Here is a 472,891-nt window from a genome sequence, read left to right on the forward strand (position 1 = left end):
CATGTGGGAAAGTAAATACAAATTCAAATGAAAAGTACTTTCAATTAGACAAAAAAAGAAATCAAAAGTGTAAGACAATTCATTCAGAAAACAGCACTGTTTTTGCTGGGACAGAAAATAAAGAGATTAATGAAAAATTATTTTCTGCGTTCTTCGCAGTGTGCTGTAGTCATAGTCTTCAGATAAGAAGAAACTAAGAGCTCGTCTTGGTTGCAAGCACGGGAACCCAGAAAAAGTCCCAGAAAATTACTCAAAGTTTGCTGAGATCAGTAACGCGTTGACAAAATCATGCCTTTGCCATAGTACCCAGATATCAAGAGATGGAAACAACACCAAATTTGTTCCAACGGCTCTCTGCTTAAAATTTGCTCTTTATTTTCCATTTGACTTTGATTAGCTTAAAGCAGGCCTAGAGAGAGTAGGTTGTTCAGAGCCTCGTCCAGCTGCCTTTTGAATATCTCCAGAGATGGAGATGCCACAGTCTGTCTGGCAACCTGTGCCAGTGTTTGATCACTCACCTTCACGGTTAATAAATAAATAAATAAATAAGTCTTATATTAAGCTGGAATTTCCCATGCCTGCATCTGATGCCTTTGCTCTTTCACAGCGCATCTCTGATAGGAGCCTGGCTCTGTCTTCTCTGTACAACTGATCAGGTAGTTGTAGACAGCAGGAATGTCTCCCCCTGGATTTCTCTTCTCTCGACGCAGCAAACCCAGGTGCCTCAGCCTCTCCTTCCACACCCTGTGCTCCAGCCACCTTAACCAACTTGGTGGCCTCCCCAGACTGGCTCCAGTATGTCAGTTCTCCCTTGTACTGGGGAGCCCAAGACTTGGCACAGTACTCCAGGTGCCTTTTCACAAGTGCCAAACAGAGGAAGGATCATTTTCCTGGATCTGCTGGCTACACTCCTGCTCATACAGCTCAGGAGGTGGCTGGCCTTCTTGGCTCTGGGAACACACTGCTGCCTCATGCTCACTTTGTTGTCCGCCAGCACCTCTAGGTCTTTTTTTGCCAAACTGCTTCCCAGCTGGCTGGCCCCAGCTGGCCTGGACCAGTGCATGGGGTTGCTCTCACCCAGGCACATGACTCTGCAGTTCTTTCTGTTGAACTTTACGTGGTTCCTGTCAGCCCATTTATCTGCCTGTCAAGGTCTTTCTGAATAGCAGCTCTCCCTCCAGCATATCCACCACTTCCAGCAGGAACATCCTCTGGTCACTCAGTCATCTCAAAGATGATTAACAGTGGCCTCACACAATGACATTGGCTGGTTCTCTCAGCCACCTTGGATGAATCCTGTCTGGTCCCATGGTCTTATACATGTCCCTTTGGCTTATGTCGCCTTGCCGGTATCTTCCTCCACAGTGGGCAGACTTGCTAGTAGGCTGGGGGAACTGGAAGGCCAGGGGCTGGCCTTACGTGAAAATAGAGGCAAAAAAAGCATTGAGTTCTCAGCCTTCTCCATGTCCTTTGCTACTGTGCCCCCTGCCCCACTCATCTCACATGTTTCTTAGTCTCCCTTTGGCTGGTGAAGCACTTACAGAAGCCCTTCTTGTTGCCCTTCACCTCCCTTCCAAGTTTCAGCTCCAGCTGCACTTCCACTTACCGAACTGCATCCCTGTATGCTCAGGCAAAGTTTCTCTGTTCCAAATATGTCACCTGTCCCTGCTCTACCTTCAATGTGTTTTCCTTTCTTCAGTTCATTAAAGGGGCATTTGCGTGTCTAAAGACTGTGTTAGCCTTTTCTGGCACCATGCCATGCAAGTTCCACACTGTGTGTTTGTCTTCAGACCCCTAGAATGTTTCCAGAGTTAGTGTTCACCACTGTTCATCACTGTAGGCATGATCTTTTTTTTATTAAGATGAGACAATAAAAGCTTCTTGAACATGCTCTATGAACAAATATTTCAGATTTTTTTTCTGAGTAATTCAGAATTATTTATTATATTTATAGTTATTGAGAACAAGACCAGCTATATCGAAGTTTTCAGAGTTCAGGGTAGAAATACTTTCTTTGAATCAGTTGTTAAGATATCACCAGTCCACAAATATTAAAGAAATACTTAGGCTATAAATAACCCAAACAATAAAATTCATCTAATTTATAATAGAATGCACAGGATTACACTGCTTTTAGTTGAAAAGAGGTATTATGAACTTTATATATCCTAATATAGAGTGGACTTGGTGTGAATTGTTACTTACTTTATACTGCCTTTCCAGGCTGAACTAAAATTGATCCCATTATATATAAGTATATTTCTTTACATTGACCAAAGGACAACTGAGTGATGCTAGAACATCTTTATGCTGTCATGAATGTTCAAGTAAATCATGTAATGAAGACGAACTACAAGAGTTTAAGCATGTAAAGTTGATGACAAAGAAACTTACCAGGCCTGATAAAATAGAAAACCTTCCTTTGTATAATCCATATGTGGTTTGGGGTAGTAAAACTGAGGTTAACACCACTGATTAAGGGGCAGGAAGTCAGAGAAGAACAAGAGAAGAACAGAGTAGAGACTACTGAATTAAACTAAATATTTTAAAATTCTCTGGAACTCATAAAATTCATCCGTCAGTGATCAGAGAATGGTCTGACTTACTAATCTTTAGCCAAAACTTACATTACTGCTTTTTATTTTCATGCTGTATGCCTCTGCATCAGGGCAAGATCTGGTCATGTACAAAGTTTATTTCTTCTTTCTTTCCAGTGACTGTTCTCATATGAAGGAAGCCTAGATAGGCTGCTAAAATAGTGCTGCTCAGTCTAGGGCAAGCCTCTGAGGGCAAAATGGCAAATATAATGTGTATCTTTAATGGAGGGAGATGGGAGGATTAGAAATTATAGACCGGTGAGCTTTACTTCAGCTTATACTATAATAATAATTCCATAAGATATATTTTCTTAAACACCCAAGAAATTAGTGAGAGAACGAGTAACAACCAGTTTGTTGAGAAAAAACCAGACCATTTGAAACTCCTTCTCCGTTGATGGCATGCACTGAATACAGAGACTATTTCATGCTATATATTTTGACCTCACTATGTTTTTTGAACTGGTTCATGTGAGATTTTCATAAACAAAACAAGGAAGAGAGGTCTTCATGAAATTACTATTAGGCAGATGCACAAATGGTTAGGAAACCATGTTTAGCAGTTATTAATGACTCTCTGTTGGCTAGCATTATGTATTGGGGAGTGTTCTGCAGAGACCAGTCTTGTGCCCGGTTCTCATCAATGTTCTTATTAGTGACTTGAATCATTGAGTAGGTAGTCAATGATTAAATAGTGTAGTGTGCCTATTAAATTTCCAATGACATCAAGTTGTGAGGGTCTGTAAACATATATGAGGACAGACTTTAAAAGATCTTGACAAATTAGAGAAATCATTTAAATAAATTGGACGCAATTCAGTAGAGACAAATGCAGAACACTAAGCTTGGATGATCAAACATTTCAAGATAAGGCATAATATGTGAAGCAGCAATTCTGTGGAAAAGGATCTGGAACAGACTGAGTAGACTTTTTCCTTAACATTAGACATCTAATATGCAGACATCTATGTCTGAGCTCTTCACCTTAGGATCTGTTCCTAGTGACTGGGAAGAAATTGTTTTAGAAATCACCTTAAGATACATTAGAAATGCATATATTTCTGAATGATTGTCAAAAAAGCCTGGGACAGAAGCTCAGATGGAGATTTACCAGGACAAGTAGGGAGCATCAGGTGGTACTCCCCTTTATCCTCCTGCTTCTCTTCCCCTATTTTCCACCACTGTTCAAATGCGAAATTAAGAGAAGGTTCCTTTCCTGAAAATCTTACAATGCAGGAAAAGAGATTTGAACAGCAGATGTTCAAAATATCAACAGGTCAACATGAGTTGAGAATTACAGTGTTGTTGTTGCACCACTGAACTTTGGCTCCAATTCATCAAAGCACTTCAGTATTCTTTTAACAAGAGTTTATGACCAGCCATCTAGAAATCTCTATGATTATTCAGACTCTAAGAAGTCATGCAGGAGCCTACTGAATACTTCATTAGTTTTAATAAAATTCACTAGAAAAGCTTGCCCAAACATTGGCATAAGCAGCAAGAGGCCAGGTGAAAACACTGGAACCTAAAAGCTATAGCTATTTGAACATACATAACATAATCTTTACACACAATGTGTTCAGTTTTGGTTCTGTTCTATGGAACTATTTCAGCAGCTGTCCCCCAAAACCTAATGATGCCTCTATGTGGCAAATTATGATGAACAAGAGCTAATGATACCTGCATGCTAGAGACAGACTTTTCATGTGTTCATCCACAAATCCTAATAAGGTGTGTGACAATCTAGTGAAAGGTACGGATGATCTTCCTGGCTAGTGTTGTGACTTTGGGGTAACTTACATTGATTAATAGAGTACTTCAGATCTGTAAATTAACAAATCCAAAAGCATAAAGACTGTTTCTAGGAACATCAGATAAAGTACTGAAAGTCTTCAGAGCTGTAGTACATGTAACAAGGCTGATTTGAGATGATTGAAAAAATTTCAGCCCTTTTCTGCTGATGGGCTTTGTAGGAAGAATATGACAGCCACTGCTGGCTCCCAGTGGACAGATATTCCTCTAACATAATGTCAGAGGAACTTTCTGCAGCTTAGTGAAGTCTCTATAGGGTCCTAGGACTCGTAGTGCATAGTACCCAGAAGCCTTAGTGATAGTTTGTTTTTCCCAAAAGTTGAAGTCTCCATTGTTTTATCAATATTGGTAAAACATTGCAACTACAGCCAAAATCTCCACATCTTTCCAGGTTTTTTTTCACACAGTATCAGTGGAGCTAGATTGATAGAATCTGGCACTGGCTATTTGCACGTATTATTTAGTCCCAGCAATAAATTGTTTTAAAAAAGAAAATACAGACTTAACAGAAATGAACAGTGAAAACAGTCAAAATCACAGGATTTCTTTCTTTAATCTGATAGTATTTAGCTTTTGAGGACTGAGCTTGCACTAAGCAGTCATATGGACCACAAGTCCGATACCTGCTGTCACTGTCTGCGTCAATCAAGTGGCAATGTTATTTCCATCAAATTTATTAGCACTGTGTGTCCCTGGACACTGGCTCTGAGAGCTGAACTGCCAGCAGCCTAAACCAAGAGAAATTCAGTGACATTTGGATGAGAATGATTCAGCGCTTGTTTCTTGTTGAGAAAGGGGTTGGGAGCGAATATGTTTATGCATGCAAGGAGCTCTGTGCTCAAGGTCTGTAAACAATGAGAGTCCCTATTTCATAAATGTTCTGTGACACTTTTATTACGAAGTAGAAAACACAAGGATGTTCATAAAGAGACAGACATGGATGTGGGCAAATATGCCTCCCAGGGGTGTAGTAAGACCAGTAATGAGCGGAGAAGCTAGCTTCCTTATGCCTTAAGAGCACTCGTTACAGCAAAAACACGTCTCATCCAGGTGCTGTGAGCCTGGTTCCTCCTTGTTGTCCTCACAGTCCCCTACCTCTTGCCCTAACATGTTCTGGTTTCTGGTCCTCATTGTCTCAGGTGTCTTCCCCAGTTGGCCTTCTCTGTGCTCTGTACTTCCAATGCTGGTGTCTGCTGTGCCTCCTCAGCCCATGAGCCCAGTGTTGCTATTGCCCCTCTATTGATGCATATTTCTGATGGACTTGCTTTTCTCCCTGTGGTGAGTTTTCATCCACTAACTCTACATCTGTCACATTTGCTGCAGATCATGATAAAGTGATGGAAGTATGGATTTTGCTGACCTCAGCAAGGAGAGCCACCGCCATCTTGGCATCATTCTTTCCAAATGATAAAAAAATAAACTTTTTTTTATTTTAACTGCCAGTGGAAGAGTTTTCTAAAAATGTCATTTCAGGTCAAAGAAAATATTTTATTTTGATTACATCAAAATGTTTTATTCTAAGTTTGAATTTTTATACAGAAAAGTCTGAATAAAAATTCAGAATGGAGTCATTTCTTCAGAACAGAAAAAAACAAAATATTCTACCATCTGACTTCATTGCTACAAACTGGGGACTGGAATGAACACCTGAGCAGCTGCCTTAGAACTCAAATTTGAGGACACAAAAATTAATGCATCACAGCACTATGAAATACTTGAACTAATTGCATTAACCCTGACACAGAATGGTAATACACAGAAGTGGCAGCTGAAGAGAGCTGTCCGAACCATTACTTTCCAAGAAATAATTATCCTTATAGCCGAATCTGAGAACGAGACATATACCAGCTCTTTGTCTGTCCAACTAAAGTCACCACTACTTTACTTTGATATGTAAGTTCTTTGGAAGTATTTGTACTTCCAAAGGACAGTGACTGCAGAGTTTTTTGTTATTGTTTCTTGCATTGAAGACCAGTTACAAAAATCCTGTAAGCCTGATTCTTATCTAATGCGATCTGTACTGAGAAGTCTAACTGCTCAGTTTGTGTGTGCAGCTCTTATTTGCTCATGCACATCCAGTTTTATTCTGCCAGGTCTCTGTGGAACATTATTTTATGCTACTGTAGGACTCTGTATTATAGGTAAAATGTCCTCTGATTCCTCAGTGAGGATCCTCTCCTGCACCACAACCATTTATTCTAGAATAACATTCACTACTGCTTTGCACAGATGCAGCATAAATACGCCCTCAGAAAAGAACCATTACAGTTTAGGCCCTTGATCTCAGATTCTCATTATGCAGTCCACCCTCTAATTCACTTGAGGACTTCCTTGATGTTAATTTGCACAATACTTCATTTTGTTAGCTGAATACACAGTATATCTCCTGTCATTAAACAGAGGCAGATACATGAAACAAGCTTTTCTGTGGAAAGAATCTTATTTAAATAAGAATATTAACTCCGGCAAAACAAGGACTAAGTTATAATTAGGTCTGTTTCTCTCTGGCAGCAAGCAGCCTGCTGATTAAGGTGCACAAAGGCCTCACTTTTTTCTATAAATTTGGACAAGGTGATACTATTCTGCAGTGTCCAATAATCTTATATGCCTCAGACTTTGGAATATCATCCTCAGCATCAAAACTATGATTTTCCAAAAACAGAGCTGTTGATAAAGGAGCAGATGTTTATTCCAAAATTAAGTAGTCTTTACGTATGGTGTTTAACTGGAGAAGCAAAGTGGCCCTGCTGTTCATATTGTGTTGAGTGGGTTTTTCAGTAATGAAGCCCATATAAAAAAAGATGACATAAACCTTTCACAATCAACTTCCTAAGCTAGAAGCTATATATAAAATACAGACATCAAATCACTGCTCAGCTCAGAAACAGCCTAATTTTTTATCACCAGAGCTTTCAGAATGTCCCTAAGAATGTAACCTCTGTTAGGCTCCATGACCATAGTGCAATTACAGTGTTCATGGTGCCAGCATGGTATTTGATAGGTTTCTGATACTTTTGCTCTAAATCTGGAAATATCTATATAAGTCTTATATATTTTTCTCCCATGGAATAAAGAAATATTCAGATGTATTTGCATCATTTGTAAGGAAAATCAATGAAGGGAGGATTTTGCTACACCTAGCTACATCCCAGCATAGTTTAGCTTGTGGAGAATGTTTTATGATTCTTCCCCAAATGGATCCCCTTCCTTGATTCTTGTGGCTGATGAAAAATGATTGGCAATAATTATACATTAAGCTTACATAAAATCAGCTGCCACAGTTAGTGACAGTTCAAACTGTGAAATGTTTATTTGGACTTCTAATTTCACAGTGCATTGTTTTTACATGACAGATAGTGTATAGTCTGATAATGGTGTGCACTGAAAATCTCTCCTCTGTGAGCTGGGATTATCAAGCTGTGATGATGCCTGGCTATTTCACTGCCCATCTTTGGGCTGCTCACTCCATTCTGGGTTTCTTCTGAAGAAGCAGGTCTGGATGAGTTTAGTTCCAAAGCGGAGACATTTACTAAATTAAAAGATGTAGTCATTCAGATATGGAGTAGCTATTTTACCCCAAAATCCAGCCTATTCACTTATGAGAGTCACATTTCTGTGTCATTCTTTCTTTGCTCACAATGGATAGCTAAGATGAGAGGTCTGAAATCTATCAACACTTTGCACTGGATTAAATGCTGTTACAGGAAATAATAAACTGAGTTTTCTCTCAACTTGTCTTTTTCCTCCTTTGTCTCTGTTCTGTTTTTTAATCTATCTCATTAACTTAGCAATCATCATATACTTGTCTCTTTCCTGTACAAATTATGTAAGATACTGTGTTGGATGCATATGCTCTATGCTGCAAAGAGCTCTGTGACTGACTTGTGCCCTGCCTTCAGTTGAGAAAAGCAAAAGGAGATCTGCAGCACTGTCCTGCTGTACCCTCCGACAGGGAAATAAGAACGTACAACGTCTACTCTCCATGAACAGAACTGTTCTCATATGAATGATTTTGCAGGCATCTGTCGTACTAGCCTGTGGGTCAGATATGCAAGTTTTTTGTTTGTTTGTTTCATTCTGAACAAAACACAGTGGCTCTGTAGGCAGCAAGCATGTTCTTTGGCAAGATTTTAAACAGCGCAGCCAGAAGCTTGTCATTTATCTTTAATAGTACAAGGATATGACATTAATCAATTTTTAGCAAATCTCTGTTTCATGTCTGAGCATGAAAGTCTTACTCTTCCTGGTAGCTATTCTAATTGCCTTGCAGAATGCAGCAAATCTATAGCCCTAGGATCAGTAACCCTTCATCTCTCTTTCCAAAGCTTTGAATTACTCAGTGGTTGAACATACTAAATTCAAATGGCCAGATACTGTTCTCATTTACTCACCGTTTTCGGTCAGGCTTCCTAAGGAAATCAGGTTTATGTGAATATATTGTCTAACTGGTAATCACCTCCCCTCTTCCCCAGTAACTTAAATACATTTTTTGGTCATTTTAAGCCATGCTTGACAATGTCTAGATATCTCAAAGCTATTCAGTTCTTTTCAGTTTTGTGAAAGTAGGTGGCTATAATTCCTCTTTACTGCTTCTGTTTGACTATCCAGACGCAGAGAGGAAAAGGATCTAAAGCCAAACAGCAACTCAACAGCAACTCATATGAGCCAAGCATTTAACCCACACCACAGCAAGATTTGCTGATGCTTTTCTGGAAAACTAAATAGATCAACAAAGCAGGAGGGAGTGGGTGCTTCTGGAGGGCCATAGCTGAAAGGCAAAATGTTTTAGGGAAGGTTGGAGCTGAAAAATGCTAGGACACAGAGAAAACTGAGAGTGCTCTTGAGAGGGCAGGAGTAGCTTTTGAACAAGTAGAGAGAATTTAAGAACATTGCAAAAAGCCTTAAGGGTGAATACCCTTAACGTAGTGGAAGACATGGCACACATCAGGATATTGGAGCAGTAGAAGAAAAAAAGGAAGGGGGAAGAAACTAAGTCCACAGGTTTTATTGGTCCTGCTACTTAAAAAAAAAGAGAGTTCACTTTTTGTTTACCATGCTGTAAATGTTTTGAAACAACTCCAAGGAGGTACTTCATGAAATCCAGTAAAAATGATTTGTATTTTCAATTATGGGAACTTGTGTCACTTTCTACAGATGGCAATGTTTCCTAAGTTGGAAAACCACATGCATTTTTGTTTGTTCAGTCAGCCTGGAAGTGAAAGACATATCATCTTTTGTCTTCATTCAGGAGAAGTACCAAAATTAACTCCTGCAGCACTCTAAGCATATCCTTCCTAAATTAACCTATTCTGACATTCCTTTCTTCTCCTACAAATCTCTTGGTACATTTCCCTTTCTCACTGACATTAAATCACTCATTGAATTCTGGGTAGGGAACAGCTCATTCTAATTTACTTATTTTTTAAATTCTCTGCTCATTTGGAACCACAAGTGGCATAATAAATCAAACTACCTACCTATTCTTTTCCTATTACTGTTTTTTATATTCATCTTTTCCTCTTATTTTCCATAATCTGTGCATTTCCTTTGGGACAGAAATAGTCTTGTTAATTTTGCACTAGCGTCATAAACTTGATTCTGGACTTCGGAGAGCTAATCAAACAATCATAAGGATAACTTAAGAGCCTTTATGAAGAGTCCTCCATGCAGGAAGTATTTAATCATTGCAAAGACTATTCTGAATTATGTAAATAGTTGCTATATTTTGTTTTTGATTTACTATTGAAGCAAAACCCAACAGCCATTAGTTGGTGTTTTTTCAGCAAAAAGAAAACCAAAACAGAACACAGCTGAGAGTTCATTCTACCTAAAATGAAATATAACCTGCTCCTTAGATTTTTTTCATCATATTTTATTTTATTTGTCCATATTTGAAAAGAAAATACACTAAATAAATATTTCATGTATTTTAGTTTCTTTATTAATATCTATTTCTGTAAAAACATGAGTTTTTTCCTCTAAACCCTAATTTCAACCCGTAATTTTCAAATCATTTCTGTTGTCCCAGAAGTACATCTTTTGAAAGATGACATTAAGAAAAATCACCATATTTTAAGCTCATTTCTGTTTTCATTTTCTCACTCAAACTGCATTAGCTTTAGAGATACTGATGTTCTATTCTTTCTCTTCTCTTAGAGTTGGAACAATATAAATGTGGTAGTTCAGGATATTGTCACAGATGCTTCTAAGCTCATGTTGTGAGAAAAGAGATAAAAACCTCTCGCTTTTCACATGCTTAGTTTCCTAGTTGTTATAAATTGTCTCCTCCTGTTCTGTTACTTGCTACTGATGGCTGTAGTTTTGTGACATGCTGCTAACCAGCATACCTGTGTGACAAAGTTGTCTTTACTGCTAGCAATTCATTTGAATCCAGCAGTGGGAGATCCAAAAATCTATGTTGCTTCTCTGCCAGGACTGTGCATGCACCCAATCTAGCTGAAGAGGAGCCATCGTTCTTTCCCCATTTCTTAGAGTTTATAAAACAAAGAGCATATTATTTATTCTGACGCACACAGCCTAAAGGAAGCTTTCTATTTGTCACCCTCTACTTCCTCTGGTAAACTTTCAAAATTTTATGTTTTGTATAAGTTACTGCTACCTTCTTCTGGAACTTGTTTTCTAGCACTTTCCTTTTTATGTGTCCGGGTGCAGCGTGGGCTGGCTGCTCCAAAAGTACAGGTGAGCCAGGAGCCAAGGCGGCCCTGGCGCAGCCATGCCCTCACCCAGGGGCACCATACCGCAGCACCCAAACAGGGTGGGCAGAGCTGAGGGCCAGAGGGGGTGGTCCAGGTCCAGGCTCCAGCCAGGAGCAAAAGGAGAGGGGGCCAGGGACAGGTCTGGAGACAAGGCTACAGCGCATGTCCAAGGGGGCCATCAAGGAGATGAGTTACCTAAGTGTAGGGCCAAGGCCCATCCAGGAGGCAGGGCCAGAGGCTGGGCTTGAGACAGACAAACCTACAGCGTCGCTGGGGCAGGGACTGATGGCCCCGGGCTGAGCTGAGACGGGCTCCTGGGCCATGGGCAGGGGTGGGGGGGAGGCTCCGGGTGAGTCTAGGCAGGGACAGGGAGGCCTGGTAGTGACCTCGGGGCCCTGATATGTTCAAAATTCACATCTGGGGTACTTAAGCTTTTAGGAAAATCTATCAGGCAAGCTATTATCTGTTCTGCAGCAGTTACTACGTATCACTTCACTCACTTGTTCTTGTATTACCTGCTCTGCACTGACCACTAACACACTCTCAGCAGATCGCTGCAGTCACTGGTGCTGAACACGCAATGGTTCACCGCAAGCTTCATACATTGTGATAGTTTGCTTTCAGTTCATGTTCTTTGACAAATATATTTGCTTTGTCTCTGTCTACCAATAAGACCTCCTGCCCACTGCCAACTCTTTGTAGTGGCTGCTGTATACCAGTGTGCAGCATTTCCTTGTGACATTGCTACTTGAGGAATTAGCAAGGGAATGTTGGATACTCTCCGAATTGCTAAACTAACCTTCCTCACTGCAGCAACTGAAGCAAGTTACCCAATTTTCAGACCTACATCTCCCTTCAACCCCTTCCTCTTTTCTCCTTTTTGCCTTCCTCTTTTTTATGAGTGACCACAGAATTCCTTGTGCTAGCATACTTTTCCTTTTCTCCTGTGAGTTAATGTGTCATTTCCCCTTTTCCATCCTGCTCTCGCTCACTGAAACAAGAGCAACAACTTTCTCTAGATGTCTATCTCAGTAAATATTTTATCATGAGCAGAATATCACAGTATATATTGTAGAATTACAGAGTCAAGCAGGTTGGAAGGAACCTCCAGGCTCATCTCGTGCAACCTCCTGTTCAAAGCAGATCCAGGCAAAACAGTTTGCAGGAAGTCATTTAGTCCAACTTCTTCCCAAAGCAAGTTCAACTAGAGTAAGTGGCTCAGGGCCTTGTCCAGTCTGAATATCTCCAGGGATGGACATTCCACCACTTCTGTGGCAACCTATCAACTAGCTTGATCACCCACCAAGCTAGTCAGGGCGCCAGAGCACAGAGCATGGGAGGAGAGGCTGAGGCACCTGGGTTTGCTGCGTCGAGAGAAGAGAAATCCGGGGGGAGACATTCCTGCTGTCTACAACTACCTGATCAGTTGTACAGAGAAGACAGAGCCAGGCTCCTATCAGAGATGCGCTGTGAAAGAGCAAAGGCATCAGATGCAGGCATGGGAAATTCCAGCTTAATATAAGACTTATTTATTTATTTATTTATTAACCGTGAAGGTGAGTGATCAAACACTGGCACAGGTTGCCAGACAGACTGTGGCATCTCCATCTCTGGAGATATTCAAAAGGCAGCTGGACGAGGCTCTGAACAACCTACTCTCTCTAGGCCTGCTTTAAGATAATCAAAGTCAAATGGAAAATAAAGAGCAAATTTTAAGCAGAGAGCCGTTGGAACAAATTTGGTGTTGTTTCCATCTCTTGATATCTGGGTACTATGGCAAAGGCATGATTTTGTCAACGCGTTACTGATCTCAGCAAACTTTGAGTAATTTTCTGGGACTTTTTCTGGGTTCCCGTGCTTGCAACCAAGACGAGCTCTTAGTTTCTTCTTATCTGAAGACTATGACTACAGCACACTGCGAAGAACGCAGAAAATAATTTTTCATTAATCTCTTTATTTTCTGTCCCAGCAAAAACAGTGCTGTTTTCTGAATGAATTGTCTTACACTTTTGATTTCTTTTTTTGTCTAATCACTTCAAAGTATTTTTCATCTGAAAACACAGGTATTGGTAAAAAATTCATGTTACAAATGATGTATTCATGATGCAGTTCTAAATCTGTACATTTCTAGTTCCAATTATTACAACAGAATACTGCTATATTTTTAGTTTTGCTCAGTTTGACAATCTAGCTTTATTTGTAAATCTTTTTGAATTGTTATGCCTCGTTCCCTGATGAATAGTTTTCAGTTAAAAGATTTCCTTAGACTTACTTTACCTTGCCATGCCTTGGCTTTTCTTGCCTTCTCCCGATGCTTCATTCTGACTATTCACAAGTAACTCTTGTGATGTGTGTATACTGTGTTTTTCCTTAGCATGTTCTAATGTGGCTTCTAGATGATGTGTCCAAATAACCACGACAGTTATTGCAAGCTTCCCACACAGCTAGCCTCTTTTGCTGATTATATTTTGATGTCCCTGCATTCAAACAAAAAACAGGTGATCTTATAAGGCTCAAGATTGCAGAAATAAAATGAAGAAAGTAATTTTGAGAGTTTAATCACCTGGATGATGGCAGAAAAGTTTACATTTTGAAAGAAAGGAAGCTTTCAATAGTTTTATTGTGCTAGATTTCTTTTCCTCTCAGTTTGGATAAGATTAATTTTTATTTTAAACAAATGGATAAATTAAGTCCAACCAAGTTGACCTGAGGCCATAGAAGTCATCTAGTCAGAAGCCTCCTCAGCCCACCTCCAGTTTTAAGTATTTTGATCTTTAGGACCAATATAAGTCTAATTAAGAAATTCTGTTTGGCATTTCTTCCTTTTATTGTTAGATTGGAAAATGAATTATTATATTCATTACCTTTGTTACATTCTCATTTAATTCTGAAATGGCTCAGTTGCTATTCTGAGGTTCTTTTGAATGCTCTTTCTAGTACTAACTGCACAGTTAATCTTGTTTTTTTGGTGACTAGTTTGAATCCTGCAATCCAGAAGCTGATTTTAATAGCACTTCCATGAGGCTGAAAAATAGTTAACACAGAACAAAACTAAATTAGTATTATCTGCTCTTTAATATCAGTAAAATGTGAATCTGACTCCTACATTGTTCCAGCTTTGTTTCTATAATATATATTTGTATTTATATAATAAAACTTGTTTAAATATCAAATTCTGTCCACAGTTTTACAGACTGCTGAGCTACAAACTTAAGAGAAAGTAAATGATAAGCTTAGGGAGCTGGGGAGTTTGGTGCCATTTTAGCAGTCCTGAAGACTGAGATCAAATGGGATGAATATGATTTCCACTTTCTCTGATTATGCAGGAATTACTTGCTGGTGCTGCAGATACTTTTTTCTTCTCCTGAGTATCTGTATTCTTAAGGAGCTTCTAAATTCATCTCCAGATAATGGCAATGTATTCATCACACTGCATCTAAATCTGAACTTACAGCATTGCTGCACTCTCTGCTATGTCTAGTTCTCTTGGGTTATTTACAAAATAAGAGAAATCAGTTACATTTTTAGGTTAATTTCTAAATGAAAGTGATATTTCAAAACTAAAAATATATTTTAAAATTTCCAAAACAAACCATTATATTTTGAAAGTGTTTCATGAATGTATGTTATCATATTTCTAGTAGTTTTCTATAAAATTAATATATTTAACTAATTAGTAGTCCTTGCCAATATTATTGTGACTCATAACAACAATATGAGTCAGAGCCTCTCAAGCTATTTCTCACTATAAAGGGCATCCACCCAGTTTCAAGACCCACATATAAATAAGTAAAACCAGAACTGAATTAGTCTTGGACTATCTCCCACAGGTTCTCACTACATTTCTCTTTCCCTTTCCTTTCCTTTCCTTTCCTTTCCTTTCCTTTCCTTTCCTTTCCTTTCCTTTCCTTTCCTTTCCTTTCCTTTCCTTTCCTTTCCTTTCCTTTCCTTTCCTTTCCTTTCCTTTCCTTTCCTTTCCTTTCCTTTCCTTTCCTTTCCTTTCCTTTCCTTTCCTTTCCTTTCCTTTCCTTTCCTTTTCCTTTTCCTTTCCTTTCCTTTTCCTTTCCTTTCCTTTCCTTTTCCTTTTCCTTTCCTTTCCTTTTCCTTTCCTTTCCTTTTCCTTTTCCTTTCCTTTCCTTTCCTTTCCTTTCCTTTCCTTTCCTTTCCTTTCCTTTCCTTTCCTTTCCTTTCCTTTCCTTTCCTTTCCTTTCCTTTCCTTTCCTTTCCTTTCCTTTCCCCATGTTTGCTGCATGCTGTACTCTGTTCAGCAGCTCTGTACCTAATTCCTCTGGGTCAGAAAGTCATTTATGAAGGTATAGTTGAAATTGCACCATCTGCTTTGAGAGATGGCACAAAGCGCTACCTCCACAGCAGGCATCAGAATAAAATGTCATAGTTCTTTGCAGGTTCCCTGTTTCTTTTTGGGGGCAGTAGATGGTTTCATCTCTCTTTTGACTTCCATTTGATTAGCTGAATTTAGTCCCCTATCTTCTATATCTAGCCCATTGCTCCAGCAAGAAGCAGGAGAAACACTAGTAGCCCCAGTGTTCCCTGCTCCTGCTTCCCTGCTCTTCTGCCTGCCCGTTCATCTGGGGTCATCGTCCTTGGGGCAGAGTTAGGTGAGGAAGTGGGAAGAGGTGAGGAAGTCTTTTAGCCCGGGGCAACTAGGAGAAATCTATATCGAGACATTGCCCATGGGAAACTGTCACTATGAAAGAATGAGCCAGTTTCCAAACAAATCACATTTTGGGTTATTTGACAACTGTTATGCTCAGTAAAACTCTAAGTCCTTTTAATCTACTCTGCTGTTTTTAACAGAGGGCTATTCTAGATATTTCAGAAGAACAATAAGCCCTCGTACATTGGGTTTCATCATGTTATTTATTACAGAGATTTGGTTTGAGCCCTGAAGCATGGTTTAATATCTCTTCCAGAACATATTTTTAGTAATAACATTTATAACTCTGGAATTTTTGCTCTCTATGTAAGTGTACTTTTTTACCTCTCACTAATTTTTTTTCCTTCCACACCTCCTTCGGCAGTAAGTCATGCAGTCCAATTATGCATCTTGAGAAAGTGTTCACTTTTACTGGTTTTGCGTATGTTACTTCTTAATTTCATCATGTGTTTCCCTGTTTTTGTGTTGTAGTTCAAAGTGAGCAGTGATTCTCAAAAGACATTTTCTGTAGCATACATTATCTCGTACTCTTACATAAATATTTTTAAATTAATTAATATAGTCCTATAGTGCCAATTACTACTTAAATTAAATTTTTTTGAACTCTTCACCTTCCTTCTCAATTTTCTAAACCAATATGGAGGCAAAGGTTGCAAAATAACTGAGTAGGTTATTTTGTTGGAAATGTAATACTGTGAGATTTTCAAGTGTTGGAACCAAAGAAGCCAGATAAAAAGCAGAACTTTTTTAACAAACATCCAAAATCAATGGATGTTTATTTAAACATTCAGCTCAATCTAGACAATTAAATGAGTAAGCAAAGGATTTATCTTTCACTGAGTTTTACAGAAGCTGGAATGGGCCCCTAGTCAAAATTGTCTGTTATTTGTTTGCCACATCATGACCAGAAACAACCCCTGTCACAGATCACTTTTCCTTGACTTTATAAAGGGCTTACATGTTTTCATAATCAAAGGCAGAGTCCTATATGCCCTTGCCAAACAGGACACTTAAAGATTAGATCATTCCATGGACTAAAGACCCTTTTGTTCACTGTTCTGGCTGACTGATGAGCTGTTTATCTTATTTTGTATGACGACATTTAAAAATACACCTGTAGTACAATCCGTGTCCCTAAGGAGAGTTTTAAGAAGTTTGTGCGTAGAAAGTACCATATGTGCAAACCACTGTAGTGAGTTAAAAGGATTTTTATTGAAGATTCAGTTCGGTCTTTTGAACTGAGAAATATTTGTGGGTTTTGCTTTGAAACTTACAAAATTGCCTTCATTATATTTCTGCAGCTAACACAGATGTCTTTTAATATTGTGCTATTCATCTTTTATTAATTATCTACTTAGACATATGAACAGACCATTTGAAAACTATAAGCATTAGCGAGACAAACTCTTTTGTATTGGATATTTTCATAATCTTCCTCTTAACAAAAATGTCCCTCATCAAAAGAAAATATTCAGGTATTGAGACAATATCCGCTGTATTCATAAACAGCCTAGAATTGAACTTAATAACTAAGTTATTTTTCCAATGGAAATCTCTGAGCATGTATATTTGTATATATTGATGTTCCAAACTTATTTGTTTGTCATGGAGAAATTAATTAATTGCACTAACTAACAGCAAACTTTAATGAAGGATGACTTCCCCTTAGGTGAGTTCTTAGACATTGGGTTAGATATGTTATTTAAAAAGTCATTTCTCTTCATCTGGATTTGATACAACATTGTTTTTTGAGATTTGCAACACAATTCGGCAGGCCTAATAAGCATTGGAATCCATAGTGTTTTCATTCTCAGAACTGCTGAAGTCAGTTAACAATATGTGTGAAACCCCCATGAACTTTGCTGTGTTTCCATGCAGGAAACAGAGAGCATAGAATATCCACTTCAACTCCAGCCCAAAACTTATGAAAAAGATACTCATACTGCTGGAAACTTGTCCCTATAGAATAAAAAAGAGAAAAATCCCACTACTCTTAAGAATGACAGTGTTATCCATCCCTCACATTTCTGCCTTAGGAAACACTATCATATCCTGTATGGAAGAAGTCTTCTCAATGAGTGTTCTTTAGATTGTCATATGTGATGCTTTAACCTCTTCCTCCCCCAATTGCACACTGCTTTGTTTGTCTGAAATCCCGTTTGCCTGAAGCACTTTGTTTAAAGCACTTTTTGATAGGGAGGAAGAGGTTAAACCAAATTTACTCTCAAAACTGGTGAAGTAGGTGTCAAATCATGTGAGCCTGCACTAGAAAGCAAGCTGTCTATGAAAGCTGTGTTTGGTGTTGCCACAGCCATTATGATTTCAAGTCAGAGAGATTTAAGTTGATGGATATTGATTCCCATTTTTTTAGTGAAAAAGGTAAATTCAGTTAACAAATTGACTGTTTTCAGTTCTTTCTTTCTGCTTGCTCATTTAAGCCGTTGTCTTAAACCAGTGGTTCTCTTTACAAAATGGGTTCACTTCTTGTTTCTCTTCCCAGTTATGAGCTTTACCTGCAAATTAGGGGATAAGAAAAATAATAAATTAACTTTTTTTCATGGCCTCTGGGTTTCTGAGTCTTTTTTAAGATTTTTTTTTTGTAGGCACCAGAACTTATATTTAAAAAAAGTAAACTTAGAAGTTTTAAAAGTTGGGCTTCTGAGGAAAAAAAAGAAAGATGCACAGTATTTCATATGAACATGAGAAAATAAGAATGTCCATATGGAGTCAGACCAAAGGTCCATCTAGTCCAGTATCCATTCTCTAAAAGTTGTTGATAACAGCCACATGAACTAGAAGAACAAGGTATCCAGAAAGTGATACTTCTCCAGACTATCTCCTTGTCTCCATTGACCTGTAGCTCAGGTGATGTCTTTGCATTTCATAGTCTTGAGAGATTTTTAGTCCATGAATTTGGCCAACTGTTTTTTTAACCCATGTAAGCTTTTAGCATCTGAAACATCCTGTGGGAAAGAGTCTGACAGCTTACTTGTGCATTGTGTAAAGAAGTCTCTCCATCTGCTTGTTTTAAATTGCCATGTCCCAAGGCTATCTTGCAAAATCATGACACTTGGCAATGCTGTGCTTGCTAATGACGGTGGTGAATAATATGAAGTGGTGTACTGATTCAGAGTGGATGTGATATCAAAGAACGCCAGGGTTATTAAATGGCAATATTGCTTGGATCTTGGGGGGGGGGGGGGGGGTGGAAAGGGAAGAAAAGGGAGTCCCAGTGTCACCTTGCATTGCAGCCTCCACCATTGGTGGCAGTTCATGGGGAAGAGCTTTCATGGGGAAGAGCTATCAGCTTCCAAGGAAGACCAGAACAGCCTTGGGGGTTGCAGGGGTCACACAATGAGAATACTGGTAAGGAAAGAGGCAGAAAGGACTTCAGATGCCCCAAATCCCATTGAACTTATCCCAGTCCAGCAAAATATCACAGTTCAGTAGCAGCCTAATCCTAATGCAGTTCGTAAATTGATACTTTTTGTTATGAGGATAACGTGTGAATGATACAACCGATGTACCTTATCACTAGTAGGATAATTAGCAGTTAAACATGTTGCCTAAGGTTCCAAAAGTAATAGGATATTGGGAGCTGGACAAGGAATAAAGTAAGGATATTGAGCACAGGCAGAATAAAGAAGGAAAAAAGAAATAGCAATGAGCAATGACAGAAGGAGATATGTCTATCTATGATATCATATGAGATGTTTGTTCCCATGTTTCCATCCAGAAAAGTCAAAAAATCTGAGGTTGTCCTTAGTTCCTTCACTGAAAGTCAGTCTGTTTTGGAGTGTCATTTTTTAGCAGTCTACATGTGTACTTAAGCCATAGTAACCTATTGCACTCATTATAAAACAGCATATAATGAGATATTTGTTATTTGATGAACCAATAAAGAGTTGGAACAATCAAAATGTAGCTCTGATTTCTTTCACAGATGGACAGCAATTTGCTCATTAGCCTAGGCCTTAACAACCAGAAGTGTGCCAAGTTGTTCAGGAGATGTTATTTCTTGCTTGCAAATGCTCTACTTTTCACACCCGTTCACCCACCTTGATGAAGTTTCCTTATTGTACATTCACATTTACAGCTTTGCTTTTGGTGCTGCTTCAGTTTCAAACTAGGCAAACAAACTAATCCCTATCAATAAAGGTGAAGGCGAACCTCCAAAATTCTCCTGTTTGGTCATGAAAGGGGGCACTAGGCACTTCCTCACATCCTGTATTCTGCTGCCATCATGTGGCCATTTCTTTTCACTCACGTCAAGACTAAAGAATAACCTGCAGGTTTTTTCACCTCCTGTGCCTTGTCGGTACCATCCTCTGTCCCACAAATACTTGCAAAACTTTGCTCTTAGGCCGCTAGTGTTTAGATTTCAACATTTTTCGCATGAATTGATAAATAAAAGAGGTGTTCTGGCCAACATTTGTATGGTAAATACTTGAAACATTTTCTGTCAAATGGCAGAAGTTATTGGGCCAAGATGCGTATTTTTCATAGTGACTAGAAATGGTGAGTGCACATAGCATTTTAGAGTTCAGGAAGTAACATAGCTCGCACAACACTTCCCAGTAAACTGACCTAAAGGGAACTGCTCCTAGTGTTTACTTCATGGCTTGGCATGAGTCCTTGAGCTGCCTCAGGCAAAGCTTATTTCTTCCATATACTGAATTTAACTTTAATGTCCAGCCATTGAAGAGTCCCCCCAGGTTTTTTTTGCCCTGAATTCTACATTTGGAAACAGGGAAGAAAATATTCCCTCTGATGCTATTTCCTCTGGTTTTTGGCCGCAAAAACTCTTTTCTTATGTGAAAGTGAAGAACGTGTGCTCAAGGTAGCACACTTTCCTCTAGGGTAGATTATACATTTAGATATGTACATGTAGATATGTAGATCTGTAACAAGAGCCGTCTTGTTGGATTTGACAAAACTGCCTTACTTTTTTTTTTTTTTTTTTTTTTTTTGGACTCCCCTTTTTTGTAAATAGTCCTTCTATGACAAGGCTAGAACTGAAAGTATAAGAGCTTCAGCAATTGAAGCAAAGGGACAAACACTTAAGCTGCTGATAGAAAAAGTTGCCTGATAATGCCTCTCCACATACACATGCATGTACAGCACAGACAGCCTTATGTTATTTAGACAGTGCAGTCACCATCTTATTGCATCCACTTGATCTATAAAACCTTTTAAACATGTTGCTTTGTGTCTCTCTGTTGCTCACTGACCTCTGCACTCTTATTAGCTCATCCATGTACTTTGACAAACTGTATGGAGGATCATTACATGACTGAATTCCTTGAGGGTAAAGGATTTCAATGTATTAGTTCTATTTAAAGAGGGGAAAAAAGCCCCCCCACCTATCTACTCTTCTGTACTTGTCAGATTTTTGGCTTAAATACCAAAGTGCATCAACAAATTCTTCCTGAAGCAAGTTGTTTGTACTACCTAATATCACTTTTAAAGAGAAAAATGATAATGGTTTAAGTAAATGCTAAGATACATAGCACTGTTAAGAACAATAATGTATGTGCATGAAGATTAACAAAGTGCACATTAACAGAATTAATAGAACTAGTCTGCCTGGCACACTTGGGCACTTTCTTGACTTTAGTGACAAAGATTTAACTTATAAATATGTGTAATGCTGAAAAGTGTGCTGTTTTATCTGCCCAGCAGCATTGCTATTTTGATGGAGTTGAGCACTACAGCACCTACCTCATACCAGACATCATCTGGGATTTACAAATTGCCTTGTGCAGCCCAAGAGCATTAAATTCAGTACAGATCTAGAGGGGGAAAGATGCTTTTCATAATATGGTAAGCAGAACTCTATAATCCTTGCACATTTGCATTTTGTGTATTAAGATATGCTGGCTTGTTGCTCTACTCCATTTGAGAAATCTGCAGTGATAAGTGTAGTGAGTGCTGTAGGTTAAAGTTAAGGTGCTTTTTTTCCATTGTTGAATTGTTTCCATTGTTTTTTTCCTTCTGTTTGCTTATAACTGTATGAAATTCCTTAAGGAGCAGAAATTTTACACATTTTGTGTAACCTTATGTGAAAACCGATTTTAAAAGTTTAATCTCACACATACCTCTGTGTGTTTATACATGTGCTTGAGCTACATGCATGAAGTCAATCTCTTTACTGCCCTCAGAAATTGTAGCTACATGTAATTTAAGAACAGCTGAACTAAGGTTTGAGAAAATGTGATATCTTCATAGTTTCAACTTGAAAACTAATGTATAAGCCCATCATGAAGGATAAAAGTTAAGCTGATGGCATGAATTTTTAAAATGTTTATATACATGTACAGCAGGATTTTTCTCATTACACCTGAGACTGAGAATTCTGGTGCTCACTGACAAAGAAGACTTGTATATTTTTTTGCTCAGGATAAAGTAGCTGCTCTGGAAAATATTTTAATTTCTAAAAGCTTCAGAGCACAGAGTAAAAAGGAGCAAGAAAAAAAAATATGCTCCAAAGATTTGAATTATAGGCCTCCCCGATATTCAGACACCCTAACAATTGTACAAAGCAGAGGTTACCCCTTTTTTTAGTGCAATGAGGTTGAATTCCTTCTGGCACAATGGCACGGCTTTAAGAAGAGGAGAGTGGACCATTTGGCTAGCACAAGCTTCTAGAGACTGCTCTAGTTCATTATTATTACTTTTTTGTATTGTTACCTTTTGTTATTTTTGTAGCTTGTTATAGCAGAGTCTGTGCTTTGGCCAGAAGAAATCCATCCTAAACAAGTATGTTACAGCAAGTCAGCATGTCAGAGCCTTGTTATGATGCTACAAAAACTGTGGACAGCATCATGAAGAAGCAGACAATGAAGCAGTCATTTTTCCAAACACCTGTTTGGGAACAGATATCTTAAATTATTATTAGCTTTCATCCTGTTCTACTTTGTTTGCAAGTGCATAATCTGCAGTGATTAATCTCTTGACATTTGGAATCCACCAGTCAAAGAAAATGAAATCCTAGCATCCTGGAGATCACTGCAATTTGATTAATCCAGAGGGATGAGTACCAATCATCTAACTTGACATTGTACTTTACTGAAAAGAAAGCTAAGAAAGAGTAATTTTCAGTTGTGTAAATTATTTAGATTTCTATTAGGAATCAAATTGGAGGAGGATAAGAAGATGGGGAATTTTCCAGCCAGCCACTTTTTGTAATCACTGAGTCTTGATAGATCACACACAGATGCTGTAATTACCTCAACTGTGGTATATTAATTTCCTAGCAAGATATCAACACAGGCAACAAGGCATTATGATGTTTTTCTTTCTTGGTGAACACCTTAAGCTATTTCTTTCAGGATAACTCATGCCAACATAAATTTTACCTGTTATATTGATAAGCATCTAGGGAAGGCTAATGTTTGTGAAGATGAGAATCATTATTATGATGGTAGTTAAAAAGAAAAAACATGATGAGCAGTTTAAAACAAAACTGAGGAGGGAAAGTTGAAGTATTACTGTGTTTGAGTAGAAAAAAAATCCCATTACAGTAGTAAAGATACTTAAAAACTACATAGAAAAAAATCTGCTTAGCTAACTTTAAAATCCTTCTGCAAAGAGCCATTCTCTGAAGAGGAGAGGAAGGCAGTATGAGGAAGGCAGTATGCATAGTTCTCAAAAAGCAGATCTTGTCCTTTCCTCATCAGCTGAGACAGTAATTTATAGGATAGGAGACTGAGGGGAAATCCTTCAATGAAGACTGTATTTGCAGAGGAGCACATCTGAGTTTCACCCAAATTATTCACCACTGAAAGAAGTTCAAATATTAGTCCAACTAGACTGCAACATTGCTTTTCAGTCATCCGTGTTGTCTTCATTTATAGATAAGGAAAACGGAGCAGAGACATTAACTGACTTTAGCACATAAACAAGGGCTGAGCTAATTCAGAATTAAGACACATCAGTCAAAGTTTCCACAAGACGATGTCTACATGTGTCTAGGTGTCTAAACTCCCATCACAGTCAATGCATATCTAGTCCATGATCACTAGAGCTTAGAGAGCAATGCAACTGGAAGCTGCCAGGTGCCTAGCTCAGGGTGAGCTGTGCTGCTCTGTATGCCCCTTTGACTTTCATGACTAGGGGCAGAGTTCAGGTGCCTAAACACTGGTTTCCATTTTACACATTCTTGCATATCTGCCAGCCTCCAGCTGCCATTTCAGAAGAGCATAGGCTCCTATGTGTCTTTGGTCTTCTCTGTAAATTCTGTACAAATGTCTTAGATATATTATAGGATCTGAAAATAACACTGCATATATGATTCTGTAACTCAGTGTTGCCATAGGTATCCCTGGAATACAGCAGCAGTTTAGGATCCCAGCACAGCTGAAGACTCCTATATGTGGATGCCTAAATTTTGGAGACTTAATCTTGAACTGAACCTCAGCCCAGATGTATATGTAAGCCAGGAAAGGAACACATTATTATATAACATATATATTATATAATGTATATTGATATTTTTATATATAAAAAATAAATAAATATATATATAAACATATAATATAATGAGCAACACTGATTGTGGCCTTTCCAGAAAAAAAGTGGGTGAGTGGGTGGGTATAAAATCTAGACCAAAACCTAGAATTTTTAACCTTCTTATGCAAAAAATTCCCAGAATCTTTCATTCCAGAAAGCATGTCCACTTGTTTACCCCAAAACAAAATCAAATAAGCAAGTTTCCCATTTCTAAGATACCCCACCACTGACTCTCACTCTAGTATCTTCCCAAGATATGCCTAGTCCCAAAGAACTGTTTGAGCCATGACATCCCTCCAGTCACATCATGGAGAAGGAACCAGACACAGCTCTGACCACCAGCTTCATGGGAGGGAGCCAGGAAGCCCTAGGTCCCTAATCCTAAATAGTCAGATGGCAAGGTCTCACTCACTGCAATGGTTCTTCAGAGGCCTGTGTCACTAGCAGCCCACAAGGCAGACAAGTTTCTATAATCCTGTGTTTTTTTGTGGAAATTGATTGAAAGTGATTTACTTCTGCTAAATACTGACATTCATGAATGGAACTGTTTCTCCAGAGAAGTGTTTCTTCGGAAAATTTATGACCTATCTCAATTACCATCACGGCCCCCAGGGAGGAAGGGAGTATGAGAAAAGAACCAATGACACCCACACTCTTTTAACAAATGTAGAATTGAGGCTTCAAGCCACTCAGTAGTTCTGTAGCCTACTGAGAACTGAACTTTAATTTCTGAGTCCTGGTCAAATAACTGTCCTTCCTTCCTAGGTTCAGCTTGGATTTAGTGTAGTTTTCCTTGGAAATTAGATGTTTTTTTTCTTCTTCTCCATGTGTACAAGAAAAAGAGAGTAAATAAAAACATTATGACCAACTATAGATAAGTCTTAGAACTGTAAATTAAGTGAATTCAATAAGACCGTTATAACTACAACTATTCCTGTCTGCAAAGGCAAGAAAGCCAGCCTCGTGTGGCTGAAATAGTAGAGCATGTCTTCAAGCACATGTGAAACACCACTCTTTTTTGGAGTGCACTGGAAGCCTGCAAAAAAACCTTGTCCTCATTGCACTCTTTGCAGAGTTCTCAAAGTTCACATTACTGATGATGAGCCACTGCTTATGAATTAACATATTATATAAAGCATGCTCAATTATAAGGGTATATTCCCACTCCTTAACCAGCACAATGAAAATAGAACAGGAAAAAAGAACTGCATGACTGTTTTATTTACGTAAAGAAATGTCATTAAAATTCTTTTGATTTTTCTGAAGGCAAATTTTTTACATTAGTAGGAACACAGATCTGGCCTAATTTCCTAACTGCAAATTAATGAGGATTGGGGATATTTGAATTACAGTCAGTGAACTCAGACATTTAGAAACAAGAATATCTTTGGTGAAAGAGATATGTGAGGAAAAATACTGCAGTGAAGTTGGAAAAGAGAGGAACTTCTTCTGGATCCGTTTTAGGCCAATTTTCTATATATAGTGTTAAGATATTTACTTGGAGCAGCAAGTTGAAAGAGATACTGCAATAGAAACATAAATGGATGTGTTTGTCAAAGATGGATAGAATTAGATTTAAGAGTAAGAAGCTATTTTTTCTTTTTCTGCTATTTTGCCTTTATTTCTTTATGTTGTTTTCAAGCCAGGTTACATATCCGTGCCAGTCTACATTGCCACACACATTATGTCATATACTTTACTGATTTAGTAATGTACTGGAGTTATTTATGACTCCAGAAAGGCTGGGCTGCACAGAGGGAAGTGAACTAGTTGCCAGAGGCAGAGCACCATGCATGGTAAGATATGCTGGGCAGTCAAAATACCTGGATAACAGCTGTCACTAGCACAGCCTCATGCAAACCGAGGCTCCCTATCTGTTAGCATCAATGCCTAAAATTTCTCTGTGCTCTGTAGGGAGCCACTGTTGTAATGTGCTACCCAAGCACACAGTGGTATAGTGCCACTTTACTCTCTCTCCTTAGGACATGTTCTTGAACCTACTGGCATTTTTTCTCTCTTTTTTTAATTAATAGCATTCATTTTCTTCTCCTCTCCTTTAGTTTTCTTTTAAACATTTGGGAAGGGAGCGCTGAAGCACTGAAAATTTAAATCCTGAAAATATTTGAAGTTAGAAAGCTGTAACTCTTCAAGAAAACTCCCCATGTTATGGTAAAATCCACAATTCCATAAAAAAACCCTAAACCCTTGAACCAAAAAAATTAAAATAATGATTTTGATTTTCCTTTTCAGTTGCTAATTTCATTCAATTTCCACATCATGTTTACTATGTGAGTATGTATATTTCCTAGATACTTTTGTCCCTGGCATTTCTAAGAAGTCACTCACTGACAGCCTGTTTTACCGAGTTCCATATTTTACCATTACATCTGTCTTACAAAACTACTATTTCATTCTTGGAAACAGACTGCAAAGAACAAAAATTATGAAGTGAGACTTGAGGACTGCATTGGAAAGAAACAGGATGACAACAGGAAAAAAATAAAAGCAGGTAAGCTAACTTGTACATACAAGAAGTAAACATAATTGAATTTTCTCAAACTCTGTTTTTAGTTTCCTGTATTTCGCTTCACTATACCTGACTGTGCCCTGGGTAAAGTTCCGCCTGCATCTGTATTTATACGCCCAGACGAGAGATGTATACTAAGGTAGCTTCTGTGCAGGCACTATACAGGAAACAGTAAAGGTCTGAGCTGGGGTTAGGGTAAAAGTTATGGATAGAATTAATATTCCTTGTGCTCTGTGCACAGAAGTGTCTTCATGTCCTGCAAGCTCTTCAGTAGGCCTAGGGAGTTATTTTTCAGGACCATATCAGTGGGTTCAAATAAATAGTCACCTTTCTAAGTATCCTGTATGTCTCTTGCACAGATCCCAAATATTTAGAGCCAAATATAGAGAAGTACCGAAGTGTCTCCACACGCCCTGATTTGGTATGTTCTTTCCCTGGCAGTTTGGATAAAAGGCTTCCTCTGCTCCCATTTCTTGGCTACTAAGGGAAGGAATAACTTGTGTACAAGAGCTGATTATCCAGAGATGTTCTGCTTATGCATGGAAAGTCACCAAAATGAAACACAAATTCATATCAGGTAAATGGATTATTTCCCTGAGGGCTAGAAGTCAGACTCTGTTATCAAAGTTTCTGCCCAAGATCATGCAGACTGCTGACTCTATTTCTTATATTCTATTTCTTATGCTGCAAGGAGATTCCTCAAATAACTAGTTACTGAATATATGGAGGATGGTAACAAAGCTGAATGAATTCTGCTGGGAACCTAAAATCCCTACAGGCTAGAAGAGGTGAGTCACAGGCAAGACAAAAACAGACCCTCCACATAGACTTGCAGAGCAGCCCACATTGTCCATGGGTTTCCCAACCATCTTACCACAGACAGCTAGGTCAGGCAGGGGGAGGGAGGAGGAGAAGCGATGGGAGTAAAGACACAGTCTGAATTAGCAGCTGGGGGAATGGTCACTACTGCCAAGTTACCATGAGACAGTGTGCTTTATCATTCATGCAGAGATATGATGTTGCTTCAGTGCACAGCGTAGGAATGAATGTTTTCTTGAGGTCTAAGTTTCTCAGATTTCAAGATACTGGTGTGACGTTTTGTCCACCTATCCTCTGAAAAAGCATAATGCAGCAACTCAATATCGGGAGGTGGGAAGGTGTTTTTGTTGAAAGCATGCAGGGAAGCTGTCAATGTTTCTTAGTCTTTATCAGTGAACTCTCATTAATTAATTGTGGTCTTTGCTACTGATGACACCTGGCAGAAAGATTATGTGTACAAATTAAGATCAGCAGAAATGCAGACTAGCAAAGATATTTTGACCAACACATGCTCACTAATATTAGCCTACCAGCATCAAAAGAAACATGAAACCCTTGCCAAGATCATCCCTTTCCTACTATCGGTCTTCAAGCCAAACTGCTTCTTATAATTCTTTCTTCCTGTCAAGCGAGAGTGATATGCTTACCTGCTATCTTCTGTAAGAGAATGAATTTGAAAGTTTTCCCATTACTAATAGTACATAGTTCAAGTTTTAATGCAAAAAATAAATGAATTATATTAGTTTAACTTGTATGATAGAGCTTGATATCTTTGTCACTTTTAGATGCAGGAACTTATTTTTTTACCTGCACTAAATAGTGGGGAGCCAGTAAGACTTCAGGGAGAAGGGGTAAGGGGATATTAATGCAAAAATGATCTGTCCTATTCATGAAGAATTTACCATGAAGATGTAAATTTTCTCTGGAGATAACTGAACAACCAGATATGCTTTTACAGCTGAGATACCTTTTTATATCTTTCAGAAAATGTATCTTCCTCAAAAAAAAGAAACAATCATCAAATGAAAACCAAATATTGAGAGATGCGCACAGATTTTGGGACAACCTGTTGATTGTTTATAATTTAGATAACCTTACAATGGCAACAAAATATTAAATACTCTTGGAGCTGTAACAGTTCTCATCCATTGAATTATTTGTGTGCATTTGTTTATTTCCTTTTAAAAATAAACTTAATCATAGGTGTGTGGTCTCTAATTCAGAAAAGCATTCAAGGTCATGTCTATGCCCACCCCGTCTGAGGAAATTCCTTACATATAGTAAGATCCACTGTTTCAGAAAAACATGTGCTTAGGTCCCAAACCATGACCCGGGTTCTTATGCTAGGGCTTTGCACAATAACGAGAGGATGCATAAATAAAAACTAATTAGCTAAAGAGGTTTAGCTAAAAGTCTGTGATAGTTGTGAGAGCATGTGCTATGACAAAATGGAAGTGTCGCAGCCCAGCACCTACTCTCTTGTCTTACTCATCTTCAACCCTGTCCGAATTGCTGTCTGATTGCTCCCCCAGCAACCTCTCCTTCATCTTTAAAACAGAGGATCTAAAACCCTCTTTTTTTTCTCTTGCCTCCTCCCTAGGGTAGAAGGATTCAAAGAGAGGGAAGAGCTGCAGAGGCAGGGGACAGCCTGATCCAGGGAGGGCAGAGATAGGCCCATTCAAAGACCCAGCCAGCTTTGGCAGGATAAGCTGTTTTGCGCTGCTCTATGATTCGTGAGACCCAGTGTCAGACAGGGTGCAAGCAAGGGAGTCCTAGCCCCCTCCCCTCCTTACCTTTTGCTTCCCTGAGGTGGAGAAATTGTGCTAAAGAACAGTTTGAATGTTGGCCATAAAAACAAGAACGTAGAGGAAGGAAAAGATCTTTCATGGCACCTTTCACCTTTGTACCTTTGTAGTATTTGAAGTGGCAAAAAGGGTCTGAAGACTATCAAATCAAATTCATTCTTTCATTTACAAAGCCATCTATAAATCAGCAGAAGCATATTTTACATATATATATATTTTAAACATTATCTAGCTGGATGCGTTTTGATCTGCATGCCTACAATCTTGAGCTGAGTTCCAGGTTCAAAGACAGAGTGTAAAGATACTCACCCATTTAGTTATAGTCATTTATGATACATCAGTTTATTCTGTTGATGAAGCGTTGTTAATGATTTGAAAAGAACTAGCTAATGAGTTGCAAGTGTCCTAGGAAGTTGCAGTGTGTTGAGCTGCAAATACCTGTAAGTGGAGATAGTAACATGTACAAAGGGTTCTAGAGAAATTAAGATACTGGCAAGAAAAGATAAGCTTGATCCTGCGAACTGCTTCATTATGCAAGAAATCTGAGCCTGGTGCAACACGAGCTACTCCAGAGAGCTCTGCAAAATTAAAATCTGGGAGGAAAGGAGTCTGGAGACACATCTCCTCCAGCACATGCAGGCAGCTAAGCACAGAGTTTTGAGTGACTGCTACTGTCCTCACTTTCTCTAACAGTGGTATCTGAGCAAAGCACATTTGAGAACCACTGGTCTACAGCTTCACAAGAAATAAGAATGCAATTTCTACGAGCCTATGGATCTTCTCATCAACCTCTTGGCCTTAGTCTTCCCACTTCTTTGTTTCATAACAGACCTTTTCCATCTAACTCTAGTCAATACAAAATGAGGATGTTAAATGACTTTCAGCACACATATTTGAACATACTAGCCTTAAGTCAAATAATTCCTCCTGTATAAAATGGGACAGATAATAAAACATACTTTATAAAAACCAAAAAAGTGATGCTTTATCTTTAGAGATTAATCCTGCTGTTTTTAAATGGATTTACTACATCAGATCAGCCTGTACTTAGTGCTCATAGGTGTTGAGACATTTAGTGAGGTTGAAGGCAGGGTTAGAACTTGGATGATTGTTCTTTACCAGCAGCTGATTTCCCTTACCAGCTGATATTTCATATTAAATTATAGTCCCGGTGTTTCATCAAAATGAGTTGCAGTTTATATTCTGCATTTACCTCATGTCCTTTAGTCAGCTTATTGTGAAACTGCACAAAAGGAGAGTTGGGGAAGCAGCTGTGATATCTCTGCTCTTCAATACAGATGGCATATTTGCAAGCAATTACATTTCAGCTTCTCTTCTGAGTTCATATCCTCTACGCACATCAGAGATGGCAAATTAATTACTATAATGGTTCAAGTAACGTAATAGAAAACAAAGTACATCCAAATCCAGAGGTCAGTTTTGGGGATTTTCTGTTTTCCCAAAGGAAAAAAAAAAGAAGAAAGAAAAAAGAACAAACATTCAAAAGTTACTCCTATGTCTTTTTAAGAAACTTCCCCTAAATAAGCTGCCTCTCCCTTTGATTTGTTTTCATTTCTAAGAGATGGAGAGGCCGGATGTGCACCCTCGGAAGGATTCCACACACTGGATCACCAAAGCCTCACAAGAGCAAGCATCAGCTTACCCCAAATTTAGTACTTCCTCTCACAACTCACTCTGAATTTCATAAAGTCTTCCCAAAGGCTTTTGCTGCAGATTTGCTCTTTCTTACTCCCTTTCTTGTCATCATACCAGCAGGGAATTGCCATGCTGGGACATAGGGTTATATAGGAAAGGGTGGTATGCAGCAAAATGGAGGTAAATGGCAAGTCATAGCTTCTCATACTGCGCAGTTCACAGATCATGTGTCCCATCGCATAAGTCTAGTGGAAAAACCTATGTCAAAGCCACCACTTTGGAATTTACCTGAAGAAGTACATGTTTAACACTACACGAAGTAGGAAGTCATAATTCATTTCATTGAGCTACATGTTTTTATATAGCAAAATCTTAAATATTTCCTTTTTCATTTGGTCCCTTTGGACTCACAGACAGTTTTTGTCTTTGTAAGCAGTGAACAAAAACTTCAGCTACGCAACAAAATGAAGCTTTTTCTAGGAAGCTTTGTATATGCAGAGTTCAACTTCATTTATTCTCTTAATTTTTATCAGTCAATAAAAGATTCAGTTTCCATCTATCTTTTCTGATAACTAAGTAAGTTTGAACCTCAAAAACATTTGGTTTTATTGGAAAGTCTGCAGGAATCATTTTGAAGTAGGATGTTACAATTGTTTGATTTCTGTAGGCAAAAGTGGGTCAGATATTCACCTGGCATAAATTCACATTCATTTATCGACTCCTTATAAACTCAGTTATATTCCTAAAGCATAGCATTAGTGTGAACCCAATTCTTTTCTTATATACTCTGATAGAAGTCAGAAGGAAATCCCCTGACACCTCTGAAATTATACCGGTGTACAGCTAGGGCTATCAAGATTGGCCTTTAGATTTTTCTTTCTCTTCCTGTGGCAACTGATCTTTATATGGTCTACTGGGAGTTTAGGTATAGCACTGTCAACTGGAAAAAAGACCAGACTACAGACCTGTCAAGGCAGAGATTTACTTAAAAAAAATAGGTCTGAGATTTAGGCAAAAAACATAACTATGCAAATTTCCCATAGGTCAGCAGTTCCCTGAGGCAGATAGCCAATCCATCTTTGGGTGGTTGAACATTGCTAGGTGCATGATTACTGCAGGTCAGGCAACTTTAAAAGCATTGCCTTGTGGTTTATTACTTTTAATCCTTACCATAGACTGGATGCACACTGTCAATTGTCTACCTGCTGATCTATTAATCGTTGAAATTTGTTTAATATATTTCCAAGCAATCTAGTCACAAACTCAACAACTTCCAAAAGATCATCATTCAATGTCTTATTTCACATTCTAACAGACAAAAGCATTATTCATATATGTAGCTTTTCTACTAGCTTTTTCAACAGCCGAGTTTTGACATCTAAGACAGAAACTCATGGCAGTACTCTAAGGTTTGGACTACACTTTAGTCATAGTAGTCACAGCAACAGACCCATCCTTGCTAAAGAATAAAAATCACTAAAAGACTATTTTAGGTATTTTATTTTAATCATTCCTAGCTCCTCCTTAGGATTGTAGAGAAAATGTGGGAATTAAGCAATGAAAAATTTTTAAAACTTCTAAAAAGCAAGGAAACAAGGTACACAACTTCATGGGTGGGCTTTAAGTGAAAGACCTTCTGTCATTTACGCGTAACATCAGCAGGAGAGAGCAGAGTACGCAGGTCCTTTTCTCCCCAAGCTCTGCTTTCACAGGAAGAATTTGAATTACAAAAAACTGAGAAGGTGTGATTTAGTTTTCCTTTCCCATCTGAAGAACAGTGTGGGGTCAAGAGTCTTTATTTTATTTGCTTAGTGAGTGGTATAGAAAATGTGCTTTTTGAAGAACACGAGCACTTCAGAAAAACAGAAATCCGTATAAACTAAATGAACTCTCTTTTCAAAATGAATCCGTATTCAGCTTTTTCCTCCCACTTGGGTAAAAATCTGAGTAAGCCACACCAAAGGTTGGAAGCTCAAGAAACCATTATGCATTTATTTGTTATCAGCTTTATTATATCTTCTACAGAATGAGGAAGATATCTGTCTTATTTCCTATAAATATCATATAAACTTCAGACTACCTAGCTATTAACCTGCCTGAATGCACAGAGCTACATCAGAGGAAGCTGTTAGCTCAAAAACAACAGGAAACAAAGCACCTGCAACCCCCTGGTCCTTGAGAGAACAAGGGTGAGCTGCTGCTAGCCCATGAGGGGAGCTGTAGACCTATGTCACCCGGGAGCAGAGAGACCCGCATCAAGTAGGCGAGCAGCCGGCAGTTCCCATCCCTAAATTTAGGATCAAAGCAAATTTTAAAACCCTGAAGATGCTGAGGTAGGCAGAATGGAGAGCAAGTGGATTTTGAACGTGTTGGCAGAGATACTCGGAGGAAGTGAAAGGCTGCAGCAGTTTGCAGTAAGATTTGCAAAGACAGAGAAGGAGGTAACTGGGTGGAAAAAGTTTACAGCAACAGGCTGGGAAAGATTAGGGGTGCAAACTGAGTATGCAGCTAGTTGCTGCTTTAATCCCTTTGCTTTGCACACTGCACACCTCATGGGTGACATAACAAAGAATATTTTTGCTCTGCAGGAACTGTTTTTGAGCCACTTAAATCAAATACTGTTGGGTTTAATAGGTATTTCTGTCATTGTTACACAACTGTTATTGTGTTACAGTGCTGGAAGGAGAGGTAGGAAGTAGAGCAAGTAGCACACACATCCCGTCTTGGTGTGATCAGACAGTTTCACCTACAACAAAGAGACTGAGTTGTGCCTGTCACTTAAAGGGTGTTCCTGAGAGAAACAAAACATATAAAGACCAGATTATCTGCAGATGTGGCACATCCCTGTGTGATACTGCAGGCAAGGAGCTCCACTTTTGCATCTTCTGAGGCAGCTATACCCTCCTTCGGCCAAAATTATGGATGTTCAGCATTTCTGAACATCAGGCCTTTGATGAAAAAAACAGCTACAATGCAACACTATGAAAAGCATGTGTGGATCTTGGTTCCTAAAGGTTGCTTTAATCTGTCAGTGTATTAGTAGCAATCTATTAATAGCAAACATATGTTAGAGGCCCAATCCTGCTATTCATACTTGAAGGTAAACACTCAGTGATGTTAATGCAAGTGTTCAAATGTATTTTGAACCCCTTGGAGGACTGAAACTTTGTTAAACGTTGCTTCTATTTCTTCCTCTTTCACTTGCAAACCAAAGAGGTATGTTATCTATAGCCACAATGAGCTAGTTCACAAATTGTGCTTAGTATTATAGCATCATTTTAAATATGTTACACTACTTTCAGCTAAGAAAAAGTATAATAGAACACTCCAAATGCCATTCGTTTAACTATTTATACACAGAGTCCACTGGAGGAATGTGATGTATTTGTTTCACTTAACCCAGTCATGATTAAATTTCTGGCAATCTGAACAGCAGGCACACATCTATATTTCTTTTCTTTATTTCATTACTAGCTGATAATTTTATTGTATTTCATTTTGAGATTCATCTCATGAACACAGTATGTGTTTTGCATTCAGCTAGATCTTTCTTATTTTTAGATCAAGTCTGATTCAGAGTAAGCTTTACCAAAAAATCCAGCCAGTACCTTTTGTTCTCGGAACCATTTAAAACCAATTTGTGATCCTCTCCCCTCAATCTTTTCTTTCAAAGCTGATAATATTTTCTGCATGAGAAGTTGCTGACTTGAGAACAATAAAATATGCTAAAACCATATATGCATTTTTCTTTTTAATTGATTTTATTATATCTGTACGTTTTCTTATCACCTTCTTTGAAGATGGGATTCTCTCATGAAAAGCTTAGTACAAAAGAACAAATAAAGGCCCTGCTCATTCCCTCTGTGACTGCATGTAATGGAAAAGAGATCTCAGCTAGGATAGTCATGTGCTTTCTATCTTCCCTTTCTCAGGCTGTAGGTAAAAGTTGTTTTTTGCTCTCTAAGGTTTTGGGAGGGGTAAGAGTGAGAAGCATTTTTTTTTTTTTTTTGATGTAAAATCTCTGAAGGAAGCCTGTCAGCCTTCCATTTCATGCAAAACTTCCCAGTTTTATCTACATCAAAACACTCTGGAAGACTGGGTTTGGGAGCACCCTATGCTAATTCTTACCTTGACGCATAAATGCTGAGTAGCCCATCTGTAACATGGTGATGACAGCCTGGATCCCACTTTGGGGATCCTGATATCTATATCAGTAGCAGCCAGAGCAGCCAAGTACATGTTTTGTTAAGAAATTCATTTCCACAAAGACTGCCACGATGCAGTCACTGCCTGTGAACTTTGTCTCATTTTTATGCTCATCCAAACCCCCAAAAGCTCAATATCTTCTACTGCTCTAATGGAAGAAAGACAATGTACAAGTTTAGGAGATGCCACATTTATTTTTTTCTCCAATCTGCAAAGCATTCAGATAGTGATTGGGATTGGAATAGAAAGGGAACCTCAAAATTCTCCTACCTGTTGTCTCAAGCACGAAAGCGACATTACAGAAAATGTCACAGGAAAGCAAGACTGGTATGAAATATTTGAAATATCAAACAACAAACTGCTTTAAGGCTAATTAAATTCTCTTTCTATCCAGCTGTTCTCTCTGTAGTTTAGTGGGTCATTAGGATTTATTCAAATTAGAAATATTTTAATGTTTAATATTCTGGGAATAGCTGACGATGATAAAATTTCATTCAGATGACTATATTGATACAATCACTGAGGAAAGAATACCTTGATTTTCATAGTTCATAATTCTTAACTAAGATTATAATTAAGAATTTATATATTTATTTATAATTATATAGAGGTCAAATTGATCTAAAGGTGCAAAGGTAAGTAAACGCAGCAAAATTAATTTTCTAAGTGTATTATCTTTGCACTATAAAGTTATTTTATTTGTCAGTTGTTCCTAGTAATCAGAAAAATGTTAACTGTTATTTTTAAATAGTTGGCAAACAATACTGCATATACCTCCATTACTGCCCATGAAGCTGTGACAATCTGTTTTGATACACCGCAACCAGGCATATACTCAGGTTTATCCTGGGTCTAGCATTTGAGAGAGTGCACCAGAGAATTTGAAAATTTTGCATAAGGTTTTTAGATACAGAGTACAGGCTTAGAGTTAGTTCAGCCCTTCCTTACAGTGCAGATAGACTGACAGAGTCTGAATTCTTTGGCACATAAGTATGTCTTGAAGGAAAACATACTACAGAATAAGCAAAGAAGTAAGCAGTATGGACAGTGAGCAATCTGATGGTCAAATTATTTCTCTGGCTCCTTTTTATTTAGCTGTAGAGGCATAGGCTGTACATCCTGGAGGATCTGGTAGGTGACCTCAAAGAACCACTTTCCTGTGGCTTAACAACCTCTTTCCTCTCAGCTCACCTGTGGCAAGAGACCCGAAGTACATTCCTTAGAGTCTGGAAAAAAAATATAATAATTTTTTTCAAGAGGAAAATCTTTCATCTTTCATCTACACAAAAGGCCAAAAAGAAATGTATTTTGCACAGAAAGTGGTTAATCAACTGACAGTCATATCAGTTTTAATATCCAATATCCTTTTAGTGTAGGAAAAAACATAATTTTTAATGGAAAAAAGATGGTATAATGAAATTCATAGTGAAAGTTTTCACTTGCTCTATCAACTGATGCCAGTGGCACTGTACAGTAAGCACATCTGTAAGCACTTCAAGATGCATCCTGCATACTGCAATTAGTCATGTCCAAAAAGACATTTTGCCATATTTTTCATGAGGCTATTGCTGGGGAGCTATCAAGCTCAGGTGGTTTATATTGGCTAATCATACCTAACATGTCTGGGTCTGCATTGCTGTCTTCTGTAAGAGAATGAATTTGAAAGTTATCCCATTACTAATGCTACATAGTTCAAGTTTTAATGCAAAAAATAAATGAATTATATTAGTTTAACTTGTATGATAGAGCTTGATATCTTTGTCACTTTTAGATGCAGGAACTTACTTTTTTACCTGCACTAAATAGTGGGGAGCCAGTAAGACTTCAGGGAGAAGGGGTAAGGGGAGATTAATGCAAAAATGCTCTGTCCTATTCCTATTTTATATCCTATTTTTAATTCTTCACAGAGTAATGGACGTTTAAGAGAATGTTTAATCATCAAGCTGAACATCACTACATTGTTAAACAGTATTAAACCATGTAAGGTTACATGATTATGCTTTAAACTAAACCTACAGATTATGGTTTATATATGATGTAATTGTTCTCATCTGCAACAAAGGAAGCAGAAATCACATTACTGGAACTGCAACAGTGGGAATTTTCATATTTTCATAATATTCTTGCTGCTGTGGTATCAAGCCACGTCTTAGAGTTTCCACTCTGGTGTCCAGAGAATTCTGAATGAAAGAACATCTTCACTGAAAGAAAGCTCTGATACAGATTTGCACTATAGGAGTTTTCATACTAATTGTGCTTTATGGGACCTTTTAATTTTCATGTAAAAACCTCAAAGGAAGCCGTTTAAAACTAAATACCATGATTAGGGAAAAATATTAGATATAGAGGAATAAAGATGGTAAGTTGCAAAGAGAGAAATGGAAGTCTTCCCAAGAAAGGAGAGTCAGGAGTCCTCAGATCCTATGTGCAACTTTCCCTGAGAAACAGCTCAGTCTAAAGGTCCTCTGAAGTCACTGCGATATGAAGGTACTAGAATTTTGTTTTCTCAGAGCACTATAAATACTGGACTATTTAAGATATAATATCAAAGAATACAGCATGTACAGCTGGAAGGAATCACTATGCCCATGAATTTTACATCCCTCTGTTTTTGTTTATTGTTTTCCATCTGCATTTTCTGGTTTGATCTATATTTCCCATTGATATGAAAGGTATAGGGCTCAAATATCTGATATTTGGTACAAACATGTAAATTCTGACCATGAACTGTCAGCATCAACTTTTAATAAGAATCTTACTTTACATCATATCTTCAAGTATACTGTGCTAGGCCAGTAATTAGTCTTTTATACAAGACCTAATTTATGCTACTATTTTTATATAATGTATATTTTTATTTTGACTTTGAAAGATCAAATCCTGTTTGTCCTGTAAATTCTGCCTTGTGCATGCCTCGATGACTTAAAAGAACATTGTAGCTCCCAAGGAATTGAAGTAGCAGTATTTTTTCTCTGATTGCCACATATAGACAGTTTTCTTCCAAATCCCTCTAATTGAAAAAAAGAACAAGAAAAAAAGAACAAGTAATGGAAAGCATACAATACAACCCATTCACAAATCCAACACCTTAAATAGACTGTATAAGGAGGAAAAAAATAGTATGTAGAGATTTTTATTTGTGATTTACCCATACAGGGTTAACACTCTGTTCAGATGCAGAATTTAATTGAAGTCTTCCTCGTTTTTTTTTGCTCTGCTCAGTCTTCCACCTGGGTAAACTCCAACACAAGACACTTGCCTGAGGGATCCTACAGTGAGTCACTTGCTCAGATCTCCCTGCCCAGGATCCTTTTGGCTTTTAGACATCTTGCTTCAGTTCAGTTGGGACTGGCCAAGTCCATGAGAGTTCAGCAGCAGTTGGTACAAAAAGTAGTATTTAAAACAGTTACTTAAGAAACCAAGCAAACTGAACTTCCAAAGTTCTGTTACAAAGAAATTGTATAAAACAGGTAAATTCTCATCAGTCATGTTAGTTTCCACCAATTGCAATTCTAGTCCAGTATATTTTTCACACTGGTACAGATGCTGGGTATAATAGATCTTTTGCATATGTTTCAGTAACTTAATCTGTTTTCCTTTTACACTGAGTACAGTATCTGCTTGGAATGAAAAGATGATACAATTGTAGTAGCCCTGGTCTTCATAAGTTCAGCAGCTGTTTTGAAATGTATACATGCTGCTTATTTTTAAACATACAAAACAACTGGGAGGAGAGAAAAGGAAAATGCAGAATTCAAATTGATTACCAGAGTAGGTTATAAATAATATGTAAAACAATGGTATGTAAATGTACTGTGGTATCACATAGTTATAATACATTGCAACAAAAACATTTTATTTAATTACAGACCATTGAAAATCAGTCTCCAAAGCTAGGCAGAATTTTAGACAAAGCTAAACAGTTTTTGAATGTTTCATAGAAGGGGCAACTGCATTCTCATTTACTTCCTATTTTGAAGGCAAACTTAAGACTAATAAAAGACATTAGAGCAACAAAATTCTTCCATTTGTGAGCAAAGCAAACAGTCTGGGCAACAATCGTATAATCTCTTCTACGTTGCCAGGATTTGGGATCTACGTCTTAGGTTTAGGATGACTGTCCAGTTCCATAAGTAAATTACTTTGTGTCACATAATTGTACAGGATTCTGTCTGTTTATGTTTCAGGTGATGATGTCTTTGTACTGATTATTCAGCTGAAGCTGTACTGTTGAAAGTGATCTGGTGAAGTGATAAAAACTGTTGAGATATCACCAATTTGGCAACTACACTTAAATGATCTAGGCTAAACTAGTCACATATCCAAAACTCTATGGACAAATATCTCAGAAAAATATGCTGTATAGAAAAAGCTTTCTCTGAAATCATCTATGTAAAGTCAAAACTTTTAAAAGATATTTTTAACAAGCATATATGAATAAAGTAGAATAGTTTTTTTCTTGTCAAATATTACTCAATACACATGTGCTTCTTGTTTAATACAAGCATGTTATTTCTCTTCCAATTTAGGAGAAGTAATTTCAAATATGATTTATACTATTTGTACAGTTGAGTATGTCTACAAATTCATTGTTTCAGTTCTTATTTATGCAATTTTTCATTGAAACATAGTTACAGTGAACACAGAGTGGATTAGGTATTTCAGAAGATGAAATCCACATGTTGGTAAATTAGGCTACTCCATTTCCTAGTTCTTTAGGGTTAATTAGTGGTTAATTCATACAGCATAAGTAAAACTAATATTGAAGTTGACAAATTGGATCCTCAGCTACAGTGAATCAATAAATTTGAAATGTAAGCTGCACTTTATATAAATCTGTGGGCCCAGGCATTGTGCAGGGAACTTTTCATATTATTAGTGTCACTCAGTAGGATATTTTGATAGCTATCCATCTTTTTTTTTTTTTCTCACACACTCTATGGAAGGGCATGAAGACCATGCCTTGTGAATACTGATACCGAAAAGCCTGCTTTTCCAGATATGTATGGAAGAGATGAATCCTTTCTGCCAGCTGATATAAGTATGGCATTAAATGTGGTAGTCAGAACACTCCTCTACCATGCTTGAACGTGGACAGAATTTGAAAGAACCTTTAAGGTATGCTAACATAATACTATTAAAGTGGTTTGAAAGAAATGAAAGGAGATCTCTGCAAGGAGCAGATCTGCCTGCTGTGCTCCATTTTGTCCTTCTGCGTTCTAAGTTATTTCAGAATGGAGTTGGCGTTCCTCAGCTCCCGAGGCATGCCAGCTGCCATGGGAGATCGCCGAATTGACCTCTGCATTCTGGATGACTCCAACAGAATCAAGTCATTTGACATTAAAATAATGTTCAGTGACTCTGTCATTTTCAAGCAATTTCCTGAATAATTTCCAATCTATTAATATACAGGAAACTGCTGCTTAACAAAGGTTGGATTCAGTGAATCCAGGAGCACCATCTAATTATTAACTTCCCTTATTATCTAAAATGAAACCTGCTATGATACAGACTCATTTTCAATATCAGAGAGTGAAGGAGATAGAAGGGATAGTTATTTGCACATAACTGACATCTTCGTCTGAATTATTGCGGTGATCTTGTATTTTCCTCATAATCTAATCTTTTACATGGAAAAAGTAAGCTGAGCTAAATATATAATAGTACTACATCAGACCTAGGAGACTTTACTCCCAAAACACATAGAAATATGCAGGGAAATAAAAGCCAAATTGTAGCCAAAGTCTGTAGGAAACAGGATAAGGAATATTGAGTTTAACTAGGAGTTTCTTCCTTCCTTTTGCAGCTTGACATGTTAATTGATTGCTGTTGATTACAGCCCAGATTATATTTGCTTTCTTTGTCAGTCTTCTTGACCTAAATGGAAACAGAATGCTCCCTAATCTATAATTGGTACAACCTAGACATTGTGGCTGCTTCTTTCAATGCTATCCCTGTTTTTGGTTTCTTGATGTTGCCTAACGTCAATATTAAATAACAATAAGAATCATACATATAGCCAGACTCTTAAAGGTGCTGTTCAAAATTATGCCCAATGCATTTTGTACTCACCTATTACTTTTTAGATAACTAAGACAATTCCAGCTGTTAAGTGTACACTTGATCGCTTTTCCATGACATCTTAAAGTATATGTGCTAAATGATGTCTGTGCTGGGATACTTCAAGCTTGGCAAAAAGACCATTGCTTTACTGAAGTGACTGACTATATATTGTGAGCCAGTAAGAACTGGATCATTAAAGAGTTTATTTTCAGCAGCCAGAACAAGGAATGATGCTGGTGGATTGAAAGATATGACATATTGTTGTACCTTGATGAATATCGAAGTTTGTCTCTTCAAGAAAAATTGAAGGCCATGGTTGTTGTAATGTCAAAAAGTAGATAAGCCCAAGGGGAAAAAGGAAAGGGAACCATGAGATAAAAATTGAACTGCTGAAACGTGGTGAGTGAAATGTGGTGATTATGTTAGTCATTATACTGTTGTCAATTAGATTAGCAAGTAGCTCTGGCAATGGTATTGATGAAGAAGTAATGGAAAACTTATTTTAACTGCAACCAATTGGCTTACAGCAAATTAGATAATGAGAGATTTGAGTTTTCAAGCTCTGCTTGTAGTCAAAGGTGGTTTTGTTAAACTCTGAACTTTTGGATAATTATCTAAAATAAACTGTATCATTCCCTTCTCACAAGCAGTATCTCCGGAAGGCAAAGAAAAAAAAAAAAAAAAAAAAAAAAAAACACCCTCTCACTGGATTGTTCCCAAATGCTTCTTCTGGAGGAATAGAAAATGTGCATCCAAGTTCCTCTCTCCTCTCCCGCTTTGTAATAGGCAGGCTCCGAATGCTGCTTTATAGCAATTCCCAGGGTTTACGAAGGAACTTTTACAGATCAGTATCAGGCTTCTGGTCAGGAGACTGGCTTTGGCAGTTAGTGTAGAGAAAGGGAAAATGACAGAGCAGGACAATTTAAGGGCAGGTTCCTTGAGAATGGCTGGTCTGAGTCCCCATGTCAACTAACAGGGGCCCAGAATCAAGTAGCAAGAACACAACTGTGTGCAAAAAACAGGGTAAATCCCGCTGTGCGGAATGCAAATTATGGCACATCTCCTTCTTTAGCCAATGCCCATGTGCAGGCTAGGTGCAGCTTGGTTTCTGACAGGAGCTAGAAATTATGCTGGTAGAGTCTATTTTACACTGATATACACAATCTGGCAGTTGTTCAATAAGTGTTGTAAGTGGTAGGTCTGCCAGAAGGGGAAAAATATGCCAGAGACACGGAAAAGCTATTAAAACATAATTTTAAAACATAAATTTAAAACATAAGTCCTCATCTGTATTCAGGGTTGAGTCACTTTGAACAAAGGCTTGTCTTTGTGCCATGACTTCAAACACTCTTAGGGTTATTCTTAATCTGGTAGCTACATCATAGATATGAAGGTCCACTAGCTCAGTTATTTATTTAAATTAATCAATATAAGCTTGTCTGAAATTTAAATACAGATGTCCATATAGGCTTTGCATTTGCTTAACTAAGTTATCTTTTAAAGTACCATATATTAAATGGGTACATCTTTTAATACAGATAAACTTTATCTTGCAATTTAAAATAAGGCTTGGAGTAGCAGAATTTCTGCTGCACTTGTCTCACACAGAGACATGAAAGAGAACAGTAATAATAGGAGTGAGTCAAAGCAGTGGTAGCAGGTTCCAAACTGAAGCAAATGAATTTGTTCACTAAAATGATGGCTCTAATAATTACAAGATCATTGGATACAGTATTTATCACAGTGATGATGTACTGGTGACACAGTCCAGTTTTACAGAACTCTGACTCTTTTATCCATTTTTATTTTCTCTTTAGAGGGTGCCCATACTTCAGATGCTTTTCATTGTAGAGAAGTGAGTGGAGAATGCAGAAACTCTGTCGTGTTACAGTAGCCTTATTGCTTGTTTTGCAGCAGGCTTTTCTGCTCTTGCTGTAGCTAAAAGACTCTGCATAAATGTACAGCCATGCTGGAGACAGGGAATCTGGAATGGTATAACCTTTCCTACAACTTGAATCAGAAGAATTCAGTGAGGTGGTACAGAGTTTTTCATCTCATCTTTGGTGATTCGATATATTCTTTCAAAATGTACATCTTAACATTTTACTGAAAATGGAGATAGGCATAAGAGTTTGAGTAGAATATAAGTTCGTTTCAGCTGTACATAGCTTGGATTATCACCTATTTCTTCACAAAATCATAACTTGAAGCTTGTTTTGAGTTCATTAAATTCATTTTCCTATAGTGTATTGCAGTTCTTTATTTCTTGTGGAAGAAATAACAAATTCTGAAAGATTTCTCACAGCTCAGAAAGAAGGTCACTGTAGAATAAAGATATTTCATAGGCCTACCTTAGCAAGCCTTTCGGTATAGTAGAAGCTCAGCTGCAACTGAGGCCCTTACATCTACCTTACACAGAGTTTGAGAAAGGGTGCTGCTTCAGAGTAGATTTAGTTACATCTCCTAGACCAAATGTTCATCACACGCTATGCAAAGTTATCTGAGGGTCAAATCATTGGTTAAGACTTCTGTGTCTCCGTTAGGGATGGGAAAGCAGCTGAAGTGTAGTTCCCATGTAGTTTCCCAAAAATGGAATCTTGCTTGTGTGCACCAAAGCTGCTCTGTGAACTGAACTGGTGCACAATCAGTTCGGATGACTGGAGGATCTGCTTCAAAACTGCACCACTGCTGCAAAGCAAAATGTTGATGTAGATGCAGCCCGTGAGCAGTGCTCCTATGGCGGATAAAAACAGTAGGTTCTTTATTTAATCCAGTACATGACAGTATAAATATTCTGTATCTTACTGACTTTTTATAATCACTTTATCATATCTACTATTTGACTTTTAATTTTCTTCTTTTTGTGCATGTTATCATTTTTGTTTATTTTTGCAGAAAATAATACAAAAGTATACCTTATAGCACACCCTATCTTAAAGAATCCCAAAGTCCTCAATAGGCAAGGGTTAGGTGTGCTGAGACCATTACTGGTTTTGCTGGCTAGTTTTTTTTTCATTTCAGCTTATTTGTATTGCCTAGGAATGATGATTGTCTTTTTATTCTATATATTTCTGAATAACACTGAGTACACTGGCTGTCAGCACCTAGCACAGTAGTTCTATAGAATGTAAAAACTAACATCATGTTATAGAGGACAGCAGTGTTGTGATCATCTGTAGGAAAAAGATGGGATTTTTGATTAAATATAATTGAATATCTACACTTATGTCTTGGTATCTTCATTATTTGTACAAACCAAAGAGGTCTTACTAATTGTGTTTGCATTGGAAAGGCTGTTAAAGGGCGCAGTCCTCTTTTCATCTTTGAATGTCAGAGAACGGAATAACATACCATCACTTCTGTCAAGCGCAAAAGGTCCTTCTTGGGAGAACAGTAGTTGCTCTTCAGGAAAAAGTTGAACTCTGTCCTACATAGAAGGTCTTCTAGGAAACGTTATTTATATTACTGAATTCATAGGAGTTAATACTGACATATACCTGTGCTACAAGAATATTAACAAACTAACAAGAAGGCAATAAAGCATATACCATAAGACAGGATCCAGTCCAATCCAGTCCCCACTGAAAGGATTAGAAAGACCCCCACTGACTTAAAAAGGGTTCAGTCAAGCATTAGTGAAGCAGACTCTTGAAGTTCAAGTGGTTTTTTACTAGAATGAAATTTTCAAACCATTCCCAAATTAAAAAAAAAAAAAAAAAAAAAAAAAAAAAAAAAGGAACAACAGCATTTAGGTAAACAGCAGAAAACCTGCAGCAAAGGCTGGTAATCTGACTGCAGTTTGTTAATCAAATTTTATTGCAGTAGATAATACAATTGATGGTACACAGCTCACAGTATAATTGTCTCAAATTACTGATACGATTTTTGAAACAGAGCAGCAGCTATATACTTCTGCTGCTTATCTATCCAAACGCTGTTTCTAAAATACTATGCACTTCTAATAAAACATAGGACAGACTGCTCTTCTTTTGCCAGTCAAGCTGTAGGAACTCCAGAGTTGCCAAAACAGAACAGTTTATCTCTTCAGCCACTAACGATGGCATGGAATATATATTGTGAGGGGAAGACAGGCTGCCTCTACTCTTTGGTCATACTTCTGGTCTGGATTGCATGAATATTCTTCAGAGGAGGAAAAGATTTTTCTATCCATTCCCTGAAACCTGTAATCAGCTTAAAGCAGCACTAGAAACTGTGTTGAAATACACAGAGCATTAATATCAGCATCTCTTTGAAAGATTATTTTAATAGACAGCTTCTTTATTTTGTATATCTGCAGTTCTACAAAGTTATTACCTGGCAGGTAAAGCATAAAAAACTGTCTGTGCAAAACCTGATTGTAAAGTCAATGTTTAAATAACTAATTTCTTAAATTATCAAATATAATAATAATAATAATGTATACAATAACTAGCCAGCCCCTAAAGTAGGATATAAATATGACTACAATCAGCTATAAAAAAATCCTTAATTAATTTTTCTGGACAGTGGGAAGCTTTCAGCAACATGCAATTGTGTTTGTGTGACCCTAATAGGTTGCAATTACAGCTCCTGATTCTGCAACAAGCAGGGCAAAGGGAAACTGCACCACAGACAGAAGAAAAAAAAAACGTTCAATTGCTCTGGATTTATACAGAGCTAAACTCTGTAAAATGGAGAAAATTGATCTCTTGCTGATGATCATAGCAGAAATTTGCCTAAAAGCACCCCCTAGTAGTAACTCAAGTGTGTTCTGTGTGCAATCAAAAAATTGGATTACCAATTCTGTATTCAGCGAAGATTCAGCTACTTCCAGATCTTCCACATGTTCAGTTGATCGTGTAAAAAATGATAGGTGAACTCTGGATTGCTTCAGGCTGTTCCAGAAATGAAAAAATGACATAGCCTTGGCATACTTACCTGATTAAGCTTGACCTATAGTAGTTTTTGCATCATTTAACTAATACATGGCAAGCAGCCGGGTTTTTTCATGAATTGAAGACATTATTTTTTCAATAGATGGAGTACTTAGTTTGATACTTAATCATTCAAGATTTAAACCTAGCAGGCATCACTACAATTTTTCTTCAGAAAAAGTGTTATAAATAAATCTGTGTATCACCATTTGCTCAGTATTTTTGTCCTCCTTTTGCCAAATTCCATTTGTGTGTTCAGCACTGTAAACTGATTATTCCCCAAATCAAGTTAATTGACCAATTAGCTGAAAGGAAAGGTAGATTAGGCATTGTAGCATTGTGTAATTAGGTTTACTGTCAGTTAATCAACTAGTGCAGATACAGCACATCCACAAAGGAATATCAGGAAGAGAAATAAAACAGACCTGTCTCAAGTATAGTTTGTTAAATATTATTCTGCTAAAAAGGATTGTTTCATTCCTCTTTCTTTTGATTGCTATCAATATTGCTATACCAGTTTCAATAAACTGAATTTACTTGACAGTTCAGTATATGTCAAAAAATTGTCTCTTCTAAAACATTGAGCATAGACTCCTTTGCTGAGCAGCAGACCATTACTACTGATAATTTCATGTATAATAACTATATTCTATTCACACTATTAGATCTATCTAGCAGTTAACAGTCACTGTGAAAGTCAGAGTCATATAAGAATTGCCAAGAAGAGAAACTGCAAGTAGAAAAAGGGTGTATCTAAGTAGCTTTGGATTTTTTTTCCCCCCAGATAAACATTGAGAATCCTGGATGCTTACTCAAAGCCTATAAAAACCTCTGAGAGCATCATTTCTTCCTTTCATCCCTTTCCCTTCTCCACCCCCATCCCTTGCAGCTTTTAGCAACAAAAACATCAAATATACTGGCTTTCAGCCTACACTGAAAACTCAATAGTTCTAGTAGTCATATTGGAAGGGATCTGATAAACATAGGGGTCTTAGTGTCATTTGAGATTCCCCAGTTTCATTTGAATTGAATCATCGGTGGCAAGTAGAAGCCACACAAAACAATTCACAGTGCCCAAAATGGCACTGGATCCTTTCTTTAGGCAACTGAATTGCACCCCTCATGTAACTTTAGCCACCTAAAAATATGGGCAGGAATCCAGTTGGAGCTTAAGATAGGATTAAAAATTGGCATTTAGAGTCCCGGATCTACAAGAGTGCCAGCTGCCTATGCTCCCATTGTAGTCAGCAGGCTTGGCTTAGTTACCAAAATGCAGGTACCCTGCGCCATATCAGTCACTGTGAGATATAAATCCTGGCCTCCATCTGCTGATCCAAGGGGCATAGTCTCCTGTAGGTCCTGCAGCATTTATTTGCCAGCCTTGTGTGGGTATTTAGGATGCCACAAGGCATTTCACATGATACTGGGCAGGTGTCTATGGGGTGGCTGAATTGGACTCTAGCTGGCCTTTTGACACATAAATGTGGACAGATATATTTAGCTGTTTTAAACTAAGTACCACTGTTAGGGTCTGTATGAGATAACTAGAATTCTCCTAAAGTCATCAGGGAAAACAGGCCCTTCCAGAAAAGTGAATTAACATACCTGCCTGGCACACATCTTCAGGATGAGATTAATTGCTCTTTGGAGGTGTCTGCTTCTGTCTACTTACTATGGTGAGAGCTTCTGTCTACTGCCTGTGAGGGCTTAGAAGTCTATCTTATATTATTACATGGATCTTGAATAGTTTCCATGAGATGAGTTGAATCTGATTCTATCTGTTCTGTCTGAATCTGCTGACAGTCTTCATAGCTCAATCTTTCTTAAGTGTCTTCTGACAAAGATATCTCATTAGGGATGATTTTAAAGGACATTAGAGTGTCTAAAGGGGCAATGGTTAAAACTCCACATTGAAAATCCTATTTAAAACCTCATCTTAATTAAGATGAAGGTTTTAGTTTTTGAACAGGAGCCAACAGGTCTATTCCATCTGCTCAGTCTAATGCATCAGCTGGGAAAGCTTTTATTCTTAAAATGCAAAGATCCATGGCAGTCCATGAGTTTATCCTGAAAAATTCATTTCAGATCATCAGAATTATTTCCCACTTTGAAAAGGAAGATCTAGTTCTGGAGAGAGAGAATCTGACAGGCTGTATGGATGTCTCAAACAGCACTAGGGCACACCGCACTAGACTCCTCTGTGTGGGCTGCTGAGTCCTTGAGTAGCCTGTGTTTAATGCCAAGCAAACAGCATGAGATGCACACGTAAGCAGTAGCTGAGTTTGAGAGAAATTCCAAAGCCAATGGGGATCTATAGGAAACAGGTTCAGGCCCCAAAAATAAGATTCTTCCTCTCATCAACAGTCTATAGCAACTGCATGGCAGAAAGGGACAGTGTGGTCCAGACAGAGATCTTTTGATCTTTTGAATCCTCCTCTGTAAGGATGTCCTGAGCTGTTGTCTAGCTGGCAATACTCAGCTTGTCCACAACTCTAGGAAAGCATCTAAATCATTTTAAATTTTAGGTAGTCAGAGGACTAAAAGTACTAGCTTAGGTTGTAATGTTGATTTAGCAAGCCAACATTATTTATGTTTTCCCATAGATATTCAGTGTATGGACAATTTCATAAAGGTATTTAGTGGCCTAAAGGGTTTGAATTGATTTTCTTTAATTTTAGTCCCACAAAACAGCTTTAAAAAATCTCACCTCTACTCCATTCAAGATGAAGTCTTCAGACCTGCTGACTACGTTTTCTACTGATAAAGGAGCATAAGTATACTTATCACAGTGTGTTTTGTGGATAAATGCATTAAAGTTTGTGAAGTTCTGCAGTAATGTATGTCTTATAATTATCTCACAGATACTGACAATGCAAATCCATCTCCTTTAGAAACCTGGACTCTCAAAGTACCCTTGTGGCCTTTATACAGTTCAAACAGAGAAAAAAATGGAAAAGAACTGAAGCATTCAGTATGTAGATAAACTGTGGCAAAACTGTTTCTAGATTTTTTTTAGTAGCATCCACCAGTTGAAGAGTTAATACTTTTCCTGGTCAATTCAGAAATTTTCATTAACTGTCATGGTGTTGTTAAAAAGTATACTGTAAAACTGTATAAATGACTATGCTCACATAGCTCAGCCTTGTACCTATATTCTGTTAATGCAAAGCACTTGCATTAGGTATGTTGTGGGAATCAGAAGGAAATTCTAAAAGTAATGTTATGTCAGTGTCAAGGCTTCTTTCCCCAAAGGCAAGCTCCTGCCTATATTTAGTATTACCTGGAGATAACTGCAAATGTCATACACAGACCTTTTGTTTTCACTTGACCACTCCAAGCTGCATACAAGATAAATATTTAGCTAAACGCTTTTCTACTTTTATGAATCCAAACCATTCTCTGCCCAAAGCCCACCTCGTAGTCTCTGCAAATATTTCCCCGTCTGGCTGTGCAAAGAGATTACCTGACTGCAGTTTAATAACTTTTTACTCACCTCTTTCAAAAATAAAGGTCATTAGTGTGCTCTTTCTTCTTTTCCCTCCCTAGATGAAAATTATTCTGAGGACAAATTTTAAAAAAACACCTAAAGATAACATCTCAGGATTCTAATATTTAGCTAAGGCTATTAATCTCCTTTTGTCCCACCTCTCCCAGAATTTTAGATACAGAGCAGATGCTACAGAGCAACTGGTAAAATCTGTTGTAGTTCTCTTGGTCTGAGAGATGCTTCAGGACCAACCACAGGATCAGGCTGGAAGCAACATCAGAAGGTCTATAGTCCAGTCTCTGCTCAAAGCAGAGTCAGCTATGAGATCAAACGAAGTTACTCAGGGCTTTATTCAGTCTTGTCTTGGAAACCTCCTAGGATGGAGACTGCACAACCCCTCTGGGCAACCAGATCCACTGCCTGATTGTCCTCATTGGGAAAAGTGTTTCTGTATACCCAGTCTGAACTTCTCTTCTTTCAACTTCTGCCCTTGTGTCTTGTACTACCTCCATGCACTGCTGTAAAGAGCCCAGACTCATTTCCTTGCCAAGCTACCCGCAGTGCTGGGGCTGTGGTGAGCTTCCCCTGCAGCCGTCTCTGCCCCAGGCTTGACTAGCTCCACTCCCTCAGTCTCTGCTCATGGGGTGAGGCCTCCACCCCCTCCTCCCCCTTCTCCATGGTCTTCCACTGAATTCACTCCAGTTTATATTTTTCCTGTATTGGGAGGTCCAAAACCAGACATGGTACTGTAGATGCAGTCTAATGAGTGCTGAGTGATGGGGGATGATCACTTCCCCTGACCTCCTGGCTGCACTTCTGTTCATACAGCCCAGGTTACTGCTGGCCTTCTGTGCTGCTAGGGCACCCCGTGAGCACAGGCTCAGCTCCCTGTCTGCCAATACCCTTGGGGTCTTCCCAGTAGAGCTGCTCTCCCGAGTCGTGCCCAGCCTACCTTGCTGCCCGGCGCTCTACCTTCCCATGTGCAGCACCTTGCACTTGGCCTCAGTGATTTTTTCAAGATTCCTGTTGGTGCATTCCTCCAGCCTGTCTAGGTCTCCCTGGATGGAAGCTCTGCCCTTGAGCGTATGAACTGGTCCCCTCAATTTGTTGTTTTCTGCAAATTTGATGAAAGAGCACTTTGTCCCCTCCTTCAGCTAATTGACCAAGATGTTAAACAGGACAGATCTCAGGATAGATTCCTGCAGTACTGCACTTGTTACTGACCTCTAGATAAACTATTACCCGTCCACTACCCTTTCAGCCCAATCATCCAACTAGCTTTCTATCCATCTAGCTGTCCGTCCATCCAGACTTTAACATCCTATTTCAGATATAAGAGTATTGCAGGAGACAATGTTGAGCAGCTTGCTGTCGAAGTGAATGACATCCCCTTCTCTCCCCTTGTCCACAAACCCACTCATTCTATCATAGAAGACAATCAGATTTCTCAGGTATGATTTACCCTTGGTAAGCCCATGCTGACTTGTCCCAACCACTTTCTTCTCTCTCATATGCTCAGAAATGATTTCCAAGAGGACTCACTCCAAGGTCTTCCCAAGGGTGAGCAGCTAACCTGTTGTTCCCTAGATTGTTCTTTTTTTTTGGCCTGTTTTGAAAATGGGTGCAACATTTTTCTTCCTCCACTCACCAAAGACTCTTCTCTGCCTGCAGTCTCCATGACCTTTCAAACATGGTAGACAGTAGCCTTGCAGGGATATTGGCCAGCTCGCTCAGCACCCTTGGATGCAGTCCATTTGGTCCCATGGACTTGTGTGGGTTGAGTTCTCACAATAATCCCTGACTCAGTCCTCATCCACCAATGGTGGTTTTCCTCATCAAACTTCACTAAGCATGGAGGCCCAGGAGACCTAGCCAGTGAAGAATGAGACAAAGGCAGCATTGAATACATCAGCTTCATCTGTATTTGCTGTCACTAAATCACTGCCCATTCAGCAACAGGCCCACGCTTTCTTTGTTCAGTCTTTTACCTCCAACGTAGTGGTAGAAGCTCTTTTTGTTGCCTTTGATGTCCCTTGCAACTCTCAACTTGTTTGGCTTTGTCTTTCCTAACACTACCACTACACGCCAAGACAATGTTTCTAAATTCCTATTCCGTAGCCTGTCCTTACTCTCACCTCCTTTTTGCATTGAAGCTTTGTTATTAATTCCCTGCTTAGCCAAGCCATTCTCCTGATACATTCGCTTGTTCTTCTGAGTATTGAGATGGACCATTCTTGCACCTGGAGGATGCTGTCTGCAAAGACTGCTAGCTCTCCTGAGATCCTTTGCCCTCTAGAGCTGCCTCCCAAGGGAGGCCGGTTTCCTGAATAAGCTGAAATCTGTTCTCCCGAACTCTAGGGTCTGTACTCTACAACTCTCCCTCCTTGCTCTGTTCATGATCTTGACTTCCACTACTTCATGGTCACTACAGGCAAACCTGTCACTGATTGATTACCACATCCCCAACCAATTCTTCCTTATTCCTGAACAGCAGATCCAGCCATGCATCACCCTTGTTTGGCCCATTCAGTGCCTGTTTCAAGAAGCTCTCCCTGAAAACCATCCAGAAATCTTCCTGACTGCTTGTGTCTTGTTAGGTCCAAATGTCAGGAAATTAAAATTCCACATGAAAACTAGGGTCTGTGATACAGAGGTTTCCCTTAGTTGATTAAAGAAGGCTTTGTTCACTTCCTCACCCTGACTGGGTGGTCTGCAATAAATGGAGCAGTAACCATTTCCACCAGCTGAGGATCTTCTCCTCCAGACATTAGCTGACTGGCCCAACAAGCACTCAGTCCTCTGAAGTTCCAACCTCCCAAAATTCCTTTTGAAACATATCAATGCTGAAGGATTTTTAGCAGCCCCACAGATTTCAACAGGGAATTAAAGGTGCTCAGCAGCTTAAAGGCTCAAGCCCAGATAAAGAAAAAAAATAGCATTCTTACAAGAGAAGATTCTTACAAGAGATCTTTTCATATTTTTCTGTGTACATTCACCAATTAGAGAACCCTCCCCTGGGCTACCAGAAGCACTGAAAATCTTGTGAGCCTATATCCTTTCAGCAAATGAAGAAATATATAGGAGGCGTCTAGCTTGCTCCAGAAAGCCTAATCAATTTTAAAGTTAGTGACTCATGAGCCTTTGTTGAATTTAGTACAAGAACAAATAGTTGTTTCAAGCAAATAAATAGCATGATCAAAAGTACAAGCTTTAAATTTTTTCCTGGAGGGGGTCTGCATACAGATAGTGCAAAAAAAGCAAAGAAGAAAATGCATAATTGTAGCATAGTTATCCTTCTTTTTGGAATATTTAAGCACATAACCATTAGGAGAATAGTAATGTCAGAGCCTGAAGTCCACCCCATAAGTCCAGGTTTCAAAAATCTACACAAATGTTTATCTAGTCCTTGACTGGAATAGTTCAACATGTTCCACTTCACCGGAGCTACAATGAGTTACACTAGCAAAGATCTGATCCTCTCAGACCAGGTATGCCAACAGCAAGGTGGCTGAATAAAACAGTCCCCCAGTTTTCTCTTCTCCAATGAACTATTCAGTGTCCCATTATTCCACTGGTTTGAAGATTGTCGGTACACTGGGTAAACTGAAAATTACCTACATCTACCTGCCTAGTTGCAGTGTTCTTGGCATCATCAACAGAAATTTCCAGTAAGCCATTGTTTTAGGGATTTTTTTTCTTTTACATTCTTTTATTATTTATTTTATTTGTAGCAACCACCTTCACTTTACAATGTAAAGAGGATCTGGTTTTGTAGCCATTAACTATCTTTACTAGAAAATAAATCAGTTGTAATAACTGTTACCCATAGAATAAATATATAAAATCCCATTGAAAATTCCTTTCCTTAGAATAAAAAAAAGAATCTTCCCTTATGCCTTCCAGAAGTCAATAAAATATTCACTGATGTTGAAAGGCTGGGAGGGAAAATTTCATCACTTGGATGTTTGCCCTTTTTCCTTAACTTTTCCCTCACATACCATTCTTTCTTATCAAAGATAAAGGTGATTGATACTGATTTATTGATTCTTTTATGTAGGCTTTAAAAACTTGAATTCTTTGGAAATTTATAGGAAGTATATTAGATGAATTTATACTGCTTTCACTATGTGGAGGACAGTTATGAAGCATTTATGCGCATTGGTCTCAGAGGAGAGACCCCAAGAAATTTCAGAGAGGAGTCTTTAGAAGAAAGCAGTGGAGAGCAGCTGAATAGTCTTAGGCCTATTGCTAAGCTCTGATTGTAGCAAGTTGTGGCTCTAGAGAACCTTTTGACAATACAATGTAATTGAGCTATATGGCTGCCTCCAAACGCCCAACTAAACTGGTTCTGTCCACCATGAACTTGGAAGAACAGATTATCCTCTGCCACAAAAGTCAGCACTGTCCCCAGCTGAAGAGCAGCGCAGTGGCCCTTCATCTCTAATCTGACACCTAATTGGCTCAGTCTTTCCGCATAGGTAAATTTTTTGGCCTTGGATTGATGCACATCTTCCTTGACAGTGCCTGTAACTAGACACATTACTTCAGCTGAGCAGGCACTAGTAGTGCTGTGATAGTTGTGTCTCTTTATGATCTCTATCATAACGAAGATCTCAGCCTCACAATTGGATCTGTGTGGGTAGATCCTGTTATCTATATGTAGTCCCATTGGCCTAATTCATCAAATAAAGGCAATTGTAAGCAAGAAAAAGAGTATTAGTGTCTGGATCAGATTTGTATAGGCTTTTAGCGAGATAGGGCACATCCTTCCTTCCAGAAAGCATTCCTTTCCCTAACTAGATTAACCTTGAATTTATGTATTTGTTTTAAATCAACATTCTGCTTTCTCACATTGCTCCTTTAGTTTTAATTTCATGTTAGGCTTTAGTATAGACTAGTACCAAAATGATATAGAGAAATATATGTGTCAAGGGGCTTGAATGGAACACAACAGTTTTCTCTTTGAAAATATGCCCAGATTTAATTTCCAAGCCAAAAAAAACTTGAATTTTTACAGTTAGTCATCATGTTTACAAAGTAAACATCTTTACCTATTCTATTTAAAATTCTGCTCCAATGGAAAGTTTTATTTCTTCCAGTTTTATTTTCTGTCTTTCACCAAACAGCCATAAGAAATCTGATCTTGCTCCCAGGGAAGGTAGTGGAATTTTCAAATTATCTATCATGATAATTTTTTCAAACACATGCTGAGAAAATGCAATAGAGAATTAACCGTCTTGAATTTCCAGAAAAAAATATTTGTAGGAAGAGTTTTGAAAGGCAGAATATTTAACCTAACAAAGACAAACTTAATACTAGTAAAAGTGAAATCCCATAAAAAGAGTGCTTGAAATGTGTACAAGAGTTGGGAGAAGAAATCACAACATCTGAAACTAAACATTAGAAAGAGTTGAGAGGTTAAATTTAGTTAATATGATAATATCTTCTTATTATTGAAGTGTCTTAGAATCAAGCAATCTCTTAAGTACTTTTCAAAAATAGTGTGGAAACTAGGTCATTTAAGTTTTATTGAGTTATGGTCTGTATGCTGACAACACAACCATGCCCCTTTGCGATGCTCTTGCACGTGAGTTCTATTTTCAACTGGCTGTTGAAATTGTCCAATCTATACTGAATAAGACTGACTTTCTTGTTTGCTGGTTTACCTAAAACATATGCTAGAAAATGCATGTTAGGAGAAGCATTCTAAAATAATTACCTGGCTTAATATCTGGCAATTTTCTCATTTAATGGGATCTTGGTAACTTTTCAGTATTATCTGAAGGGGAAATGATTTCTAATATTATCTTACACTGAATAGACTAATATTAAGTACCTAATGTTACAATTTATTCCTCTAGTACCAGGTACTGCAGAGGGTAAAAGTATATGTTTATCCATTAAAAACACTCAAAAGCTGAAACAGTGTTCAGTTCCCAGCTGCACTGGTACTGTTATAGCCTTGCTATAGCCTCATGGTATAATCCATTCCATTCCGAAGTTGTCTTAGCTATATTTATAATTCTTTATAAATGTTCACATTACACTTCCTTTTTTTTGTGTTCTCTCTTACACTTCACCTGATTCATGTTGTTGACCTTTCCCCTCATGTTAATAGAAAAGCACAGTGGTCCCAAGTTTTATTTATTTACAAATTTATCAAATCTATTTCACTTGCAAGAGCCATCAGGAGATATTTACAACCTTATATTAAGTATGAAAAACTGTCTTAATATTCCAGGCAAAGCTTGTGTTTGCAGCTTCAGTGTTTTTATATATCTTTAAAGCTACCTCTTTTATCTGGAAGTTCTCTGTAGATATTTACAACATTCCTGTTAATGTGCCATCAGAGCATTAGTTGTATGAGCATCCAGCTCTTTCGGTCCTCTGAAGTACTTAAAGGAGTGTTCTCTTAGACCCCAGATAGCTGGCAAGTATTTCTGTTTATTACTGTTTAAATTTATTATACAAATACAATTTTGTTGTGAAGAGACACTGATCCTTTATATTTTTATTCACTAGGGAGAAATTATAAATGATATTCTTGTATTTTAATGGAGATACTTTGGTTAAGCCATTTCACATGTCAACAACTGATCCCTTTTTGATTGGAATTCTGCACATCATTGAATTCCACTTCCACTTGCTTAGTCTTCTATGAATAAACAAAAAAATGAACACTGAGACAATATTCCATGTGTGTCAGTCAACAGCAGAAATTTTAGCAAACTTGCCATCTGCCCTAGCAGGGGGCAATAACAGCCCTGTTAAAACAAGGATCAAAACTACTGAATATATCTCATCTCCAGTTGTTAGAAACTCCTCATGTGAAATAGGCAGCTCCTAAAACTAGGCTATAACTCCCATGGTGCAAGTACACACAGACAGTTTTGATGGTTTGGGGGAAAGATGTGTTATAAGAAAGGAAAATGCAAGAAATGCAAACATAGCATGCATAACAAAGAGCTTTAAATTCTGTCTTCCCACAAAGATACCCTTCAGAAGGAATATCTCTGAAGGATAATGAGGGATGAAGAAACTCCACAAACCTCAGAAATGTTTACATGTTGAAGCAGAAACAAAATTTATGAATATCACAGTTGTAAACGTACTCTTCGTTTTGATTTGGAAATGCAACAAATTCCCAGCCAGAGCCTTTTTAATAGGAAAGGGTCTTTCCATCTTTCTTAACATCAGACTGTTAGCTGTCCATGATTTGACTTCTGATCTCTTGTAATTGTTGACAAATGTTCAACTTTCCCTAACTTCTTGTATGATCTGAAAAGCAATCTTGGATTTTTCTGCTCCAATTATTTTCTCTCCTTTGCAAAAATGAAAATACGCAAAAACCAGAACTGCTTAATTTTACACTAAAGAGGTCAAGCCTGCTTCCTGGTAAAGGATACATCTCTTCATGTGTTATTGTCTGAATGATCAGGGGAAAAATGGCCCAAGATACCATTTCTTCACATGACTGAGTTTTGCCCTTCCCATAATGGTTATGGGAATCTCTTCCCTATCTGTATGGTATCATAAAACTTTCACATAGAGCAAGTTTCTTTCTAAAGAGGAGGATACTCATAAGTTCCAGAGCAGTCTTTTCATGTCTATGATGTAATATCAGTTCAGGGCATGTTTAAATTAAGAAATTTCTGAAATTGGTTTCTGTATCAATCTGATAACATTCTGTCAAATACTCAAAGAGAAGCTGTTCCCTAAAAGTCAGTCAACTGATAAGTATTTTCAGTGGTGGGACATTTGGACATTGGGATTGATGATTGAAAGACAGTCTAACCAAATAAAAAATATTTGAGTCAAAATAAGACAAGGATTTCCAATTAATTTTCCAGACACCTTTCACCCACTGTCTTGCTGAAAGAACCTGAAGAAGCACATATCCACTCTAGTTTGGCTGTTGGTAATGACAAGACACCTGAAGTCAAACTGTGAACAACTGAATAGCTGTTAAGAGAAATGGCAAAACTGTTTCCTATAAAAAGTTTTTGGCTGGAAATTATGGCCTTTTCAAATTTAATGATTGCTTTGACAAATCCTGGAACAGGGTAAGACTCTAAGGTAAACCACAGTCATTTAATGGAAATTGAGTTAAACACAGGCACATGGACTGAAGGCTCTCATTAGCCCAGCTGGGAACACAGAGGGAAATAAAATGTAGGTGCTAGCCTTTTATAAAAATGCTTTCCATCTGAGAAATTCCTGTGATATAGCCTGAATTTTAGTAGTCTGTATATCCAAGAGGGGAGGGGATGCCACAAGAAATTGCCTTTCTTTTACTTGATACATATGTTTGTAGCACACAAACCCTAACTTTTGCCTTCTGTCATTACAATATTACCCTCTCAAGTGAATTTGTCAGAAAGTCTGATGAGTAAAATAGATGTCAAAGAAAAAGAACCAATCCTTTATTATTATTATCATTATTATTAGTCATTTTTAGGATTGGAAACCTCATATATCAAACTCATCTTTGCTAAGCTGAACTTTGTGAGAAATAATGACTACTATCAACCAGAAGATTTATTACTTTAAAATCATATCGAATAAAAGGAGGAAAGTGCCAGTGTTCATACTTTATTAGAAATAAATGATGTAATGAATAGTTAGAATGGTAGCACGCTGAATGGCAACGTCAAGGTATGATGTGACTGCAGCATCAGAAGGCAGCCTATCAGAACCATTTTCAGTCTAGCTAATGCCCCTGTGAAGTACAATACCATTATGGCATGCAGACTTCAGTGGAAGCTAGCAAAGGGTGTATATATTTGCAAGTTTTCCAAACACTTGCACAACCCCTATTGAAAGTGGTGCCACAGCATTTGTATTGCTGCTGTTGTTTGTGCAGGTTACTGCAGGATGATGTTATGCTACAATCATGCCTTCAGCAGCTATATAGACATACTTTTACAGGACAAGAGGCTTTTGTTTGCTAGGCAGAAACTGCCTGCCCTGACTGTTGCATTGAACTTGATCCCTCATGACATCCAATTCTTTTTCTGCAACTCCATGCACTGACTTAAAGTTAACATTTCCAAATATGGTCTTTTTTCACAATGGCAGACAGTCTTGTTACATATGTTGTTTGTGCCATCTGGCATTTTAGCTTTATGTAAAAGAAGGAATATACGGGGCACTTCAGAACAATTATAGATGAAACCTAATGCGCAACATGTTGAGGTAGAAGTGTGCCACTTCACCATCTTACTTGCCCGATCACTTCTACAAGTAAATGTCATTCAGGAGCATAACTATCAAGAGAAAAGTTGGCCCATGCAGTTCAAGGCCCTATGCAATGAATCATATCCATGGAGGCAAGCGAATGCAATGTCACCTACTGTGAGCAGACCCTTGGGGAGAGCAGTTATTGCAGCTTCTCTTCCCCCAGAAGCACTACAAAACATAGGGCTGTCTCTACGGCTGAAGGGTAAAAGGCAAGAGGATAAAATCAAGCTCTGGTAGCACAACTCAGCTTTCAGACAAATCCCTCTGAACTTATACAAAAATGTTATCCAGGCTTATGCCCTGAAGATTGTCCCACGTTGCAACCCCTGTGCAGAACAAGATTTTTGGCAATAGATAAATGTGTGGCACAGGCCTGAGTTCTGTTTCCGAAATCTCTGTAGAGGACAACTTCAGAAAAAAGGAAGATGGAAATTCTCAAATTGGTTTTCCACTCTCAGAAAGCTTTAAAGATAAATACAGTGTTCTAGATTCATATACATTTGCATATGCATATACATTCACTTATTAAATTCAATTCTATAAAGGCACATATAATTGCAAAGACAGAGGAGCAAACAAGGGTAAAAACAGTGATCTTTCTACCTTCTTTAGAAAAAGGCTAGGGCTAGCAGGGGTTGAAGGTACTGCTTTGTAGATTTGCCCTTTCTAGCTAAGACTTTACAGAACACCCTTGCTGCTGTAGCGGTAAAGCTGGGGAGCACTGACCTCTTTTCTTGCTTTCCTGGGACAAAACAGCACTTGGAAACCCTTTGCTCCCGTTTCAGGGCACAGCATCTGGAGTATTCTTAATTCTCTCTTTTGGTCTCAGGGACAGCAGCAATGCCTGAAATCCTTGTATGTCCTCCAGAGCCTCTGGCACTTTAACATTTATTCAGACTTTGGTTGACCTCTGCTGCCTTTACGTTCCTTTAAAGTTCACTCTTGTGCAACTGTCAATACATCTATTTTGCAGCATTGAAATAAGAAGCTTTAGGGTGACTAAAATAACACCTGTGATTGTTAAGTCAAGTGTGCTTCTGATTTTAAAGATCTTGCTGTTTTCAGTTGACTTTTTGCAAGTCCATTTTCATATATATCTTTGGAAAATATGTTGTACTTTTTGAATGAGTTTATCTTCTGATTTATGAAGCAAGCTATAAGGTAGAAATAGATGTCATTTGAGGGACAAAATTTACCTCAAAAAAACCTTTTCTGGGTTGATGTTTTTTACGCTTGAATCATTTATAATTATTTAACCAGTCAGAATGATTAAAGTTGTATTCATCATAAAGCAGAAAACAGATCTTAATTAGTATAGAGTAGGGCTTTATAGATGATTGCTTTAATATTTTATTTGTAGCAAAAACAAAGCCCTCAATATATAAAATGCTTAAGTAGCTGAGTTCAAAGTAGTTAGAGCTCCCAAGGAGTTGTTCTTATTGAATGTCATGAGCCAGATAAATTATCTGTTGTAAAAATGCATTATTGTCACCTATTTTGTCACATTATATGACTTATAGTCTCATCTGAATATTACTGCAGAGGGTTTACTTACCAACTCTGTCCCCTGCTTTGGCCATTGCCAAGCTAGTATGGTAAGAGTAGTACCAGACATTTTAGGATGTCTTTTCCATTCAGGATCACAGAAAACTCTATGCTGTGTTTTACTTTCATCAGTCCCACCATAAGGAGTAAGCAGTGGGGATGCAAAGCAGACTGGCAATCTCAGGCAGTTTACAATGAAATCAGCTGCTCTAGCAAGACCCATTTTGGTCTCTTGGCTACAGCATGTGGTACAAGAAGGTTGCACAGATAGCATGAAAGAGCTGGAAAAGGGCCTATTTGCTGCAAAAAAATGCCTATTTTAGCCTCAGCTTGCTTTTTGAAAGTGAGCGTGCCATGTAAAGCTGCCACACTCCATCTCCTTGGGCACCTTCTAGACTGTATTGGGGAAGCAAAGCATCAGACACAGTCTGACCAATATACTTGCATAGACCATTTTTGCTGATTTGGAGCAGCAGGTCAGTTTGCAGGCAGCTGTTTTCTGCAACAGCAGGAGGTGGCTAGTGAGTGCCAGATGCAGTGTCTCATAGGAAATGTTGCGATAATCTAACCTGGAGGTGGTATGGTCAGAAGTCCTACTCCTAACCTGGAAGAGTCACAGTCTTCCCACTGAAATGGAAAAAATCTGTTGTTCGTAATGAGTCGTGCTACCCAGCTGTCTGAAAGCCCTGGGGGTCCAGCAGGAGTCCCAGGCAGTTCACCTCACAAACACCAGGCAGGCAGGCTTTTCCGTTCAACAAGGCACACTTCAGGAACATACCTCATTGTATCTGGCTGTGCAGAGTACCAGCATTTCAGCTATATGCCATCCACATTCATCATGTCTAAAATTGCAGTATCTCTGCTGACAGTCTCGTGCAAATATTTGTTTAGGTATATGGCTTGTCCAACTCATCTGGCTGCTCATTTTATCTGATGCCTTCTATTTCTTATCAAACTGTATCCTTTTCTGGCCTAGCAGTTTCCTTTGGCCTTTTCTCTTACCTCTTGGTGCTCAACTTCATTTTCTTCTTTTAATTTTTTGTTAATGTTCACACATTTTGCTTTTCCCTGTCGGTTGTGATGCTTCCATTCTCCTGTCTTCCTGTTTCTATGCCTGCCTCCTCACAAATCTCTTTTATCTCCTCTTCTCCTTTCTGTTTCTCTCCATTTTCCTACGGAGGATCCAACAGATTTTCTGACCCTCAGCCTTAACTTTTTGCGTCCTCCTTCCTGATCAGATTGATAGCATTATGTGGTGGTGACTGGATTAACCATTTTTTTCAGTGGCATTTCCAGGTTGAAAATTTAAATCAAAACAATTCATCCACTGTTAATCTAAATCTCTGATAGGAATTCTTTTGTATGACTTTCTAACGAAAACAGTCCTCAAATCCAACTTCTTTCGTTAAAGCCAAACACTGAATGTACAATTAATCCCCTCCTACGCATACATCCCACTTCATTAAACACCTTTTCTCTGCTTAAGGTCATCACAGTAGTTTCGTCTTCTAACTTAACAGTGCTGAGTCTGGAACTATTGCTTTTTATATTTTCTTGCTGCTCCTGGGGAGTTGTTTGGTTTGTGGGTGAGGGGAAACTAATTGAAGCAGGATATCATCTGGCATCATATGGTAGATGCACAGTCTCTCATTCAGAATCCCCGAAACAAAACAGAAATGTAAAGAGCTTATTAAGTTCATTGAAATGTTTTCCAGTTTTGAAACTCCTTTACCAAAAGCACCAGCTAGAATAATAACTTTCCAAGGAATGCTTTTTCCAGTCTCTTGAAAGAAAACAAAACAGTAACAACAATCAGGTAGATGTCAAAGTTTAATGCTTGTCCTTTCAGTTTTCTGATGCCAATGATTTAAACAGGACACTGCATTCCTGTAGTTTTAATAAGATCTCTAAAGGACTTAGCAAATAGATGGTGGGCAAAAAAGCTGCGTAATACAGCCTAAGCTCATGTGAATGACAAATCTGGGTGTCTTTGTCCTTTTGGAAACCCCCAGAGTCCTCATTTGACAGGAATGAGATTAGCTGTCATCTTTAAATCATCGAAGCCTGAGATCAAACAAGGCTCCTAATCTTAACAGTTCTTTTCTCGTGTATTTTGATGTTGTTGCCAAGGTCAGCACGGGCAGTTCTAGTGTTTTTTTTCCTAGTTACTGAGACAACAGTGAAGGAAGTTACAAAAGGATAGTAAGTGCAGGTGGGGCAGTAGAGAGAGAAATCAGATTCCTTCAAACAAAGGGATGCTGATCCTAAAATATTCTCTGTATATTGCATATGGAAAATAGATATTAAAGATCTTTTGAGTACTAAGAAACAAATTAATTCAGCCTTTATGTTGCCATCATCCTTTCTTAATATTTCCTCTGCCCTGCACTGGGTTATACCTATTTGTGTTAATCTAGGATCTCATCCCATCTTATTCTTTTTTATTATATCATGTTTTTTTAAAAGGAGCCAGCACAATCTGGGGCACTTACAATTAAATGATTATCTTTACTTTATTATCAGTGACTACTATGCACTGTAAAAATTGTTTTCTGATAGGCCACATCCATATAAATCTCTTCTGGAGAGCTCTGCTCCCCATTCTGAGCAATAGATTTCTGTGCCTCAGCCAGCATTCAGGTTGGCACACAGCAGCAGAAGGAAGAAAGATAACTTCTACAATTACACAGGGTACAATTATATCAGGGCAAAACAGCTCCTCAGGATTTAAATATTCACTGATAGCAACCAATGTTTCCCGTTTTAAAGTGTCATCTAAAAAATCAGCAGAATAAGCCAATTCCAGGTGAAACTCTATGCCAACATTAAAGACAGAGTTGAACCAGCCTGTACAAATTTAAGTGATGGCTTTGAGGGAGAGTCAATGTTTAAAATACACTGGTTAGCCCAAAAAGCCACTTTTTGAGCAAAGCCTAACTACTCCCTTGCATGTGCATATAATTCACTTTTCTCAATCTTTCCATAGAGACAAGCACTACGTTAGTAAGATAGCAGAGGTACATTTCCTGTCGCAGTGGGCAAGCCTGGCATAAATTTACCAGAATTCTTTTGTTAAATGAAGTGTGCACTGCATATTATTTAGATTCTTGTGGTTTGAATTTGTAACATCCTTTAATGGATGTGTAAGCGATTTTGCACCATCTTAGTAACAGTGGTAACAGTGACAACAACCTTGTGTAACCTTTCCATAGGCTGGACACTTACGGGTAACATCATATTCACATGAGAATTTTTATCTTCCAAGCCTAAATCCTCTTCTGTTCTGAGTCTTCTGGAATATCTGTGGCTGGTTTGAGTTAAAAACACTGTTATTAAGGTATTGGGAAATGATGAAGACATGATGTGTCTGTTCGCTTCCTTTTGAATAGAATCATAGAAATTAAATAAGGCAGTGTTTGTCATTTATTTAATTATTTTGAATGGACTGCTGACTAAAAAATATTGGGAGAAGGCTGGTGTATTTACAGTGTTGACTTCAACACATGAATCCATATTATGATCTGACACTTTCTTGCATTTATTCCTGAACAAAAGGTTATATAGCTAATTGTACATCTTTAAGTATGGCACAAATATTACCATTAATTCTAATCTGCCTTTTTAAATTCTTCACACCTTTTAAAATTTAATTTGGACTTCCCTCCCCTTACAATATTTATGTAAGTCCTGTAAAACCCTGTGGAGGAGGGCTGATAAAGTCCAAACATTTGAACCCCCCAAATTCTAACTGTAGCAGAATATAGATGGAGTGTAAACACCTCCAGAACTGGTGTTCCCTAAATCAAGATTCTGTTGTGCAGCCAGAACAGCATGGGAAAGTGTGACTGGAGTTAGACTGAATTGCCACTGTGAAGAAAAGACTGCAGCCCTCAGATCTGCATCTGACAATCAGGCCACCACAATGTAAATCACTCACAAAAAATCTCTAATCATGGAACTTTGATTTTTCTGGAAATAGACCTTTAACATTTATACCAAAGAACTAAAACTGTAATTAACAATTTTTGAAAGTAATAATAGCGCCTTGTCTTTTAAACTGATTTTTCTGTTTCCCGTCCCTCAGAAAATCAAATGTGGTGTTCAGCTCTTTATTCTTCTTGATATACTAGCTCCTGCTCCTGTCAGCTACTCCCTGCCGAGTTGTAATAGCCTGGGAACAGTCTTTACTGTCATTATTATGGAGCTGCTGAACCCCCACATGTGGGAAAACATGGATAGCAGAAAGTTCATTGAAAATCACTTTCCTGTTTGGACCAACGAAAATTTAAACAACTTGCTTGTAACTGTTCTAATTACACTGAATTTCTACCACTGTTGTTTTTCCATTGACAGTTTAAAACCATTAAAGGAATAGCCATATATTAGCATTACTGCCTTGCAATAACAAAACTGTCTCTCATTTAAAAGCTAGAAACTATTATCTTGCAAATTAAGACACAGTACTATCTAGTGATGTTAATAATGGGAGGGCCACTCATTCATTCCTCTTTTGATTTTCGCCAAAGAAAAGCTATTCACACCTTTCTCAAGCTACTAAAACAGAGGGCCTAATCCTGCTCATACTTAAAGTAGAAAAGTTCCCACAAAGATAATTGGAAATGGAAGCTAGTCTGGTCAAAAGTACTGTCAAGTACAGACATCACAACAGCACCTAACCGGTAAAATGATTAGCAAGCACATCTGCTCTGAACCATTAAAATGATGCAAGGAAATTACCTTTGAAACCACCTGCAGGACAGCAATCTCATACAATCATTACAGAGTCATTAAGAAATTTAATGCAGAAAAAATGTGGGAAACATATAATCTTTTCCTCTGTTTACTTGATCCTCTAAAGATGTGAACAGAAAAAATTCTGAACACTGTTGTGTCTGATGATTATGCCTTGTCTCAAGAGCATGCTGGCTCACATATTTCTTATGTTACAATTTAGAATACTTTCAACATTCTCAAGCTATACTGAGAAATTCTGTTTTGGACATGTAAATATGGACAAAAACTTTTACTTTACAGAATTTGGGAGAAGGTATTTTTGAATTCTGAAGGTGGTGTAGGCCTATGAAATTTAGGCATTAAAATCCTTTTATTCACCATATAAACAACCGCTTTTGGTATAAGCAATACAGACATAAAAAAAGATGTACAAAAATTGGGGTGGGGGCATACTGCATTAATATTAGGACCAAAGCAAGAACAAGAGGGAAAAAAAGAGTGGAAGGTAAAAGAGGAACTGAATGTTTTAGTTCAAAATAAGAATTATGATTTAAATGACGTAACAGAGAACAGAGAAATATTTGCTTAGAATACTTATTTTACAGGCAATACCTAGATGCCAAGGAAAAAAAGAATTTTAACTTACAGATGTGTTCATCTGGTCTGAGGCATAGAAAGTTCTAGGTGATAGACATGCTGGAGAATATATATATGGAAAGCATCAGTCGTTGACGCCTGTAAGACCTTGGTGTTGTCTCACATGACCATCTCATGACAAAACTTTGGAAATACCACTTTGGGCAAAAACACTGGGTGTAGGAAAGTTCCATGCATATGGGAAAAATCGTATCTGATGTAAAATTGTCAGTAGGTCACTGTTAAATTGGAGAGCTATATTGGGTGGGGTATTAATGACTGAAAGGACAGAACAGAAAATCTGCTTATTAATTGCAAATAGGATTAGAGGGGAAGGGGCTACAAGCACACTGGAAGGAAAAAATTAGATAGAAAAATGACCTTGGCAGATTGGAAAAAAGGTCTGAAATTAAGAGCATGCAATTCAAGAAGAACAAGTACAAAAACTACATTAAATAGAAATAGTCAGCTGCACAGTAACTTGATGGGGTCAATAGATTAAACAGTAGTTATACAGAAAAAAATCAGGGTTTTAAAATAGTTTGCTTAAAAAATACACATAATGTTGAGGTGTATAAGAGGGAGTAAACTATGTGTGCAAAAATACATAATCTGTCAAATGCATGAAGTAGTCCTTTCAATCTACCTAAATTCATGTGGATTATTTTTTCTCTACTTCAAAAAAGTTGTATCAGAGATGTAATCTCCACAAAAAAATTCCAAGTTGAAAAGAATGGTCAGAAGTTCTGAACATATGATGTATAAAGACAGAGAGGGAGACTGGTATAGAGAAAACTGAAGGGAAACATACTATTCATCTCTGAAACATAAATAATACAAAATAAACGTTGATTTAAGAAAAGTAAAATACTACTGCAATAAGCTGCTTTCCACGTCCACTGAGGACAGTACAAGAAATTGTACTTAAGCTGCAGCAAACAATGCTTAGGCTGGATATCAGGGAAACAATCTGTTAGGAGAGCTGAGTACTAGTACATGCTGCCAAAGGAAGCTGAGGAATCCCCATCATTGAAACTTTTAAAGAACTGCTTAGTCAAACATCTGTCAGGGATGGTATTGTTATAATTGACTTCTCTTTTTGTCAGCTTCATGGCTGATGTCTCAAGACCTTTCCCTACCATTCTATAGGAATCACCTGGACTTCTGTAAGAAAGCTATTTGCCCAATCCATATTAACAAAGCCAAAAAAAAGAAAAATGAAGGAGAGAAAATTGTCAGAGCTTTTTGAGACCAAAAAAAATCACATTCTTATGCCAGAGATTAATTCCCATGGACAATGTAGAAAGAGCTATACATGTTTGTAGAAGTGGAAGAGAGTGAAAAGACTTCCTGCTTTGCTCTACCTAAGCCAGACACAGTGTAGTATTTTGTGAAGGAGCACACCTTTGCCATGGTGACAAGTTCATTAGAAAAAGTGAGATATGGAAACCACTCATATTAGGTGAGCTACTCAAAGGGACATGAAACAAAACTGGAAAAAGATTAAGATAAACTGCCACCGGGAGACAGTTTACAGCATGAAGCTGAGACCAGTTCCCATTGCAGAGAAGCCAACGTAGAAACTATCATTGCCATTTGCCAGCCTATGTGAAATCAGTTAGGGAGCTTCAGTTCAGCTCTCAGAATGGAGGACTTCATATTGTCAGAAATTACTACCTACACCAGCACTGAAAAATCATCTCAGAAGACTGGTCTACACTATAGCGCTTGGGGTCACAATATCTCTGGGAAACCTAACACAGAGATAGCTCAGAAGCCAAGGGACGTAAGAGATAGTAAAATGCAATTTAGCTTCTCAGAGGTGACACATTCAGGAGAGGCACCTTCTCAAAGCCATCTAAAGGGCCTTCCTGCTGCTAACACCAGTAACAAAAGCTCCCACCAATTTGGGGGGGGGGGGGGGAGGTCACAATTTTGCCACAGCTGCTGTAGAGGAAGGAGAAATAGACTGGAAATGGACACTACTGGTCTGAAAAGCAGAGTGCCAGATAAACAAAAGAGCTTTAAAAATGCTGCTTTTAAAAAATGTCAGCGAAAGGTAAAGTTACAAACGCAATAAAATAATCAAATAGATACTTCAGCAGCAGTAATCTGGTCTTATGTCACTTAGATACACAAGCAAAAAGCCAGTCAAGTATTCTGTGAAGCCACTGAGGGATATACAGAAAGTGGGAAGTTAGTTAATGACGTTAGTATTGCTCTGAGCCTGAATAAATTCTCTGCTTTCGTCTTCATGAAAGAAGTCAAAGGTCACAATCTGATTGGGATATTTTCCCAAGTGGGAGGAAAGGGAATGGAAGCGTTGAAAGACTGCGAGTACATCAAAGCAGAAAGGCAATTAGAGCTGATAAAAGTTCACATAGAACCAGATACAGATAAATTGCTTCCCAGATTTTTTTTAACTTAACAAGAGAAAGTAGAAAGATGTAGAGATTTCCAGTTCCTAAGAAATAAGAAAGCATTATACATTTAGGATTCAAGAGCACAGAGATTCATGAATCAAATTGGGTCAGCCATGGCATTGAAGTTCATTTGCTTGTTGATTTATTTGGTTATTTATTGCCCAATAGGACATAAGAGAAAGCCAGTGTTACGTGGCTTAGTGAGGTGAGTTGTACAATGACGAAGGAGGGAAATAATAATAAGCATTGATCTGAAATTGTCATTGCAGTGTTTTCCAAAGCAGCTTGCACTTCTGCAGCATCAGATATTTGCTACTTTTAAGGCTGGTTTGCTAGTGCCTCCTAATTTCATGAAAGGGATCTGAGTTATGCACTGTAGAATTATGGCAAAAGATAGTTAATTGAAATTCTATTATGATGATTTCAAAAGTAATTTGTTTACATCATTTTTAGTTCTCTCAAGCGAATGCAATAAATAACATTCAGCTCTGTTGCCAGCCTCACTGTCTTCTTCAGCCCATTCTAGTTTAGCTCAATTAGCCCACCTTACTGAGAATATTATTCTTTTCTTAATAAGCAGAAAAAAATAACAGAGAATAGCTATGAGGGGAGTGCAAAAAGAAGCATGTGGTTTCTCAGATAGCATGTTATGGTACAACCCCATCTATTCAGTAAGCGGGGACTACGCTGACATATAAAGAAACTGTGAGAAATCTAGTATATTCTGTCTTTATGAAGGCTAGCATAGATATTGGATTGTACCCTACCCTTTTAGGGATGCGTGTGCTTTCTCTATACAGCCCACAAATGTATATTCTATTTTCAACATTATTCATAATTCTTTAGTGTTCCTGCTTCTTCATCTAGGGCAGCCTGTAATTTGCAGACAACAAATTTGCATAAACATGTTCTTTTTTGATTAATAAAGAGGCAAGATTCACTAACTGTTTAGAATCCATTTATGTCCTTGACCACAAAATCTTAGAACAGAAATAATCATATTAAAATGTACGTAACTATCTAATCTTCAGAATGTAAAAACAATACACTGGCATTTCAATCAACAGCAATAAAATAACAGAAATCTATTGTTATATTTGGCCTATAATACATAACCAGTTAGCACTGCCTATATCTAGTAGCAGAGAATGAGGTGAAAAAAAATCCACACAGTAGGTCTCTTTCTTCAAAACTGCTATGCTGAAAAGTAGTTTCAAATGAAAATGGCCAAGGGAAAAATGTAAAACAAGAAAAACTTCAATATAAAATTTCAAAACTTCAACATCTCTCTTACAAATAGCTTTGGACCTTCTTAAACATGTATGGATGGTTCCAATTAGTATTGACTGAATTCAGTCCATTCTTGTGTGTTCAGTAGTGTCGGTAAAAATTCCTATTTGAAAAAAAAAATTACTTCTGAAGCATTGTCCCTTTCAACAAAAAAATTAAAAATATTTAAATTTGTTTTAAAAATCACAAAAATACCTTCAAATACACATTTTGAAAGTGATTATAAAAATGTGATCAATACGATTATGAAAAATGTGTGTTAAATTAATAGACTGAAATACTATGTAGCTCTTTGTCGGTTATTCAGTGGAAAAAACATTCTCTGTTAAAATGTAACAATTAAAAACAAACAGTTTTATTCTGAGTACTCTGAAATGGGGAAAATCTATTTTTTTTTAAAAGACATTTCTTGTATTTTGTTTATTGGTTCTCCTTTCAGGCACTTGTATCTATTTTATTAAAAGGGTAGTTTTGAACTGAAAACAAACATATAGAATCTAATGTCTTCAGTATTTAAAGGAAACTGAAATATCCAAGATAGTGGTTAGAAATTTCATTTTGCATTGTGAATATCATGTACACTCCATACTTGAATCCATTCAGCTTTGATTACATGACTGTACCCTCCTTTCTGCTCAAGGTTTATAAATGTCAATGGTTTTCTGTAACATTTGCAGTCATCTTGGGATATGGAAAGCAGTCTTTAACTATATGTTTCTTTAAAAGTATGTTTCTTTAACATACAGTGAGAGTGTGGGTATTAAGAGAACTATCATTATTGATATGTTGCTAAACTCAGTATCTTAATAAGTGGATGATGCCTTGCATTTTAAGTCATGATGCAGGCTTCAAATGTAGGAATTAGCATTTTGCAACTTATCCTTTATCTTTTGCTTCAGTTCAAACTGTGCAGATATGTCACTATATATTGCTCTATTCTGTTGACACTACTGCTCTACAGGTCATGTTCACAAAAAGCTCTAGTTTAAGCAGTAAGTGAGCTGGATTTTCCAGTGGCCATCCTTGGTCTTTTAGCATATTTTAAATGTAAAAGGATGGTCTCCAGCATCTACAGCTATGAATTGACAACTGAGGATACTGCATTTAGTTGCTGGCCCTGCATGATGTTAGATAGGTGATTTGCATTTTCTATTTCTTAGTTCCTTCTCCTCTGTCAGATGATTTTAATGATTCTAGCTCTGCTTCCCACGAGTGTTGTGGATGAGGCTTAATTAATATCTTTAAAGTGTTTCAAGATTCTTACCTATACACTGTAAAATAAATGTGAAATACGATTAGATTTGAGAAACAATGAATATCCAAAAGGTTAATAATAACAAGACTAATAGCATGTGGAATTTTATGCCTTCTGCTGGCAGCTTACATGTCAGATAATATGGTTGTATACCCATACCTGCCTAAAGGAAGAGAGCTTTTGACTGAAGATTGTTTTGCACTCTATTTCTATGTAACATGTCTAAATGAGTTCTGATAAAAAGACTGTTCATTTCAGAGTTCTTGCTAGTCGACAGATATTTTCTTTTTAATAAGTAAGTAAATATTCATCACTGAAGTGGTGACCAAAAAAAAAAAAAAAAAAAAAAAAAAGTCCAGCTCGCTCCTACACAGGCAAATTTACCGAAAAGTGAATTTCATAGTTCTCACAAAATCTCATGTCAATTAAGGCTTTCTTACTACTTCTCAGAGAAGGGTTTTCAGTATAGCTTTCACTGCTTCCAGATTTAGAATTTAACGAACTGTGCAGTCTCATTGGGATTCTCGGTTTGAGACTCACTCACATCCATAGTGGCCAAAAATCATTGTCAGCTAATGGTCAGCTGATGGAGTATTGAAAATGTTTTGATTGCCCCAGTCCAGACCCTCACACTTCAAAGAAGTCGCTATCACATTTGTAATAAATTCTCACTTCTAATAGTCTTTCGGCAGGAATGCTAAAGTTATGAGTGGCCATAGAAATAAAACTAACATTCTCACATTTTAAATAAAGCCTTCCTGTGGGAAGCACACAGGCAGATCTGTACCGAAAAATTTCTGCCTCCACTATATCTCTTTGGTTGAAAAACAAGGCTTTCACCACCTTTAAATGGAAATGATAGTCCAAAAATTGCCAGCACTTGGTACTTGTGTTCCCCATACAGAATAGATCTCTCAGCATGGGATCTACAAAATCTGTATATACTGAGCAAGAAATTTCCTCATCTAGGCCATCCTGAATTAGGAGGGTATCTCAAGTCCAAATGCACCTTTCTGACCCCTGTCAAGGTTTATTTTTATTTACTTGGTTTCCAGCAAAAAAGGTGCCCGAACAATTCCGTTTCTTACAAAACTGAGTCACTATTTTAATGTAAAACATATAAAATACAAAGACTGTAGCAGGACTGATAATCCCTCTTTCCTCCATACTCATTCATTCTTGCTGTTTCTTTCTCTGGCATCGTGAAGTCTTTTTAACCCTACATATGCAGTACCAGAGTATTTTCAACAGAGAGGATGAGACTATTCCTTTTCCCTGCCTGTTGCGTAAATATGTATATCCGACTGGTTATCAGAGTTTCCTGGAAAACTGAGCTTGAATCTCCTCTGGCAATACCTGAGGACCCCTAAATGCCTGTACTCCATGGCCATTGATAGAAGGAGAATAACACCATACATGTGGATGTAGGAAAAACCTGATCCTCACCCTGGTTTCAGAGACCCTGACACATTAAGTGAGTTCAGAGAACACTCCCGCTTAACACACTCAAGTGTGATAGGCAGCAGAGCATCTGCTCTGTGGATATTGATGGGATTTAAACATCAAATTTGTTATGATTCAGGAGCTTCTGGACTCTTCCAGCAGCAGAACTTAAGACATTGGAAGCACTGTAAAAATTTAAATTATTTTATGTTTCTTTAGATTTTTTCAGGGTTAGGCAAGAGCTGAAACATTTCTTTTCCTCTTTTGCTTTCAGAAGAAGAAACAGTCTATGGTCTTATATGTATTTTTTGTCCCTGATATCTGTTTAGGCCTACAGTTACAAATCAGTAAATTAATACAGTGAGCTCAGCTTTTGTCACCTTTGTTTCAGTTTCATCCAGAGTTAACTACCACTGTGATTAGTTTTTGAACACACATAAGATTTTACCTAATATTTACAGTTCTTTTATTTATTATATTGCATGCATAATTACATATAATATTGAGTCATTAAATACTACATATATATATATATATATATATAATTATCCTTGCAGTTGACCCCTTTAAACTTAAAACATTCTGCCCTTGCTATGTCTAGTCATTTGCTTGTTTTTCCCCAGTATTAGGGAAAATGTGACACCATTTATTTTAGCTTGCTTTCAGGAAGAACATCATCTTGCATCAGACTTTCATCGTCTATTGATAATTTCCTTGTTTGTTTTTAATTAATATTGTCAGTCAGTCAGCATATGCCACTCCAAGTAAATGTTAAACTTCTGGCAGAAAAAAATCAGACTGGAACTTTGCATGCCACGATAAAATGGCATGCAGGTGTTGATGCTGTTCGAGAAAAGGAGCACTTGCTTGTGAAAGCAGAGCATGATGATCAAATACCCTAATTTCGCAAACCACCAGATAGTCACCAGGCTTCTAACACAGCCCTCAGAGAGCCGAAAAGAAACTCCAACACACGGATGGTTTGGCAGATGACAGCAGCCCCCACGGCTGCCCTGCTCCCGGTGAAGCTCTGCGAGCACCACTCTTCACCATCCTGCCCCGGGAGACCGGGATGCCCTGTGGTTTTCCTGCCGCTCCGTGCCTACCACCCAGCCCGTGACAAACCAGGTCACGGGGCTCAGGCTGTCACTAGTCAAGATCCGCAGATGAATCAGGAGCTGTACCCTGGCATCTCCTGAAGCAAATACTCATCTTTTTCAGAGAACGTTCTTTTTGTTAAGAATCTAATATTATTATTATCTATCATTATCATTGTCTAGTGTCATTATAGGTTATAAAGTCAACTCAATAATTATTATTAATATTACTATCTAGTATTATTACAAGTTATACAGTAAACTCAGTGGTGAGGAGTATCTATCATTGAAGCGTAAGAGCAGGACCTAGGAAATATGGATTTATTTCATAGCTAATTTAGACTGCCTCTGTGCCTTGATTTTATCACTGTACCACAGTTCTCCATTTTTCAAATGTTTCTATAAATATTTATGTATAAAATAATAAAAGGCACACTCTACCAAACACACTCACCAGAATTACAAATTGTTGAGATACTACACTGCTGTGGATAGGACATTATTACTAATAAATGTTACTATAATAATACTATAAAATAAATAATACTACAAATATTCAGCCTTACAGGTACCATAATAGAGGCCTTATCCATGTAATTGTCCCTGTCTGGGCAATGAACATGTCTCTCTGCAAAATGTGATCACTCTAAGAACCAGTTTACATCAAGTTCAATGCTCTTTTGTTATAAGTGTCACCAGTCACCACAAACAATAGTGTTTGATTGAGATTTCTTCTCTTTTGAAGGAGTCAAATTGCAGTTTTGTCTTCTATAAAATAAGACTCACTGGTATGTGATTAAGATACATTATACATAATAATTCGTTTCCTTGTTTATGTGACTATATATATGATGCACTCAACCAACATTCTGATAAACAGATTTCTTTTATGAAAAATCTGTCATTCTTTGAGGTGACAGCCTCTTACATTGTTTTCTGGCACGTGGAATCAACAAAATCTCTTGCATAAAGTTTTATAAGTTTTCCTTCCATACTGCTAATAACTAACAGGTAACACTTGCTCAGAGGGAAATCTTATTTCCATGCAAATAATCTGATAGTTCTTTTAGCTTTTCTGTGCAAGCACAGTTTATGTTAGAAAAGATACTAGAAAATGTGCCATTAAAAAAATTGAGATCTAATGATGCAAAATAAGATTACAATAGGATATTTTTGTTTCTTGTCACAACTGACTGTGACTCGGAGCAAAATCTTTTGCCATATCTTACAATTTACACATATCTCCTGATGGTACAGTAACATCTCTTCAAGGTTCCACTATCGTACAGACACCAACAATTTTTAAACCATTCTTCATTTTGTAAGTAAACCAACAGATGACCTTACAAAACCCATTTATTCTAGGAATGGAAAACTAATTTTATATTAAGGTAAAAAATAACACTATATTAAACCACAGGAAAATCCACCCAGAAAGTATACACAAAAGAACTGTATCAAACATAAGTTCTGGGAGGGTTTTCATAACCTAACTTTATCTCAGTTCAAATAAAAATGAGAAAGAGGAAGTAGATTTCAATGGATTAAAATACGTTCTTTTTCCTAATTCTAACTGACAACATTTCCCATGTCAAATAAAATACCAGAGAGTCCAGCTATCAATATTGCTATTCCTATTTATTCTTTGACTTTTTAATATACCTTGCACTTATACTGCAAACACCAGCATCACATATAGAAGTAATTAGTTATGGATGATGTATACCTGTTTTTACAACATTTTACAACATTTGTGTATTCCAAACTATGGGACAAAAACTGAAGAGGTAGAAGATGTCATGGCTCTTTCCCCAGCTGACTGTGCTTTATAAAACTGAATCCCATTTTATGTATGCAACTCCATCTTATATTTATGATGCCAGAAAAACATATGTCATGCTCATTGTTTCAAGGAGAGTATATATTAGAGTTCTGTTCTTTAAAATGGGACTCTTCCCACTGTAATACATTGTCTTGCCCTGGAAGAACTATGCAATAGAAGACTTCCAGGGACAGGAGCAGAAATTTTCCATAAACACCTGCTGAGGTGCACTACTGCACTTTCACATGGGTATAATTTTTACAAAATCATCGGTGCTAACTAGCATAAGAGTACTGAAGTCTGGATTGCTATAGTGGATTGGCAATGAAGAAAAAATGATAGAATGAGTGATAGGAAGCATCCTGTGACAAGGCAACAGTTGGAAAGGCATCTAATCAGACAGAGTCTGAAACTCAGTTTCTTTTGTTAGTCTGTAAACAGTGAAAGTCATGACTTCTCTGTAAGTCATCCGACACCTTCATTACTGCAAATGCTTATTTAAACCCCCTCACTTCAAGAGGCAAACACAGCTTTATTAGGCAGCTCATGCAAGTCTGGTTTTTTCCTCTGTATTCTTCACCAGTACTTACCAATTAACACTGTGCATCAACAACCTGACATTTGTAGCAGCTGCTGAGCTAAAAATGTATTCAGATAGTAGAACAGTATTCAAGAACTGTCATACTCCTTCTAGGAACATGACCCAATGAAGTTACTGTTGTAAAATACATATTAAACTACAGCTATATGATACCTGAAAGTGAAGTGTTTATCCGTAGACTTTCCATAGCTGCCCAGCTTAATGAGTATTAAACTCTATATTTAATTCTGTAAGTGCCTGGACCTACTTTACAGAAGTTTGTCTAAGCAAACATCTCAGGCTTGGCCCACATGCATTTCATAAAATATTTAATTTTTATTCCTCACTTCTTATGCCAAATTTGTTAACTCATCTGCAGAAACTTGGTAGCAGAGTTGTTGAATAAAAACAGACTGAGAAAGTAAGTGAAGCCAGGTTTGTAAGGAGAAGAAATATCTTTTAATAGATCAACTGTTACACTTTAAAGTTAAAATAATTCAGACATGTAAGCTCTTCTTAAAGCATGAAGCAGAAGTAGCTGAGAAACTTCTGGGAACATATAAGTACATTCTGCAAGAATACAAAATCCTTGGGTTTTGGCCACAGAGATTTTACAATTTTTGAAGACAGTTTCCACGGAGTTTTATAACAGCTGTAGTTGTGGCTTTATTTATCCAAAATTCTATAATACGTTTCCTTCTTTCCCACCACTAAACCAGATGCCAAGTGGATTTTTTTTTTCCTCTTGCTTGGTTGGCTGAAACTTTATTCCCTATCTTTCCTCTTCTAGCATGAAGGTGCAGATGAGAACATATCTGCATTACAGACAAAATTTGGGTGAAATGCGAATAAGTGTCTATAATTAGAAAGAACGTTTGATACATTCAATTATCAAAGGAAAATATCAGTGTATTTTAATATCATCATATATTTTGACCTTTTAAACCTTTTTGACCTTTTAATTGAGAATATAATACAGTTCCTTTAAATTGTATGCTATATTTTGTCAGACACAAAGAACATTTCTTTTTTTGTTACTTCCCCTTCTTTCTAGACTGAGTGAAACACAAGTAGATACACTCTCTGTAGAACTGATCTGTGTCTTCTGAGGTGTCTGCACTACGTGAAAAAACACTGACCCACAATGTGAGATTAATGGGGAGGATTCAGAGGGAGCTAAAGACGTAAACAAGGGCTTCAGAAAGTGAAAGTCAATCTACCACTGTTTTGTGAGGCAAGAGTAAATATAAGAAATACAAATATATATATAAAAATTCAAAAGCTCAACCTACCATATGCTGCTCCATTTTCTTCAGTTTCCACATTCCAGAAAAACCTGACCCTTAACATAAACCTTCTTGCACTGGAATTTTAGTAGCTGAGCTTTGCCATTTAAAGTTAGGTGTTTCTGTTAAGAATTGTCCTGGAATACATAATGTTATATGTAAAAACTGATTTTTAGTAATTTTTTCTGTACCTTGAAAGAATATGACCAGTATACTTTATGATTTCAAAGGAAGCAAGCCACCCTTGCGATTTGAGTCAGTCTCCATTAAACTTTCGTAATGTGTGCTAATGCAATGCTCCTAAGGGAATGCCCTGGTGATATTTATCTTCAGTCCACCTGCTAAGAAAACCACTGGCAAACAGGAGAGGAGGCATCTGTTTGCGTGTCTGAGTGGCATTTTTATGCTAGCAGATATTGGAGGGCTTTGAAGAGATTCAGTGGCAATTGAATTTGAGAGAAGCACCTCAGGAAAGGGCATTTGGATTTTGGGGGGGTTGCTTTTTGTATTTTAGTTTGGAGGTTTCACTTGACATTTAATGTAATAAAATCATGTGCAAAATCATGCCTGGTCTGGGAGTGCCATGATAACAAGTTGAACTCCTGCAGATCGGATCAAATAGCAAGTTAATTGTGATCTTAATAGATTTCCCAGGTGCTTGCTGCAATCAGACCTACCTTTTTAACAGTCTTCATTGCTCATTAATTACATTTCCTCTCTTGATATCTCGATTTCTTTCCTATTCCTTGAGGAGTATGGAAACCAGTACAACTAATCTCCTTTGAATTATGCATGTGAGTCATCCCAGAAGCACATGGCTGGAATCTTTCTCTAGGTCAAGAGGCCATTCTAGTTACAGAATAATTTTTCATCTTGTGGTAGGGACTTATTGTGAACTTCAGTGCAACCAGAGGCTGTATGTAACAACCAGCTCTTAGGCAGGAATTTTCATTCTAAACCAATTAACGTGTCCTAAATCCTAAAGTACTGTGAATGAGAAATAATTTGAGATAAGTGACTCACCTGATAATTCTTCTTCTTTCTACTAAATGTACTGAAAATCTCTGAGAGCTCTATCAAATGGAACTCAATTAGCATAACACCTTGACTGCTATAATTAAATAATATTTGAGGATTATTTTTTCTGTACCATATCATGTTATGACATAAGTCTTGAATTTAAAGGTGTTACTTGCTGCAATGGTACTTTTATATAGTGCGACTTCAATGGAGTTGTGATATGTAAATGAGAGTACAATTAGAAGCAGAATGTGGGTCTAAAACTGGTACTTGTCTTCCTTAGTATACTAATTCAATACAATTGTTTCGCAGTTGCTTCATGTGCAGCACCTTGTAGCAGACACTCAGAGTATCAAAATGACACATTTGGATCCATATCCACAGTATTTTTTATTGTTTTGAATGGATTTCAATTCAGATTTCTCTTTATAGGGGCCTTTCTACAGCCTACTCATAAAATCAGTGGTGTGTTCCACCTTCATATCTATTCCTGTTTTCTAAGTGCGAGTCTTTTATTGTGCAAGGCCAATAGCATAGGTGACCACGATGTATCTTCAGTTCTCTAGATCTGTAGGGCTCAGTTTCATATTCTTCATATATATATCACTAGCTGTAACCTTGCAAGAATGCTGGCCCTATGAAGTCTACAGAGAAACCAGGTCTTCCTCCCTGTCGAACCCCAATTGAAAAAAAAATCAGATAAATTGTGCATTTCTTTAAGAGGAATTTTCTAATGAGTAATGAAAGCTGAACTTCAGTGATGTACTGACCTGAGGTGAACAGGTAACAAAGTTCAAATTAACAGTGTTTGGGCTGAATTATGCTGTAGGGTTCTCATTTCACTGTCATTTCCACTGGAAATTCCAAGACTTGCCAAGAATTAGAAAAATAGCAATGTACATGTGTGTGTGAATCTACATATATATATTGTTATATACATTCAGCAAGTTGATAAACATGCAGCAAAGCACATTTTTCACAACACTTTTTTATTTACCATGCAAGCAACATTTAAAATGGTGTTCTCTGTTCCATTTTTATGACTTAAAACTGTAGGTTTGGCTTTAGCTCTGTGTAATGTTATTGTGAATCCAAGATTTCACATTCTCTGGAAATATTTTGTGACTCAAGATAGTCATTATTCTCTACGTCTCTACATTTACTGATACTATTAGAAAGCTAAAATCAATACAGTTATGATATTGACAAGCCTCTAAGTTTCTCTGCATGTGAAAATCTACACAGCAAAATAGCCAGAATGAAACCCAGTTAGAGACTGCTAAAAAGTAGACAACTATAATGAAAAGGTTTACTATATGCTGATATACAACTCTCTTCTATTGTGAGTTAGAATGTAGGGGTCAGAAAGACCCCTTGGATCTCTAACAGCTAATGCTTGCTATCACAGGAAAGCCATATCAGATTATCAAATTCATAAATGTACTAAATTTACTAAATAGTGGTTTAAAATTTGATTTGGAACATCCTTTCAGAATTTCAGTTCTCTGTTGGCTAGAAACTTCATCTAGTTTCTCACCTAAACTTATTCCTTGGTAATTTACACAAACTTGGTCTTCCACAAGCATTATCTTCATTATCTGTTTTATTTAAATAATTCCTCTTCCTTTGTGTGTTTATCCCCAATTAATTTATGAATGGAAATTATATCAACTTTAAGCTTTTCTTTTATTTTGAAGTGAAGTTTTTTTCTTTTTTTTAAGAACAGAAAAATCCAATTAACTAAGCTAGTCTTTTTTTCTTATATAATGTATCTAATGCAAGAAAACTCTATGAGCAAATACAAAAGTGGTGTTTTTGATAGGTCATTACACAATGCAGTTATAGGCATAGCTACTTATGTCTATAGGCATAAGTAAATCTTTGCAAGACCTTGATAGTTAGAAGGAATTTAACCAGCAATATGACATATCAGGAAATGTACGAAATCATTATCTTTACAATAATTATATGTACTTCCATAAAATAATTTGTTACATAAGTAAGTAATAATAGTGCCCACCATTCAAGATGTGGGCCCATAGATTGTATGACTGAAGGAGGAGTCACATTTGTTGATTTTCTGTCTATAATAATACCAATAAATAATAACAATGAAATACTAAATAATATTAATAAATATTAATAACTCTAAAACTTACTGTGCTGTTCATCAGAGGTGCTCAGATTGTGTCTTGTTCATCTGCATGACATATGACAAAACTACAAACAACCCAAACAAGCATAGAGTGTGTATGTTAAAAAATTAAAAATAGACTGTGCCTGTTGGCATCAGTGTTGAGTTCGGCCATATAGTAAGAATAAGAGCAGTCAAATAAGCAAGATAGAGTTGGAAGGGTTTTTTTCCCACCAAACACGGGAAAGACTGGAGAAAAACAACAGGAGACAAACATGAATTGCTGACTCAAGGCCTATCTTCTGAGAGGTATCTCCACTTATTATGTTCCTAGTTTTTTATTCTACAGGGGAAGGTAGAGATCATCTCCCCTGCCTTCTCTCCTCCTCAGTCCCGAATGATCAAGGGCTTAACTCAAGAAAAAGCTGTAACGATGAGGAAGACACTCCATATAACCTGGTCCCCATGCCAGCTATCAAGGTTTTAATAAGCTATTGAAAACAGTGCATAACTAGAAACAGCAGAGAAGTATCGCAAGCCTTCGGTTGTGAATGCACTGTTTACTTCCATAAGCTGCACTCGTACTGAGAAGTCATAGAAGTGCTTGATCTTTCAGCACAGTGGAAATATAATGGTATATCTGGAAAATATTCTGCTTGCAACACATTCTCCAAATATTGTCTAGACTGGAGGTGGGTGGCTTATTAATTACATGAATTGCCTTCTAACCGAATCAAGTTGTTTGAGGCACTCCATAAAACCCAGTCTGTTGGAGTTCTTTTTTTTGCTGGCGGTCAATACTAGCAAAAGGAAAACAAGATTAAAAGCATTAATTTGCCCAGGTTCCAGTGCTATGAGCTTTAATAAGTGTAAGTGGATGTTCTGTATGTGTATTCGACTAGTTCAGTTTAAAGCATTCTGCCAAATATAAACAGAACATATGTTATTTTCTGTTTACTTTTATTTGTTTTTGTTTTGTTTCCTTATGCAAAATATTAGCAAATTTGCTTGCACTTCAGCTTGTACCCAAACTGCAGAATGCAAAAGAAAAATGACAACTGGTCAAGCTGTTTATGATAACTTAATGTCTGTACGACAGTTTATTTAAAATTGTCTGAATGAAATTCTTTAAGCAATGCATATTTGAAAAACCATAATAGAAGAAATAACTCAAAAAGCAATAATAAAAATATAGATTAATTTTTGCTATTAGTTATGACATATCTGGGTAGTTACTCCAAAAGATTTTGATGCGTATTTAGAGCATCTAAGCATTAAAAAATCAGGGGTGTTTTTTCAAAATTTGAGCTAAAAAATCTCAAACGGTTTCGAGATAAAAAAGATTTTGAGTTCAGAAATGGGCCAAGCCCTAGTTTCTGAAGATGATCATGAAAAAATGCAAGCAGAAAAATCTAAATATGTCACAATTCTTAATTTAAGTATCAAATTTGATTTAAAAATTAATAAGGCTTTGATTTTTTTTTCTAGCAGCAGATTATCCCATAATGAATAGTATTCCACCAAAATATCTCTTTCTAGACATATGAAGATTCGTAGTGTGATTTTATTCAAATTACTTGCAATGAGATACTCTCTCAGATTCCTTTGCTTATGTCCAGCATAAAGAAGCCTAAAATAATAGTGGGTACACAGGGAAATCCACAGTATCTTCACTCAACAAGTGCAGAGCAAGCTAAAAAGACAGCTCTTTGTAAGCTGCAAAATATAGGTTATGTGGGCTGAATTTGGAAGAATGTCATTCCTGATCCCACCATAGCTTGCCCAAGCCATCCTCTTTGATGCGCAGCTCTTATAATTTATAATATGCTTCAAATTTTACCAGAGCCAGTGCAGAACTAAGACCTTGAAACTCTAATTAATTCCACTCTGGCCTACCATTGCTGCTGCAGAGAATAAAAGTGGGGCAGGGGAGGTTCTCCTTCATTGATTTCTTCAGTTTTTAACAGAAAAAAAAAGTAATCTGTATACATTGCAATTATACAGCATGCTGTTTTTACACTGAGGTTTATCATTCAATGAGCATAGAATCAGTATAAAACAGTATCTCACTGAAGCAAAATTTTTGATGGATTTCTTTTAGGACACTGTTAAGCAGTAACGTAATTAGAGATAGAAAATAGAACATTTATATGGATTAGGCATCCTTATTACAGAGATTAATTGCCTACTGGCCATGCATTTATTTATTAATAAGACCCTCTAAACATATTTTAAAAGAATAACCAAGAAAGAGTCCAATTGAAATGTAGTCCTGACTTCAGCAAGTGAAGTTTTGTTTGTTCCATCACCAAAAAGCAGCATAATCATCCCATGTATTATTCCAGAACCCTTCAGAATATTCTAAATGTGCTAAAGCTATTCAACTGAGCCTAGGCCAGGGAAATGATATTTTGAATTAGCCATTCTTTGGGAAAATGTATTCAAATGGAGCCTGAAAGTTACAGAACCTGAAATGCCCAATTAAATCTGGTCTTTAAAGGATCAAGCCCTGACTCTGTGAAAGAAGGGTACATTAAGCACTTATATTCTCACCTGTACTGAACAGAGAATGAATCATAAATCAAAGAGCGATGACCCAAGTAGTTCTCTCAGATGGATTTCTTTATTCTTGCGCAGCAGTAGACTAATGATCCAGAGGTAATCACTGTAGTAATCCCTTTAGCTGTGGATAAAAGGAGACCCTCAGCTCCTCATCATCACTGGCACTACACTTTAGCATCATATTTTAATATACATGGCATAAATCCACAAGTGCTTGCTTTTGTAGCTCTCTTCATTCTTCCTTTTGAAGCATTAATGTTTGTGATAGGCTAGTGTGTAACCTACACCTCTCATTACTCATACAGCAAGTAAAAGGATGTATAGCCCTTTTTTCTTAAACTCCTTGACAACCTGGTGGGGTTTTGCTGTGAACTGACCTCTGGTTTCCCTTCCTTGGGCTGACAGAAGTCAGCAACGGGCCATGGTTGCTGTTGCCATCACCTTGCTGTCCAGCACCCCACATGACAGAAAAGCACCGTAAAGGGTGGCCTGTCATCTCACTTGGTCACAGGATTAAAGAAGTGGAATTTGAAAAAAAGAGGCTATAATCGAGTAAAATGGTCCATTACACATGAAACCACGTGGTAATTTGGGCATCTGCCTGCTTAAGAAGCCAATTTCACTTTATATGCATTTTGGATTGGCCCTCCCTGCCCTCCCCCCAGCTCCTCACCCTCCCCCCAAAAGACATCATATTTCAAATGCATGGTGATTTTGCTTTGTCAACTATTTGAAACCTGCAAATGTTTGAGAAGCAACAACAAAATTATCCAAACTGAAAAATCAACCCTTTCAAGGCCTTCTCAGCTCAGGGCCTCAAAATCACTAGTCACTTCAGTAATTTTGAAGGTGAAACATCATCTGGTAAACTGTATTTTAGGAGTGTTGAGCTCTCTCTGGGGTGTGGACCCTCTGGGCATGGGGATCCAGAGCAGACTGGGAAGTGGAGCCATTTGCAAGATAAGACTTCTGGTCTCATGGACTTTTTTCTTTAGCCTGACAAAGTAAAGGCTGGAAAGGGAATGTAGTCTATACATACATCAAGGAAACTAACTCCTGAGAGGAGAAAAAGTACTCTTATGATGAAGAGCAATGCTGGAATAGCAACAAATGGTTTATAAGGCATCCGTCAAATATTTAGAGTGCCAGTTAAAAGAAGGTTCCCAATGAGCAGAGCCACTAGATTCAGAAACTGTTGTGCAACAGCAGAAGTAGGGATGTACAACCCAACTGTGTTCCTGATGGAGTTCACTAAATTTATGAATGGATTTACATGATGCAAGTCCTCTGATAGCAAGAGAGGACCCTTCCTTTGTTCTTAAAACAAGAGTCTTAAATCTAGAAGAAGCAAGAAGCCACATATAAACTAGATTTAATATTAAGGAATTTTTTGAGGAGACACTCTTCAAATACATCGCTCAGCATTTACCAGTTCTTTTTCTCTTTCTTACTGCATGGTTCTCAAGAACAGAGCTCTTATCCTCCAGCACAGCATGTTTTGTGTAACAGCGTTATAATGCAGACTGTAATACACTGGTCTGAAAGGAATCACTATCATCGGCACCAAATCTAGACTTTTACACACTCCTCTTACTGTTTAAACAGGACTGGGTCTTTCTGAATAAATGATGTAACCCTAGCTTTATTGTGAAGACTCTTCCTAGGAGGCTGACTGCCAGTATCAGAGCAGTTAGTTTTCTATTCTCACTAATAAGAGACAGAATTGTTTGCTTAATACTACGTGCAGATGTTCTGGCTGTGATTATGAAAGAAGAGACTGTCTGAAAGCCAAAAATGAAGAGCTGCTACAGTAGCAAAAACTGGTGATAAGGCTTCCGTCAAACACATTTGTGGCCACTTCCAGTAAAAGCAGTTCAATATTATATGAAATAAACAGCTAGGAGGCATCCAGACTCCGTATCAATGATTTCCTATCTATCAAAAAACTGATGTGCAAGGACTTGACACCTCATATCATTTGGCAAAAAGGCAACATTACCAGATAATTTTACAAGCAAAATTAGAAACCATTCTGTCTGCTTTGCCCTATCTAGCCAACAGCCTGGTTATTTAATACACTACTGGCAAAAATTGCTGCTCTGTACATTTCCTAAATAGAAAGGTCTTTGTTGATCCAGTGATCTAACGATAGAAGAAAGTGACGGTCTCTAGCTCTCTTCTGCTCCCCTCCACCCAAAAAAGAGGATATGTGTTGGATAAGAACAAATTTCTGACTTGACAGCTATCCAGGTCAGTTCAGAAAACTGATCTTAGGTGCCAAACTCAGGTATGTTTTAAAAAATATGATCCTATCCAAAACTATATCTAGGATTAAATAATTCACTCAATGGAGAAGGACAATTTTTTTTTACTTTTTTTCTCATTATTGAAACATTCCCTGGTCTTTCCCCAAACAGTGCTCTACTGAGAATATTATTCTCACAAAGTTAATGCTGATACTTAGAATCATTTTTTCCTATACCGTAAGGAATTATGCCATTCTTTAAGCTTAAACATTGAATAATCAGAATCATATTTTTATTTAAATATTTTGGTCAATTGAGCTAGTGAAAATATTTACGATCATAAAGGAGAGTTGGGCTTTGTTGCCTTCCTAACAAGTGGCCAGCATATAGCTGTGTATGACACCAAAGTAAAACTTTCCTGTTCGTGCTTCAGAAGTAGAAGACACATCAAATTATTCTTCAGGCTTTTTAAGAGCTGGTGTGAAAGACTAGTGCCTAGTTTCCTACTTCTAATCCAGCTTCTCAAACTGGTAAACAATTTATCTGAGAATGTTCCAAAGCGGATCTGAGCAGAGCAGAAGATGTTGTAGTTTCCTGAGCCAGCGCAGCCCCCAGAAGGCCCCATGTTCTGCATGATGTGTCCAAGGGAACGGTCAGCGTTCTGTGCAAGTCACAAGCCAGATCAAAAATCTCCAGTGGGAAACCAGCGACTCTTTGTGAGTGGGACAGGGAGCTTCTGCAGAGCTGGTTGTGCCAATTCTCTGCAGTACTCATCTCCATAAGCAAGGCTGGCAGATACTAGATTGATGCACCTTACTGATGCACCATAAATTTACTGACTGCTGTCTTTTTCCTGTTGCATCTCAAAAACATAGCTAATTCTTGTTCACTGTGCTCAGACTCCCAGCATTAATGGGAATAAGCATATTTGTGTTAGTGGAACAATCAAAAAATATATCTATTAAATAGTATCTTCATTTTAAAAAGTGGCTCGCCCTTCCATCTTTACATAAAGACAGATTATGAGCTACATTGGGCTGCTTCATGAAGCAATTACCATTGCAGTAGTGTCATCAGGACTAGGGATTCCCATGAGCACTTAAAGGCCAACCTGAAGTCAGCAGAACAGCAGATAGGAATGGATGTGCAAAGGCAGCCCAACCTCTACACTCTGTACAGTGCCAGCAAAGATGCCACGTGGGGCAGGGACACATTGCAGCCCAGAAGAATTGTGGTCAAAAAAAAAAAAAAAAAAAAAAAAAAAAAAAAAAAAGTGACATTGCAATATCTGTATTCAAGGCTCCATTTGAAGGGATTTTTACCGTAGCAACCATCCCCTCTGCCTTCTGGTTCATAGTGTCCATTGCAGTGTGGAATGGACACCACCAGCAGTGGTGTCTCTGCTTCTGCTCACCTCTCCTACATCCCAGACTGGCCGCCTGATTCACCTGAGTTCTTTCTTTTCGCTTTTATTCTCATTAGATGACAGTAGGTAAAATAAAAAAAAGAGAAAGGTAACAGAGAATATCTGTGTGGGAAAACAAGATGCTGTTGCTCTGTAAAACAGCAGATACACAAAAGATCTTGAAGCAGAATAAAAGAACAGACTTCCAGAGGTGTGGTACCTCCTCAGAAGTTCACTATCCGACACTTGCTTGTGTGCCTAACACAGTTTAAACAGCCTGTGTTCTTCCAGAGGTTAAGTAAGGCACACAAAAGGCCACAGAAAGGCCAGGCTACCAAAAAGAGAGAGCAAAAATAAAAGATTTGTCTTTGACAAACCAAGATCATGTGAATTTGTGCTATCCTGGCTGTTCCCCGCTACCTCCCTGCCTTGATAAACACAGGGTTGCTCTCACTTTCCTGCAGAAAAGAAAACTGCAAGCTCCAGCGCTCCCTCCCGTACCTTGCTCCAGCCTGGAGCAAAGTCCCTCACACCCACAGCCTGACAAAAGGAGAGATCTGGGGAGCCAGTTCCCTATAGGTTCACATACTATTTATTTGCAAGCCAAAGGGGAGGGTGTTAATGAAGGGTGAGGAAGCCTGAGGTATAAGAAGGAAGAAAGGAAGGGAGCAAACAAGGAAAAAGAAAAGAGGTAGTGGCAGTAGGCAGTAACATGGGAGGGAATTGGCAGCCTTTTCCCTCCACCTTTCCCTAGTTCCTTGAAAGAAAGTAGAGCCTTGCTGCACATATGCATCTCTTCCCAAAAGTTTGTTCTCTGAGGAGGATTCAATATTTCTGTAGATGAGGTTATACCAATGCTTAGGAGTCAAGTTATCTGTTTTTCATATTTTTAAACAAAAAACTGCTGCCTCAGATTCTCAAGCAGAATGAATACTCACAGCCACTCAAAACCATTTAAAACATCAGAGGATCTTTAAGGGTTTTATTTATTATTTGTTTTACTGGCTGTAATTTTAAAACTTTTTTCATCTTCTGTCATTCTCCTGACATTATAACCAATCCTGAGAGTTACTCTTGATTCTGTGATGACTGTAAAAACGCCATGACCAACTGAGATTTGTTTCTTTTTGTTTTTAAAGCTCTATAATAAGACTTTGCCTTTAAGAATAATATTAATTTTAAAAGTACAGCTGGTTACATTGTAGGGTGTGGGTGTGGGTGTGCGCACGCGCACAAACATGTGTACATGCATGCAAATCTTCCCTGTGGATTTCAAGATCAGAAACTATCCCTTTCTGGTGGTGGCAAAGTAATAGCATCAGGGTGATTATGTCCATTTTTTTAAGAGCTCCAAGGGGTAGATCTGAAAAGCAAACCCCAGTCAATAATGCAAAAAATAATGAGTTCTGTCCTCTGTGATCACATTGTTGTTCCTATCCCATGTCAGAAAAAAATTCTGTAGAGCTTTAGTGAGGTGCTTCTTTAGCATATACCCCAACAACCCTTCACAGTTTTATTCCTTGCTCTTAAATGGCTCTGTTGTCTCTCTGCCAACGATACTCTTCTTAGAAATCTCCTGGATATGTCTTCTTCCTAGTGGTATTCTTGACACTTTCTTTGGAGCTGCCCCTTTCATTTTCCTAATTGCTGCAATACTTTGATTCTATTATTATGAGATTTTGCAGATGGGTTGTAAGGTTGGGGGCATGTTTCAAGGCTCATTGAAGGACTGCAAATTTGCCTCATTCAGCGATCATTTAACCTTACCATAAGCACTTGCTGGTGGAGCAGCGGCAAACAGTGTTACATCTCCTATAATTCATTAGTCTTTGTGTAAGAATTGGGCCTTATATTGCCTGTGGAATGTCAGGAGTTTCTGTGATAAGTTAAAAGTTGTCCTTTGACACAAATACCAACTCCGGCTTTATTATTCTAGAGTATCTCTCTTTTAAGTGCTAGGTTTTGCTAAAATATACATAAAATTTGGCTAAACTCTCTGAGGAAAGTTTTATTATTTTAATTATTACAATGAGGGTATTATTTTTGTATTTTAGAATAGATGGTTTCCCAATAAGCATCCCTTTTCTCCTGTAATGCACTCCATCCTCCACCATAGCAGAGAACACATATTCTAAGTTCTGTAGTTTTCTATGGGGAACAAAATATTGGAGGGATTAAACATCGAACATGAAAGACCAGCTCATCCAATAGTTGCCTTATTATCAAAATGAAAAAAGTCTGTTGAAGCTATAGCATTGTACTTTAAAACAAAAGCAGATTTAGAATAAAAATTTAAATATGATGAAATTCTAGGGTCAAGAGGTCCACCGCTCCCATTCTGTTGCTTTAAAATGAGTGAATGACCCGTATGCACATTTAAACAAAAAGTTCTGTGTATGAAGACCATGCAAGTTTTGTTTCTAGGTATTTTTTTCATATTTTATTTTTTAAATATTAACTATCAGATAAAATCTAACAAAGATCAAACTATGCTGACAAAATTTTCCAGTTAAGTACTACCGCATCAGTCTATTTTCCTGTCTTAAGTATTGTCTGAAGCCACTTTTCCACTCAAATTTTCATAATAGATAGGAATTAAGAGTGGAACACCATTTGAAGACCAGTTTTTAAGGGAAGACTGTAAAATTACATGTCTAACTTTTGTGAACCATTCATTGGTTTATGCTAAAAGAAATTTTGTCAACACTAGGTGGAAATATCAATAAAAGTTATCTGATCTCTGCAAACTAGTTTTCATTTGACATGCAGATGTCAATATTGATAACATCTGCAAGTTGGAAGGACACATATTTATGAGAGCTAGTTCCCATAAATCTTAGATTTTATCATATTTGAAGCTTCCTTCTAAATAGGAACAGTGAACTTATAAGTGAAAGTCCAGTCTGTGCCTGTCAATAAATGAATTTTATCACTCACTGTGGTAGGAGTATGATTGTATCTATGATATATAAATATGCTTGAAATTCCAAATGGAATTTTCTAGGTAGGCTTGGTAAGTTTTTCTACTTCTATCAGATATTGTTTTTTTCAGGGTGGGAAGAAATCATCGGAGGGTTATGGCTGGTATCACACATGAATATGTGTTTCATAAGTAGTTCATGCAATACCATGCACCTTCCTTACTGTAATGGAACTATGAGTCCTTATAGCAATAAATATTTCTTCAGCAAGTGATCCAAGTGGTTAAACCTACAATTTTAATAAAATATAAGATTCTGATTCAAAACAGCAGTCAATCAGCTGCATATTTCCAGTTTCCTACTGATATGATGATACAAAGCGAAAGTAATAAGGATTATTTTAGGAGACTTACTTGCTTTGTCTTTTTAATGTGTATTACAAAAAACATGTATAATACACATCAGTTCAAGTATACTATTTTCCTCTGTTATTATACAGCACTTAGCTAGGGATCCCTACTGTTCCAAGTAACTATAAATTGACTCAAACCAGTAATAGTCTGCAGTGATAATAAAATGATTTATTGTCTGCATATTTTGTAAGTTACATTCATTCTGAAAAAATAGTAAAGTGTCTTCAGATCTATTTTATATATAAGGAATAGTTTCATCATCAAAGCTACAGACAATCAAATGTAGAATAAACAATGACTTTAGACATCAAACAAACCAAGGGATAGCATTCTTCCGTGTGTTGTTTGGCAGCTCCAGAGCATCCAAAACATCATTAAAAGTAAAGGATACCTTTTAACGGTTTTAGTAGAATTTCTATATTGTGATATATTAAAAATGTGAAAGAAAAAGGAAAGATTCTGTCAAAGGTCAAATATTTTGTAATGTTTTTTCATTTCCTCTCATTCTCTGGTAAGCTGCTAGAAAAGCATACCGTTTTGCTTGGGAGCAACCTTCAGAGATTGTTTTAATGTAATTTGTACAAGCTTAGCACATTCTTTTTCTCACACTTTTACACTTCTATGAAGTAATCTGGAAATGTATCCATCTGATCAAACAGGTTTATCTAAAGTAGCACTGCACCCAGAATGAGCCAATTAATTAGTAAAGATGGGCTCTCTTCAGCTGCACACTCATTTTCAAATTTATTGAAGTAAAGGATTTACAGCATATGCAACTCACAGACTTCTCATGAGTTAAACTGGCATCCATATGTACAGCTTTCAGTAGAGAACTCTAGAGTAATATTTACAATGTAAATATCAACTTTTATTACATAAGAAACAAATATATCACAACTTTCACTTCACAAACATATTTGTTCTGGTTTGATGACTAAAGTCAGCTCTTTGAAATACTATGTGGAACTCAAAAATAACTTGTTCTTGTCATAGACTTTACCAGGCATCTTTCAGAGGTTCTGAAAAGCAAAGGAGAAACATGTTTTTAGAAGAGTCATTTTCGTAAGTGGTTGCAACATGAAACGTATAAACGCAGACAAGATGTAGACAAGAACCAAGGCTTGCCAAAATCCCTCACTGCACAGGGGACTGGCAAATATGAGCGACTCCCATTGGTGGAGGTGGAGCTATTCACAGGAGCTTAATGTGTGTTACACTCAGCAGCCAGTGTTTGCAGGATCAGGAAGGACAGAAGGATTAGGCAAAACGTTACTGCACATTGGCCCATTGTGCAGAATAGCCTGCAATCAAAGCAACTCTGTCCTTGAAATGGACAGCCGAATTCAGGTTGCTCAATACACACTGCATCAACAATTTGGCATTTGTGATAAAATGACCAATAGCTAGAAATGCTGATGAAAAGATTCACTTATAGGAAAATCTGGATCATCAGTACAGTCCATCAAAAAGGAAAGGAATAAAAATATTTCCAGGAACAGACCAATGACCTACTGGGCCAGTATTCTCTCTCATTTAGTCAATGCCAGATGTTTTAGTAGGTGTAAAATCCAGAAGCAAGTATTTTTGGAATAATCTGCTTAGAAAGAACATTTCTTTCAAGAATCCCATCACTTAGAAATTGTTTTACTCCTTGAAGCGTAAGCAGTTGATGTCCTTTCTAATCTTTTGGATCTCTAGAGAAACTACCACATTTATGGTAAGAAAAAGAGCATTTTCTTTTAGTACCTGAAGGAATCAACAGTGTGGAGAAATGCATGGGGTTGCTTTTTTCCAAATATTATCTTCAAGAGTGCACTTTTTTCTTATTTTAATTCGGACACAACTGAATACCAAAACACACCTTATCATCAATTTTATAATATACTTTCAAGAATATCAGGTCTGATTCATTTCCGTATTACCCTTTGAATTTCATGCCCCTGAAAGTCCTGTGAAGTAGACGGATTGTTCTCTGAAGAAATAATAATCTTTATAATTAAAAATGAGTCAATTTGGATTTTACGCTGCAGTGAACACAATCTGAAACACCCAAGTGAGTTAGGTACATTATTAACAGTTCCATTTAATTAGGAATTTTCAGTAAGAGCAATCAGGGGATCACTTAATTATTCTTATTAAAATGATTATTATATTCAGATACAATCCCTATAGAAACACAGCACTCCATGGAACATGGCTCTTTCCATAAAGACTCTGCTTTCCTGAGAGGCCACATTTCATGTATGATTAATCTCACTGGATGGGTAAAGTTAACTAACAGCAACAGTAAAGTAAACCTGGACATACCAGTGGGTACTGGCCCAGCAGCTCATCTACAGAAATATCGTCATAGTTTTCTGAAAAGGAAGGTTCAAGAAGTTCTGCTTCATCTCGAAGTTTAGCAGGGTTTAGCTCTTCCTGGCTGTTGTGGATCAGAAACAAATTTTATTGCCCTCAGAAGACAAAGCAGATAAGCAAACAGCACCTTGTTCTAACTGTAGCAATTGTATCTTTCATTACACTTATACAGCAGTATTTTAAATCACATGAAACAGCATGTCTAACAGCTATAGAGACATTATATTTAAAGCAAAAAGCAGTGGTCTCAAAGAGTGAGTCTTCAATAGAATATACGCCCTTCAAAAATACATACTGGCATTTTTCACCTATACTGATTAGGACATATGATCTTCTTTCTGGGACTTCTAAATGTTCATTTTAACAGTAGTTAAACTAAAGGTAAATTTTGAACAAATAGTGTATTTTCATTATAAAACTATTGCTCATGTTCCATAGCTCTGTGGATTCTTCCTTAAGAGGCTTGCTATAAATAAAAGCATTTTAAGAATATGTGAGAAGCTTTTTAACATTTCCAGATGCTAAGTCTCTTCTTTATTGTTTCACTCTAATCTGATTGTGATGTCTGCTCTAGTCTGGAAGAAAATGCAGTCTGTATTTTAAAACTATGTTATAAACCGTATTATAAAGTCATTACTGTTCATTGTCTTTTGCTTGTCTTCTCTGTGTAAGTATGTGGGTATAAATCTTTTCTGTCTTAATGCCATACAAGTACGGAAAGTATACATATTTGCTTTCTTGCAATACCTTCTTTTTCCAGTTAAAACTGAGTTTAAGTATTTCTTCACGGCCATTTGCTTTCGGAAGCGGCTGTAGTTGTCAGTGAAGACAGCATCAGAGTGGCGTTTGACAGGACTGTCCTGGGAGCTAGCAATATGCAACAATTAAAAATAAATAAACTAAAATACATAATCGATTTAAAAGAAGATATTATAAAAATGAGTGAGGTAAACTTTATAATGTTGGCTAGCTAAATAAAATAAAATTTTCATTACAGCTTTCATTGCCAACTATGACTTTGGAATTTCCTTTCTTCTCTTGAAAAGAAGTCACTCTGCTGCCATGGCTTACTATGCATTTTAATAACAAGCGTCAGATCCTAAGGATCTACATTCAGTCCTTTGGACAAACCTTCCACTGACTTCCTTCTCCTGAACAATCTTGCCATGACCCATGCAAATCTTACTGAAAGAATTCCAGTGTTTGTGTCATAGGAATTCTGCATGATCAAATGGTTGAGTGTGGATTTTATGATTACTGCCTATGCATTCTCATAGCCTAGGTTACTCTTTTTAATAAATTGACTCTAATCTGATTTCTTCTATTTGTGCAAATATATTTCAGTACGATGCCAAGGTGCGCACCTAAAGATCACATTTTAAGGCCCTGGTCATTGTTCCCCGTGAACTCAGTGCAGACTGAGCCTGCCTCTGAAAAAATCAGGAGTGTAACATCAAATATTTAGCTGCAAATGTTTGTTTTAAGGAAGTATCAGAAAACAAAGCACACCTTCTGAAATTCAAACTTAGAGTCATATTTGTCCATGCATGATCTTGGGAACCTTCAGCTAGTGTGTTCTGCTTTAATGATCTACATTAATTTACAGCATATGAGAAACTGGTCCTATATGTTCTGGAACAAAGGCAGCATTGATATAAATGCTTAGAAACTGTTTACAGACAAAGGCAGCCTTCAGATAACTAAGTAAAAATAGAGGACCTAATTTTCATTCAGCTTTTGAGCATATGAAGTAGGCATTCATAAGCACTGTCATATTGGGTTAGACCAAAGTATCTTATTAGTCTGTTCCCAAGAGTGTCCAGTAGCTGCTGCTTAGGGTTATAAAAACAAGGGAAGTACACAGTGATTCTTCTCAGCATCCTGCATTCATTAGTTTATGGGCTCCCTAGTCTTGAAGTTGCATCTGGACCCTTGTCTATGAATATCTTCTTTTTGAATCTTTCTGTAACACAGATCTCCCAAAGTGCTCTGGCAATATGCTCTACAGTGGGAAAAAAATCATTCCTTTTTGTTGTCACTTTAAATCAATTGTGTGTTAATTTTATTCAGTGTTCCCCTGTTTTAATATAAGAAGTACTGAATAATCAGTCATCTTGTATTTAATTTTGCCATTCATCCACCAAGCTAGCATACAGACTATCAGAATGTACAATTTAACTAAGCTGTTACATAAAAAAGAGCAAATTGGCCAGATGATCTTTGTAATATTGCCAGTATTTATTATCAGTGCTATGTGCAGTGTCTGTTGCTCTACTCCTCACAGCTGTACAGAAATAAAGAGCAATGTATTCATTTAATAACAAATACCATTTAGCTGTTACATAGGATTTTTGGTTCCCCATTATTACATCAGTTTCTCTGTCATTATCTCTAAATTGCAAAATGAGAAATTGGGTATAAAAGGGTAAAAAATTGCCAATGAAGCCAGCTAGGAAAAGAGTCTACCTAATATAAGCGTCACCTCACCTAACTCGTTTTCTAATAAGCGAATGCAGATATCTCTTCACAGCAAGTTTAGCCAAAAGATGGCTGTAGACGCTGGTGAAAATTCCATCAGCATGCCTTGCATTTCTGAAATGGACAATAAACAAACTCTACAATGCAACCTGGGTCACACCATTTTGATAACTTTCATTTTGTCAACATGCTGCTTTCCTTAAGTTATCTTTTGAACATGAAAAATTAAGCTAATTTCATAAAACAACTTCTAGATTTTCACAATATATTTTTTAGCCCTTACAAGAAGTGAATGCACTCATCAGGCCAGAATGGAATTTGTTCTTCCTTTCCTACATCTCTAACAGTTTGAAAATGTGACTGAGCTAAGTGTTGCAAAAGCATTCTCCACTTTTGACATAATTCAAGCAAGCATCATCATTTGTATTTATTATAACAAAAAACTCACCTATCAATAATTCTGGACAGATCAAAATAGAATTTCTCATTTTCAGGTAGTGTGCTCTGCAAAATGTCTGATTCAGACTTTTGTGACCCACGGGCATGGTCGGGTTCACTGGCTCCATCAAATGGCATTCTGTTTACCAACCTATTGGAGAAGAAAACCATGGAAAATACAGTTAGCTGAGGATATGCAACATTGTCTCTTTCACTTCAACTTACATTCAGGTTTGTTTCAAAATGTACATCTACAAGCTTCTTTAGTCTGTAAGAGATGTCAAAGTAGTCTGGATAAAAATTCTACAAAAATCACTTTCAGCTTTAATCCATACTCAGTGATACAGCAGAGTAACTGACATAACAGGTCTTCTTTCTCTCTAATGAATATGTTCTAGAAATGTATTGTCACTGCAGATGATTAACTCCAACGAACAGTGCATAATTGGTGGCAATTATAGCTCAAGTGACAACTGTTAAGCTTTTCATAAGAATCATATTTTATATAAATGATGGATGAAATTGCACCTCTCCTCCCATGCAAAGCGAAAACAGTGTCTGTGAAGTACCTACCTTCCAGTTAAGACCTAAAAGGTGCACTGAAAAAAAGTATGAAATGGTTCTTAGGCCCCCTCTATAGGAAAGCAAATACACTCTCTAGAACTTCAAACAAAATAAGAAGTGCAGGCATGTATCTCTACTGATTCTTATTCTCATTTGTTTAAATTAATTTGCTAGTTGCAAGTTAATAGCTGCTCATAATTAACCTTTTAAAATGTATCACAACAACTGCTCTGTACAAATTAATTTAATACTTCACATTCTCATAAACTTGTTTCTTAATGGTGTATCTCCCGCAATACTGATGTGTAATATCAAGGACAGTATGACTGCAAAGCAGTAGCTTGGCATCAGATGTTTCCTCTAGTTGCTTTTGTATCCTGTGGAAAAGAATAGCCTCCTATCTCAATGGTAAACTGCTGCATGGGATGATGGTACGCAAAAAGCACACACTAAAACTAGGAAAGACTCTTGTCATTGTACATTTACAGGCATTACGGATGAATTAGAGCTATTAATACTAGTATTACGCATATATTCAAGGCATAAAAGATTTTGGTTGGGTGGAAAAAGGTAAAGTTATTGCAGCGTAAATTAAACCAACTCAGGTCACACCTTTTGAAAATAAACCAGTATGCTGTATTCCCCTATTATTTTTGCTCTTCATGTTCCTCCAGCCTAAATGTAGTAGAACTCTTTGTGCCATCTGATTTCATTTATGTAGACAAGTATGAAAATGTGAACAATTCAAAGTATGCAGCAGTTCCTTCACACCAAAACTACACATCAATGCATACAAATCACTTCCCCTCATGCACAATCTGGGAAATTTTAGTATGTTCAATTTTGCATATGTACGTGCATATGTGCTTTTGAAAAGGAAGACAGAGCATCCACCCAGCTGAACTGTGGAGATCAGGGCGCTTCCGCCTAAGAAAAGTGGAGATCAGGGCGCTTCCCCCTAAGAAAAGCCAAGACTGTTTTGACAGACATCCACCATGCCCTGGAGCACATTTTAACATATATCCTTTATGTCATTTGTATATGCAGTGGTCAGAGGCATCCAGCTCTCATGGGCAGCACCGCTGCTGCAGACAGGGAAGCCGCGTGTGTGTGGCTCTTCAGGCACGGCTTAGCCGGGCACCTGTCGGGTCCGGCTACGCCAACGTCCCGGAGCAGAGCTGCGGCCTCGAGGGCCTGGCGGGCCCCACCGAGCCTGTGCCAACGAGCCAATACCCGGCTAACCGACATCCCTGGGAGCGCTGGCCCTGGCCGAGAGAAAGGATCCGTTATTCGCTTGCTGGAAGACCGCAAGCAGAAAGCGCCGCTGCACGAGGCCCCGGCACCTCTGCGCAGAGCGCCGGCGCAGCGGGCCCTCCCCAGCGGAGCAGCGACGCGGCGCGGCGCGGCCCTTACCGCGGCACGGCGGGGAAGGCGGCCCCCCGCGGCGGCAGCGCCCGGGCCCGCCAGCAGAGGGCGCTCAGGAGGGCGAGGGCGAGGAGGAGCGGGGAGGTGCCGCGGTGCTCCATGGCCGCCACCTGCGGAGGGAAGAGCGCAGCCGTGAGCGCCCGCGCAGCCGTGAGCGCCCGCGCCGCGCCCTCGCGCCCCGACGGAGCCGCGCTGGGCCGAGGGGTGCGCGGAGCTGGCGCCCCGCCGCGCTGCGGGCGAGCCCCGGCTCGGTGCGGGCGGCAGCGGCGCCCGGGGCGCAGCGATCGACACCTCAATTCTTCCTGTATCGTTAAAAAGGAAGGGCTCCCCGCCGCCACCACCCCCGCCGCTCTCCTGGGCGGCCAGACCTGCCCTCGGCGATCCGACGGCTGGGCGCCTTTCCTAACGGGCCGGGGAGGAGGAGAGGGGGAGAGACCCTGCCGAGCCGCGGAGACTTGCCGCCTTTTCCCGCAGCTGCGGTGGAGGGAAAGTTACTCACGGAGCCGCGAGTCCGTCGGTGGGGCTGGCTTGGCTGCGCGGCGCTGCGCTGCTGCGGGAGAAGCCGCGGCCTGCGCCCTGTCCCGCTGCGCGGCTCTCGAGGCGGCGGCGGAGGAAGAGGACGAGGAGGAAGAGGAGAGCTCCGTCCCGCCGCACGCTCTGAGCTGCGCGCCGCGCCGCCGCGTTTTATAGCGTTTACACGTTTCTGCTTCCGAAGAAGCAATCACGTTACTGGAGAGACGTCACCCGTCCCAAGGGGATGGTCGCTTTGTTCAGGACAGTCAGAGATTTATATTTAATTCATGAGCAGCAGCGCACCCTACTTCTCCCTCTGTCCCCCTCCCCCCATTATTTGATTTATATTAATGAGTTAGTTTTGCGGGGAGCAGGGTTCCGTCGGCGGCGCGGTTCTGCCTCGCAAGGCAGAAGGGGAGCAGCGGGCTGCGGGGGGGGGGGGGGGGGCGCAGTTCTCCGCGGCCCCGTGCCGCTGCCCCCGCTGCCCCCGGCCCGCGGGCAGGGCAGCCGGCAGGGGAGGTGGCTGCGCTCCCGCGGTGCGTCGCCGCGCAGCGGCTCGCCGGTGTTTTCGGGCTCACCCGGTGCCTCTCTGGCCGCGGCTCATGGCCGTCGCAGCTCGGGGCTCCCCGCCCCGGGACGCGCCGTCGCGGGGCGCTGCCGCTCTTGCAGAGCCGCCGGGGAGCCCGGCGCGTGCACGGAGGAGTGGGTCTTAAAATCCTTCGGGGGACTAGTTTGATTTTTAGATCGTGGTGCGGTGGTTACCAGCCTTGGCTTTTTCATTTAAAATGTATGTGTTCGTGGGAAACAAAGCAGCCCCCCAGTCCAAGCTGCTGAAACACTAGGTGCTTGTAACATTCAGCTAATCCAGCTAGTGCTACAGCACTGGGGCTGCTGTTAAACTCCGTGCCGTGAAGGGCACTGAGCGTGGAGGGGCTTAGCTATTCCAAATTTGTCTCAAGCCCAGACCTTGGGGTTGGAGTCGCTGCCACAGCAAGGGAGAATCATTTACTTTCAAGCTTTCGGCTTTCGCCTTGGAGTTTTTCCTGCCTCAGAGAGATCTGTGGGCACGAAAGGAAAGAAACACGGGGAAACGAGGCGTGGGACCCGCGGACCGTGCCATCAGGGTAGAGGTGTTCCTGCAAGCACCTGCTCTGGGTCTGCCCAAACCCTGAAACACTTACCAACAGCAGCAAGAAGTAATTTCAGCTACAAAGGTCCTAATACTTTTTTTTCTGTTTTTGCTTGAGCTTTTTTGTATCACTAGTCTCTTACTTAGTAGGTAACCACTGTATCAAATCCATACAAACGATTTCACCATTTCCCCTTACTTCTAATAAGTTTCCCTGTTTCATGTTTCACTAAAGGTTAGGCAGGTTCAACGGCGAAGATTCTGTGATGCTTAATCACATTTTCTAATTCAGTTACATGAAAATTAAGTGAATTAGATTAAAAATGCCTGGAAATTTGTTTCTCGGATGACAACCGTGACTAAAACCAGAGTTCCTGCGGTAGTCTAATTTCAGGAAATTTTCCCCTTGTTACTACATAACTAGGGGTCGAAGAAGCAATTCTGCTCTGGCATGGCAAGATGAGCATCAATAGCACTGTATTCCCCTCACTTCTAGTCAGTCTTTCCTCAGAAATATGCCAGCTAGGGTTTACAGGCGTTGTGCTGCATGCTAGAGCCGGTAAAGTTACATGGACTTCACCGGTGTTTGAAAGAAAGGAGCGGAGAAATCCGGCTTGTGGGTGGCGTGTTTAAGAGCTGCACCACGATGCGTTGCTCTGGAGCTGCAAAGCCCGCAGCTGCCTTGCCTCGAGTGGCAGACAGGGCTCGCAAAGGTTTCCCACGCACCGGGGGACCAGGGCGCGCTGCGCGCCGGGGGCCGCGGAGCAGGAGCCGGAGCGGCTCCGCGCCCGGCTCCGCAGCCCGGCGGCCCCCGCCTCCGCCAGGAGATGCTGCATGTGGGGGCCGCGCTCCGGTTCGGGAAAAACCCGAGCGCAGCCTGCGACAGGGAGCAGAGAGAGAGGAGGAAAGTTCCCTTTCGGCACGTCTTGGCTAGCGGAGGCAGGGAGGAGGGCGTGCGGTCCCGAGCTGTGCCGACTCCGGCGGCTAGGAGGGAGGAGGGGATGTGCGGGCTGCTGAGAGGTCTGTCGTCAGTCGCTGTGTATGTGCTATATAGGAGGCTGCGGTGCCGTGAGAAAACGGGCTGCGCTGCCAACAGCAATTGGAGAATCACTTTTTAACTGGCACTTTTTTTACCACACCACTACCACTTATTTACGGTTCCTGGTAAATCTGATTTGCCATAGCTTTGTTTAGCCTTTTCACAGTTAGTAAACCAGATTGGACAAGGAAGTAACATGGTATTAGGGTTGGATAAGATGGCCCACCAGAACATCTCTAGAGGTGGCAGAACTCCTGGAAGAACTCTCTATGGCCCTTTTCGTGATCTGAGCAACCTTTAGTGTTTTTATCCTTACAATACCTTCTTTTTAGTTAGGAAACTGAGTCCTAGAAAGGTCAAGTGAATTCTCCTATACAGGAAATCTCTGCTTGAGCTTTGGGATGACCTTTATCTCCCAAGCACTTTTCAACTGCACTAACAACTGACTACATTTCCTTCAAGACCCCACTGCACCCACCCTCTCCTGCTCTTGAGGCAAGCCAAGATAAGCTGAACAGGAGCAGATGCTGCCTTCACCTTTCTCTCACTTCTCAAGAGAGCTTTCACTAAGGGAGGTCTTTTGGGGATAACTGAGAAGTGGTGGGGCTGGCAATCCAAATTCTACTCTTTTACAGAGTTTTTTTTTGCTGAATCCCCACAGCATTTCAACATCATTTGGAGATGTTTTGATAACAGCAAATCACTAAAAATGACAAAAAGTCTTTATAAAGAGATATCTGGAGGTAAAGCCTCTTACCATATGAGTCCTGAGCGAGCCCTCTAAGATCTGTGTAGACTGATAGTTTTAGGATTGTAACTCCCACCATCTTCTACTGACAGAAACTCTACCATTTCAAAGAAGTGTCACCTGGACAACAGTAGTGCTTGGAGCTTCTTCAGTATAGTAATTGGGCACAGGCAACTTTGGGGAAGGCAAGTATTTTGCAGTGGCTGTTACAGGAATCCTGATGCATAATACTATGCCTCCACATTTACTGACATTTTTATCTTTAGTCTACATTATCAAGCATCTTTTGGCTACTTTTCACACTTACCTTATTTTCTTTATCTTTTGACTTAATAAAAACAGAGTTATAAAATGGGCGATATTTGGGAATGATCAAAACCACACTTGACAAGACTGAGCAAACAGCAGAAGCTTGTCTGAAAGCTTATCTCACCATTTGTATGAAAATTCGTGTGATGTATATACAAATCCAGGATGATCCGAAATAGCTACATCATTCTGGGAAAAGAGATTTGTGAGTTTTCAGGTTTGTTAGCTAGATTTGATTGTTATTTTTAGCCTGTAAAACTACTGAAATTCATAGACTAAAAACTTTTAGAGATAAATCCTTAGATGAGGGAAATATGCTTAGTTCCACTATGTGGGCCATCTTATCCACATGTTTAGCATTCACCAGTTTTATCATGTAATTGAAATTTATAAAGAGAAATTACATCAACAATAACATTTACTTTGAAAAAAAGAGAAGAAAAAGAACAAAAGACAGTTGTTTAGGGCTTGCATGTAACATAAGACAAGGAAACATCTACTGACTCATGAGCTCTGTATCACGAGTCATTGGATTTGCAGAATCTCCCTTGTGCATTACAACTCATGTTCCTGTAGATGAGTTCAGAAACTCTGCCTTTGATCCCACAGCCATATTACATTGATCCATGATTTTTAGAGCTTATAGAGTAGATTGATGGAGCACTACTATTCAGCTGCTAGCAGAACAGCTTTTCTGACTTCCACAAAAGATACAACAGAAGACAGGTCAAGAAACTGTACAATAAGAATAAAAAAATACTGGTAAAACGTCATGAGCTAATCTGCCCATCTCTAATCCTTCAGAGCCATGATTAACACTCCATTTTATCCTCTCAGCACCCTGTTACCTCACTTGGTTCCACTCTCCCCCGACTCAATTCTGGTCAGAAAAATGGATGAGGTCACTTGCTGAAACTTGTCCCAGCTATCCCAGCTCTCTCTACAGCTATCTCTGAATGCTCCCCAAGAGAAATAAGGAGAAAACCATTCATTCATGCTTTCAGATACCTTTAGCTTGAGTTAGTTCTGCAGACTCAGAAACATGATAATAAATAGAATAAAACACAGACAAATATATTGTAACTGAATACTCATGACTTCCCTCCTGCAGCAGAAATGTTCAGGGGAAGAGTGTTTGTATTCTCCATTACCAGGCCACAAGGGGGTCATGGAGGTGGAACAGTGAGGGGAGCCTTCATTTCCTCTCTCTACCATCCTGAGCCCAGCTCTCAAGTCACAAGTGTGGCTCCTCAGAACAGTCACTAACTGGATTAAACTCCTGCAATAAGTAAAGCATAATAGCAAATATGCCTGCTATGTACAACACTATTGTACAAGTCTCTCTTGTTCTAGACGATGCCTTTGCCTAATGTATCTGTGTGGATTAACAATTAGGACAGTTTTCAAAACCATTGCAGCATTTAAATTATGCCCATAACTCCCAGCCACGCTTCCACTTCTTGCATTAGTATGTGTTGACATACTGTTAACACAAACTCCTCTGCCTTTACCATATTGATGATACTTGATTAAAATTTCCCAGTGGATAGCATGGTGAGCAAAAGCAGAAGAGCTGCTGACTCCAGTGGTATTCCCAAGTGTCCTTTTCCCATGCCATCTAAGAAAACTATTGCTGCTTGTAGTTTAGCTCTGTGTTTTCATATCCTCTGCTCCTTACCCCAAAGTCCAGCCTCGGCTTCTCACAAAGACCCAAAACTGTTTGGCATAGTTGTTTTGTTCTCCAGGTATTTAGGCTGATTGGCTTGAACTACTCTTCCATGTTCATCTTGTTCATGGCATGTGGCTGTCCTAGAAACCTCTGTCCAAACTCATTCTCATTTTTTGGTGAGGATGTGATGTTTTTGTCATCACTCTCTCACAATAACAGACACACATCTTCTGCACTCATTCCCTGTTAAGATCCATGACTATCCAAACTTTAATACTTCTGCTTTTCTTTCAAAGCAATTGCGCTTTGATGCTTCAGCCTAACCTGCTTCAATGACTTCATTCACCTGGAAAATAGAGTGGCAATACAAAGCTTGTCAGGAAGGCAGAGTGGTTTATGGTTTGGTCATGTTGGGTGTTCTTTGTTTTTAACAAGCTCTCTGCAATATGTCCGATTCCTATCATCATTGTTGTAATCTTGAACCATCAGCAAAGGATCAAGATGATACTTTCATTACCAGAAGTATGCGTTGCCTCCTCCTGCAGCTGCCCCAGCCCATTCCCCTTCTCTATAAATTTAAAATTACCTCCATAAAGGTCAAGAACATATGTCTTCAAGATGCTACAGCATTCAGAGTCAGCTTCCCATCCATTTGCAGCTAAATCAAAACCACACATTTTGCTTTCATAGTGTTTTGAAGTTTTCTGCATAAGTTAAGACTTGTCTATACAAAACCGGATTTTGTGTGGTAAACCTTTGAGAAATCACTTTAATTTTAGCAATGCACCAACATATGTAAGTTTAGATCCAGATATTAATAACTGCCTTTCTAATCTTCATGCCAACATTTTTCCCATGCTTTCCTGGCTGCCGCCTGTACAATATAACTTCTGGAAGTCCTTTTGCCTCTAACTGTACAAAATGGAAATCCTTCCAGAATCCCTTTAGATTACCTGCTAAAAGTAAAGCCTGCCTCAGTGGAGCAAGCCTGGGAGCAAACATGCCTGAGGCACCTTATGTCAGCCTGACTTGCTGTTGCCACTAACGTTATGGAGTGTGGCTGCAAGTTCATCAAAAGCCTAGGTAATCGGAGAAGCTAATGATGCTCCTGGCTAGAAGCACATCCCCAGATGCAGCTGAGTTGTCGAAAGTCACTTTTGCCTTCCTACCTCCTTCCTATACTGACTGGGGAAAAAAAAAAAAAAAAGGACCAGAGAATTTGGTCCATTTACACATTTGTAATTGTATGATTGAAATCTTGGATGTGATGCATACCATAACATCTGTGATGAAAGGACTGGGCAAATTATTTGATTCTGCATATATACTGTTTCCTGTGTATAGTACAAAATCCTGGTTCTAGACTGTGCAAGTGGCCAAATTCTTTTTGTATTTCCTAGTGAATATTGCTACTATTGCACTGTCTGGGAGCTTGCAAGACCAGACATGTTATCTCAGGATATAGAAAAATCTGCATCAGTCTGGCTGGAAGGCACATCTTAAAGATGCTAATTATGCTAGGATAACTTTATCGCTTGAACTGACCTAAGCATCACAAGTTCTTTGTTTACTGAGCTGAAAAAAGCAACGATTTAAAAGCTAAGGCAGAAATGAACTAAAAATGCTTCAGTCTCAAGCAATTACCACTATTGTCTTCATGGGAAAAAGAGCTGAGAGAAGTTTTCTAAAATTGTCCATGTGTATAAAGGGCATAGTGTAACGTGCTGTCTGTGAGCACTACTCTAAGCCTAATGTATATTTTTATGTCTGAGAAAATCTATATTCATATTTAGTTTCCATGAAGGAGCCACTGAGAAGAAATTATCAACCTATTAGTTTTCCTTCCTTAATAAATTATATAATTTGGATTTACTCTTTTCAATATTATTTTGAAGTCAATATTTTTTGTTGTGTTCATGGACAAGAAAGATACAGTTCCAACAAAGTTTATCAACTAGTTCAACTCCACAGGTCACTGGAACAAACAATAAACTCCTACATATTGTTTAATTGGCTTCTTGGCCAATACATCAATGGCTCATTATCCTTTTTGTCCTACTTAAACATTAAGAACGTTCTAGTGAACATAGCACCACTGTCAATGTATTCCACTTTATTAACTACACAGAAATAGAAACAATACTAATAAGATTCTAAATGATTTTGGGACGCAGTAAAGACTGCCACAAAGATAAAAGAAGATTAATAGGTACAATGATACCTTTGATAGCTATCATATGCACTGTCATCATATGTTGCATTAATGTAACATTCACAGGTGCTAAAACAACTTATGCAGTGTTTTCATTTCTATGGAACGATAATATTGAAATGTTGCTAACTGCTGGTTAACGATGAGTTGAAACTAAGCTCTCACCCCTAGCACCTTGAAATTTAAAAATCTTCATACTCAAATTGTAATAAAGCATGACTATAAATTATTGATCTAAATGGGAATTTTGCTCCTCGGAACTCTAGATCAATGACAGAGTTACATCAACAGCTGCACAGTAAAAATAACTCTATTTCCACTATAACCTTCTTCCAGCATGTGACTGGAGGTTTTTTTTTTTAATTTTATGGTAGTAGACAACTGCTTCATATGAGCTTTAAGTACAGTTCCATCTCACTAAGTCACAGACAATTTGTTGTCTTACTTGAGACATTTTCTGTTTTGATAAAGAAATATTTCAGTATAGATTCCCATCCTCTTGCAGTGTATGTCAAGAATTCCAGTGAACATCTCCATAACCATGTCTTTGTCCAGGGCAATTGCTGTTCTTTGGCAATGGTCTCCTTCATGCTGACACTGCTCACAGAAAAGACACAACTGAGATACTCTGTTATTCAAACTTGCATTTATTGATCATACCTAGAGGCCATTTTCTCTCATTCATCTAATGCCACCACCACTCTGGACATGTATATGAAAGTTAGGTTTCAAAAAAAAAAAAAAAAAGAAAAGAAAAAAAAGAAAGAAAGAAAAAGAATATCACAAGACGAGTAACCACAGACAGGTCCAGACTATTTCTGAAAATGGTCCAAATCCAGCTAGAAGGTGTGTAGAGCACTGGACAGGATGAAAGGCATGATTCTCAAAGCATCTGTATGGGGTGTGGAAAATAATTTTGCATTTATCATCTTCATAGGGATAGACTGAATTGGAGGTCTACTTTCATAAACATTGTTGCATTATATATATCCTCTCAACACTCTTCTTAATGAGAGGGAAGACTATTTATATTTCATCACAGTCTGATTTAGAGTTCCTTCTTTTTTCCAGGAAAACTTAACCAGGCTATCGATGAGACAGGTGAAGCTTCCTGGTAGGTTCTCATACAGGTATTTTTTCAAGGTCTTGAGCCTTGGTTTGAGATAGGAGTAAATCCATCTGACAGAAAACTTAGCTTGAGATTGTATATCAGTTAAACATTCAAAAAGACAAGTGCAATCACTAATGTCACTATTTTTTTCTAAAAGACATTGGGAACAATATCAGATTGAATCAAACGTTTACCCTTTCTCTCAGATCTTGGAAGAAATAGGTAGAATAGTAGAGCTATTTTTTTTCAGAGAATGGGTGGCATAAGCTGAGGTCAGATCTCAGCCCTGTCTCAGCTGCTGTTCCATGAACCACAGTGCTCCAACCCGAGCATCATGGCTCCGAAAGCCCATCCTTAGAACAACCTGCAGTCCCAACGTCTGTGGCTGAGCAAGATCAAGGATCAGCCTGTCCCAAGGGGCAACAGAGCCTGCATTTCTCAGCTTGACTGACAACTCTCTGGCAAGGAGAACCTCACTTGTTGCCAGCATGGAGCTGAAGAACTTATTAATTTTTAGCCTACTCATTTTTTGATCATAGCTATCTGCTGTGTACACTACTCGGTAAATAACTGCATGTACTCGTAAAGCGGTTTATCATTCTTCTTGCAGAGTCTGTGCACACAGTAAAAGATGCCAAAATAAAAGTGACTTAATAGTGGAAGGGTTACAAGATCACTCAGACATGCATGCCATGTACAAAACTAAGCATCTGAAAACAACCCGTAAGCAGGAATCACTAAAAGAGTTCCAGAATCCTTTCTGCCTTGTCCTCCCAGCCAGGTCAAGATGAGGCAGAACCAACATCTCCCGGAGTTTATCAGAACAGAAGGCATTTTGTCAATTTCTGATGTATTCTAGAAACAGAGTAGAGGACAGAAGCACTCTTTTTATAACTCTGTAAGGTATTGTTCTGCTGGAGACAGTTTGTCTTCAGACAGTCTGGAGTACAAGCAAGATTGCTGCAGTGCTGGCCTCAGGAGCCAGAGAGGAGACTGGCTTCTTTATGCCAGTACTGGCTTTGCTCAGTTTTGCTTTCTAATGCCAGTTTTAAAACACCCCCCAAAATGGTGCCCAGAAGTGGTCTTTAGTAGAGTGAGACCCTGGAAAACTTTTTACTCTTTCTTGCTGCCATCCTATTTCATAGAAACATCATCCAGAGAGATGAGATGAAATGATGTGATATTCTGTGAAAACCACCGCTGTCAAACAGCAGAAATGATGAAGCTCAAACAAAGGTGTGATTCAGGAGTTCCTAATCCTGCTCTCATGTCAAATAGTAGAAAGGAATGGCTAAGCACTGATTCACCATGCCCTCCATTATCAGACCCTCACATGTTTGCTTAGGGTGCTCCTTACATCCTCACTGAACATTTTACGTGCTCAAACACTGACTGGAGAGGTGAGGGGAGGGGAATAATCATCTATTTTCACAAACAGGAAACTTTCAACAAGCAAAAATTACTCGGTAGCTGTAAATTATGCTTTTAAATGAGGCACTGGAATGGTGTGGTTTATGGAATTATATTCTGATTCAGCAGATTTACTAAGCATATAAGTAATCCCATTGTAGTCCAAAATAGAGCAATAATAGATTATATTGTCAGTGGTAAGTCACAGCATTCAGAGTGTTAAGGTAAGTGTAAGCCAATCTGTTTTGCTGGATTGGGCCTGTGTATCAAGACTGTCAACTATGTGGCTAGCACACCTTGTTTGAAAATCTATCCCTAAGAAGCAGCAATATTTAATACAGTACATTTTTTACTGTTTTTTAGTTCGCTATTTTGATGTAATGGCAACTGAGCAGGTAGCCTTGAAAGTTTTTGATCTCTAATAATGCAGTTTCTGAGTACAATGTCAAACTAAACAAGATTGTGTGAAACATTTGCAGCCTGTTTTTAAATATTTTGTAATGCACAGCATTGGAAGAAGCTTTCAAACCACCTAGCTGTTTAGTGTCATACAGGCATGAAAGAAGCAGGAACACCTATTTACATCTTCTGTGATCCTAGTAAATATATTTAAATGTACTTGATGGTATCTAGGACTCTGTGTTGTGCAGTATTAACAATTTATCAGAAACTTTATCAAGCAGTATGAGACTCTTGTGGATTGACTGAAGTTACGTTAAGATTTTGAATTGCTCTTGTCCTGGTCATTCTACTTTAGAACCTTCCACACATAATTAAAAGGGGGTGGAAAGATGTCTATTGAACAGAAGGATTAAATGTTAGCTCTAGGAGAAGATAAGAGACATTTACTTTAACTTCTCATTCCATACCTTTGGTTGGTATAGTAAAAACTGCACTTTTAAATGTCGAGCCTTCTGTACTCATAGAATGTCTGTGAGAAGGCATGCGGAAATATGTACCTTGTTATGGGCTCAGGGGTTACTGAATGAGGAGAAACACTTTCAGGCATCTTTCAGGATCACTGTCAGAACATGAAGCACTAACACTTTGAAGTATTTTGCAAAATCATGGTAAATCTGCTGTACTCTTAACTTATCTCAACTAGTTGGAACCCATTTTAACCTACACTGAGCTTTCTCAGTCCCTATTTCCCTCCTCAGGATAGTTTCTCTATGTTGGTGGAAGAGATGAGACTCAGCAAGAGCTTCGGGAGGAGCCACATACACCTGCTGCATGTCTCAGGGAGCTGAGAGAGAAGGGCAGAGGAACTTTTCAGCGTGGCTTACTGTCCAGATTTGACTTTCCTTACAGACACGCTAACACATGGCTATCCTTATTGCACTGGAAGCCTTCATAATCTATGCTAATAGAATAATAAACATGGACTTAACACAAGACATTTGTAACATCTCGGGCAGACTTAATAAAATATAAAGCATCTTATACAAATAGTCAATGTTTTCACTAAATGACAAAGTTTCCTAAGACTGCTCAGTGTAGGCATTATATATGAGACTTTTTCATGTTCTTACACTTCTAGTCCACAGTAGAGCAGTTTTATTAATCACAGAATCACAGGAGGGTTGAGGTTGGAAGAGACCTCTGGAGATGATCTAATCCAAGCCCCCTGCTCCAGCAAGGTCACCTACAGCTTGTTTCCGAGGATTGTGTCCAGATGGCTTTTGCGTATCTCCAAGGAAGGAGACTCCACAACTTCTCTGGGTAACCTGTTCCAGTACTCTGTTACCCTCACAGTAAATTTTTTTCTCATGTTCAGATGGAACTTCTTGTGTTTCAGTTTATGCCCATTGCCTCTCGTCCTATCGCTGGGCACCACTGAAAAGAGCCTGGCCCCATCCTCTCTGCACCCTGCCTTCGGATACTCATATGCACTGATAAGATCCCACCTCAGCCTTCTCTTCTCCAGGCTGAACAGTCCCAGCTCTTCCAGCCTTTCCTCATATGAGAGACGCTCCAGTCCCTGCATCATCTTAGTTGCCCTCCACTGGACTCGCTCCAGGAGCTCCATGTCTCTCTTGTAATGGGGAGCCCAGAACTGATCTTAAAATTGCGGGTTGTATGAGCACCAGCGTTTCTGTATGAAGCCAAAGAATGTACATAGAGAAATACTTTGTGATCATTTAATGAGAGACTGAACCATACATGCATGTAGGTCAGCTTGAGCATTTCCTGTTCTGAGGTGCTTAACTTTAGTTTCTGAGATAGAGTTTGATCTTTACATGAATACATTTCAAAGATGATTAAATAGCATAAGAACATATTCAATGTTCAACTTCATTTTCAAAAGTGATTCAATACCTAGGAACATTTAGACACTTTAAGGCATTTTATTTAGTGGGTATATAAGCATTCAAAATATATTTTTGAGTGTGCAGGAATTTGTGTAAGAGTCAGTCTCATGTTACCCAGAATGTTCAAAAATATCTACATCATGAATTAGTGTATTTTCAATTTGTAAGAATTTTGTTGCCATTAAGTAGTGACAAAAAGATGCACATAACTTTTCAGAACACCTGCCCAAGGGATTACAGAAAAAAAAAAAAAAAAAATCAGTGCTTTGATGCTGGCAAACTAGTGCTGGAGGGCTTATCACATGCAACCCAATCAATTCCTCTAACAGATTCTCTGGATAACAAACTCATCTTTTCTGTTACTTGGCCGAACAACAAAAGAATGGGAGTGAGTGAAAACCTGTGTTTTTTTATCATCATACTTATCCACAGAGAGGGAGAGCTGGAACTTAATGCTGAACTAAGCAGAGAAGCACTAAATGAGAATCATAAAATTTTACAATCCTTCTAGAAAAGGTCTAAAAGGGATTCTTCCTTCCTTCCAAAAATAGCTTTAAAAGATCATTAGGATACACAGAATAGGAACAGAGTGTGGGCAGAGAGTGTGCCTCCTCTGTGCCTCTCCGGTGTGCTTCTACTCAAATCCTAGACAAGTCAGTCTAGAGGCCGAGGATTGGTCCTGTTTCAGTGCACACCTAACCATCAGCCCCTTCTTCATACATGTTCAAAAGAATGTAAATTACTGCCAGCTGTGATTTGCACTTCTGTCAAGTAGGAACAGGATGGTGCCATCACGTCACATGTGTAGTCATCAAAATGCTGCCATAAAATAAAGTAGATCACTATTGATGCAGGTCTGTCCTGGTCTAGATAGGAATAATTTTGCATCCCAGTGCCTTTCCGTACTGTCCATAGTCATAGAAACATCAGACAGTTATGTCCTAAATCATCAAATCCAATTTCCTGCTATCTCAGGCCCATCACTCTATACAATCCCTTTCATGATTAATCTACTCTTGTTTAAAAAATCTCTTTGCTCTAAAATAGTGCAACTGCTCTTTAACATCCTTCAGAATAAAACCACTTGATTCTGCAGCTAAATAGATAAAAATGTGTCTGTTGTGTGATGTCACCAAGAAGGCAGAAGGACAATGTGTTTACAGAAATATCTCCACTATCCACTCCACGCCCTTCAGATGCCAGCCACCGTCACACAGTAACATCGTCAGAAATCTCATGGAAGCCAAAGGTTTCCATAAAAACTAAAAGGAGAAACAAGACATGCCAGCCAGACTTCTCTGTCAAATTGCTTCCTCAGGCTGTAAATTGTTGGGGGTAGAAGCTATTCTTCCAGAACTGGCTATTCTTCCAGGCACAGCCAACTGAGCATGATGGGGCCAGAGATCCTCAATGGGACTGCTGGTGCTGCTACAACAGAGGGCAGAAAATCCAGCTGGAAATGTCTTCCCTTTCTTGTCTGGAGTGCTTCAAGAAGAGCTCTTGGCAGCAACAGTCCACCCCTGGCCTGCTGCAGTAGTTTGCTGAAAATTCACTAGCCTGGCTGGATGAAAAGTACTGAGGAAATTATAGTCAGTATTGATGTTTCAGCTAAAAAAGTGATTAGGATCTTGTCATCCTTGTCAATGTTTAAAAAGGTAAATAAATAATTCCTCACAAAGTCATACAGAAATTCCAAACGTTCAGCTCCTTTGAAAAATCATTTTTATTAAGAGGCCCAAATAAAGATAAAGGTATTTTACCTGAGTTTTTAAACTGACTAGTAAGGCTGATTTCCAGAATTCCCATCCTCTGTTCCATGAGGTTTTATCAACACTGTTTTCCTTAATCTGCTTTGGACATGGCAGAGGTAAATTTCCAATTAGTGTTTTCTTTCTTTTCTTCCAGAAGCTGTACTGCATCATAGACATCACCTAATTTTATAAAGCGCCTATAGGTCAGGGTTCTGGCATGTCTCATATCATCTCTGAGAGGATATTTCCAGTAAATGTAGTTTCCAGTTTATACTTAAGAGTGGATGTTGATATGACTCAAAAACTTCATGGTAAATTGCAAGTGAACTTTAAAAATTTGATTTGGCAAAGATAATGCATGTTCAGAGTGTGATAGTATTATAATTAGTAGCTGTCTGAAGAGGTGATCAGAAGTTTTTCAGTAAGGAAAGGTCAAGGAATATAGCAGAAACTACTTTTGTAAATCCTGTGGAACATGATTAATCTCATACAGAGGGCAGTTTAGTTATGTCTTCTGCATGAAATTGTATCAATAGTTTTTGTGCACATGGACAATAATAGAATAGTGTTTCTCTTTATGAAAAGAAGAAGGAGTTCTGTTCACTTCAGTATGAGGTGTCAGGATATCTGGAGGTTGATTAAAGCTCTACTGATAATATCCAGTGTGAATCTGGGCACACTCTTTAATCTGATTTTTTGCTGTCTCTTACTGTAAAAATGTATTATATACAAAAGTATTATAAGGCATAATTCATTGTCTGTGGTTGTTTTAAATCTTTTTGCAGAAATACATTTTTAACTACTTAGTTCTTTCTGGTATTTTAAATTGAAATAAAAGGCTGGACAGGAGCATCATAATGAGCTAGTATAATCTTCTGCATATCATATACCCAGTGATTCTTGAATCCCGTGGTTGAATTTGGAGTTTATTCAGTGCAATGTGCTTTGGTCCTAATGCAATAAAATGTGCATGTGTCTATTTAAGCATGAACCACATAGTGAGTGCCCATGTGCCTAAAGCAAGCATTTGCTCAAACACTTTGTGGATTGAAGTCAAAGTACTTGGAAACCAGTGGATTTGAAATCTGGAAACACAATTTTTTGTGAAACATTTGTAATGCTTTTAAGTGGTGGAAAATCTACTACATCACTTCATTATCTTGGTTAATTCCTTTTACTATAAGAAAACAAAGCCTGTTCCTAATACTAATAGTTTCAGTTTCTACTTCTAATTCTTGAATGGTGTTCTCCCAGAGCAAACTTCGAAGCTGAATTCATATAACATTTTCAACTTTGGTGCATCTCCCCACAGCAGCAGAGGAAGGGCCAGCTTCTCATTCACACTTTCCAACTATATCAGCTTGCATAGTAAGGATAATATCTTTCCCTTTAAAGTATCTCTTATAGAAGTCAATGCATTTATCTTTAAGGAAAAGCATGAGATAGAGATTATAACATCTAACTTTATTTCACATTCTGAAGCTTCCAGAGTGCTTGCAAAATATTCATTTCAGTCACTGTTTAAACTGTTAATTAGGTATCTGACAGCCATACTAGCTATGCACCAAACAATCTGTGCTTTTAATCTCCCTAATCTAGGAGACCTAAATTTTTTTTTATATCCAGTGCAGATTTCAGGAGGAAAAAATACAGTACATTAAACTCTCCTTTCTATATTGCTTAGTAAATATAGTATAATACAAGTAATAATATGATGTGGAAAGTTCTACTGTAATGTAATGTGCATTTATAAACGGAGAGTAAAAATTTACTCCTCTAAAATGATTTCATTGTCCAGGAACAAACACTTTTGGCCAGCTTGGTACATATGGTAGGCCAAGTTGTCTCTTCAAACAGCCCACCAAATTCAATAAGCAAAGTGAGCAGGCTTGGATTCTGTTTTCTATAGGCATTTTAGAATAAATGGCATCAAATATTCCAGAGCTAGGACACTGTGAAAGTACTTACAAATGCAATAAATTTTACCAAACTGAATAAAAATCTAAATGAAAAAATATTATTAATGAATGCAATAATGCAACTTTTTTTCTCCAGAAGGCCATTGTTGTAGGTCCGTAGCCTAGTACAGCAAAAGGCAGTTTCACACTCTTATCAGCAAGTCCTTAGTATACCAGAACCCCTAGGGTCAGCAATGAAATGCTCTGTAAACCCTGTAAATGGTTGTTCTAGCAATGACATACAGCCTTCTAAAAGGGAAAAAGCTGCACACTAAAAATAAAATAGCAGAAGCCTGTCAGTAGATAAATGCAAAATTGTTTGCCTTTACAATAAGGAGTACTTGTACTTTACAATAAGTAATGCTTGTAGCTCAATGTTTGTAGCAATATTTGCAAATGAAAAGATATCAGGCTGGAAGATTACAGTTAAGACGTCAATATTAGTGCTACACGAAGGATGCTGAACTCTGCACAGGGATGCATGCTGGCAAATCACTGAAAGCCTGGAAGGTAAGATATTAAGCATTTTGCCTGTTCTTGAAAGCTGCCAAACCGTTATCCCTGCCCGAGTACAGGGGAGGACTGAGGCTCTGAACAGAGGCAAAAGAGCAGCTCCCCTCAGGATCAGGAGTGCTGCAGCTAGTAATTGCCAGCCCTTTTAAGAATGAGAGGCTTACTTGTAAGTGAGGGATAGGACTGTTCCTCTGCTTGTGGAAATTCTTTTCCTTTCCTTTGAACACAAAACATTTAACGGGAAAATGATCCGAGAAGACTTAAATCATACCCTGTTTGTCTGCACGATTTCCAAATCCTTAACTTCTCACATCAGTGCAATTAGTCTCTACTAAGTCGGGGGTTAGCTTGACATAATGTACACGTAGAACAGTCAAGAAGATACTTTAGCCTCAACTAAATATTCCATCTTTTTCTTCATATTCCAGGTAATTGTACAATCCTCGTATTCAGCCGCAGCTGTCTAAAATATAGATTTAGTGAAACACAGGATTTCAGTGAATAACTTGCCCGGAAGCATTAAACTGTAAATTGTACTTGGTACAATTTGAAAAATACAATTTGAAGTAAGGAAATGAGTAATCCCATAGCAAAACAGGAAACAATTAAAAAATAGTTGTCATTTCTACTGCTTGTCTTGATAACCAGAACTAGAAAAATGAAACATCAGGAGTTCAGCTCCTGTACAGCCTTATTAGGTATTAAAATGGGACTACCTGCTCTGCTGGTTGCAGACTAAAAAATCTTTATAATTGTTACCATGCATTTTGTACTTTCTCCTCTTCAACATTTCTCCCATACTGTAGGGAATGTTATACAAACAGGCCTGACCTAGAGTCTTTTAAATCTTCTCCAATCAGCAAAAAAGGATGCCTGCTACCATCAATAGATCTGTGACATTAAATCTACTTCAGTGTCTGCTTCTAAGGTTCCTCAGATAGAAGCTGTTCTGTGATTATAGGAAGAATGTGGATAATGGGATGTATTCAGTGAAAATCTAACATCCTTGAGAAAATATATAAAGTCAGAACTTCTTTCATTAAAAAGGAAGCCACAAGTGAAATTTGCAGAAATGTATGTATCAATAATTCCTAACATGATCTGTTTCTTCAAGAAATGATCAGTTTCTTATGTGGCAGCATTTTCTTTCCTCTAAACTAAAAGATACAAAGGTTGTAATTAAAGATACAGTAGTATAAATACATAAGTTTATCTCAGATCAGTAAATTGAGGCTGGTGGCATGGAAGACAGGTGACTCCCTGGCCAGCAGGATATCATGCTCTAAAAATCAGTGCTAGCCGCCTCTTAGCAATGTACGTCCCCTCTGCAACATGCCACAGCAACAGGAGACTCCTCAGAGATCCTCAGCACGCACAGAAAATCGTTGGAGATGATTGAGGTTCCTCTTAAAATTCATGAGTGTGTTCCTATCAAGAAACTAGTTCAGGAGTCTGGGAATGCTTTTATGATGGTTTCATAGGCAGGAGGAGGGGTTTGCGTGGAGTGGCAGATGCGGAGGCTGTTGTTAGACCAGTGGAATTCAGGTCGACTTAAACTGTTGGTGGTACTTCCCACAAGGGTTGTGGTGGTACTTGTGGGGGTCAGGGTGATCAGCTGACTGTTCATTTCCACTGGCAAGGGAGGACTTTGCAGGAAGGGGTGGAAGGTGGACGCCCGGAAGCTTGACTTGCGGGGGAAGGAGTTGGCTTGCTCCAGGGACGCTTGCCGCTGAAAGGTGAGGCTGGCCAGGCTGAGGTTGCTCCGACGTTCACAGCTGCTGTTGCGATAAAATCCACTCCTGCTGGCAGTGTGGCCATGGGAGGGGGGTCTGGACCGGCGGCTGTAGGAGGAGGCGCTGCCCTGGGAAATGTGGGCACTAGCTCGGCGACGGGACAAGCAAGTAAACAAAGCCCAGATGATCCCTCCAGTCACCAGTCCGACCAGCATGGACACTGTGAAGGCTATTGTTATCTGCTCTGAAATACAGCAAAAATACACAGCAGAGTTATTTCATCAGCCCTAAAGGTTTTTGATGCCTGCAAATTAATTTAATATGGCAGCCTTCTTAGGAGAAGAGCAAACCTTAAGGTCTTCGTGATGTTACTGAAAGATCATATAAAACATGAACCTTACAGCATAGACACAACAACTGATTATTCTCACTGTACAGTGCTTTATTTTTGTTAATTCAAAAGCATCTAGAGAGTAGCTTGCATTTGATACCAGTGCCTGAATCAATGCAAGGAAAAAGTCTTTTGCCTCTACCAGGATCAGTCACCCACGAGCCACACAGCTGTGATATAAAACCACCAAGTATTTGCTTCTGTGGCATTATATGTGGATTTATGCATGCTTGCCATTCTGTTTATAGATGTTCATGTTCTTAATATACGTTTGCTGACTGATCTGTAACTGAGATGTAGCTTTTGCCAGTTTCTTAAGGGCTTAAGCACTGTATTTATTGTAGCGTGAGAACATGCTCCAGTCTTCTACTGCTGAGATACTGATACTTTAAACCTTCATAGTAATTAGTGTAAATTGCCATGCCATAAAAGATTTTGGTCAGAGATAGCTTTTATTTATACTAGGTTGCTCAGATATTTCTCATCCCCCATGCCCAATTTGAAGATACATTACTTTGTCATTAAGAAAAGAGTAAATTTCTAGCTCTTTTATACCTGCTTTCAAGCATTAAGTGATCTGAAAATAAAAAAAGAGCACAGCTAGGATTTTCTCCCCCACATAGTTTCACAGTGTTGAGGAAGAAGGATTTTCCCTCATATATTTCTAAGAATAGGTGAGTTATGTCAGAAAACTTGTCACTTCTACAACTGAGCCCCAGCTTTATTGCTATTCTAGGAAGTTTGGAGGTACATTTTTAAACCTGATGATTAAAGCCTGAGGTGAATTCCTTATAGATTCCCTAAAAATCCAAAAAGGGAGTGGATCCAGGACAAAAAGGGTTGCTATGTTGACTACTGGTGGAGCAAAGAGGAATGAGTGAAATAGAGCCATGGGCCAACTTGAAACATGCTTTTTCTATCTGTACTATGTCATGTTTGTGAAACTTATTTGTTAAAATGGAAATTGTATTACTGCAATAGACAAAAGTTTGTAACTCTGTTAGCGTACAGAAGTGTAGGCCAGCTAAGATCACAAACAGTAGGACCGACTTGCAGGCAGAGGCACCCCAATATACATCAACAGATGAGCTTAGTTAAAGTCAGGCCTTGATGTCTAGCAGGACTTACATTTCAGTGTAGGCAACTGCAGAATGGGGAAAGCAGTCATGTGCAACCTGACAATTGCCTTCCAAAAGAGATGATTAGTGGTATAATCACACTTTAAGAGGTAGTTATTGTTACCTTCCTTATCTATCTGGTCACTTATTTTTTTTCCTTTTAATGAAAAATTGTTATTTATCATACTTCTTAGGCTGATTCATTTTTTACCTCAACTGAAATGCTAGTTATACTATTATATTTTGAGAGTGCCAGGGAATTCCCCAAACTCAGGGATTTATGCTGCTACCCAACATCCCAGTTGCTGTTTGCTCTCTCCGCTCCAGCGGGAAGGCAGAGAAAGGGCTCTCTGCAGGGCTCAGCAGGCTCCAGCATAAGCAGAAGCCCCACAAGCTGCACAAGTGTACCTGCCTCAGGGGCTGCCATGCACCGTGCCGAGGATTTGTCCCTGCGTCCCTCTAGCCGTAATTTTCACCACCTGCACAATCAAATCAGGATTTCACACTGTTAAAAGCAGACAAGGGAATTGACAAAAGTATTGAGCGCAGCTCTTCAGTCCTTCCCGCGTGCTGTTCCCATGTGCTGCAAATACAGCACAGGCAATTAGCCTTTTTGATAACGTCTTCATTTTCTTTAACTTTTTCAATTCTTTTATTTTTCTACTTCTATTTACAAATGCAAAAATAGAGGGTCAAATTTATCCCTGGGGAAACTCAACTGGGCTTACACTGATTATTGCAGTTCCCATATAGTATCCCATAGGCTCTCATTTCATTTTGGACCTACATTTTATACTTCTGATTTTTGTTATAGTAATACCAGTAGATCCATGGGTTCCAGGCACTTTATTCTTTCTCTTCGCAGACTCTCCCTGACTTTAGTGGGAACTGTGGGGGCACACTAATAGGTTGAACTTGCTTTTTGTTGACTCCCTGCAGAGGATGAATTTCGCTGAATGTAATTCAGTTCTAAAAACTTATACTGAAGAATTGTAAATCTATGTCCATTGATTTCCTCCTTAGAACGTTCAGTGATCACAACCCTGAGGTACATTGGGGAAAATACTACAAAACAGAGAAAAAGATCAAAGACAGAGCAGAGCTTGCTGCACCTGGGATTTTGAGAGGAACAGCTGGCTTTCACACAGTTGTTTTTAACTTCCTTTTTCTGGGTAGTTTCAGGACGGAACTAGCCTTTCAGGAGAGTCAGAGCAATATTGCCAGGTAATATCTCCGAGGGAGTCATTATAATAACTTACGGTTTGCACAGAGCTGTGTATGTCATTCTGTCCTCTGCTTTTTAGAAAAAAGAAAGTTGGGGACAAGGTGGGGATGCTGTCAATAACTCCTCAAGTGCTGGTCCCCAAAATATGTTTTGAAGTGTACATTTCCCAGGATGCTTACACATTCTGCTTTATTTGGTTATGCTGCAACCAAAATGATGGGGTACCCCATCTCAGTCAATTTTATCCAATCTAACTTCTAACACTAGCTGAAGTGAAGGATAAAGGTTTATTTTGACAATGAAGACAGACAGACTTCTAGGTACAAAGCCAGAAATAAATGGTTATAAGGAAACAAAACATAAGCCTGCCGTGACATTAGCAACTGAATACCTTAGCAACATTTCCTTTCTTATCTATGATCTTTCAAATACACCCATGCAAAAAAGGTTAGATGTTCAGAATTCCCAATAACACTCATGATTTCTGGGTACTACTCACAGATCTGACTGCCAAGCTAGCACACGACTGTCAGCCCAACATCTGGCTGGGCAATCCAGACTGGGCAAGTCCTTCTGAATTCTCTCCTTTCACTCCCCTCTGATTTTTCCAGAGATGGAGAATTATTGCCTTTGCTATGCAAAGCTTTTTCTTGGTTGTTACAGTGTTCTTAGACTTTTATAACATTCCACAAATTATATACATGAAGCATTATATCCTACCAAGCCGATAGCCTCTAGCAAGCCCTTAGCATTCTATAGAATTCACTCATGCCAAATTTGGACGTGCGATTAGTAAAGATGTTATATCTGCTGATAAGGTGCTTTTTGTAGTTATGCACCTGAAACAAGTTCTTCCCAGCCAGTCTAGGGATCCAGTAGCAACACCAGTCAAACAGGGCTTACATCAATCCATAAGCCTTCTGAGAAAGGAGCTGCTTTTGTGCCCCTTCGTCACCCTGGAGTACACCTCACCAAAAATTAACAACATGGTCCCTACCTAGACTTGTCAGACCCTGAAGCAACCAAACTCCTCTCAGAATAGATGACCTTTTTATGACAGAGTATCCTGCCTTGCAGAAATACCCAGGTCAATCTCTTACTTCTTCAAGGCTTTCGTTTCTGAAATGACCTCATCAAGACAGCAAGACATCCCTTCGAATTCAAAATCACATGCTTACATTGAGGATTCATTTGAATTTCACTCTGGATTTTGTTCCATTTAAATGGAAGAGTTTTCCCAGGGAATCTCCCTTTTGTCCTCAGCTCCAGCTGGATCAGGGGCAGGACAGAATTCTGTTCCCTGAACTCAGGAAATTGTTAGGTCCTTCCTAAAGCCTTATGGTAGAATCATTGAGGTGTCAAGTTAAGCTGGGCACAACATCTTCCTTCCCTCTCACAAACATATACATTTGCAAATTTTTCGTTGGCCATGTACATGAAGCCACAGTAGTGCCTTTTGAATTCTCACAAGTAGCAGCTTCAGTGAAAGCCTCCCAGGGAAAGAAACCAGGGGCAGGGGAGGAAGGCAAAGTATTAGATGCAAAGGGAAGAGAGATGGAAAAGCATCGTTTAGTCAGTCTGTGTACATATGTCTGGAATTTGAACTCTATTTTTGCCAATAATAACTTTAATAGAAAGACAGCCTTCCAAGCATCTGTTCTTCTCATGCTATTGCTAAGCACAGGGAGGTAGAAAACACCCCAAGGTAGGATGATACCAAAATGTTTCATCCCATTGATTTGTAGTAGATCACTCTCAAATACTATAGTCTGCTTTATGTTTTGGAGTGGTTACATTTTTGTTGCTGATTTATTAAAGGAGAAATAATTAAGGAATTTTATCTTAAAGTTATCAGAAGTAGTCTAGTTGGCAACTAGTTGGTCAAGAATGTCATTGCTCTGCATTCAAACACTCTGCTTGCTTTAGAGATGTTTTGTTCATGCTATGTTACTGCAGGATTCTTTTCTTCAGCAACTGAGAGTGATGTTCCCATTTCTCTTTTCCTCCACCTACCCAAAACTAGCATGAGGCACTGAGCACCTGACATGCAAGCTTTAATCTGTGTGCACTCCACCAAGCTCATATGCAGAACATATCACATACAAGCTTCTTGATTTCAGCTGTGTTAGAAAAGTACCAGAACATACCATTCTGCAGTGTGGTGGGAAAGAGGTATTTTCATATTTTCTAGCTGAATCTTAGAATTTTTAATTTAGTTCCATTTCGATTCTTTCCTTCTCATATTTTTGTGAGTTTTCTTTCCTTTATGCCGTGGCACATGTCAGTGACTCAAAGTTATTCAAGAAAGTTAGCATTCCTCCCACTACATACATACATGTGTGCACACACGTACACTGCCTTGTCCCAAAGCCAGGAAACTTTGACAATTGATAAAGGGTTTGGTCTCAGACATGCAGAAATCCAGCTCAGCTTCCACCTCTTATTTTTTTCCCCCAATGAAAACTCAATGCGAAAAGCTGGCATAAAAACTATACAAACCAGTACTGGAATTTACACCTGAACATTGCACAGCTTAGTGTAGAGCACCAGCTAGTGTATAAAAGTATGAATTGCACTAACACACAAATGGCAAATCTAATAACCTGACTAGTAAGAAAAGTTCAGATATTGCAATACAGGAATCTCGGTGGCTTTTCAAGTGACATTCATGTCAATCATCAGTGCACTCTAATTTGTGCAAAACCAGACACGAGTAGCCAGGGTCTCTAAAAGTCTCAAAAGACTCATAACATCTTCCTACAGCTGCAGCAAATGCCCATAGCTAAGCCCAACAGGCTGCTGCTGCTGCTTCTCGCATGTCCCAGAAAACGAGAAGGAGCGTGGAAAGGAAGAGTGACTTGGGCTCCAAAGAATCCCCTTGTTGCCTAGCACAGAAAAAGAAAGACGTGATTCAAACTACTAGAGGTTTTATCCCAGTTCTGAGAACTCCAAGAAGTTTTAGTTTAAAGCTGGTGCTGGTATCAGTAGCCAACTCCTGCAGCATCTGCGCTGCTATTGTCATGCTGAGTCTGAAAAAAGCAATTTCCCTGTAGCTGACAAGGGCTGACATTACTATCTTCCTGCTCTTTGTCACTAATTGTTTTATCAAAACAACCTCTCATTAATTATTTGTAGGCAGCCCATGATTCAGTTGGGTGGGTGAATCAGTTGCTTTGTGAAATCAGCCAGCTGTGATCTTAGTCATGGCAAACGTTAAGAAAGGTCACAGGACTTTTGTGAAAAGAGTGAGTGCTAGTCTACAGCACAAGGTGATTCAGGCAATTGCTAGGTGCAGAAAACAGGCAGACAAGGATGGTGGGGTCTGCGAAACAGAACCCAAGGAAAAACCTGAAAGAAGGGCATCCTGTGGAGGACATGATAACTAGTAAACATAATAAATAAATAATGTAGTTAGGCAGTCAGGAATGTCATTGTCACATTCATGCTGCTTGCTATAGAGATTTTTTTTTTTCTGATTATGCTAGTGAATGATTCTTTTCTGCAGCAACTGAGAGTACTTTTCCCACTTCTCCTAATAAATAAATAGTTGCTGCAAATAAGACTTTTATGTCCACTGCAGATAGGCTAATAAGTACTGTTTTTAAAATACAGCAAAGGAAATTCAGATTAAAATTTTAAAAAGCATGTTTCTAACTATAATGACATGTTTCTAACTAGAATAGACTAGGTCGGTAGTGGAATCCCCATCAAAGATTTTAAGAAACAACATCAATCAAGAGTTGCTGTGATATAGTTAATCCTGTCTGGAAAAAAAGAAGGTAGAACAGATGACAGCTAGAGGTCCGTTCTGACCTTATTTTGTGCAGTTTCTAAGGCTTTCCATAATGACAAGGTAAGAAAAAAGGCTCTTAGAAGCTTCTGAAAATTTATTAAGTAAATGACAAGGAAAAAAAATTCTATAGTCTGTGCCCTTGGATTAATCCCGCATTTGAAATGCAGAGGGGACAGCTGTTCACCAGAGGGTTAACTTCATAAATGAGCCACCTTTCTAGGAACAAGATTGCCCCCTGCTGGAAAGTTATGCTGGAGCACTAAAGAATACATAAAATGCCTTCGCTGGAAAAAAATAGGTGTGCCAGAAAATCTAAAAATGAACATTTGGAAGAAGGATAACAGAGAAGTTAATAGCACCTGAAAACTCAGAAAGACTTCGAATTAGGCTGATGTAAACACTGTAGGACTATCATTTTGCAGAGGGTTTGAAATTAAGGTACACTGAGGCACAACAGAAATATTCAGAAGCTTAGTGAAGCAGATTTGTGGCTTTGTGCACATATCTGTGCTGACAGTGAAATACGAGGCCAAGTCTGTTCTTAAATTCGTATTTCTTGCCACCCACAGTAAAGTCCAGTGTGATCTCTGTTCTTTGGAGTAAATTTGCTTTAGGTTTACTAGTACCATCATTCCTTGTGATAAAAAGCCAGAAGAGTGGGACATGCCATCTCAATATCCCATAAACCATCTCAGGGTTGATAATGTTCCCTTGATATTACTGGCAGTTGATTTTTACTGGAATGATAAATGAACAGTAATTGTAATAATCAGAAGGGAACATCTAAGATAGACATGTCAGAATGTTTCATTTCATGCCTTTGGCATGACTATATTAAAAAAAGCAAAGATTCCTTTGTGAAGAGATAGAAACTTTGTCACCATCTGGTTTCATTATGATTCCCAATGCATTATAAAGACAGTAATACAATTTTGATTTTTCACATGTGCAGCAAGAAATCCTCTCTCAAAGCATGCTTATCAAACTTACAAAACCAGAGCACAGGCCTGAGCTGCGTGTCTTCTGCACAAACTTAAATCAAATACTAAATCAGAATTTGCCACAGCGCAATATGCCTCAATCTTATAGCTATTACTAAACTGATAAGACTATTCTACAGAGCCTGAGAATAACATCAGTTCCAGTATGAAAAGAGCATGAGTGACTAGAGTAGAATCTCAAGAATTAAGGAAGATTTCTATAGCAGGAAATACCAAAGTTAGTATGCTGCGTTCAAAAAAACAGAAGACATCCAGTGTTAAAGCAAGACACTAGCTTTCAGGTCGGTGGGGAGACTGTAGGGTAAGCAGAACTTTTAATTCATCCCCAGTCCTACCACAGCAACTCTGCTATCTGTGTCAGAGAGGAGCCTGACTCAGCTAGAGCTTTCAAGTGGAGTTTGTCCTTACTGGGGGCACCCACAAAAGTCCAGAAAGCTTTTACACTGAAAACCCAAGTTTTATTACAATATAAAGTAGAATATTTTACAAAAGAGAAAACTCAGAGTGACTAGGTAAGACATAACAGAAATAAAATTGGGGTTATAAATACATTTGCCCCTGCCCAGTGCGTCCCTCAAACAGTGGTTTTCAATGCAGTGCTTTTCAGAAGTGCTGCAACGTTTGCACATTTGGTTATAAGTGTCTGTTTGTCCCCTCAGAGGCAGGACCTTGTGTCTGCTACTTGCTCTTGGTTGTGCAGTCTCTCTCTCTCTCCCCCCACACCCTGCTCAGTTGCATCTCAGGAGAGAAGCAACCTCCCCATCACAGTTCCATCCCTTTTAGTCTCCTTAAAAAAAAAAAATCATATATTAATGCAGAGCAAATGAATGAAACAGATACTGTCCATCATAGTGTGTTGATCTATGCTGAAAGAAATCAGGTAGGGCCCAAAATGGTAAGGTTTCTCAAAAACTCTTTTCACTCCAAAATGTGCTGCCTTTGAGATAGTGCCACAAAATATTCTGCTGACAACTCCAACTTGTGTATTGCCAGTTCAAAAATAGTCTTCAATGAAAATATTGCTATTCTATTTATAGCCTCATTATTTTTTGAGATGGCTAAAACTAGGACTCTTTTCAGGTGAAAATGAAGAAAGTTGTACAAAATTGAAGAATGGGAGGAAAAGGAGCCATCAGTGAACTTTGTTAAATATGGTCTTCAGTATCCAATAAACTAGTATTCAAGTAGCAGAAAATGGGATCTCTATTTAAATCAGATTTTTCTACTTCTTTCACTGCAGTAGTATCTTGGCTACATCCAGTAACGTAAAAAATCCCCTGCTTCATTTGTTCTTCCTCAGGGAACAACTGTTACAGTGAGTATGTCATTTTGCAAATACAGAAGCATATTCACATGTGGTAGTATTGTATTACTCAGTTACTTACCTGCAGTTCAGAAATCTGAGCTTTCTTTCTCCCAACATCTCCTGTGTGACCATGAGTAAATCAATCAATTTCAGAGATTTCCCTTATATCAAATAGGAATAGGAATATCTATTTTGGTGTGGGCTAATTAATCGGGACCTTCAACAATCCGTGAAACCACCAGCTGAAACACACTGGTATGATTTCAAAGTGGAAGTATTACTAATCTGGATTTTCAGTCAACTCTTCACAAGCCTGGGCAGATGATCCAGGCTGGGGACTCAGTTCACAGTGACATCAGTGCTTATCCCCCACATCTGTGTGTGCACAGGGCTCTGCCAGGCAGGTGGGCTGGTCCAGGTCCTTGCTTGCCCAGGAATTCCTGTATTTCTCAACCAACAGAACCATCACTAGTCTTTTTCTTCATTTATACTCTGGCTCTATAGCTTATACATGTTCCATAGAGGCCATGTATCTATTTGGTGGGCGCATTCTTCCATTACTTTGGATAACAAAGATGGCATCAATACCAAATAATTTTTAAAACAAAGGATTTAAAAGTAAGACATATCAGTTAAATAATCAAATATCCCATAAGTGTGTGTTAAGATGGACTGTGAATTCATGTGTCTGAGACAAAGCATTTATTTTCTTGTGCAAACTGTATTACAAAGGCCATAATTTCTGGCAGAGAAGCAAGGCAGAAGCCTCTGTAGAGCAGTAGAAAGTGCCCTGACTCTTTGCCTCAGCAGGCATGTACCAGAGCCCTAAGTTTTTGCATCTTACTGAACAGACTATTCTTTTTCCTCCCAACTATTTTGCTAAACATTTCTTAGACATTATTTCATAACAAAGTTTTATATATTTATGTTGTTAATGTAGTTTTGGTTGATGTTCTTTAATGGTTGAATCTTAAGTTACAATTGTCCTCTTTTTCAATACAAGAAAATCAAAGATAATCTATCTCCTCAAGCAGAAGGGGATTTATTTATGGTTTTGCAACCAACTCGACTGCAGCCTAAGAATTTGCTTTTGCACTTTCTTTGTTTCTGAAGATTTATTAGAAGAATAAGGAGTGCTTGGTGCAAACCTAACCGCTATACAGTAGTTTTCAAAATCTGAGTAATAAGTACCTTTTATTAAGGTCTTACAGGAATTGAAGCTTCTACTTTGGAAAGAAGGGAAAAATGAAGTAGTCAGTGCTAATTGTTCTTGAGGGCTATTTTTTTCCCTCTGGCCTGAAGGATAGGGTTATGAAACGAAGCTAACCTTACAAAGACAAATGGCTCAGCCATGAGTCTTGGTTTTATTTTGTGTTCTTCGTTGATGAGTGTGGACATCCCATGCCATGCCCATGCATCAGATCAGTCTTCTGTACAATGGAGACAGCACCGCTGACAGCTGTTAATTTGACTCACCAAGATTTTTGACCCCCCTGTTAAAGGAGCTGCAATGGCAAAATGGGAAATTATGCATAAATACAAAGTATTTTCCTCCAACAGGTTTTGCAACAAGAAGAACTGAGAGAATCATCGGACTCACAATGTGTTGAGACAATCTCACATGAATCTGAATCCTGGTAGACTCTCGCAGTGGAGCATGCATCTACATGGAGTTTGTTACAAGGGGAGAGCACAGCACCAAGTTCTTTTTCTTACATCTCTGCTGCTGCCCACACATTCACATGCCAACACACTCACTGGTGTGCTGTTTAGAAGAAGAAATACAATTCATTTTCTAAAGATGAGGTTCCTGGATTCAGTGGCTAAATAAGGCATGACTCGTTTGGCAGCTAGCTCATGCGGCAACAAGCAGCACCACATCAATACAGTAGGTGTAGCTGCCAAAATGCTATTCACTGTGCTTTTTATTAATATTTAAATAATACTCTGAAGAAACTTCGCCTCTCCCTTCTACTACCTTAGATCTGTGTCCTTGCTGCTAAGGATGGTTAAGCATTTGATAAATCAATGGCTGTATGAGAAAAAAAAAAGCAGGGAAGAAGCAGTAATTAGGAAGCAACACAACACAGCCTGAGGACGACAGACCCACATTAAAAGAATAATTTATACACAAGGAAAAAATCGTGCTCTGAATAGACAGCATGTAAGAATAAGATTGGTCTTTTCTCCTCATGATGTAGTTTGTTGTTTTCATCCAGCTACAGTAATACTTTCTTTGGGCTTGCCAGAAGAAGGGCAAGGAAAAAAATTAGGACCGTCATTAATCATTATCTCTCTGACAGGCCTGTACATTAGATCTTGAATTGATTTATATGTTAGCTTCCTGAATGCAAGGACTGATTATGGATATAATCCTTTTTGATGGAACAATGGAAGTGATGGGTTTCACATATTTGCCAAATCTTTTACTTAGCTGGTAGTAAAATATACATAATCATATTCATATTGGAACAGATGTGATCAGTCTGACCCTTGAGAAGAAAGTAAATGATTTACTTGCTAAAGTTTTATATAAAATTTATATAAAACCATAATAGTCTAGTAGCTGATACAGAGTACTACCTCCAAATTTAGCCAGAAAATAACAGATTGTATAAGGCTAAGATACAGTTGTCTCTCCAGGAGAAATCCATCTGCTTTTGGGCAGCATGTGTTTAGTTTTAATATATTTGAATTTGACTCCTGTCCCTGATGAAATAGAGAGGAAGTTCCAGGTTCCTGCAGGAGTTTGGTGGGCAACCTAGTTGCTTCAGGTGTTCTTTAGCAATATTGGAAGACAATGAAGTGCACAAACATAGCAACTCCAGCAAAAAGAACTGCCACATGGATAAGAAATCTAATTGAAAAGCTGCATACAATTCATTCCTTCTCAAAAAAAGCTGAGGGAGAACAGGGACATAGTATAGTCTGAAATGGGAAGGGGGGAGGAGGGGAAGATGAGTAATGCCTTCCTTTATATCTATATCATAAGTCATAGATTTGTTTCTCTTTTGGTATAATGTTTCCACTGGCCTTCAGGGGCAGAGGGAACATGTTGCATGCTACAAAGCAATGACACTCACTGCTATTGCACTGCCACTGAAGTAATGATGTTCACACACAGATGCTGCCGTGGCTAGCACTTCATCATCACATGCTATCTTTCATCTTCTTCCAGTTAAACATGTGCCCTTGTTTCCATTTCTGTCAGTATTAGCACTATTCCTATGAAAGCAGCATCTCAGAAATTGTCCCGCTTGAGTCACTATCCCGAGGTGCTCTGCTGCTGCTTTATATTTCCCAAGAGCAGTCCATGCTATGGTCAGTGTGACTGGAAATAGGAAGATCCTCTGATGACCTTGACCTGGTAGACAATACAAGATCCTTCCACTTGGTGCAGAGCTTAACAGGGTAGAAAAATATTACTCATTCAAGTGAAATCTTCAGTTAAGCACACTGTATATCCCTGTTTGTGGTATCATGTAACCTGTCAGTGAGGAGCAGGAGGAAGGGCTTGAAGGTGCACTGAATTTAAGATTAGTGATAAAGAGGGAAACATTTAATAAGGTACTTGACAATGCCTCAGAGAGCTCATTGTCTTTCATAGCATTGTTTACATGTGTCATCTTTTATATTTGTGTTGTACTGCTCTTCAGATAAAGGTACTTGAAAAAATCAGCATATTTACAAGGAAGCATTTGCAAAAACAGAATCTGCTTGTCTGCCTGATTCCATTTCCCATCTTACCTCATGGTCTTTATCTTCACAATATTTCTATGAAGCAAAGTGCAGGGTAGTTTTCTCCATTTTTTTAAAATAGGGACCTGAAGCATGGAGAAACTGTCTTATCTTCCAAAACCCCTAGTAAAAATCTGCTCAAAAGTATGCTTATTTCCACAAATGTCTTCTGGGACAGGCATTTTGCTCCAAGTTCAAGCTGATCATGGGAAAATAAAACAGTTCTAGTTTCTCAGTGAATTTGGGAAGAATCAATATATTTTAGTCTATTTTGAAGTCTGAATACATTTTGAAATTGATAAAAATCTTGTCCGGTGTTGGCAGGTTTCTTGGAGGAGGAAAGGGAAGAGGCAGTATGTCACCATTACTTTTACTCAGTACAGCTACACAGCCACTAGAAACTACCAGATATGCTTGTGTTATTTCATAGAACTGGGGAAACCTGCAGCCCCAAACACATGGTCTGTCCATACCAGCCTGCCAAAAAAGAATATAAGCACAATCTATTTCTTTCCTCATTATACCTTATGGTATGCATGATACTATTCACACAACTGGGAATTTTCTAGTGCAGACAACTATTATTTCTTACATATTTAAGAGAAATAATGTTGCAATTAGCCCAACTGATCAATATTTGTCTGGGCTGAGAAACAGGAAAAAAGTCTCCAAACCAGTAACTTTCCATCAGGTTTCCTAGCCACTTCATGCAATGAATTCTGAGAGTTTTCTGACTAAATTAAAGGAAATGCATCTTGCCTTTCTATTTATTATTATATGTGTTAGACTACTTTTATATTGGGTTACTGAAGTTCACAGGCCACTGACAGATACCAGAACCTACCAGTGGGGGCATTTGAATTACACATTCTTCAAAACAAGCACTCTTGCTACCCTCAGTAGACATTCTTGGCTATGAAATGAATGACAATCTGCTGTTTGTTATTGGAAGTCTTAAGGGTATGTCTATGGAAAGGCAGCTTTGGAGGTGAACAGTTTTTGCTTTTCTAAGGCTCTGGCTTGAATAAGGAGACAAGTAGAAAACATTCCATTTAGTCAATAGATGGAAAGTCAGGCAAGTAATAAGGGACTAGCAGGGCTCTGGAAAATCTGTAATAACAAATCTGAAAGTCTGAGCCATTTATTTGTTTGGGAAGGATAGGTGGGAGAGCTGGACAGAAGGTTGGTTCACATATGACTTACTCTCATATTAACTCCATTATGACAGGCATGGAAGTCTGCTCATGATTTGAGCCCTTGACTCTAGCATATCACGAGCTGAAGCCCTGAGATGCGAGCCCTGAGTGATGGATCAGTATTCCTGATGAGCCAGAAGCCAGGCTCAAGCAAACAAAAGACTTGTTAAGGCAATGTGTGATAAGAATCTCTGGGAAGTTGGAGCAGCAAAGTTGTCTGTGTGGACACAGCCAGTGTCTGCCAGATGGGGCAGATACTGCAGAGTGAAGTGAAGACTGCATTTCATATATGACAGCCTGTGACATGAGGGAGGTATTAGTATAATTTCCAGATCAAAGAGCTCAGATATATTCTTTCAGATATGTTTGACTTCACTAAGCCAATATAGATCATCCCTTCCTCTGAAAAGATACGTTGGGACCATTCTACTCCATTCCCTCTTACTCACCCTCTATTGATGAATTTGGCTTGTTTTTAATTTGTTTCTTTGGGGATAATTTTATCTATTTTTACTTATTGTCTTAACTAAATGCAAAAAGGCAATGAGGTTAAAGAAATTCACAACTGACAAAGTCATTTGTCACTGGAATATAATTTTCATTCTTGTGTGCCCTGTTGTACCACGAAAGAAGAACAGCTCACTTATTCATCAGAAATATGTTGTGGTTATTATTCTGGGTCATGGCAATACTCATGTTTGCATACTGAGAGTCTCTATCCCCATATTTAGCCTCTGTCTCCTGAAGAGGACAATGTCCTACTACTTTGGATATGCACTGACAAAACTAGAGCATGACTGCATCATTTGGCTGTAAGAAAGTATTTTTGTCCCTTCCTCTCTCTGTTCTCCTGCTGGGGCTGCTTCCAACAGGAACCTATAATGTCTGCAGTTGTCTGACTCCAGCAGAGTGCTTTCAAAGGAAAGAATCTCACTTCTTCGCATCCTATCACTTACGCAGGTGTCAGTGATCTAGTCCAAAGACTACAGAAAGAGATTATATCTCCTGTGATGACATTTATTCCTTATGCCATGAGTTCCTTATGATGTGTGATAGGCTTCCAACTATTTGCACTGTAAAGATCACTGGGGTTTTCCAAAACATAGAGAAGTGACAAAAAAGAAAACAACTACAAGAAAAGTTTCCACTCAATGCAGTCAACAGACTGCCTCCAATCACCTTTCTCTGTTTTGGCTGATGTCCACTAATTAAAATACCATTGCATTCTAGGGTGGAATTGTGAAAAGAAGAGAAAAGGGAACGGAAAGGGAGGGGAGAAGAAAAATAACAATTCAGGAAATACAGCCTTGAGGGTGATACTGCACCTGAATTCCAAGATCCTGATTTTGTAGTATCTTCTTGGTTCCACTTCAGCAGTGCAGAAACACCCTAACCCTGAAGGTTATCTCTACTAGAAAAAGAATGTGCCATGATGTAAAGTATCTTATGTAAGAGCTCTTATGCCATGCCTTCACTCCTTGCTATCTGTCTGCAAAGCAATTTTATCCTCATTTTACTGAAGTCTTCTGCCCTATTAGCAATCCCCAGTCTACCACAACAAAGGCCCTTCTGGGGTCCTCTGGTTTATGCCAGGAGTCACTTCCAAACAACAAACTAGGGAAGAGAATGATCTGGTTGAAGCTACCACATCTGCTGTAAAGTGCTCCACAGGTGGCCTCAAGGTCTAGCTTTTGTATGTCCACAGCTCTAGCAGGGCAGCTGAGGCAGCTCTGGAGTCTTTATTTCATGCTAAGCATAGACTGGAGGGGTATAAAGGATATAGTGTGACCAGGTGTGGAGGGGAGAAAAAGGGAGCAAGGGCACCACCCGGAGGGTGCACGGGAAATGCATGGCATAGCAGTCAGAGTGGAAGCCCGTAAGTTTAATCTGGTCACCACACAATTCGCCAAATGCTTCTTTTTGCATTTGCAGAGAACTGGACTAGATATGCCGCTGTTGCTTCTATTCTGGCACCACTACAACCTGGGAAGGGATCCCACAATAGGGATAGAGTCCCATAGCAGCCTAGGTTGGGCTTTCCTGTCTTAGCTCTGTCACAGCTTGTGTCAGTGCTGCCCTTCACAAGTAGCATTTCAGTTCATAAAGTAAGAGAATGATGTGAAGTCCTTAACTACCATGATTGCTAGATGGGTAACATGACTGCACAACACAGTATCTGGCATTAGAATATGCTCATACCTAAAGCTCATCTCTTCCAGCAGAAAACTGACTTCTTTCAAGCAAACAAACACCTTTTAATGATGGAAAGGACCAGGGTTGAGAGAGAGACAAGGTGAAATTTGGCATTTTATTTGTAAACCATGAGGTATTTATGGCTTATAAAAGGCATGTGATAGTGCTCAAAATGCTAGTGCCAGACAATTATCCATCTTAAACTGCTGGAAGCCAGCTGATAAATGGCATTGTTTCCAGTTGTTACTGGGCAAGTAACTGACTCAAGAAAAAAAAATGCTACTTAATGTTTTTAAGTTATTAAATAGTCCTGTTACATTTTTAAAATAGATACTTGAGTAAAACTAGACTGAAGGATGGTGTAGGGATCCAAGTTTGTGTTAATATCTGCTTACACTTGTTCTCTCTGCTGCTGTCATATTGATCAAATGTACTATTTAAATGAAATTTCCTGATTTGAAAGTATATTACCATCTACACTAGAGGAATAGGATTGTCTCAAAGCCATTTATTGTATTTAATTGCGTGTGACTGAAAATGCTTTTAGGAATTACAAGAAATGCACTTCCAGTTAAAATGGAAACATCTTCGCTTCCACTGCTAACTTACAAATCAAAATGAACTCAATAAAGACTATATTAAAACAGTAAAAAATGAGATTAGTAGTTGATGGATGGGTACCAAACCCTGAATTTCTCACTAAGCTCTTAACCAGACAAAAACTCCCCTTGAAGCCACCAATAAAAAAACTAATCCAGATTCACTGTCTACAGGCCTACATGACACCAAGAGTGCTGAAGTCCAGCAGAGACAGACTTTCAGTGCTACTGTTCCTGCCTCTGTCAAAAGACCATCTTACAGATTTCCATTGCAAAATAGGGGTTAGCAGAGATTATGCCTCTTTAGAAAAGCCGGCACCTAGAACAGATGAGCTCCTGTGTCCTCACATTAGTTCAGCCAGCTTGTCTGAAACAGGCATGTGTATCTAAAAAGAAACTCTTATTACATCTTTCACAGGCAACCGCTATTATTAGCAAAACAAGAACCAGATTTCCAGGGACCACAACAAACTCTGGAGTAAGCTCCGGGGTATCGTCTTTGCTGTTCATCACACGTTACACAGAGGATACTTGCTGACAGAGGCAGGAACTCTTTCATGAAACTCACAAATTTAAGCTAGAAGAGGACGTTAACATTCCTTTTTTATTTTTTACCCAAGAACTGATGTTAGACTAGTGAAACTACTGTTTTCCTTCTATTGCTTTACTTTTGCTGCATAATGTAACATTTTAGAAGGACCGCAGAATGACAGTGAAACCTGAATTCCAGAGAAGAATTAGGAGAAGGTATAGAATCACATCATTATCTTGCAGGATCTGCAACTAAGAATAAGAGTTATTAATTCTCCAGGCCTTGTCTTTGACTCTACGCTGAGCCTGCAAAACAGTATACTAATTTAATTGTTTTGTTAAGGTCTTGGCATGAACAGAGGGAGAATTTAAACCACTTAGGCAATTCACATAGCATAACACAAATCAAGTTGTGTGTATATGTTGTTTTTATCTACACAGCTTTATTCATGTGAACTTCTAATATCATACTCTGGCCTGGAATAGCTGTGAAAAGAATTATGTAGGCTCACACATAAATAATAAAAGAGTTTAGTTTGTTCATTGTTTTAAAATTCTTAGAACCACTTTTAAGATCCTATTGTGTTATGTTACCATTGGAAACTGCTCAGTTTTAGAAAACAGGATGCCTGCATATTTTCCAGAGGGGAGAACCAGCTCTTAGACAATAGATAGTTTATAAAATTATAAGATTAAAGATCATTATGAATAGTTACTCTAACAATTTTTACAGCATTTTTTTTTCTCACAAAGTCAGCGCCTGATCAGCAAACCTTTACACACATGCTGAAATGTATACATTGGCTGTGTCCTTGGAGCCACTGAGAAGTCACACACACATGGAATAGGATCTGGATCTTCATAATGTGTTCAAACTCACAATGCTACATAGTGGCTGGCTTAGAAAAACAGTGAAACAGACTGTAAACCGTTTACTGAAAAACCAGTTTCCTAAAAAATCAGTTTCAAAATTTGCATTCTCATTTAATAAAGAACTACATTTTATTTACATCTATTATCATATATCTTTATTTCTACTTCAGTTCACGTATTTCCACAGATGTCAAAAAATACCTTTCTACTGTTATAACTGATATTTCATCACAGTGAGTTTGTGTAGATTGAAAAAAAAATAGCAGTGTCTTCTGATGCTGACTATATATATGATGGACTGTGTGATGTCCTCTCCCTAGTCTACCATATGTGATACATCTGGAGGGAAGGAAGAAGAAGAAACACTGTTAGCTCTTCTGAAATCTAGCAGAAAAATAAGAAGAACCAAAGAGGCATCTCCACTTTCCAGGACCAAGCAAGCTCTTCACAAAAACTCGAGCTGTGTGTTAGAGTGTGGGCAAATGGGAGGTGGTCGCAGCTGTGTACAGTTATCATTCATTCCCTGGCAAGCCAGGTAGGCAGTGCTGGTGGGAGGTAACACTGGCCCTTTCAGCAATATGACAGCTCATGCATATTCTGCCCTGTGCGGTCAAATACGGCTCTTGATTTCGAAAGGCAAGGTCTTGGCACACCCAGAGAAGTACCTTAGATGGAATGACAAGAGAACAACCACATCAGTGGAGCCAGCTGCACGCAATATGCTATGGAAATAAAATGACCACTTCTTAAGTAGCTCTTGGGTACTTTTTTTGACTCTTCATGAAGATGGAGCACACCTTGCCTACAGCCTGAGCAGTATGGTTAATGAATTTCTAGAGCTGCACATAATCTTGCCATTCTTCTGAATTTTCCATGACAGTGAGAGAATGATTTATCTCAGAAAAAAATCAAATCTGCATTAACAAGAGGTAGTGTCTTTTACACACGGTTTTTCAAAGTACATGTTTATGAAGGCACTCTTTCATTTTTGTCCTGAGCCAGTTTAGAATTATATGTAGTTCCACTCTACAAAAATGATAGTTATTTCTGCTTCAGAATCCACCAGACAGCCACTAGACAATAAAAGCACATACTCTGAAACACTAATAACAGTACTTTTTCCTCAGTTAATCTCTAAGTATTACTCAAAGATGTCCAGTATTATTATCCCACTTTCTAGCCCAAGACACAGAAGTGAAGTGAGTTGCTCATGGTTTCCCAGTAGAAAAATATATGTGTCAATGCAAGAAACATGTGGCTGGCTTTTGACAGACTCTTGCTGCTTATTCTAAGGAAATGAAGGAACTTCTTTAAGTCTTCTTGTATATTATTTTCCACTCTTTTCCCAGGGCACTTCTATGCAACAAAAAGTCCTATTTTGGTAGTGCATATTATTTTTTAGCTTTAGATAGTACACAGATTCTTGAAGGGGTCATTCCTCAATAATAAAATAGGCAAAAACAGAGCATATGATACACACCTAATGCTAAATATATCAAGTGACAGAGCCTTTTGGAGGGAAAGGGTGTCCACAACTGTTCCACTGAATCTTTTAGGAACAAGTCATTGAATCTAATTACTTACAGTGAATTTCAGTATTGCATATATTTCCACCTCACGCTCTATACATTTCGGTTAATGAACCACTTCCAGGTTTAGGTGAAGGAAAACAGCCTTAGTGGGTAGTGATCAAAATACACATTGAGGAAAAAGTAAGTAAAAGCTGATTGTGAGACACCACAACAAATTACTAATCATTTTACATTCTGAAAGAATATGTTTATTCCAAAGGTTGCAGCACTCAGCACCTTTATTTTTTGCTATCTCTTTTTCATCAGAAGATGAAACAAACTATGTCTGCCATGTAAGTACATCCATTAAATGACTGAGATTATGTACATGATCTGAAACATACTGAAGTCAACACCTTTTCACTAACTTCACTAACTGACTTTGTCAAACGATCAATTCTGTCCTCAGAGTTCCTGCTATTTTGATTAGTTAAAAATCATGATAAAACTTTGCCAGAGAAACATTTGGAGAATAACCTTTTCAACTTCAAGAAATACTAATCTATCCATTACTTTTTGTTTCCAATATAAGTCTTGAAAGTTTTCAGATGTAATTTTTAAGGCAGTTAATAGCGAATCTCAATATTCCCATTAACAACACTGTAGAAAAAAAAATCCTTACCCCAAAACTTTGGTGGCCATGTGATCGGAGAGTAAGTACTGTTTTTATCCATAACATCCAAATGATAAATATAAAATGGTATGTCCACAGTGGAGCAATGGGTTTCTGAATGTTTGAGATTTAGCAGCAGAAGCAACGCTTTTGTGACGCCGGGGACTGTTTTGTTTGCCTGAGAGGAAATGGATGTATCACATTTCCTGCTTGTGGACTCAAATTAGCAAGCGTTTGCCTTATCTTGGAACACCACATGGTTCCTGAGATGGAGGAATAGTTTCCTTCTCGTCATTTCCTTAGCCAGAATGAATTGACTTAGAACAATACCAAATCTCCTCCTTCTCTGAAACTTTTTGAATCCCAAAGTGTTCAGAGATAGAGAGATGAAAATTCCTTTTTCTTTCCTTTAATGAGTTTCTATGGTAAAGATCTTCCTTAAACATTCAGAAGTACATGCTTTCAGTGGGAATTTTTGATAAGGAAGAAATGCATAATCAGGCTTTTAATAAACACCATTTAATTAGTATATTAATTTAGAGTATGAGGATTGTTAAGTATTCCTTGTTGTTCCACAGCAAGTATGAGGAACTAGCTAGGCATGACCATATAACTGTTGGTGTTAATATTTTTAATGAGTGTACTTCAAATTTCCTCTGCCAGTTCTTTTCCTTTCCACACCCCATTCTAAATTATGAGTACCCTGGAACACAAACAGGCTTTGAGCTAATTGTTTGAACAGGTTTAATATAATGGATGCTAATTCCCAGTTGGAATTTGTAGGTACTGCTGTTAAATATAATAAATAGTAATAATAACACCCCTACAAAATAAAATAGATAAAATAGCCAAGATACTTCATGATATGCACCCAGAATTAATAGAAAATGTACAAGAATCAATAATATATATGATTTTTGTTTTTGTGAAAAATTCTGTAGGACCTGATTTTAAATATTTGTCTTAAATACATTGTTGATAACAGATATTCATAAACTGCAAAATTCTGGTGTGAACATGAAGCCTCTTTTCTTTGAAGAGTTCTATGAGGCTTTGTTTTTTGCCCATTATTAAGAAACAGAATCAGCTACATCTACTTTTCACCATGAATATTAGGAATCCCCAAAGTTTAGAAATATTATAACCTTAAGATTTGGAGCTGTCATAACTTTAATGTAGAGTCTAAATTTTTTCATTAGATAGATTTAAAATATGCTGATAATGGAAGACTGATGGCTTTCAAAGCCGATGCTTAAAATGACATATCCAAATACTGATTTACACACCTAAATGAAAAAGACCTGATTTTCAGACGTTTGTGAACAAGATGCAACCTGATAAAAAATGTCAGGATTATCTAATTTAGTGGGAACACAAATAAAAGAGCACATGATAAGAATATACATATGAAAGAATTCTATGATGGAAGTCAGTTTCATGGTGTAAGAGCACATGTACATGCAACAAAATGGAATTATTGCAAACTATAAAATGAGAAAATTAAGTACTTTTAGTTTAATGAATGCATCTACTGAGATGATCCCTGTTAAACAGAATTAAACACTGACCTTAATCAAGTTGAAAAATGGCTTAGATATGTACACTCATATGGATAATTTTATCTTCCGTAGTATCAAAATGTGTATGATCTTCAGTCTTCGCGTTTTGCGGGAAAGTCAACAACAGTGAGAAGAAGAATGACACTTCCTCTCTGGAGAGGTTATTCCCAGATGGGAGTTCTGTCTTTTTCATCATGAATGTCTGATATGGGAAACTGTTAGCAGCAGAGTATCAGAGAAGCTGGACCACTGAGTTACCTGGATTAAATCTTTGTATTGCTTGTCACCTAGTTTCAGCAAGTGCAGTATTATATAACTCAAGCTGTCAAATACATTTCCGATAAAACTGCGTTCAGTTCCAATGAAATGAACACAGCCTTTTACCCCTTAAAAGAAGACCTGAACTACATCCTGAAACTTTATGAAACTATCAGTTAAATGAGAAGAGATACTCTCAGTTTACAACTGTGCAAGCCTTAATCTCTGCAGAAAGAGAAGAACTCTCAGGGAAAGAAATGTGGTGGGTATCATGATGAATAAGAAAAATTGTAGACAACCAAACTGTACGTACACAAGGCAATTCTGGCAGGTGAAGAGTCACCTTAAGGGCATGTTCTGGCTTGCAGACCTTGTATGAGGAAATAAAGAGCAAAGACAGTCCAGGGAGGTTTCTGAATCCTTCAGGGATCTTCTCTCTGTAGCAGGGCTTTGTGTAAATCCTGCAGAAATGTGACCCCACGAGCAGTGCAGAAGCACGTTGGTCGCTGCTACTTCCTCAGCTGTGTACAGCTGTGGGGGAAGGACTTAGTCAGAACTATTGCCAGTCTGCTCTGGGGGCAGCAAGTGTTTACTGTGAAGTATTTATAAATCTTTTCTTTTTCTTTTCTCTCCAGTAAAGCCCTAATCAACTAGATATTTTTATTTTTTATTCAACAAAACACTTGTCATGGAGAGCTACTGTTTACTGGGTATGTAGAGATCAATTTATTTGAAACCACTTTTTTGTCCAGGACTTACAGGGTTGATGTTCAAGTATTATCAGTAAACCCTACAAATTGAATGCAGATTTTTTTTTTTTTTTACTGTCAATCAGTGCCTGACAGAAGGGTCTTACCTGTGTGACTAGAAGCAAAAAATTAACACTGTATCAGAATTTTAAATTAACTTGCTGAAAACTACTTTTCATTTTTCAGTTGCTTACTCATATTGGCACTTCTCAAGAAATCATAGGAACATATGCTGAATTCTACTGAGTAAACACACAAAATCTTTTAGTTCAAAAGTAAACACAAAAAAAGAGAAAATGAAAAAGAGTAGAATGAGCATGCAGTGAAACTTTTGTCAACATTTTCCATCTGGAGGTTATGGTTTAGGCTTGGATTTCCTTTAATTGTTTCATATTTCAGCAGCCTGATATTTGTCCTTGGTTAGTTTTACAGCTCTCCGGATGCATGAAGAAAAACTCAGGAATTTTTTTTTCTTTGAGCAGTGATGAAAAATGTTCCTGTCTCCCATCAAATTATCCATTTTAAAAGCCACTGATAATGTGAAAAAATGACAGAGAAACTACTGCCAGAGAGTACTGTCTTTAATGATTCCCTTGAATCTACATCAAGCCCAAACTTCAAATTTCTGCTGTTTACCTGCTGCAGATCCTCATCTCCACTAAAAGGGTTAAATAGCCTACTTCCAGCTGCTGGCTGTATCTGAATACACCTTTGAATATGATATACCTGTTATGAATGCAAAGAAATATGGCTGCAGTAAGTCATCGCACCAGGAAAGTCTTTGCTTTCCAGAAGCATATTAGATTCTACTGATTTTTTTTTCCAGATTTTTCAGAAGGAGAATCCTGGACAGAAAATGCATTAGAATTTCAGATACTCAATATTTTTGGAAGATATAAAATTCTAAGAACATAACGCAAAAAGAAGGTCCCTCATTGCTAAATTTCTACCATTACATGACTGAGCAGATAATGTCCCAGTGCAGAATCTGAATACACTTTGTATTTACAGGGATACATACAAAATGTTTAGGTCCAGTATTTAACTCAAAACTGTGAAACTGTAAATTTTCCCTTATATGGAAAGCTTATAGAGTCTAATGAATGGTGACTAAGAGACTTAGAAACAGGCAGAGAGATCTCTCCCCTCCTGTCAGCAAGAGGTTTTCGGATTACTCTTCCTTTTCGTGACATTTGCAATATCGAAGACTTTGTTCGTATATGAATATGTGTGAGGGAAAATGAGGGGGAGGGAATTAGAAAAGGGTATATACAGAGGTATATACATTTTATGTTAATGCATTTCAACACTGGTTGAACACCAGGCCACAGAGACTGTTGGAAAAATCTAATCTGAGCCAAGTCTGTATTATTCAAATACTTCTTAATGTTTACAGGGGCAGCAGGTCCTGCTGCAAGCAACATAGTAATTTGTAGCACCTCTGCACTGTGGTCCTGCAACCCATTAATAGTTAGGGAGTATGGTGCAGAGAGTCAGCTTTATGGAGCCTGTGTGGGCCCTTGGTAATAGCAGCCCTTGGGGACACAAGGAGGTGAAAGATGGAGAGGGTAAAGATGGTCTGACAGGAAGTCAGGAACGTGCTCTATTACCATTTCATAGCTAAGAATAACTTGCATAGCATTTCGTAGCAGCCCATGTACAGCTAGCAATCCATGCACAGCAGTCTGGACTCCATCTTGAAATCCCCAAATTCAAACCTTTATTTTATCAGGGGACTAAACTGTGAGTAACCAGCCCAGAGTAGAAGAGAGCAAGGTACTGACACTGTCGGAGGTTTCTACACTTACAAGCAATTGATTAGGTAAAATGGAGGCATAAACCTACCTGGTTTTTAAGGTGCAGCTTGCTAAATTACTGAATGAGATTATATGACCGGATTGCCCATAGTGGCAGAAAACGGGAGTCAGTGACCCAAGAAGTCCCTCTTCATTCTTTGTTCCCACAAATGCATCATGTGAACCACTTCCCATTCAGCAGATGAAGGTGAAACCCACCAATATGTTTTCCAGAGGGGGGATACTTTTGACCAACTGCCAAATTTGCCAGTCTGACACAAACTTACCATCTGTGAAAGAGATCTACCCTTGTCTCTCCACAGCTTCTTCTTGGTTTCAGCTATGGTGCTAGAGACAAAAGGAAAGGGCAATAGACCTCAGAACCTACTTAGCCAGTTCTGCACAGGGGCAAAGGTGAACCCTGAACCTCCTGAGACCTGAAGTGCTGTAGTATGACATTTGGTAGGGTCACTACTTTAGTTTGGATTACCAGCCTTCTTCTGAGACAATTCCATTTTTTTTTCCTAATTCCCATTAAAAAGGGACCAAGTAGGGGGACAAAAAGAAAGGATCACCCAAACACAGCTCTGTGTAACCCAACAGTAAAATCATAGTATTTTAACATTGTCATAGTAAGTGATAGAACTCCATAGTGGAGCTGTAAATTTTGCATCCAGCTATGAGCAGGGGGTAAAAAATCTTCCTGTGCTGTTGTATTCGCTTATACCTGCTGTTTAAATGACATTCATGCATAGACCTTAATGGACTTGACTCATAATGTGGCATTACTCAGAACAGGCAAAAATATTCATGAGTGCTACCGCTAGCATGTGGACTGGTACATCAGTGGATTTGTGTGGATGTTCAGTGCCTCTGCACACTGGTGTTTCCATTGGGTGGACAGAGACTGCTATCTGTAATTCTTATTTCACTGAGACATAAAATATCTCTTACCATTGAAATGGTCTTCCTCTCATCACACAGTTAGCAATATCTAGCTAGATATATGGCATACTGGATTCAAACTGCCCTTCTGGGACCCAGTTTTATATTTATTTTGGCAGAAACTGTTCCCTACTGCCATTTCATTATGTGTGTTAGACAAGAATATAATCAAAACACACTGTTGTTAATGAAAATACCCCCACATATAATGAGATATCTAATTCTGTGCAGCATGGACAGATAAACATTTAGAAAGTATTTCTATCTCTGGCATATCTGCAATCTCTTTCAAAAATGAGATGAGAAGGATGACAGGAACAAAATCTTTAGTAGTATGTCCATATGTTTTTAATAAGACAGTTTCCAAGCTAATACTAATATAGATTCCAATGCTAAATAAAAATTTCTCAAACGCTTTATGACAGGATTTTGCCAGTCTAATGCCATACATCAGATCTGGTCTATCAGACTTATCAAGAAAAAATAGCCTGTGGAATGATATGCCGCAACAGATGCCATTTTGGTTGGATTTAGTTGGGTTCTTCATTTTTATATACAACTCAGACAGGATTACTGCTTAATTTTCATGACTGCATTTCTTTGATAGGTGAACAAACTGAATATTCCTCTTTCATTTTACTAGGTGAATGGCTTATGACAGTAAAAATCTGCTTTCTGAGTCACACCATAGTTAAGTAAGTAATGTTAATGAAAACAGTAATAAATATTTGATTGTTAAGGCCAGCTTCATAGTTTACTGTAAAATACTGTAAAAGTTTTACTAGAAAAAGAAAGCCTTTTCTAAAATTTAGAGCAAGAGGAAATCCTATGGGGAAGGTTAAGAATGAATGTAAGATGAACAATTAAAGGAAATTGCCTTTCAGAAGTCATGAATGTTTAATCTTCTCTTCCTCTGACTGACAGGTTTTCGATCACACCATAGTCACGAAATACCCAATCATTCTTACAGATCAAACAAACCTGGAATGTAACTCATGAGAAACTTAACTGGACTTGTATTTCTCTGTTATGGCACTCCTGATTTGCCACGGAAAATTAAGACGTATACAGTTATCAGAATGTTCTAAAGTATATAAAGCCTTGACTAATCACCTGCAAAAGCACAGAGTACCACAGTACCTCATAATAACTTAAGTAAGGGTTTAAGGAATGTAAAGTCCATGGGAAATGCCCTGTATGCCAACATAGCCTGCTTGTTTTTATTACTTATTATTGTTATTGCAGTCTCCCCAAGGTATCCTATATGGGAATTACAGTTCCATTGCACTAAGTATGGTAGAAACAAATTACTCTAAGACTGGGCTGTTTGCATTTCTTCTTTGTTGTGCAAATGATTGCTTTCTGTACACTTTAGGAAAACATCATATTGAAAAAACAGTCCGAGCCCCGAGTCACCAATACTTTTTCTTTTGATGATTTTCTTTGTCCTTCTCCCGAGAGTAGTATTTGAGGTTTAAAGGCATTTCCCAGGATATGCATTTGGCAGGTCTGTCATCCTTGCTTTGTGTGTCAAGCTGCATTTCATTAGAGCTGGCCCATTACTGTCTGCTGCGAAGACAAAACGCTGACAGCAAGCTGTTTGTCTCTCTCACCTCCACCTAAGCAGGGAAGTAGCCAAGAGCAAAAGCAGATGCTTGATCAGTTTTCAGTGGGAAAAGATAAAAGTGTTCTATGAAGGGATTTGCATTTCCCCCAGCACACACAAGAGTCCCTGCATAAGTTTGCTCTGATGAAAGACCATGGTTGCTCGCATTGTTCCCCACCTACCCATTGCATGGTGGAGTCATTCCTTCCAGACATCCCTTCCTTCTTTCTTATTGCAGCAAATCTATACATCCCACAAAACACTCAAACTTTTGCCCTCATCTTCACCCAAAGAGCCATCCTCTGCACCCCTGACAATTCCCACTATTCTCTCTCATGAGCATCCACATAAACAGCTATACTTCTAGCATCTGCTGAGCTAGGCACCCTAGCAAGCTAACCAAAGAACTCCACAGAGAATGCAAATGCAATAGGTAATGATTCTTTGGAAACTGGTGAATAATTAACTTAACCATTTTCTGTTACAAGTTATTAATTTTTACTGCTCTCAGATGGCTTGCTGTTATGGAGAGTAAACCTAATAAATCTTGAGCTCTAAGGGTCAGGGATTCTGGACAAATGCATCCAAACCCATATAAGCCATTACTGATCTTGTGTTGCTAGTTTTCCTCTGTGCCCAGAGCATATGGGCCTGCAGCAGTCTGCTCTGCGGACCATTGGTGCTCCAGGTAAATCTGTACTGGGTTACACTTTTATTTCTAGAGTGCTCCACTTCAGACTTAGATGTGCTGATCAAAGTGATGGCTTGTACCATTGGTACATCACCATCCAGACCAGCACAAAGTGAACACAGAATGGGGCTGTTGTTCTGATTTGGTAGTGTTTTATACCCACTCTGAACTCCCTTTGTACTGATGAAACTGAATAAGCAGCAAAAAAAAGTCCACCTCTAGAGAACTCCTAGACAGTCTGAATAATCTCAAGAGATAATTGCTCAGGAGCTAGAAACATTTGAGCTTCAGTCCCATAAATTTGACTCTGGCAGGCATCTGCAGACAGCACTATTGAAGTCAATATGCATAGGGCTCCACATAATAATCTGAGGGATCGGTTTTATAAAAGATGCTACTGGTGATTCAAAGGAAAAACTGTAGGGATATGAATAATTTGTGGGCTATCTGGGCTTCTCTTGCAATTATACATTTTCATTTTTGGCAATCAGAGAGACATAGCTAGCATTTTGTCAAGAGAAGCACTTTTCCGAAAGCTTCCCCCAGAGTCTTCTTGTCCTGGTGGAGAGACCTATTTACTGAATAATTATTGTGATGAATTTTAACTGCATGCTGTAATGTTGATATCATAGCACAGTATTTTCCTGAAATAAATACTGCAGTGCAAAGCAGCTGTAGCTTTGAGACTGTGTAATATACCCCAAATCACAGCCAGACATAGGAGCCATCCAGAAAAAAAATATTCAGGCATTTTATGGATGAATTAGTCACAATTTGCAAGATTTCATATGTCTATGAAACAAATAAGCAGTTCTTCCCAAAGTTATAATATTGTTTTAAATAACACCATCTAAAAGAGTCTATATAAGTTGCAGTTGTTCATAGAAAACACCACGCTTCTTATTCATTATCTGCTATTTGATAAAAAAAGCAGAAGTTTGTGCTCCTGAATGAAAATAATCATGATGAAAAGCATAGATTGCCCATAGAGAATACTGAAGTTTTTCAGAGGAACTTCTCATGCTACCTGTCAACATCAGAAGGTGGAGAATAATATCTGATAAGATTCATCGCACAGAGATGACAGATTTATGCCCTTGGAAGTTTTCATGAATACCAAGATGCTATTCTTAATCTAATGAATTTAAGATATACTGAAAATGAGAGCAGGAAAAACTCTGGATAAATTCTTCCATTCACACATAGCATACAGTGGTTCAAGTATGTGCTTTGTCATTTAAAATATTGAACTTATTTACAATACTAAAATTGTTTTTCTAATTTTTTTGTATATTTTCTATTAAGATCAATATACAGTCAGAAAACAGATTATTCTGGGACTTCAGGCATAATGACAGTGACAAGGAACAAGATAGTTGATAGTAAAATGATGAGAGTTATGGAAAAAAATCCTAAATAAATGTGTTGATTACAGGTCATGCAACATCTTGGGACCAGGCATTCCTCCAGGTGGATGTTATATGATTAGAGATATAAGCTTCAGGCTAGACTCATATTTTTCTTGTATGGGAAATCCACATCTGTAAGGTCACAGAAAGTGGAGCGTTCATGGAAGGATACCCTTCCAATGGGTGACTCATTGCAAGCGATATAAAGATTGAAAGACTAAGCAATGAACGGGATACGAGATGATACGGAGGGGCTGGAGGTTAGAGAACACCTGCATCCTTTCACCTCTACTAAGAGCTGGGTTTTGAAAATACCAAAATCTTGAAGCAAGTCTCAGCTGAATCTTTTTCTAAGTCTACCTGGACTAGTAAGAGACATTTTTCTCCACTGTCCTCTTCTTCTCCCACATATCCTTTTGCCATGAGGGAGAGGGAAGGGAGCAATAGACACATTTCCTCTTTACTTTTAGAAATTGTAAAATAGGAAAGCAGAGAGAACAAATAAGTCAATCTGCCTAATCTACATTTATCTCTGGGTAAACAATTTCCCCTTCTCCAGTCTCTCTGCTGCTCCTGTACCAACTGTCTTGCTATTTAGATCAAAGGAGATGCTCTTGTAAAGCACTGCCAGTATGGGTTGTTGTGTTTCCTCAGCCAGACTGAGCAGTGGCAGTAATGTGCAGCACATAGCTCCAAAAAGGGATGCAAGAATAGCACTGTCAGAGGAGCATGCCCAGAATATGACATTGCAGGATGTAAAAGGCAGTAAGCATGAGAGGGAAAGGGAACAAAAAGGAAGGGAATTGGGGAAAGGAAAGGGAAGGAGGCAGGAGATTGGAAACCATGGGATAATGGGCAAATTTGTAGAAGATGGGAAAGTGAGGAATGAGAGAGGGTGGATGAGAGGTACCATGTTGTCAGCCTCCAATGTTCAAAAACATTAGGTCGACCTTCCAAAATAATCATTTGAATAGATAAATTTGGGGAAATTCTTTGTACTTCCCTCCTCTATGTTTACTTCTGTGCCATGTTTTCAAGCTTTTCTGTGAACCGTAAGAATTAGAAATGCATTTTCGGGACATGAAGAGTTAGCATTGATCTCCTTGATTCTGTCACTTAAGGATGAGGAGCAACTGAAGTAAAACAAAAAAGTTCAAAGATCAGATCTTCTCAGAATAGTAATAAACGAGGTTCTCCACAGAGTATTCATTGATTTCATCTTCCTCCTCCTGTCTTGGCAATATTGGGTTTGTTCCTGTTAGGTGCTCAGGTAGCACACCAAGCTTCCTGCCCCTTATTAAACATGCCAGTCTCTCTTCCTTTCCTTCTAGATCTCCTTTCATATTAGATCTTATGGGACATCTTCAAATGTCTCCAGTGTCATTTCCTGTCAACCCTCTCTTCCTGTCGTTAGTCTTTTATTTTAGTCTCCAAATCATCATTTTACTCTGACCGATGACATACTCTGTGGAAAAAGCCTGTTTATTATTTTTACACGGAGTAATTGATGTATGACTTTAGTATTGTACTTTAGGGAAAAAATTACTTAAACTTCCTTATATTTTAAGCTAAATTATGTTTCCATTTACACATGTAGTTCCAAACAAGTTGACAAACTCACTGATTATTCAAATGATACTAGAAGGATTAGTTCTTCTGCCTAGAATTACATAAAAAGAAGCTAATTCACCGAGATTTTTATAATTTTTCCTGGTACGGGATTTGTCCATGTTTGCTTGAGATTGGTCCCAATTCATTCAACTGAGTGCTGTTCAAAGGTGGACATTTGAGAAAGATGGCTTGCCCTTATAAGAATGCAAGGAAATGCAAAATGACTTCAGTTTCAATAGCTGAAAGTTTCTTGGACTGTACTTGCAGCGTATTTTTAGTCTAGCACTACAAAAAAGAACTTTTTGATACAGTCCATATGGTGGCACTATCTGACTATGTTTGCTTTGTCTACTGGTCCAAAAGCCAAGTTAAGCAAGAGCTATTCTGACATATTTGATCTGAATGCTTTAAACATTTTTCTGCTTAACTGAAGCATTATCGAATATGTTACATTAGGTGATTAAAGGCTCATCTCCACTATGCAAAGGAGCCCAGTGGAACAATGACAGGAGTAGGAACCCCAGTAACCTAATCAGAGCCAAGGACCAGCCTGCCCTTGCTGCTCCCAGGGCATCACAGGTGGGGATCAGCCCCATGGGCCAGAGGTGAAATCTCCCAGATCAGACAACAGGAGAGGCTTACCCCACATCACCTTACAGACTGAGGGGGGGTTACTGCCTGCAGGGGCATGGGACTCATGGGATGCAGGGGAAGAGCATCTTGGCATTGTGCAAGACTTATTATGGGATATCTATGGGAAGGACCAAAGGTGAGGGAAGGGAGGGATCACGGTGGTTTGGGGAGGAACAAGTGTGTGAAAATAGAGGAATGAGGGGATGAAAGACACATGCGTGACAGGGCTGGTCACTGCTCTTTTCTGGCTATGCCCTATGCCTGATCAACAGAGTCTGTCCTGACATTTTATTAAGTTCCATTTTTGACTATCCTGTGTGCATATGTCTGTATGGAGGTCTACATGGAGCAACTGGAGTTGGACCAGTGGTCACAGGGACCCATACGTTTGTGGTGCCAACACCTGGTGAGACTGGATAGTGTGCATATTGTGGGTGGGGGCATATGTCAGTGTGTAATCGCTAGCGAATATCAAGCCGGACTGGCTGGTGAGTAGGATAAGAGGCTTGGGAGTCAGGCAGTGAGGCAGCCATAGGTCTGGGCTGGATCCTGGAGAGACTGAGGGTCTGCGAGTTGGCTCTCAGTGGGACCAGGGGGTCCAGGCCTTCTTCTAGGGAGACAAGGAGATCTGGTGGTCAGCTACTTGTAAGGCTGTAGGTCTGGACCAGCTACTGGAGAGACCCTTTTGCAGGGGTGGGTGTGTGTGGCAACTGGGAGAGCAGAAGATCCAAGGACCAGCTACTGGGTAGACTGAGCGTCGAAGACCAGTTCCTGGGGGATCCACAGTGTGTGTGTCCATGAGTGTGTAGGTATGTGCAAGCGGGTCTGAATACGAGCAATTGACATGGTGCTGCGGGCCATGGGGGCTCGCATGCCCAGGTGCCAGCACTTGGGGAGACCAGGGATTCAGGGACCTGTTACTGGGAAGATTAAGTATTACTGTAAGATTAAGGCCAGCTACTGGAGGGATTCATATCATATATATGTGTGCATATATATATATATATGTATATGCATGTATTTTCCACTAACAGACTTTCATCCTGATCAGCCAGAGAAGGGAACAGGATCAGACCATTTGTGTTGTTTGTTTCTGTGTGATTGTTGGGTTTTCTGTCTGTTATCTGTGTAGCCAGCTATGTGTATAGGTATATGCATATTGTGAGTGTGCTTGTCTACTGGGACATGTTCATGTTCATACATGCTCAGCCTCGCTCCTGGCTGGAGCTGGGAATGTGGAGCTGTGGCAGCCTTGCCTCTATGGGACTACTGGATTTGGCAACTCCTAACAGAATGTATATGATTTTGAGATTTTTTAAGCACTGCTGCTTGCTTATGACCTTTAAGTAATAATGTTTAATCTTATTACAAACTATATTGGGGGAACTATATGCTTTTCATTCCTGTTCAGTATTTTGAGTTTTTAAAAATATTTTCCAATTTAGTGGAACTTGTGAAGGATAAATGAGAAAAAATGGCACAACAGTAAATTTCAAATAGTTATAATGAGTTGCTTGACAATAGTGAGGTGACTGACATCAGAAACAAATGCCACTTGTTTTAGCTCTACTCTTGCCATATGCTAGACTGAGCTCATTCTGTACATTCACAGGGTTTTAAATCCTAATTAGGAATCTTTCAGCTGTTACAGGTTTGATGACTTCACTTACAAGAACATATCATGTACCATAGCATCACATACTAGTGGTAGCAGATGACTTTTTTCTGTATGTCTACTTTTATGTAATCTCATCCCATCACTTTGATTCCTTTCAGCACAATACAAGTAAAGATAAATTTTCTTTTGTTACACTTCATGTAATTCAGTTTAACTCATGTCAGAGGAGATGCATTTTCTGGCTTCTAGTTGTATCCTCATTTACACTTTATTGTCAAAGCTTGTTTATCCAAGTTCTGTCACAGTCAAATGCAAAATATAAACTATATAAAGCCTTTATGTAGAAAAAAATCCAAAGTTCTTTACATAGTGCATGAAAGGAATATATAGACATGCACACATCTCTCAGGAGGTGTGTGGCAATTTTTTTACGTTGCACATTGATACCATGTGGCAGTTTAGGACAGGAAGGAAGTGGCAACTACTGCTTGCTGCAAAAACTGCAGAAAGAGGGATATGTTCTGTTGCTTAAACCAGTCTTAATTCACAGATCACAGCAAGAAGACTTGGAAGAGATCAAGAAACCTAAAGATATATCTTTATCCCCCCAAAGTTATCAAAAAACCCAAAAATGCCTTCTGAGAAGATGGTTACCTTATCTCTACTTTAAAATCTCCCAAGCTGGAGGTTTCACTTCCTTCTTCTGTTATGTGGTCCAAAGCTTTACTTCCTCCTAAAATTTTCTGTTCTGGTATCTAAATCACGTGCTTAGGCACCTTACTTCTTGTCTTGTGCACCACAGACCCTGAGGAGGGATGACTCCCTTCCTTTTGTAGTAGTCCTTTACGTTTTTGAAGGCTCTTACTATGTTCCATCACCTTCTATTCTCTAGATTAAACAGCCCTTTCAGTCTTTTTTTTTTTTGGATCATGCTTTTTAGAGCTCCAATCATTCGCATTGTTCTCCTCTGGATTCTCTCTATTTGGTTTAGATCTTTCTTGAAGTCTAGTGAGGGAAACTGGACCAAGCACAGAGTGGCACAATAGTGAAACAAACAAGAAACATTATTTTACCTCCTTGAAAGGCAGGATTGCTATTCTTAGGGAGATCGCCCTGAAATCTTCCATGACAAAGATCTTACATCTCAGCAAAAGCTGTAGTGTTCAATAACGCTGTCTTTTGTTATACAGAACCAAGAAATTCTGTGTACTATGTCATCAGCTTCATTTATGATGCAGGCTGTATTTCCTTGCAGTGTGTAGTACTTTCCCAGAGTACTCAGGAGTTAAGTTTGTTAGGGGATGGGTACTACCCTTCAGCACATGGCTGGATTTGTCCACCAGAGCAGTCTGTCTGGCTGTGATTTGTCCTTAGCAGAGAACTTCTTACCTGACGGCTCTTGGAAGTATGCTGCACACTAAATAATTTGCTTTGGAAATGGTAGAGGCCTCTGGGGCCTCTACCAAAAGCAGCTCTTTTTGTAGCTTCTTTTTCTCTTTTTTTCTTTTCTCTACAGTGGAAGTAATATTTTATTCTCACCCTAACCAATGCTTACATCTAGCAAAGAATCCTTATTTAGGACAGCCATTTAACTTTAAGCATGTTTAACATCATAGTGGAATCAACTGTATCAACTATCAACAATATGTTTAGAGTAAGGATGGTGTTAATTTTAAACAAATAAAAATATCTGAACATGTTTCTGACTTTTCCTTTTCAAAAATTCCCAGTCATGATGAGAGAGTATGCATGTAAAGTTAGGTGACCCCTTTTCAGAATTCCTTTATATTAGCAAATGTAATCTCATTTCCTTCTAGAAGTGCTACTGACAAACATGCTACTAACAACACACTTTTAGTTTGTGATTTTTAACAATTAAAAGCAAGATAACAAAAGAGATGATAACAAATTGTAGTGCCAGTTCCCTAGGATATTGAAGATTTTTTTTTTCTGCAAAAAATCTGGGTAAGTAAGTGTAGTGAAACTTTCAAAGGCTACAGGCTATAGTTTGGAATACATTTTTCTTACAAGGTGGCCTCCAGGTTTCTCCACAGCTGGAGCTGAGATTTTATATAGGAACAAATAGGAAGAATTAAGAGTGACATTATATTCTTGTATAACATATGATGAGGAAGAGATTTAAATAAGAAGCTAAATTTTCTTTTCTGTGTGTTAAACTCAGAGTAACTACACAGAAATCAGTAAATTTTCTGTGGGTTTCCTGGTACAACTGACAAGCAGAACACACCTCAGTCGTTTTAGCTGAACTTTTAAAGCAGTATACGGTGCTACAATTGAGAGTGAAGGAAGCTTATTCTAACAAGTGCTTTTATTTGTTAAATTGCTTCAAATGGTATTATTATATAAAGTCGAAACTTTTGTAGTGAAAAAGATGTTGTCTCTCATATTAACACTGACACTCTCAACCTAGGAAGCTAAAATAAAATACTTTCTGAAAGAGACAGCAAAATGAGGCATTTCTTCAGCGAAAAGATGTGTGTGGAAAGGGGAAACTCAAAATCATGTCAGCATCCACCTCCTTTGCCATCTTTGATGCTGCAACCAGCCTAGGGTAAAACAAAGAAGCAGGACAATCAACAGAGAGAAGAAAGTGTCAGATGAAAAAGGCTTTGTGGTGGCCCTCCTGCACAAAAAAAAAAAAAAAAAAAAGCAAATGAGGAAAATTTCAGGGCCAATATGTCTGACTGCACTCATTGTCAGGAAGAGACAATTTTTGTGGATGGCTGGAGCTGACCTAAATACATATACCCTAGAGTTTCACAAGAATCCTTGCTGTAGCTCCCAGGATGTCCGATTTTTGCACACAATATGCTGGATCCAGGAGCGTAAACTGCATTGCACTGACAGTGTATTATGTTGGGAGAGACTGCGCAGGTGACAATGTTCCTATTACAAGGGTAATGCTAACGTTAACACGACTAGTGCTAAAGGAAGGGAGGATGCTGAGTAATATCTCTGCTGCCTAACTCAGGCACTCCAGAAACACCCTCCACACACTCAGCAAACACCCTGCACTCAAGCGTTGCAGAATCACTGCGGTACTGCCAGAAACGATGAAAACTAAGAGGTACATTGGCACTGTTCCGCCCAAATTCTCCACTCCAGCCCCATACGAGCGTTTTGCTCTCGCAGGGATACCGAGCAGAGAAGCGTGTGCTCCTGAGAAGGAGGACAGCGCAGCTCTCCTATGCCTCTCTTGCACGAACCCAGCCTTACCTACAATAATATAATAGGAGAAAGGAAAAAAACCCATAGCCAGGTCTGTGCAGTGGCTTTCGCGCAGACACAGCCGCGTTTCACAGCGGCGGCACAGGAGCTGCTGCGCGGGCAGCGCGGGCAGCGCGGGCGCAGCGCCGCGGCGGGCAGGGCGGTCGCGGGGCCCCGCCGCGGTTATGTAAGCCCCCGCGGCCCGGTTTGCTCGCACTGCCGCGGCTCGGCGCGCTGCTGCGGACCCGCACCGAGGGGATGCCCTACAGCGTGCCCGGTAATGCCAGGACGGCAGCGATCATCGTTGCGGCGGAAATACCATGAGCAGCGACACCGCGACACGGCCACCCTCGGACACGGCTGGAGCACACGCCGCCGCCGCCGCACCGCGGCCAGGGCGCCCGCTCCGCCCCGGCCCGGCCCATCCCATCCCGCCCCGCCTGCCGCCGCCTCCCGGGGCCCTGCGGCGGCCGCGGGGCGGGGCGGGGGCGGGGGGAGATGTGACAGGGCGGCCGTGGCCCGCGAGGCGCCGCAAGGGCAGGGCGCAGCGCGCACGCACTCGCACCCCGCTCATACACACACACCGCTCACACACACACACACACACCGCCCTGTCCTCCCCCTCCCGCCACCCCCGCACCTGCTTCCTCATCGCGGGCCGGCGGCGGCGGCGGCTTGTTGTGCTCGGTAACCAGGGAGCCGCCGGCTTCCCCTCCCTCCCTCCCGCCGCGCCGGGCGCCCCCGGGCGCGGAGCGGCGCGGAGCAGCGCGGCGGGCGGAGGTAGGGTGCGGGCGGCAGCGGCGGGGCCGGGGGCGGCGGGGGCGGCGGAGGCAGGGGCGACTGGCGGCGGCGGCGGCGGACCGGGGGTCCCCGGCGCGCGGGCGGAGCCGCCTGGCCGCGGCGGGGCGGCGTGGCCCGGCCGCCCTCAAGCTGTGGCGAGGTCCGCCCCAAACTCGCTGCGGCGGCTGAGCAGTTTCCCCGCTCTGCTGGGTGGGCTTGAGATTTTGCCCTTCGCGAGCGCAGAGGTGGAAAACGCGCACCGGAGGCAGGGCCGGGGTTCGCCCTCTGGAGCGCGCGTGTGGCTGACGGATCTGCTCATTTTTTGTTATGCTCAGCCACACGCTGCAGACCAAAACGCGTTGAATCGCGGCCGATGTTCATACGCACCCCTCAGAAGCCAGCTCTAGGCTGAGCTGCAGGCGATGATGATGCAAAAAGGACCAGTGCATTGCAACAAAGGTGCGTTGAGTCAATACGCTCCTCGGTATGTGTGGTAGTTCCCCAAATGTAAGAGCTGCTGAAATGCTAATAGCAAGGTTGCCCCTAGGATTTTGACAACCGTGTTTTCAACCATATTCCTGTTGGGGAAAAAGTGCTTGTGAGCACTATGCCATAATCTGCTGTTATACACTGTATTTCTCAAACCAGTGAGCAACTGCTTATGTAAATCATCTAGCTGATGCTAAGGGAAACTCCAGTGCTCATCACAGTGAGGACATTTATATCTATGTGGTTTGTAGGGAAATAGTATGTGTTGTTTCTGGCTGCCTGCCAGCCCATTTCAAGTGCTGAGCCTGTTGAGAGACTCTTAACAGGCACGCACTTTCCTGCTGTAATGCTAGTGATGGTCTGCCTGCTTTCTGTGATCTCCGATAATAATTTTCACGATTCTTGTGTGTGCTTTAACACTTAAACAGACCTCAGGTTTGTACAACGAAATGCTGATGGACTCTGTTGAGATACTGCCACTGGCTAGAGAATATCAAGGTGCTATGTTATGTTAATTGGCAATCGGAAATGCCTTCTTGGTTGTTGTGCTAGGCTTCATGTGCTGAATTACATGACAAGATGGTTTACAAGGTACAGCATTAAAATTCTGTAGAGCTGCTCACTTTTTTCTGGTAGGAGTCCATGTCCGTTGTCTCATGGCATCTTTGAAACATTCTTTAACGCATGGAAGGTTCCACTGAAAAAAGGAGCTATCCAGAATATGGTGCTGCATGTAACAGTGACCCAGTCATAAGCACTCCTTGCAAACTCTGTTAGATGTGAAGATAGAAGTAATAATCTCTCCACTTCCATCAGTTTCTTTTAATTTATCTTCTTAGTTTTTTTAAATGTTGCCTTCAGACATTATATATGTCAATGGCAATTCTGTGTTGCTGAGCATAAAATACCTATTGATAGGTATTAAGTACTGATGAGCCCAAAGTCATATGTGACTTTTTTTTTTTTAACTTTAAGTAATTGCAATGAATGCCAGTAGTGATTTGGGCTGTTGCACTTAAGATACACACAAGAATCTCATCAAGACTATCCACCTTCATGCAGCATTACTTTCAGTTTATTAAAATATGAGAATCCTCAAAGGACTGTTTTGTACTTTAGGTCTTTAGTATCAGCTTCTCGTGAGCTTCACTAGATCTGTACTGAGTTACACAGCCTGGCAGCGTGTACACTGGTCAAAGAAAGTAATGTTTTGAATACTGGAGTCAGGGAGGGTGGAAGCGCACAGGGGAGGAGGAGCATCACCCTGGTAGTGTTTAAATACATTCTGGCAGAGCATAGGCGTGCCTGGCCCCGGTGAGGATCTCGCTGCATGAGGCACTGAACAAAATGTGAATCCCTGGAGGACCTCCAAGGAAAGCATACTCAAAGTGACCGTCGCAATTCTAGAGGACTTCTGCAGATCAGGCTGGAAGATGCGTGTGTGTGCATTCACAGTTCAAAGATACCACATTAATCCGTCTCAGTTACATTTTGTTAAAGGAAGTCAGTTGTGGCTGACTTTTTTCTCTAGAGTAGTGACCATAGTTACTAGGAAGATACATACATCATACATAGAATTTTTTTTTTCTGTACTTCTTTGTTACCATGGCTAGTGACAAAACTTTAGAGCTTTTGTGTCTCCTTGGAGGTCACAAAAATAACAGCAGCGGTGTACTTCTGAAGCAACCAAACTTTTACCTTGCTTTCTCTCAAAGGCACAGATTTAATGGGATGTTTCCACTATTCCATTCATACAGGGGCTATATTTGCCCCTTGCTCACAAATTCTGCTTGAGCTAAGCTTTCTTGTTTGGGAGATGTGCAGAAATACCAAGGAATTAATGCTCACTTGCTTATCTTAGGCTCATTTTGACCCACCCTTTCCTGAGATGCTTTGGTGTTTTCTGTTTTGGTTTTCTCTCATTTTTTTTGCTCCTACAGACTCATCTTCTGCAAGAACCTTGTGCTATTGGTCTTATTATGCCATAGAAACCCTAGGTGCTGTGTATGTATTAAAATGAGAGAATCAGAACTGCTCCCCTATGATTAAACAGCTTACACATTATATCCTAGCTTCGCTCTGTCCTATTTGCTTGTGTAGTGTGACCTCTGATCTTAATCTTGGCCCATCTTTGTTTGCGCAGATAGTAAGCTCTTTAAGGCAAGGATTATATCCTGTGTTTGTAAAATGTAATGAGCTACTGATCTCAGTCTTCTAGTATTTATATAAACAATAATATATTCCTGCAGAATTTCAATGGCAGGATTACTTAACCTGTAGTATACATCATGTATAACTTTTTGTATCAGAAGGGCAGTGAACTACCTTTCTTTGAATATATCTAACAATATACGTTCTGCCAAATTTCCTGAAAAATAGCAAGTCTGTCTTTTATTTTCTCCTGGAATACTTTGCAAATTTTTGTTCAAGTGGAATGACAGCTTTCAAGACAAGAGTCAGAGTTTCTTAATACAACTGGATTTTTGCCCAGCCCAAGAAAAACGTAATAGAAAGTAGAAAATAAAATATTTGTAATGGAAGACATTAATTTGTAAAATAAGTGAGAAACTTGTTGAAATATAAGCACATGGATAGGCATGTGCGTGACTGGGGTCCTACAAATCATTTAAAAATAATGGAATATAGTTATAGGTAAAACAAAGAAAATGTGTGCCACATGTGCCACAGATTTAAATGTCAGATATCCGGATTACCTTGAATCCTCCAAATTATCCAATCCAGTTGCATACCCTCAACTTTCTGCAAAATGCAGGACTTCTGTTCAGGGCCAAGCAGTGCTGAAGTATAATTATGGGAACCAAAATCATCTGGAGCTCCAGAAGGGATCCAAACTGTTTTTTCCCCCGAAAGAAAACAAATTTCAGTACATGTTACGAACCTCCAGGTCACTATAGCACATTCAGCCAGTTTGGGGTTGGATGGTCAGTTAGGACATCTTGTTTCAGTATTCCTGTTCCAATGTGTTCTTTTTCAAAGGTCATAATCTGTCTCTTCTTTCACCTTTTCTGTTCAAAAGCAATCTGTACAGTAGAGAAAAGGAAGCACAGATGTGACAGTACAGGGATTTGGGGACCATACTATCAAAAACACCTTTCAGAGCCAAAATTACATTTTTCCATGATCTATGCAGTGCAAAGTTACATCCCATTAGACCTGGGAAAGTTCCACTATGCACTGACTTGTACTGCGTAGTGCTTGAGCAAACAAGTACAGATTTGCAATTTAATCATCCATAACAACTATTAAAGTGACTCTTCTGTTGGAGTGGTTTTTGAAGAACAGGCAAGGTGTTCTGTCTTTCTCTGAAAATAGTGTAAGAGTCGGTTTGGATCATTCCATCCCACTTCTTCATCCTAGCTCCTAATTTTAATATCTCCAGTTGACATTACCCACAGCTTGATTGACTTATTCAGATATGTTTACAAATAGATTCTCAATTCATCATGCTACAATTTTTTGGTATGCTGGGTCTATTTTATAAAGTTCTTCATTTTTAACTTTGCTCTTTTTATAGATATTGTTGTTTCCATAGCTGTTGTACGTTTGTCACTGTATTCATCATAATTGTCTTCAGTGGAAACAGTAGTATAATACTCACTGAGGTACATTAATCTCAACTTGATTTTATTTTCTACCTTCTTTTTAATTATCTGCCTAAGAACCATTTGCTAGCTGTCTTTACTTCTTTAGTCTTACTCAGATGGACTTTCAGCAAGTCTCTTATCCCTATAGACACCACGTGCTATGGCAAAGCTCTTTACTTCTCATCCTTCATTTCTACCTACTTATTGTAAATATTGTTTCTGAGGTGATTGTTTTTCCAAATATGTCTGGAGCTCTTCTGTACGGTCTTTTCTGCCCTGTCTAGGGGTACAGTTACTTGACCTTGGATTTAAAGAAATTCCCAGCCTGCTTTACAGGGACTACACTGCACTCTTCATTCCAGTTGATCTCTGTAACTCATTTCCCCCCCCACTTTTTTTTTTTTTAAGGACTGTCTGTTTAGATCATCTCCTAGCCTGCTTACATGCTTTGGTTTGTTCTTCTAATAGTTTGTACTACATCAATTCCTTTATCAGAGCTATTTTTGTGGCTGGCTTTTTTCACTACTAACTAAAACCCAACTTAAAATAGCTGGGTCTGTGATTATTTGATGTAGGAATTGCAGCTATGACCTCCAGAAAATTCTGGTTCCTACCATGATGAGAATCATTTATTCTTGATTGACATGAGGGTCACTGCTGTGTCGTAGAAGCACATCATTTTAAAAAGCATTTATTTCTGTGATAGCATTTTGAAGACCTCTTACGTTTCAGAACCTGAACCTGTGGATCAAAGTATACCTTTAGCCCTACTGCAGTAAACTATGTTTGGAAATCCTGTCCGAGAAATGATTTTTGTTTTGATCAGTTCTATACCAGCATTTCTTACTTCAGGGAAGTCTGCCTCATCATTAACGTCTAATGCTGCTCCAGCAATTGACCTTATTTCTGTCTTTCCTGAGATTTTGGTCAGTTCTTGTGTTACAGTCATTTTAGTTGTTCCATCCTATTTCTTATATCTGTGTAGTATTTGATAATGACTTCTAGCTGAAGTAGTTTCTTGAGTTCATTACTGTTTTTTGTCCTTGCAAGTATCTCTCTTTAATCCCTCTCAGATTCCTACACAGATTAGACACTGTCCTTTCTCTGACTGACACCTGTCTATGTCTCACTCTCATCAATATCTTTACTTTCCTTCTTCTTGTTCACCCTTCTTTGTCTGGAGTTTCTGTATCTATTACTGCTGTACTTGGATATTATAGAAGTTTAAAACTCTGTCCTCAGGTACGAGCCTTTATTCGAGACAGCCATTCTTAGAAGAAAAGGCACACTTTCAATCAGCATCTCTCTGTAGGTGCACATTCCCAAAACTTTTTCATAGCCTGAGTCACTTAGTGATCTTTCCTATTCATTATTATTTCTTTGCTGTCCTTCTCTGAGCATTGGAAGGGCTCCACTGGAGATCATCTGTGCTTTCACATCATTAGGAATCTTCCCCAGGCTCCTATATGTGGTGGCAGTCTGTCGTAGTGGAAATCTGACATTTGTGCTGACTTGAAGTACAGTCAGAAATTTTTTTATTCGTATTTTAGTCATGTTTATTTTCAGCCATTGGTCCAAATAATCTTGTATGTTTGCTCCTGGCAGACGTCTCTCTGCTGTTTTTTTTGTTTTTTTTTGTTTTGTTTTTTTTTTAACCACTCTGGTGACAGGCCTGTCTGTTTTCCTTTATCATGTTTTATAAACTTTAAGAACTAAAAAATAAAATACGACTTTATCTTGCCAATGGTATTTTAGGCTTACCAATAAAAGAGAAATATATTGTTTGCTAATCACAGAAAATTCAGAGCATTCGCAAGCATAATAAAAAAAAAAGAGTTACACCAGGGACCTGGAAAAGTTAACAGATGATAGATATAGTGGGGTTTTTTTTTTATTTCTTCCATAGAGGAGACAGCCTACTTTTCTGGCATTTGAAGAGAGGAAAAAGTACAATCCAGAGAGTTTAGAACTGCATCTAACCATAGCAGATTGCTAGGTGTAATATTTTTATATGAGAATGGAAGTTAGTTTCCTCTTTTGGTTTAAAATCACACTACCAAGATATTGATACAAGAAAATAGAATTAGCACAACTTTATCCATTAAATGCAGCTAAATAGTAAATGAAATAAAAATGTATCTCATTTACAACCAGTACTTTTCCCTTTCACTCTTGTTTACTCATTCCCTGTATATTCAGACTAAATAGTTAAAAGTAAGGAATAATCACTTGTTGAATGCTAAAGCAGGGAATAGCTCATGTAGTCCTTCAGGTTTACTGTAGGCTAAGATTTATGAGATTTAAGACATATATTTGTCTTAAAACCTGTGCATTTTGAAAACGTATCCCTTTGAAAATATCTCTTTATGTGTCTGGTATTGAAACAAGAAAGTCACTACTTGTATTACAAATGCTTTTCTGCAGCTGCTGTGAGAATGTTGTATGTAACTGAAATGTTAATGTTTACAAATCTGAGAAATATGATCCCTCAGTATGAGAAAAAATCTTTTGTTGCAGGCATCAACTATTTATAAAGTCAGGAAAAATCCCGCCCCCCCCCATGTTACATTGAATAGCTGATGGCGCATGTGGGTTTTCTTGTTCTTTTGTGCTTTAGTTGTTGGCTGAAGACAGGTGACAAGGGTGTGTGAAGCATTATTTAATCCACTCTGCTGGTGTCCCTTGTGTCCTGAGCTGTGCTTTTCTGCCTGTGGAGGTGACTGTGCAGTTTGCACAGGAGAATCTCTCTTTCCCATCTGTTGTAACTTTGCTTCTTCTTTAAATGAGTTAGCTCCCACTGCTTGCAAAGTACCTTTGAATGAGGAACCATATTTAGAACCACAGATTCTTATTATGCAGTGTATAATTTAATATCAGCTAGATAAATTATTAATTGCTAGTCCTCCATTTATTCCTCTGCAGTGACTCAGCCTGCCATGCGAGTAGATGGAGCATATGTCCCCATTACAGTTTCCCAGACACTTTTACCTTGGAGCTGGATCAGCGTCTTCCCCAGCTCCTGGAAACTGGCTCGCTGACAAGTGGTTCGCAGCAGCAGCCCCCGGCGGGTGCTGCACCTAATGGGGGGCTGGCAGGCCCAGCCCCCACCGAGCCACGCGGAGGGGGAGGCCGCCAAGGTGCTCAGGAGCTGCGCCAGGAGGAGGGGGACGCTGTGGCCGCTGCACGCAAGCCTGGCCGGCTCTGCCAGTCCCCCAAAAGGTGCCAGGACGGGAGGGGAGGGGAGGGGAGGGCAGGGCAGGGAGGAGGCACCTGAAAGAAGAAGCAGTCACGCATGGGAGAGAGTGGGGTATAAGAGTCCAGGGTGTTCTGTGCGGTAAAAGTAGCTAGAGTGGGTATCGGTGCCGGTCTGGCAACGGCAGGCACGCGCTGCCCCTCTGCTTACGCAGGTGGATTTTACAGACCCTTCTGAATCTTGATCTGTCAAAACAACGCTTTCCTCAAGACCTGGATTAACTCGTTCGAAGTTAGCTTAGGTTTGCTGGTGTAAAACACCAGTAAGAAGGGAAGTGGGGAGTTCCTTAAGTCAGGGAGGGTTTGAAGGGCCGGAAGGGGCAATGTTAAAATGTGATTTCCTCTGACAGTGCCTATGTGTGGACACAGTTCCTTTGAGATGGTTTAATGTGCCTAAAGCAGTCCAGCCTACAGGCCTGTCTGCCTTATGTTGGAGGACTTTGTCCTCTGACAGACCTTGGGGCCTGCAAAAGAGGAAAGCGCACACAGCCAATAACCCCACTCATGCTCATGATGTTCACCGACTACATACTATGTAGATTTTGGGATGCGCACAGTGCATGTAGTATGAGTACAATTACTGGTGTCTTTACCTTCAGTATTTCTTACTGGGGAACCATGTGCATACATACACAAAATGTGTTTGTTTCTCAGAAGATAAGATGTTATTTGATAACGTTATCTGCAGAACCTAATTTGATGTGGGGTTTTTTTTGACCAGATTTATCATCAGGTAGGTTTTAGTATAGTTGCAGCAATTTTAAGCTCATGTAGCAGTTGTATTTCAGAGATCTTAATACTAAATGACCCAAAATACAACATTTGTGTGCATTATAAAAGTGAATCTAAGTACAACTTTATGTAATACTATAGTGTGTGAATTTCAGATTAAAGCACACAGTCCAGTGGAATTAGGGATTATCCTGATCAATAATTTACCTGTTCATTTTTAGCGTGATGAAATAGAATGAGAGTTGTACAGCTTTGGTATTTTACCAGGGATTTCATTTTTCCTCCTGCAAGCATAATATTATTTTCATTAATAACTATTACAGTATTACTTTTACATTATTATGTTTAACAGTATTGTTATTTCTAAAACAACATCCACAAATATTGTCATGAAACTATTGATGGCTGGCGCATTGCCAGTTGTTTTTAATGATTTGTTTTTGCATTTTCTTTCCCACTGATTGCCAAGCAAGCTTTCAGCATTAATTGTGTCTCTGGCTTGAGTGTACAGTATGTGCAAAGCATACCACTCCTTGCATGTTAAAATAGCTGTTGAGACTCAGACTTCTTAGTTCTACAGAACTGGTACAAGTTTCCTCTAAGCCATGGTACTTTTTTTTTCAGGCTGCTGAGGTTGCTTAGGAGGACAGTGCTGTTTCACAGTCCCTGTGCGTGCTTTCATTGGACTGAGGGCAGCTGTGACTCACCCAGGCATGCTGTGCTAAAGTGGAGGGTTGAATGCTGAAAGGAATTGCTCCAAGATCTTCATCTCACCCAGGCCAGTGGCTTGGAGGGAAACTTCTGTCAGTGGAAGGGTACTTGCTCCAAGGAGATCATGGCCTCGTCCCGGCTAGCGGCAAGATCTAGAGATATTGCCAATGTCATGCAACGACTTCAAGGTAAGTGACTGACTGTTTGGCTCACTCTGTCATCCATTCATAAAGGGAGGTTCCTACTTTTTACTATAATACAAAGACAGAAAAATATTTCTCAAGTTTAAAAATTGTTCAAAACTTACTGGAAAATGTTTATAGTATATTTGAAGAGCCCTTATTGTATGATTCCTTTGGTATAACGTTAATAATGATGTTTAAAAAGAGGCTATTATTATGAACATGGATCCATGGAATAGGACACTGAATTGATTATTAGACTTTGGTTCTATTTCTCCCACCTAGCTTGACTGTGCAACAGTTTTCTCACAGAGAAGAGAATAGAAATTATTCCTATCCTCTTCCCAGTCTACAGATAGATCTACTGTACTGATAAACTACTATTTGTTAGTATAGTAGTAGTTGATGTCTCCAAACGAGAACTGGACCTCATTATATTAAGCATTGAAAAATTTATTAGTCAGTGAGTTACTAGTATTCAAGTTGATAACCTTTTAAACATCATATCACAGGATGTCTTTGCAGTATTCACTGATTGGAGGTTACACATGTATTAAGCTTATTATAATAAAGCATGACTAAATAAAGTTATTGTCTTAAATTGTTAGAAGTTATAAACCTAGAAGCTGTAGCTAAAAGCTTGCATTCAGGATGTCTGTTTTTCTCAGGATGATGCTGTTGACTAGAAGGAAGTTATTGTCAGTGCTGCTAAAGGTTTCATTCCTGTTAACGTTAAAGTTTAGCTGTGAATCCCTGAGCTTGTACTTCTTTACACACCAACTTTTCATTGACTTCAACAGAAGGTTATATGCACAGAACCAATGCTAGCTTCTTCTGCGTCTTCTAAACCTTGAATCTTTATCCTCCCTTGTTTTTTCCTTCTGGTTATTGTTTTTCAGTTACGATGGAATATCTGAACTCAGCTTCCCAGCCAGTAGATGCAACTAGTGTGCATAATTTCAATGTACCCACAGCTGATAAAACAGTGCATAAATAAAGATGGAGAATCTCTCTTCTTTAGGCCTGCTACGTCACTTTTGCAACTCCAAGATGTTTCTGCTTGATGTTCTGCAGACTTTTGTACAGTTATCTTTTCCTTGCTATTTTTGTGTCTGGTAATTGATAAGCCACAATTCTGGACAGCTGTTGTTCAAAGTACATACAAACAGATGACAAAGAAATACTCCTTTGCCAGAGAAGCTGTTATTTAAACATTAGGATAATAAACTCCAGATAGACACAAACAAATAAGAGAGTGCAAGGGAGCAATGAGGCAATATTCGTCAGACAAGAGACAGGGGTCTCAGTATGCTGTATGTATCACAGTATGCTGTATGTCTAAAAGAAATCCTGCTTTTTATAAGTATTCCCCCAAAAAGGAGAGAATTGAAGCAAGGAATGAAATAGTTATGGAATTTGAGCCTATCTATCTGTGGAATATGAAGAAATGTGTGGGAGAAATCACCGGGATGCTTAATGCTTTTTAAGGTATAGTGCAAATGAAAGGATCAAGGAGTTCAGCAGTGTTCAGGGCAGGTTATTCAGACTAGTACCCTAAAGCAATGAGTGAGGGGGATGCTACAGAAGGTATTTACAGAGCATCTGGAATATCAGTAATCGGATCATTGTATCGTAACCTAAATATCTGTAAAGCTGTTACTGACAAAATGGCTGTTCTGTTTACTTGTTCCTTGTTTTTGTTCACAAAATTGTTCTTCATTTTCATATACTTTGCTCTGTTGAAGTCCGCTGCATAGTTCAGAGTTCTGTATGTTTCTTTAAATTATTTTTGCTTGATGTCCCCCCAAAACGTGAACTCTTAAGACCATTTAGGAGAGTAAAATGTATGAAACTAAAGGCAAATTTGGCACTGCTTGTTAGTTTGCAGCCATAGCTGTAGCTGGATTCTTTGCCTATCAGATGAAATCAGTTTGGCTTGGTATTGTTAGGATCTGTCTTCTGCTGCAGAAGCACTACTTCAATAAATACTTCACCTTTGCCAAGATTTATAGCACTTGAAGCCTAAGTCTCTTTTTAGGCTGAAGTTCTGCATTATGGATGAGCAGACAATCTGCATTGCGACTACTGTACCCTTTGTGAATTAAGGTTATTCTACCTTTCAGAAATTATAATGAACTGAAATACAGGCAGGTATGGACACAGGAACGTGGAGATATATATTGGCATGTTTGCATGTATCTATGCAGTGGGAGCTGGTCGCACCGCTCAAGGTGACAGTAAAATTGATAATATTCATTGCGTAACAGGAACTGACTTGGCTGGGGGATCCTTAGTCAATGTGGAATAACAGCTCTGCTCTATATCATCTGTTTTTTACCTGGCCTTAAGCTGAGGCAGGATAGTTTTCCTTGTGTGATGCAGTTGGAGAGTGTTGCAACATGGCAGTGCTGGGAATTCATTGGGGTTGAAGGAGAGAGAGACAGCATGTTGTGCTCCGTCCTCCACCCTTGTCTCATGTTCATCTGACAAGTGGCCACTAAGTGCTTGTGGTGGGAGGGTGCAGGAAAGACCAGAAAAATCTTACTACTCAGTGGAATTCTTAACTCCAATTTTGAAATCTCTGATGTACATACTGTAAACAGATGGAGTCATATCAGCTTTCCTAAAAAACATCACAGATCAACAAAGGTTTTTGTTTTTTTCTTTCTTTCTATTTCCAGCTGCTTCCCCTTGTTGGTGGTTATGGCATGTGCAGCTGAAAATGTAAATGTTATAAAGTTTTTGAATAAAGTCACATATCACTGCCTCAGAAATTCACTTGGGACAGACAATCATAAAGATGGGCAGAGTGCTGGGCTGCGAGTGTGTATGCAGGCTGTGCACCACCGACTGCGGTGCCCGCACAAGTTCCTGCTGCAACATCACTCTCTGGGCAGATGAATATAAGATCTACTCCTTTAGTCTAGGTCAGGCTGGAGGTAGGAGAGAGGTGGATGCGGAGGGTAAGATATATCATCTCTTACTTCATTATTCCTGTCATCCTAATAAAAAGTCAGACATAGGGCTATTCAATTTGGCTCAGTCTGCAGTCAAGGGAGAGAGATAGACATCTCTAGAGGGAATTTTATCCCCTCTGTCACTATGCCCAAAATGGGTATAGATTTTTGAATTTTAATTAATGAGGGCATGTTTCGAAAGAGAAATACTTGCTATTTCATTTTTATTCTGGGAGTATTATAACATATATAATAGGCAAGGATTATAGAAAAACATGGCCTTTCCACTTTAAACTGGGGGGACTCTGAGATTTTTGTTTGTTTGTTTAATAATCAGGAATGTAAACAGAAATCTGTGGAAGCCATAGTTTTCCTCCATCTCGCTGTTTTGCTAGACGCATACCCTTTCCTGTCTGTGGCTAGCATCTTTCCACTAGCTTCTGCTTACTGCATATCCTTCACTCAGCACAAGTTCGAACGGGTGCTGCCCTGCTCTGTTGCAGCTGGGTCAGGCAAGTGAGGTCTTCAGGGATGTAACAGGTGATGCGACCACTTCAGGAAGTAATATAACCTAAGACAGGTGGTTAAGAAGGGTATAATTCATCTTCTTAAGGTGCCTATTTCTCCTCACTGGCTGCAGAGAGATCTGAGAGAGTATAGAGGAGACATCTGACTTTGAATTTGTGAAGAACCCCAACTTTGAAGTTGTATGGAATACACCTCAATGGTCTTCTCTTTGTAAAATGTGTTGCTTGCTAGCAAAATTCAAGTTTTTTCTAATGTAGCTTATGTGCACTAGTTTACTCGTTCATGTCATAAAAGCACTTGCAGAATCTGAACAGAGCTGGCGCCTACCACTAGATTGAATCACGTTCTTGGGACTGTCTTTGGGTTTGCTCAGGGCCGTACGCAAAGGCAGCAATATTTAGCCTGTATGAAGTGCAAGTTTCACAGGAATTCCAGCTAGTCATATGCTGAAGATTTTGATAGTATTTTTAATAGCTGTAAAAAACAAAACAAGGGGTGCTGGAATACAAGCTAATAAGAACCTCATGTGTTTGTAATCTCTAGTGTCATGAAATTCAGTCTTTAAGTACTACACTAATGGGCAAGCTGTGCAGTCATGCTTGGAAGAATTTTTAGGAAGCAGACATGCTGTTCCGTTGAAAAAAAATGACAATGTCCCACGCTTCTTGACCTTGCTGACTTGCTCTTACTGGCTTGTAAAGTGATATCAAACAGTCATTGTATCATACTATTACCACAGGCTTCTTTTTCCTCTCACTTTCCCTCCCTCTGTTTGTTTCTTCAAATTTCTCGTTTAGTAGTCTCTGCCAGGCAGAGATTTTTCTGAGTGGTATTGTGTTCATTATTGGATGGTCCATTCAGTCAAGCAGACGTTTTTGTCCTTATCTATAGCGGATGACAACAACTCTGCCTGTGTTACAATCCTAGTACATATGCCGCTTAAGTTATACTAACATCACTGATATTGGAAGGCTGTTATCCATTTTAACACCATTCAGTAGAACCAGTTCTATGATGTACAAAGTAGAGCAATTTAAGCAATATTCTGTTACAACGGAAACAATTTACAATCTTAAAGAAAAAAAACATACAAATGATACAAAAGCTTAAAACATGTCTTCTCAATCTTCTGGGTGGTTCTGATAAATAATTCTATCTGGGTTGTACAATTTTTCTTATAAGGGTCTTAAGCTGATTTTGGCTTGGGAGAATCTTGGGCTTTTGTAAACTTCCTGTAGATAAACTTCATAGTGCAGAAAAACTTGAATGGGAAAGAAAGTAACATGGTCATTCACAAAGACCCATTACAAGGGAAAGGGGAGAGTTCTAGTCTTTCTAGTAGTCTTCACAAAGCTCCTGAAAATTTCAGTACACACAGGACAAAATAGCTCAAAGTGCAATAATTGGTTTATTTCAAGCTACATACACCTGTGTATTATCTTTAATTTTATGCCTTCCTTATATTAATGCTATTCACAGAATAGGTTGTTTTTCTTCTGGATTGTCCTTCCTTCCTTCTTTATTATTATTCTTACTGACTCTCTTTTTTCCCCTTTCTTTTACATCCTAAAATTCTTTCTTATCCATACTGTGTTATCAGTAGCCATTAATCAAACATAGGTGTGTGTTTTTTTTTTTTTTTTTTTTTTAAGGTAAGAGGCCCTTTGTTAATATATGCCCTTACCAGCCTTTCTGTTTCGTTGTTTTCTAATTCAGCTGTGCCAACAGTTGCAGTTTAACATTAAGCTAAGCTGATTTAAGAGATACCTGCTACTGAAAGCTACCTTGTTTCCCTGGGTGTCAGTTACCAACTTTATGTCCACCAGCGTGGCTTTTTCTCTTACCTTAGATCTGGACCAGCTGAAAATTGGTTTTGTGGAGGTCAGATGAGCTCTGGTGACAGGTAAACTGAAAGTGTCAGGGTCTCCCCTTCCAGTGCCATTTACCATTTTATCTGCTGTGAATCAAACCACCACCTTACATTTGTAAATCTAAGTGAGACTTAAAAGTTGTGCTTAGTCAGGAGGAGAGTGCTGTGCAGCTTGCACAGTTGAGTTTTGCTTCCTCATCACAAATATGGCCCTGGTTAAGGTGACTGTCTCTCAAGATTGCTGATATATATTGGTTCCATGTAGTCTTTCTGCTGCCTTTTCTGTGCAGACCTTTGCTCTCTGAAATGTCAGTTTGATTCTTGCAGTTTTTTTGAGATTTAGAAGATTCTTGAAATGCAGAGGATGCCAAGGTAAATTACTCTCCCTCTCAAGTGAGCAATTTGTTAGCCATTGACAGTAGGTTAAGGGAAAATAGTTATAGAAGACCAGGATATGAAGGCCCAAGGAAATCTAAATCATGACTTGAATCTGAATAGCATTACAGCCCACATGTTGCTTAGCAGGAATTAAAGCAGGATTTCAATAACTTTTTTTTTGTAGTGTGGGAGAATTAAAGTTAATAGATATTATTTCAGAACAAAATATTGAGTAGTAAGATGTATGTGGGAAAGTTAAGACAGCTTCACAGCTGGGCAGAAAATCATGAAAGGGTAAAAAAGGGTGAGAAAAGAGATCAGGTGTTTTCATTTACTAAAGCAACAACATGTGAAAGAGTTAGGCTGCAGCTAGGGAGATTCAGGTTAAATATTAGTTAACGGTAAATGAGGAGACTTGCTAAGGCTAGTTAGGAAATCACTATTGCTAGGAGTATTTAATTCTGGTTTATGTATATGGAAAATAATACTGTGAGAATTCACTTCAAGTCTCTTCTAACCCAGAAGAGTTGGAGGAAATACGCAGAGATAATCTGATGCATTGCTGGTGTAGATTAGCTCTGAGCTACCTGTAGATACTGTAGAAACATATGGGAAAGGATAACAAAGCAGTAAGTAGTAGCACAAATGACTAAAGTATGCACTGAATTCTTAATGTTGTGTTGTATTAGGGAATGTTTTATCATATAGAGTAATAAAATGTAGTGCAGTGAAAAGAACTTTTTTTTTTTTCCTTGGACTGTAATTGGCTTTCATTCTGTGCACTTCTCAAGGAGAGTTCAGTCCTGGGTCAGTCTGTGCAATGGAGCATTTCTTTTAGTGCAGCATTTTTGGATTTTAGTTCAGAGTTTTTTGCTTTGCTTACAGATTCCAAGTTAGAGATTTAAATTTCCTATTTTTTTAAACTGATATTGCCATCTCATTTGTCCTGTTCTTCTGCTTTTTCTCCCAAAGTGAATTACATGGTGCAGATCATATTTCCACCTAATTTTCTTCTTTGCTAGCACTTCTGATGATGATAGCACAGTTCCTAAGATGGGTAGACTAATTATGCTCCTCTATGTTTGGATGATGGTTATGCAGAATACAAAGCACTAGAGATCACACAGTTGGTATAAATGATAAACATATATATTTGCATTTAAGTTGCTATTTAAGAAAAATGAATGTAATTTTTCTGTTTTCATCAGGAATAAAATATATATTTAGGCTGGAAAATGACATTTAAGTGCCTTATATTGAGATTGTTTGTTTCAGTTTGATTCTGAAGGGCCATAGTTCAAAAACTGGAATTCTTATGTTCTCATATAGTACACTGAGGACAGTATTCATCAGACAAAATGTAAAAGAAATCCTCCTTGTCTCTCTCTATAGATAATGGACAAAAATGGTGTTTATGAAGCACAATTTGTCTTATCTTAGAGAAAATATTAAAAAATGTCAGAAGAATTGTAATTTATGTCAGCCCATCTCTACTGACTCCATTCCACTCAGCCTGGAGTGATGAGTTCAGATGTAGGTGTCTTCACTCCAGATGTTTAAAGTTGATTGTAATAAATCCCTGTGTGAGGTTCAAAACCTGTTTTGAATTAAAAGGTATATCTGTATGTTTTGGCATAAAATTAAGAAGCATCAGATTTTATCTTAAAATAGCATCTGCCATGTTACTAGAGTGAAAGGGCTGATATTTCAAGATGTCTGAAAATATAGACAACTATGTGTCAATTCTGAAGGTTTAGTAAAGATAAAGATTTTTTTGAGAAGGAAAATATTACAGCGATGGGTATTTTTGAGAACACTGTCTCTATTTTGATAAGGTGCTAGACAGACAGTTGATTCTTAGTAATAGTGTTGGGCTGAGGATATCAGGAACCAGAATATGTTCAAATTATTATGTTTTTTTTTTCTTTGCAGGTTATGATATTTGTCATTGTTGTGTTTTGTAGCATCTAATCATTTACTGTTTATAGTATACTGCAGACTTGAAAATTAAGCTTCATCTTCTCACAGCTGTCTTACAGTATCTTCCTACAATAGCTTTTGTACACTTTAATGTATTATTAAATCTGAATATGAAAAATTGTGATCATGATAAATAACCTTCCCTTTTGGAATGCCAGGTCTGTTATTTCTTTTTTAATACTAGAGGAACTGAAAACTACAGAAGGACATGTCTCTTGCCCTTAGTAACTAATTAATAAAGAATTAAAATAGTTTTGTAGAGGAAGTGCTTATGTTTCTACACTGATATAAAGGCTTGTGTAGTGTAAAGGAAAAATACTTAAGTGGGAAGGTTCTACTGTTTTCCTGCAATCTTGCTTTACGCTTCTGTGGAAATCAGAAGCCTCACCACCATTAATTATCCATGATGATAATATACTTCAGAGAATATACTTGAAAGTAGATAAAACACATAGAAACAAAAAATAAGCCCTAACAATTATTAACAATTTATTCCACAGATTATTTCTTGAGTGCATTTTTTGTTTTGTACTTCTGACTTCATTTGCTTAAAAATATCTTACTTCTGTCACAAAGCTTCTCCTTGTGAGTCATATCACAGAATTCTAATTTTAGACTCGCCCTGAGTTTCGATGGCAATTGTATATGTATCCAAGTGAAATGTCTATCATTGTGTGCAACAGGCTACTTGTTCTGCCTTTCATCTGAGATGAGGAGCCTTTATGAGGGAAGTGTCAACAACCTATTAAGAATCCAGTAGTTCATTTAAAAAAGAAAAGCGAACCAGAAAATATCTAGCTCTTTGGCATTCACTTATCCACAGTGAGCTAAGAAGAGATGTTCGAAATATAACTTCCTGTAAACTGTAATATAATTGATTAACTAATTACACCTGTGTAACTTTTAAATTCTGTTTGCTTTCTTTTGGGGTGTATGTTTTGTTTTTCTCATTTGCTAGTAGACTTTAGTTTGGGGCCTGTCCACATGTAATGTATTTTTCAGAATGTGTGTGAAGGAACTGGGGCTAACTTATGATAATTATTAAAGCTACCTCTACCTGTCTATTGAAACAGACTTTTAAATTCAGTAACAGAACTGTTAGGGAACTAGTAGAAAAGCACCACAATGTTTCAAGATAAGTAACCTCCAGGTAAACATGGAAGAAGAGATAACTCCAAGTTAGTGTTCTGTGAGGTTGGTTCTTTGTGCAGTTCCTGGGCTGGAGCCCAAAATCTCCCCAGAGGCCAGACCCCACATCTCAATCTCCTCTGCCGTGAAGCTCTGTCTATTTTATCTATCCATAATGCTGTCACTGCAGAAGACGAATCCTAGTTGTTAACTGATAGTATTATGAAATACTGTTTGGAGTTTCATTACATGGAACAGGAACATTAGCTTATTAATAGATGTAATTTATGTAACTTTTACTGTAATTTCACAAGATTTTATGTAATTACATTTCCATATTTGTTATGTGGTCTTTAGTACTTTTAAGAGGATTATGCTTCTGTTCATGCACATTGGTTTAAGTGTATATGGAGAATCTATGCAAGTTCTTCCTAACACTTTTAGGCTTGTGACACAAACCTGCAAAACCTATGGAGTTCCAAGTTAAAGACAGTCATTGTATTCACCCTGATAAGACGTATGTCTGGAAGCATTTAATAACATCTTGTACCTACATAGCTGTTGCTGCAGAATGAGAGTTACAATTTAGCTTGCTCAGGTGACTGACTGATTTTTTTTCTTTTTATCTGTGCCAGTGTAATTCCCAAGGAAAACTCATCATCTCCTTTCAGAGATGGCAAAGGCCTGTACAAATGTGAAACATAATTTCTATACTTTGTGCACATAACCCATAAAGCCAGCTGGTATAGTTTGACATAACTGTGTAGGTTGTCATATCTCTATTGACTTTTTTGGAGCTTATGATTGACATACCTGGAGAGGTACAGCTTTTTCAACTACTATAGTGTCAAGGACCATATCTCAGTGTTGGGTTTTTTTGTGTATGCCTTTACATTTGCCTAGTAAATATTAAAAAAAAAAAAAAAAAAAAAAAAAAAAAAAAGCTGCTCCATTCCAGACTTCGTGAATGCAGCAGCTGTTCCATAAGGGCTTTATCTTAAGCTTATTAAAACAAGGGAAAAATCTTCTTTCTGTAAGGTGACGGGAATCAACTATAACAGCAATAGTAGGTGAACAGTATTGCTGCTATCTTTGCAGTCTTAGGTGGGGGGGAAATGCCTTATATACATTCTTGAATACTGTGACCTTGTACAGGGCCAAACCAGCATACCAAAACAAAGCACTATGTTTACTTGCTGTTATTGCCTAATATATGGAAAAAATGCTCACTTAGGTTGGAGTACGTAGCCTTCAGACTTGGCTATTGGTAAGAAACTATGCTTATTTGTGGTAAACTCAATTTTTGGACTATGCTCTCATTCTCTCAAATGTATTACGGTAAAGTATTATTACAATTGAACTGATGTAAAGGCCTGTCTCTTCATTCTGCTTATTTTGCCTGGGGTTTCTATTTTATTGTCTCATTTGCCAGCATGTAGTTAGGCTTTTCCAGCTTATAATGGTGCAGCCATTTCAGATACTGAGTCAGAACTGACTGCGGATTGGCGCTTGCTTAGGAGTTAGCTGCAGATAGAGCCACACTTCCAGTTAGTATAGTTATTCAGGAGAGAACTGGCACCTCTTACGACAAGAGTGATGAGTTGCTAATCCAGTCATGTTAAGAATCCAACCATTCTCTGTTATTAGATGGGCTATGCACTTGAGTTTTGTTCTGCAGCTTGGACGCTGTTAGCCCATTCATGTGTATCTTGTGTACAGGAGAGGAGGAGTACAAGAAATACCTTTTAATGGAAGTTAGAAAGCTTGCACCCTTTTCCAAACAAGGAGAGAAGTGCTCAGGAATGGATCCTTTGCTGAGATTTGATTGGTAGCAAGGTTTTGTACTTACGGTTGAGCTGCGTTTCTGAGCTTTGCTGGCTTTTTTTGCCTGGTGGACTGCATGATCATGGACTCTCAGCTCATAGAGGGGAGGTAGTGTTTAAGAAAGCCAAAAATGGGCCTTGTGAACAGGCAAGAGAGGTTCAATCCCAAATCAGTGAAAAACTGAATGTGATCAAGCTGCTGTGCTAGCTGGAGGTCCTCTGGGCACAAAGATCTATTAGTAGATGTGAGTTACAGTAATAAAACATGGATAATCATACCCTGATTGAGACTGATTAGACAGGACATTAGGCTAATTAACCTGGATTTCTGGCTGCTTTAAATTACTGAAGTTGTGCAATGCAGCAAGAATAAGATTTGAAAAGGTATGTAGACACCTAGAGAAAGACATTGGCATAAAAAGGCATAGATATGCATTTTTTTATACCCCTTTAGCTGACTCTCTTCAATTTTTGAGACTTAAATACTTCATAATCTGATCCATAAATATACATATAAATTGGATTAATAATCTTTAACAGTATTAGCATTTAGAAATTAGCAAGAAGACCTTGCTTATTTGCAAGTTTATTTAATGCCATCAAAAGAGTTAATATTTAAAAACATGTATACTTATTTATCAGTGGTAACTGTTTGTGAGCTGAAGTTACTGGGCTATCCTTTTGTTATGAAGTGAATATCCATTATATAAAAGTGAAGCTGTGTAACAATCTTGTTTGTATTTCCAAAATACATATCTGTCCTGCCAAAGCAATAGCTGTAAAGGGAGAATGTATTACTGCTTTTTCATTCAAATCAGACCCTTTTTGAATATAAAGCTCTGAATGTTACTGTGGAGTTGCTGCTTTCTGCTTTCCAAAGAGGCAGAAGTTCACTTTGTGTTTGGGTGTGTGTTTGTGGTCCTCCAGTTGACTGTATCAGCAGCAGAAAATCTACTCTTTCTCTGTGGCAATGTATTGTAGAAGGGAGAAGAATCTTATCTGGGTAATCTTCTTTCTTGGTCTTACTTTCCAGAATCTCCTTTTATTTGGACACTTTGGTAAGCTGGTATACAGCCTAGTTGCATAATACTTTCTTTTTTTTTTTTTTTTCCCCATAATCCTGAGCCTGCCTTTTCATTTGTGTCATTGCAAAGAAAGCTGTGGGTGTGACCAACTATCAGAAGTGGCTTAATAAATAGAAGGAATCATGAATGGTTAATTTCAGTGTTTACACATAGTTTCTAAGAGACTAGTAGTTCATGCTCGCTATCTCCATGTGTTTATGTTTGAGATTTGAATTCTATTCACGTATTCCCTGGGGAAACTTGTGTCTGCACAAAAACTCATGCTTCATATTCATATTTAGCAGTGAGAAGCCTTCAAGTTTACAAAGGGAATTATATACATTTATGAATGAGATTAAATAAGATAATTATATATGTTATACTAATTTTTAAGTAGTCAAGCTATCTTTCTAAGTTTTTGTTGAATTTTGAAAGTGTTATGTACTTAAGTATACGCTGTGTCACCTGTGAGGGTGGTAAGGTTAGTTAATACCATTTTCCAGATGGAGCTGAAACAGAAGAAGGTCTCATTCTCTCACCTGCCAAGTAAGTGTGGGATGCAGCATGGCCTTTACTGCAGTTAAGGAGTAAGTTAGTTCCCAAAACTCTATCGAGTTGCTTAAGTAACAGCTTATATCTACAGATTGGGTGCACATACATCTACCAATGCCTACTAATAGCTACATCTGTTGCTTATTAATAGCTGTTTATTCAGTGAAGGCCCAAAGTAGTGGAAGAATCAACTGTGTCCACAAGAACAGAAAGTAGCTTGAAACTTGGCTTAAAATTTGCAGTTTATACATTCAACAGCATGTTTGAAGAGTCACTCTGTAGGTTTCAACAGTATATTTTTATTCAAGTTTTCTGTATTATTATATATTAGTAGCCAAGCATTTTTGAAATTGTAAAGCTACAGTGCTTTTCTTTTTAATAATTTATTCTTGGCGTAGTTAAAACAGAGAACCTCATAGTCACAAACAGCCAGCTATTTAGAACAACAGCTGTGACAATACAATGATTGTTCTCTGACTGAAATTCAAGCTACCAGTAGATTTTTACTTAAATAAGGAATCTATTCCTTGTCTCTTGCAGACTTCAGTGAGTAGTTAATTAACATAACATTAGTATATGTGGTTAAAGAGCTCAGGTTACTGGCACAGGCTTACGATGGAGTTTAAAAGTATCAACCTGAACTATGGTGATGTCTGGGATAATACAAAAGAAAGAGATAAACACATGAAAATGTGTGTAGAAAAAGAAAAGATTGGAGGGGATTGCTCAAAATTCTGGACAGCCATTTAGTTCATGTTGCCAAAGTAGAAAGTGTAAGGCAAAGGAATCGGAGCTGAATGGAAGATTAAATGCCCTTAAAGGCAATAATCCTATTTCACAGTTTTTTTTTTTTTTTTGTTTTTTTTTTTTAAATGCTTTCTTTGCATCTACCAGTAAGGTAAACCTGTATTTAAAAGTTAGATAAAAGCTATGAATAATGTTTTCAGGGAAACAGAACAAACTGATGTGTAGGAACACACATGTTAAGTGGGGGGGGGGGGGGGGGAAGAAGCAAAAACAAAAGGAACCCAAATGGCTTTCTGATAGGTGGAAATTCTGATGGGCAGGGGGAAGAGAAAAGGAGATGAGGCTGGGTATTGAGAGCAGCAATAACATTGCCTTGAAAAATGAAAGTGGAGAGATAAGCCTTTTACATCTCAAAACATAAAAAATGAGCATGGCAAGATTTGTAATCATGTTTATTGATTGTGAAATGCCTTAGTCCCAATCAATGCCTAAGAGCATGTTTACCCTACAGTTTGTTTAGTAGTTTACTGTGGAGACACTGCACAGGGTCTGCCAGAAAGAGCCATCTCTGTGTTCCTCTGAAAACCTCCTACCCCAGGGAGGAAACAGACCTAGAGGTCAGACTTTGGTCTGTCAGTAGTCTGTTTAAAAGTCCATACACTACAGAAAGAGAAGTCTCATCTGGATTAGTAATTTTAGCTCTGAATACATTTTAAATGTGCATACAGTCATTATTTGTTTGTTCCCTTTGGTATTTAACTGTTTCTTAAATGCGGGGTTATGCTTTCCTGATCCTGCAGTGTTTTCTTGCTCTTGGGAAGAGTTCTGAATTGTACAGCATGAGCAGTTTATTTTCTGGGTGATAACTTAAAATTCTAAATAATTTGAAGGCCAGAGTCCTTGTAATCAGACTAATGTCATACCAGTCAATTGTTACCTTCTGGTTTTTTTCTCCTTCTCTGGGCTCTTTTTACTAAAAGCTTTTGTTTGGATTTCTTTAGACTTCCAAAACTTTCCATTTCATTAAATCTTTTACTAAGAAATGACTTGGATGAGAGTAAGTTATGTTAGAATTATCTAGCCTTATGAATTTTTTTACCCTTTTTGCTGCAGAACCAGAAGCAGGAAGAGTGCTTGTTAATAGCTGATACCCGCTTGTGATTATGAATGTGCAAAGCTTATTGGTTCAGATATATTTTTAGGCATTGTCAGCTAGATTTGTATTCTGGCACATAAACATTTAACCTGAGATGTTGAGCTCTAAAGATACAATTCAATAGCTTGTCACTGAAAGCCATATGCTCCATACACATCACCTCTTTCGTTCCGTCTCAAACCAGTGCTGGAGGATGCTTTATCATCTGTTCTCAAAATCTCTTTTTTTTTCCCCCCTTTGACTGGACAGAATTTGTGGCTGATTGCCAGCAATGCTGGACGTAAGCTGCTTTGGCGGATTTACCTTTTAAAACTTTGCTTTATTTGGAGGAAAACTCTCATTTCCCACATGCACCCCAAAAAAAAAAAAAGTCGGAGTGAAACAAACTGAGATAAACCTAGTGATAAAATGACAAACTGACAAACTCATTATGGCAAACGAATCCCAAGCTGAAGATGTTCAGTTCACTCTGTAACCACGGAACCACAGTGAGGACTGACTTGCTTTGCTGTTCACCAATAGAGATGAAATCAGATTAAGTTATTGGCTAGGGATATCATGTATAATCTAGTGATCTAACGTCTCTAGTTTCCCCTTTCCTCCCTTCTTACCATCAAAATTAAGAGAAAGCCTTTTACTGCTGTTGAGCCCCAAATACAGATTGAAAATACAGGCAGTATATTATCAGAACACAGTAGTATAAGCCAAGGGCTGTATAGAAAGCATGCAGGGCTTTCTGCTGATGTGTATTGTCCTTGAAGAAGAATCTGAGTAGTTTGGTGAAGGCTGAGAAAGATTTTTTTTTTTTTTTTTTTTTTTTTTTGAGAAGCTGGCACAAGATCTAGTCGATGAGATTGTGATCTAACCTGAAGGAATTCATAATTGTGAAGCCAAAAGAGACTGTAATCACCTAGTCCCGATCACCTACATACTATCAGTCAGGATATGGTTCTGACGTTGTGTGTTTTGTGGGCATATAAAATGAAATGTGGGATGTGTGGAAAAGGGCACAAGGAATCTGTTTTGTTCTCCTTTTGTCAAGTAATAAGCTTTATACTGAGGTAAGTGTGTTCCCGTAGGTGGAAAAGACTGGATGCTTATGAAAGGGAAGACCTCAAACCCTCAACTGAGCAGTGAGCAGTGCATTTCACTTTTTTTTTTTTTTTTTTTTTCCTTATGCTCAGCGATAATTCAAAGTTAGGCAAATAATGCTGCCTCAAGTCATCTGGACAAAAAGTACACAAGAATGTTCTGGGAAAATGAAAAAGGAGCATGTGAGGAAATAAAAAGGGTGAAGTTGTCCAAATGAACAAGTTCCTATTACCTCTTTTGATAAGCAGCTCACATCTACAAATGACCAGTGCTACGATCAGTACATTTACAGAAATGGCAGAAGTGGCTCTGTTCAAATTTAGCACCTCTCTCAATGGATTTAGTGGGGCCCAGATGCAATGAAACCATACCAGAGGGGAAAGTGGTTGGAAGTATAACAGTGTCATACTGTGGAGTTGAGTGTTTTAGGGGCTGCATTCTTGCTCTTGGCAGGATTTTGTATGGATGGGAATCAGGAAGAGATCTCTTTACTCTTTGCTAATCAGTATTTGGGTCAGTTTGAATTTTAAAGTTGGATATGATATTCATTACTGATTTTTTTGTGAACACCAATACCATGCTCCTGTGCATTTCTTTCAACAAGTCTTGAGTTTCTAGTGGCTCCTAGTAGGTCTCTAACCTGGAATTAAAATTTTGAGTGTTACAGTCTTGATCTAACAAATTTATAAATAAACCTATGTGTACACACACACACACACACACACACACACACACACACACTAAAACAGCAACACAGATGTTTCAAGTCCAGCTGATGAAATTATTATCTAAAACAAAAATGCTAATACATCCTGAACTGTAAGTGAGAGTTAATGGAGCATGTAGTTCATTATCTAATTGGCAAAGCCTGAACAAAGCAAATGTAGTAGTGCTATGATAGGTTTAAACTAAGTACTAAAAGCAACGGAAACATCCTTTCGTTCATTTTTATGAAGTAGTTTTTCAGTTAAAAAAACAGCAACGTTGTTCATAGCAAATAAATATTATTACCATATTATTTTGAGTTAGTTTGTTTATTTTGAGTTCCTCCCCATCTTGAAGGCATTTATTTTTTTTATAGCATCCTTGCTCGGAAGGGAAACCTCCTCCTCTTCCATTTGTGGAGAAAAACAGTAAAGCCTGGCCTAGTGCTAGGTCCCATCAAAGAGGCATAGGCAGAAGGCAAGTACCTGTTGTTGCAGAAAGCTGCAGAAAAAATGAACAGATGCAACAAAGGACCCAGCAGCTCTCCCACTGAGCACAGAGCTGTGTAGTCACCAGCATTAGGAAATACTGAGGGCAGAGCTCTCCTTGCAGTCCTGCGCCTCTGCAGAGGTGCTTGGCTTATGGTGCAGGTGGTCTCCCTGGAGACTTTGCAGCTAGAGCTTCACCAGTGTGGCATCCTGTTCTGCGGATGACTCTTGCGTGGCTCATCTGTTTCTGACACAGATGGAGCTTTCTATGCTTTCCTATAATTTTAATGTAATAACTTTGTATATTTATTCATGTAATAATGAGCTTGTCTCTGTGGATTACTGAGGTGAGATTTCTTCTGGGGTGTAGTGTCCAGAGGTCTGTGGACCTTTTGATTTCTGTTCAGGAATACCACACTGATAAATAACCATGTGAAAAATTGTTGTATTTTTTCCTGCATCTCTGTCATGTAGATGTATATGGTGAAATTACTTTTTTTTTAAAAAAAAGTTTTCCTGGGAAGTGACACCACATGAAAAGCCTCTTGGATTATAAACACTTGCTGTGGAAAAGGAGCCATTCTCCTGCTTTAACAAGTAGTTACTGAGGTCATAGCTGTCCTTACCATTCTGTGTGGTACTCCACCCATGCGCTGTTTTCATGAAGAATTGAAATCATGACAAAAAAATCAGAAGGAAATTATTCTTGTGTTGAATTTGTTTTAGTTTTTTTTGTTTGTTTTCCTGAAAGGAAGTTCTTCAGATGCTGGTTATTTTTAGTGCTTATGAAACCAAGAGACAATGAACACTGGCAGGAGCCAGAAAAGCTATGAGCAAATACAGTATTTGTGAAAACTTGCATACATAGAATAACTCATCTGCGTTTGTCCTAACCACTACTATTTCTGGGTATTGGTTTCTTTTAGAGCAAAACAAGTAACCATCCTACAGATGGGGGATTGTGATGTGTCTGGGTGGTCTTTCCTTGTGAAATCACTAAATTACTGTCTTCTGTGACCTAAGGCAAATATAATTGTCCTCTCTACCTGTGATCAAAAAATGCCAAATTCTGTCCTGTTGCAGAACTCCATTTTGCATCTCAGTGGCAAAAATTAAGCCTGAAGACAATTTAATAGGGCTATTGAGGTTTTTATAGTACTTCATACAATTTGAAATTATATATTTTTATAAAAATTAATATAGGTTTCATAACCCATATTTTATAGAATATAAATTTACTGCTTTAATGGCTGTTGTATGGCACTTCTCTGAATAGCAGTAAATGTTACTAGAGCATTTTGAAGATCTTGCAGTCCTGATGGTGATGTTAGATTCTTCAGATCAATGATAGCTGGCAAAAATTAGAGAAGCTGGTGAGGTGTTGTAATTTATTTTGAGGTTTGGACAGGTCTTGAAATGCAGGAACTGGAGGAAGGGAACTGGAGGAAGTAAGTGTGTAGAAGCAACCCACAGCCATTAAGCCACTGGGTCCAGTGACTGATAAAATTGTCATGGACAGTATTTACCTTCAAACAATAGGCAGCACTGATATTAACTAAATTGCAAAGCCAGCATATACAGGCTCTGCTTTATGGAATATTTTCATTACAGATGATCTAGAAACATCTTCATCAAATTCAGCATTGTTTTTCATGCTGTGAGCTACGTGATTAGAAGCTGTAGATGAAGGCTGAAATTTTCACTCAAGGCATCTAATCTGGATTTTCAGATGAAGGCCGTATATGTGAACAACATCAGATGACTTTGTAGACTCAGGAAAAGATGCTGTATTTCTAGATTTTAATTAAACTAATGAATGGTTCAGATGCTTCATATTTGTGAGCTTCAGGGAAAGGTAACTTTGGAAGACTATTTCAAAGGTAAGTGGCTCAACTGCTTGATCTGGTGGGACAGATCAGCCATTTCAGCGAAGGAAAGCAGCATGAAAGCGGAGCAAGAGAAATAAACTATATGATAGATGAGATTGCAGTCATTGGCAGGGCAGGAACAAATGACAGTTTAGAAGATACATGGAGAGACTTGTTTTGTAAGACTAATTACTTTTGTTTGATATGGCAGAAGAAAACCAAAGAAGGAATTAGTTGGGGAAATGACATTGTCTAGGAAGTTACTGGGAAAAAAAAATTTTTTTAGTAGCTGCACACTGTCAGCACAGTAGACTGTGGAAGCAAGACAAAAAAAGGAAGGTGGGTTGGTGAAGGGACAGACAAAGCGTGGACATATATACTGGCTATATGGTAGGGAGGGAGTCTTTGGTATTTTAAGGTGGTGTGAATAAAGGGGTGACACACCAGAATGGGTGGGGGTGGGGGAGGAAAAATTGTGGCTGACTTGCTGGAGTTAAATGTCTGTTCTGAGAAACTTAGCTGTAGCTACAAAGGGCAGAAATGATGTCTTTATTGTTACCATAAATGCAACCAGAATGCTGTAGAGCTTGCTTGAAAGAAGTCTGCTTTTTCCATGGATTTTTAGGTCACTTTGGAAATGCTGAAAGTGCTGAGCCTACACTGCCTCCCCAGCTTTGAATGATAGTTACCTTTTTTTACCCCTGTGCATCTTTTGTGCTTCAGCATAGCATATTTTATTGCAGTAGATATATTCTGGACTAAGTGTCATTGCCAGAGTTCTTCAGGCTTCTTGAAATTTTCCCTGCTCAATCAGCAGTTATTTACAAGGATGACTGCCTGACCTGCATGGCCCAGCCTAATTGTCCTGCCATGGTGCACTTACTGATCTGAGCTGAAATAAAAAAAACTAGCCTCGTTTTCTACATAATCTACAGTCACTTACATTACTTTTGTCTGTAGAGTGCATGTGTGTGTTCTTCTATTGAGCTGGTTAGAAGACAAATGCATGCTGTTTATCCAGCATGATGTTTAAAGAAGAATGAGGTAATATCACCATGTTTGCATTCTTTTTTTGTTCATTTTTTTAATAAAGTGTGCATTGTTTGAAAAGATGCCTGAGATCAGACAATCTGGTCAGTGACAGATATGGCCGCTTATTGGCCGGTAGTGCACTGTGAACACAGGAGCAAGCAGCTGTGGCTCCCCCCATGGCCTGGTAGGAAACCTTCCCCTGTGGGGGACAGGTGGAGGTGGTCTCTCACCTTCCCTCCCCAGGAGGTGGCAGTGGCTCCAGCTTTATGGAGGAACGGGTGGGTGGGAGATTTGGCAGCTGCTGCCAAGAGCTGGAGGTGGGACAGCCTGCCACTACAGTCCTAAAATCCAGACCAAGCCCCTGCCACTTAGTAGTTATTAAAGCTTATAATCTGTTAAGTCTCATCCTACATATTATCCAAAGAGTGTTTATTCTAAATGGTAACACAGAAATAAAAGATCTTACTCTGAGCAATACTTTTTCCTGTGAATTAGCTATGAATGGTAGTGTTTCTGCATATCTACATTAAATTCTAAGTTTCAATAAATTGTGTATAATGCAAAACATCTGGAGAAAGTAATGTCAGTAATTCATGGTCTCAAAGCTATGCATTGCTAGTTATACAACAGTGGTCCTTGATAACATTTTCCAATATTCTGCTTTTTAGGACTTTCTACTGAAAGAATCATTTGTTTTCCCAAATTTACTTTGAAATACTGTCAACATAATGAGTGGCTTGCGTGGGGAATTTGAAGACTGGGTTATTTCCTTTAGGAAGCAAACTTTTATTAATTCATCTGAATCCTTTAATTAAAAAGTATCTACTGTTATTTACAAGTGTTAAACTGTTGACAGTATATCTTGAAGGGAGACATGCTTTCAGACAAAGCAGCATGTAATCTATTTTTCTCACATCCTTCTTCAACGCTCTGGAGGCACATTTTCCTCAGTATCCAGAAAACGGTTGCTAGACCGATCCTCTGAGATATTCCGTAGCTTCAAGTTTACCAAAGAATGGGACTTGAGGGAGCCAATGTAGAGAAGTATTTGTATAAGGAAAAACAGAATGCAAAGAACTATTTGTATCATGACAAGAGAGGATGTTTTAGCTGATACTACACCTATGTCTACGTTAAGTTTTTGATGAAAGATATTTATAACTTGATGGGGCTTGTGTCATTGAACCTGCACAAACAAACCATATACAAATATGATTATATCATAATAATCATAATTGAAACTCCTTTTAAGGGAGGCCTTCTAACAAGATTGATGGAGTGACTGTATGAATAAGTGATGACTGAGGAGATAGCAGAGAAAGACAATTAAGGTGTATGCACTTGTTTTCAATGAGAAGGATTCAGAAATAGAGTTGTGGTCAGGAATTAAAGAAGTGTGGAGGTAGCATGGAGCTGGGGAGATACTGACCAACTCCTCAGATTCAGAAGCTGCAGTCAGAAGCAGAAAGGGAGTATGTATACAAGGTAGGGCCTAAAGAAAATACAGGCTGAGCTGGAGGTATGTGTGGTGAGCTAGCGGAGAGCAGGTACCAGATCTCAGTAGGCAGGAGCAAGCAATAGAAAAAAGGAGCAGCATTTCAGCCAAGTGACAAATTGAACATCTAAGAACAGCTGCTGGGATGGATTACTCAGCTGAGGTTTGGGGAATACCTCTCTTCAGGCTCACAAGCCAGGCATTGGCTTGTAAGGCTTATCTAGGCTTTCAGTCCTCACCTAGTAGTAGAACTTGACTGCTGAAGTAGAGCCTGAGAAAGGCTGAAGAACCATTTATCTGTTTTCCCGTTTATTTTTTTTTTTTTTTGTGCAGAAAATTGCGTTTTCAAGAGATTTAGGGTGGCATTCTTTCAGTACCAGAATTCTGTCTAAGATGTATTCTTAACATTGAAATAGTCATTAAAATAACTGTCTTTCCCAAATGAACACATGCATGCCCATTAAGTTGTGCATTCATGTATGTATACATGAACACATGAATGTAAACTAAAGGATGTTACCCAACAGCACTGGCAGAGACACTGTCATATTTTATTATTCTTGTCTAAAATGTTATTTGCTGAGGGGGATGAAGAGGAACCGTGGTGAAACAATTTATTTTGTAGCACACAGCAGAAATGAGGGCTCTGTTAGTTATATTTTTAAGCTGTGAGGAAATCTCAAGGTTACTTAGCCTAGCTGCAATACTTCAGGTTTGTCATATATTTCATTCTGATTTTTTTTTTTTTTTTTTTTTAAGGCTGTGTTTTTAACTTGGGTCCCTAGAACTATATTCACACTTCTGTGCCTAAATACAAGCAGGCTTGTTTTCAGAAATGATAAAGCACCTTCAGCCCCAGCTGATTTCACTGAGATTTGTGTGCTTCTCTAATGATTAAAAATGGAAGGTATGTGCAAAATGTCACATCATATATTCCACACTGTCCATAAATACCAAGGTCTGAATATTGTCCGCCTCCCAAATTGTCTTTACGCGTATTATATTGATTCATAAGGAAGGCAGACCCTTTTTGACCTTGATAGGATGTGACAGTGTATTAGGACTCTCCTAGTTTTTACACTGAAAGCTATTAAAAATTACAGATTTGTATTCCCTATTTCTGTGCAAAAGCTTAAGTAGTTTTAATTGCCATAGCAATTGTCTATCTGTTTGTTTATTCCATTGCTAATATTTATAAGAGTACACACCTAAAAGCTGTGGATGTAGTCCAACTTTGCTAAGATTTAACACAGGATGGCTCATTTTTCACACTCAGTCATTCATGTTTCCAAGTTTAGCTGTTCAGAATTTAAAAATTTATTTTTTTTACACATTTTTAAGTTGTTAAGCTCTACTGCTTTCTGGCCCGGGCAGCTATCAGATTTCCAGAAAGTTTGAAGTATATTTTAAAAAATATCTAAACCCAAATATAGTAATCTTTCTGTTCTCCAGGCCTATTACATCTAGGAAGAGTCATGAATATTTTCAAGGGTTAGTAAAATCTCTTGTTAAGTTTTACTTCAGAGGCAGTATCTATAATGGCACAGACAAAAGTATTTCTTTTAATTTTATGTTAGGTATGTATTCTATAGGCTTTAATGTTATGTAAAATATAAATTTTCAGAAAAATAAACTATACTTTGTACAATTCCTAGTAAGCAGGTAATAGTCCATTTTTGTGTTTGCTTTCAACACTTCTCATTTTGTGCCTTTTTTCAGTGTTTCATTACTTTGCATTTTACATAATACAAAGACTTCCGTAAGGAAGAAGCTTCAGTCAGAATAAGTCAGCATTGCTCCACTTCACTTCGGTAGAGTGTTGGGGAGCTGGCCTGTATCATTATGCACATACAGCTAGTGATATCGGAGGAGCTGCTCGTGTGTTAAAGAGCAGGACAAATCCTTTGAGCAGGTACTGTGTGTTTTGTCTGTGTCCGTATGGCACCTACCAAATGTTTCTATTGCTAGCGCTTAATGTTAATATGCATGTTAAAAATAAAATATGCTTTATTAGAATTAGGAAAGGGAATTTTCTACATGCACTCTATTAAGCACACTGTATTAAAGCTACTGAAGAGCATAATACGGTAAGTTGCCTACAGAAATATCTTGTCACTTGAATCACCGTGTGTAACAAAGCCTGGCCTGGCCGACACTCTGAGCAGAGCTCAGTGGAGCACTCAGAAGTTACAGAAGTAAACACTTCCTCCCTGCCCTACGGTGTCAGATTTGTGGAGAGGAAAGCATAACGTGTTATCATCTGATTGACTACTTCTGCTTTTTGCATTTCATGTAGAGCATTCTTCCTTGCAGAGCTGACTGTGCAGAAAACGTAACTTATTGATTACGAGTTTTTATTCCCTGCAGAATGGGTCCCATGGCCTTATCACATTTGTTAAATGTGTCCAAGTCAAAAATGGTATGCCCACTTCATAGAAGCCTGTAAAGCCACAGAAGTTCCTGTATTTTGCTTTTTTGATGTATGTGAAATGTTTAAAAACACGCACTTGCATTTACACTTACTTTTCTGGGATTAGAAAAGCTAAATCTATCATATGTATTTTTGGTAGATGCTTCTTTTTTCTGAGATGAGTTTATAGTCTTAAAATCCTGAATTTAGTTATTTCTTTGTGGCTGGATTGTTTACATTTCCTAAATCAAAGGAAGTTTGCTTGTTTAAGCCAGAATTAGATTGACATAAAACCAGATTATGCACCTCAAATGTTTCCCAGTGTTTAAATAATGAAATCTGTAAAGACATAGCAGGAATACAGAGACAAAGATAGACTTTGAGGTGAGTCAGGTCTTGAAGAACATCAGATTATGCAGGAGACTGTTTTCTGTTCTCTGGTGTTCCTTATCTGGGAGGATACATGGGTGAAGATGTGAAAAAATTTAGAGTACTTGTATGAAGAATGTTTTTTATGGAAAAAAATATTTTATGCCTTCAGAAATGCCCGAGTAGTTCAATTATACCAGAAATAACTTGAGGATAAGGAGAACAGTAGCACAACATTTATTTGTCATGGATTTTGGTTAAACTAATGTAAATGCTACTTGGAGGAATCGGTGTTCTGCTCGTAGCTTCTATTATCATTCCAAAGACCTTCCATACTGTACTTTTTGCACCCTAATTTATTTGTCTAACTTAATTTTGGGGGGAGGGGAATGGATATGTCAGGTATCCAACAAGATGGTATATGCAGGCACTCAGAAGCATGATAGTGTCTTCACTGGATTGAGATGTATTCTTCTTTTCTTTACTCCCACTTTCAGATGTTTTTCAGGATTTGCCTGTATTTTGTGGCTGTTGAGCTCAAAATGTATGGGAAATTCCAAACAAGAAGACATTAGGAGTTTGTATTTTATGCAAAGCAGGTGAATGCTATAAACTTTTCATTTAACCAATGGAGAAGCCTGAACTGTGCAGATGTTAGGGATTGTATCATGCTAGAGTTTATAGTGTTTTTAGTTGTAAGCTATATAGCTGATAGTGCAGCTTCCTTTTTATTTCAATTTTTTTTTTTTTTTTTTTTTTAATCCAGTTTCAAAGCACTCACCTAGATGAGAGACAGAATCATAGCTGGGGCAAGGACTAAGTGCAAATTGGGAAATACTCAGTTTAGGGTCTTCATCTTTGTGTCATATTACTTTGGCTTGAGAATGTCTGAAATTCCTTACAGTTAACATGTGCTAAAAGGCCATTTTTAGACTGATTACAATGTTGTCAGCTCTCATAATATTTGATGGCTCTTATTGGTAAATAATAAGTTTTTTAAAAAAGTAAAAAGTAAATAAAAATATTGAAACACTAAATCACATTCTGGTCTTCATGGCTGAAGAGGTATGTATAAATTAGATGCATCAGGTGAATGAGTCTAGCAGATTTAAAAGTCAAAATTTTGGAGAGTTGGTCCTCGTGTAACTTTCTAGCATTTACGTTTGGCAATACTGAGACTGTAATTGGCTATACTGTGGACACTATAGGGAAGGACTGAAGAAACCACTCTCATTCACTTTGCAGCTCCTGTATGAGGGATAGGGTAGGAAGTCAAGGGGATAATGGCTCCTCCCCTGTGCTCCTGTTTTGCTTTGAGATTAGCACTGAAGAGTTTGTTTGCATAATTTTCAAAGATGCAAAACATCCAGTCTACAGGATTGTCTTGTGCAACAGGACTTGAACAGAGAAATGTGAGCCTTTCTGAGAAAGTTGCCTTTTGAGCTGATTCTAGGATAAGGGGATTTCTACAACACTTTGGATTCAGGGCTGTGTTGTACCTGTGTAACCTCAAGATGAGTAAATGGGGCTGACTTGATTACCATGGACTAGGGAATAAGATGTGCTTTCTGTGGTAAGTCACTCATTTTATGCTTTTCACTAGAATGATTATGTGAGTTATTTTTGTACTAATTGTGTTAATATTTTAACAGTTACCTATAAAAGTACGGGTGCAGTAGTTCTATTACGCAGTATGAAGATTAGTGAGAGTTGTCCTTCAGATGCTGAGAGCTTGTAGGGCCTACTACTTTCTCTTAAACCCGTGTCAAAAGTGATCCGCAGGACTCCTGCAGATGTTTGCTGTCATAATCGCTCATTCATGCTCTTCTGGTCAGTGTAAAATGTTTATCATTAAGCCTGGACCAGTCTAGCGTAGCAATGGAGAACTGAATTTTTCACAGTATTTCCCTATTAAGTTCTCTCCAGCTTAGGACCGAAGTTATGCCTGTTGTAGTTAATAAAATGTTTTTGGACTTGGATCAAGGTCTTTAAATCTTCAGTATCTTTCAGGAAGTATAACTGCTTTTTCAAAACAGTTACTAAATAGTAACTGTGGTATGCAGCATTCAGTTTTTGAAGGATAGCTCAAGATACTAGGTTGTAGCACGTAATCATTTCCTTCTCTGCTTTTCTAGTTTCCTAGAATTAAGTAATATCATCAGTCAAGCATCTCTGCCAAGGATATAAAAGCAGAGCGGGTTGAAAACATATTAAATACTTTGTTGTAATGCTGTGAACGTTACGTCCCATTAGGCAGCTGAGTGAAGTATTTGAGCTGTGTATGCCGTGGCAGACACGTCTGGGCTTGTTTGTTGACCAGACGGTGTTTAATTTTTCTGTTGTGTCACAGATGAGAAATAATGCTTTCCCAGACTAGCATAATAATTCAAAATTAAGAAGTGCAGTCTTTGAATGCAAAAGCTCTCATCATGAGAAAATCGTAGCCAAACTGATGCAGGAAGGGTTTGTATGAACATGTGTGAAACGCAGCACTTAACTGGTAGAAATGCATTCCAGGTCTCTCAGTCACTGGGCAGGCAAACCTCCCTGGGGAGGAGGGCCAGTGTCCCATGCCTCTGCGGGCTCTGCTGCCCAGCAGGGCCCTCTGCTCTGTCTGCGGCTGCGCTGCTGCCTCTGTGCTGGGCTCCCCAGCATGCCCTGTTCAGGACGTGGGCACAAAGTTGTGCTCCTGTAAGGATTTACTAGCGGTCACTCAAACCGCATGATCTGAGCTCTGTGCCTCGCCTGGAACATGGTTTCACCTCACGAGTGAGGAGGTCTGTCCCAACAGCCAGGAACCACAGCAGCAGTTACAAAGCAAGTGGCAAAAGGCTAGCATCTCCCAGAAATTCACCCAGTAAAATATTTCTTTGCTAACAGGATTTTTAGTGATGATAATACTACATTATATGACTTACCATAGACAAACATTTCATTTTGTGACGTCGTTTACAAATGTTTAGATATTTATTTGTTAGTTTAAAATGGCCTGGGGCTTCCTCTTCCTCTCCAGCGGACATGGACAAAGCAGAATAAGCAGCTGACTTGCTAGAGTGATGTAGACCTTGCTTTTTCTGAAACAAACCAATTGTTATCTTCAACAGAGATGATGGATAGGCCACGTAGGCATTCCTACCACAAACCGCAAAGGGACTGAACAATTTCTGTTTTCTTTTATTTGAACAAATGTTAACAGAAAAGTGCTAGCTATTTGCTCAATTCTTGTCGTGAGGAGAGTAAGAGGCACATGTAACTCCTGTGTTGCAAGGTAGCATTTAGTTTGAGTTTTATCAGTTGCTGCAGCCTAGTAGGAAATACCTGTCAGTGTTGTAAATCAGATTCACTTACTGTGCTCATGAAATAGTGCCATGGTTGCTTCTTGGTTACAGCACGTGGTTACGGAGCTGTATTTCTAAACAGGAAATGAAATTAAACTGTTGTACTGCTCTGCCTACTGCTGTTCCATCCCTCTGCACTGGCCGTGTGCACAGGGCTCCTCTAACGCATCCCGGGAAAGTCATGCAGTTAGCAGCAGTGCCCCTGGCATACATGAAGCAAGCAGCTTCCTCTGACAGCGCGCTGCTGGGGCAAGAGCATGGTCACTGCTGTGCTGCCTACTTTGCCTGTGCCAGAGCCCTGGAAATGCAGGCTGGAGCTGCTGCTTCGCCCTGGCGTTGGGGTAGCATCCCCTGCTGTGGGAACAGAAGGACCCTGACTCTTTGGAAGCAGCCGCTACTGGAAATGGTTGCTACTTCTACTTCTTATAGGGTCCAAAATTCAGATTCCAAGGGCAACTTTACTATAGTGTATCTTGACTGTTAAATACTTTGCCTTATAACTCAGACTTTTTTTTTTTGGTGTGTTTTTTAAATTTAACTTAGAACTATTACTAAGCATATGTTTGTGGAGAGTATAAATTTTGGTGAAATGTTTGTACCCATCACTGGATTCACCAGCATGGTCCTGATATTCTGATCCAGTGCACGCTCCTCACTTCTTGCTTTTCAGTATTCTGTTACCATTAGGTGAAACTAGCAAATACTCCGAGTCCTGAAAGCGCTCAGAGATTTTGTTTACTGATTAGGAAATTCAGATGCTTGGTGTCCGTGTGGGTTCTCATGATAATTTTGTTTTGCTATTTTGGAAATACAATAAAAGCATCCTAGGGTGTGTCAAAAAGGAAAAAGACCAATAGTAAAGTAAATCTTAAATGTATGGTCTGTTTTTTCCTTTCATTTAATGTAACTTTACAACTGAACTCGTGTAAATAAGCTGGGCTCACTGTGATTCACTCTATGCTCTAATTTACTCTAGTGCAACCCTGATGATGTCAGTGGAATTGCTCAGTGTGAAATCATAATCGGGCCAAGTACTTTTAGAGTTTCTAGGAGCCGCCATCAGGTATATCGTGGAACAGTGACACAGAAAACGAAGAGATACATGCTGGATATAATAAACAAAATAATACTCGCATCAAACAAGTACAATAGATCAGTCAGATCTGCAACTGATAAAAAGCAGAACAAAAGTAAGAAAAGAAACATATCCTAGGTACAGTGAAAAAAAGATACTGCTTTCTAATGAATTAGTTTGATAGAAAGTTTTACTGAAGTGTTCTCCCTAGTGTTATGTAGTATGTACAAATTTTAGCAAAGAAGTTTTGCTGCTAATTGTAGGTTACTACTTAGCATTTACTTTTAAATGAGAGGAAAATTATCAGTGATTTTTTTTAAATAAACTTATATAAAACTTAATATCAGTTCATTTGTCAGTATTTTTACCTTGTTCTTACTGATCATTTCTGGCTTTTTCTTGGATCATATATGCCCATCACAAAGCATTGTAGTTTTTGAGATTCAGTAATAGTATTTTTCATGTTAAATGAATGTAATGAGTTGCATTTTTCATTCAGTGTGTTTCAGATATGAAACATTGAGGAATTTTTCTGATTTAAAACAAAAACAACCAAACAAAAAAAACAGCAGGGTTTTGCAGGAAATATATTCAGTGTGAAACAGTGTTTGGTCATAGCATAGTTCCTGGGGAAATCTGAGATGTTTTTGTTCTTACACATTCTGTAGGATATTACTTTTTATTGTGATGGTTGTTGGGTGACTTTTTTATTTCTTTATTGTACAACTGACTCTTCTTTCTCATACTGGATACCCAAGAATATATTAAAAAGGTATACATGAAATGCCCTATGAGAAGACGCATTTTTCTGTTGTTATTTCTGTACAGAAGAACGCCTCTAATGCTACTCGCTCACTCTGGTGTGAATTGTTGATAGATTGATGTTCTCCTGACTTCCACCTCAGTATCAAGTCTATTAGATAATAGGACATCTTCATTTTCTTTATGCCTTCTGTTCACAAATGGCCCTCCAGAACAGCATCCTGTAGCCTGTACTTTTCTTGTTTTCCCACCCTCTTTGTATCCTTTTCAGGAGCTTGAGATGAAGCAGAAAGTATGAAGTGCACCTTTGCATCAAGCTGGATTCTTTTTGAGTTTTATTTGACAACACAAGGAGCTGTTTTCCAAAGTCTTACTGTAAGCTGCATAAGAACATTGCTTTGTGCAACACAATTTCTTTCTCATTAAGAAAGTGTCTAGAACATGGAAATTACTGAAGTCATTCTGAATTAAATGTATTAGGGCTATATTGCTCCTTTGCTGTGAAGGAGAAATATGTATCTGTGTCATCTCTGCCCTTTTGCTCTGAGTTTTATCCCAGGGAAATATGGCACTTAACCAGGTGCATCTTTTTTACCTCTATACTTCCTGAAGTATTTTCTGGGGAATGAGAATCCAAGCTTCACCTGCAGTCCCTTATTTCTCTACTCTGTCTTGCTTACAGGAGTGGGAATGTTACTCTGTGGAAGCTTTTTTCCCTGTTTTTGGTGATATTCCTTCTGTATAGCTATGACAATGTGAATTGACAGGCTTTGATTAAGCTATATAATTCTAAGACGCAATGTGTTATTTTTTTAACAAAAAAATAGCATGCTGTTTTCAGAGACATAACTGTTTCAAAGATACAATGCTTTCTTATTTTCTGTAGTGTGGTGTACCCATCTTTGGCAATATCAGAGTTTTGAAATGGTACGTTTGAACAAGGTAGAACACTTCTCAGAGTATGTGGTCAAATTTATACCCGACATTGTGCATCCAACACTGGGTACCCAACAATGCCATATTTAATGTGTTTGGGCACTGCTGGTGTAACAGCTGAAGTTCATATGCATCCAGGGGCATATGTGAGAACAGAATGTAGCTGACTGCGATTTGATATATTGCGAGTAGATTTTTATAGATACCAGCAACAGATGATAACTGGAGAAAATGTGTATCTAATCTGGAACAGAAAATCACTGTTTGCCAACTTAGAAAAACAAACAAACAAAAAAACCAATGAATTGACACCTAATCCAAAGCAATAACAAAACTTCTTGTGTCATAGGGAAATGTCTTTTCTTTACAAATGCGTACACTGTAAAACAATAGTATGAAAGTAGTGCAACTTTGTATTTCGTTTGGTTGCCAGTATGATGTATAATCACAGCACTGTATTCAGTGACAAATGCTTATTTCATTCAGTTGCAGAATTCACACTGATTTGTGTGGTGAAGGATTAGGGCATGAATGACTTGAGAAAATCATTCATTGCAACAGGAAAAAAGAATTCATGGATATCAGAGAGGTAGAAACCTAACAAGCCTTTTAAAAAAGGTCTCACCCAAAAACCTACATCTCGCTTCTGTCTAAAGGGGGGTTCCTGTGTATCATAACTGCTTGGTGTTAAACCTAATTTGGCCCTGGCTTTCAGGGATGAGGATTACTTGCAGGCCACTGTGGCCTTTTTCTTCAGTGTAGCATCACTCTGAAGCCTCCATCTTCTCTGCTGTGCCAACTTCTCTGCTGAAGCTGTGGTCTGCCACTGCTGGCAGAGTTGAACCCGACTTCTTGTGAGCTAGCAGAGGCCAAGGTGAGCGGCTGGCCTTCCCTCTCCCCAGGGGCACTGCTGCTGTTGCCACAGGGCAAGGCTGGGAACTGAATCGTTCTAATGCGATGGCTGAGTTTTACTTCTCGTCTTTTTAAGTGACTCAGTTACTACTAATTTCCTCTTATCTGCATGGCGATATCTGTGATTTCTCGCTACAGAAAGGACTGCTTAAGGCAGCACAATAGAAGTAGCGATAGTATGTAGTAGCAACAGTATGTTTTTGATCTGCTTTTTATTTCAAATTGCTTATTGTGGTGTTTTACAAGGGCGTGCTAAATCACGCTTAAAAATACTAATCAGTGCTGAGACAGATATGTTTTTATACAGTATTCAGATAATTTTTTAGTCCAGTTTTATACTGGAGTCATTCCACTCAGTTCAATGAAGTTACATTGAATAAACTGGCATAGCATAAGAATGAATGAAACTCACTGATGAAGATGCGTATTTGTTGATTATTGGCTTATACCTCAGGATTCTAGGTGAAATGAAGATATTCAGAGATGAGTTTTGATGTATGATTGAGTAGATCATTCTTAAGATTTATTTTCAGTTCTTTGACTTGTTTACATGAGCATTAGTAACCAGTATGGTTACATATTTGTCTTCAAAAAATGGCATTTTAGGGATTTTGTTTGTGTGGATTTTTTTTTTTTAAACCTCACACACATTATTTCATAGGATTTTCATATCACAGACAAGCAATGTTACAGAAATATTACAAGAATTCAAAGTTGCATGCTTTATCATTAGGTTTGGGGAATGCAAAGTTACACAATACAAAAAACACTTAAATGGAAAATGCTCAATCAATAATGCACCAAGAAAGGCAGGGAGCACTTGGATAAATGCTGTGTGGTTGTGTAATTAAAGACTGATAGTATCATATACATATATATATATAGAAGAAGAGAAAATGGTTTGTGCAGGCACAGATACCTGTGGTGCATATGACTTCCGAGTATTTGTCTCAGCAATATTAATGTTGTCCATTCCGGGACAGAGATGTTCCATAGTGTGAGCTTGTGTTACTTTTCACTTTTCCAGCTGCCAGTCAGATATTTTTTTGCACCTTCTGGGTAGAGGTTTTTCAGATACTTTATGCCTTTCCATTTATTTCCTCTTCAGATTCCTCTCTTTAATCTAGTTTTGTTCCTTTTATATCTGATGGAGAGAGTTAAATCTAGGTGGCAACAGTGGGAGGGGAGGGGAAGCGGGGGGAGCTGCTGAGCACACAGAAGAGCTTTTTCCTTGGCTTACTTTGACCTGAAGCACTTACGACAGTAAAGATCGATATTTCCCCCCCCACCCCGCCCCCCATATTCCCTGAGCTGAAGCATGTTCAACCGCTCTGTGTGGGATTAGTGTATATATAGTCTGATTAGTGCTGTAAATTCAAGGGGATGAAGCATGCTCAAGTGAGAATGGAGGTGAGTTGCTGGAGAGCCTAGCTGCTAAAATTCAAAAGTAAGCTATGCATTTGAAGAGGCTTGTAATTTGGACAAATTAGGATAGATTTTTACAGGGGTAGCCAGAGTTCTGCCTCCTGCCAAATGCATAGAACTCTGAAGCTTTTACTTATTCATGCATTTAAACATTGAGAAAAATGTGAAGAAGCAGCCAATCTAAAATTTAAGACTCTTGGCATTGCGAATAATGTATAGATAAATAGAAAAAAATACTTTATTTCCATTGCCTTGTTAAAGCATTGCTTGCAGTAAATCATAAACTTGTTTATATTTTTTCATTGTTTGTAGCTCTTTACTAGGTAGTTTCTTTACCAGCTATTTTATCATTCCGTTGTTGAACAATTATACAACCTTCCAGGCCTTGACAGACCTTAGTTACCATAATAAAATTGTCTATAAGTATCAAGTATTCACTGAAACAAAACCTGATAGAATTCTGCTTTGTAGCTGACCAGTTTGGCATGAAATGTTAGCAGCCTCTCTTATATTTGGCTGGCTGAACTGAATCACAGGCCAGGCTCTGATTTTTATCAATTTGGGGGCTCCCTGAATGTTTAGGCAATTAAATGTTTTCAATTGGGTATTTGGATGTTTAACTTGAAAGGCATTGTCAGTGAAGGTGATACTGGCCAAAGCTCAAAACAGTAGATCCTGTGCAGCTTTTATGTAAAGAACTCATTGATGGTGAATTGACTTTATCAAACAGGCTAATCAAAACAAGGCATTTTTTCAGTATGTCCCCCTTTCATGTAGCACTGAGAGCACAGAAACACAGTGAGAATGAGGATTATTTAAAAAAAAAAAAAAAAAAAAAAAGCTGTCTCTGCATGTAAATGTCAGATCATTTTCAGGATACTGCCTTAGTTTGACTTTTCCTTGAAATTCCCTTGCTTTCAGATATTTAGCATCTCACAGTCCTGCCTGGTGTTTGTTGGGTGGCTGCACCATAGCAGACTATATTACTTGGCTCCAAAAAGTTAGTATTCCTTTAACCTTATTACCATATCTGTGTTTGTTTTCTGTTGAATTTAAGCTGTTCTGTTGGGTTTTTTTTTCTAATCTTTTTTTAGTATTGAGTTTGTTACTCAATTTGTTACTACAAACAAATAGAAATGTTTGCCACTATTATTGGTGAATGCTCTGAATTTAGGAATAATATACTAAAAATTTCACTAAAATAAAGAAGATTGTGATTGTTGTGCAGAACCCTCATAAGACACTGATATTTAGTCCCCATTTTGTCAGGTTTCTGGTTGCCTGGAGTTTTGAATAGTAACCATGAGATTAACTGGTATCTTGCCTTTTGTCTAAGGTTTACTTACTAGTGAAGTTGATATGCAAAGCTTCCACACTTGAGAGGGAAAAGTATCATTAGTGACTGAGCATGTAACACTTTTGGGTGTGTCTTTGCTTATTCGTATCAAATCCTATACAAATACATAAGGTTTTGCAATTCATGTTCTAGACTAAAGTACATAAACACAGTTTTTCCTCTCTGGCTGTGTGCAGTAAAATTTTGCCAACAGCAACTGATATAGCTCAGTTTAGACTAACTAAATTTTAACAATTCACATCTACAGAATTTGGCTTAAAGTGTTTAGAAAAAAACCTTTTATCTGAGGTATTTGATTTTGACAGATGGACTCAAGCAGTAACTTAATTCCAGTTAATAGCATAAAAATATTAAGAAAATACTAAGTAACAATCAGTTTACATCTTTCAGCCTCTGACTTTCAAATGTAATTTTCACCACAAAGATTTCCAGACTTTGTGTTACATTGTAATACACATTTTGTCTTTTGTTTTTCTTTTGTTCAGTTGATTTTGGAGTAAACCAGAATACTTTGTGATCAGGGCCTGAAATCTTCCTCTGAAGGACTCTTGTGTTGCCATCACCAAAATGTAGGTGTACCTGTGCCACATGCTGTCCAGCACATGGAGACAGGTTCAGTTGCTCGGCTAAGAGTAATGTCACGTGCAAAAGGGCTAAGTAGCAACAGGGCAGTTTTAGATAACTTTTGAGATACGGTTTCAGCTGTTTTCCATGCTTTAACTGGCAAATTGGAGCTCCAGCTCACTCCACTTCTTCCGTACTAACATACTAAGTGCTCCTTCCCCACAGATAATTTCACCTCATCTGGAAATTTGTATTTTCATGTTAGGTGCCCAGGATAGGCATTGAAACTAAGCAATTGTTAGAAAATAGGACAGGAAGAGGTCTTCTAAGTCATCTATCACCTGCCTTTATAAGCTACCACACCAATAAAATACTGCTGGAGTCCTGGGAGATTGCTTCAGAGCTTTTTTTCTGCTTAAGGGTCAAAACCTTCTCCTGACTCCAACCTAAATATATTCGCAGTCCACCTGCACCCTTCTGCTGTTGTGCTTTTGCATGATTTTTAACTCAGAGCTCTCTCCTTCTGTGGTCTTCATTCCTGTCTCTCACGTATTTGCCCAGAGTGATTTTTTTAGGCTTTCTGAGAGTAAGCCATCTAAACTATTTTAGTTTTCTCTCATATTGGCTTTTTAACCTTTTGATCTCAGTACCAATTCTGATTGTTCACTTTTTGAACATGGCTTTCCAGAACTCTGTATAGTATTCCACATAGGTTCTTACTTGTGCCTCATATAGTAGTTTTTATTGCACTTCTCCATTTAATCTGGTTATATCTTACCCAATAGACTCATAAGATTCCCTTGGCCTTTTCCATGCCTGGGTCACAGTGACAGCTTATATAGTTCCTGTAGCAGAACTACAAAAGTGCGTCTTTCTCTAATTTGGTTTCCATATGATGAGTTTCTATGTCATAGCAGAAATTCTTGTTACTCCCTGAGTATAAAGCCTTGCACTTTGAACTGTTTAATAACAGTAGTCTAATCTTTATTCCAGTCTTTGATCAGGTCAAAATTTTTTTTTTCTGGTTCCATTGTAGTGGTGTTTCCCAAATATGAGTCATCAGTAAACTTCGTAAGCACTGTTGTGCTTTTCCTGCCAAGTCATATCTGAAAATATTGAATACTACCATTAGAAAGACTAATCTTTGAGGAATTCCAACCTTTGTTCCTAGTTAATGAAGATCCTTCATCAAAGTAGCCATTTTTGACTGCTCTCCTCTGCCTGAAGAATAACTTACTTTGTCAGTTGTTTTAGTGATAGATGGTGGGACAAATCTCTAAGTTAGGTACTGTTCAGTTTAAAACTGGAATTTGATGTGTTTTATTTAGCAGTTAAGTACCACACTTGAAATACTAGTTGTATAATTTTTTAGGTAAGCGAGGGATTGTCTGTGTTGAGAAACTTGGGGGGGGGAGCAAATGAGATGGAGGTATGAAATCATTGTGCATATGCCAAAGCATGTTCAACTCTTTTGTGAAGGCTGCTATTCAAAAATAGCAGATGGCTGTGGCTGTGATAGGAATAACCTATCACCATGTTGGGTATGTACAAGACTTCTGTTGGTAAGATTTATGCATACACAGCTCACGCCCTCTACTTCATTCTTAAAACTCTCTTCAGCACACTATAGATACCAGCCATCATTCTGTTTCCAGAGAATTGTAAATATTAATTTGTTTCAGCAGAAGATACTAGATTTCTTTTTTAATCAGGTAGGAGTATAGCCTAGGAATTAGCATTTCCCAGAGAACTGAGTTCTTATATGTGCTCATATGTATCTTTATTACATTATAATCCACACTTTGAAGACTAATTAATATCTAAGGCCCTGGTTTGAACCTGACATGAAAGATACAGGAACATATGTGTAATTTTACAAATACAGTGAGAAACTGTGATTGTTTTAGATGATATTGCAAATTTTTTTTCTAGTAAGTCAATAACCATTTGATATTATAATACTCAAGTTACTGACTTCAAAAGGACTGAATATGCAAAGAATACATAATTTGATTCTAAGTGCATTTAAAATTATCAAGCCTCCAGCATTCAAAAAAAAAAATTGCATTCCTTCCCTCAGGTAGACTTTTGTAGAGCTTCAAGTCTGCAGTATGTTGTAACTATGCTAAAATGATCTCAAGAGAAAAACTGTCCATACTTTCCACAGAATAAATAAAAAGTAAGGATCCTACTTTGTTATAAACCTTTAGTATGCCATTGTCATTTCAGTGACCCTGGGCAAGAATGTCAGATATATGGTTGCAGAATGTCTTTTCTGGACAACGAGAATTATCCACATGTGTTTTTAGTTTTCTGAACAGTTTTATGTGTACACATGCTGCACCCCTACAGCCTGTTTTAATGTCTGGAACAGCATGTGGCTAGTATGTCTCCATTAATTTAGATTTATCTCAGTAGATTGTAAACTCTTCCATGCCGGAGTCTCATTTTCTCCCCTTCTTTTAGGGTGCTCAACTCACTAGCCACAGAAGAATAGTAATCTTATTGTTGATAGTAAACATTTGCTCCATGCAATACATTTGGTATAAAGAATTGAAGTTTTTATGTCTTCTAAAATAAAAATAAAATTCAAACGTTGCACAAAGTCTGTCTAGAATATAGTGATTAGTGTTGTGAGCAGTTGTTAGTGTCACATAATATTAACAGACGTACTGGAAATCAGTGAAAACTGTTAACAGTAATTTTCCTTCTTGTCATAGTTGGCCTCAGGAAAACACCACTTTCAATTCTTTTAAGTACCATAAAGTGATTAAAAGATGGAATTAGAACCTGTATTTTGAATTTTCAAATATATGCTATCTTAAATCTCATGTCATAGATATTTCTGTACAACTTCATGTTAAATATATTCCTTGACTGTAAAATTGTTACTTGGATCCCTTACTAACAAAGATATTTGTAGACTTAGTGATACTGTTCTGGATAGATTTTTGCAGAACATGTCATGTGTGAGACTTGGCAAGATGAAAGCATAGGGGCATAAAGGAGTTTAGGATCTCAGTCTATTTACGATGAATTTTGTGTGTCCTGGGAGTACAATAGTTTCTTTTCTTTTTTTTTTTTTTTTTTTTTTTTCCTTAAGAAAACACACAGGAAAACTATCAAAGACAAACTGGCCCCACTTCTAGAATAAACTCTTCTTTCTACCATTTATGCATCTATAAATATTTAGTAAACAAGAAAATAGGACAATTTAAATAAAAAAGACAAATTTCTCTAAGACAGTATTTAAATGATATGATGTGAGTACTGCTCATCTTTAATACTTCTGTTAAAAATTAAAAATTCCTTTTAAATGATACATGTTTTATTCAATCTCATTTTATAAATCTGAGGAGGGAGACACCCATCAACATCCAAAGGTTGGCATGGGCTTTTCATGTCAATAGAATGAATTACTGCAGAATATGTAAATGCTAACGTGATGCCAACTGCAAAACTGAGGCAAGCTGAAAAAAACCACAAATATTTATTTGTTTTGATTATGGCCACTAAAGATGCTACTGTCATGCATTCAGAGTTTATAGACAGGAGAATGATTTTTCATGTTCAGGGTGTCTAAATCTATAACTCCTCATGAAAAGTTCTTTCTTAAATTCACCTCTTTTTTTTTTATTATGGATGCTTTTAAGTTCATCATCTAGGATACCTCTTTATTTTCCTTAAGTGTATACTTAAATAAAGAAGCAATTAAACAATAAGTAATTAAACAAGTGCCAAGTTGACTCTGATCAGTCACATTAGGCAGCTTTCACCTTATATATAGGTCCAGGCTGAGATATGTGAGCATTTAGTTCACTGTCACCCATGCCAGACTGGTGAATAAAGACACCTGTAGAGAAGCTAATCCTGAACCTTTCAGAAGGCACTGAAGTCATTGCAGATAATCATCTCAAAAGTTGAGTATCCTGATTTTAGTTAATATCTTTCTTTATAATGCAGCTTTTAAAAGTGAATTAAATGAGTTCATAGTTTTTTCTAATGGATGTTCTCCTTCATTTCCATTTTCATTTCCAACTGTATTCAGCTGAGTGTTGATATTACGAAAATGAGTAATGTATTTACATCCACATGGAGATTAAGACAAATGTTCACCAAGATGATGAGAATATTAGTAGTGCAGCAGTACAAGCAGAAATGCGGTAAATGTAAAATGCAGGTACATTTATGGATTAGGTCGGAATACCTTCTGCTTCTCCATGTGGAGAGGAGCAAAATGTCACCCATCCAGCAAAAATATGGAGCAGAACAGGTTAATTCTTTCTCTCAATCATTCAGAACATAAAATATGAGCAATCAAGGACTGAGCATGGGAAAGATGCACAAGGGTCATAACAATGGTATTTTTGTGATATCTTCCAAGCCACTGCAAAAAATCATGCTGCTCTCTCTACTTTCTCTAACTGCTGGGGGAAGCCCTTCTGATCAACATCAAGAGCAGTTACTGATGCTACAGCTATGTCCAGAGTGCGGGCCAATGTGCTCCCTTGCCCTAGCTTCTAAGTATCAAGACTGTATCAGTGAACCGCACTCTATTCAGACCCCCACACATTAGCTTCCCTCCTGTGAAGACCAGAGCACAGGAAAGTGGGGAATAATGTATGTCTGGGTGTAACAGGCACATTTGACACGTGCGTATAAGAATATGGGCTAAGGTTGCCGCTAGACTGAGTATTGGTGTATGCCACTGGTAGCCCTAGAGCTGATCCCCCTCTTCTTCCCTGTTAGGGGACTGGCTAGAGGATGTGGAGTGCCCCTAGCCCTTGTGCAGGGGGAATAGCCAGATTCTCCCCACGTGGGGCGCAGGATATGGCTGGCATGTGTACCTAGACCTCAAAGCTTGGAAGTTCAGGTTACAGATTTGTTAGTGGGGCTATCTCACTATCTCTGATGAAACATGTTCAACAGAGGTGTATATCCAAAAGCCTTTGGATGGTTGACAGATCCTGTCTTTTTCTTCCAAATATATATTAAAAAAAAAAGAAAAATTCCTAAATGGATGAGTTACTTAAGAACATACTCCCATTCTTTGTATCAGTATTGCTGAACCATGGCATCAACTGCATAGCAGTGGCTGCTGAAATTAGTTCTTCCCTCCTCCATCTTACTTTGCTCCCACTGCCTGTAGCGCTCTCATCTTTTATTTCTTCCTGACTAAAGTGTATAGGGTTACTGTTAAATTTAGCAAGTCACAAACAACATACTACTTTTAAAGCTACCATCAAAACTTTTTTAAGCAAAACAGATCTGGCATTGCCCCATAAAAACATTAACTGGAAACTCAAAGAATTCAGTCTTCCTACTTTTCCTTTGTGCAATACTCCTGAATGGAGTAATCAATCTGTTACGGAGGTTACTGATTAAACTCATGTAGTTTAAAACATTGCTCCTTTTCATAAGTAAAGTATTCAAATTATTGCTTTGACTTTGCAAGCTTTTCTGCAGCTGCTTTAAGTTAAGAATGTCCATAATGAAGATGGAAATTGCAATATAAAACTCCTTACTAAAAGCCTTAGAGAATTCACGCCAGACTTCTGACCAAACACACTTTGCCTGCAGGGTGCTGTTCACCACTTTCCGTCCTGTGACGTGTTCTCAAGTGACATCTTGAAACATTGTAGGTGGTTTGGCACACTTCTCTGCAGTTTCAGGTTATTTTAACAGTATTCCTAAAGGCTCTAAAGAGCTGAAAATAAAAATGGGAAGCCATTCGAACATTTTAGGGCAGCATTAGCAAAAGCAAACAAAACAAAAAAGGATCGCTTATGCTGAAAATGAGGAGGCGTGAACAACTTGAATTGAGTTTCACTAAAGTAAAACAAAACAAACCCCCAAAATTTAAGGTCGCCTAGAATCGATCGAGAGGCTTTTAATAGCCAGGCCTATGTGTGTGACCTCAGCTCTGTTGTGTGTCTCTCTCTGTGCGTGAGATTCCTCTGTGTGTCAGCCTGCACCATAACCCTGTGTATCTGCAGCCCGGCACTGCAGCCTCCTTGCTGCTGTGGGATGGCCACACGCCTGAGGTAAGCAGGGCTTGGGCTGTGATCCGCTGGCCGCACACTGCGTCCCTGGCACGCGGGGCACTGCAGCTGGAGAGAGGCTGCGCCGTGCCCTGCGGGCAGGGACCGGGCTATTTAGGAAGCTCTGTCTCTGAGAGTGCTGTGAGAAAGCATGCCATTACTCCCTCACATATGATATGCATGACAATATATATTATAATATGCATGCATGATGACTATTTCATTGACATATTCATAACTGTCCCAAGATACGTGGTTGGTTTTGTTCATCTTTCAGAATATTTTTTTCTAATCGACTTTAAGTAAATACATCCAATTATACTTGCCCTTTTTCCTAATCAGTCTAAAAATGCAGTTACCAGTGCTTTAGTAGAAAAAAGATTCGCAAAACTATGAAAATATTGCCAGCCATTTAAAGGAAGACTTTTGATTAAATAAAACCAAACCTTGTTGCCATGTTTCTTTCATACACCGCATGATCTTGTCAGTCATTGTGTTTACGTAAACTTAAGATTGAGTTTGACCTCTCTTTATAATGATGCATATACTAAAAGTGGGCCTCTTATTCTTGCTTCAGTAGCATGTAGTACTCTTCTGGCCCCTGCGGGTGAGCAGCATATGAATCCCCACACTTACTGTTTCGTAACTGTGTTCATTTTACCAGAGCAAAACAAAATCTGTTCAAATGCGCTGGTTTAATGAGGTAGAAAGTACTGTGTATTTTCAGAAATATCAGTATGTTTCAGGCTGTATTAACTACACTTGGAAAAATTCTGTGTCCTTGCATATCTTTCGTCCTTCCTATAAAACAGTTAAAATATATTAGTAAAAGCTAAGTGGCCTACTGCCTGTCAGATTCATTGCTTTTGGTTTTTTCTTCCTGTGCGGTGTTTCAGATACAGAACCGAAGGACATCCATCTTTAAACAGAGAGTATGCTGTGATGAACCCAAGTGTCTGATTTTAGAAACTACTTTCCTTCATACGTATGACAGTCTAGCGAAGGGCTATGTCATTCAGCCATTTTTATGCTTGCTGAGCAGTATATTGTCACAAAAGCAGTGGTGAGAAGACTGCATTGCTTTTTGCAGCCACGCATCTTGCTGCTTGAAGATAGCAGCAGTGTAGTTGGGTTGTCCCAGTCCCTGGATAAATTATTCAGGCTCTTGACATCAAAGGTTTCTGCCAGCGGATTGGCTGGGGCTTGGGTAATAAAATCTTTCCTCAGGAAAACAGTGGAGGAGGAGGATGGCAGTGAGACCGACAGAGCTGCTACTTCAAACACAGCTGTTTTTTTCTGGCGGTTGCACCTCTGCAAGAATAAAGAAAGATGTTTTTAAGGTCTGGCTTCATGTGAATTCTCAGCTAGGAGCAGGTGGAGGGATTTGTGCAAGAGGCCTGCATTTCCAGTGGAGCAAGTAATCAGATTGTTCTTGAAAAAATTACTTGTAGCTGTATTCTACATACAAGCTGCACACTCACTGCACAAGCCAGGGGGAGAAGCAGCCGCAGAAGCAGTGCTTATGGCTTACTGCAAAGGTGCTGGTGGCAGAAAGTTTTCATCGTTAAATTTGCTTCCTGGGTTCTTTCCATACCGGCAGGGTAAGTGATGCAAGGAAAATGCTGACATCTTTGCAAACGGGGTGAGCATGAAGAACTGCGTGACACATGCATCCTGTGATTATAAATAAACGTTACCTCTGTAGAGCATTTACATCAGGGAAATTTGTAAAAAGTATATTTGTCGTGGGATTTGTAAAATCAATCCATTACTTAATTTTATTCAGACATAGGTTATTTTAACCGGTTACATCTGTTCCTTTTAAACATATATAGCATAAGTGCTAAAAAGCTGAAACTTTACTATTAAGAGTTGCTGCAGAGATCGTAAAGAATACATTACTCATATATTGCCTTGAAGGTAGGCTATTTCTGCTGTTTGCTGGTATGACTGAAACTGAGTATGTCTACTGCTGATAAATAATTGGAAGCCAGGAGTTTTCTCTGGTTTCCAGTTGCTGTCAGAAGACCAGTTCATAAATCTGTGGGATCAAGTGGAACTACAAATTAGGGAACTGGAGACAAAATACATTAGGGATATTAAAGACAAAATATCATTTTGACTCACTTCTTTGATCAAACATTTGTATTCTGAAGACCCAGTTTGTATCTTTTGGTATGCTATTGTTATAGCTGTTGGTTTCTGGGGAATTTTAAGTTACAGAGGCATGAATGAAGTAAAAATTGGACTGATTGTGTGTGCTGTCTTTCTCTCAGTCACTGTACCTACACACGCAGGATGTAATTCAAGTGTGCAGCTAATTCCATGGAAATTAGTTGGGCTACCTGTAGAGGTAATAGCTTGTCAGAGCAGAGCTGACATTTACTGTATGTCGCATATGAAACATCCTGTGTATATATTAGGGTTAGATATCATACAGCAAGAAGTGTATTTTCCAGAATGTAGAAATTCAGCAATTTTTTTTATATGTTATCATCTCAGATATGTTTGTATGTTTTTTGTATGTCAACAAGATTTCTATTTTTTGAATCAGAGATCAAAACTTCATCATTTGTAAGTTTGCATATTTCAGAAAAAAGCTATAAACCTGTGATTCCAAATCAGGGCAGATAAAATTGTCACATACAGAGATACCCCCCACCCTGTGCCCAAAACTACTGGTATTGAATGAGGCACAATGCAGTATTTTGAGTGACACTTTTTATCACTTAACTGTAAGTGCAACAAGTAGTTTCTGAAAATGTAATGAACGTTTTAAAAATGGTACAGGACAGCCTACCCAATGAAGTTTAAAAAAAATGTTAAAATTATTTTCTTAGTTATAAAGTACACAAATCTAGCAATAGATGCTAGAGAATATATGTATCTTATTTTCTTCTGGTAAATTTCATCTTGCAGTGTAGGTTATATAGTATATTTTTTACTGTATTATTGTTGTCTTTTCTCATACGTGACTAACCATTCAAAATATGTGTTCTGAATAAATAAAACATAAAATCCCTGAGACATAATGCAAAAACACATTTTAGGAGGTCATATTGTCGTCAGGGAGCCATTGCCCTCCCACTTAAAATAACATTTTAGCAGATGAATTTTGTGCATTGATTTGTATCTTTATGTACTCTCACTGTGGAGCAGTGTTACATGAGTGCAAATCCAGAACCTTATTACTAGTAGTATGCCAAACTTATTAGTTATCTATTCCAGAGCTTTAAAGGGGATTAAAGAATATTCCCTTTTAATTTTACAGATGTGAAGGAGATCAAATCACTATTCAGTACCACACAAGCCAGCAGCAGAGGCAAGAACTAAAATTAGATTTTCCAGCTGTAGACTTTGTGACATGCATGCATTCTTACAAAGAAATCATTTATTTAACAATAATATTTCATTATTTATTTGGATTTTCTATAGGGGAACCAAGGGGCTCATTCAGAACTGATGATAGTAATAAGATGATTAGCTTTTCAGTGAAATAGCTATTTCCTTTTCTTTCTAAAAAGAAAATCCCCAATATAAATATTTGAGTGCCACTGGTGTAAAATTATGGTATGTGTCAGAACCCATTCACTACAGGGCAGAGACAGGAGCCCAGGGACTGGTTACAGTGCTGCGATTCCCTTCCCCTTGCTGCCATGACCCTGGCTCCTACTGGAGGCAGAAGCTAGTTCTGGAGCTATTTTTGCTTTTGCAGCTGGCAATAATCCCTGAGGGACTATCTGAGAATCAGTGAAATTCACTGTAAATCCAGATAAGTGCTTCAAGAGGGGACTAAGGGAGGTAGTAAGTAGCAGTGTGGAAACTGTCTGAACTAGCTAGTGGCTTCTCCCTAGTAGGGTCTCTCAGAGGACAGACAAGGATGATAATGCAATTTCAAATCTTTAATTCAGCATTATAAACACTTTCAAGTATACATGCTATGGGTAGTTTTTCTAAGTCTCTAAATGATTTTCTAAATAAAAGTAGCTTGCCTGTCAGAGACATGGATTACCTGTAATTCTAATTGAGAAACACAGTAGAAGTTCCAAGTGCTCAGACTTTGGGTCAAGCTGACTGCCTTCTTCAGTGCTGTAATATGGATGTAGAAATCGAATTCATTTTGGCATTCAGATTTGAAATGGTGGATTACATTTCAATTGTTCACTAAGACTTGATCTTTGCTATGAACCTCTTCAAATAGTCAAGTGTCAGAGCATTAATATAAGAATATAAAGCTTTTGTCGTTGTTAATTACAGGCAAAATTAAGGGAATTGTCTCAAAAAAATATAGCGACATTTCTGACAAATGCAGAATGCATTTGTTGTCAATGAAGAATATTATTCTTCCATCATGTAACTCAAACAGTGTTTAGTGATGTCTAATCAAACTGGTTTCCTTTATTTTTTTTCAGATGAGCAAGAGTCAGTGCAGAAGAGGACTTTCACAAAATGGATCAACAGTCATCTGGCCAAGGTAATATATGGCTTTGAAAAAATCTTTTTTAAGTTAAGCCTTACTCTGTGTACCTGCGCTGGCCCTGGAGTGTAGAAGATGGCAGATTTTGCTGAGCAGAATGGCATAAATTTGACCCACATTGTCTGTACACCACAGAGCTAAAGTCTGTTTCAGTGTGGTAGTGGTTTAGGCAGCGGCAGCAGTGAGAGCGCAGTCTACAGCCAACTGCTCAGCTTCTTTGGCCAAAACTGTGGTCAGAAAGATAGCACAATAGCTGCTATTAAAGTCAGAGGAAAGATATGAAATTGCTTTCAAAGCAGCAGAAATATTAGTCTTACTGCATATGGCATACTTGAATAAAACTTGGTTCAGGTGCTGTGTAGTTTGATAGAGGCATCCTGGGCTGGCTACAAGCATATACATAGTGCTTCTCAAGTCCAGTGCCAAATTCCTTATTTGATGCATCTCAGGATGTATCATGAAATTATTTTTACTTCTTACTACAACCTAAAATCCCCTTTTTGGTTGTAGTAGAAGAATAAGGACAGTGATTTGCACACACGTTTGAAAGTACTGAGTTACAACTGGCAACAGCTTTATCTGGTGACATGAGTAATGAGATTTAATTTGGCATTTTCCAGAGTTTTCACACAGCACAGCTCTTCCTGTGGTTATCAATTAGTCCTGTAAATTAAAGTATTTAAACATGGGAGGTGCTGTTCGAAATGCATATTTTTTTAAATCATGAAGATTAATGAGCTTAAAAGCTGAGCAAGGAGTAACTGAAAGAGGGCTATTTTACCATCTGTAGAAAGAATTGACTAATAATGCACTTAAAAATGAACAGAATAAAAGCAGGAAATCCATATTATGTTATATCCTGTGTTTTCATCTAATGAGAAAGTATGGTAGAGCAATGACTTTTGTTTACATTACTGAGGAAAGTAAATGAGGAATTTACTGTGAAACGAACTGCATTGGCATTGTAAAATTCAGCTGCTAGAACAAGTCTATCTTTAGGACTTCTTGACTGTGGATTCTCACAGGGAATGAGATTTTTCTCCCCATTATCTTTGAAATGTGTGGAAAGGGCAGCAGAAAACTTAAACACTCTATATGTTCCATTTGCTTCAGGTGAGATGTAAGGAAAGTCAATACTTGCTTAAGTGCTTAGCTGAAGTGGGTTGTGAAAATGTGTCAGAGGGCAAAAAACCTCTTTATTTGGTCTTACTCTATTTCCTAACTGTGTTGCGTCATTACTAATTGATCAGTAATATCTGATAATAATTGACTGTTTTACGTATATGTATATTTTATATGTGTGTGTGTGTGTGTGTGTGTATATAAATAAGTATATAATTATAATTGACTAATAATGATCAACAGATACTTTCCTTGGAAGCAGAGGAAGTCATGGTGGCAACTCAGTTAAGATATTTTGCTCTGGATTGAGGTGTGAACTCCGCTTTTACTGTACTAGTCCCATTGGGCTGGGAGAGCTCAGTTAGAGCTTTTGACTTTTTTGATCTATATGTCTATTTCTTTAAAGGCTTTGAAACTTTAAAGATGGGTGAAATACTCACATTCTAACAAAGCAGTTGATGCTAAACCAGCCAGAACCTTCACTTTAAGCTACCTGGGCTACCATATTGTATCAGTTTGTGTTAATTCACACTTGAACAGGAAAGCTGTTCTTGGGATCTTTTTATGGGTGGCTGTGAGTGAGTTTGCCTCGCTCAAGTCAGATGTATAGATTAGGTTTTTTTGTTTCTAATTTACTGTCATATTGTCACAGGAGAAGCACAGTTTTAGTTTAGAGATATTAGACTCCAAAGAAGAGGAGTGACTCATGCCATTTGAAAATTTAAACACTTAAATCTTGTAAGTTTTTAAATTTTAAGTTTTAAAATCTTTGTTTGTCATGTTTTTGAGAAGTGCGGAAACATTTTTTCAAGTTCATTGCCACTGTAGAAAACACAGGGTCTACGAAATGCACTGGATTTCACTTGCACTCATGTTCCCTATTGGAATCTAGAAATTTGATATTTAGAATGCTTGATTCTCATAAAGATTGTTGCCATCTTTGTTACTTTAAAAATTATTGGAAAGTATTGAGAGGCCTTTAAAATGTGATAAGGAGAAATTCTAGGTATAACACACTTTTAGACAGAATTGCCTTCATTCTGCTCTCATCTGCATACCCTGTAAAAATGTGGAGCACCTGTCAAAATTGTAGCTGATGATGAACATCATAAAGTGCTGGCCTTGCGCTGCTAGTGGAGAAAAAGCAGAATTGGCAAGAGCTGGAAAAACTGCACCTAGACTGTAGGAAGGGAGATGTCACCCTTGCAGATTACCCTGTGTTATGGCCATATGACTCACATACTTTAGGAAACAGCCTTTTAGCTACTGCGTCTCTAATTCTTTCTGCCTGCCTGCATCATGTAGTACCCAGGAAAGAGAACGGCTAGGAAGAATTAAGATTTCAAGGGAATTGTAACTGTGCTTTCAACAGCTTTGTTCCAAAGCTTTCAATATTTGCCAAATGTTTCTTTTACCTTTGAGGATAACACAGTTACCTAAAATAGTGTTCCAGGCTTTGGCAGAGATTATAGCTTGTGTTTACTTTTGTCTACTGTAGACCTACCATGTGACCCTCAGTGTTTGTACTGTACACATTTTCAGGACCACTTCGTCTTAGAGCTTTATTCGTAGACAGTTTATTGAAACGTAGAAAGTAAAAGGACATTGGTTTTAGACACCAAAGTAGATAGTTTTGATTGACAAATAATTTGATTTCTATATTGTTGTGTGTTAAATGGACATGTATGGTTGACATTGTATAAAAATTCTGAGGCTAAAAAAAGATGTGTTTTGATACATATTTCTTTAGTAGCTCAATTTTGTTCTGCATTATCTTGTTTCTCTCCTGAGAGATGTGTACCCTAGTTGTGAAATAGTGTCATTCTTGGAAGTTTTGATGCAAAACCTGACTGATTTTCTCTTGTTTATTTAGATGCCTTACAGTGTAAACTATAGTATTTCGAATTAGACTTAAGTTGAATAAAGAATATTTTTTGATATGTAAACAGTAACCTTTCCTGCTTACTGACCTATAACAATAGAACTATAAATGAATTTATTCTTAAAATAAATATGGATTGCTTTTCTTAGTTAATGATTTTTATATGAGAATTGTGGGGAAAAATAAACCTAAAAAATTGGAAGAGAAAACTTATTTTTGTTCTGCCGTTAAGGCAGTACACATTGTACTGTACCTAATAACTGGACTGATGTCTTTAGTTAACTTGCCATTAAATACAGTAATGACTTTTTATGTTAGTATTAGCAGATAGCAAAGTCTAAACTATTATACAAAATGAAAGGAAAAAATTCCAGTACCGGTCCCCTAGGCGGGTACTTCTGAAAACAAGCATGTCCAGAAACTTTTTGGTTATTCTTGATACTGGTATCTTGGATTTTTCTGACTGTTGTTGATACCTTCTCTTCAGCCATCATTGAAGTTTGGGGTAGAATCTGGTATTTCAGTCATTGTCTAACTTATACGTATAAATAGAAATGCTTGTAAACTGAGAATATGTTGAATTTTGGAAGTTTTAGAAGTTGTAATAAGCTTTTTCCTCCTATTTTATTTTATAATGTTCAGCTTTCTAAAATGTTGGCAAAGTACTTTACCCAAAATCCATAAATGCGTATGGATACGATGACTACTTTATCAGTCAGTAGATGTGGCTTAGTTATCTTGCAGTCTGTGTGACCTTGTGTTCAGTGATAACAGAGGAGCAAGGAATATGGCAAGTGTTAGAAACACCAAGGCATAAGCTGTGCCAGTTTACACCAGAGCGCCTCATTTCTTACCCTAAATGTTTTCATTATAGAGTATTAAACTACTACTTTTCACACATCAGAATAAATGAGGCCTTGGATCAATTTCAGTGTGAGCTAAGGTGTTTTGGGCACTAAAATCCCTCCTGGCTTTTGGCCTATGTCTGTTAAAGTCAGCAACATTACACTGGAATTAAATAAAATGAAAAGAGATGTAAGACCTTTAGAAGTGTTACCCACATAATTATAGATGAATGTACAGTTACTTGTTTTAAATGCATAGACCTTTTCTGTTCCTTTTCTTTTTTGTGTGTATGCCAGTTGGTGATTTAGAATGTAATCCAGAAAGTAATCCAGAATTACTTTAGAATGTAAAATAACAGTATTGAAATTTGATTCAATATTTACAGGCTTCAAAATTAACAGTAATTTCACTTCAAATTGGTCTGATTTTCTTGGCTGCTATTGTAAAGCTTTGGATTTTTTTTTCTTTTTAAGAGGAAAGTTTAATCGTTGCCATCTTTAATAATTTAAATGTTCTGTATTGTCATTTAGTTTAAAAAAAAACAGATTGGTCTTACGTGTTTGACCAAAACTGCTGTTTTCAATGTAGTGTGGCAAACATTACTGCATGAATTTACCATTGTTTGTCTCAAAGATTTTGGTATTTTGTGGTTGCTATTATAAATCTCAGTTGCTGCCTTGATGCCATAACTCCTTCTCCCCTCTCTGCTTCTTTGAATGCAGATGTCAGAGCAGAAAGAGAATTCATAGAATCTAGTGTTTGTTAACTGAGGTGAAAAATGTCCTGAAGAAAGGAAATGCTTTAGGTTTGTTCTTTCCTATTTTTTTCCTCTGTGGTGGAGTCAGATTGAGAAGCTGATAAGAGAAGTTGACTTGTTCTTAAACTTTAATTATAGGCCTGCATGTTTGTAAGTCAGAATCTAGAGTATAGTGTTTTCATACTAGGTGTTTTCATGATACTTGTTTTACCATTTATTACACCTTCTTTCTGAAAAGAATAAAGCTTGAAATGGAGAAGCTTTTCATTCTTTTCTGAGGATGAATTTCATTTTATCTGCTTGTTCTCGTTTCTTGTTTATTCTCACTACTAACATTAAAAAAAAAAAAAGTATTCCTTTTTTTTCCTTTCTTATTCAAGAAAAAACAGCTATTCTTAGACCAGGGAAAAAACGGTCTGAAAGTAGAAACCTGGTGATTGTGCTAAGTCTCACAATAATAGAATTTTTAAAATCTTAAATTTGATGGGCATATCCATCCTTTGATTCCTGATTTCTTAAATACTCTACTAAACAATAAGGAGCAAATGTCTGGCATATACACTTTTCAGCCTGTAACTATAAGGAATCTTTGATTTAACAGAAAATATACCTATTAACTAATAGTGCTTGAAGAGCTCGGCAAATTTTTTCTCGTTAAAGTTGTTGAGTCAAATTTTAAGTTCTTGACATTGCTTTTCTGTCCTTCATTTCAATGGGAGTCTTGGCTGTGAAAAGACCGAATGAAAACAGATTAGGACTTGCTTCGTTATGGCTTTGTAATGTGAAAGGCAAAAGAGGAAAACACAAATTCTTTGAAGAGAACTGAACATTAAGAAATACAAATTTGTATTTCTCTGAGTTCAAAGATTTGAGTTTTGGAGACCCATGGGGGTAATTAGTTCTAACAAGTTAAGTTGTGCATCTGCATTTATATAAACTTCGAATTTAAGTAGGTGTGTTTCAAGAAACTCTGAAAAACATGTATTCTTCTGTAGGGTCTCCTTTCATATTACTAGGGAAAAAGTAACAGAAAGAAATTAGGAAAAAAAACTCCTATCTGAAAAAAAAAAACCCTAAAATTATCTTTAACTTTAAAGCATGGCTATCTGGAGAAATATTCCATCCATGAATAAGGGGAATGTTTTTGAAAAAGTGCTGGGGAGGAACTTCATGAAACCTCACAACCAGGAGGAATTCATGTTTTCTAAGCAAAGGTTGATTGAGTTTCATTGTAGTGTTCCTAAACATGGGCTTCCAGGCGGCGGAGGAAAGGAGAACTACTAAGGTAGAGTTTTTGTCCTTGGATTGAGTTGGGTGAGTAGCGCAGAGAAAGATAAAAAGAAGACCAGTTTCTGAGCTTGTGAGGGGTGGTGATGTGAAAGAAATTGAAATGAAGAAGACACAAAAAGTTCTGTTGGAAGTAAGGCGTGCTGTTAGGCTCTGTAAAGTAGAGTGGCCTGAAGCATAGGTAAGGTGCGAAGAGGTTTTTGAGTTGATTGTGCTGCACAGAACCAAGAATAATTAATAATTTGGGAATGTAAAGCTGGATGGAGTAGTTTGTCAGGGTTTGGTATGAGTAAATATAGATTCTTCACAGGAAGCCTTTAAAATCTTAGTGAATGTTTTTGTTCTAGAAAGTCATACTCAAATTGAAACAGAAACTAATTCAATGGCTATGTTAAGTACATCAAGAAGATTACAAAGTTTATTTTTGGCTTTCTAAACTCTAACGTTGAGAATGAGAATATGGGTATGAACAATTAAGAATGAAAAAAAGTATCAAGTATCTGCCACCTGAACTTGTAAATGGTCATGTGCAGGGCATTTCAGAAGTGAAAGAAGTAGGCTGTAATGTTAGTGTAGCTGGATGCATGGGAGAACAGACCTGGACCACAGTGTCCATTGCTGTGAAGAAGTTAGTCATGTCAAGAGAGTCAGTAAGCCATGGCAGTGATATGTACATTATCATGGAGCTGCAGGAGCGTGGCTGCTCCACGAGAGGGGATGAACCAGGAGCCAAGGATGACCCCAGTGTGAGCCCTGCCCTCACCAATGGGGCACTGTCCCACAGGAGATTAACATGGAAGGCAGAGCCAGGTGCTTGTAACAGAGTCCATTCGACAGCCCCACACATGACAAGTGATGAACCAGCTCTAGTGTCCATCTAGAGGCTCTAGCCAGGAGCAAAAGGAGATTGGGCCAGAGACAGGGCTGGAAACAAGGCTACAGCATGGGTCCAAAGTCCAACCAGGAGACAGGGCCAGAGATGGGTACACCTACAACATAGCTCAGGCAGGACTGAAGGCTGGACTGAAATGGTGCTCCTGGGCCTTGGGCAGAGTGCATGGATGGGAGTCACAGGTGAGGCTGGTCAGGGCGATCAAGGACTATTAGTGCACTCAAGGTCCCAACACCTATCATGACATTACCATGGACTACCCACATGGCCATGAAATTACTAAGTCATATCAAACTGAACCCAGATGAAGTACTCTGACCCACCAAACACTGTACCTTGCAATGAAAGCAGGGCACATTAGTGAGGAAATTAATGGGAATTCTGGCTCTTCTGCTGTAAGACCACAGCTAACATGTGAGTCCCTGGAGCACTGACTGCCTACTAGGACTCAAAACTTTGAGGAAAGAGCTGCAAGCCTGACAGCTAAGAGATAATATAATGCAGCTTCATTTTGGGTCAGCTTTTAGCTCTAGGCTACATTTGCTGCCCTGTCCATCTGAGAGTTCAGCCTGCCTGTCTTCACAGCCTTAGCTAATCTGTGATTTGGGAACCTGGTGAGATTCAGCAACCTGAAATAATCTCATTTCTTTGCCACCCACTTGTGGAAATTGGGACACAAGCTGCCAGATAAATGTGATATATCTTCTGTCTGTCCAGTCTAAGTTTTGTGCAGCTGTACAATCCTACTGATGATAAATGAGATACGCATGTGTAATGCAGGACTAGAGCACTGAAGTCTTCAAATTGCATGGTATTTTTTCATATATCCCTAAGGTTCTGGAATTGGACCTCCTCTCAATCTCAGCTTTCAAAGCTGTAGAAATAATTTCAGTATGCTTCTGATTTAGAGGAATTTTTTCAAAGTCCAAGTTTAAAATACAAGACAATGTTACAGCAAATATGTCAAAAATGATTGTAGTAGTGAATTATTACATCCAGTCAGAATAGCAATTACTCAAATGTTTTTCATTTCAGTGCCTCTTTAGATAGTGGATTAGAGGAGTAAGGAAGATGAAATGACCATATTCTTTGTAAACCAACAAAGACATGCATCTTTTATTGCCTTTGTCATCTTTGGAAGTGTTGGAAAACAGTATTTTCAAAGCTTTGGAATAGAGAATGTAAATTGATTTAACCTAGTCGAATAACATCTTTGTTCCCAGGTATAGGGATAACTTCAGTATTTGGACAACTCAGCAAAGAGAGCAAACAAAAAATACATGCTTAAAGAAATTACTATTCGTTTTATTTTTCCGTAAGAGTGTGCAGGAGTCAAGGAACAAGAGCAGAAAAGTAAAGTAACAATATGAATGAACATTTTTAGGTTATACTCATGCAAAGTTTTCACAATGCTGAATTAAACCTGGACACTAAACCTTACATTAAGGTTTTTGAAATTGTAAAAGGTTATATTTTATAAAGCAAATAAGGGAAGAAAAGGAAATGTATAATCAAGATTTATAACTCTCACATACAGTGCTGTAAACTCTGTTAATTCGTGCTTAGAATCTACCTGTGTCTTCATATAACAGCCTCATCAGTTTTCATCTGTTAACTAAGTAATTCTGTGTTTTTTTTTTCAAATGGAAAAGCAGAGGCTTATAGTATCTCAGTGGTTGGCATGGAAGAACTTTAAGCTAATGTCTGTCTTGACTGTGTGGTAAGGAAAATTTGACTCTTAGTTTTCTGTGCCAATAATCACTGTATGTTTTCTCTGGTTTTTATGTGTATCCTCTAATTTTAAACCAATAGTGAATGATGAATTAATTTGTGTAAGGAAACTGTTAATTTAGGGCCCAGTTCCTTGAACTTTATTTGTAGAAATAGTCTTTAAAAGCAAGGAACATGAAAACTCATAAGCTTAAGGACTTATGAATGAAATTGGGGCTGATGTGTGGACCAGCTATACAGAGTGAGTCGGAAATTTCACATTGGCTTCCTGTTCATGCATGTCCTCCCCTGTGACAGACAAATTGGGTAGTAACACAGATTTTTTTTTCTTCTCTGTGCACGTGCATGGGTTTTTACATATTTTTTCAGCAGGTTTGTAAATATTGTTTGAAAATTAATATAGTAAATGTAGCTTCCAGTGCATTGCATTTCTTATGATGCTGATACAGTTGTTTGTACTGTACCATTTATTCACTAGAAAAGTTAAGTACAGGGTGTGAAGAAGAGATTCCTGTTGCAAAGAAGATACAAATGAGAAATGAGGCTCGTGAAGAAGCATTGGAATAGAACAGTGAAACTTCTAAAATACTTGCTGGTTCCATATTTGATAGCTGGATTTTACAAAATTTCCTATCATTAATTTCCTGTGTCAGGGGAGGAGGTAAATTATAAATTGTAGATTGTAGGTCTATTATAAATCTCTTTTTCTGAGGCTTATTAGTTGAATACTTTTCATATGTACCGATGTGAATTTCTTAATTGTTCAGGATATTTCCTGAACACTACAGCAAAGGAGATCAGTTTGACAGAGCAACAAGTTTAAGCAAAAGATTTCCTCATTACTTAACATTCATGATCAAGTCTAAATGCAGCTATTTAAATAAATATTTAATGTGGGAAAATATTGTTCATTAACCTTTAAAATTCATTGCCAGTTAATTCAGATTCCTCCTACAGAGGTCATGAATTTGCTTGTATGGAGTGTGCCTCTCTTATGACTGTTCCTAAATGATATGACTGTTTCTAAATGTCGTGATCATAAAACTATAAACTAACTACTGTGAGACTGCATATAGTGCAAATATAAATGAGTGTTGATAAACTTTATTGAATGTAGTCTATAGAATGTCATTAGTATTGTTTTGCTATTTTGCTTTCTTGGAGAATAGCAGCTAAGTGCTGTTGGAATGGATAAATTAAAATCAAAACCTCAAACAAAACACTAAGGCATTTGAAATCTTAGTGGAGACCTGGCAAGTTGTAGATTTAATGTCTGTGTGCTTATCAGAATATAATCTGAGTTTCCTCAAATAATTTTTTTTCAAACACCTAATAAATGACAGCTTTCCTTTAATGTTATAGTATTTTAAAAGATTACTTCAGATAGCATTTAAATGTTCTTTTTTCCTGCTTTAAAAATGGCTTCATTAATTCTTTGCACAGGCTTTCCAGCATTCAAAACATAGTGTGTTAGAGTCATTAGAGTTGATTGCATCAACTAGAGCTATATAGTTATAAGCACAAAGCCAAAATGTGGAGTAGATTAAGTATTTTCAAGATTACAGAATTTTAAGTTGGTTTTCACTTCCTCTTTTTACTGATTTTTAGTTGGTATTTTGAGAGTGCACTATGGCCACTGGATGAATAGGTGCTAAGTCTCGTTTATTCTCTGGAATAAAAAGTTTGGGGTTTTTTTTGTTTTTGTTTTTGTTTTGTTTTTTGTTTTTTTTGAAAACCTTTCTTTCCTAGAGGCTACTAAGTAAGCAATGTATCTGTTTGCTTTCTCATTTCCTTAACATTACATCCTTACATATGCAGCCAAGGAGTACTTATTTATCCAATCCAACAGAAGACTTGGAGACTTGGTCTGTGTTATTCTCAGCAGAGGGTCTGCCTGGAAGAACAAGCATGTAGTATAAGTCATCCTGTGCAATGGTTCGTATACAGTAAATAGATGCATATGAACTTGTTAGTCTCAGGAAGTCTATATACATGTATATGCATTGGCATGGGAAATAAGGCTGGTATCTGTGGGATACTTATGTAAGAGAAGAATTTGCCCTGATTGCCATTTAAAAAGATTACTCATTCCATACGTCTGAGAAAAACTGGAGTCATAACAATAGGGTAACTCATGGGAAAATATATGCTATATGCCCAGAGTAGGAAAAAATTGATTTATGAAACACAATGAGGTTCTTATATCCTAGAAATTACATGTTAACATCTTCAGGGTAGCAAATTACATTACATGTGTTACGCAAAATCACTTTGGCTGATGAAGCAGTCTGAAGAATTAACTGGTTTCCAGTATTAGAGGATTCTTACGTAGGAGGCCTAGTGGCAAGACTGTTGTGTCTGCTTCCTGGTCCCTGTTTTATTGGCATTAAGGCACATACTGTGTTCTGCTAAACATTAGCAGTAATTTTAATTAAATTACACATACCTTGCAGCAACAGATAGTAAATTTGAGTCTGCTAATTTATGGAGAATCATTGTGGTTTTCTCACTTCTCAGTAGTCAGTCTTATTAACTTTGATTTAAGTGATTTTGTGGTTTCTTTGTTGTTTCTCATCTTTTCCAATACTTTTTCATACTTCCACCTAATTTCCCCTAAATTTCTAAGTTATGCAAGTTATAAGTTCAACATTTGGTTTGTGTGGAAAGGATAGTACTGCAGGAGTTAATTTACTCGGATGATGTCTTCAGGAGTATTTTTGCTGCCTTACATGAGTAACAGGTTAGGGTGCAAGTCTCCAGGTTTCCATAACTACTGTCAGTGAAGGGCAACAGGTGAAGAATGGTTCAGAGCAAGAGGTTGACGAGGATGATCAGAGGTTGGATGTCTAGTGTGAAGCCATACACTGTGGAAACCAGAGATGCCCCAGCTGTGTGTATTTTGTAGACTCGGAGGCGATTGTCAGTCTGTTTCTTTGCTGCTTTTAGGGAGGGTTTTCTGTTGTATCAGTAGTGGCAGAAAGCATCTAGTGTGCCAGAGATGTTCAATAGTTAGACAACACGGTAGCAAAACAATGTTTAAATGATACAGTGATATTAAACAATATAAAACATAGCAAAGGGGACCAAAACTCTATGTCTATCTGTTTGCAAGGGAAGAAGGAAGGATGTAATGCTGGTGATCTGTTACTATATCTGAAGTCTTCTCACTTTTCAGCGCAATCCTCCCATTCTGGTCAATGACCTGTTTGAAGATATCAAAGATGGGGTAATGCTAATTGCCCTTTTGGAAGTCCTTTCCGGGCAGAAACTGGTAAGAACTTCCTTCTTTCTGAATATAGGAGATTTGCAGAACTTCTCTAGGATGTAATTTTCTGATATGTTTCTATATTTGAATACCATAAAAAACTTGACTGCTACTTTGCAAAATAAGGGCTATCTGGTTACAATATAAAAAGATTATTAGAAACTGACATTCTTTATGCCTTTTCTAATTAATTTGATCTTACTAGTTTATAAAAGTTGCTTATTTCTATTGTCTTTGTGATTCATCTGGGTGTTAGTAGTGTGTGAAGGCAAGGTCAAAAACCCAAGTTACTTTGGTGCATCTTAAAGAAATAATGAAAGCCTTTCATATTTAATTTACCTCTTACTCTCTGAGAAAATGGTAAGCCCCTAAAATTTCATTAGGGTCTGATATCCATTTGCCTTGGGGGCTGCTCTGCTGCACTAAAGAACCTTAGCTGATACCAAATGACTTTTTCCCAGCCGCATTGTGTAGGGAAGCCACGGCATACACAGCAAACAGGCTGGCTCTTGGGAGCCAAGTTATTGCTGTGTGTGATGTGGGAGGGAAATCAACGGGTTTTAGGCCCAGGGCTCTCACTTTTCCAAGCCAGCACACAGACCAGGTAGCAGCATCTGCAGGAGCAGAGCAGCGGTCCCTCTTCCTGCTTGCTGTTGCATGCGGAAGTTACCTGTTTCTTCATTCAGGTAATTTGCAAGTGCCATACTTTTGCGCCTTTTTCATATGAAATCTCTGTTTTGAGTCCAGATGATACCCAAAATTAAATAGTAATTCAGATTGTGAGAGTGATTGTAGTGTAAGTGGAGGAAGCTATGCTTTCAAGTGTGTTTCTGTCCTGTTGAAATGTACCGATTTCTCTTGTTTCTGTTCGTCTAAGAAAGAAAGTCTCCCTCTTGTGGTAAAACATAAACAGGAAAACAGGAAAAGAATTTTAATGCAGTTACCAGTAATACTGAAATTCGCTGGATTGTATCCTGCCTACATTAATTAATGAAAGATCACAGAACCAGAATGCTGTCTGGTTAATTTAAAGGTGAAAGGGATATGATATTCTGTAGCAACTGCAAAATGAATTTCAGACTCTATAGCAAACCGTTGTTATATCTGTTTGTAACTTTATGAATAGGAATTTAAAGTGTAGTAAGTAGTTGTATATTTTCATTAAAATATAAGATTCAGTGGGTAATCTGAAATTCCACTTTAAAGTGTTAGAAGACTAGGATATATTCTTGATTTAATTAAAGGAATTCTGTCTCTTTTCTAACCTACATGAGTTCAGGAAAATTTATTTTTCAACTGAGATAGTGTTTTTTGTTCCTTGAATCACTAGTGAGATATGCGAGACAATTGATTAAAAATCCTCTAGTACAAATGTCTTTATTGCATATTAAATATTAAAAATAATAACCACCTTGATTTCTCCTTTGCAGTCAAAAATATTGAGAGCATGTTACTGCGCCTCAAATCCATTTAAAAAATAAAAGTAGTTTATTTTACATTGGAGAAACAAATCTCTGATAAGATGAGGATTGTAGTTAGTTATTTAGAGATATTTAAAACTTCAACAAACACTGTAAACATTCAGGAAGTGAATACATTCAGGCATGTATACATTCAGGAAAAATAAAAATAAATAGTAAATACTTACCGCGGTTATTAAGGCATCTATAGTTGTTGTTAATAGAACTGACATTTATTTCCCTTATATATATCAGTCCTCCATGCTGGCATATGCAAAAATCCTATTTGATTTTTCCAAGGAATATTTGTACATGTAAATCAGATTATCGTATGTACATATGCACTTATAACAATCTGGATCTTCATTTTTTTTCAGTAGAGTGACATAAATCTAATTGGAGCTTGCACTGTTCTTTCTCTTTAAGCCTTGTGAACAGGGACGTCATCTGAAGAGAATTCACTGGGTTGCCAACATTGGCACAGCTCTTAAGTTCCTAGAAGGAAGGCGGGTAGGTTTGGTAGCAGTTAGTCCTGGCTTTTTCTTTTTGTCTTGATTTTTTTTCCTTTCCTCCTTAAATTTATGGTTTGCATCCACCTACCTGCTCTAATTCTTCTAAATCTGAGCTATGTGCATACTCTTAGTTTCTACATAGTGCCTAAAAACTGCTGTAAACATGTGTCACGATCTAACACTGGTATATAGCAGTGTATACAATAAAACTTTTCTTCTTTTGAGGTCCTTTTTTGACAATCACTTTGGATGATCTTCCTTTTTTCTGTGCTCTTCAGCTCTTCATCTTCCCTGTTACTGTTCTCAGCAAAGTTAAGAATGATGATTATGAGTGGAAGTATTTATTTGTAGTTGAAAGAATAGATTTATGGACTTCACTAGTGACCATATTTGCAATACTCTATTCCCTGGAAGTAAAGACACAAGAATTTAGAACAGTGTGACCCTTATTAGCTTGGCAGGACTTTGGACTAATTGCTGAGTTGATTCTGGAAAAAAAAAATCAGCACTGTTGCCATTTTAGAAAGGTAAGAAAACATCTTAGAAAATTAACAAAAGACAAAAAAATGAAACTCTCAAAATGTTCCAGATATGAATGCCAAATGAGAGCAGTTTACTTCTACTTTTTTTTCTGACTTTTCCCATTGTATTATACTGACTTACATTTACATTCTTTCAATTAGATTACAGGTATTTCGTCCTTGTTATTAGGTATATTAAGTTTTTTTTTAACACAGACACAAAACGTGATGTATTTTTCTTTCTCCACAATGCCATAGCACCAGGAGTCATTGAATTTTGGCATCCTTTGCCTCTCTCTAACCCTGCAGCATCTTGACCTAATTGCTTTTCAGTTACATGGGATTATCAGATTTCTGTAGAAATAAATCTATCATAAGAGAACTCTTTTTTGGCTTAGTTGTGTTCAAAAATGTGTATTTGTCTTTGCATTGGTTATATGCCCAAATCAAATTTCTGCCTGAGCCTGCAATTTTACTATTTAATGTAGTATGGTTGGTTAGTACAAACTGTATTATATGCAATCTGAGAGTAGAAGACTCAAATAAAATAAGAGGTGCTTTCCTGGTAAGGCCTTTATAGCCTAAGACAAGAGTAAGGTGAGGAGGAAAAAGCCCTGCTTTCCTAGTCTACATGGCCAGTGTAGTGGGTGACCAGAACTTTGAATGACCAAGCTCAGATCCCAGAAATAGTAGCAGCGCAGCTAAGTAACTATCCCTGCTGAAGATATATTGCCAGCAATGGAGCACTGTGTTTTTGCTTGTTATATCCGAGTCATTTTTTCTGGACTCTTCTTAGTTATTTTTGTATGTACTGTGTATCTGTCAGTAAGCAAGATTTCCTAGTAAAGGGAATTGGAAATATGCATTGTGCCAGGTAGAGTGGTGTACTGTACCTGGTGGCCTGCAGGCTGAATCCAGCCCAAAGAATGCGTCTGTCCAGTTTGTCAGTCTTTATGTCCTTGAGAAGGTGGGGATGCCATTCAGGCAACGGATGCCTCTCCAAGAGCTGAGCGCAGTTGCTGGTCGACACTCAGAGGCCAGTGAAGGGAGGTGGCTGACTGCCCTTGCCGCCTGTGGGGCTGGAGGGGGGCCAGGATGGTCTTCTCTCTGGGGCTGCTGACCACCACTGGAGGGGGAGGATGAAAAGAGGGACCTTCATATACAAGAAGCACAGGATAAGTCTATTGCAAAGAGGAATGACCTGTGGAAGACCCCAAAATGTGTATAGAGTTCTCACAGTTACAGTGATTGGACCACCAATGGCACATCTGCCCCCTTATGGACTCTCCCGTGGGTAATGATTATTACAGGTTAAAGTAATTTCCTATTTTCACTACCCAACCAAATTCCTGCAAATATTCCCATTATGCTACAAAAATACGGTTGGCATTTGGCAGATATCATTCTGGACCAAGCTGTTTTTTCATGGTCCTGAAAAGTTTGTTTTGCAGTTCTTCAGTCCATTTCAACAGAGTGTAAGGCAGAGATAACACAGTAACTAGACTAGATAGGTTACATCTCCATGAACAGTGACCTAATCAAAAGCTTTAGCTGAGACCCCATGAATCTTTTCATCTGTAATACCTGTAAAAAAAAAAAAAAAAAGAACAACAAAATAAAACTTGCTTTCTAGAAAAAGAAAAGCTTTTGTTGGAATTGAGCCTGCTAGGAGAATGATGCTCTCGATATATTTTTCTTTAGCTAGGCAATAGTAAATGCCCCTCATTGACAGATAGAGAAGCAAGATGTCAGTTTTCTTGATGGAGGGGATTGGAAATATAATCAGTGGGGATTTCTTCTCTACCTCTTCCCAAGCGGCCTGTGGAGTTTTAATTACATAAAGAGTTAGCTTCGAAGCCCTGCACAGCAGGACTTTTTTTGTTCGTTCTTGACATTATCTAGTGGGTTTCCAGCTGCTGATTCAGAGGACTAGTCTTTCTGTTTTGTGGAGAGAAACCAGGTCACTTAAAGTCAGTCTTCTGCTTTTCTTTCACCTATTCTCCAAGGCATTTCCATCATCTTTTTTTTCTGTGAGCAAACCTGCAGTGCATGGGCACTTTAACAGCCCTTCACATTTATGTCACAGTTGGTGGCAGACTCTCTTAGCTTTGCTGAGGGAATTAGGACCACTGTATTTCCTGATGTTCTGATACTCCCTGTTCTTTTCTATTTCCTTGAGCATTTCTGCCTGTTAATTTTTTTAATGGCATATTCTTATTTATCTCCTCCTTTACTGACTTTTCTCTTACGAGCTTATTTTAGGGTAATACTTCATTCAGACTATAGATTGGCATTTGGGAATTTGGATTCATGGAATCTCTTTGTGTTGAATAACTGCATGTGACCATGGACAGCTCAGTTTTTCATAGTCTTTACCTATTTTCAAAGAATTACCATCATGTTTGTTTCACTAGGGAGTCTTAATTGGTGGTGGTAAAATCCTTCACAATAAAAGGCTCTCTACTGGATAACTGTGACCTTTTTTTTTCCTTATATGTATTTTGTACTTTTCATTTTCCTATTTCTCATCTATTCTTGAACTCACTTTTCTCTTTGCATTCCACGAGTATCAGAACTATAGCAAGAACTTGCATAATTTATGGTGTGTGTCTGTTATGGAATATTTAATTTGCTTTAGTTGTTAATTCTGTTGTAAACTGTTGTTAAAATGTCCTTTCTTTACATTCTAAAATTAAATTAATGCATTTTTCATTTTCAAGTTATTGTGTGTATCATCTTCTCCCCTTTGCTTTTCATGCTAGTCCATATACAGAGGATCTCCGGTTTGTACAATGGTTTTATGTAATTTGCCTTCTTTTTTCTACCTGAAATTAAATATTTTTTCTAGAATTTCATTCCTATAACTGTATTTGGACAAAAAGTGAAATTCTATCATTCAGCAATATTTTTGTATCAAGACTTATTTGGTTGCAAAAATGCATTAAAAATATAAAACCTATTTGAAATCCATTTCATAATTATTGTTATTCCTTATGTGTGTGATAGTAACACATGCTTTCTTTCCTATATAGATTAAGCTTGTCAACATTAACTCAACTGATATTGCTGATGGTAGGCCTTCTATCGTACTTGGCTTGGTGTGGACCATAATTTTATATTTTCAGGTACAACATTTTTTATATAATTCAATAGCTTGTTCAGATAACATCAGATCATCACTTTGTATGAGCTGGTGTCATTCCAATCCTTCACAACACCCAAGTGTCTTTGTAACTAACTGAGGATCTGATCCTGAATAAAGCAACAGTTGACAACAGTGATGTTTCACACTGGGTAAAGTTAAATGCCTGTCTGTGGAATGGATTGGCCTGGTCCTAGAATGGTGTTCCTTTATTGTTGGGATATATTCTCCCACTTCTGTTTCTGAAGAATACAATAGAACAACAAAAGAAAAGAATTGTGGATTCTTGCAAGCAGTACCTTTAGCAACACTGATGGTGATTGTGCTCTATGTCTGACTCCAGTGCAGTTGATGTCAGACAGGAATTATGTTCATTCAATAGGTGTAAATGTGCTGATTTCACTGGGAGGTGCAGATATTTGCATAGACAAAATTTAGCTGTAAATGGAGAGGGGATTGAATCATGAATCATTTGCGTTCTTTGAAGTTGGGTGGGAGGAAGAAATGTTTTTCTAAATCCTGTCCATATGAGTTAGCAAAATGAGTCACTGCTCAATGGTTGCAAAAAAAACAAATATGTTTTTGTTGCTCTCCTTGATAGAGCCCTTGGCTTTGGCTCCCTCATGATGTGGCTTCCATATGTCTAAGGGGTGGTGTTTTCCTAAGCACCAACCAGTGTAACATCACAGTGGTTCAGATTTCCCTCTTGGAAAGTTACCCAGAATGACATTTACATTTTTATTTAATTTGCATCTCATTGAGATGATGGGGGAAGATCATGCTTCTCAAAGTTATTGAGACTCTAATTCTCTGCATCAGTTTTACTTGGGCCATTTTTTGAGGGTTTTTTTTAGTTGTCACAAACAGATACCTCATTTTAACACAAATGAAAGCAGAGATACAGGAGAACTGTGGTTCTCACTGTGGGAGACTCATTCAGTGGTGTGCTAAAAATCTTGGGTTTTTAAGTAGACAGAATAGGCTAAACTTGCAATGTCCTCTGGATATACCTTTTTCATATTAAAGTCAAACTGCTAGTGAACTTAATGTTCTTGAAAGAGTCAAGTTAATGATTTTCATTTGACAGAAGGCATAGTGCAGATAATTGTCATGTGCCCTCTACAAGGGGTGCTTATGCACTTTGCCTGTGGTGTATTCACTATTCCATCACAAAAGCACTTCTGGAAGAGCTGCATTTGAATTTATGCCAAAACAATACAGTGGTAAATAAAGAACTACCTGGATGAGATCATCAGGATTGCTTCCATTATTATAAGAAAGGGCTGGGAAGAAAGTGAAGCTGTTCATAATCAGAAGATGCTCGCTCTTCGCAACTGTTGGTTAAGTATCTGGAAAAGATGGTGTGAAGTGTAGTTGTGTTTCAGGTTCTTTAAGTTGAAAGAGTCTCCTCTGAAATGAGTGGATTGTTTTATAATTTGAATTCAAGGTAAACGTAAACCATCATCTCCTGTTTCAGTTATAATTTGTCATGGTAAGTAACATGGCACACTCGCATACTGTTCTAGCTTTAGGGTGTCAGGAAAGTCAGTGATTGCTAGATGTTCTGTACTTCTGAAATTAAGACCATCATCTGGGCACATAAATTAGAATTTTTGAGGGTAGTTTTACATACAATTTTTAAAAAAATGACTGACCTATCGAACTTTAATTTCAGTTCTCTTACTGTATTTTTAAAGAAAGCGATGAGGATTAAGAGGATTATCTACAATCAGTCCAGTAATTTTTTTTTAATGCAGATTGAAGAGCTGACAAGCAACCTTCCACAGCTACAGTCGCTGTCCAGCAGCGCTTCTTCTGTGGAGAGCGTTGTCGGTTCAGAAAGTGCGAGTCCTCCAAGTAAACGGAAAGTGGTAACCAAGGTCCAGGGAAGCGCCAGGAAGGCTTTGTTAAAATGGATACAGTACACAGCAGCGAAGTAAGTAACCCACAAATTAACTGAATTTGTATCTTAAGTGTAAATTCTTTCTTCAGATTGTAAACCATCTCAGTCAGGGACTGTCCTTTTGCTCTATGTTTATATAGCACCTTCCTGTAATTATATATATTTTTTTGATAACTAGGGCTGCTAAAAGTTAACAGTGTACAACAAACAAGTAGTAAATAATAATTTGCATTAATTTTACGAGCAATTACTTTTTATAGTCTCTGAATAATGGACGGGATTATCTTTGACAGAATGAGGAACAGGAGAGAGGAATTAGATGTTGTCTGAATGACAACGTGTTAGTCCTGCTGCCAAAACACTTGATGTGGCAATGTAAGTCCAACAGTGAAACAGCACTTCTCAATGACAGAGCTTGCAGGAACAGTAAATTCTAGTACTTGCTCTTGAAATGCAGGGGATAAAAAATCATGAATATCTTACTGCAATTTTGTGATACAAGTGACATATTACTGAATTTTCATTCTTTTTAAACTGAATTATTTCAGAGGTTTAGTCTTGTGATCTTTTGCTAACTGGAGAATGTTTTCCTTTATTTCATACAATTATTGCAAGTTTGTTTTGCTTACAGAAAGGAAAAAAATCCATAAATTGGATTAAAGAAACAATAGTAATTTGATTGCTTCCACAATAAGAAAATAAAAATCCAAGGCATAGAAGAATAAAATGGATTTATTTGTTCAAATTAAGTAATCGCTGTTGTTTGAAGATACCAATCATGTTCAGTAATGCAGAGAGAGACTAGCCAGTTCTAGAATAGTGCATCAGAAAAATTAAACATGATCATAAAGACATAGATTTTCTCCAGTTCTCCAACAAGTAGGTAGAATACAGTAATTTGTAGGGCAGTTCAGTCTAATTTGGCATTCTTCCTACAGCACTGTTGTCAGTAAGAGACAGGGTGCTGAAAACTGGAAGGGGGCAGCTGCAGTTTCCAGACGAATGTAAACATACAAAATACAAACAAACAAAGGTCCATAAATGAAATTATCCGTGTTATGGGGAAGAAGGATGAAATGAGTTGTAAGAAGCCTAGAGAAATGATGGTACGTTTTGCCTAGTGCTCATTTATACTGTAATGTGTAAGGTCTGGCCAAGTGCCCTGCAAAGTCAGTAAAGGTTTTTCAAAGATTACGGTGTGTTTCAGATGAAACCTACGTTAAGAGTTACTATTGCTATGAACCTCCAAATGGTAAGACTACTTCAGTGTCTAAGTGTGTCATCAGAGGTAGCTTACATGCTCAGACTGAGTAAAAATAAATAACTAAATAGAAAATATAAAAGAAGAAAAATCATACCTTTCAAAATTGCTTTTTTCTCTCTTTTTTCTTTTTTCTTTTTTCTTTTTTCTTTTTTCTTTTTTCTTTTTTCTTTTTTCTTTTTTTTCTTTTTTCTTTTTTCTTTTTTCTTTTTTCTTTTTTTTTCTTTTTTCTTTTTTCTTTTTCCTTTTTTTTCTTTTTTCTTTTTTTCTTTTTTCTTTTTTCTTTTTTCTTTTTTCTTTTTTCTTTTTTCTTTTTTTCTTTTTTCTTTTTTCTTTTTTCTTTTTTCCAAGTAATCAGAGGTGTGATTCAGTTCTGATTACTTTTACTTTGATGTACTGCTAATTCTTCATCATATCTGTTTATTATCTTAGTAACAGTGTAAATGTTCTGCATGTATGAAGTTATAGTATCACACATGCTTTAGATAAGAATTTTAAGAAATTTTTTTTGAGTTACACTTTGGCCTGAACAGCAGTGATATTGGATTTGACACTTTCATTTTAAAAAGTAGCAGATTACTGCACTCAGTTTCTGGTGGTTTTTTTTTCTTTTTTTTTTTTTTTTTTACAATGGTAAGGTACTTAACAGGACTGCAGTCGTTATAATGGGGGGAGATAGGAAGTATTCTGTAATGAGGGAATGAACAGTGAATTGAAATGTATTTATCTGCATACTCGGTATGTATTGTACAAGACCGTGGTGCAGTTCATTTGTTCAAAATACTATTGGCTTATCACCACCAGCAAGCTCACTGGAGGCAAATGTACGTACATGGCACAAAAATCTTGGGTCTTTGTATGCAGAGATGAATTAATGCAGTGGATGGGTGGAACTGTAGTTGATCTGATTAGCACTGCAGGTATAACAGGTAGTTTAGGTGAAATGATGTATAGCCAGGTGGAGCATCCCATCTCCTCTCTTATTCAGCCTAGTTCCGATGTCCTCATGAGTCACTTTTTTTCTTTCATATTTTTAGGCAAGTTGGAATTGAAATAAAAGATTTTGGACAAAGTTGGAGGAGTGGTGTTGCATTTCATTCCGTTATTCATGCTATCCGTCCAGATTTAGTGGACATGGAGAAAGTGAAAGGAAGATCAAATAGAGAAAATCTGGAAGAAGCCTTCACCCTTGCGGAAGCAGAACTAGGAATCCCAAAGCTTCTTGATCCAGAAGGTACCTAAAGCATAGTCGAACAAAGTTTTGACTGTTTGCATAAGTTACATCAAACACTCTAATTTAAAGCATTTAGACAGTTAGGTAACATTTTTATGCCATTCACCTCTAAATTAATTTTGTGTTTTCTCTACTTGTCTAGATGTGGATGTTGACAAGCCAGATGAAAAGTCTATCATGACCTATGTAGCCCAGTTTCTGAAGTACTATCCCGATCCTCCTCATACAGTGGCTGATGTGCAGGAGAATGATGTAAGTTTCTCTAATCACCTTATCATGAGGGAGGGATTATAAATGTTTTTTAGAGCTCTCTTATAATTTATCGTATTTCCTTCTGAAGAGCATTTCAAATGAAAAGCAAATAGAGCTAGAAAACTGGGGAAGATCAGCTGAGTATAAAGGAAGCAGTGTTGCAAATGTGTACCGGTGGATGGAGAAAATGGCCATCCTGCAGAAATCTTCCAGTTTTCAGCAGCAAGAGCCAAAAGGAACAGAAACAGTTATGGTAAATTTTAGCAAACCAGTGGATCCTAAACTGCTCTAAGAGTTTTTCAAGCACAACAGCAATGAGATTGCAATAATGTGTTACCTGTAGCAATGAGTCACTTCTGTTTCTATCACACTGTGTTTTGAGATAAGAGCAAGGATAGTCTATGAGATTGCTTAGGCCTAACCTTTGGGCTTTTAGGCCTGGGAGGCAGTTACGGTCTTGACAGAGATTTCTTTCTATTGCACAGTAATGTTTGATTATTAGCTCTACAGGGCTGCTTTCAGCTGTGGCTTTTTCTTATTATTTGTTTGCTTTATGTACGCTTTAGTGCATTGGCTTTGCATTAGAATGGTTGTACTCTGGGATGCCAAGGGATCATGACTCACTTCCTAATCCTGATCATTCGCTTCCTTCATGGCAAACCACGGGAAATACTGCTGAGGCAATCTGCTCAGCCTCAGCAAGGGTGAAAGAGGCAGCACTTTTTATCTGTGTTGCTTCAGATCCCCTACAGAGCTACAGAAGAGCTTTGAAAGGAGTGAATCTAGTTCTTTATGGCTGTATGATTTATTAGGTGTGACTGAGGCAGCTTTAGTTTTGCTGTCTAATTGCACTGCCTCAGCACTGCAGTTACTTGTTTTCCTTGCTGCAGCATTGTGGTGAGAACGTAAGTGTGCCGATGCCACAGTATCTGACTGAGAGATGGGGGCTACTGCAGGAGAGGGAGTGAGGGCTGAAGCCTCCTGCTACAGCTTGTGGCAGGCCGAGGCAGTCCTGCTGTCTCCTAGCCGTGGCACACAATGGGGCTCCCACTGCCGACAGCCTCGGCCGGGTCTGTTCCAGGGCCACCTCATCACCTGCATTGGGTCTGGACTTTGAGGCGTGGCCTTACCACCTTCTCACGAGCTTTATGCAGAGGTGGTGTGGGACAGTCTAGGGGTCAGCCCCTCAATTCACAAAAATGCTCTACCTGCCTCAGGCTGTGCCCTCAGAGACTATAGCATGAGCTGTAAAAGGAAGATACCAAGTTTCCTCCAGAATTACCAGTAGATTAGAATTAGAATAATACAAATTCTGCAATTTGACATGCTTAGCTCAGAATCACCTCCTCTCCTTAGATGCCTTGGTGATATTCCAAAGGCAATCCAGGTGTATTTTGGTAGAACCTCTGGTTCTCTGCCTGCCATACTGCATAAATCAGTAACTCCCAAACTCTGAGAAAAAAATCGAGAGTTTGGCATTGCAACAATTTTTAATATTGTCAGTCTGAGTTTCCTTGAGGAAAAAGTATATTCCTTTTCACACCACTGAGTGCCTCACAGTTGTAGAGCCAAACTTTCCTAAAACACAGACTCTGCTATTACATCTTGAGAATGCCTCAGCTCCATCAGGGACCCATATGCACTGCATACCTCACTCCCTCATCCTGTGCACCATAATTCCCAGTTTCCACACGTCTGGTCAAAAAGTGATGATCACGCTGATAGGCAAGAGGCTGGGTGGAGCTAGGCCAGGGAAAAATGCATGACCCCAAGTAGTCACTGGCCCTGAAGCAGTGATTATACACTGGAATCAATTCCCAAAGATTCTGTTAGAAAGCAACAGCACAATGCTTTCATGTGTTCGGGATTGGATAGATGTAAGCTCTCACATGACCAAACTTTTATTTGACTTAGTCTTCTATTACTATAAACCTTTTGTGTTTCTGTCATATATCACAGTGAGAGGCTTATTTTGCACTCTGGGGTCCTTTGCTTATGACTTCTCAGGAAGAATCTGTCAATAGATAATCAATATTTCTGGTAATCAGTACTTGCCTTTTAAGATATTTTATCTGCTCTCAAGAAGATCATTATAATAAGTTTGGCAGATTAACATATACAAATTCCAACAAACATTAGCATATTAATTTACACGGTTCTCGGGGGTGAAGGGGGAGGAAAAAGCCAGGAATTAAGTTGATCCTGTTGGCTGCAGGGTACCTAGATGAAATATGTTGTCCAGATAATCCTCTGCAAAATAAGAGTGTCATTCATTCATATTACATTATTCATGATGCTTATGGAGAGATTCTAGTGCTGAAAATCCACCAGTACAAAGCATAAAAAATATAAATATTGCATTCCATGTTTATATAATAAATGCTTTCTATTTAAGGGAAAAATTGAAAAAATGGTCACAATCCAGTGTTTCATAACCAAATAACTTGTAGATTTTTTTCACAGGGTGCTTTTGCATCTTTCAGGACAAACTCTGAATTTTTTATGGGTTGGTGAGAATTAAACAAAGTATGATTTTAAATCACCAGATCAAGCAAGGCTACCATAACAGCAGGCCCCAATATTGACAATATTTAAGAGTTTACTTGATAAGTTTGGTTTTTGTTTTTTTTTTTAACAAAACAGCAACAGTAAAGATTTTCTTGCAATGGAAAGTTTTTTCTAAATGCAATCACAGTTTAAATCCTAAAAATAGAACAGAAGGGTTTTAAATGCCTTTTGAAAAATACAATAATAGATTCTGGTTTTAGAAGAAAGAATTATTTTCTTAAGTACTTTGGGAAACATTCATGAGCTTATCACTTTGCAAATTTAAAGGAAATCTTTTCTGATAGAAATAATTACTTGAAATCATACTGTGGCAACTGCTTTTCTTCACCACAGAATCCATATAAGTGTTTTGCTCTTGTTTTTTTGCCCATGGGTATTCTGATATACACCTTGGCTAAGTAAATAGACTAAAAAAAAAATTTAAGTGAGAGAGTATTTCTCCCTTTCTCAGTGCACAGTGTTAGCAATGAATCAGATATGAACTCTTTTTGTGATTTGGAATTTTGACACTTAGAAGGTAATTGGAAATTCAGTTGTTCTGTTTTAAGAGGTGTTGTCCACAGATTCTGTTCTAGCTACACAAACACATGCAAGATCAGACCAGACATGTATGATCAGTTTGTTTTAAAATGGCGCTGTTTGTGGAAACCATGCAAGTGAATTTGTGATCACTGTAGCTAGCACTGCAAGGTAGAACAGTATCCATTTCCTCTTTTTCTGCCTTTCTAACCTGAAGTGTCTGTGTTCGTCATAAAGCTTTCCTTAGTAATTTTTCATTATTTAGTTTAGTTATTTGGGCGGAATTTATCTAACTCTAAGAATCTAAAAGTGAAGTGCTTACATTCCCTCCATAATCAGCAAGAGAGAGACATTTCCAGGTGGATGTGTATCTTAAGATGGCATCCTAAGTAAATTGTCTACTGCAGGTTCATGTTATGTAGCATTTTGACAGAGTTAAAGCTATCTGAGATGAATCTTGCTCTTAGATAGTTACAGTTTAAATGTTCTTGCCAAACCCAGTCTATCTATTTGTGACTGGTATAATCCTTCTGTTCTTAGCTTTTTCCTCTTCTCCCTGAAGTCTAGTAAAGGCAAACTATATCACAGAATGGTAGAATTCAGGTTACCTGTGAAAAGCTTTGTTTGCCTCTCATCTCCTAAACTCCTTGGGTATTCTTAATTTCTTGTTTTCCAAAATTAAGCACTTTCAGGGTATAGTTCATCTGACCTGTGTTAAATGCCTGTTTTAGAATGAGATGAATTGGGTGATGTGATTGGTTTTTTTCTTTTGCCATAAATGAATGTAAAGAGTGACTATCTCAGCTGCAGATGCCTATCTTTAGTCAAAAGAAACCCACCTGATAGTGGAATGTGTATGGACAGTTTTTGAGGAGGAAGGAAGGATTCCCTGCTCTACCCCTCTTCCTCATCTCCTCCAGCCAAATCAGTGGCCAGTGTGGTTCTTCAAGGTGTGTTGTCGACAGAGATTTTTGTTGTTCTTCCCTCCTGATTCAATGTCCAACCTGTAAGGAATTTGCCTTGGAAAAAGTGGAGTAGTGATTGAAGCTTGCCCCTTATTTGGCATTGGAGGAACAGGCTATTTGCACATACATTTCCAGAGTTGAGGGATCTAATCTCTCATGCATGGATCATATGTGCACATCCGTGAACTTGTGTAAACAACATATCTCAAAGAACCACAGTTAGTGTAAGGTAAGTAACTTTTTTTTCCAGATAAAATAAATCCTGTAGTGACTAGCAGTCCAGAAATCAGATCTAGTTTGAAAATTCCTTCACTAGATATGTTAAAGATATGAACTTGTTAATATTTTAAACCCATTATTATATGCATTTTTACACAGGTGGCTCTTGTATTATTCTTTCTGGACTTTCTGCCTGCTCTGTTTTATTTTGTTTGCTTTCTTTTTTTCTTCTGTTCCCATTTGTTTCATATTGCTAGGAACTACTTCAAGCAATCCCAACTTTTTGTCATTTCTTTTATGAAATTTAAGGTAAGGGTAAAATGCTACAGAATAATAGCTCACAATGGACCTTTCGTGCTTGTCATCCATTTTATCCTGTCCTCAGGTTTTGGATGTTTTTATATACGTTGGCTTGCCAGCCTTATGTTAATCTTTCCAAAACATCAAGTAGATGAACAGCATGAGTCTAAGTCTACCATTTCACACCAGCCTAATGCTTAATTTTGTAAATAATTCTGTAGAAATATTATAGAAAAACAAATCAACTTAACTATAATGAATCTCAGTGTTTTAGTTTTCTTAAATGTAGATATAAATATGAGAAAATAGTATTAGATTATAGATATGTTTCTACCCATCTGATCTTAGATGGGTATTTTTGTATGTCTTTAGACTTGTAGAGTAGATACTAGATTATATATAATCACTGTATTAGTGACGTATGTGGATTTTGTGTTTGAAGGAAAGAGCGTTCATGTGTAATTACATTATACACTCTGCCATTTTTATTAACATAAATTATAATGCATTTTTAAAGATAAACTTTTTTAACCATCTTGGACGTTTAGGTACTTACCATTTTCTAGTGTGAACTGAGAGCAGTTCAGAAGTTTAGCAGATAGAGTTTTTATATCTGAAATTAACATTCAGAGAGGAAACTAGAGGACTACAGATGTGAATATATTAGGAAGAGAAAAACAGTTGTCACTGCACTCAGTTAAATGTGTTCATCGTTTGATACAATCTGATTAATTACCATTATTTCACACTAGTTTTTTTTTAATTAAGTAAAAGGTTATTTTCAACTAAGTGTGATCACTAGTTCATCTCATATTATGCATATCTAACTAATGATGTATGTTGAAATGGGGATTAATACATATTAATACATACTAATACATAAGAGTTATTCCCTTAGTCTCCACTCCATTCAAGCAAAAGTTGAGGCAGCTTAGATGGGACCTTAGTGTAACTCATTAGGCTTGCACAACCCCTGTGCACCTCTTCTTGAGTTAGTGAAGAACTGAAGCAGTAAAATCTCTGTCAATTATGTTGTCTTGGTGCCAGTTGAAATATAGAGGAAGCACAATCCTTGAGAATATATGTGATGTAAAGTCTTTCTTTTCTTCTGCTATCATGAGGAGCAAATAATTCAAAAATAATATTGTCACCTCCAACATCTTTATACCACCAAAGAGTTCCCCAATGTAAGAGGAATTTCCTGACCAGAAACTGTAAAACTGACTTCCTGAGCCCTTCCAGTAATTCAGTGTCTGCTTTAAGAACAGAAGTTAATAGCTCATTCTGCAAAGATTACGCTTACGCAGTACACCTGTGATACAGTGAATGTGTTTCAGTGCTGACAGTAACATATACACATAAGCCAGAGATTCTCAGAGGGATTGCCTCATTAATTAAATTTGTATTTAAACATTTTTAAAAGGGCCCTGATTTTCTGGGTACATAAACCACAGATCTCTGAAAAACAGATAACAGTTATTTTGGATTTAGATGTTTATGTTTGAAAATTCTATCCTGCCTGTACTTGAAAATTTGAACAGGTTTATAATTACATATTAGAGCACCCAACTAAGTACTCCTTTTCCAGTCCATAATTAAATTCCTCATGAAACATACATGTATATTTTTAGCTCTGCAAACACCAAAGTATTCTTTACTATGTAATTTTCAAATTCACTTTGTCAGATCAATTTAAAAAATAATGTTTTGACTTTGAGTCTCAGCCAGAAAGTTTCTATGATAATTTAAATTGTAACTCCTTCTTATTATATTGGAACCTCTAAATGCTTTTCTCTAATTACTCTTTCGTGGTCTTTGGCTGTTGAGTGCTCCAGTTCCGTTGTTCATCTCTATAAATCAGTGAATATTCGTAGACTGATATCACGATAAGCTAATAAGCTAAAATGCTATATGGAGGCAGCATACAGGGAATAAGTGATAATGGCTTAGAGAAATTTAAAGAAATGTGATTGCAGATCAAAGATCCTCATACTGAGAAAAGCACTGTCTATTCTCCTAGATAGCTTTTCATTGATGGTTTATGTTCCAATCTGTGTGCTACTCAAGACTTGCAGGCTTTAGAAAGTAATTTACCTATTTGGGAGAATACCCTTTTGATATTTTTTTTTATTAAGGGTGCAGATCGCTAAGCACTAGTGAATGTCTCTCTTTAAGAATGATAGCTCATCAAACTTGAGGGATGATGGTGGCAGGTCCCTTGGTGTCTAAGAAAGCGAATCATTTATTTCTATTATCAGAACTGAGACTTTAAAATGATTTTGTATCAACTATGGGCCACAGAACCAACTTTCTACGTGACAGGCGATGCACTGAAATGGAAAGCTGTGAAATCATAAAAATCAATAACTAGATAAAATGTCTATCATGTTTTAGAATTGTACAATGTCTTTAACACCATTCATTTAGGCAGTTACTGAAACATCTACATCTTTTGCCAAACAAAATACTGCATACAACATTTGTCTGACTAAATAGCGCAAAAAAAAAAAAATCACAGAATTATTGTCACCTCTTAATTTTATCCTTTCACTGAATGTCAGAGAAATGACACTGTGCTGTTCTTGTGTTCTTTATCTTGAGGTAACGTAGAAGTAGTAATCCTGATGTTACTCTATTTCAAAAAGAATTGTTCTTGTGTGGCCATTATTATGGTTTTAAGCTATGTTAAGGGGAAATCTTGCAAAATACCTTCTGTGCTCAAATTTCTGTATGAACTGTTGTGCCCACAGAGGCTTTCATAAAGACTTACCTTAAAGATATGATTTTCAGCAACAACAGAACAAGCCACAGAGGAATAAAATTTAGCGTTTGACAGAACTGAAGTTACAGTGTGAGTTAAAAGTACTTTGCAAAACATTGTGAAGCAATCAGTCCCTTCTTGACTTTAGGAATATCCTACTTAAGTTTCAATAGCTAAGATTGCTATAAGACTATCAGTCCATTAAGATGCATAGTTTAGTATTACCTTTATGGATCTGACTGCTAAATATCAATAGAGATCTCAATAGGCTTGTTAAACTTAACACTCCTAATGAATGGAAGGCATTTAACACAGAAGTTCTCTTCTTGATAGCTTAGTAAGTTAAGAACGACTTCATACATTTTTCTTTTCATAAGGAAGTAATCGTTGGTGGTCTCTCCGCACATTAAGCTAACTATCAAACCAGAATAGCATTACTTTTATTTTCCTTCTGTGTATCTAAATGGTTTGACAAGTTGGAAGCACTGGGAGCTTTGGCCTCTTGAGAAGCCACGTGCATTAATGAAATTCCACCATTACAGATATCTGGAACACGGATGTGTCATATATGCCTTCTCCTTTTTCTTGGGCACCTGCTTTTGGTGAAAAGAGCTATAGGGAGCTTTAGGCTGTTCCAGTGTAGCTGCTTTAATATAATGTTAACCTGGCTGCCACTCTTCAGCTAAGAATTTACCTGGTGATTTACCAGATATAATAACCGTGGATATTTCCACAATCTCATGTTCAAATTCTGTCCAACCAGCTACCACTGTTTTGAGTAGAGGGTCTGTAAGAGAGTAAGTAGAAATACATCAGAGAGTTCCTTTCCTGTTGGCAGGCACTCAGCTGAACTGAAGGGACTGCAACCAGCAGTTCCAAGCTGTTAAAATGATTAGGGGAAGTTATATCTTACACATTAGAAGCAGCTTTTGAAGAAAGGAACCATAATAACTTCCTCTCTAGATTAGGATCTTGTTAAAAGAAAAGAACTTTGTTTCTTAAAAGTACAATCAGTGTTTAGCCTTTTTTATATAATGCATGGTCCAGTTTTCCTGGTCTTGTGTAATGTTTGAAACTTCATCACTCATTTTAAGTGATTAACTCATATCGTGTGATATTGCATTTGTTGACTGTGATAGATCTGATAGTCACTGATTTTACAGAAATATGGCCTTGCTGATTTCAAAGAGTAGCTTCTGTAACTTTCTGCTAACCTTCTCATATATCATGCTCATAGACCTGAGATTTCCTGCTGGTATTTCTCTATTGTTCACTGTCTGTTCACTGAATCCTGAGGAGAACTTTGCAGCCTTGCAAAGAACTAGTGCCATGATAGACCAAAGTGTTAAAGCAAAACTGGAAAACAGATATGCTGTTCTTCAAAGCCATAAAATGGCATGGAAGCAAAAGAAACTACGCATATGATAGTTTTCTTTTTTTTTTCCCCTTGCTGAAATTTTCTCTGTCAAAACATTTTGCCAATTTCTGAACTTAGAGCTTGATGTCAAGGGCTCCCCTCAAGTGATTTAGAATATAAATGTGTAAGTGTGGATCATACTGTTATTACACTTTTTAGTTTCAGCAATAATAGTCCAAATAATAAAATGGTGGTAAAATATGATGAAATCCAATCCTGTCTCAATTCAATTACCTTTTACTGGAAATTGACTCTGAATATATGTGGAAAACAAAAATTATCTGTTGAGATATATTTAAATGACTTTGTGTTAAGTTAACTTCAGAAGAGAACTACAATAGCTCTGACACTGCAATCACCCAAATAGTCATTGTGTTTTCACACATGTCTAGACGTTAAGTTCTCCTCTCAGACCCAAAAAGTGCTTTTTAGCTAAACTGCGTGAAGATAAGTAATGAGAGAATTTGGCCCAAATGTTTCCATTGACTTTAACTACAACTAATGAGCTTGACTTGCTGGAGAGATGTTGATTTCCTGACTATATCTGACACCTCTATTAATAGGCTGCAATGTTTTTTTTGCGTTTGTGCTAAAACACAGAAGGAAGATAGACTGGTGCTGAGAGACCTTAAAGTGTGGGCAGAGCAGTTTGAAAGAGACTTAGCCCGTGCGCAAGCAGCAGAGACAAGCTTACAGGAGAAATATCAGGTAAGCAAGTGGGAAAACTTTGTATGATAAGAGATAATTCCCATGGTTATGTGTAATATGTGCCATGTAATTTTATGCAGCCTGCACATATACAGTCTGACATACTGTAGTTTAAAAAAATAAGGATACAGATTAGATTGCCCTTCATTTGTGGAGGAATTACAATGTCAGCTCAAGCTTTGCCACTTAGAACTGTGCACAGATGGTTTGCCTAACGGATTTTTTTCTAGCAGCATGAAGAAGGGCTGTCCTAGTTAGAAATGAGTGTGTGTCTGTACAACCTTTCCAGATCCTGCATGATGCAGCTCAGATGGTGAGGTATGACTGAAGGCTGGATGAGGTGACAGGTGGAGAGGACAGGGCTTAGAGGTTCATTTTTTAACACATCTCTCAAAGGTGAATGTCTAAACTTGTAATAGAAATTTCAGCCTGCAATTTTCTTGTGAAGCTTGGCTGCTCTAAAAGCATCCCCTGTCCATCCCAAGCAGCATTTAGCCTGTTTGCTACTTGATCTGACTGAAGGGGAATTTGGAAGTCCTACCTATATTTTCCTGGAGTCCTACCTATGTTCTCTAGGTGATATTAAAACCTTTAATAAAATGCAATTCAAGGAAGGTTTTAAACATACAAATTTAATGCTATTCTCCTTTGGGAAGGAGTAGATTCTTTTATCGGGATAAATTTCTAATATAGATGGCAGTATACCATAAATGTTGTACAGTTTCCTCCTTTGACTCTGTGCTTTTCTCTTTGTGCAGTCATTTAAACATTTCAGAGTACAGTATGAGGTAAAAAGGAAACAGATTGAACTTGTAACTCAGTCATTACGGAAAGATGGTAAATTATCACTTGATCAAGCTATGGTGAAGCAAGCTTGGGACAGAGTTTCATCCAGGGTAAGTTGAAAATTAGCATGCTATATATTTTATATTAAATGAAGGACAACAGTTTTAGGCTCCTGTTTGGTATTGATTTTATTAGGCATTAGAAACCTAAATGTGGACCAAGTCTATGGCAGTGTTGAATTATATTCTGTTTGTTTTGAGAACGTTTACTGTATTGTCCCTTTTAATAGTTGCTCAGGCAAAGAGAGAATATGAACTTCAAGACACAGACCATACTTAGAGATTTCCCTTTATCTGAATGTGTTAACAGTGTTTAGCCAAATTCAAAATGTTATTGATTTAAAAGTCAGAGCACCATTCCCCCTCAAACTGCAGTGTTTTAATGTAAATTGCTAAACTGCCTGCAGAATTCTAGTATAATATTTTTAATTAACAAAAAATGGTTCTATGTAACAAATACTAAATGCTTTAGCAAAAAATAAAGCTTTAATGCTATTTTTGGTCTGAACTTGCAATAATAATAAATGAATATTAGTATTCAGAACAATAATTTTGTAATAGAGTGAAAAATCCCAAGTGAGTAATATTGTTTCCCCCAAATAAAAAGTAATTAAGTCATTATTACTCAGTGCATCATTGCAGATTTCCCTATATATTTAACAGAGGAACTATTTGCAATTATTTTGGAGTTATGACTTGTTTATTTTCATTATTTTCACTCCCATAACTGGGATTGCTGATAAGACAAGGTACTTTACTGCTATACTCTCGACTTCACAGTCCTTTAAGACTCATCTGCATTGTACACACAGAAGGTATATAAAAAAAAAGATTTTATGCAAGAGTATGAAATAAATGACATGGAACAGAAGGCGATCTCATCTGTCTTACTGTGACTGTTAATTGACAAAATACTAGATCTTCAGCTTGTCAGTTGTTCTGACTTATGTGTGGTCAGTTCTGTAACTCAATTATCCTTCTGGAAAGCAAATAGATGTATCAGGGAATCCTTACAGAGATTTTGTTGCCTATGAGAATGCTATAATTCCAGAAGTAATGTCAAGCTGTATAGCCAGGTTTATGTCTCAAACATATTTTGTTATGCTCTTGTTCTTTTTTTTTTTTTTTTGCAACATAAAGAGTCTGATTTATTTTTTTTTTCCAAGATACTTGTTTGTACAATTAAGCAAGGAGGGAAGTTCAATCCTCTTTACTTTTATTTCCTAGCTACTTGATTGGCACATACACCTTGATAAATCTCTTCCTGCACCTTTGGGTACCATAGGTGCTTGGCTTTATAGAGCAGAGGCTGCTCTGAGGGAAGAAATAACTATTCAGCAAGCTCATGAGGAGACAGCAAATATAATACATCGGAAGCTTGAACAACATAAGGTAGATCTGGATGCATTCATTCTGTTTCATTGTTTCCAAGGTTATAGATCAATCACACTGTACAAATAAAGATTATTATTTGTGATTCAAAGGCTAGTTGCCTTCAGCTAGTCTCATTTTGAGTAAGGTTGCCTCATCCTGACAGTAGCTAACGATTATGCGTCTTTCTGTCAGCGACAGCTGTGCCATGTGTGTGTATCTTACAAGCAGTGTTCAGAATTGCATTTGATTTTTCTCTGCTTCTTCTCTTTGAAAGTTATCAGACAGTAATATGTTAATTGCTCCCTTATTCTAGGACTTTTGTTGGATAGAGTTCCATATGGAGCTCATAAGTTGGGTACATAACCAATAAGAACTTGTTAGGTGACTAGGGAAGGGGTGGGGGCGAGAGTAAGAGAGGAAGAGGGGGAGAGAGAAGATACTTAAGTGCACTGATATTCAATACAGTTGATATTATAGCCAAGACTGGGGGAAAAATAGAATAAAGTGAATTTTCATAGTTTTGCAATGACAAATAGCATGAAAAGTCCACTCTGCTGTGGTAAACAGGAAACTTTTACAGGTGAATTTTAATACCTTTGCTGTTATTCTTTGTTGAATCCAGGTTCTCATTTAAAACCAAACTATGAGGTTTGTGTGTGCATTTACATAATATATTATGAGAAAGATATAGACAGAAATTGTTGGAGAGATGATAGAAGAAACTGAGACAGAAAATAAAAAGGATAAAGGAAAAAGTATGGTGTAGAGAAAAGTTGCACTTGTGGCAGTAAGACTATCGTTTTATATTGTTTCTCTGTCAATATTATTTTAAAACTTGATTGTAGTTTTCTTGTTGCTTGTGGTTTGGATATGTGTGTTTTATTTTTAAAAAGTCATGCCATATAATGAAAAGCTGAAAAGTTTCATGGTCATCTTGGAATAGTCAGAATGGACAACCAATGTTTTGCTGGAAGATGAGTTGAGTCTCTCTCCCAACTATTCTTTACATGCTGGAGTTAAGTGCTAGCTAATAAAATTTAACCAAAACAATATTAAAAAACTGAGAGAAAGTTATTGTTGTCTTTCAAGGTCAGTCTCTCGTAATGCTAAGTTTGGTTAGTTTTCTTGAAACATGAAGAGTTTCAGGATTCATAAGATTTGGTACTTGATTACAAAAAGGGAGCCAAATGCTTTTTTGCTCTTATAATGTAAACACCAAAGACCTTCTTTTAATACATTCATAAGAAACAGAAAACAATGTTTACTAAACTGTAATTTCTTTCCATCTGAAATGCTGTGGCGAATGTGGGATTTCTGCTCTGACAAATAAACCTCTATTTAGGCTAGTCTGTGCCAGGTGAATTTTCCCATGGGAATGGGATGGGGAAAGCTTCAACAGAAGTAGTTGTAATTATATCAGCTCCTGGCATTTTTTTTGTCACTTGCATTTGCACTGATGAACCCTGATGTGCTATTGGATAGTACCAGCAGTGCATTAGAGTACTTTTTCAGTCAGTGTTTGGCAGGAAGTTCGTTTTTGTTTGTAGTGTCGAGATAGTTTCATCACCTTTTCTGTATCTTTGTCTCATCTGACAGGTGGGTTATATTAGTGAAATTTATAGCTTATGGCCATTTTGCAGCTAATGCAGAATGTATCAGCTTAGACAAACCTTCAAGGAATTAAGTAAGCAGTTAAGTTCATTTTAGTTAATATTGTCACCAAGATCAAGAAATTAAGGAAAATATCTTTGCTTGTTCAGTCTCATTTTGCAGAGCAGGATTTTACTTAGGGAGTATGTTATAGAAAAGTTTTCATGAGCTTCCTGTTGACGCTGGATTTTTAAAACTGCTGCATTTTATTTTGACTGATTTACACATGTCGAGGACATCCTTCTTTGTCTGGCAAGGTCACAAATGCAGCTACCTGAGATACTTGTTCCAAGTCTGTCCTTTACGTTAGTCTCAGGATATCCTCAGTGAAGTTTTCTCCATGGTAAATGAGTGCATCACTTGCAACTGAGAAAGTATGATTCATTTCCCTTCACAACAAGGTCTCTGCTGAAGCAGAAAACTGAGAAAAGATAGGTGGGTTGATGGGGATGTTGGGATGATTTGGTGAGCTGAGCCATTAGAATTACTATGGATTTCTGCTGTGCAAGCACTGGATGCTACCTGGGAGGAAATCCTCCTTCAGCACCTAGAAGCAAACAGACGTCTGTGTTCAATATGCTAGTCTGCATTTTGTTGACCCAGGAGAGGGGGGATTCATATGATCCCCTGTGTCGTCAAGAGCCTTCTGCGTGCTTTGTGCCAGGGGCTGTCTGTATACAGCCAAATTTCCACTGCTATGTTTCCTCACAGTCTCTGGGGACTTGGCCTGTTATTGTACAGGTATCTGTTCAGAGACTATTGCCAGTCATTCATTTTAATAAGTAATCTCCAGGAAACTGTTTGAAGCAGTGTTGCTTAGTTACAGTTGAAATGTGCTCTGCTGTAAGGTTTTTGCTGGTACAATTCTTATCACAGGAACACAGGTTGCGTACCACATTCTGCATTCATTCGTGTAATGTATAGAAAGCAATCTTGAAACCCTTTGATGCTGAGAGAGTGAGAAGTTCACTAAATATTAAATATGTACTTACATAAGGAGCTCTGGATCTTCTGCCTTTATGTAAAGGAGTAGATTAGTCGCTGAATATTTGAATCAATACCTAATAAAGGTTAGTATCTGTTATAAAGATGTAAACAGTAAATTTAGCAAGATTATACTGATGTGATATTAGAGTGTTTGCAGACTGCATTTCAAGGATTATTTAAATATAGTTAAGAGTTCATGTTTTGTTAAATCTCTGCAGTGTATGCATCCTCTGTTTTAAATTAGACACTGCTTTTGCAGAGCATCTCATAAGGGGGTTCCCTATGTAAATGTTCAAGCTGCTGTAAATGCTTTTATAATACGCACTACCTTGCATGCAAATGTGACAGCATGATCAAATAGTTAACTACATTGAGTCATCAGTGCAGCCTTAAAATTGTGCTTATTAGTTAGGTAGCCTACTGTGAGCCTTCTCTCTCTCAATCTCTCTCTCTCAATCTCTCTCTCTCTCTCTCTCTCTTTAAATCAAATCAGGATCTGCTGAAAAACGTAGATGGTCACAAAAAGACATTCCATGAGATCCACCGGGCCAGGTCTGTTAACGGAGTGCCTGTTCCATCTGACCAATTAGAGGATATGGCAGAGAGGTAAGGCTTTCAATCTGAAATGAAAATCCTCTGTGAATGAAAGGGAACCTGTTTGCTTTAGAATCTGTTCATATAGAAATCACTGTCTAATTATGTTTCTTAGTAGCAAGCATGAAAAAAATTGGAAGGAACCCCCTCTCCCTTCAGAATATACATAAAAATATGTTGAAAACTGTGATGCATTAAAGATTGATGAAAGTCAGCATAAGCTGTGGGTTTTGGAAAAGAATACTTTTTTACATTGATCCTGTTATTACTTGCCCCTGGACAAATGTTATGTAACAACACTTCGGATGCATGTGAAATAAAAAGAAAATGACTTTGCAAAACTTAGTAACAGATGTAAACTGATGATTTCTGTGAATAAACAACAATAATTCATTTGCTATTAATAAGGAGGCATCAGAATTATCATCATGCAAAATTAAATATATTTGTAGACTCTGAAATAAATCAAAGATTAGAAAAATATCTCACCCATAACTAGAGCTTCCAGTCTCTTCTGCAAAATGAGTATTGCTGTGTTTTACTACAGTATGATTCATTTTCTAGGTTTAATTTTGTTGCCTCTTCATCTGATCTCCATCTGTTGAAAATGGAGTTTCTGGAACTGAAGTACCGTCTACTGTCACTCTTAGTCCTTGCTGAATCAAAGTTAAAATCATGGATTATCAAATATGGAAGACGAGAGTCAGTAGAACTACTTCTTCAAAATTATATTGTAAGTTGAGTTTGTCTTCTTTTTATTATTATTTTTTCAAATATTCACATTTAAGATGATTGGAAATGAATAAATAAAAAGCAGAAACAGAAATGACATTGGCCAGTTAACAAATTTATGACTGAATTCTTAAGGCACATCTTTGCAGAGGTGAATGTGCCTTCTCTGTGGAAGAACCTTAGTCAAAAGGCTAAATATGAAAATGATGCTCTTTGCACCATCTCTTCTAAAACAGAAATAATGTCGCAGTTGCTAACTGTCTGACCACCAACTTACTGAGCATACCTGGAGGTTTTGAATCCAAGATTTTGACTCACTTTACGTAGAAATTCCAAAGAACTACATTTCCTCTTCTTTTACAACTGTATAGGTGCCCTTTATAGTGCTAATGCACAATACAGTAAGTGGAGAGAGTTTTTGGGGTGTAGTCCCCCACAGTACAAATAAAAAAAAAAAAAAAAAAAAAAAAAAAGTCCTCCAACTGAGAGAGAGTTATGCTGCATCTGTGTATTTTGTTGAATATAATATATGGTTACAGGATTCATTTTATTCTTTTAAGGAGTTTTTTTTCCCCCTCCTGCTCAGCATTAGAATAGTAAATCCAATATTTTGTTTCTATTTTGGAAAGAGATTGTTCCAGCTCTGAATCATCCATATATCACTTTAAGAAACAGAGGCTATTGACTGACAAATGCTCATTGATACTTTCCCTTTTAGTCTTATCCTGTTGTATCTTGTTAAATCCATTCTTGCAGTGCCAACTGGCTGGCAGAATGGTACCTCTACTACACTTTGTGCTGGGGGATGAGTGGAGGGATGTTTTCAAAAGCAGGGCTGAGCTAAATATTTTTTCCCCCTCCCTCTAATCCATATGGGAAAGAAGTGCACAGGAGAATTCAATTTGGAAAGAATTCTTGCCCCATTTAAAGCCAGGGCACGGGGTAGAGAAAATTACTGATGGCCCCATAGCCTGGTACTTCTTATTGCTTTGGAAGCAAACTCTATAATAAAGTTCCCCTGCAAAGCGAGAATTGAAGACCTACTTATGCTTTTCCCTTTCTGTTTTAACAGACTCATAGAAATTCAGGTGTTCTGGACAAGCTCTGCAAAATTCTGAGGATCATTTAAAACTACACTGTTTGCTAGAGTCATGTGCAATAACTAGAAGTCATAGTCCATTTGTATGCTCCATAACACTGTCTCTAAGAGTGCTAAGAGGTGACAAAGGAAATAATTGAGGGAGTGGATAGCTCGAATTTTGGCTTATTATTTTATATCACGTTCTTATTTTCTCCTTTAAAATGAACATTAAGTGGTGAATTTGTATGTTACTTTATGACTTTCTCAGTTATTCCTGTGCTTCAGGCTGTTAATGCTGAGTTGGTCATTGGGGGAAAAAATACTTCCTTGCATCATTTATGTCATTTATGAAACTGAATCACATCAAAATGAGGAAATTGTCCAAGGACAAGAAGATAGGTAGAGCTCAGTTATACTCTTGAGGGCATTCACTTTTGGCTACTTCTAGGGTTGAAGTAATGGAAAGAGTCTTTATTTGCTTTTGCTTAACTAGCAGTAAGTTTCTAGGAGCAAGAGCTGAGTGTTACTCTTCCAGCAAAATACAGCTCCTAGGTAGGAAAGCTGTAGTCAGTACCCTAAGTGACTATGTTAGTAGGACATAAAAAGTGAGTTTCTTTTGCTTCTCTGTCAAAGCAGACTGAGCATTGTTGGTATTCTAGGATCTGGTGTACGGTCAAGCTCTGGTTAGAACATATACCTAGAATATATAAATATATTCCAGCTTATAAATAAAAGTAGTGCCTTGCTACTTTATCCCATCTTTTTTTCGCTAATGTGTCATATATCATAAGTAAAGGTCATCATAGATTGTACACCATCAACCTGAAGAGTACACGGTACCAGAGCCTTGGCTGTAATGGAAATATTAGACCACTGGGGGTACAGTCATCCATGGATTTTAACCCATACCTGTTCTTTAGCATTGCAGTGTTAACACTTTTTTTTTTCCTTAATGCTATATACATTGGGGAACAATGATGTATTTTCTTTAAGGCATCTTGTCAGCTAGGAGAGATTATTACTCAGTAAACTGATTATAGTCTATATAGTTTTAGAAAATATTTCCAAGTGTTCTCAAAATCAGTATTGTAGAAGTAGTTTGGTACAGTCTCTTAGTTTCTCTTATGAAGTGTTCGTGTTTTTGGTTCAGAGTGAAATGTCTGTGTTGGGGGGGGTGGCAAAAGTGAAAAGTCAGGAGTCTGTTGCATAATTCGTGGTAATGCATGCAATTCTGTATACTTTATAGAATATGTTTTTTAATAACAATGCAGAGAAAAGTTCTGATTGTCCTTGACTTCTAATTTCTGTGGTTATAAATACATTTTTAAATTATGCAATAGGCATCTATGTTGATTTGATGTCACAACTGTAAAAGGCTTTTAAATGGAAGATTTTTATATGTTTTCTAGCTGGCAGATTCATTTTTAAAGCTTTTTTTTCTTTTTTCTGTGGGGGTTGATGAATACATGAAGTTTCATTCTTCTTTGCCAAGCGCATTGAATTTTGGCCTCATTTGAAACTCCATTATACCAAAATGGTGCTAGTATGTGTAGAAGTTTGTCCACTCTGGCATTCCAAAGCTTGTGTAGATATACCTGAGATGTACTCATCTTGAATTTGTATGACTGTAACTGGGGAAGCATGAGCAGTAGCATAGATTGCAAAACCATTCCAAAGCTCTGTGGAAGTACATTAAGCAAGACAATTTGAAAGCCCAGTAAAAAAAAAAAACATTTTTTCTCCCTTTATATAGAGATCATATAATAATATACTTGTATAATATAGAGATGTAATAATACAGACATTTAATTAAAGTTTCTGAAAGAACATTAAAAAAATAGTCAATGCTGTTTAGTAGATAAAGCGGCATAATTTTTTACTAAAATATTTCCATATAAGTTGTTCATCACTCTGTAACACATTACATAGCTAAAATATCGCTCCCAACAGAAAAACACTCTGTCACATTTTGAAGAAGCAGCATCTCTTTGTGCAGTGTTTTCTTAATGATATTTTTACCATTTGCGAAAGAGGTAAAGGAAAACTGAAGGATAGTCAAGTATATTGCATCTCATAAACTGAAATCTGCCTTTCTGCAAAGGAGGAATTTTTAAAGCTTAAGTGGATTTGAATTTTGTGTCGACCTTCCACAGAGAAGAAAATTTCTTTTTATTAAAATTATTCCAGTTTGCTTTTAGTACAGAAATAGTTTCCATTAAATAACTTCTAAATTACTTATTTGGTTTATGCATATTCAAATTATCATATGCTATGAGTTCTAGCAAGACTAAGCAACTAGCAGACTGCTGCAGAGGAAGTTAAATATTCTTTCCATATGCAAAGCAGATAAACTGAATTTGTGATGGGAGGCTGTGCTCTACCATTAATTTGGAAAGGTGAAATTGGGGTTTTGTTCTATAAATGAATGGAGCAATAGTGAAGTTTAAGAATATCATAACTGTCCTGATGTAAATTAATTTCAGTGAAATTATTGTTATTCTTAATATGTATCTTTATATTCCCTTCTGTAATATTTTTTCTTTTTTTCAGTCTGTTATTGAAAATAGTAAATTCTTTGAGCAGTATGAAGTTACATATCAAATCTTGAAGAAAGCAGCTGAAATGTATGCCAAAGCGAATGGCTCAGGTAAATACATGTGTTTCTATTGTCATGGGGAAACCATTTTAATCTCTGTAAACATCCTCTAAAAGGATCTCTTAATATCTATTTCATCCCTGCAGTACAGCTGGAAAGCAGCTGTGGTCCACCAGAGGGACTACACTTCTGGTAGTAATTTTATATCATCTCTAGCATGAGGTTGGCTGGTGCAGAACAGCCTGCCTTCCTGCTGTTAAGCTTTCGTATGCTCTAGAAAGGGGGTGGTCATATTCTAGCTTCCTACTGCAAAAAAAGTCCGTGGTCCATGCTAACTTCTGAATCATGCTCAGGATTTGTTTCAGAGAGTGCGGTAGATCAGGGCCAATAGTGGGTAAAGACCAAGTTAGGAGTTGGCAAGGTGATGTTCTGGTGCCTGGCAGCACTCACTGTCACTGCTTGCTTTACTAGAAAAAGACTGCCAGAAATTCGGTCCCAGTATTGTAGCAAAAATACCCCCTATCTATTACAGATTCTTCATTAACTTTGACAACTTATCAAAGCAACCCAAATGATACTCGAAGTATGGATATACTTGTGAAAAATGTCTAACTGATTCAACAGCTGCTTCCTGTAATTCGTAAACAGCACGGCTGGGTTCAGTGAGAATGCATGAGGGCAATATTTGACCTAGTTTGTTACAAACATAAGATTATTTTAATCTTCACTGAGATGATAATACAGTAATATCTGTGGAAGGTTGCTGCAGCTGATAAAGTGGTTAGCAGATGTGGAGAGAAAACGGATATCTTTTTTTGTTGATGATGACGCTCAACTCAAATTTTATAAAAGTAAACATTTTTGACTAGCTGTTCTTACAAAATGTAAAGTTAATAGATTTAACCCATGGTACTTGAAAAATTCAGTGTCAGTTTTCTAAAGAGCAGATATTCACTCATGTGAATTCAGAAACAGCAGTGCAAATTAAGGACACCCTGGCTTGAAACTAGTTTTTTAAAAGGTCAGTATTTTGAATGTTTCAGTAAGGAAGTCTCAAGATTTGTCTGTTCTGGGTTGGTTGGTTTCTTTTTTTCCCCCTCTCTCTTCTCTTCTTTTGGAATGGAAACACACTTGTATCTTTATTGCATTGAGAAAATATTAAAAAGTAAATGTCAAAAAATAGCAGCAGTTTGGTTTTAAAGTCAGTGTAAGGGTGATCAGAATTTCAGTACTATTGGATGCAGGCATAATATGTGTTTGTATATTATACATTTGTAATATTCTCTGCTTTTAAGGAAACTTTCTCTCTTGCTTTCTTCTGCTGCAAATGAACACCACACTGAATATGCAGTGTGACTGTGTTAATGTTGCACTCTTTTTTTATGTACTTATCCTTACTGTTTAGAATACAGGTTTAATTTCTTAGTCATAATTTTGCACTAAAATTGGTCTGTGAACTGAGCATATGTATATGCTAAACACCTAGATGTTTTAGTAAATTATAATTCCCTAATGGGGGTGGATAAGCATAGCATAAAATGAAGCTTTACCAAAGTAGTAATAATGAATGTAAACAATCAGTGTGTCTTTTGTATCTCAGTGGAAGAAGTCGAGAATGTGATGAAGTTCATGAATGAAACAACAGCACAATGGAGGAACCTCTCAGTAGAGGTGAGAAGTGTAAGAAGCATGTTGGAAGAGGTAATTGCCAATTGGGACAGATACAGCAGCACCGTTGCAGGTCTGCAGGCCTGGCTGGAGGATGCTGAAAAAATGCTGAATCAACCTGAACTATCTAAAAAGGTATGGAATAATAGCACATATATCTGGTATTTTGTTAATTATGAAATATGGGATGTATTTTGGGTTTTGCTTTGTTTTACAAAATGTCATAGAAGAGGGTGAGGGCTTAGGGTGAGACTTTTGAGTATTTATCCATCAACTGAATATCCTTAAATCCTTATCTCAATACTGAGAATGTTTTTCAGTTTCTGGCACACTGCCTGCATTTTTCCTAGGTATTCCAATGTTTGCATATGTAGTGTGAACAAATATTTTTATAAATAAAGGCAAAGAAGGAAAGTGTCATCTGTGAAGACTTGGTTAGAGGCATCTTTGACGTGAACTTAGGACAGCGGCATTGCTCATGGGTAGCATTGTTACATACTCCACTAAAAACAAAGGCAAATACAGCTCTTAACATCAAACCCCGTAGTCATATGCTATGTATGAAGATATTTAAACAAAATTACTTTTTTCCATTGATTTTTCACCATACAGATGACAGCTTTCAGTATTAACTGTCTTCACAAGGCAACATAGTCTGTACGTGTTGAGTTACGTTTGATGGGCAAGTAATTAACCCATTTCCCCTGGTATTTTAGAAATGTTTCAGAGAGTTTGTTTTGAAGACCTGCACTCGTAAAGATTGTTTTGTTGTTGTATTATGTTCTAATATTAGAGTACAGAAGCAGTAAGACTTATGTTTATGAAACTTCAATAGTGACCCAGATTGACCTGAGTAATGATGCAATGTAACAGTTGTTACTTTGCAACAGGGTGACAGTAGAAAGCTTTCACTTCTGGTTTTCATAGGTCACAAGATGTCAAATTGATATCAGTTCAGGAAAGACCATTTCACGTTACATGATAAAGCAGTATAATTTGGGGAGAGAGGGGAATTTGGTAATTTGAATTGATGTAGGAGAATACACTTTTTAAATAAAAAAAAACCTATAAAAAGGATTCAGTAGTCTGGCATACTATAAATATCAGAAGTTGTTATTAGTGAGCAAGAGGGATGGCTCATCTGCTAAGGCTGATAATGAAATATTCTTATATCCTTGTGTATGAATTAAGTAAAAAAACTATATGCCTTTCTGATAAATTTTGTAACTTTACCTTCAGACAGATTTTCGAAGCAGATGACCTAACATATCCCTACAGTATATATTTCTTCTGATGTCTAGCCTAAATCCGAAAGTGCATCTGACTACTTAAAATCATTCTGCTTTCTGAACAGTTTTAAATAGCCTTGCTGAAAACCTAGACATGAAAACATTACTATTCCTGAAATGCTAATTTTTTCTTAAAATTACATTGGCTCAATACTGGTGACAGATTACTAAGATGTAATAAAATCCACCTCTAGACTGAGATACATATTTTTAAAAGTATTTCTAATATTAATATTGAATCTAGAGCTCCAGAGAAGTGAAATATTTCTAGACAGTTCCGAGGATGATTCTTCTGATTTAATGGTTTTAGTGTCTGGTTATTTAAAAAAAAAAAAAAGAAAAGAAAAGAAAAAAAAGTGTATCTTGTAACGTATTGGTTTGTACAGTTAATAGCTGTACAGATAACAACTCAAGCAACTGGACTCCCAGGTGAAAGGTGATAGCTATTGCATGGAATGTGGCATAAAACTTATTTCCAATATTTATCTCAGTATGGTTTCAAAACTGGTAAGTGTACTACTGTTCCATTTGCAAAAGTAAACTGGTCTATTGACTTTCACATTGATTTCTCTGCTTTCGGAAGCCCTATTGTGAACCTGTAACACAGAAGAGCTTGCAAAAAAGATCAGTATGCACTTGGGTTTCTCTCCGTACAATTACATTAAATTTAATGGTAAACAAATATACCGACAAACAAAACAATCACTCTACAACTCCTTTGTTTGCTAGCAGTGTCTCTTAAGCACTTCCTATCACAACCTCCTTGTAACCATGCCGTACAGCACCTTTCCCCCCTAGCTTTATCCAAGGCATATCAGAGTTTATCCTAGTTTTCATGTGGGGATAGCTCTAATAAAGTTGCATCATTTTAGTTGATTGGATGATAGCGACTGATATGTGCTCCCACCGTACCATCCCAGACTTGCCCAAGTTAAGCATGTATTCTAGGCTGCCTTCTGAAGTGGAGAGACTCCCCAGCAGGGTCCGAAGAAGGCAATGGTTTGTGGGGATAAGCGTGCAGGAAGAAGGACTCAAGTAGTCTGCTGGGTGTGCTTGTTCCTTCTTGACCTCTAGTAAGGCTGACCAGTGAAGAACCGACTAGCGCCAGGTTCAGCTGTGGTTTGTTTTGGTTGTGCTCACAAAGAGTAAGATAGCTATTTTAATGTTCTTTTCAGCATGCCCGGCAGGAAAACAAGATTATGGGGAAGCATTAATATGATGTATCTGCAATGCTCTATGGCATTTCTTGATAGATCAGCATTGTTATCATGAGCACAACAAAAACCTGTGCTCCACTACAAGTGGAAGAAGATTCAAACATATAATCTGCTAAAAGATGAAGCTTACTCATTGATACAGTCATACAGACCACCTGTACTGTTTACCCATCGCAGCTTTAGGAATTTTAAATACTCTGTTTTATTCAGTTCTCTCTCCCACAGGTTTAAGCAGTATATATCCATTTGACATTTTCTTTTTGGCTGTATAAGAAATACTTGTATGTATGGGCAAGTTCTGACATGTATAAACTATGTTTCAAGACTGTAGCTCAGAAACTTGAGATGGCTGACTAGGCTTTCTCGCGTCTACCCCTGAGCAAAGCATGACTGTGACTGTCAGATGAGCGGTGTTGGAATTAATAGGCTAGATCTATAGCCATAAATAAAGTGGGTCAGTGCCCACTCTTTGGTCCTAAAGACAAAGTGGCATGGTTCAGCTTGTATCGCTGCGGGTACTCTCTTTCTTCCCCAGAAGAAGGTGGCCTCATTGATTCAGTCTGTTGGGAATGGTCCTTGTCCTGTGCTCTCCATTGAACTGTGCGTTTTCTGGAAGAAGAGTGGTTGGCACAAGCTGAAACTGTATCAGAGAATGTATTAACAATTAAATGTGGAGAATCATGGGACAGCAATTGAGTCCTGTTCAGTCTGCTGCTATAGCTGTAGCCTTGGTGCCCGCAGGTACTTTTTCTTAGGAACAATTTCCTGGGCTCTTGGCAAGCAAAAAGGAAGAATGAAGAAGGGGGGCAGTTAGTCTTTGTCTTGTCCATCAATTCATGTGTGTGCACCTTCCTACAAGACACACACAAGCATTTCACAATGGCTTGGCTGTTTAGGTTGTCTCACCAGAACAGGGGGAAGATCAGTGATAGCCATGCCTTTCCCTTCACCACCCAACTACGCTGAGATGGGAGCAGCAGTCGTGGAGCACCAGTCTGCTCAGGTCTCCTGGGGCACCAGGTCTTGTTAAGCAGCACTTGGCCCACAGAAGGGAAAAGATCTCTACAGTCTGTATGTGCTCCAGCTGACTATCGGCCAATACTAAGTACAAGCTGGTGACTAAATTTTAATGTCACGATTTAAGCTAATAACTTTTTGCAAAGGTTTAGGAAAGGTGGTGTCATTTTGTTTTTCAGGATTTCTTCCGGCATTTACCTCATTGGATCCAGCAGCACACAGCCATGAATGATGCTGGTAATTTTCTAATTGAAACGTGTGATGAGACCATTTCCAGAGACCTTAAGCAGCAACTTCTGTTACTAAATGGAAGATGGAGAGAATTGTTTATGCAAGTTAAACAAGTATGTGTCTTTGATTTTGTTACTTTTAAATGGTTCTTTTGCCATTACTGTGCAAGCAAGACTACCTAAGATTTGCCCTGCTAACAGGATTGTGGGAGAACTTACTAAGGTGCCTAACTGTTCATAATTATTTGAATTAGAAATCAGTCGTTGACAGCAGTCTGTTGCTGTTGGCTTTCTTTTTGCCTTTTTTACCTTTCTGATTATATGGAATTTTTTTGAGATTTTCAGCTAGTATAACCAGTAGTTCTTTACAGTTGCCTGTCTTATCCAGAGAATATTAGTGTATGTTCTTAATGTTCTTTTTAAAAATGATTGTTTTAAATACCTATTTTTAATATAAGCTCTATAAAATGGCTCTAAATGGTGAAAGTGAATATACCTTAATGCTCTTTAATGAAAGTTTCACTCAGTAACTGTACTGAAAAAGCATGTACAGTGCTAATTAATTAACAAAATGTGTTCCCCAAACCAGTCTGACATTAATTTTAATATCTTTACCTCATGAAAGAGGTTCAACTGATTGGAAAAAAAGTGTCTTTTTATGTTCCTTAGAAAGCAGAGAGAGGATGTAAAATAAAACTATGCAAAAGTATTTCATATCTCATAAACACATCAGAAAATATCTTTGCTGGAGTCATTGTATATCTAACAGCATTTTCTCCTGTAAGTGACTTTAAAATAGCATTGTGTATTTGAAGATGCTGAACCTTTTTTCTTTACTGGCATGATTATTTCCATCATAGTCAAGAAGGCAGAGGGAAAACCAAACAATGATTGTCCCGTTTTTTATTTTAACTTTTCTATATTTTCAATCTTTATTTGTTGATGTTATTTAGGGTGATTCACTGTGGAACCTGTAGTGCCCAGAATGTAAATATGTCTCTTGCCCTATTTGCGCAGCTTTCTTTCACGTGCTGTCTGGGCAGCTTTTCTGACTGGCCTTTTGCCATTTCCTTCATACAGTGCCTCCCTGCCTTCTAACATGTCCTGTGTTCGCTCTTCCACCAGCCAGCCATTCTTTTTCTGACATTTCCTTTTTCTTTCGGCTTTTCTAGGCTTTCCATGTTCTTTTCTCTTTGATGTATTTTCAAAATTGATACTGTAGGTGATTAGAAATGAATTGGGATGTCGATTCCAGGTTAGAAACAAATGAGAGTTTGGGATTCCCAGAATGGTCTAGACCCTAAAAATGTTTAACTTTTGTTCTGTGAATGAAATTTAGGGGGTGACATTTTTTGGTTGCTTTTCAATATCGGTAGGATTAAAAATAATGCAGACCTTCAGTTTAGAAGATTGGTTTCCATTATTTTTGTGTTTTATTCATCATTTTTGTATTTTATCCATCATAATTTTTCTACCAAACAGTTGCTCTGAAGATTTTATATTAATTGCCTTAAGTAATTATGTAATTGCCACATTTCACTTTGGGGGTTTTTCTGTTTGTTTGTTTCATTTTACTTTACATTTTCTTAGTATGCTCGAGCAGATGAACTGGACAAAATGAGGAAGGAATATCTGGATGGTGTTGCCCATTTGACAGCTTTTGTTGATGGAAGCAACAGAAAATTTTCAGTGCCTGTGGAAGTGTCCTTTCTAGATGTCAAGATGTTTGTACAAGACTTAGAAGTAAGTTTCTTTCTTCTATTCCTTTCTTTTCCCTTCATAAGAGGGAAATACTTAACTTTAATTTTGAGGGCAGAGCATAAGATTATTTTGTTTATGTTTCCATTATTGCTATTCTTATACCATTGGGGTTTTTTTAATAGAATTTCTGTTTTAGCTAATGTAAATTATTGCATTTTATGAGTGACATTTCTAGAGTACATTTCCAAAACACGGTGTCAGTGTCCCACTGGATATTTCTTTCTGTGTAGTTTCAAATCACATTGAGGTGAGCTCACTGGTACCCTTTGGTTTAAAACACATATATATGTATATGTGTACATGGGGGGGGGTATGTACATATAGCATATGCAAAAAGCATTTGGAACCCGGTCCAGTCTTCACTAAAATCAACAATGAAAAAATTTGAAAATTGGATTATGTATCTTATATATCTTCAGAACAGACTTGTATCTCCCACAAATTCAGAAATGCTCTTGTTGAAATATTTGTTTGAAATATTTGTTTCAGAATATTAAACAGAAGTTGCCTGTGATGGAAGCTCAGTACAAAATGATTACAAGGACAGCGCAGCTTGTTACAAAAGAAGTTTCCCAAGAAGAAGTAAATGAAATGCTTGCAACTTTGACAAGGATCAAAGAGCAGCTGAGCAAGGTTGCAGAACACCTTTTCTACTGCACAGCCTTGCTGACTGTTTAACTACTAACTAAAGTTGGGCTTAAGCTGGAAACATAGGTACAAATGCCTATAAGACCCAAGCAGAGGGAGCTTAATAAAATAGTGTCTTTGCCTGAACTAGCTCTAGTAAGGTAGGCTTAATTAGTAAGCTTCCCCACCATATATGTGCATTTGAGCAAATATATGGTTAGAGTAACTATGGATCAAATTCAGGGTGATGAAAGTGTTATTGCTTTTAGGCTTTTCCATGCTTATATTTAATATTCTTTTCTTGAAGTATTACAGGATCAGGATTAATCTCTCTTAAAAGAGGCAGGCAGAAACTATGTAAACCCATATTCAGAGAAACCTGCTATTTACTGCATTTTACTACTCTTTAAATAATTGTTTTTCTTGCAAATGGCCAAAAGGTTAAAGAGTATTGCTGTGCCCTGCTGTATGAATGCCAGCATCTGCTGTCTCCGCTGGAAGAACTGGAGAAACAAATCACACATTTTTATGAATCTCTTGAAAAAGTGAATGAAATAATTTCTATCCTGGATCCCGAAGCACAGCCTACAACTGTTCTTAAACAAAAAGCCCAAGTAAGTTTAGAAAACATCTTACAAAGATTTTGTGCCTCTGAGGTCTTACGTAAACGTTTCTAGGAATCTTAGTTGAAATTCAGTAATATGAATAAATGTTTCTCCATATCCAGATAACAAAACATAATGAATCCTGAAGTCAGCTAGGCATAAGCAAAAATTGAAACCTATGTCCCCTCCTAGTGCCCAGGTTTTCAATCCAAGAAGTAAATATGAGAGCTTTTATTTATTTATTTACTTATTTATTTATTTTCATCTCCAATGGAAATTGCGCTAAAGTGTTAGAAATGCATTGGGTTTTTCATTAAGAAAATGAAAGAAAGTGATCAGGAACTTCCCTGATGCTTGGACATTTCTGGAAGCAAATCTGCAAATCTGACAGTAGCTCATTTTAAAACAACCATTCAACATAAATGCATTGTGCTGGAACTTTAACATTTTACTTGGCCAATAAAAGGTAGTGTTGTCCTGGAGGAACTCAGGACTAATTAGGAGAAGTCACTTTGAAAAATAAGTGAAAATATGGGGATTTGGGGTTTCATTGTATGGATTGTTGTTTTTCCTTGTGTATGTGCGGTATATAGCCTAGTAATACTTCCTCAAAATTTGTGCATACCTTTCTTAGAGTTTCATATTGGATTTGACAGATAATATAATTAAATGGATTTTCAATGGGAGGTCGTTTGAAGAACGTTGTTAGAAAAAATAATTGGAGCTGTTGGATTTAATTAGTATATAGGGAGGAAAAAAACCAACCTGATATAAATTACTTCACACCTATAATGACTCTGGAGATTGGCTCAATAATTCAGCAAGAAGGGTCTTGTTCTCCTACAGTGATTTCAAGCTTTGCTTCTGTTTAGGGGGAAAAAAATGATCTGGCGTGGTTGACTGTTCAGTCAAGGCAGTCCAGTTACCTTCCTGAGAAAATCCTCTTCTGTTTAGAAGCACCAGCCAAGTCACGTGTCCAGTCTGCAGGTTAAGGAGGAGTTCATCAGAGTGCTCCTCTCCTGTGTTCCTGGCAGTTGCCTTGCCCCAGACTATCATAGTAAAAGCACGCATTCCTTCTGAATGGATTTGCTAACCAAGGAACTGAAATCTCTGCAGTTATTTGGCCGGTGCTGACATCTGCTGAATTGTTAGTAAATAGAGATTTGTTTTGTGGAATGCAGTATTTCCTCAATAGCAAAGCAGTTTCCTCATGACTGGATTTTTAAAATCTTTTTCTAGGCTGTGCAAATTCACGGAGTATGTTTTTTACTCTTTTTTGTCTTTTTTCCTAAGTATAATTCTTATTATTTATTGTTTAAATTCTTATTATTTAAATGTCATTTATAATGACATCTAAATTCCAATAGCTCACTTGAAAGGTTAGCTTATTGAAAAGCAAGAAGGGTTAACATCTTAACCAGCTACTGAGAGTTGTCATTCTTGTGTCTCTTTTCACTGCTGCTTGTTTACATTTACACAATAAATATAGACATCTCATAAAAATTAAATCACAGAATTATGTATCCACCTGCATTTTCTAAAGCTACCTAAAAGGCTGGGTCTGCGTTTGTTTGTTTGTTTGTTTGCAAATAGCTAGACCTCTGTTCGAGTACAGGACCCTGCCTACTTGGAGAAAGTTGTGTGGTCTTTATTATTCCCTCCAATGTTTTGTGCAGTCTGTTTTTCATGGCGCTTTGACTATGTCCCTTTTGTTTTTATTGTCAAAAAATATCTTCCTGTTATTTTGCCAAACTTTTCTCTTCTTTGTTCTGGGCCAGGGTGGATATATATTTCTTTCTTTCAGGATTTGGTAGCTTTTCAAGAAGACTGCAAGAAAGCTTTGTCCCTGATTGAGAGAAATAGTCAGAGTGTTCTGCAGTGTGTGGCTTCAAGTGAAGTATTACAGCATTTCCATCAATTGACATTTCAGAAGAAAGTTACACAGATTCAGATTACTTTTCAGGTAATTATGTCATATCTTGGTTCCTGTTTTGGAAATCTTGGTCATACATATCTGATCCATTCAACTGTATCCTTGCTTAATCTCCCTCCTTCCTGGTATCAACTTGTTCTTGAAGGGCTTGTCTGTAAGAGATAGCAAGTGGTCAGGGAAGTTGGGGTCTTCTCCATATAGTTATTTGGAGGGAAACGTGTCTCAGACCTCTCGGGGAACCCAGTGTTTGAGAAGAACTTCCACATGTCACGGTCCTTTTGAGCGAGGGACCTGAGACCCAAACATTAGTACCACACCACTTTTTTTTTTTCTCTTAACTTTCTTATCTTGGCTAATTATTTACTCCCATCTTCCCATGCATCGTCTTTCACACAAAGCACAGAAGATGTAAATTTTTGCAAATGCTAATATTGCTGGGCTTTGCATTTCTCCAGGAAATGCAATGGAGTGTGAATATAGAAATTTTGAAATATGTGTTTACATTTTTAATGTAAAAACACATCCTTTGGGCTAGAATCCCCTTTACCTGTAGAATTTTATTTTGTTATTAGAAATATTGATATTTTGGCGACTGTTAAGTCAGGGTCTAGCATGAAATTAACCACTACTATCTAGGTTCAGATTTCCAGATTTTGAGTTCAATTGCGTTCATTTTCAGGCAATTATTGTGCAGTGTAAGGCCATCAACGCTGAATTCTAAACTACAGAAAATCACTAAAGAGATATCTCTAAGAGATATCAGGAGATTTCAAAATTTTTACTCTACTTTCTGAGTTCTACTGAAAGATCTATAGTTTGGGGTTTTTTTCTTTTCTGATTTATCATTTAGACATGGTTTATTTAGGTTATAGTCATAGTTACAGGGTAAGATACAGTAGTAGTTTGATAAATTTACCATTTGGGGCATTAATTATTCTTTTTTCCATAAAAAGGGGTGGTGATTTATCTCTCTTTATGTTAGAAAGTAAACCTACTTATGTGGCATAGCCAGGCCTAAAATATTAATGGATCTGGAAATTGGGTTTTTCTCCTGAGAGGAGTTCCTTTTCCCTTTTTTTGTCCCTTTTTTCATCCCCACCCCACCCCGTCCTGTCCCCTCTTTTTCCTTTTTTTCCTTCTCCCTTCACATGAGAGGAGGTAGTCTACTATAAGGAAAAACTGAATGACAAGCTTCTAAACGTATCAGCTGCTTTACATTTGAAGGCAGGCTTCAGGAAGAAAGCACTAGCCAAGTGGCATAGGCATTTTGAAAATATCACAGACGTCGATGTTAGTTGGCTATCCATTTTTATATCAATGCAGGATGGCATTAGCATGAGCCTTTGCATAGGTATTAAAAATCAGGAAACAGGGAACATGAAAGGAAGAAGAGAAGCAGTTCTAAACTGCGTATGTTTGGAACAGCAATGCCAATCAAATGCATTTTTATGTAAGATTGTGGCAAAAGACATCAAATAAAAATCAGTGAGAAAGTGCCAGCTCATTTTCTTTGCTTATAACTCAGAATATGGTCAGGAAAGCTGGTGACTGGAGAAAAAACGTAGAAGCAAATAGCCGTTTGATGAAGAAATTTGAGGAGTCTAGAGCAGAACTGGAGAAAGCAATACAGATTGCCCATTGTTGCTTAAAAGAAAAAGGAAATCCTGAAGAACTTCTCAGGAAACATAGCGTGAGTAAATTCTCTGATCTTCCTCATGGAAACTTTGAGTGCATGACTATTTTATTCAAGGGAAAAGCCTACTTAATTTTGCAATTGACATGGATTTACTTTATATATAGAAATTTTATTGATCAGGTCAAACTAATCTTAAGGTCGGAAAAAGGGGCGGGGGGGAAGCCTACATGTAAGCAACCAGAAAATGCAGAGAAAAGAGCCCCTAGAGATTAGGGTTGATTTTGCCAGTAAAACCTGTGGAGGAAGGAGACCAGTCTACGTTCTGACAGGCTTGTGCATCCATGGCTGTGTTTTCAGATGAATGAATATTCATGTCTGTATTATAACTGTTACGTAAGCATATTGCTTTGAAACTTATTGCTGTAAAACCACCATCTCAGGTATTGGCTGAGTGTCGAAGAATACATTAATTCTCTGGACTATAGATAGCTAGAAAGAGTTCTCTAACTCGGTTTCAGCTTCCACCAGTGCAGCAGAAGTAGCCTTGAAACTTGGACAGTTTTAGAGAACTCCATCCTGGCAAGTTACCATATCGGCAGTAACCAACTTCACCCTCTCACTCTCTGCTTCAACCTCAGGAATTCTTTAACCAGTTGGACCAGAGAGTCCTAAATGCCTTCCTGAAAGCTTGCGATGAACTCACTGACATCCTTCCTGAACAAGAACAACACAGTCTGCAGGAAGCTGTGAGGAAACTGCACAGGCAGTGGAAGGTTAGTGAAATCAACTGACATCTCTGGAAGTCACAACTTTAACTTGGGAAGATTTCTGCATGACCTATATGTTGACTATACCAAAAAAAAAAAGTTGGTGACTTGTCCCTCTTCTTCTTTTGCTTCTTGTAAAATTGGAAAAAATACTTTTTTTACAACATTAGGTGTATCTACAGGTACAAATAACCTCTGAAAACACTGTTAAGTAAAGCAGTCAAAGGTCAGGAAATATGAAAAATTACAGTAATTTTGGAACCATAATATCTCCCCTCTATGTACAAGTATTATGATACTAGCACCAAAAACATATTTTTGAGCATAGGTGCTAGCTTTTCTTACTTTATGCTGATGTTGGACACTTGTTGTGGCTTTCCCAACAAGCATGTAAGGGGTCAGGCTTTCAGTTTAAGTAGTGTCTTCTGCCAAGGACTCCAACAACTGAACAAAGGTTGCTCATAAGCTATGGATTATTTTGCCTGCTACACTGTGGTGCCGGTCAAAGCTAGAATAAATGATGAGTGGTTTCTCACTTACACACAAACAGGAATCTCTGGAAGCTGGTGTGAATATAGCTTCCGTATTACAATTTATTATTTTTACACAGGAAATGTTTGGTATATACTGACAAGAATGAAGATGTCTCTGTCCTGTGCCATATATATACATATTCTGGGCTTCAAGAAGTTATGACTTAATATAGGTGTAACAAATAGGGGTAACAGCATTACTTTATTTCCTTAAATGGATACTGAGAAAACCCTGTCTATTCATGCACATACAAGGTTTGCTTTCTATATTAGCAGTTATTGTATAATTTATTTGTAGTAACTTCACACAGAGGTAATGTGGTATAGTGTTTTATCTTTGTGCTTGTTTATTGCCCCTATGGGAGTGTAGGATCTTCAGACAGAAGCCCCATATCATTTGATCCATTTGAAGATTGAAGTGCAGAAAAGCAAACTCCTGGTCACAGTGGAGGAGTGTAGAGCTGAACTAGCTCGACAGAACAAGGTGTTATCGAGGGAAGGCAACGAAAAGATGATCAAGGAGCACATGGTATGAATCGTACGCCACCAAGTGGGCATGTACAGAAATATATTTGAATGTAAACTCAATAATAGAGAAACAGAAGGTGTGACTTGCTCTTGACGCACCAAACACTGTGTGCACAACTAAATGAGATCGGTCCTTGAGCCTTAAGAAAGATTTTGATTTGAAGTTAATCTTTTCATGCTGATATGCATGACCTGGGAGCTTAGTACAGTTTATACACACACATACGTACATACACACATACATATAGACATACACACACATATATATACACACACACACTTTGTGGTTTCTGTCTGTTTATATTCGTGTTTCTTTTTTTTTGCTTTGTCTTCCATCAGTTGTTCTTCAGTGACAAGGGATCCTACCAGCTGTGTGAGAAAAGGCTACAACGGATTGAAGAATTGTGTCAAAAACTGCCAGTTTCTGATCCAGTGAGGGCTACGTTGGAAAGCAGCCAAAGAACTCTGAAAGAACTTAAATCCCAGATTGATAGCACATATGTGAAGCTAACAGAGCGCTCTGAGAAGTGGAAGGGCTATAAGAACAGGTGTCAGTTCAGTTGCTAGCTGGGTCTGATAGAGCGTTGCCTAAAGCAAGTAATACAGGTCCACTCTTCTGAATTTCATTACAGATCAAAACCCCATACAGAATGATAAATATTCTGTTGATAATTTCTAGTAAAAAGCTGTAATTTATTTAGTAATTCCACAAATTACAGTTGACTTTTGAGAGTTTTATAATTATTAGCTTAAATTTAAAAGGTTACAGTTTGATGGTGGAAATTTTTGTCTAACTTTTTTCCTTGGTTTGCATCATGTGATATTTTATTTCAGATTTTCTGAATTGGCAAATTGGATTTTGTCAACAGAAAGAGAAATAAAGAAGATAAAGCAAAGTGTGAATGACACTGCCAGATACAAGCAACTTAAAGCAGCTGTGGGGGTAAGCTCTTGGTTTATATTTTTAATAGAACTACAGTCGTTGCTACTCGTGTCCTGGATATAATTGCATTACAAAGTAGGGCAACTGTTTTACACTATAGATAAAGCTCTGCTGATTCCTGGTATTCTTATATGTGTTTTCAAAAGAAAGTTGTACATGTAGCAGTATGTGGCAGAATCTTCTGCTTTTAATGTTTTAGAGAGTGACAGGTCTCTTTACCTGTATATTCAGAATATCCATAATACAGAAGTAGGAAGATTAAAGACTTGCCTCTAATCCTGCTGCATGCACGGATAGAGTCATGCAAGGAAAAGCCATAACTTCAGGATGAGGTGTTTTTGAAGGGTCAAGCCACTGCCTTACGTGTAAGAAAATCTTCTACAATAAAATCTCCCTTCTACGACAGGGGAGACCAAGATATTTCACAGTTCACTTTTGCATTGGTAAGTGACAGGGATGAAAGAATAGTTGGAGATTCAGTCCTTTGGTTAAATTAGTTTTATTCAATAATATATTGTCACTTGGGACCTACCTTGACCTTATTTTTGCTTTTAGTGCATGCAATTAAAAAAAAAAAAAGTCACATACTGTAGGAGTTTGTGTGAAAGTCATTAGCAAGTTGTGACGGCTAACTGTGCGGAGAAACGTAATTAGGGTGACCTTGATTTAAAAAAAAAAAAAAAAAAAAAAAAAAAAGGTAAGGCCACCCTTGACGGGTGTTTCTGCTTCAGGAAGTCTGATTTACTCATGTAGTTTCCCTGCTGGCAGCTTCTCACCCACACTGGCACAAAGATATAACAGAGCTATTAGGTGAAAAGGGGGGAAAAGAGAGCTATTTAAAAATATAAAAAATACACAGAACCTTATACCATATGAAATTTTATGCTCAGGAAAGTTAGCATTTAAGATGTAAACAAATTAAATTATAACTAAGAATTTGATCAATGCATGGAAAATATAGAGATGGTATATACTTTACATCTTTATATTTGTTGGTGAAAATGCTGGTTTGTCAGGAAAAAAAACTCTACCAATTATCAGAGGACAGTCCTGTAAAGTCTGTGGAGCTGAATGCAAAAATCTAGCCCTTAATTGGAATGGAAACAGACAAGGCTGCAAATAGAAAAATATTATATTTCTAGTATTTCAAGATAATACCAAAAGCAAAATGTTTATACTATTAACCTTGGAACTGATGCCATGAATGCTACTAATTGATTATAATTTTTTTTTTTAAGAAAATACTTTTTTGATTCTTCTGTAGGAAATTAGGCAACGTATTAACAAGCAAGGAGAAAATCTCAGCTGGCTGAAATCTAGACTTGCTGTTCTGACTGCAGTATGTCCTGATCTGGAGGCCAAAAACACAGAAGATGAGTTTTGTAAGCTTTCCAGTGACTTCAAGGGACTCCTAGATTCACTGGCTGAGGTACAGTATGAGGGACAAGAAGAACTTTCCATTTACAGGGTCATATGAAATGACATCAATCATGGTTTCACAAGCATAAGTTCCCTGCTGTGTGTTTTTAATTAAACTGCAAACATTCAGCAACAAAAAATCCATTTGTACTCCATGGGTAGCAAAGCCTTAAGACTACCAGGCAGAAATACTGACAGTAGGATAATGGATCTTTGTAGGACTGGAATGCATCAATGTTTCTGGAATCAGAATGTCTGTATTTTTAGAGGCAAAGGCTAACATTAGTTTTCTAAAATGACCTATCAGTGAACATTGGCAAAATTGTGGTATATATTGGCTAGTTGATATAGAACTTGGTTTTACTTTCACCAGCTGAAGCTGTAACTTGGTTTATGTATCTTTTAAGCTGAGATAATAAAGGAGCTACTTTGAAGCAGTTTCAGATCATTAGGATTCAGCTTTTGCAATCCCCAATATAATAGACACAATGGATCTCCAAATGAAGGCTGTCTAGCGTGTACTAGATTTTCAGGAAAAAGCTGTGATTGTCTGAGGTCAGAATGGTAACCAGATGCTGGAAATGCTGAAATCATGGGAAGTTTCTAGCTGATAAGAAGTAAAACCTCTCAGAATCCACTGAACCATCAAGATCTGAGAGATGTCAAGGAATTTACTGCTTCACAGTTTTCACAGTGAAAAAGAAAAATCAGAAGAAGCATAGAACATCTTACACTTAAAAGGCTATGCAGAACCATTTGAAAAAGAATTCAGGATAGAGACTTCAAATTCCATTGTTAACGTAGATTCTTTTGGAGACCTTCAGTTGTCAGATGTTCTGATTTCCAAGGGACTGCAAAAACCTAACATAATATCTTATTTCTTGTATTAAAGTACTTTTGCATCTTGTCTCTTCTAAAAGCAAAACTAAGGAGAGCACGAGTTTACGAAGATACAAAAAGAAAATAAGAAATAGAATCTGAACTTGTTCGGAATCTAAAAGTATAATCTAATCACCACTTTATACTATAGTGAAGATACTGCTGATTCTTAAAAGTCTGAATAATGTTTACAGTTAAATTAACAGCGTGTTAATCAGATGGGTGAGACTGTTTATACCAGAACTCATACTGTGTATTTACAGACTTCCACAATGCTTTTTGGAGAGGAAAGGTTAGATACTTTGTGTGACAGGGAAGAGAATGGCTTCAATCTGCATGACTCTCCAAAGTGAATCTGGACTGTAAATAAATAAAGAGGTCCTTACTTCTTGACTACTTTGTGATGAAAACCCTAAAATACAGGGAATATCTGAGGAACAGGGCCCTTATCTGAGAACCAGCTGTGAGTAGTTAGCAGAATCATAGAGAGAGAGGACCTTTCTGATATGAGAAATAAGTATACCTTTCTCTTTATAAAACCTGAAACTGTGACTGGGTATGTCTTAAGGCCAGGGTAATAGGGCATTTTAATGAATTCATCATTCACCAGGGCATTGCTCTAGAAGGTCCAAAAGGCAGCAAGATTTTTTGTGAGTTGGGTAGTGCAGGTGTTTTGTAAGGTGGGTCAGCTTGCAAGTATAAGGACAACATGTATTTTCCAAATGATCACCAGTAAGTGGCTATCATAGACAGTCCTTTACCATATGGTAATGTAGTGACGAGTATGTCTAAACCAGAGGAGGGTCTCCAGAGTCACATTTTAAATCTATAGTTATTCTTCCAACATGAAGTTAAGTGTATGCTAAGAATGTTGGAGATATAAATGGTTTGAATTTAGACAATTTACTATTTTTACAAAAATATTCCACATATAGATGTGCCCTTCAAATGTATATGTGCTGTTCATCATGAAATATTTATGGTTATCCATAATTATAGATTGAAAAGATGTTAGGCACTGTTGGAGACTGTGTCCAGTACAAAGAAGAAGTTAAGAGTGCAATTGAAGAGTTAATCAGCAACTCTAAAGAAGCCCAAGCAGAGGCTGAAAAGATCTTGGATACAGAAAGCTTATTACAAGCTCAGCAACTGCTGCTTCATCATCAGGTAGGGCAATTACTCATGTCCACATTTTGTGTGCTTTTTTTTTTTAATAGTGTACAATATATGTAACTTAACTTACAAAACAAAATTTAGTAATTATTTCCAGTAGCACGGCTCTGTATATTAAAGCTTGCAAGCGCCATAATGGAAATTGTCTTATATGACCTGGTATTGGTATATTCTTAAAATGAAAAATAGTACCCAGTCGTTTTTAAATATTAATGCCCAAAGATAAGCTTTTTTCAATTTTAACTGCATATCTATTTACTTCACATAGAGTTTTTTGGGTGCAGAATGCCTGAAAACCAGGCCACATTTACTTGAAATTTTGGGTAAATGTACTGTTCAGGTATGAAGTCTCTCTCTTTTTGCCTTTTTAAAGATTGGTGTCAGATGCAATCGTGATAAATTGGGCCAGGGCCCAATCCCAGTTTTGGAAACTTCTCCACACTAGCAATTTTGATGTGGCCCCAACTCTAAATGCTGAATGGGAGGTATACCTCTGGCATCACCTATTCCTCTAGGTAGCTACTGCAGTGACAGATGGGCCTCAAGTCTATAGGCGTGGAGCAAGAGGCATTTATTTACTATGGCAACATTTGGTCACTGCCCTAATGGTAGTTCCTAGTTTACTTTAAGGAAAAGAAGGCAGTCCAGAGATAAGTCTGAGGTAATATTTTAATTTATTCTGTTTGTATTTTTAACCATTGTTAGATGTACATAATACATCTATGCACATAATCAAAACCACAGTCATTTGCAACATTCTGACTGATGGCTTAAACTATAATAGTTTTGCAAGCATTGCCCAGTTATGCAAGGATAATAGGTCAAAACTTTATGGGTTGCAATAATAATAAATCATATGAGGTACATACTGTAAGTGTCTTGGGTTCTAAGCCCAAATATATGAGTTTAACTTTGAGGCCTGCTGAGTAAGAATAATCTACTGTCAGTGTTTGGGCATTATGTAAATGTTTGGTATTAATCCATATTTCTATGAGGTAAAACATGTCTTATTGTTCAGCAGTGCTATGTTGTACTTCTATTTTATCTAAACTGTTTTGTGTTTGTAAAAACTATTATATGCATTTCAGTTCTTATATGTCCTTTTAATACTCTGCAGTCCTTATCCCTCATAGGAGAGGTAGCAGGAATAGTTCATTTATCCGTGAGTTCAGACTCTTCTGCTTCTTTTGGTATAGTTTGGTATGGTGAAAACAAATTTTAATAAAGATCTTAAGATTAACCAGAGTTGAATTGATCAGGCAGCTGTCAGCTTACTTAGTAAGACTGGCAATGGCTCTGGCATGTTAAGAAAGGGCAGGGGATATAGTCTCAGGAGTTTCTGGTAGTACTACAAACAAAAATCTGTTGAGGGAAAGGTTATGTGATTCGGACATTCCCGTAGTGCTCTCTAATGCTTATTTTGATCAATCTGAAGCTCCAGCCTGTGCCTCAAAGAGCATTGAGCAGACCCCAGTGCTTTCAGGGTGCTCATGAGGAGTTCATACACTTGTGATTACTTTCGCAATTACTCAATTGTTTTGGTTTTTGTTTTTTAAATCATTGCTTTGGATGAACAGCTGCATCTTAACTCTCTCCGTACCATTTGTATTCCATGGCCATTGTGGGTACGTACACTCTTAGCATCCCATAGCATCTATTCTATAAGTTTATGAGATTCCCCAGAATACTTCCTACAGTTTAGCCCTTTGTTACTATCTTTGCATACTCCTGCAAGTGCAGAAAGCAGTTCTGGTGTGCCCGTTTCCCGAATGATCTAAAAAGAAATATATAATTATTTATCATTCCTGTTGAATGAATCCTTCTAGCAAAGGGCAAAGAGAATCCGTGCAAAGAGGGAAGATGTGCAACAGCAGATTTCCCAAGCTAAACAATTGCAGATTGAAGGTGGACTGCCCAGTACAATGCAGGAAGATTTACAAAAGTTGGAAGGAACATTGGAAAACATGCAGCAGACAATGGAGAAACGAGAAGAACAATTACAGGTGGGTCATTTTGCCTGCAGAAATGAAAATCTGTTCTTTATCATTTTTTTTTCATTTTTTTAATAAAGAACAAAGCATTTACACAAAAAAGTCGGAGCTCACTTTCTCCCCTCTCAATCATGTTAGCTGGGATTTTGATGATCAGTACCTCCATCAAAGCTTATTGAAGCTGCTAGATGCCTTTTAATTAATAAAGAACCAGCGCTCTGTTTGGAAGTGTTTACAAGTCTCAAGTTTTCAGTCATAATAGATATTTTAAATATGATTTTACATACAAGGCATCTGTGAATTAAATTTTAGATGGACAATGTGTCACCACCGTTTGTTAGAGGTGACATTGTCCTTTAGTGAGAGTCTTTGGCCTGGATGTTAGGGTACTAACACTTGATGCTGTGCAAATATAATCCTCACAACTACTGTGTGGAATACTTACTGTCATCCTAACTTAGAGGAGGAAGAAACAAAACACAGAGAAATTACGTGGCTTGCCCAAGGTTTTATAACAAATCACTGTCTGAACTGGAATTATAATTTATAGCTTCTTGCACCTAAACCTGAGTTCTCCCTTACATTTCTCTAAGCAGAATGGTAATCCAGCTATTGGGCATGTGCACCACTTTGCTTGAATGTTTAACATCATCGAAATTATTTCCCATGTTAAAGTACATGAAAAACAAATGATCAAATAACTTTTTATGGTAGGAGTTTCTTGGTAGAACTAATTTTTTTATGAAGGAGAATCCATTATATGAAGTTTTAACTTGGGCCTTCCTTTACTTCAGAATCAAGAAGATATTTTGTTACGGTAACAAATTGTGATGACTAGTAATTAAATGCTATATATCAATCAAAACTTTACATTGCCAAAAAAGAACAAATAGATTCTTATGTGTATCATTTTTTCCTACAATTTTACTGTAATTTATTTAATTAAAGAACTTGAAAACCTTTTAAGGAATTGTTGGATACCTGTAGCCATAAGCATAACCGTCTGCAGTCATTACTTCAGACTTTTATAGGCTGTACCAACATAAGATTTAAATATTACTTGCACCTGAGAGATCAGTGCTTTTCTACACAACGCAATGTCAATCAGAGTGAAAACTCAAAAACTTCTCTTTTGTTAAGTTCATAACAACTTCATCTGGAGAAATTTCTGTATTTTGTAATTTAGGTCCTTTTTTTTTTTCCCTTTTTTAGTAACTTAAAATGAAATTCTCTGCCCCTCCCATTTGTTCTTGTTGTCTTTGCTTTTGTTTTTTTGTAGGTCACAATATATAAATGGGAACAGTTTGAAAGGGACAAAGAAACAGTAGTAAAATATCTTAATCAAGCAAGCTCTGCACTTGAACGTATCTTAAACTTTAGCAGTTTAGAGAGCCTCTCCACAGAACTGGATCAAACAAAGGTATTCACTGTGTGAAATGCAGGAGTTGTGTTATCATTCTGCTTTGCATGTTAACATGTAGTAAGCATGTTGCCTTCAATCTTTGCATGGTTTTCCTGTTAAGGCCATTGCAAATTGTATAAGTCTCTATCAGAGTGGAGACTGCATAGGCTGTTTGGAGGTAAAAAGTTATTTTATGAAAAGGTCATGAAGAATTACCCAAATCTGCCTCTGAAGCACTTGTGTAGAGGGTGAAGTGATTCTGAGGACTTCCCATTTTATGGTCAGTGAGATCACACCTATACTGATAAACTAGACGGTCTCAAGCACTGTCATGTCATCACCCATCATGTGCTCTTTATTATGGCCTGTGCTAACTAGTGCTCTTCCAGCCCTTAGGAGCAGGAGGAGGAGAGACTTCTGCTGTATGAACACTAGCCATAACATACCACTTGCTCTTAATACCAGAGGATGGTCCCATTCCATTTTGTTTACTAATATTGAAGTAGTAAAAGTGATTGTTTTTTCTCAATAAGTGTAGTGCTTTTCATGCTGTTTTTAACTCTTGATGAATCTGGTAAATTGTACCGATCTTAATTATTCTCAGCATCCATTGTTGTGGTGCGTATGTATGTCATGTGATCATTTGATACTACAAAATCTTCCATGTAAAGGGTTTTATCTAAAGATTAAATACAGATGGTTACCAAAAGCATATAATTCTCTGCGATTCGTTCATAGATTTATTGAAGAGCTGTAGAAATTTTGCAAAGGTAGAGTTAAAATCTTTTAGACAAATAGCTTCAATTTTATTTGCACTAGTTGAGAAAAAATATATTTATGTGAATAAATAAGATCTGTTTCTCTGTTATATGAAAATGTACACACTTCTATTAATATCATGCATCCTTACAGGAGCTGTCTAAACAGACTGAAGCCATGGCAGTGCAGGCTGAGAATCTGGTGAAGAATTCTTCTGAGATACAGCTTGGTTCAAAGAACAAGCACTCCCTTCAGCGGCAGGCAAAAATAATCCAAGAACAAGTGAAAAAAGTGGAAGTTACTCTTGAAGAAGAGTATGTCCCTAACAAGTTGTAATATTTCTTGCCCACTATAAGAATGTATTATATCCCTAAAGTCCCCTGTCAACATTTTGTGTTGTCTCATCAGCTCCGTCATTTTCAGCTTGCTTTGGCTTAGTAACCTATGTTATAAAACAAAATATTTCAAAAGAGTAATATGTGCAAATAAATAAAATCTTTTGTTTGCTAATACTTAGTATAGAAAACAACTAGTCGCATTTAACCTATCATCATTCTTAACTTTAAGGCCCAGCTGAAATCTTGTGAAGAAGGGATGATAGTTAGGATTATTCTTGAGGCACTGGTCTTTCAGAAAGAAAAAAATTCAGTGCAAATGTGAAAGCAGAACATTTACTGTGTTTGCCTCAGTTTTCACAATTTTCCACTTTATCTATAGGAATGTCAAGAAGTGCCTTTATCTTAGCTTAAATGTCCAGATTTTATTTCCTGGGCAATATCAGAAACTGCTTCTGCTGCTGCAGATAAGAAAAGGCATTGTTTGCAAAATTTCATTTAAAAATGGAAAGTCATCCAAACTCCAAGAAAATACTGTTGAAGCCTTTAAATATTTGTAACTTTCAGTATTTGTAAAAAATTTGATCCCTCTTCACAACTGAGAACTTAAGCTGTCATCATTATCATTTTATATATGTGTGTGTGTGTGAATACATATATATATATGCACACACACGCACATGCATATGTTTGTGTGTCTGAGATTAGTATTTTTGAATATATTAGATTTAACTCACAAGTCATGGAGATATGTGCCAGCTCTGTGTTGTCACACTGGAGTTACTATATAGATGACTTTGCCCTTACAAGATTTAGCAGATAACACAACCTCCATGTGAATGTTAGTCAAAGGCAATGCCAACATTATCATTTTTTTTCCCTATTGACCTTTGTCAGGCTACCCTGACTTTCATCTGGTGCCTTTTTCTCACTGAGGTAAAGAACAGTTGTAAGATAGAAAATAACTAGCTTCCACAGCAGCTGTAACTTATTCATGTTTGGTGGTCTAATTTTTGTAATATACTACTTTCTAAAATATGAAGTAATACAGTGATTCATAATCAAGTATTCTACCATATCTTAATTGCTGTTTTCCTTTATGCATTATTTTTCCCCAATATTCCTGAGCAAGCTAGTATAATTTTTTGATTCAAGAGATTCATTCTTCCATCAATGAATATTCACTTTATTAATAATGTGGCATCTGTTTTTAAATGAAAGCCATTGTTCATATCCCTTTGCCACCTAGATGTGGAATTGGTTGTGGTTCACTGTAAGAATAATGCAGAATAGCTGTGGTACTGCAAAGCAAAAGATCATAAAAAAAAAAAGTAAACCCCTTCTGCAAAACATACAGTCTCTGTAGTGGCTCTGCAGAGCATGTAATCAGTGTGTAAGAGTTATGCTGTAACTCACATCATCAATAAAACTCTTGGCCCAGTAATTTAAGTTGTCCCAAGTACATGTAATACATACTGTGCCAACGAACAGGAAAGGGGAAAAAAAAATAAGTTAAGCAGCTCTCTGCAGTCAGCTGCACAGCAAGCTGTCCTTCACAATCTGCAGCTTTCTTACAATTGTACGGAAGCCAGATAAAAGGCAGAGGATTTCAAACTGTTCTGCCTCTGAATTGGACCCTTGATTCTGATTTCCAGCTGTATTTTTCTTTGGCTAGATTGGAGTGAAATCTTTTTGCATTTTGTTTTCCTGCAAATAATAGAATAACTCAAATATAAATTTGTATATTTCATATTAGTGAATAGCTGTTGACAATGCTAGTTTTTTTTGAAAATAAATAATAAAAGATTTAAAAGGTGAATTTTAACATTTTAGATTACATCTTTTCTTTAAAGCTTACTCTAGCTTTATTGAAAAAAATAAAAGTACACCAAGCTTGAAAGCAAAAGCTTTTTAATGTGGAATGGTTTTTAAGGCTATATTTAAAAACAAAATATATTTTGGAACTTTGTAATATTCAGAAATTTCAGATGAAATTTTATTACAGATGAATCAGAAAATAGATGTTTTGCAAGCTCTCTGTAAGACACATATTACCACTGGCTTCTTTACATTACTTTAAAAGGAACAGAAACTTATTTACCAGAAGTTAATTGTGTTAGGCCTTATATAAATGTTATAAGGGCCTTAGAGTTGTTATTTGCAGCAGAGAAAAGAGTACTTTGTTTGCTGTCCAGGATATACAAGAATCGGTCACAGTCTCTCTCTGTTTAACATAGCTAAAATGTATGTTTCAAAGAATATAAATATATTGAGTTAGTTGGGTCATATCTGTTCTTGATTCTTTGGCTTGATATGAAATCATTGCCTTAGAAAACACAGACTTCCTGTAAGATTAGCAGATTGTCATTGTTATAAAAAGTAAGTTTAATAAAGTAGTCAAGCTTTGCTGATTATATGTATATCCACAGTACACTGATTTTAATTGTTCCGTTCTATTGACTAAATGACTATGTACACAGATATCTCCTTTTTTACGTATTTGATATCATATTCCATATTATTTCATATAAATGGAATTTTTGTTACTTTTCCTTTCTATTCCTGCTACCATGAGATTCTTGGTGCACTGCTGATAAATGAAACTGTACTCTCTCTCACCTCTGGGTGTCCCCACTAAGGTTAATATAATTGTGCACACACAGTCTAAAAGAGAAGCGAGTTAAACTTTGGGTGCACGTTTTGGTCCTTGAAAACCAGCAGTTTTTAAAATGACCCTCTTGTAGATTGAATAAGTTGTATTTTTTTATTTTAGCAAGAATATAGGCAGCTTCATTATATTAAACTGTTTATTCTCTCTAATTAATTTGGTTAATTTTAGTATTAAAAGCATGGAAATTGTGAAAAACAAGTGGGATCATTTTGGCAATAATTTTGAAGCTCTGTCCATCTGGATAGCTGAAAAAGAAAAAGAGCTGGAAACTTTGGAAACATCCTCATCTCCTTTGGACATACAGATCAGCCAAATCAAGGTGATTGGTTCTTGTTATGTTTAGCATTAAAAACCCCATTTCTCTGTCTGTATGCTAGAGAGGCTAGAGGCTGAAAGGAAGAGCAGATGTTTGATTCATGTGTCAGAACTACCCTGGTGTAATGATGCCACATTTGGTGCACGAAGATGCTGAGCAGTGAGGTTCTACATAAGCTAAAGGAAAATCCTTACAGGCTGCCTTCTCTGTTGGTGTTTAAGTTTACACATTTGAAGCCTTTGTGTGTATGATTAAAATTTATTATTTAAGTTATATTCTCTTCCTTTTTTGAGTAATCTCCACTGGTGTACAAAACAGGTGCATAAATACAAAGCGTAGACAGTCTTTGAATTATAAAATGTACATCAGCTAGTGGATATAGAATGTGACTTTAATATTGCCAGCTAAAGCTATAACTTGGTTTGTGTATCTTTTATGCTGAAATAATAAAGGAACTGTTGTTCTTGGTAGCTTGCGAACTCACATACCGTTTATTGCTATTGTATTTACACGTAAATTCTGTGTACATATTCTTTTAGTTCGTTATTGGTATCTGAGATGCACAGTGTCTCCAAACATTGCCATTTCAAGGGCTGACTTTACATCCTCCCGCAAATGAAAACTGTCCTTTTCTGAAATTGCATGTTTTCAAGGGGGCAGAGTTTTTCGGTATGCAGTGTTCATTGAGGTTTTCTTAATCTATGACCTGCCTGCTCTTCAGAAAGTGCAAAGCTGTGCAGCTTCTTGCAGTCATGGACCAGATTGCCGCTAAATATTTCTGAAGGTTCACATAATGCATTTGTTTCATGTGACTGAAAAAGCTTATCAACAGACTTTCCTGTTCTTAATTTGATGACACCTTCACATATACCAAATAAATAAAATCTCCTCATTTCTTCATTGAAGAACAAAACAATGCTTGAATTCTTGCTTCATCACTACAGCAATTCATAAACAGTTTCCTTTCAAAACAAAATATATATGCAAAATATGTATGCATCTATTCCACTGGCATACATTGCCAAGTATCCTTACTTGTTAAACATTGGAATCTCATTTGGTAGTTAAGACAGCTGAGAAAATAAATGCATCAAATGATATTAATAATGCATTACAGGATAAAGACAGTTCTAGTCTGTCTAAATGGAGCCTAATGAAGGCCCTATTTGCCTATTAGCAAGCCAATGCTCTGGAAATATTGGTCCTTTCTATGTGCGAAGATTAATAGTAGCTATTACATTGCATTGTAACTTTCTGAAAATTCCAGTATGATTCTTCTTTGTTTAAATGTCATGACAGGAAGAAAATGGTCAGCAGGTAATTTTTATGAATGTCCCAGTGAAAAAAGCAGAGAAAATCCTCCAGACAAAGGCTAGGGAACATAGTTGTAACTCAGGTGAATGAACAATCTATGAGCTGTGATATGTGAAACAAGTCATTTAACCTGCAATACCTGGACGTAGCTAAAGGTCCCCTTCAGTGATATCATTATATGCCTAATTTTGAAGGTTTTGTTGCATTCTGTTGTAGATCATAATGCTAATCAGCATACTCAATTCATAATTTCAAATACATCATGCTAATAAGGAGTACCACAATATGAGGCAAATGAAGACAAAGATGTGTTCAACAATTAATAACAAAAAAAGACAGGGTCAACTGAACATACTTATCACACATTCTAGCAGTAATATTCTGGTTTTGTTGACACTGTTTGCAAAACACGTCTGGCTTCAGCAAAGCCAAGATTTCACCTACACATTTTTCAGAAATTCCTGGTGGACACAGTGACAGTTATCACAAGTAGTTACCACTGGTGGCAGCTTCAGTAAAAGTTTGAAGGCCTCAATTATCCACTCTCTCTTATGTAACTGAGGGAATTTAACAGAATAGTGTGGGAGTAAACAAGCACTGGCCTAATTTCTATCTGCTGCCTTGTTAGATAATTTCAGCTTCAGGGCTGCAAGTACAATATTTTTACTCAGCACTGTATTCTCATGCAAAAAAAGATATTTTATGTTCTGAATTAATTCAGAATATATTGCATAAAGAGCAAGTATAGATGCTTATAGCAGTACTTTTTTTTGTACTGTCATTCTCTAATTCTAGACACTGAATGTTACAGTAAACCATTCCGGAGCTATGTAATGGCTAGTAAGATACTGTTGTATTTTTATTGCAATTGTAACAGGAGGTAAGCAGTTTTGCTACAATTGAGAGTGCATTTTCAGGAAAGTTTTCAGTTGATATCATATACGCATGTATCTTAACATTGTCACCTCTGAAAAGAGCTCTTGCCTCTTTCAGTTCCCTCTCCAATGAGTGTTTTTCACTGCTCCCAAGAAGAGGTCCATGGACATGCTACATCAGCAAAAATGAAAATAATTCTCTAGCAAAGAAAAGGGGTATCTCCAAGTTCAAGGTGTTTAATGAATAAATAGTTATAGATGCCATAAGTTTGTCTTGCCTGTATCTTTCAGGCTTACCTCCAATTTGCAGTAAAAGTAGGCATAGATAAATAGGAGAGAGCTGCTGTCGTGCAGTTGATGAAATCTAAACCCAGCGCTAGTTTGTCTTTACACATTTGCTTATTAATGTAAAAGACAGCTGAAAAGTGCCATAGACCATTATTAATACTGTTTCATGGTGAATTCCTCTCTATGCTCTAATGTGGTTCTTTATTTAATCCTCTGTCTGAGGGCAGACTCACTTACATCAGCATCTAATTTAATTTATACTTTATGATACCACAGGATTTTAACTTAGAGATGGAAAATAATATCTGATGTTTTTTCGATTCATGGAATGTTTTATTTTGTAAGCTCTTGAAAACTTATTAAACACTTAATCAAATGTTATGTTCCAGTTCCTTAACAACTTTGTTTTGGGTTATGTGCCTGCTTTTTTATATATTGGTGATTAAGTTATATTTATTTCAACACTTGAAGAGCATTGTTCATTAATTTACTGTGAAGTAGGAGGTGCTAAAATATCAACCATTTTGTCTGCTTATGAAAATGTGCTTCTCAGCCTCTTCTAATTCATTTTCTTAGATGGTGTTTTTAGGGCAGGCTGTTTTTCAAAACTTTTACAGTGCTAATTTCAAGAAGAAAAAGGGAGCTTACAGGCAGGACTTCTACAACCAGTTCTTCCAAATGGTCACTGAACTCTCCTCTTATTCCCCCTTTTAATGAAAAAAATCAGTAGCATGGGTAAGCAGTGAAAGGATATAAAGATAGTTAAATATTATTTATTAAATATAAAGGAAAAATAATTAAAAACATACTGTGCTTTGTTATTTACTATTACTTTACATTTTAGGTTATTAATAAAGAAATAGATGGTAAAATAAATGGACTCCCCAAACTAGAAGAGGAAGCTCAGTCTTTTTCCCAGTTTGTTACCTCTGGAGAATGTGCACACATTAAAGCCAAACTGATGCAGGTCAAAAGGTATTGGGAAGAGCTAAAAGATCATGCACAGAGACTGGAAGGAACAATCACAGGGAATGCATCAGCACAGCAGAAATATGAAGAAAGTCTCAAACAGGTAAAAAATGCAACATCTCAATGAATTATTTACAGCAATGTATAGAATTGCTCTTTTCTTTTTTTTCCAAAATTGAATATAAAATGTCATACTAATTAGGTGAACCAGAATATATGGGTAGAATACATGGCTTTAAAAGGTAATTTTAAAACATTCATAGGTAAATCTGTGCTTTGAATGACTTAAAAGGGAGGTTCAGGAAGGCATCAATATACCGATACTCAAAAAAAATCATATTGTCTCTCGAATAGTCTAAGTGATTTTCCTGGATGTTGCAATGGTAACCCACATCTAGACTTGTTACAAACTCTGTAATATCAATCTCAGGTTGTTCGTTGGTGCATATAGGATGCAATATAATATATTATGAGGGAATTGTAATATATTATGAGGGAATAATTTAAATATCATTATTGTTCCAGTCACAAGGAGCTGAGTGCAGTCAGCAGCCTTTAACTTCAGCAGACACTCAGCACTACAAAAAATTAAGATTTAAAATTCTCCTGGCACTAATTACTTATAAAATGTCATTTAAAACATGGTCTGTGCATTTACCATTCATTTTAGACTCTCTGGTTTGCGTTTACCTCGTAGGTGCAGCAGTCAGTGTCTGAGTTTGAAGCTAAGCTGGCCGAGCCTCTTACATCGTGTGCCTCATCAGCAGCGACATATGAGGTCCTTCAGGATTACACGGTGAGCGCCTGGCCAGGGAGCCCTGCTGCTGCAGCTGGCGAGAGTCCAGCAGCACAGGGCGATAGGGAATGGGAATGTGAAATACGAAATGGGAATATCCTGTTGGCCAGGGGGCCACCTTGTCCTGGGGGCAGGCTGGGGTGGGCAGCCTGAGGGGGAGCCCACAGTAGGTCAGCCCGTAATCGGTGCTGCGCTCTGAGGCTTCCTTAGCGCAGGGCTGTTGGAGGCTGTACAGAGCCATCGGAGGCAACTGGAAAATACGTTCAGTTTAGCCAAGTTGGGGAAGAGGCAGACGTTTTCTAAGTGGGTGGAGGCACCTCACCCCACTGTGGGAAAGGTGAGCATAAACTATGAATTAAGCGCCAGGTTCTTGTTTTGAATTTCATGCATCTAAAGCATTACCAGAAATAAAAGATAAAAAACATGTCTGTTAAACAGTGTTCCTCCTGAAGATTTTTATGAAGCTTGGGTCTTGGTATAGAGAAATACGCTTTCTGTGACACTGTGCAGACTGGACAGAGTTTCATCAGACAGTGTTTGTCTGTGATGCCAGAAGTCTGGGTGTTTGCACATCTGGGTCAGTCCATTTTAAAAGGAAACAGCTATTGGATTTGATTGTTCAGACTACAAAAAAAGCCTCTATCTGAGGGAATTTGGTGTAGCATTTTTGTCTTTCTCTACAAGTATGTAATGTATTCTTTCTACCATAGACGTTATCTTCCTTTCTAAGAAAATATTATACAGGCTTTTAGTCAGATTACTCTTGCAGAAAAGTACGTATAATTTCTTCTGAACTTATTGGTAGCTTTCAAAGGCTGTATGCAAGAAGACGTGGCTCTTCAGCTTCAAAAAAGCTTGATACTTGCTGAGGAAAAAAGACTTTGCCTATGGAGAATTTATTCAGACAGCACGTGTAATCATTATTATTTTGGTTTTTAAACATTACTAATATACTGAGTTCTTAAATATTGTCATGCCTACAGGATCACAGTGTCTTTATGTCTTAGTATGAAATTATACTTTATTGTTTAGTTTAAACATCAGCAGTTTGTTGCTGTGTAATTCACATTTCCTACTGTATGGTGTTGTTTTCATGATTACTTCATGATTACTGTAATTATAACCATTGCTGTTGTTGTTATCATTGCAAAATGATTAGTTGGAACTTTATTGGTCTTAAATCTATTTATTTCATTTTGTGTTTTTCTAACTCATTTTACTATTTTTCATTCACTTCCATGTGAAAAATTTTCCCAGACCTCTAGAAATGGGACAGAGCAAGTTAATTCCCCATCAGATGCCATTTCCGTACAAAAGATACTTGGCTAACGTTGACACAAGTTTGCTATAACTGTTCCTGTATCTTTCCCATGTCATGACATGGAATGCAGGTGTGGCCATCCTCACATGTTGGAACAGGGTTTTGTAGCTAGTATGTCTGATAAATTGTAGCAACTGATAGCCAAATGGTAGGGAATTTGGCACTTGGTCCTACATGATCCTATGGTGTCACATGCCCATTCAGAGACCTAATTTCTTCATTGCTAATGGGTTTTTCCTTAGCACTGTTCACAGGGAAGTCTTTCACCACTGCAGGCTGGTGGTGATCAGAAAGGACAGATGTGAGAGAATGACTGTTGTGTAGTGACTCCACAATCCGGGGGATGTGGTGTTGCTTTGGGTGGAAGAGTACAGTTTTGCCCACCACTGTTATTGTTGTAGCTCTCATTTATGTATCTGGCTTCTCTTTCCTTTTTGTGTTCATCAGGACCTTCATCATAATGTGGAAAAAGTGAGCAACGCTCTGGCCTCTCTCTCAGCCTGTGCCCGAAAGGTCTCCAACAAAGAAAAAGCTGCTGAGGAGGTGACAGTGTTACAGCAGAAATACGAAAAGGTGCTAGAAAATACTAAAGAGAAACAGACCTTATTAGAGACTCTTCTAGCTCAGTGGCAGAAGTGAGTAAACTCTCACCTTTGTTACAACAGACACTGAGACCTTCCCGTGGTCAGTCTGTGGGGAGGGCAAACGTAGGTTGATAATGCTCCACGTTGTGATTTTGTTAGGCAGGAGAATGAGCTATCTGCCTTCCTGACTTGGTTAGAGGGGTGTGAAGCTGCAGCCAGACCTTCAGAGCAATATGCTTCTGCTGACAGAGTTAAACTAGAATGTGAACTGCAGTCACTACAGGTATGTTTGTACTGAAAGATACTCTCCCTACATTTCCTGTTCTTTTCTTCTTTTTTTTCTATACCTTTTAAAAGAGGGAATTGCTCAATCTGACAAATTGTTTAATTCTAGGCTTTGGGTATGTGCTAGGGACATACTATGTTATTATTGTTGTTATTTATCAAAGATAGGAAAAATGACAGGAAAAATGCTATTTGCAAATATCATATGCCTGTTCAGGAGTAGGAATGCTGTATATATCCTATTATTTATCGAGGAAGGATATTGGTCTGCATTTGAGAGGGTCTTTCCTCCATAGAAATGCCTTTTTTCAGATGATGCTACTTTCTTTTTTCCACAGGAAGGTCGATCAGACAGCAGAATGTTCACAGGCTTTACATTCACAGTGAAAACACTGATTTCCCGATTGCTTTTTTAAACACAAAACACAAATCCTATTCTAAAGTATGCCTTTCTGGGGAATTTTTGCCATTTGGTTTTAGATTAATATGAAGCAGTAGGCCAAACATACCATGTTTTACACCTTTCATGAAGCAAGTGAATCCATAATTTCACTTTGAAATAATATTGAAGAGAAGAATTTTTTGTTGTTGGTTTGGGGGGGGGGGGGTTGGGTGGCCAAAATTTGTGGCATTTTCTGACAACTCTACTGCTTTTGAGAGTGGCTAAAGTGGAACAAAATGTGATGCAAAGCAGTCTTGATTTTAGCCATTGTCAACAGAAAATAGAGGTGTATGGTTAGGTCATGCTTTGTCATGAACAGAAAAATATCTTTTATGAATCCTTACTGAATTACAGCTGCAGATGTAGCTGTTTGAGAGATGGTGAGCACCTCCATGTGACATGGACAGACATGTATTCTTCTAAGGATTTGGCTGTGCTCATTCCCTTGTTTCAAAGTGTTGTATTTTATTATTGTTATTTGGCATAATCTAATGCAATTTTTAATCTAAAGGCTATATATTCAATTGTTTTCCCAGGATTTGCGAGCTGATATTGAGTCCCATGCTTCAGTCTATGCAAACCTATTACAATTAAATGAGTCACTATTTCCAACAGCTTCCAACCAGTGTGTCAAAGCAATTAGAGGAAAATTTGAAGAGCTGGATGAGAGGTGGAAAACTTTACCACAAACTGTTGATAAAAGGTTTGTGCTTCAGAATGTTTTTTTATGCATTTAATGATAGTAACCAGTATTTAGGTGAGGAATTCCAATCCTGAAACTTAGTTTTTCAGTATGACCATTTGGAAAACAAAAAAAACTTCTGTTGCAAGGATGTGAGACAGGGAATGGCAACAATGGAGATGATTGTGTTTCCCTACTTAAATTTTTCCAAATAAATTGATGTATCCATTTTCTGGAGTTGCATGGTTTGAATGTCTGGTGAGGGAGCCATCTGTACCCCAGCTACTGAAAAATCCATGAGGATGGAAGGTTAGAAACAGTGAGCAGGGGGTTACTGGAATAAAGTAGCACTGAACTAAATATTGCAGTGTAGTGTCAGGAAACTCATGAGTTTTATGCATCTCTCGATTTGGGGACCTCACCAACTAGTTTGGTAAACAACCTCTTTTTAAATCCCTTTAAACATGGGAGTTCCTGGTGTGTAGGAGAAAGCATGAGATAGCAATATTAACGTTACCTTAAAAAAATGCAATGAACGGAAACTGCCTTCTAAGAGAATAATTCTGTTCACCCAGTGCCTTTCATCTGCTGTGCTTGCAGTAAAGCAAACCAATGAGTTTGTAACCCTGCCATAAAAACCCAACAAACAAACTTGTCAAGCAAGTACTGCTTTCATCGACTTTTTTCATTTCAAACGGATTCTAAATGACTAGGTATTACTTCCAAAATCTGTAATATCTGCCCTTCATTTCCTCAGTTATATACTTTACCTTGTGCAAAGCCTCACTATTGTCCTTTTAAACTGATTTGAAGCTTTCATTTGCCATAACAACTATAAATACCTGGTTATTTGGCTACTGCCTCATCTTAGGCTCAGTGATAGTGCCTCCTTTTTTGAAACTGTATATTTTCTTGGATTTAGATTTCAATCTCTTTGGTGATGAACATCTAGATTTTACAATTTGTAAGGTACCTGAAATAATATGACATATTCATGACATGTCCCTGACATAGGTGTTTTATAAATACAATTATTTTACAATATAATAATCTTCTACATAGAATTTCATCTTGACAATTATGTAGAGAATTCCGTAAAGGAAATCTTGCAACAAGTGACCTTTTTAAGATCAGCGTTTAAAAACTTAGTTCTGCTAGGTGCTGAGTAGTCCTCTGAATACGTTCCCAAGCTGTGTTACTTTGAACACAGTACAGCTCAACACTTAACCCTCATTTGCCTCAGGGAACATTGAACACCCAGCTACTCAAACCCCATCTGCATTCATGAGACTCTCTGTCTGAAAATTGAAGTTTAACGTCCATCAGTATCATTATCCTTACTGAGACTACCCCTGCAAAGGAAAATTGAGGAATGTACCTTGATGGGTTGGAGTACTTCTATCATTTGATATGAATAAAATAGCAGAAACAAGAAAGAGCCAAACTGTTACTTTCGAGCAGTGTTATGTTATTCCCCAATTTAGAGATCAACATGGCAATCATCACATCCAAAAAAATAAGATCACATTTTAGTTTTCTTTTTCCTTCTTTCCTTCCACCTGGCATTGATTTTAGTGCTGTCTAGTCAACTGTGGTTTTGATTCTGGGAAGTGATTAATTTACATCAAGTGGTTTCATGTTTATATTTAACATCCTGTAGGATCAGGTTCCTTCAATCTCTTGTTGCTGAACATGGGCAGTTTGATGAGCTACTGCTCAGTTTTTCAGATTGGATTAAGCAGTTCCTTGCTGAACTACAAGCCACTTCAGAAATAAACACAGCCGATCGACAACTAGCTGTATCTCACAATAAGGTAAACTTTTGAACATAAATATTTAAAACAGAAAGATTCTACAGTGCATTCAGCTAAAAATTCATCTGAAACTAGCACGATTTGTGCTTGAAAAATGATACTCTGCTGTAACCACATGCACAGTTCTGTTATTGGACTGGATTGAAGCAAACTGTAATGCTGAACTGTTTTTATTAGAATCCCCTTAGTAGTACTTGTTGCACTGCTAAGTTTAGTACTAAAATGCTCTCTGAACTTTTGACTGGGGGGGAAAAAAAAAAGACACCCCTCCTATTTTCTTTCTTTCCCACAGGACCACTTGAAGGAAGTTGAAAGTAAAAAACAGCAGCTACAAAGTCTGAAGGAACATGTGGGAAAACTGTGTTCTTTCAGCTGCCCAGAGGACCACCAGACTTTGCAGGGAAAGACTGAAGATTGCTTTCAGATCTTCCAGGATGCAAGTCAAATAACTAGCCAGAGACAAGAGGCTCTGGAACAGCTACAGGTATTCCTGGAGCTCCACAGTGCTACATCAAGTGTGCTCCACCAGCTGAGGCAGACAGTGGAGAAAACAGGCAATATGGATAAAGCTAAATCTGAATTACTGGAGAAGGAACTGCATGATGCTATTCAAGATCTTAACAAGCTGGAGTCTGTTGCCATCAGTTTGGACGGTTCCCTTACTAAGGCCCAGTATCATCTAAAACATGGCATTTCTGAGCAGAGGACCTCCTGCAGGGCTGTGGTTGATAATCTGTGCTTGGAACTGGAGGCAGTTCAAAACCTTCTGGGAACCAAGCAGAGTGAGGCAGAAGCTCTCGGAGCCTTGAGGAGAGCTTTTGTGGAACGTAAGGAACAGCTACTGAAGAGTATTGAAGATACTGAAGAAAGGGCTGACAGGGAAGGTCTGAAGGAGGCAACGCTGCAAGCCCTCCAGCAAAGGTAAAAACAAAATTAATGTTTGAGATTGGCACTTACTCATTTGCTTGCATTCCATAGACTTTTTGATGAGTTAGAGGCATATGTAAGATTCATTCTGGAGTGCCTTATTTATTGGCATTTTGCAAGGCACATGAGTCCTTATATAATATTTCATAAGTGAGCTGTCTGGATGGAGGAAGAACATGAGCATAACACTTACCTATCCCTCAATTTTTTTATGCTGAAAGAACAGATATTGAAAACTTCGTCACTGGGAATTATTTTGTCCAAATGAATCCATGCTCCAAACAGTTATTAGAAATTGCATGCAACATAGCTGTCTCTACTCTTATGGAATTGAAGATTGTACATGGCTACACACACTATAATAAAGTATTAAACTAAATATTTGAGTGTGTTTCCAAGTCACTGTGTCAGGTGAAGATATATGCACACAATCTATATAATTGTATAGTTTCATATGCATCAGAAGAAATCACATTCTGAGGCTAGTTGTAGCAGAAAAAATCCAGGTAACATTTTGTTTTCAAAAGATATTCCAGGAAATATTAGAAAAAAGGAACTTTATACCCGGTAACTCTATGAGTACCTCTTCCTTTCTTTCTTACTCCTTTTCTCTTTCATAAAATTTGTAACCTGCATTTTAACTTGCAGATTAAGGATCTTTAACCAGTTAGATGAGGAATTGAATTCTCACCAGCATGAACTCCAGTGGCTTATGGACAAAGCAAAACAAATAGCCCAAAAAGATGGAACACTTTCTCCTGAGGTTGACAAAGAGATAAATTGCTTAGAATCTCTGTGGGAAGATACCAAGAAAGCTATACATGAAAAGTAAGTAGATCTTAGATTTTAAATGAGAGAGAAGAGTATCCTTCTTTTAGTGAGGGAGAGAGAGCTCATTATTTGAGTTTAATCGCTTGCCAATAAAAAAGAGAGTCTACATGTTAAATACTGAGTTAAAGCATAAAAGACACTATAAACTAGGATATTCGTACAGTTTGAAATTACATTATTAGTAAAGACAGAGATAGGTCCTCAAGACATTAATTGTACCTATACTGGGCTTTTACTTGTGTGCTGTTGTTTAGTTGCCTGAAAGATAAGCAATCTCCATTAAGATTACACTGTCATTCTATCTAAAATGTACTTTCCTTGCAGCATGCATTTTCCTTGTGTACTGTGTATGTATTTCCAAAAATCCTATATTCAATGATCTGAAATCATTCCTGGATTTAAGTCTTTTGGACTGCCCAAGGCACCAGGCTCATAGCAGTCATTAGAGTATGATCAGTGATATGAGATAGTTTTGTATATCAGTGGTATCCTCTAAATAAGCTTTCTTCTTAATCTTTTCTTGGTCTTAACTGCCTACTCATCATTTTTAAAAGAAAACTTCAGATATTCTTTTTTTTAATTTTCATGCTTTTTTGTGGTAAAGTAAGTGCCACATCCATTCAGAGCTACATCATCCTCATTGCGCATAATTTTGGTCTAAGTGCAGAAGTGAAACAGTTGAAAGCCTGACTAATACTTGCAGGGGCATGTGCAATTTGGTCATACCCATGTAACTGCTAGGCTGAGGTAGTGGAATAGTATTTCAAAAAAATGTTTATTTGTGCTCAGAAAAAATTCCTTTGGTTTATACTGTACTATTATCAAATTTGTTTTGATTGAGACCATCCAGATATTTGTTAACATGCTGCCACTTAACCATATGTGCATTCCCTCTTGTAAGTCTCTTCACAACTATGGTAATTACATTTCTGGTGTTTTCAGTTGAACTCAGTCTAGTTTTGTCATGTATGTTGACAAGATGTGTAAGTCTGGAGTGAGTGGAAGAGGATAGTTTTGTTCAAGAATCTCCATCACTCGATTTTCTTCAGCATTGTTGCTGATCTGGATTTCATGTTGCCACAACCCATTTTTCTTACATCAATAAGTCTTTAGTAATAGTAAAGTAAGTAACTTTCACATAGATGCCTGGAAGTGAAGAATGCCTAGTATTAAAATACTTGCACTATCTTATAGATGTGTTGTAAGGGTAACTGTGTTGTTAGACTGTCACATACTGGGACAGTAAGTGCCATCTTTATACATAAAATTGGAAGATACTCATGTACCTCGTGATTCCTTTCTAATGTAAACATTATGTTTGTTTAAAGTGTTAATTTAATAACATCTTATTTATTTTAAAATGTTTTCTCTCTCCCATACTTGCAGAACTTCCTGCACCTGATTATTTTAGAGAGCTCTTTGGAGCATTCACAAAAGAGGTTCTAAAATGATTGCTTCTCTTTCTTAGCAATACCACATTTCCCTAATTCCTTTCATTGACAGACACTGTTCTTCAACTAAACATACCTAGAGTATTAGATCTTTGCTCTTGGCTGGCCAAAACATACTTAGCACCCCATCCTGATTCCTACTTGCACCCTCATGATGAATTGCTATGTCACATTCTCTTGCTTCAGCAGCAATACAATGAGCGGTCCTGTCTGACACAGCTTTTTCCCGTTTCAGAAAGGACCAGTGCTGTGTTCTTATCGACCTAATGAAGGAATATCAGAGTTTGAAGTCAATGGTAACGAAAGTCATAGACAGTGCCGACAGTGCTTCTGTGATCAAATCCATTTGGAAGGATCATGATGATGTCAGGCAAACTTTATCAAAGGTAATTATAAGTGTTTTCATTTGAGGGATTTAACTGATCTTTGACTTCTGTGGATTTTTCTGTTTGAAAAGTGGCCTTTGAGCTATGTTTAAAGTTCCTTGAGTTACTGTAAAATCTTGTCAAACTGACACTCAGAATTTAAATCCTACTGATTCTGATAAAGAGGAAAGAATACAGTCCTTTCGGCACTTTTGGTGAGATCCATTAATGTGTATTTAATTGTTGCTATTTTAAAGTACATTTTAACACCTAAAAATGTAAAATATTAATTTATATGGAAAGCTATGCTATATGGAAACCTGTTTTTTATATAAAATACATGAAAAAATATGTTCCCATCACAGTATGAGAAGATATTTCCAGTCGTCATACTTCAATATTTTTCCATATTGGATAATTTTTTGAATGGATAAAAGCCAGTGAAAGAAAAAGCTGATGCTGGAATATTATTCTCTGTCATAGAAAAAAAAGCATTGCTATCTCCTTGAACACCAATCTGTCTCTTTTTCTGAAGTTTGCCACTCTTTTATATCTGTCTCTTTCCCTAAGACTACTGTGTTCGAAGGGATACAGTGTTGATACTGGCCGTTGAGATAAGGAAGTTGGATCTCTATGTTCCATTCATTTCATTGAATTATATTTTTAACATTTCAAATTGTATTAGCCCAAGTTATTCTTAAATGATCAGCCTAAAAAAAATTTCTGAGTTAAGTTCTTTCCATTCATTTGGAGGATAATTTCATTTGGAAGCCTATTGAGCTCTTCATTAAAATTTCAGCAGTCAGAACTGTATAACCATCATTCCAAAGTATGCATATTTTTAGGTTCTTTTTAATAGACATTTTAGCTAGAAATACATGCCAAGTATTCATCAAGTTAAGAAGGGGAACAGAGCATAGATTAATTTTAGCCCATAAGAGTTGCAATGTCAGTGTTATAAAGAACTGTGTATAACTTCCATATGATTTATTTCTTTAATGTGAGCCTTGGCTTGTGGAAAAATGCCCTATTACTACAATGATGGTTATAACTGGACCTGAAGGAGCTGGAGCACAACAAATACTTTGCCCAATTCTTGACAGTGTACCATGATAGCATAAGAATGGCCATACTGGATCCAGACTAGCAGCCTATCTCTAATGCTGATCTGTAGGACTTGCTAAGGGAAAAAGTATGAGATGTTTATTGTGATCCTTCCCCAGTATGTTGTCACATCTTCCAGCAATCAATTCTTTAAAGACTTCTCTTAGCCTGCAATTGCAAATTTAGTAGCCCTCAGGGAATTACCTTCCATGATTTTGTCTAATTACTTTTTCAACACATTTGTACTTTTGTCTTCCAGGGTGTCCAGTGGTGACAGGTTTTACAATTCTAAATTTTGCTAGCAACACCATCTGCTTACCTTTCTGTAATGCAAGAACTGATTTTAGATAGTAATTAGTTAGTGATGTATTGTTGTTATTCAATTTTAGAGATGGGGTATCCGAAGAATAAAAAAATCTAGAATTATTTGCCTAAAGTCCCACAGATAGCTTGTTACCAAGTGGGAAAAATCTAGAATTTATTATTCCCACTTGTGTGCTTTAATTATGAGAAAAATCTTAAGTTTTTACTACAAGAACCATCCCCATTACTCTGTGTTTTGTGACATAGTTAAATGTTGGATGGCATATTGACTGAGACTTATCAAATGCATCCCATATATCGTGGGGCTAGAGATGGGTGACTGGAGAGCTGGATTTTTCTTTCTTTCTTTCTTTCTTTCTTCAAGGCTTCATTAAACAAGCAAATATTTATGTTCACAGCATAAGGCTGCCAAGAATGATCTGAGTGATAAACAAAAAGACCTGGATACTTTCACCAATAAAGGAAAACATTTGTTAGTGGAATTGAAAAGAATTCGTAACTGTGACCCCACTGTGGTGAAGACAGATATGAACTGTACAGTGGACAAATGGCTCGATGTAAGAATCTGATGTTTGTACACTGAATACAGTTTTTAAGATGGGCAAATGCTGCGGTATTAGTATTTCCTTAGGATCTTGAAATGCAACTGTTTACTAAAGTTTACTTTGAAATATAGCTTAGAAGGGTATTCGTAGGGATTTGACGTAGATTGTATGCACAAAGTCACGACATTCATTTGCTAGATTTATAAAGATGTCTTACAACAAACAATGTATGAATGCAACTGATATAAATTAGCTCAGTGCACACTTCTGAATATAAATTCGGGTTGGATTCTCACTTAGTGTACATCAGTATTATTTCAATAAAGTAGATTGGACTGAATAAATTAGGAGGTAGCTTGTATTAAGTTAAAAGGATTGAAAATTTAAAAGATCTTGATAAGATGGAATATATTGAGAAAGACAGTATTATAGCAGAGAAACATGATACAAAAGCTCATATTTTACGTTTTCATATTTATACAGCTTTATTAGCAAATTCTTATTTTACTTAATAAAGACAAATGTAACTGCTTTTAAAAATAAAGTTTATTTGAACATAAAACTCTCTCCTAGTCAAAAATGTGGAGATTTTTAGAAATTGTCACATATGATTTTTGTTACTTTTATGATATAGGAAACTAAGTTGGAATTACAATATCTTATTGCTTTGAACTTAGGCATATTTCTAAGAGGAAAATTATTTTGCCTAGGTTCACTAGTTATTTCTAATGCTAGAATTTCTAATTTTGTCTCACAATTGAGCTCAAAATAAAGAAATCTGAATGTAATTTCTGAATGGTATTGATATGTTCTCCATTTTTAAAAGGTGTCAGAAAGGATTGAAGACAACATAGACCGGTTGAGCGTAAGTGTGTCTCTGTGGGATGACATACTGAAAATCGGAGATGAAATGGATGGATGGTGTAATAAATGCATTTCTCAACTGAATGAAGGCATCAGCAACTTGAGTAATAGTCAGAGAATGGAGGTCATCCTGAAAGAGTTCCAGGTGCTTACCTGTAAATCAGTGATAAAAATGTCAATATCTTCTGGGCCAAATTCTCAGCTGGTAACAGCCACACATATAAGGCTGTGCTGTTGTAGATCACTATGTCTTCTGCTCAGTCAACGATATCACTAATCCAGTGGGCTAGCTGACTGAACTCCAGACTTTCTTTTGAAGCTGGCTTCTTCTGACAGAAACAAGAACAATATACCTCTTACTAAATCTAAGTCATGTAGCAATACATGACAATGTGGTCTTACAAGAACAAAATTTTCAAAAAGCATAGCATTAGACCAAACTCTGTTCCAAAATAAATTGATGGTAATTTTTGACAACTTCAGCTGAGCTTAAGCAAAAAATTAGGAGTTTTTAAAAATCTTGTCTTAGAAGTTGGATCCTTCAGACAGTACAATAAAAAAGGCATAGCAGACTGAAGGGCAGATTTTAATGTTGGGTTATAACAGTTTCACTAACATTATATCTTTCCTCTCTGGATAGTGTTAAATTACTTTAGATATATAGCCAGTGCTCAGAAAGCATTCTGCCGCCATTGGCTTAAAATATACAACAGATCAACCATAGAATGACTCCTACTCTACTAAATTTGAAATCAAAAATGCACTTAAGAAGATGCATAGTGAACATATACAAGCAATACAATGAAATATGAAATGGTACTAAAGCAGTTTTTTGCTGAGGATAAAACTGTATTTAATACCTTTCTGTTTACTAGAGCAGTGAGACCACCTAAATTAATCAGTATTAAAACGGATCTGGGGTAAGACCAGCCAGTGCCTGAACCACAGGTGTGCCTGATTCAGAGGAGGGTCAGAACAGCAGAGGGCATGAGGACTGTGCATATGTTTGCAGTCACAGAATGCATAGTTCATCACACTTTTTTTGCGCTGTCTTTTTACAAAGGCAAGAGGAAAGTCTGTTTACTGGCACAAGAGTCCTGCCATTTCAGCAATCAGAAATAGGTGAGCATGGAAAGGAATATTCAGTACCTCTTATATGGGCCGGAGCAGTTGTTCCTTTCTCTCCCATGTCAGCCCATATTATATCCCTCTAGTGCAAAGTGACCCCTGAGGATACTTCTGAACCTGAACTCCTATCATGGCAGGGTAGAAGTTAAATGTAGTAATTTTATCCTTAAATCTTTGGTCCAATATTTTAGTCAGTGATCTGTTTGAATTTTCTAGAAAAGGATGTCTGGGTAATAGGATAGACACTCGCACCAGTTATTTGTCTAATACTTCAAAATTACAATATGCAAATCATGATTTTCTCTTTCTGGTTGCTATTATTTTTTAGTAAATAAAATATTTCTTTATAACTTAGATCTATATATCCAGAATCAATGCAGGGTCCTGATACGTCAGTGCATGGCAGCATTTATATTTTAATTCTCTTTTGAGCATAAAATTTAGTTCTGTGTCTAATTTTTTCCAAGAGCTCACTTCTCTGTAATAAAAACCAGAGAGCACATGTATTATACTCTGCATTCCATCAAGTAGAACCTAACAACCACAGTAGATTTTTCCACTCAAATAAACAATGACATTCTCATTTCTATTCAGCCACTTTTAAGAAACTAAAGCTGTTAGAGCATTTTAAATGCTAAAATGTGTTTGGTTGTTTTAATGGAGGGGAAAAAAATCTCTGAACTCAATCAACTAAAGAAAAGGAGATGGGAGATTTTTAGAGAAGAAAACTAATAGAACTGTGTTTGCCTTTAATTGCTAAACTTTGTTTACACTTTCTTTCTTTTTTCCATTTGATGGAGCATCCATCTGAAGCTCTGAAGCCTTTTTGTTGTTTGGTATGAAATTTTGACCATATTTGTTTTACAGTCTGAAGTCAAGGACAAGGAACTGAAGTTGGAGCAGCTTAGTTCTAAAATTTCAGTTCTCAAAGAACTGACCCACAGTCAAGAACCTCCTGCAGATCTTCAGGTAAACTAAAGACATTGTTCATTGCAGTCTGTATTCAAATGACTAAAAAGAAACTCCTGCACTTTGTCTCTCCTGTACTGCCTTTACCTTTCAAGATAATGTATATGGCACTATTATGTATCGTGGTTACTGTTCCTTCATATTTCTGTTGTCACTGTTGCTTTTTCTGAATAAGGATGTTATAATTGGAGATTAGAGTTGTAGAAGGTTTTTTTTTTTTTCATTAAGTCTAAATGCTGTAAATAGTTTACAAGGTAACTTTTCAGGTATGATTCAGGTATTCTCGACATTGCACAGCATTAAGCCCTATCATACATGAGTATATACAGAGTTTGCCTCTCTGAAAGGTTTATAATGTAGTAGGTAGTGGAATAGAAGTATTCTTTGATAGATTGGAATTAGTGCCCTGAACCAACTGTTACTAGAAAGGAATAAAAGAGGAACTTTGAGTTGTTGAACTTTTATGACTGGCTAGATCCTTATTTTTTAAGTTTTAGGGCACATAAATATATGAGAACAGGGCACATGAAAATACTATTTTTTGGACGTTTGATTTCAAATGGAAAATGATTATGTGAGATTATCGAATTTCAATGTCAAAAGTTTTAAAAGCTGACTTGTGGGATTTCCACAATCAGGGAAGTATCTCGATAGATATTTCTTTCAAAAACAGTCATCGGATTTTAGCTGAACTTAACCTAACACTCAGGCTTTTTCCAGATTATGCCATGACCACAAACATAAGCCTAAATTGGCAATTCAGATATTTTAGGAAACGATATCACAAAGTACGACCCGAGAACTCTATAGCACATCGCACATCTTTTCACTAATGCCTGTATTCTCCCTAAGTTGTTTCTTTTACATGAGAGGTTCAGAAACTTCGGGTTTCACATTTTTTCACAAATTTGATATCCATCCACTTATAGAATAAAGCTTAGACTACTATTTTGCAGTATGTAGCTATTAACCAACACACACCCATTTCCAAATACTGAATGTGATAAATACAAAAAGATTACATCATAGTTACAATAAAATAACTGTAGTTGATATATAAATGTAAAATGTAAATTTAAGAACAAAACTCCTAAATAAAACATAAATCTGCAAATTAATTGAACACATTCAAATGCTGAATATATTTAAGTAAGTTACAGTATGATCAGGTCACATCCAGAAAACATAAAAAGAGATGAATTCCTTAATAGAAGTCTTAGCAATTGCTCATTTATAGATATTATCCTATTTTGAGGGATCTGATCTGCTTTTCATTAGTAAAATGTAGACAGCAAACATCTATTATAATTACACATATTGCTGTGTTTAAAGAGCTTAAGGGATAATATTCTAGTATTTTTTGTGTTGTCTTCAATTTTATTCAGCCTTACATACAAATTCTTTAAGCCTCCACACTCTAAGTCTTACCAATTGATCTTTCTTTTTATAGAATTAGTTGTATTTAGGTCATGTTATATATATGGGACATGTTGTAAAAGGAAGAGATCAGCTCTTTATTTCTCAGAGGTGGATAATAACACATCAGTTTGCAGTCTGGCTTTCTGGAAGTTAGTAAGCCTTCTCTGGGTTTCTGTAGAGCTAAGATTTGATCCTGAATGGCTGCCATTTTTTATTCATGTAAGTATTTATAGTTATGGATGTAAAGAGAGCAAAATGATCATTGTCTATCACTTGCCTGCTTTCCATTTTTTCCATAAACTTTCAGTTCTGTTGTTACCATGAGAAATGTTTCATTTTAACGGTTTAATAAATTACATTTTGCTTTCAGTTCATAGAATCAGATTTGAGGCAAAAGTTGGAACATGCCAAAGAAATGTCAGAGACAGCAGAAGAGACATTAAAAGATTTCAATACTCAGAAGATTCGGTTACAGAAGCTTATCGATCAGATGACAGACTGGTTGATAGCAGTGGAAGAGACATTGTTAAGTTGTGCACGTAACCTGAACCCTGACTCTCTAAATAAAGTGAAGGTCAGTGCTGAAGAAGATGAATATACTGTTTATTATGTAGTGATCTCTGTTTTTTATCAGAGTTTTTGCTAATCAAGTATAACAACATTGAAGTATCATATTTCATGTTAATTTTCATTTGATGAGAAAAAATTTATCTATGATAAAATGATGAGAAAAAATATGCTGTCTAACTGTTAGAATACTAGCCAACAGTACAGTCATATTCTTGAAGAAGTTCCACCAGTGACCAAAATTTCCGATCTATCAACTTCATAGTGAATTACACACCTTTTAAAAAATTTTAAGGAATAGTACAGTCTTTATTGTGACAAGAACCCATTTCATTACATTGAACTCTTCAGTTATTACTCCAGCATGCTTACATGTCTGTCCACGCCCTTGCAATTTTTGTGAATTTATAACTCACAAAAGTAAAAGACTTTGGGCCGAACTCAGTTTAACAGAAGCTTCTACCTCAGAAGTTCTCATAAGTCCTCATATGCAACAATTCTTTTGTCATACAATTATGCACATCTTAATGTGGCAAGCCATTTTTTATTGTGAACACACGATATACCAGCCAATTCAAATTTAATTTGAGGATAGATGTTCTTCTCTAGACAGACAAAAGCTCCCTTTCATTCAGAAGTCCCAGCAAACATCAGTGGCGTAGTGCATCTCATGCATCCTTTCAGATTTTGCTGAAAATAAGGTTATTCATTATGTCTTGAAAATTGTTATTTTTAAAGTAGAGTATAAAAGCACAGAAGGATATCATATTTCATATTTCTGTTCTGACTCTTCAGTTTCACAGATCCATCTCATTTAGAAAATTCAGGAAACACGATCCAGTACCTCTTTCCTTGACTCTGTCTAGGGCTTGCAATAGACCATAGGAGGAAGGAGCAAGTGGGAGGAGCAGGAATGCTTGAGGAAAAGAGATGGTTCTCTTTTTTCTTCAGAAATGTAGTATTTGTGTTGTAACTTCATCCTCAGGAGACACAGAGAGACCTTCAGCTTCAGCAGAGCAGCATTGACTCGACCCAGGAGAACCTCAACAGCCTGTGTCGCAAGTACCACTTTGTGGAGCTGGAGACTCTTGGTGGCACTGTCACTGCATTAATAAAGAAGTATGAAGCTGTGAATCAGCTCTGTTCCAGGACACAGGCCAGCATGCAAGAGTCCCTGGAAAAACACTTCCTCAGTGAGTCTTCAGGCTTGTTAATATGAGCCGTTAGCCTGCAGCCATGAATCATTCTGCCAAAGAACAGCCTGCCAGTGTTTCCAGTGATGTCACTTGCAGTTACAACTTTATTCTTGTATTTGCCTTTCAAAAAGTCCTGTTACCAAGTGTTCATTTCATATCTGCTGCAAAACAATGTGTTTTGCAAAAATAAAATTCATCTTTAAACATTCGACAGTCATGAAAGGCAAGCTCAGTTCTGCCTTTCTTCAATTCATCTGTTGCTGCCTCACATTCTCATAGATTCCCCCTTCTTCGTATAAGTATTACATACATACACTTTATGTTTTGCTATTCAGAGAGGGATTTAACCAAATGAAGATGTTTATGATGTCTACACCTGAGCTACTTCCTGGGCTTACTGGGTGATTGGTAGAGAAAAATAGGCATTTATTTAATCTTAAAGGAAATATTTATCCAATGTTAAATTAAGCCGGATAAATCACAGACTGAAATGCCTGTCTTTTCCCATTAACTATAAAGGGGAACATAGCGTGACTGCTCAAATTTAGATGTTTACACTGGAGACATCTAACTTATTATGAAATGAATCCTACCCTCCAAGGTCATTGAAGGAAGTGAGACTCATCTCTTTAGCATTTGAAGGCTTTTCCTGAAAGATAAATAAAGTGTGGAAGACAGATGTACGTTACTGTCAATAATGCTGCTTCTTGAAAGGTGTTCTCTTCTCTGTACTTTTTTATTAAATAAGATTCTATGCAAGAATTCCAGGAATGGTTTTCTGGTGTGAAGACTGCAGTAAAAGAATCATCTGACAGGTCTGGAGACAGCAAAGTCATAGAGGCAAAGCTACATGATTTGCAGGTATAGTTAACAAATCAAAAAAATAGTAATAGCTATTTTAACTGTATGTATCTAGTTATAACTCTAATCTACTTTATAGCTATGGACGTGTTTATCACTTTTTTCAAAAAGATAAATAAGCATTGTTCAACATAGCAATGTATACTGTAGAAGAAATACGGGGAAACCAGTATGTTCACCATTCAGAAAATTTCTGGAAGGTATATGTATAACTAAACTATTGTTGTTTCTGATATTTAATCTTTTTTTTCCCTTCTTTATCTTCTCTTCCTTCTCCTATTGTTTCTTACACTGTTCTGTCCTTTAGATTCATGATTATGTCAAAGCTTATCTGAGCTGTTTTCTGGTGGGACAGAGCACAAGCAGATCAGATAGTGGTCTCTCTATTGCAAACTGATGCCTTTGGACCAGATAGGAACATTTAACTCTGTGAATCTTAAAGCCATTTAATAAAATTTCATTTTAAAGATCTGCTTTGAATTTGTCCCTTAGCTAGACCTGACTCTCATCTTCTTGGGGAAATTTAGCCACTTCTAGTAGAAATATTGCTTATCTTTAGCTATTACATCTTGCATGTTGAAACTGTATTCTTTCATCACACAGGTTGTGCTGGATTCTGTTAGTGAGGGACAGAACAAATTAGAAGCTGCCTGTAAGGAAGGAGAAAATTTGTATACTTGTTTACCCAAACCAGTTGTGAGCCATATCCAGGAGCAAATAGAAAAGTCTACCCAGAACTTCCAGAAATTCCTCAAACAGTGTCTGAAAGATAAGCAAGCCTTGGAAGCTTGTGCCTCAGACCTGGGAAGGTGAGTGATACAAGTAGCCTCAGATAGGCTGAATGAAATCTTCAGGCTGTGGAAATTCGAGACAATTTGAAATGATTTCCAGTTATTCACTCTAGTCCTGTTTGCTCTCTCCTTTGGAATCGTTTAAGAGAAAACAGAGATCTCCACTAAAAAAGCAACAGGTTTTGCTCCAAGGGTATTGATTTGCTTAAAGTATGGAAGATTAGGATCACATATGTGGAAGATCTGTGTAGCTCATGTGATCCCCAGTCAGCATTTGGGTTCACAGTAATTTTAAATGTTCTTTCTGAGAAGGGGTGTGAAAAGGTGGCTTTGAAGATAGTGTGCTTTTTGCACAGCATGTCTTTTGTCCTGTCCCATTCTAGACAGACATACTTCCTAAGGAGCTAGTAGGAAAGCACTCTTAAATTATTATTTGAGGGATTTTCCTGATTCAAATGTTTTTAGCCATAATTAAGTTCAAAACTGTTTCTAATTGAAGGGAAAGTTATTGTAGCATTAATGAATAAAGCAGCAAGATGAGATGGAAATTTTTGGTCTGCCTTCGTGTAAAGAAAAGATTTGCAAATATAGGAGCTTAAAGCCAAAGCCTGTTTTGCTTGGTTTTGAGCACTTCAGATTCCAATCATGTTCTGTCAGAGAAATTGAGAGCACAACACTTCAAGTGCTCATAAAAATTTTGTATATGTCAATATTGAGTAAAAACCCAGTTCTGCTCATTTCTGTTTGTTTTTGTAACCTTAGCCTAAATCTTTAGAAGCATTTGGAAAGATTTTTATTAGGTCTGTCTTTATCGAATATACTAATAAATAAAAGTACTGCCACTTTAAATTTTGGAGGCTTCTTTCCCACTGTAGTTCCCATGGTTTGCTGAACATTTTTAGAGAGTTGATGAATATTTTTAGATTAGTAGTCACTGCGGAATTATGTTTTGCGTACAACTCTCATTCACTAGGCATTAAATTGATACCTAGCTTAATTTTCCTGTTCTTGTGGATATCCAAAGTTCTGAGTGAAGTTCTTATTAACTTTACTCCACCTGAGAAATATTTTTAAGGAAATACTTATTTGTTCTGTAGTTTTGAGGATCAGCACAAGAAACTCAGCCTGTGGATACATGAAATGGAAGAAAGAATAAGCACAGAAGCATCAGGAGAGAGCAAACAGCTTATTCCTGAGAAGAGAAATGAGGTGCAGAAAGTGGAAAAGTTCCTAGAAGAGTTATTGACTTCAAGGTAGTGTGAAACACATTTCCTAAAAAAAGATTACTTTTTTCTCCTATAAAGCAACAATGAAACTAAACTGTTTGGGTGGAAAGTGCTTGTGAAAGATAGACAGAGGTGTTGGGACATACTCCGTGAAAGGAGGCTGAATGCAGATACTTCTAGTTTTAAGCAGATTTGAATTTGAAGTCGGATCCAATTTCTCATTTCTCATTTAGAAGAGCTTATATTACTTCATTCATAATTGAAACATGTAAAGTATCATATCATCTCTAATTAAAAGCAATACTAAAAATGACACATCTATTTTTATTTCCTTTTTGTTTTCCCTTTCTGTCCCATGATATTTGGATCCAGTGGGGTTAGCAGGATCCACTCTCATGTAAACCTGACTATATATTAAGAGCCCAAATAACAGCCACGTTGGCTATGTGAAGTCTTTCTAGAATTCAGACTTAGCCAATGGAAGATGAAGTAATTGCCTTTTTTAGAACACTGTGGTTTTTCAAATTCTTTTTTTATTGTTAGGTTCGTGAAGATAGAACAAAAATAGTGTTCAGTTGTTCAAGCCTCACAGCCTGCTGAAAGAAAACACTCAGTCCCTACTTATCCCCTTGAGACTGATGCAAGATCGTTTGGTCTGGGGCAAATTCCCTGTAATCTGGAGGGAACAGGACAGGTGGTCCAGTGGTTTGTGATTAACTGAGACTGTATAAGGCTAGAGTGTTAATCCCTTTTACTGAACCTTTTATGTAATCCCAGACTCCGTGTCTAATCCTGGACAAATGGTCTGACCTTTCCATCATCCTTCCTTCCTGTCAAAGACTGTAAACTAACTACTCAGAAGCTTTGACAGGTACAAAAAGGTAGCAGTTCATATAGAACTAGAAAATCTGACAGCCTGAAAGAAAATGAAATTAACTTTTAACTTAAATGTGCAGCATGAAGTTTTTAGTGTGATCATTTAGAGCACCAAAGTGTAGAAGAGATAGTACAGTACATAAGGAAAGATATTAATCAATGCACTTTGCTTTATTTCCCTTCAGTGTCTCCCAGCTAACTTCTCGATTAGCTATGAAGTCAATCACCTACTCCACCAATGACAATGTCAGCAGCATTCTTAGCTTTTAATAGTTGCTATAACAATATTATATGCTTTCTGAAACTGATTTTCAGTCCCCCCCCTTTTCTTTTTCTTTTTCTTTTTTTTTTTCTTTTCTTTTTTTTTTTTTTTTTGCAGAGAATCTTTTGATAAGCTCTCCCAAATGGCACAGGCTTTAAATGGAGGAGGACAAGGTGCAGGGAGGGAAGTGCACCTGGCTTCTCAGCATCTCACCAGTTACCAAAACATGGTCAAAGCTGTCAAGCAGAAGCTACGAACATGTCAGGTTGCACTCCAGGAGCATCTTGCTTTGGAGGAGGCACTGCAGAGCATGTGGTCATGGGTGAAAGATGTTCAAGATAAACTAGCATCATCAAAGAGCACCGTTGGTAGCAAAGCCACACTAGAGAGACGACTGACGCAAATTCAGGTAAAGAGCTATAGAACTAAAGATACAGCATCAAGACTAATATTAGATGAGGATCATATCAAAGGAAAATGAATATTTTTATTTCTTTCTTTCCATGGTTATGAAGGACAGGATTAGAATTTAAAGTGAGCTTGACAAATTGGGAGATATGGTATTAAAAATAGTCTGGTGTTAAAGGGAGGGGTAGGGCGAGTGCAAGGTATTACACTTAATGAGGAATAGCCAACTATGAAAATATGGATTCAGGTCCAAAAAAAGCTGGTGGCAGGGAAGCCCTGGAATAGTTCACACAAAGAGGTTGTGACATATGCATCACAGGAGGGCTTTGAGAATGGATTAGATAAACATCTATTACGAAAGACATCAGTGTAGATGATCCTGCTGTGGGCTTTCTTGAGATTTCCTCTAGCTGACCTTTTTGTTATCTGCAGCAATGTGGGCAATATTTTAGGATGACCAACTCAGCGAAATACCTGTATCGCTGTGGGAGTAGCTGTTGCATCACTAGCACATAGTAAGGGACAGGCACTTGTAAGAAAGGGTGTCTAGGAATTCACACTGGGCAAGTGGTAAATCAGCTCAGAAAAAATGGTGTCTCCTGTTGAAAGTATACCTTTCACCTGCCATCAGTTTACATTTGATTTTTTTTTTTTTTTTGCCTCGCAGGAGATCCTCTTACTCAAAGGTGATGGGGAAGTTAAGCTGAACATGGCCATTGGCAAAGGAGAACAAGCACTTAGAAGCAGCAGTGAGGAAGGACAAAGGGTGATACAAAACCAGCTACAAACACTGAAGGATGTTTGGAATGACATCATCAAGACCTCAGTGAACTGGCAGAGGTAAAACTCCCTGGAAAACACAGTTCAGACCCTGCCATCTTTGCTTACAAGAAGTGATACTCTGTAGCACATATGAGTCCATTCCTTTGTTACTGATATCTGAGGGGAAAGTTGCATCATCAAATTAAAATATTTATCTGAAAAAAATACATCCCTTTGTAGAAAAGACAATGAGTTTACTCAATAGATGAATCAAATTTCATATGAAATGGTCATTTAAAAATAAATAAAAATCATACAAATCCATACAAATAAAAATCTAGAAAGGGCTTCCTGAGTTACCGAACCTGTACTGGGGCAGGACCAAGAACATCTGACGTATTTATCTAACTTTTCTTTACAAAACTGCAAGGAGGAAGATTTCTCAACTCTGTGTTTCATTATGTTTTTTAATTAAAATATTTCTGTAATAGCTACTCTGTATCATCTTTCTTGCAAATTAAGCTGATTTCTTCTTGTTCTAACCTCTGTGGAAATGGGAAGTTATTCCTATTACTTGTATGAGAACTTTTTTTATATATCTGAAGGCCTCAGTTTCTGTTCTAGACAAACAGAAGTCTTAATTCTTTCAGTCTTCCTCAAAACTAATAGTTTCTGGACTGCTTTTATCTTTGTTGTTCTTTCAATAAATTGCAGACTGTGTTTAGTTTGCTTACATTTTTCTTAAAGATAATATCCAAAAGTTGGTTGACCTCTGAACTCTATTTGAGACCTTACAAATTCTGAATAAAGTATCAGGACTTTGCATTTCCCTCATACAACACTCCTCTTAATACATTCCAGAATGAAATTTTCCTTTTTTTCCAGCAGTATCATGTTAATTTTGTTCAGTTTATTATCCACTACAGTCTACAAATGCTTTTCTGTACTACTGATCTTGGACAGTTTTTCCCAATTTTCTGTTTGTATATTTGATTTCTGCTTCCTAAGTAAAGCACTTTTTTCATCATCAAATACCATCTTTTTAAATTTCTTTTAAGAACATCTGATGTTCAAACCCTGTCCTCCAAACAGGATGCAGCCTCTCCCTGGTTGCTCTCATCTGTGGGTTTTACAAGTACTCTGTGTTCCATCATCATAGTCATTACTGCATAGAGGCAGGCACTTGGTGAACTTCTGCATGATCATACTTCCTTAGTTTGCTAATGAAAATAAAATTTTCCCTGCATCAGAAAACTATCATGGGTCTGTGTTCTAGATGATCTAAGCACTAGGATGTCTGAGCCTCAAATATCAGCTGTGAGTGGTAGGAGCCATGATATAGGCAAACTGCAGTTCCTGGATGAACTCCACAGAGTACCTGCTTGCTTGGATTTAGTCAGTGCTGTGACTTTCTCCCTTTATTCCAAAATTATAATAGAATTATATGTGGAAAATTATGATGGGTAGGCTTTAAGTTTTCAGTCTGACTTTACCCACTTTGTGTCAGAAAATATGATTTAGATTGGGTGGTTATTGCATTTTGGATGAAATCCGTTACAGCATTGTTACCTACCGTTAAATCCAGTGGAACCAGAATTAACATTCCTCAACACAAGTCCCAGAGAGATATGGAGATCCAATAGAAGGAGGGATAGATAACAGAAGAGTATATTTCTTATAAATTGTAAATGGGGCAACATATAATTGATTTGTTCTTCCAAAATTGCCAGAGTGTATCTTCATTTTCAGTAATTTTGTAGGCTGCTGTAAATTTTATGACTGAGAACTTATTACATGAAGAGCTCCAGTAATGTTCTGTATTTTATTTTGCTGGACAGACACTGAAGTGTGCTTTTCATTAGTCTGAGACAGACATTGCTGCCGTCACCTGTACTGGTGAAGCAGCTGTATTGGGTTATATGTAGTAGTCCGAAGAACAGAGGAAGTCTAGAATAGCTTGGATTTAAGTTGACCTAGAAAATTAAAGCAAGGTGGAAGAAAATAGCATATTCTAAATGTATCATACCTAGCTACAGAGAATATACCAATTAAGGTACAAGCATGCTTTTCTCTTTTGTTGTTGTTTTTTAGTCCTTTCAAAACTTTTCATCTGTATTGTATATTTGTTTTTTAATGTAAGCTGTCTAGAGTCAGTGATTAGCCAGTGGAATGAATATCTGGAAAGGAAGAATCAGCTGGAGCAATGGTTAGAGAAATTGGATCACAAAGCAGATCATCCTGTAGAACCACAGATTGGTCTGAAGGAGAAGTTTGCTCAGCTGGACCACTTCCAAGCTATTGTTTCTGAAATAGAGGATCACTCTGGTGATTTACATCAACTCACCGAAAAAGCTGTGGAACTGTATGAAAAAACTGAGGATGATTCTTTTGGACAAGCAGCTCAAGAAGAACTAAAAACACACTTTAATGATGTCACAGCTGTGGCCAAGGTAAGATAAAAGCAAAGGCTGCCATTTCACATAAGTAAAATACTTAGACATCAATCTGTACAGAAGGCTAAAATTTTGATTTTCATAATTTTATGGTGACTAAAGGAATGCTTCTGTTTGAATAGTCTTGCTTTTTCTTACAGTTCTTATGATGGAGTCTAACAGAAAAAGTTGAATGTAGTTTATTAAAATTCACTGGAATGTAAAAAAAAATTGGAATTATTGGTATGCTTATGATTTCTGAAAAGCGAAGGGCACGTATTTTATTCCTAGTTTCACATATACAGTAATACTTCTGAAATTCTTCAAGATTCGTTTTCATTTGATTCTTTTTCATTCATTCCTAGCAATTTTTTTTTTTTACTTCGAGAAGAATAACATGCCTCACTGAGCAGAAGACATATGTCAGAGAGAGAAATCGTATTATCAGAAAGATACACGGTCATAGTTCATGGTGTTCAAAGCCATTAAGCACTGCACATGTTGTATAGGTGTTCTGTTCAGTTTTCTAAGTAAAGGTAGAAGTTAGTTCACAGAGACCTTCTGCCAGTCAGACCATGACAGTGACACTAGTTCTGAATTACAATCTCCGTCATCTCAGCTAATGGGAAAGTTTGCATCAGCAATAGGGGCCACACAGTAAGAGGCTGATATCATCGTGAAACTGAAGTAAACAGTGTGTGTATTGCACATTGTCAGAAATTCAGGAATCTGATGTAACTGTGATTTATATAGTCAAGTGTTGAGAATAGTGCTGAAGACCTATAGATAATTAATCTATACATTATATAAAAAAGAAATCCAAACTTAAAAATTAGTAGAAGATCTAACAAACTATTTAATAGAAAAATGTCAAATTTAGGACATATTAATTGAATTCTTCAGTAAAAATCCACATTTTTCTTTCTAAACATGATGAGGAGAGTCATTATATGGAATCTTGCTGTTTGTTTGGGAGGGAGTTTTTTTGTTTTTATTTTTGGGATGAAATATACTCTTATTGCAATTGTTTTATTGCTTTAATCATAGACCATATATATTAGAGCTGTCTAAGGTATATCTAATCTATAATTACCATCTATTTGCACAATTTTTTATTTTTATGATGAACTTTTGCTCTCTTTTTTTACTGGAAATAGTAAACTATGAATCTGATTTCTAGAGATTAGTGCAGCTTCATCCTGGTATAATGTCCGCTCGGTTAAGTAGAGTTAAAGCTGGAGCAATGCAAAGGTAACTGACTGACTCAGTACAATGCTTTTATAACTTGAAAAGACCATGGTAAACAAGCATGGCGATATTCTCCTAAAATTGATATGTATTGATAAATTTAATTTTTTAAGTGATTTCCCTCATCCCAAAAAATTAGTCAATAGAAATCTTATAGGTGGGAATTAAAAATAAATGCTTTTATTTTTCCTTTAAAAAATATTTCTTTTCCAGAGTTTCTTGTCTTAATTCTACCTTTGTATATGCCCTGGGCAGGCATCAATAAAAAACCAGTTGGCCCAGAGCCTCCCAGCTGGGGTGACAGGCTGGGAAAGGTGGGGATGGGGCTCTGCACCCATGATATTGCATGGAACAGGCTATATGTAAGCAAGAAATTGAGGTCTAAAACAGAGTTTGAAGCATTCTTCCCAAAGGATGCTCAAGCTGACAGCAAAATGTCCTTTAAATCTGTCAAAAGCAGGATGTCATCTAGGGAACTGGTGGAACCACTTGATGAGCAAAAGTAAAAGATGCACTCAGGGACGTTAAGCCATACCGGAGAAGTTCAGTGAATTTGTGTTGTTCCTCTCCACTGAAGATGATGAGAAAATTCCCACACCTGACATTTTCTTTGCAGGAGGCATGTCAAAAGAGCTAGATCAGTTTGAGGTGAATATACAGGAAATTTTAGACCAAGCAGTTAGGTTAGATGTTAATAAGTCACCAGCAGTAGATGGCCTTCATCTGAGGGTTCTAGAGGAGTGGTCAAACCGCAATTACCGCAAGTCAAGGTGGCCACAGTGCCAGGTGACTGTCAGGCTGACCCTATAATGCCCATCTACAAAAAGGCCCCAAAGGAAGTCCTGTGGGGAACTGCAGACTCGTGAGTCTGACTGCCATCCCTGGGAAAGCGATAATCTATAATACAAAATAATATCATTGGTCATTTTGGACAGACTGCTGAGAAAGGAAAACCTTACCAAACTAGTCTGCTGGAGTTCTATGATGGTGTCAGTAAGCACGTGAATAAAGGGGATAAAGTGGACATCATATACTTGGATTTTCAAACAGCCTTTGATAAGGTTCCACACCAAGGGCTGTTAAAGAAACTAAGTCATCACAGGATTGAAAGAAAGGAAGGTCCCTTAATGGACTGAAAGTTGATTGAAGTATAGGAAGCAAAGGCTTAATGGTCACTTCTCAGAATGGAAAGGAGTCAATAACAGGGTCCTCCAGGAAACAGTGTGAGAATTGGTTTTGTTCAACATCTTTTTTAATGTTGGGGAGAAGGAAGTGCAGGGTGAAATCTTGCAGAGGATAAAAAGCTCTCTTGGGTGGTCCAATGCAAGGACTCCAGAACTGTCACAAAACTGAGTGAGTGGGCAAAGAGGTAGTAGATGATCTTCAGTGTATATAAATGTAAAGTAATGCCTGTAAGGGAAAATAATCTGAAGCAGTTTTACATGATTCTGAATTCAGAACTTGCAGTTAAAACCTAGGAGATAGATCTTAGAGTCACTTGGAAGTTTTCTGAAATCAACAGCTTGGTGTGAAGTGGGTATCAAAAAAGCCAATAAATGTTAGGTATCATCCAGAATACTAAGCATAAAGAAGGCATATTTTTTCTGATATAGATACGTATATCTGTATGTATTTTGATATATATATCTATGTATTTTGCTACTATGTATCTTGGTGTGCCTGCATCTTGAGATTAGAGAGCATCTCAAAAGGGACATATAAAAGGTACAGAGAAGGGCAACTAAAATGGTCAAGGGGATGAAACTGTTATGAGGAAAGACTAAAAAGGCTGAGAATCTTCAGTTTGAAGTGGAGAAAGCTGAGAGGGAAATGCAGTCAGCATTTAAAAAATCATAAGGGTGATTGTCAAGGAGAATGCAGAAATGTTAGTCACCAAATCCCAGAATACCAGAGGACATTCCGTAAAGCTAATAGGAGATTGGTATTAAAAAAAAAAAAAAAAAAGAGCAAGAAAAAGAAAAAAAGAAAACAAAAGGGTACTTTTTTATATAGTGAAAAGCAAACTTCTGTAATCTATTGTCATATGTTATTATTGGCAAGTTCAAAAAGGGATTGAACAAAGTCACGAACAGATCTATGAACACATACTGAAAGGAATAGGAGGTGTGAATTTTCTGACCTTCCTAATCTAGTAATTGCAGATGCTAAGGAATTATAATGGAAATGGACCACAGACTCTGGCTAGGTTCACATGCTCTCCCTAAATAGCACTGGGGAGAAGACTTGGCTGGATGAGGCCCGTAGGGCACTCCCTATGGCCTTAGCACATGGGGCAGGTAACTGTACCTTGCCCATGACAGAGGGCATACTGCTTCTCCTCTGGCTAGTCTAAGCCATATGCTCTGTTTCTGGCACCTCCCTGGTGACCTCTGTTCCCCTGGAGGCTGGGGCCCAGGATTTGATGTAAGGTCCTCACCTGCGGGGTAGCAGTACCCAACAGCAGTGGAGGGCTGCCAGGCTGGGATCGGAGCTGCTGCCATGCAGAGCGGATGAGCCCAAAAGCTACCAGATGACGTGCTGGGGGAAGCTGCTACCTCCTCCTCCCCTTTCTGTGATGGCAGGTCTGGCTGACAGCTCACAAACTTTCCCTTGGGAGGGAAGAGCACAGACTGCAACTTGTAGAAACCCTTGCCACTGAAAGAGACTTGCTAATATTGAGTTGCACTTTCCCTCCACTTTCACTACTGGTACCACATGTTGGTGTGAACAAAGCAAGTGGACCCATGGTTGCCTTTCTTGCTGTGGACTCTTGCTGCCTGAGGCAGCTATCCGTTTCATCTAGAGTCAGGCCCACATGGAATTTTTCTTACTCTCTTATTGCATAAAATGCATTAAGATGTAAAAGCTTTGAGACTTTATTTTAGGTCACCTTTGTTTAATTATTATTGGTCTATTGTCTAGTCAGTCTGAAACATTCTGGGAAATAATGATGATTTTCAGAGAGATTGTTAATCTAACCTTGTTTTTAAAACCATTAGTTAAATGATAAATTATTCAAATGTAAAAATAAATCAAGTTCAATTCATATTATTTGAACCAGTCACTTAAGTCTGAATAAGAGTATCCACACAGGAGTTAAAAGTTACTTGATTAGCTCAGTTCACTGTTGGTTAGTTTTGATAAGCTTTCCTGAGTGTTAGTGCATAAAAATGCAGGAACAACTCTGCAAAATCAGACTGAAAGCTCATCTAGACCAGTGTGCTATTTTCCACAGAGGCTTCAGAAAGAGTACCAAAGGAGGAAAAGTGTACAATAATAGTTATTTCTGTCTTCTTGAGGCAGAAGATGGATAGATCTCAATAGATACATCCCTGAAACTACAGAGCATAGGTTGTAGCTCTTGAATTTCTAGTTTTCACCTTCTTGTGCTACAGTAAACACTTTCAGCTCGTGTTAATACACTGGGATGGAGCCATGCAGCTGTTGTTTGTCAGTGTCTCAGGGAAAGCAGCCTCTATAGGGATGCAAGGCAGGTGGCTGGGGATGGCAAACATTGCTGATTTGGTGGCTATGATGGAAGTGAGCAGCATAAGGACCTTCTGTGCTTTGGACCAGCAGAACTGCTTCTTTGTGGACTTGTATGGAACATCTTTGTGACTGTGCTTTAGCATTTATAGAGACTTGGTGCTTCTAAATAACGACTTTGTTTTGGCCAGCAGACTGCTTCCTAGGAGGACTCATGGGTGATCCACAAGAACCCCTCCAAGCAATATTGTGAAAAGCATGCCAGAGCTGCACAGCTGCAGCTTTGACATCCATTGAAGGATACATTTCTTCTTAAAGGATGTTTTAAAGGATGCTTTTTGCATGCATTTTGGGAAGGCTTCTTCTTCCTTTGCTCAAGCAGACCATGCCTGTCCAGACCAACCTAAACTGAGCCTTGTGCAGTGTAGTGCTGCGTTCTGTTGCTATGAGCTGTGCTGTGTTCAGCATTCGGATGCATGCTATGAAGTCAGAGCAGCTCTCTATATCACCGTGTGCTTAAAGTCTGGACAGAATCCAGAACATTATTTGACAATTTTAATGGTCTATTTTCCATCTGACTGACAGGAGAAAATGAGGAAAGTGGAAGACATTGTGAAGGATCATTTGCTGTACCTTGATGCTGTGCATGAATTCACAGACTGGCTGCATTCTGCAAAAGAAGAACTGCACCGCTGGTCAGATGCATCTGGAGATACATCAGCCATACAGAAAAAGCTGACCAAAATCACTGTAAGGAAACTTACTTTTCATGGTTTCATCAGCCATTCAGAACCTATGCTTTAAAACAGGCCAGGGACAGAAAGTTGTGGGATGTTGCTCTTTGTGTATTTTAAATGGTTATGACATTTCAGTGAGCTGAACATAAACAGTGTTGTGTCTTCTTCTCCCTTCCCATATCAAACTGATAGAGTACAAGTGCAATCAGAACTTAGACCCAAGCTAGCCACTGGCACACATGAAAACAATTTGTAAGAGTGGGAGCCCAGTGGCGTCACAGAGGAATGTGGCTTAGCTGATTAATGAATACCGCTTTGCCCTCATCCTCAAATTTGCTTTCTCCACTTGGCGGAGTTGTCTGAATCAAAGCCAGAAACAACCTTTCCTAGTTTGCATGAAATGGTGATGCATGAAGCAGCGCAAGGATTGTTGTCCCCAAACGCAGTAGAAATGTGTAGGCTACCTCCCTGTACAGAAATGTATAAGGTTGCCTCCTTATCCTGGCATTCGTATGGGTCCGTCCATTCCTAGGCATTTTGAGTGTCTGAACAAGTTACATATTCCTGAATGCAGCATTAAAGTAGATTTCATGTTTTGCTCATGCCTGATGTTTGCATTCAGATACTCATGCCAGGATTTTACACTGCTCCTAAACACGAGAGGGCGGGCCAGTGAACAGGCTACTAGCTGATGATTCAGGATACCTGTGTTCAAATTCCAGATTTCTGTATACTCTTGGACAGTTTTTAGTCTCCTCTGTGTTTAAGCTCCCCATGTGTAAAATGAGGAAGGGAGGATACAGTACTTCGTAGCTCATAGGGCTAATAAGAGAATAAATAACTTTACTTTGGCATGCAATGGTTAAGATGGTATTTATGTTCCCCAACTTTTAGAGCTGAAAACTCCCCAAATTTCCTTGTAGCATGTGCAAGATTGAAATAAGACACTGTAGAAAGAATTCATTAAAAAAGAACATGTGCAACCAATTACGGCACATCACAGATCATGGGTAGGCTGCAAAATGCTTTTTCTGAGCAACACAGTTGTGTTCCTAAAACTGCTACGATCAGCTGCATACTAGTGTTTCTTACAAAAAAGATCAGAACATTCTTTTCCCCATCTTAACCTAAACAATATTTATTTTAACATCTATAAAAAGTTCTTTCTCTCCCAAGCTTATGAGAGTTTGTAATCCGTACGCTGCTTTCAGAATTGCTCTCTAATGGATTTAAAGCACGCAGTCTCTCTTGATTTAATTTTCCCATACTCTTTCCTTTCACTGCGTTTTCCCTTTCCTTTACACAGCGTGGGTGTTGTGAAAGCATTTGTGCTGGAACTGCTCGTCGGTGCAGCGTGCACCCCGGGCTGCAGCCTCTCCTCCGCCCGCCGTCTGTGCGGGTCCCTGGCTGCAACCGCAGCCGCAGCGGGTCGCAGCCCCAGCGGTTCGGCTCGCAGCCCGGCGGGTTACCATGGCAATGTTCCCTTGCAGGAGCTGCTAGACTCCTGCCCGGTCGGCGCGGGCCGCCTCAGCCGAGTGGAGACACTGGCTCCCGCGGCCAAGCGCGGCACGGCTGCCAGTGGCTGCCAGCAACTCGTTGCGGAGATGCAGGCCCTGCAGTCGGACTGGAAGCAGTGGGAAGAGAGCGCTTTCCAAAGCCGACGTAGCCTGGAGGATCTGCTCAGCCAGATGGCCCTGTCGGAGCAGGAGTTTGCCGCCCAGGTCACTCAGCTGGAAAAGGCCCTGGAGCAGTTCGGCGCGCTGCTGGCTGCCTGGTCGCAGTGCCTGGCCCCCCTGGACGGCCGGCACACGGACGCCGAGCTCGTGGAGTGCTGGCACAGGGAAAAAGTAAGGCCCCGGCTCTTTTTCTAGCAATTTTCTGGTTGTAAATGTACAGCTACTGTGGGCAGAAAAGTTCTGCCAAGCAGGACTATCAAGGGATGGGCAAAGTAGAAAATAATCAGATGTGCTTACAAAAAATATGTTTATAAAATTCCAACTCTACGAACTTTTTTATAACTGTAATAATAGCAAGCAGTATAGAAGACCCTTCTCTCCTTGGCCTCTACTGCACAAGGCTTAGCAAATGCTACCCAGACTATAGACATTAAAAGCTGGGCTTGTCTCTAAGAAAATGAAGGAACTAACATACTATTTCTGAACTTCCCTTCCAATTTGCTCAATGTTTCAAGACAGAGTAGCACTTGATCAGGGAAATGTGGAGCTTTTCTAAAAGCTAAGTAGCAGCTGGAGCCATTTCTTTTCCTATAATTCATGATGCATGTACTGAGCTTATTCTTCCCGTTTCTTGAAATGCCTTTCACATCATGCATGTTAAAATCCTGTCCCATTCTTGTCATTTCCTGAAGAAGAAATGATCCTAGAAGTTGCTGTACTTGTGTATTCCTTATGCTTTGCTCAGGAATGCAGTAGAACTTAGAGAAACAGTGAGGTAGGTCCCCTTCCCGTCTTCTAGCAGAACTTCCACGTGCATGTGTCCCATACAGACGTACAAATATATGCACATACACATTTTTATATATATATATTTTCTCAACAATGGAGATAACTTGCACACCAACTATACATATGTATGTATGTATCTCCCTTGTCCAGAAAAGATACAGAGTATCTCTCCTTCAGGGTACTGTTGCAATAAAGTAGTTTCAGTAAAGGAAGAGAGGGGTGTGATTGCTGCTTTCTGGCTCCTTAACTGAAAAAAATATTATAAACCCCCCAGGACACCTTGTCTTTAAACTGAGATTATAAATCTCCTCCTCCAGTTTTTGTGCCAAGTTATTTCTGTGGCTTCCCCTTTCACAGAATTCCCTGATGCAGATTTATAGAACCAGCTTGCTTGCTTGCCAGCACCCAACTGTAAGAGAAAAAAAGCTGACAGTACACTGTAGCAAGTAAGGGTACAAATATGCAGTCTCTTCTGTGGTTATATGTTTTCTTAAAGTAAAGGAAGACTTGGAATTATCATCAATACACAGCAGCAGTTATCAGACTTTTTTATTTAAAAAAAGGAGAAGTAGTAAATTCATGGAATTCCCAGGTCACTTAAGGGTATTGCTTTATTAGCAGTAAATATACTGTATATATATCGTAGCTCTGTGTAACAATGCTTTATTCAGATTATAAAGGTGTAAACTTTAGGTAGTGAGTAAAACGCAGAAGAAACTCAAGAATTACTATGCACAGCCCTACTGTATGATTTTATTTATAGTTAGAGGAAATGTGATAGTAATCCTGCCATTTCTGGACTTCAGTGGTAGATCCCACTGTGAATGTAAAATAGCACTGCAGCATTCCATTACTATTGTCTCACAGTGATTCTATTGTCAAGTTAGCCAAGGTCACAAATTAAAAATGTATTTCCTAACTCTCAGAATTAGCAAGCTCATTCTGGTAGCCCAGACTCAAGCTTTGTTCCTTTAGGTTTATGCAACATAACAGCAATAGATTTTGCCCTTGGAAATCAGCAAATTATTTTGGTAACTGTCAGATTTAAAAGTAAATCCAATTTGCTGCACCAGTGCTATCAGTGATTCAGTGTTTCTATATGGAAATATGCCACAGTTAAATGTACCCTACTTTTCAAGGAAATACTCCCATTTGTATATCATCAGAATAATCTTTTAGTTGTTATTGTGGTAAGTTGTTTGAAACTGAAAGATTTAATTGAAACAGGCAATTCTAACCTTTGTGATACTTGTAGGACACCTTTTCTTTTCCAAAAAAAAATGTTGTTGTTAGTATTTCGTTATGGTGATGTATGGATATGAAGAATATATGACATCCTGTGTTTAAGTAACAGCCATTGTGTTGTCATTCCTAATACTTTCAAAAGAAGTCCTGTATATAGTTTAGTGTAGTAAGATAAACAAAAAGTAGTGAGTTTACATTTATTTCTAAGCATCATTTCTATTACATAATTACTTAACTCAAATGCTATTTTATGTGGTATTGAAACAAACCAGCAATGTGAATGTTTCAAACTTCTTTTAATTATGGCTGAACGAATTCACCGGTGTATGAGTGACTCAAAGCAGATAAAGTCAATAATGTTAGAATGAATAATATAAATCTGAGGAGTCCGGAAACTGTGTTGAAGCAAATTATTTTTTCATACCCACAAGAACACACAAAAGTTAGTACACATAATCCATCCAAAATGTCTCTAGATTTAATTTTACGGGGCTTCCCTGTAGTCTATAAATCTAAACAGGTTTCGGTAACATTAACATAATGAAGCCCTGATTATGGACTAAACCACCATTACTTGTATCCAAGAGGTGTTGCAGTTTTCTTTTTCTCAAAACAGACTTTTTGTCTGGCAGTTCAGATAGTATGAAGATGCAATATACATGTATTTTATTTTTTTAGTTGCTCAGAAATGCAGGATATAATCTTAAAATTAATTCCACAACTCTGCTGACAGACTTTTTCAGGAAGAGGGATTTGAAAAGAGCACAAAGTTGTTTGTGGGTAGTAGGCACATTAGCTGAACTGCTTGGCTTTTGTCCATTTGCCGTTCTTACAAAGTTCATTGACTGGCTTGCTAGACTCTTGCTGGTATTTGTTTTTACTTTGACTTATATAAAGGGACATGTGACAGATATCTGCTTATTGCAGGGTTAGTGAATACTTCACAGTGAAGAACCTACTCAGTGAGCACTTTTGTCTTTGTAATGCAGATTGTGGTATTTTCAAAACCCTCTGTCTATATTTTCATGTACATAATTTGTATGTTTCCTGAACATACAATTTTGTGCTTATAGATAATTACAAACTGTTTACTATGTATATTCTCAATCATCCTTTTGTATATGTTCAAAAACATGGTTGGGGGCTTCCTTGTCCCACTTCCCCTGTCCCCTTTCTGATCTGTCTTTGCTTTCACATAAAAAGTTTCTTGCATTTGTAAGTACACTTCTTCTGTTTTGGCACTTAGATTTAACCACATTAATGTGTGTACGCCAAATGCCCTGGCTTGCCTGTACTGCACAACATCCATTTTGATGAATGTAACTAGCTAGAAGGTTGTCTTTTCTCCCCAGTAATTTAAGAGGAATGGCTGGAGATTTTAACTTCTAGTGAGATGAAGGGCAAAGTCTGCTCTGCAGATTATGCTGGAGTACCTGGCAGGATACTGCAGTGAAGGCGTTGGTGGACCCCAGCGTGAGGACTGCTTTTGTTGCAGTGGTTATTGCACCTCTCCTAGTGAGGTGAGCTAAGCCAACAATGGCACTTTTTTGTGGGCTTGGCTGTCTCCAAATCAAGAGTCTTGCCAGTGCAGCAGTGACAGCTAGTAACCCATTCACTCTCACTGCGTTGTAAGAAGCTCTCCTTTCTACATTTTTAAGCCCTCTGTGAAAATATTGAAGCTGTTAGAAGCTTTGTGTGTAAATTCCCTTTTTTGGATACAGATCAAAATAGTTTTTATTGAGCATGTTAAACTCAGGCAGGCAGGCTAATTATACTTACATAAACTGTCTGATATTTGCTGTTCCCTAATTGTATATATTTTCATATGTACACAGCTAACAGATAATATCGTACTCATTTATCAAAACCAAATGTATATCTTAAGCTTTTTCTTTGTAAACATTTTAAGCTAAAAAAGTTTGAGGCCTCCAGAAATTTGGTCTCCAGAAACTCGTAACTTCACATAAGCCTCCATGCTTCTGTAGGTTTGAGTGTTGAAATAATTTCAAAAATTAACATGCATAGATTACAAATTAAGTTGACCTTAAATTTCCATAGACATTCAAATGATTTTTTAAAATTTCTTGACCAGTATTTCTTAGTCCTGTTCATTATTAAAAAAAAGGATGAAGTGTTCAAAAAGCGTCCAAATGTTTTATGAGCAGCAATGCCACATTCAACAGTAACTTTTAACTATTTTTGAAAGTGAGATTCAGGTTTCTAAATTGCTTTACTTAAAATACTCTATATATTTTGTTCTTAATCACTGTACTCACATTCTACAGTTTTTTAAGTATTTAGAATTACCCTTAAAGGGGTCTTTCTTTTTTCATTGACTGTGCAAGTAATTTAGCTTTCTAGTTCGGATCACTTGACTCAAACCTTAATTAGATACCTAACACAGCCAGCGTGAATCCCCTTCCTAGATTTATGTTTTTCCAGCTAATTACAAGTGGGTTGAGTCCAGAGAAGTACCAGAGCAAGAAGTGCCTAAACACCTTTATAAATCCAGCCACATTTATTTTGGTGCCTTATGTTGGTATGAAGAGAATATCTAGCATTATCTGTGTCAAAATAAATGGCACAGGACATTGTTTACTTGAAAAAGTGCCAGATAGTGTAAGGCATTAACAGAATTTTTTAATGTTATGTATTTAAAAGTTTTTGACACTTGGATTCTACACAGATGTGGGTTTTAGGAGTAATATTTCCACATAGTATGAAGAATTTAAGATATGTTCATTTTAAATGATAACATTTTGCAGACAAGTATCTTTTTATGTTGCTGTTTTTGTTTAGTGTTTGCTATGTTTTAACAGGAAACATTGGATGCACTAGCAAAGTCTGAGCATATGACAGATGAGATCAAGACTCAATTAAATGACCTTTGTAGATTTTCCAGAGATTTGAGTGATCATTCTTCAAAAGTTTCAGGGTTGATTAAGGAGTATAACAGGTATGCATTCATCTTTTTGTGGTTAATCCGTCCCACATATGTATGAGTTTTGTTTTAAGGAATCATCAGTCAGAATCTTAGAAGTGGACAATGACTAGAATCATTGTCATGCTTTTAGTGGCAATAAAGATGGTGAAAAGTAGCAATTTGTTTTTTTCTAGGAGCCAGACTATGTCACCAGACTCAGCTGAAAGTAGTATATGTCCACACCTGATCTATTACAAGAGAAATCCATATAAGCAACTGAATTAGACCCACAGCTCATTTGCTTGAAGGAAGAGCAAGCTGTAACAGCTATTTAAATTATTTTTCTTATTTTTTCCCCTCATTTTGCTCTTATTTTACTAGCTGGTACATTGAAACAGTGGAGCCAGTGTTTACTTACTCTTTTGCTTTCTCAGGTCACTCTAGCTGATTTACTTTGGAGTGTGATGCTTGCTTTTCAGACACAAGATTCTGTTAGCTCTTGTAGAAGTTGTAGCTTTTGGCTCTTGTGGCTGTAAAAGAAGGGCATAATGGGTTAGACTGATGCCTTCTAACATTATGAACCTAACTGAACCACATAAATTAGAAATGCAGTTGCTGTGGGCTGCGTGTCCTGTCCCTAGAGAGAGAAAGGGGCTTGTGGAAACAGTTCATGCTTAGGTGAGCTGAATCACTGTCTGGAAATCTTTGTCTCTGTCATATCTATGACAGCTATGTCCCAATTTGCATGCTTCACTTTTAAGAAACTGAAAGCTTCTAATGGATTTCCTGATGCCTCAGTTAAGTACTTATAGTTGGTAAGAGGACTCCAAGTTAACCTAACCTTACCATTTTGTGTCAGAGAACTAAATAATTGCAGTCACCTAACAGAACCCTACCTTTCCTCCCCGCCTCCCTCCACTCTCTTGTACTTCCCTAATGTGATATACCTAGCCTCTGCCTGCAAGCTTCAAAAGGATGTCAGAGTAAAGAGCAGATCTTGCAGCAAAGATTTCGGACGGCTTTCAGGGACTTCCAGCAGTGGCTAGTCAATGCAAAAATCACCACAGCCAAATGCTTTGATGTGCCTCAGAATATCACCGAAGCTTCAGCAAGTCTGCAGAAGATACAGGTAACTCTAAAGCAACAAGATATTAATCTAAGGGAGACCCAATTGACTTAATATAAAATTCAGATTGAATTTGGAGGTAACTTGATGATTATGAATATTAAACTATTTGTATATAGTAATAAAGTTTTCAGATAGCTTCATTGATATTTAGTGCTGCTAAATTAATTTTACTCCTCAATGCTCACAAAATGCTTTTAATAATTGCAAGTTATAAAAATATTATACCAGTACAATGAAATTTAAAAATCTGCTCATTTCCATTTATTTTCCTATAATTCTGACACATAAATATTTCCATATACTTCTTGCACACCAGCATTATGCAAGTAATCTGTAAAGACAAATACTTTGAACTAGGGAAAGTAAGTTAAGGATGCAGAGGATAAATCACACAGGTTAGACGTAGCTCAGGATCCTCCAGTTAGTCCATACCCCTACACATTTGTTGAAAGGACGGTGTGGTCATCTCAAGTGGCTTTCATTTTGTGTGTAACCTCGAAGTTGGCCATTGCCCTAGTAGTTACTAACCATACTGTGCCAGGATATTGGTTCCCTGAAACAGAAGTGTTATCACTTGCTTTACCATGAAAATTTAAAGAAATATAATGCCCAAATAAAGGACAGGTCATTGTCTCATGAAGTGCAGAACATATTCTTAAATAATCCTAGAGTTTTAGTATATACATTGTTTAGACACATGACACTTCTGGTCCAGGTATCTGTTGTCCCTAACTCTTTTAAAATGGAATGCACCCAAATAGGAATTAATATGTTAATGTGCAGAAACAATAAACTTCTCTGTCTGTTGAATTTTCTGGGAGCTTTGCCATTGACCTTTCCTGAGACCTGAAGTTCACAAAGAAAAAGCTTTTACTAAATACAACCTATTCTCTCATTATTATTTTTAGGAATTCTTATCAGAAAGTGAGAATGGGCAACATAAACTAAACCTGGTAGCATCCAAAGGAGAACTGCTGTGCTCTATATTACCAAAAGAAAAGGCTCAAGTTATCCAGGACAAAGCTGCTACTGCTAAAGAAGATTGGAAAAATTTTATCACCACCCTTCACCAGAAGGAATCTGCATTGGAGGTATTGAACTTGTCACAGCAGGAAAAGATTGGATCTAAATCTTCTCTTTGCCTTTTGTTTCAAACCACGCACATCTTGGTAGAGCTCCTTACAGTTTATGTCTCCCATATAGCCATCTGGAAGTGCTTATAATGTGACACAACTAATACATAGATACTCACAAGAAGTCTTATTCTTCCATTTTACTTCCATTTTACTTATATTTATTTATATCCTTACCATATGATTTTACTTTGATTTAAATGGGTGTTTCATGCAGAAGGATATTGTTCACAGTAACTGAAGATGGCAGAGAGAGCAGTGGCTCAAAGTCATTAACTCGAGTCTCATAAAATATACTGGAAAACTAAAACACATTAAAAAGACATTCTGTTTTTTAAGGACTCTTTCCTTAACAGAGAGTTCTGACACCATTGCTGACGGACTAGTCCCAGTACAGTGGGTAAACTTTGTCCCTTTTCTTGGGAATGGGTGAAATGCAGTGAAGATTAATTTGAGCAACTTTTTTAGTAAGCCCCAGTGCCCTTCTCTGTTCAGAACTCACAATTCAACAAGCATAGAAGGTAAATATCTTTAAAACATAATCTTCTTCAAGGTCGCAGGTTTTAAGGTCAAAAGGCCTTAGTTGGAATTCCCTGCATAATGTAGGAGAGTTAAAATTTGCCTAGGCATTCCTGTTTCAAACCAATGCTGTCTAGCTGAGAAAAAATTCAGATTGATTTAATAGGTCATGTAGTAAATTCTTTCAAAGAACTTCTCAGGTAGCAAGGACTTATCTTTCTTTGTCTCACAGTGGCCATGGGAAGATGTCCTAAGAGGTTAATCTTTCTGAGCCCAGCATTTTTCATTCTCATAGGCCAATTCTTTTATTCTGATATTTAATTTAAGTGATAAGGCTATGGCTAAACAAGAAAGCAAAATGAGTCTAAAAAATAGTAATAACTATGGCACTGGAACTATATATTTCTATTCCATATGAGTTATTTCAGATACACTTTTTTTTAGCATGCAGAATAACCCTATAATAAAAATATGCAGACACTGAGGGAATGCCTACATACACATTATGCACACATTTTTACAACCAAAGTTTTACACTAAAAATATAATCAGAAACAATCCTCATTACTGGGTTGAACATAGCCATACAGCCCCTAGGAATGACAGCATCCCTTTAAATGGGGATCAGTGTGGATGACTGCAGGCAGATGTTAAGTAGCTCTCATTCCAAACTAGATTCAGACTGCCTTAGCTATGTGAGTTAGACTTATGTTGAGTTGAAGCTAATAAGCTCTATAAAGCTTTCAGTTCAGAGAAAATTTGCGTTGGCCTCCCCTCAACTGTGTTGACACATCCTAAATTGTTGCCTCTGTTTCCTCTCCTAAAGAGGTATTCTCTCAACTTTTCTGTGAGATGGGAAGGAACAGAGTGGTGTTACTTATCTTGAAGAGATGTTGTAGTACTTCACCTCAGTAGTATGTCCTTCACGTGTGCTTGGTCTATGAGTTGTGCATTAGTTGCATCCTGTGCAGTGGGACTGTTTATAAATTCATGCATTGCATGTCTTCCCAGAACTTAAAGATCCAGATGAAGGACTTTGAAGTAAGTGCTGAGCCTCTGCAAGAGTGGCTGAGCATGACTGGGAAGACGGTACAAGGAAGTAGTAGTCGACTCCATGATCTTCCTTCCAAGAGGAGAGAACAGCAGAAGTTACAGGTGGCTTCTTATGAGCCTTTTTAATACAGCCAGCCCTTCCCCTCCCATCCTTCCAGTCTCACTCATTCTTTCTAAATCCTTGATCATACTGGCATCCTGGCCTCTAAATAAGATGAAAGCTGGTTTCAACCATTGCTTTTGACAGTGCTCTACAAGCAGGTGTTACTTCTCCACATTCCTCATGACATGCTGCTTCATTGCTGTAGCTGTATGGTGTGCCTTTCTCAGCATGCTTGCCATTTGTCATTTCTGTTTTTTTTTTTTTTTTATGGGGGCTTCATGCTTCTATGTTGTCTGCTTTCTTGCATCCACTCTTAATATTAACATGCTTGTGCTTTACAGTCTGTCCTTGAGGAAATAAGCTGCCACGAGCATCAGCTCAGCAGGCTAAAAGAGAAAGCTCAGCAGCTGTGGGAAGAGCAAGCTGTCAGCAAAAGCTTTATGCGCAGAGTGTCTCAACTGTCTTCTCAATACTTTACTCTAAGCAATTTGACAAAGGTAATGCACCCTGTATATGTGCTTTTAAGCAGCTTATTTGGTGTATGTGGAGAAAAAAAAGATTGAAATGTGAACTACTGCAGCTGTCTTGTTCATCTGATGTGTGGCACGTCTGAGCTATCTTGTCTTTTGCACTGGGTTTAAAAAGTGGGAAGTAAGGACCTGGATAATGCCATGAACAGTTGACAAAACAGAAATGTGGTTTTTTTAAATGTATTTTGATTGAAAAGTAATTGAAAAAATAACTACCTGGTTATACAATAATTCTCCCCTCTCCCCACGTAATAAAACAATTTTGATTACTTAAAGCATTGAAGATAATTTAGTTTAGTAATCAGGGCACTTGAAAGAGGTATTTTTCAAAACTTAGGCATTTCATTTTTTTCTTTAAAATACAGAAGCTTTATCAGGAAATGTTATTGCTTCATGACATCCTGTAGTGATGATTCATTATCTGCTTCCTAAGTGTCTTGTCTAAAACTTGATAGATTAGTCTTCAGCATTATTTTGAAAATAAAATTGTTATCTGTCAGGCTGATTTTGAAGATTCAGGGAGAGGGATAGGCCAAAGTCTGAAGCATTACACTAGGAACTGAGAGAGTTAGGTTAAATTTTGTCTGTTCTGCTGAGTGGTACTTGACAGGATGCTTCACCACCTGATACTCTTTCTGTCTCCATTGTGTGAGCAGATTAAAAGGTCTTTGTATCACGACTGTTACTCTTCACAAAATGCCAGTCATGAAAGCATATCTAAAGCTGTATGACTTACAATAATTTTCAGTATGTATAGCCATAGTAAATTTTCATGATTAAAAAATGAGAAAAGGAAAGATACATGAGTAACTAACATTAGCTTATAAGGGCAGAATTTCTAGGAGGTGCCAGAATGAGAGGATGGTGTCTGGGGCAGAGGATATGTATGATCCTATATGTGTGAGAAATCCCAAAATTCTTTGGGCAGCCCTGGAAGTTTAGGACAGATTCACTTCTGTTACTTCCTCAGTGCGTTTCAGCAAGTTGACTTTAATTCTCAGTCACAACATAAAATATTCTGTGCTCTGGATTCCTGTTAATCTCAGGCCTTGTAGCAATGAAAAGTCTGGTAAACTTTAGCATTTTTTCTTTTGCGTGTCAGTGTTACTGATTTTCCAGAAAAACTGATATGCCAGAAAGAACTGTTGAGAAAAAATAAGCCTTATAAGCCTCACAGGCTTATATCTGTCTTGTGCATTGACAGGTTTTACAAGTTATTTTCACTTGCAGCATTGATATGGAGTTGAATTAGGCGTGATTCGCCAGATATTAAAAAAAAAGAAAGAAAGATAAACAGAAAACTTGCATCTGCTTTGAATGAGGCACAGACAGATGAAACTTTACATTTAGAAAACAAAAGCGGACACTTCTGACATTTTCATTTATACATTATGTTTGGACAACTGTCACGTGTGTGTGCGAAATGATAGTTACACGTACACTTACTTCAGCATGGAATGAATTTATGAAGAGAATTGGTGGGTATAATTTAGGAAACTTGTTCTAGCACCAGAAGTAGGCATGGGGAAAAATGGTCATTTGAATGCTGGTGCTAATTGCTGATGAATTTCAGGAGAAGGTTTCCAGGATGGATAGGGTCGTTGCAGAGCACCAGCAGTTCTCTCACAGTGTCAAGGAACTCCAGGACTGGATGGCTGATGCAGTTCACATGCTTGAGTCCTACTGTCATCCCACTGCAGACAAGAGTGTGCTGGACAGCCGGATGTTAAAGCTGGAGGTATGGCAACAAGATTCCAGAATGACCTCCTTTAAAGTCTGTAAGAGGAATGCAAATACCCCATTCTTTACATAAGTTGTTACATATTAGGGTAACAACTCATACAGTTCATATCCTGGTTTTCCATTTACTCAACACTTCTTACAGAGAAAAACACTCATTATTAGATGTTTTCACTAAGAAAGATATAGGTACCATTATGACATGGAAAATTGTTCATACATACAAATTTCTAAAAACTCAGAAGATGCTATATGGCTGTTGAAGGCTAAAAGGAAGAAGTATGATATTCACATCTGTTACTTTAATATACGGTTTCTCAGATACTACAGGCAATATGAATGATTTGGCACAGCTTTTCCTAATACAGTCTGCTTGTAGTTGTTGAAACACTGCCTATCCAGGACTAATTTATGTCTCCTAGGTAGGATTTTGCTTTAAAAATGGTGAGTACCATTAAGAAAATAGCCCTTATATCACTGTACAAAAGATGTTAAAGGCTGTACTCAGAAAACACTGCTTTTCATAACATTGGTGTCTGTAGTTTGGTCACAGCTCAAAAGCTGAGACAAGCCCCACAAAACGATAAGGATGCCTCGAAAAGCAAGAGATTGTGGCAAAATACTAAATTCTTGTTTTGCCTTTTGTTTTTTGTCTTTCAGGTTCATGTTTTGAAGTTTCTCATGACTTTACATAGTGTTAGAAGCCCTATAGTTTACAGGTGCACAGCTCCAGGGCCTGAGGTCTTAAAGATGATATTGCTGGTTGTCACCTGAGTTTATATGCTGATACTCTCATTTCACATCTTAGTTGAACTGTACTTCAGCCTTATAGTAGGGTTTTTCATCACGGCTTGTTTTGTCTCAGAATAAATACTCCTGTTTTCCACCTAAATGACATTCCTTTCAGAATATCTCCTTTTCCACCCCAGAAATACCTTCTCTGATGCAGTGCAAGTGCCTGCATAGATTCAATGATAACTTCTCTGTTAACTTAAGATTTATGGCCCAAACCTACCCTTTGAAAGATATCTTTTCCTTGTGAAACCCAACTATAAATCCCACTCCCGTTTTCCAAATGACTTTTTCTACAACCTGCTAAATTTGATCGGTTCATTTTCTGGTGAAGCTAGTTAGTGTATTCGTGCCAAGTTTATGACAAAACTGGAACATCTGTTTACTGGAATATCTGTTCAATTTTTAGGGACTCCTAGCAGAGAAACAAGAAAAAGAAATCCAAATGAAGATGGTTCTGACGAGAGGAGAATCCGTTCTGCAAAACACTTCTCCAGAGGGAGTGCCCGTGATTGAACGGCAGTTGCAGACCCTGAAGGACGGCTGGGCTTCTCTTCTGTCTGCTTGTATCCAGTGCAAGAGGTAAAAAGGGTATGAGGTGCAGAATGATGCTTGATAGCAAAGCACTGTTAAAAATTCTGTAATTATAGTTCTAGCAGTGATGCTGAAAGTGATAGAATAAAATTAAAAACATAAAAAATGCAGCCTTCTATGGTGGAACATCACTAATTGAAAACATTTCCATTTGAAACAACCAAGGCAATTAACCATGAGAATGCAGCAGCTTACTAATGTATGAAAAAGACCAGAAAATTTCTGATTCAGGGTCTTATGCTTTCAATTGTGTTTTATTTACTAAAGCTAGCGCACATCAGCTAGCTATGTAACTTACAGACCTCCTTAACCTTCCGAGTTTGGAAAACTTAATCCCTCTATATGAGCCACATGTGCTCCTAGTCAGCCTGTATGGGTCTTCACAGCTCTGTCTAGGGTTGTTTAGCTTGCTATGTATCTGTCATAAACATAGTCTAGAATGACTGTATGTGACTATATCTGACTGCTTAAATAGCATGAGAAACTGCACTATTGCAACAAACATTTTTAAATTACAGTCAGCTGGAAGGAGCTCTCTCCAAATGGACAAGTTATCAGGATGATGTTCACCAGTTTTCCAGCTGGATGGATAAAGTAGAAGCAAGCATGAATGCTTCTGAAAGGCAATATGCAGAACTGAGGGAAAAAGCAGCTGCCCTCAGCAAAGCAAAGGTGTGTTTGCTTTACAACAAATCAACAACAAACCCATATTACTTTATAAACAACAAAAAAGTCTGAATAACTGTAAGATTAATCCATGGTCTTGTTTTAATGTTGCTGCTTCATAAATCTGTTTTGCTCTCTCTTTTCAGCTACTCAGTGAGGAAGTGTTGAGTCACAGCAGCCTGTTACGGACTATTGAAATGAAAGGCAATGGAATGACTGAGCATTATGTAACCCAGCTCGAACTCCAAGACCTTGAGGAGCGATACGAGTTCCTCAAAGACAGAACAAGGGTACAGTTTTCCTTGATAACACTCAATCAAATTTTCCTGACAAAAAGAGAGCAGACAAAAAGAGAGCAAAGAGTTTTCTCTGATGATTTGTTTTACAGTTAAATAAAGAGTAAAGGTTTGGGGGCAGATGTAATTTATTTGTGTGACAGAAAATTATTATGATGAGTTATCAGTCTTTTTATACCAGTGAACTTCAAACCTTTTCAGAAAGTTTCTGAAGTTTTGAATCTGAAAAAAACGAGTGAATAGTTTGAGGAATTCTATATCAAACTTCTCATTGACTTCAGTTGCAGAGACGATTTTACCCATCATGACTGAAAAGTCCAAAGCATCTCTGAGTGTCTGTGGTTTGTATGAATGTATGTTTTGCAACAGATGTAGTCAGACAATCAGCAGATTCACAACCAGCAGCAATTCACAAATGGTTGAGACTTACATGAGAGCTTACTACCAAACACAAATCTTATTAGCAAGTGAAAAAAATGACTCTGTAGTCAAATGACCCAGCATAATAAGTCCTGCATTAAATGATAAGTGCTAGTACAATAGATTTGGAAGACAGGTGAAGACCAAGATGACTTTTTATGTAAGATGTAAGATAAAGTAAAAACACCTCTAGATATCTCCAGCAACAAAAGACCTGGTGGTACATTTAGTAAAGCTAGATGGTTATATCCAGTTAACCCAAATCCCCCCTGTGGTAATTAAATTATGCCTACTGTATCCTCAGACAAGCCACTTTTCTACATGACAGAAGGGTAAGAAAATTGAATTTTGTTCTCTCAGGGATGTCTTTTTCCTGTGGAGAGGGCCAAAATTCAGATTTTCAGATGCATAAGTGGTTCTTTGTTGTGTGGTACTCTCTTTCACAACTGCAAAGAATGCAATGTGCAGTCTTTCTTTGGACATCCTCTGTTTGAATGAACTCACTCATGGTTGCCAGAGAGATGAAAGGAGAGTCCTGGAAAGTGTGAGTGGATACCTAGTATTCCTGCTAACACAAGGATCCTCTCACTTTTGTTTTTTCTTGAATCTTTGTCTCCTGCACACATCTGTGGTGTCATGGGCTGCTTGTATTTCCTCAGCTTAAACAACAGTATTATCTGTGAGAACTGGGTGCTAGTTCACAGAGGCAACAGCTCTGTACCTCTTCTCTAATGTAACAAGAATCATTGCTTCTTTCCCTTCCCACCTGATATGCCAGATAACTTTTCATCTTCCCCACTTGCAACTGATGGTGTTAAGTGTCTAGCCTACATGCAGCCCTTAGGAGCTGGAAGAAATTCAAAGTTCAAAGCCAATACCTGGAAAGCAGAGATTGGCCAAAATCACTGGGAAAAAACAGCTTGGTAGCTGCTGGAATGTACTCCTTGGGTTCGTCACTTCAAATCTTGGCCTGGAGAGAAAGTACACAAGCTTCTCCAAGGGTTTGTGACCCAAGCCAGAGCAGAGCACGGCCTGCAATGCCCTGCAGCCACTGGCAATAGGAAAGAGAACTAGTCTGTTTTTCTCTCTTCCCACTCCTGGATGTGGGACAGACCATATAAATGATGGACAATGCTCCTCTTTCTTTCTTCCCATTGTCCAGAATTGTTAGGAATAGGTAAAGCAGACAGTAGATTCATGGCTGCTATCTATGGGAATGTTCTTCTGTCTATTTAGTCTGTTGCCCTGACAGTGTTGTCTCCATCTAAACTTAGGCTTCTGTTCCCAGCAGTTCTTCCAGGGTGAGATTTACATGTGGTGTACTCTTCTTGCACCTAGAAAGACCAATCTGTTGCTAACATATGACACCTTTCATACTGTACCCCACATATGATAATGTTTTTAGGATTCGGTTGTGAAATTGTTGTAACTTGCTTACCCACATATATAGAAAATTTGCAGTCCAGTTCTTATTGTGTTCTTTAGGAACTGCCCACACATGACTTGGGTAACCTTCAAAACTAAAGATAGTGGATAGTCTTAGTAGAAGGCTGGCTGATTATTATTGCACTGGCAAAAAAATCCTGCAAATAAAAATGAATTAATTTCTAAGCTCATCCTCTTGTTGATCATTTCAGTAAAGTTAATTAATTTAGACTGGTTTAAAAATAAAGTAAAATAGGTCTTTTGTTATTAGACATTAAGGTTCCATTTATAATTGATCCAAGATCAAAACTTCAGATCCCAAAAGTCACAGAACTTAGATAAAGAATCTTTTAGGATGTATAGCTGTATCCCCACACGACCTCTCTTTTGCTATAGTTGATCAAACTATCCTCAAAATCCAAATGCTCTTGAATTTTAAGAATACACAGCTTCATACCCAAGAGTTTCCCTTGATGTCACTTCTAGATTTAGAATTTCTTGGTTTGATGAAACACTAATACATATATACGTATATATATATTTAAATAAACAGGAAGCAGTAACGAAAGCTGAAGGACTGCTTAACTTACATCAGGAGTACCAAAGAAATTTGAAGGCCTTTGAAGTCTGGCTGGAGAAGGAACAGGAAAAACTTGACTGCTTATCACATCTGGAAGGTGATACCCAGAAACAGGAGGCGACACTTCGAGACTTACAGGTACAGAACTTGTGACATCTCATTTCAAAAAATCCTACCTGTGAAATAACAGAATGGTATTAACTGCTGGACAGAAATTGCATCTCTTTTTTGCCTTGAGAACAGCTTTGACTCACAGATATATAAGCCTTTTGCTGTTCAAGAGTGCTTCCAATAAAGTCAGTGGAAACATTATCACCTATTTCAAGGAAGAAGTGTCAGGCCTTGTATGTAATCTCCAGGCATACTAAAGCTTTCTTGCAAGTATTGAATTTGTTTTAGATCTTGGCCTGTATTGAGGATGCTACCTCTTCTTTTCTTTGTGTTTCATAGAAAATCAAAAGTAATCCTTTCATTGAGTTTTCATCTTTCACTGCTTACAGTGCAGATGCATCTCACCTATCTTCAGGAGTCTAAATGTCAATGTGTAGCCTAAGCTAGTCGTGTAGGGTTCTTCTGTGGAGAAGACAGAGAACGATAGCCAGCTCCCACTTCTGCTAGACAGCTGTGTTTGATGGAATAAATTGTTCTTTGAATTATTCCAGTTTCACTGACAGCCGTGAGATTCTCAGCAACCAATCTCACCTCTCAAGTGAGGTGGGAAGACTATGGGTGAACGCTTAGTACTTCAGTAATCTCCTAGTTATGATCTGAAGCTGACTTAGGATATTTTCATGCCTGCTCTTGAAACTAGCAGTAACACAAAAGGTCTATACTTGAGCTCATGAGTTATGAAATATTTCATACTTTTTTCAGGATATTGGGAAGACCTTTGTATGATCAGGGATTCTGCATGTATGTCTTGCTATAGGAGTATATTTTTTAAAATCTGAAACCATTTTAAAAATCTGAATATATATCTCAATTATAGAACAAAAAGATACAAAGTACATTGGTTAGGTAATTTCCTGCTTGTATTTTGCTAGTAAAACTAATTCCCTGCATGCCTTTTAATCAGGTTCTAATAAACATGAAAATGCCACATTTATCCAGAAGAGGGTATCTAGAGTTATTTTGGAATTATGTATGAAAAACATATAGAAATAAACAGGCATGTTTATTATTAAAGAATCTGAGTTGTAAATCTTGAGCCTCGGCTTGTTCCTTGTTTTTAAACAGATTCAATTTTAGAATCAGTGTTACAGTGTGCTTGCCATAGCTGGAAAATTTTGAGTTTAAGGTTGTGTTGAGTGTATTCCAGGCTCCCATGCCAGCTCGAGTGGCAACTGTTTCAGAATTTATAAGTTTAGCAGGAGAGGAAGGAATATAAAGCATATTTCATCAAGAATTCTCTCTAATTCATTGGTCAATAATACTGCTAATGGGTTTGTTTTGTAAATGAGCATGCCAGCATAAGGTGTTCATAGAGGTAGCGTAATGTGTGTTCAACCTTAAATACTTACAGGAAAGATCTAGATAACTTAACTGCTTTTTTCTCAAGCAGAATGAAGTCTGCCATGTGTGAATAAAAGCTGTTAATGTAGGATCTGTATCCATAACTGCGTTTACAGGAGTTGCAGGTCCACTGTGCAGAAGGACAAGCATTACTGAATGCTGCTGTCCATGCCAGAGAGGAGGTGATTCCTTGGGGCATGCCTCAGATAGAGGACCGAGCCCTGGAATCCGTACGACAGGACTGGCAAGTTTATCAGCACAGGCTTTCTGAAGCAAGAACACAATTAAATGCAACCGTGAGCAGATTGAGGTTAATGGAGAAAAAATTTCAGAAGGTAAATGACTGGCTAACAGATCTGGAGGAGAAAGTTACTATCAGGACTGGGAGGCAGTCTGGTAGAGCAACAAAGGAGATGCAGCTGCAACAAATGAAGGTAAGCAATATACTTTAAGGAATTATTTAAATAGAATATTACATTAGGTTTTGACATCAGTGTTTAGTTTCATGGTGAAAATGGCAAGAAACATTGCTATTCATTCTGAGGCTGTGCCAAGAATGAGAGGTCTAAGAGCTAGCTCCTGGGTCCAGGTATATGCCCTGGCCCTGTTCCAGTCCCCAGCTGGGACAAAGCTAGCATTGCTGCTCTGCTCCTCTACACATCTTATGCTGGAAGAGAATCCGGCTAACTCAGGGACCAAGGCTGTAGGGTACGCCAGAGAGCACATTTCCTGCTATCAAATGCCTACATCCATTTTACTGGTAAAGGTATGGATATATCAATGTTGGAATCTCATAGGGAAATCTGGAATTCATTTGCTCTGTGAAATACAAAGGCATAACTGCGGACAAAGGTTGATCCTGGAGTGGGAAGGTGTTAATGTGGTAAGCAGAGTAAAATTTGACAAATTCTGGTGTGATGTGTCTGCTGTGTAGTAACTGTCCTTAGACTCTGCACGGAGTAGACACAATTGTGAATAAATAAAGGAAGCAGATTTCTGAAGATTCAAGGTTACACTTCACAGTCATTTTTAAAACTTTGGACAACATGAAAGTTCTATAGGAAGTACAGCTTGTATTTCTGCTATTATTTGGAAAAAAAGTATTACATCTACTGTAATAAAGTGAAGTCAAGCTGTTATGATGAAACATCCATCATGTTTGTTCCATTCTGGGTCAACTGACTGTCATCAGATTCTGTTTAGTTTCCCTGTTGTAATTCCATGTTTACAATCATGTATTTGTTTTGCTTTTTAATCCTAACTTAATTGCAACAAAATTCCTGTTGTGTTTAAGACATTTGAACTAATCATATAAGCTGGATAATGTCTTTGTCATAGAAGTGGCATGAAGAAATAACAGTCTACAAAGATGATGTGGAGGAAGTTGGGGTATTGGCTCAGCAAATACTAGAGGAACGTCTAACTACAAGTAGAATGGGAAGCCAAGCCACACAACTTACTTCTCGATATCAAACTCTTCTTCTTCATATGTTGGTAAGTAATGAAAATTAGTTCAGTATAACATTATAAAGTGTCAGCTTAGAAGAAGGTTCAGTTAGCCTTTCTTTAATTAGACATCATCAGAGGTTATTCATTACTGTAAACTCCATAATATAGCATTTATGTGTGTATATTTATATATACACTAGATTTCACTGGACTAGATGTATTAGAGAACTATTATCAGGACAAAGCCCTTTTCGAAGTTTTCAGTAGTAAGCAGATGTTGTTACTATCTTTTGGGGAAATTTCAGGAGAGAAATTCAAAATTCTCTGAGTTTCAATGCTGAATGACCTCTAGAGAAAAGTTTTCAGGTTATCATTGAAACATAGGTATGGGGAAATTTGAATTGATAAGGTCTTCATGTCACTTTAAATGTTAAGTGTCTGATAGTACCATAATCACTAACTGCAATTCAGATTTCAAAATATAACTATCTTTTCATTGTTCAGTATTATCTCCATTTTAACATTAGTGATTGCTGTATGTATACCTTAAGAAGACCCTAGTGAGAATTATCCACTAGACAGGAAAGGACTCAGGAACAATGCATTTATTCTTAGTATATCATTTTTTATTAATAAATATCAATTTAGCCAATAAACAAAAGCCAATAGCAAACATTAGCCAATAGCAGTAAACATCGGAACTGATTTTGTTTCTTCCCTCTCTCCCCATATTTGTTTGTAGGAGCAAATAAAGTTTCTGGAGGAAGAGATTCGAAGTATAGAGGAGTCAGAATTAGCTTTTTGTGCTTACACAAATTGGTACGGAGCTACCAACAAGAACTTCAGAAATGTAATCACCAAGTTTGATGTGGTAGATAAAACAGCAATGGAGAAAAAAATGCAGAAATTAGAGGTACAGCCTACTTGAATACGATTCATTATAGTTTCTCTTCAGTTTCTGTTCACAAAAAGAATCCATACAGCTTTTTCCAAGTTCAGCCTACCCAGAGAAGTTAACAGGATAAAGAGCACCTTTTTTTCTGTTCTTGTATCACACTCGCATTAGATCACAGTTTGGTTGTTGAGGTTATGGATAATTCTAAATAATATAATCCTATCCTTCAGTAAAACATGTTTATGTGTATTTTGTTTTAATCTAAAATTTAAAATAAATTCCCCTCGCAAGTCATCCTCTCATATGTAATTCATCACAGTAGGCACTATAACAAGAAAGATTTTGTTTCTCCTCACTGGAATAACTCAGTAGTAAAACTCACATTTCACCTCAGAGTTGTAAATGAGTTCTTCAGATGTCCCACAGCTTAAGCATAATGTGCTAAGGGACAACTTCTAGCAATTTCAGAATTTGGAATGGTAATCCTCTCCTGATAGCCCTGAGTTTATATGTTTGTCTTCAGAAGCCCAGTGTGGAGCAAAATTGTTTGCTTTTTCTGCTTCATTCTAGCTCACCGCACTTTAACTCCAGGCATGTTAGTAATGAAAAGTCCACTCAGTTTCCCTAGCAATTCCTTTTGTGTCCTTAGAAAAATAATAATTAGCATCTTCTTAACAATAGAACTACAATGGATCAAAAGGAAAGAAGCAAGAGTTTACTTAAATTTTCTGTTAATTGATGCTTCCTTCACAGCTCCTCTTGAGTGATACGGACATAGGCCATAGTTTACTGAAATCTGCCCGTGAGAAGGGGGAGCGAGCTATAAAGTACATGGAAGAAAAGGAAGTTTCCCAGTTAAGAAAAGAAATCAGTGATTATGTGGAACAGCTTGAAGAGTTGGCTGGCTCGATCAGGAAAGAGCACATGACTTCGGAGAAGTGCCTACAGCTGGCCAAGGAGTTCTCGGACAAGTACAAAGCACAGACCCAGTGGCTAACAGAGTACCAGGACATCTTACGTGCTCCAGTGGAGCTGAAAAGTGAACTCTATGAGAAGAAGGCCCAGTTGTCCAAATACAAGGTAAAAAGAGGTTGTATCATTCTGCTATGTGAATGAATTTTGACCTAGAAGAGTCGCTATAAATCCAGGTGTCTTTTCCAGAGTCCTCAGTCAATTTATGAGACATCCCTGATCTGGATGTCTGAATCAGCATTAGAGTGAAAAGATGCATGATACCTGCACCTACAAACCAGAGTGAGCACCTGGATTTGAAATGCAGGTGTCTTAATAAAGCTTCTACATTTAAAACTTTCCTGTTATAGAGCCCAATTCTGCTTTTATTTACACACGCCCAATTCTGCTTTTATTTACACACATATGAGTAATTCTGTTGACATTAACACAGTAACTGCAGTCTAAGCAAGGATAGAAATTGATCAGTGTTTCTTCACTGCAAACATTGCTTCTGTCTACATTGGCTTATCCAGCTTTCTGGTTAAGGCTGAACATCCCAGCCGAGCTGACATCCAAGATGGTTAGATACTACAGCCTCCACTGTTTCTAATTAAGACCTTGACGAATTAATATTTTTACAACAAAACCAGTTGCCTGTCTTCATGATGCATTTGCGAAGTACTCCAGGATGCCAGATGTTTCATAAGATGACATGACATGGCTTAAATACTCCAAGTCATGAGTCAAGGCTGTGTGCCTTTGGGGAGCTGGTATCTCACTGTCTTTCCATGGATGCTGCCATGTGCCATGCTGTCTGTCCCAATGGCACAACAATGAGATAACAGGAGATCAGATTTCACACTTTTGAGAGTGCAGTCTTATGCACTAATTTGCATATCATCTCATTAGGGGGGTGGCTTCGATCATGATTCCCCACCTATTCATAGTATCTGTTCTTCTGAACAAGTTCTGTCCCCAGCATTTACCCCTTCACACATACACTCTCTTTCCTTTACCATCTCCAGGTTATCAGCCATGCTATTAGGGACTTGCAAAAGGGGCAATTGCTCTTAAATACCTAAGAAGTTATTGTCTCAGGTATGGCTGAGAAACATAGTCCTCTATTGGTGGCGAAGGAAAGGGTGATATATACCATGATAGAAAGTTGTACTTTGGATCAAAAGGAAGCAAGTGAAATAGCTCTTCTGTGTTCAATATATATTTTACTATTCTTGCTTGCATTGTAGTCCATACAGCAGACTGTTCTGTCCCATGAGCCTTCAGTAAAATCAGTGATTGAAAAGGGAGAAGCACTTTTTGATCTGGTGAACGATGCTACTCTAAAGAACAACATTCAAGACCTTCAGAGCAGTTACCAGGAACTCTGCAGAGCAACAAAGGTAAAAGAAGTCAGGAAGGAAACTCTAGGTGTTTCCCACTTGACTAATACTTTTTCCCTCTTTAAGAGGTTGCGTATTTGTTTCACATTGTCATTTCACACCCTGTACACAAAGCCAGTTAGATTTCATTACGTTTTGTTGGAACCTCTCTGATATGGAATGAACTTCTACCTAAATAAATCTAGCAAGAGTAGCTGAGGTTTAAGTGTGGCAGGTGTAGCACCAAGGAGAAATACGTCAGTGACCAGTTTCTACTTTTGTTACTCTTTTGATTGCTTTGAAGAGATTTCTGAATAAATTATTTCTTAAAGAGGCAGATGCCCTTAAATCATGCTATTTTATCTCTTGTTTCTGCTAAATTTCACACAAAACCTATTTAGTCTTAATTTGTTATTGAATGAAAGTCCGTGGAGAAAATGAAATGCAAAAAGGAAATACGTTATTTTGGCAGTGGCAATATTAATCAACATTGATTCCTTAATCAGCATGTATATAGTTCTTTGAAAGATCTAATACTTCTAAATATGTCCTAAAGTATGACTATTCCTAAAGCTTTTAATAGGTTATACTCCTAACAGGGATAAGCTTTGTAAGACCATGTTAGTACTTGTGTTTGACTTAAGTCCCTTTAATTGCCAATCCATCCACCAATAGCAGATGATCTTTTTCACAGTTGATTTTAATTGGCTGATATTCCCGTGGTCCATACCAAAAAACTCATTTTCGTTGCACTAGATGTAGTTTTGGTGACTGAAATGTAGATAACTGTAAGAAAAATCTTTTTTGAAACAAGTAAGTTTTAAGTTTATGTCTTCATCCTTAGTTTGTCTAATAGAATCACAGGTAATATGGATGACGGCTGTAAGCAGCCGGGGCCAAACCATGGTATTTGATAGGTCATGTGAAGTCTCTAACAGCTTTTTTAAAATAGACTTAATGTGAAGTTGACAGTGTTCCTTTTCATAAAGGAAGGGGTCCTCATTTTTTTCCTCACTCTTTTTTAAGCACAGTATTTCACCCTGAGTGAAAATACCACTCAGTACCACAGATTTTATTCACACAAGTAATCTTTTTGATATGTTAAGAGTCTAATCACATGAGAGTAAATCACAGGAATATTAATTTGGAAGATAACTCTCTTACTAGGCTTTAAAGCTGTTGATATTTTCTTATTCTTATAATCACCTTAACATTTAATTTTGGTTGATGTGGACCTACAGGCATATGTTGAAACTTTAGAGCTGAGAGTAAACGAACATGAGGATTACAACAGTGACTTGCAAGAAGGGGAGAAATGGTTGCTACATATGTCCAGCAGGCTTGTCAGCCCTGACCTCATGGAGAGTAATAACCTTGAAATAATTACTCAGCAACTAGCCAACCACAAGGTGGGTGAGGCTGTTAGGTAAACTTAACTTCCTTTGTCTGGTAAAGTAGAATTTTTCTTCTCTACTTTTCTGTCTCCACTCCAGAGCTTGAGTTATTTGTCATTCACCTGTTTTATTCCTACTACTACTGACTGCCTAAATGAGCATCAGTGTCATTAATGCGGTTAACAAGCATACCTTGTTGAAGCACTGTCTGTTTCTTGGATTGGACTGCATCAGCACAAGAGCTTTCTTGTACACTTGGCTGAACTCTGCTAGCTTTTTGCTGAGATCTCCCAGAAAACAGACCACAAGAAGCAGATTAGGCTTATCTTACTTCTGAGGCAATTTTGATTCAGACACTTGTAAGGAAAAAAATTATTTTAAATTTTGAATTCTTTATTTTTTTCCTCTATTAGATTGTATCTTTCCTCCATTGCTTTCAGGGATGATATTGTTATTGTTGTTATCAATGATAATCATTCTCTACATTGATAATTGGTGCTCTACAGAAGAAAAAAGAAAGCAAAATCTGAACCCCCCCAAATCTGAAATTCCAAGAGCAAATACTGAAAACTGTCAACTCATTGTAATCAGTTTATTATTCTTTAAGCAGCCTCTTTGGGTAAACATCTGCCTCCACCACAATCAATGGAAAGATCTGTCTTTAATGGAAAAGCTTATGGCATAAGATATGATTCAGTATTGCATTTGTTTCTCAGCACTAAACACAAGAGAAGTTGATGGAGCCCTGGACAGCATGCAGCAAAGGAAGATTAAGAATAGTCTATTTTGGGGCATAAGCATATAGTGTTTACACATTATGACAATACTACTAGTATTTCTGTGGGATACCTATGCACAGACGTTTGATTTTATAATGAATGTATATTCTAATAGCTTGACTATAATATTAAATGTTTTCTGCAAACTTTTTTCCAAATATGAAGACAAAGAGTATTTAAGAAGAAAAGCATTAAACATACAAGGTCATTTAAGATGCTGTGATTTGGATCCTGTTTTAAGTTTAAAATATTTCTTCAAAAGTATTTTATGTATTTCTTAGGCTATCATGGAAGAAATTGCAGGATTTGAAGATCATTTGAACAACCTTAAGAGTAAAGGTGATTATTTGATCGATCAATGTACAGAACACCTTCAAGCAAAATTTAAGCAAAACATACAAAGCCATCTTCAGGGGACAAGGGACAGCTATTCTGCCATATGTAGCACAGCCCAAAGAGTAAGTCTTGTTCAAAAATATTTTTAAACAATTTAAGAATAACATGCATTATTATTTGTATAAGTACTTGTAGTTTGTTTAAATGGTGTAAAACTCTGCTTACTGTTTCAGTTGAAATTTAGCCTACAGATTGTTAAGGTATTATTTCATCATTACTGTGCTGCAGACGAATCCCTTCTAAATATTATCTTACACCCAGAGTAACTAACTGTATATCAATCAAAAATTCTTACTTTAATCTCCGCTCCCTGACAAGCTTCATGTTATACAAGCTTCCAAGCAGTCACAATGAAGTAAATAGAACTATTCCTGGTGCAAAAACTAGGGAGGAAATTACACTCTTAGTGCCAGTAGTTTGTATACATACATCACTAGTCTTAATTATGTGCTAGGAAATACTGTTTCTCTTGGTAAAACCAGAATATACAGTAAGAAGGGGTAGCTGGGTCATTCTGTTAATCCAATTAGGAGGTCAGGTCAGTGTAATTAAAAAAAAAATAGTAATAACACTAATAAAAAGACTTACTTCATAGTCAGAAGTATTCATAGAGGTAGGTAAACTTTTATACTAGATTAATGGCAAAATGATGAATAAGAATACAGAAATATGAGAAAATGTTCTGTATTTTCATCTTTAGTTTTTCCTTCCAGAACCAGTGCGTTAGATACTATCTGTCTCCTCTACAAATGAGCAAGGGACAGTGAGAGCTTAAGGAGCTTTCCTACCTTGGTATCTTTCTGTACAGAGGCTAAAATAACTTTAATCGTTATATTATATGTTAAGTCTGTATTATATACTGTGCTACATATTAACAGTTGTGTGGGTTTTTTTCCGACAGTTTTCAAGGTCGGGGAAGAGAGCCAGTGGTGGTGTTTGAAAATTTAATGATATTACAAAATGTTTATTTTAGGTGTACAAGAGCTTGGAACATGAACTCCAGAAGCATGTTAACCATCAAGATACCCTACAACAGTGTCAGGCTTGGTTATCTACAGTGCAGTCGGAACTAAAGCCAAGTACTTGGCCACCTTTCAGCCTGGCAGATGCAGTTAAACAGGTAAAAGTTCAGTTCATGAAAATCTCAGTTATCCTTAATGAGCTGAATCCAGGTAAGAGTTTTTTATTAATAGAAATTAGATACTCTCTGTGATCTTCTTCGTGGGCTTTGTAGCCTTACCATTTCTCCCCAGTTCCAAAAGGAATACCTCGAACGAAGAATAATTTTAGGTCAGAAATCACACAGGGCTTTTGCTAGCTCTGCTTAATGCTTAGAAATATGTTCCTTAAAGCAGTTGGCTGGTTAGATAAACCTGCTCAGCTGTTCTACAGATGTGCTTAGCAGAGAGATTGTCTTTCTGCTTGTCTAAGCGCCCATCTGTCTGTAAATTAATGTTCATATACAAGACCTGGTTCCATAGTACCATGGACACGTGGTCTGTTATCAGGCAATTAAAATAATTTTTCAGCATAAGATTATTGAATTGTCTCCAGCCCACATTAGTCGTTAAGAATGGTTCCTTTTTCTTGATTATTCTTAAATAACTTAATGTATTTTACATCCGATTTCTACCTTGTTTTCAAATTAAACTAGTTCGATACTAAAAAAGATGGAATTTAGGGCTGTCTCATTCACCATGTTCTTTAATAGAGATCTTCAAATGCTACAGGTTTTGACTAGGTAAAGTACAGAAGAAGAGGATGTAAAACCTCCTTAAAGGAAGTCTGTATGGAGTGGATTTCATATAGAGAGCTTTATGGATTATTGAGGAGCAGAAACAAAGTAATTTAGGTTGGCAGGGACTTCTGGAGGTCATCTAGTCCAACTCCATGTTTAAGGTAGGGTCAATCTCAAAGTTAAATCAGGTTGCTTAGGACTTTTTCCAGTTGCGTTTTGAAACTGTGTTATGGAGCTGTGGGGCCTGGCAGCTCCGACAGGGCTGGGGAGCCATGGGCCGGAGCTGACAGCAAGGCTGGGTGAGCAGAGCAGGGCTTACAGCAGCTGGCCACGGCCCAGTGAGCACCAGCCAAATCTGGAGGACTAAGGCTCATCTGAGGATCTCTAAGGATTAGGGACCTGTTCTGGTGTTTAACTGCTTTCACTGTGAAAAAATTTTTCCTTCATATCCATGCAGTTTTCCTTGCTGGAGCTTGTCACCTTTTCCTCTCGTTCTTTTTCTGCTCATCTCTGAGCAGAGTTTGGCTCTGTCTTCTCTGTACCCCCTCCTTGTGCCACCCCACACCCTTTTAAGCGGTGGGAGACAGCAATTAGCCTCTCTTCTCCAGACTGAACAAATTCAGCTCCTTTAGACCTCCTCAAATGCCGTGCTACAGCCCCTCACCCCAGGCCTTCCCTGGATTCACTCCAATTAGCCAATATCTCTCTTCTGCGGGGGTGGGGGGTGCCAAAACTGGACACAGTACTCCAGGTGCAGCTTTACCAGTGTGAAAGAGATGAGAATTGCTTCCTCCAGCCTGCTGTCCACACTAATGCAGTAAGTCTTGGTTGCCACAAGGGCACACTGCTGTCTTACATTCAACTTCTTGTCCACAAGAACCCCCACCCCCACCCCCCCACCCCCCAAAAAAACTTGCTCTCTGGGCTACAGGGTCACTTTCCCTTCTCACTGAGACTTCAAGAGATATATATGTTGTTGCCCTGCTTGTCAACCCTAATGTCACCCTTTTCTTGTGGGATGAGGGAACTTTTTATAACGAGAGATGGACTTCTATGGGCAATGCTGAAAGGAAGACCCTGCAATGGCATAACTTTGTCAGATCTTGGCAATTGTAGATGCTGGGGACAATCAGGAGTGTTTCAGAGAGCGTGTGAAAGAAAGGCTGTGTTGTGCTGCTGGGCTGCATCCTCCAGGAGCTATTCAAACATTGGAGAAGTCTAGACAATGTGACAGTTCAATAATGGGATAAACCCTGTTTTCTGTCCACTTTGGGAAACTAAGTGACCTTGTTGAAATGTGTGTGTATCTGTGTAAAGCTTCTAGGTATAAAGAAATAAGCTGTGTAATGGAAAGACACTGACTGCTCTGATAACTGGAGGATAATAATCAAATTTTTAAGTTATTCTTTTCCATGATAATGGCAGAGCAGCCTTATCTAATAAAATAGCATATGTCTACATTCCATTTCTTGGAAATAACGAGCTAAATTAAAAATACTAAAATGCATGGTTTTAATAAAATAAGAGATTATTTCCACAGTCTCAGAGATTATTTGGGGTTTGCCTTCTCTCAGGTGAAGCATTTCCGAGCTCTGCAGGAGCAGGCCAATACGTATTTGGATCTTTTGTGCTCCATGTGTGATCTGTCAGATGCCACAGTGAAGAATACAGCAACAGACATTCAACAAACAAAACAAACGGTACAAGATAGCCACAAAAGCCAGCCTTTAATCCTATTTAGAGCTTTAATTGCCTTGATCTGTCCTTTTTTAAAAAGGTCATATTGTGTAATGGTTTAAAGAAATGTCTTCTTACTTTCATCTTAAGTACTTCATTTAGAAATAGGATTTTTTTTTTTTTTGTATTAAATTGACATATTGCTATCCTGGTAATAATACAAAGACATCTGAGGAAGATTGCCGAGGATGAAGTTACTTAGGTAATGTTATGAAATGTTGGCCTAAAGCCACACAAAATAGTTTTGTGTGGAAGAAAACCTGATCCAACATATTTGTTTTCACAAAACATAACTCAGCCTATTCTTCTGTTCATTTTATTAAATTTTAGACATATTTTCTTGTTATTATTTATTCAACAGCAGGCTATTTTTATTATTAGGAAATGCTAATATAGTCATTATAATCATGATAAAATCTTCTGTGGTAGTTCAATTCATAGATCTATTTAATTTACTCACAGAGTGCATCTAGTTCAGCATATGAATTTATGGAAGAGTGCCTTATTTTTTAAGTTTTCAAGTAGTTGAATACCTGAGTTTTAAAACAAAATCATAAACCTAAGAGCTATTAGCAAAGAAATATTGATAGCATTCTTGTTGTTGTAAACATGGAAATTTTAGTGTTTCACACAAAACTTTTTAAACTACTTCTACTGAAAATAAAAATCTAATATATACAGTAACCATCTTCCATACCAGAGGAACAAATTGTACAAATCCATGTAATGCATACAAAAAAAATGCAGTCCAAATATTGAATAGCTGAAAGGCATCCCGAATGTCAGAGTAAGATTCTGCTTTTATGTACGAAGCGGTGAAACATTAAAGAAAAGTCACAAATAGAATAGTACTGGGATACATTAAGCTGTTTGAGTGTCTAAACCTTAAAGGCACCCTACTGCTATATTTGGAGCAAATGAAGCTCTGTTATTATTGGTTTAAGGTGATTGATGGGCTCAGGTCGGGTAAGCATTCTTCTTACTGGCATTTTACAAAAGACATATAGGCAAAAGAACTGGTCTAGGCAAATTAAATGAAAGTATCTAGTTTAAGCTTTCATTTGGTCATTGAGAAGGCATGCAGAGCCCAGTCCAGTGGTATTCTTGGCATGCAGTAGATGAAGTTAATTATGCAGTCAATTTAATCTTTAACAGGAAACTTAGAACACTTCGAAATACACACACATATAAATATACTTGCTTCTCTCAAGAGTGAGTAAGAATTCTTTTTTTCACGGATTTCCTTGAATAGGTCTGATTTTTATGATTTTTGAAGTTTAAATCTTTTTTTTTTTTTTTTTTTTTTTTTTTTTTTGGATAATATTAGCCCCTTCACAATCTAGTACAGGAATTTGCTTTGAGTACAGTGTCATGCTCTCAGAAAGAATGGTATTCATCTTCCAGTCTCCAAAAATAGCTGTATTAAAGCTTTTCTACTCTTTTTCATTTTTTTTCTTCTAGATTGAGCAACAGATAATGCACTCACAGTATTTGGCTCAAGGTTGGGAAGAGATCAAACAAATGAAGGCTGAGCTCTGGATATATTTCCAGGATGCAGACCAGCAACTACAGAATTTGAAAAGGAGACGGGCAGAACTGGAACTTAATATTGCCCGGAATATGGTACTCCATGTTAAGGTAAGGAGTCTTTGGGTTAAGCACAGAAGATAAAGAAGTTCATCCTGCAGCTGATTTTATTATAATACTCATTATATGCAAGTATTGCATATAATCGCTAATATGTTCTAATTCTGTAAGAGCAAGAGCAGAGGAGACAGAGGAAGGTCAGTTTCCATATTGATGCTGTAGGAAAGCAAAACATGGTACGTTAATATTTTTCCTGTTTTTTAATACAAAACAGTTTGCAGTCTACTGTTCTGGTTTGCCTTCATTTTTAATAGGCTAATTGCTTATTGCACTGGATCTGAAGAGGAGCTATGCAGCTTGTGTTCCCTAAGATCTTTGATTCCAATGCTTGTAAATTATTTAGATCTATTTCAAAATCAGTCTAGATAACTATTCAGTGCTGGCGAATTCTGAAAATAACAGGAGAGTATGTATGATAGAATGCCAGAAAGCCAATCTAATTTACCTTAAACAGTGAGATAAATGACTTCAGATCTTCCTTTATTCTTGCTCATTTAGAGAAGAGATCATTTCCACTGCCGTTCTACAGGACACCAATAAAGTAACAAGAAGAAACAGAAAAATAAATTATTTCTTTGATAAATGATGAAAAGCTTTGGTTTTCCATTTTTGGATTAGATTTTGCTTGTGTTTTTTTCTGATATGCTAGGAGTGAAGTGAAAGGTTCAGAACACTTCCTCTTCATGTTTGTGCTCCAGCAGGGTTTGAGCATAGACTCAGGCCTTGAAGTTATCTGAGAACAATGCCAGACCTGTTATACTAGCTATCATTAAAGGGGTCCAGGAAGAGACTGGAGTCTGTTTCCTCACTATTCCAGTCAGGATTATTATGAATGGCAGGCACCTTCTATACCATCAGATGTGACACAATGTGTATTTTTCCTCTTATTTTCCCTTGCGTATTCAGATGCCTAGGTCCTTTTCGGCTAGTCTCAACGAGGGAGGAGGCACAGCCTAGGCAGTAGTCTCTCTCATCCAGAACTCCTATCAGGCCTCAGTGAAAAGGCACCACCCCCGCAAAACGCTGAAGCTGGACACGGTTATTTAGTTAGAGTTGTTTGAACTAGAATTTGAAAAACAATTATATTTATCCTGTACTGTGTAAGTGCTAAAAATATTTGGTTAATGTTATTTGTCAGTGTATTGTATATTTTGGTTTTGGATTCTCTGAGACTTCTTATGCAGTAAGAAATGTGTATGCAGATGAGATCATTTATCTACTGGAGTTTATTATCTCATATAGCAATGATACCTGAATAATCGTTGGCTTTGTTTCAGTAATTACAGCAATAATGATCACTATTGGAGTAGGAACAAAACAAGATAAGGGTGTGGGGGCTGACTGACTCACTGACTCTGGCTCCTATTTTTAGTCTCTAATACAAAAGAAAAAGAAAAGAAAAAAAATGAAGTAGAGACAGTACTGGTAGAATAAATTCTCATGAGACCTTTATCCTACATGCTATGAGGTACGGAGGGAAGCTGTGCTAGTCCAGGAGCCCAGAGAGCAGGGTATGGCGTGGCAGTGATTCCTCTGTATCACTGGCACAGGGAAACTGCCCTGGCTTGCTTTCACATCCTCCTCCTGCCCTGAAAAGGTTGGAGAGAAAGGTCGGGGATGGGAGAAGGCTCTTCGAATTTACATTTGCACAAGTATGTAAGCCTGGGCAGATAATTAGTCCCCACACAGTATATATGTTTCAGAGTTGTTATTTAAATTCCATGTTGTGTCTCTTTCAGGAATTCAGTCAGAAGTTGCAGTCTAAACAGTCAGGTCTTACCACTGTGACTGAGAAGATGAGCAAACTAACCCAAGGACAGGAATCACCTGAACACAAGGAAATAGGACAGTTAAGCAACCAGTGGCTGGACCTCTGCCTTCAGGCACACAGTTTGCTCATACAGAGGGAGGAGGATCTGCAGAGGACTGCGGATTACCATGATCGCATGAATGTAGTAGAAGTTTTCTTGGAAAAGTTTACGAAAGAGTGGGACAACTTGGCTAGGTAAAAAAGGAGTAGCACACACTAAAGTTTACATGCTGCATATACACTGAAAGACCTATTTACAGAGTCTCTCTAAATTGGATCTGCTAAAATTCCCTTTTTCTGTGCTTAATTAAAAGCAAGCCTCCTTTATAAATTACGACAAAATTACTTGTATTGAAATAAAGAGAGCTTGAGAAGCCAGATCTTCAGTGCTTGTCTTTAAGGCAAGTACTGTCTGATCCCATCCCAGGGTATAGCATTTGCTGCTATTTGTAGTACTTTGACCATTTTGTTTGAACTTTTTCATTTTTGTTTATTGTCAGTGTTTTATTTATTAGACCATTATAACTTAGTTACCGCTGCTAAATTATTGCAGTTGTTTTCCATTCATATATATATATATAGCATAAACACACAAGCTATGTGTGTAAAAATTTGGAGTCTACTACTGCTGCTATTGTAGTCATTGGACAAGATTCTCTTGTACTTCAGTACTTTTTGTTTTTCTTTATATGTGCTATATAGCAGGTATGCAGTGTGTGGGTCATGTTGATTTGGATGGTCAACCCAATGACTGTATTGCACATGAAAGAGAGAGGAATAAAAATGTTAAATTTTTTAATTAATGTTCAAGGCCGGTATCTTCAAAAGAAACTGAAAGCCTTATGTATTTAAATTTTATTGATTTCAGTATATAATATGCTTATAATTCACTTCGACCTCTTTTAAAATTCTGGCCTGAGATAGGGTCCAGTCATTCATTTCTGTCTTGTGCATTTTGATAACAGATCTGATGCCGAGAGTACAAATGTGCATCTTGAAGCTTTGCGAAAATTGGCACTGGCACTACGGGAGAGGAGGTTTGCTCTTGAAGATTTGAAAGATCAGAAACAGAAAATGATAGAACATTTGAATCTTGATGACAGAGAATTAGTAAAAGAGCAATTTGGTCATTTCGAGCAACGCTGGACTCAGTTGGAGGACCTTGTGAAGAGAAAAATTCAAGTTTCTATAGCAACCTTAGAAGAGTTCAGTTTGGTGCATTCCAAATTTCAGGAATTAATGGAATGGGCAGAGGAGCAGCAACCTAGTATCTCAGAGGCTCTTAAACAGAGCCCTCCTCCAGATATGGCTCAGAGTCTTCTCATGGATCATCTTACTGTTTGTAGTGAGCTTGAAGCCAAGCAGCTTGTTCTGAAGACACTTGTGAAGGATGCTGACAGGGTGATGACCAATTTAGGGCTCAATGAAAGGCAGCAGCTGCAGAAAGCCCTTTCTGATGCACAGCACCATGTAGATTGTCTCAGCAATCTGGCTGGCCAGAGGAGAAAGCATCTGAATAAAGCACTGTCTGAAAAGACTCAGTTTCTCATGGCAGTCTTTCAGGCTACAAACCAAATTCACCAACACGAGAAGAAAGTAACATTTCCGGAGCATATCTGTCTGTTGCCTGAAGATGTGAACAAACAGATCAGGACTTGTAAGAATGCCCAAGCTAACCTGAAGGCCTGTCAAAATGAAGTCACTGGGTTGTGGGCTCAAGGAAGGGATTTAATGAAAGAAGCAACCGAACAAGAAAAGAGTGAAGTGTTAGGTAAACTGCAGGAACTACAGAATGTATATGATGCTGTGTTACAAAAGTGTAACCAGAGGTTGTTAGAACTTGAGAAAAGCATAGTTTCCAGGAAATATTTCAAAGAAGATTTAGATAAAGCCTGCCATTGGCTAAAACAAGCTGATATTGTCACATTCCCAGAAGTCAATGTAATGAATAGTAACCGTGAACTATACAGTCAGCTGGCAAAATATCAACAGATTCTCGAGCAATCTCCAGAATATGAAAATCTGCTATTTGCACTGCAAAGAGATGGCCAAGAAATCCTACCATCACTTAACGATGTGGATCATTCATATCTAGATGAAAAGCTTAACATGCTTCCTCAGCAATTCAATATTGTCATTGCCCTGGCAAAAGATAAATTCTGTAAGGTTCAGGAAGCAATTTATGCCCGAAAAGAATATGCCTCTTTGATTGAGTTGACCACAAAAGCTCTGAGTGAGCTAGAAGATCAGTTTATTAGTATGGACAAAGCTCCAGCTGCTGTTTTAGCCAAAGAAGTTGTGTCACTCCAGCAGGCTTACAGAGATCTCTTAGGTGAACTGGTGAGCCTTGGTGCAGCAGTGGATGAACTGAACCAGAAGAAGGAGGCCTTTCGAAGCACTGGCCAGCCATGGCAACCAGATGAGATACTAAAACTTTTCACACTATATCACAAGCTGAAAAGGCAAACAGAGCAGAAAATCAGCCTTTTGGAAGACACAATAGAGGCATGCCAGGAACATGAGAAAATGTGCATGCAGCTTAAGACACAACTAGAGACAGTGCAGAAGGAACAGATTAAGGTGAATGAGGAAACGCTCCCAATAGAAGAAAAGTTGAAAATATACCACTCTCTGGCAGGCAGCCTGCAAGACTCAGGAATCCTTTTGAAGCGGATAACTGAACATGTAGAAGCCCTTTCTCCTCAGCTTGACCCATCTGCCTGCAAGACAACCAATCACCAGGTGCAATCTTGGCAAGAGACACTAAAGTCATTGCAAGCTGCCATTGGTGACACAGTGATGGAGTGTGAGAACAGACTTGTGCAAAGTATAGACTTTCAGACAGAAATCTGCCACTCACTTGACTGGTTGAGGTGGGTGAAAGCAGAACTTAATGGAACATTAAGTTTGGACCTCAAACTGCAAAATATCCAAGAAGAAATCCGAAAGGTTCAGATACATCAGGAAGAAGTACAGTCAAGTCTAAGAATAATGAATGCACTAAGCAATAAAGAGAAAGAGAGATATATGAAAGCCAAAGAGCTGATACCCGCTGACCTGGAAAACACTCTTGCTGAGCTGACAGAACTAGATGGTGAAGTTCAAGAAGCAATAAACATGAGACAGGTTTGTGCATCCTCAGTGTCATTAGTTTCTTGCTCACCAAGCTGAAAAACATGGATTTATGGCTTGATGTCTGTAATTACCATGAAAAGATTGATCTTAATATTCTTTTTTTTCTTCTTTAACACCTTAGGCTGTGGCTTGCTGCCATGGGTGGCTGTAGGGAGAGTAAGACTTCCTCAATATGCATATATGAATGCATGCAGAAATGCAAAGTTACTCAAAACCTGCTTCCATGTGGCCTTTCAGGACCTGTATTTTAGAAAAAGAGAAAAGAATGCAAGCATGGGCAAAATCCATACTCTCTGCTGAAGATATTTTTGTTGCTGTTGTGGATTGTTATATATGTGATACTGTATACAATTTTCACTTTTATTTCAGGATACCTTGAATAAACTATATAGTCTCTGCCAAAAATACTACCAAGTGATGCAGATAGCAAATGACTGGCTTGAGGATGCTCAGGAATTGCTACAATTAGCAAGGAATGGTCTTGATGTCGAGAACTCTGAGGAGAACCTAAGAAACCACATGGAATTTTTCAGCACAGAAAGTCAATTCAGTAATCATTTGAAGGAGTTAAAAGGCCTGGTGTCTGAGATAGAGCTATTTATCCAAGCTACAGCAAGAGAGCAACTGGTGCAGGATGTAGCTGCATTGGAGGAAAAGGGCAAGGGGACAAAGCAAGAAGCTGACACCCAGCAAGAACAATTGCAAAGGTATTTCTTTCTTTCTCTCTTTCCTTCTTTCTTTCCTTCTTTCTTTCTTTCCTTCTTTATTTCCTTATTTTCTTCTCCTTCCTGCAAAACACTTTGGTGATGAAATACAGAGATCACAACAATTGGCTTGTAACCTAATTGCAGTTTTGTAAAATGTTTGTGCTACTGATGACAGAAGTGGATACTGGGATTCAGAATTCTTGGATTCTGTTTCTGTTCTGCCATTGACTAACTGTATGACCTTAAGGAACCGGTGATAAAGTTGTATAAAATTTTGAACAGTACAGAGAAAATTAATAGGGAATGATTATCCATTATTCCATATTGCACAAGAACTACAGAGCAACAAAGGAAATTGAAGCAGATATTTTAAAAGAAAATAAAATTCCTTTTTACCCAACATAACTGTGTAAGTTCTTATCCCAGAATGTTCTGGAGGCCAAAAGTTTAAATGGGTTTAAAGCACAACTTAGATGAATTTGCTGAAGAAAAGTCCATCAAGGGCTGTTAAATGCAAAGTTGTGGCTGCAGCTTCTGGTAGGTTTCTAAGCCACAGTTGGCGATTGGGATAAGCCTCTGTATGTGTGCTCTTTCCTAATAATCTTTTCTTGGAAAATACTGTATAACAGCATAACAAAAGTGGTTAAATTGAAAAATATGTTCAAGAATACTCCTTATTTAAAATGGTTTTGTGTCACATTAAATTGTTCTTTCTGATGTTCCATTTGTTTAAGGTGTGCTTCTGAGTGGCAGGAGTATGTGACAGCAAGGCAGAAGGTTATCGAAGTGATGAATGAGGCTGAGAAAAAGTTATCTGAATTCTTAGTCGGTAAAGCAGCTTCTTCTGATGAAGCTGAAGAGAAATTGTTAACACATAAGGTAAGATACTGAAAGTGATATGAAGTCCTTTTTCCTTCAGTGAAAATAAATTTCTCTCTCTAGTTCCCTACTTGTGGCAACCTGAAGTTGTGTTTTTCGGTCTTTTCCTGTAGCTCTTAACTATATCATAGCATATCAAGAGATGTGGACAGATGTTTTGTAAACCCTTTTCAATTTAGCATCTGTCTATGACTGTAGAGGACTGTAGGAGCCGAGAGGTTCATAAGGATCTTGTGTCCCTTGACTACCTTAGGCAAAATTCAGATCATAGAAACTTTCATCTGCTTTTGTGTCATATGGAAAAGGTTTACTTTTTAAACTTGAAGTCCTTCAAGTCTCCTTGAAGAGCAGTGTCCTGTCTGTTAGCTGCATGAGAATATATTTATACCTTAGGACATCTAAAATGGCACTAGACAAAAACATGACATAAATGTATATTTAAGGACCCGAATTGCTTCCTTAATTTTTTAGACTATCCTATAAATTGGAGTCTTTGCTATGAGAAGTTTCCTAAATACTCATCTCCTTCTCTTTTGAAGGGGTAGCAAGGAAAAGTAAATGAAGTATGCACCAGATTTCTGCTGCTTTCAGAGAACTGCGTTCTGGACCAGGTCCTTCAGATAGCTGTAGCTAACATACTGCATATGAAAAACAAAGTGAGATCTAGCCAACTCACTTGCTGTAGGGACCTCCTTTTTGCCTACAGTGGGTGGAAATGGCTTGTCTGCCTACAAGTGTGTGAAAGAATTACAGTTTGTAGTATAAAAAAAGGAAAGCTTACTGCTTATTTTTGCTTTTTCAGACCCTTGTGTCTGTAGTGAATTCTTTCCATGAGAAGATCACAGCCCTAGAAGAAAAGGTTTTGCAGCTGGAAAAAGTTAGCAATGATGCCAGTAAGGCAACTATAAGCAGATCAATGACAACAGTTTGGCAGCGCTGGACACGGCTCCGGAATGTAGCCCAAGAACAAGAAAAAATTTTGGAAGATGCAGTGCAGGGATGGAAGGGTTTTAACAATAAGGTAACTCTTGGTCTCGTTAACTCCTTTTATAACCGTACATAGGTTTTCACTACTTAACACAGCCTGTTACAAACTTGGAGTACAGGTTATAACTAAGTCTTGTGAAGCAAACAAGTCAATTTTATTATTAATCATTTTTGGTAGAGAAAGCTGAGCATTGTAAGCACAGTAATTTATCTCAGGTCACAAACAACCACCCGTGAAAGCCCCTAGTTTAGAACTACTGCCTCCAAGGCTGTTCTTCTATAAGCATACATGTACACTAAATACAGAGCTGTTTTGAGAGAGTTGTCTTAAGGCGATTGTTTCAGTTTCTGGTAGTTCTTGAGAATCTTATCTTCTTTGTTTCCCTTCCCAGAATGGTCTAGTCTAGATTAAATCAATCGCTTTTTTCTGAAGAGTGTGATGTTGTTATTTCTAAGTTTGTGCACTGATATCATTGCCTCTCACTGCTCACTGATCATGTCTTCTTCTTTCCTTATATCCTACCAGTCTGTTTTTATCTGTCTTTGTCCACTATTTTATGCCCAGATTGCAGGTTCTCTGGGAATGGGATGATCTTTTGGTTAAATGTGACTCATGCCAAATAGGGGTCTGCCCTGGGTTAGCACTCTAGGTCCTGTGTCAATAAAAATAATAAATGCTAAAAATAGGAGGAGCCACTCATCACTCAACAAAATACTCCCTTAGCAGGTCCCAGTCTACTCTGAGCAGCTAGGGCTATCTAGCTAGGTAGATTTAGCAGCATTAGGGTGCAGATTTATTTCTGGTACAGAAACTGTTGCATCAGCCCTATACCACAGCTGTTTTACAGAGTCTAAACATACAGCACAGGGTTTAGTACCTTTTTGTATCAGTTGTACTAACTTCCTTTTTCAGTTTAATTATTGCCAAGACTGCATCTCTTTCCTTAGATTCAGAAAGCCACCATAGCAATAGACCAGCTACAAGGTCACTTACCAGAAAGTTCAGTAGAAAAGGCATCTAAAACAGAGCTCCTGGAACTCCTGGATTACCACAGCAGTTTTCTTCTGGAGATGGAGCACCAGCTGTCATCTTTGGGCCTGCTCAAACAGCATGCTGTGAGCTTGCTTCAGGATGTGGAAGTGCAGCCTCCTTCTCAGGAAGAGCTACCAGTCATGCAGGAAATCAAAGCAATGCAAGATCGATGCCACAAGTAAGGCAACATTTAGAAAGATTCACTAGAAAAAATGTATCTTACAATTCATTCATTAATTAAAGTTCATTCATTATTTTTATTATAGCTTGTGCGAAGTTCATTGTGTGCACACGTAACTTTACAGTAGAATAGCAGTCCCTCTAGAAAATATATAGACATTAGCACTTTTGTAATTCCACTCTTCAGCTGGAATTGATTCCAAAGAAATAGGGTCTGAAATTATCTCATGCTCATATAAATATGGCATTGATTCAGTTATGAAAGGTTATACAGACCTAAAACCTGTTTAGGAATATGAAAGTTAGATCCACATCACATAGAGAAGAACTACAAACTCTAGTCCTGTAGATCTTTCATCGAGTTATCTTCTGAAAAATTATTCTATCTTTTATAAAAGGTCCAAATTCTCGAGGAAAGTATGGAAGTGTGGAGAAAGGTCTCAAGATCAAAAATGATATTCAAATGGTTGATGCATGCCTTATCCAAGCTAATTTGCCAATGCAAATCTCATCAGTAGGGGTGGAATTTATCTCACATTACTTTATATTATAGATATGTGCATCTGAACTGGTTAATCCTCTTTAGTTAGTGGAGAGAAATAGAGAGGTCTGAGCTGCAGTTTTTCTGACCTATTGTAGAAGTTTCTTTTCGGATAATGATGAATCATCCAAAATCATGCCCTCAAATTGCCTTTTTTTTTCCAACAACCATAGTCTGTGGTGATGAGCTCAGATGTAGGTGTCTGTGTTGTAAACATTTGCATTTGTTCGGATGAATTGTGCACTAGATGTCAAAATGCATACAACTGCTAATTAAAAGGGATATACTGGAGAATGAACATGAGAAACTTAGAATGCCTGCTGCTTTAGTGGTCTTTTGCAACACTCCTCCACTTTTTATTACTCTGGATATGTGGCTATTCATCATTCTCTTTATCATTCAACAGTTTTTGACAGAGCAATGTTTTTAGAAGCAAATATGAAAAATATTGAATAATATAATATAATAATAAATGAATGTTAGAAATAAATATGAAGAATATCCTTCACAAATAGTTACTGTTTTTTTGTTTTTGAAGTATGCAACAGAAAGTGAAAAAAGGCATGAAGCTGGTGAAACAAGAGCTGAAGGAACGTGAGGAGGTTGAAGCAGAGATTAATACTGTGAAGTCCTGGATCCAGGAAACAAAAGAATATTTCCAGGAAACAAAAGAATATTTGTTAAACCCTGATGTGGAAGTGGATACTCAACTTCAGGAATTGCAGGTATATCAAATTTATTAATTTCCAAAATATAATGTTTCTAATGTACCTTAATTGTGATCTGCTACTGAGTATTAATCAGTTCAGAACCACAGCAGATTTAAATTAGATATGTAAATTAAGGGGCCATAATACCTTATTTTAAATGTATTTAAGGTATGTTTAAATATTTTCATTTATGTACCTTTACATACCTAGCATATTGTTTAGTAATTTTCTGCTCATCTAAAATGTAGGGGAGCTATTCTACGTGGCATTTCTTTTCCATCTCAGTCGTCTTGGAAAAAAAAAGACTAAAATAAAATAAACGCCTTTAAATGGAGATGCTGAAACTGAAAACTCAACGTTTTCCATATGCATGTGGTCACACAGGAATACAGAACTGGACAGACCCTTTTAAATGAGAATCCAGGCAATCTTAAGATATAATCTCTTTTAAAGAACTGATTAAACTGAAATGTGAAAGCAGTTAGCATTGTTGCAAACTATGATCTATGTCTCCTTTTGCTAAGTTTACACAGATGTAACATTTTTTCCATTGTTCCTTAACAATACCGTTTTTCTGTCATATAGTCTCTCCTCAGTGAAGTAACTATTCATCGCCAGGCTGTTGAAAAAATGGCTGAACAACAACAGAATAAGTACTTGGCTCTTTATACCATTTTGCCTTCTGAACTCTCTCTTCACCTAGCAGAAGTTGGACTGGCCCTTGTAACTATACAAGATCAGGTAATACATAGTAGATAAATGCATCACAAATCTATGGTACTTCTTTGAACTTCATAATTTAGTGAGATGTAATATCCAAGCACGGTTGAACTATGACTGTGTAGAGTAGTCTTATTACCTTCTTTCAATAACAAAGAAAATTTGAAGTAAGTTAAACGAAGGTTAAAGTTAGTTTCCTGTCAGGGGGAAATATTTCTGCTTACTGAATTTAATTCTTATTGTTGACAGATTCAAAGCAAAGAGAAAGAAACTCAACAGATCAAAACATTAAATCAAGAGTTTGGTCAGAAAATCCAAGGGATAGCAAATGAACTAAATTCAATTCTTTCCAAACTGAAAAAGAAAACTAATGATATAGCACAAGCCAAACTTGAGCAGAAGGTAAGAAAAGGCTTTCGTTATTTAATTACACCATAAACTCTTCTGAACTGGGCCTTTGTACCAAAGATGTATTTGTAGAGTCACGCGAGACTTTTTTTTAATGTAGTCTGATAGAAGAATGGGCAAAAATACAGATTGACTGAGATTTTTAGAATTATAGTCATTGCACACTGGCCCATAACTGAGCATGGAGGGAGCAGCTGAGAGCAAAAGCAAGTCAGATGGCCAAAAGTATGCTGTTCCCTCTAAATAATGACTCTGATTGCAATTTGGGAGAGCCTAAGAGGCTTCCATACAGCTCCCTGTTTCAGTCTGTACTGAAAACACCATTCTTTATAGTCCAGCTTTGCTTGTGATAAGTAGAATTTTGCTTAGCCAATAGTCTAACTAATATCATTTGGTATAATAGTAAAATACTGCTGGTGTGGTTAAAGGTAATGCAAAAGCTCTCGATTTTTTTGTGGGTTTTCTGAACCTATTAGTGTGTACTACACTCAGAAATGCTTGTCTGTACTGAGGCGTGATGGCAAAGTTAGGTTTATCATATGAAGGTAGGAGGTTTTTCTACTAGTCAGAGATAAACTTGGGCTGGTTACTGTCTTAAAGTAAGCAAAGTATACCAAGTAGGAGAAGACTGGGTATGTCTGGTATGTCAAAAAATTACCGATTTATTTTCATGATTTGCTATAAATATGCTCTAAAATTCCATTTTGCCAGAAAGTGTCACTGAAATATATCCCATTAAAATTGGTTCATCAACTTGTCCCCGGTAATTAAGTAGAAAGCCAGTGAAATGTGCATTCCCGTGTTGCATAGATGAGACCTCCATGTCACTGGAGAGTCTCCTCGACTGCATTTATGTCAATTCTTAGCTGTTACTCATGAGACTGAGTTGCCTTTGATCACAGTAGTAAATATTTTTGATATTAACATTAAAACTATGATTGTAATAAGTAAAATAAAAATTTGTTTTAAATCCTTTTCCCACCTTTAAAAATGATATACAATCTGCATTATTTATTTCTATAATATAGACGTTTATTTATGCCATTCTGAAATACGTATGTCTTTGTATTTAAGTGGGTAGATCAACAAACATTTGTCCTTATATATACATGTAGATAGTTATGTCATGAAGTCATGCTACTATTCATGCAATAAATTTATCATGAACAGTTGATCATAACTGATAACTGATGTGTCTCTGCCAGGACAGCCCTAACATGAAGAGCTTGAAGTGCTGACTTCACCACAGGAAAAGAAGGCTGATACTGAATTCATGATGGAATTATATATGTTTTATTGCAGTCAGAGTTCAGTTCTGTATCAGTTTTTGTCTTGTGGTTTCAATTTATATTTCTAAAAAAACTGTAAGGGGTCTGGAATGCTTGATGAGGTTTCTTTCATTTATATTACAAAAGCAATGAATCACTAATTTAGGTCTAGAAAAAAAGCAAAAAACGCTACACTCTTGGCCCAAGAAACTGTAGCCGCTAAATGTGTTATCAGTCTATATCTAATCTTCTAGATTTCTTTTTTAAACTTTTTGTAAGTATGGTAACAAAAATTTATTTTTAAAATCTGTTTCCATTGAAGCAGTCTAGCATCATCCAGACTGCTCCTGTTTCAAGATCGAGCTGTGAATATACTAAGTTTTTATAATGCATTTGTGAGTAATTAGGCAGTTCTGAGTTGGTTAAGTTATATTTCATTTTTAAAAAATAACAAAACAAGAAAAAGATACATTTCAAATCCTTGTCATGGCAATGTGTGTTGACCATTCAGTCAGCAGACAGACAGAAAGATGGACAAGAGCAGTTATGTCACTCTAAAGTGACTCAGTCTTTTGGTATGATAGGGAAAATGTTATCCATTTCAGACAGGAAATCAGAGAAGAAAAAGTAATGGAACACATTTAAGCGATGACCAAAAATCCTGCTGTTCTGCCTTCCTGCTTAAACAAGCATTGTTGGTTTACAGCCAAAACAAAAAAACAGAATAAACTGTGGAGACTTTGGACAGGTTTTAGAAGTTGCAAATCGGAATAGAAATAATCAGCCAGAAAGCTAACACATCCTGGCTCACTGATGTTCTTGTTTTTCTGTCTAGATTCTGGGTGAAGAACTGGACAGCTGCAATATAAAGTTGATGGAATTAGATGCATCGGTCCAGGACTTTGCAGAGCAGAATGTCCCTCTGGCTAAGCAGCTGGCTAACAGAATTGCGAAACTCACTGCACTGCACCAGCAGACCATGCGGCAGGCTGAGTACAGAGCAGCCAAGCTCAGTCAGGTAAGGTCCCAAATCCTCCCTGTCATTTCCTTTCAGAAGCAGAAGGAATATGAAAACTTCTCATTTGTTTTCTGAGTAGTTACACAAGAAGGGACATTCCTTGGCACGTCTGCCTATTCATAGTCAGGGATTATACCTCAGAGAGGGGCACAGACTGGGGTCGAATAAGAAGGAAGGAATAACTCTGCTTTTGTGATACACTGCTTTAGTGTGCTCTTCCATGAAGCATCTGCCTGTTGGTTCCTCTGGCACCCTGAACAGGTTTCAGACCTACCTTCCAGCAGTGGCATGCCAGGAAACAATCTCATCATGCTTTTCTGGGCCTCTGTCTTATTATCATTACATATATCTGCAGTTTAATATGAAAAAGGGTTTGTTTTGCTCTAGTCACAACCTATAGAGAGTGAATATAATTTGTATATTCAATAGAAAAGCCTAGAAACAGTGGCTCTGTAATGCTGTGTGTCTTTATGCAGCACTAGAGCATTCATAAAGATGCTTTCCCTATTGTTCTCAAGGCTCAAAGTCCCTGAAACTCTTCCTTAAGTATTCTGCTAATTGTCATTGTTCAAAAACAGTCTGGCTAAAAGCAAGAAAAGGGATTTGCTATGGTTCTGCCAACAATAGCCTGATAAATCATGAGTTCTCTTTTCTGCATGCATAAAGAAACTTCTATTAGGCTTGGAAAATACAATTATTTCATAATATTTTTTTCAGTTTCAGTTCCCTCTGAAAAATTATTATCAGAAATGGATAGCAAATGGCGATCAAAATAAGAGTTCAGTCCCAAGGTGCTTGTTTGAAGGGATTTAACTGTTATGATGTTTTTGTTCAGCACTGAGAAGTACACTTCCTATCATAAAAGATGTACAGTCAAAGCAAACACTGCATACAAATACAGTTCAGGCACCGAACTCTAGGATGTGATCCACCCCTCATATAAAAGACTCAGGAAAATCCGTGAAGTAACTCCTGGAAAGTAAGAAGAGAATTGGAACTAATAGGTACTTGCTAACTAGAAACTGGATGAATCGGAAAGCACAGCATTTTTTGTCTTGTATTTCAAAAAAAAAAAAAAAAAAAAAAAGGAGTCCTCCTTTTGGAAAGGTGACAGGCTCAGAGAACAAAGCAGATTATAAATTAAAGTGATTTGGGGAATGACACGGCAAGAGACAAATAAACATAAGGAGTGGCATAAAAAAGGCTTCCAGTGAACTACAAGTTGAGAAAGAAAGTATTTGGAACTTGTGTGTGAGGCTCAAATATGTGCAGGAAGTGTATCCTATAGGGATGTGTAGGAGCACGAGTGCACTCTCCCAGTATGACCTACATTCTTTTGGTGCCTTTTTTCCCTTGAAATAGATGTGCTTATTATTGGAAGCAGATGTATTTTATCCTCATAAATACGGAATTAGTTAGACTAAATTCAACAATGAGGAAAAGGTATTAATATGATCCCTAAAATTAAAAACAGTAAATGAAATAAAAGTAATTTTGTCATTCTCTGAGAAATGTACAGAATTACATCCTAGATTCAACAAGTGGATCTTTCTTTTATATCCAGGCTACTTCGCATCTGGAAGAATACAATGAGATGCTGGAGTTCATACTGAAATGGACTGAGAAAGCAAATATCCTAGTGCACGGTAGTATAACATGGAATTCTGCCTCTCAGCTTCGTGATCAGTTTAAGGCCTACCAGGTGATTATATAAGCTGCAAAATTCAAGGAGCAAAGTATTTCCTCAGCTTATTTCCTGTCCTTTTTTTTTTTCCCATTTCCTCAAGCAAAAAATTCTAAAAAAATAATGGGTTTCTGTGACTTCCCCCAGGTCTTAAAGATGATTAATTTGTTTTAGACAATTGTTTTGAAGACTGAAATAGTGATGCATTGTTGACTGAAACTATGTGGTTCAAGCTTAATCTCCATGCTTACTTGGGTTCATTTGCTTCATAGCAACTTTTGATTGAGCAGTGTGATTTAACTAGATAGCATGATGCTGAGTACCTCACTGCAGCTACTACTCCTCTAGAAAAAGGTCATAGTGATTTTTTTTTCCTGGCACTAGATGATCCCTGTTCAACAATAGATTATAAATTCTAGTTTGACCAAACACAGTTTTCAGGGTTATTTTTTTCACTAAGCAACTTTGTGGTTTAAGCTAAAATTAGAATAGCTTTTGTTTTCATCTGACATCTTTCTTTCATGCTAAGTGTTCCCAGACTAATAACCAGTGGGTGAGCTTCTCCTTTCCAGTTGCTTCCTGAACATCCCACATCAGAGTGTTTTGCTGTCCCTGTGGCACTGCAATTTGTTCTGTGTGCATATGTTTATGTGTAAGATACAAGTATGGGATCAGTGGAGCAACACACGATGATAAGGTTCAAGCTTGCCCAGTGTTTCATGACCATATAAAACAAATCAAACTGGTAGAAGCTCATGTCTCACTAATGCCAAAATAAAATTTCATGAGTTATGTGTTTGACACGTATGTTTGTTAATTATGTGTCAACTGCATTCATTTACATTGGGGCAGGATGGTATGTCACACTTTCTTTTGAGTAGGACCCTCCAAGAGATTTATCCTGAGGAAAGCTGGGGGTTGCATTTCTGTTTTTGCTATGGCTTTTCCCTGACTTCAAGAGTTGATGAGCAGGTGGAAATAGCCAATGCCATCCCACAGGACACTTTGGTAGCCACTTTTTAGGCAGTATTAATGACTACTGTCCCTGAGTGCTTTCTGCAGTTTCCTGTTAGGTATATCAGGCTTTCAGATCAAATTGTATCTGTAGATTGTGTATATTATAATTTTACAGGCAAGTAGATATAGCAAAACACTAAATGTGTTGAGAAGTGCAGCTGCCAAAACTTCATGACTTACTCTTTTGTTTCCCCATCTCTGTAACCTAAAGCACTTAAGCATACACTCAGTATTAAGTAAATTGCTTAAGCCTTACAGGAAATCAGTAGAATTTAATCACATGCTTACAGATGTGTACAAATTGAAGAGTTTGCTGGACAGAAATTTACTAAAGATGAGTTTAATTTGAACCTCAACACTGGCATTTACTTCTATTCTTATCTCTATCTAGGCTATGCTTGAAGAGTCCGGAGAGATTCATGGTGATCTTGAGGCCATGAGCGAGAGGATTGAGTGTTTGACAAGTGTATACTGTACTGAAGCAATGTCTCAGCAAGTGCTGGAACTGGGGCGGCGGACAGAGGAGTTACAGCAAGTTATCAAAGTGAGGCTGCCAAATCTCCAAGATGCTGCCAAGGTGTGTGAAAAATCCTTTTCTAATGCTGGCTGACAGCTGGGGGACAGCATATGCTAACAGCATCATGTTTCTGTGAATATTAGCTAAGCAGGTAATCTGCGGTCTGTAAAGCACATGATTACGTTGCCTAAACATGCGTGCCTTGCACAGTTTCAGATACAGTTGGGTATCCTGTCCTGCCTTCAGCTCTGGCTCCAGACGGGGATAAGTCTCCTACAGGTCCTCTGGCACGTCTGCTAGCTATGCCATGGTACTGAGCACCTATGTTCAGATACTTGAACTGAGCCCAAAATGTCTGTGCCAGGGGGAAAGCATGGCATTTATGCTGTGCTGTTTCCTTTAGCTTTCTGTTAAAAGGTATCTGTAACCTGCTGTCTATTAATTCAGATCAAATGGACTACACCAGAATTCCATAATATAAGGCCTGCACCTTCAAGTGGGTGCTCTGAAAAGAGGGAACATGTTTTTCATGTCCCTGACATTTCTGTGCAGCTCTTCCATATGGATGTGTTATGAATGTTAATGTGTGCTGTCCCTAAGTAATGCCTGAGGGCATTGTAAACTGGGGTGAGACAATGGAGGAGACACGTAGAATAGTAACTCCGGCTTGGAGGCTTCTTTTTCCAGACTCTGTTGTGACTGATTATTTTAATTTTCCAGTATTTTAAACATTTACTTTTTGTTGTTAAAAATTATCAATTAGTTTTGTCATTGCAATAAAGGACACAGCTATAAAATCTGGACAGATGCATTTATAGTGTATTAGTTTTTGCTTTTTCATCCCCGATTCAAATCTATTCCAGGACATGAAGAAATTTGAAGTTGAACTGCGAGCCCTGCAGGCTGCTCTGGAGCAAGCCCAAGCTACCCTGACCTCTCCAGAGCTCGGGCGCTTGAGCTTGAAAGAGCAACTTTCTCACAGACAGGTAAAAGGGCAAGGCCTCAAAGTTAGCATGTAAGCAGTGTGAGCATACACAAAGAATAATCAATGCTAGTATGACTGTTGGTAGTGGTTTTTAAGGCAATTCAGTATATCTGAATCTAGCCTCAAGTTACTGCCAAGGGAATTAGGGATAGAATAATACAAATTATTCCCTCAAAGGGGAATGTTTGAAACATAATCTTTTGGGGGTCTGTTATTATGTTGATGCAGTAATGATAGTCTCAGTTTTCTGAGAACTGTGCCTTCATCAAACTTTAATCCATATTAGTAGCTTATTAAACTTAATTTATTTTATAATAAATAATATACAATTATTATATAAGTATATGTTATATTAATAAAAGATCCATCCTATAGTTTATTAATAAAATAATCTATTATTAAATAACCTGCAAATATTTATAACAATATAGCCCAGCTCTTACACAGTGCTTTCATCAGCAGGTTCTTAAAGCACTTTAAAAAGAAGTCTGGATTATTATCACCATTTTACAGATAGAGATGCAAAGAGATAGTGACTTGCTAGCTCTACCAACAGTCAAATGGAAAGCTAAGGAAAAAGCTCAGGTTCCCTTAAACTCAGTCATTTTTTGTTTAGTTGAATTACCTGCATAAAATATTGCTGCTTTCTGTGTTGAACCTGGCCTACTATAGAGATTTGTTGATTTGTTATTTTTTGTGTCAGTCTCATGACAAGAAAAATAACCCAAGTCAGAGCATTCTGAGTTCCTTGCGGCAAGCTAATACATAGCCTTAACTGCCCTAATCTTCCAGTACAAACTAAATATCAACAGGTCTACTTTGTCCTCGGAAAGGATTAAAATCTGCTATAGATAAAAGGCAAACTTACATGGCTTTGCCTCTTGATTTACATATGCAGTATTTATTCTTGGGACTTGCAACCAAATTTTCAGAATATGGCACTGAAGAATGTAAGTGAAACACACTGCTCACACACAGAGTAAAGGAATATGGAGTATAAATTATTGTTTGTGTAGCCAAGTGTCTGTTCCCTGAAAGGCATCCATTCCCAGGAGTATGGGGCCTGTCAGAGGAGAGGCCTCGGTAGTGATGCCTCTGAAGAATAGATCATTATATCCAGTCTCTGTTTAGATTATCCACCATATTTCATAAAGGCTCAGAAATAAAGAGCAAGCCCTAATCCTCTCATCAGCATGCGCTTCAGACCCACTGAGGTACCTTTCTGCATATGCTGTAGGAGAAGGGAGACAGCCGAGTTCTTTTATGCATTTTATGCAACCAGGTTCTTCATCCCTTTTTGCTATGTGTGTTGTCTAGTCGATTTAACTCTTTCGAACCTAAAAGCTTTTTCTAGTGTTGTAAGGCCCTTCATTTCAACCTTGCCTTTTTCTTTTCTTTTCTTTTTTGTTTTGTTTTGTTTTTCTTCTTCTCACTATGAATACATTTAGCTTCCCAGTGAAGATAAAAGGAATGCTGATCCAATCTATTCTCTGGTCATTCCCTATATACGTCTCTTGTGCATAAGAACAGACAGCTTGAACGAACACTGTGAAAAGAATAGAGATTATTAACAATGGCATCAGTGTAGGATTATTCAAGGGGAAAGAGTTCTGTGTTGCTGTATTTTGTTCCATTTGATTGCCTTTTCAATTTCAAATAACATTTTCAAACACGGTTTACATTTTCAAAGGAAGACTGTGAACACAACAGTATTGATGAGCTGTTTTGAAAGAGTACTTCTGTGTCTCAGCAGGGAGTTGAACTTGGATGTTAATATTCAAACATGCGTGTTCATAAATGACTTCTACACAGCTTTGATTTGTGGATTTTTAAGATATTTTTCAAATAAGTGAACAGAAATATCTTCATGCTTAGACACTTAATAACAGGGATTTACTATGCCTTTTTATGAACTATTTTTATTCCTATTATGTAAGCCTTTTGCTTAACCAATATTTTAAGATAATGTTTACTTAAGAATATGTGAGTAACTCCAGACAGAGTGTGTCCTGATTACATTCCATTTAACAGCCAAATAATCAAATTCATTTTTTGTTTTAGTGTTTGAACTCATCTTTATTTATCATTTGCTGCATTGAATGCTCTGTGAGTTCTGCAAAACTGACTTACTGTGGCACTGACCTTGTTTCTAGCATCTGTTGTCTGAAATGGAGTCATTAAAGCCAAAGGTTCATGCAGTACAAGTCTGCCAGAGTGCCTTGAGGATTCCTGAGGAAGTGGTCACCAACCTGCCAATATGTCACAGCGCCCTCAGGCTCCAGGAGGAGGCCAGCCGTCTGCAGCATACAGCCATTCAGCAGTGCAACATAATGCAGGCAAGTGCAACTCCATCCCATAGATTACTCTAACTTGAACAGTGCCACACAAATTGCAATAAAACAGAGTTTGTATTTTTATGCATTACTCCTTTCTGTGTGGTACCATTAGAAAGTTTCCCAATAAGTTTTGGTCATTTCTGATTCCATGTTTTGGGGGGGTTTAACATTCATAATCATGCTATTGGTCAATTTATTCATCTGACCCTCATTTCAGTTCTTTCCTGTATCTAGCTACTTGTTTGTAATGCTGTTAAGATTAACTAGTCAAATAGTTAATACACGATTGTATGCAGGTTGATTTTATAAATATAATCAGTTATCATAATTTATTTTAGTATTTCATTATAAAATCAACTGCTTATATTAATTGCATATAAAAATGTTGATTTAATTAAATAGCTCTCTAGGCTAAAATCATGAAATTTTTCTTTTTTCTTATTGAAATTTCTATATATTTGCTTTCTGGTTTCTGAGCCATTCAGTATGTATTAAATTCCCATTTTCAAGCTTTGCTGAAAACAAGAGAATTAGTTTTTGTTTCATTGTTGGCTTTTTTTAATATCTAAATATGTAACAGGAAGTTTCAAAGACTAAGAGAATAAGCTTTTTTTCCTGTTCTTTGGTGATAGAGGAGTACATAGTGAGCTAGGGTGCAACTACAGATATTCAAATTAGACAACAGAAGAAACTTTCAATCATTAAGGGTTTTTATGTACAAGGGAGGACACAGATGTTGTTCACTGAAAGGTTTTAAAACAGCTGGTGAATCTATGATAAACAGAATTGGTACTGCACTGGTAGGATGCTAGACTGGATCAATCTTCAGAATCCTTTCTCAACTGTATTTTCTATGATTCTGTAAAGTCTAACGTTTCTCATATAGTCTTTCCATTTCACAAATGGAGGCTTGAAGTAAAAAAGCAGACAAAAATCCTCATGACAAAACTTTGAGAATAGGCAGTGCAGTCTTTTGTGGGGGTACATTTGCTGCACATGCTTGTTGGAAACAAAAGTTCTGATTCCTGATACTGGCTATTTAAAAAATCATCTATGTGAGGGTTTTTTTTTGAAATAAAAACATTAAACCATTGAGTTCATAGCAGTTTGCAGTGTTTCTAAATGGACTGTCTTTTCCATAGCAGTATTCCAGGTTCTGTCCTATAGTGATCAATTTTATATTTTCTTGTTGCCATCTTTGTCTTACATATATATATAATTTTGAAAGCCAGCTAGTAGATTTGTCATTGAAATTAACAGAGGTGACTGTTTTCACAGCAAAGCATTATAAAATCTTAACTTTTACTCCATACTCATAATATGAAGGTGTCACATTGTAAATAAATATTCAGGATAAATTATAGCATGCAAACTAAGTCACCCATGACAAAGTGACTTTTTAGTCTTTACAGCTTACTGAAAGAGCTCCTCATTGCATTTGCTTTCTTTTTTTCTTTGGAACCTACAAGAATGCCAAGAATTGGTTTTAAAACATCTAAGAGTATGGTTCTTTAGTAAGTAATTTCCAGTAAGATTAATCTTTTCAAGTTAAATCAGTTTTCATTATGAAGCAGTAGTCCTGTTAAAGCCTGCTTATGATTTATTTAGTGTTTTCCCTTTGTGTGACTGTCCATCAAACTTACTGCAGTCCTGGGTGTATAGCAATAATCTCCTCCATTTTCCAGGAAAATTAAGAGTCATGGAGAAATAAAATAAATCGAATAGTAGGATAATGACAGAACTAAGAATAAAATTCAGTACTCTGAGTTAATCATTAGCCTACCAACTACTGTATACATTGAGAAATTATAAAAATATTGTAAATAAAAGCTTACTTCTAAAATTGTGTTTTCTCCTGTGTAATTAGTTTTATCTGCTTTCTCTGGATTTGAAACCAAACTTTCACTACGTTAGTGCTTCAAAAACAAGAAAGTTATGAAAATCAACTGGATTCTTTTCTTCAAATGTGCAAATTTAGCATCTGCATTCTAAATGGAGACAATTAAAAAATGTATTTTACTCTGAAGTTCCAAGTTAAGAGGTGTGCTTGTTGAAAGTATTTTTTAAAAACTCTTGAATTTTAAAATGAGCCAATGTGATATGGCAGTGTTTAAGTAAACTGAATATGAAACTTTCTGATACAGTTTTTAGCATTTTAGAAGATTTAAAACTCATTGGGTGTAATTTGCTTCCCTTCAGAAGGGAGATCAGTGGTGCTTGTACTAGGTAAATATTTATTTTCATGTAGATACTCTTGGTTTTTTTTTTCTTTAGGAAGCAGTGGTTCAGTATGAGCAGTATGAGCAAGAGATGAAACATTTACAGCAAATGATAGAGAGCGCCCATCGTGAGATCCAAGACAAGCCAATAGCAACCAGTAACATCCAGGAACTCCAGGACCAGATTTCACGCCATGAGGTAGGAGACCCAATATGCAACAACACAGGTTTGTTGGCAGCTCATTGGCCAGAAAAGTTTCTCCTCAGCAAGTCTCAAAAGGTAGCTGAGCAGTTTTTTAGACATCTCCTAAGGCTAGCTGAGCAGATGAACAAATACCGTATAGGAAACTCATCCTGTTAGTACAGTTTGAAGTATTCTTTTCTTTACTCAGTTAAACATGTGTGTAGGCAATATTATTACAAACTAAAGCAGTACATAACTAAAGGACAGTTAAAAAAGGTATTTGACCAGGGACTGTACCAAATGACAACACTGAACCTTTAATCAGGTGTTCACTGCCATTTTAGTGATTCATAGATATATCCCAAAGTCCTTAGTCATTTCATTGCCATTTATGTTAGAAAACACCAAGGGACCAAATCACAGAAAAGCCACAGTAGATTTGGAAGAAATCTCTGCAGGGGTCACTCCAAAGGCTTCTTGCCGAATAATTGTTGCGAAGGGTTTTTCCCTTTGGAGTTACAGGTCCTACCCTCAGACTAATAGGTCTCCAGAACTCCTGTGAGTCAGGATCATCTCTGTGAAGCCTCCTCTGCTGTGCTGGCACTGGAGCACCAGGGCCTGTTTCTCCTTCCCCCTGTCTGTTGCCATATTCCTTGGGATCGAAAATGCATCACTGATGTCTCTGTGTGTATCATTTTTGACATCAGATGGCACCATTTCTTTACCTTTGATACAAAAAAGTTACCTGTCACATTATATAATATAACCTAAAAGTCTACCCCTAGTATTGTGCTGCTTATTTTCTATCTAGTTGTTACAAAAGGTATGCAGTACAAGTGCAGAGCAGGTATCTTAAAAATATTTCTATCTTTTTAGTATTGAATTGCAAGAATTCTCTTCACAAATGTTCTGGAGCAGCTAATGCAGGGGAGTTGCTTCAGCGATATGTGGTGAGGATGCTGCATAGAGGAAGGAATTAAAAATGGGGCAGCTTAAAGCTTGACCCACATTTGAATGAGTCCAGTAGCTAGGAGTCCTCCTAAACATCTGTAGGAAGACTGCAGCTTTATTCTATTGCACATTATAGGATGAGCCATAGAGTGACCAGATTTCCTTCTTACAAACTTCCCACGTTTAGGGATAAGGAATTAATTTCCCTCAGACAACATTTAGTTTTCTATTAGAAAAAAATATTACACAGGATTTGGTGAAGGAAGCATGAATTACATATGATATCAAGTAGTGTAAAGTTAATCTTCCATATAGAGTCTACTTGAAAATACTGAGTATTTAAAGATGCAGATATCTGTATTTTTGGCCGATATTTTGTTTGCTGAATACTTGTGGAAAAGGGTGCAAAGTGTATAAAGGGGATATATTGGACCCTATACTGTTATGCCTTTTAAAAGCAAGTCTGTCAAGATGCTCATTATGTGTGTTCTAAATTTAAGAAAAGATCAGTTACCAATTTCCCTGTCGAAGCCTGCATGAACACGAACTTCAAGGGATATATGTAGTGTTTAGAATGAAAGTAGGAAGAAAGCAGAAGGAAAGTACACTCTGATTTGCAGAAAGCTTGTAGTACCCTGCATGTATGTAACAGTACTTACAGTCTGGAACTGTGTTTGCAGAAACCTGTTTCTTTGCACTTTCATGTGAGAAGATAGCCAAATGTCTCTATGCTTCTATATAATTTTAATGGACATACACTAGCTTGTAGGATAGAAGGTGTCTCTGCAATCATAGACTGTATAGACACAAGTGTGTTGTCAGCTTATATTACTTTTTAACTTGTTTTATTTTTTCCCAGTCACACATTTTTTTGTCTTTTTTTCCATTTCTTTGTTTTCAGTTGGGAGAGGAATGTTACATACTCAGTGCACTGGATATTAACTCCACAAGTATTATTGGATCTCAGTAACACTGATGGAGTTAATTGATTGTATTGAATGATGATTGATTTCCCACTTAGCTCCTGCAATGTATCATTCATTGAGCAGTAACGAATGACTCTTGCAACAGCTGTTGCTTTTTCTTTTCTTTGAAAACTAGCATTTTGGGAAAAAATAAAGGAGAAATAAAAATAAAGTAGAATACATATTGGAATGAATAGTCACTGACTGGGCAGTCAGTGCTTCTACAAATACTGTTTTCACTTCATAAATCAAGATTCTATCATGTTACTGAATCTCCAGGAGGACAGAAACAAATAGCTCTGGCAGAAATGTGAAAGCCTCCCACTGATTTTTTTTTTTTACATTTATGAATTTGTTGCTTTGAAACTGGATGCTGAACTAGGCAGCAGTACAGAGTATGTGAGAATAAAACCAATTTCTAAAACTACTAATTTCTCTCTTTCTATTCTGACTAAACTTAAATTGATGATGATGTTTTTCCATGTAGATAGACCATTTCATAATCATAAGAAAACAATATTTTTAAATATATTCTGCTTTGGGCCAACTTCCCCAACTCTTTTTTTAAGAAGGGACAGTACTGTGTCCAGCTCAGCTTTTAACTCAGAAGACTTATGCAAAACTAAAATAAGATAAAATATAGCTATCCAAACACTAGCAAAGAGCAATCTAGTCTGCATTTAATCTTATTATGTGAGTTATTGTCCATGTTACATTTGATCTTATTAAACCACTGTAACTTATTAAACCACAATAACTTATTGTTTGAACTATTCATTGTATTCTGTCTGGTGAGAGCTGAATGATGCATTTTTCATAGTTCTCGTAATCACATGACCTCATTTTCATGGTATGCACCATCTGGGAGAGTTTCATCTTTCTTAGATAAATGGGAAAAGACCAAAAAAAAAAAAAAAAGAAAAAGAAAAAGAAAAAGAGCCAGAGACATTCCCCTTTGCTGTAATCTGAAGGTTATAGAATTTGTGTTAGGTTCAGGCTGGAATGCAAGTGCGAGGTATTCTTCTCTTCTGTTATAATCATACAGAGGCTTTCACAGTACTTTTCCGGTTTCACTTCAAAGCTCTCTGCTTTGTGGTTTCGCTGTGCAGTGAGATGCAGCCTGACTTGTTCCTTCCACAATCAACATCCTGCTTTTCAGCTAGTGCTGCTGCTTGTGTAGGGTTTCTGAGACACAGTGCTATGATTTTATTGGCTGGTCTTGGAGGAGAGAGCTTGCCTTCTCCACGGAAGCTGAAATGCTACTAGTCCGATGGCCTTTATTTGCTACCTCTGCATTAGGAAAAAAAAATGTTTCCTCAGGAGCTGGCACAGAAGATCAAAGGATACCAGGAGCAAATTGCTTCTTTGAATTCAAAGTGCAAGATGCTAACAATGAAAGCAAAACATGCCACTATGCTGCTGACGGTGACAGAAGTGGAAGGGCTTTCAGAAGGAATGGAGGAGCTGGATTCAGAGCTCCTCCCCGCACACCCCGCTCACCCCTCAGTGGTCATGGTAAGCACTAAATTGCTCTCAGTACTGTTTATCTGAGCTGCTTTCTTTTGCATCCTTGCAACACTCCTACGTAGTGAGTTGCCACAGCTCGCATTTATGTTTTGCTTTTGAAATGGCTGGAGTGTGGCAAACCAAACAAGCTACAGCTTCCCCTTACTGTATTTTGCTTTATATGGGTTTTCAAGGCTCGTTGGTATAGGATGAAGTTATTTAACAGACAAATACTAGTGGAAGTTGTCTGTAATAAGATGCAAATGTAGTGCTTTTTCTTAGATGTCAGCACACATGCTAATGTTATCTGCTTTTTTTTCCCCCTAGATATACCAGAGCAAACACTGAGAAACTGCTGAATGGCAGGAATAAGAGAAAAACAAAACAAATATTATTTCATGATGTGTTGCACTACATAGGGTTTACAGTCCATATTTTTAAAGCTTTGTTATTAAAAGTTGAAATGATAATTGACAATGTGCTGTATGTGAGAATGAAGGCTGAATGAGTACTGACATAGGCCTCATGTTTGATTTATTCTGGCATTATTTTTTTTTACTTGGGCCTTATTACAAACATACTGCTGATGTCATTGGGGTTTTTGCCTGAGTGAAAATGGAGTGAGGATTTCAGGATTTATCACTGCATAACAACATTGGGGAAGCAAAAAGTATATGCTACTACTGGGTGATGTATTTTTTTACTTTTTAAGACTGTTCCTTGTGTTCTAACCACACCTGGACACTGAGGCCAACACTGCACTGTTCTGTAGCTCTCCATAGTGTTTTCACATGCAGAACTGATTGTAACAGATGACATTTAGGCAAACTAACTTGTTATTATTGAGTTGCTGGCTATATATTTTCTTTTTAATCCCTTAGGGTACGGGAGAGTACCAACATGTTCATACTGAAGTATGACAAGTAAATATGACTATTAATTCATCAGGTTTTTAAGCTGTTAGATACAAGAGCATGAAGGATGACTAAATAATATCATGTGGCCATGTGTTAAATTTTTGAGTTGATCTCAGTCTTATCCAACCTAAGCTGAGATAACTGACTGATCTTCCTGTGATCTGGTGTTGCTTTTCCTGTGACAGATGACTGCTGGTCGCTGTCACACACTGCTCTCCCCTGTCACTGAGGAGTCTGGGGAGGAGGGAACCAACAGTGAAATTTCTTCTCCACCTGCCTGTCGCTCTCCTTCACCTGTGGCTAATACAGATGCTTCTGTTAACCAGGTACCTTCATCTTGACATTCATTCAGCTTTTATCTCAGATGCATGCATGGTTCCATTCCATATGGGGTTTATTTCATCCTTTGAAATAATATTTATCTATAGCTCTGAGGAACTGAGGTTCAAGCCCTAGCCTAATTGAATCCTCAGGTTCTAATTCAGAATGAATACAAATATTGGCTAATGAGTCTAAAATGTATAAAATTGGCGTTACAAAAAGCTATTCACTATTTTTAAAATAAGTTTAAAATGACCATTACAGAAGTCTTGCATGTCACTAGTCTGTTCTATTTATAATCTGATTTTCATTTTCATAGTAATACTCAATGGCATCCTGCATCCTGAGAGAAAAGGCAATTTTGTACTCTCCATAACAAAACACTGCATTATGTCCATGTGCATGTATCTTATGGTATCATTGTCATTGTAGCATTGAAGCCACAGTATGATGTCTTCTGGTTAATACCATTACAAGTATTAACTTTCATGTATTGTTTAGGAGCAGTGTTCATTTCTTTCTTTCAGTGATCCTCTATTTTAAGTGGTAATGAGACAGATCAGGGAAATCACTTATGTTACATTTTAAGTCAAAACTGAGAACTGCGACACTTCCAGTAGGAACAAGTGTGCACCAGCATTGATTAAAATGTGAGCAGTGAACCAGCACTGTGAGCATCTTGCACATAAAGGGACACACATAATGCCGAGCTGAAGTTCAGAAATTAGCCTTACGAGCAGTCACCACTTGACTGAGTTCATCATGCTGTGGGATTTGGGTGGTATGTTTATTTGTTTTTGCATTTATGGCTGTTTACAAAATTGAGCACTGCAGACTTAAAAGGTACAGTGGTGTTGTTTTATATGACTGCGTAGAATTAGAGAAGTTTTGGCAAGTAAGTTTCCCACTAATTCTTCCAAAGATGCACAGGGTGCTATAGAAGTTGCTAAATATGAACTGATTCTTTTTCGTGAACTGACATAAGAAAGAATATTAAGGTAAGATAATAATAAATAGTGGCAAATTCTGTGACAGCAGAAATAGAATATTATATAACGAATCAAAAAGATCTTTCTGGTGTCCTGTTATTTCAGAAAATCAGAGATTTCCCAGTAAAGTTTACTTAAAGTAGAAGGGCAGCTATGTATTTCAGCACAAAAATTCTATGACAATGTCAATAAGTGGAAGAGCTAAAAGGAACAAGATTAACTTGCTTCCTAATAAACAAATCTGATGTAGGGTCAGTTCATTAAATTCCTCTGAGAATGAAAAATCAGGTTTTTAACTTCAGTAACTCAAATAATTTAAGGAAAATCCAATGAAAATGCTGTTGCACCATGAGCTGATATCAAAACACAAGTTTTAGAACCTCTGATTTACTATGCAGAAATTCAACAAAAAGTTGATGTCCTTCATTTAGAGATCTTTGAAAGAAAGAAGCTTGCTACTGATACAGTAATCTAAAACACTGACAGATAAAAATTTCTTCAGTGTGGTTAGTGTTGAAATGAGCTGCACTTACTACACAATAAGCAGAAGAACATTCCATAATCAAGTGGTTTACTTACAAAATGCTTAGTTTCCCATTCATACCAGATTAAACCTAAAGAAACTTTGAAACTGCCAGTGCTGATTATGATGAGTGTCCAGGTACACCTCAGGGAAGAAGTCTGGTAAATACTTCTAGACAACAGTGAATTAAGGAGCTTAAATGTAAGTAAAAATATTCTATATTCAGTAAAAAAAACTCAACAAAACTAATTTGGAAACACTTTTAAAGCAAAGCAGAAAGTGCTAAGAGAGGTAATTTCTTGCAAAAATATCACCTGCCACATACCAGAAAAATATGTGAACAGGAACTCTAGGCAATAAGAATTATATAAATCTAGTCTTTAAAAATATAAAAGATCTTACAAAGTAACTCCGTTTTTTTCTTTCTAGACAGGTGTCAAAGTGGAGATATTTCATAGCTGGTAAAAAGATGTGGGCTCACGGAGAGATTGGTATTTTTCCACATTAAAACAGTAGACATGGTTGCTGCTTCTCCTTCCTTTTGGGATGCATTTGAGGGGCTTGTGGATAGACAGCCTGGTAGCAGAAGCAACGTGGATAACTGTGGCTAAAGGCTAGCATTGATTGGTCATCTTATAGAGCTGATGTTAGGGAGAAGGAAAATAGGAGGAGGAGTGCTTTTGTGTGTGCTAATGCGTTACAGGCCATTCTTGCAGAAATAAATAGCCATCCTAGTCAATTCAGTAGCGGGAAGTACTTGTCTTCCGGAGAAAAATATGCTTAGCATGTTTCAGAGAGTCTGTACAAGTTCTCAGGGCAAATTATGCAGATCCATCTTAGGGACCTTTGGGGGGGTTGTTTGTTTTTAAGGCTGTTTCAGTTTCATGCCTATTAATCTCTGTATAGTCTTCCATCAGGATTTCTTAGCATTTCCCAATGGTCAAAGGTAGCTGGTCTGGCTTCAAACACCTGTACACTGTTATAACGTTGCTAATAGCTAATGAAAATATAAAACAGGTGTCAACTGCATATTAGTAGAATTACTGATTATACATGTTGAAATAGTTTAAAACAAGACCATTAAAACAAGAACAAAAAAGTGACAGATCTAGCACTGTTATAAAGAATCAGTTGCCCACATTGTTTGTTTCTTTTTGCCTCTTCCAATATACCACTTGCTCACTACCTCCAGCAGATACTGGAACAAGTAGATACTCCAAGCTTCCTCTGAAGTAAATGAAAATGGGGGATGTTTTTGTCTCCACTGAAGGCACACAGCATATCACAGAAGGAGTCTCTATTGCTATTTGTGTATGCTGTTTTCAAAAAGAAACCTTTTCTTGAATTAATACTTTGTATGTTGTGATACGAACGTAAAATATTTATTATATCAGCCCTTCAGCTGGGCTTCAGTGCTAAATGAGAATCCCCTGGGGCTAAAATTTCTCACACTTACCCCGAGATACACTTAATTAAAATTTAGCATACTTTTTAAAGAACTATTTTCTAGTTATGTAATGCAGAGCAATTTCCCAGAGAGAACTGGGAAAGCTGAAGTGTTGGCACAAAGCCTTGGAGGCCACAGCTGATCTTGTGTTTCAGCACTGGGTCACTGTTAAATGTCTTTCTCCTTGTACACAACATACTTAAAAATCATTCTTTCTCCTTCCCTTATGAAAATGCATCTAGGCCACAACAGACCTTCTTAGATATCTTTTGAAATCTAAATACATCCTAACAGTGAAGCTTGAGTACTGCTCACTGGCTGATTTTCGTAAGAGGAAAAGAGGGAATGAGACTTTTGGGCCTGTGTGGGGGGAAGAAAACAGTTATGTTTAAGAACATCTGGATTCATACTCTCAGCCCTGCTGAAAAGGAATTACCTTCAGTTTTCTTATTCACCACTGAACTACCAAGCTGTGCGTTCCAAAACGTAGTTGTAAAGAGAGGTAGATGAGAGTACTTGGGGGAGAGGGGGGTTGCTTCCCCCTCTCTGTAAGAGCAAGCCCTTTATTCTAGAAACCACAGTTAAGGAGTCTCACAAGCACAGCTTTTCTTTTGGCCTTGAGAGAGGACTAGCTGAGGCATGGGCACTAGGTGTAGACTACAAAAACTGAGAAGTTGCCTGCACCAATGCAGTTTTTCACCATGACATGGAAAGGTAGAGTCAAAAGCCCTGAAGTTGCTGACTTGAATATGTGATAAGCTGTTACCTAAGCATTATTGGTTCCTGAACATCATAAGCACCTTCCTATCTTAATGTTTAAGTTTCCTGAGAATTGCCTTTGAAGAAGCACCTGATCTGACAGATTTGGACAGCTTGATGTGTGCTGTCCATTCTGGGGTTTTGTGTTTCTCCAGAGAGACTGACTTTTCCAGGCATTTTCAGTAAAGATTGGTGACTGAGCTGTTTGTAAAATACACTGTTGGCTACCAACTCCCTTTAAAAATATCAGTGGAGGCCTATGAATAGCACCTTAATCAGTAAAATGTTTATATAGGAAGCAGATAACCTGAACTCAATTCTCTTCACTCTCTGGGGGAAATAAAAAGTCATATCTGTCCAGCCAGTGGGTAATAGGCTATTTTCTGGGACAGATATGTGATCTGTATTCCTTCTTGCCAAAGCTGAATCACACAGCAGACTTCAGAAGGATTTGATTAGAAAGAGATGGCAAAAACGTGAATGTGGTTACTGGCCTGAGGAGTGACCTGGTTTCTACACTCTTTTCCCAGAGCTGTTTGTTTTTTGTTCACTTATGGTGTTACATAACATATAGAAATAATGCTGGGAAATAAAGATTCTGCTCCAAATTAGGATCCTAATTCCACTGGAGGCTCTGGTACCTCAAAACTAGTCATGTTTAGTACTTAGCTTTTAAATACATATACACACAAACACACACACATATATAGGTATTTGTAATTAAAATGTTTGAGTGTTTGATTTGGATAAATGTCCATGGGTCTCTGAGAGTACAGCTTAGAAATATAATAAAACTTAGCTTAATTTAATAAATTTCAGTCGATGGGGATGGGGATGGGGTGGGGTTCCTTTTCTTTCCCTTTCTGTTCTTTAACCAGTTATTCAAGCAAACATTAAGCCCTTTGTTTCAGATTCAAAAATGAATTGTTCCTGTAATCTAATTTTCCAAATTTCAGCTACAGTCTTGTAAGCTGAAAATGAGCAAAGCCTCTTTCGCAGGTAGTCTAAACTCACGTATTAAAGAAGGAAGCTGCATTGGTATTCCATTACAATAAAATGAATTCTTTTAAAATTAATAGGACTAACTCATTTTACCAAAACCATCTTTTGGCAACAGTGAACTATTGTCTTCTTTGGATCCCACTCATTCGTTAGGCCCTTATTTATCAATCCATGCTTTTCTGTACAATTTTCAAATGAACACGATAAATTTCACTTCCAAAAATTCTCATGAGCTAAGAAAAACTAACACCAGTAAGCACTGAACAAAGTATGTTACAATGGCTATGAATTCCCCAAAGGATAACAAACTGAGAACACCATGTGGGTCTGTATTTTATTTAATTACTTTTAGGGCTTATCTGCTAAATAATGCTTTTGAAAAGTGAAGAGGTCATGGAAAGATCTTCAGTGGTAGCATATGAAATCTCTGTCCCACCCTCCCTCATATATAGAGCAGTGTCTCCTATGCTTGCAGTGCAGATCCATGGTCTCTGTAAACTGCTAAGCAAAAGGCACTTTCTTTTCCGTCAGTCACATGGCTGGATTTTCCTTCCTGTTATATGAGGTCAGGAAAGAAGAAATTTGAGAATTTTGCAGTCACTGGAGTACGATTCCCCTGATAACAAATATACTCGCCAGTAGATTCTGAGCAACTTTTTTGATTCACAAATTACATTTGAGACCAGGATTGACAATGCCTGAAAGGAGGTCTGGTCCACCCTAACAGAAATCAGTGAAAAAATTCTTGCTGAATTCATTAGCAGAAAAATGGTGTCTTAAAGCTGTCACCAGGAGCACTTGCAAATTCAAAATGGTTGAGAGAACGTGGACAACAACTGCTGCATCACGTGATTTGGCGCCTCATTTACTATTGGGGCAATTGAGCAAGAAGAATGAAGTTTGCAGCATTTATCACTCTGCAAATAACTGTATGCCTGCTAACTGTCATACGTAGTTTCAATTTTTAATAGTTCCTGTCATGATCTGTTTTCCTGAATTAAATGCAGACACTGTGCATGTTTCCTTAATTGTATATTTTTTGTAGATCTTTAATTATGTCACTGTCCCTATGCATTAAGTAAACAACTTCTGATGAGAAAGAGTTTGCACACTAAGTTGTTCAAGGGTAATTTGATCCAGTGCCTATTTTCTTAGGCGCTTTTGGTCCCCATGCCCACCCCCTTACTTGTGAGACAGTTGACAACACCTGTTTAAGGGCTTATCCTAAGCCAGTGTTTAATTTTCTTTCTTGCCTCATTAACTAGCTTTTCAAAATCTTTTTTGGTTCTTCTTTTGCCCTCTCTCTGGTAGAGGCATTAGAGCTATATTCTTTGCCACCTACAATATGGCAAAGATGGGCCATAAGCCCCGTCTGCTGTGATGGGTTTCCCCATTTATAGTTGTGACTGCCCAGTTCGAGCTCTTCCGCCCCAGCCCTTCCACATCTGTCCACAGTTCCCTTCTACTCATCCTGAACATGAAAAAATTCATCTACTTTCTTCATCACAATAAAGCTCCAAACCATACTGAGTGTACTACTTCTAAATATGTTAGCTGTGTCGTTTGGAGTTTTCTTGTTTTTTTTTTTTTAAACAAGAAAAGGCATAAGGAGTCGAAGCCTTTTTTTTATATATATATATATATATATATGTATGTATATGGACATATGCAATGCAGCAGTGTGTAGGAGGATATTCTTATGCAGTATCTTTCATTTTGAAAGTGCAATAATATGCTTCATGCTTGTAGGACATTGCTTATTACCAAGCCTTATCTGCTGAACAGTTGCAGACAGAAGCTGCTAAAATTCAGCCCAGCACTTCAGCCACCCAGGAGTTCTACGAGCCAGGCTTAGAGTCAGCTGCTAGTGCCAAACTGGATGATTTGCAGCGTTCCTGGGAAACACTGAAGAATGTGGTAAGTCTTCATTGGAAGAGATCAAAATGATTAGCTAGCTTGTAAGGAATAAAATGTAAAAAACATGCTCAGCTAATATTCTTCTTTGCACTTCTTGGCTTTCTGGGGGCAACAGTATTTGTCAGTGGCGATATTATATGACAGTGGCTTTGTTCTTTTTTTTGAAAGTCTGTATAGTATGGACCCCCAATAAGAACAAGTAAAAATCATTTATTCTGATAGTTGCCTTCAGAAATTTTACCTGTTGTCAGACTATATTCCATAACCTAACACACAAATCAATACATACTGGATGAGTTGGCAAAAACAGTCTAGGATCCAGTTTCTGGGAAATACTGGATATACTTAAAACATTTATGCATATTAGTGCAGCATAATCATTCAGTGATGTATGGCAATGGCCAAAGTTTTGATTGCATGCTATTAATTGTAATTCTTTGCAGAGACACAGTAGCAATTATGGGGTATTAGGAACTATGCCTCTAGCAAATTATGCATATGCACCTATGTGTGTGAGTGCATACAGCCTAGAGCAAGGCATAAGAATGTGCTTGGTTTTACCCTGCTTATTAAAGTAGCTTTTTTCAGTCAACCTAGAATTTGACTGATGGTGTTCAAACAGAGAAATATTGTTAGTGTGACTGTTTTACAATATAATTTATACTTCTTAAAACTGATATTACAAGTTTTAGTCGCAAAAGCTTAGGGATGTATGAAGGAGAGGAGAAGAAAGAGCAAATCCTATATCAGAAGTCAGAATTTATAGCTTCCATTTCTCTTCAGATCAGTGAAAAGCAGCGCACTCTCTATGAGGCTCTTGAGCGTCAACAGAAATACCAAGACACACTCCAGTCTATCTCCACAAAAATGGAGACTATTGAGATCAAACTAAATGAGACTCTGGAACCAGGCAAGAGCCCAGAAAGCCAGATGGCTGAACATCAGGTAAAAACTTACACTAGAGAGAGGGAGAGCATGCAATACCTGTAGCTTTATTTCTCTCTTTTGTTAGATAATGGCAGTCTTCATCACTGGATGCCTCAAAATTATGCAGAAGCTATCTGAACTTTTTCCTGTAACTGTATGTCTTTCCTTTTGGACTTCCTGCTCTTCTAGAGTTGGTATAACAGGGATTCCTTTAAAAAGGAGTCTTTTAAAAAGGTAAACTAGATCATAAGGCAGTTTGTCCAATCAATATTTTCAGCAAAATCTTTTGTCAAAGGTTGTGCTCAGTGACACCTACACTAGTGGCTGTCTGACGTACTCGTGCAGCATCATTGCTATCAGCCTTTATTTGACTATTTTTGATGTGCCCAAATTTACTGACTAAGACTATAACTACTACTGAGGCATTTTTAAAGGATCTAAATTCAATCTTTCCCTTCTTAAACAAAACAAATAAACCAAAATACACAATAAAATGCCCTCCAAAGAGAATTCTTGAAAAATCATGCTCTGAATCATTCTTTTACTGTACTACCATGAAGAAAGTGTAGTAACTAGTCAAGATAAAATGCTGTTGTTATATTCACAAAGCAGGTTTCCCTTTTCAGATTTATAATATCAGTATTTATGACAAATAAAGCAGAACATTAAGTTGAAAGATACTGTATCAGCCTAGACTGATTATTATTAGAAGAAAGGTTTTCCATTTCTGATTCAATTTTCAAGGCTTCATTCCTGCATATTCACAGTTTCAAGCTAAAAAAAGGTCTGCATTCACTAAAATAAAAATGGATTATTTCACTAGCAGATATTCATCCTCAGAATGCAGAGAACCCACAGGGAGGATTTCAGAGAGGTGACACTATTTCTCTGTGATCCATATAGGCAAGATGCATATAGGAAGATAAAACCACCACAAATCTCAATCATCATCAGTCATCATGTGTAGTTGAAACACTGAGACATTATTTTATTTCAAAATTCTCCTGATATCATCACTTCATTAAACAGGAAAAAGTGTGGACTAGGCTTTTCACTTTGATTTAATTTGTTTTCCTTTTCACCATGCTTGCAAAGAAATTGTAAGCTCGGATCTTTTCTGTGACATGTTTTGCACAGTTTTCACCTTTAAATATTTACAGATAGTTTCACCAAAATATATTTAGAAAAATCATGGTGTAAAATATCTGGTGTTAGATGCTGGTTTTGCTATTGATCTACACATTCTTCTAACAAAAACCCAACATATTATGGAAGACTCCCTGATATAGTACATTGGAATGGGAAATACTTCAATTGTGATCACTCAAAAGACATTATTTAAACTCAGCTCTGGCCATTCTCTTGCTCCAGACATTGAAAACTAGACTCAGGATAATACTCAGATCCAAAATACAGCTGCAAGCTTGTCTAAATGGCTCTTATCAAGTAACCTATCTGACCTATGCCCAGAGTGTAATCATGAAAGCTTGAAACTATCTGGTGGGGCCAGTTCTCATTTCAGTAGGAATTTTGTGGATTGAGAAGGATAACAATTGACTTTTGTAGTAATATATGAAGTCCTCTACATCCAGTGTGTATGTACTGTCTGGAACGGTCATGAAAGGATCTGTTCCAAGAGACTAGTAATACAACAGCCTTTCTTAGGTATCTTGGAAACTGATTTCTAGGATAAGAATTTTCATAGGAACTTCTCTTTAAGTTAATCTCTAGATATTTGTGTATATTGTTGGATGTTCTTTGTCCAGTTAGTAAGTTTCTGGCTGCTCTTAAGTCATTGCCATATTTCACATGCTCACATCTGCTGTATGTCTGCTAGAATACCCTCCAGAAAAGTCACAGAAGTTTGTTGGAAGAATAAGCCTGTATGTATAAGAAGTTCAACAAATTTATTTTGGTGATATGTTTGAAATTCAAGATGAGTAATGAAATCCATATTTCAGTTAGCAGATGCATGATCCTAGTATCCAAAGGCAAGATTCAGGCCTTCTGAATCCTAAGACTAACAAACAAGTAGTGATATGTTGCACTGTGTGGTGTTCTTTATGCACCCTTGGAGCATTGTCATCTTTACTTTTGTAGTACAAATATAGCTTCTTATACACTTTCTTCTCACTAATAAATGAAACAACTAGTTTCTTTGCTCGCATTCTGAAATAGGCTTTGATGGATGAGATTCTAATGTTACAAGAAGAAATCAGTGAGCTTCAAACCTCATTAGCACAGGAGCTGGTTTCAGAATCACTGGATACAGAAGCTGCTGATCAGCTCGCTTTGCAGTCCACTCTCACAGTCTTGGCAGAGCGAATGGCCACGATACGAATGAAAGCGTCTGGAAAACGACAGCTGTTAGAGGTACAGAAAAAACATAGAAGTGGATTTTTGAACCAGACTTCAAATTTTGAGAGCCACTTTCAGCAAGTCCTTAGCCAGTCACTCTTGAATGCTTCTAATAAAAATAAGTCATTTTCAGTTCTGCTAATTTATCACAATCCCTTTTACCAATATAGTATTCTTTTCTAGTCAGTCCCACTTCTGATTACCAAGTGATAAGTAACCAGAAGGAACTTAGAAATGCACTGCTCAGCAGTCATATTTAGGCTCTTCTAATCTTTTAAATACTCAGATTGACATTTCCTCAGTATATTCTTTATTCCTGTGGTATTCCTTGTCCTCCGTAGGAAAAATATGGAATGCAGATATTAAGGTAATGTTATACAGGACCCCTTAACCTTCTTGATGGCAGTAATAAGTAATAAGTTTAAGAGAAAGCATGAGTCAAATACTGCTCTTAAATATGGTTAAGATTCTGACAATTACTTCATTATAATAAGTATCACCCCCACCCCCAGTATCCTGGCGTTATGCCAAGAAATGTAAGTGTGATATATAGACGGTATTGACCTGTACTCTATATTGCTCTGGTTTATGATTTTGCAGACATCAAAATCTTCCAGAACACTTCAGGGATGTAAATGTAGAATTTCTGACAGAATAGGTGATGAAAATGTCCTCCTGCTAAGGGCATGGATTAGCAATATTGTTTTATTTCTGTATGCCTAAATTAAATAATGAGAACTTAAGTACTGTTAAATTCTTTATTATCTAGCTGAGATACTGAACAGCTGACATTATTCTATAAATTACCCTAATGTGCAGTCAGTACTTTTCCCATTAAAATTAAGCATTCACAAAACCTGTCCAAACACTTTCCTGTGTCTAGCATTTACCCTGCATATACAGGTCTGAATTTGCATACTGTACATATACTTGGCTCACACAAGTAAATGGAAAGATTTTTAACAGCATTTTTGATAGCCTCTTAACATCAGTATGTCTTAGCTCAGATCTGTAAGGTGGGTTTGTGAACAGAAGCTGTGGCAAAGCCTGAAGTCTCCTGAGAGAGGCTAAGGCTATCTAACAGGTTGCTGCTGTCAAAAAAGGCAAGGCTGCTCTCCCTTCCCTGCAGCCCACTCCCAGCTCTGTGTCCCCATGCTTCTTTCTCCGTAAGTTGAACAGTTTTGTCCTAGCTGAGTGAACTGAATCAGGATGTGGGCAGACCCACAAGAAGAGTGGCAAGAGGGAGCAGAAGAGATCTCACCTTACGAAGGTTATAATAGCAGAGGTCTACTGAAGTAGGTAAAGTATCACAATTTACCTTAACTCCGCTTGCCAGAAAAAATGTTTCACTGATAACAAAAACATTTTGTAAAGTTTTCCAACTTAGGAAAGAAAAGGTATACTTTGGCTTAAAAAATTCTTTATAGAGGTTGTGAGAGACAGAGAGATGGGAAAAATTTTGAAAGTGATTGTTTTATCCTGTATTTCTTTAAAAAGAATTAACATGTCATAATTTGTACCTCTAGGAAAAATTGAATGAGCAGCTGGAAGAACAGCGGCAAGAGCAGGCCCTTCAAAGATATCGCTGTGAAGCCGATGAGCTTGATCATTGGCTGCTCAATACCAGAGCTACATTGGACACAGCCTTGGTTACTGCTGAGGAACCTATGGACATGGAAGCTCAGCTGGTAGACTGTCAGGTAAAATTATCAGTCCCATAATGTTTAGATGAACAGGATAGGCATAGCTTTGCCTGAATACAAAGACAAAAATGGAGCAAATATGGAGCATTAATTTTAAGACCGTTAATGAGTTGGGTGAGCCAGCTTCTTAGTGGGGGAGAGGTTTCTGATCTCCTGAGCATCCTACATATGCTCAGTTGGCTTCAAAATGATGTGTGAAATAAAAGATAGCCTATTCTTCATTTCTTATTAAAAGATTACAAACAGGGCTTTAGAAAGAACACATAAATATAGCAGTAGGAAAACAAGATACCCTGGTCGCAGGATGTTCGAAGCTCTACAGCCTTTAAGGTGACTGTTTGTTTTGTTTTAAAGGCAGTATATTCACCTCACTTACTGTTTCTGCTCCAGCCAAGCTGGAGATGCAGAGTTTTTGAACAGCTCACTTATACAAATGAGAACACCTGCAGTGTACTTTTCTACTCCTCCTTTTCCAGCTAAAGAACACACTCCCACTAAGCAGTGGTGACTGGGACAGTGTTACCTGTTCTTCAGGAGTAATCCCTTCCCAGATTCAAAGTAAAGTTTAATCATCGGTATTTATTATAATTATGATTTTAATATTAATCAGCTCAGAATACAAAATAATTGAAGAAAAATATTTTGCAGCAATAGGAGTAATTGCATATACTTTTATTAACAAGATCAGCCATAACATCCAGATTCCCAAATTACTGGGCGCGGTGGGGGGGGGGGTCCACTTTTAAAAGAGAGTTTAGAATTCTGCATGATCATGATGAAAAAACAAAAACAAAAACAAGAGTGACAAAGGACAGAAGAGTCCCCTCTTCTCACACTAAGTAATGAGGATCTGAACTAATTCAGGATAAATGAGAATTGAATTTCATACAAGTTCAGTGAATTAACGGGTATATATAACAGGATCTAGTTATATTTCCTTGTGACACTGCTTCATAACTGGAATTTTCAGTCTGCTCAGTCTCAAATATTCTTTCATTGCATGTCCTTGAAAGCTGTTTGTTTCATATAGATAAACCCTGTGAACAAAGCAGTATTTTTTTTAATATAAGCTGTAGGAGTCTCAATATTAAAAAAAATAGTTAACTCTGTGGAAAAGTTATTAATGCTGTTCAAGCAATTAATTTGCTGGTCCTTAAAATCTTAATACAGTATGTTTTCTAAAAAAATTCAGTATTTTTTCCCACTTTTTAGAAACTCTGCCCATCTTATCATGCACACATTCTTTAAAAAGCAACATTTCTAAGTTTATACTTGACAGATGCTATGGAAACCAAAACAATTGATATCAGGCCAGGTTTCTGAACAAGAATCGTATGAACTTCTAATTTGGAAGATCAGAATATGCCTCATGTCTGTAATACATAGGTGATTAACGGAACATCAAGACAGTAGCTTTTGAAAATAAGCATGCCAGAGATTTGTCACTTAAGTCTCTCTTTAGACTAAAGAAGATTATACAGAAATCCTTAAGTCCATCATGCACCAATCAGAAAGAGCAAATAGTGAGAAGAGAAGCTTATCAATGCAGCCAGAGCAACACATAGGAGGAGGTAGGAAGGACTTCACTGAATATACATGGAAGAAGAGGAAAGAAGTAACTCTAGCTCTGTGCGCTGTTTCTTGTCATTGTGGATGTTGGAGTCTAGCATCTCTGCCACAGTTACCATTAATGTGCAAACAAAGAGCATCTCCTCTACAACAAATCCTTTGTTTCCAATAACTCAACTTTTCAATTTCCTTTTTTGAAAACGGTTGCAAGCAAAAGTGACAAATGCAGAAGTTTGCAAGTATATTCCTAACGGCTCTGGAAGGGACTGGAAAGCAAAGCAATGAAAATCTAGCTTGCCATTAGCTTGGCAGAGGGTGAGGTAGGCCGCAGGTCTCCTTGCCAGAAAGCGTGACAGATGCTGGAAAATGTATGAATTTGCGTCTTTGTTTTTGCTGCTGCAGAACATGCTGGTTGAAATAGAGCAGAAGGTGGTGGCCTTGTCTGAGCTGTCTGTGCACAACGAGAACTTGCTTATGGAGGGTAAAGCTCACACCAAGGATGAGGCAGAGCAGCTGGCAGCGAAGCTCAGGACACTGAAGGGCAGCCTTCTGGAGCTGCAGAGAGTGCTGCACGACAAACAGATCAACATTCAGGTAAGTGCCTCTTTGCAGTTGACTTCATAGTGGGCAAGCATTTGGGGGTTTTCGTAGAAGGTTTTGGCAACTCAGAAAAGGGGTTAAAATACTTTACCATTATAATTCGATCTGTTCATATTTAATTAAGAAATAGCATTGCACTCCAAAATACTGAGTTGCCTAGCAGGCTTTAGCTTATTACTTTCAAGGTTAACAGCACCACTTCATGGTAACACTGACTTCACCTCACTGTCTTCATTGAAAGGACAGTAATCTAGCGGACAGATGATTAGCTTGGTCTGAATATGCTCCACTCCTGTTCCCAGTCCTCATAGATTGATGTGTTCTAGTGCAGGTCCCACCTTCCGCCCAACAAGAGAACAGTCATAAATACATATTTCCTAACATACAGCAGGCACAATCACAGCTAACGGATAACATTTTAAAATATGGCAAATAAGCAGTGGCATCATTAAACTAAACAAAATATTCTATAAACAAAGACACAGATTTAATCTCAAGGATTCTATTCCTAGCAGCATTGCTTTACTTATTGCCACTAGTTAATTTTGTTTAAGAGTTGTTTTATTCATTCTTTAGGCTAAACTAGCATATGGAGAACTGAATACACACAAGAAACCCAACCACGTAATGTGACTTACTGGCTTTGAATTTGATTGCTTTGCTGTGATTTCCCCCCACCCTCTCTTTTCTTTTATTTCTTCTCTGGACTTTGCTTTTAAATTAAACATGATAAGCTTCAAAGATTTCTAGCTCGTAATGCAGATTAAAGTCTACCGAGAGGTTAGCATGAATAGTCACTTAGCATGCTAAGAATTATTTTTAGTCCAATGGTCATAGTAAAACATAACATAGCTTCACCAAAAAGAAGAAGAAAAATCCCAGGTATTTATAGCTATTGCAGTTAAGTAAGTGTCTAATGTGTTTAATATTTTGGCGCAAGAATAATATCAAGTTTGGGGAGGAAAGAAGTCGTTTGTCTCAGTTTATCTTTAATGTTATTCTTGCATATTAAACTCATGATTAGGCAAATGAAAAGTATTATCAAAAACATGCAAGCATTTAATACTTTTTTGGGATATATTGCTCACAAAGTGCAAAGGCATGACAGACTTATTATTGCATTCTGCATTTTAAAATATGATGGTGTGATCTAATTTACTGAAACTTTTAAAATAGACTTTGGGATGCTTTTCTAATATCAAAAATAACAACTAAATTTCCACATGTAGAGTATGGCTTGCTTAAGATACCAAATGCCTGCAAAATTTAAATTTATTTTATAGTGTACACCTCCTTACAAATTGCAAGCATTTTGGGGACTTCACTTTCAGGGCATGAAAGAAAATAGGTTTAGGCAGTATAACATCTGCATTTTCAAATCAGAAATTCAAAGTGATCATCAGATCAGAAAAGGATATTTTACTAAATTTTATAATAATTTCCTATTCCAAATAGCTAGAAAATCTACTACAACTTCTCCCTTCCTGAATTCATGTCCCTCTTATTATAATGTCTTTTTCAAAATAATGAGGCATAAAGTATTTCTTACAGACTGATGCTCTGAGCATCAGATGGCCTAAAATATACTTGATGAACATTAACCTGTGCCATTATTAACCCTGAGAAACAGGAAATGCTAAAAGCACTTTTTGCTCATAAAGTAAGACACACAGACTTTTACTTCTCTCGAGATGAACTGGTAACCTTGTAGTCGCCCAGAGGCATAGAGCCACCTGTGCCCAGCAGAAGGATCCTCCCATTGCAAAGACCCTGCTATCAAGCAGTACTTCACCAGATCTGTTATCCCTGTGGCACAAGGCTTTTTTAGGAGCCTGTGGTAGATTCTGTGCCTCCCTCACAGCAACTTCAGTTTCCTTCTAACTGCACCTATTGTTAAAGATCTGGAAAACGTGAATTATTTGGAGACCAGCTCCTTTATTCATAAAATACATCAGTGAAAATAATGAGCGAGATTCTCAAGGTAAGGAGATTTCCAAACTGCATTTGTACAAAATGTAGCATATTCTTCGGACTTACATTCTGTGATTTGAGAATGATAAAATCTGGTTCACAAATAGTTTTGTTCTAAAAAGTAGGTGCAGTAGCATATTTGCAAAACATCATTGCACCCAGAAATCCCACAAGCCTTTAACATTCTTCCCTGTTGTGGGAACCAAGAGACTGCTATTTATCTTAGTCACTTTAAGCCCAATATTCCAGCTTCTAAACCTTCCCAGAGAAAAGAAGACTCAAAATCTAACTAAAATCAATCAGCGTATCCAAATGAACTGGAGATCATTCTCTAGTGGGATCTACAGGTTGAACTATTGTTACATATAAAATGAAACAGATGTTTTTGCAACTTAACAAAAAGGTTGTATTTTTTCTCTTTTTGTAATAGAATTTAAAATTGTAGATCCTTTTTTTCCTCACATTAGATCTACAGTTAATAATATAAATATTCCAGATTCTTTGTAAGTTCCTTAAAAAATTAGTATGAGATATAAGCAAGAATATGGTATTTTCCAGGAATATGTAATGCTAATATTGTGATCAACTATTTAAAAAAAGACATTTTCTTTAACCAATCTGAAATCCCATAAATGCCATTGTTCACACTCCAGCAACATATTGGCTTTGCTAGAAAGTTGTTCCATGAAGCAAAGTATCTGCACAGACCTCATCCGGAGTGGAACAAAGCTGTCTCTCAGAGCAAGGGCTAATCATTCCTTCCAGCTCAGGAAACGTGCTTAGTTGCATTTGGTCCTCTTACAGTTTATATCCTTTAATACTAATCAGTCCTTTCAACTCCAGTACACTCCTTGTTGCCCCGGAATCAAAATCTGACACCTGATCTGAGCAAAACTGGGCTGTTTCAATGCCCTGTGGCAGAGGTCAGCCTGGCTGTTAAAGTAAGGAGCAGCAGCTGAGGCAAGAGGGGTTTGTGCCGTCACCTCAGCTGTGCCGCTTCCCCAACTAGAGGCAAAGGCTGGCCGGGACGTGGGGTGCCTGTCCTCTCCTGAGAGCCCGCCATGGTGTCTGAGCCGCTGGGCGGTCTGACTGGGCTCACAATGAGAGCTGAGTCAAGGGTGAATACATACATGAATCCCGCAAAAAATGAAATACATTAAAAAAAATGGGAGAGGAATTAAGCCCCAGCTTTAGCTCTCAGAGCTTGGGAAAAGCAAGTGCAAGCTTTACAGTGATTGTGTGCGTGCAAGTAGCAGTAAATAAATCCAGAGAGCTGTATAGATCTAAGTAGCCAGAACTACAAGTCTGTCTTTAACATTGGGCGTAGTATGTTAAAAATGCCTACATTCAAATGTGTTTTGTCACTAAAATAATTTAAACTTACAAAGAACATGGATTTCAGAAGTCAAGAAGTAGGTAGAAAAGCTTTTGTAACTCCTAAGCCATTTACTCTTTTTTGGTTTGCTTATACAGAACACTTCCTGAATCACTCATTGGAAAAGCATAATGCTAGAAATAGGAAGCAAAGAGACTGTCGCTTCTGCTGCTGTAATATAGCACTGTGTTTATGTCTCTCTTGTCTTTTTGCTTATATCATATAATCTGTTTATTAGCTCTTTCTTTTCCTGCCAACCACAGATGGAGTCATGTACTTCTTGATAAATAAGGTTTGATGAGAATAGCAAGCAGCATGCTTTCATTTTTAGTTAGACAAAAGCCTGGCTCTAGTTAGACAAAAGTCTGGTAGGAATGATCCACTGATTCCCTGCACTGCCAGTTAGCACTGCACCCTCCGTTACAGAGCGATGCTGTTTTATGGAGGGGCAGAGCAGTCTTCAGGAATTCATCAGTCTGTGGTCTCTCTGATTTTGCTAAGTGTGGTGCTGTGTGTGTGTTTCTTTTTATATTTTAAGGATGTTTCTTGCTAGCAACAAAAGAATAGTAAACAGCAGTAACCTGAAGTCATAGCTGACTTCAGAATTTATATGAGCCAGCAACTTAAGAGATGGAAAACTGTACTACACATGATTTTCAATTCAAGAACTACACCTGCTAACTCTCTTGCAATATAAGAGATTTTGTAAAATGATGGTCTTTATTTCTTTCTCTTAAAGCAGGGATCTTTACAAGAGAAGGAGGAGAGTGATCTGGACTTGGTTTCCTCACAAAGTCCCAGTGTCCAAGAATGGCTGGCACAAGCAAGAACAACTCGCTCACAGCAGCAGCAGAGCAGTCTGCAGCAAAAGAAAGTTGGTGTTTTGCATTTCTTTTTCTCCTATCTTTAGATCACGTTTAACACTGTAGCTGAGCCATTCTTATTAATATTTCCACTGGAGCCTTCATTTTTACGCTGCTCCTTACTCAGTGCTCTTGTAATGAACTTCAGCTCCCTATTTTGTGTCTATGACAGCCAAGTAGACTAAACTTCCTGGGTGACTGTGGCCAAGCCACTTAACCGCTTTGTGCTACTATTCCCCATCAGTAAAATTAAACTGAATCATCTTTCAAAGTTGCTGTAAGGAGATGATTACTTTTGAAGAAAAACTGTCAATATTGTCTTTATAGAAGCAAAAGATATGCACATTACAAGGTATATTATGTTGCACAGCAAACTGACATCATTGCTAGTTTAGGTTCCATAAAATGCACTGCATTAGTCCAGCAGTTCACCTCAGTTTACGTACCCTACCTTTCTGTATGCCTAGGCGCAGACTTGTGCTGCTTTTGGTGTCCAAGCAAGCCGTATCAGAAATAGCTCAGCTATCTCTGCTTGACAGTTATGCAATGTAGGCATATTCTTCCAAGGCAAAAACATTCTGTCTGAGGTTTGTTTTGTTTTTTTGTAACTTTCTGTGTTAGGAGCTGGAACAAGAGCTAGAAGAGCAGAAGAATCTGCTTCGATCAGTAGCAAGCCGTGGAGAAGAAATCCTAACACAGCAAGGTGCTCCAGAAGGCCTATGTCTAAGGTGTGCTTTGATGTGTTCTTCTGTGAAGTAAATTTCTACAACAATATGCTTCGTTACCCTGATGTTTCCATCCCTCTTTCACATGCAAGCCTCTAATCTTTCTTTGTTGTTTTTTGTACAGCATCTAATGTACTGGAGTCGTGGTTCATAGCTAGGGGGTCTCATAATATAGTAACACAAACAATGGTTTGTACTAATAGATCATCTTCAGACCTTAGAAATTCTTTTTATTCTTATCATCAAACATCACACTACAATTACAAATTAGTAGAATTCATGAGACAAGCAGTGGATCCGTTACTGTGGTTTTATGGTCCAGCATTGGTATGTGAATCATAGCTGATCACTATTGAGAATACTATAGTCTGCCATTACAGTCAGATCTTCCCAGCTGAGATGCTTATTGCATAATTTTATTTTTCCTGCAGTTAATGAATATTTTTATTTTTAGAGCTCGAGAGTTCTGAATTTCATCTCTGGCCTAGAACTTCTTGCACTCTTGCCCATTTGGGAGAAGTAGATGGCTTGAAAAGCCTCACATCTGACTAGGAGATGGTTGTGCCTTAGAGAATGCAGAAGAAAGTAGCTGTATACTGCCTATGCAGGCCTTGAGAGAGTGGCGAAGGCAAGGTCTGGGGAGGAGGGAGCAGGGCGAGCAGCTTGAGAAGGAAGGAGCAGTCAACCCTTCTGTTAAAATACTTTCTTGATGTATCTTAGTAGTAGTGAGCACCTCTGTGCACATGATGTTACATTATAGAAACAAAAATTAAACAGAAAATGCTGAACTTCATTCACTCTTTACCAAAGGTATGCTTTGGTCATATGCTTGACCTGCATTAAAATATCAGAATATGTCTGGGAGGGCAGGGGAGAAGTACGATAAAATAATTTTTTATATCACGCTTTGAAGTAAAACTTGTATAAAGTTTATGTTTCAATGTAGTAAAAATTTTATCTATTTAGGGTTCTGAGTTAATCTGGGTATTTGCAACTCCAAACAGTTACTTACAAAGTACATTTTGTCTCATCAGCCAAATACTTCTTCCTGTTACAAACCAGCTCTTGTCTTACTACCTGAAAGAACAAGTAAAAGCTTTAAGAAGTAACATTTAGTTTAAATGTTAGAATTTCCTAACTGAAAGAGGAAAGAAATGTCTTATACTGTTACAACTTTTGTATTTGTTAGACCTTTATGCATTTTTTCATTACAGTGAGAAGCCTGATACACTCTGTAAGGAATTAGGCTTGGAAGGTGAGAAGCCATCAGCTGAAGAACAGATGAAGATGAAATGGGAAAGCCTGAATCAGGAATTCAATGCCAAGCAGCGACTGCTCCAGAAAGCTTTGGAACAAGAACAACTGGTAGCTATTTTTAATTTCTCTGTGCATTTTCTCTGTAAAAGCAGTTGTCACAACACAAGGTACAGTATGTTTATAGCAAATGCATTAAGTTAATGTGGTTAATACAGAGATTATGAAATAATTTATTTTTGTGACATCTTTATAAACTAGTAAGTATTGGCACTACGAATGCTGTTGTTTAAAGTCATTTGAGTTGCACACTTCCATTCATTTGAATAAGCTGCAAAAGAAAAAGTCTTGGACAAAAATTTTGATTGCGTCTACTCCAGGATAATTCTGTAACAAATTGTGCCTCTTAAATTGACCAGTACTCTGGTGACAATCTAGAGTAAATGCCAGTAAATCTGGCATTCTGAGTCTAAGATTATTCATTAAATTCTTGGTCTTAGTAAGTATGTGGCAAGCAACCGAGTGATCTTAGTCTTAGAGTTTTTGCTGAAAGAAACAGAGATTATTCAGCTAAATCAGGGACAGTCCAAGATCTATATTTAAATGTATCCTCTAGTTTATGTTTATTAGACCCAGGACCACTATTCTTTCCAAAATACTATCTTGAAAGCATCTTCCAAAGATCTAAATATCTTGTATTTGTTCAAGAGTAATTAACTATTTTGGTAAAACAACTCATTGCTAATTCTTGCCATAGGTATTTATTCTACACTTGTGGTGAACCTCCTGTCATGCAATCTTTTATACAAGACAAATACAGAACAGCTGTGGGAGGGCCATGAGCATTAGTTGGCAGTATCCTCAGTAGGTACTAAAATCTGTATGGCTGAATGTTGTGTCCTATTTATGTTAGAAACACTCTTAATTTCTTTCTCAACAGCTTTATAACAGACCAAGCAGATTGATGTCTGGGGTACCTTTGTATAAAGAAGAAGTGCCGGATCAGGATAAATCATTAGTGTCACCAGTACTGGTTGAATTGAATCAGGCCTTTGAAGATGTGTCGTCTGAGGTAAAGTTTCATTTGTCTTTATACCTGTCTTCCAGCAAAACATTTACAATGTCATTTTCCAATGAAAACTCTCCTATCTCCCACCTGGAAATGCAGTCTTTTCCCAAATATTAGATGTTAGAGAGAGTATCTTGTACGTCTGCTCTGAAACCCTTTTGCTTCTTTTTACCCAGGCTGGACGTGCAGAGAAGGAGAGCCTGCATGTAGAACAGAAGTTGTATGATGGTGTCTCAGCCACCTCTTTGTGGCTAGATGGTGTGGAAGAACATGTGTTTGTTGCCACAGCTCTGCTGCCAGAGGAGACCGAAACATACCTCTACAAGCAAGAAGTAAGGAATCCATGAATAGAATATCCTTTAAACTGCCAATAAGGATGCATTTTACACAGTACTTTAGCAAGGAAATTTTAGAATCTTGTGTAAGTGACCTGTCACTATCATAATCTCTACGTAATTGCTGCATCCTGCCATTGGTAGAAGAAAGTTATTGCCCCCATAGAGAATATTTCAGAAAGCAGTATCTGACCCAGATTTTGCCTAATCAGAAGAGAATTAAGTGTAGTATTTGGAAAACTCTTCTGCTTAATTTCTTTGCTTAGTATTAGCAGACATCACCCTGTTGAAATTGGAATGAAGTAAACAACAGGGAGGATAACTCTGGGGTATTGAAGCTCTACATATTCGTCGACATTAAATGGAGTTCAGAGAGCTTCTTCAGGCACCAGTTGGCATAAGGCAGCTACATACATTTATGTTTCCCAAAACCCTTATTCAGAGTCAAAGATCATTTACATAGGTTAATTTTGTTTCAGCATTTGTTTTTCTCAGAGCAACTCTTTTTTACTGTTGTCAGAAATGCTGAAGTTGCATAACTTTGTCTAATGTGTGTAGATTAGCAGTGTAAAAAAGTCAGTACCTCATTGCAAAATGGGCAATTGTTATGACAATATGTTTGCTTGCTTTCTAGAATGTCTAACTGCCACTTTGTTTTACTTTCCACAAAATCAGTCTCTTGCCAAAGAAATCAAAGAGATAACAGAGGAAATGGATAAGAACAAGAATTTATTTACTCAGACATTTCCTGAGAATGGTGATAATAGGGATGTTATAGAAGACACTTTGGATTGTCTTCTGAGAAGACTGGCCTTACTGGAGTCAGTAGTAAACCAGAGATGCCATCAGATGAAAGAAAGGCTCCATCAAATAGTTACTTTCAAGGTATGATGCCCATTTGAAGGAATTAACAGGGGTGCATGTCGAATGGGAATATGAAGGATGTGACTGACAGCAATGGAAATTTTTGGTAATTTTCAGACAGTCCTTACTCAAAATAAAACTCCTTCTTAGGCTATCCAAAACTTGATACCCTAATCAATATTCAAAATCTAAACTCACCGTTAGAAGCCTTGTGCAACTCTTGCAATTGTTGTAGGAGGCATCATCAATTCATACCTTCTCACTCTATTAGCATTACAATAACTGGAAGTTGTTGCCTACTGTTCTCAAAGGAGAAAGAACAGCTTTAGACTTTGTCTTATAAATTCTAAAAATAATACAGCATACGATTTTCATTAGCTGAGATACATTAGAAAACATAATCCCCCCTTTCTGATCACCTTTAAGCCACCCCATTACTCTGTAAGGTGCCGTATCTCAAGCCATCAATACTGGGCAAAGGGAGGAAAAGGGAGAGAAGTTGAGAAATGTTCCCATTTAGGAATTTTTTGAAATAATATTCAGATGTTTTCAGATCTTAGGTGATCTCTATCTTGTCTCCTTTTCTTATCATATTAAGCCTCCAGTTAGAGTGTGGTTTTGCTTTGATGAAAAAACATGCCTTCCAGCAAAAAACTGCAAAATAGATTCTTGGCATCTTTAGATTAGGATCATAATTTCAACAGGCTATCACTATAGGATTCTTTCCAAACTCCAAAACTTTCCCTCTGCAATAGACAGCTATTGTCAAGGAAAGGCCTGTCTTTATTAAAGAAAAGAGACAAGTTTATTAGAATTCTGTGCTCATTCATAGGATTGTTATACCAGAGACATTTAGTATTTAAAAGAATTACTACTTGCAAAAAAATCAATAGCTCACACTTTTATAATGTTGAATGTCTTAGAAAAATGCACTGATTATTTCCTATTTTACTAATATTAGTAGCTTGGTTAGGATGAATATGCAAAAAAGAAAAATTAATTGATGGCAGCACTGTAAAATTACTAATTAATAAAGTATGTGTCAAGTCTGAAGAGTTACTCCAAAATTTGTAATGTGTAGTTAGCCTTGTAATATGCAGAACCCTTGTTTACTTCTTATTACATTTGCTCAAGTTTCTAAAGAACAAAATCTTTTTCTTAAAAAGTTGAACCTAGCTTGTTTACCAGTATATGTGACTGAATACACTACACCATTAGAAGTTATTTTTGTAAATGAAACTAACTAATCTTTGCTATCTAATTGGAAGGGAAAAGCAGAAGTGTGTTCACAGGTTGCATTTTGAATAGGAATTGCTTTAGCTTTTTGTTTATATGTATCCAGTTACAGACTTTCAGCAGTTTCATATTTTGCTTTGGATAGTTATGATACTTTCAGTTTTGAATAAACTTTATACCTTAATGCTGACCAGTCCCATGTTTATTACATAGCACTAGCATTTAATACTTAAACTTTTTGAAACAGTAAAGTATTTTTCAGTTGTTATGTGCTGTGATTGACTATAATTTTTTGTTGTTGTTTCCTATAGAATGATCTGAAGCTCCTGTTTACATCACTAGGTGATAACAAATATTTAGTTCTACAGAAACTGGCAGAGGCAGTTGAGAGACCAGAAATGGAACAAATTCAGGTATTACCAAATGTCTATTATTTGAGAACAAAATTGAGGGAAAGATTCTATTCAAGGTGTAAATAGATTCTAGAGGACAGTTGCTTTGTATGGAAGACTGTATGACTCCCATGAGGTATGTGACAATAAAGTGACTATTTCCAAGAATGTACTATGCCTGTCTATAAATTAAAAAAAACATGATGTGTCTTTCTTTATCTCCCCACCTGACCTGGTTATACATAAAGTGGGTACTATTTGAAAGAAAGGTAACTTCAGTTCACCAGAGGTCTAAAGTTATTTTAAAATTCTTTGACTGTTGTTGACTTCATTAAAAAGCAAAGGTGCTTTCTTCTGCACTGGAAGCGCCATCTTGACTCTTACTCATTTTGAGGAAAATACTTGTTTTACCTATACCAAGAAGTGCCTGATGAACAACTAATTTTAATTAAAGGGACAAAAGATATCCTATTTTCTTTTTTTTGTTATTGCCAAAAGGACAGAAGTGAATGAAGTAAGCTAAGGGCTGCTTTTTACAAGTGTTTCTCATTGCACAAAAGCTACTGTTGTCTGATGCCAGCAAGTGAATGTGGGGAAAAGACTTATCCTTCAGCTAAACAGAAACACTGGGCTTTATGTATTGGAAAATCTAATTTTGAAGAAATATTAAGTCTTATGCGTGAATATGCTAGGTGGCACTCTTTGTTTTCTTTCCTATTTTCCATGATGCGAAAGATTGTTAAAAATTTAGCTCCTGTGTGATTAATGTAAATATCAAATACAGAAACAATGTGGTAATAAAAGCAAGTGATATACTTTGTTTCTAAGCATCTACCTTGGCTGATAAAACAGGAGAATTTAAAAGCATTGCTCTGTGTTGAACACATGAACGGGAAAGTATAGTTAAAGGCCCTTGACCAGCCAGATATCTTAGGTGCATGGAGTGTATGCAAGTTTAATGGCCGTATTATGTATGGTCAGTATTACTGGAAGTTAGGAGAACTACTCATGTATATAATTGAAGCATGTGGATATGTAGTTCCCAAGAATGGGCCTTTAATTTCGGGAGTCTACCGTGAGCTTTTAACTTTGTTATAGCTTGCATGCATGAACTCAGCAGAGACTACTAAGTTGAGAGGCCTTGTTTCTTGCAGTTTCCATGGAAAAAAGTTGACTTTTTTTATTTTTTGAAAAAAGCGACCACCTGCATACACTTGCAAATACCAACCTGTATGTTTAAGTTGCAATTCTCCATACACAAAAGGGAGTTCCTTGCAGGAACTTTGGCCCCATCCTGGTGCCCTAAACAACCAAGAGAAAAGCTATTTTGCTGTCATGTTTTCTGCTGTCATAGTTGTTCAGATAAACAATAATGTGTGCTAATACAAAGAATGCTTTAAGAAGATGATAAAACAACTAATAGTCCTTTGGTGCCTGTACTATAATTAGTAGCACAGAACTTCACAGCAATGTTTTATATAAACCAATATATGATACTAAAACAACTTGTGACAAAATATGTCACATTGTCTTTAAAAACAAGCAGGACCCTCAACTTTGTATTAATATTTTTTCTGTATTTCTTTAAAGTTATTCCCTTCAAGCTAAATGATATAATTTGCTGATACAGGTCATACAGCAGGCAGAAGAAGGCTTGAAGGAACTAGATGCTGGAATCAATGAATTAAAGAAGCACGCAGACAAGCTACAAATTGACCAACCTTCTGTGCAAGAGCTATCTAAGCTCCAGGTGTGTCTCATACATTCCATCCTAGACATGTCTAATGATATCAAAAGCATTAGTATGTTTTTTGTCCTTTCTTCCTTATAGCCTCCTGCTTTTTTCACTGTGTGATTATCTTCAGATTTCTTCTTCCCCTTGATTTTAGTTTTTAGAGAAGCATTTCCTCTGTTTTTTTGACAGTTGCACTTCTCACAGTTGTGTATTTAAATCTGGGAGAGCCGACTGAGGTCGGAGGGTGGGTATTTTGCTGTAGCTCTCTCTTTTCTGGATGGCCTTAGAGATATTTTGAGTTATTACTTTCTGGATGTTGCTCTTGTCTTGATCAAAAGTATGGGCTTATCCTCACAGTCAGACACATGTTCTGATAACAGAATTCTCAAAACCAAGGCAAGAAGAAAATAATCCTGTTCAAGTCAAGAAAAGCTTCTCTGTTGTTCTCACTTTTTTGGTTGAGGTATATAAGATGAGGAAGAGCGCGCAGGAACTGATGAGGTTCTCCCAATTGACTTGCTGTGTAAATTGACAGTAAGGGTGCACTCAGTAAAATATACATATACAGAATATAAAAATACTCTATATAAAGCATAGTGTTGTTTTGGGACTGGTTTGGTTTTTACTATAGGTTGTGTGTATCTTGCTTGCTAAGGATAAGTTGTTATGGCACAGATCTCTTCCTGTGCTTGGGCAGGACTGATTGAGACAGAATTGGCTTAGAGATGCTACAGTACGTAGCCATGATGGAGTCAGTCCACTTCCCCTGCATTTTAAGAAGCAAAATGTAAATTATATCTGCAGTGTGCAGTAGCCACTGGAAGTGCTTGTGTTATTGGCTGTCTGGCCATGCTTTCAGTTTGTCCCTTCCCTGTGAGATGCATACTGATGCAAAGCTTTCAGGCTAATTCTGTACTGGCATAGGATGAGATCTACCTAAGGGAAGGTATAGTCTGTTTTTTGATGACTTAAGTCCTGTCACCTTGATGCTTTGCTACATAAAGCAAGCCTTTGGGATTCTGCTAACTTTGTTCCTGAACACAGACACTAGAAGGAGTTGCAAGGTGCTGCTTATTTTTTCTCTCTCACTGCCGAGTTGTTAATTTATCAATGAGATCAGTATATCTGCAGTCTTTTTGAGCTGGGATTTGAAGTTATTCTGCAAGCATTCAGGAAGAAACACAGCGGCAATGAGTTGGCATCTAGGCAGACACGTGAGGTGTGAGATGAGGATAATCGCTGCTTTTTCCCCCCAAGGATATGTATGATGAGCTGATGATGATCATTGGATCCAGACGGAGTGACTTGAACCAGAATCTGGCTCTTAAGGGGCAATATGAGCGGGCTTTGCAGGACCTGGCTGACCTGGTAGAAACAGGCCAAGAAAAGATGGCTGGGGACCAGAAAATGATTGTTGCCTCTAAGGAAGAGGTCCAGTTGCTACTTGACAAACATAAGGTAAGAACCTGTGATGTATTTCAAGGCTAGTCATGACTGTAAGCTTGCACACAGTAAATTTCTCACTTTTTGTTGCTGAAGGTTCAGGAGCTTTTCTGAATGTTTGGTCTGTGCTAAATCAAGATATATTGAAAATTACTGTAGTTTAAGCTAGAGTCAATGAACTGTTCTGATTGAATGGCTTTCAAAGGCTCTATTACAGGTGGACTCCAGGTAGGATCGTATTTACTTCCTCATTCTAATAACAAGTCTCCTATTCTTGTGCTGCTATGCCACAGAGCAATTTGATCCACGTCAATATTTTTTTCCAGTGGCAATTTAAGTTTTCAAATAGCAGCCACAATATATAATAAGACTTTGCCACATCTTATTATTAGGGAGAATTTCTTGGTGGTGTTTATCTGATTTAAGCCATTTTGTTCATGGAGTGCAACTTAGAATCTAATTTTCCTATAAAGGACACCCTGTTTTTCCTCAGTGGTATACTTTGTGAAATGTTGGTGGAGGGAAAAGTTTATCTAATTCTATGTCTGCAGATACTTATTTGATTGTACTGCTATCATCTTATAATGTTGTTTAGTGGTAACGGTTTGAGTAAGTATTGCACTTTTTCTTTTCTTTTGTCTCCCCCCTTCCACCCCAAAATACTTCTCAGGAGTATTTTCAGGGGCTAGAGTCTCACATGATCCTGACAGAAACACTCTTTAGGAAGATGAGGAGCTTTGCCTTCTTGAGAGAAACTCAGTCACATTCAGAGCTAATGGCACAAGCTTCAGCTGTATTAAAGCAGGCCCATAAACGAGGTGTGGAGCTGGAATACATTCTAGAGGTGAGAATTCCTGTGTTCTTTTCTGTACTGCCATTGTGATGAACCACCAGGATAGCCTATATTCCCTGTGCCTGGACAGAACTGATGGACATCGGTCACTTTTGTCATTCCCAATAGGGACTGAGGGACTACATATAATCTTTGCTACTTACATATTGGGAACTTCAGATGATACGAATTGTGTTTGTGTAAACCTAAAAGAGCTGCTCTATCTTTAGCTGTCAAGGAGGACATGGTAGCTTTATCTAGTCATAAGCCAACTCTGTATTCTGACCAAAAGTTGAGCTTGACACAGAGTTGATGTCTTGTTACCAGTTCACAGGACATTTGTGCTGTTATTTCTGTACATTCACAATAGTGCAGCTGCAGGATTCGAGGTAAAGAAAACAAGCAATACATTTAAAATTTATTCAGGAATAAAAAATCTAGATATCAAAACCAATATTCACCATATTCATGGATAAATTATGCTTGCAGACCTGGATATGCCTGGATGTGGATTATCAGGAACTTACCAGACAGCTGGAGTCTGTTGAAGGTAGCATTCCCACTGTTGGTTTGGTGGAAGAGACTGAGGACAGGCTTACAGACCGGATTATGCTTTTTCAGGTTGGTGCTTTCCAGTCATTTGTTATAAAAATGTTGGTTGGAAGGGACCTCTGGAGGTCATCTAGACCAGTATCCTGGACTAGATCCTTGAGGCACTTGAGGCAGGACTGTTGCCATGGGCTGGACCAGCCATGGCTTTCTAAACCTACAAGGATGGAGATCTCACAGCAGCACTGGGACCTGTTCCAGTTCTGCACCACCTGCTACTGATAAGGATTTCTCTAATGCTCAGTCCAAACCTCCCAAGCTGCAACTTGCGGCCACTGTTCTTTTTGTTTTGTCTGGCACCACTGAGGAAAGTAGTACCTCTGTCATCTTTGCGATTCTCCTTCAAATAGTTGTAGGCACCTGTTAGACTAGCCCTTAGCCTCCTCTTTGCCAGACCAAAACAAACACATCTCCCTCAGCTTCTAAGGCATATACTTTAGGTCCCTGACCATCTTTGATAGCTCTCCGCTGGACCTTAACCAGTTCTTTGAAAACCCTCTTGAACTGTGTAGGAAGTGGGCGGAGAGCAAAATTGGATGCACTGCATGTGGCCTCATCAGCACCAAATAGATGGGATAACAACTTCATTCTGCTGTCCACACTCTTCCTAATGTAGCCCAGCATTGTGGTTTGCCTTGTTCAAAATCGCTTGGTTACAGTAGATACCAGGTTAAATACATCAGGTCCTTTCCAGCAGTGATGCTGCTCAGCCATTCCCTTCCCAGCCTGTGCTGAGGCACCGGGTTATTCTGCCCAGGGTGCAGAAATTCATACTTCTCCTCATTGAACCTCCTGAGAGTTTCTGTAGGCTCAGATCTCAAGATTTTCCAAGTGCCCCTGGACTAAGGGCCTGCCATTTTTTGTGCCAACTACTACCCCTACATTAGTGTTATCCATGGAGCTACTGAGGATGTGCTCTGTGTCATCATCCAGGCCATTAATGAGGATGTTGAAGAGTCTAGGCTCCAATACCAATAACCAGCCCCTGGAGTACTGGAGTATAGCTTATTACGTCTGCCAGCTGGACATCAAGTCTTTGGTCGCCACTCTTTGAAACTAGCAGTGCAGCCAGTTTTCAACCCACATAACAGACCATTTATCCAGCACATACTCCCTCAGTTTCCAGAGAAGGATGCTCTTGAGAGAAAGTACCAGAGGCCATACTAAAGTCAGTCTCATCCACAGAGCCAGTAATTTTGTCTTAGAAGGCAATTAGGTTAGTGAATCCTTGCTGACTGTTTCTGATTACCTTCTTGTCCTTTTTGTGCTTGGATACGGGTTCCAAGACAATGTGCTCCATGATTTTTCCAGGGAACAAGGTGAGGCTGAATAGCCTAAAGTTCCCTGAGTTGTCTTCTTCCTTCTCAACTACAACAAGAACTGGTAGTTTAAATATAGGTTTTCTAACACATCCTGTCTTTTGGAATTGTCATTCTTAAAATGCAAATTCTAGCCTAATGTATTGTATTTGTATTGTATTTCTTAATAAAATAGATACTTCAGGGGGCTGTTTCACAAAAATGTCTGCCAAATTCCTGTTGCCAGTGTAATGTTCAGTCTCCCATTTGTTTCCCATTCTTTTCCACCCTGAATTAGTTCTATATACTGTTTCTTTACCAGACAGCTTTCTGCTTTTGCATGGGTGTGAGGAGAACTTAAGCAATCTATTGTGTGCAGATTTTATTTTGGTTTTGTTTAATACTAGACATTGTTTGTGTTCATTCTGACTCTAATTTAGTTTTCAATTTCTATTTCTCTTGTCAGTTTCATAAATTAGGTTATTCAAGTCCAGATTCTCAAACACTGCTACTCTGCTATGGCATAACTTTTAGTACTCTTTTTTTTTTCCTGAGGTCACATTTAGATTAAAAATCTATCATAAGTAATTTATAGCTGCCTTGGAATTTTTTGTTACTCTCTAGGAGTTATGCATTTCTGTTTGTATATATGTTGTGTATATATATATATATAAATCCTGTTAAGTTATTAGATCTCTATTTACAGGAAAGAGAAATATGCAAACTAAAAGAAGCTTTAGGTACTCATCATAGCATTGGTAGCATCTTATACCTTATCTTCAGAATGATGTCAGCATAACTGAGAAAAGGGAATACATGTACATTTCATGCCTGAGCTTAGTCAGATATACAAATAATTTTGAAAACTTGTACTATTTGTGTAATAATAGCAGAATTTGGCAGGTATATTTGCCCACATGTGCAAATTCCTTACCTACCCACAACTCTCACCCTTTGTGTGAAATATGTCTCTGCTTCAAGTTCAATTCTTGGGGTCTAAGTGTTAAGAACCTTTCATTTTTAGCAACTTCTTTGCCTTCTTGCACCATAACAATTGGCTTTTGCATTCTTGGATTTGGATGGGTGAGGTGAACTTCTCTTTTGTAGTTATGCATAGGAGGATACATCAGTAAAAGGAAAAGAGTTAGATGACCTGACAGCTGAGGATAGGCATTAAAAGGACTGAAATGTGGCCACTGCTAAGAACTCAATATTGGGCTACTTTAGGTTTCATTGCAGCTGGGTTTTCAGCAAGATGGAAGTTTAAGATGTGTCCTTTCAATCCATTTCTGTGTAAAGTCCTGTTGCCCCACAATGATTCCTTAGAAATTGTTCTTTTCCAGTGTTAAATATCTATGTTGAGGAGGATTCATCAGTAGGAGACATGAACAGAAATATATGTGAGGGGTTTTGTAACAGTATTTTCAGCAAGTTTCAAGGATCTGCCTGCATGACTGGCTTTGGGGAGTTCTAGGACTGGAATGGAGGGGGAAGAATATGATGTGTGATGGTGATATGGGATATGCTACGAAATGCAATAAAAGTAAACAGGATGTTGAGAAAGCGGGGTTGTAGACAGCTGCAGAGCTATCTAACTTTCTGTCCCCTGTCATTACAGCATCTGAAATCTAGCCTCACTGAATACCAGCCCAAATTATACCAGGTGTTAGATGGTGGGAAGAGGCTTCTTTTTTCTGTTAGCTGCTCAGATCTCGAAAGTCAACTGAACCAACTGGGAGAGCACTGGTTAAATAACACCAACAAGGTGACCAAGGAGCTTCACAGGCTGGAAACAATACTGAAACACTGGACAAGGTAGTGCTAATGTAATGAGCACAATAAGCTTCTTTGCCCGTGCTGTTGAAATTGGAGTCATTCTGATCCCCAAACTATTAGATTCCACATTTAAAAGAAAGAAAATATTGTGAAATACATGTGATGGTTTGACTTGTCAAACAAGCCACTCTACGCTATCTTGCTTCTGTTCCATACAAGTGCCACTCCACCCTCCTATTTTGCCATAAAATGTGCACCAGATAAGAACTGGTGGGAGGAAGTTAGCTGATACCTAGTTTAGATGGCTAAGTCAGAAGTCTAGTGTCCATACAGGTTGATGGGAAAGATGCTTTGGTAGATAACGTGAGTACCCTCAGCATGTTCTGGGAACCCAGCCATTGCTGTTTCTCGCAGCTCTGTGCCACGGCATATATGGAAGACAGCATTTAGCTGTTTTTAGCAATGTTCGTATGCTACTTCTCAAATAGCATTCTATGAGCAATGTACAAGCTCTGCACTGTTCACATATGTTGCCAATGTGAATGTCCCTGGTTTGTTGGCTGACTTGCCTTTCCAAGTGAGATGCATAAAGGGATTGTATGTATAAAGTTTATGGGGAGGGCCTCAGCATCTCATTCTGACGTGTGCTTAGTTGTTTTGGATATGGAATGATAGGAAGATAGTATCTAAAAACCCTTAAGTTTCTGAGTTGCCTTGTGCTAAAGTTTTTGAAAGATTGAGACCTCTAATGGAGAGTAAAAGAAATATGCGTGGGAGGAACAGCTTGCCCTAATTGTTTTGGTAACTCGATGTTACTCCTAATTACCAGTCCTTCATTAGATTTTGTTTGTCCTAAGAGGCAAAAAGAAGGTGGTGTTAAGAATCTCGGTCATAATTAATAAAATAAAAGCTATCTGATACATATTTTAATATATTTTTATATATTATATATATTTCATTTTTTGATAGAGGAAATAAAATATATTTTTTTAAAATCTGACATATGATATTTTCCTCTCACACATGGAGGAGAGACTGCTCTCTTCCATGGAGAGCATGGAGGCAATAGGAGGCAAAGACTGTTTTAGCTTTCTGTAAACATCTTTACAGGTATCAGAGTGAATCAATTGAACTGACACATTGGTTACAATCTGCAATGGAGCGGCTTGAGTTCTGGAGCCAGCAGTCAGTGACAGTTCCTCAGGAACTGGAAATGGTCCGAGACCACCTGAATTCCTTCTTGGTAAGCCAGTTTGTTAGCCTAGTTTTCTCTCCAACTACAAATAAATAGTTGAGCAATCAAATGGTTATGTGTTACCTCAACATTGAAGCAGGGAGTATGGAAAAAAAAATCTGCTTCTGTAGGTGAGCTGTCTGTCCTTCAAAAAGCTGATCTGTTTGCACATTCAGCACCATGTTGTTCTGCATAATGATTGTAAAGCTTGATGTTTCTAAAAACAGAGAATGATTTTATGACTGAAAACAACTTGTGCTTTCACTCAGTCTGAAGTGTAACTGGTGACACTAATCGTGAACACAGATCTTTTTTAAGGGGAGGGGAATATGCTTAGCTCTTTGAGGTAAACCTTAAACAAATAACAAACTAAACAAGTAATTTCTTATTTCCATAAAAATGACATTGCTTACAGGAGTTTTCAAAAGAAGTGGATGCTAAATCATCACAGAAATCTTCTGTCCTAAGTACTGGGAACCAGCTGCTCAGGCTGAAGAAGGTAGATACAGCAGCACTGCGTGCAGGATTGTCCCAGATTGACAGTCAGTGGACAGAGTTGCTCACACAAATCCCAGCAGTACAAGAGAAATTGCATCAGGTAAGGAAAAGATCTAGTGCAGTGATGGCCTTTGATATTCCAGAAAGTTCAAACACACTGATTATGTATTTCACCTGCAGCTGTGTAGAATAGTTGCTTTCTAAAGATTTAAAATATGTATTGTTCTCCTGAAAGTCTCATTACAAACCACTGCATAACTTCATACAGCTGGCAATTTCTTTGAGAGATGGTTGCTCCCTTCTGCTCTTCCCCTATGTGGGACAAGATAGGAACAATGTTACTTGCATTTTAGTGTGGGAAAGCTTACACTGTTGTGTCCAAATCTTGTCTCTCCATATTGTCTAGAGCCAATTGGTGCTAATTTAACAAACTTTCACAGTTACGTTTGTTAAATTTTACCTAACAGATGAGTGTTTTGTTCAGTATGCTTATTGCCACATTGGTGTGCTTTCTGGAAAAATGGGGTTCACATCCTGCAAGTTAGGCAGAGCTTGTTTCCTTAGGAAGTTTGGTTATGTTCAAATCAAATATGTTCAAATCTGTGGAAGACAGACCAAATCAAAAACACACAGTGCAAGGTTCCTGCTAGTGTATGTAGGAGCAGGAGGGTTTTGGTAATGTGGTTTCATTTTTTTAATGCTATGACACTGGCTTTAAAGAATTATATTGGTCTAAAAATTGGTTTAGCCTTCAGTTGCTAGGAGGTTAGCAGTCTAAGCAGTTGCTTTAGTTTCTAATTTGGAATGCTCTCAGAGTTAGTAATATCATCCAGATTTAGGGGGAGAGAGGAAAGGAGACAAATTTTAACAGTGCCTACTGTGTTAGTTAGAAATAAGGTCATTCAGCAGTTCTCTGAACCCTCTTGTAATGTGGAATACATACTCCTTCCTAAAGATGCTGTCGTAGTACACATTTTACTTTTGAATAACTAAATTTAAGCAAAAACTGGTGCACAAAAAGCTGAAAGTCAATATCTTAAGGAAAAAAAAACCCAGGTGCTTCTCAAAAATCTATTTAGAAATCACCACCACAAGAAGAGTAGAAGATGATTATTTTCTCTGGGCCTATTCTTAAGCCATTTACAAGGACAGAAGTATAGCATAGAGTTGATCCTCTAAGTAAGCCCAGTACAGAATTATGGAATGAGAATGCAGAGTTTTTTAGAAGTCAGGAATGGAATCTTTAGGTTTATCCAGTTTCTCTGTACAGTGACAAATGGATATAAGAAGTATTTAATATATTTTCTTATTAAGATGCATATAGTTATACAATGTATCTCCTATTAGATGCTTGCATTTTTTTACTTTATTTTATAAAATTCCAGAAAAGTAGACAGTGATCTGTTAGGGATGCAGAATAACATGGTTCAGGTAAAGAACGATGTACTATGGTAAAGCAAAGCAAGGAATTCTTATCCATTCTCTTCACAATGCACATTTACAGTCTTTTATCTCTACAGCTCCAGATGGACAAAATTCCTTCACGCCATGCTATCACTGAAGTTATGAGCTGGATTTCTCTGATGGAAAATGTTATTCAGCAGGATGAAGAGAATATAAAAAATGTAGTAGGACAGAAAGTCATTCAGGATTATGTCCAGAAATACAAGGTATACAGTGGAAATTTTACTGATTTATTTTCTGATCACCCATAAAATATATATATATACACACACATATATATGCATATTATATATATGTAAAATATAAGTGGCTTAAAAAGAAAAAAATTACTTATGTGATGGAGTGGTTAAAATTATATAATAGTTAGAATGGGGTAATATTTGATACAGTGGAAGAGAAGCCAAAATTACTTTTACTCTACTGTTTACTTTTGGCAGGAATATATTTTTAATATGCTTACCGTAATTTCCAGATAAATCCAAAGCAATATGCATGTGATTAAACCTTGTTAGGATTGACTTACATCCAAAACCACAAAGCACTTTGTTTTATGAGTTCTGTGCATATTACCGCCTTCTGCTCAAAGTGTGGTCTATTTTTGAATGCAAAGTGGCCAGGTTTACAGATCAAGGCAATTTTGATCTGCATCTGAAACAAAAACTAAGAATGCCATACCTTCAGGTAAATATTGAGAGGAGACAAAAACAAAATTTCAGTTCAGTAACCAAATTGCTAATACTCTTGTAATGAGTAATACTCTTTGTATTGGGTTGGTCATACTCTTGTAACATTGACTCTTCTCAGTGTCAGAATCATTTTTAGTTTCTACAGGAGTATTCTTTAGGATAATTCTAGATATCAGTACATGTTAAACAGAAGGCAGATATTTGACATTAAGCTCTCACTAGTCTCCTGAAAAATTATTTTACTTCTTGGCTATTATTCTTGTCTATATCCAACAATATTTTCTGTATTAACTCTTGCTCTAGTAAGAAAATTCAAGACTAAAATGCATAAAGTAATCAATGTGCAGTTTTCCTTGAATCTGATCCTTGAGATTGGTGTCAATAAGTTTACTGATTTTTTCCCCCCCGGGAGAAAACACGAAGTTTCTTTATTCCAAAGGTGGTGTACTGCTGCTTTTCTTTCTCAATATTTACAAAAGACCAACAGTACTCTTAAATCCTGTTCAAATGCTGGGAATACTTTTAGCTAAATTGTAAGGAGTTGTAATTTGTTAATGTTTTTATCCTCTGTTCTACAGGAAGGTGAGAAATGATGATACATTTTCTTTTATTTCCTTCTTTTCTATTAGGGTTTTAAGATAGATTTAAATTGCAAGCAACTCACGGTAGACTTTGTGAACCAGTCAGTGCTACAGATTAGCAGCCAAGATGTTGAAAGTAAACGTAGTGACAAAACTGATTTTGCAGAACAGCTTGGAGCAATGAACCGACGTTGGCAGATTCTGCAAGGCCTGATAACGGAAAAGGTAAAGCAAAAGCTAGCTGTTCTGTAGAGAACTTTCAAAATAAATAGAAATATGCCATAAAAATGATTGGAAGCCTCTGAGGATCATCTAGTCCAACTTCCTGCTCTAACAAAGCTAACTTTAAAGTGAAATCAGATTGCACAGGGACTTTCTCAGCTGAGGTTTGAAAATCTCCAGGGATGGAGATTCCACAGCCTCTATGGGCAGCCTATTCCCGTGCTTAACCACTTTTGCGGCAAACAGGTTTTTCCCATATGTCCAATGAGAATTTCCCTTGTTGTAACTTGTGACTGTTGTCTCTTCTCCTTTCACTGCACACCTCCAAGAAGAGTCTAGTTCTCTCTTCTCTGTAACTCCCCTAAGTAGTGGAAGACTGCAACAAGATCCCTCCTTACCATTCTCTTCTCCAGGCTGAGCGAAGCCAGCCTCTCTGTTTATGTCATGTGTTCCAGTCCCCTAACCACTCCAGTGGCCCTTCAAAAGTTTGTCAATCTCTCTCTTGTACTGGAGGGCCCAAAACTGGGCACAGTACTCCAGTCGCACAAGTGTCAAGCAAAAGGGAATAATCACTTCTCTTGACCTGGTGGCAGCACTCTGGATAACCTAGCCTCGTGTGCAATTAGCCTTCATTGCCACACAGACACACTGCTGACTTAAAATGTTCAAGTTATTGGCCACCAGAGCCCCTAGGCCCTTCTCAGCAAAGCTGCTTTCTATCCAGCCTTCTGCCCTTCTCTGTTGTTGCATGAGGTTGTTTTGTCTCAGTCACAGGAATTTGCTGAATTTCATGGGGTTCACCTCAGCCCATTCCTCCATCTTCTTGAGTCTGTCTGAATGGCAGCCCTACTCTCCAACAAATCAGCCACTCCTGCCAACTCAGTGTTGTTTCTGAAGCTGCTAAGAACACAGTACATCCTGTCATCCAGGCTGTTGATGGAGATATTAAACAATGTCTTCATCCAGGGGCCCAAACATGCCCCTGAGGACTGCATCTCGTAACTGACCACAAAATGGATCTTGAACTGTTGACCACTAACCTTTAAGCTTGATGGCTCCAGTCAGTATTGCACTCACCTTGTAGTCCTCCCATCGAGTCCATATCTCCTCAAATTGGCTACATCGATACTATGGGATACTATGTGAAAAGTCTTGCTAAAGTCAAGGTAAACATCTACTGCTCTCTTCCTGCCCACAGTCAGTCCTATCATCATAGCTGGCAATCAAATAGGTCAGGCACAATTTGCCCTTGGTAAGTCCATGCTTGTTGCTCCTTCTTGTTCTCCATGTGCATGGAAATGGTTTCTGGCAGGATTTGCTGTATAGTCTTCCCAAGCCTGAGGTGAGGCTGAACAGCCTGTAGTTCCCATGATCCTCTCTCTGCCTTTTTTGAAGAAGGACATAACACTTGCCTTTTCCCAGTCTTCAGCAACCTCCTCCAATCACCATGACCTTTTAAAGGCAATAGAGAGCAGCCTTGCAGTCATTTTGGCACCCTTGGATGCATCCTCTCTGGTTCTGTGGACTTTCATATGTTTAGTTTATTTAAGTAGTCCCTTGTTCATTCCCCCTCTACCATGGGTAGCGCCTCTGTCTGCCAAACTCTGCTACTAGATGTGAAGATCTGGGAGTCATCAGAGGAGAGCTTGTCAGTAACACTGGAGCAAAGAAGGAACTATGTACCTCAGGCTTTTCCTTGGCTTCCTCCAGCCAAGATTTTGCTTTCCTAATACTAACCATGCATGGCCGGACAATGTCCCTTTGTAGCTGACTTTCCATACACCCTTCCTTTGAGCTCAGTTAAGAGTTCTCAGTTCAGCTCAAGCTAGGTTCCTGCTATGCTAGCCTGTTTTCTGGCAACTTGATATGGGTCATTTTTGTGATTTGAGGAAGATGTCCTTACAGACTATCCAGCTTCCTGAATTCTTTCACTCATCAGGACAGCCTGCCATGGGATCATGGTTACCTGAACAAGCCAAAGTCTACTCTCTTTAGCCCAGGGTCTTTTGTCTGCTATTTGCCTTCCTTCCTTCACTCAGGATCTTAAACACAACCATTTCATTGTCACTGTGGCCAAAGCTGCTGTTGACCATCACATCCTCAACCAGTTCCAATTAGGATTACGACCAATTAAAATGAGAAGACATTCCCTGCAGTAGAGTTTGTCTGAAGTAATGTGAATGCCTTTTATGGCAACTCTGCCATTTTCAAATTCTGCTTTATTCTTCAGTTCTTTCATACTTGCTTTCAAAGAACAGAAGCGCTGTCTGGCTGAATAGCATCTGGAACAATCAGAAAATCTAGATAATTTTAAAGAAGTCAGCTGACAAAGAAAAGAAAGAGGTAATATAAATCTTCATCTGCCTCATCACAGTTCATAAGCAAGGAACATGAAATGTATGTTTACATCTTAAATCAGTGAAGTCATTAATATCTGAATAAGCTGTCTGAATAGAATTATTCTTGGAAGGAGCAGAGTTTTTTATTAGGTACTCTTTTACAAATAGGTAACACATTCCAATTTGAATGCATATACTATTCTTAAATTTTGAAAGCTGTGAATTTTATCTGAGAAGGTACTGGTAAGTTTTTGTCTTCACTGATTTATTTAATTGGCCTGACATTAGACATAATTGTATGAGAAAGCATATACTTGTATTTCTTTACAGATCCAGCTGTTGGAAAGTCTGCATGAATCCTGGACAGAATATGAAAATAATGTGCAGTGCCTAAAAACCTGGCTTGAAACCCAAGAGAAGAAGCTGAAAAAGCAACAGAGAATTGGAGACCAGGCTTCAGTACAGAATGCTTTGAAAGACTGTCAGGTAATGTCCCCTTATAAATAACAATATTCTGCATATGCTTTTTCCAGCAGTTAGAAACAAGTGTTAAAGCCATGTGAAATCTGGGTATCGGTGAAGTAAATGACATGATGCCCCTTCACGTCCATGAGGAAGAAATTTTATTCCCAAAATGCAAGGAATAAAGGCACTCAAAAGCATCCAAACCTATTATTCTTTATGCATTCACTGTTAAAGTGTGACTGCTTCCAGGCATGCTCGGTGTGCTGAGCTATAAAGGATGTGCCTCCATTTCTGCTTGGCCAGTTTTATGGAACTTGATATCATGAACAGCATGCTTGACTATTCAGAAACTTGGATTTTTTTTGTCTCATCACTACTTTTTCTCTCCTCCCCTTCTCCCTTCATTTTTTCTATTCTTTTTCCCCCCATTATTCTCCTTTTCTCAGGACTACTCAAAGAAAGATAACAGAATGCAAGGAGGTTTTAAGGTCTTGTTAAAAATGTGTAAGGAATCAAATTTATTCAAATATTCTACAGTCCAGAGAAGCAAGTAGTGCTGAAGTCCCTTTTTCTTCCAAAAGAAAAAAGGAGAATCATGATTAGGATGGGCAAAGAAGGGAAAAGCTTAGCTACACATAAGACAGTCTTGGTCATAACCACCTCAGTTTTTCATGTAAAATTCATACAAGGACTACACAGCAGTGAATAGGGAATTACAGGTGACTCTGAACATCTTATTAGGAATAGCTCATATTTAAGTATTTAGAAGCTTGCTTCTGGGGATGTAAGACTGTGGTACAAGCTTACAGATATATAGCAAAAATTCACTTGTTCTGAATTTCTGTACAAGGCCTCTACATGGTATTTGGCTTCAGATGGTTTTTGTTAAAAGTTATTTTTTCTACCAGACACCAAATAGTAAATTTCACACCAGAGCAAATATTTAATTAAACTCCGTCAGAACAACTGCTTCCCTACAATCTTGATATATACTTCTTTGTGTGCTCATCCCCTTAAAAAGGAGTAGGGAAGCTTATCTTGGTGTTGCTGCCTTTCCCCCATGCATTTAATGAAGAGGATGAATATAATCCAGCTATAGCTATTCACGGATGGAACAACTGGAAATCTATTCCAATGAAATTGTAAGAGAATTAAATCTATATTCACCAATATCTCTAACCCATCTTTGAATCTGTGAAGGCAAAGAATTGGTAAGGCCAAACGTTAGAAATCAATTATTTTTCAAGCTCGTAACTCAAATTTTCACACTGGATCTGATGCCTAGTTTCAGTTCAAGTATCTATGTGATTTCAGCTCAATAAACCCATACAACTGAACCAAGTGTAGTTTAGCATAGCCTGACTTAATTGGTAGGCTCTGTTTGGCAGGGGTTCAAAGCTGAGTCTGATTTATCACCGTCATGGTTTCCTTTGGTCAGGGAAGTTAGCAAATACACTTGGGGAGTCAGTTATGAATGGCAAGGCTTTGATCAGTAGAGAAACAAATTGTTTAAGAAGTAACTGTATCAGACACTCCCAGGTATCCAGTTCAGCTAGTACAAAAGCTTCAGCTTAATTATTAACCAATGTTAGTAGTTGCCTAGTGTCATATTAATAAGTGAAGGCAACGATGTTTTTCCATCACAGATCAGAAACAGTGATGTCTCTTGAATTCAGTTACTAGATTAAAATAATTTTTAAAAACTCCTTTCACAGAGAGCCAGAAATATTTGCTATTCTTGGTGTTTCAAGCTTTTGCCCATTTTACATTTTGAATTTTGAAACAGCTTTGTACAAGCTTAAATATGTTTTTTTTTTTACTGTTAAAATCCAGTGCTTGAAAAGTCAAATTTACTCTGTGCAATTAAAAAGTGTTTGTTTTGGTGTCAGGTGGTAGAAAAAGATGTATTATTCCAAGGCTGTAATCTGGAACAAGGTCATGGCTAGAAGTTAGAAGAAATATGAAACAATGCAGAGGAGAAAGTTAAGAATAAACAATACAGCAAAAATGCTTTTGCATATATGACTTACTATGTGTGCAGACAAAAATGTATTGTGTGTGTGCAGAGGTAAATTCTGTTAATAGCAAGTGTTGCAGGGCAGTATGTGGCTCCAAATACTCTCCCTGGTATCTAAAATGTAAAGTCTTTTATGGCGATGGTTCATTTATTAATCGATTGATCAATTGATCGATTCTTAGGGAGAGTAATTTACTGAAAAACATGGGTTTTCAGTTTGCCTGGAGTTTGGTGGTTTGTTTCCTTTCCCTGATGGTTCAGCTCTGTCAATAAGGTATGGCTTGGAGAGTGTAGACAAAGTTGAAAATGTAACCCTAGAACCCAAGATATACTAATTAATGTAGGAGTTACTCAACATTCCCAGCTCCTCACAGCCTACTTTCCATATCATGGTGACTATTTAATCTTGAAAGGTATATCTCCAGACAGGTAAACATAAATCTGTGCTGGCCTAAAGCCTACAAGCCATACTTTGGCTTTGCTCAGACTCAGCATTTGCACTAACTGAGGCTGCACAGCACCTATATGAGTAAGAGCATTGCATGACTTTCTTGCACCTCTCTGCAGTGTGCCATGAAACCATACTCATAGGTCCATAGTGAGGAATATGCTCAAGGGAACATGCTATATGAACAGCAGTTCCACACCAAGTCCTTTCATCCTCAGTACTTCAGTTTGTAACTTCATTCACGTGCTACTGAGGTGTGAGGAGGATCACAGGCTTTGTGACTAGTGAATGTTACATACCAGAGCTTCTGGGCTTCACTTGTTGATAACGCATGATAAAAACTGAGAACTTTGCATCAGCATTTCCATGACAAATCTAGGGTCATCTTCAGTCAAAGACACAGTCAGCACCTGCCTGAAGCAGCAAAACAGCCACTAAGAGTCTTTCATGGCCTCAGAGCTTATATACTCAGCCCTGCTTTCTTCACCTGCTTTCACACCAGCCATTCACTGTCTTCCAATTTGCTTGGGTTTGGGTGTGGGAACACTGAGCTCAAAACGGTGTTGAGCTCACTAATGCTTCCCAACAGTATGAGGCCTTGGGGAGGCAATAAGAAAAATTCCTGCAGTCTTTTTGTTGTCTTTGGCTGGAGTTCAATGAGCTTGTCATCTAGCAAAAGGGAAGGCTTGCTGTCCTGGGGCAAGGGGCTTTGCTGGGACCTGGCAAAGGAATAAAGACGCCACTTCATGGGGGGAGGCATGGCAAACTGACATCTTGCCTTAGGAAGTTATTTTGTCCTTTTTCCTTGGGTGGCAAAATTCAGTTTTTCCAGAGCCTTGAGCCAGCTTTAGACTAATTAAAAATCTCTCTCAGTGTTTAGGACAAGCTAAGAAAAAACAGTTTTCCCATGTATTCAAACGGCTATCCTTTTAATGATTTTTGGACTCTTACATGACAGCAGATTTATTTCACAGAAGTTTAATTTAAATAGAAGTATGTCCTCTGCATTAAAGACAAACAGCTATGCTTTAAAGGGAACATAAAATATTCAATAAAATTGCTGACGAATTATGATCCTCTTGAGAGTAAAAAGCTAAAGCACACAAGCAGGCCTTTCCTATTTTTTAACATTGTACAAACTGGGGAGTTTATGGGCATCTCTTCCATCTCAAAGACATTATGTACCCAAATAAACAAACAAAAATACCTAGTTTTCTTCTTTTTCTTTTCAGGAATTAGAAGAATCAGTTAGAGCAAAGGAAAAAGAAGTAGAAAATGTAGAACAGATTGGTCTTTCTTTGATACAAAGCAAGAAGGAAGAAGTCTCTTCTGCTGTAATGAATACCCTGCAAGAAATTAACCATTCCTGGGCCAATCTGGATCACATGGTAAAAGAATCATCAAGGGGCAAATTGTAGCTCCAGGGCTAGGGCATGGAGGAGGAGGGGGTATTACCAATATGCAGCTAGTGGATTTCTTCTGTCTGGTAGGGGAAGAGATTCTGAATAGTGTCCCTGTGTCCATCCATCCCCAAGTTTTTGTGCACACTCCACAAAAAGTGGGCCTAATAATTCCTATTTCAGGGGAGTTTTTAAATTCTTACAAGGTTCTTAAGATGTTTCCTGGTGTTTAGTTGAAAAGCACAAAATGTTCTGTAAAGAATTACCTTCTGAAGCACACAGATGACTTAGTCTTACATATGGAATAAGGAAGAGATCAGCACGAACTGTCAGTGTCCAAAGCTGAATGCATCCGTCTGTCTTCTCAAGAAGAATGCAGTGTGATAGTGCTAGCCTTTCTGCTGCACTTCATAGCCTGACTTTTCTGCCTTAGTGACATGTGGTACATAGTCTCCTGAAATTTCTCTTGATTGTGCTTTGCAGCAAAGTAGAACAGATTGCATGTCTTCTCAGTCCCCTCCATCCTACCCTTCTGTAGCTTTATAAAATCAGGCAGAACATTCTGCTGTACCCAGTGTAAGCCCCAATGACAGTCATGCAAAATATTTTCTCTTCTTTCTCCAACAGCTTTGAGGTTAGCTGTGTAGAACAAATAATATGTAACATCAAAAAGAAGGAACTAATTTAAACAAAAAGCAAATGTTTCTTAAATATTTTTTCTTTTTTTTTTTTTTTTGGTCCCTCCCTCTTCTTAGGTTAGCCAGCTGAAGATATTGTTGCAATCTGTTCTTGATCAGTGGAGCATTTACAAAGTGGCATATGAAGAACTGAATAGTTACCTGATGGAAGCCAGATATTCTTTGTCTCGTTTTTATCTTCTTACTGGTTCTTTGGAAGCTGTGAAAGTCCAAGTTGATAACCTTCAGGTGAAAAGGAATACCATGCCTCTTGACATACTAAGGATAGATTTAAGGATGAAATTTGTCCTCATTGCATGGACGTAGCTAGCTGCAGATTTTAGTTCATAAGGAATGGAAGTACAGACACACTGGCACACAAAAGTCATTTGACATTAAAAGAACACTTTAATTTATCAAGCGCAGATAGCTGTTGCATCTTTTATATCATAAAAAATTAAAATGATGACTTTTTATAGTTGTTTTCTTTCTAGACTTTTGATGCTGTTGTTTAAATTTTAAACTTTACTGTCAAGTAATCAAAACTTTTTAAATCATGCCAGTGACTATTAAAGATAAAGTTTCTTTCTGTATTTTCAGGCTTCTGAGCTACTGGCACATGTTGAGATCGTATTTTAAAGGGTTTCTCTGCAGACTTGTGGTTGTGCTATATTGAAAAACAAAACAAAGAATGTCCCCAGAGCTGAGCTAGTCATGTAGTCAAGTGGTTTTCCAAGTTGGTACTGTAAGAAAAGCATAAAATATAGTGAGTCTTCTCTTACAAAATTATATCTGAGAACATCGTTTGCATAGAATAACCTTTTGCTTCAAAAAAGCTGTTGTCTTTGGAATTAAAAATAATTATGCAAACATTTCCAGGTGCTTAAAGTAACAAGAAGTTGTGTTTGCTAGTGTTTCCCAGCAAATATAGTTTGACTCCGTCATTTAAATATTTTGTATGACTAGAAGTCCAGACAGATATAAAGCCAGATGTCCTGAGCACAAACTGCAGTTTCCAGACCAACATTTAAAGAGCATTCATTAATGCATTTTACAGTCTCTCTTCCATGTTTTCACTTTTTGCATATTAAGGAGGAAGAGTCAGCAAAACAATAAGTACTGTAAATGACTTTTTTATTTATTAAGATCTTAACTGTACTGTTTAACCAGGTTGTGATTTTCCAAGCTGTTCAAACTGTAATAATATAAATAAAAATATTTAAGGTAACAAAAAAAAACAGGGGTAAGGTTTTCACTGCCAGCGGTACTTCAGACTGATAAACAAAGGAACAAGAACTTTATTTTCAGAATAGAATTTTTTGATGCTATTACTTTTCTTTTTTCATCTTATTCAAAACAGGAAAAATATGCATTTTTTTCTAATTCTATGTATTTATTCTCTTCAGTCAATTAAGTTGATATGCACTGAAGTCCTTCAGTTTGTAAGTCCTATGCAAGAGTATTTGCTTAGAATCAATTGTTTTGCAATATGTAATTTTACATTATGTAAAAAATTACATTTTGCTATACCTGAATTTTGAATCAATCTGGCCTAACCTTGTATTTAGGTGAAAAACACATGAAATCAAGTTTTACATTCGTAACCTGTGTGATGTAATTAATATATACTGGTTTTACCTCATGCAATAGTAATAATTCATGTATCTTTTTCTTTTTCTCTCTGTTTTAGAGCCTACAAGATGAACTGGAAAAGCAAGAAAATAGCTTACAGAAATTTGGCTCAGTGACCAATGAATTGTTGAAAGAATGTCACCCACCAGTGACTGAAACACTTACTAACACTTTGAAAGAAATGAATATGAGGTAGAAAGCCTGTGGGTTTTTTTGAACTTTATTTTCAGTGGTAGCTTTGCATTTTTCCATCAACTCTTTAGTTTTCTATCAGATAGGGCTACCCAGATAGGGGTATATGGACTGCTTGGAGAGTCTCCTGAGAGTGTCCTTTTTTTGTACATCACAATGGCAGATGAAATACCAAGTAATGGAGTAACAGAATAATGGTGATTTCTCATTTACAAGTACCCAAAATGTTAGTGATCTTTCTACACTAATACATTAGAAACACAGAAATGATGGAGAAAATATTGTCAGCCTATGCTTGGAGGTTGATTAAAAGTACGGAATCCCTTATGCCAAAGGCTGAAACAGAGCTGTCTCGTTTGCTACTACTAATAAATGAGACATTATTTTCTCCAGCAAAGGATTTTGACATTACCATCAGTAGCTTTTCTCCATGCATGGATGCCGTCAAAGTGCCAGGCTAGATTCATAAATCCCATACTAAAAAATAATACTGCATTTAAAAAGTGAGACTACTGTATTGAAAGTTTGTGTGTATTATGCATGCCTCAGTTTTCCCAGTTTTCAGATGGCCATTTCTAGGTGTGGGAGGGGTATGATAGGAAAGAAGATATAGGCCTTGGCCAATAGCTTGGAAAATAGCTTCTGCTACTTGGAATCTATGCCAGAATCAGAAGCAGAGAAGCTGCAAAAAGGGAGGGTCCAAGAGCAAAATCTAGTTTAGGTGGAAAGTTCTGGTTTTGGTTTGGTTTTTTTTTTGAAAACACAGTCATACCAAATAGGTTTTAATCTGTGGTACATCCTGTCCTAGAATACTGGGAGTAGAGGGAGAGATTGTTCGCCCCGTTTTGAAGAAGTTAGTGTATGATTTAAGAGTTTCAGAGATGACTGAGAAAATTTTCATTTTATCATTTTTATCACATAATAACAATTGAAAAAAATTGTGGTTTCCTTTAGTAAAGAAATAATCATATAATTCAATAAAAGCAGCAAATTTTTAGAAGAATATTAGAAATAATTTTCATATCATAGACTGAGAAATTAGCTGTTTCTGGTTGCTACCACAGCCAAGAATTAACAGGAGTCGAAGAGGGATTAAATATTTAATAGCATAATAAAATTATAAAGAGTTTTGATAGTTATGGGTGTATTTTAGAAGGGAGGTACACAGAGCTTTAGGACTTTAAATACTGTGTCAGAGTTTAGGAGGAAACCCACTTGGAAGAAACGGTTTCATATGTACACCTGTTCTAAGTCTCTTTGGCCCTTGCAGGAATCTGGTTCTGGCCAGGACACAGAGCCTGTTCTGGGTGAACCAAAACGTGCTGAGTGGAGACAGCAAACTATTCACTTCAAAAGTGCACTCTAGCTCTGAGCCCAAACATTAATATGTAGCACCCGAGATGGACCACAGATCTGGTCTGATGTGACACTGCAAGCAGCTGTGAAAATATTTTTTGGGTTGCATTTTTTTCCCCACGTATCTGGATCGTGTTTATTACCAAATTTTTTAAAAGCCAGAAGGCCATGGGAAATAGCAATGAGGAAGAGGGGCTGGAATGGTTCTTCTGAACTCATAGGCTTTGATCATTCATCTAATCTCTTTGCCAGGTGGAACAACCTTCTGCAAGAGATTGCAGAGCAGCTGCGTGCCAGTAAGGGCCTCCTTCAGCTTTGGCAGAGATACAACGACTACTACAACCAGTGTTCTTCCACAGTCCAGAAGCGTGAAGAGCAGACCAATGAACTCTTGAAGACTGCCACCAGCAAAGACTTTGCTGATGACGAAGTTACCACTTGGATTCAGGATTGCAATGTATGTTCAGTTAAGCTCTGTGCTTTTGCACAACTTCATGGGCTAAAATCACAACATGCTGTCCAAGACTAAGCTGTATACTTCATGTATTGGAACCTGCACGTGAATGTATTTCTGTTTACTGAAGAATCCCTCAGGCACAGGAGAGAGAGCTTTACCTCTCCTACCCAAACCTCATGAGTTTCTCAGACTTTTCACATGTTCCTGTCCATCATTACTTGTTGCTATGTTATTTCAGAAGTTTTAATTGAAAGTCATCTCTACAGGAGATGAAAAAGTTATATCATTTGATTCAATCTTAAGTCCCTGCTTATCCAAGAGATTCTTGCTTGGGCAAATATTTCTATCAATTCCATTGACTCCTTACCTTAGAAGGAAATGTAAGGTCTTTTGACTGTATCCGCACCAGTGAAGTCTGCTCACTTTGTCTGAAAAGAGACTGTATGTTCAGCATTATGGGTTTCTTTATCCTTCATTACAGAAAGATACCACTCATTCTGAAACCTTGAGATTCTTCTTTTTTGGACTGTATCTCAAGGCAGCAGGATAGTTTATCTTCTGTTCATGGTTAGATTTTGGTGCATTTGAGTTTATTTATTTATCACTGATAAGAAAATGAAAATGGTAATTGTCTTAGTATAGGAAAAACAATTGCAGGGGAAAAGTAAACACATTAATGAGCTTTGTAAGCATTTGCTGCCATAGTCTGCTGGATTGGCAACCAAAATTGTTCAGTCAGAATAATTTCTTCATGTCCTGATGTTGTATTCTTTAGCCATTACATTAGAAGTTAATCAGACCCACACCCATCCACAGTGAGGGCTTCCACTGCATAAGAACAGCATGTCAATAGATTCAAAATGTGCTTTTCAACAAGAATTGCCTCATCAGTAAGTCAGACTTGCTCAAAGACAGTGAGCCGTCACTTCTGTCTGTTCCTCTGCACATAAGTACTTCAGCATAGTTTTTATTCTGCACATCATTTCATTTACATACAGAGTGTTAGTGGACACTGGCATTGAAGTATGGTAGTGATTGTAAGTTCTGTATATATACTGTGTTGTGTATATGTATTCTGTATATATACTAGTGGTGGGGTTCACTCGTTTCATTCCTCCTTTAGACCAGGGGAAGATGACATCACTTGAGCCTGCCAGGGTAACTGTTTGTATTTTTACTTGATGTGTTGCTGCAGGATCTACTCAAAGATTTGAAGACAGCACAGGAGTCACTGGTTGTCCTTCAAGAACTGGGAGAGGAGCTAAAAAGCCAAGTGGAGGCTTCAGCAGCAGCAGCTATACAGTCTGATCAGCTGTCTCTGAACCAGAATCTGTCAACACTAGAACAGACTCTCCACAAGCAACAGGCTGTACTTCAGGTATGTAGAGTGTTTTCAGTCCTTGCACCTGATCATCCTGTCATACTTGAAAGCATGTAGATTAGCCAAAATTGAATGGGAAAAGAGGGTGGTATTACCTGTTCATCAGCATTTTGTAGGCTTCCCTGGAGACTGCAGCCAAAGCTGAGAGAATAAAATACACTGAAGTCCAGAGCAGAGAAACTGGAAGAAGAAGCAATATCTGGAAAGAGGATAGCAAACCTCACAGGGAATGGCAGAGGCTGAATGTGTCCATCCTGAAATGCCAAGTGGGACGTTCCTTCTGCAGACAGGAATAGTGCTTACAGCTGGATCGACAGCTACTGCTCACTTGGGAAACAATCTCTCCTCCTGGCTAGTTCTTTAGTGGTAAAACAAAGGGAGGAGAGATTCCTAACAATTAGGTAGCATTGATTTGAATAGTTCCTGTTAATGTCAGTGATCATACTGACAAATAACATTTGCTTCCAAGTCTATACAGTATATGTTGCTAATTGCTAGTTTCATCAGGGACTAATGGGCAAAAAAGGAGCAACGGAATGTGTACCACAGGAAAGTACACTGGTGAGAGAACAGTAGCTTCTGCTTGGGTGACAAGTGCAGTTATCCAAGAAATCTAGTGTGTCTAGAATGTGCTCATAAAACCAACATGCTATGAGGAAACAAAACATAAGAGAGATTGCATTTCAAATTTCAGTAACTGCAACTAGTAGTTCTCTCTGTTGATAAGTAAATTAAGCAGAGGAGTTTAGTTTCATAGTAGGAGATTAGAGAAGATTAGCTAACTCCAAACAAGGAGATCCTTATGTGCTTTGCTGAAGTGCTGCCTTTTGGCTATGATCAAGTCTTCGTTTCATGCATAGAAAGTGCTTAAAAGTGCCGGGTTCTAGTCTAATGCAGACTTTACTGCAAAGGCATAGCAGTGCCCCTGTGGTAACAAAACCCTAATTTCACAGTCTAGTCTGTGAGCAAAGCAGCAGTTACAAATGCTCCTGCACAACTACAGCCTATACAACTGTTTTCAGATCTAGAATAAGGGTAACAAGGAGCATAATGGCAATAGAGACAATAAGTGGCATGATACTACGTTGTTAAATCGTGGGTCCTTTCCTGTTTAAGGCTGGAGTATTGGACTATCAAACCTTTGCCAAGAACCTGCAAGTCCTTGAGGCTTGGATAACGGATGCAGAAGAAGTACTGCAAGGACAGGATCCCAGTCACTCATCTGATCTCTCAACAATCCAGAGTAGGATGGAGGAACTCAAAGTGAGTGATAAATGTAAAAAGCATTCATTTTTGATGATGACCTGGTTAACTTGTAGTGCAGCGTGTCCACAAAAATCATACGTGCATTTGGTGCATGTTAAAGGCTTAGCACTCATGCAAAGTATAAGACTGAGAAATTGAAAGTCTAATGGCAGTCAAGGAATGATTGTCCATGTTACTGTGCCTTTAAGAAAAGGGGAAATAAAAAGGCAAACTGATTAAAATAAAATGAATATTAAATCAGAATGGGACTGGAAGTCAATTTTAGAAGTTTTGGAGATTTTCTTCATCTTGTTTTATCTCTGCTTTTTTGAACTTATGCAATTTCTGTCTCAATGGTGTATAGTTTAGGAACCAAGTCATCTACTCATTTTGGATATTCTGATTTACTGAAGTGAAACTGGGTACTGTGTGCATCTATACCTTGTACCATGTAATATATCTACACTCTTCGTTTTTGTCGGCTTTTTCCTCCCCTTTTAGAGACCCTGATAGGAAGTTGATGAACTCTGCCATCTAGGCTTTTTCTGTCATTTTAATCTTCCATTATTTTTTTTAGATGAATTAACTATACACCTGATACCACTTTGGGCATGCTAACAAACACAGGATATTTGCTTATTTAGTGAACTGGATGATTCTGCATTGCAAAAACAAAAGCTTAAGGTCTGTACGTGCAGTGTGGATTTGCCAGCCTCGCATTCTGGTTAACAACCAAGGAAAAAGATTCAGCTTCTTGACAATGTAGACCTACATCTTCAAACAGCAGCCTGCTTTTGCAGCTTTGGGAGATAAATCCCCAATTCAGCAAAACACTTAAGCAAGTGCAATTTAAGTACTTCTCTGTGTATGTTTATCATATGCTTAAGTCTTTTTCTGGACTGGGACCAAAGAGGCTCAAAACTGGGAATGGAATTCTTCTCTGGCATAGGGTTTGCTTACCCCTTGGTGGCAACCAAGGCCATTCCAAATTTAGCTGAGTGCTAGTCCATAATTTTGCAGGCTATAATAATGTTATTACAAACTTCCTGGTTATTGCTTTTATTGTTTGTTGCAGAGTCAGATGTTGAAGTTCAGCAGCATGGCCCCAGATTTGGACCGCCTTAATGAGCTAGGTTACAGGCTTCCACTAAATGATAAAGAAATCAAAAGAATGCAGAATCTGAACAGACATTGGTCTCTGATCTCATCACAGACTACAGAGAGATTCAGGTGGGGACAGCTAAAAAACATTGTATAATTTTCTTAGGTTACATCAACTAGAAAGTATACCTTCTGCAGAGTGTGGAAAACTTTCTATGTTACAGACATTTCATTAACCAAAGCTCCTTTCTTTTGGTGTACTTATAAACAAATAGTGAGCCAGTGCCTCAGTGGTGAGATGAGGTGGTGATTTTGTGACAAGTGAGTAGAATTTGAAATGAGGAAAACTGGTACTTTTCAAAGTGTAAACTAAACAAATAGAGCAAGGCAGCTCAGTAGCAAAAGAAATACTGTCTGATATGGTTTTCTGATGGAAAAGTTACTGCAAAACTCTCTTAACACTGTTTGTAAGAGCAGGAAACCTTAACTGAATCCAACTTTCTTCCTTTCAGTAAGCTACAGTCTTTCTTGCTGCAGCACCAGACCTTCTTGGAGAAGTGCGAGACTTGGATGGATTTATTAGTACAAACTGAGCAGAAGCTGACTGCAGAGATTTCTGGAAACTACCAGAGTCTTTTAGAGCAACAGAGGGCACACGAGGCAAGTCATAGTGTGTATTTATACATGACTACAACACATACTATTTATACTTAAAAGGAATGCACACTCTTTTGTGGAGTAGTGTAATAGTGTGCCTTGAAATGAGTTATATTTGCGCCCTGTGAGGATATATTAACTTAAAAACAGCAGCATGCAAATATATCAGTGAGATCCAGTTTAGGGAAGGGTTTGAGTATGTGTCTAGCATTTTGCATATGAAGCCATCATCAGTATTTCTAGTGTATGTCCCTACCTTTAGTGTAGTTCAAGTTATTTTTTTACCAGGGAAATCAAAGAATGCCAGAGGGGGCTGAGGGGTTATATTGCTCTTCCCACAAAGCCTAAGTGTCCTCATGCACTTTGGCCCTTTGTCTTCAGTCTTAACTGCAGAAGACACTTCAGTCTCTGTTCTTTCAGTTATTCTGGTTTTGTTCATTTGTTATCAAGTTGACAACATACACAGCATCTGAAGAGCATGTTAAAAGAATACTTTTCTATGAAAGACTGAGTTGTGTAACTCATCGTGGAGTGACCATTTGTGTTCCCTTTGGTAATATTTGCTTGGAGTACAGACTAATTGGATCTTCACTCTGTGCTGGAGTCATTTGTCTATAGACCTGTTTGCAATAAACAAGAAGCCCATCTTTTTCTACAAGGACAAACTGATTCAATTTTTACTGAAAGATGCCTTTATGATTCTTTGGTCAAGTCAAGTGATGCACATTTTTTCTCCATCCACATTATTACTGCCAAGAATCCTAGTAAAGATCAGGTAAGATAAGTCGATTTTCATACTAACGTTCCCATGTGGATATAGTAGTTTTAGTTCCCACAACTTTTTCAGACATCAGCTGACCTACCCATAGACTCAGGCCAGATCTTCTAAGTCAGATCAGATGGGAAGTCATGTCCTTCCACCCCTCTCATCTTGCATCTCACAGCAGTGTTTGAATAAACCTCTGATAGCAGAAAGTAGTTCACAACCCTTATAGCTTATGTTAGCATACATTTGCTTTAGCATTTAGCTACATTTGCTTTCACAAATGTCATCCATTTCATTTCCACTCAGTACTGCCAGCCTTGACTGGACAGTGTGTCTTTGAAATCTGAGAAATCTCAGTTTTCTGAGGGAGTTTTAAATGTCCAGAACTCATCACTTTCTAAATCAATAAATTCGTATTATTGTTGTGTCTCGTCACAGCTCTACTTTTTCTTACAGGATTAAGAGGGATCTTTCTGAATATCAAAATTGTGGATATCTTAAAAATTCTCTCTTGAAACCTTGACCTGACCAGATAGCTACATGTTACTGAGGTGCTTGTGGAAGCTTTCTTTTCTAAGACTATGAAGTCCTCTCTTGGAATTTAGAGAACTAATATCTGACTCTTTCATTGACTACATTTCATCTCAACAAAATGTTGTAAATTGCAAATTTTTTTTTTTACTCACAGCTATTTTTTGCATTTTGTATTACCCAAATGTATGTATCCAGCTCTCAATGTTCTTCACAGTGCCTCCTAATAAGCATATAGAAGTTTCTTTCCACTGTTCACAGCTGAAAGAGAGAGGTCAAGTCTGAACTTTTGGAGATGACTCTCTAGATTGCTTTGTTTTGTATTTTTGAAGATAATGAGAAAATAGATTGTTTCTACATGCATTCCCAGAATAGATATTGGGATGCATCCAGCTCTGTTATCCGCTCTCCAGTGCTGACTCATAACATGGCTAATATTTATTCAAACAGGACCCCAGCTACCTCAGTGGCCTTACTGAGGAATAACTTCCCACTGAAGTTTGCAAACCAGCAACATGGAGTTGATGCCTTTTCCAAATATCATGCACTAATACTGACATCTGCATCAGATAACTCTGTCCATTAGGACAGTCTTGAAGTCATTCTTCCACAATTCTCCAGATATCCACTTGCTTGTTAGAACATTGCATGGGACTCCATCGCAGTGGGAATGCACCAAGACAAGCATTTGAGAAAGTGTTGGGATAGGGCGCATTGCTTGCCGACTCAATTACTGAAATTTTTTTTTAAATATACTGATATTGTGCACTCCTCTGCCTGCCCTCCTTTCCTCCTTTGATCTCCTATTTCTGTGTTTCTGAGTGATCTACATATAGGAAGAAATTGGACTGGCAAGTGAACCCACATAATGGATTATCTCTTTTACACACAGAGATGTGCATGCACAGAACAAGTTGGTGTTGACAGAAATATCTCTGGTTTTGCGTAGGGATTGAGTACATCCACTCTGAGGAGAGTTCCTCATGCCTAATAAACTTTTGTTTCACCCGTCCTCTCTCTCTCTCAAGAAAAAGGTGACAGTTTAATCTAACAGTTGAACTATGTTTAATCTCAATAGGTCAATAATACTGATAGATGTTGCCTCCTATGCTCCATTCATCCCCCCTTACTTGACAGAGGTGATAGGAAAAGAAACTTCTTTCTAAGAGAAAAGATGTTTTTAAAAACATACTTAAATGATATATGTATTAAAGTGATGCCTATTTAAATAGTGTTTAGGTAATTTTTTGTTGTAATTTAGGTAATATAGTAAAAATAGTAATAAGTGACTTTTAAAGGTATTACAAAAATTGGTAGTGACTAGTGGGAAAAATAAACTAGCTAATTAATTTCCACCTTCCCATTGCTAACAGTTTCCTTTAAAGAGGCTCTGCTGGCAGTGTAAAATTGCATTGAATAACACTTTCTCACACAAAATGCAGGCATAAGTTCAATTTAAGAAGGCAAAGGACTATAATATTCTTAAACATGTCAGAAAATAAAAAGTTCCCTTGCTGTTCCTGCAGTAAATACCCCATCTAGGTTGTGTTGTAAATTATAGTGCTGATCACAAATTTGTACTCAAAGAAACATCAAACTTAGCTTCTGTTTAAATTATTTAGCTTTTAAATGCAGTGCCTAAAAACCCCAAAGAAAATTACTAAAAGCAATAAATAACTCCAGCAATGAAATTATTAAATGTGTTCCTTTCTAAGTTCATGCCAAAACTCCCATTGAATCCATTTGGAATAAGGTTAAATAAGTGAAAATTCATTTTTGCTAGTACAAACACATGGAATGAAAATGAAAGATCTTGCTTTAACATCTCTGTCTCCTGAATGACAGCTATTCCAGGTGGAGATGTTCAGCCGCCAGCAGATTTTGCATTCAATTATCTCTGATGGGCAGCACCTCCTAGAACAAGGACAGGTGGATGACAGGTACACTTTCCTGTATTGTTGCTGCTCTTGGTTATGTGAAATAATACTTAAACTAGTGGGTGACTTTTAAACAGAGAACATGGCATAAGATGTCAGTTCTCAGATGATGCTCTTCTGAAGTAGAAGTTACTATTGATGTGGTTAAGCTACTGATTAGTCAGGTCTTATTTAAGACAGTGTTCTTTAGAATGCTGTGGGGTAAATATATGAATGTATTTGGGGAAAACTGCAGCCTTCAGGTTGCATCTGTGACAAAGACTGGTCTTGGATCTTCATAAACGTTATGTATATGTCTGTTTTGATGTACCTCCAAAATGTGGTTTTCACAAAGGAGCATGCAGTGACAGATTTACAGTGAGTTGCACTTGATTTAAGTGATTTGAGGATTTACCTGTCCCAGGAAGATTCTCTGCTGGCACTTGAAATCACTTACAGCACAAATGTGATGACAGAAAAATTCATTCCTGTCTCAGAGAATTTATTTTAAACACTTATGATAAAATGAATTAAAATAATGGCTTCACACTTGTATATATGCATTGGCTTTGCTAAGGGTATCATGGTCCTGGTATAAGACAAACTGTTTATTCGGATGTTAGGGGTTCTTTGTATACTTCTGAGGGGAAGGAGGAAGTGTTTTGTGTGTTAAGGGCTTGAGGTTTTTTTTTTAGTCTCAATAATTTGAGCCCTTTGATTGTCCATGAAGTGTGGGGTTCTCAACCTCAGTCAACTTTCATGAGAGTTCAGTGCTTTTCTCTTCACGCCTTATAATCAGCAGCCAGAAGGCATGTTCCCTTTCCCTTCAGTTTTATTTCATTAAAGAAATGGATCAAAATGTGAAGGTTACTATGTATTTCTTTTTTTCTTCCTTTTTTTTTTTGTAACAGGGATGAGTTTTATCTGAAGCTGACGCTTCTAAGTAACCAGTGGCAGGGAGTAATTCGCCGGGCACAGCAGAGGAGGGGAATCATTGACAGCCAGATCCACCAGTGGCAGCGCTATAGGGAGATGGCAGAGAAACTGGGCAAGTGGCTGGTGGAAATGTCCTGTCAGCCAGTGAGTGGGCTGGGCAATGCTACTATCCCACTAAAGCAAGCCAGAGCTTTACTAGATGAAGTGCAGGTATGTCTAGTGTGTTTAAAGCAAGAGGAAAAAAAAAACCACCTCCTTTTTATAGCCTTCCTACTTTAAATATTTCTGATGGTTTTAAACATGCATTAGACTCAGGTTGTCTGCTTTGCAGAAAGCAATTTTGGATGTTGGTTGTTCTTTGGAGTCAGCATAACCTCAGGAGCAGCCCTTTGATGGAAAGGAACTTGAAGTTCATAACAGAATATGCAGTATAGAACTTAGGGGCTCTTTCCAGCCCTGCTTGCTCCTCTTTTGCTTGTAACCGACCTCCCAGTGAAGCTTTCTTGAAAAAATAAATGCACAAAAATAATGTCCCATTTTAGAGATGTATTCTAGCTAAGAAAAAGGAGACTGAGTATTTGATGTCCATCTCAATGCAAGGTTAACAGTATCTATTTAGCAGCTCGGTGTCTTCAAGCTTTTTAGCTAGAAGATACTATATAATAATAAAGCTCATGAGCATAACAGGATCTAGAGGAAGTATTCCTCTTGAAGAGTGATTGAGATACTGGTGTGGATGCGGAGGGAGTGAAGTCTTTTCACATCTTTATCCCTTTGGAGAAATTTCCTGTCTAACAGTCTGCTGCAGTAAGTGATTGTGAAAAGAGTAGGATAAAGCATTTGGGCAGTAGCCCATGCTTAAGCCAAGGTACTCTGTCTATTAGTTAAAAGTTAATTGGTAAAATATAGGCTTTAGGATGAATTACACTGAATTGTTAACTGCAATTAAAAAGACAAAGCTGAGAGAAAGCCGTTGATCTTTGCAGATTAAAGAGAAAGTTCTCCTAAGGCAGCAAGGGAGTTATATCCTCGCTGTGGAAGCAGGGAAGCAATTGCTGCTCTGTGCCGACAGTGGAGCTGAGGCAGCCCTGCAAACAGAGCTTACCGAAATTCAGGAGCACTGGAAGACAGCTAGCGTCCAGCTTGAGGAGCAAAAGAAACAGCTTGCTTTACTACTGAAAGTAAGTGTGTAATTTGTTCTATACTAATTCTTTCAGCAAGTTCACAGTTTTGCTTGTGAACCTGCATGAAGGAAAGTATTCTCAAGGGATGAGAATAAATGCAGGAATTGCATGAGCTTGCCATTTCTTTTCACCACCTCTGATTTTCAATTCTATGAAAAAAAGAAATGGTACTGCTTCACAGTAGGCCTGTATGTTAGTTGCTATCTTTTGACTATTTCCACAGCACTGCCAGTAAATGATACTGCAAAACATGTGTGCCTTAAGAATTCCTGCAAGTCTTATTTTCAACATACAACAAAAGTGTATTTTATTTTGCAGTATGCTGGTTATTTTTTATACATACATACTGTATTGAAAATAAGATCTCCCTTTTTCCCTCTACACACCAGTGTCAATATCTATCTAGCCATCAAGTAGTTTGTGATTCATTCCAGTGTCTTGAATATTTGCTATTTTAGGTAAATTTCTGTGATCTTGGAGGAGGGAGCCTTGAACTGTATTTTAATGTAAGCAATGTCCAGGGTGCCTGCTAAGCTCACTATAAGCACTCAAGATGATAGGCTGAAATTTAACTTTCATCTGTGTTTTCCTCCCTTTTACTCATTCTGGGGAGAACAATGAAAATTGAACTTGTGTGTTTAAGCAGAATAGGGCAAATGCTTTTGAAAACAGCTGCAGAGGTCTAATAGAATTACAGAATTACAGATACCGTAATTTTGTTTGTAAATAGCAAGAAGCAAAACAGTGCAAGAAAATGAAATATTATTTCAGAAAAGTTCAGATAAGTAGGTCATTCTTCCTCTTTCAAGCTGTGTTCCTTCTACCTCAGCTTCTTGCTGGGCATCTGCCAAGAATTAGGTAGGAACTTTTAGTCTTGAATGCTATTATCTAGGAAGACTAAAGGTTGTGTGGTATTTTGTTCCAATAATAATATAAAACTTGACGCTTGAAGGAGAAGAAGAAAGGAAATTACCATGCAATTTGTATAAATGGCCTCATGTTTATCAATCCTTCTTTACATGATGCTATCTTGGCCTTAAATATGTGACTTTTTAGTGATCTTCTGACCAAATGAGAAACACAAGCAGTGCATGCTAAAAGAATATGTTTTGTCATTAATAACATCGCAGACTACTATCATATAAGGCTATTAGAAGAAAAAAGATGCTAAAGAGAGGTTTTTTGCAAGACTCATTATTTGTAATTCCCCATGCTGAAAAGGACCAAGAAGTATTGGCATGGATTGGGAAAAATGGAAGGAGAGAAATACAAAGGCAGTGGTAGAAGGAAAGTAGCACTGAACAGAAAACCAAGAAAAACAAGTTCCCATGTCTTCTGATATCACACATTTGTTATAGGCATTTGTTATAGGTTGACTGGCTTATTGCAGATTTTTCTCATGGTGAGTACCTTTTTAATAGGCTTTAACACACAGGTAAGACAGGTAAAGTGGTACTGTCTGGTGACTGTTGGTAGGGTGTGATTACGTTGGATATATTTAAAATTTTGGAAAGTATGCAAGCACTGAACTGGCTGTAGCTGATAGGATCATAATTTAGAGAGGTACTGCAGGTATTTCAGTCTGATCTGAATTAGCCGTTTTCTTCTGGAGCATGATGCATCTAAATGGAGCTTTTGTGAAAGTATAATGGCTTGTTTAATACAGGCATTCAAGAGAGGAAGTGCAAAATCGTTTTGGGAGGGAGAGGCTTTGCTGAAAGGATCTGGACAATACTGTAATAATAGGAGGCTTCGGTCTGTGTGTTTCTGCTAGCAGAGCTCTACACAAAAGACAATTTGCCGTGGTTGTACATATGACCCAAGCTCTGATACTCTGAGTATTGTTTAGAGGAGAATTTCAGATCATGCTATTATTATGCAAAAGTTTTCAGTGTTTAGTGGTTAATTAGTCAAATCGACTGACAGGAGTGTAATACAGATCTGAGTTAAAGTCTAACAATAATTATTCTGCCTTCAGGACTGGGAAAAATGTGAAAAGGGCATAGGAGACTCCCTGGAGAAGCTAAGATCTTTCAAAAAAAAGCTTTCTCAGCCTTTGCCAGAACACCATGATGAGTTACATACAGAGCAAATTCGTTGCAAGGTAAAGCACTTGTCTGTTGACTATTTATCTTGTCTTTGCATGCTTTTTATAGTAACCTCTTCCAGTGTCAGTGGTCTTTACATTACTGACTAGGCAAACCAGCAAGCCGTCACTGTGACAAGCTAAGAAACTATCCATACAGCATTTGGGTAGCATACCTGAGCAATCTCACTACAGTGCAAATCCTGCAGGGTAAATAAAAACTGATCAAAATGAGATCCGAATAGGATCTGAAAAGCACTGTAAAAGTGCTAAATACTGGTGTATTTATTTTTTCAAGAAATTCTCACTTAAAGTTTTCTCTAAATGGGAAAAATAAGCACATGGTATCTAAAGAGTTGTTTTAGTGCTTTCTATCTGAGGTAAGACTACTGGGAGGGATCTTAGGTAACACACTTTTATACTATATTCTTTGCGGTTTAGAAACATGGTAAAACTTGAAAATACTCTCACTACAGAAAAGTCCAAACCAATACTTGGAAGCCCCAAATGCCTTCAAACTTTGGAGACATTTGAGTGGTACTTTAGTTTGTGACTGCTTGTTACAAGTTTGATGTATCATTCTCTATCGGGAAGATACCCCTCTTCTAATTCTGAAAATGCTGGCACATTTGGGGTTGGTGTTTTTTTTTTTAAAACAGGCTGAAATAGTCCCTTGAAATGCTCAGATACGACTTTGTTAATTCAATGGGTAACAATGTTATCTGCCTGCTCCTTGAACACATTCAAATTTTTGTGTGTTAGCAAACTGGTCCTTTTTATTTGTTAAATTTATTTGTATTTATTTTATATTTCTTTTAATCAGGAATTAGAGAATGCTGTTGAAGGATGGACAGATGACCTTGCACATCTCACTCTGCTAAAGGATACACTGTCTCTTTATATCAGTGCAGATGATATCTCAATCCTCAATGAGCGCATAGAGCTTCTGCACAGACAATGGGAGGAGCTGTGCCACCAGGCAAGTATAGTACTGAGCCTTGATGTATTTATGCAGGGTAAAAAAGTGTTGGAGGAAAAACTGAATGCAAGTGGCAGCTATAAGAAAAGATGTATGTAAAGACAGGTACCATTCAAATTAAAACTGAGCCTCACTGTTTGTAGGGATGAATTTACTAATTTCATTGGAAATAGTGGAGTTGGGGAAACTACATCTGACATTTCAAATGTAAAGCATATCAAGGTATTTGACATGAGTTTTTGAGAATGAGGTGTGCAAAAATTATAAAATGTGTTGGCAAAAAAACCCTAACCTTTAAAAACAATCATTTGCTTGACTGCAAACTTGGAATAGAACAATAAAAAGTCCCCATCAAGTGGAGTGATAGTCAAGAATCTAATTTCTGGAAGGATGCTGAAACTGACACAGTAATTAAATGATGCATATATAGTATGTATGTGGTCTTTTTTTTTTTTTTTAAGGACACTCCCTATACTATGGAAATGTTTTTTCCTCATGATATGTTACAATCTGCATAATTATTTAAAACAAATAACACTCAAGGTTCATGCCAACTTGTCTTTATGGAACTCTCATTTGGGTGAGATTAATCCCATGCGCAGTCAGCCAGTTTCACGGCAAGGATGAGGTGAACCACACTGAAAGGTGGCACTTGCTGTTTAACTGTAAAGTGAGTCTAGCCGTCTAGCTCAGACGTGGATGTTGGTGTGTGGGCAGGTACATCCCGTGTTAGCTGCCAAAAGGTCCCTCTGGAGTCACTGGGGGTGAAAGGGGTTTCTCCAAGGTAATTCAAAGCAGGACCCTCCCCCCACGCACACCTCCCCTCCCTTCCCAACAACAGAGGGAACCTACGGGGACTAACTGCCTAATTTAGCTAATGCATGAGGTATTGAAAGGTGGGAAGTGTGCATAACCCCTCCTGCTCTTTGCTCCTCTCCTCCATGCAGACGTGCTCTGTTATGAAGAAGAAAATTCTGTTAAGAAACATTGTTGTTATTGGATCAAGCTGACACCCATTGAAGCGCTTGCTGTAGTTACCACTTATGTTTCTAGATCTCTTGAACTTTGTCACAGCCTTGAGGTCATATTTAAGCAGACTTGAGAAAACAACCAAAAAGTTATACTGTGTGATGTGGGACTGTGGCATGACTGGCTGGGAAAAAGCAGAAGGAGCACAGCTCACGGCGCTTTGGTGGGAGGAGCTGGGTGCAGCAAGATGTCCCCTCCCCACCCCACCCTCATTCCATCATACCTTCTGCTCTGCTCATAGCTTCTGTTTTTTCAGACATTAGTGTTTGCACTTCTCTTGATCTGAGGGTGATATGCTTGGCTGTAAACTGCACTCAGCAGTATTGTGTGATTTTCCAGGTACATCATGCTGTTAGTGCATTTCTTGCCTCCTGTTTGCACTTAGAGAACCAGATAATGGGCTGTCCCTCATCCTGCTTTTCAGATTATCCTTATCTTATTTCTATGGTTCAGTAGAGATTGCAGTGCAGACATACATGGGCTAACTTGGAAATACTTGCCTCATGTAAGGTACCTGTGAAGGCTGCAAAAAACAAGCTAAAAGTGGGAAAAATACTTGTTATGAGTTAGCTGCATTTGAGTGAGCCAACTTGGATACTTCTAAGCTACAGTGTAGTCACTACATGTATGTTTATGGTGAAGGAGGGAGCCAAATACAGGAAGTTTGTCTTAGGTTTGTGCATACTGAGTGTTTCAGGATGTAACCTAATGAAGTGCAGCACTTTGTTCAACCGTTGCTTATTTCCGGAAAGCTGCCATCAAGTCTAGAACCACAAAAAGGAAATGTGAGATCACGTGTATGCTCCTGTTAGATTTAACACTGTAGTTAAAAGAATACAGCAAACTGCTCTTTTGTTTATGAAAGAGCAGATGCCATCTTCATCTTCTCAGTCTCTGATATAAAGTCAGAAACAACTTGGATTACAATGGGGACAAAGTAAGTAGTTGTACAAATGTCAGAAACTGGAGAGATGACTTTGTGCTCACCTTCTGCAACTCTTTTGATTTCGGTTTCCCTTCCTGTCTATTATTAATCTGTCTGAGATGGTAGCACTGCTATAGCAATTTCTTAAACAGAGCAGTGTTTTTCTTCTTCCTGCATTAACCACAGCATTCATATGTTTTAACTGACATTTTATGCCTGTTCCTTTGTGTCACATCATACCTTAATTCTTTGGAATCTCTGAAGTTGTCATGCCAGTACTGTAGAAATGGTCATCTATGAAATGTGTGTATCAGAACTCCAGTAGAAAATTGCTTTTGAAAAATACAGTGTACGTTTGGTTTAACTCTACTTACAAATCATGGTCATGCACAAATTATGCAGTCTTTAGAGTTTTTTCTGCGTTAGATGTTGTTTCTCTGCATATACCTAGTTTGTGCTTTGGTCAAGCATTTATATCTTCCTTTTTTCTTTAATGTATCAGATGAAGAAAACCCTCTTAATATACTTTATAACATTTTATAAGTGGGCAAAATCATAAGGAAATTTATTTTTGTTTGTCTTAATGAAACCTTTGGGAGTAGAGACATTACTAAACAGAATATATTCACAGGTTTCTGAGCCTAACTTGGACACATCTTTGTATGCAGCAGGATCCAGCTAACAGGAATCCTGAGGTTAACACTTATCTTTAAACTCACAGAGTCATGCAAGGTTTTTGCAGTACAATTTCAGTTTGCTTTAATGGCAGCTAAGTGGCTGGAATACATTTGCAGAGCCAGAAAAGTTCATCTTTAGACACAAAGTGCTTCAAGAATCCCTTAAATGCATTTACTAATTTGTTGTTTTTTACTCTCTGCAAATGTTTTAAGGTGTCCTTACGTAGGCAGCAAGTAAGTGAAAGATTGAATGAGTGGGCTGTCTTCAGTGAGAAGAACAAGGAGCTCTGTGAGTGGCTGACACAAATGGAAAGTAAGGTTTCTCAAAATGGTGACATCCTCATAGAAGAAATGATTGATAAACTTAAAAAGGTATAGTGCTGTGTATGTGCACTTACATATTATGCATTTACTGCTTGCTTGGTTTGTGTTGCTTAGCTGAAATGGAGTTTTTACCTGACAAAGATGTTTATATGTTCCAGCAAGACTGCCTGTTTGCGTTCTTCTCTCGCTATGCAGCTTTGTCCTGTCTTTCTTGAGGTGGGACCTTTCAGAATATAAGAAAATTGTTTAAGTGAATGCCACGTCAAAGGCATCCAAATCCTTTAGTAAATGCCCAGAGTTGTCTGTGAAGTGTTTCTTAACTATAGTAATATATTTACAGAACCGTTTCTTTCATTCTTCTGATAAGGTTGTTCATGGTTATATAATAATATTTAAAAGCTTGTCTCTCCAGTGTATTAAACACCAGAAAAACAAAAACACATTAAAATTTGCCTGTATTTTTGTTAGTCGCGCAGAGCACAGTGTATTCAGAATAAGAACCCTCACCCTTGATTGCTCTTTGCTGACCAGGATTATCAAGAGGAAATTGCTGTAGCCCAAGAAAATAAAATCCAGCTCCAGCAAATGGGAGAGCGACTTGCTAAAGCTAGCCATGAGAGTAAAGCATCAGAGATTGAATACAAACTTGGCAAGATCAATGACAGATGGCAACATCTTCTAGATCTCATTGCAGCCAGGTAAAAGAGTAGATTTGATTTTAAAGGCTATATGGGACAGATTAATGTACTGGATACTGTGAATTTAAAATCCTTTCCCTTGTCCACCTTTTCATATTAACTGTGAATGTTATTCTCATCCATTAGCGTATTTCAGTGAAATTCTCCTTCCTGTTTTACTTAACAGTATCTGATATTATTTCTTCAAGAGTCAATTCAAAACACGTGCCTGCTAGAATGACATAGAATTGGTTACAGTCAGATTTAGTGAGTCTTGATCAAATACAGCTTCATTTGCATGCTTAAAACTAAGTACAAATGCAATTTTTTAAATCTTGGCAAAACAATCCAAAAAGTGCATTTGTTGTTTTGACTTGGATTTTCAGAGAAACTGTACCAAAACTAAATCTTAATTTTTCTGCCTGTTCTTTTTTGACTGATGGAGAAGAGTAAGGGCAGGTAGAAGTATGCACATTGGACCTAAAGATTCTTTTTAGTCAAGGTCAAAAATGTTATTGAAGAATTTTTATTAGTTAAAGAAATGCAGAGTTGTTGCTTGATGTATGAAGATATTGATTTACTTACGTTTAGACACTTTTCTGATGTGAGTTGTGCTACAGCCTCCCTCCACTTACAGATAATAATTTTGTCACATTCTTGTATGTGCATATCTTCATATAAGCTCTATGTACTGTATATTTTGCACTTCTATGATTTGAAAAACATATGGATTGGTAATACTTTAACCCAATTTGCAGCAAAAGGATTTGTTTTATTTTGTTTTCTTTTCTCACCCAGCAGGCAGTTTTCTTTTCTCTTGGCTGTATTGCATTCTTGCTCCGCAATCTGTAAACATACAAGCAGTGAATTTTATGCAAGTAGAAGAATTCTGTTGGCACCAGCTCCTTTTATAGTGGCCCGTTTTGAAGCAATGAAAGCTGCATGATTCTTACAGAACATTAAGTTAGGAAGTGGTGCATTACAGACCAGGAGCCTGCTGGTTTCAGAGGATGTGATACATCACTGATTGTTGAACATAACATTTGCCATATTTTTGTGTGCATCTTTTGAAATACCTATGTATGTTTCTTGTACTCAGACAAAATATACTTTCTTTATGTTCAAATCACATTTTAAAGAAGTTCCTAGTGAAAAGTGATGACATACACAAATGGCAAAATGCATTTCTAAAAATCTGTATAGTCTATGCAGTATTGGAGATTAGTGCCCTGTGTAGAGACAGATGAGACTTCTGGATTCTGCAGCACTGTTGGGGGGGGGGGGGGGAGGGAAGGTATAAATGGAAATACTATCCACACCTTAAACTTTCTCATTCTGTTTCCATGAAGCAAGGTGTTTAGACCTATACTAATTTGTATAAAATACTCATTTAATTTTATTCCCAGGTCACTTCCACTAGTTAGACTACTTTACCAGAATGCTCAGCACTGTTGTATGCAATTAAACAGATAATCCTTTCCATTCCAGAGCTTACTTATTCTAAGGTCTGCAGAAGAGACAGCTACAGAAAGGTAGTTTTTTATCTGTATGAGAGACTTCTTCCGTTTCTGTCCTTTTAGAAGATTTTCCTCCATTCAGATGAAACTTCAGATGAAATAGTCTGATATGCAGGCCAGCTGCAAAAGGAGTTGCACATGTTTACAGCCAGGAAACAGCTGCAACTGCTCAAGCTTTGCAACGAAGGCTTTGTTGTATGTTTTTTCTCCCTTCCCTTAGCACTCATGGTCCACATTCCTGGAGATGAGGCCTGGCACATGTTGATGAATGCAAGTTTTATTTAGAAACATGACCACTTGTCACCATTCAGTCTCATGTTATCAAGCAACGTCTGCTAACATTTGTTTGGCGTGTGAACATTTTTGGTACAGTACTCACCAGCAAAGAGAAGTTTGTCCCCTTCCCTTCCCCCTGCCCAAAGCACAGTCTTTGCAGGGTTTTGGAGTGCAAGTTCTTCTTTTTAATGCTGGAAAATTTCATGGTGGTGGCGGAGGACTTGTGCGCTGTGATGATGGCGGAGGACGGCAGTGTGGATTCAGATCTCCCAGACTGTAATTGTGATATCACAAGGCAGGCAGCTACTTTTGTTTCCTTTTGATTGATACAGTTCTTTCTGAAGTCTTGGCTTGCTGGGAAATTAATTGAAATATTGATATGTAAAAATCACTACCTTAGCTAAAAATGGCTATTTTCTGCTCAGTTTTAAAAACAGTGGAGAGTGATAACAGCATACTTTGTTTTACAGCTAGTCCTTTTGGATCCCGGAATAACTTTTATAACTGACACAGACTTACAACTAATAAAATCTCTTAACCATCTGAAAGAAACTCTAGACTGGTTTTACTGTTGTTTTTAAATACAAGATCATGTACACACATGAGAGAAAGCAGACTTTGTATTTGTCTGCTCGCTGTTTGTGTCATCAAAGGGGCATGGCTACAAGCAAAAGGCAGAGAAGGAGAGAGGCTGTATAGAAAGTATTTCAGACGTAACAGACCGAAGCTAGTCTGTCCTGTACATTTTAATGAATATTTTATAGCTGCATGTAATCCTTTAACTCTGCTGTGAACTCAGCCTGCATCTTCTTGGATTTTTGATTCAACTTCTGTTTTTTCTTCTTCACATTATCTTTTCGAGTAGTTTTCTGTTTCTGTTGTTCTTAATTCTATAAATTTATTCCTTGAAAGGGGAAACAGTCTGATCTAAAGAGAAAATAAAACTGGCAGTACTATTCAAGCTTTGGACAATACTTTTGATTAATCATAAAATTTTCTGATTTTAAGACAGAAAGTTTTTTTTACAGTGTTCAGGTTCGTGAAAGGCATGTCCAATTGGTGTGATTTCATAGGATAAGTGTTTCTTCAAACTTTTTCTCCAATTCAAAGTAGAATTTTTGTACTTTTCTACTTTCCACTGGCTTTGTACAGGCATAACTGACATAGTCTTTCTGACTGTTTTGATGTTGGTTTTTAAGTTTAATATTAGTAACCAGCTGTCTGAATGACTAATACAGTAGCTATGAGTTCTATATGATACATTGTTAGGGACTTACACTGCTGTTCCTGTTTAGGTTTAAGTGGAATCTACGGCGGTCTAGAGTAGGGCTATTGAATTAAAGCTGTTTGGACTTAATTTCAGCTCCAAAGTGTTCTCCCACTGCCTTGTCTTAATGTAAAACAGACATTTTAAAGATATGTTGCCTTCTTGGGAAGCTGGTTGGTAATTGCAACGTAGAAATGCAAGTATCATAAGCTCATTTAAATTTTCCAATGAGTTTTCCTCAATAAACTGTAGAAACAAACAATTGAATTATGCAGCATTTTCCTTTCTGAGCAAGGTCAAATGTTGAAGCAATAGCACGGTCAACAAGTAAAAGTACAGTATTCCATAGAGCCTTAGGTACTTGTAAAATTTAGCAAGCCTGAAAATACGTATGTGCTTTAAAATAACGTGTGTCCAATGCTTTGTTTTGAATGTGGGATCTTCGTTCTGAAGCCAAGGAATTATCTCAAGCCTCTTGCCGTAACATGCTCAGTGCTGCAAGAAAAACATGAGATTATTGTCAGAATAATTAGCTTTTTAAACATAGTGTTGTAAATGAAATCTCGAAAGGTCACAGTTGCACTTGGCTAGGGATCCCACATACTTGGATGGTTTATAATTTGACCTTTGTCTCTAAGTTTCTCTCTAGTTCATTAGCTTTCAGGCCCTAACATTAACATGGGAAGATGGGATTTTGAACTGGTATATTTTTAAGGGAAAGATACATCTTTGCTGCACACACGTTATGCAGTTGTTTGTATGCAGGCACAATGTTCAGTGAGGTGAGGAGTGCAGGCATCCTGCCTGCTAAAACTCAGAAGGAAAGTTGTTGGGGGTGATGGATTAGACCTATCATTTGTTTGCAGCTACGTTCTCAGAGTAGCTAGAGGCACAACACTGTTGAGTCAGAATAGTAACCACAGCACGGTCCCAGAGGCAGTTATTTATTTGCCTGTATTTCTACCCTGGACAAGGAACCTGTTGTGTTAGACTCTACAAATAGAGAACAGTACGACAACTCTAAATGTGTGTTGGGGGAGGAGAGGAGTTGTTTTTTGATATTTTTCTTTTCCTTTGGGAATTTAGATGCAGGTACACTTACAAATTGCAACAATCCTTGAGGGGAGGGCTTGTTTAGTAGTAGACATTGGTTTTGTTTGGAGGTTTCTTTTAATATGTTTTTTTTCCCCCCCATGATTAACTTAGATAATGACACTGAAAACAGCTCTATTTGGGGTGGTTTTTTTGCTCTGGCAGGCAGGCATCCCCGTGCAGTCTGACTGAGGCAAAGGGGGCATTTTCAAAATGACAACCTGCAGGCTTGCAGTTGTGCAAGATTGTGCAGGTGCTGCAGACAAAACATAGCTAAAATCCAGCACAGAGGTTAGGGTACTATGCAACTGTAAACAAGAAAATGCTGGTCCACAGCTTGGGCTTGCAAATGCTAGAGTAGTGTTACATGTGCACAGGGCTGACGTGACTCATTGTTCCCTTTCCTGCTCCAGCACGCATGTAGAAGATCGACAGCATCCAGCCTTGCAAATCTAAGTGTAGAAGAGGCTGGGTTTTAGCCATATTGCTGTTAATGTCAATGACAGAAAAGCTGTCTATGAGGTCCTGGAGAGAGATAACCAACCTTCCGCACCCTACCTGCAAGTTTCAGTTAGTCCAAACACACACAGCACTGCGCGTATAGCACATAGTGAGAGAGGGTCGTGCTCCGTACACTGATTGCTCTCCAAATATTTTTCCAAGGCTAAACACGTAGCTGTGTTTCAGGGTAACCTGAAGAAGGGGAATTGGAGTGGGGCAGACTTTCAGCAGTTCTGTTGACTTGAGTCCCTGCATAGCCATATTTTCAGATTACCCAAATTTTTTTCAGATTACAACTCTGCAGCTGTTGGTCATGGGACTCTGGCATTGAAGCTGCATTTGAATTGTTCTTAACCACATTTGCTGCTTATGAGCTACAGTTTGAACATCTGTGATCCAGAAAAAGAAGAAAAATTCAGAGATTTAACAGTCTTAAAGTTTTTTGAAGTTGATGTTAACATCTCCGCCTTTTCCTTTTATGAGGAAAGAACATCCGTATCAGATTCTTAATGGCCAGTTACAACTTCTGCACTGAGTTTAGAAATACTTGATAAATTTGCTGTTTTGTATTATGGAAAAATGCACATTGCTTTGTTTTAAAGTGTGGGTTACTAAGGTGGCATTTTGTTTGTTTGACAAATCCAGCAATCTTTAATTCTCAGCCCAGCTTCATTGGTGCCTTCCCAGCTGCACTCATCTCTGAAAGCTTTCTGATATTGAAACACTTGTGTGGGAGAGCAATAGAAGTGTGAAAGGATATATTACTCAAAATTATTTGTGGTATATAAAAGAAGAAAGAAAGATTAGAAAAAAATCTATTCTATATATATACTAGTGTATTTTATGTAATGTGGAGGTAGAAAGAAGGGAAATACTGCAAGACGTTTTTACAGTTGCGACAGGCTGAAAAAAATATCGGAGGTTGGGTGAAGGGTTAGTCAGATTTCCCCCACTCTCTTACGTAATGATCCCTGGAATTAAACACCATTTGCTGGCCATTGCTATTGTATGTCAGGGACAGGGAATATACTGCTTAGAAATCACTATGAAGTTACATTCCAGTCTCATCTATTTAAATTTGATGGCCGTTAAGATCATGTGCAGCTTAAAGTAGCCCTTGGGATTCAGGGATTCTTGGTAAGTTCTTAGTTCGAATTCTTTCACTAAAACTTATTTATTCAAGGACAAATCTCACCATTACAGTAGTTCAATGTTTAGAAATCACCAGGATGAGAAAATCCAGTGCACTCTACCACTAATACTAGTTAACTGCTGTTTGTAGTTTTTTCTGGTCTAAGAAGACCTTTTGTCTTCTGTTGGTCAAAAAACTAAATTGTTTAGATTGTTTGGGGGGTTCGTCATGTGTGAGTTTATTTTTTAAACGTTTTTTTCCCCCCTAATAAACATTTAATTCAACTAATACAGATACAGAAGTTTTGAAAACTTTGGCATTAGTAAGCTCATAATTTTTTTTAACCAGAGCCTATGAATGCAGCACTATTTGTATACATAACATACTTCCATTACTTATTAAAGGAAGACTTTAGACTCCTGAAACACATAGAGAAATTATTCTTTGGGGTGTACTTATGCTCCTGTTTTTCTTACAGGGTGAAGAAGTTGAAGGAGACCCTGGTTGCAGTGCAACAGCTGGATAAGAACATGAGTAGCCTGAGATCTTGGCTAGCCCACATTGAGTCAGAGCTGTCCAAACCTATCGTCTATGAAACTTGCAACTCTGAGGAGATACAAAGGAAGCTAAATGAACAGCAGGTAAAATATAAAATGAGATAGAAGAGTAAAAATCTTAACATGGTCACCACACTTATCAGGTGCACGATAGTGTGGGGAGAACCAAACTGTCCTAGGGCTGTCCATATCCACCTCAATGCTGAGAGGGCATGAGGCAAAGTCATCATCTTTAAATATCAAGGCAAGTGGTACTTACTGTGTCACTTATAGAGCCTTCTGCTGGCTTCGACTTCTAATCCACCAGGAGCTGCTTGACATTCTTGAGTAAGGTAAGGCACCGAGTTGTAACCTGAATGAGCTATTACAATTGTTTTTTCCCTTTGAGGTTTGGTTTTTGTTTGTTTGAATTGTCTGTTCCCAGAGGCAAAACTGACACCTATTAGATCTTGCAAATTTTCACATGCTTGAAAAAGACTATTTTTAGCAACCTTTCTAACTGTTTTGTTTTGCAGCTTGTAAACATGTTTGAGAATCACTTTGCACGCAAAGATGCATGAACTATACATGTGAAGTTAAAATCAGTTGTTTTATAGTGCACAAAGCCTTTATGCAATGCTAGAACAAAGCAGTCAACACTGGAAGGGACAGATAAATGTTATGTCAAGCAGTTTTTGGTATTACAATAAACAATACAGCTAAGAAAATTTACCATACTTTTTTTTTCCTGTTCCACTTCACTACTACATTATGTGCATGCCTCACTGACTATGGAAAAATATTAGTTCCTTGCAGTAGAAGGAAATATGTGGGCTCTCCATACGTCAGCTGCCCAATGTAGTTTTACTTAGAAGCACAGAGCTAGGAGGACTATTGCTCCATTACATCCCAGGTTGCAGTCCTGTTGGTTATTTCTTGGCAAGAATGTCTTTCTGGTGCTAGTGTCAGCCTCACTGGTGACAAGTTAGATGCTCTCCTCCTGTGTACTCTCTCCAGAGGAGGAAGAAATCCATGGGAAGAGGAGTGCCAGGAGGCTCTGGGGATGGTTAGTTAATTTATAAAGTGCACAAACTGTCATTTCCATCTTTTAAGCTGAGTCTGGGGACTCAGTTTACCCAAGAACCCAAGAACCTCTTCAGTGTTATTTCTGGCTCCTCTACTGATTTGCTATGTGGTGGTGCAGAACAGCTTATTAAACTATTATATGCAATTTATGCAGGGTTAATAATTTATAACACACAAGAAGCATCACTAATGTGTGTTTTTGAGGCGTTAAAGTGCTGTGTAGAGCTAAATATTGCTAACAGTGAACTAGTTACTTGAGATTTTTAGGAGTATCCCTATGCAGGCACTCCACAATTTGTTACAAAACCCTCCTTATGAGACGTGTTCTGGGCATGGAGACTGGTTTTCTGATCTTTCCTCCTGGTGGTTCCCTTGCAGTGACAGAATGCAGTGATACTCTCTAGAAGTGTAAGTGGTTTTGCTGGAGCTCCAAAGGTGAAAACTAGGGATGAAATTTTTCCTGGGAGGATACCATGTTTGGAAATATTATACTGATGTGATTTTGATAATACTACAGGCCATGGTCATAGTAAAACAAACAAGCAAACATTTAATGTACGGAAGCCAGTATTTTTATGACTAGCAGGCTATTCATGGCAGCTCAAAACACCAGTGTGTTGACCACTTTCTCAAATATTTCATCACCTTTCTTTTTCCCCTGTTAGCATTCTTATGTTCTTTTCCATGTTTGGTCTTCCACAGAGGCCATGTTATCTTCTCTGCTCACACTGTTGTTGGTTCTTTATATACAAGATTACATTAAAAATATAATATCATGAAAGAGGAGGGCCAAATCCCCTTTCTGTAACTTCAAGCATCATCTGCTTCTGGCACATCAGCCAAGAATCAGCTCTGCAGTTGCTGTTCTCTGTAATGAAATTAAAGAGACAGTTAAAGCTGGATATCCTAAAGAAGTTACTGTAACCTCACTGCAGCATTTGCCTAGCATGGCAAGCTGCATTTCAAGGTTACTTTTTTATTTACTTTCTAAATCTACTATGACTTGAAATGTGAAAAGCTAGTATTTGTTTTGGGGATGATCAGGAAGAAAAGCTGTATGTGGGAGACAGCAGTGCATAAAAGCAATGCTCCTTGTGTGAACTAACCAAAAGGCTAACAGTTCTCTAATAAACATGGAAAGTTAAAGAAGTTAGGAAAGAAATATAAGGCTGTGGAGAAAAAGCATTGTAGACATCTTTCATAAAAAGATTCTGTAGGTGGTAGTAGAGTTTAGTCCTTAGGAATCCTCTGGACCACTAACTTTGCAATTTTCATTACCGCTCTACTCCAAAATAGTAGGGATTGTGTTACCTGAACTTGCTTAACCTCAAGTCTCGTAGCTGTCTGGAGTGTGTTTCACAGAATATTGCATCTATTTATAGTATCCACCCTTATATAATATCTCAGGATGGGGAGAAAGAAGCAGCAGCACTTGGACATCATGCCTTTGGAGGCAAATGAAAGTACTTCTTCAGCCAACACTGAAGAAGAAAATACTGCAGTTTTACACTCAGTGGTCTCAACAAAATATCCCCTCTGTTTCATACATGAGAAGAGGAAATGGATCACTTCAGTAATTGAGTCCAATTGCTGTTGTCACAAACAATTAGAAGTTTAAGCTGAGCTAGCTCCATTTCAAAACTGCTGGGTTTTTAGCTTCTGCATTTAGATCTCATTTCCTGCTGGAACGCAGGGACTTCATATTGCTAATTGTTAGAAAAGTTCCTCCAGTTAGAGCTTTATCTTATGTAGACCTATGGCCAATTCATACTTGTTCTTTTCTTTTTGGCACTGCAGTTCCTCTTATATGCCATCCTTTATTTCACTAATAAAATTATAAAAAGTAGTTTATCTGTAATAAGCCTTAAACTATCCAAGGTCTTGCTCTCATAAATAAACTTCCATATCTCTGATAATCCTAATAGCTCTTCTCTTCACCTGAACTAGAAGTTAACATAATATTCTGGATGTAATCTCTCACTTTTTTGTGTAGTGACATTAATACTTCTCTGTCACTATTGGGATTATGTTGCCTTAGCCATGTGTGTGTGTCCATCCTAATTTGTCCATCTAATATTCTGATGATTCATTGCAAATGTAGTCAGAAGTCAAGCAGGTTTTCTTTTCCTTGCACTTTTCCAACAGAAACAGCCAGTTACTTTTGTGATTTGCCTGTGTTTGAACCTGTAGTTCAAAACAGAAGCCAAAATGTTATTTCAAGATGAGACATTGGCATCAGTGCAGAATAAGCCATATCAACTAAGAAACTGACTTGAGAAATAATCCTGAGCACACATGATAAGTGCTAAGATAATGTGCATTTTCTTCAGCTGTTCTGAGTCTCCCTTTCTATTTCCAACGAAAACATTGTAAAATTGGAAAACTGAAGGAAGAACAATCTCCTGCAGAAGATGCACTGTTGAACATGTGCCACTGCTGACCTCATGCTGAACATGCCACTATGCAGCTAGCTCATGTGGGGAAGAGTAGGCTCAGGAAGGGTACCTTTGCCAAATGCCTGCAGTAGAGAAGGACATTTTTTCTTGTCACATTTCTCTTCCTAGCTTCTGCTTTACATTCTCTGTGATAATGAGAAAGGGCTGGGAGTAATTCCACTGTTCAGTGGTGATGTTGATTAAATGTATGTGAAAGATCCTCAGCTGAATGTGTAGAGCTCTGACAGTTTATACCAGGTGATGTTCTGGTGTTCGTAGGACCTGGGAGAGCTGTGCATACTGCCACGTTCTCCTAGCCTTGTTGGTAACATTGCAACACCACTTGCGCAGATGCAATCTCTTAGTACATATTCATCTAATGTTTTTTTTCTGTTTGTAACCTCATTAAATTTTGTTTTGAATAAGTAAAAGAGAAATGCTTTTCCATATATGTATGTTTTGCAATTTCTCTTAAGAATTAATTTCTTGAACTGCAGGAACTTCAGAGGGACATAGAGAAGCATAGCACTGGAGTGGCATCTGTTCTCAATCTGTGTGAAGTGCTTCTTCACGACTGTGATGCCTGTGCCACAGAAGCAGAGTGTGATTCTATCCAGCAGGCCACACGGAATCTGGACAGAAGATGGAGGAACATTTGTGCGATGTCAATGGAAAGGCGACTTAAGTAAGTCTACAACACCTGTGAAAAAGCATTTCTTTTCACCGGCAAAAATACAGCGTGGGAAGTATGTGATAGGACTGCAGTACTGAAGTAAAGGGTCTAATGACCAGAAGAGATCATACATTGAATAAAACACAATAGTTATCATGCTATAGAAGAAAAAAAAATTGGGGATTGCATTAATAAGTGCCTTTATACAAGGTACGGATGTCAGTTATCACATTCTACTCCCCTGAGGCTTTAGATGGAATAATGTCTTGTTCATGGTGCTTCATAGAAGTAATGGGAGAGAAACTGGAGAAGGTTCAGAGGAAAGCAGTAACTCCAAGAGTTTTAGAAAACATGACCTAAAATGGAAAGTTGAATCACTTAGGTTTAGCCTGGAAGCACTGAGACTGATGAGGAAACTAAATTATTGAAAGAGTGTAATGTTATTCCGGATGTTAGGGCTTTTATACACCTAATGCTCCTAAACAGTTTCTCTTATGTCTGAAAGTTTTGATTATGAGGAATTTTAAGACTTTGAACACTTGTCTGGAATTTCCCAGTCTGCCCACCTTAGCTTTTCTGAGCAAGTTTGGGCAGATGTGCCTGTGCATCTTGGGTGTAGTTAGACTTACTGTTCATGCTCAGACCATTTGTATACTGCATGCCCGTTATATCCAGAAGATTGTCTGGAAATCCTGCATGGAATTGTAGCAAACGAAGAAAAAACTCAATTATTTCCTATCCCCATCTAGGATAGCATGGCTTAATTTTATGGCCAGAAAAATGAGGCTACCTTGGGCCAGTGCTGTATACACTGTGTTGACCAGTAATACATATTCAAGTAACTGATTGAACTCCTGTATTTATGGAGATCTTTTCTGTATCTTTTTAAGTTATGAGTCTGATTTCTGTGATGTTTAAGCAGTTATATAAAGAACTGTAGGTAAAGTATATGACTCTTCAAAAGACTGTATTAAAGTTTATGTGACTTCTGGTTTTGTGGGATGTTCTAAAGGATGTATTTAGGAAGGGTTTTCTTAACCATAGGCATATAATTTGTTGCTTATAAACTGTGCTGATTTATATCCACAGCTTTCCATATTTCTATATTTAAATAATTTTATACTATCACTATTGCGATTTTTATATATGTAAATATTTCTTATAATTTCTATCTTTGACACATTATGTCTCAAAAATATACAGGCTCTTCATATCTTTGTCTCCAGTGAATGAATTCAGAATTACTTTAAGTTAATGTGAAACAGTGCATTGAAGTGGTCTCTATTTTACTTTCTTGTAGTGTACACATTATGCTATTAATTGATTTGTATCAGTAAACTAATTGAGCTATTAATATTTTAGATTTTTATTGTACTAGAAACAGTCATCCACAGAAAAACTGTCAGATTTACAGACAGCTTAAGACCTGGAACAAGGTATTGGTGTTCCATTGAAATCCCTGTCATTAGATTAGTTGTGACAATATATCATCAATAAAATTTAAATTTTGCCTCAAAGTACTGAGTGGATCAGGTGCCTTTCAGACCTACATGTCTAAGTTTTGGGAAAATGTCTTCTGTATTTAAAAGACAAAGTCCTGCTATAATACAATCTGCCACAAATAAGATAACATTATTTTGAATGGAGTGGTGTTGAAATTGCAGGGATTTTGCAGTCTCAATATTTAGTCAATTTGATTTCAGAATCAAGAGTCAACCATTATTTTTACATAACCAACTGAAGTCAAATGGTTTATATGGAGAGTCAAATAGTTTGTATGAAGAGAAGAGTTGGACTTTTTTTTAATAAAAATTTATATTGAGAGATAGCATTTTACCACTTGTTGGTGAATACAAAAAATGTTCATGTCACTTTGCAATGCAGAATGATGACTGAGAACTTTAAAATATATACTGCAGCATCTTTTATTTTTCTGTAAGAAAAGGTTCTGTAGCTGTAGGTAGTGTGGAATTTCTCATCTCTGAAATATTTGCTTAGCTATCTATACTGGACTGCATTTCTGAAGTTATTTAGCATACACTCAGATTTTTAGCGCTCCTATTGCATTATAATGTTCCTTTTATACTGATTCCCAAATTAGATTTGTACCATGCTTAGAAAGATTGCCATCATTCTATTCCAGCTCAGTCCGGAATGAGCCAGCCTTTTCTGTTGTCTGTTTATCAGCCCTGCTGTCTGAGTTAGATTAAGAGCCAGTTATTGTTTGGTGCAGTGCCGGTCCGCTATTGCAGATGATAAGTTAAAGTACAGTAGATCAGCTGGCCTTCAGTCTGAGCATTCCCTAACTTTCCATTATCTGTTGCAGAATTGAAGAGACGTGGCGTCTATGGCAAAAGTTTTTGGATGACTATTCTAGATTTGAAGACTGGCTAAAAATCTCTGAAAGGACAGCTGCTTTCCCGAGCTCCTCTGGTGTGCTTTACACGGTTGCTAAGGAAGAACTAAAGAAATTTGAGGTGACTTATAATACTTGAAATTTAGTATCTACTGATCACATTACATCAGCCAGCTGGTGTTCTTCCTTTCCATACATAAGTCACTCAGCAGAGACACTATTAATATATTGGAGTTGATGATTTTGCAGCTGCGCTTGCTGGCAGGTCTTTAGGACAAAGGAGCATGGAAGGTAGAACTGAAAACACTAATAAGTCAATCCATTCTCACATGCCATTTGTTCACCAAAGTTACATTTCTCAGGGTTTTTTTTTCTGCTGACGCTTTTAAATATGCCAGGTGAGTAGGTATTCCATAACATTTATAAGTCTCCCTTGAGCACATATCCCTTCATATGCATGTCACATGTTTTTGCTTTTGCTGTGATTTCATCCCTTTACTTCTGTCTGTAATACTCTGAAACTATCCCTCTACCTTTTTCTGTATTATGCACAATATCCCCATTTTAGAGCCTGATCCTTGAAATGCATGTATGTGCAAGTGTTGTTATATGTCCACATGGTGTCCCCCGTGACTTAAAAGTTAAGTGTATGTTTGAAAATTGACAAGTTGTCACTTCAGTCAGTGCTTAACAGCACATTACATAACTCCATTGTGTCAACTACAGTGTGATGCTAGTCACATAATTACAATGGGATGTGTGTGTACACACACACACACACACACACTCCTTGTGTGGTCAATCACAGTTGAATGTCTTCTGCTCAACTTCAGATTTGCAAGGAAAATATCAAGATGAAAGAGAAAAAGAATTCTAAAGAAAGAGAACAAGTCATGGGCATTGTTTAGAGAATTCTGTAGAGAGTCAGGTGCTATAAAGTGTATGCCGTGAAGAACAACTGTTGATTTTAAACATTGTCTAAGACCAGTTAATCCTTTTTGATCTAACAACTATATCAAAACATAAACTGTGAAGCTTTGGAGCACCTTAACCAGAGTAAGGTTTTATTGTTGACATTGACACTTCTGATTGTACTGGCCAGGTTTTATTGTTAAACACTACCAGACTTCTTACTTAGGGTGAGGTAGAAAACTGCCATAGAATATTGATGTTTGCTTCCTGGCCATGAATACACTGTCTCAGACCTTCTTCCCTTTGTCCCTTCATCTAGTGATCAGGATCTGATCTCCTGTTTAGCAATTTACTGTATGGGAAACAGTACTAAAAATATCTTGGCTGTCTTTGATTTTCACAGCTGACCTGACTTAGCCCAAAGTCTCTTTCACTGAATGTGCTTTCTTGCTTTTTATACTGACCTTCCCTTTCCTGCAGGCTCATGAAATTTTTACTGCCTACATAGGGTCAGCAGAACTCTCTGTAAAGAGAACAGTTTAGCAGCCTTTCCAGAGGCCACTTTGCATGTAGTTTGGTTCTGCTTTTCTTTTCTGGGGGGAGGTGGGAGGGAGAAAGGGAAGGAGGAGAGGAGTACATAGTTTCTACAACTACCAGAAAGCAGGGATGGAAATCGCAACTGCTCTCATGTTCAAATCCAGTGGAATTCACCAAATTCATTGTAAAGCTAGGGCTAACTATGCACACTAACTGAAATGGTTTAGTAGTTTTCTGTTTTAACTAAACTTTTTTTTTCTAATTTTATATTCCCCTCCATATCCTCAGTTGGATTAAAAAAATAATTGAGAACAACAAACTGTGTTCGAGCCTTTCTCTTATTGAGTGTGGAGGTATTAACTTCACTGTACACAGTGAAACTGCCATTCTCTCCAGTAGTACAGACAAGAGAGGTTACAGGGAGGAAGGCAAAAAATGAATTCCTGTGTAGTTGAACTGAAAAAGTGGAAAACAAATGTGCAACTGTTCTTTTGCTGGACAAAGCATGGTAACAGGTGAAACAACAACTGTAAAACTGCATACTTGTAGATTCGTGCTTCTAGTAAATATAAAGTCCTATTTGTGTATGTGATTTGAGATTTCCCCATCTCTTTTTTTTTCCCTGTGCAATTTTAACTGAAGTCAGTTCTGTTGAGAATTTCATTCCAGTTGCAAACCCGATTGCTCTTTGTTGGTTGCCCCATCCCCAATTTAATTGGCATTTAAACAGACAATAGTTCTACTGAGAGGATCCTGCAGGCTTTGATCTTTTCCTTTTTTCAAACGGGCTCTTTTATTTTGTCTCTGGTCTTGTCACAGAAATGTGCTTATTTCAATTTTAACTTTGACTAGCACAATATGAATGGTATGTAGTGTTTATATAGAAATCTTATTTGCTGATATTTTAATGATAATTTCTATACAGAAGTGTGCTGTCTACCACACTCCTCCATTCCTTATCAAGGGTAGTGTCTAGTTTGGGGAGGAATTGTTTGTTCATTTACATTGTGAGCAGTATGAGAGAGCAAAGTTGAAGAACTGCAATGGGAGCCAAAAACTGTTCACCTTTGTATTACTTATATATTATAGAGAGATCTGGTTAGATAGTCTTTTTTGTTTGACTGTTTTTCTGTTCCTCTGACAACATAAAAACAAGTACTTTTTGAAAAATGGTTCAGAAATAAATTTTTGAAGAGATTAATTCAGTGAACTCCCTTACAAGATGCTTTCTCTACCTTGCTTTGTGATTGCTAGTCACAGCATTAAACTGGTGGGCTAAGCCACCTATTTATTGTTTCTGCTCTCCAGCTGAATGGCTGAGGCTTTTGTAACAACAGAGGAGGCACTGAAAGCATGTAGGACAGATGCTTGCCCAGGCACAAATTGGATATCAGTGAAACTTTCTTTCCATTAATGTTTTGTTAAGATAAAACTTACTTGTATACCAGTATACCAAAGACAAAGATGTTTCCTTCAACACCATTTTTCACATTTTTCTCTACATCTCAGAATAAGTAATTCAATTTCTTAAATCTACTCAATGTTTGTACTATAGCAGATTCGGTATGTGTAGGGAAATCCAATGAAACCACAGGAATCTTGGCTTTCTTTTCTTTTATTTGTCAATTGGTTTCATAGTTCATTGTTTTGTTCCCATTCTCAAATACAAGGACAAAAGATTGAGCAGAGAGGCCATTCTCTTTTTTGGGGGGTGTTTTTAGTCATTATAACAGGTATTCTCGTTGCAGTATGTCACTTAATGAACTATGTTAGTTTTGTGTAAACTCTTTTTCTTTTTTTTTTTTTTTTTTGGCTCATTCTAATCAGAAGAGAGCCTTTCAATCAGATGACCCTTAGTATGTGTCTGCATCCCTCCTGGAGTCTATTTATCCCCAAAAGATCAGCTAACACAGGTCTGAGTGTAGAAGTAGAATCAAGATACAAAGAGAGGCTGCATGTGTTTCCTGATCTCAGTAAGTAAAAGTCTGATGGTATCTTTTATTGATCATCTTTTAGGCTTTCCAAAGACAGGTGCACGAAAGTCTGACTCAGCTGGAACTGATTAATAAACAATATCGCCGTTTGGCCCGGGAGAACCGCACTGACTGTGATTGCAGCCTCAAGCAGATGGTCCATGAAGGAAACCAGAGATGGGATAACCTACAAAAGCGAGTTACTTCCATCCTGCGCAGGCTAAAAGTATTTTTCCATTTTCACTGTTATAGTTTATGAATGACAGTAGTCCAGGAGCTTCAGCTTCAAAACTTTTGCACAGTTTTTTGGGGGTGTTTCCTACATTTGGAAGCAGAAGGGAGCTTATATGCTCACTTTGTCTGATGTAGTCAAAATATGAAATCTGTAAGGACATGTCCGGTGACCTCAAACACCATCCTTAGAAGATAACTTTCACAGATCTGCTAGTTGCAGCTGGAGACAGTGTTAATGAAAAGGAAACCTTAGAAAGCATGGAGGAGATGAAAGAAGAAGGTGTACTGATTTCAGATTAGATTTGAAGGACATAAAACTTTCTTCAGAGAACCACTATTTCTGTTTTTTGGGGGACTGGCTGATCATTTCATGCCCCTCATTTTTTGTCCCCCAGCATTTTATTGGCCAGCGTGAGGAATTTGAGACAGCACGTGACAGCATCCTGGTATGGCTTACAGAGATGGACCTGCAGCTGACCAACATTGAGCATTTCTCAGAGTGTGATGTCCAAGCAAAGATAAAGCAACTTAAGGTAAAAAAAAAAAAAAATAGAAATAGGAGGAGGGAGGAGAGAAGGGATAAAACTACTAATGTGGGAGGGGAAGAAAATAAGAAACATCATGCAAAAATGCAGCCTGATACAATCCCTTACTTGCAGGCTGAGACTTTACCCTCAGAACTTTTAGGGTATGCTAGGTTTCAAAAGGTCTTTTTCTGCCAGAGTAAGAGAGCTTTATGCTATGACAGATTTTCAGAAAGCAGGGGTGATAGTCTGTATTCTCTGATTAACAGAGGAAATCTCAATAAAAACTATTAATGTCAAGCCTACACTATCCCAACACATAACAGTTTCTATATTTGTCAACCATTTCTGCATCCGAAAAAATGCATTATTTGGAGAGGAAAAGGTGAAATGTGAAACACATTATGTTATCCAAAATGCCAGCATGTTAGCTTTAGCATCTTTGTCCATTGTAGGCATTTGGTCATGGGCATGGCTTGTTTAGAGAAGGATTTTCTTTCCAAATATAACAAATGCGGAATGAGATGGTAAGCTATCAAATATCACTGTTTTTCACTAGAAAGGCTGGTTAAGAAATGCTAACTTTATTTTCTGATGATTGCTCTTGCCAGAATATTTGGAACCATCCTGGTTTGTTACCCACATCATTCTTGCTGAAAAATGCTAGGACTTGCATCCTCAGTAACTTAGGTCATTTTAATATTGGTTTCATTGATAAAGCCTTGGCTTTTTTATACAGGCTTTCCAGCAAGAAATTTCACTGAACAACAACAAAATTGAGCAGATAATTGTGCAGGGTGAGCAACTAATTGAGAAAAGTGAGCCGATGGACGCAGCTGTCATTGAAGAAGAACTAGATGAGCTGCGTCGTTACTGTCAAGAGGTCTTTGGTCGTGTGGAACGCTACCACAAGAAACTGATCCGCCTTCCTGTGTGTAAACTTCCATACACCTGTATTGTTTGTTTGTTTCTATTATTGCCATTTCACAAATGTGAGAATTGGGAGAGGGAAAGATGTTGAAGTGCACTAATATGAAACTTCTGAAACTTTCCACAAAATTCTGTGGTTTTAGTTTTGTTACAACCTTGACCATCTGCCTCCCTTCATTACATGCTATTTATGTCCTGTTCAGGGATCAAACTCACCAGATCTGGAATCTTAGTAAATCATCATGCAAATCTATGCAAATTGGAGATTTATAAACTTTATTAATAAGGGTGACAGTGCAGTACTAGTGATAGGAACATCTCCCTTGCTCTGTCAGATAGTTTCATTAACAGATTATTGAGTTCTGTTTTATTTAAAAAAACAAAAATGCTAAAGTGATTCTCCACTTGGAGAACTGGCAGATACTTGTCTCCGGAACTGAACACACAGCCAAAGATCTGAGAGCAAAATGTTTTTGGTATCTCAAATCCTACTTCAGGAAAGGAACAAAACCCAGGTTTTTCATAGTGTGAAAGAATATAGTGATCATGATAAAGGTCACTTATGCTTTCCGTGGCTTGCTTCCATAGGTTTCTCTAACTCATTGTCTGCGTTGCAAATGGCATCAGTAAAATGTCTGGAGACATTTGCTTGATGTGAGACTATACAGTGCCTTAAGCAATTAGAATAAGCTGACATTACAAACATTCCTGTTTGTTGTTGTTTGGATTTTTTTTACTGCATCTTAAAATAAGGAAAGAGAAGTGCGAAAGAAGGGTACAAAATGGAAAACCCATCAGTTTCACTGTTATCTAGTGCACTTTTATTTCGTTGACCCCAGTTGAGCATGTGGTGCTTCTGCACGTTGCATTGATTAGTTCTGTTTGCGTTACACTTCTAGCTGACCGATGACGAACATGACCTCTCCGACAGAGAGGTGGATCTGGATGAATCAGCAGATCTGTCTGACATACACTGGCATGACAAATCTGCGGACAGCATTCTCTCCCCACACCCTTCCTCCAACCTCTCACTGCCCCTCGCCCAGCCTGTGAGAAGCGAACGATCAGGGCGGGATACTCCTGCAAGCATGGACTCCATCCCCCTGGAGTGGGATCATGACTACGACCTCAGTCGAGACCTGGAAACAGCTGTTTCACGAGCACTGCACTCTGAGGAAGAAGAAGGACAAGACAAAGACTTCTACCTTGGAGGAGCAGCTGGTGTAGCAGGTACGGTGGCAAAATCTGTGTCCTGTTCTCTCAATAAAATGTTGCTCGCGTGACCACTTTGCCAAGAAGCTCATGGAAAAATATTTTAAATAGCCTCTGAAGATCTTAAATAGCTTTCCCTAAGTGATCCCACTGGCCTTCTGGCCTTAGGAAAAGTGCTGGAGATTCCTGGATGACTGCAGCCTTGGAATATTACAGAGGCATATGTGATATGACAGGGAATTGGCTGTGTCTCTGTGCCTGCGGTCTGCCAGATGGGATATGTCATCTGTAGCAGTAATGCCTAATGCATTATTCTGACTAGAAGAAACTATACTGGATATGGCAAGAACCATGAAACAACCAAATGAAGAAATTCTGGGGGAGACTAGACCCACAAACGAGACCAAATCATGAAGTGCTTAAGTAAATCTTAACTCTTTCCTTACCCAGGCAAGACTCCAGTGTTCTGGCAACTGTGAGTTTAGCCTGAGGTAGAATCTCAGGTCTTGCTCTCCTAGGAAGACAGAAATCCTTTTTAACTGTGTGTATTTTGTGTAATAAATCGGAGTGAGTGAAAGTGCCCAAATGCAGCTTATTCTGCAGGAAGACTTACTGGTATATCATACTCTGATCTCATGGCTGTCTTTTAGTTTTCAGGTCATTGCTTTGTTCTGAAAAGAGTGAGGTTTGCTTTGCTTTTAAGGCTTTTTTTAGCAGGCTCTCTGTTTTTCACTCTTCATCCTTTTTACTCTCTAAAAAGGATATTGCTATTAGAACCATTTATATATTCCATACAAGGAAAAGGACTCCTTTTGTGAGAAGACAGCCATTACTGAGCTGTCAACTTAGACTGTGCTTTTATTTTTTCGGATGTAGAGATCCCTGAAACTCTTGAGGCCTATGTAATGATCACAGAAAACACACTCAGAAATATCTCTGGTAGGCATCAAAAAAGACTAAGCATAGCCAGATGCAAATACTACAGTGCACAAGCATAACATCTTTCTTTTCTCTTAGCATCTGCTATGCTTTTCACAACTTACAAAATAAATATTTCTTATGCGATGGCATTAGCATATAAATATAGAAGTATCCTGCTTTACTACTACGCTTAAAGGTATTATTAGGTGCATGGATGAAACAATGAAGTTTAAAATATTGTCTAAGATGCCCTCCCATCTTGGCTAACTAGACTAAGCTAACCAGTACTTTGCTCAAACTGGCATCTATTCTCTAGAGTCCCTTAACAGGACTCAATACTTTGTTAATTTTCTGAGAGAAGAGTGGTTCCTAAAGATAAAGGCAGACGGAAAAGATAGCTAGCAAAGCCTAGCTGTTCATATTTGCATTTTTTTCACGGCCACAGCTTGAATTATTAATTATACATAAACTTTTGGGCTAGTTGTTGTTCCAAGATCTTAAAACAATCACAATGCCAAAGTGAGGTACTGTAGTCCAGAGTCTTTATCCTAGTCTTTCATACTGGAAGAAGGATTTTTTTTCACATTGCTTGCATTTTTAAAGAAGATTAAACCTACTGTTTCATTTGTGATTAGAAGCTCTCAGAGAGATTAGGTGCACTTACAAATGCATTCTGTCATGATATCACAGTTTTCCTCTTTGAAATAGTGATATAATTGCAAAACTGAAATATCAAACATTTTAAAATCTCAGTTTCACTCAGACCTCAATTCCGCTGTCTGTTTTTATTTCTTCCCCAAAAGGGTGTTTGAAATAATGTTATGATTGATTTGATTAAGAGGGCATTTTTAAGAGTATGACATATAGCAGTCTATATAGAAAAATATGTGTTGATTCCTGACTTGTGAAAATCTTGAAAGGAGCAAGAGAGGCAACGTTCAATAATTTGCTCCATCCATTTTGGGTTTTTTTGGTATGAAGAAAGATTAACCACCCAAGAGACATCATTTTCTGTCAGCGGCTGGACATACAGATCCCCCTGTCTGTGCATGTTTTCAAACATGTCCTTATAAATGAATTCAAATCAGGCACAGAGTGACAGAGAATACAGATAAAAGTGATCATGTGGCTGTACTCTGCCTCAGGTCAGAACTGGCTGCATCTAATTCATATCACAGAATTCACTTAACCTCTATAAAAAAAGGCAAGTTTATCCTGCTTCAAAAACACTGGTATAAATTCCAGACTACTTGGATGAATAGAGTATAATCCACCCATGAAGTATCTTGCAGATATCTAAGCACTATTTTTGTCAAACCCGTAACTGAAAAAACACTGTAAATTTTGCTGCTTAGTATGGTTCCCTGAATCAGTTGCGGACTATTTGCTGTGGGCCTTCAAGATGTCCAGTCATTTTTGGACCTTGAGGATACAATTATAACAGTATCACTTATCATTTATATAACACTTTTTTTCTTCAAAATTTTATAGAAACAGAATCCTTTCAAATAGATCAGAATTTTACTCTGTGTAGTGCTGAAAAGTAATGTGAAGAGAAATAAGAAGGAGAAATCAAATTTTAATACAGATCATGGGACAGGACTTCAGGGTATAAAGTTGCCAGAGATTGTTTGAATCTGAAAAGAAGCAATGCCCTCTCCAAAATGTGTGAGGATAGCACACAATTTACCAAGAACTGTGCCCTTCAGAGAGAGCAGGCATTCTCTGGGGGAAAATGTCCCTTCAGAATAGGTTGCAAGCCTATTTGAAATACTGGGGTCTTTGATAGCACATTCTTTGATGTAATCATCTATCCTCTGGAAGGTTGCTAACACCGTCTAATGTAATTAATTATCAGTTTGCTTTGACATTGTCCCACTCATACCACTGTAATCACACTTCTCCTTTACTGTCTAATCTAGCTAGTGCTGGTTTGGTTCTGGCATTTGTTCTGCCCATGCAAAAGGTAAAAAATTCTGGAAAACTTGAGTGTCAGTCACTGTTTTTGTTTTTGGTATAGGAGAACCTGGTGCCCTGGAAACACATATCCGACAGCTGGACAAGGCGTTAGACACTAGCCGTTTCCAAATACAGCAAACAGAAAACATCATCCGCAGCAAAACACCTACAGGACCAGAGCTGGATTCCAGTTACAAAGGATATGTGCGTGTGCTTGAGTCTCATCACATACTGACAGAACTGAAAGTCACTGTTCTTAGGCATGGTGATGTATTTCGGACCACAAGTCAAATCAGTACTCCAAGCTTAGATTTGCTATGGAAAGAAATATAGCTATTGCAACAAAGCAATTAGATATTATTGCTGCTTAGACTTACTCACTCACATGGTTGCTACCCTTAATCACATGCTATTGTTGTTTATGTTATTAGTGTGTTTACAATAGCATAAGATTACAGGAACATGACTCTAGGGAGTTTATTCTCCTATTACATTTTTGCAGATGTCCAAAGGGTCTTTCACACACACTTTTTTTTTTCCGTTTAAAGATGATCACCCTTGTTTAAATTCCTCTGCTTTTAAAAGCAGGTTTTATAGCCTGATGCACAGTATTTGTTTTACTGATGAATTATAAACATGCATCATGTAACCAAGGTTGCATATAGGGAATCTGTGATTAAAAAGCTTTCTCAGAGAGGTTTTCTGGAAAGAAGGTTGGTTTATAAATTATTCTAAACATTTCATTCCTGAAAGAATTGAAAGATAACATTTTCAAGCTACTGTTAATTTTCTTTATCACATCTTCTAGTGTCTTTTCTTGTAGTATCATGTTTAGAATAAATGTCACCTACAGATATCCATTCTTTGATTCTTGTTATACCAAGCAGTGTCTTGGTACAATGGTAAACGAGTTATTTCCATTTAGTTTGAACTTATGCTTTAAGCCTCCATATACATTTTGCTGTCAATATCAGTGCAGACTGTTAAAGTAATAGACTTTACCTTCATGCTTGGACCTACTTTTAGAAATTTCTGGAAACTGCATTAATTCTGTACAGTGCACATTGAGGTGGTCTTTTTTGTTTCTTATTTTAACACAGATGAAACTACTAGGTGAGTGCAGTGGAAGCATAGACTCAGTAAAAAGGCTTGGATATAAACTAAAGGAGGAAGAAGAAAAGTTATCTGGACTCATTAACCTGAACAGTACTGAAACACAAACAGCTGGTAAGTAACATCTAGTTCTTTCATGGAAAGTAGTTGTGAAAATCAGCAAGCATGTGCAGTGTTGTTCTGAGAAAGCATGTGGTATTATTTACTACCATATATATTTACCAACCTTTTCCTCTTCCATATTGGTGTGGAGAGAATGGCTGTGTCTGTTACCATGTTCTGCTTAACGTCTTTTAGATCATTATGTATAAATCAGTAAGTATTGCTTGTATGTGCCATATAAAGGCACTGGGCATAGAAGTGCATTTTAAGAACTTCTTCATATCTTAAGACATAACTCTAAGCCTTTGGGCAAGTCCCTGTAGATGCAATATATTTCCATATTCAGCTGATGAGTTTTAAGCATCTGCTGCAGAACAGGTGAATTGCACTGTAAAAGCAAGGATTTCTACCAGAGACTACAAAGGCAAGGTCTCCATTCTCACCTTGGTTAGATATGCTACCTGTGCAGTCTATTTTATTCTTAGATTATTTGTTTTTTGATTTTAAGTTGATGGGGTGATATAACTTGTCCTTCTCTAAGCCATAGTGTTTTCAGATAAATAACCAGAAGAAATAGTTCGTAATTTTCTCTGTTTAAAGTTGGTATTTCTGTAATGCATCAGTGGTAGTTTAGGCAAATGTAGTGAGGTGTGAATATTAAATTGTAATAGATACAAATACTAATGAAAATAATAAATATGTGGTTTTTTAGACATCTTCAGATTTCATGCCCAGTTTGCGTTTATACTAATTTATTGTGTCTTTATACCAATACAATATGTTCTAAAAGACCCTTATGTATCAAATAACTGTTCTGTAAAGTCATAGGAATCTGACATTAGAAAGTGATAAAATTGCCTGTTGGCTGGTCACTTAATTCAGATTCTTCATTCTTTCTATCCAAAGTTTCATTCTTCAAACTAACTTAGTTTTCTGCATGGCATTTAGTGGTTTTGAGCTTTCTGCATTTTATGGAGTTTTTCTTTGTCCTGAACAGGATTCAGCTGATGCAACTGTGTGGCTCATTAATTTTTTCTTTTGTTGAATTTTGTGTTTATTTTTCCAGGTGTAATTGACCGATGGGAATTAATCCAGGCCCAAGCTCTAAGCAAGGAGCTGAGAATGAAGGAGAACCTTCAGCAATGGCAGCAGTTCAACTCCGACCTTAATAGCATTTGGGCTTGGTTGGGAGAAACTGAAGAGGAGCTGGAAAAGCTCCACCGTCTTGATCTGAGCACTGACATACAAATTATTGAGCTCAGGATTAAAAAACTGAAAGTGAGGGTTTTTTTTTTCCTCCCCATAAGTTACCTTATAAGCAGACCTCAGTGCAATGCATGTTAGAGAGGTAGCCCATAGGTGCAGCTGGTTTGCTCCATGCCACACGTAGCAGACTACAACTGATAACTGAAGAAAGTAACTGGAAAGTGATTTTATAAGTCAAGTTGTTGGCAGAAAAATATACCACCAGCATTTACTACAGAATCCAAAAGAATTTTTGAAATATTAATTCTATGCCAACTATAACTCCAGAATGCACAGATAATTGCTGAGATCAGCTGAGCTAATGAAAGGGGGGGGGAAAAAGGCCAATTAAAAAAAAAAATCTTCTAGAGAAACTTGTATTGCTCTTTTAAAAGAAATGGATCCCTGGGACATATTTGTGTGAAGGAAGGAGAGAGAGAGAGGCCAGAAGAGCTGTAGCCTACCCACTGGTGTCACCTAGTACAACATCTGCTCTCCGAGTAGAAAGAATTTGGTGTCCTTTGCAACATTCCCTTCTGTCATCTCAGATGCATCATGGCCTGAACACTGCTCTTATAATATCTCCTGTGTATTTTACTGCTACAAGGTCTTCAAGTGTGATGCTCCACAACTTCACATTCAGTTATTAGCATCTTATAACCTTGGGCACAAAAATGTGGAGCCAATGTCAAAATGCACTGTGTTCCATGCTAGGAATGAGGTGGACAGACAGTAAACACTGTTTCCGGCAGTGATCCATCTAAAGCATATTAATGCTGATCTTCGCTGGAATCCAAATATAGCTGCCATAAGTAGTACAAAGGTCACTGTGACATGGGGCTTTTAAGTAAATGCTGTAAACTAGGTGGAAAAGGGGACATTTCATAAGAATCCTGTTCTTATCTCAGCCACTCTTGGAAAGCCCATTAGTGCCCTCCAAACCAAAAGAGGTGGGGTTTCTTTTGTGGCTTCCAACGTAAACAAATCAGAGTTTTTATACACGTCCTGCTTCTATAAATCGGAGTAAGTTGTTTATATTCTTTGTGTTTTTTCTTTTCCCTCCATAAAAGCTTTTATTTTAAAATACTGTTGACAGCAGTTTCCACTTGCAAAACATGCTGCTTTTTATGTTTATCAGCAAAACTGAGAAGTGAGGGCAAAAGTTTTATTGTGAGCTTTAGTAAGATTGCTCTACATCTCTCTAAATTTTCCTGGGCCCTCCCTGTCTTTAAAATATCTGAAGCATGAGCCAGTTCTTCTGATCTTTAAAATTCAACTATGACTTCAGGCTTTTAAGACTTTAAAAGTTTAATTGGCTTGTTCTAGTTTGTGTTGACAGTAAAACTTTAGTAGATGTTAAAGAGTGAACATTTGTGGTGCTATCACAGAGTTACCACAGAAATTTCATATCCAAAGCAAAGAGACTTTTACAGTAAGGTACCGTTCTGTAGTTACTGATGGCAAATCACTGCATTGTCCTTGGTGCCTGCTCTACTTGGTTCTTCTGGAAGTCTCATATCTTACCAATTTCATCCCTTTCTTCCCCCCATCCCACTTTGTTTTATCATCAAGGAGCTGCAAAAAGCAATCGATAACCGCAAAGCGATCATCTTATCCATCAATCTGTGCAGCTCAGAATTCACTCAGTCTGACAGTGAAGAGAGCAAGAAGCTTCAAGAGCGCCTGTCTCAGATGAACATGCACTGGGAACGTGTATGCAGTATGATCGAAGAGTGGCGCTGCTCACTGCAGGATGCATTAATGCAGTGCCAGGTCTGTATTACACTTATTTGAAATTATCAGAATCCCACATACCAAAGATGTAATGTATATCATCATCCAAGTTGAAACTTGCCAATATGAACTGAAATACAGCTTTGGCAAAATGATTTCCGAAGGATACGCTTGCACTACCTGAAGCACGTGTTTCAAGCCCAAGGTTTTCTAAAGTTGTCATATGTGGAACAGTGTTCTAATCTACTATTCTACACTTCATTATAAGCTATGTTATTTAGCCAGTAGGACCCATCATAGGATAAACTAAAATCCTAAATTTGACTGGAATTTTCTGCTACATTCTGCTACATTCTGCTCATCACTTACAGGATTTCCATGAAATGAGCCATGGGTTGCTGCTCTGGTTAGAGAATATTGACAGAAGGAAAAATGAGATTGTGCCCATCAATCCAAACCTGGACTCAGAAACTCTGCAGGATCATCACCGACTTCTAATGGTAGGATTATAATCACCCCCTTCTCTCCCATCATCAGAAATATAGCCAATCAGATTTATCATTTTCTTGAGGGCTAGTGTTGTATACTGCGTGTTAACGTACAACTTTGGGACTAAGGTTGGGAGCTAATTTAAGTTCTAATGTAATGCCAATCACTCCTGTCAGTAGCAAAACTAATGACTGAAAAACTCATAGGCAACAGCAAGGCCTCTGTCCGTCTTGTCATTTTATTGTGTTTGGTGCTTTGGAAAGTCTGTCTTTGGTGGGAACTTGCTCAGCATCAGGGATGTTAAACAATTACAGAATGAACTACCAGCTGTTCCTCAAATTTCAAGTGAAGAATTAGAAGTTCTGGTTACATTTTCTCAGAATTGGAAATTGTTATTGCTCTTCTTTTCTTTGTTCTTTCCATTTCATTAATTTCAAAAGTCCATTTTTGTGAGTTCTAGCTTTGCTCCATTTGTTGCAAAAATAATTTCAATAAAAAACTTCTGGTGCTTGCCTTGGCAATAGCAAATCAGACGTGAACTACTGGAGTCTCAGTTGAAGGTGGCATCACTGCAAGATATGTCCTGCCAATTGCTAGTCCATGCTGAAGGCGAGGACTGCCTTGAAGCCAAAGAAAAGGTGCATGTCATTGGAAATAGACTGAAGCTTCTTTTGAAAGAGGTCACACGTCACATAAAAGATATAGAGAAAATTCTAGACATTTCAAGTAGTCAACTGGTAAGTCATCTTTTTATTCCTTGCCATTCGTTAGGCACACATTTTCCATTCCTCTGACCATCTTTCTCTGATCAGTGCCTTGCTTGTCTTGTTTGCAATACTTTTCAAAATAATACACTTCTAATCTTGAATATGATGAAGTAATCTTGCACTTCATAACATAAACATCTCCTCTGTAATATGTTTGTTTTTCTTTTTATTCAGTTTTTTTTTTTTTTTTTTTAGTATAGCAAGAGGAATTAAACATCTTGGTTTGATTATATTGCCATTACTGATTCGGTCAACTGGCAAAGTATATGAAATAATTACTGTAGTTGCAGCATCAAAAATTGGTAGCGTGTCAGTTGTCATTTGAAAGGAAGATGATTCTCACTCTGCTGAAAGAAAAGATGTAACATAAATCCTTTAATAGGCTAAAAAGTCTCTCATTGTGCCTTTTGAGCTTTAAGAGGGATTCTAAATCTTTTCAAATTATCTTCTACCTCAGGGTATTTGAGAGGAAGTTATATATATATCTTCACTGACTCTGACAGGTGTAAACTAAAGATTTCAACATTCTCCATTGGTCTCAATCTCCACCTTTTTTTTCAAATCTTGGACTAACCCAGTGTATATAGCATGAGATCTCATCTCTCCACTTCTACTAGTGTTTTTTTGCCTGTGTTAGTAAAATTTTGGTGGTACCCACCTCTTAGAGCAACTATAGAGCAACTATTTTTTCCTGTATTGACTTTGCCAGAAAATGCTTCACCTAAAGCAGTTACGTTTTAACTACTCGTTTGCTTTTCTTTTCCATCACGGCTAACAGAGAAAACATGTAATGATTTAATCTTACACATTTGCTAACAAAATTTAGCTGTTTTATTTTACTTTCTTGGCAATTGACTTTGCTGGTAGTTCACTCTGGGGTGTGGGGTTTTTTGAGTTTATTTGCCTGAACAAGAAAGTTTCTGCCTTTCTGAGATCCATTCCTTCTGATCTTTAGGATTTGTCCTCATGGTCTTCTGCTGATGAATTGGACACATCAGGCTCAGTGAGTCCTGTATCTGGAGGAAGCACTCCAAGCAGACAGAGAACGGTAATTTCCTGCCATATACCTTCTGCTGCTTCCTGGGTGGGAACTTTAGATGTCTGCAGTAGTTTTAGCCAGCTGAAAGACCCACCTTCTCACTTGATAGGAAAAGAAATGGCATAAACCAAGAAAAAAACACAGCTGCTTTCCCCAACCCTGCTGCATATCCCATCCTGCATGAAATTAGAATTGGTAAATATTCTCTAAAACCAGGGCTGTCAGTGTGGTTGGTTTACCATGGTATGGCATGTTGTGTCTCTTGTATTTTGCTCTAGTGATGGCAGCATCCCAAAGTCTGGTCTTGTCTGCTATGATCAGTTCTCCATTTCTGTTCGGCCTTCTCTGCAGAGCCTTCATCAAGAATCTCAATAAGTATTTCTTCTTCCTTTCTGATGAAGGTTACAGATAGTCTTATTGAGACTTTGGATGAATGGCTAAATAGAGCTGAAGGGCATAAAGCATTATTTGAAACAGCTCGTTGAACAGGACCTAATCAATGGCTATATGATGGCAACTCTGGTGTTGTCTGTTTACATCGCTGGCACAAAATTCAAGAATTGTAGCAATACATGCCTAGTACTTAACACTTCCATACTCTGAGCCCAGAAATGGAACTGCAATTATTTTGTCTTTTTCTGCAATACTATTGGTTGATTACTTTACTTTTTTCCTAAGTTCTTAAAACAATCAATTTTTTCCATTTGCACTTTTTGTAAAGCCTCTGAGTTCTGTCTTGAAAAACTTTATGGCTCTTGATATTGATTTTTTTTTTTTTTACATTCACTAGTTTCCTTTTAGATGCTAGTATTAGAATGTAAAGGAATACTGGCTTTTCAAAGGGAGAAAAAATATAAACCTGAATATGTTATTTCTGAGGTCAATGCTTTCATCTTTTAAATTTAGAATTAAATCACTAATAAAAGCTCTGATATCACAGAAGACTTGACTGGAGGATGCCTGACCATTGCAGGAAATGGAGAAGTATCTTACCATAAAAAACTTTGGCTAAAGAGTGTGTAGAATTACAATAGGTTTCATGTTAACATTTTAATATGCATTTGTCTATCTCTAATACATTACTGTTTATGTACATGACTACTTTTTTTCTCATTTTTGTCCACGATGTATGATTCCTTGGGGTCTGGTTTTCGAACATCTGGTTTCTGCACCCCCAATTTTGGAGACTGAAGTGATGCTGCTTAGAATTTCAGTGCCAAATACACCATTGCTAAATAAATAAATACTAATACCAAAAATCCAATCAGACTGATAATCATCTAACTGTATTAAATGTTCTAGCAAATAGTTGTGAGTGCAGGAATGCACGTACAGTTATTTGGCCTTCAAAATTGTGGGGGGGAGGTGTAGAAGAGGCCAGGCCTCCAAAAGGAGGCACCTGGACCTTTTCATTTTCTTGAGAATACAAATTTTGCTGCAATTATATTTTGAAGTATTTATATTTTCACATATTCAGTTCAATTTCTATTTCATATTACAAATTATTTGAGCTAAATTTCTACTGAATTTTTTAATCCAGAGCTACTGTTCATAAATGTAGTGATTAAAAGAGTTATTTTCAAGTTCAATGTGTATGTTCTGATCACTTTCATACTTAACTAAACTCAAAGAAAAGCCAGTTTCCTTGGTTCATGGGTATTGGTCACTTCATTTGATTTTTTTGTTTATTTGTTTCCTTTGCTGCACTTTTAATTTAATTTCATCAGTAGCTTGTCTTTATTTGCCTGGACTGAACATTCTTCTTTCTTTACCCCCTGTTCATTGCAAACAGCCACGGGGCAAATGTAGTCTCTCACAGCCTGGACCCTCTGTCAGCAGTCCACATAGCAGGTACCTAATTCTCCTGGTTTCTGCACTCTGTTCTAGAACCCCAAGAGGATGATGGAAATTGGCCGTGATGGGTGTCTGTCCCCACCGACTCTGTCAAGTGGCCAGGATTTAAACAAGTCTGAAAACTTTCCTTTGTTATTAATTTGGTGAAAGTAGGTCTCAATTACTTCAAATTATTTGTTAATAGAAACACTGGTTAATTCTTGGAACATGCAGCTTTTGCTTCCCAGGAAATTAATTAACATTTATTTTTTATACTCCTGATCACTGTGAGTGTGCATTTGCACTCATGATGCTTATTGATTATTTCATTTTGGCATAATTTAACAGAAATACCAGTAGGCTCATGGCAAACACTTTTTATCATCCTCTTTACCTCTAGATATTAAATTAAGGCAGGTAATAGGCCAATACTATATTCTAGAATTCAAAAAACCCACAGATCTGGATGAGACATACTAACATCCTTTTCCTCTCTTTTTTTTTCCCCCCGTTGAAATGTTTTGTTCAGTTTGTGGGTTTTCAGCACTTTTGACTCAAAATTGAAAGTCAGAATTTGAGGTTTTTAAAATTTGCGGCCACTTTCTCTCCCCGTCAGAAGACTTGCAATATAATATGCTAACATTGACATGACTCTTGTCAAGTGCTTTCATCCATGTATTGCTCTGGGAGCAGCACTGCCCCATCTCTGTCTGACCAGTAGAGAGCAGACTTGCAGCTACAGCTTTTTGCTTTCCACCTTGTCTCCAGCAATCTGTCATCCCTGCAGCTAACAGTGCTTCTGCATTCTCTGTTGTTGTCAGTGTGATGTGTGTCCCTTCACTCTTTCACTGCTCAGTTCACTAGCCTGTAGAGTTACGAAATAAAAAAAAAAAAAAAGTAAGCGAACGGGTATACATATACCTATTATGTATGAAGCAGAAGTCCTTTGCTATTCCAGTATCTTATGTGTGGCAACGAGAAACTAAAATCATCAGGAAGTGTAGAGAAAATATTTTTGTTATTACAGTTAAGTCCTAAATCTTATTTCTTCTCTTTCTAGCAAAAATGAACTAATTTATTTTTAAAATAAATTCTGTTAAAGATTTGAGCTTTGAAAGAGAGCAACACTGGCTTTAATACAGTGATTAATCAATAATCAGGCAGCCAAAAACATATCGTGAATGTATTATTTTTTCTGTAAGCAAAGTCAAGTTTTTTTCAGAAAAATCAGTCTCAAATATGAATGAAATAAAAAAAAAGTGCTTACTGAATAGATGTTTATATAAACACTTAAAAAATTATACAGTGTAGAGGATATAACGTGTAGAATATTCTTCACTGCTTCCGTTGGTGGTAAGAACCTGCCTTGTTTATAGGACTCTTTTTTTTTTTGGAAACATAATTAAAACCGCATAGGAAGTAGGTGACAGGTACACTCCATCTTTCTGTTTGATGGAGAATGAGAATTAATTTTTCCAACTCCAGTCTGCTATAAAGCTTGGCATTCTGTTTCTCATAGGGAGTGGGAAAGGGGAGGAGTGGGGCTTTACCCTGCAGCCATTAACGGCTAGGAGGAGTGGAGAATGTCTTGGGCAGATAAGCATGCTTGCACTGTCAACGTTGTACTCAGAAAATATATTGTGTGTGCTCTTCCGCTCTCCTGTACATTCAGACCACCTCTGCCAACCTTTTGAGAGGGTTTCTGGTTATAGGTGTGAGCAGCTGGCTCAGAGTGCAGCTAGCACCGCTTTGCAGCTTGGAGATCAGCCTCTCTTCCAGCAATGACATTGGTGCGGCACCTTTCAGATCAAGTCCTTCCAGCACTGTTTATTAACACGTCTTGCAGCAGTACAACACAATGTTCAATTTGTCATTCAGACAAGCATGGAATACGAATGAGTCACTTCTGAATAGGAAACTTAATCAAATGCGCAAGCCAGACAGGTTGTGGTTGATGTATAATGTGGTTTTAACTGATAAAGCAGTACAAGCTGTCACTGTGTTCTTTAATATTTTGACATGCCTCTGATCAGAGTACTTTGTGTTTGATCTTGCACTGGATCAGCAAGTTTAGTATACAGGAGGACTAAAGTCAATTTTAAAATATTTATCACGTAGGAGGTTATGGAAGAAAGTTCATTTAGAAATGAGAGGGACAGCGTTTTGTGTGTAATAAGCTTGATATCACTTTGCTTTCCCCATTATCATAGAAAAAGACAAGCGTATCCCATGTGATGCTAAGATATAACCTTAATCTAGATGTTACATTGTGGATTTCATTCAATGCACAGTCAGGGGATATTAGCAATGGTGTGCTAAGTGGGAAAAGCAAATCCAAGAAGCACCTTCCCTTCCTTCATCAGTTTAACAGAGCTCTCATAAGTGCACACCTGGATCTGTGCCTGTGGTTTTTTTGAAGTGATTAAAATGTTAAAAAGATTAAAATAATTGTTCAATTTGCTCAGGGGTGTTTACATTGTCTCTCTTGAGCAACTCTATTCAAGTCTTGGCGCCAGAGTGCCAACCTCCATTTCCTGCTCTCTCCAAGCCTCCCCCAAATGACTAGTGGATGTTTAAAGGTCACTAGTCATTCCTGGAGCAAACTAGGCCACGGCACTCTTTTTGGCTTCGGCCACATAATTGACAGTCATTGTTGCAAAGGGGTTCAAATATGAAGACTGGGCTTGGATCGCCAGAGTTGTGCTCCCTGGTCTGCCCAGTGCTCTCTGAGTGTTACTGAAACTTCGTATTTAACTGCCTGTAAAATGGATATATTCATCATCTTTGCAGGGTAAGCCAAATTTGGGGTTGGGATGATATGATGCTGAGAGGCAGGGAGAGAAGTGATGTCAGGACACAGCCAATGGAGGTAGCTCCTAGAGAGGTCTCCAAAGTCACCAGGAGGAGTGATTGCCCACTCTCGCCTGCAGAACGGCGTACTGTCTCTGTCATAACTTCAGCAAGCTCTGTCTTCAGATCTTAGAAGTAATGGGGGCAAAAAGTCTACTGGAAACTTCATTTCTCTGCCTATGAGAAAGTACAGTCATTTCCACCTTGAATATATTCATGGTTAGGTGTAGTCATTTGTTCTTTTGCCAACATTATCCCTTCCTTTATTTAAACAGCTGGTTTCCCTCCCTTCTGCACTATTTTACAGGGTTTTAGTCCCTCTCAAGCTTCACTTTGATAAGCCCAGTTCTTTGCCTCCTTTCTTAGGAGAATACTTTATTTTTTTTACTCCTTTAAGCCTGTGTACATTTGAATTCATCTTTCAGAAGCATGGTAACCAAAATAATACAAACTGCACCAGATGCAATCTCACTAGTGCCTTATAGAATATCATTAAAACAAAACCCTTTTCTCTTCTGGAAATCTCAAACTGAAATATATCTTGAAATTGCTTTTGTCCATTTTCACAGCTGTACTCCATTAATGGCTCATGGCTATACTGGGTAAAATAAGAGCTCTAGATTTTTCTCTTCATTATGTTCAGCATATCAACTCCAAATTTCTAGCAGAATTTTTTACTATCTTACTTATTATAATCTTAAACTTCTTAAGCTACTTCTTAAACCTATTTCTGATCTTTGGCATCAACCACTTCTTTCTGTGTGATAAGCCAGTCCTATTTTGTGTTTGGAAAAACTTCCAACTTCTGTCATAATATAAATGAAATTTACTGTTCTTATACTTTGTGCTGTAGTCTTTTCATAAAGATATCAAACCAAGACTGATCCTTGATGAATTCTAATAGTAATACCCTGCTAGACCAGTAGTTGCTCTTTCAATGTAAGCCTGTTGTCTGCATTCCATGAGTCACTTCCTTCCCCACTAAACTCACTGTATTTATTTCTATCAGCTCAGCTCAAATGATAAATTCTTCTATTATAATCTTTCAGATGTTTACTGCAATCCAAGTAGATTACTTCAGCTGTATTTTCCTTGTCAAAAAATAAAATAAAAATCAGTCATTTGTAAATGAAAGTACTTATCTGGCCTGAAATTAAAGTTCAGTTTGCCCATCTGATGTATTGATTGATAAATTAGCTTCTCCTCTCTTGAAATGCTTAGGAAAGAGTTCCAATTTCACTGACATTATAGACTCCCAAAGTAAGGGTTACTATTGCTTGCACTTTGTAGGTTCATTTATGAGATTTCTTGACACGAAGAAGCCTACAGCTGGCCCGGTTTGCAGCTGTGCCCTCCCCTTTATCTAGTTAGTAGGAATTGTGTATGGGCTGAGTGACAGGTGGTCTTATTTCTTTCTGTCCTTAAACAGCTGCTAGTGCGACAAATAATGGAGTAGTCAGAAGAGAGAAAGCAAGAGATGCAAGCTCAAGAGAAAGAAATTAAAATTTTCCCCAAAATAGTGTGCAGTACTTCAGCTTTCCCTTCCCTGCTGGAGTAAATAGGAATTCTGCCCTATATTAATAGTGAACCTTTTTTGTTAACAAGCTATATTTTTAACCACCTGTCCTTGCCAAATCCATTAAAGACTTTAAGCTGAGCATTCCATTTTTCTACCAATTATGTCCATTATACAGGAGTACCTGCAATAAACAGTGGTAGTATAGCACTTGAACTTTTTAGTACTCACCTTCTGAAGATTTTCATAATGTTACATTATTTACTTGTTGAATTGTTTCCATGCCATTTTAGAAACTATTGTTCAACACCCTACCTAACTGCAGAAAAGGTGTTTTAAAACATTTTTCCATGAACTGTTACAATTTTTGAAAGAAAATTTATTATGTTCCCTAGTGAGAGCAGCTATGCAGTTTGCACATAATTTCACTGTTTTCTTTTAGTGCACATGAAACAAAAAGTGCTGGATTGTGCTACTGCATCCATAAGAAAAGAAAAGGATAAGTAAATAATACTTTTGATTCTGCTTCTTGGTAATTCCCCTTCAGACACCCAGTGTTGCCCCAGAGTAACTTTCTGTTAATGAAGAAAATTCAGACTTTGTTGACTATCAAAGAACACTTACTAACTGCAGAAGTATAGCGTTTTTTGATTGGGATTAACAACATCTGCACAAAGAGAGCCATGTAAATAGGTGGACTGTGCAATCAAATGCTTGGAAGGTAATTAAGCACTCCATGTTCCCTTTGTTCCTACCTCAGCCCATAAACTTCCTGTCTTGGCATTCGTGGACAGAAGTCCTGATCTAATTGAACTTTAATATGGAATGCTCTGATGCTGTTAAATGTGCCATATCCTTTCAGTGTGTTCTTTATAATACATCATCTTACATAATGCAAGAATAAGCAGCTTTCCATCCGGGCTCTAATAATGTGGATTGAAACAACATGCAGTCTTTTGTTTTAATCATCACTCCTTCCTGGGATATTTAGGTCAAGTTAATCATTTAGCATACTTGAGTGTTTATGTATCTGTTGGTCATCTCAGTAAATCTGTCTGATTTTCTTGAGGTCTTCGTAATGAGATGATACACTTATATGAGCAGGCCAGTAGAAACAGCCTCAAGACGTAGAAATAATTTTTTTCTCACCGTGTTGGGTAGGGGACCCTTGCCAAAGTTGGCATAGTTTTGAAGATGGCATTTTGATTTTTTGCATGCTTTTTTCATACAGATTCAGATTTATCTGGGTGACAGGATGGAAAGCACAAAGGGAATGGCAAGAAGGAGCTGCTAAGGAATCAATAGCCACCTATTTGCTTTACTGGGGGAGCATTTGATATCAGCCTGCAGGCCTACTCTCGCACACTTTCAAGCTGAGACTAAATCTACATTTATGTGCATTGTTACCTCTTTAACCCTAGCAAACCATATTTTGGGACATCATAACTGTAGCTGCCATACAGATGTTTTATAGCAACATCTGTGTCTAAAACAAAATTGATGACATAAAATCTTAATGGAAGAGTTCTTGATGTAAAGGATTTGAAGGCTGTAAATTCTTCTGTTTTTTGGCTAGTGCTAAGGTACAGTTCTTTTCCATGCCATTTAATTAGCACACAGTCCACTCTGTAACTTGCAGAATCTCCCTTTTTAGTGATCCACTTACGTCAAAACCTGTCATCCACTCATTAGAGCTCTGACAATTTCAGTCAGAAGCAGAAATGTGAAATTTGTATCCTTATTCTTTATTAAAAAGTAGATTGGATTTCTGTGCTTAATTTGAAGTGTCCCTTCGGAAATGTTTGCCTTAGGTCTCACCTCCTCCATAGACATGTAACATGTTATTTCATGACAGCTCTTCATAGGCACAAAGGAGAAAATTACTCAAAATGTGAGGGCATCCAGTCAGTTGAGCAAATAGATTTTAATTGCTGATTCAGTGCAAAATTCAGAATACATTGTACTTTGCAGAAAATTGGTCCCCACTGCCTGAACGTTGGTGTATTAATTAATTGAATATTGATGTAACTGAATCATATTGCATTTGTACTATTCCAAATGAAATGAATTTGGTAACTTCTGCAAACCAAATGCAGTTGATAATTTAAACAAGGAGTCTTCCTTTTTAGACAGTTTATAATGAACACAAGCGACGGGTATGGCCCACCTTTTGTTTTCCCCTTCTCAAGAGTGCGGTGCTTCAAGCGGAAAATCTTTCCCGTAGTTGAGGAAGGGGCTGTGCTGTCACAGAGACCATTCTTTTGTGATCTTTTTGGTGTTTTCCAATCCAGTCTAGGAATACGGAGTCTCTTAAGAGTGCTGGGGAAATAGCACATTCAGTGAAAAATACCTCTGCTATTTGTCAACCAAAACCCATATTCTAAAACAAACACTCAGGGAAGGCTGGCTACCAGAAAGCAATGCCCGCCCAAGTAACGTTTGGGTTTGTTCTCCTTTTGATCATCTTTCCTCAGGTCCACAAGAGGTGGCTCAGGTTCCTGCCCTTCTGAGGCCGGGTCGGCATGGCGGCGCCCGTCCTTCTTCCTCAGGGTCCTCCGAGCTGCTCTGCCTCTTCAGCTGCTCTTGCTGCTCCTGATCGGGCTCGCTTGCCTGGTGCCGGTGACCGAGGAGGACTACAGCTGTACTCTGTCCAATAATTTTGCCCGATCTTTCCACCCCATGCTCAAATATACTAACGGCCCCCCTCCGTTATGAAGCCGCGAGAAGGCGGGCAACCTTGGTGGAGGGCTGGCTAGGAGGCAAGGCCTGTTTTAAAGTGTTATGGCACTCAGTGTGGCACCTTTAGCTCTCTGCAGTAGCCGCTGTGTCCATATCATTCTCTACCGGCACTCAGCTAATAATGCATCGATGTATCAGTATCAAATTGTGCAATGTATTGCCTGAGTTGCATCGTTTCAATACTCGCATTCCAGGCATGAAGGAGGATGTGAAAAGAGTGAGGGAAATGTCTTTCTGTCCAGCATTCTGGATCTTTTAGCCACTTTATATCCAGGTCATTGCCCTGTACTATGCATAGCCAAGGACTTTATACTGTAGACCCTTTCCTATGTGCTGCTCTAAATGAGCCATTAGCCAGTCTTTGTTAAATTCCTTCTCAATATCTACAGTATACAAAATAACCAATGCTAAAGAAATTTTAGAGCATTTGTAACATACAGTTTTAAAGGATCTTGTATGGCAATGTATTATTCCCTGTGGTTTCTGTTTCAGGCATGGTGTTCTAACCTTTGCTTTAGATGCACAAGCTGTAAATGTGAGAAGCACTTTTTTAAGGTTTAAAAAATGGATATAATAAATAAGATCATGAAACGTTTTATGAGGAAAAATGTTGAATGTCAAGTTGAAAAACAAAGAACATATTTATGTATGTACAGTTTGCTAAGCCAAGTTTTGTTTGTATTGATTTCTTTGCATTTATTATAGATACCATAAAATATTTTGTCTACGTGCTTTTTAATAACAACTATGGAAACCTCTAAGTTTAGAATGAGATATGTATGGTATAAAAAAAAATTACAAGCCATAGAAATGCTGCAGTTCTAAAAAGAATTAAAACAAAAAATGCTGTAACAAATTAACAATATCAGGTATATGTGGGAACAAGCAGATTTTGCAAACTTCTTAACAAACAGTAGGATAGATGGGAAAGTATTACATTAGAGCAGAAGTTGTGCTGACATTGAAAGCCGTCTTTATTTTGAATTAATGATTCAGTGATTTTAGGTGGTTTTTTTTCAAGTGGCTTCTTCAGGTTCAATATCACCTGTGGGTTGTTTGTGTGTGTGTGTGTGTGTGTATGCACATGTCTGTGTACACACACATGCCCCGTGCTCTGACAGTTGAGCAACTGTACCAGTCTGCGCTGAAAGTAGACTCTCTTTTCTATGGGTGTACTGGAAACTTCTAAACAGCCTTCACAGCATCTTGACACTGAGATTGATGTTTATGCTTTACCAATAGTTAGCGTAGTTTAGTGGAATATACCCAAAACATAGGCATAAACAGCAGAAAAACAGAACAAGATGAAAGCTCATAAATTTACCAGAAACATTACAGAAAACTTGCAGCCTGAGCAGTGGCAGACACTTTTCCCAGCTTATGAGTCAGAACTTGGTCAAAACAGGATTCTTTTCAATTTTTGAAAAACTACAGAGTATTATGTTACTATGTTACTGCTCTTTAGTAAGTTTTCTCTTTGTTTTTTAAAGCCATTACACACAATGTAAATTTTTCCTACAATTTAAGTGTTTTAATGTAGAATATATTGGCGTATGCAACAGAACAAAAAAGTCAGAAGAAAATGCAAGCACATTAATTATTGTTACATAGAGTTACTTTTCTGGGATGCCATAATTTGAGCTTTTACAAAGGAAAAGTTGTCAGAGGTGGAGTACTACTCGTTGAACTCCAGCCATTGGAGGAGCCAAACCAAAACTTCTATTTCAGAGAATTGTGCAGGTGCTTATATCTTAAACATTTTCCTGAAAAGGCTTGTGTATGTCAACAAAACATTTGCAGTATCTGAAACCCAGGACTTGGACTGGCGTAAGTATCTATTCTCTTCAAAGCACAGTTTTCTTTACTGGTATTCAGTCATTATTCTAGGTTAGGTTAGTTTCTATAATCACTCACTCTGAGTGGACAAAGGTGTATATTACTCTTTTGGCATACCAAAATGAGTTATTACATGTAAGAGGTCTGACTGATTCATTACATAGACCTTTTCTGTCTTTTCTAATGTCATTATCTCTGGTGACGTAATTTATGTCAATGTTAAGCAATGCACTTGCATTAATAATTTGGCAGTTCACTCACCTTAGACCTGTTAGTCCAGATCTCTGCATACTTTAGATGTCCTTTCATCAGCCGGTCCATGGTGTGGGTGGTTAATTGTGTTGGGTTTTTTGGTTTTTTTTTCTTCTTTTAAAGGAAAACATTATTGAACGTAAAAAGAGCAATTTAGCAAGAAGTAAGGGTTTCAGGCTGCCTCTGTGGCCTATTTTCCAGTCAGATATTGGTGATCTCATGGCAGTATAAGTAACAAAGACTTGCTTAGACTAAGCCCTAGTTAAATGATAGGGATCTGAATTTTATTAAATGGTTGGTCTAAAAGCAGACTGAAACTGAACAGCTGCAGCTTTTATTGTTTGGTGCTGCTTAATATTCAAAAATAGAAATGGTCAAAACTGCTTGGCTCAGTAAAAATCTGTTTAAAGAACTGAGAAATACCAAATCAATTTGACCATAGTGAGATTTGGGTAAAGCAATGACAAGTTTAATTTTTGGAAGATGGAGGAGGCTTTAGGAAAGTATTGTCCACTTTTTGTATATAGTCAGAGGTGCCCTTGGGGCAGGAGGGGTAAGCTGTTGAGCTTTTGTGTGTCAGGGTTGATGCAGATGTGGAAGCAGTTTGCACAGAGGCTGTTCAAGCCAGGCTCTCGGCATTTTCAGGCACTTTGTAATTCCTGGGAGGATGCAATTATTGCTGTTGTAATTGTTTTTCTTCATTCCATTGTTTGTAGAAAGGATGGTTTGAAAACAGTTGGAAGAAAAGCTACCAGTGTGCACTTTTTTAATTATGTAAGTGTTCCCAAGCTTATCCAAGAAGTGGGAGATCTGTGTCTGTATTCTTCTCTTTATAAATTTTTCAAACTGTTTCCTGAGAGGGTATGCTGACCGCTGAGTTGTAGGTTTAAAAAAAAAAGGTTGTAATTTCAACTCCTGTTAAACTTGGGGCACTGTGCAAACAACGGGTATGCGGATACTGGGGGCAAGGAAGGAAAAACAGCAGAAGAAAGCATGATGCTGTAGCAAAACTTTCTGCCTCAGAAATGAGCACTCGGTCTTGGTGTGTAGAGGAGCTAAATATTTTATAGTCCCAAGCATGTGTTGTAAAATCTGGCCATAACAAAATCTTGAAGGCACAATCGTTATTCACTTGCACAACTGCCAGTTGTTTGTGAAGTGATAATACACTGGAATGATGCACAAATGTGTAGGAATGGAAGAAAGCAGGAGGTAAATTTTTATATCACTGTCTGCCTGCAGAAATGAGGACATTAGCAAGGTAATGTCTAAGTACTGCAACACCCAGCTGTAACAGGGACATGAGAGGTAGTTAGCTAAGCCCCTGCTGAGATAAGTGCTAAATTGTTATTTTGATGGCCAGTTTTCCAGAAGCCTTCATGAGCATCTTTACATTTGGGCCTCTGTACCTGCAGGGTGTTATGCTGAATGATAGTAATTGGAGCCTGGCTAGGGCGTAAGAGAAGAGCCTGCACATGGTGGCTTTCCACGAACACACTTACTCTAGGAGCATAATGATGATAGAGGACTTGTTTTGCATGCCTGGATTTCTCTCTCTTCTTTACTGCCTGGATGGAGACAAGACTTGCAGTACAGAGGGAAGAAATGTAATAATTATCTAAACTGAGAAATAGATGGGGCTTTTAATATGGCAGTATCTGGCTGGAAAAAAAAATCATTTAATTTTTGAAGAATAAGCTTCTTTACAGTTACAGTATGGTATAATTTCTTTGAATTTTATTTTTCCTTTTCTTTGCTTCTCGCTCAGCTTTCACTGACCATAGTAGAATAGTTAGGCAGCATAGCTACTAGGCTTTTAAAGAGGGAATGTGTCCCACAGACCAAGAACGCAAAGTTGTAGCCCAGCTACACTTGGGCAGAAGACAGCTGAAGAAGCTGCTGTCATTGTGTAACAAGGGTATTGCCTTACTTAACAGAAAAGTAAAAGCAGCAAGAAATATTTTTCCTGTATGCATTACCTGTTACACCTTTTAAATTAGTTAATTAGAGTACAACAATACACTGGAACAAAACATGCACCACTTCTTACTTACTTACATGTTAGGAAACAAGGTTGGAGGTGGAATCCCACAGCACACAGCTGTGTGCACATATGCGGACTCCCTCATGAAAACAGCAGTTGGAGTAAGCAGCCGCTCTGCAGCAGCCGCTCTGCAAGGGGTTCGTGCATGCAGTGAGGACAGCAAGCGTGATGGGCCATATAAAAATGAGGCAAACACTTCAGCAGCAAGAGTGCTGCAGTGAAGCAGAAAGGTGCATCACTGCCATATCATTCCTCCAGTGGCTTCAGGCAACAGGCGTAAGAAGTTTGGGAACAAGGCTGGGCCCCCGCTGGCTCCTGGATGCAGACATGTGCCCAGCTGGCTGCAGAGGCCCTTTTCCTGGTGGGTTCCTCCTCCGCTGGGGCTGAGCAAGAAAGTGTCTCCTCCACCTTCTCCCATCATAGAGGACCTTGGTCACATTGGACTCTGGAGAGAGATGGGCAAAAGACCCTTTGATGTCATGCAGCGCCGTACCCCTTCAGATTGTTGCAGTTCTGGTAGATATGAGTATGCTCATGCTTTTGCTGCTTGATTTTTGGTTTAGGAGTGTTGAGTCTGATTTTTTGCAAAAGTATTCTGCTGTCCAGCTGCTCTTGTGGTTTTAGCCTGTGAGTTCAGTATCATGTAGCAGCAGTAACTTTAAGCCAATTTGCTATGCCAGTCTTGGCATTTTTAGCACTCATTTGGTCTGGTGGATAGAAAATTGTATATAGCCATTGAATGTCATCAGATTCTGAGTCAGCTTTGAAACTAACTTTATTATTTTGAGCACACGCACAAGTGCAATTAGTTCAAATTACTCTGGCTCACCCTTTACAGCCAAAGTAGCAACTCTCAGTCAAGTTCTGCGTCACCAAAGCATCTTGCAAACCAATCATATGATTTTGAACTGCTGCTCAGTTCTACTAAACGCTTACAAATTCCAACAATCCCTAACTTTCTTTTAGAGTCTAAATAGGTTATTTGCTTTCATGTTTGACAAGCTATAGCGTGACACTTCACATGTATGAAGTATATTGCCTGGCTCATCTACAATCATTGAGAAAATGGTTGCATTTAAGGTGATATGCCTACCATTTTTTCCTGATCAGTTATGTACAGTGAGACATTGCATATAAACAAAGTTTTTAATCTATAGATTCATGTAGGCAAAGATAGCCTAGAAGCCAATAGTTCTGCTGAGAACAAGTACAGCAAAAGAATGGATGAAAAAAGTCAATATAAAGACTGTTTACTCTCTATATTACTGATATGTATAGACTGATGTCCATACATACGTATGTAAACACTGTGGATTATTCTTTTTAATTCTTTTCAAAGACCCAATATAAATTTGGGACTACTTCACAGAACAGGGTTAAGTTCAAAGTGTTTCTATGTCATTAAAAGCAACTTTAATTTATGTCTGTTTCCTCCCCACCAACTTACTCAAGACACATTATTTGTTTTTTCTGAGGACTTGATTTCACAAGGAGAAGCAGCTTTGTTTTACTTGATGTTGGCTAATTCATGGTATGTGGCAGATAACTACAGAAGGCTTAAGTCACATAATTTGTCCCTTCCTCATAATCTGCTTCACAAGACAAAATGAGGAAAGTAAAGCATACAAAATACTCAAATATGATGATGTGGCAAAGAAGGAGAGCTAGTGCCTTCTATAACTGAAAAGAGTTTATCAGTTCAGTTACCCCAATAGCCCAAGGAGGTGGGCTGTGCCAATGTGGAGACAAACTTCCATCCCTACCTGGGGAAAATTTTCTTCTAAACCCAAATGTGGTGGTCAGCTTAACCTTGAAGGGACAGGGAAGTCACAACAGACCAA

At 37.9% G+C, this 472,891-nt stretch overlaps 3 protein-coding genes and 1 long non-coding RNA gene across 5 annotated transcripts; 2 read left to right on the top strand and 2 right to left on the bottom strand.

The window, feature by feature from the left end:
* The first annotated feature begins 27,284 nt into the window (after window positions 1–27,284).
* On the top strand, window positions 27,285–28,794 carry LOC135328034 (uncharacterized). Its single transcript, XR_010388760.1, has 3 exons — window positions 27,285–27,418; window positions 27,533–27,629; window positions 28,645–28,794. It is a non-coding gene; the product is annotated as an uncharacterized LOC135328034 (long non-coding RNA).
* A 61,044-nt stretch (window positions 28,795–89,838) lies between these two features.
* Window positions 89,839–97,825, bottom strand: VIP (vasoactive intestinal peptide). Of its 2 annotated transcripts, XM_026122218.2 has the most exons (7): window positions 97,605–97,825; window positions 97,094–97,215; window positions 95,127–95,267; window positions 94,688–94,792; window positions 92,948–93,067; window positions 92,150–92,264; window positions 89,839–90,861 (listed from the first exon to the last, which is right to left on the bottom strand). In XM_026122218.2, the coding sequence occupies exons 2-7, from the start codon at window positions 97,204–97,206 to the stop codon at window positions 90,853–90,855; spliced, it is 603 nt and encodes a 200-aa protein (XP_025978003.2). In that variant the 5' UTR covers window positions 97,207–97,215; window positions 97,605–97,825; the 3' UTR covers window positions 89,839–90,852. The 2 variants fall into 2 exon arrangements, with proteins under 2 accessions (XP_025978003.2, XP_064365206.1); XM_064509136.1 differs by lacking the exon at window positions 94,688–94,792.
* Window positions 97,826–112,751: 14,926 nt separating this feature from the next.
* Window positions 112,752–135,918, bottom strand: MYCT1 (MYC target 1). Its single transcript, XM_026122233.2, is given in 3 exon segments — window positions 112,752–115,756; window positions 135,670–135,822; window positions 135,825–135,918. Coding segments are annotated over 3 exon segments (780 nt in total). The 3' UTR covers window positions 112,752–115,223.
* Window positions 135,919–161,249: 25,331 nt separating this feature from the next.
* Window positions 161,250–467,636, top strand: SYNE1 (spectrin repeat containing nuclear envelope protein 1). Its single transcript, XM_064509137.1, has 143 exons — window positions 161,250–161,520; window positions 205,979–206,040; window positions 217,736–217,831; window positions 219,712–219,795; window positions 223,351–223,443; window positions 225,218–225,396; window positions 227,662–227,858; window positions 228,001–228,110; window positions 237,460–237,567; window positions 238,326–238,463; window positions 239,640–239,804; window positions 242,917–243,029; window positions 243,582–243,750; window positions 247,381–247,477; window positions 249,027–249,229; window positions 252,797–252,961; window positions 254,438–254,590; window positions 255,098–255,241; window positions 255,676–255,849; window positions 257,645–257,803; window positions 259,299–259,463; window positions 260,048–260,182; window positions 261,080–261,238; window positions 261,577–261,785; window positions 262,072–262,180; window positions 263,445–263,609; window positions 265,478–265,645; window positions 267,478–267,654; window positions 268,922–269,062; window positions 269,957–270,117; window positions 272,978–273,128; window positions 276,447–276,674; window positions 277,269–277,367; window positions 279,136–279,323; window positions 279,432–279,555; window positions 280,536–280,702; window positions 282,342–282,495; window positions 282,788–283,416; window positions 284,071–284,250; window positions 285,940–286,090; window positions 287,896–288,054; window positions 288,869–289,051; window positions 290,902–291,003; window positions 292,793–292,996; window positions 293,975–294,182; window positions 294,934–295,046; window positions 295,650–295,855; window positions 296,935–297,090; window positions 298,319–298,610; window positions 299,277–299,449; window positions 301,512–301,821; window positions 307,123–307,287; window positions 308,765–309,121; window positions 313,804–313,940; window positions 314,859–315,036; window positions 315,945–316,127; window positions 317,700–317,843; window positions 318,186–318,341; window positions 319,948–320,112; window positions 321,316–321,488; window positions 322,019–322,172; window positions 322,313–322,456; window positions 324,861–325,025; window positions 326,516–326,833; window positions 327,738–327,893; window positions 328,591–328,761; window positions 329,497–329,823; window positions 330,945–331,097; window positions 332,318–332,485; window positions 333,531–333,707; window positions 334,619–334,765; window positions 336,958–337,083; window positions 338,582–338,758; window positions 340,507–340,772; window positions 341,543–343,703; window positions 344,082–344,419; window positions 345,154–345,298; window positions 346,101–346,319; window positions 347,234–347,496; window positions 348,578–348,764; window positions 349,335–349,490; window positions 349,719–349,871; window positions 351,981–352,163; window positions 353,728–353,865; window positions 355,256–355,441; window positions 356,245–356,367; window positions 358,520–358,706; window positions 360,981–361,120; window positions 364,342–364,536; window positions 365,630–365,770; window positions 372,235–372,402; window positions 373,186–373,347; window positions 375,508–375,702; window positions 377,214–377,387; window positions 379,362–379,553; window positions 383,645–383,779; window positions 384,390–384,496; window positions 385,708–385,858; window positions 386,688–386,819; window positions 386,993–387,148; window positions 387,827–388,036; window positions 389,563–389,664; window positions 391,274–391,393; window positions 392,636–392,836; window positions 393,492–393,665; window positions 394,143–394,274; window positions 397,179–397,375; window positions 398,447–398,579; window positions 398,986–399,168; window positions 400,589–400,738; window positions 401,848–402,024; window positions 404,691–404,846; window positions 408,523–408,678; window positions 409,446–409,616; window positions 411,058–411,191; window positions 412,800–413,004; window positions 414,200–414,382; window positions 415,502–415,648; window positions 416,706–416,860; window positions 417,244–417,391; window positions 420,531–420,625; window positions 421,513–421,747; window positions 422,524–422,718; window positions 424,700–424,825; window positions 425,631–425,786; window positions 428,631–428,789; window positions 429,273–429,439; window positions 435,682–435,844; window positions 439,758–439,945; window positions 442,260–442,410; window positions 445,755–445,937; window positions 446,341–446,478; window positions 447,209–447,400; window positions 448,299–448,629; window positions 451,553–451,695; window positions 452,592–452,718; window positions 453,773–453,984; window positions 455,524–455,724; window positions 456,057–456,185; window positions 456,699–456,911; window positions 457,897–457,989; window positions 459,773–459,831; window positions 466,654–467,636. The coding sequence occupies exons 1-143, from the start codon at window positions 161,457–161,459 to the stop codon at window positions 466,892–466,894; spliced, it is 26,364 nt and encodes an 8,787-aa protein (XP_064365207.1). The 5' UTR covers window positions 161,250–161,456; the 3' UTR covers window positions 466,895–467,636.
* The last annotated feature ends 5,255 nt before the right edge of the window (window positions 467,637–472,891 follow it).

Source organism: Dromaius novaehollandiae, chromosome 3, assembly GCF_036370855.1.
Source record: "Dromaius novaehollandiae isolate bDroNov1 chromosome 3, bDroNov1.hap1, whole genome shotgun sequence".
In the NCBI taxonomy this organism is placed as follows: domain Eukaryota; kingdom Metazoa; phylum Chordata; class Aves; order Casuariiformes; family Dromaiidae; genus Dromaius; species Dromaius novaehollandiae.

Excerpts from the sequence above, each read along its gene's own strand:
- VIP (XM_026122218.2), bottom strand. The coding sequence starts at position 97,206 with ATGGAGCACCGCGGCACCTCCCCGCTCCTCCTCGCCCTCGCCCTCCTG. Across the intron at positions 94,793-95,126 it reads CTGTCCAGAATTATTGATAG|AAATGCAAGGCATGCTGATG; the intron begins GTGAGTTTTTTG and ends TGTCCATTTCAG. Across the intron at positions 92,265-92,947 it reads GTTTTAACTGGAAAAAGAAG|CCAGGAAGAGCTAAACCCTG; the intron begins GTATTGCAAGAA and ends GATCCACAACAG.
- SYNE1 (XM_064509137.1), top strand. The coding sequence starts at position 161,457 with ATGGCCTCGTCCCGGCTAGCGGCAAGATCTAGAGATATTGCCAATGTC. Across the intron at positions 327,894-328,590 it reads CTCTTCTTCTTCATATGTTG|GAGCAAATAAAGTTTCTGGA; the intron begins GTAAGTAATGAA and ends ATTTGTTTGTAG. Across the intron at positions 415,649-416,705 it reads GTAGGATGGAGGAACTCAAA|AGTCAGATGTTGAAGTTCAG; the intron begins GTGAGTGATAAA and ends TGTTTGTTGCAG.